Raw genomic sequence first — 576716 nt, forward strand, 5'->3', positions numbered from 1 at the left:
TTTACCCCCCCCCCCCCCGCACACAGTAGGAGCTAAAACAAGCAAGAATTAAATAACAATTACTATTGCTTTTGACTCTTGATTTGAAACTGCTTGCTTGTGGTTTCTTTTTGCATGGCTCTCCAAACTGTCTAGCTAAAAAGGCATTTAAAATATATGTTGTATTGTGAGTCAGGCTATACTGCCAAGGCTTATTATGATGATAAAATAAATGATAATGCTCATATTTTGCCAACAGAAATATTGGTCCACAACCTTTTCTTTCAGCAGATTTCATCGTTGTGGTTTATCTGAAGGTGTGTGTATGGGATGTAATGAAAGGACTCAGGTTCAGCATAGAGGGTCCCTTTTCAAAAGACCCTAAATACACATGTTCAAGGGATGAATCTCCCTGCTCCCTTCAATTTCTCCAGTAATTAGCAGGACTTTAGAATTAGAAGAATGTCTTTGTTTTATCATTCTAGCAGGAGGAGGCTTTGTTGTCTTACATCTTAATAATTTATCATTCACTTGATAAGAATTCTAAAAGATTAGTCGATAAGAATAAACAGTCTCAGGGAGACAGCTCTTTGATGCTGACTTTGTTAATTTTGCAGCAACTGAATCAGTCTTCTGTCATTACAATTTAAGAAGCAGAATTGCAAAATCATCATTTTGGGGAAGTTACTACTGCTAAATCTTTTACAAAATGACTCATATTAATTAAATCCTTTAAAACAAAACAACAACAAAAATTACAGGTCTCTTTACTATGCAGGAGGAAGGAAAAACTGCAAAGGGTGGGAATGTCAAAACAATTATAAATGAAGAGACTGATCTGCAATTTCTGCTCTAAAATTAAAAGGGAAGGAATCCAAATATTCTCATAAATACTCAAGCATAGTTAGGCACGGGCAGATTCATTCAAATAAAATTAGAACCAACTTGACCCTTTATTTACAGCTCTGAAGGTTCAAAATATTATGATAAACTTGTTTCATTTTAACATATCTCACTACTTCCTAGTTTGGGTACGGACTAAAAGTAAATGAAACCCTGCAATGAAGGTTGTTCTAGAGAGGGGGCCATCTAGTGGGTTTAAGCACAAGACTAGGAACTGGGAGTTCGTGCCATGACACCGACTCCCTCTGTGGTCTTGGACAAGTTTCATAACTTCTCTTTATCTGCTTCCCCATCTGTAGTCTGGCATAATAGCATGTACCTGCTTTGTAGGGATTATTTAGTTAATGTCAGTAGAGAACTCTGAAGATTAAAACAGCTATGTTTTATAGACTGGTTGTCATATTTAAAAACAGCTGATGATAGGGTGCAAATACAGAGAAGCACTCTCCTAGCAGAGGCTGCTGGAAGAAGAAGCTCAGTGGCCTCTAGAACTCCCCAAAGAGCAGATCCACCCTTGGAGTTTTGAAGAAGATGCAGTTTGTGTTAGTGATAGATCCATGAGCTGGTCAGAACCATGGCTCCAGCATTATTGAAGAGGCACTTTGCATGATTTCCAGTGTGAGGGCCACACACTACCCATTTTACTCACATATGACTACTCTGAAGATAAAGAACAGCAGGATTTGAAGTTCAAAGATCAAAGTAAGGGCCAACACCTAATCTCAGTTGCATTAGTGTAAATGCAGCAAAAACAACAAGGAGTCCTTATGGCACCTTAGAGACTAACACATTTATTTGAGCATTAGCTTTCATGGGCTAAAACCCACTTCATCAGATACATGGAGGGGAAAATACAGTAGCAGGCATATATACACAGTACATGAAAAGATGGGAGTTGCCTTACCAAGTGCGGGGTCAGTGTTAATGAGATAATTCAATTAAAGTGGAAGTGGGCTATGCTCAGCAATAGAATACCAAGGGAGGAAAAAATCACTTTTGTAGTGGTAATGAGGGTGGCCCATTTCAAATAGTTGACAAGAAGGTGTGAGTAACAGTAGTGGGAAATTAGTATGGGTAAATAAATTTTTGTAATGACTCATCCACTCCCTGTCTTTATTCCAACCTAATTTGATGATGTCCAGTTTGCAAATTAATTCCAGTTCTGCAGTTTCTCATTGGAGTCTGTTTCTGAAGTTTGTTTTGTTGAAGAACTGCCACTGTTAAGTCTGTTATTGAGTGACCAGGGAGATTGAAGTATTCTCCTACTGGATTCTGAATGTTGAAATTCCTGATGTCAGATTTGTGTCTGTTTATTCTTTTACATAGATACTGTCTGGTTTGGCCAATGTAAATGCAGCGTAGCTCAACCAAAATAAATGAAGTTACTCTAGAGTTACGGTGGTGCAATTGAGTTAATAATTTAGCCCAATGCATCATGAACAGGTCTCTCTCAGGCCCAGTATATAACATAAGTAAGATTGCTAAAATTCTGGATTATGTTTTCTACCGTTGTAAGTTAAGATATTTAACAGCCCTAGGAGAAATGAAAAACAAGTGGGATTTAGTAATTTTCTAAATAAGCCAGCAAATCTTGTCACTTAACAACTGTTTATGTTGCCTTTTTCAATATTATTATTATTCCTTTGAAGCATCCCATTTTATTTGAAGAAATGAAGATGATGAAAAAGAGGAAAATTCTCTCTTATAGTAACAGTTATGGTAATTTTAGAAGCATGTATCATGTGAGTCAATGTTTTAAAGTAATTTGAAAACATTAAAACAAGATAAAAATGATTTTTTTCATGTTGATCATAGCCAGCTTATCAGCAATAATTTCCTCAGTCTTCATTACTGCAGCCTTCTCATACTAATTTCACTAGTGCACTAATAAAACATGACAGTTCATTCAAATAAATGTTGTGCATTGTAGAATGGAAAATTTACAGCCTGATTCTGATCCCAGCAGTGTCTGCCTATGTCTCTAAGGACTTGTTTACATTGCCCAGCAGTTTGGACTACAGTTTGGAATAACAGTGCACACCAAAGTGCTGTGCTGTAACTCCCCTGTGTGGATCATACAGGCGCAAACTAAAAGGTTCCTAGTACACGTTAATGTAATCCTTTTTCACACTCCTATAGTCTCAACTTCAGGACAGCATAGTCCCAGCCTAACTGTTTTTGGAGTCTCTGAACAGTGGATTAAATCCGATCTTCTGAGGGAAACAGTTCTTGAAATGTATTATTTACTTATATGACCCCATCATGGGAGTATGTGAGCACCTCAGAAACATCAATTTTCCTTAAACTGTTAAGTGTGGCTGAAAGGATGAGCTAGAAGAGGCCTAAACCTCCATGTAAGGGACTTGGAACCTGATAGCCCATAGTTGAGGACCGTGGCTAACTTGTGCTCTGTGCTCCTCCTGTTGAATGTGTGGGTTCTGGCATCTTTTCAGAGCAGCTGCTAGAATGTGACCTTATTTAACTAACTTCTATTTGCCTTCACCGATATTAAAAATCTCTTATTCATAATATCTGGAATTATTTACTATCAAACAACTCATTGCTTTATTAGCTAGTTAGGCATATTCACACTATGTTTTCCAATGTTCAATATTATCCTTGGCATATCCAAGAAGTGTAAGTTAACACAGTAACGAACATAATGCTGTTCACTGTATATTACATTTAAATATCTGTGTTACTAAACTCTGGATACTTTTGTGTGCATACATTCATCTGGGTGCAGAAGGACGTGTGTATAAATCATGTTTCCTTCAGGTAAAATATCTCTCTGATTCCTAAAGTCTCTTTGTAGTCTCTGAAGTCTTTAAAGAAACATGCACAATGTACAAGACTAATTTTATATTCAACATGCAGTTTTTTTTCTTCCTTACTGTATGTGCCAGACTGATCCTGTGACAATTTGTATTGTACACATTGAAAACATGCCTCTCTTTCCATTCTGCTCTTGGTTCTCATGGTTGTCTTAGTTGTCAATTTTGAAAACTTTCTTTCAATTAAAATGTGATCTACAGGTTTCAATGTAATAATTATTGTTTTGTTTTTAAATCTTGCCTGAACAAGAGAAGCAGAGAAGGAGTTCAGTCTATTGGATAAGGGACTGAACTCAGTCAGGACACCTAGGTTCTGTTATCGGATCTGTGACTGACCTGCTGTGTGAGGTTGGGCAAATTGCTTGACCTCTTTGTATTTCTGTTTTCACTCCTATCCTTTATCTGTCTTTTCTATTTAGGTTGTTAAATTTTCAGGGCTTGGGCTGTCTCTTACTATTGCTTTAGTTTGTATTTTTGCTAGCATCTTGGGATCCTGATCTTGGTAGGGTGCTACAGTAATGCAAACAATATAATATCAAAGGGCTCATTTTGTGTGGGCTGTCAAATGCTAACGCACAACTGCATAACATCTTCTAGAGACCCTGAGTATTTTACTCAAGAAATCAAAAAAGCCACAGGAAACAACCTACCTTTTTCCATGTATAGTTAGGATGCCAGGGCACATTCAGACACAGCAATAAGCTTTTTGCTTCTGTATAAACTATGCACAGCAGGTCACACTGTTGGTCTGTCTGTTTGGATTCAGCTGAGAAAGAGACAAGATTCTTGTCAATAAGCCAAAGAACACTCTATGGGCCTGATTTATAAAAGAAGTTCTGTACCTACAACAACAGTCAGATTTTCAGAAGAGCTCAGCTCCAGTTTAGGCACCAATATAAAGTGATCAGATTTGCAAAAGAGCTCAGCATGAATTCTTTTAAAAATCTGACCATATGTGTCACACTGGAAGCAGTTGGATGCTGAGAATTTTGGAAGAGCTGTCCTTTATTTGTGCCTAAATGGAATCTGAGAGCTTTTGAAAATCTGCCTTCAGTTATGGGTGCTGAGCGCTAGAAAATATAGCTCTGAGCTCTTTTAAAAACCTGGCCACACATCTGTTAAATTAGAAAACCCTGGGAATGATCTTTTGTTATACATATTTACATTCCTCATTGATTTCAATGGGAGCTGGCTATAACATCTGGTGATTATGACTTGTATATTATTATAAAGCATAAATATGTTTTGGGGAATGAAAAAATCATTATCTGTTAATGGGCTATGACAAAGCTCTTGAATGCATTGATCATCATTCTATTTTTTATATTTAAAGCATGCATCTCACCCACAAAGTAACTTTTAAATTGATGACAGGTTGGGGCAAACTTAGCCCTACTATAAGTGAAGCAGTTCCTCCTGAAATTAATGGCAGGTCCATTCTTTGTGCCAGTTCTGAGTGTGGACACTAGATTTCATAAACCACTATTTATAAAAAGATTCCATTAGAAATAATTTTTAACTTTTCACAGCACTTGTATCTATTTCCTGGTTTAAGGCAATAGAAGGGGTTTAGAAGCAAAATCCTGTCTCCCTTGATGTCAAAAGCAAACTGCCTTCAATGGGACAGGCTTTCACCCTAGCAATCAAAGACTATTTTCATTGTGGCCTGTCTAGATTATAACCTGTCTACTGTGTTTAACTTCATTTTCATGGTGGTGGTTCTTATAATCACAGGATTCTGGCCTCAGCAAAATTCTGGGAATTTAGAGATCAACCAGCATCTGAGCTTGGGCTGGTATGTGCTGACTAACTGCCTTCATGATGTCACACAGGAACCATCAGAACATCACCTGGTGCAAAGGGGTGGAGGCCCAACCAAGGATACTGATGAGTCCTTTAGTAGTATATTTCCTTTACCCTTTTCCAGAGCCAACCCTTCTTATAGAGACTAGATTTATCCCTTTGAGTACCGACTATAAAAGACTCAGGGCCCCTCTGGGTGAAAGGGCCTACCTCAAACTATAAGGTATTATCACTATAGTTAGTGATAGTTATTATAAATTATTTATGGATGAGCTAAAACAATGTCAGAAACTGAGGTGAGGATGGTCAGCAATAATGGCTGGAGCAGTGGAAGTCATGCCTACAAGTTAGAGGCAGGAGTTAAATGTGGTGTTGGAACAAGGTAGTAGTATGGTTAGGAACATGTCTAGAAAAAAAGCAAGGCAGAAATAGGTCTAGGAACAAGGCTAGAGCAGGCCAAGGCTACTGGAGTCTGTCACCTCTATCAGGGTACGTCTACACTACGGGATAAATTCAATTTAACATAAACCGGTTTTATAAAACAGATAGTATAAAGTCGATTGTGTGCGGCCACACTAGGTACATTAATTCGGCTGTGTGCATCCATGGTCCGAGGCTAGCGTCAATTTCTGGAGCGTTGCACTGTGGGTAGCTATCCCGTAGCTATCCCATAGTTCCCGCAGTCTCCCCCGTCCCTTGGAATTCTGGTTTGAGAGCCCAGTGCCTGATGGGCAAAAATCATTGTCGCAGGTGGTTCTGGGTACAGCCTCACCCCTCCCTAAGTGAAAGCAGCAGACAACCGTTTCTCGTCTTTTTTCCTGGGTGAACTGTGCAGACGCCATAGCACTGCAAGCATGGACCCCGCTCAGATCAACACCGCGATTGTGAACGTTGTAAACACCTCACGCATTCTCGTGCAGTCTATGGTGAAACATGAACTGCAAAGCCAGGCGAGGAGGAGGAGGCGGCTACGGCAGCACGGCGACGAGAGTGATGAGGACATAGAAACTGAATTCTCCTTAACCGAGGGCCCCTGCGCTTTGGAGTTCCTGCTGGTAATGGGGCAGGTTCTACCCATTGAATGCCGATTTTGGGTCCGAGAAACAAGCACAGACTGGTGGGACTGCATAGTTTTGCAGGTGTGGGACGATTCGGAGTGGCAGTGAAACTTTCGCATGCGTAAGAGCATTTTCATGGAACTTTGTGACTTGCTTTCCCCTGCCCTGAAACACCATAATACCAAGATGAGAGCAGCCCTCACAGTGGAGAAGCGAGTGCCAATAGCCCTGTGGAAGCTTGCAATGCCAGACAGCTACCGGTCAGTCGGGAATCAATTTGGAGTGGGAAAATCTACTGTGGGGGCTGCTGTGATGCAAGTAGCCAAAGCAATCACTAAGCTGCTGCTACAAAAGGTTGTGACTCTAGGAAACGTGCAGGCCATAGTGGATGGCTTTGCTTCAATGGGATTCCCTAACTGTGGGGGGGCGATAGATGGAACCCATATCCCTATCTTGGCACCAGCGCACCAGGGCATCCAGTACGTAAACCGCAAGGGGTACTTTTCAATGGTGCTGCAAGCACTGGTGGATCACAAGGGACGTTTCACCAACATCCACGTGGGATGGCCAGGAAGGGTTCATGACTCTTGCGTCTTTAGAAGCACTGCTCTGTTTAAAATGCTGCAGCAAGGAATTTACTTCCCAGACCAGAAAATAACAGTTGGGGATGTTGAAATGCCTGTAGTTATCCTGGGGGACCCAGCCTACCCCTTGATGCCATGGCTCATGAAGCCATACACAGGCAGCCTGGACAGTGGTCAGGAGCCGTTCAACTACAGGCTGAACAAGTGAAGAATGGTGGTAGAATGTGCATTTGGCCGTTTAAAGGCGCACTGGCGCACATTACTGAGTCGCTCAAACCTCAGCCAAACCAATGTCCCCTTTGTTATTGCTGCTTGCTGTGTGCTCCACAGTCTCTGTGAGAGTAAGGGGGAGACCTTTATGGCGGGGTGGGAGGCTGAGGCAAATCACCTGGCTGCTGATTACACGCAGCCAGACACCAGGGCTATTAGAAGAGAACACTGGGAAGCGGTGCGCATCAGAGAAGCTTTGAAAATGAGTTTCATCACGGGCCAGGGTACAGTGTGACTGCTGTGTTTGTTTCCCCTTGATGAATCCCACCCCCTTGATTGACTCATTCCCGGTAAGCAACCCACCCTGCCCCTTCGATTACAGCTTGCTTAAGAAAATAAAGTCACTGTCACTTAAAAATCATGTATTCTTTATTAAAAAAACTCGTTATAAAAAGAGGGAGAGAACTGACAAGGTAGCCCGGGTGCGGTTTGGGAGGAGGATAGGAGGGAAGGAAAAGGCCACTAAAATCATTTCAATGTAATGACAGCCTTTTGGTTGGGCTGTCCACGGGCGTGGAGTGGGTGGGTGCACAAAGCCTTACCCCATGCGTTCTTATATGTCTGAGTGAGGAAGATATGGAACATGGTGAGTACTGAGGGTGGTGACACAGGGGCTGCAGCGGCACTCTGTGACCTCGGTGCTCTTCCTGAAGCTCCACCAGACGTCGGAGGATGTCAGTTTGATCACACAGCAGCCCCAGCGTTTCATTCCGCCACTGCTGATCTTCCTGCCTACACCTCTGATCTTCCTGCTGCCACCTCTCATCGCAAGCATCTCTCCTCTCCTCACGTTGGTCCCTCCTGTCCTCATGTTCACTGGCATCTTTCCTGTAATTTGATACCATGTCCTTCCACTGATTCAGATGAGCTCTTTCTTTGTGGGTTACTTCCATGATTTCAGAGAACATTTCATCTCGCGTCCTCTTCTTCCTCCACCTTATCTGAGCTAGCCTTCGGGATGGAGTAGGGAGGCTTGAAAAATGTGCAGCTGCATGAGGGAGGGAAAAAAGGGAGAGAAGTATTTAAAAAGATACATTTTACAGAACAATGGTTATACTCTTTCACAGTGAACAACACTATTCACCTTACACAGCACATGTGATTTCACTACAAGGTCGCATTTTGCATCTTAACTTTGAGTGCCTGGGCTCTGGTGTTACAGATCTCATAGATGCAGGTCCGGGCATCAGAATTCAGCTTGCATACAGCCATGGTAAGCCATTGTCTTTTGGCTTCAGCAACCTTCACTTCCATTCACAGAAGCCTCCCCCACCCCCGTCCAATTCTCTAGGATGATCGCTTTACCCCCTCCCGCCACTGCATGGCTGGTATCATGGAAGATCACTGCTAATCACCCCCCTTCCTCCCCACCGCATGGCTGGTAGCTGGGAAGATTCCTGCTAGCCAAACGCGAGAAAGCTCAGCGCTATCCTTCCTCCCCTCCCCCTGCTTCGCTACATGCAAGGAAGGATTTCTTGTAAGCAACAGGCAAACACCTCTGTAGGAAAAAGGCCATCTCTGTCCCCTTAATTAAATTCCTGAATTTCAGCCAGGTTACCATGAATGATATCACTCTGCTGAGGATAACAGAGCGAGATAAAGAACGGATGTTTCTTGAATGCCTGCAATCACTGGGACCATACGCAGCTAGGCTTTGTCATGCAATGATATCCGATTACTTGCTACATGCATGGCGTGGTAAAGTGTCCTACCATGGTGGACGGAACAAGGCTGTCTTGCCCAGAAACCTTCTGCAAAGGCTTTTGGAGTACCTCCAGGAGCGCTTCATGGAGAGGTCCCTGGATGATTTCCGCTCCATCCCCAGACATGTTAACAAACTTTTCCAGTAACTTTACTGCCCGCGAATGCATCCCAAGCCTTCAGGGCAAATCAATCATTAAAACACGCTTGCTTTTAAACCATGTTTTATATTTACAAAGGTACACTCACCAGAGGTCGCTTCCATGGCTTCACTGTCTGGGCTAGTGGCTTGGGAGGGCAGGGACGGTAATTCTGTCTGGGTCAGAAAAAGCTCCTGGCTGTTGGGGCTAACAGAGTGCTGTGTGCTCTCTTTAAGCTCATCCTCCTCTTTCTCCGCCTCACCTTCCCCGTCCGCATAATCCTCAGGCATGGCTGAGATTACAACCCCCACCACGGAATCCAAGGACAGGGGGAGGGTTAGTGGTGGCGCAGCCCCCTAAAATTGCATGCAGCTCAGCATAGAAGTGGCATGTTTTCGGCCCTGCCCCAGACCTTCTGTTTACCTCTTTGGTTTTCTAGTAGGCTTATCTGAGCTCCTTAACTTTCACTCTGCACTGCACTGAGTCCCTGGTGTGGCCTCTCTCCTTCATGGTCTTGGAAATTTTTTCAAAAGTTTTTTCATTTAGTCTTTTTGAACGGAATTCTGTTAGCACTGAATCCTCTCCCCATGTAGCAATCAGATCCAGTATCTCCCATGTGGTCCATGCTGGAGCTCTTTTTCTGTTCTCAGGAGACTGCATTGTTACCTGTGCTGATGAGCTCTGCGTGGTCACCTGTGCTGATCAGAGCTCCACACTGGCCAAACAGGAAATGAAATTCAAAAGTTCGCGGGGCTTTTCCTGTCTACCTGGCCAGTGCATCCAAGTTCAGATAGCTGTCCAGAGCGGTCAGTGGGGCACTGTGAGATACGGCCCGGAGGCCAATACCATCGATTTGCGGCCACACTAACCCTAATCCAATATAATAATACTGATATTAGCGCTACTCCTCTCGTTGAGGAGGAGTACAGAAACCGATTTAAAGAGCCCTTTATATCAATTTAAAGGGCATCGTAGTGTGGACGGGTGCAGCGTTAAATGGGTTTAATGCTGCTAAAATCAGTATAAACACGTAGTGTAGACCAGGCCTCAGACAGAGGAACATTCTAAGCCATAAAGCAACATTGAGCAGGTTGAGTCACTAGTTATCTTGTGAGGCTTATATACCTGCCCTAAGAGCCACCAGACCAGCTCCTGGTTTGTAGATTGACTGGAGCCTAACACAGGAATGAGCCATCACTGCATGTGGCTTAATCGGGCTTTAGTTCAGGATGACTCATTACCTCACAGGCAGCACTTGGACTCATTGGAAACTCTGGATCACATAACCAGCATACCTGAATTGTCAAGACCACCCAGCCACAGCCCTTGAAAGATCTAAATTTCAGTCTCCCAATTATTACTATATGGTGTTAGGGCTTTAGATTTCAATCATCATGTTTTGTTTATATTTTATTTCTCAGAGTTTTATATGTTATGTATTATTCCTTCAGATTTGCTTGAATGAAGCCAATGTGGCAATGTACCAGAATTTTCTGCAAAGGCATCGTTTGCATTAAGAATAAACACCTTAGCCAAGTTTCCTGCTAGAATAACTCCATTGACTTCAGATGACTTATGGCAGCAAAGAATTTGGCTCTCTTTTTGCAAAGGTACATTAAAATGGTCACACATTATGTGTGTATGTTCATGAATATGAAGGGAGGTAAAACTGTCTATGGTGAACTCTTTCTGTACCCAGGGGAGCAGAAAGCATATTGGGGCAGTAACAGAGTGACTTCTACCTGATAAATAATTACAGATCCATTTTAATGTCTCAGGTCCCAAGCATAGGTCAACAAACTTAACCAACAATAACCTGCCATCCATTAAATTTGAAGAGCATATAGGATTTTTTATTTTAAAAAGACCACTCTCACTAATCACCTTCATTTAACGCATTATACAAAATCACTCACTTTCATTAATAAGTGATCAATCTTTGAATGTCTTATTTAAAACCTAGGTTATCTGTGAATCATAAATGTACTTTACTACTTAGTGAATAATCTTTGATGTAGGTGGAAAAATGGACATAAAATTCTACTGCACCTCAGTTTTCTCTCATTTATGAGAAGGAGCAACAATGGAATGTTGCTGAATCAGGCTTATCTAGAAAGTATGGTAAATGGTATTTCAGTCAGTTGTTTAGTGACATACTAATACTGCTTGGCACTTATACAGGGCTTTTCTTCTGTAGATCTCAAAGCACTTTACAGGCATGGGTCAGTATTAACATCATTTTACACATAAGGAATCTGAAGTCCAGAGAGGGTAAAAGCAACATTTAAAAAAGTAACCTCTGATGTTGCGTACCTCAATTTTCCAGTAAGTGACTGCCGAAGTGACCCAGCATCTCATAGCAAAACATTGGCAAGCTTGGACTAGAACTTGACACCTACTCTTGTACTCTATCCATTGCCCAGATGGTCTGCATTTCATTATATTGTTTCAGACTATAATTAATGTCTAGATTTCATTCTTGTTAAAACCCAATAAGTAGTTAATTACAATTTTATACCCTGTCATACTCTACTATTAATTGTTATTAGATGTATATATATAGATAGATACCATTCCTGTACTGTTCAGGGGCAAAGATTACACTGCATATTTCATCATCTACTTTCAGCCAGTGAAATGTCAATAGTGTGATACACTTGCTTGATGCGTAAACATATATATTTGAGGAACTAAGTGAGTCTTTAATAAAAGAAATAAAATAAAAATAATAAAAGCATGTTTTGGATTTGAGGTACACAAACACCAATAGATTATTTAACTTCAACCCAACCCACATCATTAGTGCAGCAAAATTAGTGGAGTGTAGATCAGGGCTCTAAGTGACCCAGTACAAACTGATATGGGAGTCTATGTGGCATGGTTTATAACAAACAAACAAACAAACAAACAAACAAACAAACAAACAAACAAACAAACAAACAAACAAAAACCCACTAGAAATGAAGGATACCAAAATACCAATCAAAACAGGAATAAAGGGTTTCTGACAGCTGAGGAACAAAACCATGATTTCATTCTTAACTAGATCTGGAATAACAAGTATGCAATCCCTGGGACTGCCTTGCTCGTTAGAGTTTTATAGTTTCAGAGGCACAACACATGTTTTCAATTCCACTGCCTAACTCCAACAGATCCATAATAATGTTGACATTCCCTTGAAACATCACTGAAATATTTTGTTGTTTTTATCCTTCCAAAAATTCTGCATATCTTTCCAAAACCTCTTTTGTATTCTTTCCATCATCCTGTAGACTTTTTGAATTCTCAATTCGCAGCACTCCTTCCATTTCTAGTGGGCTAGAACTCCTTTTTGAACATTTGCCATTGACTGAAACTGACCACAAAAAGGCTCAATCTAGGAACACATTTTGTTTTATAATTAAAAAAAAAATCAGTTAAAAATACAAAAGCTCTTGAAGTCTATATACAAAAATAAAATAAAAATTCCAGTTTCAATAGCTTTTTTGTACTCAGAGAAATATGGAAAATGCTTAGTTCATAATGTGACCCAATTTCTTTTAGTACTTGAAAGAAATAAAAATTAAACAAGACCTTAATTCTGCAGAGTGGTACTGCACCTGAACGTATTTTCTGACATGACAGACTGTAATTGTTTCCTTTCACTGGTGGGTAGAGTAGGGGGAGGGGGAGGAGGAAGGAGGAAGGAGATTCTTCTAGACCCTCTAGGAGCATTCAGTATTCCTAGAGTCCTTTATTTTCATTTTTTATTTTATTTAATTTTTCTTGGGAATTTGTCAATGTTTACTACGACAACCAAACCAGCTGATAATCAGTGTAAAAACTATTAATATTTTTCATTAATAAAATACTGGGTAAATATTGTGATTTATTTTGGTGGAAGGAAGGACAAGAAAAATAATCAGTAGATTTATGCTTTGATGAACGGAATTCAGTGTGGTTTGCTGCAGAACTAAAACAGAACTCAAAACACAATGCCACCTCTGAGTTTAAGAAAACAATATATATCTCCAATTCCCAAATCAAACTTTTCATTTGAATAAACTATTCAAACTATTAGCCTATAAATATTTACATTTAATAATTGAGCCCAATATTTTAAAACATGTATAAACACTCACTGTCTTATGTGAAGTCCTTTGGGGTAATTTTCAAAAGTCCTGCATCGTGCAGGCTCACAGCAATCTTTTTAAGGAGTCTTTTCCAACGCCTGGTCTCCTACAGTCTTGGATGTAGCCAAATTTAGAAAATGCTCTCTCCACATCAGCTGAGCCAGGTGGGACACTGAGGATACAAGAGGCAGCATGGCTCAAGTCAGAAAGTCGGTGTGATGGATTTTCCAGAATTCAAGAGGAGCACTGGAGCCGTTATCCGGGGGAGGCATTGCCATGTTGATGTGGAATTCACTTTGTAGTTCTGCACCTTCTTCGCCAGAAGCCACAAAGAGGGAGATTATATGAGCACATTCTTTAAATTTATCAGCTGAGGCCACAGTTTTACAATGCAGGTCAAACAGAACAATGACTTTCCAGAATGATGATTCACTGTGAAGAACTCCAGGGGACATATTGCAAGTGACAGTAGTTTCCCACTTTTTTGACAGCATTTCGCAAAAACTTCTGAAAGCTTTTGGGAGATTGTCCTGTTCAGTCGCGTTCAACATAGATTCCAGGTAAGTGCGTATTCATTTAAAGTTTTATAGACACAAGCTGCAGCTGTTTGCTAACTTTTCAAATACCAAATCTGGCAAAATGAGCACAGGCTTCTCCACAACAAAATCAAAGAAAACAAAATCAGCAGGGTAGGATGGTCAAGAACATCTGGCAATTTGTCAAAAATCAAAGAACTAACTATATTTCCAGCCGACCTCTCTTTAATTTGTTGGCCAGAGCAACATCATTCTCCTCCAAATATTTCTTGGTCAGATTAATTGAATTTGGCAAAAGTTTTGCAGCTGGACAGAAATTTCATATAAAGTCCCCCAAAGGATCATCAGCAAGGCCTAGTGACTGCCCTGAAAAGCAGAGGGCACATACAAATTCACTTACTACATTGTGTTGATCTTGCTTTTTTGACCATGACCAGAGGATATGCTTATTCCAGAGTTGCTTGTTTTTATTTTCGCCTTCTTGTTTTAGTCTTAAGTGTCATTTGCTGTCCAAATGTTCTTTAATCCGGTTGGCCCAAGTGTCAACTTTGAAGCTACACCATTTGCAGTGCATACACTCAATTTCATCCTCTTCTCCTGTTTTTTTTTTTTAACTTTCAACTACTTCCTTGTGTTCTGAAACGTATTCTGATCCAGATTTTTGTTTCTTATTTTAGTGTGTCAAATCATTGAATTCTGCTAACAGTTTGAAATGTGTATAGGTGGGCGTGAGATTCATCAGTATGTTCAGATGCTCACACACTTCAGAGCTTGCGTGCCTTTCTGTGTGTTTATTGTGTGTATCTTCTAGATTAATACAGAACATTACTTCAACAGGCAGCTTTGCATATACAAACAGACTAATGTATCTCATGATGTTTTGCATTTTCCTAGTAAAACACGTTATTTTTTATCTATTTGAATGATACAAAAGTGGGGTGGAAAAAAGCACAATACTTTTAGTAAAACCTGGATTTTTTCTAAAAATCAATCTACTGAAAACAAATGGGCCTAGTTATCCTTATGTTTCTCAACAGGAAATCTCTATCTACTGATAAAGCTATTTTAGCCTATTGGGAAAATAAAATGATTTAAAAAAAATGATCAGAACATTGATTTAAAAACACAACTCCACTGCAAAACCAAATAAACTAAAAAAGAGCATTTGGGATAAATTGTCAGCAGAGAACAGGGTTTAATTAACATCTATTAAAGTCAAGGGATGCTCTCTGAAAATAAAAAGGGTAATTGGAAACAAACAAAGTAATTGAAAGCAAACAAAGTAAAGTCCTAACTAAGATTCTATTTGTGAGTAGTATGCTGCCCCTTTTTACTCTGGCAGCATCTATAGTGCAGGGAGATGCACAGCCATGGGAGGACAGCTTTAAGATCTGTTCAGGCCAGGGATCTGTAGCAGCCTTGCCAACAGAGGTTGCCCATGAAAAGTGCTGATTCATGAATCTCCTGGCCATCCAGGCCTCATCTACTTTGGACCAGCACTACACTTTTCAGGGAGGGGGAGGTGCCAGCTGGGTTTAGGTCACCTCAACAGTGGAGAGTCTGCTGTGCCCGTGCTTTGGTGGACTTATCATCATAAAGAGCCATGACCCAGGAAGTGGCTCTGGCCCCATATTTCATGCGACAGTACCTTTCTAATGGTATGAGCTTTCAATCTCTTTCCTAACTCTGAACAGGGCTGATTTAAAAATAAAATAAAATCTGGGGTCAATCCAAATCCATCACATTGGGCACCTGATTGCAAAGCCCAAGCATGTAATATTATTGTTTGTGCCCCAATTTCTAAGTCATGTCAGTAGGAGAATATGGCCCTAGTGGGGGGTGGGCAGTAAGCAATGAACCCAGAAATGGTGTGTGTTTGGGAGGGTGAGTTAAACTGAAGGAGAGGGTGATGTACTCCAACCAGGAGTACATGATAAAGAGAGAGAAATCCCAGTTCCCTAGGACCCTCAAGTTATTATCATCACGAGCTCTCGATCAGCAAGAAACTGCTTATATTCAATAAAGGGGGAAAATGGAGCACACAAGAAAGTGTAAACTGGGTCCCCTGTGGCTACAGGTTTGACAACATCCTCTTAACCTGCCCTGCTCTGTTCTCTTTTCTCACAGAGATTTAAGAATTACTATTAAATAGAGTTCTGTGATTTAAATTGCATACTGCTGAGGGAGTGGGGGTGGGGTGTATTGTGAAGGAAGGGAATTGACTAAAGGCTGAAACAAATGGATTGATGTTTACTCTCAGGCCTGGTCCACACTACGCAGTTAAATCGATTTTAACCGCATTAAATCGATTTAACGCTGTACCCGTCCACACTACAATGCACTTTAAATCGATTTAAAGGGCTCTTAAAATCGATTTCTGTACTCCTCCCGAATGAGAGGAGTAATGCTAAAATCGATATTAGCATATCGATTTAGGGTTAGTGTGGCTGCAAATCAAAGTTATTGGCCTCTGGGCGGTATCCCACAGTGCACCAGTGGCCGCTCTGGACAGGTAACTAAACTCTAATGCACTGGCCAGGTATACAGGAAAAGCCCCGCGAACTTTTGAATTGCATTTCCTGTTTGGCCAGCGTGGAGCTCTCATCAGCACAGGTGACCATGCAGAGCTCATCAGCACAGGTAACAATGCAGTCTCCTGAGAATAGAAAAAGAGCACCCGCATGGACTGCACAAGAGGTACTGGATCTTATTGCTATATGGGGAGAGGATTCAGTGCTATCAGAACTGCGTTCCAAAAGACAAAATGAAAAAACTTTTGAAAAAATGTCCAATACCATGAGGGAGAGAGGCCACACCAGGGACTCAGTGCAGTACAGAGTGAAAGTGAAGGAGCTCAGACAAGCCTACCAGAAAACCAAAGCAGCAAATGGCAGATCCGGATCAGGGCCAAAAACATGCTGCTTCTACACTGAGCTGCATACAATTTTAGGGGGCTGCGCCACCACGACCTCCCCCCTGTCCATGGATTCTGAGGTGGGGGTTATAATCTCAACCATGGATGAGGATTCAGCGGAGGGGGAAGATGATGAGAAGGAAGAGGAGGAAGAGCTTGCAGAGACCACACAGCACTCCATTCTCCCCAACAGCCAGGAGCTTTTTGTGACCCAGACGGAATTACCGTCCCTGCCCTCCCAAGCCACTAGCCCAGACAGTGAAGCCATGCAAGCGACCTCTGGTGAGTGTACCTTTGTAAATATAAAACATAGTTTAAAAGCAAGCGTTTTTTAATGATTGATTTGCCATGAGTGTTTGGCATGCATTAGCAGGCAGTAAAGTTACTGGAACAGTTTGTTAACATGTCTGGGGATGGATCGGAAATCCTCCAGGGACCTCTCCATGAAGCGCTCCTGGAGGTACTCCAAAAGCCTTTGCAGAAGGTTTCTGGGCAAGGCAGCCTTGTTCCGTCCACCATGGTAGGACACTTTACCACGCCATGCATGTAGCAAGTAATCGGGTATCATTGCATGACAAAGCCTAGCTGCGTATGGTCCCAGTGATTGCAGGCATTCAAGAAACATCCGTTCTTTATCTCTCTCTGTTATCCTCAGCAGAGTGATATCGTTCATGGTAACCTGGTTGAAATTAAGGAATTTTATTAAGGGGACAGAGCTGGCCATTCCTACTGGGCTGCTTGCCTATTGCTTAAAATAAATCCTTCCTTGCAGGTAGCCAGGCTGGGGGAGGGGAGGGGGGTTAATGGCGCTGAGCTTTTTAGCGTTTGGCCAGCAGGAATCTTCCCAGCTACCAGCCATGCGGTGGAGGGGGATGGTGGAAAAAAAAAAGGGGGGGGTGATTAGCAGTGATCTGCCATTATACCAGCTATGCGGTGGAGGGAGGGGTAAAGCAATTCCAGTGTTAGGGTTAGGGTTTGGCATCTACTGCTCCTTGTAAAAGCAGCAGCATGGGGAGAAGCTGTATGTCTTACCATGATCGCATGCAAGCTGAATTGTGATACCCGGACCTGCATCTGTGTTGATCTGTTACACCACAGCCTCAGGCACTCAATACTAAAAGAATCCAAATGCGACCTTGTAGTGAAATCACATGTGCTATGTAAGGTAAATAGTGTTGTTCACTGTGAAAGAGTATAACCATTGTTCTGTGAAATGTATCTTTTATAATCCTTCTATCACTATTTTCCCCCACTCGTGCACTGCAAATTTTTCAAGCCTCCCTACTCCTTCCCGAAGGCTAGCTCAGATAAGGGGGAGGAAGAAGAGGACACAAGATGAAATGTTCACAGAAATCATGGCAGTAACCCGCAATGAAAGAGCTCATCTGGAGGAGTGGAAGGACGTGGTAGCAAAGTACAGGAAAGATGCCCGTGAACGTGAGGACAGGAGGGACCAACGTGAGGATAGGAGGGATGAACGTGAGGATAGGAGAGACGCTCGAGATGAGAGTGGCGGCAGGAAGATCAGCGGTGGCGGGATGCAAACTGCTGCGTGATCAAACTGACATCCTCCAACATCTGGTGGATCTTCAGGAAGAGCAGCGGGGTCACAGAGTGCCGCTCCAGCCCATGTTTAACCACTTTCAGTACTCACCATGTTCCATATCTTCCACACTCAGACGTGTAAGAACTCATAGGGGAAGGCTTTGTGCACCCACCCACTCCACCCCCGTGGACAGTCCAACCAAAAGGCTGTCATTACATTGAAATGTCCTTAATGGCCTTTTTCTTCCCTCCTATCCTCCTCCCAAACCACACCCGGGATACCTTGTTAATTCTCTGCATCTTTTTATAATTACATGCTTCTTAAACGATAGTAACTTTATTTCCATAAGCAAGCTGTAATCGAAGGGGGAGTGTGGGTTGCTTACAGGGAATGACTTTTAATAAAGAATACATGCTTTTTAAACGATAGTAACTTCATTTCCAGAAGCAAGCTGTAATCAAAGGGGGAGGGTGGGTTGCTTACAGGAGGAGTCAATAAAGGGGGGGAGATTCATGAAGGGGAAACAAACACAACAGTCACACCGTACCCTGGCCCGTGATGAAACTTGTTTTCAAGGCTTATCTGATGCGCACCACTTCCTGGTGAGTTCTTCTAATCACCCTGGTGTCTGGCTGCATGTAATCAGTGGCCAGGTGATTTGCCTCAGCCTCCCACCCCGCCATAAATGTCTCCCCCTTACTTTCACAGAGATTGTGGAGCACACAGCAAGCAGCAATAACAAAGGGGACATTGGTTTGGCTGAGGTCTGAGCGAGTGAATAATGTTCTCCAGTGGGCTTTTAAACGGCCAAATGCACATTCTACCACCATTCTGCGCTTGCTCAGCCTGTAGTTGAACAGCTCCTGACCACTGTCCAGGCTGCCTGTGTATGGCTTCATGAGCCATGGCATCAAGGGGTAGGCTGGGTCCCCCAGGATAACTACAGGCATTTCTACATCCCCAACTGTTATTTTCTGGTCCTGGAAGGAAGTACCTTGCTGCAGCCGTTTAAACAGAGCAGTGCTTCTGAAGACGCGAGCGTCATGAACCCTTCCTGGCCATCCCACGTGGATGTTGGTGAAACGTCCCTTGTGATCCACCAGTGCTTGCAGCACCATTGAAAAGTACCCCTTGCGGTTTACGTACTGGATGCCCTGGTGCTCCGGTGCCAAGATAGGGATATGGGTTCCATCTATCGCCCCCCCACAGTTAGGGAATCCCATTGCAGCAAAGCCATCCACTATGACCTGCACGTTTCCCAGAGTCACAACCTTTTGTAGCAGCAGCTTAATGATTGCTTTGGCTACTTGCATCACAGCAGCCCCCACAGTAGATTTTCCCACTCCAAAATGATTCCCGACTGACCGGTAGCTGTCTGGCGTTGCAAGCTTCCACAGGGCTATTGCCACTCGCTTCTCCACTGTGAGGGCTGCTCTCATCCTGGTATTATGGCGTTTCAGGGCAGGGGAAAGCAAGTCACAAAGTTCAAAGAAAGTGCTCTTACGCATGTGAAAGTTTCACAGCCACTGCGAATCGTCCCACACCTGCAAAACTATGCGGTCCCACCAGTCTGTGCTTGTTTCCCGGGCCCAAAGTCGGCTTTCAATGGGTAGAACCTGCCCCATTACCATCAGGAGCTCCAAAGCGCAGAGGCCCGCGGTTAGGGAGAAATTAGTGTCCATGTCCTCATCACTCTCGTCGCCGCACTGCCATAGCTGCCCCCTCCTCGCCTGGCTTTGCAGTTCATGGTTCACCATAGACAGCACGAGAATGCATGAGGTGTTTACAACGTCCACGATCGCGCTACTGAGCTGAGCAGGGTCCATGCTTGCAGTGCTATGGCGTTTGCTCAGTTCACCCAGTAAAAAAGGCGTGAAATGGCTGTCTGCTGCTTTCAGGAAGGGAGGGGTGAGGCTGTACCCAGAACCACCCGCGACAATGATTTTTGCCCCATCAGGCTCTGGGGTAGTAACCCAGAATTCCAAGGGTCAGGGAAGACTGCGGGAACTATGGGATAGCTACGGGATAGCTACCCACAGTGCAATGCTCCGGAAATCAATGGTAGCCTAGGACCAATGACGCACACTGCCGAATTAATGTGCCTAGTGTGGACGCATAAAATCGACTTTATAATATCTGTTTTATAAAACCGGTTTAAGTTAATTCAAAATTATGCTGTAGTGTAGACGTACCCTCAGAGTGAAGTCTGTTCTCTGTCGGCCAGGCAGAACAGAAGCTGAGTTTACACACTAAGTAAATCTACCTAAAAATACTAATAACTGAATTAATTTTTCAAATACTTATTATAATAAGCTTATCTCGGCCAGCTGCCTTCAATGAGAAGTATTCTCATTTGCACTGTTTTCCGTCAGATCAGTGATTCTCTGTGATGCAAAAATAGTATTACAAGATGTATATAGAGATGACATCAGCAGCATAACATCAGCAGAACAAATATGGGCTTTAGATGTAAATATATTCATGTCCCAGTTTGGCAGTTAACATATAGTACATTGGACTTCAGTTAGCACAGTCAGGATTGACACATTCTATGTAATTACATGCAGAATGGAATGTAGAGAGATGATTCAAGCAATATATACAGGGCATCAAGGCACCAATTCAAGAAAGCATCTGTGTTCAGGAAATCACAGAAATACTTGCTTAACTTTCAGTACATGCTTAAGAACTTTTCTAAATTGGGTCCTAAGTCTCTTGACACTCCCAAACTAACTGAAACTATATCACAAATAAAATATAAACCAATATGCTTCATTATTATTTTAAACATTTGTGGTTTACATCAGCAATAAAGATTTTGGTGCTGGACATTTTCTGGGGGTAATAAAAAAGGCCATCAACTCCTCTCATCCAGTCATTCATCCATAACAAATTCCATGTGCTTTGATTGTAATGAGCACCTTTCAAATGAGGAATGCCTTTCCATTCCTGAATATTGTGGTCATTAAATATCCCTGTCACTTTTTGTAAGAGCACAATAGTTCATCCTGATGGACTGGCCAAATTCCAATTTGGGGAATAACAGGCCAGATCCTCAGCTGGAGATCAGTCTAGATCTAAATTCACCCTCACAGTTTCAACTGCACAAAGTATTCTTCACTTCCGGACTAATACTGCTAATAATAAATAATTATCAATGTTGCTTAAAGACATATATAATAATTGTACATTCCAAACAGTTTAAAGTTTTTATACGTAGAGTTAATATTTACTTTGAATTTACACAACTGTTAATTTCTATTCATATTAGATATCTCCTTATTTCAGAGAAGCATTGGATTTTTCTAATATTACTAGACGCACCATGATTGCTAGTTGCTATGAATGTCTTTTGAAGAACTTTTTGAAAAGGAAGGGTCATGTGAGTATACTTGCCCATCCCTACACACTTTCTCCCTGTGCAACATTCAACAACAAAAGAAATCTGGGTATTTTTATTAGATTGGTCTCAACCAAAGAAGAACATCTGTTGGAAATATTTTTTAAAAAAAGATATTCACTGAGATACCATCTTACAGTCTTGGCAGCTAAATTATTTTATTCTTAATAGAGAAAACCAAAAGGCTAACTACTCCAAAGAGCAGGGTGTTCAAAACCAAACCCAGGCTCATGACCCAAGAGCAGTCTCTTCAGAGTGCTTGCAACAGAAATTGATTCAATAGGCTTTTTCACTTTCCTTGCCTTCAGTTTCCACTGTGTTGTCCTTTAATTCAATCATTTGGAGGCTTTTCAGGAAATCTCAAAGAGGAAGTATCCAATCTCCTGCCTTTCAATTTCTACTATTCCCAGCCAAAATGCTTTAAGGTGCTGTTAAGGTTGAGAGTACATAGCAGTAACTTATGGGTGAAAAACCTAACAATTATGTTGTTCTTTCTATAAAAATCCAACCATTAAAAAGCTGCGAAATGTTAAGGCTGAACTCAGAAGAAACCCCAGCTTGCTGAACTACTGATGCACATATAAGGTCACTCCAAACAACTTCTACTCAGCCGCTGTAGCAAAGCTTTGAAAAGAATTAGAAACTCTGGGACAACCTGCAGCATATTTTGGAGGGTGGGGACTTACTACAATTCACAGCATCAAGGTGGAACACCTGAGACAGTGTGTATTAATCACAGAGCTACCTTACAAGTATGGGACAGATCCTTTGCTGGTGTAGATTGGCATGGCTCCATTTAAGCCAAAGAGGCTATGCCAATTTACACCAGCTGAGAATTGGGCCCATATTATTCTAGAAAGAACAAAGTTTTAAGATAGCTGCTGCCATCCTTAGGTCAGCATTGCCTCCTTTGCACTTTAAATTAGCAGAAAGCATTATGACATTACTAATTCACTAATGAACTAATTTCCAGCTATGCCTTTCTCTCTCTTCAAATTGGTTATATGCAGTAGGGCCCTAATCCAAAGCTCATTGAAATCACTCAGAGCCCTAGATCTTGCCAAGATCTTTCAAGTAAATGTCATTTGAAATTTTGAAGACAAATTTTTTTGTGTGAGATAATATGTGACAAAAAAAAAGTTAGAAGAATTTTCACAACATGATTAATGCTTATTTTTGATGAAGGATCATATCATAAAAACAGCTTGTCCATATCACTTTCAGTTTCATCAAAAGACTGTCACAGTCACAGATTGCACATGCAAAATGTGAAGTAGAAAGATTCTTTGGAAGATTTTCTAAGGGGCGGGGGCAAAAACAGAACTTACAATGGGTAGCAAGTCTCATAAACCTGAACAGAATGCTTAGAGAACAAGAGTCAGTTCAGATATCTAATAGTTTCAATTTTCCTTCCAATCTGGTTTGTTGGAGAGAAGTTTTATACTATATCAATTTCATCCGAAAGATACGTGTTAAGTTATGGACCCAGTTTACCTCCCATTGGAAATGCTAGGTTTCAGTGGGAGCAACATACAATTTGAACCTCTTTTCCCAAAGTGGATAACTTTAGTACTTCACTGTTAAGTCATATCATACCTTAGCTGAAGGAAAGAGGAATGCACCCTTCCATACACACCTTTGCCAGTACAACTTGGCCCGAATCATGGGCTGCCTCTGGGCTTCACTTAATACAGTCTAGAAGGGGGATGAGGGCAAAAATAACTTTATTCCACATATTGCCACCCTGATACTGGGGAGAGGGCCAATTCCTAGAGCTATTTAGAGTGGCCTCAGAGATGTTCTGAATTACGTTGGTCTGCCCAGGGCTCAAACAAGCTGGTCCAGCACCCAGGAATTGCCTGCACTCACGGCTTTCCAGTGCTTCCCTCATCCCCATTCTATAGGCCAGTGCCTTACACAGGAGGTCAGAAATGGGGTGGCATAGAGCCCCCACCTGGAAGATTGATTAAGCTGCTCTTCTGGCTGCTTCATATTATCAAACTGCAAAGCAACCATGGCATAGGATAGGATTGGGGCCCCTGTTCCTAGCCTTCAGCAGTACTGCTGTTCCAGAGTTGTGTCTCTCTTAACCAAAGGGTGGTAAAGATGCCATATTGTTTGAGCACTATAATCCCATAGATACTTGATTAGATCTTCATGTTTCTTTTTCATCATTTAACTGTAGATACTCAGGTGTCATGCGAAGGTGTGAGGTATAAGAATCTATACAGATAGGACTTATATAGAGAAATAATATAGCTATTATTTATACATATGGTTATTAATTATTATTATTAGTAGTATCATTGCAGTGTAGCCCAGAGGCCTCAGCCATGATTTTTCTTGACACTGACACATCTGATAACATAGTGCATGCCCCAAAGCTCATACAGTCTAAAATAAATAATAGATTTTAGGTCAGTTAGAAACTTGGTCTTCAGAGATAAAGGGCTTAATTAACTCACTGCTGCACATTGTCTCTAAAATTGATCTTTTGTTAAAATCCTTGACTGGCATATTAGAAGGCTCCCCAGAGGGAATCTACCAAATCAGTTTCATATATTAATTCACCGAATACTGTTTTTACTGTCCACTTGTTAATCTCTGATCAAATAATCTTATGAAAATAAATGTGTGTGTCCATAAACTTGATACCAGGCCATATAGATGAACTGGAGTCACAGACAACTTCCACTTAGTACAAAACTGTTTCAGTCCAGATGATCAGAGGTGATAAATAGAGACCTTATCACTATCTATCATTGCATTATCACTGACTTTGCTAAATAATAGAGCTGCACAAATCTTTCAGTGAAGTTCCATGTCAGGTAAATTTCACCTGATTTGTTATTTGTTTTTCAGCCCAAGTTTGCTGAAGTTTAGAATCTTCCAATAAGCCTGGGATGAATTTCAGATGTACTAAGGTTGAAATACCAGATTCAGGGCATTGATCCATCTCCCTAATAAGAACTGGGACTTTCCATTGTCTTTTGCAGTCTTCTGGTGTGTTTAGGGGACCTTCTCATCTTCAGCCTGCTCCTCTAGTGTTTCCAGCTGGCCCCCTTCATTCCTAAGCGCAGACAGCTGACCCACATCTCTATCTTCTGTTTTAGGGTGGTGGGAAGGTAGGCATTGGAACAGATTCCCTAGTACTTCAATATATTCTGGGGTACATGAGGTCTCTGGACAGGGTTATGGATAATAAAGCTGGTGGTGACAGGATCAACAGCAGTAGTGTTGCTGTTGAATGGGGATAGGTAGCCCACTATCTATCAATTAATTTATTTGATTTATATGAAGAAGTTTATGGTTCTTTGCCAGTTCCCACCAAATATAGAAGATGGGAGAGCAACCTAGCCCTCTGCTCCTAAGATAACTGGCAAGGGGTTGCAGGACAGTAAAATGCACCAGAATACTGCCAAATATATGAGAGGATTTGCTGAGAGCTGCAGGGAGTAGGATGATCCAAAAGGGAAGGGAGATCCTGGCTCAGGTTTTCATGAAGAAGCCACGTGAAAACTGATAATAACCTTGCAATCCAGCTACAATGTGTTAATCAACCTCACAGTACATTAAACAGTCAATTTTATCTGTGCATCAATCTCTCTCAAAATAAGATGGGAAAAACAACATTGCAGCAAGACAGCCCAGAATAATAATTAATATGCAGTATTAAATCTCTCATAAGTGAAGAGTAAGGAAAAAGAAAGCTCAGCCATTACATTGGATTTAATTTGCTGAGGGAAACAGCCTTCACACCTGAGCCACAGTCACAGCTTGGTATTCTCTCAATTAAATCCATGCTTGTCTAAAGCAATGAGAGTTTGGAGGACAAGATCAGGGCACATGTTAATGAAATTCCCTGCAGAACAAGGGCATTAGGCAGAAACTATTACAAGGAAGAAATCACATAATCTGTATTTAAAATTCTCTCTTAAGCAAGCATTATAAAATCTTATTGAATATCAGATGTGGGCCACAATATTGATAATACAAATCAGGGAGTATTAGTGGTTTCAGCTTGTACACAGAAGTACACAAAAATGATCTTTGCATTTTATTTAAATAGTGAAAAATCCATAGTTTGTAGATTTAAAAGTTTCATTAGATGAATCCACAGTGTATGTATATTTTCCAATTTACAGTAGTTTTAAAAATGTACATTTGTTCCTTACAGGACACAGTCGCTATAGGCTCTCTCATAAGACGTGTACAGTATTTTGATTGTTAACTCTGTTGGAGTCCAGTCTGATGAGAAAGGAAAAGAGCTGCTGCATTCCAGTGCCCACTTATATCTGCAGCTCTGCTCAACATACACTATGTCTTTCGTCATGTCAAACTGCAGCATTAGGGCAACAAACAACTGAAACAAGTTATTCTGCTAATAAAGTTATTCTGCTAATAAAGTTTTTGTGCCAGGTCATTAAAATTTTTGACATTGTCACTTAGAGGTTGGATCTTCCAGAATTTCCAGAAACTTGCTGGCACTTACCATGTAGGTAGAAGGTAACTTGGTGAGAGCGATAATAGATTTTATGATTCTAAGCAAAGGAAGGACTGAGAGCAGCAAAATAAGGACAATGACCTTCAAAAATCAGACTTTAACAAAGGCCTGGTCTACACTATGAGTTTAGGTCGAATTAGGCAGCATTACATCGATTTAACCCTGCACCCGTCCACATGACGAAGCCTTTTTTACAACTTAAAGAACTCTTAAATTTGATTTCTGTACTCCTCCCTTGACGAGGGGATGAGCGCTGAAATTGACCTTGCCGCGTCAAATTTGGGGTAGTGTGGGATAGTGTGGTCGCACTATATGAGGTATTGGCCTCTAGGAACTACCCCAGAGTGCTCCATTGTGACCACTCTGGACAGCGCTCTCAACTCAGATGCACTGGCCAGGTAGATAGGAAAAGGCCCATGAACTTTTGAATCTCATTTCCTGTTTGGCCAGCATGGCAATCTGCAGGTGAGTGCAGATCTTATCAGCAGAGGTGACCATGATGGAGTCCCAGAATGGTCAAAGAGCTCCAGCATGGACCTAACGGGAGGTATGGGATCTGATCGCTGTGTGGGGAGACAAATCCATGCTATCAGAACAAAAGATGAAATGCCCAAATATTTGAAAAAATCTCCAAGGGCATGAAGGACTGAGGCTATAACAGGGACCTGCAGCAGTGCCGCGTGAAACTTAAGGGGCTGAGGCAAGCCTACGTAAAAACCAGAGAGGCAAATGGCAGCTCTGGGTCAGACCCCCAGACATGCCGTTTCTATGATGAGCTACATGCCATTCTAGGAGTGCAGCCACCACTACCCCACCTCTGTGCTTTGACACCATCAATGGAGTAGCACGAAACAGGGATGCGGGTTTTGGGGATGAGGAAGATGATGATGAGGAGGTTGAAGATAGTTCACAGCAAACAAGCAGAGAAACCATTTTCCCTGACAGCCAGGAACTGTTTCTCACCCTGGACCTGGAGTCAGTAGCCCCCAAACCCACCCAAGGCCGCCTCCTGGACCCGCCAGGTGGAGAAGGGACCTCTGGTGAGTGTACCTTTGTAAATATTATACATAGTTTAAAAGCAAGTGCGTTTAATCATTAATTTGCCCTGGCATTTGCAGCCAATATAGCTACTGGAAAAGTCTGTTAATGTGTCTGGGGATGGAGCGGAAATCCTCCAGGGACATCTCCATAAAGCTCTCCTGGATGTACTCCCAAAGCCTTTGCAAAAGGTTTTTGGGCAGGACAGCCTTATTCCGTCCTCCATGGTAGGACACTTTACCACACCAGGCCAGTAGCACGTAGTCTGGAATCATTGCATAACACAGCATATGGTCCCAGTGTTTGTTGGCATTCAAACAACATCCGTTCTTTATCTCTCTGTGTTATCCTCAGGAGAGTGATATCATTCATGGTCACCTGGTTGAAATAGGTTGAGTTTATTAAGGGGACATTCAGAGGTTCCCGTTCCTGCTGGGTTGTTTGCCTGTGGCTGAACAGAAATGTTCCCTACTGTTAGCCACGTGGTGGGGGAAGGGGTGAAGCGGTTATCCTAGAGAATTGGGTGCATGTGGGGGCGTTTGTTGGGTTTGTGCTGCACGTTAACCTGCAAACTGCAGCCCCTCCTTTTAAATTGCCAACTCATTTTAGATGGCCAACCCAACGGTTGCTTGGTATGGGAAATGAGGGTGCTGCTGTTTGAAATCATTCCCATATGTTATGAAGGTTAAAGAAGCCAAAAGACTGTGTCTTACTATGGCTGCCTGCAAGCCGAATTCTGTTGCCCAGCCCTGTGTGAATGATCTGTCACACCAAACCAGCATATGCTCAATAAGAGGTAAAATGTGACCTTGTCCCGAAAGCACATGTGCTATGTAATATTAACAGCAAGGTTTACCAAGAAAGATTCTACCCAGTGTTCTCTAAAATTTGTCTTTTTAACTACTGCTCTCCCTTTTTTTCCCCTCCACCAGCTGCAAATGTTTCAATGCTCACACTATCTTCTCCTTCCCAGAGGCTAGCAAAGATTAGAAGGTGAAAAAAATGCACATTCTACCACCATTCTGCACTTGCTCAGCCTATAGTTGAACAGCTCCTGACTACTGTCAAGGCTGCCTGTGTATGGCTTCATGAGCCATGGCATTAAGGGGTAGGCTGGATCCCCAAAGATAACTATACGCATTTCAACATCCCCAACGGTTATTTTCTGGTCTGAGAAGAAAATCCCTTGCTGCAGCTTTTGAAGACGCGAGTGTCATGTACCTTTCCTGGCCATCCCACGTTGGTGTTGGTGAAACATCCCTTGTGATCCACCAGTACTTGCAGCACCATTGAAAAGTACCCCAGTTAGGGAATCCCATTGCAGCAAAGCCATCCGCTATGACCTTCATATTTCCCAGAGTCACTACCCTTGATGTCAGCAGCTCTTTGATGGTGTTGGCTACTTGGATCACAGCAGCCCCCACAGTAGATTTTCCCACTCCAAATTGATGCCTGACTGACTGGAAGCTGTCTGGTGTTGCAAGCTTCCAGAGGGCTATTGCCGCTCACTTGTGAACTGAGAAGGCTGCTCTCATCCTGGTATTCTTGCACTTCAGGGCAGGGGAAAGGAAGTCATAAAGTTCCATGAAAGTGTCCTTATGCATGCAAAAGTGTCGCAGCCACTGGGAATCATCCCAGACATGCAACACTATGCGGTCCCACCAGTCTGTGCTTGTTTCCAGGGCCCATAATCGGTGTTCCACGGCATGAACCTGCCCCATTAACACCAAAATGTCCACATTGCCAGGCCCCGTACTTTGAGAGAAGTCTGTGTCCATGTCCTCATCACTCTCGTCACCACACTGCCATCGCCTCCTTGCCTGGTTTTGCTTTTGCAGGTTCTGGTTCTGCATATACTGCAGGATAATGCTTGTGGTGGTTATGGTGCTCATAATTGCCGCGGTGATCTGAGCGGGCTCCATGCTTGCTGTGCTATGGCATCTGCACTGAAAAAAGGTGTGAAACTATTGTCTGCCTTTGCTCTGACGGAGGGAGGGGCAACTGATGACGTGGCTTACAGGGAATTAAAATCAACAAAGTATGTGGGTTTGCATCAAGGAGAAACACACACAACTATCACACAGAATGGCCCCCTTAAGGATTGAACTCAAAACCCTGGGTTTAGCAGGGCAATGCTCAAACCAGTGAGCCAGCCCTCCCCTCCTCTATTCACAGAAGGAGAGAGAGGGTGGGGAGCAAATGAATATAAAACAAATCTGGTCTCTTTCTTGTTTTGATCCACTTCATCTCTCTTATACATCTTAGGCTGGCAGCAGAGGGTCCAGTACAATTGTTAGCCATCGTTGTCTCGTGGCTACTCGCCAGAAGACAGTGCAGTACGACTACAGACAGGACTGAATCTCCATGAGATGAAACTTAAAAAGAGAATGAGCTGGAGTCATTCCCATTTAAGTCCAGGCAACCAGACAAACCTCACTGAGGTCTGCCAGGAGCACCCATGTCTGCCCTGACCAACCTCACCAAGGTATGCTAAAAGAGCACCCAGGAGATGACGACGATGGCTATCAATCGTAATGCACCATCTTCTGCCAAAAGGCAATGAGCTGCTGCTGTGTAGCAATGCAGTACCATGTCTGGCAGCACCCAGGAAACGTATGGTGACAGTGAACTGAGCGGGCTCCATGCTTGCTGTGGTATGGTGTCTGCATGGGTAACCCAGGAAAAAAAGGCTCAAAATGATTGTCTGCTGTTGCTTTCATGGAGGGAGAGAGGGAGGTAGTGGGGGCCTGACGATATGTACCCAGAACCACCCGTGACAATGTTTTTGATCCATCAGGCATTGGGATCTCAACCCAGAATTCCAATGGGCGGAGGATACTGCAGGAACTGTGGGATAGCTACCCACAGTGCAATGCTCTGGAGGTCAACACTAGCCTCGGTACTGTGGACACACTCTGCTGAGTTAATATTCTTAAGAGGGGGCACACACAATTGACTGTATAAAATCAATGTCTAAAAAATCAACTTCTATAAATTCGACCTAATTTCATAGTGTAGACACACCCAAACTCAAAGAACTGGAAGGTAAAGTCCCATGGGAAGAAAATCTAAGGAAAAAAGGAGTTCAGGACAGCTGTTAGTTTCTCAAGGACAATATTAAAGGAACAAGAACAAACTATTCTGAAGTGAAGGAAAGATGGAAAGAACAGCAAGAACACAGTATGGCTATATCAGGAGCTTTTTACATTATCTAAAAAAATAACAAAAGAATCCTACAGAAAGTGGAAACATGGACAAATTGCAAAGAATAAGAACAGAAGAATAGCATAAGCATGTAGGGAAAAAATCAGAAAGGTTAAGACACAAAATGAGTTATATCTCCTTTGCTAGATGTAAGACAATAAGAATAGCTGCAAATAAGTTAAGAATAAGTGAAAGATGCAAGAAAGTGTTGGTCCACTACTTGTGGGAAGAAGAGCTAATAACAGACAAGAAGGTGTTTAATGCCTATTTTGCTGCACTAAAAGGGTTAATTATGATCAGATGTGTAACACAATTAGTTTTAACAATGAAGGGAAAGAAACACAAGCTAGAATAGGAAAAGAACAGGCTAAAGAATATTTAGATGAGTCAGAGGTATTCAAGTTGGCAGGGCCTAATAAATTCACCCTGGGGTATTTAAGGAATCAACTGAAGCAATCTCAGAACCATTAATGATTATCTTTGAGAACTTATGGCGAATAGGGGAGGTCCCAGATGACCGGAGAAAGGCAAACATAGTACCTGTGTTAGAAAAGGGAACAAAAAGGATCCAGAAAATTATAGACCAATCAGCCTAACTTTCATCTATGGAAAACCACTGGAAAATTATTGAACAATCAGTTTGTAAGCACTTAGAAGACAATAGGGTGATAAGAAATAGCCAACATGGAATAGTCAAGAACAAATCATGCCAGACCAGCCTAATTTCCTTCTTTGATAGGGTTATTGGCTTAGCAGATGTGTGGGGGGAGAGAAGGGAGCAGAAGATATGACAGATCTTGATTTTAGTAAGGATTTTGATGCATTCCCATGTTACATTCGCATATGCAAACTAGGGAAATGGGTCTAGATAAAATAACTATAAAGTGAGTGCACAACAGTTTGAAAAACAATATGCAAGAGTAGTTATCAACGGTTCGCTGTCAAACTGAGAGTATATATCTAATGGGATGCCGCTGGGGTCTGTCCTTGGTGTGATACTATTCAATATTTTCATTAATGAAACTTGGATAATGGAATGGAGCTTATGTTTATAAAATTTGCAGATGTCACCAAGCTGGGAGGGGTTGCAAGCACTTTGAAAGACATGATGAGAATTCAAAAATACCTTGACAAATGGGAGAATTGATCTGAAATCAACAAGATGAAATTCAATAAAGAGAAATGAAAAGTACTGCACTTAAAGGAAAAATAAAATGCACAAATACAAAATGAAAAATAACTGTTTAGGCAGTAATATTGCAGAAAAGGATTGGGGATATATAGTGGATCACAAATTGAATGAGAGTCAACAATGTGATGTATTATGTCATTCTGGGCAAATGGGCAACCTGCCTCAGGTGGCATGTGATTAGGATTCATAACTGAATTTGGTCCGCTGGTTGGATCATTAGCTTCCCTGGCTTGGGATGGATAGTGACGGGGAGTGGAACATGAATGCTGATCCAAGCCCCCCCACCATTCTGGGGTGTATTAACAAGTGTGTCATATATAAGACATCAGAGGTAATTGTTCCACTATGCCTGGCACTGGTGTAGCCTCAGCAGGAGTATAGTGTCCAGTTTTGGGTGCCACAATTAGGAAAGTCAGGCTTAATCTGCAGCTAAGGAGATTTAGGTTAAATTAATTTTACCAGGGGAGGTTGTGGAATCCCCATCACTGAAAATTTTTAGGAACACACTAGACAGATGTCTGCCAGGGATGGGCTAGGTATACTTGGCCCTGCCACAGAATGCGTTGATGGACTAGATGACATCTTGAGGTCTTTTTGAGCCCTACAGTTTCATGATTCCATGAATAGTTATGAATACAGGTAGGTCAGAACATAAGAAGGGTAAAGGTATCCTTTATTGAGCTCTTTGAAGGTATGCAAAACATTCAGCTACATCTTCAACTATACTCAAAATCAGCCTTGGTGTGACTTTGAGCTGTGCTCATGTACTGGCAGTGGTTTTCCTGAAATGTGTCTGTGTCTAGACCACAGACTTTTCTCTCTGGATATGAACCGTATTGTATTGTATCTGGATGTGTGTGAACTTTGTGAAGCTGCTCTTTCTCAGTGCATCTGAGTTCAAATGAGGGTAGTTGGACAGTCACAGTTTGCATTCTGGCAACTAGTTCTACTTTAGTTTCTGAAGTACTGGTGCAAATTGGTATGAAGTTATTCAAACCCAGTTAGACCCAAACTTTGACCAAAGGTCTTCTATGTTTAAGGGGACTGTTGCCCCCTTACTAACATTCAGTGGGGTTGTTTTGGTTGGCTAGCTCCCAGCAGTAAAAGGGGAGGGGTCAATGGGAAATCAGGATCCTAAGACTGATAGTCCCCAGGAACAAAGGAAAGAGGCCAATGCTCCCGATCAGCCTGATTGACAGGGCGAGCAGGCTAATCAGGGAGGCAGGATGCCAGGGTGTGTTCTGTCCTCCGTGTGAGTTGGAATTGCCTGGGTCAGACAGAGTGGGGCTGAGCTAAGGAGAAAGCAAGGGCCCAAGCTGAGCTGGAGAGCAGAGCCGTGCCATATCCAGAGGGGCCAGAGCTGCAGTCACAGAGCCAGAGACACAGCCCAGAGAGAGCAGATCCTGTGGTGGGAGCAGAGCTGCAGCCATAGAGCCAGGTGTGGTGAGCAATTGAGGCCAGCCAAGGGAAGGACTTTGGGCAAAGGGACCCAGAGCAGAAAGATACCCCTAGCCAAGGGTCCTTGTAGGCCAGGCTGGGAGGGGGATCTTAACCTGATGGGGGGCTGACGCTAGAAAGAAGGGTCCCACCACCCAAAGCCCGGAGGTGTGTGGCCACCACCTTTGCAAGTGTCCAATCCACAGCATATCTGCAGCACAGCCAGGGCCTGAGAAGGAGACCTGGGACCTACAAGGAACAGACTGCAAAGTGCCTTGATGTAATGTTCCCTGCCACAGAGCAGAGTGATGTGTTTTCCTTTAACCTTTCCCATTTTTCTTTATTATTTTCTTTAAATTAATTGTTAAGTAGATAACTTATATTTGCTTTAAATTGTATGGAATAATCAGTGGGTCAGGGAGATGCCCAGTGCAGAGAGGGTACTCCGGGGTGGGGACACCCTAGCCCCTGTAGTAGGTGACCACAGCAGGGTTGGGGGTTGAGCCCCCCAGGAATCCTGGGCCCAGCCTTGTTGGGGTTACGAGGACGCTGCCAGACAGGAGAGTGGAAGGGGAGTCCTCAAGGGCAGGGAGACCTCTGGGTAAAGGAAGTGGGAGTGAGGACTCAGATGCTTTCGCTAGCGCACTTCACTGGGGTAGTGCAGAAGCCAGGAAAGTTCCCCACAACAGCAGGACCATTCCCCCACTTACATATGCTGTTTAACCATGAAAAAGCCTGATTTGTTGAAACTGAACTTTTTCAAAAACTTTGGAGTCCTAGTATTGAAGAAATCAAAAACTCATTCCACAACGAAGATTTAAGGTTTTGTCTAGCTCTACTCTGAACCTCGTCTTGCTCAAAAGTACTGGCATTTACTGACCTGTTTCAGCTAATTTTTAACCATCCTGCTTCCTCTCTATAGTGTGTGCTTTGAGTTCCAACAGTGAAACAAGTCTTGAAAAAACTATTAAAAAAACCTTGAGAGCTTCAATAGAGGTTATTAAAGTTAATGGGACTGCTTTGATTTGTGCCTCAGATAAAATTTAACATTTTTTATCTAGAAAGTCATGAACCTCAAAATTAAATACTAAGAGAGGAGAAGCATAACTACAAATTTCAAGACTCTAGGATGAGACTCAGAACCTGATACTGATTTCATTTACACGCTTTAAATCAGAAGTAACTCCACTGAAATCAATGGAGTTATATCACTGTAAAATTAGTGTGAGATCAGAATAAAGAACATGGTATTCAGTTTAGTGCATTTTAAAAATCTCTTATTTCAGTGGGAATCATAGAATAAGAAAAATTAGAGATGAAAAAGACCTGATAGGTCAATTAATCCAGCCCCTTGCCAGTTCAGAATTTATCCACAATGCATTATTCAGTTTAGTTTTAAAGTTCTAAATGACCTCAGTCCTCATTGTCAGGATATTTTTCCTGAGATTTCCCATATTCTTTATTTTATCCCCAACTTACAGTTATACTCTTTTATATCATCTCACATTTTCCCTCTCCATTCTTGGTGTTCAGACATGTGATAATGTTGAAACTGTCCCCGCCCTGTTGCCATGCCTGAACTTTGAATTTTCAGATAATCAATGATGTGGCTCTGGAAGAGCAGGGTTCTATTTTTCAAACACAACCCTGACAGATAAGATTTTGCTAAAACAAATTAACAAATCACCCTATTTTGCATGTAACTAGTACTTACATCCTTCACATTTGCCAGTATGCTCCCATTGCAGACACCTCAATCACACTATACAGATTAAGATATTTTTAATCTTTCAATTTATTTTTGTTACTTTTTTTTGAACTCTTTCCACTTTGTCTATAATGTTCTGGTTCTGAGATTCCTGATAGTAAAACACAATATTTTAGGTAAAAGCAGCAAAGAATCCTGTGGCACCTTATAGACTAACAGATGTTTTGGAGCATGAGCTTTCGTGGGTGAATACCCACTTCGTCGGATGCAGGTAGTGGAAATTTCCAGGGGCAGGTGTATATATGCAAGCAAGAAGCAAGCTAGAGATAACGAGGTTAGTTCAGTCAGGGAGGATGAGGTCCTGTTCTAGCAGTTGAGGTGTGAATACCAAGGGAGGAGAAACTGGTTTTGTAGTTGGCAAGCCATTCACAGTCTTTGTTTAATTCTGAGCTGATGGTGTCAAATTTGCAGATGAACTGAAGCTCAGCAGTTTCTCTTTGAAGTCTGGTCCTGAAGTTTTTTTTGCTGTAGGATGACCACCTTAAGATCTGCTATTATGTGGCCTGGGAGGTTGAAGTGTTCTCCTACAGGTTTTTGTATATTGCCATTCCTAATATCTGATTTGTGTCCATTTATCCTTTTCCGTAGAGACTGTCCAGTTTGGCCAATGTACATAGCAGAGGGGCATTGCTGGCATATGATGGCGTATATTACATTGGTGGACGTGCAGGTAAATAAACCGGTGATGGTGTGGCTGATCTGGTTAGGTCCTGTGATGGCGTTGCTGGTGTAGATATGTGGGCAGAGTTGGCATCGAGGTTTTTTGCATGGTTTGGTTCCTGAGCTAGAGTTACTATGGTGCGGTGTGCAGTTACTGGTGAGAACATGCTTCAGGTTGACAGGTTGTCTGTGGGCGAGGACTGGCCTGCCACCCAAGGCCCCTCTGCTATGTACATCGGCCAAACTGGACAGTCTCTATGGAAAAGGATAAATGGACACAAATCAGATATTACAAAAACCTGTAGGAGAACACTTCAACCTCTCTGGCCACACAATAGCAGATCCTAAGGTGGCCATCCTGCAGCAAAAAAACTTCAGGACCAGACTTCAAAGAGAAACTACTGAGCTTCAGTTCATCTGCAAATTTGACACCATCAGCTCAGGATTAAACAAAGACTGTGAATGGCTTGCCAACTACAAAACCAGTTTCTTCTCCCTTGGTTTTCACAGCTCAACTGCTAGAACAGGACCTCATCCTCCCTGACTGAACTAACCTCGTTATCTCTAGCTTGCTTCTTGCTTGCATATATACACCTGCCCCTGGAAATTTCCACTACATGCATCTGACGAAGTGGGTATTAACCCACGAAAGCTCATGCTCCAAAACGTCTGTTAGTCTATAAGGCGCCACAGAATTCTTTGCTGCTTTTACAGATCCAGACTAACACGGCTACCCCTCTGATACTTGACAATATTTTAGGTGAAGTCTTACTTCAGGATAAATAAATTCCATGCTCTGTGGTGTGATAACTCTCTGAACGCAGGTCAAAGTGGCACTAGCTTTTTTTTTTTAAGCTTCCATTTTCCATTTCAGGTTGAAGTCATACTAGTTTGTTTTCTCCTTTCACCTCTATGCCCCCTCCTTTCACCACTAGGACCCTTGCAGCATTACTTCCCATTGAATATCTGTTGGATTCTCTGTTTCCAAATGTGTTAGGGTCAAACCTCCTCACCACTGAGAGTTTTTATTTTAAGATGATCCTAACATGACATCAATGAAAGTTGACACTCATAAAATAAAAGGGAAAATTATAAAACCTCTAGGCATTTATTATTATAAATTTCAGTCTCTATAGGTGTACACAAGTCAGGCCTGTCTCTGGGGTATCCCATTGGTGCTTATTTCAGGTATTCTGTTTGATCTCTACTAGCAATGTTGAGCATAATTTTGTGAGACCCTGAAAATAAGCACATATAAGACAAATAGAAATGTTTTTAAGATCCTTGGTAATGTTGAGATTGCTGTGGTATGGCAGTCTGATCAGCGATTGTCCCTATTTGAGTCTGCAAGTTTAAATATGCAAAGGTAAGTATAGAAAGGAATATGGGAGAAACTTGACAAAAGAGAAGAGGATATAAAAAAAAGTTTCCAAGTGATGGAATACTTGGAATGCAAATAGACTTAATGATCCAATTTAAAAGAGAAAAAAATTGATTAAAAAAACTCCAGAATTCTAATATAATTGTCATAGAAGAGCTACATCTCCCTAAACCAGAATATGAAAAACTGAGAAAGGAATGGCTGTGAGAGGGATTTGCAGCTCTGTGTAAATCTAAATGACAGGGATAATGATTTTAACAAGAAAAATCTTACCTTATTAGGCAATAAAGTTTATTCTAGATAAAGGAGGAGTATGGATTGTGTTACAAAGCTGAGTAAATGGTCTGACTGTAGTACTAACCAATACTGATGCTCTCAGAAAAAGAATTAAAAAAACTACATCAGCAACATGACTGTACAAAAAGAAAAATGTATAGTTTGCAGAGTTTGATATGACAATGGGTGTCATGATTTGGCAGTCCTCAGTTTCCTCCCAAGCTATTTCAATGAAATGGCAAGTTTTCACTAAAAACATGTAAAACCACAAATTTCCAAATTTTCAATGTACAGACCTCCTTGTTCAAAAATATGTTCATTTTCAATAGAGGATGGGCATTTTTGGCAAAGAAATCAGAAAGATAAAATTTTTGAATAATTTTGCATTGTGTTCTAACAATTTTGCACAGCTTTAATGAATGATCTAATGCTGACATTGATATATTTTGCCATAAAGAAGGCATTGCTTCCTGGTTTTGATGCAGAGAAACGCCCATAACTCCAGTTGTAATCAATGGAGTCTTCAGGTGCTTACCACCTTTGACAATAAGGCCTTAATGCATAAGAGATGGGAATTAAATGTGATACTAAGAAAACAGGCTGATTGTCTAATACAGCTCATGAAGACTGGCACTCAGTTTCTGAATATACAAGAAGCAGTGCTGTATCTGGTTATTTGGTCCAAATCCAGCAAAACTTTTAATACGGATTTTACTATACTCCTGCTAAATTAGTCTCCCTGAAGATCACCAACCGAAAGGCGCACTAGAGGCAATGCATGGGGGAAGGCATGTTAGAACATATGCTCTGTTTCTGCCCTTGAATAGGTCAGTTCTGAAAACAAATTATATAAGGTGATGGCAGAAAACTAAACTCCCAGTGTTAATTTAGCTCCAGAAAATATTCTCTTAGAATCACTTGACAATGACTTTAAGAATAAGTCTATGAAAAATATATGTTTTTAGCAGCCTCCGAGCTTTCCAGCCTTTTATAAGGGGTTAAAATATTTATGGTTTATAGTAGACACAGAAAGACTTACAACAGTTACATAATTTTAAAGACAGATTTTTTTTTCTATATATGGACAATGCATGTAACCCACACACCTCCTGGGTGTGGTGCTCTGTCCCATCAAGAGGCACCGAGACCACTTAGATATTAATGAGTCTGCTCTACAGCTTTAGCTAAGGGCCACCTGGCTTTTAGCTCATGCCATAGACGTTCATGCGCTAAGCTCCAGAGGTCTGATTCCGCCCACTGACTGCTGGTGCTACAAGATGGGACAGAGCACCACAATCAGTAGGTGACTATGCAGTCATTATTCCAGGTCTAGAGAAGATGGGCCCAATTCTGCTCTAAGTTCAGCTGAAAACTGGGTTAAATTCTGTTCTAAATTCACCAGACAGCAATCCAGAATAACTCTGTTAAAGTCAATAGATCTTATTTGTTGTTGCAACACTGTAACTGGGAGAAGAACGTGGCTTAGTGAGGTATTATGAAGCAGTGTGGATTTTGCAAACTGTAGAAGGTGAATTTAAGGTTTGGTGGATAGGATAAACTGGGTGGAGTCATGGGGTGACAAAGGATTATATGGCAGCAGGGAAATGTCTGGATTGCTTAATGGTTCAAATTTAGACTTTCTTACTCTTGAGTTTTTAAAGGATATAGAATTTTTTTGCAAACAACTTAATATTGTTTTCTGAGTGTTAGCTGGACTCCAATCAGACACACATAAATCTCAACCCTTTTTTAAAACTGGTTTTTGTCTGAGAATAAATAAAAAATAAAACCCTGTGTTATTTACAATGAATGCTACTGGAACTGCTATCTAGTATGTGAGAGACCTCAACAAAACTTTGCGATGTATAAAGAAAGGAAAATAAAGCAAAGTTTGTTTCATTTGCTTATATTTGTTAGGCTGTTTCTGATTAACATATCTGTGATTTTTCTGATCTAGTGGACAAAATAATCTTTTCTGTTAAAATGTAACTGGCGGGGAAAGCTCTTACGACACTTATGTCTTCCACCTTTGTGTTTGGACAAGATATTGTTTGCCATTTCCCATTCATGGGATTCCCTTATAGTTGTCACTTTTAATATACTATATTCCACTGCAAATAATTTTAAGATGTCTTGGGCACATGTAATTTCACAGGAATGTCAGAAAAAGAAGCAAACATTTTGTTTTCCTGGGGATTGAATGTATATTTCAACGCAATGTTCTATGCATTTTAAAATTAGATCTCTTGATTGATACTCCCACTTTAAGTTCTCAGTTCAGTTGAATTGTACATGACATAATGTATACTTTGTAATACAGATAGAGGGAAAATGCAATCCAAAGACCTTCTCATTCCTTCTGATAATATTAGTTTCATGTTTTAAAGCAAGTGTATCTCTAAAACATACACAGCATTCTGAATAGGTATATGACCTCTGCTGAAACACTCTCCCTCCCCCTTCTTACCTGCTTCATGCACTCTATGGGGAATAGTGTACTCTAGTGTCGATAAATTATTACATTTGTATGATTTATGATTATTATTACAGTAATACCCAGAAGCCTAATCAAGATCTAGGCCACATTGTGCTAGGCACTATACAAACACATTAAAAAACAGTCTCTGCTCTGAAAAACTGATAATATAAGAAATGTGACTGTGCAATTCAATTATTGAACATTCAAACAAATATGGCACTATAAGGACAGGAGATTCATGGGAAGTGGCCTAGGACTAGAGACGGTTTGATGAGTTAAAAGGTTAATGATGTGAGGTTCTACTCTGAAAAGTGACTCCATAAAAATGGCCACCTAGATTTTCATGTTTATTGTGTCCCCTTAATTTCTATATCAAAACATACCAGTTTATAAGTGAAAAAGATTTTTTGTAACTGTCAGGCCTGTAGCCTCAATCTAAATTCAGAAAGTCAAGCCTGCATAATTACCAGCAATGTTGACATAGCTCATGTGTTTTGTGTGTGTAATTAGGTCCCAATTAAGCCAAGCACTTAAGTAGGTGCTTAGCTTTAAGCACAAGATTAGTAATACACACAAAGGCTCTGCTTTAGGATAGCACTTCAGCATGTACTTACCTTTAAACATGTGGGATTTAAGTACATGCCTGAAGTTAAGCATGTGTTGAAGTGCTTTGCTGAATAGGGATGAACTAAAAAACATGCTTAAAGTTAAACATATGCTTAAGTGTTTTGATGGATTTGTGTCTTAAAGTATACAGCTCAGGGTAAAGACTCCATAATGGGAGCCTACTAATCATTCACAACAGGGATGTGCCAAACCAGAAAGAGTTAAACTGACTCTCTTGAATTGTACGGGTCTGCCATCTTTAACAGGAGTAAAAAAGGTAATAAAACTTAATTTTTGCACTAAAGCGAATCTAATCAGAATTACTCAAACAAAAGACCCTGTGGGTCAGAAGATGACATGTGTCTGTGGAGTAACTTTCCTGACCATAACTCAACTCTACAAAAGATGTTAGTCTTCTGATTTACACCACATTTGCCATCATTCTATGTTGATCATTCAAATGAATAAAATGGTCTTGCAAATAAGCTAGATGCTTTATGGAGGGGGAAGGATGGGAATATCTCTGTTTCATTCTTTTTGACATCAGGGAGAATGGTCCTGTATTCTGATCAAGGTATGAAACACAGAAGAACTTAACATTTTTTCTTATCTTTAGAATTTTCCTTTTAGCCACACTTGTAAGCTCTACATTTATGTGATACCTTGAGACGTCATTCCAATTATTTTTTAAACAAAATCTTGTCTTGTTTTTGTCATAGCTTACATGAGCCCATCAAAGAATATTTTGGACACCTACACGGAATGCTTCCACCGATGTGCACAGGCAGAAATGTGGAAAACAACATTGCTTGCCTCATAACCTAAGTCGTGCAGAACACAATGCCCTCACAAGCATCAGAAACCATCCTGACATTATAATCAAAAGGCTGATAAAGGAGGTGCTGTTGTCATCATGAAACGGTCTGACTACCAAAAGGAGGCCCAGACAACGCTCCAATACCAAATTTCTACAGGTCATTTCCCTCAGATCCCACTGAGGAATACACTAAGAAACTGCACCATCTACTCAGGACACTCCCTACACTAACACTGGAACAAATCAACATACCCTTAGAGCCCTGACCAGGGTTATTCTATCTACTACCCAAGATCCACAAACCTGGAAAACTGGGACGCCCCATCATCTCGGGAACACTGGCACTCTCACTGAAGGACTGTCTGGATATGTGGACTCTCTACTCAGACCCTATGCCACCAGCACTCCCAGCTATCTCCGTGACACCACTGTTTTCCTGAGGAAACTACAATGCATTGGTGACCTTACAGAAAACACCATCCTAGCCACCATGGACGTAGAGGCTCTCTACACAAACATCCCACACACAGATGGAATACAAGCTGGTCAGGAAACAGCATCCCTGATGATGGCACAGGCACAAATGGCTGCTGAGCTCTGTGCCCTTTATCCCTCACACAACAACTATTTCAAATGTGATGACAATCTATATCTCCAGATCAGTGGCACCGCTACGGGCATCCGCATGGCCCCACCCAATGCCAATATTTTTATGGCCGACCTGGAACACACTTCCTCAAGCTCTTGTCCACTCACGCCCTTCTCTACCTCGCTACATTGATGACATCTTCATCATCTGGACCCATGGGAAAGAGACTCTGGAAAAATTCCACCATGATTTCAACAGCTTCCACCCCACCATTAACCTCAGCCTGCACCAATCTACATGGAAGGTCCACTTCCTAGACACCATGGTGCAAATAAGTGATGGCCATACTAACACCACCCCATATTGAAAACCTACAGACCGCTATGCCGACCTTCATGCCTCCGGCTTCCATCCCAGGCACATCACACGATCCATTGTCTACAGCCAAGCACTGAGGTACAACCACATCTGCTCTAACCCCTCAGACAGAGACCAACACCTACAAATCTCCACAAAGCATTCTCAAAACTACAATACCGGCATGAGGAAATAAGGAAACAGATCAACAGAGCCAGATGTGTACCCAGAAGCCTCCTACTGCAAGACAAACCCAAGAAAGAAACCAACAGGACTCCACTGGCCATCACATACAGTCCCCAGCTAAAACCCCTCCAATGCATCATCAGGGATCTACAACCCATCCTGGACAATGATCCCACACTTTCACAGGCTTTGGGTGGCAGGCCAGTCCTCGCCCACAGACAAGCTGTCAACCTGAAGCATATTCTCACTATTACCTGCACACAGCACCATAGTAACTCTAGCTCAGGAACCAATCCATGCAAAAAACCTCGATGCCAGCTCTGCCCACATATCTACACCAGTGACACCATCACAGGACCTAACTAGATCAGCCACACCATCACCGGTTTATTCACCTGCATGTCCACCAATGTAATATACGCCATCATATGCCAGCAACGCCCCTCTGCTATGTACATCAGCCAAACTGAACAGTCTCTACGGAAAAGGATAAATGGACACAAATCAGATATTAGGAATGGCAATATACAAAAACCTATAGGAGAACACTTCAACCTCCCTGGCCACACAATAGAAAATCTTAAGGTGGCCATCCTTCAGCAAAAAAACTTCAGGACCAGACTTCAAAGAGAGACTGCTGAGCTTCAGTTCTTCTGCAAATTTGACACCATCAGCTCAGGATTAAACAAAGACTGTGAATGGCTAGCCAACTACAAAACCAGTTTCTCCTCCCTTGGTTTTCACACCTCAGCTGCTAGAACAGGGCCTCATACTCCCTGATTGGACTAACCTCGTTATCTTTAGCTTGCTTCTTGCTTGCATATATATACTTGCCCCTGGAAATTTCCACTACATGCATCCGACGAAGTGGTTATTCACCCACGAAAGCGCATGCTCCAAAACATCTGTTAGTCTATAAGGTGCCACAGGATTCTTTGCTGCTTTTAAAGAATATTTTGACACATCAAACACAGGCTAGCTTTGATGGGATTGCAAAACAACCAGAATCCTTTCACAAACATCACACATATCATGTCACTGATATTAACATCCAAAAATGTAGCCTTATGATTAATTTAGGGTGCAAAATACACTTGTCCCTAATAATAGGTCCAGCTGAGAGTTGGGTTTGATTAAATTCTTATGCTCCAATTCCTTACACCCACCTATTTCTGAGACCATATTTCATATTACATCCACATTGCCATTCCTGCTACACATTTTGGGGGTTCGACAATTGTTGTAGGCCTTTGCACAGATAGAAGGTTCTGTATACAATGTGATTAAAGAAGTTTACATAGTTTATCACATGACATATATTGCTAAATCTGACCTCAGGTACCTACTAATGCTTACTTTTATGAGGCCTAATGTGGCCTTATGCTAACTGTTATGTCCACTATGCATCAGGCTAAATATTGGGCTTCAGGCTCTCTGAAAAAGCTCATCTTTAAGTGTCTTTTGCTTATTCCTACTTGCATTGTAGCTTTTGTTCCATTTGAACTAATTTAAAAAGCATCTTAACTTTCTAAGATATAAATAGGTCAACAAAAGTAAGTGGTCTCCTCTTGCACAATACAAGGCCTGTATTTCGAATTTAGCAGCATTAAACCAAATTAACGCTGCACCCACCGCACAAAGAAGCCCTTTATTTCGATATAAAGGGCTCGTAATATCAATATCTGTACTTCTCCCCGACGAGGGGAGTAGCGCTGAAATCGGTATTGCCATTTCAAATTAGGTTTAGCGTGGCCGCAATTTGATGGTATTGGCTTCCGGGCGGTATCCCACAGTACACCATTGTGACCGCTCTGGACAGCAATCTGAATTCGGATGCACTGGCCAGGTAGGCAGGAAAAGCCCTGCAAACTTTTGAATTTAATTTCCTGTTTGCCCAGCGTGGAGTGCTGATCAGTACAGGTGACCATGCAGTCCCAGAATCAAAAAAGAGCTCCAGGATGGACCATATGGGAGATACTGAATCAGATCTATGTATGGGGAGATGAATCTGTTCTATCAGATCTCCGTTCTAATAGATGAAATGCCAAAACATTTGAGAAAAAAATTTCGAAGGCCATGATGGACAGAGGCCACAATAGGGACGCAACACAGTGCTGAAACTTAAGAAGTTGAGACAAGCATACCAGAAAGCCAAAGAATGAAATGGATGCTCATGGAGGGAGGGGCGACTGATGACTAGCTATCCCACAGTTCCCGCACTCTCTGAAAACCATTTGAACTCTTGGCTGAGTTCCCAAAGCCTGAAGGATCAAAAACATTGTCGCGGGTGGTTCAGGATATATGTTGTCGCCCCCCTCCTCCCTCCGTGAAAGCAAAGGGAAAAAAATCCTTTTGCCTTTTTTCAATGTCACTGTATGTCTACTGGATGCTGCTGGCAGATGCGGTGCTGCAGCGCTACACAGCAGCATCCCCTTCCCTTCTCTTGCCTTGCGGACAGCAGATAGTACAGTATGATTGATAGTCATCATTGTCGTCATGTGGGTGCTCCTGGCTGGCCTCGGTGAGGTTGGCCGGGGGCGCCTGGGCAAAAATGGGAATGACTCCTGGTCATTCCCTTCTGTAAGTTTTGTCTAATGGAGATTCAGTCCTGCCTGGAATATCATAGCAGCTGGAGACTTCCCTACCCTCCCCTCCCCTCCCCTCGCCCCGTTGATCTCTGCTTGCAGAGGCAATAAAGTCAGTGTTGTTTCAAATTCATGCATTCTTTATTACTTCATCACACAAATGGGCGGATAACTACCACGGTAGCCCAGGAGGGGTGGGGGAGGAGGGAAGCAACGGGTGGTGTTGTTGCAAGGGCACCCCCTAGAATGGCAATCAGCTCATCATTTCTGTGGGATGTCTGGGGCTCTGACCCGGAGCGGCCGTTTGCCTCTGGTTCTTTAGTAGGCTTGCCTGATATTCTAGGCAGGACTGACTCTCCCTTTAGACAAAAACTTAAAGAAGGGAATGACCTGGGGAGTCATTCCGATTTTTGTCCATGCGCCAAGCTGACCTCACCGAGGCCGGCTAGGAGCACCCATGACAGCAGCAGACGGTACAGTATAACTGGTAACTGTCATTGTCAACTTAAAGCAGCAGACGGTACAGTATGGCTGGTAACTGTCTTTTCTAACTTCTAAAAGGCAAGGGGATGCTGCTGTGTAGCACTGCAGTACCGCATCTGTTAGCAACATCCAGTAGACATACGGTGACAGTGAAAAAAGGCTGAATGGGCTCCATGGTTGCTGTGCTATGGCATCTGCCCGGGCAATCCAGGGAAAAGGGCGTGAAATGAGTGTCTGCTGTTGCTTTCACGGAGGGAGGATTGAGTGACGACATTTACCCAGAATCACCCGCGACGCTGTTTTTGCCCCATAATGCATTGGGATCTCAACCCAGAATTCCAATGGGCAGGGGAGACTGCGGGAACTATGGGATAGCTATGGGATAGCTATCCACAGTGCAGCGCTCCGGAAATCAATGCTAGCCTCGGTACATGGATGCACACCGCCGAATGAATGTGCTTAGTGTGGCTGCGTGCACTCGACTTTATACAATCTGTTTTCCAAAATCGCTTTCTGTAAAATCGGAATAAACCCATAGTGCAGACATACCAAAAGACTAATAGAATGAAATTAATTTCTATTTAGATTAATCTTTTTATTTTGTTCACTAAAATACTTGGCTAGATTAATTTATTTGCAGTGGAGAGAAGGAAGCACTCCTCTGTCTTAATTCCTCACTTCTCTATTCTGGAGCCAATATTTTTGTATTTCTACTTTGAAGTTCTTCCATCTTCTCCCTAGGAGTATCAGCTGTTGCTCCTATGGCAACCTTTCATCCTTTAACCAGAAGGGCAGGCTGCCACTGCTGTCAATACTGATCACAGTTCAGCCAGCAGGAAATACTTTAAGAGCTGTAAAATTTTCCTTGTCTCTCTCTTGTCACCATGTGTATCACCTTCAAAATATGACCACTCTAAACTCTACCAGGGAGCGGAAATCTTCAGGTTGTTCCTTGACCTGGTTTTATGCTCCACCCACTTCCCAAGTGGGCCCTCTAGTTAATCTTTCAGGGCCCAAAACTTGCTACTGCTTCACATAATTTATTCTGGATTTTTCAGTTAATAATTGGAACTTGTTTTATGGACAGGGGTTTTAAATTTTTTATTTTTAACTCTTTCTCAGTATTCTGATCATACCTGCAAAATATTCATACTCTGTCTTTGTTAAGACTTTTATCACATTCCTTCCATCTACGTAGGGCAACCTCCTGTCTCCACAAAATTAAAGCAAGCAAAAGACCACCTTCAGGTGACCATGATGGATCAAGTTGCTGTATGGCAATTTCATACCCAAAATAATGACTCCTATTCTAGTTTCAATAGAAATCAGTACTTCTGTGCAATATAGAATTTTCATGCAATTCATATTTTTCTTCTACTGATTTCCATTGCTAGTATCCTGTTTTATTGAAACTATACTCCCCACAATCTCAAAATGTCAGAACAGTTTACAAAATATTGCATCCTCTTCATCACTGAATTCTATTCAATTAAATGCATCATACCAGCAAGCTTTAAAACTGCAGAGCTTCCAGAAGAAAGTAATACAGAATAGGGACATTTCAATTCTTTTGTTTGAGTTTCATTCAAATTAGACAAATTAAGATGGCTATTACTAAGAGGCAGTTTTTCAACAGCTGAAAAGAGCTCTGGTTCTGTTGAGTATCATTCATTTTCAATCAAGTCCATCTCAGATAATTATTTAGTCAAAATTTATGATCTAACAGTTTGTAAGATTTCCCTGAAATGTTGTAGCTACAAACAGAATAGCTTTTGAACACTTTCTATGTGGGAAGTGTATTTGTTAAGGCATTTCTTGAAAGAATCGTCTAATTGAGACCCCAATTCTTCCCCATGTTGAGTAATAGCTTACTCCACAAGTACTCCCATTCATTCCCAGGCATCTACACAAAGAATAAAGTATTGCTCAATGTGAGTGAAGATGGCAGAATTGGACCCTAAGATTACCTGAGCCAAATTCATTTCTAAGTCAGGAGGACACTATTAAAAATGTATCTTTTGAAATTTATTTCTGCAAGAAAGCTTCAGTAAGAAACCAGCTGATCTTCAGAAGCCTCTTCAAAAACACATTTTCTTCCACCTGGCCCTACGCGGTTCAGGTGACTGGACAGTGGAGAGCTCATACAAATGAGTTGCCCTACTCCCACAGCATCTAGTGCAATAGAATTTTGTATCTGGGGCACTTGACTTTGTAGAACAAAATAGCAACTTTATCAGGAGTGAAATTGCATAGAGCCTCTAAACTGCATAAATATCATGACGTTTACTGCATTGATGGTTGCATCATGTTGTATTATCCCGTCGCTATGTTGTCACATCACACGACACTGCAAGACAAACACTGCATGCAACATTAGGAGGATAGTGCCCATGATTATTTTTTGTAGCTGTGTGATTTCTAGACACACAATAGGCTAGATTGACTAGTCCATTGAGATTGCTTTGTGCCACTCCAGCACACAAAACAGCTTTGAAGACAGCTTAACTGGTCAATGGAGGGTTCACCTCCTGGCCATACACAACTGTCTTCCTAGCTCTTAGCTTAGGGGACGTGTCTGGGGAAAAGATACATGAATGATCTCTGTTTGCTGGGACTATCCGTTGGGGCCACAAGAAGCTTGGCATAAAATTTTGTGAGCATAAAGTTATCTGTATTCCCATCCTTCCAGTCTTGTGCTGAGCCCTGCTCACCTGGACTAGAGAATCTGATCTAAGATCTCCTTTCATCCCTCACCTCTTCTAGGACGGGTGAGAAAGAATGAATGGAGTGTTCCTTTCTCCCTAGCCCTGGCTGCAGGGAGAAGATGAGGTTTTTTTCCTCTCTCCCTCCCCCACCCCTTTGTCTGCTTGAAGGGACAAGAGAAGGATCCCAGCCCCTCTGAACTATTTGCTCAGCTCTTCTCATTCTGTCTTGTATGTGTCAGCTGGCATGCAACACTTGAGAGGGAAGCAAAAGTTGCTGTTCGCTGTTAGCTCATAGTTACACACGTTAATCCACAATGTAGTTTATGGCCCTATGGATGCAAGTGAAGGATCACCTCCTGAGCCTGCTCTTCCTTTCTCCCTGACCAGACAGAGTTTAAAAACCAGGAGTCACTTCAAAATAGCCTGGCTTTTAAAACAAAAAAAAGTATGTCCAGTAGAAATAAATGTGCTGGGAAGAAGGGAAGATCTTTCTTTTACTTATCAAAGAACTTCTGTTCTAATTAGGTACTTATACCGTGCTCATCACCATTGTAACTGAATGTCTTCCAGTAGTGCACTAAGCATCATCAAGTCCTATATGGAGTTTATTTACATCATGACCAAAATTCTTAAACTTAAATGTAAGCACTAAAATTTATATTCATACAGTGGGAGCTGCAGTTGTTCAGAAACTCTGAGAATCAGGCCACCTATTTTTGGTGCCTAACTTTGGGAACTTTAAGTTTAATAACTGTGGCTTGTACCGTTGGGTCCAATGCTTCTTTAATGCTTTTTCTGGCTGACTGATATCTGAAATGGAAAGTGATGTATCCAGAAGGGTATAAGGGGAATCTGAGTCAGAGTTCCCAAATCACAATGAACACAGAACACATCCCATAAGCAGCCTGTGCTGGCTCCACACAAACCTATTCTGACTTCAGGGTGTTCCCTCCTAGCACAATGCCCTGCAGGAGGCTGGTGTCAAGAATACTCCTGTCCTCCTTCTAGATGAATCCCTCCTAAATTGCAGGGGAGAATAGGACTGTGAACAGCTGGTTCTAGGAGTTATCCATAAACCTGCTTTGGTGAGTCAGGCCCTACATATCTATTGAAAAGGATTCCATAGCCAGTGACTCAGACTCATGGATGCACTGTCAGGGCAGATCACCACAGAATAGTTTCAGAACAATAGAAATACTTTATCTCACCTGTACTTAAAAATCAGATTTAAAAAGGGAAATGACTGAAACACGAAGAAGAAAATGAGCTGTGACTATGTCATAGCCTACATTTTTTCCAGTATTCTTCCTTTTAAATCAGTTCATTTTACCCAGTCATAAAAGCTATATAATCTTTGCAGGAGAAACTATTTTTATCTTTTCTCCCCTATTAGTTCAACAGCCTGACTCTAGCCATGAGGTCTAATTCTTATCCTATATATTTGATTCTAATTTCTAAACAAGTCATCTATTTTGACTTAAATTAGTGCATATAAGGGGACTTAATCCTCTCGGTTACTATAAGTTTAGATAAATAAAAGTAATTTTTTATTAGTATCAGGAGCCATTTTTATTGCTCAGCACTTAATAATGATGATAGAAACCCAGGGCACTTGAATAAATATTAAAAGGTTTTAAGTGACTCACACAAGGAGTACATTTGCAAACAGCTGTAGGACAAACTCTCTTGGAAATGGACATGAAAAGTCACCAAGAAAGAGAGAGAGTTGCAAAACTGATTCCACTGTTTAGAACAAAGTTAACTGTAAATAATTTTATATGAATTCATTAGAGTCTCCAGTATGATATTAAACCCCCTCCCAATAAAACAGGTTTAAGCATGATGCAAAAGAAAGTGTTTCCTTTATATATTTATCCTTGTCTGCTCTGTTTTTCATTTTTTTTGAAAACTTTTTGTTGTTACGCCCCCACATCATTATAATAATATTAATAACTACAGTGCCCTGATATTAACGGCTGGGATCATCCCTTCCCACAGCGAAACCTCTGGAATGGTGCTCAAGGGCCAGTGTTTGCACTCTCACTCCCCATTCTGATAGACTCGGCCCACTACAACCTTATGGATGCAAAGAGATGTCTAGGATACCAGAACTATGAGCTCAGAGGCCCAGGTCTACACAACAGTTGTGTTTCCCAGACAGGGCTGGCCCACAACATTTTGGCACCTGAGGTGGGGAGCTCAAATGACGTCCCCGTGCCCCCTCGCTTGGGCCAAAACTTTGAAAGGTCTCCATTCTGCCTTCTTCCTGTTCTACTCCTCTCACTAGAAATTCTTTGATAGCTTCCTTAGGGGAAAAAAAAAATCCAAAAACCAAAACCCATTTTAAAATAGTGCATACAAAAACTCCTCTTCTTTTCACAAATTGTGAAGATCAAGACAGGAGAACCACCTCCACATATATTTTCAGCTCTCAGAAGCAGCAAAATAAGCTCATGTGTCAGCCTTCAAACACTGCATCAGAAAAACTTTACAGGAAAATTTCTTACATTTTTCACCAGCCCGAGAAAAACAACATTTCCAAAGACATGGGAATAGATTACTATAATTTTTCTCCTTGCCACATGAAATTCTTTAACTGAAAGTTGGGTCTTAAAGTTCTCTTGTGCTGTCAGAGAGGACCCCTGGCAGGTGCAAATAAATGGCAGAGCAAATAGGTAGCAGTGCAATGGGCACAAAGCAGATGCAAAGAGGAGCAATGGTTCTGCAGCATGCATCCCTCAAAAGCCCATATACAGGTACTTGATAGGGTTAAGTCTCCACAGGATACATAAAAGCATGGTTGGGTTGGCAGAGGAGAAACTAGGAAGATGTCTTATTTCTATAGCATTGTTTCCCCCGTAAGTTGCCTGTGGAAGATTTGACAGGGTTAGTTTTATTTTATGTTGTTATTTCCTGACATTGGAAATGTTCCTGAAGTATGGACTGGGAGGTGGTAGTGGTGGTAGAGAAGCTCCTGAGGGACTTGGCAGATGTGTGAAGCCATCAAGCCTCCATACAAAAGCACATAGAAGTATCCTGAGATCCAAGCATTCCCCCAACACCCTCAAAATTGAGGGTATGTTTGCGCTAGGAGGATGTCCTACTGACAGCATGAGCTAAAGGAAATTCCACAAGCTAAAACTCTGATTCCTGACTGGCACTTGAGAGTCTTGTTTTGTAGTGGATAACCTGGACTTTGAGGGAGTCAGAGGTTTTGGGCCTATATATCTCAGAACTAAAACCGAGTCAGCCACAAAGCTATGAGGATGCTGGGAAGAAGAGAAAGGTTACAGTCTTTTATATGATGTTTTTATAATCTAGTTCACATGCCTGCATGCTGAAACACTCATAATGACAACAATTCTACACTTGCACTGCAATTTTAGATTTCCTGCCCAGCTGCTCTAAATGCCATGGGCCAGATTCTTGGCCAGTGTAAATTAGCACAGCTTCTCTGAAGTGTTTGGAGCTATGCCAATTTTCACTAGCTGAGGATATTGTCATGGCCTACTGTTCTCAAAACTGGTCCTGAAAGGCTCACAGAAGCAGCCTGTTGGCAATAGCTTCCCTGAGACCCATGAAGCCCAGTCCTGTTATGAGACTTTACCCAGAGGGAATCTCAGAGCAGTTGATTGGCCTGCTGGCCCTACTTAAGCCAGCTGCAGGCACAGGAAGCTGCCTGAACAAATGAATGCCCTGACTTCACTCCTGATCTCCAGTTTGTCTCTTGCTTCTGAGCTCCTAGTATCTGGACCTAGCTGATTCTTCACTCCTGTCTTGTGGCTGTGGAGACTGGCTCTGACTCTCCATGACAGATATGGCCCTAAATATAATTCTCAAGCTCTATAGAACATTAGCTTCCCCATAATCCTAGTTTTAGCAGGTAAATTGTCCTTTATCTTCCTCTGTGATTCCTCAGCAGTTTCATGAAACTTTGGATTATTTGCCAATAGTAAAACTAGCTCTCTAGTACCATTCTACCACATCACTAGTGATACAATGCCTGACCACATCTTTGTTTTTGGTTTCAAAGGCTATTTATCTAGGATGCTTCTCCTGAGTGGATAAATCACTCATCTGCTAAAACTACTTATTTTCCTTTTATCTTGCTCTCCCTAGTAAATTCATGGTGTGAATCACATGTGTATAAACAGAGGTAAATTTTAAACATCACCACAGCAGGTATTGCACTAATTTAACCACACCCCTAAGAGGGTAGGGTTGTTTCTCAGCATGTCATTATAAAGGAAAGCAACACCATATTCCTAAAATAACTTTCTGTAAAACACAAAGCACTCTGTACACAAGTGATTCTAAGAAAACATCACTTTATTAAAGGTGCAACCTACTGTGGCTCTCTCTTTATCACTGCTGCTAAGTGATAATTACTGCCTATTAACATTAAAAACTTGCAGGAGCCTAAAGTCTCTGTAATCTCTTCATTTAAAGTATTTTGCAGTCCTCAGTTCGTGCCCAGCATTTGCTGGTCTCCAAGCCATGTGTCTGTGTCAGGGATCATGCCTTTTAATGACTCACTTCTCTTACCCTGGTAGATTACAATGGGCTCATTACTCTAACCGTATCCACTCCCACTCAGCTAAGAGGATCTTGAAAGTGAGTCAGAACAGGGTTCATAGGAAACCATGGCATTTTATAACAAATTATTTCACCTGTTTAGAGACAAGCACTGGAGTCTTGAAAGTTGAGATGTATAACACAAAAATAGCAAAACACTCTTGAAAGAAACAGGGTTCCTTGGGAAGACTGTCCATTTTGAAGCCATCTGTTTTTGAAGCTTCACAGGTTCCCTTTCTCCTTCCTTCCCTCTTACCAGGTCATTTCAGCCTTGACTTCGCTTCTACAGCCCAACTTCTTGTTCTTCCTAGGACACTTCCTGTCCCTTTCCTTTCCCCCCCATTTTTAAGGACTCTCTGATACAGTCCAGAGAACTCCATATTCATTTCTGGCATGTTGTAGTGCCTGATGCAGTCTGCTGTGCATGAAGCCTCAGAACACCCAATTGAGAACAACAATTGAGGATTAGAAGGGCCCAAGACAAAACAAAGAAGTAGCTGAAGCCAGTAATAAGTCTTTAAAAGTATGGAGTTCTGAGGGCCTGGAATAGAGACAGGATGCACAATGTGGTAGAAAAAGGAGAGGCCTGAGAGGAATGGAGATAGTTAACATGAGGAAGAAGAAGCCAGGTCCCGAGATGGGCAGGTAGGTTTTCTGAAACCAGCCTAATTTCAACTTTTTTTTTAAAAAGTGAAGTTCAAGAAAAGCTTTGTGCTGGTTCTTGTGTTATTAAAAATGGTACATCCTGACCTGCAGCCAATAACATTTCTGAGGTAAGCTATCTCGGTGGGGGTGATTTGTACAGTGTAGTCTCTCTGTGCCTGGCATTAGACCCTTTCTGCTCTTCTCTGTCTGTGCTCTAGGTCTTATATCTGCATCTAATTCCTGATGAGCCCTAGTGTTGTTAGTTCTCACAATTTTATCACCAGTCTTGCAACATTTGTTTTCTTAAAGCCAATGCTCCTGGAATGATATAGGACTCAGTGCTTTCATTTAAAAAAATAAAGTGTCTAGTCCTTATGGTTTTGGAGAAAAGCCAAAAATTTGACCTCTGGAAGGCTCAAAAAGCAAACAAATAGAACCCAAAGCTTTGGGTTAAAACTTTAGTAAAAAAAAAAAAACAACTCATGATTTTTGAATGCTTGGGGTGGGCAATACTATCACCTTGGCAGAACTGTGTGTAGCTTCTGCTTTTTTAAGGCCTCACCCAGCCTCCAGTCTGAATGTGGATTGCTGAAACCAATGGTTCCACAGATTTGGGCCAGTCTGAAAAGTCAAGCTGTAAAGGGTCTGCAAGGTGATTGCCCAGTAAGCACCAGCTGCAGCCTGTTAGAGTGAAAGTGGTGACTGTAACTCTCTCCCACACAGTCACTTCACTTCAGCCTTGCTCCACCTGCCCTCCATGCTCCTCCCTTTCTTCCCAAGTCCCCTCTTCTTAAAACCCTCTTCCTTCCCTACCCTTTGTACAACAAAACAAAACAGTAACAAAACATCATGGCACTAACAATCCATCACAGTGTTCACTATGTTGTATCCCTTTCTCTCACACTTGTCTGCTTAGATCATAAACTCTTACTATCTATATGTACAGTAGCTAGAACAATGGGCTCCAGTCTCATGTGGGGCCTCTAGATACTACTCTAATACACATATATAATAGAGACCTTTAGTAGATCACAAACAAACAGGGCCCCATCTTGCTCTCATTGACTTTAAGGGAAGTAGACTGGACCCTGACAGTTATGCTAAACTATGTGTTTTTGTGATAACAAATGTGAGAATGAAGAAATAAATGAAAGGGTATGGAATTAATCCAGTGCATCACATAGGCTGTGACTGTTTTTTGCAACTTCAACTTTAGTTTGTAAGCTTCAATGTCAATTTCTGTATGTTCCACTATTTAATGTTTGTTACTGCTTTTTTTTTGCATTCCCCTAGAGGACAAGTGAGTAAAGAATAAACCAATGACCTTGTATATTAAATGAGTGGGATCCCTATTCCTTTTTAATAAGTGTCAATCTTTCTCTGAACTACAGACCAGACATTTTTTCCAGTATAGTATATATAGTTAATAGGTTTATTAATGAGAATTCCATTTTTTCAGTAGTTAGTTATATCTGAAGGCTATGGCACTGCCGTCACTTTTTTATTCCTGACATTTTGTTTGTTCTTTGTAGTTTTTTCAGTTTAGGAGGATGTGTTTATTTCACTGTAATCAGTAACAAATCAGCTCATGGTTTACATTCATAAACAAAATCAATTTATGTTCATTTAGGCCCAGTATTGCAAGATGCCAAGTCTCTTTGTCTGTTTGGAAAGGGCAGTGGTTCTACCATGAGAAACTGCTAATTTTAGTGGCTCCATAGAAGGCTAAGGACATCTCTGGTGAGATCATGTAACTTAACACTAGTTCATGGGCTAGCTGGTTCCCCACTGAGAAGTCCTCCCTTACCAGCTATGTCTCTGTAGCTGTACAAAGGAATTCTGCAGTTTCACTGCACTGAAGGTTTCTACACAATAGTTAATGTAGCTGCAAGGATGAGCATCTACTTATTACTTACCTCTTCTCCAGGTGCAGATCCCTGCACTTGAGGTAGCAGCTGACTTCTCTTCTGTGTGGGAATAGGGCAATTTGTGAATTCTCTCTCACACCTAGCTCATTGTTGTCACCATACAAACAACTCCATAATTCTCTCTGGGTGAGAGAATGAGTGATTACTTACATCCTCGTGAAATTGTTGTTTCTAAACTCAGAAATCCGAGTTGGCAGCAGAGATCATGCAGTTTTCTCAGCTGAACTTCATCAAACAAAAACAGTCAGTACTAGATATGGTTGTGGGGAAGAATGCTTTTTTGATTGTAAATCACATTTTAGAAGGATAAATAAGTGTTAAACAATAGACAAGAAATGGAAAGTAATATTGATCAGGTGAATATAGTAGACACCAATAATCCATTTGTGAATTTGAAAGTCATTTTAACATGTTACACATTATATTCTTATGTTCATTTTCCTTTGTGTTAAATCCAGAAGTCACATTCCCCATTACATAGTAATTACTTCTCTCAGTCTGTAAAGGGATACTTTCTAAAGAACTGCTCAGATTTGTCACATTTTTCAGGGATTTGCATGCATTCTCCTTTTATGATCTGGCTCACTCTTGGAGTGATGTGTAGGCTGGCAGTGATGGTAAAACAGAGTGCTTGACTTTGATCTCACATTGGTATGAATTAGGACTAACTCATTGATGTCAGTGGCATAATGCTGGTATAAGTGAGAGCAGTAGGAGGGCCTCAGAAAGATATTACAAAATTGTTTTTTGAAAATGGGATACATTTTGCTTATTGTAGCATCACACAGGCCCCCTCTTCCCTCAGCAGCTGAACACTCACTAGGTTGGTGTGTTTGGGTCCCAGCATGCATCACCTATGTGCTTTTATGCTTCCCTTAGTCTGAGTAGATTGCAGCACGGACTCATCTTTTGGCCTCTCTTGTGCATTTGTAGGCACAATTACCTGTTATCCCTTAATAGAAAATCTGACACCACCCCAGCTGTGTTTAAGTTTACAGGGCTCGTTCTGAGCCTCCAGACACCATATTGCTGAAGCATACCCTTTTTCTTTGGCAGGTCCTACCTTAAAAAGGATTCAGCTGCTACAAAAGCATGTTCCACTCTTCCCTTTTCCTAGAGATAGACAATGTTTTAGGGACACACTCAAACCAGAGCTGTTTATCCACTCCTCTCCCTAAATTTATCCACTCCTCTCCCTAAATTTTACACATTATACTCTACTATACTGAAGCCAAAGGAAGTACTGTGAAGTTGTCTGAAGAAGAACTAGATGAAGGAAAAATTTGCCCCATTCCAAACTGGAATATTAGCCCTGGGAAACTTAAGCAATCTGATCAACATGAGATTTTAAAAACATTTGTCTAGCTTTTCTAGATTCTAGGTTTTCAGATTCCTCATGTTCTTCCCTCTTAGGCCCATTTTCACCTTTTAAAGTGTAGGCATTTTATTGACCATGAGAACAGATGGATCCAGACTGGTTTGAGGTGCTAAAGAAGTACTCAAGGAAGATTTCCTTTCAATTTTCCTCAGTAGAATTTGACTTCCAATTTTTAAAAAATGTCTTTGTCTCAAGAAACATAAATTTGGCAAGTCAAATGTAAAAGCATAAATAGGCAGTCAAAAAAAATTTGAAGAGCCATTAGGAAGTGACACAAACTAACAGCAAACTTTTTTTTTTTTAAGTACATCAGAAGTACGAAGCCTGCCAAATAATCAGTGAGGCCACTGGACCATCAAGGTGCTAAAGGAGCACTCAAGGAAGACCAGGTTGTTGAGGAGAAGCTAAATGAATTCTTTACATCAGTCTTCACTGCAAAGGATGTGAGGGAGATTCCTTCATCTCACTAATGCTTGTAGGTGACATCTGAGGAACTGTCCCAGACTGAGGTGTCAAAAGAAGTAGTTTTGAAACAAATTGATGAATTAAACAGTAATAGGTCACCAGGACCAGATAGTATTCACCCAAGAGTTCTGAAGGAACTCCTATATGAAATAGTAGAGTTACTAAGTGGTATGTAACTAATCATCAAGTCAGCCTGTCTGGAGGATAGCTAAATATATAGTTAGTTAGGTTTGCCAGCACACACACACACAATATATATATATATGTGTGTGTGTGTGTGTGTGTGCTGGCAAACCTAACTTCAGTACCAGGCAAATTGGTTGAAACGATAGTAAAGGACAGAATTATCAGACACCTAAATTAACATGATTTCTTGGGAAAAGTTGACATGGCTTTTGTAAAGGGAAATCATGCCTCCCCAATCTATTAGAATTCTTTCAGAGGGTTAATGAGCATGTGGACAAAAGTGATCCATTGGGGATATTGTGTACTTGGAGTTTCAGAACGCCTTTGACAAGATCATTCCCCAGAGGCTCTTAAGCAAAGGAAGGGGGTCAAAATTAGCTGTTACCACTCAGGGAAGAGAACTTGGAGTCCTTGTAGATAGTTGTCTGAAAACAGCTGCTCAGTGTGCAATAGCAGTCAAAAAAAGTTAATAGAACCTTAGGGGTCATTAGGAAAGGGAAAGATAATAAGACAGAAAATATCAGAATGCCACTATAAATTCATGGTATGTTCACACCTTGACTATTGGGTGAGTTCTGTTCAGCCCATCTCAAAAAAGACATATTAGAATTGGAAAAAGGACAGTAAAGGACAACAAAAATGATTAGAGGCGTGGAATGGCTTTCACATGAGGAGAGATTAAAAAGACTGGGACTATTCAGCTTAGAAAAGAGATCAGTGATGGAGTATGTGATAGTCTATAAAAGCACCAATGGTGTAGAGAAAGTGAATAAGGAACTGTTATTTACTCCTTCACCTAATATTAAAAACCAGGGGTCACCCAATGAAATTAATAGACAGCAGGTTTAAAACAAACACAAGGAAGTACTTTTTCACAACCTGTGGAATTTGTTGCCAGGAGATGTCAGGAAGGCCAAAAATAACTGGATTAAAATAATTGGATATGTTTATGGAGGATAGGTCTATCAATGACTATTAGCCACGATGGTCAGGGATGCCACCCGATACTCTAGCTATCCCTAAGCCTCTGACTTCTAGAAATTGGGACTGGGCAATGGGGGATGGATCACTCAATACATTTGCCCTGTTCTGTTTATTCCCTCTGAAAGCATTGGGCATCAGCCCCTGTTGGAACACAGAATTTTGGGCTAGATGGACCATTGGTCTGACCCAGTATGGCCATTCTTATGTTTTTATATGAATGGACTGAGGGATAGAATATGCACGTCTCATTTAATCCAAACTGCTCAGATATTTGCTTTTTCTAAAAAAATTTTCTACTAAAATGCATCTGTAGAAGGGCTTGGCTGAGGCTCATGCCTCTGTGGAGCTGTGGAGTATTCCACCACCTCGCAATAGTTCAATATGAGCCCTGGCCCTAGGTCAGGGTGAGGCAGCAAACATAGATTCAGAAGCTCAGGCCTTAGGCAGAGGCTGAGCCAATAGTTCAATATGAGCCCTGGTCCTAGATCAGGGCAGGGCAGCAAACGCAGAGTCAAGAGCTCAAGCTTCTGAGCATCTGGTGCAAGAGAGAGACTGCTACCCATGAGTGGGGTGGCAGGGGGGACACAGGCCTACCTGCTCCTCTGCGTCCCAGCCCAGGGCCCTAGCAGTGGCAGAAGACTTGCTGCTGTGTCAGTGGGGATCCTGACCACAACACACTGACATTGGCTCTGGTCCTGCTGTGGCCTGGTCAGGGTTGGCTGCCCCCGGGCTACTTCCAGACTCCCCCTTGTAAGGTACCTGGGTTTGGCTGGTGTCCTTGGCGGTTTCCAGCACCATCAGTTCCTCCAGGTAACTAGTGAAGGGTAGGTGTGGCTTCTCCTCGGGGTAGCTGGTGAGGGGTGGGTGCAGCTCCTCCTCGGGGTAGCTGGTGAGGGGTAGGCTCAGCTGGCCTGGCCAGTCCTCGTGTCAGCCGCAGCCTGCCGGTGTTCTCCAACCCGGAGCTAGGCCACAGGCATTTGGCCTCTCCAGCGGCTGGCTTTCAAGTGAGCTTTGCAGCGGGGCTTTTCTACTTCCTGTCTTGCGCCGTGACCTCTGGGGGATGGGCGCAGGACCCACTGGCTCTGCCCACATGGGTGCTAGGGGAGGCTTGTCCCTCTGCGGGATGTGGGGTATCCCACTGCCTTGCTACAGCATCATTGGGCAGTAATAAGTCTTCAAATGAATTAAAAAACTGGACAAGAAAAATTTTTCCACAATTAAGAGTACAGGTGCAAGGTCTAGTCTGCAGGCATTGATGAATTTTGTGCCTCGTGGAATGAGAAATCTATTTTTGTTGAAGGATTATTTTATAAAAGCAGCAGGTTTTGATCTTTGATGTTTTGTTACCACAAACTTTTCAAATCAGCATATTAATTTATTTCCTAAATATTATGGAGCTTGTTTTATTCATTTGGATACTTGTGCCCTCATGGTTTTTAACAGAGGTAGAAATGCATTTAACAGAAATGATGATACAGAGGTTTTTGTATTGTAGTAGAAACATTCTCAATATAAATTCCTTTAAAAATACATTGGGAATTCATTGTGTTTCCCAAATACAGAATTTGGGTTCACTACAGTATTTAGAATATGGCAGGCACTGTTTCCATTCTCAGCTGTTCACTTTACTTTATTAGTTTGACTTACTGTTTTTTGTTGTTGTTGTTGTTGGGTTTTTTTGGTTGAGTGCCTATTAATTCCACATGTGACTACAGGAATTTTGCACAGAGTACAGCATATGACATTCTCACTGTCCTTAAGTTTCTGCTCTTTTCAACATAGATGAGTCAAACAGAACTGGGTGGTGGGTTTTTTTCAGTTCACTTGGGCGTCTTCATATATCAGAAGTGAGTACTTTAGATCTTCAGGGTTTTCCATAGGCAACAATGCTGGAATTAAGCTAATTGACAGTCTGGGGTTGGCGCGCATATCCTGATGGTTAGTGATCTCTGTGTGTAGCTGTACTGACAGACTCCTAAATGTAGAAAAGGGCAAGCTGAGGTTTACACTTTTTAGAGCTCATCATGGTTTTATGTCATTTGGGAGAAATTCTGGCTTGTCCCTTGTCCTAGATGTAGGAATCAGGATTGGAGCAGTTACATTTATCAGTGGCCAATAACTGATGTTTCAGGGCTATTCTTGAGTATAGATAAATCCTTGGTAGCAACTCTTTCCTTTTGGACTTATTTTGTTACTAGTGAAAGAAACCTCTCTTTCAAAAACACTTTCAACACAAATTAAGGTTTTTCTGCCGCTTACTCTACCACATCCTGCTAGAGTTTAACAACCATCTAGACATGTCTTCCAACACTCTACTGTCAGTTAGCTAAATCCCAACATGATTGCCTATGGAGAGCCCTAAAGATATATCAACTGCTCATAAACCAAGGCACTCATAATCACTAGTCACTTTTGAAAATTTAGACCAGAGTGATTGTTCTATAGAAAATTCTAGACCTACATTGGAATGACCGGGTATCTTTTTGGAATGGGATGATTATTTATTTTTTGTACCAATTAAATTTGTTCACTTTATTTTGCTTTGGCTTTTCAAAATATTTTCTATATGAATGTCATCTGACCAGGTTTTACACTGGTGTAACTTCACTGCCTTCAACACAGTTAATCCCAATTTATGCCAGTGTAAATGAGAAGAGAATCAGGCCCATCTCTGTGTGTGGAGGGGAGGGGGGCGAGGGGGGAAGGGTTTGTGAACATGAGTTTTAAAGGAAATACACATTTGAGGTTAATCTAAATAACTAATGAAATTTGCTGTTGCTTCTGCTAAATACAAATGTAGTTACATTTATCTGGCTGTTATACAGTATAACTCTTAAAGCCACAAGTTCTAAATATGGCAGGAAGCTTGGCTCTAGTCTCTATTCCCTAAAAGTTTTTTATTTTGATTTTAGTATCCTTAAGTAGTCATTGATTTTTTTGTAACCTAATTTCATTCCTGACATATTTAAGATCAAGCCAGCTTTGTCATCCATCTACAAATCACTTTGACTTTACAAGCCAGCTCTTCTACACAGCTACACATCACTTTGACTTTAGTCAGGAAATTAGAGGGAGGTTTAATTTTTTGGAAAGTAAATGTAATTCTTAAATCACTTACCTCAGCCATCTTTTAGACTAACTTGTGATTTTGTTTGCTGCATTTCCAGGCTCATGGACTCCATCAAGGTAATCATACAACATATTGTAGCTGATTCAAATTCTGGCAATCAGATCAATTGTATTCAGTGTTTTCTTTAGAGAAATATGCTTTGATTTAAAAAAAATCTATAATACATATTTTAAGGATAAAAGAAACAGCATTAAATTCTAGCGTGTGTAAGAAAGAGCCAGGTTACATACTATTAGAATAATAATGTTGCACCTTCTACCAAAACATCTCAAAGCACTCTACCAACAGAAATAAATTTAGCCTAACCACAACTATGTGATATAGGCAAGTAGGATTTCTCTAGGTAAAATTTTAGAAGCACATCATGGAAGTGACAGAAATCTAAGTGCTATTGAAAGTCAGTGGGATTACCTACATGCTTCTGAAAAAGAGACTTAAGCGCTTCATTCACTTGGGTACCCTTGAAAATTTCACTCAATGAGTGTTGTATCAACCAGGCCAGGTACTAACAACTTCAACAGGACTTTATTTTTACAGTGGAATCCTCTGTATCAAGCTGCTGCTGCACCCTTTGCAACTCTCACTCTGCCTCCTCGACTCCTCCCCCCTCCTTCCTGTCCTTTGAGACTCCCAAGAGCCAGTGCTCCCAGTTCTAATAATTACAAGCACATCTAAACACCACAATTTAACTTGTCCAAGACCACTGAGGAAGTCTCTGGCAGAAGAAGGAATAGACTCCCAGTCCAGAGTTTTAATTGCAAGATCTTTTACACCCAAGCTGTTTAACAAGATGACCAGTGGGTCATTCCAGACCTCTCTTAAAGTGGGCTATACATAGGACTCATTCCTACAAACAAAGATTATGTCTCCAGACACCTGATCAAAGGTGTATTTGATCAATACTCTTATCAAAACTGTTTCACAAGATGTGGGGTTTCTATGGATTCATTTATAATCTTTATGAGAAGTATTTTTATCAGGCTTGAGTCTTAATTTCTTCAGACAGATTTTAAAAATCATAAAGGCATCATAGTTGTTTTCATGAAGCTGTCCTGAGGCTGATGGGTCCTACGAAGAAGGGAGAGGTTCCTTACATCTTTCTGACATTGAAGTATTCAAAATGATGAATCATTATTCTATCTTTGACAAACACTATCACTGGAAATTCATTGGAATCACAATTTGGTGAAATTATCTGCAAGGAATCATATGATAATATATATTAACATGTGAATTTAAGATTCTTCATTCAGTCTTGGCTAACATTAAATGTTTATATCAACTTTAGGATTGCCCTAGATACTTTCCTTTTCGATCTTTTCATACTTTATATTTCATATTTGAACTATTCTCAAGTTTACATCATTCAGGGCATTAGACAGAACACAGGGCCACATTTTCAGAGGTATTTAGGCATGAAGATGTCAATGTGCGTTTAGGCACCAAAACTGCACAGATCATTCCCCCGAAACCAATTGGGATATAGAGCTTTGACAACAAATTCATTATAGGATCAGATCACAGCTACAGAATAAAGCACTCAGGGGCGGCTCTAGCTCTTTTGCTGCCCCAAGCTCGGCAGGCAGGCTGCCTCTGGCGGCGCGCCTGTGAGATGTCCGCTGGTCCTGCGACTTTGGTGTACCCGCCGCCGAATTGCCACCGAATCCGTGGGACCAGTGGACCTCCCACAGGCGCGTCGCTGAAGGCAGCCTGTCTACCCACAGCGACTGGCAGGGCGCCTCCCCCCAGCTTGCCACCCCAGGCACGCGCTTGGAGCGCTGGTGCCTGGAATTGCCGCTGAAAGCACTAATCAATAGAAGTAAGGATGGCAGAATCTGGTCCTAAGATTGTTTTAGAACTGTGCAGGAAGATTAAAATACAATAGTTGTCTTTTTTTTATCTGCATGTTAATGGAAAAGAAGTATCTAAGTCAGGAATTTCTGGATTAGTCTGACAGGTTAAGGGTCAAAAAAGACATTTGTTGAGAAAACTGAAGTTCATTGAACAAACTGCAGAACCCCTGGAATACGTACATATCGACACCAGGCGTTGTATGGTAACCTCTCAGTGTGATGTAAATCAGTTGTGGCAGGGCAATTTTTTCCTTCAGGCTGTTGTCCTTTCACTATTTTTGTTGAGCCATCAAATATTCTCTTGCACCTGTTTCACAAGATTATTACAAAGAGGGTGATTTCCTGCTTAAAATATATTAATAACTGTAGATTCTTTATCAATTGATCTGAAGATATCCCCAGCAGATATTTACAGAGATGACTCAGTTTTATTGTATATTTGACAAATTTATTGTAATGTATCATTTATTGCGGAAGGAGAACTCATCTAGTATAAGAAAAGAGCTGATGCATTTTAAAGTGTGCATTGCTGCCAAAAAGCCTCATGCATATGGACTGACTCTGTGTTTGATGGTGTGCAATGGGAATACCAGATGTCAACTAATCAATCTATACACAAGTTTCAAAAACACAAATCTATAGATAAGAAGTTACCCATTTTCTCCATGAGCTGCTGGAACAAAAACTGAGAACTATTGAGTGACTCCATTTGTGTGGGTGTTGTTAGATGTTAAGCTAAATGGGCAGAGATACTGTAGGTGAAGCAGTTCTGTAAAAAATAAGTATTTTTCTCTATGCCTGATGGGAGCAGAAAATCTCAGGGAATCTGATAAGTATGTTTAAAAATGCACCAGGTGCAGGTTTAAAATGTTATAAAGCATTACATACAAAGAATGGTGTACAATACCTCAAGATTTACAAAGGGGAAACACTTAAATTTTAAGCATCAGTTTTTCCCCTAAATCATTTGGATCTACACCAAAAAGGTTAAAGATTTTAAATATTTAGCAAGATGTACCTTTTAGCCTTCACTCCTCTTGGAAGGCTATCTAAACTCTGCCCAAATCATTAGATGAATCCTCAATGGCCTCTGTACAATCAAAGCTTTTTATTTCTTTAGCATGCAAATGATGCTATTAATGTTTTGAAAATATACAGCACAAAAAATCATTTACCTGTCTAGATTCTGGGCTGAAATCTTTATCCTAGTTACTTTTATATTGCATGTGTATATATTAATCTAAAATTTAGTATTACAATTAGGTTGCAAAGACATGCTTTCTTTGAAGGATAAAAAGATTAGTTGTTTCCAGAAAGCGTATGTGCCCATATTGTGAACAGATAATGCAAAAAAAAAAAAAAAAAAAAAAAAGCATATTACCATGAAAGTGTGTCTTTTTGCACTAACTCTGGAATGGATTGTGAGACTCCACCTTTTCTGTAATTCCACTGGGTCAGATACTGAGAGGTACTGAACACGCTTGCTAAGCGCTGAAGAAGAGAAGAACACTTGCAGCTCTCACTGACACCAATGCTTATCATGTTAGGATTTGGCCTATTGTGTGTTGTCAAAGAATAGTATTTAGCATAGTTAATCAAACTTCATCTCCAGCAAAACACGTGCCTCACTTTTCAATGCCAGCAGACTTGTGAGGATTCCTGGAAGACTTTGGGTTTCTATGCTGCAGTATTTCTGGGAAAACCATGTTACCTCTAAGCCCTTTGCCTGTAAATGCTTATGAGTGTGCTTAGTTTTGACTCGGTCAGAACATTCATGTGTATCAAGTAGTGTACAACTGTCAAACAAGTTTGCAGGATCAGGGTCTTAGTTTTGTATGGAGTGATTGCATGTTAATTTGTTGCCCGTTCTTGATAGTTCCCAACTATGCACACTGCTGAGAAGTAGGGGAGCTTATTGTTAACTGATCTTGTTTGGCATCACAGTGTAAATGGCTTTATGTGGTTTTTAGTGCCTGTCTCATCTTTGTCTTAGAAATGGTCCCAAACACCTAATTCCTCCAAACTCTGGGACACTTTGGATTTGAATCCAGAGCCAATCTTTGTGATTGGCTTGTGTCTGTATAATCAGCAAAACAAAGGGCCTGATCCAGTCCCCTGCCCCAAGGTAAATATAAAGACTTCCATTTAATACACATACGGTTGGACCTTAAATTCCCAGATGTGAATACCTCACCACTTAAGGGAAATTTGGGTTGGGAACAGAATCAGAAACCTCTTCTTTATATGGCTGCACAGTTTCTTTTTCTAGTTCACCTTTCCTTTAAACATATGCACTTGTATTGGCTATGACAAAAAATATACCAGAGCATTAACAAAAATAAATTAAACTCTCCCTGCAACAAATATTTGGTACAGTTGATCATAGTTCTCAGTAAAATGAAACAATAACATATTTAACAAATGAACATATAACAATAACATATTTAACAACTGAAACATTGTTTAAAATCTTTGTTCCTGTTCTGGCACAAAGGGAATGGAAAGTCCCCTTCCTCCCCAGGATTGGGGATGAGGGGCAGAAAAGGAGAGTGACTGGAAAGTGGTGAAGTCTGGCAACCCCAGACTGATGTACTTTCCTTTAGGGGCCATAGATAGCTGGTCAGGTCTCATGCAAATCAGTCAGAGGGTGTGCTTGGCTCCTGATGGTTCATTCTTGTTCCCATGATGAGCTGGTCTCCTCATGCAAGAGAGTCTTTGGCAATAAGTTATGTGCACAATATCTTTTTTTGTTTGTTTTTTTTAAGGATTTATGATGATTCACATTCACAGATGCTTGGGAACGGTTTAAACTGTCTATCATTTACAACCATAGAAATCCTTTGAGAAACTCTTCACTTTCACAGCTCTTCCCAGCCTATTTCTGTGTTACCTATCGGCTCTTGTTCAGGGTCAACTCCAATCAATTCATGATGCCAGCCTCCACTGCGTAAACTGTCAAACAAGCACCTTTATGCTTTCTGCCCTGCTGACCCTCATGCTTGGGAGGTACTTTCTGTAAAGCCACTTCATTTTTCTCCTTAAATTCCCTTCTTAAGACTATTCTTTGCTATGAGACCTACAAAAAACTTGACAACAGTTAGGCTGCTGGTGTGTGAGACCATAGCCTATCATGCTTATCAATATAGTCTCCTTGTTCATGGTACTCCTCCATTGATCTGTCTATATCAGGGGTCGGCAGCCTCTGGCATGCGACTTGCTAGGCTAAGCACCCTGGTGGGCCGGGCCAGTTTGTTTACCTGCCGCTTCGGCAGGCTGGCCTGCCGCGGCTCCCACTGGCTGCAGTTCACTGTCCAAGGCCAATGGGGGCGTCTGGAAGTGATGCGGGCGAGTGATGTGCTGGGACGGTGGACCGTGGCCAGTGGAAGCTGTGATCGGCCGAACCTGCCGACGCAGCAGGTAAACAAACTGGCCTGGCCCACCAGGGTGCTTACCCTGGCGAGCCGTGTGCCAGAGGTTGCCGATCCCTGGTCTACATCCATCTGTTATCTCTTGTCTTAAACTTACATTGCAAGTATGGGGTAGGGATTGTCTTTTTATTCTGTTTTGCTGAGTGCCTAATACAGTGGCATGCCTGCGGGAGATCTGCTGAAGCCACAGGACCAGCGGATGCTCCATGCTTGGAGCGGCAAAATGTCTAGAGCTGCCCCTGGATGTGGAGGTATGAGGCAGGGAAGGAGGCGGAGGACATCTCTTGGAAAGCTGACAGTGCTTCAGCCAGAATTTCCTTCCTTAGCTTCTCCTCACCTTGTGTAGTTCCACCTACCCTCATAAGCAACTTCAAAGCCTACCAGTGCCATCAATTATAATAAAATTGTAAGAATTAATTTATAGAATTGTAATTTGTATTTCTTACATATGCCAAATACTTCTGTCTGTATTCTATATTTTCAGATTTATTAATTTTTTTAAATGCAGGAAAGATCCAGTCACAGTGCATTGTTTCTTTATTGTTGTTGATGGCCCTGCTGTTTCAGCCTCTTGTTTTCATTCAGTTTGTTTAGTGTTTTCCATGTGTTCTATGATTGTCTGCCTTCAAACATAATCTACAACCTTGCTGCATCCAGTACAGAACAGCACATTACCATCAATGTGAAATTTGTCCTTACCAAACTCAAATCACCGTTAGAGGTGATTTTTTTTTAAACTTTAATTACATCTGGAGACTGAAGTGAAATATGAGGTGCATTACCACACAAACCCCATATGCTGTTGAGTAACCTCTATATACCAAAGCAGTTTATTGGATTATGATTAGCTGTGTAAACTTAAAATGCATTCAAAAACCAACCACAAGGGAAGTGTGTGTGTATTGAATAAGTGACACTAGTTCTTTCAGTAAAATTTAATTAATGTATTTATTTATTCTCAGTAAAAATTCAAATTCTGCATTTTTGTGAGGCAAACAGATTTCTAGGATCCCTGGTGATCTATGTGAGATGACTTGATGGTCTCAGCTCAATGTCTAGTGGGCAGATGTTCCTATCACAAGAGCTATCATCTGAATTGGCACCCTTGTTGGTAGAGAGGCCATAGATTTGAGTAGATGTAGGGTCTGAACTATATCTTACTCTCTAGAACAACAGTGTGGTGGTCCCTCTAAAACAAAATTGGGGCACACTGGCAGGGTGTTTGCACAGTCAGTGCTCCCTGCTGAACTCTTGTGTGGATAAATGGAGGAATTCAGTTACCAGGACTGTCAAACCAGGACCATCAGTATTAAAGCCACTAGAAACAAAACATAATCCTTGGCTGCGTGCTCTGTTTTGACTACTGCATGACATAGCTCCAGATATATAATTCTCCTTAAGGTAATTGTTCAATGGGAAAAGATAGCACAACGGAGTCCTAGAGCTACCATTACTAGAACAGATAAGAAACGGAATTTCTATTAATTTCAATAGAGGGAATGCACAGGCAGGGTATTTAGCATGATTTTAAAATTGAAAGTGGTGAATCTGTTTAAAAATATAATAGTCTTATAAATTCCAACATGATTCTATGTCTGAAAAGTAAACAGAGGGAAAATGAAATGATCTGAAAAGAATGGTGGTGTCTGTCAAATAAGTGGAACCAACTTTTCTCCATGTTCATGTCCAATTTTAATTTTATTTATCTATAGAAGCACGTGAAGAACCACTCTCTCTAAAGAGAAACAAGATGGTGATTTTATAAAGAAAAGGCTTCAGTTAAGAAAACAACCTGATCTGGTGAGGAGCATTTTGAGCTATTATAGCAAGATACCTCCACAGGAAAGAACTTGTTAATAAAACTTGATGATGGCAATGTTTTAATGAAAGTGCACAGAACCCAAAAAGACACAGATATTGAGTTTATACCCACTCCTCAAGTGTTTGAAGAAATCATCCTTCCACTTCATACCTTACACTTTCTCAGCAGTACTATGACCCAGATTTTAAAGATAGTTAGGTAAAAAATCTCATTTCTGAAACGAGATTTAGGCTTCTAAATCAGCAATGCCTAAATACCTTCAAAAGGCTGAGCTATATATACTTATATGGCAACAACAAGATATTTTATAGTGTATGTAAAATCGCTTACAAAGGGCCAGGACGCTTCTCTCTTACACTTATGAGCACCTATGCACAGAAATAATCCTGCTGAAGCCAATGGCAGTAAATTTGTGTACAGCCTGGCCTATAATCTTATGATTTTAATTGCTATTGGAGATTATATCAAAATAGCTCAAGGTCACAATTTTTTTTCTTCCATAAAATACTGGAAATCTTAATAGAAACATTCTAACATCTGAATGGGCTTTACACTTGATTTATTAAATCAAAGAAATCTCACAACACTTCTGTTAGTGCATAAGTATTGGTAACAACATTTTACAGGCAGAGAAATGGGGAAGTACCCACATTTTAAGCAAATTATGGAGATTTTTAGCCTGTTTTAATTTAGAATTTTAAGTTGGTGAAATAGAGTAAGTGCAAAATGTTGCTCAACTCCGTGTCTCTGCAGAGATGAGCCTGCAAACTAAGCTCTCGGTTTTAATATATTTGGGCATTAAAGCTACATTGCCCCACCCCCACTCCCACTTGACATAGTAATCTGCATAGAAAGTACCACAATAATTACTTTTACAAGTGCCGATTTCAGCACTTACATGAGAGAGCTTATTAACTATACCCTCCAATCATTCATTCTATTCTGAATATATATTACACAAGAGAGCAAAATGTAGAAGTCCTGAACTCAATATTTATGCAGTCCCAATGCAGGCAAAACTTCTATTGGCCTCAATAAGACATTTGCCTGAGCCATAATTAAGTAAGCCCTTCAGAATCTGGACCCTAGTGGAAATATGAGAGCTGAATTTAAAAAGAATTGCCCTGAGTACGCAGAAATGTAGCAAACAAGGGGTGAGGAAGAGAATTCATGGATCCTAGGTTTTAAATTATTAACTCCTATTTGAATTTATCTTCCATCTTCCGTTAAAAACTTTTTACTTAAATATTTTGAAAGAAATTGCCCATATTTGTACTGGCTTGGTGTCAATCAGACTCATACTACCCTTCCACCAAAGATGGAAGTTGATGGCTTCCTTTAGCATGATAAATGTAATCTATTTACTTTTCTGATGACTGTTCAGTATCCATACTATACAATCAAGCCAGTGACTGACATTGCTAAGGGTGGCCAATGCAAAAGTCCAGGGACAGTGTTTCATCTTTGTGAATCAAAATTAGACTCAGCAAACTTTCTTAATGCTAAACTTACAAAGCCAGAACTGTTACAGCCAGCTTATATGGAGCCAGCATTTTGACTGCATAGATAACCTATCTTCAGGTAGTTTAGTTAAGTCATTGATAAACATTACTGAGCCATATGGTAGTGCTTTGAGTTCTTCACATAGTATTTCACTTTTCTTTGTTTTTTCTTTAAAAAATGGTACTGTACTTAGTATTTCATCCAAAGTATGGCATTTGTGTTTAACCCACAAATACAGGGATAGTCCACCCAAATCAAATGATCTCACACATTACCTATTCATTATTATTATTATCTTGGTATTACCATAGCACATACAAGCCTTAGTTGTGGCCTGAATTGAACTTATGTAGGTACTTTTTTCTTTTAAGCATAAAAAAATGTTAAAAACATTTCAAAAGGGGCAAGAGGGCACAGAATTGTGGAAGACATATACAAATGCATTTTGCAGCGTTGCTAGCTCTCATGATTTCATTGTAACTCTAGCAATTTGAGGGGATGTGAGCTTTTTCCACCTGTGTTATGAAAGGCTGCAACTCATGAATTTTCTCTTATTCAAAATGGTCACCATCTCATATTATTGTCAATGGGGTTGAAGTCAGTAAGATGGCTATCTGTGTGTGGAAGTGAGACTGCCCTTAAAGTTGACTGCCATCTCCCCCTCTTCTCAGTGGGATTCTAGCCCCTCTCACAGGCAAAATGGCTGCCACTCTGATTCAGGTGCCTTGATAGGACACTGAGACTGTGAGGAGCTGCAGACACTGTGAAAGGTGTATGAGGGGAGCAGGATTTTGGCGGCATTTTGGTGGCGACGCCTCTTGATGACGCCGCTTGCCGTCGACAAGCAATGTCATCGAGAGGCATCCCTGCTGAAATTCGGGAGCAACGCCTCTCAATGACATCACTTGTCGACAGCAAGCGGCGTCAGCAAGAGGCGTTGCTGCCGAAATGCCGCTGAAATTCAGCGGCATTTTGGCAGGTGCTCTCCCGGGGACCAGGACACAGGTGCATTAAGATGCCCCCATGGGCACCATGGCGCCTGTGGGCACTGTGTTGGGGACCACTGGTTTAAACGAATTCAGCATAAAATACTTTGGATTATATAGATCTGACTGGCACAGAGAAAGAGAGGGAGAGAGTAGGGATCTCATCTGTAATGGGGTCTATATACCCCATACTGAGCTTAGATGGGGGAGGAGAACCTCTCCTGTTTACAAGCAAGCAGTTTGATTACGCCCCCATATAGCTAATCTGCCAGTCATGGAGACAGGCACCTATAGATGCAACCAATAGAGGAAACAAGACCCGCTATAAAGGAGAGAGTACTGAGGTGGCAAAAGGCCTGGGATAGCAAATGGGAAACAGGCCTGCACCAGGCTACCTCCAGGAAAGTAATCAAAAAACTGAAAGAGACTGCAAGCCCTAAAATTTAAAGGACTGCTAGGCTTAATTAGAGGTGAAATTCCAGGTATTGACATGATTGAAGACAAGCTAATGAAGGTCAGACAGGAGAATGTGGGGCTCCTCAAAAGACTACACCAAGAGACTATGATGGCCTCAAATTAGTCCTCAACCTTTGTAGTCAATGAGAGATTTGGCATTGGCCTCAACTGGAGCAGGATTGGGGTCTTGCCTCCTGACTGATACATGCAACGAAACTGTTGTATTCTGGAAGGACACTTACCGAGCTGTAACATCTTTGCAGCTAATATGTATAGGAAAGGTTGGAGGAAAAAAGGAAAAATTAAGGGGGCATCTCAGGAAGTAATGGGGAAAATACTTGCATTCTTGTCCAGTAATTAGTCTTTATCTTTTGTTGCTTTTTAATATTTCTCTCAGTCAGCTGGGCTTTAAATGGTATAATTGGTTCAATATGTCATATCAGAGTGCACATTAGGTAGCTATAAAAATAGCTGCTTTTCCCATACTGACTAGTTTTCCTCATTTCATATTTTATAAATAAAATATGGAAAAGCGACATATTAAGGTCAAACTAATTTTTCAATATGAATAGCTAAGTGAAATCTCTTCCTTTGGAAAAAAAATTAATCCATTAAAAATGAATGACTATTGATCTTACATATTTCAGTCTTCAGGCATCAAAGAGAATACATGCTGAGATTAAGCAGCAATGGTCCTGGGAAGATGTAGACCACTCCAGTAGTATGTCGGCCTGATTTGAAACCAATGAAATATACAGCCTAGACAAAAGGAGCTCTAGGACAGGATCTCTGTGGCTGGGGAAAATGCTGAGTATGGAAGCTATGCTCCCACCCTTCAGCAAATACCCTCTGTTCAAGTCTCTCTCTGTAGTGAGAGTTTTGAATCTTTCAGTGAAAATATTGAAGCTGATTCCTCAAATAATATGATAGATTAAAAAGATGAACCTGAGACACAATTACTTGAATGTGATTTATTTAGGCTAGAAGTCTAAATACTAAGATGGGTGAACCTGAGTGTCTTTTTATGAGGGCATTGATATAATAGGCATCACAGAAACTTGGTGAAACAATGATAATCAATGGGATATGGTAATACCAGGATACAAAACATATAGGAATGACAGAGTAGGCTGTGCTGGTGGAAGAGTAACACTATAGGTGAAAGAGTCAAAACACAGTAAAAAAATCTTAAATGAATTCAAACTGCACCATGGAAATTCCTTGCTTGAATAAGAATATAGCAGTAGGAATATACTACTGACCAGGATAGTGGGATAGTGAGTGTGAAATGCTCTGTGAGATTAGAGAGGCTACAAATATAGAAAATTCAATAGTGAGAGATTTCAGCTATCTCTATACAGACATTGCGCAGGCATACAGGAGTGAAATCAGAAAGGCCAAATCATCACATGTGGAGTTGCAGCTAGCAAGGGATGTTAAGGCCTCATCTACACTGAGGGAGGAGCGTGGGGATCGATCTAAAATACGTTGACTTCAGCTATGCTATTGTCATAGCTGAAGTCAACGTATCTTAAATTGACTTAGAATCACTTACTTCGTGTCCTCGCGGTGTGGGATCGATGGCCGCTGCTCACCCGTTGACTTTGCTTCCGCCACTCACCGAGATGGAGTTCAGCAGTTGATGAGAGAGTGATCGGGGATCGATTTATCACATCTACACTACGTGCAATAAATCGATCCCTGGTGGGTAGTGTAGATGTACCCTAAGAGTAACAAGAAGGGTTTCCTCAGGTATGTTAGCAACAAGAAGAAGTTCAAGGAAAGTGTGGGTCCCTTACTGAATGAGGGAGGCAACCTAGTGACAGAGGATGTGGAAAAAGCTAATGTACTCAATGCTTTTTTTTGCCTCTGTCTTCACGAACAAGATCAGCTCCCAGACTACTGCACTGGGCAGCACAGTATGGGGAGAAGGTGACCAGCTCTCTGTGGATAAAGAAGTGGTTCAGGACCACTTAGAAAACCTGGATGAGCACAAGTCCATGGGGCCAGATGCTCTGCATCTGAGGATGCTAAAGGAGTTGGCAGATATGATTGCAGAGCCATTGGCCATTATCTTTGAAAACTCACGGTGATCAGGGGAGGTCCTGGATAACTGGAAAAAGACTAATGTAGTGCCCTTTAAAAAAGAAAGGAGGAGGATCCGGGGAACTACAGGCCAGTCAGCCTCACCTCAGTCCCTGGAAAAATCATGGAGCAGGTCCTCAATTCTGAAGCACTTAGAGGAGAGGAAAGTGATCAGGAACAGTCAGCATGGATTCACCAAGGGCAAGTCATGCCTGACTAACCTAATTGCCTTCTATGATGAGATAACTGGCTTTGTGGATGAGGAGAAAGCAGTGGACATGTTATTCCTTGACTTTAGCAAAGCTTTTGATATGGTCTTCCACAGTATACTTGCCAGCAAGTTAAAGTAGTATGGGCTGGATGAATGGACTATAAGGTTGATAGAAAGCTGGCTAGACTGTCTGGATCAATGGTAGTGATCAATGGCTCCTTGTCTAGTTGGCAGCTGGTATCAAGTGGAGTGCCCCGACAGTTGGTCCTGGGGCCGGTTTTGCTCAATATCTTCATTAATGATCTGGAGGATGGCGTGGACTGCACTCTCAGCAAGTTTGCAGATGACACTAAACTGGGAGGAGTGGGAGATATGCTGGAGGGTAGGGATAGAATACAGAGGGACCTAGACAAATTAGAGGATTGGGCCAAAAGAAATCTGATGAGGTTCAACAAGGGGTTCAATGCTCAGTGGTTTGAGCATTGGCCTGCTAAACCCAGGGTTGTGAGTTCAATCCTTGAGGGGGCCATTTAGGGAAGTGAGGATTGGTCCTGCTTTGAGCAGCGGGTTGGACTAGATGATCTCCTGAGGTCCCTTCCAACCCTAATAATCTGTGATCCTGTGAAGGACAAGTGCAGAGTCCTGCACTTAGGATGGAAGAATCCCATGCACTGCTTCAGACTAGGGACTGAGTGGCTAGGCAGCAGTTCTGCAGAAAAGGATTTAGGGGTTACAGTGGATGAGAAGCTGGATATGAGTCAACAGGGTACCCTTGTTGCCAAGAAGGCTAATGGCATTTTGGGCTGTATAAGTAGGAGCATTGCCAGCAGATTGAGGGATGTGAACATTCCCCTCTATCTGGCACTGGTTAGGCCTCATCTGGAGTACTGTATCCAGTTTTGGGCCCCACACTACAAGAAGGATGTGGAAAAACTGGAAAGAGTCCAGCTGAGGGCAACAAAAATGATTAGGGGGCTGGAGCATGTGATTTCTGAGGAGAGGCTGAGGGAACTGGACTTTAGGCTGCAGAAGAGAAGAATGAGGGGGGATTTGATAGGTGCTTTCAACTACAGTACCTGAAAGGGGGTTCCAAAGAGGATGGATCTATACTATTTTCAGTGGTAGCAGATGACAGAACAAGGAGTAATGGTCTCAAGTTGCAGTAGGGGAGGTTTAGGTTGGATAGTAGGAAAAACTTTTTCACTAGTAGAGTGGTGAAGCACTGGAATAGGTTACCTAGGGAGGTGGTGGAATCTCCTTCCTTAGATGTTTTTAAGGTCAGGCTTGACAAAGCCCTGGCTGGGATGATTTAGTTGGAGACTGGTACTGCTTTGAGCGGGGGGTTGGACTAGTTGACCTCCTGGGGTCCCTTCCAACCCTGAGATTCCATGATTCTATGGGTACATGTCACCTCAGGATGGGACACAGAGATAACATTTCTAGACACCATTAATGACTGCTTTTGGAGCAGATAGATCTGGAAGATGTAAGGGGAGAGGCAATTCTTGATTTAGTCCTCAGTGGAGTACAGAATCTGGTCCAAGAGGCAAATTTAGCTGAACCACTCACTAACAGCAACAGTAATATAATTAAATTTAATGTCTGTGTGGGAATACCAAAGAAGCCCACCACAGTAGCATTAAACTTCAGAAAGAGGAATTACACAGAAATGAGGAAGCTAGGTAAATGGAAATTAAAAAGAACAGTCACAAGATTGTAATGCCTGCAAGCTGCATGGAAACTTCTTACAAACACCATAAATAGTGGCTCAAATTAAATGTACACTCAAATAAAAAAACACAGAGGACCAAAAAAGTGCCACCAGGCCTAAACAACAAAGTAAAAGAATCGGTTAGAGGCAAAAAGACATCCTTCAAAAATTGGAAGTTAGATCCTACCGAGGAAAATAGAAAGAAGAATAACTCTGGCAAGTCCAGTATAAAAGTATAATTAGGCAGGCCAAAAAAGAATTCTAAGAGCAACTAGCAAAAGACTCTTTTTTTTTTTTTTGCTGTTAATTTTTAAGTACATCAGAAGTAGGAAGCCTGCCAAACAATCAGTGGGGCCACTGGATGATAGAGGACCTAAAGGAGCACTCAAAGAAGCCAAAGAGAAGCAAAATGAATTCTTCACTTGATCTTCACTGCAGAGGATGTGAGGAAGATACTCCTATCTAAGCCATTCTTTTTTAGGTGACAAACCTGAGGAACTGTCCCAGATTGAGGTGTCAGCAGAAAAGGTTCTGGAACAAATTGATGAATTAAACAGTAATAAGTCACCATGACCAGATGGTATTCACCCAAGAATTCTGAAGGAATACGGATATGAAATTGGAGAACTATGAAGTGTAGTATGTAACCTATCACTTAAATCAGCTTCTATACCAGATGACTGGAGGATAGCTAATGTGACACCAACTTTTTAAAAAAGGATCCGGAGGCAATTGCAGGCTTGTAAGCCTACTTTTAGTAGCACACAAACTGGTTGGAATTATAGTAAAGGATTGAATTATCAGACACATAGATAAACATGATTTGTTGGGGAAGAGTCAAAATGGTTTTTGTAAAGGGAAAACATGCCTCACCAATCTATTAGAATTCTTTGAGGGGCTCAACAATTGTGGACAAATGTGATTCATTGGATGTAGTGTACTTGGAGTTTCAGAAAGCCTTTGACAAGGTCCCTCACCATAGGCTTTTAAAGAAAAGTAGGCAGTCATGGGATAAGATGGAAGGTCCTCTCATGGATCCGTAACTGGTTAAAAGACAGGAAATAAAGGGTAAGAAAAAATGGTCAGTTTTCAGAGAGGTAAATAGTGGTATCTCTCAGGGATCTGTACTGGGAATAGTGCTGTTCAACATATACATAAATTATCTAGAAAAAGGGGTAAACAGTGAGGTGGCAAAATTTGCAGATGATACAAAACTACTCAAGATAGTTAAGTCTGAATCTAACTGCAGAGAGTTACAAATGGATCTCAGAAAATTGGGTGACTGGGCAAGAAAATGGCAGATGAAAGCCAATGCTGACAAATGCAAAGTAATGTTCATTGGAAAATATAATCCCAACTGTGTATACAAAATGATGCGGTTTTATATTAGCTGTTACTTCTCAGGAGAGAGATCTTGGTGTCAAAGAATCATATCACCTTGAGAGGTCACCTAGTTCAGTACCCTGCATTCATGGCAAGACTAAGTGTTAGCTAGACCATCCCTGACAGGTGTTTGTCTACCCTGTTCTTAAAAATCTCCAATGATGGAGATTCCACAACCTCCTCCTAGGCAATTTATTCCAGTGCTTAACCACTCTGCCAGTTAGGAAGTTTTTCCTAATGTCCTACCTAAACCCACCTATGCTGCAATTAAGCCCATTGCTTCTTGTGCTATAGACTCATAGACCCATAGACTCATAGACTCTAGGACTGGAAGGGACCTCGAGAGGTCATCGAGTCCAGTCCCCTGCCCTCATGGCAGGACCAAATACTGTCTAGACCATCCCTGATAGACATTTATCTAACCTACTCTTAAATATCTCCAGCGATGGAGATTCCACAACTTCCCTAGGCAATCTATTCCAGTGTTTAACTACCCTGACAGTTAGGAACTTTTTCCTAATGTCCAACCTAAATCTCCCTTGCTGCAGTTTAAGCCCATTGTTTCTTGTTCTATCATTAGAGGCTAAGGTGAACAAGTTTTCTCCCTCCTCCTGATGACACCCTTTTAGATACCTGAAAACTGCTATCAGGTCCCCTCTCAGTCTTCTCTTTTCCAAACTAAACAAACCCAATTCCTTCAGCCTTCCTTCATAGGTCATGTTCTCAAGACCTTTAATCATTCTTGTTGCTCTTCTCTGGACCCTCTCCAATTTCTCCACATCTTTCTTGAAATGCGGTGCCCAGAACTGGACACAATACTCCAGTTGAGGCCTAACCAGCGCAGAGTAAAGCGGAAGAATGACTTCTCGTGTCTTGTTTACAACACACCTGTTTATGCATCCCAGAATCACGTTTGCTTTTTTTGCAACAGTATCACACTGTTGACTCATATTAAGCTTGTGGTCCACTATGACCCCTAGATCTCTTTCTGCCATACTTCTTCCTAGACAGTCTCTTCCCATTCTGTATGTGTGAAACTGATTGTTCCTTCCTAAGTGGAGCACTTTGCATTTATCTTTATTGAACTTCATCCTGTTTACCTCAGACCATTTCTCCAACTTGTCCAGATCATTTTGAATTTTGACCCTGTCCTCCAAAGCAGTTGCAATCCCTCCCAGTTTGGTATCATCCGCAAACTTAATAAGCGTACTTTCTATGCCAACATCTAAATCGTTGATGAAGATATTGAACAGAACCGGCCCCAAAACAGACCTCAGAGTTAAGGGAAAAAAAACTTCTCCCTCCTTCTTACAACTTTTTTTGTACTTGAAAACTGTTATCATGTCCCCCCTCTGAAATGTGACACTAAGAACTGGACACAATACTCCAGCTGAGGCCTACTTAGCGTGGAGTAGATTGGAAGAATTACTTCTTGCTTACAAAACTCCTGCTAATACATCCCAGAATGATGTTTGCTTTTTTTTGAAACAGTGTTACACTGTTGACTCATTTAGCTTGTGATCCACTGTGACCCCCAGTTCCTTTTCTGCAGTACTGCTTTCCAGGCAGTTGTTTATTTGTAGTACAGTAGTTCTCTGAAAACAGCTACTCAGTGTGCAGTGGCAGTCAAAAAGCTAACAAAATTAGGAAATATTAGGAAAGGGATAGATAATAAGACAGAAAATATCATAAAGCTACTATATAAATCCATGGTATGTCCACACCTTGAATAGTGAGTGTAATTCTGGTTGTCCCATCTCAAAAAAGATATTAGAATTAGACAAGGTACAGAGAAGGGCAACAAAAATGATTGAGTATGGAACAACTTCCATATGGGAAAATGGACTGGGACTTTTCAGTTTGGAAAGGAGATGACTAAGGGGGATATGATAGAAGTCTATACAGTTATGACTGGTGTGGAAAAAATAAATAAGGAAGTGTTATTTACTCCTTCACATAACACAAGAACCAGAGTCACCCAATGAAATTAATAAGCAGCAGTTCAAAACAAACATAAAATAATTTTTTAACACAACACAATCAATAAGCTTGTGGATCTTGTTGCTAGAGGATTTTGTGACTGTCAAAACTATACTAGAGTTTAAAAAGAATTAGATAAGTTGATGTAAGATAGGTCCATCAATGGGTATTAACCAAGATAGTCAGAGATGCATCCCTATGATTTAGATGTCCCTAGACTCTGACTGCCAGAAGCTGGTAGTGGAAGAAAAGGGATGGATCGCTCAATGATTGTCTCTTTTGTTCATTCCCTCTGAAGCAACTGGCATTGGCCATTTTTGGAAGACGGGGTACTGGGCTAGATGGACCGTTGGTCTGATCCAGTATGGCTGTTCTTATCTTACGTTCATATACCTGTTACTAAGCAATATAGAACTATTCCATGTGATAAGCCAAACGTGACTGAAGTTTCTTAATGCCATATGGACATTATGAGACAAATTAATTTCTGGTGTAACTCAGTAAAATCAATTGTTACACTGGGGATGAATTTGGCCCAATATTGTTAAATTAGAAATCTAATAATTACACTTTTACATGTTTTAATACTTACACTTTTTTGTTGTCTACTGTAGAAGGCCTGGGGATATTTTCAAATACCATAAATCTCAGTATTGGGTTACTTGATATCTCTTATCCATAAAATGTTTTGCCACAGGCAAACTTTCATCTTCTTCCTTAGTATGCCTTTGTGATCTGACATTCTGACTTTGAGATCTAGGTATCTCACCAATATACATTAGGCCACAAGGGCACTTAATCATGTAAACAACAAATTCAGTGTCACATATAATCCTTTGTCAAATGACAGATTTTTTTCCAGTGTATGTTTTGATCATGATGAAGGGAATTGCCTTTTATTATAGTATAATACCCTGCACATTCAGAGCAGTGAAAGATTACCTATATGGGCTGTAATTATGATTTTTTTTCTCTTGATTTGTGTATGCACTAGAGTCAGATTAGATTATAATGCTTCTCTGATTTGGGTTTTTTGCACGTTATAAAAGAAAGAAGGTCAAATGCATCCAATAATGTTTCCTCTGTGGAAAGAATGTATCACTATTTCTTCATTATGTTGTTAATCCTTTGAGATAGTGGAATGTGGATGCAAATAAATGACACCAAAATCTTTTAATCCTGACTCATAACTCCAGTGTTTAATAGCTCTTATCAGCTGATTGGTGGTTTACAGTGAGTATCAAAATGTCCTGACTTGTATTTTGTGGTGTGGAATGGGGGTCAGCTGATAATGAAGATTACATCTTGCCTAAATGGTTTCCTTCCTTTTTAGTAGCAGTAATTCTTCTGAATGAAAATGATCTTGTCAAGAGGACAGGCAGTTTATTGCATATTGGTGTGTAATGGGATTTGGGAGAAGATGTGGCAGTTACTCTCCCAATTTCAGCTCTACTAGCTAGGTCAGTATGGCATGGAGTTGGATGACATTTGACTAGAATAATTAAGGCTCAACATAGAGTGAACTGTATAGGAATTGTTACAATAGAATGGTTAGGTGGTCAGGTGCAGTTGCTATTGGATGAATTACACGGAGATAAATTTATCAAGATATGAATTTTGGATAATACACAGATTCTGATGGGGTCAGAACCTCACCTAGTGTAAATTATCATAGCTCCATTGATTTTAGTGGAGCTGTACTTGAGGGCCCTCAGGGTTTACCTGCACAGCGTCTTCCCTTTAACTGTCACGTACCATGGACAGCCTATTGCCTCAATGAAGGGTCTTTTCCAATTTTAGGCCCCAAGGACTTGCAAAGTGCTGAGGACCCTCAATGCCCATTGGCTTCCATGGGAGTGCTCAGCACCTAAATCTTGAGCCCTAGTTCAGGAAAGCATTGAAGCACATGCCTAAATTTAGATCCCTTGAAACTAAGCATGCACTTTAGTGTTTTCCTGATTAGGAATGTTCTTAATTGAGGACTATGGGCCTGATCCATTGTAGGTAGTGGAAGTCCTTCCACTGGACTTTGGATATAGGCCTAGGAGAAGAGGGAATGAAAAAGAAATAAGTTTTCTGTAAAGACTTAAAATGCCACAAAATATTGTACTAAATAATAATAATGAAAAGGGGTATTCAGTGCATTTCATCTTTATCTCTCCTTCAATCTTTATTTCCCAACTTCTGTACTAAAAGACTCCAGTTTAGCATTTCGTACCTATTTAATGCCTGGATAAGTACCATTTAATCATTTGTCCCTGGCCAAATGTGTTCCCGTTAGGCAGATTTTATTCCTATACTCTCCCAACTAAGTAGCAGACATTACCACGCACTATCATTAGGCTAAATAGATTTCCTGGGAGATGTCCCAATAAATGATTGGATTGATGTGTTCCAATTAAGTGCCACATATTGTATTTTACTAATGGTACAGAAACAACCAGGTCTATCCTTTGATAAAAATACAGAGCTTTAAAACAGAGTTCTCAGGAATTTGGGGGTCCACTGATACTGAGCTATAGTACAGTATGTTAAATATGACCTGACATATTTTTCAGCAATTTGAGTGAGCTCAAATAAGAGAGGTTCTCTATCTTATTGTATCAAGGCAAACGTGATTAATGATTTCTGTACCTTAATCTGAGCACACAGCAAAAGAAAATGGCACACGCTGGGCATTTTTTTTAGGCTTGTGGTAATCTCACTGTGACAGATCAACTCTAATCTGCAATAATACATGTCTGATATAAAGCTGAATTAATGTTAAGAGAATTATAAGAATAGGTGAACTGTGTCACTTTACAGTAAGATGAAAAGCAGATGGAGTTGGATACCTACAACCAGGGCAATTAATATACAAAAGCAAAGTCCTTGGGCTAAAACCAAAGATCAGATGACCTTGGGGTGAGAGAGGAGATTTATTTGGAAAAAAAAGTATAAAAAAGGTACAGGAAAATAAAACCAGGAACATACCTTTTTTACTCAAGAGCAATGATTACAATAATGAATAACAAAGCAAAACAGACAATGGACTTGGCCAGAGTTACAGACTGTACAGAGATTTTTTTTTGTTGGTTTTTGTTATAATTAACCAGACACATAAGAGAAGTCAGAAGAGTATAATGGAACCGTGAGTCTCCTATAAAGGGAATCTAGAAACAATACACAGTGTCTGTAACATGCTGCCTGGCAAAGGGTCAGAGATGAAAAAGGACCCACTGAGGAGAGAAGATGCTATCTTTCAGTGAAAAACAAAACCTTACACTTCGACTACACAGATGGTACCTATCTATAAGCTTGATCCTGTGCCCATTGACTTCAGTAGTGTAGATTTGGACACTGAAGCAGCATTTGCAGAGTTTAAGGCTAAATATATCACAAATATATTTTCTTTGCTTTTTTTAAATAAGATTTTCTCTTCCTGTGTAATCAGTCTTGTTTTATTACAACCCACTTTGTTTATACTGCTTCTGCATTTCACACAGCTGGGCCTGGAGAGGAGAAACAACCTTCACCCTTCTAAGAAGGAGCACTCATAATGGAAGTGGGTCTGAAGCCTACCCTGCTGCAGATGAAGTCAGATTTACCTAATGAGTCCTGTGTTGCAGGCTGAGGTGGATATTATGTATTCCAGTCATCCTGACCCTGTGTAGAGAACCATGCACACTCCAGGTATTCACAAGCATGTCTCCTCAACCACAGAATTCAGCCTCTGATTAGAAATGTAATAGAATTTTTGCTTAAATTATATAGCAGACTTTATCATATGACTGAATCTGTGACTAGCATGATCATATAGGGCCCAGTCTGAAAATGTTACCTATGTGACTAGTCCCAATGATAGGCAGGAAGCACTTGCTCTGGTAAATTCTCACTAGGTCAAATCCTAAAGATCCTCATTCAGGTTTTACTCAATCAAAACACCAAATGAAGCCAATGTGATTTTTTTGCCTGAATAAGGAGTTAAGATTTTGGCTTGTTTTGTGTTGGAATTAGTTTACTAGCCATGTTGATTTTAGTGTAGTTTGGATGTTTAATTGAAAGCTAAGAAACAAGTGGAGTCTGTGCTAGTGTTTTTATTATGAAAATCCTTTCATTTCCAAAAACAAATAATTGCAAAAAGCTATATATTAACCCTTTGTTCTCACTCATCCTGATTGTTAGGCTGAATGAACAGAAAACATCAGTTAGAAAACCTCAGTTTCAGCACCAGACACCTAAGCCAGCACTTCCTTTTTTTTGTACCAATCATGTTTAATAAGTTCAAAAACATGTCAATGAAAGTGATTGTACCCTTGATGTAAATGTAAAGGTTAATGTAGAAATGGCTATGTAACACTGTTTAAGCTACTCCTTGTCAAATCACATTCTGCTAATGACTTTTCAACTACAAGTCAGACCATTTAAATCCAAGGTTCCTATTGCACTGATCCGGTATAAACAGGTAGCTAGATATAAATACTTAAAGGCAGGAAGTGAAATAAATAAGAGATTTTTTCTTTTCTCTAGGAGGAGGAAAAAAGAATCTGGAAATGACTATCAAAACAGTAACTATTAATAAACTGAAGGAAAAATAAAAGAAGGAATACTTAGATGTTATTCAGCAGTAGAGATTAGCTTCTTGCGAAGTTTTTAAAAATATATGTAGGAAGATTTTAAAACTTGCTTGCCAGAGACTTTTTTTTGCCCTTCCCTCCACCCCCAATATGTTAGATTTATAGTGAAGCACATCACACTTTTTAGACTAATTCAAAATGGATTTTTAGTCCAAACAAACCATATTTTTCAAACGTGTTAAAGAGGGGGATAAAAAAATTCATTCTATTTTAAAGCCATAAATTTTCCAGGCAGTCATGATGAAGAGTTTTTTAAGAAAAAAGGAAGTTTACACTGAGAAATTTCAGGATGTGCTTTATATGAATCTGCTTTGGAAATCCAGGATCAATCCTCATAATCTGATTTTAGAAATACATCAGTGTCATTCTGTATTTCTATTCCCCCCCATACACATCTAAAAGAATGATTACTCTGCTTTTTAAAAAAAAGTAATTATTTTTCCACTGAGGTTAAGGCTGCAGATCAAAAAGGTATTTTCCAGTCAAGTACTGAAATACTTTAAAACTTACTAACTAACAGCTTCACAAGTAGAAAATGATCATCATTAATATCATTCAACGATCTCTGTATTATTGAGGCTATCGTATGTATTTCCTTATTAGCCCAGTGTCTAAACACTGTAAAATGCTACTAAATAGAATGCTTTATTTTTTTTTAAATATACTGTTAAAATGTTTCAAATCAGGCAAATTGGAAATGTAAGATAGAAAATTGTAAAATGACCAGTGGTTAGAGAAAAACTTAAAAATAAAAGGTATGAAGACCTACTTTGTTAAACCCTTAGGCTATGAACCTTATTTATACAACAAAGAACATCTACAGAAAAAGCAACCAGTATAACAAACAGAGGTATGACTAATAGATCGGTATGAACTGCTTGTTTCGTATTCCTCTCATATCTCACCTTTCCCCAAAGCAGATAAAATGAAAGAAAACCCAGCCTCTTTGCCATTCATCCTTCTCAGGTCTGGTACACAAAAGTTATGATTGTTTAATTTTAACCTCAAGCAGTATAGGGTATAGAGCTGTGAGGTGGTAGATGCCCCTTCCAAACTAAATCACCCACTCATAATTCATTTACTTCTTTTGTCTGTTCAGGAAAAGACAACAGGGAAGGTCTCCAGAGGTAAATCTCCCATTTGTAAAATGGTAACAACAATGTTTAAGAGGAAGATTTTCAGAAGTGTTTGGGGCCTTGAAAGTCAATACTTAACAGGGGTATTGTAAATCTCAATCTATTAATGTTCATCAAATGCTTTGAGATCCTCAAATGGAAGATGTTACAATAGTGCAATGTATTATCACTATATTCCGTGATTAAAATGCCCACTCATGTAGGTCTCCATAAGCTAAGTATAGCTGAAGAGTCTGCAATCCAGTAAGTTTAGTGCTCTGTCACTAAAATGCTTGAATAGGTTTTAATAAATGTTGCATCTGGTCCTGTTGTCCTCATGCACATACAATACTCATTGTTTTTTGTGGAAATGTACGCACATGCATAAAATCCATAGGATTAAACCTTTCACCAGTGTTATTTTGAAGTCCAATGGAAAACTAGGCATTTACACTTCCTGATCTAAAGGTACATTGTTGTATTCAATTAGATGTTTCCTATATAGTTGTTTCATAGTTTTAAAATGGATAATAAGCAAATCCTCAAGTGTGAAATTCACCCAGTGCAGAGAATTAGTGCAAGTCCTGTGCCCCACTCAAGTTCCTCTTAAATTCTGTTCTGAGGGCTTGAGTGATGCATAGGTCTTGTGCTGGACTTCTGTACAATGGAGAATTCATCCTAGCAGACTATAGGTAAAAACCTAGCCCTTGACCTTGCAAATACTTATGCATGTGCTTTGACTTTACTTGTAAAAGTGTGAGTAGCCCAATTGATTTATTATATGTAGCCATATAAAGCACTATCATTTTTTGTACAAGAAATGAGAGGCAATATTTTGCTAATGATTTCACCTTTCTCTGTATTACTAAAGCACTGCAATTCACTTTTCAGCTTTGATTATCGTGTTTGATAGGCCTATGTGTAGTGTCAGTTGTTACTCAACTTCATGTCAAATTGTTTCTGTCCTGCTGCTGTAATTAATGCTAGTCCTTGGGCCTGTGACAATGGTGTTTCATTGTGTTGCACATCCAAACTTGGAAATGACAGAAACATATGCCATGTCTGATGAACCTGAAAGTGAGAGTAGGTAGGAACAAATTTGCTAAAAGGTTTATTCCAGTTGACAATCTGCCCTTTGTGATGTTAATAATGCTTCAAGTATGTTGATTATAAATCAAAATATAGCCAGAAGACAGTCAGAGACATTATGGGGAAACAGTAGAATCCTGTTTTAGTATCCCTAGAGCTGATGAACATTGCAGTTTTTAGTTTAGAGGATAGAACCATTCCCTTTTGACAGGAAACTTCTACAAGTAATAGCAGTCAGCATCTGGCTGTATATAATGATTCAAGCCAAGAGTTTCCAGGACAAATCTGTGCACTGAATATAAAGTCTGATCCAAAATCTAAGGATGTCTGTTGGAGTCTTTTCATTGACTTCAGTGGACTTTGGATCAGGCGCTTAGAGTGGCTTACTTCACAGGGTATGATTATGCCTTGGGAAGCACAAGTTACTGGGACTTCTTGGGGCAAATGTATTGGTTTAACTCAGGCAAAACACCTATTAAGATCCAGTAAATGGGTGTCTTTTAAGGAGTAAGGATTTAAGTGACTCATAGCTTTTGCTGGTCCTCTCTACAAGGGTGAATGTCAGTCCTTTTGAGCACTGTGCAGCTCCTCTTGCCCGGTTGGCAAGGAAAGGCAATCCCATGAGCTGCAGAGCTTGAAATGGATGCCTAACCTAGTCCCAAAATGATGATTGCTTGCTTTACTTTTGCTTGAGTTTCTGCCTTAGAATGTAATGGCCCTTTGTCTAAAAGTGAAATTTTGCCCACCCACAAAATGTTCTTTTCCGGAAATGTGGTGATGGCTTGTATTCCTTTCAGATATTAGTGCCAATAGCTTTGCTTGCTTTTCTAGTGTTTGACATATGGAGCTGTGAGCACATGCGAACACTATTCTGAAAAGAGAAACTCTGCCCCCTGCACTCCAAGAAAAAATTCTCCTTGAAATACAGAACATGCAACAATAGATGGAAAAAGATGAAAGAAGTCAAAAGACAAGACAGCTGTTACATTTTTCTAGCAGGCAGCTGAATGCAACAGACGTACTTGGCAAATCTATATTGTTTCATTTCTTTGCACAGATAAACGTGTAGTTCAATAGAGTATTTTATCAGAAATCTTGAGAGTCCTAAGATCTGCTGAATTAAGGAAATTTTGGGCCAGGGTATCAAGGAGGAAACACTTGAAGCTGTTTCTGGCAATAATTCCCTTCAGCTTTCCATTCATGCCCACTTTGTGTTAACTCCTTTATCAGTAGCTCCCACAAATCTTTCAAGTTCTGAATTAAATGATCTATTGCAGAACAAGTACTATACCAAAATCTTGAGGACAGGCAAAAAGTCTATTCACAGCTCATGTTTAGCCTTTTAAAGCAACTTTATCCAAAGCAATGAAACTTGCTACTCATTCTAAGGTGGTTAATTTTCCTTCAGTGCAATTCCCTTTAAAATAAATGTGAGTTATGCATATCTATTAATGGGACGTGAGACCCCAAAATGTTGTTAAGCAACATGTGAATTACGGAGACAACATGCTTAGAAAGAATGCCTGGTCCAGACTTTGAACTTCACAGAATCTTGTCATCTCCATCAGGATGTAGTTTGCAGAAAGGAAGAGGCCTAGCTAAGGCAGTTGAGAAACTATTTGTTCCCTCTTTGTTGAAAACTGTAATACAGTTATTGAGAGTAACACACAGGATGGCTAACACAGCAGGTATTGTTACTGGTTATAAGGACTGGTCAGACAGGAAATCATAAGTCTGACAATGTAATATAATAGAGGTGGGGGGAAATGGATACTCTTTATGTAAAATACAGAATGAGCCTTTAGGAGATGTAGATGATGCATTTTACCGTTTCTACTATCAAGAAACTAAGAACGAATTTCCAACTCCTCTAACTCTCTTGATTAGACTTCCAATAACAAAAATTACATGCCCACTGCCAGGAATCAGGACCTGCAGCAGAACCAGTCTCTAGGCAACCTAACAAATGCAGCTGGTCTATAGTAAGCTGCCTGATTGGCTACACCAGCTGATTGGTGGGCAGGGCTGGATGAAACTTTTGTAGGCCCTGGTGCCGGGACATGGCCATGCCCCTGCTTAGCCTCTTCCTCCCCCTTGGCCCCACTCACATGGGGGAGAGGGCGGGGAGGAATGAGAAGAGGTGGGGGAGAAGAGGGGGCAGAGAGGAGCAAATAGGGGGCAGGGTCTCCGGGGGAAGAGGCTGAGCAGGGGCTGGAGCGCAGGTCTAGCGGGGCCATGGTCCTGTTGCCAGGGCCCCTTCTGAGTGTGGGCCTGGCGCCATTGTAAACCCAGTACTGTCGGTGGGAAGAATCAACAGACCAGCTCTTAAACTGAGCAACAGGAACTGTTCCGTGTCTGTTCAAAGCATTTGTCCTCAGTTGTAATAGCTCCTGAAGCTGTGTGTTCCAGCTCCTCTTGATGGTAGTTCCCTAGCCTTACTCAATATAATCCATCCCTGATCCTCCGCTTTGGTTTCTGACTTTGGCCACTGCCTTAACCACTGCACCTGAGTGCCCATGTCCTCGTCGCTGACACCCGCTTTATGTGTTATACACCCTTATATGTGTTATAACACCCTTCCTCAGCTCATATGCAAGTCCACTGTTCCCCCCCATGTTTAAATCCTTCTTGAAGATCCACGTCTGAAATGCTGCCTCTGGAGACACCTACCTGACTTATAGTGACAGGTATATTGCTAAATGTTACTTAATTTGCCAAGATGTGACCAAGCACCTCCTTCAACACTTTTTTTTTTCCTGTGGTGTACACATTTCCTTAAATTTTTGTTTGCGAGTATATCTGTCCTTAGGTTTCTGAGGCAGGGACCAAATCTACATGTCTTTTGGGAAGTACTTAGTACATTATAAGCTGGGACAGCATATGCTGTCCCTTGAAGGGAAGTTAAAGGTGGGGCACAACTCTAACCCCACTTCAGCACAGAAGAAAAAGAATTTGGGGGCTTGGACTTCCTGAAGGGACATGGTGAGTGACAGCCTAACACAGACATTATTATAAGAAAACCAATACTATCAATCATCACATTGACTAACAAGAATCACGATTTGAATCACTTAATAGTTTTTGTTAAAATCTTCATTTTTAAAAATATTCTGTCAAACCAGACCCTTCTGTGGTCCCTTAACATTTGTTTCTTCCTCTTGCCCACGAACAAATGAATCTGGGCGTACTGCTTGGATATTGTTGTGGTTAGGTTTGTCTCTTCTATACAAACTACCCTCGGCTATACCACTATCTAGTAGTATTAAATGCTTTATTTCTTTACATCTGAATGATCCCCATAATATTCTCACATGCTGGACTCTCTCTGTCTATATATCAGCTCCACTTGCCCAGGGGTGCCTGCCTTGCCAGGGGCCGGAAGGCCCTAAGAGTTCTCATTTGCCTTGTAATCTCCTTTTATTACTAGCTAAAGCTGCGTGCATCAGGCCCATTGACATTTTCACCTTCAAGTCTTGTTCACAAAACAGATAAACAAGACCTGTTAGATAAAAAAAAAGATGGTGGCCCTAGTTCCCACAGCTTTATGGCTATAAAGAAAGATCCCATTTCTTTTCAAATGCCGTGATGATTTTTTTTCTGCATCTGCTCTAACAATATCTTTTGAGAGTTACGTATTTCTTTCATCCCTTGAGGATGAACCTAAGATTCTGAGAAGCAACTTTTTTTCTTCAAAAGAAATGATCTTGTTAATTTCAGGAGGACTTTTTAAAAAAAATGCCAGCCTATATTTCTTCAATCTCTCTTTCCCTGCACCCCCTCCTATTCAAATTAAAGAACATTCATTATTTCTGATACCTTAGGAATTACGTTATTTTCTCCTTCTTGACAAAGAGCCTTGTGTGTTCTGCACTAAAATGCTCTCTTTCGGTTAGGGATCGTGTACAGTTTTTGATGTTGAATATTAGTTCTTAACTGCTCAGCACATGGTCCTAACAAATACTATATTAGCTTCCTTTTTTACAAAGACAACCTACTTTTGTAGCAATGTCATGATGAAAACTCTTGTAATTTACTTTTACTACAGTACCTCATTAAGAGAAATGGAAAGCTGATTTTACAGTCTGAATTGGTACTTACGTAATAAAATAATACATTTCATTGACAGAACTCAAATAAAACATACTTCATTGATACAACACCCTAGTATAATTTTTAATAAGCAAGAGTTCATTGTATTATTCCAAGCAATTTGGTCTGTGATCAAAGTATTGACAAATACTTTTTAAAAAGTCTGTCTGTTGGACATATTCTCCTACATTTCTCTAGAGCACTTACAACATTTAGGACTAATTACCTCTGTCTCCTTCAGAAACCTTTAACAGAGTGATCAGACCCTTTAAGAACCTGGGGAGATATGGGGGACAGGGAGTGACCAACCCTGTCCCAGAGAGAAATCCAGCAGGCAGGTGCCCGCACTCTGAGCTGGAAAATATAAAGGAGAACTCAGCTCCAGGCCACTTTGGAACCAGGTGTTAAAATTGACCCATAATATACCTTAGTCCTGCCAACTGGGAGTGAAAAACATAGAGTAGAGGATACTTGCCCAGTTCTTTTGGCCAAGCACTTTCTGAGATATCAAGGATTAGTGCGCATACTGCCCGGAATGCTAATTAGTGGGTCCTACGCCAGCCCATAAGGACCTCTTAACTCCTCTCCCATTAGTGGACACCCCTTCTGAGGGAATTGGGATAGAGCTTTTTGGACTCCTAGAACTGAAGTCAAGTGGATGTCTATTAATTTTAGTAATTGGAGGCAGTGGCCTTGCACCCTGCAGCCACATAGACAATAGCATATGAATTACTGAAAGTATTCTTCCAGGCAGGATCCTGAGAGTCATCCTGACAGATCAGGGCACAGCCTTTGTGTTGCTGCTAATGCGTGAGGTGTGATCCCTTCCGAGGGTTCACTTGACAAGAACCTCTGTCTACCATCTGCAAACAGATGGGTTGGTAGACGGGTTTACCATATGTTAAAAGGAATGTTACAAAAATTTGTAGCTGCTGAGTCTTGGAATTGAAACAAGATGTTACCCTATTTGTTTGTGATCAGGGAAGTTCCTCGATCTTCTATGGGCTTCTTGCCTTTTGCATTCCTATATGGGAGGCAGCTGTGGACTATACTAGCCTTCCTGCGTGAGTTATGGCAGGAACAAGGCACCATAACCATTAACATAGTACAATATGCTTTTAAGTTAAGGAAACACCTAGATCTGGTAGGGGACTTTGCCAAGGAGAACTTGCAAGCAGCACAGAAGTCCCAAGAACAATACGATAATAGAAAGGCTTGCCTGCAAGTTTACCAGACAGGGGACTGAGTGACATGCATGTATATATTTTTGACACATACATAGAATAAAATCAGAGGTTTTGCAAAACATGCAAACTATTGAAAAAAATAGTACAAGGTTATGTACTACATTTCTGTAACTGAAGCCTTTTAAAAGAAAACATTCTAACTACTATGAAATCTTTACTCTTGTCACTGCTAGAGCAGCCAAACCTTCAAAAAGTGAGGTGAATGCAACTTGACGATCTATATAAGTTACATATTAAGACAATTTTTTACTCCCCATCTCTGCTTCTCTTTCACACTCCATTGTTCACGCTTCGCATTTTCTGCTCCATGTTAATTCTTTCTCACACTCCTTCTCTCTCTGCCCATTGCTGGTCCCTTCATTCAGAGTCTCTCCTAAGCACAATAAGAAACATTCAGTTTTGCTTTAGCCTTCTGAGCCCATGATGTTCAAGCAGATTTAAAATCAGGCATCGTGATTACACTATTACTAACAATGCCCAGAGACGGAACAGAACTAAACTCTTGAGGGCTGGTTTTCAAAAGCATGGAATACACATTTGTAGATCTCGATCCTGAAAACATCACACCTGTACTTAACTTGTGTGTGTTACTAATCTCATTAAACTCACCTGCTGAAGAGCAGCTAATTAGTGTTAAATCATATGCACTATGGCAAGATATTGATCTTTACCAAGCTACTTATGATAAATAAAGTTCCTGGTGGGTCAGTTTTTCAAAGGGGTCTTATCTTGAATTGCAACCTTATGAATTCAGTTTTGCTTGTCCAGATTTTTTGGATTTGTGTAAATTGCATATGCTTATAGAAAGTGGCTAGTTAGACATTTGAACAAAAATTGTCTGTGCCCAGAACGCCTGGAAATTAGGCCTTTAGCTACCTAAAGGAGGCTGATCTTGGTTCCAAATCAACAGTCCATCCTTATTCAGCAAAGCACTGAAATGCACATTTCAATCTCTGCAGATTGACTTCAATGGAATTTAAGCACATACTTAAAATTAAGCATGTGCTTTGCTAAAGCAGGATGGACTTAAGCATGTGCTTGAAGGCATTGCTGAATTGTGGCCTATGGGGTTGATCCTGCTCCACTGAAGTCAATGGAAGCAATGCCTTTGGATCAGGCAGTATGTGTACTAAGCATAGAAGGACTAAGCCTCTGATGTGTGTGTGCAAATCCAATTTACATGAACTAGTCAAAGTTTTGGGTTGCACCTTCAATTTTAGAGGCTATTTTTGAAAATCTGTCCTTTAGACTATCATTTTACTGTATACAAACAGACACTTTGCTACATGAGTTTATAATCCAGGATATACATGTGCCTGAATTACCGTTGTTATAATGACTGTCCTTTTCACCTATATACCACCAAATATGAGGATCTCAAAACACTTTCTAACAATTAATTAAACTGTATATTATCCCTAAGAGGTAACTAACTAAAGAGTACCAAAGATGGAAAAACTCCATATGTTCCTCTGCTTTAGTTGATTTGTTCCCATTAAGATTATTTCCACAGTAATATCTTTAGAAAAAAGAAGTCTAGATAATCACTTAGGCCATCGTGCGAAACAAGTAATCAAATCCTACCTGCTCACACAAGATTCAAATCTCTATTGAAGACAGTTAATTTTTAATGATTTGTCTCAAGAACTAGTTTAACTTTTTAAAACTAAAGGTGATATTAGCCAATGAACGAATGACATCAGTTGAAAAGTACTTTTTTCTTCAAGGTGATTGATGTAATTTTCTATTGAAGTGACCTTTGCTAGAAATGTTTTGGCTGTAATGATTTCCTGTCCTTTTTGCTCAGCAGTCAGAACAGCAGAACTGACATAAGCCTGTTTCAGCCACTTGATATTAAAGTGTAAAGGGAAGTGAGCTATAAAGTATGTATGTCTGTATGACAATGGTGGCAGTGCATACAGGAAAGTGGCAATTTTAGTTAGCTGTAGAAACTTAGAGCCTCATCCTGTGAGGCACTGAGTACCCTTGACTTCCATTTTATTGAATGGGAGTTGAGGAGGCTCAGGATTTTGGACTATTGGGACTCAGTAGAAAAAACAGTGGAATTGCTATTTTAAACTGATACTGCTGGATTTCTGAATAGGAACTGTTGATCTTGGGTGGATTTTACTTCTAATATGGAAACAGAGCAACTCACACTCCTATGTTCTGAATGATCTCAGTAACCAAACTGTGCTGAGCATTTAGCTTATAGCAAATTTTTAATTTACCTTTATAAAAATACATTTTTCTCTCCCTGAAGTCTACTGGTATTTCTACTGGTATTTCCTTACTTGCACAATATCATATTGTTCTATCATAAACATAAGAAATATCAAGGGCTGGAATAAGCTTCTGGAATCTATATCATAGAATGTTACATTATGGTACATTTTCATCAAAATAAGAAGTACCAGTGAATTTCACTGAGAAGGAAATGAATTCTTACAAGAAAAGTCAAAACTTTGTTCTCTACAGAATGTTCACAGCATCTAGTGTGTTAGATCTTCTAGCAAAACCTTTAACTTCATTTTCATTTTGGAGAAATGCTCACCTTTCAAAATGAGAGACCATATTTATTACCATCTGGTTTTTAACAGAAGATATCTTTTGTTAATGAAGTGCACTTGTTATCATACAAGATCTCTGATTTTTTTTCAGTAAATAAACCAAATGTACAAAACAGGAGAAAAATAATAGGATCTGGTCAAAAATAAGGTTGTAATTATAAGACATTCTACTACCAGGATTTATCCCATATACCATATGGCTTATCTAATTAGGAAGAACATTATTTTATTTTTCATCTTTTAATCTTTTAAGCTGAATATAATACCTAAAGTTCTATTGCACGTATTACCATACTTCCAAACTGTGCCTGATTTTGCATCATAATCTTCCCTATCTTCCTCAATATGCTCCTTACCCACTTGTTAAGGGCTGGGTTTAACATAATGATTGATGATGATTTTACAGCTGATCTTTCTTTTAAAATGCTTCCTTTATTCCAACCCTTTTAGCTATATAACCTTGAGGTTAGTATTTCCATTTTTCAAAAACTCCTTCTGGCTATGACCTTTGCCCCTAATTTATAGTTGTTGTCTCCAGCTTCTTAGGCCTGTGAGGTGATGTGACTATTGCGTTATTATTGTTGTATCAGGTATCTTGAGCATAACTGGGATAATGTTAAGAATAATTATGTGATTATGTGCAATATTATATGCAACTTTTTAATTTTTTTCTCAATACATTTTGCAACTTTAGGAAGACCTTTAACTAGATGGTCTCCATAGCTGGCCAAATCCTGTTTGCTTTCCATATGCTAGTAATCACACTGATGTCAACAGGACTATTTAGTATGAGGATGTTGTGAAGATTTGCCCCAGAATTTTAGTTTTTTTCTTTTTAGCTACATTTAGTGCTAGTAGGCCCCAAAGCTGCAAACTGCTAATCATGTGAAAGAATCCAATGGAAATTCATGGGAACACTTGATGGCCCTAGGCTAGGGCTAAGACCTCTCCCCCCACCTATCTACCTACCAGCTCACCAACTGCCCCCTGTGCACATGCCCAGCTCTGCAGGCAAAGCCTGCTGTGGTGGGCTTCTCAAGTCTTCTCCTAATGGAATGAGTCAGTGGGCCAGAGCAAGGAGCTGGGCCCAGGCCAACACAGTGGGACAAAATGGAACTGCTTCTGCAGGGGCTAGCTAGCTCTCCAGCCCCTGATTATCTATGATCTTCAGTAACTGAAGGTTTTTTCTATTGTTAAAGTCACTGTCAGGCAAAGCATCCCCACCCATGCTACTTTTTTATGCATGAGTTTATATCAATGTAAGACACCCTTGGAATCAACTTATTTTTTAATAACAAAAAGTCCAGCCTGTTCTGTTTGAACTACCTCTGTATAGTGGCTTATCAATAAATCATTCAAATGATCTTAGACATCCACTGCAAGGCTGAGAAGCTACATTTTGTCTTCACAATTCTGTTTTTAAAGTTACTTATTCATGGATACGTTAATATTTATACTGATGACATATTCAGAGTTCCTTTGGCCCCAACTCCTTAAAGTAGAATTCAAATTCAATTTAAATGGAGTTCTAATTGTTACCTTGTAAATTATCTTACAGAATGATTTCGGTTTATAAACTGGTGCTTATCTGGAAAGTCAGAATCAAAGAATTATCAGTGTATTTGTACACCTATTGATATTGTGGATGTCTGCATATGAAAGTAAAAATTTAAAACAGACCTTCCAAAAAATGCTGGTCTGTAAGAATGGGGTGCTGGTGGTGGGGAATCAGAACAGGACACTCCCTACTTTAATTTCATTCACCATCAAGCAATCAATACTTAATTCAAAGGCCTTATGGAACAGACACGTCTTGCGCCACCATATTCTGGCTTTGGTTAAGTACAAGTGGGAACAAGCTTGACAAGGTGCCCTCAGCTGCCAACCATTCTCCGCAGTTCAGTTGTGCAGACAGTGTTTCACCCAGAGTGAGAAGTGGGCTTGGGGACATCATAACCAAATATTACTTTAGTGGGAGATAAGATATGTCTATTATTAGGCAATATCACTATAGAGAAGGTAGAAGAGGTATTGGGCCAAATTCCCAGGCAGTGTAAAATTTACACCATTGAGGCTATGCTGACTTGCACCAGCTGAAGATCTTTCCAGCTGGTGTCTGGTAGTTAAAATGGGGATGCCGAGGATGAGAATTTGAGTGTCTCCAGCTCCCAATCAGGAAAAAAAAGCATCTTGTTACAACCATCTCACACAGGGGTTTTGGGAGACTTAATTGATTGAATGCTCGTAAAGCACATGGAGAGCCGCAGATAAATGGAGGTACAACACCCTCTGAACACTTCAAAAGCAGCATTTAACAGGAGGTGTTCCTGAAGTGTAATTCATTGTCACCAGTATCTTAAAACTCCCTGCTCAGGGCTGTCTTCTAAAGCTGAATTTGTGAGTAAGCATAAAACCAATTTGCCATGCTGTTGTCTATAAGGTACTTTCCTCCCTACATAGTGAAAGGGGGAGGAAAATAAAGGACATGGTTCTAGTTTGAAAATATATTAAATTTACAGTATCAATTTGTATAAAAGGGGATTATGTTGTTTAAATAAAGTAACATGCTATTAGCATCAAACTCAGGAATCCTTTCATCATATAATGTTACCATATTAAATATACTATTTTATTTTTGTATATGTTCGGCTTTCTATATATACATAAATATTGCAGCAAAATACCTGCAAATAATGCAGTGGCTGAAATTGATGAGATTATTTGCCGTCACAGCCCCTGCTGTGTGAACTCCCTCAAAAGGAGCCTTTGTTTCCATAGGCAACAGAGCTGCTGTGGCACTATGGATCAAACGCATCCGGATTTACTTTCAGGCCCCCTGAGGTAAACAGTTGCCTGCTGCACTACATAAATACTGAAAGAAAAACTCTCTTGGTAAAAGACCTGACCAGCATGAACTGAGGTAACTACAGGCTGCTCAGAAAAGCCTAACTCAAGCAGCTCAGTGATAAAGGTTCCCTAGGAGAGTGCTACATTCACTGCCATTTTTGCCATTTCTGTCATTTAATGCTGTAACTTTTTGTCTGATATTCATTGCTTTATCTCAGTTTAGAGACACAATAGAAAATCATTAAAGTGATCATTTCCTCCCTCCCTCACCTTTAAAGGATGTCAACATCCTTTTTCAGAAAAAAAAATGGCTTGTCTTGTTGTATTAAGATTTAATAAGAGAATTATAAAATGTTTCAGAATCTATTTGATCCTAGACCTCTCTGTAAATGCTTTAGTTTGTTCCTAATTGTAAGCCAGTGTTTTACCATTGTTAATAGAAATTGTTTGGCATTACATTAGCTGTTTCATTTATGTGGAACCAGATTTTCAAAAGTAATCAGCACCTACATGTGAGGCTGAAAGATCTCAGCACCTAAACAGGGGTCTAAAATCTCACTACTTATTTTATAGTGGTAGCCGTGTTAGTCTGTATCATACCTGCCTACATGCCTCCAGCTTTCATCCAAACCACATCACATGATTAATTGTCTACAGCCAAGCTCTAATATACAACCGCATTTGCGACAAACACCTACAAGATCTCTATCAAGTGTTCTTAAAACTTCAATACCCACCTGCTGAAGTGAAGAAACAGATTGACAGAGCCAGAAGAGTACCCAGAAGTCACCTACTACAGGACAGGTCCAACAAAGAAAGTAACAGAATGCCACTAGCTGTCACCTTCAGCCTCCAACTAAAACCTCTCCAGCGCATCATCAAGTTTCTACAACCTATCCTGAAAGATGATCTCTCACTCTCTCAGATCTTGGGAGACAGGCCAGTCCTTGCTTATAGACAAACCCCAAACCTGAAGCAAATACTCACCAGCAACCACATAAGAACAAAAACACTAACCCAGGAACCTATCCTTGCAACAAAGCCCATTGCCAACTCTGTCCATGTATCTATTCAAGGGATACCATCATAGGACCTCATCACATCAACCACACCATCAGGAGCTTGTTTACCTGCACATCTACCAATGTGATATATGTCATCATGTGCCAGCAATGTCCCTCTGCCATGTACATTGGCCAAACCAGACAGTCTCTATGCAAAAGAATAAATGGACACAGATCAGATGTCAGGAATTATAATATTCAAAAACCAGTCGGAGAACACTTCAACCTCTCTGGTCACTCAATTACAGACCTAGGCGTTGCAATTCTTCAACAAAAAAAACTTCAAAAACAGACTCCAATGAGAAACTGTAGAACTGCAATTAATTTGCAAACTGGACACCATTAAACTAAGCTTGAATAAAGACTGGGAGTGCATGGATCATTACACAAACTAAAAACTATTTCCCCATGCTAATTTTCCCCCAACTGTTACTCACGCCTTCTTGTCAACTGTTTGAAATAGGCCATCCTGATTATCACTGCAAAAGTTTTTATCCTCCTGCTGATAACAGTTCACCTTAATTGATTAGTCTCATTGGAGTTGGTATGGTAACGCCCATTTTTTCGTTTTCTGTGTATATATATCTTCCTACTGTATTTTCCACTGCATGCATCTGATGAAGTGGGTTTTAGCCCATGAAAGCTTATGCCCAAATAATTTTTTTACTACTTATTTTGATGCCTAAATAGGAACTGAGGTCTTCTGAAACTCTGACCCCAGCCATGTGTTCTGAGCCCTTCTATAAATTCCATTCACAAATACTGCCTCAGTATTTGTGAATGGAATTTTCACCTGTAGAATTGATGATTGGAGAATTAGTCGTCAGCTCAAATTGCAGTTACTCTGATTTGTAGACAGAACTGCAGCTGTTGAGAGGGTGTGGTTTGTGACCACAAAAGAGAGAAGGCCTGTTTAGAAAATACTGAACCGTCAGGTTTAATGGAAGTGCCCATACCTGATGAATCATGTCTAAAATAAATTTTAAAAGAGATTTAGTATAAATGAATGCACATGAATTATGACCTTTAAATTAAAAAAAAATGGATAGTTGTAAAGGAAACACGAACCCTGTAGATCAAAGAGAAATGTTAACTATTGGTAAATTATAGCTGAATTTGCTGAGATTGCTTATTCATCTGATTAAAAATGTCATTCTGTGCAATTTATATTTATAGTATTTTGCATTTTCTATTTATCTTGCTTATGGATATTTTCTCCCCAAGTTAAATTTTCACAGGTGTCAGCCACAGAGGTACTATATGCTCCAAGGACTCAATCTGAGAAAAGCCTAATCCCAAATTAAATACACAAAATTCTGCAGCAGTTGCTATAAGAATCTGATTGATTAGTTTTTCTTTTAAAATTGCCCATTGCCATGAAATCTGGACACTTTACGTCTACTAAAAATAATCCAAACCTTCAGAGAATATTTGGCACCTTAGTATTGAAGAGACACTAATAAATATACAATCCATGGCTAAAAATGTTCTGGAGATTATTTAAACATTTGAGGGGGGAAAGTCAGCACTTACACTGCATCCTGAAATTTATGAAATAGAGAATCAGGGAGAACAGATTCCAGAGCCCTGGGCCTTCCATTGGAAAAGCCTTGATGCCTTCCTTAGACAGTTCATCCTTAGGAATCAATAACAAGGATGTCACAAAAGGCTGTCACAATCTTGACTAGACATGAAGCAATTTCTCAAATAACTGAGTCCCATACCACACTGGTCCTACCCATGATGTTTTGGACTCTGCAACACACACACACCACCATGAAAAGTGTCTGTCAAGACATTGGCCCCCTGTAATCATTTTCAAGGGCCTCTATTTTCTTCCTGTTTCTGATAGACTAACTTTTCTCTTCAAAATAGCTGCTGGAAGGTGCGGTCTGCCCTCCTGAATTTGGAAGGGTAATGGAAGGTTGGATGAGATGGGATGGGATGGGATGGGTTGATATCTTTGCCTCGATTATTTTCTACACAAGAGGAGCCTATGAAAGTCACTATGTCCTGGAAATGTGTGATAAATAACTCAGCCCCCCCTGCTTCTTGGGGCAGAAACCCTTGGATAATTACTGATGCACAGAATTCAGAGTAGTCATTTGTCAAGGTTTGTTTCCTAGTTCTATTCCTTTTCTTTCAGTTAATATTAAAGCATTTCAAGGTCAGGAGCAGTAATGATGAGCCTGAGGTAGGCTTATGTTAAATTTGTCCTCAGTGGTCAGGTTAATCTTTTCATTTGTGTTTTTTCCTTGTAAATAAAGACATTGCCTGTGCCACAGAACTAATCTTCCTATTACCTCCCTTCCCTCCTCCCGCATGGTCTATTTTTCTTAGTCTCACCCGTACTTTAAAAAATAGAAAATGTAACTGAGGTGCTGCAATAAGCTTACATCAAGTACTTTATTTAGCAAAAGTTAAAGCTCTCGTTATGAAGTATTTTTTTGTAGGTGTATTGGTCCCAGTATATTAAAAGTCAAGGTGGCTGATGTAATATTTCTTACTGGACAAGCTTTTGTTGGTGAGAGATACAAATTGTGGTCTTACCGAGAGCTCTTCTTAAGGTCTGGGATTGCATCCCTTCCCCAACAGAATGATCTGTGGAAAATAGTTTCAGTGAGTGAGGATGATCTGACTCTTGGTTATTCTTTAATCTGCATTCACAGGGAATATCATCCTAGTTGGGACTAACATTCTCTAGAGAACACTGGTATTGGTAGTGGACAACCAAAGTCGGAAATCTTATTCCGAAAGATTATTGTCGAGTGGAGTATCCTAGACAATGATTTCCAAAAATGCACAAAGTATTAGTTTCCAAGACAAAGGAGAAGAAACTGGAAGTTTTGCATGCATCTCAGTAAAGTGACAGTCATGTCACACATCTGTTGTGATATTTTACGCGTTTCTACCATGCTACATTCTAAGTGACATGGTGAGTAAGACAGTGACATTCACTTGACTGACAAGCATGCCGTATACTCTACAGTACTGAAACCTTCTCAGTTAATGGATGGACAATTTAACTTTATATGTTTGCACTCAAGGTGTTAAACAGAGCAAAGAGAAAACTGTACTGAGAGCAGACAAGAAGGAACTTCTACTATTTAATTTCTCTTTCCACTCTCCAGTTTACTTGTAGCCTAGTAAACATGCAACTCACATGTCTTCAGTACAATAGTCCATCCTTTTTTCTTTGGAAAATAGTAGTGGAGGTACAGAATATCAGAGTTTCCCAGTAGGTGGAATTTTACACATGTAACTCAGGCCTTGTTTTGTTGACAAAAGTTATGCTGCTTTAATTTAACTGCTCTTGCATGTCCACACTGTGCAACTGGCCACACTGTTATGCTGTACAAAGCACACGGGATCTTTTATAGAGGAGAAGGCAAAAATGCTGCATTTATTGAGAATACAGCAGTTAGCATATGCTTTTTAGTCTCTCTCTCTCTCTCTCCTGCCAGTGGATGTTTATAGTTACCAGTCCAGAGACTGGATCAATCTAGTGGCCAGCCTCTGTGAGCTTTCCAGGCTGAGGAATGTCAAAGTTTCCTGGAGCTTTGAAAGGGGAGGAGTGCATGCCTGCAGGGCAGCTGAGTTCAAAACAGTGAGCAGAGGGGTCACAATGGGCATTCTGGGATACTAGAGGAGGCCAGTTAAGTTGTCGACATAACAAACAGCACTGGCACTTTGTCGACAAAACTTTTGCTCAAAAAGCTCTGTAAAAGCAACAAAGAATCCTGTGGCACCTTATAGACTAACAGACGTTTTGGAGCATGAGCTTTCGTGGGTGAATACCCACTGCGTCAGATGCATGTGGTGGAAATTTCCAGGGGCAGGTATATATATGCAAGCAAGCTAGAGATAACGAGGTTAGTTCAATCAGAGAGGATGAGGCCCTGTTCTAGTAGTTGAGGTGTGAAAACCAAGGGAGGAGAAACTGGTTTTGTAGTTGGCAAGCCATTCACAGTCTTCGTTTAATCCTGAGCTGATGGTGTCAAATTTGCAGAAGAACTGAAGCTCAGCAGTTTCTCTTTGAAGTCTGATCCTGAAGTTTTTTTGCTGCAGGATGGTCACCTTAAGGTCTGCTATAGTGTGGCCAAGGATGTTGAAGTGTTCTCCTACAGGTTTTTGTATATTGCCATTCCTAATATCTGATTTGTGTCCATTTATCCTTTTCCGTAGAGACTGTCCAGTTTGGCCGATGTACATAGCTGAGGGGCATTGCTGGCATATGATGGCATATATTACATTGGTGGACATACAGGTGAATGAACCGGTGATGGTGTGGCTGATCTAGTTAGGTCCTGTGATGGTGTCGCTGGTGTAGATATGTGGGCAGAGTTGGCATCGAAGTTTGTTGCATGGTTTGGTTCCTGAGCTAGAGTTACTATAGTGTGGTGTGCAGTTACTGGTGAGACTATGTTTCAGGTTGGCAGATTGTCTGTGGGCGAGGACTGGCCTGCCACCCAAGGCCTGTGAAAGTGTGGGATCATTGTCCAGGATGGGTTGTAGATCCTTGATGATGCGTTGGAGGGGTTTTAGCTGGGGACTGTATGTGATGGCCAGTGGAGTCCTGTTGGTTTCTTTCTTGGGTTTGTCTTGCAGTAGGAGGCTTCTGGGTACACGTCTGGCTCTGTTGATCTGTTTCCTTATTTCCTCGTGCAGGTATTGTAGTTTTGAGAATGCTTGGTGGAGATTTTGTAGGTGCTGATCTCTGTCTGAGGGGTTAGAGCAGATGCGGTTGTACCTCAGTGATTGGCTGTAGACAATGGATCGTGTGATGTGCCTGGGATGGAAGCTGGAGGCATGAAGGTAGGCATAGCGGTCGGTAGGTTTTCGGTATAGGGTGGTGGTAATGTGACCATCACTTATTTGCACCGTGGTGTCTAGGAAGTGCACCTCCCGTGCAGATTGGTCCAGGCTGAGGTTGATGGTGAGGTGGAAGCTGTTGAAATCGTGGTGGAATTTTTCCAGAGTCTACTTCCCATGGGTCCAGATGATGAAGATGTCATCAATGTAGCATAGGTAGTGAAGGGGCGTGAGTGGACGAGAGCTGAGGAAGTGGTGTTCCAGGTCGGCCATAAAAATATTGGCATATTGTGGGGCCATGTGGATGCCCATAGCGGTGCCACTGATCTGGAGATATAGATTGTCATCAAATTTGAAATAGTTGTGTGTGAGGATAAAGGCACAGAGCTCAGCAGCCAGTTGTGCTATGGCATCATCAGGGATACTGTTCCTGACAGCTTGTATTCCATCTGTGTGTGGGATGTTTGTGTAGAGAGCCTCTACATCCATGGCGGCTAGGATGGTATTTTCTGGAAGGTCACCAACGCACTGTAGTTTCCTCAGGAAATCAGTGGTGTCACGGAGATAGCTGGGAGTGCTGGTGGCATAGGGTCTGAGTAGAGAGTACACATATCCAGACAGTCCTTCAGTGAGAGTGCCAATGCCCGAGATGATGGAGTGTCCAGGATTTCCAGGTTTGTGGATCTTGGGTAGTAGATAGAATAACCCTGGTCAGGTCTCTAAGGGTATGTTGATTTGTTCCAGTGTTCCCAGAAGCCTCCCAGAGCTGCAGCACTGATTACACTGAGGCTTTACAGCGCTGTATCTTGCAGCGCTCCGGGGTGTGTTTTTTCACACCCCTGAGGTCGAAAGCCTCAGTGTAGCCATGGCCTGAGATCAGGAAGGGAGCGTGTGTGGATAGATAAAAGGATAGTTTAAATGCAGACATTTCTTTCCCTCTACTACCTTCTCTCCGTCAGTTCCCAGTTCAGGGATGGATTCAGGATAAAAGGCCAGTATGCAAATAAATTGAAGGGGCTCAAAAAATGGAAATATAAACTGCTAGACTGACAGGTAGGAGCTGGGCAGGTACAAGGAGCAGAGATGTTGCAGAGGCGTAAGCACATCAGAGCATTTGGGAAGCTGCAGGACCACCCCTAGCCTGAACTGCAATCAGTTTGCAAAGAGGTTTCTTCCTTTGGGCCTCACGTAAAATGGACTTTGGTACTAATCTGTCCCTGCCATCACATTTCTATGCCATAGATAGTGAGGCAGTGATTTTTTTATAAAGCCCTTTTTAAAAACTCTACTGAAAATGTGATTAGATATATTCAATCAACTGAGTTCACACAACAAAAATTAGAATGAGTGAAGAAACGAGTTCTCTCTCTCTGTTTCTGTTCTTCTCTTTCCTCTTCTATCTGCTTCATTTAATTGGCTTTCTCATGAAATTTTCTGGGTTTGAAGGAGACAGGATAAGAGAGGAAAAAACTATTTGGACCATTTTACAAAAAAAATAAAAATAAAAATAAAATCTCTTTTATGACTCAACCAATGTGGGTGTATTTGTTTTATCTGAAATGCAGGGCAGTATTAGCCTTGAGCTTGCCCTCTCTAGGGAAGAAATGGAGAGAGATTATATTCTAATGTGTGAGTCTGAGCAAATAAACAAACTGAGATCATTCCTGGGAGGTGGGGGATGGGTGAATGTGTATGCATAGCACAGGATCAGGGGGACTTTCCCCTTTATATCTGAGAGAGATTTACAACCTTAACTCATCTTAACAAAGGATTGAGATAGTGAATTTCCTTTTAGAAACCCAGTTGCATTTGGATCAGTGACACAACCCCTTATGGCCCTTGCAAGCTGTGCAAAAACAAAACTCTTAAAACCACTTCCCGAGCTTCCGATGTCATGTTTCTCCCTTGTTTCATCCTCACGTGGCTCTCTGTTCTGCTCTTCACTGTACAGTGCTCTGCTCAATGCTTCCCCATTGTGGTTATCTACATTAGAACCTCTGGGAAACTGTAAGTGAGAGTGGAGGCCATGACGATTTTGCAAGGTCCTATGGGTGGTGGGAAAGCAACATGTATTCATAAACCATTTTAATAATTAAACAACACTTACCCTGTTCCACCAGATTTAGTCAACAGCAGTCACCCTCATCTACACCAGAACACAGAAAGAAGCTAGCAGCTTCTAGGCCAAATCACTATGGAGTTATGACAAACCCAATGATGTTAGGAGAATGTTCAGGGAAGGGAGATTGCTGCTGTCATAAACAGATAAGTAAGAGTTAATAGAACAAAAGTGCTTCATATCTCTTTTGCCTGGAAAGGGTTAACAAGAACAGTGAGTCTGGCTGTCACCTGACCAGAGGGCCAATCAGAGGACAGGATACTTTCAAATCTTGAGGGAGGGAAGTTTTTGTGTCTGCTGTTAGAATTTGGTTGTTGTTCACTCTGGGGGCTCAGAGGGACCAGACGTGCAACTAGGTTTCTCTGCAATCTCTCCGATACAGGCTCTTATAAGTTCAGAATAGTGAGTACTAGGTAGATAAAGTAAGTTAGGCTTATGGTTGTTTAGTTTATTTGCAAATGTGCATTTGGCTGAAAGGAGTTCAAATTGGTATTTTGCTGAAAAGATTTTAATTTGTACTTGTATACTTAGGCTGGGAGGGTATTCCCAGTGTCTATAGCTGAAAGAATCTGTACCTATTCCATTTTTTTAAATTTACAAAGATAATTTTCACTGTTTTTTTGTTTCTTTAATGAAAAGCTTTTCTTGTTTAAGAACCTGATTTTTTTTTTATTCTGGTGAGACCTCGGGGGACTGGGTCTGGATTCACCGGGGAATTGGTGGTGAGAAAGGAGGGAAGTGGGAGAGAGAGGCTAATTTCTCTCTGTGTTAGGATTACTCTCTCTCTCAGGGAGAGTCTGGGAGGGGGAAAGAGAAGGAGGGGGGGAAGGTGCATTTTCCTCTCTGTTTTAAGATTCAAGGAGTTTGAAACACAGTGATCATCCAGGGTAACCCAGGGGAAGTCTGGGAGAGGCAACGGTGAGGGAAAGGGTTTACTTTCCTTGTGTTAAGACCCAGAGGGCCTGGGTCTTGGGGGTCCCCGGGCAAGGTTTTGGGGGGACCAGAATGTACCAGGCACTGGAATTCCTGGTTGGTGGCAGCGCTACAAGTACTAAGCTGGTAATTGAGCTTAGAGGAATTCATGCTGGTACCTCATCTTTTGGACGCTAAGGTTCAGAATGGGGGTTTATACCATGACAGCTGCATTTTTAAAAATCCACATCTCCCTCTTCTGACATCCAGCCTCAACAGTAATTTGTTTCCTCCTTCCACTTCCCTCGCTGTACCTTCTTCCAATCCTGCCTGTTATACCTGGCATCTCCTCCCACTTCTAGTATACCAGGTCCTCGCTCCCTCATTCAAGAAGTGGCTAAAGACTTACTTCTTCTGTGAGGCTCCAGCAGAACAAGGAATAAATAAAATAAAATATCTATGCCAGCTCCTTCCCTGTCTGTGCATCTTGCTTTATGTGTCTGTGATTTAGGCCCTGATCCTGCTGTCGAGTCCATGCAGATGGTGCTCTTGTGGGGCACCACTGAATTCATCAGGATTCTGAGCAGCCATAAGGGTACATCACATAGATCAGATTGGAGAACAGGGCCCATCAGCTGAAAGCCCACCCAGGCAGGGGCTGTCCAAATGTGTATTTACAGTACTAGCTTCATCCTTAGCTAGTCAGAGAATAGATTTTCATAACAGAGGCACATCAGTAAATTTGGATCACTCTGCTCCCTGTTGCATTCACATAACTTTGATACTCGGAAGTAATTAAGTGCATTATGGGCAAGCAGCGTGTTTATACAAATATTGCTCTAAAAATCCATGTTCTAAGAGTGTATTCCATTACTTGAGACAAAATAATACTATTGCCTATTTTTCCCCCTAACCTTATTATACTCCTCTTCCCTTTCCTTTTACCTGCATTTGATTTATTTATCTTTGACAGATATTCTCCCTATCCTGGGGGCTTATGGTAGCCTAACTTGACTGTCTGTCTTTTCATTTCTTTTAATGTCAACGTTTCATCTTTTTGAGGAGAAATAAAACACCTGAAGAGGTTGAGCTAGATTAGTAGCATTTTAAATACTGCAGTTCAACAGTATTTAAAACAAGTCACTTAATGTGGATTTTTTAAATAAAAATATTAAACAAAATGGATACTTGTCTTAAAACACCCCCATTCCCCCCCCAAAAGAGAACATTAAGAAATTGATTTTTCTTTTGGGTCTGGGTGATGTTATTTCATAAATTGAATGTCATCATTAACTTTTAGTAAGGCAAATAAATAAATAGAGCTTGGGGGCAATATGAGAATCAGTGCTGTGACTGAAATAGTGCTGAGGTATAATGATAAAAATAAGGAACTGATATTATTAGGTTGGGAAACAATTCCAAGGCATGAGGGAAAAATATTTGACATGATGAATAATTCATAAAATAGGGTACATATTTCAACTCATTTATTTATGTATTTAAAATTGTGCTTTTTTTGCTGACTAGCAATTTTATGCTAATACAAGAAACAATACAAATTCCTTAATTTGTAATTGATGCTTTAAAAATTTTGGTCTGTCAAAGTCAAAATAAAACTTCATAGCTTCACTCCGCTTTGGTTTATTCTCATACAGAGGAGTAGGGTGGGGACCTAAGTTCCAACTACAAAAAATTTTCCATGAGGTGTAGAGCAGTGGTACTTTACTCACACCGATGAACACACCCACTCACACTTTATTTGCATCAGTTTACTGGTGATGATGATGGGGAACTAGAAAGAACCAGGCTTGACTTTCAGATGCCAGATTGGTCTTCAGGTCTGGAAAAGGACCAAATTCTGCCCTTGGTCACTTCTCTGAAATCTCATTAAAATCATTATTATTGGGTATAAATAAGGGTAAATAATGACCCAAACAGAACACATTTGATATGAAAATCACCAAATGATGATAAATGTTGAACCTCATGGTATTTTTACTGAATCATTTTCAGAGTAGGACCATACTTGGATGCTGTTAAAATCTACTACAGTTCAAAATTATTTAAAAAGCAATTAATAACTTTTGGAACCACTCAGCCATTTAGTTGTCAGATGGTATTTTAGTCTAGTCTCTTCTCTCTGCCCTCCCTTCCACAGCTCTTTGTTTCAGTTAGGAACTCTTGCCAGGTGATATTTGTGGTTACTTCTTATGTACTTTAGAAAAGACAAAAAATGTAAGTAATAAGAGACACAAACTCCTTTCATTCTGTACACGGAACAAGAAAAGAACAGGACTAATTGCTGGTAACCAAGTTTCTATTTTCTACCATAATAAAAATAATAGACATTATTATTAGAGGATCAATCCTATGAAATTTTTCAGACAAAATTCCATTGAAATTATCTTCGGGAAGTCAATGGGATTTTGTCATGAGTGAAGACTATAGGATCAAGACCTTCCAACCCGAATAATCTATGATTCTATGAATCTGTGGGAGAACTGTATATATGAAGCCACTCATATGTGTAAAGCTAAGCATGTGCATAAAGACTAGGGCAAAAGCCTCTTAAAAGAAATTTAGAACCTTTCTTGTGATTTATTCCTTAAATTTCAATGGGAACCTGATCCTAAAATGAAGAAATATGCAGGAGATATTTTCCCTCTATTAACTTCTGTTTTTCTTGGCAAAACATTGTAATTTGCAGTGTTTATATAATTATATTCCAGTGTAACTCAAGTATGTAATGACATTTCTCCAATGAAAGCATTTAAATAACTCAGGAAATTGCTTTACTGTTCTGTTTCCTGACTTAAAACCCATTTTGTCATGTTCATTTTATTGTTCAATCCATCTCAACTCATCTACACATATTCCACACTATATAAATCAAAATAAAATATTTACCTGATCAGTTTTTAATATACAGATGTACATGCATACATGCTATACCAAAGGCAAGTTATACATATACAAAATATTTGTGTGTGTGTATACACACACACACACACACACACACATCTATGCTTTTCAACCTTCAAACTGTTTTTAGTTGGTATTAAATGCAGAAAGCTCATGTAGTGAGATAATAGCACAACGTAATTAGAACAAAAATAGAAGAATTTCCTTAAATTAGGAAAGTTATAGAATAATAATTAAAAACACACAAAATAGAAACTTTCATTTTTGTTATAAAACCAGTGAAGCAAAGTAAACCTACTGTTTCTGCCCTTCTCCATGGCTGGATTTGAGTTAGGTTTTTTTGCATATATAAAATAAAAGAGACATTTTGTTTTGTCATATGAAATAAAATGATCTGAGATAGGAGCAAATACTCCAAAAAGGAAAGGGACAATTTGCCAGACCTGCTGTAAAACAGTTGCTTTCTCTTCTTTTACCATAATGGTGCAGCTTTTAAACAAGTGACAGGTTAATCTGTTTCATTTTGATCTCAGCATTTTCTAATTTAGTGGATAAAATTAAAGAACAAACGCAAACTGAACATCACAGGTGTAGTGTAGGTTTTTAATCTGATTGATTCTAGATTCACTCTAGTCAGTGAATGGGGCTACTCATAATGTATGTCAGAAAATAAAATGGGAATCTTTGCTCTTGAAATACTTTAATTTCCCTTTCAGATAAATCAAGAAAATACAGTAAACTGAGAACAATTAAGTTTGACCTGCACAGTTTTTTCAAGAATTAGAGTTTAAGAAACTACAGTAGAAATTGAGGGAGGCAGATTGAACACGGAGGTCAAACAAGGACAAATTCTTGTACTAATGAACTGCCATATGCATTCAAATTGACCTGGATGCAGGTCCAAAGGCAGAATATGGTCATAAGTGAATATTTTAGAAAATAGAGGATTCCATCCAACTGATGCTTCTCAGGTTACATGATGAAATACAGACCCATTTGTTTGTGATCCTTACCTCTAGAGCTGGATGAAATTTTTTGGACAAAACTCTTTTTCGCTGAAAAAATGCAGATTGGTTTTACTGAAACATCTCATGAATTCATGTCAAATTTGCCACATTGTTTAATCAAAAATAAAGTGAAAATTGAAATGTCGTTTTGATGTGAAAGAATTAGATTTTTCAGTTTAAAACAACTTTTTGTTTTAAAATTTATTTCACTTTTATTTTAAAAGGACAAAAAAATCAAATTAAATTTTTTTTGGGGGGGGTCAAACAAAAAAAAGTTCAACCCAAGCATGCTTCAGGTCTATCAGAAATTATTTTATTTTTGTGTTTTATTTTTCAGTTCAGCCAAACAACCAAAAAATCAGTTATTTGCACAGTTCTACTTATCTGTATATAACTTCCACAAAAAACGAACAAAGAAAATAAGAGTGTGTGTGAGTATAAAATTAATCCTGACATGTAGTAGAATTGTCTAGCTTGGCCTGATAGCTTATAACTGTAAAAGCCTTTTCTTCATAAAGCACTTCACGCTATGTATTCAAAACCACATACTTCAGCCCTTAACTGAACAAAACTCCCGTTGTTCTCAGTGGGAGTTCTGTTCAATTAAGGGCTTCACAACTTTTGTCCTCAGGAACACTGATGGTTTTGGAGTGAATATTTTGCTACTTTTAAGGTGTTTTTTAAAGTGAAGGGCCTTACATTTTGCTAAATCTTCATGAGGATCTCCAATTGACATAAGGTACCAAAGGGGCCAAAAAAGCCATGATTTATTCTGAGGATTCACCTGGATAAGTGTTTAATTTTCCATAGATGTTTAAGTTCAGCAAAAGAAGTCTAATTTGATCTTCAGCCTTGCCTTGCTTCTCATAAGATCCATTCTGATAGATCTGATGAGACTCTGAATTTTTCCAAATAAAACCTACAGGTTTTAATACTGATTATTGGTTGTTAACAAGTAGTCAATGTTGTTGAAGGTAAATATGTGCCCCATCAAATAATATACATGAGTTTTTGTTTTATAGTGTCATACAGTTGATTAGTTACATAAACAAAAATAATGTTCATTTAAAAATGTCACTTTCCTTAACAATTTAAGAAATGCAAGATATGGAATAGGTTCTAATTCTGCACATCCCAAGCCTAACTGTTTTGAGTGAAAAACGAACAACATCTACCCATAGGATATACCTGGCATATATTTATTACAACAATCCTGAGAGGCAATTTCCATTTAGATGTGTTCTCTCTCAGACTGTATTATTAAAAAAGTTAAGGTGAAGAGAGGATCAAGATTGGATCTTTCAAAGATGAAGCTACAAAAAACAAAACTTAATGGAGCAATGTAATCTACTCAGAGCGGTAAGGAAATAGCCCACAACTTTTACAGCTATTGTACAGAAAATAGTCAATAGGCATTGAGTTTCTATGGTCTTTTGAGTTCTGTGAGTTTTACATGTCTAAAGGCTGTAGGATTGTGCCCTGTGTCATTATAAAACAAAGCAAATATGCAAACAATACTTTTTAGGTGTAAAGGTGGAGAGGCTTAAAAAGGACACATAACCGCTCATCTATGGGATAAGGATCTAGGTAGGCTGACAAGTGAATGCAAACCTTCAAAGTTCTCCTAGTTTGTGTATGTGAAATTGAGTCTGTGTTGATTCAGGAATGAAGGTTGCTTAGAAATAACTGTGACATTTTCCTAATACTACCCATTTTGGGGCAAAATTATTGTTGTTAAAGATCTGACTTCTGTTAGTGTTGTAGCATATGTATAGTTCCATATAAGTTCTCTGGACAGTGCATTTCCCCTTAAATCATTAACATTTCCTAGCATAACTCATTTTGTTTTCAAATATCAATCATGTTTTCTAAATGTACACACAAGATCTCTGAACAATCAAAGTCTCCCATTGACTTCAGCAGGATTTGGATCAAGGCCTTAGACGGTGGTTCACTTTTGATGTGGCACCTTTAAGCACACTGAGGAGTCTTCGCATCCTGGAAATAGCTGAAGCAATTCAGAAATGCCACACAAGTCCTTCAGTTCTGGGCAGGTTCTCTTTGGAGACCTGAGTGTGATAAAATGATCCAATTGTGGCTAGTTGCTCCTGGGAAGAGTCAACCTGTTGGTTATTAGGAAACATCATAAGAATAGTTTCTCAGTCTGTCTCCCTGTAGCCTAGGCTGGGCAATCCCGCTCCTGCTATCCCTCTCCCTTCCACTGAGCTACAAAACCTGCACATGCTCAATAGGGGGTCTCTGTGAGAAACCGGGAGGACTTAAAGAGACAGTTATATGACACTGGTCAATTAAAGTCTAGCACTTTGAATCTGTGTAGTTTTAACAGAGGGGTAACTGACACACCTGGGGTAATGTCAGAATTGACACAGATTGGAACAAGTGGAAGGGTGCTGATTTAGGGGCTGTTTTGTGTAACTTGTTACAAAAATGGGAGATAGGAGGCACAAGCCCAAAGGTAGAATGTAGTACTTGGCAGAGGAGACCTGCAGGGACAAAGATGTGATGGCAGGTAGAAGGGAAAAATAAAGACAAACACAGGGTTTCCTGCAGCTGTTTAGTCATCCAGTATTGGAGTATTCTTATGAGAATTGTTTTGATAATTGTAACTCATAATTCATCTACAGAAAGCACTGAGCATTTGAGATATGATGAAGCTGCTGAGGCATGTCGTTGTCCATAGATTGTGGTAACACTGCTCCAATAATGGCAAGTCCCACCTGACTGCAATTGCTCAACTACTTTAAAAGATTTATGCTGATTTATCCAACCTACCTGTCAACTTACCGAGCTGTGCAGGAATTATAATTGCATATTTGAAAGCTCTATCTCCAAAGTTTATCAATATTTTTAGAGGAACATCCCATTCAAGATAATTATCATTCTCCAGAACATGTGTCTTCCTTCAAAGGAACAGAGGACTGGAAGGGATCTTTGGGGTCACCCTGTTCAGTCTCCTGCTATTGCAAGCAGTCCCTTTGTAGACAATCTTTTCCCTTCTTGCACACATGCACCAAACAGAACATGTGTATGCTGCTAGAGCTTGGGTAGAGACTTTGGGGTGGAGAAAGGAAGACTATGAAAGGAGGAAGGAAGGGTTTGTCCTGTGTGGAAACTGCTCCACTGCACAAAGCGTGATTACGCTCAACTTGAAGAATACTTAGAAATGGAAGGGGTAACCAGAATGCAATTATGCCACACTGAAATTAGATGGGACATGGACATAAATGTAATATTGTTTGAATTGTACTACTTGCAGTGTAAGACTTGCTGTTGAACTGTAATCAGTGTAGGAATGAGGCAGGGTTAAATCCCAGGCATAAATTAGACAAACTCTTTTATTCTATGCTGGTTTTACAACAGACCCTGGGGGCCACTTCAGATATTGGATGCAGAGACACCTTAGGCCTGCCCCTTCAGCGGGGGTGGGGTGCTAGAGCTGCTGCTGTGACTCCTATATCTTGACCAGGTGTTCCTACATAATGGAGAAATCCCCCACCATTTTGATCTGTCAGGTACAAGCCCATGTTGTATTGGCCCAGGAGATTTTAATTCAAAACATCCATTTTTTGAAGGTGTATAAGTGAAAGTATTTGAAATGCAGTAAACTCCCAAAATATTCACTTTGTAGCTGAGGGCAGTTGTATGCCAAATTTCAGTTCTGAGTGAATCTCACAGGTGTTGTGACTTCTCCAATGATGTACAAAGTGTACTAAGTGGTTATATTCACCCTCTTTTATAAATTAAAGAGACCAACTGCAGAGACTGAAATCAGACTCGGGGCTTTGCATTTGCTTTGTTTTATTAAATAAAAAGATGTCTAAGGTTCCATCACACAGAGAGACAGACTACCATTTAGGATGAGTGATTAATAAAAGCTTTACATAAATCCATAAAGGGAAATTGGAGTCAAATCCAAATCCAAACACAAGCCCTGTTTGCAAATTAGAACCCAAATCCTAATCCTTCTGAGATTTGCCCATCCCTCTTTGAAACTACATTGTTGTTATTTCCCAAACAGATTCTTTATGAGGGCTTTGAAAGTATTTAGAGTTGGTTTGTCTCTCAGATGGACTAATTCTAAATACAACCCCAACAAAAAACAAACTTAGTATAAAGCCAGCACCAATGTTGTTATAATCTTTACCTGTCCCATAATTAAATACAAATGGGCCCATGTGATATATATCCTTATGATTACTAAACTGAAAATTGTGCTTATTCTCTAGAATATGCTTCTGTCTTTACTCCACTGGAGAGCATATGCTCATACAATAATACAAAATAGTATAAAGTTGAAGCATAAACTTTTCAGTTATCCCTTGATTAGAATTTAACAATACTGCTTATATGTACATATTATAATGTATAGAATATATATTGTGTGTGAAGATAATAGCTGTGCTAGCACAAATCTTCCCTATATGCTGTAAGTAGCAGCCCTGGTGACTGGCTTCCCAGGAGATATGATGAATATGGGTGGTGGGAAACTGAGATGGCTCAGGTTATATAGTAGGAAGAGGTACTGAGAGCTTTTTCAGTTCCTGCTGAAGAGAAGAGCAGATATCTGAGGGCAGTGATTGAGGAATGAAGAATCCAGCGGTGCCTGCCTCTTCCAGTAAATTGTGTGCATCTCGGGGAAACAAGAATATGGACACTGAGTTTGGAGCTGTTGCTGTCAGTGGTTGATGGTATATCATTGCCAAAGAACAGCTGGGGAGAGTCTCTGGAGGAAGGCAAAGCAGGTGGTAGGCGCAAGCCAGACAAGAGTGAGGGTGAGATGTGGCTTTAGGCCACCTTTGTGCCCCGCAAATTCTGGGCTGCTATGGAGCTAAAACAGCTCCCAGCATAAGGTAGAGAAGCCTGCAGCTGTTGAGAATTATGTCAGTCTGTCTCAGGTCAGCTATGGGCTATGAGGCAGCACAGATTCCCAGAGTGCCATTGTTATCGATCCTTGCACTGCTTCCCCCTTTCTCTTGGGCTGGCAGTTGAGGCAGCACAGGGCCATTAACGTCATTCTGACACCTTGCTATGCCAAGAAATTCTCCCCCATCCTCTTGTGGCTTGTTAACAGCCCCTTTATGCTACTCTATAGTAGTTGAGGCTGGCCCTTTAAGATTAGAGTTTGGGCCTCTACCAGCCATATTGTTTCCTTTAGCAGTCCACTGGAATATGGTGGACCACTGTGATTTTCTTAATTGTAGAGAATATCTTCCCAAGTATGGCTCTCCCAGTCTCAAAATTGGTTCTGAACACTAGATCTCACCAATATCTTTTAAATAAACCTCACCTAAAGTTTCTAGGACAAGTTATTTAAAGATAAGGCAAAAAATGTTTGAAGAATTTTCAAAATTTGACTAAGACCTATTTGGGTCCCATCTTTCCAAAGTGGACCATCTGAGTCTCTTCACAATAAGGTAAGATCTTTGTCTACGAAACAGAAAGGACTTTGAGGATATTGGTTTAGGGAACTAAGCACAAATATGTTAGTTAAGGAAGAGATTTGCTTTCCATTACCGAATAAAGTCTACTGCTTCTCCATATTTCTATACATTTAGGCTTGGCATAATTCAATTCTTATTTTTGTATAATTTCAATGGATATAATTTGTTTGTATTGACTTAAATGTTCACAGTTGTACAAAACTATGGGTTTTAAGCTTTTTTTAGTTTATCCATTTAAATTTTCACAGTTGCAGGAAATTATGGGTGGGTCAAATAAAGGGGAGATAATTAATGACAGTAGAAGTTGAAATTCAAAAAGTTAATGCTTTATATCCATTAAAACACAAATTGTCAACATTACATATCAAAATATACCAAGTAAATATCCTTAAATCAAACTCTAATAAGTTCTCAAGAAGCATTGTCCAACTTGCCTATCTGTAAATTTTCATTATTATGAGTTGAAATATTTTTTTCCAATATCTACTGATATCTACAAATAAAAAATGAATCTTCCAAGCATATGTACACTGTATTTAGTGCTTTTAAGCTGTAGGTCTCAAAACACTTTACAAAAGAAGGTAATTACTATTATAATCCCAATTAAAATTGGGAAAACTGAAGCAGAGGGTGAACTGAAGAGCCTTATCAAATCACACAGTAGGGTAGTGAAAGACAGAAATAAAGCCTAAATTTCCTAATTCCCCATGTAGTGTCCTACCCACTAAACATACTCTCTTTATATATAAAGTGCATAGTATAAGTACAGACAGACCTCAAATTCAGTTGGCTGTTTAAAACTTAGCCGATCTGTCCTCCACATATATATATGATGCCAGCTTTTAGATGTGCTTATTCTGTCAGACTGTCAATCCCTGGTGAAAAGCATAGTTAGAATGCTATGACATCACCAAGATACAAGGGTAGATATTTTAAGTTAAGAAACTGTTTGAAGATATAGACCAAAGTATTGACTAGTGTAGGCATAACTGTTTAAATAATAACTTGGAAGAACTCCTTGAATAACTAGTAAAATTGCCAAAGCAGCCTGAATAACCGTGATCTGCTAGAGGCACATGCAGTATGTAATGTAGGATAGGCTAATTTAAACAGAGCATATTTTGCTGTATTTGTTATTAATTTGTGAGAGAATGTAGTGATTATGAAAATGCAGGACTAGTAGCACTGGTTTGAACCAGGCTTAAGGTGGGCAGGCACTTTGCAATCTTCTCCACATAGTTCTGCAAACGAATGACAACCCTGCTGCCACTACCACTACAGTAACTTTTGAGAGTGTTTCTTCTGTGCTGATGTTGCAAATTGTGGCAAACTGCGTCATGGTTTTTTTGTAGTAGTTTTACTTTATTTAGTCCAAAGGAAAAGGAACAATCGAGACCATTCAGTGATTGCAACCTTATTCTAGTCTATATAATTTTATTTTATCTTTAATAGAATGATCATTACTCCACTGTAGACTATGAGCACCTCATCATTATGTCCATGGCATTGGTACAAAATAGCCTGCAGTACGACATCTGTAATGGATCAAAACAGTGTTACATACTGCTTTGTGCACTAAGTGGAGAGGATAAGAGGTTCAAAAAGATGTCATCCCCACCCTCCACATTTATGCCTGCAGTTTGTTTTATTTTGTTTGCAAAGGGCACTTATGAACAAATATTGGGTAGTGGCTAACTGTCCCATATGCACATGAAAGTACAGCTTACAATGTGAATTAAGGGCTTCATATGAATAAATTATTGCAGGTGCACATTTGGAGGCTACTTTTGAAAATGTAGCCCATAGTATTAATCTTAATTCTTTATGATATGGCTAAATAAGAACTAGAATGAGACAATTACCATCGTTCTCAGTCTTGGCCTATCTTCAATAGAACTTTAACCCAGGCCTCCAGAGGTATAAGGCTAGTTCACTGACCCACTAAACTACCTAATCCCATTTCACTTACATTGTAAAATTCTGAATGAACAAGAACAAATTCCCTTAATGCTGCTTTTTCCTATTGGTTTTTCATGTTGCTCACATTCAGCAGTTTACAAAATAAAAATTGACTAGATTAGCGAGTTAGAGAATGTTTGTGTTAACATATTTTTAATGCTGATGTCCCAAATGATTTTACTACTTATGCTGTCTGAATAAAGCAGGAAAACTCAATTCCTATAGAAAATATGTATTATTGGATGCATATTTTGACTTTTAAGATGCACTACAAACTACGTCTTTGAATTAAAGACCAAGCAAAAAAAATAATGTTTACTCAAGAATTTTTTCAATTGAAGAATACTACTATTTATGTATAGACCTAACAGCAATGTATCAAGGAAAGGGCTCGTTTTGCTTGAATTTCCTTTTCAATAATGTTTCCAAAGCCATTCTGTTGACTTTAATGATTGTTAAATATTTAGAATTTTAATGTAGGAGACCAAATAGAATAATGCATGAAAGCAATAAATAAATAAGTAGACAAATAGAAATGCTAGACAGATAGATAGTGGAGCTTTTACTTAAAGATCGACCGATTGGCTCAGAAAAAACATTTTAGTTCCTTTGAAAGTAAAGATATGAGAGTGCATTTGCTTGGCTTGCATTATATAGCCATCAATGATGGCTCAGATACTGACTGTTTTCTGAACCTAAAAATATCTAGGTTTTAGGTAGTGCTTTTTTATCCATAGATCTCAAAGCGCTATATGAAAGAGGTAGTTCACTTTATCCCTTCCTTTATAGATGAGTCAACCAAGGCAGAGAGAGGTGAAGTTGCTTGGCCAGAGTCACCCAGCAGGGATACATCTACACTGCAAAAAAAAAAAAAAAGCTGCAGCAGCAACTCTCAGAGCCCCAGTTTACGGATTCAGGCTTGTGGGGCTCATATTATATTACTAAAATTAGTAATATAAATGTTCCTGCTCAGGCTGGAGCTAGGTCTCTGAAACCTGGCAAGTGGGTCTTACAGCCCAAACTCCAGCCTGCTATTTTTAGCACCATAGAGCAATCCTGAGTGTGCAGACCCAGGCTCTGAGACTTGCTTCTGTGACTTTTATTTTGTAGTGCAACTGTACCTTAGGAGACTCAAACACAATCTAGTTTTCCTGTGTCCAGTACCCTGTTCACTGGGACACACTGCTAAGTTTTACCTTCATTTACAATCACCGCAACACATAGCTTACAAGATTTTTCAGGTCCTGTATTATAGAATCATAGAACTGGAAGGGACCTTGAGAGGTCATCTAGTCCAGTCCCCTGCACTCATGGCAGGACTGAGTATTATCTAAGTATTATGTAGCCTTATTGATATAACCTAAAAAGCCTTAGCATAAGTAATTAAACCTAGAGCATAAGATATCACAAGATAGAATGCTGTAGTGACTAAACTGCTGACAGGTAACCACAAGAAGCTCTGTTATGCTAGCTTGGGATACTTTAAAGTCAGGAACATCAGCAGATGTCTGACCACGAGAATGTCATGGCCTTATATGCTGATGAACGTGAGGTGACTGGATTACTAACCTATGGGAGAAGAGTACCCCACTATTAATAGAGTGAGAAAATAAGGAAAAGGGGATGAAACCTTTAATAAATATGCATTGGCATAGTAGCATCAGCATAATACATAAAAGTTATATCCGGGCCTGTCTGCCTGGTGGGAGATATAGCTCTTGGGAGTTGCCAGGATGATGACAAGGCAGATGATGATGATGAGGAGGAAGATAACAACAAGTCCTTCAAGATATTCTGCAAGGGATAATCTGAGTATATGGATGCTCAGACACACATTCCATATTATCCCCATATACCTTGTTGAGTGGGAGTGTTTGTAACTTTGCTAACTGTGTTATTAAAAACTACAGCAAATTCAAGAAAGGTTTTTCCTACGTGAGTGTGTTCCAACCATGCACATTAGGGTTTCCAACAGAATAGTCATTCCATGCCTGATTTTGTGACAAGAACCAATCAAATCTCAGCATGTTAGTGGGGAATTCTTAAGTAATCAATATAGTTACTATACAATCAATAGTTCAGGCAACAATTACACAGGCCATAGAATTTCACCAAATAGTTCCTGTATCAAGCCCACTTTGGTTGAGCAAGAGTATATCTTTTAGACAGACATCCAATCTTGACTGAAAGACTTAAGTGATGGAGAATCCACCACACCCCTTGGTAAGTTCTTCCAGTGGTTAATTACAACTGAAGTGAAGGGCCTAACTGTAGAAACATTTTTTAAAAGGTTAGCCATAATGTATATAACATGGTACATAATTTGTTTGTAGTTGTCTGTCCACCCCAGCATATGTTGCTTCTCTTTTTAGATGATTCCTGGAGGCAGGGCCTGTCTTTCTATGTGCTTGACCAACCCCTAGAGCAATGGGGACCTGATCTTGAAGTAGTGCTGTGGTGCTATAGCAAGTAATAAAAATATACTGGCTAACTCTTGACCCTGAATGTTTCTGAGACTGTAGGCAAGCCAGGAATCATTGTGAGCATTATGAATATATAATATTAAGTTGTGTGGCAGAGCTCTGACCTTGCCCCCATGGGTCCTGCGCTTCTAGGCAGTTTATGCTACCCTCAGTGGCTCACTGTGACCCTCCACGTAGCCCTTGTCTCTCTAGGGCTAGGTTTACAGTCTACTGAGTCCTTTTCATCATAGGCCAGCAAGGAGGTTGGTGAGAGAGCTCCCACAATCTTTGTTGTCCCTGGGGGCTTATTTCAGAACAGTTTAGCTTCTTGTCCTGACAGGGGCCTGACTTCCTCTCCTAGGAGGTGTTCTTGTAGTGGTGGATTGGGAGGGAACCCAGGCCTACCTTCTACTCTGGGTTCCAGCCCAGGAACCTTAATGGTAGCAGCTGTTGGCAGCCAGCCTTTCACTGCCAGAGTTGCTACATTTCCCTGGGCCACTTCCCCACAGCTCTCCTGCTTCTGCTTTCTTCACCCTTACCTTGGGGCTCCCTTAACAATGGTTTGAGGGTGTCTTCATTAATCAGCCTTTCAGCCACACTTCCTCTCCTCTGGCTCTCTTCTGCCTGACTGCAGTGAGCCCTTTTGATAGTATCAGTGGGGCCTTAATTAGAGTCAGGTGGTCACATTAGCTTAATGGCCTCACCTAACTCTGCAGGTTAATTAGAGTCAGGTATTCTCATTAGCCTGGAGCAGCCCCTGCTCTGGTCAGTCAGGGAACAGAAAACTGTTAATCCAGTGGCCAGTATATCTGCCTTCTGCTGTTCTGCTGTACCCAACTGGCCTGGGTCTATCACAGTTGCAATAATCAGTTACATATTTATTTGCATTTTAATAATTGTAGTTTAAATTACAATTTTAGAGAGTTATTAACAGTTGAGCACCATTACTCCTTTAACTTTTCTCTGATATGCTTTTAAAGAGGCTGTTGAGACATGACCACCTCTTGCCATATGTTGAGGTTTTTGGAAGCACTGGGACTGGTATTATAGACAGATTGTAATTAAATACTCGGCTCCTGCCAGGGTGCTGGAACAATTTGCATAGTGCGGGTGCTGAGAGCCACTGAACCAAACTGTAAACTCTGTATATGATGGAAATGACTTCAAGCCAGGCAGCACCTCCAGCATCCCTAGTTCCAGCACATATGGCTCCTGCTTGCTCATGGTTGCATCTCTGTTTACTATGGGAGTGCCAGACTTCTGGAGGGAACTGTATCTTTTCATTACTCTGGGAATTGCTGCCTCAGTGTTGTCTTAGACATACTAATCTGAAAAATGATATTGCATGTCCTCACCCTTGCTGGGAAGCATCTGTAAACCATGCATTTGTGTTGGAAGTAAGTGAGGAAGTCAAAATACCCAGCCTACTCAGAGACTGCCCAGTTCTTCTTCGAGTGATTGCTCATATCCATTCCAGTTAGGTGTGCGCGCCGTGCGTGCACGTTCGTCGGAAACTTTTTACCCTAGCAACTCCAGTGGGCCGGCAGGTCGCCCCCTAGAGTGGCGTCGCCATGACGCCTGATATATACCCCTGCCGGCCCACCCGCTCCTCAGTTCCTTCTTACTGCCGTGTCGGTCGTTGGAACTGTGGAGCACGGCTTTGCTGTCTTCCACGTACCTAGCTCTCCTTTGTTGTACTGTTTATAGTTGTAGTTAGTAGTTAAGTGTAGTTAGTTAAGTAGGAATATAGTAAATAGTTATAAATAATAGTGTAAATATTTGTTAGCTGGTTTGGGCCGTAGCCCTTCCCGGCACCCGGCACCGGGTCCATGCCTGGTTCGCTGGGCTTCAAGCAATGCGCGGCCTGTAAGAAGCCGATGCCGACCAGCGATCCCCATGACGCGTGCCTAAAGTGCCTGGGGGAATCGCACATCTCGGACAAGTGCCGCATTTGTAAGGCTTTTAAGCGTAGGACAAAGAAGGAGAGAGACCAGAGACTGAGGACTCTCCTTATAGAAGCGGCACTCGACCCGGCAGCTTCACAGACCGTCACCTCTACACCGGCACCGGACCGCGCCAGCACCGGAAAGACTCCCCGGCACCGACTTTCCCCGGCACCAGGTCCCGAAGCAAGGCCCTCGAAGTCTGCAACTCCATCCAGACAGACTCGAGTGGAGCGCCCGGCACCTGCCTCTGCCGCGGCACCACCGACAGGAATCCCATCGACTCTGGGCCCGGAGGGTCTGTCGAGTCCGGTCCCGCCTAGCTCCCCCATAAGATCTGGGGTTGAGCTATTGGTCCCATCGACGCCGGAGACCTTCGCCTCGGCACGGGACCTAATTGCCCTGACTGAGCCAACTCAGCCTCCACCCCCGGTACCTCCGGTGAGGGTTGTGTCCAGAGGCAAACCGATGATGAGAGCGCCGTCTCGGGACTCACGCTCGCTGTCGAGGTCCCGTCACTGTGGTCGCTCCAGATCCCGGCGCCGCTCGCAGTCCTGGCACCGCTCCCCTTGGCGGTACCGGTCGCACTCGCAGCACTGATCATCCTCCGGGCAGTCCCGGTCTGGCTCTAGTCATCGATACCGGCACCGGGACTCTAGGAACCATTCCCGTCGTCGATCAGCTCCCCAGTAGACCTCCCAGCACCGAGCTGGTGGCAGGTCCCGGCACCGCGTCGGTGGCAGGTCCCGGTCCCGATCCCGGCACCGAGTCCAAGACAGACCCCGGTCCCGATCCCGGCACCGGTATGACTCCCGGTACCGGTCCCCGACACCGAGAACATCTTCGGCGCCAGGACGAGGAGATTCTTACCAGCTGCGGTCGGCCCCTCCATGGCCTTCCAGACAGCCATCTGTGTCGTCGCAGGCGGACAGTGTTTATGCACTGGGCACAGACAGGCAAGTGGCCCCTTTTCAAGACCCTCCTCAACAGGACCAGGGACCGCAGCAGTGGGGGTTCTGGACACCCTGGGTGTATCACCAAGCCCAGGGCCCCCAACAGCTTCCTCCTAGGCCTGCGATGACGGAGCACAGGGCGCCGGAGGCGTCGCTGTCTCGACCCCCTCCTCCCCGGATGGAGAGGATGGGTCAAAACAGCAAGACCCTGAGCTCCCTCCGGAGTAAGAGGCAAGGGCTCAGACAGACCCCCCGCTGGACACTCTCTTGCTAGGGGTCTCCTCATTGTCTTCTCCCGATGAGGCTGTGGCAGGCACCTCTTCCTCTAGCCCTCCTCCACTAGATCACAGGGCACATCAGGACCTCCTCAGGCACATAGCGCAGAACTTGAGCCTGCAAGCTGAGGAGGTCTCCGAGATCGAGGATCCCGTCGTCAGCATCCTCTCCTCTGATGCTCCCACCAGGGTCGCCCTGCCCTTTATTTGGACGATCCAGGCCAATGCCAATACGATCTGGCAATCGCCGGCCTCCATTCCCCCTACTGCACGGGGCGTCGAGCGGAAGTACATGGCCCCCTCCAAGGGCTATGAGTACCTCCACATTCACCCGATACCGTGCTCCCTCATGGTGCAGTCAGTGAACGAGAGGGAGCGTCATGGATAAGAAGCCCCAGCTCCCAAATCCAAGGAGTCCAGGTGTATGGACCTCCTCGGCCGCAAGGTCTATTTGACGGGGGCCCTTCAGCTCAGGGTGTCCAACCAGCAAGCCCTTCTTAGCCACTACGCCTTTAACTCTTGGGTGGTAGCGGATAAGTTTAAAGAGCTGTTGCCACAGGAGGCGCGTCAAGAATTTGCGGCAATTCTTGACGAGGGCAAGAAGGTTGCAAGAACCTCGTTGCAGGCCTCCTTGGACGCTGTGGACTTGGCTGCTCGTACCCTCGCCTCGGGGGTGACAATGCGCCGCATCTCCTGGCTTCAGGTTTCTGGCCTTCCACCGGAGCTCCAATACACCATCCAGGACCTCCCGTTCGAAGGCCAGGGCCTGTTCTCGAAGAAGACAGACCCCAGACTAAAAAGTCTGAAGGACAATCGGGTCATTATACGCTCCCATGGGATGCACACGCCCGGGACACAACGCAGACCATTCCGGCCGCAACAACAGCAGCAGCGCCGGCTGTACCCCCAGTTCCGCCAGCGGCAGGACCTCAATAGGCGCCGCGGCAGAAATGGAAGGCGCAGACAGTCGGGCAATCAAGGGGGGCAGAACCAAAGCTCCTCTAAAGCCCCACCTGAACCCAAACCTTCGTTTTGAAGGTGCGCCTGACGGCGTAGTACCAGTTTCCCCCACGGATCCTTCCCCCCCGTTTTCCAACCGCCTTTCGTTTTTCCTCCAGGCGTGGACCCAAATAACATCGGACCGCTGGGTCTTACGCACGGTGCAGACGGGATACCGTCTGCAGTTTATGTCTTTTCCTCCCTCCCGCCCCCCACCCTCGTCCCTCTTCAGGGACCCCTCTCATGAGCAATTCCTCCGCCAGGAGGTGCAGACGCTCCTTGACAAAGGAGCCATAGAGGCGGTTCCGGAGAACGAGAAGGGCAAGGGGTTTTATTCCCGCTACTTTCTGATCCCCAAGGCCAAGGGAGGCCTCAGACCCATCCTCGACCTGCGGGAACTCAACAAATATCTGGTGAAGTTGAAGTTCCGCATGGTATCCCTGGGGACCATTATCCCATCTCTGGATCCTGGAGACTGGTATGCCGCCCTCGACATGCAGGACGCTTATTTTCATATCGCCATATGGCCACACCACAGACGTTTCCTTCGGTTCGTGGTCGACCGCCATCACTACCAATTAGCTGCCCTCCCATTTGGCCTCTCTACGGCCCCGAGGGTATTCACCAAATGCATGGCTGTTGTTGTCGCACATCTTCGACGCAGTCGCATTCACGTGTTCCCTTACCTCGACGATTGGCTGATTCGGGGCACCTCAGAGCTGCAGGTCCGCAGCCAGGTCCGCAGGATCACTGGCCTGTTTACTACCTTGGGCCTCATGATCAACGTGGACAAGTCCACTCTGCTCCCCTCGCAGAGGGTAGAGTTAATTGGGGCCGTCCTGGACTCCACCTTGGCCAGGGCCCTTCTACCGTTGCCCAGGTTCCAGTGGCTGTCGACCATCGTTCAGTGCTTGCTGGCGGCCCCCCTGACCTCTATAAGGACATGCCTAACCCTGTTAGGCCACATGGCGGCCTGCACGTTTGTGACAGGGTATGCACGGCTCTGCATGAGGCCCCTCCAATCTTGGCTCATCACACAATACCGGCCGGCCAGACAGTCGCTAGACACGCTTGTCACAATCCCCCAGGGGGTGTTGGATTCCCTCGGCTCGTGGCTAGACCAGTCCGTCGTGTGTGCGGGGCTCCCATTTCACCCATCCCAGCCCTCGGTGTCCCTAACAACGGATGCCTCAGATCTCGGCTGGGGGGCCCACCTGGGAACTCTGAGGACACAGGGCCTGTGGTCCCCGCAAGAGATGGATCTACACATCAACATGCGGGAGTTGAGAGCGGTCCGCCTTGTTTGTCAAACGTTCTGTCACCAGCTTCGAGGTCGTTGTGTCGCGGTATTCACCGACAACACGATGACCATTACTATATCAACAAGCAGGGCAGCACCAGATCCTCTCCCCTATGTCATGAGGCGATGCGACTCTGGGTCTTTTGTATAGCCCACTCCATTCACCTCACGGCTTCCTTCCTCCCCGGAGTACAGAACATGCTGGCGGACCACCTGAGCAGGTCCTTCCTCTCGCATGAGTGGTCCCTCCGCCCGGACATCGCCCTCTCGATCTTCCAGAGGTGGGGTTGTCCCCGTGTGGACCTCTTCGCGTCCGGGGGGAACAGGAAATGCCAGGCGTTCTGCTCCTTTCAGGGCCGGGAACCCAGGTCTATAGCGGACGCCTTCCTTATTCCGTGGACGACCCACTTGTTCTATGCGTTCCCTCCATTCCCACTAGTCCACAAGGTCCTTCTGAACGTGTGCAGGGACAGGGCCCGCGTGATTATGGTAGCCCCAGCGTGGCCCAGGCAGCATTGGTACCCCATGTTGCTGGACCTGGCCATAGCCAACCCAGTCCCCCTGCCCCTTCACCCAGACCTGATCACCCAGGACCACGGTACTCTCTGTCACCCGGACCTCCAGTCGCTGCACCTAGCAGCGTGGCTCCTGCGTGGCTGACCAGATCCGAGTTACACTGCTCTACCCCGGTACGTGAGGTACTCTTGGGCAGCAGGAAACCTTCCACTAGAGCGACGTACTCGGCCAAGTGGAAGCGTTTCTCCTGTTGGTGCACAGAGAGGGGTTTCCTCCCTATGGAAGTTTCGGTCGCCAATATATTGGACTATATTTGGTCCCTCAAGCAACAGGGCCTGGCGATATCATCCCTTCGGGTTCACCTGGCGGCTATCTCCACCTTTCACCCGGGTGGGGATGGCCGCTCCGTTTTCTCTCACCTGACGGTGACTAGGTTCCTTAAGGGGCTGGAACGTCTATACCCCAACGTCCGACCCCCTGCCCCTACCTGGGATCTTAACCTGGTTCTGACTCGGCTCATGGGGCCCCCCTTTGAGCCGTTAGCGACTTGTTCCCTGCTCTATCTTTCTTGGAAGATTGCCTTTCTAGTAGCCATTACCTCAGCTAGACGGGTGTTGGAACTCCGGGCACTCACGGTAGATCCCCCGTAGACGGTCTTCCATAAAGATAAGGTGCAGCTGAGACCGCACCCTGCCTTTCTCCCCAAGGTGGTCTCAGCCTTTCACGTCAACCAGGAAATCTTCCTCCTGGTTTTTTTCCCGAAGCCTCATTCCTCACGCAGGGAGCAACAACTCCACTCGCTTGATGTCCGTCGGGCTCTCGCGTTTTATGTGGAGAGGACCAAACCCTTCCACAAATCCCCCCAGCTTTTCGTGGCAGTAGCGGACCGCGTTAAGGGGCTTCCCATTTCCTCGCAGAGGTTATCCTCGTGGGTAACATCCTGTATCAGGACCTGCTATGACTTGGCTCACATTCATACGGGCCGTGTGACTGCGCATTCTACCAGGGCGCAGGCGTCGTCGTTGGCTTTCCTCGCCCACGTGCCCATCCAGGAGATCTGTCGGGCAGCGACCTGGTCATCGGTCCACACCTTTGCTGCCCACTATGCCCTGGTCCAGCAGTCCAGAGAGGACGCGGCTTTCGGATCTGCAGTGCTCCATGCCGCGACTTCTCACTCCGACCCCACCGCCTAGGTATGGCTTGGGATTCACCTAACTGGAATGGATATGAGCAATCACTCGAAGAAGAAAAGATGGTTACTCACCTTTGTAACTGTTGTTCTTCGAGATGTGTTGCTCATATCCATTCCACACCTGCCCTCCTTCCCCACTGTCGGAGTAGCTGGCAAGAAGGAACTGAGGAGCGGGTGGGCCGGCAGGGGTATATATCAGGCGCCATGGCGACGCCACTCTAGGGGGCGACCTGCCGGCCCACTGGAGTTGCTAGGGTAAAAAGTTTCCGACGAATGTGCATGCGCGGTGTGCACACCTAACTGGAATGGATATGAGCAACACATCTCGAAGAACAACAGTTACAAAGGTGAGTAACCGTCTTTTCCTTTGGGTTTAGAGGGAGGCGCTATTTAGATTTTGTATAGTTAATATTTAATTTATCAGAAAAACATGATTTTCCTTTCCTTTCAATTTACTTTCTCTCATTTTGGAGATTTTTTTCCCCCTATCACTCTCATACAAGCAGCTGATCTTCATTATTCTGAGTACTGATTTGCCTAAAAGAAAATGTACTATAAGGGAATAATATTAACTTGACAGAGAAATAGAGCTGAATGATATAAGTCTTTTCCTTCTCTAACATGTATGAGTCTATGAAACCATGGCATAGGGAACAGCAACTCTGACCCACCTCCTTCCTTTTTTTTAGTTAATCTCTATCAACTTTTTAATATAGATTCTCATGTTTGTCATATGAATTAGTAATTAATGTGATCCTATTCCTCATGTTAATATGTTCATTGAAAGTGACATAGAAGGAAGGGCATTTTGATCTACAGAGAATTAATTAGCATGTACTTTTCAGTATATCATCTAGTGTTAATTAGCAGTTAAACCATTTTTTTGTGCATGACCTGATGATTTAAATACACTGTTCTGTTACGGCAACCCTGGGGGAAAGTAACTTGAAAGGGTATTTTCTTCTTGAAAATGGAACTTTGTGCATCAGCTTTCTTACTGCTGCACAGTGTTGAAGTATCAGATCTTTCTCTCAGTCCTTCCACAATATGAAATTCTACATAATAAACCATGACATAGACAAACAGCAGTGGTGGCACTAATCAAATAAAATAATGTTATGGGTTTCTCTGAAATTTATGTCTATATTTAGGAGTTGGATAGCACCATTTGAATCTTCATAAAAACAACTGGCATAAATCAATACTGCTGCAGTGACTTCAATGAAGCTATGCCAATTTATACAAAATGATAATCTGGCTCAAGGAATTCTAGAAATATCAGAAGGTGAAATAGTCCAGTATGCTTGTGCTTTTTTGGATACCATTTCCTTCTTAGGATGTCCAATGAACACATCTAGACATTTTTTTGCTCCAGTTGTTTTGAGGGGCACTCTTTTTTATTATCTATGTTATAAAATGATTCTGCCCAAGTTCTTCTTCGAGTGATTGCTCACATCCATTCCAGTTAGGTGTGCGCGCCGCGCGTGCACGTTCGTCGGAAACTTTTTACCCTAGCAACTCCAGTGGGCCGGCAGGTCGCCCCCTGGAGGTGCGCCGCCATGGCGCCCAATATATAACCCTGCCGGCCCACCCGCTCCTCAGTTCCTTCTTACCGCCGTGTCGGTCGTTGGAACTGTGGAGCGCAGCTTAGCTGTCCTCCACGTCCCTAGCTCTCCTTGTTATCTCTCGATTATCTCTCGTACTGTTAATTAGATTGTTGAGTGTAGATAGTAGTACTTAAGTTAATAGGTTGTAAATAGTTCTTCGCCGGGGGCTTAGCCCTTCACGGCACCCGGCACCGGGCTCATGCCTGGTTCGTCGGGCTTCAAGCAGTGTGCGGCCTGCAAGAAGCCTATGCCCACCAGCGACCCCCACGACGCGTGCCTGAAGTGCCTGGGGGAATCGCACAGATCGGACAAGTGCCGCATCTGCAAGGCTTTTAAGCCAAGAACAAAGAAGGAGAGGGATCAAAGACTCCGAACTCTCCTTATGGAGGCGGCACTTGACCCGGCGGCTTCGCAGGCCGTGATCTCGATGCCGGCAACGGATCGCACCGGCACCGGAAAGACTCCCCGGCACCGACCTTCTCCGGCACCGGGGACAGAACCGAGGCCGTCGAAGTCTACTACTCCGGCCAGGCAGACCCGACTGGAGCGCCCGGCCTGAACACCGGCCGCGGCGCCGCCGGCACCGTCGACTCCGGGCCCGGCGGGTCCGTCGAGTCCGGTGCCGCCAAGCTCCCCCATGAGATCTGGGGCTGAGATATTGGTCCCATCCATGCCGGAGACCTTCGCCTCGGCTCGGGACCTCATAGCACTGACTGAGTCCACTCAGCAGCCACCCCCGGTACCTCCGGTGCGGGTCGTGTCCCGAGGCAAGCCCATGATGTCGGCACCGTCTCGGGACTCACGCTCACGATCGAGGTCCCGACGCCACGGTCGCTCCAGCCGCCGCTCGCAGTCCCGGCACCGCTCCCCTCGGCGGTACCGGTCGCACTCGCGGCGCCAGTCGGCCTCAAGGCAGTCGCGGTCGGACTCCAGCCGCCGATACCGGCACCGCGACTCCAGGAGCCAGTCCTGACATTACTCGCCGCACCGGTCGACCTCCCGGCACCGAGTTGGTGGCAGGTCCCGGTCTCGGTCGACCTCCCGGCACCGAGCTGGTGGCAGGTCCCGGTCCCGGTCGACCTCCCGGCACTGAGCTGGTGGCAGGTCCCGGTCCCGATCCCGGCACCGTTTTGACTCCCGGCACCGGTCCCCGGCACCGAGACATTCGTCCATGCCGACCCGCGCAGACCCTTACCAACCAGGGTCAGCTCCGCCGTGGCCTTCTAGACAGCCGTTGGTCTCTTCCCAAACGGACAGCGGGTATGCGCTGGGCACCGACCGGCAGGCGGCGCTATTTAGCAATCCGCCACAACAAGACCAAGGCCCGCAGCAATGGGGGTTCTGGACACCCTGGGCATACCATCAAGCCCAGGGGCCCCAACAGCTCCCTGCTAGGCCTGCGACGGCGGAGCGCAGGGTGCCAGAAGCCTCATTGTCTCGCCCCCCTCCCTCCCCGGATCGGGAGGAAGGGTCCAAGCAACAAGATTCCGCTCTGGCTCCTGAGGCAGAGGCGAGGGCCAAGGGAGACCCTCCATTAGACACTCTCTTGCCGGGGGTCTCCTCATCCTCCTCCCCTGATGAAGAGGTGGCTGGTACCTCCTCCAACAGCCCCCCCCCCCCGCTGGATCTCAGAGCGCACCAAGACCTCCTCCGACGAGTAGCCCAGAATCTGAGTCTGCAAGCCGAGGAGGTCTCGGAAATAGAGGATCCGATTGTCACCATCCTCTCAGCAGATGCTCCCACCAGGGTCGCCCTGCCCTTCGTAAGAACCTTCCAGGCCAACGCCAACACCATCTGGCAGTCTCCGGCCTCCATCCCCCCTACTGCGAAGGGCGTCGAAAGGAAGTACATGGCCCCTTCTAAAGGCTATGAGTACCTCCATGTACACCCGACGCCGGGTTCCCTGGTGGTTCAATCGGTGAATGACAGAGAGCGTCATGGGCAGGAGGCTCCAGCCCCCAAATCCAGAGAGGCCAGGCGAATGGACCTCCTCGGCCGTAAGGTATACTCGGCTGGGGCGCTGCAGCTCAGGGTTTCGAACCAGCAAGCCCTGCTGAGCAGATACGCCTTCAACTCCTGGGTGGCAGCAGACAAATTCAAGGAGCTGCTGCCGCAAGACGCTCGCCAGGAATTTGCAGCCATCTTGGATGAAGGCAAGAAGGTTGCACGCACGTCCTTGCAAGCTTCTTTGGACGCTGCAGACTCGGCTGCCCGTACCCTCGCGTCGGGAGTAACGATGCGTCGCATCTCCTGGCTGCAGGTTTCTGGCCTTCCGCCGGAGCTCCAGCATACCATCCAGGACCTCCCCTTTGAAGGCCAGGGCCTGTTTTCTGAAAAGACAGACCCCAGACTCAAGAGTCTGAAAGATAATCGGGTCATTATGCGGTCCCTCGGGATGCACACACCGGTAACGCAACGCAGACCCTTCCGGCCACAGCAACAACAGCAGCGCAGGCCGTATTCCCAGTTCCGCCAGCGGCAGGACCTTTACAGGCGCCGCGGCAGGAATGGAAGGCGCGGGCATTCGGGGAACCAAGGAGGGCAGAACCAAGGCTCCTCTAAGCCCCCGCCTGGACCCAAGCCTTCATTTTGAAGGTGCGCTCGAGGGCGCAGTAACAGTTTCCCCCATGGATCCTTCCCCCCCGTTTTCCAACCGCCTTTCGTTTTTCCTCCCGGCGTGGTCCCAAATAACATCAGACCGCTGGGTCTTACGCACGGTGCAGACGGGATACCGCCTGCAGTTTGTATCATTTCCTCCTTCCCGCCCCCCTTCCTCGTCCCTCTTCAGGGACCCCTCTCACGAGCAATTCCTTTGGCAGGAGGTGCAGACGCTCCTCAGCAAAGGAGCTATAGAGGCGGTTCCGGAAAACGAGAAAGGCAAGGGGTTTTATTCCCGCTACTTTCTGATCCCCAAGGCCAAGGGAGGCCTCAGGCCTATCCTCGACCTGCGAGAGCTCAACAAATACCTGGTGAAGTTGAAGTTCCGCATGGTATCCCTGGGGACCATTATCCCATCCCTGGATCCGGGAGACTGGTACGCCGCCCTCAACATGCAGGACGCGTATTTTCACATTGCCATTTGGCCACACCACAGACGTTTCCTTCGCTTCGTGGTGGGCCTCCTTCATTACCAATTTGCAGTCCTCCCATTTGGCCTGTCCACGGCCCCGAGGGTGTTTACAAAATGCATGGCAGTGGTTGTGGCGCATCTTCGGCGCAATCGTATCCACGTGTTTCCTTATCTGGACGATTGGTTGATTCGGGGCACGTCGGAACAACAAGTCCACAGCCACGTGCGCGTGATCACCGGCATGTTCACCACTTTGGGCCTCTTGATAAACACGGACAAGTCCACCCTGATTCCCACGCAGAGGGTGGAATTCATCGGGGCCGTGCTGGACGCCACTGTGGCCAGGGCCTTACTGCCATTGCAGAGGTTCCAGGCCTTGTCGGCGATCGTTCAACGACTGCGGACAGCCCCCTTGACATCAGTGCGGACATGTCTAGCCCTGTTAGGCCACATGGCGGCTTGCACCTTTGTGACCGGTTACGCTCGGCTCCGCATGAGGCCCCTCCAGTTGTGGCTCATCGATCATTACAGGCCGGCAAGGCAGCCGCTAGACATGCTAATCACAATCCCCCAAGGGGTGTTAGATTCTCTCGGCTGGTGGCTAGACCAGTCCGTGCTATGTGCGGGACTCCCTTTCCACCCACCTCAGCCCTCGGTGTCCCTGACAACGGATGCCTCAGGTCTAGGCTGGGGGGCCCACCTCGGGACCCTGAGAACGCAGGGCCTGTGGTCCCAGGAGGAGGCGGGGTTGCACATCAACATGCGGGAGTTGCGAGCGGTCCGCCTTGCTTGTCAAACGTTCTGCCATCAGCTTCAGGGTCGTTGTATCGCAGTGTTCACCGACAACACGACGACCATGTATTATATCAACAAGCAAGGCGGCACCAGATCCTCCCCCCTGTGTCACGAGGCGATGCGACTCTGGGACTTTTGTGTAGCCCACTCCATTCACCTCACGGCTTCCTTCCTCCCCGGAGTACGGAACACGCTGGCGGATCGATTGAGCAGATCCTTCCTGTCGCACGAGTGGTCCCTTCGCCCGGACGTCGCCCTCTCCATCTTCCGGAGGTGGGGTTATCCCCGGGTGGACCTCTTCGCGTCCAGGGGGAACAGGAAGTGCCAAGCGTTCTGCTCCTTTCAGGGCAGGGAGCCCGGGTCGATAGCGGATGCCTTCCTTATTCAGTGGTCGACCCACCTGTACTATGCGTTTCCCCCGTTCCCTCTGGTCCACAGGGTCCTTCTGAAGGTGCGCAGGGACAGGGCTCACGTGATCATGGTAGCCCCGGCATTGCCCAGGCAGCACTGGTACCCCATGCTGCTGGACCTGACCATAGCCGACCCAGTTCCCCTGCCCCTTCACCCGGACCTGATTACCCAGGAGCACGGGACCCTCTGTCACCCGGACCTGCAGTCGCTGCACCTAGCGGCGTGGCTCCTGCGTGGCTGACTGGTTCTGAGCTGCGCTGCTCCTCGCCGGTGAGGGAGGTGCTTTTGGGCAGCAGGAAGCCTTCCACGAGAGCGACATATTCGGCCAAGTGGAAGCGTTTCTCCTGTTGGTGCGTGGAGAGAAATCTCCGCCCTATGGAAGTGTCGGTGGCCGACATCTTAGACTACGTTTGGTCCCTCAAACAGCAAGGTCTGGCCATATCGTCGTTGCGAGTCCACCTGGCAGCTATCTCCACCTTTCACCCGGGTGCGGATGGTCGTTCTGTTTTTTCTCACCCGACGGTGTCTAGATTCCTTAAGGGGCTGGAACGTTTATACCCTAACGTCCGTCCCCCTGCTCCAACCTGGGATCTTAACCTGGTGTTGTCCCGGCTCATGGGACCCCTCTTTGAACCGTTAGCCACTTGCTCCCTGCTTTTCCTCTCTTGGAAGACTGCCTTTCTAGTAGCTATCACCTCAGCTAGGCGGGTGTCGGAACTCTGGGCTCTTGTGGTAGACCCCCCGTATACAGTCTTCCACAAAGATAAGGTGCAGCTGAGACCACACCCTGCCTTTCTTCCCAAGGTAGTCTCGTCCTTCCACATCAGCCAAGAGATATTCCTTCCGGTTTTTTTCCCGAAACCTCACTCCTCAGGCAGGGAGCAGCAGCTCCACTCGCTTGATGTCCGTAGGGCTCTCGCGTTCTACGTGGAGAGGACTAAGCCCTTCCGCAAATCCCCCCAGCTTTTCATGGCGGTAGCGGACCGCATGAAAGGGCTTCCTATCTCCTCCCAGAGGTTATCCTCTTGGGTGACGTCCTGCATCAGGACCTGTTATGACTTGGCCCATGTCCCTACGGGCCGTGTGACTGCGCATTCTACCAGGGCTCAGGCGTCGTCGCTGGCTTTCCTCGCCCGTGTGCCCATCCAGGAAATCTGTCGGGCAGCGACCTGGTCATCGGTCCACACCTTTGCTTCCCACTACGCCCTGGTCCAGCAGTCAAGAGAGGATGCGGCCTTCGGATCTGCAGTGCTCCATGCCGCTACTTCTCACTCCGACCCCACCGCCTAGGTATGGCTTGGGATTCACCTAACTGGAATGGATGTGAGCAATCACTCGAAGAAGAAAAGACGGTTACTCACCTTTGTAACTGTTGTTCTTCGAGATGTGTTGCTCACATCCATTCCACACCTGCCCTCCTTCCCCACTGTCGGAGTAGCCGGCAAGAAGGAACTGAGGAGCGGGCGGGCCGGCAGGGTTATATATTGGGCGCCATGGCGGCGCCACTCCAGGGGGTGACCTGCCGGCCCACTGGAGTTGCTAGGGTAAAAAGTTTCCGACGAACGTGCACGCGCGGCGCACGCACCTAACTGGAATGGATGTGAGCAACACATCTCGAAGAACAACAGTTCTTCTTCGAGTGATTGCTCACATCCATTCCAGTTAGGTGTGCGCGCCGCGCGTGCACGTTCGTCGGAAACTTTTTTACCCTAGCAACTCCAGTGGGCCGGCAGGTCGCTCCCTAGAGTGGCGCCACCATGGCGCTCTATATATACCCCCGCCGGCCCGCCCGCTCCTCAGTTCCTTCTTACCGCCGTGTCGGTCGTTGGAACTGTGGAGCGCGGCATAGCTGTCCTCCACGTCCCTAGCTCTCCTAGTTTCTATCGCTTGTCTATCGCTTATCTCTAGTTCCATATAGTTGTTAATTAGTATTGTTAAGTAGATAGTTTAGTAAATAGTTGTTAAGTAGTTCTTTGCCGGGGGCTTAGCCCTTCCCGGCACCCGGCGCCAGGCTCATGCCTGTTTCGCCAGGCTTCAAGCAGTGTGTGGCCTGCAAGAAGCCCATGCCTACCAGCGATCCCCACGAAGCGTGCCTGAAGTGCCTCGGGGAATCGCACAGATCTGACAAGTGCCGCATCTGTAAGGCTTTTAAGCCGAGGACAAAAAAGGAGAGGGATCAGAGGCTCCGAACTCTCCTAATGGAGGCGGCACTTGACCCGTCGACTTCGCAGACCGTGGTTTCGGCACCGGCACCGGATCGCTCCGGCACCGAGAAGACTCCCCGGCACCGACCTTCTCCGGCACCGGAATCAGAGCCTAGGCCTTCAAAGTCTGATACTCCGGCCAGGCAGACCCGGCTTGAGCGCCCGGCCTCGACATCGGCCGCGGCGCCGCCGGCACCGTCAGCACCGTTGACTCCGGGCCCGGCGGGTCCGTTGAGTCCGGTGCCGCCGAGCTCCCCCATGAGATCTGGGGTTGAGATAGTGGTCCCATCCACTCCGGAGACCTTCGCCTCGGCTCGGGACCTTATTGCCCTGACTGAGCCCACTCGGCTGCCACCCCCGGTACCTCCGGTGCGGGTTGTGTCCAGAGGCAAGCCCATGCTGTCGGCGCCGCCCAGAGACAGTCGTTCGCCATCCAGGTCCCGACGTCTTGGGCGCTCCAGATCCCGACGCCGCTCGCAGTCCCGGCACCGCTCCCCTCAGCGATACCGGTCGCACTCGCGGCAACGGTCGGCATCGAGACGGTCGCGGTCAGGCTCCAGTCGGCGTCATCGGCACCGCGACTCCAGGAGCAGGTCCCGACGCTACTCGCCGCACCGGTCGACCTCCCGGCACCGAGCTGGTGGCAGGTCCCGGTCTCGGTCGACCTCCCGGCGCCGAGCTGGTGGTAGGTCCCGGTCAACCTCCTGGCACCGAGCTGGGGGCAGGTCCCGGTCGACCTCCCGGCACCGAGCTGGTGGCAGGTCCCGCTACCGAAGCGGCACCCGGTACCGATCAGGATCCCGGCACCGTGATAGATCCCGGTCCCGGTCCCGGTCCCGGCACCGATATGACTCCCGGCACCGGTCCCCGGCACCGAGACGATCCTCCGTGCCGGCCCGCGCGGACCCATACCATCCGGGGTCGGCCCCGCCGTGGCCCTCGAGACAGCCGTCCGTATCTTCTCAGACGGACAGTGGGTATGCGCTCGGCACCGACCGGCAGGCGGCGCTGTTCGGGGATCCGCCGCTGCAAGACCAAGGCCCACAACAGTGGGGATTCTGGACACCCTGGGCATACCATCAGGCCCAGGGCCCCCAGCAGCTCCCTGCCAGACCGGCGACTGCGGAGCGTAGGGCCCCTGAAGCCTCCTTGTCTCGCCCCCCCCCCCTCCCCAGAAGGGGAGGAAGGGTCCAAACAGCAGGACTCCGCTGTGGCTCCGGAGACAGAGGCGAGGGCTGAGGATGACCCTCAGTTGGACACTATCGTGCCTGGGGTCTCCTCATCCTCCTCCCCGGATGAGGCGGTGGCGGGTACCTCCTCCAACAGTCCCCCCCCGCTGGATCTCAGGGCGCACCAGGACCTCCTCAGGCGTTTGGCTCAAAACCTGAGTCTGCAGGCAGAGGAGGTCTCGGAGATAGAGGACCCAATTGTCACCATCCTCTCTTCCGATGCTCCCACCAGGGTCGCCCTGCCGTTCATACGGACCATCCAGGCCAATGCCAATACTATCTGGCAGTCCCCGGCCTCCATCCCTCCGACAGCGAAAGGAGTCGAGAGGAAGTACATGGCCCCTTCTAAGGGGTACGAATATTTACATGTTCACCCGACTCCCGGTTCACTGGTAGTGCAATCGGTGAACGATAGGGAGCGTCACGGCCAGGAGGCTCCGGCCCCCAAATCCAGAGAAGCCAGGCGGATGGACCTCCTTGGCCGTAAGGTGTATTCGGCTGGGGCGCTGCAGCTCAGGGTCTCTAACCAGCAGGCCCTGCTGAGCAGATACGCCTTTAACTCCTGGGTGGCAGTGGACAAATTTAAGGAGCTGCTGCCACAGGATGCTCGCCAAGAGTTTACGGCCATCCTGGACGAAGGCAAGAAGGTCGCACGCACGGCCTTACAAGCCTCCTTGGACGCTGCGGACTCGGCTGCCCGTACCCTCGCGTCAGGAGTTACGATGCGTCGCATCTCCTGGCTGCAGTTTCCGGCCTTCCGCCGGAGCTCCAGCACACGATACAGGACCTTCCTTTCGAAGGCCAGGGCCTGTTTTTCCGATAAGACAGACCCCAGACTTAAGAGTCTAAAGGACAACCGGGTCATTGCGCGGTCCCTCGGGATGCACACCCCCGTGACACAGCGTAGACCCTTTAGGCCGCAACAACAGCAGCACCGTAGGCCGTTTTCCCAGTTCCGCCAGCGGCAGGACCTTTACAGGCGCCGCGGCAGGAACGGCAGGCGCAGGCAGTCTGGGAACCAAGGGGGGCAGAACCAAGGCTCCTCGAAACCCCCGCCTGGTCCTAAACCTTCATTTTGAAGGTGCGCCCGAGGGCGCGGTAACAGTTTCCCTTATGGATCCTTTCCCCCCGTTTTCAAGCCGCCCTTCGTTTTTCCTCCCGGCGTGGTCCCAAATAACATCGGACCGCTGGGTCTTAAGCCTGGTGCAGACGGGATACCGCCTGCAGTTTGTTTCGTTTCCTCCTTCCCGCCCTCCTTCCTCGTCCCTCTTCAGGGACCCCTCTCACGAGCAATTCCTTCGACAGGAGGTGCAGACGCTCCTGAGCAAAGGAGCTATAGAGGCGGTTCCGGAGAACGAGAAAGGCAAGGGGTTTTATTCCCGCTACTTTCTGATCCCCAAGGCCAAGGGGGGCCTCAGGCCTATCCTCGACCTGCGAGAACTCAACAAATACCTCGTGAAGTTGAAGTTCCGCATGGTATCCCTGGGGACCATTATTCCATCCCTGGATCCGGGAGACTGGTACGCCGCCCTCGACATGCAGGACGCGTATTTCCACATTGCCATTTGGCCGCGCCACAGACGCTTTCTCCGCTTCGTTGTGGGGGCTCTTCATTATCAGTTTGCAGTCCTCCCATTCGGCCTGTCCACGGCCCCGAGGGTGTTTACAAAATGCATGGCAGTTGTCGTGGCGCATCTTCGGCGCAACCGTATCCACGTGTTCCCTTATCTGGACGACTGGTTGATTCGGGGCACGTCGGAACAGCAGGTCAGCAGCCATGTCCGCCTGATCACCGCCATATTTGCAAGTCTGGGCCTCTTGATAAACACAGACAAGTCCACTCTGAGGCCCACGCAGAAGGTGGAATTTATCGGGGCGGTCTTGGATGCCACTGTGGGCAGGGCCTCGCTACCTCTGCAACGGTTCCAGACCATGGCGGCGATCGTTCAACGCTTGCGGTCAGCCCCGTTGACGTCAGTGAGGACATGTCTAACCCTGTTAGGCCACATGGCGGCGTGCACTTTTGTGACCGGCTACGCTCGGCTCCACATGAGGCCTCTCCAGCTGTGGCTTATCAGCCGTTACAGGCCGCAAAGGCAACCTTTAGACATGTTAGTCACAATTCCCCAGAAGGTCTTAGATTCTCTCGGCTGGTGGTTGGACCAGTCCGTATTATGTGCGGGTCTTCCCTTTCACCCCTCTCAGCCATCGGTATCCCTGACAACGGATGCCTCAGATCTGGGCTGGGGGGCCCACCTAGGGACCCTGCGGACACAGGGCCTGTGGTCCCAGGAGGAGGTGGGGCTCCACATCAACATACGGGAGTTGAGAGCGGTCCGCCTTGCTTGTCAAGCGTTTCTCATCAGCTTCAGGGTCGTTGTGTCGCCGTGTTTACGGACAACACGACGACGATGTACTATATCAACAAGCAGGGCGGCACCAGGTCCTCCTCCCTGTGCCACGAGGCGATACGTCTCTGGGACTTTTGCGTAGCCCACTCCATTCACCTCAGGGCTTCCTTCCTCCCTGGAGTACGGAACACTCTGGCAGATCGATTGAGCAGATCCTTCCTGTCACACGAGTGGTCCCTTCGCCCGGATGTCGCTCTCTCCATTTCCGGAGGTGGGGTTATCCCCGGGTGGACCTCTTCGCGTCCAAGGGGAACAGAAGTGCCCAGCGTTCTGCTCCTTTCAGGGCAGGGAGCCGGGGTCGATAGCGGATGCCTTCCTCATCCAGTGGTCGACCCACCTGTACTATGCATTTCCCCCGTTCCCTCTGGTCCACAAGGTCCTCCTGAAGGTGCGCAGGGACAGGGCGCTCGTGATCATGGTGGCCCCGGCGTGGCCCAGGCAGCACTGGTACACCATGCTGCTGGACTTGGCCATAGCCGACCCAGTTCCCCTGCCCCTTCATCCGGACCTGATTACCCAGGACCACGGGACCCTCTGTCACCCAGACCTGCAGTCGCTGCACCTAGCGGCCTGGCTCCTGCGTGGCTGACTGGCTCAGAGCTGCGCTGCTCTACGCCCGTGAGAGAGGTGCTCTTGAGCAGCAGGAAACCGTCCACAAGAGCCACATATTCAGCGAAATGGAAGCGCTTCTCCTGTTGGTGCGTAGAGAGAAATCTCCGCCCTATGGAAGTTTCGGTTTCCGAAATATTAGACTACGTTTTGTCCCTCAAAGGGCAAGGTCTGGCTTTATCGTCATTGCGAGTCCACCTAGCAGCTATCTCCACCTTTCACCCGGGTGTGGACGGTCGCTCCGTTTTTTCTCACCCGACGGTGTCGAGATTCCTTAAAGGGCTGGAACGTTTATTCCCTAACGTCCGTCCCCCTGCCCCAACCTGGGATCTTAACCTGGTGTTGTCCCGGCTCATGGGACCCCCCTTTGAGCCGTTAGCTACTTGCTCCCTGCTCTACCTCTCTTGGAAAACTGCCTTTCTAGTGGCTATCACCTCAGCTAGACGGGTGTCGGAGCTCCGAGCTCTGGTGGTAGACCCTCCATATACGGTCTTCCACAAGGATAAGGTGCAGCTGAGGCCACACCCTGCTTTTCTGCCCAAGGTGGTCTCAGCCTTTCATATCAACCAAGAGATTTTCCTTCCGGTTTTTTTCCCAAAACCTCACTCCTCAGGCAGGGAGCAGCAGCTCCACTCGCTGGATGTCCGTAGGGCTCTCGCGTTCTACATAGAGAGGACTAAGCCCTTCCGAAAATCCCCCCAACTTTTCGTGGCGGTAGCAGATCGTATGAAAGGTCTTCCTATCTCCTCCCAGAGGATATCCTCTTGGGTTACGTCCTGTATCAGGACTTGTTATGACTTGGCCCATGTCCCTGCGGGCCGTGTGACTGCGCATTCTACCAGGGCGCAGGCGTCGTCGCTGGCTTTCCTAGCCCGTGTGCCCATCCAGGAAATCTGTCGGGCAGCGACCTGGTCATCGGTCCACACCTTTGCTTCCCACTACGCCCTGGTCCAGCAGTCGAGGGAGGATGCGGCCTTCGGAACTGCAGTGCTCCGGGCCGCGACTTCTCACTCCGACCCCACCGCCTAGGTATGGCTTGGGAGTCACCTAACTGGAATGGATGTGAGCAATCACTCGAAGAAGAAAAGACGGTTACTCACCTTTGTAACTGTTGTTCTTCGAGATGTGTTGCTCACATCCATTCCACACCCGCCCTCCTTCCCCACTGTCGGAGTAACCGGCAAGAAGGAACTGAGGAGCGGGCGGGCCGGCGGGGGTATATATAGAGCGCCATGGTGGCGCCACTCTAGGGGGCGACCTGCCGGCCCACTGGAGTTGCTAGGGTAAAAAAGTTTCCGACGAACGTGCACGCGCGGCGCGCACACCTAACTGGAATGGATGTGAGCAACACATCTCGAAGAACAACAGTTACAAAGGTGAGTAACCGTCTTTTACAAAGGTGAGTAACCGTCTTTTCTCTAGTTCAGTGGTTCTCAACTAGAGGTACATGTGCCCCAGTATGCAGAGGTTTTCCAGGGGATACATCAATTAATCTAGATATTTGCCTAGTTTTACAACAGGCTACATAAAAAGCACCAGTGAAGTCAGTAGAAACTAAAATTTCATACAGACAATGACTTGTTTATATTGCTCTATAGACTATACACTGAAATGTAAGTACAATATTTATATTCAGTGGATTTATTTTATAATGATATGGTAAAAATGAGAAAGTAAGCAATTTTTCAGTAATAGTGTGCTGTGACACTTTTGTATTTTTAAATCTGATTTTTGTAAGCAAGTCGTTTTTAAGTGAGGTGAAACTTGCAGTACGCAAGACAAATCAGGCTCCTACTTTCCTCATTTGTAGGTTACATCCCCCAAATTTTGGTACCTTTTTTTCAGTGCTCCATTAACTTTATTGAGTACTTTCATCATTTTGAATACATCCATTAGATTTCTTTGAAGTCTTATTTTCTAGTAAATCCAACTCCCTTGACCTCTTCTCATAAGATTATTCAGAGCAGGTATCCCTTTTTTGCCTTATGTTGCGTACAGTCTTACACAAGTCTTATGTTTCTTTTTAACTTTTACTTTTTTACTACAGTTGAGAGATGATTTAACACTACGGAATCAGGTTGTTTTGTATTCATATGGGAGAAATAACAGGAACTGGGAGACAAAACCAAGTGAGCAGCAAGTTTCTGTGTTGTTGCCTTGACTTCTTTGGAATGGCAGAATGTAATGAAAAGTAAAAGATGATGTGTGACTAAAAAGGAAATACAATACATTTACACAAGTGGCAGATTTTTTCTAGACAGTTTATGCCCACCCAGTCCTGAGGCTGGTAAGTGGAAATTTTTTTAATAACCATGATGACAAGGCTTTTTGTCTAATCTGAATGGGTCTGATGAAGGCATTTGTATAATAGACTAAGAAGTCCAAGACTATCTCAGTTAGATGCACAAATAGACTTCCTATTTTTACAATACAGTAAGTGTGGACTTTCTATCCTGCATCATCATGACTGACTGACACTTTCAGACCAGTTGTAGAAGACTATGTATGACTGTTGTTTCTGCTGTTTGTCCGTCATGCATGCAGCTATTTTGCACATGTGCTCTAACATGAAAGCTCATCCCTTAGTCTGTGAATGGTCCTAATTAACAAGCATAAATTTGGATTTGAAGGACTATGCAGTACATTAGACCTTTGAGGAAAAAGAGATGAGATCAATTAAAACTATGAAGATTTGTTGGGTCAAATAGCCTTTTTCTGTTCCTAAAATTCTTTGTGTTTTAATTAGATCTGGGCAAACAATTTGCAGGAAATAATTTACTGAAAGAATTTAGCCATTTTCCCTGTGAATTCCTTCTGTACTGTCTGTGAGCAGATTGTAATTTCTTCCAAATTAATCATAATTCAAATATAATCATTTTAAAAAAAATCTATGGATTGGTTGTAAGCAATTTATTATGAGTATTCAGTATCTGATATTTGGTTAGCTGTTTCACTGTTTTCAGTGGAAAGCAATTCAGAAGTCTCTGCTTAGATCTAGATTCAGATTAGTTATAGGTAAGATTTTGGATGTTGAGGTGTGAGGATGAAGCAGGATTTATATTCAAATGTGACAACGTTTTATGAGTTGTTCACATGAATTTTCAACTCAGAATATCCCATTTCATTCAATCTGGGCTACCTTGAGATGATCTGGAATATAGGTCCCTTCTAGTTTTAGAACTAATTTAGAATCAAAAGTGTAAGGAAGATTCAAATTTAAGGATTTAAATTTAACCCTCTACAGAAGTCCAGGTGGTTTGGATTTGAAATTCATGTTAACAGACCACATCTCCTAGAAATCAACATTCTAGGTAAAAATTGTCATTTTAAATACAGTGCCCTGGTGCTGAATGTTCTAAGTGCAGCCTCTTTTGAAGCAGGAAGAGCTAACAAAGTGTGCTTGTTGTCTAAAGCTCACCTTGGTAATGTGTCACAGACAAAGCTGTAGATACATGGCTGTCTAAGATGTGGTTTATGAGACAATAAAGTCTTCTCTGGAGAGACTTCATGCTCTCATAAAATGTTTTTTAAACATGAAAAATGGATTGAATATCTTTATCTTTATTTGTAGTTTTAGAATTTTAATGTGAATAAACCTCCAGAGCATTTCTGAGATTGGGGCCTGCATTCTAAATCCTCTCAGATGACTTGAAAAGCAGGCCTCAGTTCTACCCACATTACATATTTAAATTTATACATTTGCAAGATAAAGGGAATAGAATAAAATGTAAGACTGATGTGAAACTAGACAATGTTTGAAATATCAATCACATCCGCTCCTATGTCTTTTTAAAAAGCCTGAGTCATATTAGTTTTAAATTGCATTTTGTATGTGTGAGTCTATCCTGTCCTGTGGTGGGTGAAGAGTCATAAGGAGGTTCAGACACACTGTTCCAACTCTGGAAAACCATTTTTCAAAAGCCAAACAGTGAGGGGCCTGCTCTGCTCATTAACATCCATTCATTAGCATGTCAGATGACACAGGGGCCAGCTATAGGTTATGTACAATAATAATTTGTCCTAGTAAAAATACTTAAAATATGTTCACATACTTCATTCTTCCTTTTTTGTTTTGTTCCTATTCTAGCTCGGAAAAGGTTTACTTGGAAGATTTAAAATAGCCTGAAACCTATCATCTCAAAAGCCTCAGCCTTAGGTTTACTGAGATGGTCTTTCCATTGTCCTTTCGATACTCCTTCCCCTTGAAGAAACCAGTGTAAAAATGCTTATAATTACTTCCATCCCCCAAGCCCTAGTCACCCTTTGCCTGGTGCTTAGAGACCGTATTATGGAGTGTGTGAATTGCAGAATCTTGACTCAGTCATTGGCAGAGGAATTAAACTCACAGTTTCTAGGTCAAGTAATACAACAATGTGTAAAGATGCAGTGGTAGCAGCTTTTATTCATATCTGGTTTCCCCTCTTTGTTTATCTTTTTTCATGACTTCCCTCTCACTTTCCATAGGCATATTGGTACCTGTGCTTTCAGGAAAACCTATTACTGCTTGTATGAGTGAGTAGCGTAAATATGGGCTCCTTGAAGAGCCTGGAGGCTTATAAATCATCATCCACTAAATGATGAACAGGGAGAACAGAGTAAGGTTGGCCCAATATTCTTTATTCATCATCATGGGATGGAGAGTGGAGAGAATAAAGGAGAATGCTTTAAAGAAAACTCTCCTTTGATTTGTGCCTAATGATCCAGAAATGTACAGCTCAGTAAAGTTGAAGTCATCGCTTTATATCTTTTTGGTGCTCAGTGGTGACAACAGGGGGCATGATGAATTCTTTTGATCTAAACAGGAATATCATATTACAGGCCTGCACAACTCATAAAGCGGCGAGGGCCACATTACTCCAAAGAAAACAGCGAGGGCTGAAACCTCCCGGCCCCACAGAAACACCCTGCCCAGGGCTGCCCAGCCCTGCGGAAACAAACCCTCTTTCCCCAGCACTGCCCCACCAAAACAGCTGTGGGCCAAAAAGAAAGGTTGAGGGTGGGGAGGTGATACTTTATTTTAAATCAATGGGGGGCTCCCAGCTGAAGAGGTGGCTGGGAGCCCTCAGGGTCAAATTAAAGGACCTGGGGCTCCGGCGGCTGGCGGCTTGCTGCCCCAAGCAAAAAAAAACTTTGGCTACCCCCCATCCCAGCCCTGGGCTCCCCCCTGTACCCCTCTGCTGCCCCAGTCCTGGGCCCTCCCCCCACCGACCCACATCCCCTGCTGCCCCAGTGCTGGGCTTCCCCCTTTCCTCCCCACCAGTGCCCTCCCCCCACCCCACTGCTGCCCCAGCCTTGGGCTCCCCGCCACCAGTCCCCCCCCCCCACCTCCTGCCGCCCCAGCCCTGGGTCACTGGTAACGCTCCCAGAGCAGGTCATTCAGCAGGAATTTTGGATGTGCACAAAACACAGACAGGATTGCTTCCCATATGGTACAGAGCTGCAGTAAAATGGAACAATTTTCAGCTTGTGTGATTGGAGGATATCTGGATGCATATTATAAGACTGTCCTCCATAATGAGGAAAAGTTGAGGTGCCTTTATTATTCTTTTGTTCCACTCTTTCTTTCTATGGGGAATTTGCCAATGCAATATCACTGTCTTCTTTTTAAACAAACAAAAAGGCAATGACTGTTGAAAATAGCAATTCCAGTCCTAATAAGCATTTCTTGCTCAATTTTATCCTACTTTTTCTACAGCAAGTTACAGTGGATCAGTATATTTGATTTGGGAGAAATGAAGTAACTGCTGCCCAACTGAGCTTGAGCGCTCCTGAATTTGAGGTGTTCAAATCTGGAAGGCAGGTGCTAGATGGGGGGCAGGCCTGTGGGCTCCACGGGGGAGCATGGCAGCAATGTGTCTGGAGCTGCATGGAGCCAGACACGCTGATCTGAGTGGCACGGTAAGGGGGCTGGGGGTTGAAGGGGTAGGGGTTCTGGGGGGCAGTCAAGGACAGGAAGCAGGGGGGTTGGATGGGGTGGAGGTTCAGGGGGCAGTCAGGGGACAGGCAGCAGTTGGATAGGCATGGGAGTTCCAGGGGTTTATCAGGAGACAGGTAGGGGGTGGGGTCCTGGGGGAAAGTTGGGGTCTCAGAAGGGAGCAGTTGGGGGCAAGGAGAAGGGAGGCTTAGATAGTGGCTGGGATCCCAAGGGGCAGTTAGGGGCAGGGGGTCTCAGGAGGGGGCAATCGGGGGATAGGCATTTAGATAGGGGGTGGGGTCCTGGGGGACAGTTAGGGGAAGGGGTCCTGGGAGAGGAGTATCAGGGGACAAGGACCAGTGGTGTTAGATAGGGGGTGAGGGTCCTGGGGGCCAGCTGGGGCAGGGTCCGGGGAGGGGGCAATCAGCGGCCCGCGAGCTGGGATTCAAGGCAGCCCAGAGCCTTTGACTCCTGGCCGCGGCTTGAATTTAAAGGGCTCTGAGCTCCCCGCTGCTGCAGGCAGCGCAGAGCCCTTTGATTCCCAGCCACAGCTGGGATTTAAAGAGCTCTGGGCTCCTCATTCCCGGCCGCGGCTGGGATTTAAAGGGCTCTGTGCTCCCTGCCGCTGCCAGAAGCGCAGAACCCTTTGAATCCCTGCCGTGGCCGGGATTCAAAGGGCTCTGGGCTGCCCACAGAGCGCTGTATGCGGGGGATTTAGAATCTCCCCACAGGCTGCACAGTGAGGCTCCGCGGGCTGTATGTTGTGCAGGCCAGATCTAGTCAATACATTTCTAAAATGCTTTGGGTTAAAAATCTGCATATGAAATGCACTATATAAAAAGCAATTCCAGCTTTTACATGGAGGGGTTATCCTGTCAGTATCTCTTCTGTGAAGTGAAGTCCAAAACGTTAATTGTTAGTGAAACTTATCTCATCTCTGCATTGATCCCCCATGTGAAACACATATTGTATTTTATAATGTAGTTTTATTTGGGTTTCCAAGGCTGGCCCTAATTTTCAGCTTCTAATTTTCAAAGGCTTAAGGAAAAAAGCTATTCTCAGCTGCTGCATTCTTTATTCTATGAAGTGTTCATGTTATCTTTAAAACATTTTAAGACAGAAAAATGAGTATAATTCTGATGTAGGGTACTGAAGGCCAAGAGACAACACCCCTCTGTTTGTCCACAACTCACATGTAGCAAAGGCAAACGCAAGCTTCTCTACAGTACTTTGCCTTTATTTCTGGTCTTCCTGAGGATAAAGGAGTTGATTTGTATGTTTTGGAGAATGGATGAGTACTCAAAAAAGCTAACACAGACACACTCTTTGAAGCCCTGCTGAAGATGTACTCTACTATGTCTAAAAAAATCAAGTCCTGTGATAAAAAAGCTGGATGAAGTACAACTAAGGGGAAGAAAGAGATCCATGGTTGGATAGAAGAAAGCCAAGTTTGTGGGAGAGCTACGGAAATGTAACTTCCTATGATGTGCAAATGTGTTTATGTTTATTAATTGTTTGGTCTTATTTGCCTTTATGACCACTGCGGCAGGTGAAATGGTAGTTCAAGAATGCAGAATAGGGTCCTGAGTCAGCATTAAATTAGGAGTTGATCCCCTCCACAGTATTGAAGCCCAGGGATCCAAAACCAGTGGATTCCTTGGGAGCTCTAAGATGAAATTCCAGGGTCACCAGTGGCTCCCCCGAAATCCATGAGCTTTGGGGACCAAACAGCCTGATCATTCACTGGAAAGCCATCCTTCCTCACTTACCAAAGTTACCAATGGAAACCTCTACAATAGAACTGCAGTGAATTTCCAGCACCTTGTACAAATTTTTTCCAGGTAGGGGGAATTTGTCTGCCAAACTGCCAGCTCTTTTGGGCAGGAACCTTGTCTTTTATTTGTTGCACGCTTATGGTACTATACAAAATATAAGGATAAAATACATCTCCACTGATTCCCACCCACTTCATCCCTAAAGTACTGCTTACACACATAAATACTCATTATATGTGCAGAACATTGAAAGAAGGAGAAAAGTAAATATTTCTTGGGTCCAAATTCTCCCCATTGCATCATCTTATATATCACAGCTGCACCTCAGTCAGTAACATATAAATTGCTGTAATTCATCCTCTGAGAAGTCTGTAAGAGCAATGCATTGACTGTGTCATTTAACATGGCCATTTGTTATGCACTTGGAAATATCCCTCACAGAGTTTAGAAAACATTACATGTTTTCTTGGAAATGAAGGTCAGGATTCACATTGAAGTTAAACCCTACGCTTTTGGAAAAGAGTGATGGAATCTTTAATGTCCGTCTGAACAGCCAGGCAGACCTCAGTGTAATGTCTCCACTGAAAATCAGAGTGCCTTTATTAATAATGTACAAGCTGAAAATCCTGCCTTTCTATGGCTGAAATCTGAGCAACTTAGGCAGAGCCACTCGACAGTGGTTGTTTGAAATTAATAGGCACACAAGTGAATAGAAAATTAGTGTATCAGGCAAATGAGCCCAAAGCAGTCATGAATGTCATGAATTCACCTTACTACCTTTGTATCCCACATGTTCTTCTAAGCCCCTGCCCTGCCTCCCTTTTTGAGTCAGGAACCCAGAGAGGCCTCAAAGAAGGGGATGATGTCCCCTGGGCAGACTATGCTAATACTGCTAAGATTGTGACCATGCCCTAAGAAGAGATTCTGCAGCCTAGCAGGAAGCACCCCAGGGGGAAGTTTAACTTGGGGTGGAGCATGAGTGGTCCAGACACTGAAACATCCCTTAAGGCTCCAAGTCCCACTCCTGTTGGGAGAGAACCCCCAAGTGGGGAGGAAGGGACACACAGGAGGGACTGATGCCTGTTGCATGTGACCCAGACAGACACTCCAGGATGAGCAGACTGAAGAGAACGGTGGAATCACTGCCTGACCAGTAGGCAAACTGGCCATTGACTGACCACTACAGGTACACAAGTAGAGGATGGAGTATTGAACCCTATCTCTACCTTGTGCACTCATGCAGGGTCTCTGCAATCAGACCCATAAGAACTTGCCTCAAATATGGGTAAGTTACTATTGTTTTGGAATATGTTTGTGAACAATGTCTCTTCTTCCCCCAAATGCTCACAAATGTGTCCTTTCATCTGACAGAGAACGTTACATATATCAATCTGATGCAGAGTTGCAGATTGCATATTTTTGATTTTTTTAAAGTGATACCTCTTTGACTTAGTGCAAAACTATCCATAATGAACAAACTATTTCCTTCTTGTTTTAGCCCTATTCTCCAAAGATAGTCAAAGTTCTAGCCCAGGTGACACCAAGCCACATTTCATCTCAAGCAATTTGAAATGGCAGAGTTATACAATTTGTAATGGAATTTATGTCATGTGGTCAGACCTCACTAAAGAGGTTCCATAGATCAGTCTATAAGATAAATTACAGTATATGAGGAGGACCTGACAACCCATTATGGGCCTGATTGTGCAAACCTTGCTCAGGGCTAAATTCTGCCAACCTCATTCACATAGAGTAATTTACACCTCAGGTAGTCCTACAGCAATCAGTGAGACTACTTGCAGAGTAAGATAATATCCAGTGTGAGTACGTTAGGCAAAATTAAGACCTATGTATTGGGATAGTTGGTGACCAACCAGCATATATTATGCTAATATTAGTGGGACATTCCAGAAATATATGTTATAAGGCAGCAGGCCAAGGGATGTACTGGCCGCTGCTTCCAGCAGCTCCATTGGCATTTCCCCATGCTAATTTTTCCCCTACTGTTACTACTCACACCTTCTTGTCACGGTTTGAAATGGGCCATCCTGATTATCACTACAAAAGTTTTTTTTCTCCTTCTGATAATAGAACAACCTGAATTGATTAGTCTAGTTAGAATTAGTATGAACAACCCCCATTTTTTCATGTTCTCTGTATATTTATATCTTCCTACTGTATTTTTCCGCTGCATGCATCTGATGAAGGCGGTTTAGCCCATGTAAGCTTATGCCCAAATACATTTGTTAGTCTCTGAGGTGCCACAAGTACTCCTGTTCTTTTTAAAATATATATATATATATAGTGGTTGAATTTAGTTTAAAAAGGATACAAGCTCATTCTTTTTCAGTAAGCCTTATGTCTTCTAGGAAACTGGTATCATTTAGATAGTATTATCCATGAATGTTTAGAATGTGATGGTTTCCAGCTGTATTATGTGGATCACTGGTGTTCCATGGTGGTCCTTCCTTTATAAATTTGGCTAATTGTATTTCAGGAACTCTCAGAATTTTTAGAGGCAGCTCTTTTCTTTTCCCATTTAAATTCAAATATTAAGCTCTTGGTTATATCCACCATTAAGTCTTTCTCTGTTGGGTGCTTTTTTGCTGGATTCAGCCTTCATCAAACTTTCAAAAATGGAAGAGGTAGCAAACACACAGGAAGACAGAATCAAACTGCAAAATGACTTGGAAAGATTAAAGTAGGGATTCATAAATGAAAATTATATACTCAGGGAGAGAGAATAAATAGCACAGATGCACAGACATAACCAATCACAGTAGCATTAATTACATCTAGCCTCCTTAAAATTGTCCTACTTTTTCACGTAACGAAGCAGCCTGGTTGCCTCTGGGAAGGTGCCAAGTTGAGACTGAGGGCTCAGAAGAGAAGGTGGCCATGAGACCAGGAAACATACTTTAAGATGTGGCTCATGATACAAAAAAGTCTGAGAACACCTGTTCAACACTGTTACCTCCTTGAGGCTGGGATCATGCCTATTTTTTATGTTTGAACAGCAAAGAAGACACTCATCATTATTATTCTTAAGAGTCTGACTTGAGTGGAAAAAAGCAAGGATGAGTAATGAAACTTAACATTGAAATTCAAATCTGAAATTTTGTCCTTAACTTATTGGGTCCTAAAGATTTCTCCAGTGGCTTTAGTACAGCTTTCTGCAGGCGTGGGGAGTTTTGAATAAAAGAATAAAGAACTGCAGGCAGATGCACTTTTCTATGCTCTCGCAGTTCTAATAAAATGTGTTGGTAAAATCTGAATAAAAATTAAAGGGGAAAGAAGGAAGTGGAACTGACAGAGGAGAAAGAAATGAGAGGCAAGAGCAGGTAAATAAAGAATGAGGCAGTTAGAAGACTGTAAGCACTTCAGGGCAGAGACTATCCCTTGCTATGTATTTATACAACTCCTAGAACAATAGGGCCTGTGATCTCAGTTGGGGCCTCTAGTGCCACTTCAATACAAATAAATAATGATAAACCAAAAGGGTAATGAGACAATAAGAAAATGAATGAGGAAAAGAGGCAAGGAAGGGATGAAAAAGAGTAATAGGAAACATAAGTAAATTCCATTATAGACAGATTATGGCCTTAATCAGAATTTATTGAAATTAAGCTGAAGCTGAGCTGTGCTTGTATAGTTCAGGGTACATATATTGGAGGTGCAAAAGGGACTCAAAGCAACATTTACATTCTCTGTCCTAGTGCTGATCTCATCCCTGGATTTATAGGCTGTGGGTCATGACCCCAGAATGGGTCACTACTACTTCGTTTTAATGGGGTCACCAAGGCTGCTGTTAGACTTGCACAAGCCCAGGGCTGAAGCTGAAGCCTAAGCCCACTGCCTGGGGCTGAAGCTGAAGCCTGAAGACTTCAGCCTTGGGTGGTAGGGGCTCAGGTTACAGCTCCCACATCTGGGGCTGAAGCCCCCAGGCTTTGGCTTCACTCCCTCCACTCCCCGGCCTGGGGTGGGCTCAGGGTTGGGCTTAGGTTCAGTCCCTCTTCTCAGGGTTGTGTAGTATTTTTTGTTGTCATAAGGGGGTCAAGGTGCAATGAAGTTTGAGAACTGCTGGATTCTGATTTGTGACAGCTGAAGGGGCCATTCCAGCACCTGGATTTGTGACAGCTGAAGGGGCCATTCCAACACCTGGAGTTCACTGAAGCATAAAGGAGCCAGGTATGATGTTCCATTCAATTGACTTTGCCTTTGCGCTAGGGGCCAGGAGGGGAATGGTGTTGGGGTCAGGCAGTGATTCCCCTAGGTTGGGGGAATATTCTACTGGCCATCTAACTCGACTTTAGTTCAAAGCTACACCAGGGAAGGATCTGGGTCAGGATCTTTTAGCTATCTCTCAACACTGGTGCACTGTAAGAATATGGATTGCAGCTAAGATCTAAGTAATAACTTGATCACAATTAGCCCAGACTTTTTCTACACTAGTTACACTTCATCAAACTTAAAGCTGCCAGTGTATTTCCCAGAACAGTCCATGATTTCAAAGAATATCCTCTGAATTCATGGTTACATCTTAAGAGTAGAATATACCTTGTTTAAATTTAATAGCGGCTAATCTGACATATTAGATGATTTATGCACATACTTTAAACCCATTAGGGCAGCATGATAAATTTTAGAAAAATAAGTGGCTGTATCTGCCCTATAATTTTAATTAGTCTTCTGGCAGCAAAAGCTTGTTTCATGAGCTACATTGTTTCATTCACAGTACTAGCTTCATAACAGTGGCAGTCCCGTTTGTTAATATTTGGGTAAAACATGACTACATTAAAAAGTATGTTTGTGTATAATGAGGTAAGACGCATGCTCTGTGTAACAGATTATGTTCTGACATCCTCAGAAAATGTAAACTTAAAGACTGGCCTACAATCATCTGGAGTAACTCACTTCATTGAAGTTAATGGATATAAACTAGCTTAAGTGGAAACAGAGCCAGGTTCATGGTTCTTTGATCATGTATTTCAAAGGATGCATTAGCTAATGGCAGAATGGGGTGAGCATTATACACAAGAAAAATATAATAAATGAGACTCATTGCCTAGCTTCTGCCAGAGGAATCCAAACTGAAATCCTCACGCAAGTGAAAATTTTCTCTGGTATGGGGACAGCAGCAGAAGTTGCTGGCAAGCATGGCTCTGCTGAAGTGCATTGCACAGCTCAGAAAGTGGCAGGGCCTTTCTGGGGAGCAGAACATGCTCATTCATCACACCTCCTGAGGACATTCTGGTGGCTGGGGACCTATAGATTCCTACTTTCCTCAGGGTAAAACCCTGCTGAGATGTAGCTGGCCACACAAGGACAGAAGGTGCAGATTGAAAATTGTGATTGGGTGGAAAAGAGTGTTGTATCCTGTGGTGATATCACCTTAGGCTTTGATCTTGTCCGATCTCATATGCCGACCAGGCCTGGTTAATTTTTAGTTTGGTCCTTTAAGGAAAATCCAGAGTACTGCAGAAAGTAGTATATATTAACATTCTTTAATCAACAATACTAGGATGAAAATTTTGTAAGCACCTTGCTCCAGAGCAGGGATTGGCAACCTTTGGCACGTGGGAAGTGGCACAGGACAAGGGATGTGCTGGCCATGACTTCCCGCAACCCATATTGGCCTGGAGCGGTGAACTGTGGCCAGTGGGAGCTGCGATCAGCTGAACCTGCGGACGAGGCAGGTAACAAACCGGCCCAGCCCTCCAGGTTTCTTTCCCTGGCGGGTCGCGTGTCAAAGGTTGCCGATCTCTGCTCCAGAGAGTTCAGAAATATTCTAAGGGAAGCATTCGTGTGTGTGTGTGTGTGTGTGTGTGTGTGTGTGTGTGTGTGTGTGTGTGTGTGTGTGTGTGTGTGTGTTGTGTGTGAATCCACTATGTTCAACAGTACATGTTTGGGCTCTAAAATATTATACAGCAGTTTTACATAATTTCATTGACTCAGTGGTGTTACCCTTGCTTTAACCCTGCTGTAAGTGAAGGTAGACACTGTGTTATCTCCAATTTAAACATTAGAGCTCTCTGATGCATGTTATTGTGATTGACACTAATAGAGGGCACAGCTCATTAATGTGAGCTCATATTTAAGCACTGCTAATAATCAAGACAGAGCTTCTTAAAGTTATGGGCATACCAATGTAGTATATAATTAAATGTGTATGGTATCTATTATTGGTTATAATTAAGATGCATTATCTTTGTTGTTTATTATAATATCAAAATGTACTATAATCACACTGAAAAGCAGTGTTTGTCATGTCCTATTGCTTAATTATGGAAAAGTACTATATGACTTCAGGTTGTGCTGATTAAAGCAATTAGTACAAAATTATAACCAGAAGCTATTAAAAAGTGTATAAATATTTACAAGCCTTTACATGACTACAAGAACCAGGCTTTAAACATTGAATATTTCCTTTTTTCACTGATAATTTTTGTCCAGTTCTCAATTAGGAAAACATGGTAGTGCTCCATCCAGCACTTGCTAGGTTATTATGCTGCAATGCACTTTATGTACATGGTGCATGGTTTGTTTAAAATGAGAATATTCTAAACGGGTACTGTCAAGTACTTATAAATAACTGAGAATTGTGAAAATTGGTCTTGATTCTCCTCTCATTTACACAAGATTGACAAAGATGTATCTCTGTAGGAGCACCTCAACTGAAGCCAAACACCAGCATCCAGTCCAAACAGGCCTGTGGTTTATGTTCTAGTGTTGAAAGTTTGAAAATACTAAGCCCCTGACTGTTTACCTTCTTCTCCATTTGAAAAGCATTGACTGTCTCGGATAGTCTTTAGAGAGGAAAATTATTACTTATTAGTTCAAAGGAAAAAACCTTGAGGCCTGTGCAGGCCTTTTGATTCCATGATGGGAGTTCTGCACTGACCTGAAAGGGCATCCTAGGGTCACAGAAGGGGAAAAAATTATCATCAATCTCAAGCATTCAAAATCATCATTCAGGCCCCAAGAATCAAGAGATTTTTTAAAATTACATTTTGGGTTCGTCTTATTTACCTTCTGGGTTTTGAGCCTTTAGGGTGCACTTGGGTCACATAGTCAAGCTTTTTCCTTGCAACCATATGGACTGGAAACATACTTTTTATTTAAATTAAAATTGAGATTCTCATGAAATAATGTGATTCCATGAACTAGGACTTTTTTTTTTAAAAAAAAATCACCAAATAGTGCAAAACTCATGATAGAATTGTAGAGGTGTTCCAAGTGCTGTTCAAGATTTTGTCTCCAATTTCTCTCCAGTATCTTCTACACTGCTGGGTTTCTTTCTTTCCCTAGTGTGAGGCTCAGTTAGAGTTTCACATGCAACAGGTATTGGTAGGGGGGACTGAGAATGGGCAGGGAAAGGAAACATGGGAGGCAAGTTTGTAGAAATTTTGGTGGTGCCCAGAACCCGCCCCCCAACTCTGCCCCCCCAACTCCGCCCTCTCAAACTCTGCCTCCACTTGCCTAAGGCTCTGGGCGGGGTTTCAGGAGGGAGGTCTGGGGTGCAGGTCCTGGGCTGGGGATTAGGGTGCAGGAGGGGTGCAGGCTTTGGGAAGGAGTTTGGGTGCTGGGTGCAGGCTCTGGGCTGGGGCACGGGGTGGGTGTGCAGGAGGGGGTGAGGGCTGCAGGCTTTGGGATGGAGTTTGGGTGCAAGGTCTGGGCTGGTGGTGGGGTGTAGGAAGGGGTGATGGGTGCAGGCTCTCGGAGGGAGTTTGGGTGCTGGGTGCAGGCTCTGGGCTAGGGCAGGGGGTAGGTGTGCAGGAGGAGGTGAGGGGTGCAGGCTTTGGGATGGAGTTTGGGTGCAGGCTCAGCTGGGAGTGGGGGTGTAGGAAGAGGGAGGTGGTGCACGCTGGGGCAGAGGATCAGGGTGCAGAGGAATGAGGGTTGGGGCTGAGGAGGGGTTCATGATGCAGGGGGGCTCAGAGCTGGGGCAGAGGCTCAAGGTATGGGGGATGAGGGCTCTGGCTGGGGCTGAGGATTAGGGTGCAGGAGGATGAGGGCTCTGGCTGGGGATGAGGATCAGGGTGCAGGGGGATGAGGGCTCAGGCTGGGGATGAGGATTTGGGTGCAGGGTATGAGGGCTCTGGCTGGGGATGAGGATCAGGGTGCAGGGGATGAGGATCAGGGTGCAGGGGGATGAGGGGCTCTGGCTGGGGATGACTATTAGGATACGGGGGGATGAGGGCTCTGTCTGGGGATGAGGATTAGGGTGCAGAGGGATGAGGGCTCTGGCTGGGCAGAGGATCAGGGTGCAGGGGGATGAGGGTTGGGCTGAGGATGAGGGTTTGGGGCGTTGGAGAGGCTCAGGGCTAGGGCAGAAGAGCAGGGTAAGGGCAGCCTGCCTTGCCATTAGCGGATGGCAGGTGCTAGGACCCTGGGGCAGCAGACAGCAGTTCTGGCGGGAGCCGATCTGCAAGCAGGCAAGGACACGGCGGAGGGGGGACACGGGGAGGGGAGGAAGGTGGAGGCCGGGACCTGCTCCAGGCAGGGTCACGGCGTGGCGGGGCGGTGTGGGGGAGACCCGCGGGGGCCGGGACCCAATCCAGGCAGGGCTAGGGGAGAGACCCAGCTCCAAATATTGCTGGAGCAGGGTACCTGGCCCTGAATATTCCTGGAGCCCGGGCACCTCAAGCCCATATAACTCGCTGCCTATGAAAGGAAATAGTCACAGACATGCCAACTCTTGTGAATTGCTCATGAGAGTTGCGATTTCTGAGTAAAATTAAGCCTCACTCATGATCTCGTGATAGAACTCTCAAATGTCAGGATTGGTGGGGGTTTTCCTAGTGCAGCGCATTCTTAAAATGTGTTTCCAGTCAAATGGGACTTATCCCACCCTAAACAAAGGAATGTGATTTCTCCACCAGGCAGTTACTTCCAAAGTACTTTGAAAGACAAGGAATATTCATTTACATTATGAATTAAACAAGGCTAACAAATGGGGCGGGGTGGATTGGGGGAGGAGGGTGAAGAGACAGCAGGGCTACATCCTAGCAGGGAAAAGAAACTTCATCTGAGATACAATGAAGGGGGGAAGGGCCAAACCTCACACAAGCAATTGAATCAACTGAAAAAAGGGAAAAAGAAAAAAAAAAAAGGTCCTGAAAGTTGAGGGCTCTAAAAGTTAGTCTTAATTTTGCATAGAAATCCTGTCAGCCAGCCCAGGTGTGGCTGGGACTCTGGCTGTCAGCCCTGGACAGCTGCTCCCCTACCAGCTAGGGAAGTGGGAGAGGGGAGGCTGACCCCACTGCAGCACTCACCAGGCCTCGCCTTGGGAGGGTGAAGAACCCTAAGGAGCAGAGGGGGGGGCTGGGGATGCAGGGGAGCTGAAGTGAGAAGAGTGAGGGCCGATGGAGTGTGTGGGGACTGTATTGATGGTGGGTTCTGAGCAGATGGGGTAAGTGCTGGTGTCAACTGGGTAGGAGGACTGAACTGATGAGGTGGTGATGATGGGGACTAGGGGACTGAATGAGGGGGTTGAACTGAGAGGGTTGGATGGGAATTGAACTGATGGGAGACTAGGCGACAGGACTAGTTTCTGGGCAGGATATGGGCAGGTGTGGGAGAATGGCAACACTAATTGTCACATGCACACACCATAGGAATTGGCAGGAGGAGTTCAGAAATCAATAGACTGATCTAAAAAAACACAATATAATCTTTTTTTAAAAAGTCATGATTTTTTGGGGGGGCTGACTCATGATTTTTGATCTCTTGAAGTTGGCAGTATTGCGGTCGCTGCTTTTTCTTTGACCACATCAGCATTTGAATCTCCCAGCATGATGTCTGTGTAGGTGTTGTGCATTGCTGCTTGAATTTTCAATGCAAAGGTGCACCAGAAGTCTGCTCTTTTTCTGGTGTAACAATATGATTTTGGCATGGTATAATGTGGACCTTTATTCAGTTGCTTGAGTGTCATGTAGCAACCGGGATGTTCAGTCTTGAGATAACTTTCCCAATATTATAAATAATATTTTAATATGTTATATCCCCTCATTTTATTTTTTGTTTCACCCATTCAGTAAATTTCTGGCTTCAATCTGAAACATTCCTCCCTGGCATTAACCTCACAAAGGAAAGAAATGGGGTCCTAAACTCATTCTGAAGAAATTGACTATAGCAGTGAGATGATCTGGAGGTAACAGACCAAGTGTGCATTAAGGGTTAAATCCTCCCTTTCCTGCCCAGCTTGAATATTGAGCTTGGTGCAGGAGTTCTGTGGGAATTTGAGATGCAATCCTTCCTTTGCAGCCCACTTTGTCCTAAGGTTGCATCAAATTCTATTACTCCTTTATTCTAACACCATGCGTGTCAATAGCTGGTAGATCTTGCACTGTCCCCCAGCCCCTCCAAACCTGTCTTGCACAATATTGCACGGAGGGCCCCTAAGTTTTCATGGTAAACTGGGTCAAACTACTATTGTAGACATCACAAATCCTTTCCTTTGCATGCAGTTCAGCTGTGTTGATTCTAGGATCTCTACGGATATGTAAGAGAGGGGTCAGGATTTGTCCCTAAAACAATATTTTTAATCTGCATGCATATACAAATTGTATGGATGCTGTTAAGAAATATATCCAGTGCTTGGTTCATGCTTGATCAATAAATAATACATAAACATTAGGAAGTTTTTAATTCATTCCTTGTAGGTTGTTAGGCAGCAGAATGTAGTGTGTCTTACTGCAAAAGACCTTACTTTTAAAAATTATTGAGATTGTTAATTAAGTGATGAAACATACTGTAAAGGATGTGCAGTGAATTATACTGTATTACAGTCATTCATCAGGATTCTCCTTAGCCAGTCAAATCACTTCATTTCCCACTTTATGCATTTTTTTTAAAGACAACATCACTGTGTCATTCCCTGATATATAGAAAAAGAGCTGAACAAAATGAAAAACAGCTTCGGTTCCTCCCTTTACTTTCATATGCAGATGAATGGACCTGACTGAGGCATGCAGTGCAACAGCTAAAGTGAACTGTGGAGTGGGAGCTGGAGGCCATTTAACTGACTGTCAGATGCCCTCTGGCAAGTGCACATACTTCCCAACCTTGAACAGTCAAGGCCCTACTAAAAGAAACAAACAAACCTTGAGCTGGCTAGAATATCCATTAAAATTAATAGGAACAAAACTCAGGGCAGGTCTTCACTACCCGCCGGTGGTCTATTGGGGGTCGATTTATCGCATCTAGTGTAGATGTGATAAAATCATACCCCGATCGTGCTCCCCATCTACTCCAGAACTCCAGCCCACGAGAGGTGGAAGCAGAGTTGACGGGGGAGCGGCAGCGGTCGACTCACTGCTGTCCTCATGGCCAGGTAAGTTGACCTAAGATACGCTGACTTCAGCTACACTATTTGCATAGCTGAAGTTGCATAATTTAGGTCGACAGGCCACTAGTGTAGACCTGGGCTGAGTCAGACTCTGTTTAGTGTCAGAAATACCTTATGTATCTCTGATGAACCAATAATTGGTGAGCTGAACTACCATATTTGTAATACCTCCTTCTTGCTCTATTGGCTTCTGTTCCATTCAAAATCATGCAGCATATTTGATCCTTGGTTGCATGTGCTTCTCTAGTGCAGCTCTTGATTAAGGCTTTTCACTAGTTCCTGATTCGTTATGGACACATTCACTCTGGCATGTAAGGCCTTTCATGACAGAATGCCTTCTTACCTGTGTACTCTGGCTTCTATATAAATATCTATTCAGACTGTGCTCAGTTTTCTGGTTTATTTTTAGAATTATATTTTTACCATTTACCAGCACTAAAAATCAGTCCTGGGCCCGGGTTATTCTCTTGTAGTGCAATTCTTTACCTTGCAAAGATCAAACAGGGATCCTATTGGGCTTAGGGTTACCATACGCCTGGTGTCATGGAGTTGGGGGAGACAAGGCCCCTCACCCCCAGCTCCCTGCGATTTACTGTGACTCTCAGCCAGACAGTAACACAGAAGGTTTATTTAGACGACAGGAACACAGTCCAAGACTGGTCTTGCAGGTACAGACAACAGACCCCCCTCAGGTCCATCTTGGGGGGGCTCCAGGGAGGCCAGATCTGTGTCTGGGCTCCCCTCCATTTTCACAGCCAGCTCCAAACTGAAACTCTCCAGCCCCTCCTCTGCTTTTTGTCTCTTTCCAGGGCCAGGAGGTCACCTGATCTCTTTGTTCTCCAACACCTTCAGTTGGCATCTTTGCAGACAGGGCTGGCTCTAGGCACCAGCGCTCCAAGCATGTGCTTGGGGTGGCACTTTCCAAGGGGCAGTACTCTGGCTCCCTTTTTTTTTTCTTTGCTTGGGGTGCAAAAAGCCGGGAGCCGGCCTTGAGTGAAGGTGAGCTGTGGAGGTGGGAGGCACGAGGAGGGCCGCAGGAAGTAACCCGGGGGAGGCAGAGGAACTGCTCCCCCTCCCATCTCATCTCCGCTCCACTGCCACCTGCTCCCCCAAGTGTGCTGCTGCTCCACTTCTCCCCCCCTCCCTCCCAGGCTTGCCGCGCGAATCTGCTGTTTTGTGGCAAGCCTGGGAGGGAGGGGGGAGAAGTGGAGCGGTGGTGGCACACTCAGGGGAGCAGGTAGAGCAGAGGTGAGTGCAGCAGTGGAAGGCGCGTGGAAGGCCGCAGGATATAACCCTGGGGGGTGGGGAATTGGAACTGCTTCCGCTCAGCTCACCTCTGCCTCCTCCCCCGAGTGAGCTGCCGTGCCGTTTCTCACCCCTCCCTCCCAGGCAATCCTGGGAGGGAGGGAGGGGTAGGAAGGGAAATGCCCGGGGGAGGAGGCAGGTCTGGGGATTTGGGGAAGGGTTTGGAATGGGGCTGGGAAGGGGCAGAGCTGGGGCGAGGCCAGGGGAGTGCGCGGGAAAATTTTTTTGCTTGGGTGGCAAAAAACTTTGGAGCCGGCCCTGTTTGCAGAGAAGGAGCCCAGGTCATCAGGAGACAGGGTGTCAGCCATTCTCTGTGCAGACAGGATCACACTGGCCCCCTAGGACTCTGCAACAATCACACACCCCTAGATACTTGAGAAATGCATAGCGGAAACTGAGGCACCCACACAGCACTCACAGAAAACATTAAGAATGTACCCACTTTGTCACACCTGGGTTTTCCCAGACATTGCCTCTTTTTTGATCCTCTGCCCTCTATTCAAGTGGATTTTTTCGAAGAGGAGGCAATGTCTGGGAATTTTGTCCAGACATTGCAGCTCAGAAATAGCCCCAATTGGTTTGCTTTCCAGTTGGTCACTGTCCCTCCTCTGCATCCACATATGATTGGTCCCTCACAGCTGCCAGATCTTGTCCACCCAGGCCCTGGCTCCCAGTCCTGGGGAAAGGGAGAGCCCTGCAGGGAGGCGCTGCTGGATGGCTGTTGCTAGGGTTGCCAAGTCTGACTGAAGCTGTTCTGGGAGATTTTTTTTTCCAGCATGATGTAATGTCATTTTCTTATAATAGCCTTTTAAAATCTCCAGGATTGCTTTTGATAGTCACTGAAAAATCAAGGCCAATTCTGGGAGACGCCAGGCCAGTCCTGGAGAGTTGGCAACCACAGCTGTCCTGGATCTGCACCAGCTGCCCTGTAATCATGACACGAGTGACCCTGCCTCCCCTGACTCTCTCATCTAAAGAATGAGGCCACAGATACCCCTTCCAGCACTGCCCAGGTACTCCTCCCAGTATACACACACCCCTTAAAATAAAAAAAAGGGTGCCTAATCTGTAGCAGAATGGAACAAGAAGTGAAGCGTTGGAGTTCCAAGCCTCTGCTCTGTAACCACTAGATAATGCTCTCTCCTTCATCTGAGTCAAGCTGTTAAACAAACATACCACCTTTTCAACATGAATCCCTGAGTTTGCTACCTCAGAGAGAAGAAATTAAGGGACGGTTCTGGTAAATGATGTGCAGCAAGCTAATTGCCTGAGATTTTATCTCTGGTGGTTCTCTGTACTCAGCAACAACAAAGCACTTTAAGTCTGTTACATACATGCCCAGTCTTGGTCATGTAAAATAACAAGTAATAATATCTGACCACAATGAGAACATGTTGTAGTGATCTCATTGTTACTTTGTGGTTTCAGCAGCCCTGCTCTCATTGAGAGTGCTTTCAAAATTTTAGTCAATGCAACAACATATTTGTTTGATACTCTTCATTACAAATCTAATAGGGAAGGACCTGGAGGACTGTCAAATGGATCCAAGTGTGAACCAGAACTGCTAAAGCCACAAGGTAATATACATAATGAGACCATTGCTACAGCTATGCTGTTTGGTAGAGTTAACTCACAAAAAAAGTCAGTATAGGCCTTAGCTTGAGTTTGCACCTATGAACCAGCAGAGATTGAAATATTTGGAATTTCAGGGATGGAAATTCTGGTTTTTGACCAGCTTTGCACAACATTGATAACAAAATATAATGGGTCCAGTGAGATCTCATGAATTTATAGATAAAACTAGGTGTTCTCTATAAACTTGCAATGAACAGTAACTGATTGTGATCCTGAGTTTGTGCTTATGCAAACAAAGGAATTTTTTCATTCATGTAAATAAAAACCATTCTGAATTTACTCCTTGTGACTTTGTGTGTGAATTGGAGAGTTAGTGAACTGCTGTGTGACCTGATATTGAGAGGTTACTGCAGCATAATCCTGCACATGCAAATGTTTTGTTGGGGACCTCACTTGGTATAACCCAGGTAATTCGGGAGAATGGAAGGCCATGAGAGCCGATGAAGTTCTCTTGTTCTGAGCCATAGTGTACCAGCTCCTCCATTTTGAGTTTTACTCTCCATGTTTGACCTCAGGTTGCCCTTGTTGGGAGGGGCTACTCCTACTCCCTCTGTTGCTGGGCAGATTTAACCTTTGGGCGGGAAACTGAACTGTTACTAGGCAGACTTGGCCTTGGGTGGGGACAGTGTGAGTGACAGATCATGTTATAATGTGTATCAGTTTTGGTTTCAGTATAAATAGTTAGGTAAGCTGTTTGTTTGGCGCGCTTGATCTGAGTCCTGTGTGGCTCCAGGCGTCTTATTTGAGCTCAAATAAAGTTGGTTACTTTTCCACCCTGGTGTGTTTAATTGGTTGCGAAGCACACCGGGCAACGGACCCAACCGTTGCCACCCTCGGGCACTCTGTGCCAGCAACAGTTTTCGTTGTTGTGTTTTTGTGTATAAACATGGTTTAACCTTCAGGGAGACATGGGCAACCAAGTTCTTTAAAATGTCTTATTTTTCCCCTTGAAGCAACAGAAAGAGAGTATAGGGAGGGGTGCTGCAGGGAGACCCAAAGAGCATTTTTAAGTGATTTTTATTCCCCCTTGAGCATCAGAGAGACTGAGAAATAAAGTGAGAGGATAAGTCTGTAATGACTTTAATCAAGGCCTCCACAAGATGGCAAGCTATTTTGGCCTTTATTTTTTAAGCAAGACAAAAAATAAGCATGTGTCCCTTGTGGGATTTCCCAAATTCATGAAGTTCTAATTTTGAAGTGTCTGCAAAAGAAAGCTGAAGCTTAAGGAAATACTTACTCTTGTATCTCTTTTAGGGATGGTTGAACTAACTCAGAAGAACTAGAAATTCTCCTGATCCACATCCTGTTTCTACAATTAAACATGAACCAACACTATTTAAAGGTCCTGAAATGCTCAGATAATTATCTTCCATTCCACTTTCCAGCAGTGACTTAATTCTGAAGGGCTAAAATAGCAAGAGAAAGGCACTTTTAAAAATATTTCCAGCTAGAATAATAAAGCTGAAGTCATAGGTGCTGACTCCATGGGTGCTTCAGGTCTGGAGCATTGGTGGAAAAAAACCGTGGCTCCTCAGCACCCACCAGCCACAGCTGTTTGGTGGCTTGGAGATGGGTTTGGGGAGGGCGGAGTGTGTCAGATGGGTGGGGCCTCGGGAAGAGGGTGGGGAGGGGGTCAGAAGAGGTGGAATCAGGGTGTGGCCTTGGAAGAGAGGGCAGAGTGAGGGAAGGGCCTTGTGGGCAGGGCCACCCAGAGGATTCAGGGGGCCTGGGGCAAAGCAATTTTGAGGGCCCCTTCCATAAAAAAAGTTGCAATACTATAGAATATATATGCTCATGGGGGCCCCTCCGAGGCCCTGGGCAAATTGCCCCACTTGCCCCCCTCCGGGCGGCCCTGCTTGTGGGCAAGGGTGAAGTGGGGGTGGGGCCTCGGGGCAGACGAAGGTAAAGACGTAAAGAAATCTGTTACTGCCTGAGAGATTCTGGGAATCATCTGGAATTTTAGAGGCTCATCTGAACTGAACGTGAATTCTGAACCTTTAGAGATTCACCCATCATTAGTTCCTTTAATGTGAACAATTTCTGAGGCAAGTCAAAATATGAAGTGCAAAAAGAAAAGTAGGCCTTTGGAAGCTTTCGCTAGCGTTAGGACATTCAATGGTGCTGAAGGATTGCTTAACTCAGGCTTGCATACAGCAGTGTGACAGAAACCAAAGGAAGGTGTTTTGCTGAACAGTTCCTCAGTGACAACGGACATAGCTGCAACTACAAAGGCAGTAATGTGGACTTTTAGCCTTGTGACAGCGTGCAGAGCCATTGGGAGGAGGGGACACGGTTGCTGTATGGCAAACTATATTATTTTGATGGTCTCTTCTTCATTTCACTTGAATTTATTAGTCTGTGGAATCTATGGGCCATATTCAGTGTTGATATAATTTGATGCCACTTCTCTGAGGTGGAGTTGTACCTGCTTATGCCAGTAGTAGTATTGCCAAGCTTCAAAGTCCAGAAATCATGAGTCAGCCCACAAAAAATCATGATTGGATCAAAAATAGAGTTTTTTTTAAATTAATTAATATTTTTGAACTGTCTTCTGATTTTTGAACTCTTCCTTCATGCCCACAATGTGTATATGACAATTAGTGTTGACAGTTCATAGTGCGAAATAGGATTTTGGCTACAAACCAGTACCATCAGTTAATTTTCTGCCCCAACCCACCCATCAACTATGTATCTCCTGTCCCAGCTCAGTTAATTGTGTGCTTCCCAGCACTAACATGTGCTGCAGGCCCCACCCCCCATATCAGATCTACCCACCTAGCCACACATTAAATCTGCAGCTTCCTTGATCCTTCGAGCAATATCTGTGGCTTGTTCACCACTGTACTCTGCTATTACTGACCCAGTGGTTCTCCACCTCTCAGAGGACATGGGGAAGAGCACCTCCATGGGCCCTTCACATCCACCCTTTCCAGGTCTGTGGTTACAGCATTAGAGAGGAGGAGTGGGCAGAAGAGATGAGTGAGGAGGATCTGAGAGGAGGATTTGGCCTATTTTTCACAAGAGTGGAGTGTGGAAGAGGAAGCAGAGGCATCCTGAGCTGTTGGGCTCTTTCTGCTCCCGACTCGCCTCTTGTGAAAATAGTATTGGCTGCTCCCTCTTTTGCCTCCCATCCTTAATTCAGTCCCCTTGGTTGTATGGTTAGGCTCTGCAGAATTGGAGTTTAATTTTTTTATAATTTTGATTGATAATATTTTATTGTAAAGCACCGAGATTCAAAATGTTAAAGTCTTATAACCATTAAAACACAAATTATTGACATCACATGTCAAAAGATACAAAGTAAATATCCTTAAATGAAACCCCAGTAAGTTCAAGCAGCATTTTTCTTTCTTTGCCTATCTGTAAATTTCAATTATCATTGGTGGAAACATTTGTTGTTGGTGAAATTGATATTTATCAACAAAAAGGAAATCATAGAATCATAGGACTAGAAGGGATCTTGAGAGGTCATCTAGTCCAGTCCCCTGCACTCATGGCAGAACTAAATATTATCTAGACCATTCCTGAGAGGAACACTTTCAAGCCTAATTATGATACAGGATTTCATTACATGATTACTTACTATTTTTTCCACAGAACTCCAGCCTCATTCAGTGCACAGGATGGATGGTGTATAGAATAAGCAACTACTCAATATTTTGTTTTATCCTCACTGTTCAATGCATGGTCCCATGCCTTATTTATTTATTTTCCTCATGGGCTTTCCTATGATATTCATCACTATAGTATCTGAGTACTTCACAAACAATTAATTAATTAATCTTCACAATACCCCTATAAAGTGAGAGGATATTATTCCCATTTTACAGATGGGGAACTGAGGCAACTTGATGGGGTGTACAAGACCCACACTGGTGAACTAAGGTTTAAAGAACAGCTCTTGTCTCACAAGCCCCTGACCAGCTGCACCTTCTGGGAATGCTGACACTGGAAGCTGGAGTCAAAAGGCAGTAGCTCAGCTCAGCCTGGGTGGACAGAGCAGGGAGTAGTCATGAGCTTTGAAGTCCTCCAGAGAAGCTGCTGGAACTCCACATGGCTGAGACCAGGCCCAACTGCCAAGCTGCCACAGGCCCTTCACCCTTAGGAGACTGGGAATGATGAGCCCTGGCTGATAGAGGAAGGGGGAATCTAGAAACTGACCAGTGGCACTGATGGGGAAATTGAATTCAAGGTAGGAAGTGGCCCAGGAACCAGGAGTAGGGGTGTCTTCCACAGGCCACATATTTGAGCTATTGTTCACAGGGCCCTGGGTTGAACCCAGTAGTGCAGGAAGGGGTTCCTCTACCCCTGGTCACTGACTCTCACCACTGGGCAACATGGCCACTGACTCTTGCCAGTGGGTGACAGGCCACTGACTCCCACTCAAGGGTGTTACAGTAGCCTAGATCACTGCCACTAGGTGGTGCTGCCCAGTTCAGACTTCAACCCTCTGACACATGGAGTAAAATGTGGGCAGTGACCAAGTCCTGATTAAAAGGACAGCAGGTGTAACTGTTAACCTGACCTAAATGAGGTCATGGAGATGGAAAAGTTACTGAAATGGATGGTGGAGAGCCAGCAACAGCAGGCAGCCTAGCAACAGCAAGGTCAACTACCACAACAGATTATGGTTCAGCAGCAACAACAAGTGGCCCAGCAGCAGCAACAGCTATTCTGGGAACTGACGACACAGCATCAGGTGCAACCCAAATGTCTGAGTCAGCAGGTGGCAGCACTCTTGCAGCCCCAGGGGCAGCTAATGCCATGGTGCCTGGACTCTCAGAGGATGTCCTCTCACCAGGTTGCTTATGAGGCTCATGAAGACCCTGAAGATGACTCAGATTTCTTCCTGGTCACCTTCAAATGGGTGGCCACCATGGCACATTGGTCACAGGAGCACTGGGCCACCATGATAGCCCCATATTTGACAGAACATGCCTATCGGGGCTTGGAACCCATAGAAGTGCTGGACTATGGCAAGATGGAGGCAGCCATCCTTGACTACCTGGACATCAAACCCAGGATGTTCTTCCAGTGGTTCAAATAGGGGAGAAACCCATCAGGAACCCAGCGCTGGTGGTAGCCCAATACCTGAAGGAACAGTGTTGGTGCTGGTTGGATCCTGAGAAGCAGACTAGAGTACAGGTTGTGTAGGCTATATCATTGGAGCAGTTCCTCCACGTTCTCCAGCCTGGCAGGAAGGAGTGCCATTGACCATCAACCCTAGTGGAGCCTGTAACTTTGATGGAGACCTACATGGCAGCCAATAGTCCCACCTCAATTACACCTTCTACAGAGTCCCCAGGAACAGGACACCAACTCCATTCGACATCTTGCTCATAGGCGGGGCCCGGGCAAGATGTTGCTGCTGGTGTGGGTCCATGGAAGTGAAATGACATGCCTGGTAGACTCTGTGTGTAGCCAAACCATTGTATGAGCAAGCTTGGTAGAGTCCCCCGACATATCAGGTCTTCCAGTCTACCTCCAGTGCATCCATGGGAACATGTGACCATGCCCTGCAACAAAAGTGCAGCTGTGGGTAGGGGCCTACACTGAGACTTGCTGTCTGTCCCTCCCCCTGCTGAGTCTCAGAACGTCCCCTCTCTCCTATCCCTCAGCCCCCCTCCATTAACACAGAGCTTCCACCCCTTCCCCTGCATCCCTGGCTCTTCAACAGCCCACATGGTGGGCTTCTTCAGGGCTTCTGAATCCCTGGATCCTTTGTAGCCCACCAGCTGGGCTGCCATGCAGTTGGGGCTCCCATGGCTTCTGGGCTCTCAGGAAACATGTTTTTTTCCCACAGGAATGTTTTTGTTGATTCTGAAACAAAATATTGTGGACTTCCTGTTCCACAAAAATTGTCAAGTTTTTGGAAAATCCAAAAGTTCAAATTTTTTCACAGAACTAGAAATTTGTCTCTCGGCCAACTTTTACCATGATTCATACACATAAGAGGGGATGAAATAATGTTGCACTAAGTACACTTGCTCATTTTGCTATTCATTTTGCACTAATATCTGCTGGAGTGAGGTTCTCAGACACTTCCAAAATCCTGTGAGTTCTTGAAAGAATTGTTATTGGATTTCTACAGTAGACATGTATAGTGTGCAATATACATTTTTACCATTTAAATTCATCATTCTATTACAAAGAAATAAATGAGAAAAATTATAGCCTGTATTTACCTAAGTTCTGTGTATGAATAAAGGAACAGTTTTATTGCCTATCTTGATTCTATAGTAGAAATTGCTAACAAGCCTCCACATTCCTAGACCTGGGCTGACAAACTTAGATCCTTGTTTACAAATAAGGAAGCAAAAAAGGGACTATTGATTTCCAGGTCTACTGGAAAGTGAGTAATACAATCAATTTTTGTCAGTTTGACTCTAGATTCAGTTTCAGTTTTGTTTGATTGATGGTCAGTCCTAATGCATGTTATTTTGACGATCAGGCATCAGAGGATTACTCCTGAGATAGTCAAGACCTTTTAACAGGAAGACTAAGTGAGGAAATAGTCTATAATGGTTCTTAGTGAGACAGGGGTTATTATTTTTACTCCTATAATGGCTAATTTAAGTCACAATGATGGCCAGCAGCCAGGAAAACATTACGTTCTTCTGGAAACATGCATTTTCTTAAAAAGGCAAAACACTGAAAGTGAAGAATGAAAAATATCCAGTAGGCAATAGAGAGTAGATGGAGCGAGACAACTGCTGCCTTGAATACAATGCTTCTCCTAGCCACATGGTGCAAAGATGGAATGTGCAGGCTGCATTGTCCTATAATACTACACGACCTGCTCTTTCTACTCTGGCATAGGAAAGGCCACATCCCCCTATCTTTTTTAACTATGTGAGGTATGCCTAGGGAGGCACATAATAGGAGCAATCCCTGTGCTCCACTAACTGTGGCTATGACTGGCCCTTGTGTGGGGCTTGCATGAAGGATGACTATTTGTGTCCATTCTCGTATGCACAGAAGCCAGTTACAGTCTGGCCCTAGATGTTGGGTGGAAGTTTTCAGGTATCATTACTAGCGTTACTCAGCTCAAAATCAAGATGCCATTCTGTGAGGTCAGTGGTAGAGCTAGTTCACAAATTCAACATTTTTTCAGTGAAAAGTTTTGAATTGAATTAAAAAAAATCATTTGCAATGAAACTTCTGTGGAATTGGTTGAAACAAATGGAACTGATTTTTTTTGTTTAGTTTTATATAAAAAATGTCTGTTTCATTTTGGTGGGTTTCGCCTTTTTCCCTCCCTCTCCCTTTTATTTCCACTGGAAAATGAGGGGGTTTTTGAGGAGGAGGGAAGGGAAAAGGAAGGACGAGAAAGCCCCCTCCCCCAAACCTGAAAACCAAAAGAAAGTGAAAATTTTCAGTTCAGTTAATCAAGAAATCAAAACACTTTCAAGGAAAATATGTTGCAAAAATTCTCATTCATTTGGAAAGTCTTTTTTAATTGAAAAAATTCAACTATCTTTTGACGGAGGGAAATTGTTCTCGCTCCTCACTACCCATGTTTAATGATGGAAAACTTGTGAACTGGAGTTGTTGACTTTATTCAGAGAGAAAGTGAAGGGCCTGATCCTTCAGTATCTTACACCAGTTTTATACTCATTTTACACTGGTGTAACTGCTTTGAAGTTAATGGAGTTCCACTTATGTAAAATGAAGGTAACATAGTGGAGAAGCAGGCCCTGTATGTTTAGTTATTATAAGGCAAGTCTTATTAAATGATTAAATGATTAATTTTAATGCAAACAAAATCAATTATTGTAAATATGTAGAAATGGGGAAAACTGTTAAAAAGGAAAACTTTCCACTCATTCAATCATCTAAAATATTAATATGCTATAATATACTTGAGTGACTTTATGTAATAGTTCCATAATATTAAAACATATAGTAATAGTTATAGGTTCAGCCCATGGAGATTCCAATCCAGGGCTGAATATAGAAGTACTCAAAATTTGGCTGGCATTCAGATCTCATTAGGTACATTTAGGAGTTGCCGTGTAGAACTCTAAAGAAAAACTTCACTACAGTTTGAAAGGGGGAGTGGGGCTAGATGGAGTGCTCAAGTTCAGCCTGTGACTAATGAGAAACAACAGTTCAAGACATTTCCTCAATTTTTCATAGTTTAGCAGACTTGCAACTACTATACAGAGGAACTGGAACTAGAACCACATAGTCACTACATTTGGAAAGTTTGTGTCTGAAGTTTGTAGCTACAATTTAAACACGTTTTATATTGTCTCAACATAAGCAATGCCCAATGGTCCAATTTTTGGAGTTTACTTTTCTTTTCTATTAGGTATCCAGGATTGTTAATGCTTCTTCTTGTCCTCTGCTGTGAGAGGAATATTAAAGTAGTTCTTTCTCCAGTGGTCTGTTGCCTCTACTACACTGATAATTTAATAATTGAATACATACTTGGTTCCTCAAGATATCCTCCCACTCCACAATCCTGTTTGTGTTCAGTCCTGAGCTAAGGCAACAGCCTCTTTAATTGGCTTTGATTTATTGTTCATATGTAAATGGAGCATCTCCACTCTAAATGCTGATCCTGAGTACAGCTATGTGAAATATTTCACTTAAATGAGAAAAGTATGAAAAAAACAATCTTTTTCTAAGTTTGAGCTACTTCTGTTAACATTCAGAGCCCAGTCAGAAATTATTTCCATACAACAAACTTTAGCCAGAGTTGGACACAGAGCTTTGCACTATCTGGAAGTCAACGATTTAGAGAGAGGTGTTTTTCACTTTGCAGTTTAAGATTCATGTTAGAGGTGATGGCATGTTAGAGGTGAGTCATCTGGTTGGAATCTCTGGGTATTTTTCCTGGTTCCTCAGACCAGATATGGTCAGGAGTGTCAGAGAAGCACTTTTGCCTTGATCTCCAGCTGCAGGTAATGAGCTCTATACCTTTCTCTTCACCATGTTTAAAAAATAATAAAAAACTTCTACCACACCTCAAATAAAATTATCACTCTGGTAGACTCTAGCAGGCTGATGCTTAGTATATTTTGACCCACATTTTCTTGCAGGACCACACAATACCCTGATGTGTCATACATACATCTATGTGTCATGCTCTTCACACCTATATGTACATGTGCAATCTTGACTTGAAAGTATGAGTCAAGGGGTTTGCACACCTAGGTCAGGCCCAGCAAAAGAACAAGTGTATTTTTAACACTCACCCCTTTGGAAGGCCAGGCCTTTCTGAACTTATAATTTCTATTAGTTATAACTACTTTGTTATTATTTGCTATTTCTCTTCATATTACATGTGACTAGTCTTAAATGGGAGATCTGAGATTGATTTTCTAAGCAGAGGAATTCCGCCAGCTTGTAGTCTTACCGTCTGCAATTCTCTGAGTTGTTACTGCTGGGGGATGGATTCAGTTTGTACAATTTTTGAGCTTTCTGAGTCTCATAAGAATAGATTTTTCATTTTACAAGAGAATGTCCCCACAATGTCCCCCTCCAATGATCGGAGTCCTGGTTTGCTACCATCACACAGAGGTGTAGTGTCTACTGCAAAGTGTGGCCTGTGGCCTGGCAAAGTGGGGGCTATGTTACTACTGAATGATTCTATGCTAGGAATACTACCATCTGGAATTTTCTGAACTTCTATTAGGAGTTACTTTAATTTTATGTTCTTCATATCTCTGAGTCTCATAACTTTTAATTTTAGCAGCAGGACCTCCAACAAAACAAAAGAATGATTACCTAAAGAATTGCCTATAGTTTAGTCAGCTAGCCTAACAATTTACCTGTTATGGCTGTTTCTTAGAACTAGAAGAGTATTAGGGCTTGTCTACATCAGAAAATTGCAGCGCTGGAGAGGGAGTTACAGCGCTGCAACTTTGAAGGTGTACACATCTGCAGGGCACCACCAGCGCTGCAACTCCCTGTTTGCAGCGCTGGCCGTACTCCCGTTTTGTCTCGGGTGTAGAGGATCCAGTGCTGGTGATCCAGCGCTGGTAATCCAATGTAGACACTTACCAGCGCTTTTCTTGACCTCCGTGGAAGGAGGAAGCCTCTGGTAATCAAGCTGGTCTCCTTTCCCGGTTTGCTCTCTCGTTCCCGGAACCCCGAGCAAGCAGGTCTCCTTCCCTGCGGTTTGCTGGGTGGCTCCGGGAACGCGAGAGCAAACCGCGGCGAAGCTGGTCTCCTTTCCCGGTTTGCTCTCTCGTTCCCGGAACCCCGAGCAAGCAGGTCTCCTTCCCTGCGGTTTGCTGGGTGGCTCCGGGAACGCGAGAGCAAACCGCGGCGAAGCTGGTCTCCTTTCCCGGTTTGCTCTCTCGTTCCCGGAACCCCGAGCAAGCAGGTCTCCTTCCCTGCGGTTTGCTGGGTGGCTCCGGGAACGCGAGAGCAAACTGCGGCGAAGCTGGTCTCCTTTCCCGGTTTGCTCTCGCGTTCCCGGAACCCCGAGCAAGCAGGTCTCCTTCCCTGCGGTTTGCAGGGTGGTTCGGGGAATGCGAGAGCAAACCGCGGCGAAGCTGGTCTCCTTTCCCGGTTTGCTCTCTCGTTCCCGGAACCCCGAGCAAGCAGGTCTCCTTCCCTGCGGTTTGCAGGGTGGTTCGGGGAATGCGAGAGCAAACCGCGGCGAAGCTGGTCTCCTTTCCCGGTTTGCTCTCTCGTTCCTGGAACCCCGAGCAAGCAGGTCTCCTTCCCTGCGGTTTGCAGGGTGGTTCGGGGAACGCGAGAGCAAACCGCGGCGAAGCTGGTCTCCTTTCCCGGTTTGCTCTCTCGTTCCCGGAACCCCGAGCAAGCAGGTCTCCTTCCCTGCGATTTGCAGGGTGGTTCGGGGAACGCGAGAGCAAACCGCGGCGAAGCTGGTCTCCTTTCCCGGTTTGCTCTCGCGTTCCCGGAACCCCCCTTGAAGCCGCCCAACAGCGCTGCAGTGTGGCCACATCTAACACCACTTGCAGCGCTGGTTGCTGTAAGTGTGGCCACTCTGCAGCGCTGGCCCTATACAGCTGTACTAATACAGCTGTAACAACCAGCGCTGCAAAATTTTAGATGTAGACATGGCCTCAGTTAGAGTATTTTGCTTCACACCCCATCCATGTGCCTCTCTGGATTAAATAGCCACACCACTGACCATTCACGCTAACAGTTTGTCTTATCGTTTAGTCTCCTCAGAGACATTAAGGTAAAGCTTAGCTTTCCAAATAATCAATCTGATCATGTTAAGTATCAACAGCAGAAAACATTGATGAACTAATCCAGAACACTTGTTTTTTCAATACAGCTGTGTGAAGCTGCTAATTTCAACTTGGTGAGTATTTTATATGTGAAGCAGAAAGCTTTTCATCAGAATTTTCCTGATTCTTATGCAGGATGAAATTTTAGTACTTATCTGTGAACCTCATGTGACATTTTGTCTAGGTTAAAAAATAATTCAGCAAATTGGCTCATTTTCATAAAGAAATTGTTTTTAGTGTGAACCATTTTTTTTTTAAACCCAATGTCCAGGAAGTTTTCTATCTTCTCAAACTACCCTCTGTTTTCATGCAGATCAGTGAAAATTCAAGGCAAAACTGTAATCTGTCTTGTTTTTAGGGATAGTGGCAGAAATACTTTAATTTCCCCTTGATTTGCTAAGCGGTGAGATTCTTCCCCCTCCCCAGCCCCCACTCTGTACATTGGCTTACTGAGGAATTCCTGATTTTCCTCATCTGCCCAGTTCTATCACACATTTATTTCCCCCTAATATGTGGATCAGATACACTACGGGGGTGTTTGATGGGGAAAAACCTACAAATTGATGTTCAAATCAGGAGACGTCCTACTTCAGGGCCAGATCTACAGCTGGTATAAATCAGAATAGTTCTATTGAAGTCAGTGGAGCTAAGATTTATACCAGCTGAGGATTTGGTCCTGTCAGTTTGTTTGGGGGAAAATATTGGATTTAGCTTTAAAAGGGCCTGAACCAGCTCAGTACAGTGACTTCAGTGGGAGATGAGGCAATGGGAATTTGGAGTACTCAGCAGCATGCAGTATCAGGCCCAAAGTACAAGGATTGGCATGACTTGCACGCGGGAGAACAGAGCCACCAGGTAATGGATACCTTCACACCATCAGCTCTAACCCAGCTGCTCTCTTCAAACCACAGTGGATATGCACTATGGGAAGTCCTGCCTGAGAGGCCTGACTGGCAGCCACCTTGGAGGCTCCTAATTGGCCCTTGACCTCATATAAGCCCATAGGGTGTACCAGGAAGTGTCCAGGCAACAATGTTGATCCCCAGTGAGCTACCATTCCTGACTTTGCTTCTCTGCTCCTTACCTCCCTCCTTCAACTTTGGCTCTGACTCTTTGCTCTGGACCTGGAATCCTGACACAAATTCTGACCTTGGCCTGGAAATCTGATGTTGTGCCCTGGCATAGGAGCCTTATACAAAGAGAGGAAAGTTTCCCAAATTGTTTGTCCTGAGCCGTGATAATGGGATACATGCTAATCACTTTAAATCTCCCCATTGAAGATGAATAATTCTTGTACTGGACACACAAGTCATAACCATATAACTCTATGTGGAAGCGCTAAAGCTGGTATCCGTGCATGAATGTTTTCTGATCACTGTTTGCCAGGATGCCAAGAACTCACATAATCAATATATAGTTTCATATAAATATATGTTTCTCTCTTGATAATATAGATATGAGAATAAAACAATGCAGGCTGTCAAGGAAAAAAAGGCAAAAGAAAAAGCTTAGCCCCAAATCCTTTTCATAGCTGCCATGTATCTAGTACTTGCTTCCAGGTAGTAAAAATCCCCAAAGATAATCTTTATGCCCAACTTCTTTTTCTAGCATATAACCATAAATTTCTCAAGGATTCTAGCGACAAAGAGTCCTGTGGCACCTTATAGACTAACAGATGTATTGGAGCATAAGCTTTCATAGGTGAATACCTCTGCATCTGATGAAGTGGGTATTCACCCACGAAAGCTTATGCTCCGGTAAGTTTGTTAGTCTATAAGGTGCCACAGGACTCTTTATCGCTTTTTACAGATCCAGACTAACACGGCTACTCCTCTGATACTCAAGGTTCTTGGTTTCTTTTCAACACATGCTTGGGCTTCCTGTAACCCATGTAGTGCATTTTCATTCTAGTATTTTTCTTTCATTCTGCTCATATTTCCTTGAACTCCAACTTAGCTAGACTTTTACCGTAACAATTTTCAGTTCCCTTGATTTTAAACACCTTTTCAAATCTTATCTCATAGCAATGGTAACCTGAAATTGTTAAAAGTGCCTGACCGAGAACAAATAAAGAGCTATCATAGGAAGCTATAAATAAAAATGCTCCAATTCAGTACCTGATCATATATGGAACCCATTGTGTACATGTAGAAGCAACGTGGGAGGGACCAGTATTAACACCACAGTCTGTTCAGTCATTCCTGGGACAAACACATGTAGTGCTCCGAGCTTCCAGGAAGGACAAAAAATATGGTTGAAATCTACTAAAGAACCAAAATAACTTGATCTCAGTGAGCCCAGTATAAACTCAGTGTAACTCTGTGTAAGTCAGTGATGTTACTCTGGATGTATTTTGGCCATAATTAGTTTGATTTATGCTGTAACTAATCTATCCCATCACCATTACTCAACAATTAATTTAGTTAAATCCAGTGGAAGGCAACTGATGATTTCCTGAGCGAAGACCTCAGGCTTTCACCCAGTAAGTCTACAAATTTCTAATGGGTGACCCTCAAAAGGCTGTAGGTATTGATTCAGTCTGGATTAGCATCAAATATTTAAGATGCTTATCTGAGCTTTCTCTGAACTATTCAGACCATTTAAGTCTGAAGAATTTGGGCACATAGAGCGTAGAATGTAAGGCCAAAAGGGACCACCAGAACATCTAGACTGACCTTTTGTACATCCCAGACCCCCACCCCCACCCAGCACCTGCATACTAAACCCAATAACTGAAATCAGAGCTACGTATTACAGACCGTAGAAGGCGTAAACTATTGTGTGCCACAGGCAGAGAGTAGAAGGGACTGAGCACATCTTCAGCTCCATTTCCAGCAAGAACCTGGAACAGCAGTGGCACAAGGAAAAAGGTATGTGAATTGCAACTCTCTAAAGGGTTCCATCTGAATTTGGAATGAAGCTCTTGAGGAGGGAGGTGAAGGGATTTGTTACTGGGATAAATTAATCAGTTTGAGTATCCCTATTGCAACATTTTCAATGTTATTTTAGTGGCAAATCCTGCCTCCCCCATGTCAGTGAAAAGGCCTGAGCACAGAGCGAATTGGTGCTATTCCATTCTCTTTTCCCCCCAGAGTATCCTTATTCTCAGAGATGGTTTCTGTCTCATGGTCTTAAAAATGTGCTGCTTACACACTGTATTATCACTGTAGTATATAATCTCATCGATGGTATTTACATGGCTCCCAATACCATAGTATCTGAGTACCTGCACTCCTATAAGAAAGGGAAGTGCTATTATTCCCATTTTACAGGTATGCAATTGAACCATAGAGATTAAATGATTTACCCAGTATCAGACAGGAGTCTACAGTTGAGCAGGAAACTGAACCCCAGTGCTGAACAGAACCCTAACAACTGTACTATCTTTTCTCGCCCATACACAGAACTTAATTACAACTTGAGATCAATTTCCATTATGGGTTTAGACAGCTGTTAAGAACAGGTGATAACTATGTTTTGGGCTTGGTCTTTTATTAGGTTGGATCACAAACCAAGTGAGCAATCCTTTTCAACACACTAGACATCCCAGATTTCATTCATCGTTCTGTTGTTGAGGATACACTCACCAATGGAGAGTGGCATTTAAATCAGATATCTACATCATTACAGAAAATTACAAGGAAAACTTTTCGATAATCAAAATCTCAAACCATCCTTTAGTCTCCATAAGGACTCAGGCTACAGGCAAAGCAGTGGGATTCATCACACTCACATCTGTTCACTTGCTAGCCCCTGATCAGGCACCCCCTTATGTCTTTCCACCTAGATCCTATGCTGTGACTTGACCCTCTTCTCCAGTTTGAGCTGCCTGCATTTGTCCTGGTAAGCAAGCTTCTGTTGCTCCAGCTCTACCTCCTCACTCTGACACCTGGCTTCCAGATCCATTAATCTCTCCTCCCCAGTAGACGCCAGCATCCACAACTCTGGACCTCTTACCATTGCTGGTGTCTCTGCTGCATTGTCTGGTGATATATCTGTTTATTTTCCTGCATGCTCTGTAGGAGAAAAAAGGGACCCCTTCTGGCCCCCATCCTGCCTGATGGCATATGAGTGCAGCTTTCATTTGATACTTCACACAATACTCTTTACAAATAATTATTAGGACAGCAATGTTTTAGAGGTAGTGAGTCTGTCAGGCCTGAAATAAGGTACAGTACAGTGGACCCTCTGTCAGCTGGCACTGAAAAGGTCTTAGGGTTACAGGGTTATAATCCCATGCTTGGTGTGCTAGACCACACATTCTATATTGAAGGGTGTTAGTGCCAGACAAGTATCAAACTGAAGAACATAACTGAAGTCTGCATATGATTTGTCAGTTTAAATGGTGACTTCCTTTCTCTGTGCGTATCTGTGTGCTTGCATGCACAGATCTGCCAGTGTACAAAATGTGAATTTCTTAGGCATAAATCTTTAGAATAATTTGTATAGTCGTTTATCAAAATGTATGCATAGTGGTTTTGCTTTATTTTTCTTTAATACATCGGCTGAGGTGGTTTGTTTTTTTTTAAACAAACTAGAATACTTCCCCTAAGGAGTTAACTAATATTGCTCTGAAACATTCTGAGGGCAAAACTGAAAAGTCCTCAATATGTGTCCCTGATTTTCCGACTTTATTGCTTATTTGCTTAGTCTGATGGGAATAAGCTTTGTCTATTGTGGTTGAATAAGAAGAGAAGATTTTGAGCTCCCATGGGGAAAAAGCTGTTTTCATTGGCATTTTAGTGAAATATTAAAGGTAAAGTATATTTGGAGGGACATACTCTAAAGGCTGTCACAGTGATCAGAGAAGCGCTGGAGTGAGGAAGGGACAGCTAAGTGTGTAAGTGGAGAGATGGCCCATTTGTGCAAAGGTATGCGTAACCAAAGTTATGAATTGGCTGCAGATGGAAGCTGGCAGCAAGAAAAGTGGAACAGAATTATATTGACATCCTTGTGTTGTCTAAAGACCACTACAAGGCCATTAGTATTGTTGCATAGCCAGCAGGGAGGTGCTGTCAGGGTGAGATTTTACTTAGGCAACTGGTATTGATTTTAGGTCTGCAGCCAGGATGTAGAGAGGAAAAGATTCTTTTTGCCATGTCCATATTTATGGGCCACAAAGTGCTGTATTTGAAGCAGAAATGCAGATCAAGAGTGGTTTGTTTTACTTTAATATTATTTTGGGAGCAAAATAATTCCCCTGAATTATTCTTTATATTTCCTGCCTTTCGTTAGCTTTCCTTTCATGACCTTCCTTTTCAATTCTCCTGTTAGGCCATCCTGAAATGTAGTTAAGGATCCAGTACATTTAGTGATCGATGTAAGTATCATTCTGAGCACTTTTCTTTTTTCATGCCTCAGAATTTGGAGTGACTTGTTAGTGCTCCAGGTTGATAATCTCCAGACTGATAACCTTAAAGACTGACTGTCCTTTGTTAATCTGCACTAGGTACGGAATGGACTGCAAGTTTCTCCAGGTTGCTCTGCCAATGATCTGGGAACCAACAGTAGGGGCTTGTTCAAAAGCTCGCTGACATCCAAAGGAAAGATCCTAGATGATTCAAGGCAAGTTCAATATCCATGACCATTCAGTCCTTGAACCTGATATTGCCAATAAGGTTGCCAAATAGTAGTTCAGTGGTGCAGAAATTTGGCTACTAAGAATGGACTTACACTACAATCTTATTTCAAATAGGCCTTGAAATAGCCATCTGATGGCTAGCAATTTTCATCCACTGAAGTGGCAACTTGGGGTAAAAAGTTCTATGTCGCTTTTTCAGTTCTTTCCCCCTCCACAATGTATATTCAAGGTTGTTTCTGTTTATTTATTATTACCCATTTTAAGGGTTATAAGAGGTTTAAAAAGAGAAGTTTTGGACTAAGAAAAATGTTGTTTTGAAAAAAGTTAAATATTTAGTTTATATTATACTATAGCTTTGCTAAAGGAAAAATAAATCTGAAACAAAAAATATTTTCTTCATTCGTCAACTAATATATACATACAATATGTTGTGTACATTTGATGATAAAAAGATATATATGTATTATAGTAAAAGAAAAAAACTCGAGAGATTTTTTCAATAAAAACAACCAAAAACAGACAGTGACAATTACTGCAGTCTTAGAAATGTGTGTAATACATAAAACAATAATAACTACCTATAATAGATTAATGAAATATCTCATGCTGTTCCATCTCTTTCTTCTATGGATTTATTTTCTTCCTTACTTTTTAAATGTCATTCTGCTATTCATTCAATCAGAGATTATTACTATGGAGTGTAGCCTGAAAAGCTTGCTGCTTCCAGAGGAATAAAATAAAAATATTCCTATGAGAATTTTGCCCTTTAATTATTGGTAATTTTATTACAAATTGGTTTTGATCATTGAGACACCAGAGTAAACCTCAACATTTACTGTGGTCAGTTTTATTAGCTCTGCAGATCCTGTGTGGTCTACAGTGCCGTGGCTTTCTTTGTATCTCGAGCATTTGATTGCTGCTTCATTATTTATCCATTCTCTTCATACCCTTAATTTTAGCAAAATATCTGATTAGAAGTGATGTGAAACAACTATTGTGTATGGAGAAAAATCTGACATATGATAACTGTGATCTATTTGTGAAATTCTTATTGTTATTATTTATTATTATGTAGGTAGCATCTGTGAATGAAATGAGTCCCTCACTGCTAAATATACAACATAGTTACTGACTTAGGCCCTGATCCTCAAAAGGGTATTAGGTACCTAACTCTCACTGAAATCAAATTAGGCACTTAAATACCCTTGAGGATCTGGGCCTGTATCCAAAATTCCACCTGGTGGAATGTTTTTTTTAAAGAAATTGACAAAAAATCGTAACTTCCTTGAAAATTGTTATAATTAAAAAAAAATGTTTTCCAACCTGCTCTAATTCTTAACTAAAGGACAGCAGGAGTCAAGCCTCAGTTTAAACCTTCTCCTGCATTCTTCCTACAGAACACCTCTCTATGTACTAGTTTGCTCGCCTTGTAAAGTGACATGCCAGGCCTTTTAATACTATCAAGCTGGTGTTGAGAAGACTCATCTGATCTTACTTCAGGGTGAATTTGCAGAAATAATAACCTTGCCTGCATGCGCAGGGTGTTAGCTGCTCACATCAGGATGAGAAAAGATCTGCATCTTTAAATAAGCTACTTGTTACAGATTGTTCACTCAGGCCTAATGTATAATCAAAAATGGAATTTAAGAGGATGGTGGTAAAATTATCATTCATTTACTTTGCTTTTGTGCATTACAACACACCCTTTATCTGAATTATGTTTATCTAGACTGAAAACCATTCAGGGAAGGGATCTTGTTTTCGTAGTCTCTGTAAAGCACCTGGCACTGTTTTGGCACTATATTAATAATAGATTTGTAATGCTTTCAATGCAACGTGGCTTCATAAAACCTAAGTGTGAGATTAGTTTTATAAAGAAATTGGGACACTATTTATATAATTCTGAAAAAAGTCAGTTTGGGCTCTAAATTATTGCAGTTTTATGAAGTTTTCATCAGTACAAATGCAAAATTTTGCCTAAGAATAGAAAAGAAGGAATTTTGAGTGGTTTTTAAATTGGATGCTTCTTACCTTGTAAGCTTGTTGGCGCAATGATTGTCGCAGTGCCTGGCACAGTGGGACTCTCAGTTTATCTCTAGTTATAACTTAACAGAGAGAAATAACTTGCAGTGCATATATTTTTCAAAAAATATGTAACTTTCAAAACAGTTTTAAGTTTTGCTGGGGACATTTGGCTAAGCTAGAAGCTTTCTTCAACTCAACTAGCCCTCATTTGCAAACATATACACAGCTAAATTGCCATTCTAATGCTTTGCTTACAGGTTTGAAACTGAAGATCTTGAATTCCTCAACTTGGATTTCCCTAGAAACAGGAGTACAATCTCTTACCATTATGCAGACCCAGCTTCTAATTTTAGAAATACATGCAGTATTCCCAGTAAATGCTGTGCAGAATTCTGGCTCTACAACAGCTGACAAGCACTTGTTCAAAGTCCAGTACAAAAGATACTCTTTTTCCCTATGTCGGTTGATAGTAAATGATTAAATATATGCTGCGGGAGATCCATTTATTCACAAGGACTTTTGTCTTGGAACTGAAGAAAATGTTAACTTTTCAGAATGTTGGCTATATAAGGTGATCAATTTAATTCTTCCACTCCAGTGACAATGGTAATTTCTGTCTAACTCACGGTCTGTCAGATGAAGCTTCTCCCCCTTCTGTGATTTCTGAGCTTAACACATAATAACAGGTGATACTTTTAGATTTGCAAATAAAAAAGAACTTAAACATTGTTCAAGGAGAGTTCTTCAGAAATGTCCAGATAGTTTTCAGGCTCAGCTGTAACCTCAGCTGTGTTAGTAATAGTGTACACAATATCTTGGAAAACTGCACTAACAAACATATATGTGCCAGTGCAGTTGTGGATTTGTCAAGGTATGTTTTAATCTATGACTTTGTGTGTCAGGTTTGACTCAAACTCTTGTATCTTATTTTTTTCAATCACTCTCTGTATAGTCCCGCTTTTTAAAATCAACCTTGTGTGTGTGTACAGATAAACACCATAGTCATCAACTCAATCACATGGGTAGTTGTATGGAAAATAGAAATCAGGACCTTCATTGCCAAAATCACAGGCCTTTGCCACATGAGATAAAGAAGAATCTCCTTTCGGCAAACTAAGAGTCTCCTAGAGATTTGTATGCCAGCTAATACAGGTGATATACTCACAGGCTGGTGCATCCACCAGAGAGTATTGACACACTATACATGATAGAACATTATACATAATATATAATAAGCCTTATGAGATCTTTAAAAGAACACTATCTCTTATAGAACCTACATTCTGAAGCACTTCTTCCATTTTCCTGTAGTAACTACTTGCCTAATACCATCTCACTTGCCATTAGGAGAACAAACGAGTGGCTCAGAGCCACTCACCCCTAAAGTATCAAATGGATCGTGCCAGAAGGTGACTGAAATACTGATGTACTCAGTACAATCTCAGAGAAACTGAATATGTCAGTCATGTAATGAGAACACTAGAATTTTCCCATGCTATAGGATCCATCAATGGGAAAGTGTGTGTGGAAACATTAATGTCATCAGACTACTTATGAAATTCTTCATAACGTACTGAGAAAAAAAAACAAAAAAAAAATAAAATGCAAAAATCTTTTAAGTATAGTTAGCCCATCATTAGCAAGACTATTTTAACAAATGAATTATTATAAATGTTTAACTTATGATACGCTATAAAACAATATTTTAGGAGAAATTTGCATTCCTTTTCTAGTCAAGTTGGAATTAGAACATTTATGTATTTATTTATTTCAATCATAAAATAAGAAGAGAAGCAGCAGTAAGATTCCTAATTCCTTCCAAAAGACAATATTAAAAGGAAGACTTGCCCCCCCGTAAATGTAAAAAAAATTAAAAGAATAGCAAAAGCGCATTCTGGGCCTGATCCAAAGCCCATTGAAGTCAATGGAAAAACTTCCATTGATTTCATTAGGCTTTGGATCAGGACCTATAGTAAGAGCCTTCTAATCTTGTGGAAAAAATTGACAAATTACTGTATGGTCTAATCATATTGTTGCATCTACGGTGCTGTAAAATGCAGATATTGACTCTATTGAGGTGAACATCAAGAAGGGTCTTACATCTTGACTGAAATATGAAGTCAGTATATGGCTTGTTTACATACATTCTGAATGTGTTCATCTGAATTATGTGAATGACAAAGACAGAAGTGAAACATTTTTTAAAAGCAGCCTTGAAACATTGAAACATCTAAGTTAACACCTCTTGTGTATCATCCAGTATAACTTTTCTTATTTGTGGTGGGCTTGAAAATATTAAGTTCCTCAGGGCAAGAGTTGTCTTTGTGTATTGCAAAGTAAACACCTTATTGTCAGTGTTTAACAAATCATACAGAATAATATTTACATTATAAAAAATGTAGTGTGGTAATGCCTTCAGACTCCATCTGAGATTCAGACCTTATTCTGTTTGGCACTGTACAAACAAATAGTAAGAGGCAGACCCTGTCCTAAAAAGCCTACAATGTAAAGACATAAGAAAGACAAGGGAGGGGAAACAAAGCCACAGACAGAAAGTGAACTGTCTTGCCCAAGGTCACACAGCAGAACTCGAACTAGAATTGAGGTCTCCTGACTTCTAGCCAGGGCCCTGTTCACAGGACCATGTTGTCTCTCCTAGCCATGAATTTAAAAAGGGTGACTGTTTCAAACTAATATTCTAAAGTTTTGTAGTCCACCTATTCCCATTATCCCAGAAACTTTTTGGACAGTTTCTGTTCATACTGTTCAGTACTAAAAGTCTTACAGAAAGAACAGTTTTTCTATCTTGCACTCTTTAGGCATCCTTTGAGAGTGCAGTATCCAATCACATAAGGCATCCATATCCATAGATCCATGTCAGAGTCTAAAGCTTTTCAATATTCTTTATTCCACAGTACATGATTTACTTATCTATTGATACTGAAAAAGAGCTAGATAGCTCTATGGATTTCTAATGAGTTACAAAACATTTAATCTCTAGTTTTTGGATTGAACATGGCCCAGGTTAGCATTATCTGACAGCTGTAATGTGGAATGGGTGAAATGAGTTTGTAGATTGGTGAAATGAGTTCATAATGGGAAGGTGTCCAAGTCATAAGAACCAACAGCAAAACTATCTCCAGGTTAGCAGCATTGGTCATAACATGTATGAAAGACAATGTCCTTCATGCCCATGACCTATACTGTAAGATAACTGATTGATGTATAAATTTGATGATACTGCATATGAGTTTTCTGATATAAGTATTTTATGCTGCAGAGAGAGAGCCCATTGTGTAATATCTATTTTAATCTAAATCAGGCTCTAGGGGATCACATAACAGGATATAATGTTTAAGGATTGATTTATAGGAAGATGTGACATCATTTTGTAGCTGGAGTCTTTAAGGAAAATGCAGACCCTAAATATTCAAGTACCTGTTATACCAGACTCAGAGCAATGTTACAAATGAATCTGTGTACCATATATCTGTGCTTGCTAAGGTTTTTTTTAAACTCAAAAACTTGATTATTTTATAAAGAATTCATTACTCATCACAAGTAAGGTTTTTCTGCATTGTATTAATAGTTATATGCAGTTTGAATAATTTCTTTATTATATAAATTCTAGAGATGAAAAAGATTTATTAGGTTATCTCATACCAAAACAGGATTTTTCTGTACGTCATGCATTCTAATGCTTTGCCCAATCTAGTTTTAAGTGCTGCAAGTGATGGAGTTCTACAAATTCTCTTGGGAGATTATTCACCAGGCTAATGTATCTTACTATTAGTAAGTCTTTCCTGATATTCTGCCCAACATTTCCTTGCCCTATTTTTATCATTTTATTCCCAGTATTACTGGTACTCTCCCTTAAATATGTTAAATATTTCCTCTCCTTTGTTAGAGATGATGTCCTTCCAATATTTGTAGACCAGTATTGTATGCTCCGTCACGTCACTTAAGTGAGCTATAGATTATAATCTTACAAATCAATCAAATCAATCCGGTAAAAAGTTATCCACAGTGAATGTAATAGTCCAAGTGTAGGCACACCAAAGCCATATAAATATATAGGTATATAGTTGTATAGATTTCCTCTCTGCTCTGGGACATACTTCCTTTATGTATGCATCTTGAAATCCCATTGGCCTTTATTGCTGCTGTATTGTAAACATGTGTCTATTTTTTCTATCTACTGTCATTCCTAAATCTTTTTCATGATCATTGCTTTGAAAGATTTTTCCTCGCGTTGAATATCAGTGTCTTGGATTATTTTTCACTAGATGTGTTAGCTCGCATTGTTCTACAATGAGTCTCATTACCTTATTTTCTGTCATATTTCTAATCTCTCTCTCTGTTCTTTTTACTTCTCTGTTGTTTTGGTGTTTCCTACAGTTCTCAGTATAGAATCTTCTGTAAAGTTAATAAAAAGCTTGCTATCCCCTCTCTGAGGTCATTAATAAAGATGTTAAATAGAACAAGACCTGACCCCAGTCCATTCAATAACCCACTAGACATTTCCTTCCTTTCTTCCTTTGCTAGTTCTTTTTTTGGTCATTATTCTTTGTTTATGATCCCTCAACTATGTCTGAACAAATCCAGTAAAGGGCCTCGTATAAATAATTAACAATAAGCAGCCCATCAGTAATATCTCTCAGTACTGACCTCAGTAAAATGGGTGAGAGAACCATAAAGAGAAGCTGACAAGCCCTCTCATCCATTTTGCTCAGGAGGCAGCACAAGAGTTATATAAATTGCTTCTCAGGAAAATAAGAATGCTTTAGAATTTTGGGAATCCTAGTTGCTGAATGACTGGTGAAGACAAGTTAATTAGTTTGTTGCTATGCCATCTTCTAGAGTGATCATATCAGATTTCACATGTTGAGTAGGGTTGAGCTGGGCCTCTCCTTAAATAGGTCTTCCAGGAATACCATCTTACAAGAAGTGATGTTGGTTATTCAGTAAGGAGCTAATATGGTTTTGAAGGGTGAGTGTACTACTGAAGGCATCTTTTCCATCTAAAGTTTAAAACCAAATTGCCAATCACTGTCTTCATTAAAGAACTCCTGGGACTTTTCACAAGAGCTGTGTTGTTCAGTTACAATATGGAAACAATAACCTACTATGGTACTTATGTAAATTCTCCCTTCAATTTCAAATGGATGTAGTATTCTTTGCTTAAGGTTCCTAAACTGTTGTGTAGTGTGGCGGTACGATGTTTTATTTCACCTCACGGATGAGTGAAGTGATTCCTATATGTAATTTGAAAAGCATTTTGAGGTGGAAGATTCCATATAAATGCAGTGCAAATTTATATTATTACAATGATTTATGACCGTGTTCTAATGCCATCTTTATGTGGAACATGGAATATGCTACAATGTTCAAATATTTTTAAAGTATTCAGTTTTATCAGAGAAGGAAGAAGCTATCAGTGTTACTGAACCAATACAAAAATTTAAACTTTATTCTAATCTGTGAAATTGAGAAACTAATCAGCTATAAAATCAAGTTACAGACAGTTTGCCCTCTTTAAAAAAGCTTATCAAACTTTTAAAATATCTAAAATCAGTTAAACATTTTGTTTCAATTCACTTTACATTTTGAAAGACATTTGCACCTTTTTTTCCAACTGAAAAAGTTCCTACGGGACAAAAGTACTATATTCCTCAGTTTAATACACTGTCAAAGTTTGCTTCTCTGTGAAGTGTTTTGTCAGCATATGGCCTTATGTAGTTCCTTTTAAAGGTCAAAGCAAGGAGAAAACTCTCTTCCCATATTTAAAGAGGGTACTCAAGTATGCAGTTAAGTCAAACATAGACAGATGTTGGTGGATGCATATTTTAGATGTTCTTTTCTAGGATATTGTGCTGCCATTGCACATGTCCTGCCAAATAAATACATCACATAGAAAGGAAGTTGCACTTGCATAAGTTGAAGCATTTATGAAGAGAGACCTAAGTATCACTTAACAAAGCAATCCATGTAGCATATGGGAAGTCTGGCTTCATCTACAGAGTAGTGGGCTTTCATGCCCACACCCATATCAGTCAGTTCCAGCTCATATCCTTTGACACTGCTCCTGCTGCTGCCATATGACAGGACATCCAGCTGGAGTCTTGGCCTCAAGATGTGCAATGCATTATCTCTGTAAAACCTACCTCTGGAGAATGTAGGCTGCAGACCTAACTCTTCTTAGGATATGGGCTATGGGAAAGGGACCAGCAGATGATTTTCTGTGTTTTACTCACGCAGGCTGTGAAAGACTCAGATCTCTCTCTCTCTCTTGGGTGTGGTTAGGTTTACTGAAATAATTCAGATGCTCAGTACTATCCCATTATCAGGTTAGTGGGCAGGGAAGATAAACATTTCCAGGATAGGGAATAATACTGTGCAGGAACTGGGAAGTTCATTTAATCCAGTGCGTTGTCTTCCTGTTTTTAAGGGAAACTTGAGCAGCAAATCAACACACTCTCTTAATAGGCAGCAGACTGTGCAGTCAGCACCTTTAGGCCAGCAGGACACTAATGTCTTCTGCCGGGTAGGGCCCATACTGTATACAAAATGAATAAGCCAAAGAGGGCGTTCTGAATTCCAATACCAGTTCTGTCACATGCTGTGTAGCTTGAGCAAGTCACTTCCTTTTTTTGGGTGTCTCAATTTCATCATCTGCAAAATGGGGAAATAATACTTATCTGTATCATTAATGTGTATGCAGTGCTTTGAATGTATAGGGCTATTTTTTTCAAAAAATGGCCTCCATTTGTGTTTGTACAATATAAGCATACTTTAAAAAAACAAATATTTCCCAGCAGATTACAAATATTGTAGAAAAAGGCAAACAGTTGATTCTATATATATACCTAAAGTGATATTAATTAACATAATAAAGTCCTTTTCTGTCTATCCATTTTCCTTTCCTTTTAGTTATTCTTTGCTTGCTGTAAGTGGCATAAACTGTTCATTGCAAGAAGGAAATGTATGTGTTAAACTGTCATGATTAATTTGGCAATCTAGCCCCTAATTTTACTAAAGAAGCAACTATTGGACCACTACAATTATATGTGGATTTAAAGTGCCTTGCATTTAAACTAAAACAATTTCAGGGTGTTAACTTTATTTTACCACTAAAAGTAATTATGGAAAAAAACTATTTTAGTATTGGTAAAATAGCAGTAGAAGCTATGTTTGCCATTTAAAAATTCATTTTTGTTTTCAGTTTATAAAAATGCTTTTATCCAGACTCCCAGGTACTCAGTACAGCTATGAGGTGCACTCTTATGAACAACTAAATAGCTGCATGTACAATAAATGCCTACAAAGTCACATACAGGTTTCACTTCAGTTTGCTACATTATAATCTTCTCCAAAAGTTGTTCAGATCTTCATGGGTCCAAATTTAACATAACATGAAATTAGCACTCCAGGGTCTTAATCTGAATGTCAAAGACAGTTCCATCTCAATAATGGGTGAAACCCAAACCCTGGGTCAAGACACAGTCAAGCTCTGAGATGTTTGAAATCTGACTCTGAAGTCTGTGACTCAGCCCCATTTCTGGCATTATTAATACATCACTTAGTGTGACCTCAGGAAAACCTTGAAGTAGAGCTGGTCAAAAATTTTCCAACTGAAGAGTTTTCCATTGGAATATGCTGATTTGATGGAATCAAAATGTTTTGTGAGGAATATCTATTCCATCTCAACTTTCAGTGAAACAAGGCAAGCAGGCTGCCCTCAGGCTCCCTGGGGTTCCTGGTTCCCCAGAAATGTCACTAGAAATTTCACATTTACAACTTTCATTTTTTCCTTTTCTGGACAGCTCTACTTGAAGCCTCCTCTGTTTCTTTCTCACTCACAGAGAGGGATTTCATCCTAGACAGCTAGGGAATGGACAGTCATCTCCACTAACACATCATAAGTACATTCAAGAGCAATGATGCCAACTGTCATGATTTTATTATAAATCTCATGATATTGGATGTTTTTCTTAAAACCTTGTGCCTGGAGTCCAGTGAATACATGAGAATCTCAGCTTTTGTTTTTTCTTAGAAGAGTAAGTTCCTAGCTCTCATAGTTATGGAGAAAAGCTTAAAAATATGAACCATAAAGGCTCAAAAACCAGAGGGGCAAATAAAAAGAATCCAACATTTATTATTTTTATAAATTTCATGTTTTTTAAGCAAGTCTCATGAACTCTTGAAGTTGGCAATGCTGCAAAAGACTTGTTGGATTCATCTATGGGGACATCATACATATTGGTGATGGCCTTAATTCCTCTGCTCTATTATTAACATGCTATTGATTAGAGAATAGGTGAAGCAAATCCCTAGTTTCCAGCTCTCTCAATATTTGGGGAAGAGAGTTGAAATCCAGACTTGCATCCAAATTCTAGGGCTCAGCTGCCTCTCTATATTCTGGCTAGTAAAACCCTGGCTGTCAGATGATTGCCTTCCTGTAACAAGTTTGACTCATTTCTAGCAATGTAGATATGGTCCCTTAAATATGCCTGCGTTTGGCTTGTCTTCCTTCTTCCTGGCTTTTTTTTGTGTACAAGAGGGTATTGGCCTGTGAGCTGCTGGTGCTACTTTGGGCATACGTCCTGTAGACACTATCCCCTGATAAGACAGTAAGGAGTAGCTGCCTACATTATCCCATAATGCAGTGATACAACCAGGACTAGGAAACATGATATATGTCGGCAGCCAACAGGGTTCAGCCATGATTATGGAGGCAGAAAGGCTATATCCCTGTGCTGGCCGTTTAAGAGGTGTCAGATGCCCAGCCTACTTGTGACAGGCTCCACTGAAGGAAATAAGCCAACCCAGTCCATCTGGACATACCACTGCCTATGTAGCTGAAAGAGGGAGACAAGGTTGGTAAGGCAATATATTTTATTGGGTATGGTGACCAGATGTCCCATTTTTAAAGGGACTTTTTCTTATATAGGCGCCTATTACCCCCCATCCCCTGTCCTGTTTTTTCATAGTTGCTATCTGGTCACCCTATTATTGGGCCAACTTCTGCTGGTGAGAGAGACAAGCTTTCAAGCCACAGAGAGCCAAAAAGAGCTCTGGGAGCTCAAAAGCTTGTCTCTTTCACCAACAGAAGTTGGCCCAATAAAAGATATTACCTCACTACCTTGTCTCTTTAATATCATGGGACCAACAAAGCTACAGCAACACTGCAAACAGTGAATTAATAACTGGAAGGCAGTTAATAAGGAACATCTGAGCCAAATAAAAGGCTTAAGAGAGCTCAGTTGAGGGGCTCCTGAGGAGGAAAAAGTGCCTGAGGGAGTCTGAATTAGGCAGCAGTGGTACTCCAAAGGCAGACAGAAGAGATTACAGAGCTTTCCAGGCAGAGGCACCTGGGTGAGAACTTGACAAAGCTGGGGAAAGCTGTTTTGGGACTTCAGCTTATTTTGGGAGTTGAGGTAAGAGCTTTTAAACCATTGTACAAAAATCCACTTTCAGAAGACTTGATTAAAGGGAGATATACTGCTGTAAGGTAGATTTTATTTGGCTTCTCCTCGACTGGGCTGTTTGTAATCTTGGGAGGGGAAATTGAGGCAGAACCACACTCAGCAACAAGGGGGCACCTGGGACTTGGCACCCCTTCCGCAGGCTGCAAGGTGTACTTAACTGTGTAATAGGGTTGGAGGAAAGCATCACAAACTTGTGACAAAAACATGGTGGGTATCAGTAGCGTGGGTATTTAGTACATGGCTAAAATGGCTTATAACGTATTATAGAAGCCACATCAAAAGTGCTTTCCCAATTGATGGGACTATTCAGTGGTTCACACATTTTCCAGAAGCGTTTGGAATATAAAGCACTTAGAGTGGGTTAGTTTCCCAAGGACACTTACCTCAAGCTTGGCCTTTACTTTATTTTAAACAAGTTTCCTTTTTTCCCAAAAACTTTAATTCCAATCGTTTCAATGTTGTTGTTTTTATTAAATTCACATGTGAAACAGTTGTCTCTAAATATAAAATTACCCTCTATCAGCAGTAAGCTAAATATTGCAGCACTGAGAATCTGTATATTAGGCAACAGTAAAACTGATTTTCTTTGTTTAGCCCAAGAATATATAGAAATAAAATTATGTGAGCAGAAAAAATTGTTTTCTTTCATTTTCATTTTTAGAAAAAACTAGGACAGGTAATACATTAGAGGGAAAGGATTTTACACAATAAATACAAGGCTTACACTGCAAGAAAAGCAATTTCCCAGTTTAATCCTGCTAATGGGCAAAACTTTCACCAATATTAATTTGTCAATCACATTCAAAATGCATTAACTACACACAAGTTGCTCAGTCAAAATAGCCATTAATATTTGTAAGGGTAATGAGCTATTCATAGTATAAATACTGGCAATAAATGTTTTCTCAATAAATGGCTATTGTCTTACATTCATTAGGGAAAACCTCTAATACACAATGAGATTTCTTACATTAGTTATAGGACATCACAATTCCCCCCCCCTTCATTTTATTTCAATCTGGAGAGTTAAATGAATAGATTAAATTCATTTGAAACATTACCAAGTAGGACCAAGTGTGTCTGATTAGCTTTGCTTTTCAGAAATAATATTAATAAGAATACAAAATTGATTATTTTGATACTTTTTTAACCACTTTCACATTTAGTAATCCAAGATGTTACTAGGAAGTATCACAGCCAGTTCATTGATTTGCAAACAATATAATTTTTTAAGACAACAGTGCACCTGTAAGCTATTTCATTCTGAACACCCAATGAGCATTTTTTTTCACATAGTGCAACTTGTATTACAAAATATTCAGCCCCATGTAATATGGTGAATCCTTGATTATAGCAAATATCTGGTTTTGTGAATGATCTTAAAATATGTTTGCTGACTCTTATTCAAAATACTTTCCCTAATTTCCCTAAAGTTTAAATGTATTAAAGATTATAGTAGCCTTTTTTTGTCTATACTCAGAAAAAGAATGAAGACTTCATCTATGTTATGTATCAATTAGTCTGAAAAATAATTTGACAATTACAGCTATTGCGGATCATGTATTATTAGGTATACAGTACAGAAAAATGATCATATCTGAAAACAAGTTTATCTACTTGAACTGTAAGGCAAATACTTAATAGGTATGTTGTGTAATGGATGTCCTTGAACAAAAAGAATACTCCATTCAAATCAAGCCTAATATCAACAAGCTGTACTTAAAGATTACATCTGTGCCTGTAAATGGATTTTCAGAGTTCGCATTTTGTTTGTGTGTTTTTATAGTGATCAGTAAGGAAGCCCTTCCACCACATTTAGGTGGTCCCATGCTGATTGCTCTGACAACAACTGTATCGCTGCTAAGAGATGAAATTTGTTAACAGGTTATTTTTTGCTTGCTAAACTCACTGACTGGAGAGAACAGAAAATAGCAGCTGAGGGATAGCATGAAGTAAAAGTAGAAGATACTCATTAAAGAGAGAAAAACCTGGTAAAAGCAGTATGATTTCATTTTCTCAATTGTTAGGTATGAATCCCACAATTAAAAACAAGAAAACAAACAAAAACAAAAAAAAGTAAAAAGTCCATGGGAGGAAGCTGGAGCAGTGGCAGCAGCACAATGGGATTTGCATGAACCCCCTGGGTTTGAAGCACCCCAGGACTGAAAGTTACTTACAAGCAGAATAGGGAACAGGAACTGCTGAAATATCCTCCTCACTTGTTTAACTGAGGTTCACACTCTGAAAAAATGCCACCCTCTGTCCTGTTCCCTGCCAATGACTTTAACAGGAGCTGAGGGCAAATGTGGCTGAAAGTAAAGGCCTTTTTTTCTATCCTGGTCCAAATTATAAGTATTTAAACTATCTACAATCTGCAAGAAGGGTGCCTGAATGCAGGGCAGTATCATACAAAGCTAATAAATGAATGATACTCTTTAGCTTCAGACCAAGCTTATATCAGAGTCCATACTTAAATATAGAGAAAATAACCTTTCCTCAGTTACAGTCTCCATAAAAAACAGGAAAGAACAACCAAGTGTTCTCTCCTCTCCTCTCCCACAATTACTCTCTTCACCCTCTTCCTTATCTCTGGTTTATATTCCTTATCAGAGGAGGTGAAGGGGCTGATCTGTAGCCTCCACAGAGATGCTTCTAATTCACTGATCTTTGTTAGTAGACTACACATAGCCAAGTTGTCAGATGGCTCCATTTCACTGCAATTCTAGCAGCTTTGGCAGGGTCCTTGGCTGTTTGAATCAAGGTTTTAAACTCCTTCCTTGCCTGGTTTTGTACAAGGGCTATTCTGACTAACAGGGAGTTTTGCAAGGGAGTTCTCCAGGTGAAGGAGGAGCAAATACATCATCTGTGGGGTAAGTGAATGTCTGTAGTGTGTGTGTGTTTGTGAGTTACTTGCTGTGTGCTGAGCTTGTGTTTGTCAGTCTGTTTGTTTGGTGGTTTGAAGGACCGTGTGCTGTGGCTGGCAGTTGGAGGCCGTGAGCTTCAAAGGAAAGTTTGAAAGCTCAAAGCCTCTGGTAATTGGCTGAGCCTTAATCAGTAGGTGGGGCATTAACTCAGGCCAGGGCTTTATAAAGCTGCGCACAAGCGACAAGGGAGCTTGTGAATGGGGAGTTTGGAAGGGGAGTAGGGATCCATTGTTGGTCCTACCTGTTGCCCTGTGGTCCCCTTAAAACCTATAATCCAAACCATATTCCAAACCCCCTTTCTTTAAACCACCCTTTCATTAACTAGGAGACAATGCAGGCAGAAGCCCAGCAGCAGAGTGGGGGCTATCCAGTTTATTGCGCTGAATGTAGCATTTATGATTACCTGCCTTGTGGGCGGGTGGCGTATGTGTGCAGTCGGTGCAAGGAGCTCCTGGCTCTCACAGACCACGTACGGACTTTGGAGGCCAGGGTGGCAGAACTGAAGAAGCTAAGGGAGGCAGAGAGGTATGTTTATGAGGCTTTCCAGGACACTGTAGAATTGTCCCACCTCCACTCAGACAGCCTCTGTGCTGTTGAGGAGGAAGAAAGGCCCAGGGAAGCAGAGCAGTCAATGGGAGCAGAGGGAAACCTTCCCATAGTTGGGACCCTCCTTCCAGATGGTGCTGGGGTTGCCTCTCGCACTGAGGAGGGAACTCCAGTTGCTAGGAAAAGGCAAGTGTTCGTAATGGGAGATTTGATCATTAGCAATGTAGATAGCTGGGTTTGTCATGACTGGGAGAACCATATGGTGACTTGCCTGCCTGGTGCGAAGGTTGCGGATCTCTCGAGGCATCTAGACAGACTTATGTGTAGTGCTGGGGAGGAGCCGGTGGTTGTGGTACATATAGGTACCAATGACATAGGGAAGGGTAGGAGAGAGGTCCTGGAAGCCAAATTTAGGCTGCTAGGGAACAAACTGAAATCCAGGACCTCTATGGTGGCATTCTCAGAAATGCTCCCAGTTCCACGCGCAAGGCCAAGTATGCAGGCAGAGCTTCAGAGTCTCAATTTTGGGATGGAGGGAGGCTATACAGGAGAGATGGGCTCCACCTAAACCAAAGCGGAACCAGACTGCTGGCACTAAACATTAAAAAGGTTGTAGAGCAGTTTTTAAACTAGGAGATGGGGGAAAGCTGACTGCTGCTGAGGAGCATGTGGATCGGACACAGACTTCTCTTAGGGGAGAGTCTGATGATAGGGAATCTCCCGGTTATATTCAGGAACAGAGGACGGAAGAGGATAATTTAAGGGCCGGATCAGATGATAAACAGTCATATAAAAAAGAATCCGTCACATCAGAAAAGGGCAGACAAATAAGCAGGGACAAGTTTTTAAAGTGCTTGTACACAAATGCTAGAAGTCTAAATAATAAGATGGGTGAACTAGAGTGCCTTGTGATAAAGGAGGATATTGATATAATAGGCATCACAGAAACCTGGTGGACTGAGAGCAATCAATGGGACACAATCATTCCAGGGTACAAAATATATTGGAAGGACAGAACAGGTCGTGCAGGGGGAGGAGTGGCACTATATGTGAAAGAAAATGTAGATTCAAATGAAGTAAAAATCTTAAGCGAATCCACATGTTCCATAGAATCGCTATGGATAGAAATTTCATGCTCTAATAAAAATATAACATTAGGGATCTATTATCGACTACCTGACTGGGACAGTAATAGTGATGATGAAATACTAAGGGAAATTAGAGAGGCTATCAAAATTAAGAACCCAATAATAGGGGGAGATTTCAATTATCCCCGTATTGACTGGGAACATTTCACTTCAGGACGAAATGCAGAGATAAAATTTCTCCATACTTTAAATGACTGCTTCTCCACAAGGGGAGAGGCAACTCTAGATTTAATCCTGAGTGGAGCGCAGGAGCTGGTCCAAGAAGTAACTATAGCAGGACCGTTTGGAAATAGTGACCATAATACAATAGCATTCAACATCCCTGTGGGGGGAAGAACACCTCAACAGCCCAACACTGTGGCATTTAATTTCAAAAGAGGGAACTATACAAAAATGAGGGGGTTAGTTAAACAAAAGTTAAAAGGTACAGTGACTAAAGAGAAATCCCTGCAAGTTGCATGGGCCCTTTTTACGGACACCATAATAGAGGCTCAACTTCAATGTATACCCCAAATTAAGAAACACAGTAAAAGAACTAAAAAAGAGCCACCGTGGCTTAACAACCATGTAAAAGAAGCAGTGAGAGATAAAAAGACTTCCCTTTAAAAAGTGGAAGTCAAATCCTAGTGACGCAAACAGAAAGGAGCACAAACACTGCCAGCTTAAGTGCAAGAGTGTAATAAGAAAAGCCAAAGAGGAATTTGAAGAACGGCTAGCCAAAACTCCAAAGGTAATAACAAAATGTTTTTTAAGTACGTCAGAAGCAGGAAGCCTGCTAAACAATCAGTGGGACTCCTTGACAATCGAGATACAAAAGGAGCGCTTAAAGACGATAAAGTCATTGTGGAGAAACTAAATTGATTCTTTGCGTCAGTCTTCAAGCCTGAGGATGTTAGGGAGATTCCCAAACCTGAGCCGGCTTTTGTAGGTGACAAATCTGAGGAACTGTCACAGATTGAAGTGTCACTAGAGGAGATTTTGGAATTAATTGATAAACTCAACATTAACAAGTCACCGGGACCAGATGGCATTCACCCAAGAGTTCTGAAAGAACTCAAATGTGAAGTTGCAGAACTATTAATTGAGGTTTGTAACCTGTCCTTTAAATCGGCTTCGGTACCCAATGACTGGAAGTTAGCTAATGTAACGCCAATATTTAAAAAGGGTTCTAGAGGTGATCCCGGCAATTACAGACCAGTAAGTCTAACGTCGGTTCCAGGCAAATTAGTCGAAACAATAGTTAAGAATAAAATTGTCAGACACATAGAAAAACAAAAACTGTTGAGCAATAGTCAACATGGTTTCTGTAAAGGGAAATGGTGTCTTACTAATCTATTAGGGTTCTTTGAAGGGGTCAACAAACATGTGGACAAGGGAGATCCAGTGGACATAATGTACTTGGATTTCCGGAAAGCCTTTGACAAGGTCCCTCACCAAAGGCTCGTATGTAAATTAAGCTGTCATGGGATAAAAGGGAAGGTCCTTTCATGGATTGAGAACTGGTTAAAAGACAGGGAACAAAGGGTAGGAATTAATGGTAAATTCTCAGAATGGAGAGGGGTAACTAGTGGTGTTCCCCAAGGGTCAGTCCTAGGACCAATTCTATTCAATTTATTCATAAATGATCTGGAGAAAGGGATAAACAGTGAGGTGGCAAAGTTTGCAGATGATACTAAACTACTCAAGATAATTAAGACCAAAGCAGATTGTGAAGAACTTCAAAAAGGTCTCACAAAACTAAGTGATTGGGCAACAAAATGGCAAATGAAATGTAATGTGGATAAATGTAAAGTAATGCACCTTGAAAAAATAACCCTAACTATACATACAATATGATAGGGGGCTAATTTAGCTACAATGAGTCAGGAAAAAGGTCTTGGCATCATTGTGGATAGTTATCTGAAGATGTCCACGCAGTGTGCAGAGGCGGTCAAAAAAGCAAACAGGATGTTAGGAATCATTAAAAGGGGATAGAGAATAAGACTGAGAATATATTATTGCCCTTATATAAACCCATGGTACACCCACATCTCGAAGACTGTGTACAGATGTGGTCTCCTCACCTCAAAAAAGATATTCTAGCACTAGAAAAGGTTCAGAAAAGGGCAACTAAAATGATTAGGGGTTTGGAGAGGGTCCCAAATGAGGAAAGATTGAAGAGGCTAGGCCTCTTCAGCTTGGAAAAGAAGAGACTAAGGGGGGATATGATAGAGGTATATAAAATCATGAGTGATGTGGAGAAAGTGGATAAGGAAAAGTTATCTACTTATTCCCATAATACAAGAACTAGGGGTCACCAAATGAAATTAATAGGTAGCAGGTTTAAAACAAATAAAAGGAAGTTCTTCTTCACACAACGCACAGTCAACTTGTGGAACTCCTTACCTGATGAGGTTGTGAAGGCTGGGACTATAACAATGTTTAAAAGGAAACTGGATAAATTCATGGTGGCTAAGTCCATAAATGGCTATTAGCCAGGAAGGGTAAAGAATGGTGTCCCTAGCCTCTGTTCATCAGAGGATGGAGATGGATGGCAGGAGAGAGATCACTTGATCATTGCCTGTTAGCTTCACTCCCTCTGGGGCACCTGGCATTGTCCACTATCGGTAGACAGATACTGGGCTAAGTGGACCTTTGGTCTGACCTGGTACGGCTGTTCTTATGTTATCCATATTCAGTTAACCCTTTTTCTCTACTTCATAAAAGGCATATATGATAACTAACATCTAAATCAGAGGTGTTGAATCTTTTTAGCCACAATCACAATCTGTTCCACTTCCACTGCAGAAACCTCCTACAATTCCCCTGTTAGGGTGACTCCAGGGCCTGTGCAAGGAAGTTTCGCCTAGGGCACGAAGCTTCCACCTTGCGCCACTCCCACCCCCAGCTAACTCTGCCCGCTGCCCCCCCACAGCAGCTAACCATGCCCACCTGCCCCTCCCACCAGAGGAGCCCCTTCCCCACCCGGTGGCAGCTAATCCTACCCGTTGTGGCAGCTAACGCAGCCCGCCACCCACCCAACCCAGGGACCCCTCCCCCCCCAGCAACAGCTATCCCCATGCAGCTAACACCGCCCAGGGAGCCCCCCACCGCAGCAGCTAACACTGCCCAGGGAGCCCGCCCCAGCTCACTTCTGCTCTACCTCCTCCACTGAGCACACTGGCACCTCTCTAATTCTCCTCTCCTCCCTTTCCAGGCTTGCAGCGCCAATTGGAGGAGAATTAGAGCAGGGGCTGTGTGCTCAGCAGAGGAGGCAGAGTGGAGGTGATCTGGGGCAGGGAGCGGTTCTCCTGTGCACCCCCCCCCGGTACTGTGGGCGGTCCTCCCCACACCCCCCCGGCCCAGCTCACCTCCACTCCACCTCCTCGCCTGAGTGGGCTTTTAGGCGCCCTCAACCACTAGGTGTCCTAGGTGGACGCCTTGTTCGCTTAGTGATTGCACCAGCCCGGGTGACTCTCCAGTGGTGTACACTTGGAGAAGTCAGTTCCTATACTTCTCTTCCCACATCTCCTGGCACAGGGGACATGGCACTGGAAGGGGGAGTGGCTGGAGTACACTGTGCTGTAACTATCCTCAGCTGGTGTATGGCTTCTGTAACCTGCACTAGAGCACAGAAGCACAGAACTACATCTGGTTGTTGGTTCTCGGCTTCTCCCATGCTGCCCTGGGTAGCTGTGTAGGGGAAGGTATTTATCCTTTCCTATGAGTAGTCCAAGTTCAGTTAAAGCCATTTGAGAGCCTATCCTGCTCTCCATGGGCTTCCACAGCCTGGCAGGAAAGTATGCAATGGCACCCAGAGTGTCTTTCTTTCCTCCCAGGGGAACTGCTGAGTACTGCAGCAGTATAGGACAGGGTGAATACTCAGTCACTTTTTGGCTCATCCTATAGCTGCTCCTGGAGCTGTAGGGGAGGAAGTGACCTGTATCTCCTCCCGATAGCAGCAAGTCTGATTCCAACTTCAGTTTGAAAATCAGAGGGCACAGTTCAGGAAGCACATTTTCATTTCATAAATACAAAATTTCTTCTTAACACATACTCAGGTGCCCCAATGTAGAGCCATAGAGGGCCTCAGGTTGGACATCCTGGACTAAATTAATGTGTAGCAAATATCTTTTGTTAACAGATATTGTAAATAAAGTCTCTGATAATAAATATGCCCATGTACATTTTTAAGCTGTTTCAATTCTAAAATATCTGACTCTGAACTGGATTGAGCCCTGGGCTATGCCAACAGGAACAGTTCCCTGTTGCAGAAAGCCCACTGTGCTAGGGAGAGGGTTGTTGTGGCGTAAGATGCATACAACCGTCAGTCCACCAGAAGGTTTGGAGCTGGTTAGCACAACCCCCAAGGTGAGTGCCACTGACTGGGGAGGTCATGTAGACAAGGTATTGAGGGGATGAACTAAGGAGCTCTTGTCATAGGTATGTCTTATCTTGAGTGTTGCACCTAAATTGAGTCCTACCCCCCAAACTTTTCACTTGAGCATGGTAGAGCTTTTATCTCAAGTTGGCTGGTGGGCCAGAGGATGTAGTTATACCAGGAGTTAGCAGCTGACATGAGTTATGCTAACACAATCACCGTGTGCTGCTCAAATGTTATTTCACAATGTGGCCTCTCTCACTTAAGCTCAGCTAACTCAAGAGGAGTTATCTCTATAGTGAAGACATAGCCTCAAAGCTTGTTCCCACACAGAAATCCCAGAGAAGTGTGGCAGTACAAGCATAATCTACCATCCCTAGGGACTTTTGGGCACAGCAGCCTGCATTTGATTCTAACCTTGTGTATGTTGTATAGTATGATTTAACATTGTTTGCTACATGTTTAAGCAACTGGTTGCCAAAAGACAATGCATTTTAGTAGCAATCAAAAATATTAATGAATTTATTTTTCTCCCTTTTGAATGAAAATTTGGAGGCTTCAGGTGAGCCATTGAATTGTTGTACTTATATGAATGTGTTTATTTCTATCATGAATTTGTTTCCTGTGGAGAAAAATAAAGCTGCGTATGTAATTATAATTGTTAAAAGGCTTACACCAGGCAGGTAGACAACTTTAATTGGTATATTTATTCAATACACTAAGGTTCATATGAGACAGATAATGCAAATGATTAAATTATCTGCAAACCACAGAGCACTAAAAGGGATCTTGACATCTATTTTAGAATAAGTGTTTTATGAAAATTATCGTCTAGTTCTTCTCTTAAATTTAATTTTCCTGTGGAGTGGGTAGAAAATAGGCAGGGGGAGGATCCCATCATTTTCTTCCAAAGTTTTGCATTATTTGATTTAACATCTTCAATATTCCATTTTAAAATTGTAAAAATCTGCAAATTTCTTCTTTGATCTATGCAACAGAGGAAAAATATATTTGCAGCCTTCAATTAATTGTGGCAAATGTTTACTCATGTATTTCTGTTTGGAGTGTCTACACTTAAATTTCATCCAGGACTCATCTCCATCAAGTATGCAATGTTGTTTAATTATTAAGAAACCTTACAATGTGACATGTTTAATAATAATATTAACTCTTTTGGACTGTTACTTCCAGTATTCATGGCTCTGTTGCTTGGACTGAACTAGAGCTGTGTGAAATGTTTGTATCAAAGCCAGAAACCACATGGAAACTCAGCTGGTTTGGGTTTTCACTAAATACTCATGCTACGTTCTTTGATAGAGCCATAAAAGTTCATGAAACATCTGAGCAAATGTAGGCAGATTTTTAAAGATTACCTTATGTGATTGCCTCATCTGGGTTTCAAACCAAAGGAAACCTGGAGGCTTAAACTAAATTTTGCTTTGAGATACTGTATTTGTTTAAACCATGAACTCAAATCAAAATAAAAACTTGATATTTGAGAATCTAACCAATTGACACTAAAACACTTTCACATGAACCCAGATGTGAAGAACTTCTTGCATGATCCATTCGATCATGTGGAAGTTATCACAGCATATACTACTTTTTCTGAGCTATATATAAAGTAATAGCTTGTTTATGATGATGTGCCTCAATATAAGTTCATACTGGGCTCAATCCTGCACCACTTAAGTGAACGAGAGTTTTACCATTGAATTGTATGGATCAGACCCATTCTGAATTATTGTGTAACTTTTAGATTTCTTACACATTTCAGCCAGGAATCAAAGGCCAATATGGATGCACAGTATCCTGTACTACTTTAAAGAAGACACGACTTTTTGGTTGTCTTCTGAAATGGTGATACACCTCAAAATACACCCTATTTATTCTTTAACTTTGTGTGTGTGTGTGTGTGTGTGTGTGTTCTGCTATAACTGGCACATGCAAAATAGTAGCCCCCGAAAGAAAAATACTTGCATAAATGCAGTAACAATAACTTCATTGGGTACAAATAGGCAAAAGTGCAAGGTGTGTAAATAAACTTTGGAAAGCTGACACCCGTGAAGCTGTGCATGCGCAGTCCGGAGGAGGGAGTGGTTCACTCCAGCGGGATAGTGTGGGTTTATCATCACGTTCTGTTTCTGCAGGGAAGTGTTTGAAGCCCCTGCTGTGCATCTATTGTGGTCTCCTCCCTCCTGCCTTCCTTGGTGTTGCCTTGTAGAGCGTGAGACTACATTAACAATAACATATTTACTCTTGAGGGCTTAGCTGAGTGCTAGTTCATCATTTAGCACCAAGGCATTCCTGGGAAATATCCCACTCGATATCAACATGGTTGCTTTAGGAGAAACTCAGGGAACTCATGAGCAGGTCCCCAGACAATCCTCTGATTAGAACTTGTTTCAAATGTATACTGCATAAGTATATAATGTCTTTTGTCTGGCAAAAAAGATGTCCCTGGAACCTAATCCTCCCTATTTATAGTCATTGTTATGGGGAAATTGGATTTGCTTAACATCGTTTCGCTTAAAGTTGCATTTTTCAAGAACATGACTACAAATGTTAAGCGAGGAGTTACTGTGTTCCAGACTATCATATTTTCCTAGAGCATTTATTTGGATGATCTGAAAGCTCTCAGTCATAGGCAGCATACATCTATTTGCCACTGGACCTTGCAAGTAGCAAAGCTGCCAGTTGAACTTTTCATATTGTGGGGAAACCTGAAGTGCAGTGTTACCATTATGTGTGAAAGCAATGGTACTGGGAGCCCTGGGTTGCCATTACATCGAGTTGCTGATAATGACACTTTAAGTAAAATCTTATGCAAGAATAGGTGGCAGTATCTAATCCTGAAAAAAGTTTTGTTTTTCCAGTGTCACACTGCACATCACTCAGAGTAAGGGATCCTACAGAGTCACACTGTTTCAAAAGGAGCACTGGGAGACAGTCCAAAGAATGCCTTCCCAGAATGTGCACCTCTTCATGGGGTGCAAATACTCCTCCACATCCCCACTGCTGGCCAATGAATTATGTGGTGGGATGGAGTCATGGCTCCGCCTCTTTCCCACCTTCCTTGGGACATAATGTGTCCCTAATAATAGCGAGGAAGAATTCCCTGCACTGAGCACTCAAATGAGTGAAAGGACTTAGAATTCTGCCCAGCCTTTGCATGTGTCACACCAGGGAAGGGGACAATTCTTACTTCCTCCTCTCCCACTCAGCAGCTGCATAACCTGGATAGAATCTTTGGATTAAAGAATTTACTCCCTTTTTGGGGTAAACAATCAATCATGAGTTTATCCTGAATTTGACCAATGTGTTAGTTATTTAGTCCTATCTATGAGTAAATCCTTCTAATCAGAAGCACTACACAACTTGAGTAAAGACAGCAGAATCTGGCCTTTAGAGATCTCCATCAGATGCATGTCAGTATTACCACACATTACAAGTGTTGCAGAACATGATGGACTTAGAGGACATCAAAGTGTGATGTAGTATGTGTTTAGGTTACAAAACAAATAGGATGGTGGTTTTTCTGTACTTTCCTGTTGTTTGACAACGTTGTTCTAAACAGACATCCAAATATAGGATAATTTAGAAAGATTATGCAGATGTGAAATAAATGTTTGCATAAAATGCATGATGAAATGCCTCACTTCATTCTTTCAGGGAGGTAAATATGCCATCGAAATAAAGCTTTTTTCGGTCTTCATGCAGAACTTCCCATAAATGAACAAAAAGCTTCTAAAAGGGAAAAACTGGCAATTGCAGAAGTAAGTCCTAGCCAGTTAGCAAAAGAAAAATCCAAACAAGCTGTTTTATTTTCATTTTTAATTTTTTAAGGTGTGTAAAACTGAAGTGGGCAGATTTTTAAAGATGTTCAGTACTCAGCAGCACCCCTTTTTCTCAAAGAAGGTGCGGGGTGAAAATCTGGCCACTCCATTAAGGTACCTAAATAGGGGATGAGTGATTTTGAAAATCTAGTGTTCAATGCTTGCAATTTTGAATGCAATTATTAATAAAATAGATACATTGTATACACTTACCTACAATATATACAGGAACTGAGCAATTAAATATCCCATAACTACCGTTTGTCTTTTAATTGGGGGTCAAATATAACTAGACTATATGGCATATATTTACCATTTGTAGTGCTCTATGTTTACAATGACCATTGATGCCACCATCCCCTCTTTTCTCTAATTCTTCCTATGTGCATTTTACATCTAACACATTTAAAAATCAGATTTTATTTCCCCACATAACAGAGAACTGCAAAATGCTGTTTCAAATAGAAATATATACAGCTGTTCGCCAGATAGGATCAGAAGTGCACTTGCACTGAAGTCAGACTGCTTCTTTTGGAGGCAAAGCTGGTTGGGAATATTTTGATGAAATGTTTCTTCCCCAGAAAGTGCTGCTTCATTGAAACTGTTCACAGGAAAGGGTGAGTGTTGATGAATTTCCCCACCTGAAAAAAATAAGTTTAGAAATTGTCAGTGCCCCATTTTGGCATGTTCTAAACATTAAATTTTTTTTTAATTCAAAATTTAACTTAATTTATAGTAGAAAAAGGTCAAAATGAAATGTTTCAAAATTCTGAAAGTGAAATGTTTGTATTGACCCACACTGAAGTTTTGTTCTGGTTTGTCTGAATTTTCTTTTTTATAGGAAATTTTTTAATCTCAAAAATTCTCATGGGATAGGAAAATAATTTCCTTTAATTGGAAGTACCTGAGGACCTGTTATAAAGAATGATCTAGTGGAACAGCAATCTTTAGTTCAAATATATAATCTGATGATTTCTATTGAAACTAATGGCTAAAACATGCACCAAATAGCTGTCTGTCTTCACTTAGATGCTGATGGTGGCTCATTATTTAAAAAAATAAAAACAGCACACTGAGGTGAATAAAGTCATGTGACTTATGAAGACTTCAGTAACAGGTAATGCACTTAAAACTATGGTCTCTTGAGAATAACACTGTCAGGTGTACACAGCAGTGAACATCATGCATGCTTGGATGGGTTTAAGAAGGCATGGAAAGAATGCTGAGAAGTGAGATATATTTGCAACTGCCGATTACTCTCTTTCTGCAACATTTAACCTCTTGTGAATATTGAATCATTTACAGCCTAATTCTGTGTTAATGAGCATAGACTGGCTTACTGATGCTACATTGCAGTTTTGTCCTCAAAGTCAATACAAGGGAAATAGCAAGAGATTTTCAATTAAAGTAATGATATTTTATAAATTGATTATTGATTAAGATGACATGATAGGATGCTTGTTATGACCTTGTGATAAATGTCTACAATTACAGGTGCCTTTGTTGAAGCCATGATCTGAAGTTTAATGGCAGAGTTCTGGTAGGTTTTTACATAAACTTGCAACTTGATTTAAATCATCAGGCTGATCACAAACAGGTCCATAACACATCAGTTCCTAGACTAATGAACCATATATCCTTGTCAACTTTAGTAATGTTTTGACAGCTTTTGCCTCAGTGCCTTTGAATTACAAGTGTGTAGAGATGTATTGCTTACTGCTACAATAGGTCTTTCCCTAAGGATATGGTAGGTCACATTTACTGAATCTGAATTGGTTAACAATGACAACAGATTAATGTTGTAAAAGGATGCAATCAATTTTAATAGTTTTAATTACATTTTTTGTGATTAAGTATGAAGAGATTACATAGCAATCCCAGACATTGTTTTTAAGTTGTATTTCCTTAAAATGTTTACAATGTAGATGATTTACAAAGTAGTGAGATTAGTATTAAAGTCACAGAAAACTTTGTTTAGTGTTAAGATTGTGATATAGACCCACCAAACCAAGTGAAATACCCAAATCTAGCTGACATAAAGCTGTATATCAGAAAAGCAAGAAAATTCAGATTTGTAGCTTAGAAAGCTTAAGTAACTTTTCACCTTCAAACTGTTATTGTTTGTGTGATACAGGAGTGGTGTAAAACACATTTAAAAAAAAAACCCCACCAGCATAACCTTTTACTATACAGCCCTCCTGTCTACTAACCTTCTTTAGTACAGCAGGTATCCTTTTATATTATCCCCAATGCCTTTCTGGGGCTCTTTAATTTGGAAGAGCCAAACATCTGCAGGCCTGAAGTGGGCACTTTGTAATTAGTTTGTTTCAACTCCTTCTCTTCTAGCAGCACATTAATTTTTCTTAATTCCTGTTATAGTCTGTCTCCCCTCCCCCAGTTTTTCCCTTTCTTATTCCTGTGTTAATAACTCTCACTGTCTATCTCTCTCATTGGTTTTGATTTCATGTGGGTTTTTTTGGGGGGCAGGGCATGATGCAAGCAAAAGGCCTATTCCTGTTAATCAGTATAGAGGTAACACTCCCTCTGAAGACCCTCTCTCACACACAACTAGTTTTTTAATCTTCACAGTGAATTTCCTTTTGTTCTCTTGACTTTTAGGGAGTTTTGTTTTTGTGAGGGACTTTTACTTGCCTCTTCCAGCAAACAAGACAAACAAGAATAAAGCAAAACAATTGAAACAAATGACAGGTAGGTGGCATTAATGTAAAATACCTATATTTTCTTAGAGTGAAGTCTAAATTTCCTTTTTTGGAGATAAGGGGTAGAAGGGTTAAATCAAAGCTTGAAAGTTACTTCAGCATTTAAAAAGAAAAATAATTTAGGGCCAGATTCTCCTATGAAAGAGCAGGAAAACTGAACTTGGAAATGTGGTGTTTTCTTATTACTAAATTGAGGAAAGAAGGGAAGGGCTGGCCCTGCATCCAAACCTCTGGCCCTATACCTTTGCGCTGTTTCCAAGCACATAACCTTCTACAACTCTGGCTCCTGTGGAACTGTGTTTGTATGAGCTGCTCCCCATATTGCTTCCCCCTCAGATCTCCTTTTCCATAGCAAGTTCATCTTATAGGGAGGGATGGTGCATAACTTAATGCTGCTAACATCAGCATTAACTTAGGTCCCAAAGCTCCATGTGGCTGTGCAGCAGGTAATCTCCTGGAGAGCTGATATTCCCCGGCACTGCTCCCTTCGGTTCATGGCCTGTCCCTTCCCCATCTTCATGGAGTACCCAAGGACATACTCTCTCTTTTCCACCATTCTATGATAGCATGCTGGGACGATAGTATTCCCCCTTTCACTTGCTCCCACTGTGTTGTCCTACAGCCCTTCTTTTGAAGCAGAAGATAGCATAGGACCCATAACTTCATTTGTTATTTCTATAGTAAAAAAAAATCATCTCTCTAAAATGTATTCGAAGCTTGACATAAAATACCATAAGCCCCATTATAAATATGTAATTATCTGCTCAATAGTCCATTATAGCAGCTTTGGAGTCATTGTCCTTAATGTATTATATGATTTCTTAAAGACTGTTTTAGTTCATGGATCACTGACCTGGAAAGGCCTGTGACAGTCTATTAAGTGAGTGCAGATAATACAGTCTTTAAAAATCCTCCTAAAATGTATCATACAATGATGAGCTAAATTGAGCTTCTATTTTACCTCTTCAACCTCAACAAAGCATTGAGAGTGCAGGAGTGTACCTAAGGGTTGAAATGGAGCCTGTTATGGCATGTGTGCAAACCCTGTTTTTAAAACTAGGGGCTTTCTATGCACTGTGGAGCAGGAGGGAGGGAGAGAGGCATTTCCCCTTGTTCAAGCTGCATAAAGGCTACCCAGTATTATACCCTTTGCACTCAGGGTTGCTACCAGATGTACCTAGGGGGATTGGTGTGTAGGTGGAGCTATGTGGCACCCCTTAAAGTCATATAGCATTTTTTCAGCCCCCTGCACTCTGGGGAATTTAGAGCTGTGTTTAAATTGCACAAATGACCCCTAAATAACATTTTCCCCTCCCCCTTACTTGTAACTCAAAATATACTGGCTGAATTTCATCTCTTTGGTTACAATCAATCAGAACATATTTGAGAACTTCTGAAACTGTATTTTAAAGAAAACCCTTTAGGGTATGTCATGGGCTGGCTGGTCCTTTGAGGCAAGCTGGGGTCAGCTTTGCCCATGTCTATCTCTCAGCCTTACTGGTGAGTTGGCAACCTAAGGGGTAATTAGTGACTCCAGCTGGGTATAATGAAGCTTAATTAGAAGGACTGACCCCAGCTGAGCTGGTGAAGTAGTGAGTGCAGTACTTAATTAGAGCTGGGAATTCAGTAGTGGCAGGGAAAATAAGGGAGTAGTTTCTTTTTGGGTTGAGCCTGAGGAAGTCAAGCTGAGCCCACCCTGGTGGTGGCAGTGATAAGTGTCTATGCATCAGTTGAGTTAGGTCTGGCAACAGCAGACAGAGACCTACAAGGAATATGCTAAGCTGCTGTGGGGGAGACCTCTGAGATAAGGCCTAAGAGAAGTAGGGAAGTCTTCAGAGGTTAAACTACTGGAGTCCCTGGTGAAAGGAAGCAGTAGGGAAATCCTTTTAGGGAAGAAGCAAGATAGGAAAAGTCCTGCAGGGGCAAGGAGAAGATATCAAGAAGCAGAGGATTTCAGTGTAGCCTGTGAAGAGCAGAAGAACTATTATTCTGGGTATTTGGTTTGGACTTTAAGCAGGACCCTTTCACTATCTGGGACGGGTAGTGAGCTGTTACATGACTTGGCTGGAGGGTTGAGCCATGGGGGTAGGAGGAACCCAGAGAGGGAGTCAGGAGAAGATAGTGGCTGGGTCTAGCCATTGTAGCCAAGGAATTATCCACCCCCCCCCCCGCTGGCAGTGAGAGGTGAAGTCCACTGCAATGCTGCATTTGGAAATGAGAGAGTCCCATGGAGGTGAGGATGTACCTTTAGTGGGTTGGAAGCTTGTTTCTGAATTCCTAGTCCATAGTGAATTTTTACAGTGGAGTTATAGACTGGAAAAATCTGACAGCATTTGTATTTAACTCTATGGGTTTATAGCCCCTTGTACAGCTAGTTTTAAGTCCTTTTACCGTGAACAGGACCAACTGTCTGGGCTAACCGATGGAAGATGAAATTGTTCCTGTAAAGATATATTTGTCTTGTTTCTGTGACAAGATAATCATTATGTCCGAAGTGAATTTAGAAAGTAAGCTTTTTGAAATGTGAATATTGGAGAAACTTTGGACTCTCAAATTCCAATTACAGTGTGACAACAATTTGTTTTGTTCAAAACTAAGACATTTAACAATGGTTGACATTTTGAAAAGTTATTGTTAAACTGAAGAGAAAACTGTTGGTAATTACTAATTGTAACTGGGCTATATGTATATGGGTGCATGTGCATTAGTGCAGGAGGTAGAGTCTTTCTAGAATACTGAAAATCTGGCTTAAGGATGAGACTTAGAACAAGACTTATTGAAGTACTAAAGTTTCCCTGAAAAATGTTGCAATCTGCATGTGACTTTGCCTTTTAACTTCTTCCTTCTCTCAAAACTACATTAAAATGACTTCTTTAATTCTCACTAAGACAACAGTAACATCCACCTCAGTATTCCTTCGTGTCTGTATTTGTGGTAATTGAAATGAACTTAAATGTATTCCAAATGCAGGGGGCTTGATTCTCCACTGTGCCTGAGCTCTGCTTTTGCACAGTGGAAAGGGGAGGCTGTGGTGGAGTCATCTTTGGCCACTTCATTCTCAGCTGTCGGAGGCAACTTTGACTTAGTCACTGACATCAGGTCCCTCAGATTTCCTTCAGTGTCCAGCCTCTGAGTGTCACATCCCTTTCCTCTTATAAATGACAATAGATTTTTTTTCATCTCTAACTCTCAATGTGCTTTACAAAGGAGATAAGGATTATGCTGCGAGGAGGGGTTCTGGTACAGGAGGTAGTGGAACCCGGCAGCAGAACCATCACTACTAGCTTTACACAGGCAGCAATTCCCTCTACACAGTGTAAATTTCCAAACAGTTTTAATTCACTTTACCAGGTAATGCATGAGATAGGCAGTGCAAAGTGAACTTGTCAGCTCCAAGAACCTGATCCACCTCATCCTAGAACTCTTATTAATATAATAAACTTTATTTGACATTGCACACAGTGGTATCACTGTACATCACAAAGTTATATTTGTAATGCACTCAACACCTTTTACTAGGGTACCAGTATTGGAATGTATAAACTCTTCATATTTAACTCTTGGACCCAATGAGGGAAAGAGAAAATTGAACAAAATGTTGTTCCTGCAAATCCCATCCCCTTTAGGGTTAAGGAATCATGTCAGTCAGATTCATCACCATCCTTTTGTTTTCAATTGGGTGGTTGTTTTCAAGTTATGGTTCCAGACCTGAAAATTTCTTCCATCTCAAATAGTTCCTATTCACATAAGAAATCAATGGGGTTAGTCATGTAACTGCTATTCGTTCATTCATATGGGATAGTAGGATTGGGGCCTCTGATGGCCCATTCTCCCTAACCTCTAGCTCATTTCAAGATTATTGCTTTTAAACTGTGAACCAGTTGAGACATCACAAGCATTTAAAACTAGATGGGGCAAAGCTGGAAAGTATACTATAGAGAACAAAGCTGTAATGGCAGTGGGATAGACTGGATGTATAACTTCTCTGGTTCTGTTTTATTACTCATTTATTATTGCTCTTACCCACTATAATTAAATTTTCAAGTGATAATGTTGTTTATGGCTTGAGCACACCCTTTGAATGGACTCGCCTGTACATACAACTACCTCCCCTCTGCCCCCTCCACTGATATCAGATCTATTTTGTGGTTCTCATCTCAGTCAATCAGGTATATGTTTTATTTACCATGAATCTTTTAGCAGATTAATTTATAATAACATTATCGTAATGTTGGGGAGTTTTTCACATAATAATGAACTATAATATCAGAGGCATATTGTTCTCTTCATATGTGGGATCTGGGGCAAAATACAGCCGTGGTACAAAGACATACAACCTGCATATATGAAGGTTAAACTTGCTCTGTCACCCTAAGAGCTTCAACTGTTGTAATATCAACTTAGGAGAAAGCTTGCTGTATTCTTTGCTGTACCTCTTAGGGGACCGCACGCTTCCTAGCAAGGGCTCTCTGTAATCAGTGTGACCATATATTCCAGGAACTTTCTATATATAATATATAGGAGTTCGGTATATATCTATTTTCTGATGTCTTAGACTGCCAGGCATGCTTCAAATCATATAGGCCGATATGCAGTCTGTGTGTAAAGAACCTTGCAGCAAGCAGTTACTATCTCACCTGAACCAAGTCCCACACAATAAGAATAGAGTTACTGGGAGTTATGTGGCTAAGCTAACCTTAACACCTGGACTTCATTACATTCAATAAATGTCTGGCACTCGGGGCCTGATCCAGTTCCCATTGACATTAATGGGACTCTTTCCACTGACTTCAGTAGGTTTTGGATCAGGCTCCAAATGAATGTTGACAGCACTGTTAAGATATTAATAACTAGCAATGGGACCTAACCAAGACCCCCCAAAACAACTGCATGAAAACACTGACTCCTAGTTCGAGACAAGGATTTTGAAAAGAGGGACAAAAGTGCAGATGAATGGAGAGGCACACTCTCATTTTTTTGTGAAAAATCTAAAACAAAAGAGAAAATGACAGCATATGATTATACCTAAATAGACCCATTTGTTACAAGTTCAACAGTGAAATACTGCTATCGACAGTGATGACATTATACACATTTGTGTTATGCTTAAGACACATTAATGTGATTCATGGTGGATTCAATAATTTTCCTATATCGTCCTCGTAGAAGGGATGAATGCTAAAAAATTAGCAAATTAGTCAAGATTTTAGCTTGACATCCATTCTAGCTATTTTAAGATTTTCTGTAGCACCTATCACCATTGCATCTAAGATGTCTTTTTCATGACACTTACATTTGAAGAATTTAAATTTGTCTTCAAAATATGCCTAATAAATTGTTGTTTTAATGATATCTAAATTTATGCACAAGATATATGTATGTGCTACAATTTATTTTATTTCCATTTACTATTGGCCATACCTGAAAATTTATGGAACACTGAACAGTGAACCTGATGTATTGAAATAGGGTGAATCCCTTAGTGTGCATGTAAAAAATGTGTTTAGTAGATAGCTGTATAATAGGCAGAAAAATGGAATAAGGGATGAACACTAGAAAAAAGTGGGGAAAAATTATTAGGAGGTAGTCCAAATAATATGCAGTTTTTTTCATATAGGTGCAGCTGTTAGCAGACGGTGCTAAATAGAAATTTAGGACATTCAATCTGTATATGCTCTTGAGTTCCGTGCACAAATCTAGAGCAGTACACTTCGACCTGAGTAACTCACCTATCCCTCATATTTGTTTGAGCCAGAGATGACTGAAAAACCTTCTTGCTGGAAAAATAGGATTTCATAAAAAAAAGAATTTTCACTGGAAAATGTTGTTCTCAATTAAGTATTTCAAAGGGAAATTCCAAAATGAAACAAATTTTGCTGAAGGAAAAATGAAGCACTGTAACTTTTCCAAAACTGAGGAAACTTAAACTACAGAGTTAGCAATTAGTTTCACTTTTTCCTTTGCTACTCTAGCTTTTCCAAAGTAAGACAGTTTGAAAAGTATTAGAGTGGAAAAAGTGAAACGAAATCTAGACATCACTAATTCTATTACACTCAGTGACCAAAAAAACCCTGAATGAAGCATACTTCAAATAGAAGAATTTTTGTTTTGCTTTGAAATATGCTCATCACAAATTGTGGAGGAAAGAAACAAAACAAACCTGAATGAAAGCTTTTAATTTGTTTGTTATGGGGGTGGGAGGAGGACAGGATTTTTGATAAGCCCTTAACCAAAGCTTATTCAAAGAGGATCTTAAAGTTCGTCTTCCACAGATTTTGGGGCCAGTTGTCTTATGTTTCTGGTCCTCTGAATTTGCTAGTAGACATTTTCATCACCATCAAGAAGGTAGAATAAGAAACCTCCCCTAAACTGCCTAGAAGTTTATGGCTTTCTCATAGATAAATCTCCTTTGCAGGGGCGGATCTAGGCATTTTGCTGCCCCAAGCACAGCAGGCAGGCTGCCTTTGGCAGCTTGCATGAGGGAGGTCCCCGGTCCTGCGAATTCAGCGGCAGCCTGCAGGAGGTCCACCGAAGCTGTGGGACCAGCGGACCCTCCTCAGGCATGCCTCCGAAGACAGCCCACCTGCTGCCCTCGCGGTGACCGGCAGAGCAGCCCCGTGGCTTGCTGCCCCAAGAACACGCTTGGAGTGCTGGTGCCTGGAGCCGCCCCTGCTCCTTTGTCCTAATTCTGGAGAACATGTATGTCACTTCTATGACGTGCATGAAGCTCATGTTCTTCAGGAGTTTAAGGCTGCTTCTGGTCCTAGGTTTTCCCCATAGCAGTACGTTATCCAGATTTTAAGCAAATGAGTCAACTAAGCCCATAGGTCAAATGCTTAGTTGGTGTAAATAAGCAAAGCTCCATTGACTCAGCTATACCTGTAGAAATTCTGTCACCATGTCCTTAGAAAAGTCCCAAACATAATCCAAGGGAAATTTATATATGAGAGTTTTAAACATATGTATTTAGTTTGTATATCCACTGTGTTGAAATGTTTCGTTGGAGGCTTATAAACTTTCTCATAACATTCAAAACAATGACAGAATTTTCACAATAGAAACTGGCTGCAGTTTAGTCAAATTCTACTGAGACTACTGAAAGTCTAAGCACCAGTGAAGATGACTTAGCCATCATCTTCATACAGCTGTTGTGAGTGGTAATTTTGTAACCAGATGAAGCAGAAAAACAATAATAGCTTTTTATTCTGTACATTTAAGTTACTGCATTTAACTTTAAATTTAACTACCCTGCAATTATCTTTTCATTCAGCAGCACATGTGATCTTTTCCAAAGTTGTTCTTGTCTAAAAGTTATGTGAAGTTGTGACATGCTTAAAATCAGATTCACTTAATGTTCTAAGATTTAGGACTGCTGAACACTCACTACACTTGATCTGTTTAGTGAAAACTTGAGTTGCCTGCATGTCAGACAAATGTGATAAAGGGAGGGGAATATGCTTTGGGCCTTATTCAAGCCCATTAAAGCTAATAGGCATCTTTCCATTGACTTCAATTAACTTTGGATCATACTGTTTATTATTTGATGTAACAGATTGTGACTTTCCACTTCGTTTTAATAATGCATCATATAGGATTGTCCCCTCCTCTGCCTTTATGACTGAATTTTGTCAATCTAACTTGTTAGTAATCCATTCACTATATAAAAAGTTAACAGTAGATAAGACCAAAGCTTTGTTTTAGGGCAATTGTTTTTAAGTTATCTGAAAAAGCAGGTGTACAGTGAGGTGTTACAACTGGTCAGGTGAGACTAGAGAAAATAGTAAGAAAATGTAGAGGGACCTACAAATCTGCAGCAGCTCCCAAGCAGCCTAGCCAGGGGTAATGTTGCACATACACTTGACACAGTGCAGGCCTGCAGAGAAGACTTTCCAAGGGCCTGAGAAGTGCTCGGACCCATAGGCTCTTCTAGAAAACAGAAAAGGGCATTTTGGGAGAGAAAATGTATCCCAGCCATGTAAGGATGACAGAGGCTAGTATCACAGAAGCTTGGTGGGATGAATCTCACAGTATTCTTGCCAGCAAGTTTAAGTATGGATTGGATGAACGGACTATAAGGTGGATAGAAAGGATGATAAGGTGGATAGAAAGCTGGCTAGATTGTCGGACTCAGCAGGTAGTGATCAATGGCTAGATGTCTAGTTGGCAGCCAGTATTAAGTGGAGGGCCCCAGGAGTTGGTCCTGGGGCTACTTTTGTTCAATATCTTTATTAATGATCTTGATGATAGGATTAATTACACTCTCAGAAAGTTCGCAGATGACACTACACTGAGGGCAGAGGTAGATACAATGGAGGGTAGGGATAGGGTCCAGAGTAACTTAGACAAATTGGAGGATTGGGCCAGAAGCAATCTGATGAGGTTCAACAAGGACAAGAGCAGAATTCTGCATGTAGGAAGGAAGACTCCAATGCACTCTTACAGGCTGGAGACTGACTGGCTAAGCAGCAGTTCTGCAGAAAAGGACCTGGAGAGTACAGTGGATGAGAAGCTGGATATGAGTCAGCAGTTTGCCCTTGTTGCCAAAAGGCTAATGGCATATTGGGCTGTATTATTAAGAGAATTGCCAGCAGATTGAGGGAAGTAATTATTCCCCTCTATTCGGCACTGGTGAGGCCACACCTGGAGTATTTTATCCAGTTTTGGTCCCCCCACTACAGAATGGATGTGGACAAATTGGAGAGAGTCCAGTGGAGGGGAAGTAAAATGATTAGGGGGCTGAGGCACATGACTTATGAGGAGAGGCTGAGGGAACTGGTGTTATTTAGTCTGCAGAAGAGAAGAGTGAGTGGGGATTTGATAGAAACCTCAATTACCTGAAGGGGGGTTGCAAAGAGGATGAAGCTAGGCTGTTCTCAGTGGTGGCAGATGACAGAACAAGAAGCAATGGTCTCAAGTTGCAAGTGGATGTTGAATATTAGGGAAACTATTTCACTAGGAGGGTAGTGATGCACTGGAATGGGTTACCTAGGGAGATGGTGGAATTGCCATCCTTAGAGGTTTTTAAGGGCTGCTTGACAAAGCCTTGGCTGGGATGTTTTAGTTGGTGTTGGTCCTGCTTTGAGCAGGGCATTGGACTAGATGATCTCCTCAAGTCTCTTCCAACCCTAACATTCTATTATTCTATTCTGTGATTTTATGACCTAAGAAAATAACATAAATGGGAAACATGGTGACAGATGCATGCTAATGCATGTAGGAAGGGAAACCATTTTTATAACTTATTGGGTTCTGAATTAATTGTAGTGTTCAGATAAAAGAATCTGGTTGTCATTGTGGAAACATCTGATCAATGTACAGCATCAGTTATAATAAAGCAGGCAAAACGTTAAAGAAAATAATACTGAAAAGACTATATATTAATCAGTGCTATGTCCTCACTTGGAAAACTTAGTTCAGTGTGTTGGTAATTGTATCTTAGAAGAGAGATAGCAAAAATAAAATGGGCTACTAAAATGTTTAAAGGCATAAAAGCCTCTTGCATTAAGAAGAGATTGAAAAACTGGCATTGTTTAGATAGGAGATGCATTAACAAAGATATGACTCATGTTTGCAAAATAATGAATGGTATAGAGAAAGGTAAAGTGGGCACACTATTTACCCTTTCCATAATATAAGGATGACAGAGACTTGTATCACACAAACTTGATGGGATGAATCTTATTACTGGATTGTTGGTATAGAGGGTTATAGCTTGGTCAGGACGGAGTGGGTGGGTGGGTTGTGAGGAGATGTTGCATTATACATCAAGAATATATACATTTGTTCTGAAAGCCCAGAAGAAAGTGAGAAATATACCTCTTGAAAGTCTCTGAGTGAAGATAAAAGGGGAAAAAACTCAGGTGATATCATATGTGTCTATTGTAAACTGCCAAACCAGGAAAGGGAGGTGGAAGAGCCATTTCTAGAACAAATATCAGAAATGTTCAAAACACAAGATCTGGTACTGAGGGGGGCGGGAGGGCTTTAACTGCCCAGGCATCTGTTAGACAAGTAATTAAGCAAAACATAAAATCTCCAATAAGTTCTTAGCATATGGGGGGAGGAGGGCAACTTTTTATTTCAGATGGTGGAGGAAGGAGCAATGGGAACAGTAATATTTGGACTTCTTTCTGACTAACGAAAGAATTGGTTGTGAATCTGAAGATAAAAGGCCATTCGGATGAAAGTGATCATGAAATTATAGATTTCATTATTTTAAGGAAAGAGTGCAGCAAAATAAAAACAGTGAACTTCAACAAACTCAGCAAACTGGTAGGTAAGATCTTATGGGAAGAAAATCTCAGGGATGAAAGTTCGAAATCTGTCCGTTTCTCAAAGACGATATTAAAGGCACAACAGTAAACTATCCTGATTGAAAGGAAAGATATAAAAAATAGTAAGATACAAACATGGCTCCATCAGGAGCACTTTAATTGTCTGAAAAGGAATCACCCAAATAGTGGAAATATGGACAAATTACTAAGGATGAGTACAAAAGACTAGCACAAGCCTGGAGGGACAAAATTAGAAAGGCATAGGCACAAGATGACAGGGGACATTAAAAGGCAATAGAAAGAGGTTCAACAACTACATTAGGAACAAGAGAAAGATGAAGGAAAGTGTATTGTCTTCTGTCTACCGGGGAAGGAGAGTTAGTACTGGACACATTAAACCATCTGAAGTATTTAATACATATTTTACTTCAGTCTTCACTAAAACAAAGGTAAATTGTGACCAGATGCTTAACAATCCAAAATAGGAAAGACCTTAATGTTCTTTAACCTGTGAAGTTAATGTATTCTAGTCAGCAGGGCCTAGTGAAATGCACAGGAGGGCACTTAAAGAACTAGCTGATGCAATCTCAGAACTGTTAGCGAATATCTTTGAGAACTCAGAGAATGGTCATGTCCAAGAGGACTGCAGAAGGGCAAACCTAGTACCTATCTTTAAGAAAGGAAACAAAGAGGATCTGGAGAATTATAGATCTGTCAGCCTAACTTCAATTTCTGGACAGATGAAGGAACATGTTATTAAACAATCAATTTGTATGCAGCTAGAGGATAATAGGGTGATAAGTAATAGCTAACATGGACTTATCAAAAACAAACTGGGTCAAACCAACCTAATTTCCTTCTTCAACAGAGCTACTGGCATAGTAGATAAATGCTGGAGTGGGGGAAGGAGCAGGTGTCATATATCTTGATTTTTAGTGAGGCTTTTGACAATCCCATCATCTTCTCATGAGAAAACTAGGGAAATGTGGTCTAAACAAAAATATAAGTTGGATGCACAACTGGCTGACAGTCTGTACTCAGAGTAGTGATCTGGTTCGCTGTCAGACTAGCAGGGTGTAGTGCTAGTCTGATGGAGACTGCAGAGAGAGGTCAGTACTTGGGTAGTGGAGTTGAGAGCATGCTTATAAAACTTGCAGTTGATACCAAGCTGGGAGGAGTTGCAAGCACATTGGAAGCCAACATTAGAATTCAAAATAACCTTAACAAATTGGAGAATTGCTCTGAATTCAACAAAAACAAAAGTTAAGTATTGCACTTAAGAAAGAAAAATCAAATGCCCACCTACAAAATGGGGGAATAACTGCTCAACAATACTAATGCTGAAAAGGATCTGGGGGTTATAGTGGATTGCAAAGCAGGTATAAGCCAGCAATGTGATGCATTTGTGAAAAGCTGCTGCTATTCTGGTGTGTATTAACACAAGTGTCATATGTAAGACAGTCCTCAGCACTGGTGAACTCTCAGCTGGAGTACTGTGTTCAATTCTGGGTATCATACTTTTAGAAGGATGTGAACATATTGGAGAGAGTCCAAAGGAAAGCAGGAATAATGATAAAACTTCTAGAAAACCTGATATATAGGAAATATGTGTGGGTTTTTAAAAATCTGGGCATGCTTAGCCTTAAGAAAAAAGACTGAGGGAAAGGGGAACCTGATAAGTCTTCAAGTATATTAAAGGCTGTTATAAAGAGGCTACTGATCAATTGTTCTCCATGTTTACGTAAGGGAGGACAAGAAGTAATGGGATTAATCTTCAGTGGAGATCCAGATTAAGTATTGGGGGTGGGGGAAAACCTTCTAGCTATAAGGGTAGTTAACTACTGTAGTAGGCTTCCAAGGAAGGCTTTAGAATCCCTTTCATTTGAGGTTATAGAGAACAGGTTAGACCAGCGGTTCCCAAACTTTAACAACCTGTGAATCCCTCTCACTAAAATGTCAAATCTCATGAACCCCCTTTTAAAAATGAATGTTTCCAGGGATTTTCTCCTTTACTTGAGTATAAATTATAAAAGCAGTGATCTTGGATATATAAAATGACATGCTTATTGCACACTGTTTATTATTATTATTTATCATTACAGTATTTTTATTACATTATGAAAACAGCAATATGCTTCCAAGATCTCACTTTCGTAGCTTGTATCACTTTGAATAAGCCTGTTATAAGACAAGGCTCCTATGTTTCATCAAGGAGTATCAGATATGAAACTAGCATGAATGCATTTAAGAAGCCAACATAAAGAGTTCCTCCTAAACAAGCATTCAGGTCTTGAGCTGTCCAGGCAAACAGTGCACATTACAACAAAGCTTAAACTTGTTGTTCTTCATAATTTTAAAAAGTGTACTAGCTGCCTATTTAATTTAAAAAACTGCAAAAAATATCCACCTCTCTTTCAATTTCTTATAAAGAGTCTTGAAGTTTAAATCCCTAGGGACAGCTCTGTCTGCCATTAGGGATTTTTTTCCCAAGAACCCCCTTAACATTTCGCAAACCCCCAGGGGTTCACAAACCCCAGTTTGGGAACTACTGGGTTAGACAGATATGTAAGAGATGGTCTCAAAGCAGGGAACTGCAGTAGATTGCCTCCTGAAGTCTCTTTCAGCCCTACATTTCTGTGATTCGCTGAGGGAACATTCAATGAAACTGAATGACAAATTTAAAAATGATGAAAGGAAATACCTTTTTTTTTTTTTTTTTTTTTTTTTTTTCTGGTTGCTGACATGCTTGCTAATATTCTATCATAAAAGTACAATTAAATTGGACTTTGGGATTCTTTGGCTCACTAAGATTCCTCAGTCCCATTTCATGTTAGATTCCATTTATAAAGGGTTTATAAATGATTGAGATGCTATAAATATGTTATGGACATGACTAGTGTGTTAGAGATAGATAAGCACACTAGGAGAAGGTGTTATAAAGGGTTATTCACCATGGTTATAAGCAACCTGTTGAACTCTCTAACAATCAATTAAACTTTTCATTAAAACATTTATTAAAAATTTATTACACTTATGAACAAAACCTTATTATAAAGTTAATTAATTCGTCTGATGCTGATGTTAAGCAGAATTTTTGGTAGGAATGGAAAAAGAAAGCTATGAGTAGCTAACTTTCTCTGTCCTACTAGCTTTTACCTTTCATGGTGGGTGTCATGGTATAATTCCCCACCCTGAACCTTAGCGTCCAAAAGATGGGGTACCAGCATGAATTGCTCTAATTACCAGCTTAGTACTTGTAGCGCTGCCACCAACCAGGAATTCCAGTACTTGGTACACTCCGGTCCCCCTCCCAAAAAAACCTTGTCTGGGGACCCCCAAGACCCAGTCCCTCTGGATCTTAACACAAGGAAAGTAAACCCCTTCCCTCACCATTGCCTCTCCTAGGCTTACCCTCCCTGGGTTACCTTGGAAGATCACTGTGATTCAAACTCCTTGAATCTTAAACAGAGAGGAAAATTCACCTTCCCCACTCCTTCTCTCTCCCCGTCCCAGAATCTCCCTGAGAGAGAAAGTAATCCTAACACAGAGAGAAATTTCACCTTTCTCTCCCCCTTCCCTCCTTTCTCACCACCAGTTCCCTGGTGGATCCAGACCCAGTCCCCTGGGGTCTCACCAGAATAAAAAACAAACAAACAATCAGGTTCTTAAAAAGAAAAGCTTTTAATTAAAGAGAGAAAAAACAGTAAAAAATATCTTTGTAAATTTAAGATGGAATATGTTACAGGGTCTTTCAGCTATAGACACTGGGAATACCCTCCCAGCCTAAGTATACAAGTACAAATTAAAATCCTTTCAGCAAAATACACCTTTGAACTCCTCCCAGCCAAATACATATTTGCACATAAAGAAAACAAACATAAGCCTAACTCGCCTTATCTACCTAGTACTCACTATTTTGACATATAAGAGACTGTATCAAAGAGATTGGAGAGAAACCTTGTTGCACGTCTGGTCCCTTTGAGCCCCCAGAGTGAACAACAACCAAAATCTAACAGCAAACACAAAAACTTCCCTCCCTCAAGATTTGAAAGTATTCTGTCCCCTGATTGGTCCTCTGGTCAGGTGACAGCCAGGCTCACTGATCTTGTTAACCCTTTACAGGCAAAAGAGATATGAAGTACTTTTGTTCTATTAACTCTTACTTACCTGTTTATGACAGTGGGATTTCACATTGTCTACTCAAGCAATCATTTTTCTTTCTATATGTAAGCAGTCTGAATGAGCTCTACCCTGGCATCTGGTGGTGAGCTGTGGAAAAGGACTTAAGGGGCGGATCTAGTTTGCATGGGCACACCCACCTTACCTAGCATGATGGGACTTCTTGCCCAAATGGTCACTGGCTGCTGGGGAATCCCCAGTCTCTTTATTATGGGGGCAGGAGTAATAAAGGGTTGTTATCCTGGTTATGTGAATCAGGGACAATACAACTGTACTTGGCATTTTATGACAAAGGGACTCGCACTCAATTAAGTGGCACTCGTTAAGCAAGGGACATGGGTTCCAAAGCCCAGTTAATTGAGAGAGACTGGGGATAGATGTTTGTATCTGGTAGTATGGGTCCCTTCTGAGAGTCCTAAACACTGCCTTGATTTCTTCTTTCTTCACAGTGTAATGACAGAGCTAATTTTGACTCTGTTATGTGCTATAGAGCTGAAATCACTGATTCCTAGGGCTAGTGGTTCTGATTGTGCCAGAACTGAGGCTCCCCTACTAACAGCTGAAATCACTGAGAGCTATGTTTAAGTAGCGGGGGTCTGAAGATGTGTTGGGGAGTGGCTAGCAGAATGGCTGGTGGAGAAGAGCGGCTAGCAGGGCAGCTGGTGGAGAGGCATGGCTCGTGGAGAAGACTGCAACAGAACCCCATGGAGAGGTATGTCAATTGGTCATCAACCCGAGCAGAGGAGCATGTAAGGTGCCCCCATACCTCCCATCTCTTCCACTCAGGCTGTGAGATAAACTCTGCAGATGAACTTCTGAACTCTGGGGCTGCGCTAACCAAGGATAGAAACTGTAGGGCGGTGACTGTTGGGTTGCTGGACTTAAGACCCCGAGGGGAAAAGGACACTACCAAACTCACTTGGGGTGGGTATTTAGCTCATTGTTTATGCTATGAATCCTGTTTGTGGTGCTTCCTCACATGATGCTGCACTGTTTCCCCTCTTTATTAAAAGGCTTTTGCTACACTCAGATTCTGTGCTTGCGAGAGGGGAAGTATTGCCTCTTAGAGACGCCCAGAGGGGTGGTATGTAATTCTCCCAGGTCACTGGGTGGGGGCTCAAGCCGGTTTTGCCTTGTGTTATTAAAAAGGAACTCCTAGATACTGAACCCAGCCCTTGTTGCTGCTAACTCTGACGGGCAGAAAGGTTACATATACGAATAAGGGGGAGGAGGAAGGGAAGAAATATCCCAACATATACTCATATCAGCTGGAAACTGCCTACTGTTTGAGGGCAGTAATTCAACCAAAAATTCATACAGTGGAACTGCAGGGCGTACTCTCTGTCAGTTAATTGTGCGAGTGATCAGGAATCTTGCTGAAGTGCCAACAGTTATCAATACTTTTGATTCAATTTAATTTCCACAGCTTGTTTCATTGCAAATATAAACTATGAAAGATATGTTAACCTACAGACAATTTGGCAATAACCTGCAGTCTCCTGTCATGAAGAAAAAAGAGAGATAAATAGTCAGTGCCTTTTATAAAAAGTAAAGTTCCTGATGTGCCAAATATCAATTAATTTTTGTTACCTCCAAGTTCCCATTCCTCCTGGGTAGTGATATTGTACTGGAAGAGTGTCAGATGTGGTTCAGTGTAACTGAGAACTCTGTGTGAAACATGCCAGATAATGTTATGGGTTATGTGGTTAAAAAAAAAAACCAAAAAAACCACCAGACATGCAGTGAAGGATATAGGAGTCTAAAAAAATGTAGTTATTTTATGTTCTGTATTTTCTAACTACACAAAATGGGTCCATAGATTAATACCAAAATTATTGCATATAATTTTCAAGTCAAATGGAAAATGACCACCCTTACCAGGGGATCCAGAGACTCAGATATCTGCTAAACTGCTGGGCTCAAGTCTACTTTTACTATTGATCTAGCTGTTTTAATGCCTAATAGAGAGGAAAATATGACAGTGGATACTGTGAATGAGAAATATTTTTTTCAATTAGGGATAACCTCATAACTCATGAGTGGCAGAGTGAAGTAGAACTGTGAATGAGTTCTAGAAGGACATATTAGCTAGTGGGATGAAGTGTGGGGGGGAGAAGAGAGGAATTCTGATTGCATTCTACCTACATGAGAATTTCTAGGAATAAAATACTTTTGTCTTACTTTATAGTTAATTATCTGACTAGAAATTGTGTGTATGTGGCATTAATCCAGCTGGATGCTATTGGCATCTGTAGCTATTTTAAAAGTAATTAGCATGAGGAGAATAAGTTTTATGTTAATGCTCAGAACAATGGCACCCACATCAGAGTAGCAGCAATGTTTCCAGAGAGGCTATTCAGAACAGGCTACTACTCAGCAAGAGGAAAATGTGGCAAAGTCTGGCCTTGAGTTAGTAATTTCAGTAGGTACGTAAGTATGGTCAAATCCTGCTGCAAGACACACATGCATATACCTGAGGTCAGAATTTGGTTCTGAGTACATCCATAGTTACTATTGTTGCTCCACTTAACTTATTAAATTATATTTACATTGTCCTGATGAAGCCAATGGGACTCTTGCTTGAATAACATCCGAACAAGGACTGCAAGATTTTGCTTAAAGAATTGCTTATAGCTTCTGAAATACGGTCACCTATTAACTCTGTCTTTTAAATGGGTCTCTAACAATATAATTATTGTGTTGCTGTTACAATAGTAATGTTTAATAAACCAGAACCTTTAGCTATTCAGTGGTATTTTCCCTTCTCAGGGCTGCTTTGTATATAAGATCATTGTATGATCTTCCAGAAGCTTACTGCAACATTGCTCTTACATTGAATTGCATAGTAAGTACCTTGAAACTATCCATGTTCAGTAAGACATTCAGTAAACTTAACCTTGATAACAATTTTTTTCTTCATGGTGATGAGTAGATATTTATTACCATTATCTGTATTAACACTAAGTGTAGTCATTTGGCTTGCATAGTATTCAAAATATCTTCTTCATAAAAGCAAAGTCAGAGAGGGCCTGATTCAGGCTTGAACTCACTAGTAGGAAATTCCACTGGGGGGGGGGAACTTGCAGCTAGCATGAAGCCAGCTCCTCTCCTTCTCCACTTTGACAAAGGGAGCATACTGTAGGTGGGGCAGAGCTCTTACACCATTAGGTCAGTATCTCACTGGAATAAAGTCCATTAGGGATCACATGCTCTACTCTCTCTAAGGTCAGGACCAGGACGGTACAGAATTGGGGAGCAATTGGTGCAAACGGGCTGTGCTGAGCAGAGTTTGGGTACAAGGGAGATTGAGCCCATAGCTCTTACTATTTAATATTAAATTTTCGTTCTAGTCTGAGAGGTATTGGGCACTCTTCCACAACCACAGAAGTAATTTCTGTGTTCCACATAGTACACAGAATTAACCTCTCAAACACATGTTCATGAAACTTTTTAGTAAAACCATTTTTCCTAACAAACCAACTCATTTTAATCATATTTTCATTATCACTAGACTGTAACTTTTCCCCCAAACCTTCACTTTAGGGCAGGGGTAGTCAAGAGGCAGATCATGAGCCGAATCTGGACCACCAGACACTTTCGAGTGGATCCCCAAATCTTATCATTATTGTTTTTTAAATTATTTTTTCTTGAGTCTGGACTATACCTTGACCAAGAAATTTGGCCTGTGACAAAAAATAACTCCTGCTTTAGAGGCTGTGGGGCAGGGTTCCCTTAGATATTTTTAAATCCCTTTAATGAGGGAATGGTTTGGGAGTGGGGAAGTAAGAGAAAGTACAGGTCTCCTGTTCACTCTGTAACTTTTAATAGGCTTTATCATAATTGATACACTCTCTGTGCACCCTGTCCCCATCTGCCCCAATACAGTAGAAGAAGCCATCGCAGCACTTCATTTCTACCAGGCAGGTATCCAGTGAGGCACTGTAGAGTAGAAACCACCTATAGAGAAGGAAAACTACACTCTGAATGGAAGCTTCCTTTATGATGAATACACAAACACCTCTGAATTTCACCACAGAAACATGGAACATTGTTTGTTTGTTCACTAGGATAGCCTCATGAGATATAATGCTTTCATGAAGGCCCTAGGGGAGACCAGTCATACGATCACAAATGAGTTTTCTTAAGATGGGGTCAAAAGTTTCTAAAAATCAGGTAGTATTATCATAGACAGCTGAAGAAGACAGGAAAAGAGTGAGAGAAACTATGACTTTCTTTATAAACTCCTTCTTGGGAGAGGGGCAGGCGGGAAGCAGCACATGGCCCTTTTTACAGCTATATGCTTTCAGAGGTCCAGACTTCAAGTGGGATCCGTGGACACAATTTTATAAGGGAGGACAGAAAGTATTGCCACAATTTTCAAATAAGGAACCTAAAGACACTTCATATATATGGCCTTGTTATCTGATGTGCTATGCTTCCACATAACTTATTGAAGTGACCACTGAAAACTAGGCCACTTTTTGGGGACATAAATATAGATTTAGCAGCTTAACTTTAGGATCCCTGGTTTGAAAATGTGCCCAGTAGCTTATCAAAATGTTCAAGACTGTAACCCCCAAAGCCCTGCCTTCCACAGTCAGTTTTGACTAAGATCCTTTAAATGAAAATACTGGTTCAAGTAAAGGGCATGTGTGCATTTGGATTAAAGTCGATGTAAATAGGTTAGCAAGAAGTTATGAGCAATTAACCTATTGTGAATCAGTGTCTCTGCTCTGAGACTTAGCCTGTTGGTGTGGGCTAGTGATAATACCAGCTACTCTTTTTTTTTTTTTTTTAAGGTTTCAGTGGTAGCCATGTTAGTCTGTATCAGCAAAAAAAAGGAATCCTTGTGGCACCTTGGAGACTAACAAATTTATTTGGGCATAAGCTTTCATGGACTTATGAAGTGGGTTCTAGCCCACAAAAGCTTATGCCCAAATAAATTTGTTACTCTTTAAGGTACCACAAGGACACCTCATTTTTTAAGCACACAGCAAGGATTGCCAGCTCTAGCTAACACTGCATAGGCAATGGACCTTGAGCTATCTCCCCCTCGACCCAAATGCTGCTCTGGCTATACAATCCACCTTAGAATATACTGACAACCATGTTGCATGTCAAATAAATGCTTAGGAAGGAATATAGCTATAGAGAATATATACGGAACATGCAGTATATGTCTGTGGTCTCCAAAGGGTGAAGATTATTTTAGTAAATTATATAGTTCATCAACTGACCATTAACTGTGGGGCTTGCTTCACCTATTGCTGAATTCAGAGATCTGTAGATTGTCACTGCAGCCATGGAGGTCAGGCCTAATGATATGCCAAGTGCTCTTTGACAGTTTGCATACAGACGCAGTTTACTCAGAGTTCAGCACTGCCATTCTCAGAAGATGAGGAGGTATTGAACTGTCAGCCTGGGACTGAACTGGTGACAGCTGATGCATTTTAGATCAGCTGCCTTTATGACTGACTTAATAAACCTAACTGGGAGCAAGCAGATTTTTTCCCCTTCAGTATTACTTTTCCTTTTTTTTTTTTTTTTAAAGGCTGTGAAAACATGTAGGCTTATTTCTAAACATTGTCCCTAACCTTTAATTTCATTTTGAAATCTATATGCATAAAAATGATAGAGGGTGTAAGATTTTAAAAAGCATAGATATTTTTTCCTATGGAAAGATTGATGGCAGAGAAATGGATTTTTATCCTTTCCACAGCTCTATGGCCATTTAGCATCGGGCTCTCCTATCAGTCATTCATGCTCCTTGTTCTCTTCATTTAGATAGTACAAGGAGAGGTAATACTAGGAATAATATCCATAGGTCTAAAAATTATGGTTAAAATATTTATGGCTTCAGAACATCCCATGATCAACAACTAGCCACTAGAAAATGACTGACATTTGTTCTTCTAAAGGATTTTACATTGTCATTACACTTTCAAGTTCAGAGCCAATTGCCCTGCTAGGAAAGAATTCAATTGTCTGATATGGGCATAGAGATGTTCCGGAACTGTATATTAACAATTAAAAGGCTGTATTGGGATTAAGTGATAAATCCTACCGTATCTCCTCTACCAAAGGTTCAGCTGCAGATCAGTTGTAGCCCCACTGCATGGGGGGAGGGATTTCTGGAAGGGCATGTGGGTAGTAGAACCCACCTATTTGGGGGTTCCTCAGGGCCAGCCCACAACTTTTTGGCACCTGAGGTGGGGAGCTCAAGTGACACACCCATGCTCCCTTGCTTGGGCCAAAACTTTGAAAGGTCTCCATTCTGCCGCCTTCTTGTTTTACTCCTCTCATGGTACTGCTCTGCTACCTACCCCAATAAAGGAGAACTAACAACTTAAAATGCCTTGTTCAAAAATTTTAAGTAACACTTAACTTTCAAACCTGAACAGCAAATTTAACTTTTCTTGTCTGCATAGTAAACACTGGCATTTTTATCTGTTTGAATAATCAAAGTGGTGCTTTCCGTGCCTTCTTGGTTGCAAAGATTTGAACTGCTTCCTGCTGAAGGTCTACAGTCTGGGCCAGTTCATGCTCTGTTGAGATAGTTGCAAGGCTGACTAGCCTCTCCTGTGTCATTGTGGAGCGTAGATGTGTTTTTATTAACTTCAGCTTGGAGACGCTGTGTTCTCCACTGGCAACTGTTACAGGAAGTGTTAGAAGTATGTGCAGAGCAACAAAAGCATTTTGAAAGAGGGTGGTCATCTTATTTATGCACATATATTCCAGAACAGCCTTTGGAGTTGATCCTGCTGAAATGTATCTTGAAATGGCTTTCAGTTCATCACCTAAATCACTTGCATCAATATTGTGCATGTCATCATGTGTCAACACTGTTTCTAGTGTCCAGCATTGCTGATGTAGGTCGTCTTTAGGTATAGTGAGGAGTTTTGGAATATCATACAATATCCCGAATATACTGCTGTGTTCCTTGAACTGCATGAAATGTCCTTCAACTGACTGTATTGCACAATCTAGCACCTGGTTAAAGAATTCAACTTTGAATTGTTGTTTGGGGTCTCTTATGGGATTATCCCGTGCCTCATAATCAAAATGTCGTCTTCTTCAGTGACTCTTGTATTCTTGAATGGGTGGGAAAATAGCTTCAGTGTGAAGTTCTTCTGCCAACTTCTGTGCATTCTTCAGAACGTTTTGAAATCCCTCATCTGACTGTTAAGGTACGACTTTGCTTTGTCCAGCTGTTCCATTGCTACAGATATATTAAGGTCAACATCTTGGAGTCTCTTGCTTACATTTATTTCAAACAGTATGTCATGCCAGAACACTAAGCCACACAGAAATTTGAAGTTATGTATGTTTCTGGTGATTCCATTTCCCTTTGCCACTGTTCTCCCACGAAGAGTTCCTCTCATAGCATTATCCTCCATAATGGCAACTATGGCATCATCTATCTTCCCAGTTTGGTGTTTGATAGGCTTTATTGCCTCCGCTTGACTTTCTCATCGTGTGGTACTCAGTGGTTTCAGTGTCCGAGAGGATGTACCCAGATGTTGCTTCAAAATTTGCCATCGATGAGTTGATGCAGAGAAAAATACATAGGTGCTTTGAATTATATTAAAAAATTCAGCAGCCTCACTAGAAGCTGATGCTGCATCACTGACCACCAAGTTCAATGAATGAGAACTACATGGGACAAAAAAAGCTTGAGAGTCTAACTGTCAAATCTATGTCTGCACTCCTCTGTTCTTTCCTCTCATGTTGGCAGCATTATCATAGCCATGACCTCTCATGTCAGCTATCGGAATTCCCTTATCTTTCAGCTTTTTAAGAAGCGCATTTGCCATACCAGCTCCTGTAGTATCATCAATGTCAATAAATTCTAGAAAATACTCTCCCACAGTCACCATTGCAAGGACATTTTCACTAGGTTCTGTTGTTGTTACAAAATGCACCATTAAAATCATTTGTTCCGTATGGCTGATGTCGGGTGTGGAGTCAAGAATAACGGAGTAATATCTTGCTGACTTCAGATCTGCCACAATCTTCTGTTTGACTTTTGTTGCCAGTAACTGTATGATCTCATTTTGAATTGTTTTTCCAAGGTAGTGGTGTGCATCTAGAGCAGAGAGAATACATATGCACCAGCAGCAGACACAATTTTCTACACTCTGGGTCCTAGTGGTGCCCCAGCCCCGTCTAGCACCTGAGGCAGCCACCTCAGTTTGCCTCATGGTAAGGCCAGCCTTTAGGTTCCTTGCACACTGTTGCTCAAGAAGAATGGTGTGGAGAAAGAGGACTTACCACTACATGTCTGTGTATCTTACTTACTATAGCAAGGGAAGCCATATACATATATCTGAGCGCCTCATAATCTTTAATGTATTTATCCTCACAACATCTGTTTGAGATAGGGAAGCATTTCTCATTTTATAGACAGAGAGCTGAGGTACGGAGCAGCTAACGCCCAGATCCTCAAAGGTATTTAAGCTTTTAACTTCCATTGATTTCTGGGTCACATAAGAAGTTTGTAGTGGAATAGAGACTGATCAACTCCTCCCCCTACCTCCCAGTGCTTCCTGTATGTTGCAGAACAGCTGTTCAGCAGCCTGCAGGAGGCACTGGGAGGGAGGGGGAAGGACGGGGACAGGGCATGCTCAGGGAAGGGGCAGGAAGAGGTGGGCGTTGGGGGTAGGGGTGGAATGGGGGCAGGGACTTGGGCTGAGTGGGGAGGAGAGCACCCTCAGGGAAAATTAGAAGCCAGTTTAGGGGGTTTGCAAAAATTTTTTAACCAAAATGGGGGTCTTCAGGTTGCTAAAGTTGAGAACCACTGTGCTAGGCTTCACCAGCCCTTCTGTTACTCTGCAGGTTAGCAATAGGCATACTTCAGTATCCAAGTGTCTCCCTGGAGTATGCAGCTTGTGTTCAGTGGGCCAGTTGCTGCATTCACTGATCCGCAGCTTTCAAAAAACAGTACACCCCAGCTTGCCAGTTTTACCTCAGATCACCTCTCTGCTTAACTCACAGCACCTAGATTGGTTTATTGTGAAATCAAGTGTACATTTATTTAACAAAGCACAGAGATTCGAGTGTTAGCAAGTAGAAGTATAAGAAACAGGTGGTTACATATAAAATAAAATCATAACATGCAAGCTAGAGCCTAGACTTAACTAACAAGGTACTCGCATCCCTAATAAAATCTCTGCAGTGCTTTACAACCACGCAGGCTGTGACCCTTCTTTCATAACACAATGCATGCTATCACTTTGCCTCTAAGGTAAAAGATTCAGCTTTGCATTATATTTCAAGATACAACAAACTAATCCTTTGTCTTTATTCATAACAAGGATACCTCCTTCCTGTTGAGAGATTGCAAAATCTACAGGCAGAAACAATTTGTACCTGGCTCACTATGCAAATAGGCATACAGTTTGAGGCATACAATACACAAATGGTCAGACGAAAGTGTCAGTTACCTCCTGTCTAAAAGGAACATCTCCGAAGTCTGTTACCTCTTGGTGACCTGTCTGAACTCCAAGACTTTATAGGCATAATTTTCATACATATTATCTGTATGTACATTTCATGATTATGATTAGTAGTGGGCTAATGGCTCTCCATAGAGATCTGAAATGCTACCTTTGGTGAATTATTATGCACATATCTGACCAGGGGATCCCTGTGCCCTCCACAAGTTGGCATCAAAGGGTCCTTGGGTCACAGAGAGAAACCCAGAACACCACAGCTATGTCTATAGACTCTACAGGGAGCAAGATGGCTCCTGCAGCACCCTGCAACAGAGGGAAAGCTCAAGAAGTAGGAGACAGTGAGGAAAATTCTCCAGGCAGGGAGGCCTGGGAGAGAGTGGAAAGGCCTGTGGAGAAGGACCAGTTCCAAGCAGAGGATACTGGGAAGCAGACCTATTCTTAGGGAGGAGTGGCTATGCCCAGCTGAAACTGGGATAAAGACTTTATGAATTTATAAAGAATGTATGTTCTATTTTCAAAGACTTATTTTGGGCTACTGAGAGAGACTGAGCTAGGGTTGGGGCCTGGAGTGCCAGTGTGTAGCCATGAACTAGCTTTGTGGGTTGTTTGAACTACCTTTGAACTGAGTGAGTTCTTAAAGGGCCTGAAGAGGGGAAAAGCAGAGGCAGGGTGCTGTAGAGTGACTCCTGGCCATGAGGGGACACACAGGAGGTGGCTGCCTGTGTTACAGGATGACTTGATCAAAGCCTGTAAGTACCTACATGAAGACCAGAAATTTCAAAATGGGCTTTTCGATCCTGCTGACAAAGTTATAACAGTGGCTGGAAACTGAATCTAAACAAATTCAGACTGGAAACAAAGTGCAACTTTTTAATAATGTGGGTATTTAAGCAACCACTTACCAAGTGTTGTGGTGGATTTTCTATCACTAGTATATTTTAAAATCAAGATTAAATGTCTTTCCAAAAATATATGCTCTGTTTTAAACAGGAATTAATTCAGGGAAGTTCTATGGCTGTATTATACAAGAGGTCAGTCTAGATGGTGACAAAAGTCCCTTGTGGCTTTATAATTTGTGAATAATTTTCTTTTCATTTCTTCTCTGCTTACTATTACACTGAAGCTATACCCGTGGAGAGGCTCTGCTATTGCTCTGTACCATCATGAGAAAGTATCTTCTTTCCTTTTCCCCTCCAGAGTTCCTCAATAGCCAGGGATCAATTTCTGTTGATCCGTAAAATCTCACATACAAGATGTAAAGTAGTACTGAGCCACATGTGGCTTTGTTTAGGAAGTGAATTTTTTATTTAAAAAACCCAGAAAATACTATTCATATTGAATATGTATGAGATCAAAATAGATTTCTCTTCTCATATGCTGTTTTGAAAATGTATTTAATATTAAAATAAATCTGAAGTGCCTGAAAACTGGGTCACTGGTACAACAAAGCAATTCAACCATCAGAATGGTGTTAGATATCCAACTCCCCTCTGCAGGCCTTTATTTATTTCCCATTTAAAAAATGACAGAAGAAAATAACAGCATTTATGCAGAAGTCACTTAAATGGTATTCTTTCTTTGTTGTCAGCTCAGCAGGGATGGCAGTACTGCTAGTGATGATTGACGGTTTCTCTCACCTCTCTGTCCTCTGCTCATGAAAATGCTTAGCTGCTTCTGAGGAGCACAACTGTTGGACAAAGCACAGTGTCCAAGGCTGTGCCTTTGGGAGGTCTAAAGTAGGGAAATGGCCAATCAAGAGACAAGTTGAACAATGTCAGATCAGATATGCCAATCACTATAAGAAAGGTGGTGACCCAAAGAGACGATAGTGCCAACTCAATGCTTAGTTCAATCTATATAGCACAGTTCTCTAGTGGCTGCTGTTATTGCTTTCTTGGTATATTATAAATGGTGGGGGAGGTATTGTAAAACACTGCAGAAAGCAATATTGTTTTATAGAATTAACACTCATAAGTCTAGATTTAAAATGGTTTTAAACAATGAAGTACCTCGATGGTTTTGGACAAATGTAAAAGAACTTTCAATGTTGCTTTAAATCTCCATATTAAAGAAAGTTGAAATGTGGTAGCAACAAAGCCTTGCAGATTTTGATACAGATTCACTTTCACGTGCACTGAAAACATGCTTGGATATCTCTTACGTTTTAAGGTTGTCTTATTGAGGAAGGAGAGACCATGTTTTTCTCCATAGGCTGTGCTGCTGATCTTCTGCATAATCAAAAAGCAAATGCCATTTGGATTACATAGTGTAATAGTGTTGTCAGGGGATATTTGTGTATTGCTTTCAGTAAACTTCTCATATTAATTTTGAATATAGATGGTATTTTTAGATGCTCCGATTCCTCTTAGCCCTTTGTGTGGTTGTGTTTTTTTTTAAGCCTGCCAAACCTTTATTTTCTTCCTGAAAGCAAAAAAAAAAAAAAAAAAAAGGTAACCATTTCATCTTTATCATGTTTATTATAGTGCATGGTTGGCACGAATGTGCCTACAGCTGCACACCATTACCAAAATATTACCTGATGGTCTATGGGCTACATAACTTGCCAATTACTTCTAAAAATCTTGAGCTAGGTACTTGGAAGTTGGAACCCAGATCATTTAAATGAACATGACCAAGCTGGAGCTGGGCTTAGTTGTGATATCTGATCAGTATTCCACATCAGTGCTATTGGAGGAAGAAGAAAAAACAACAGGATCATGGGCAGAGGAGATATGAAAGGAAGGAAATTATTTTAATGGTACAGTATGTTCTTTCTTACGGAATGTATGCCCACCCATCCTACCTGGCTTACATCATTGCCTGCTGTTATGGATTTATATGCAGTACATCAGCTGGTTAGATCTGCTGCACAGGTGCTAGGTGGTTTGTGTTTTCTAGCTGGATAGGAACAGACAGATGCTTTCTTCCACACACGCACACACATACTTCTCTTCCCTCTCCAAAGGAGGGATTTTTTCACAATATACACACATTCATAGGTCTTGAAAAGAGCAGTCGCCTGATACCATTGAGTGAGATAGTACTAGTGATGGATATCCTTCAAAATAATTCATGATCTTGAGTTGGTAAGGCAGGGACAGGAAATCTCAAAAGAGAAAATGATTTTTCATGATACTTCTGCTTCTGGCTAAAAATAGCATGACACTCCAATGACAAAGGAATGTCGGTAGATTTGTAACAGTCAGATGGAATTCTTGCCCAGATAATAGAGGTCCCAGTCATGCAGAAGGCACTTCTGCATGGTTACAAGCAGTTGTCACAGATAGGACACCCAAGGCAGAGCTCACAGATTAAAATTAAGAGAAAAGCTCATCAGACCCAAAAGTGAAAAAAATAAAAAGAAATAGACCCTACTTGCAGAGTTTGGATCTGACTCTGGAATTACCCATCATTTTAAGATTGTATTTTGCCTCATTATGTTAGAGTAGCAGTTCTCAAACTGAGGTCTGTGGACCCCCCAATGGGTCTGCAAGTCATGTCTGGGTCTGGTGGCCCTGCTAATCAACTCCTCACCCTCCCTCCCAGTATCTCCTGCACGCCACTGAACAGCTGTTCCACGGTATGCAGGAGGAACTCGGAGGGAGGGATAGGAGTGGGGATGGGGCACGCTCGAGGGAGGGGGCAGAAAGAAGTGGGGAAGAGGAGAGGTGGAGTGGGGGCAGGAAGAGGGTGGGGAAGGGGTTTGGGGTTAAACAAGCATTTAGCACCCCCAGGACAAATTAGAATTTGGCTTGGGGGGTCTGCAAAAACTTTTAAATCAAAAAGGGGGTCCTCAGGTTGCTAACATTTGAGAAATGCTGTCATGAAGCTGAGATCCAGATCCATTACTTCCCCAATGTTTGGGGAGGGAGGTGGATTATTTAGAGCTATGGTTTTGATTTGAACCTATCTGTAGAAAAAAAGGAAAAGGTCACCCTCAGAAAGGCTTTTTGAATTTTTTTTCCTTCCTCACTGAACCTCTCTAAAATTCCATTACAACCAGTGGTCAAGAGAACTGTTAGGGAGTCAAAGTTGGGTGGATATCCAGGTTTTCAGTTTCAGAAAATTTCTTTCCCCTAACTCTTCCTTTCTACTTATTAAGACAAATAAGGTAAATGGATCTCTACCCCCTTGCTCCCCTGGGAGTTTTTGTTTGTTTACCAGTTTCAACTTTGGTATGTAGACCTGAATGCCATCCATGCTGTCTATCAAGAATCCTTTTATCTTGTGGTCTCTTTTGAAAAACTCAAGACACAGTTGGTGAGTGCAGTGCCCTGCACAATGATTATAGATAATGCTAAGTTAACCTGATGAGATACCTTTTTACCTCTGATAGTTCTCATTATAATCCTCACTGATATTTTTTCCCTTAACTTGTGGCTGCTTGCTCTGATTTCCATAGAAGGGATGACAGCTAAAAATCAATGGAATAATACACTTTAAGAATGTTGAATGGTTACATGAAGCTGTGACATTATGTTTTTCAGACCTGAAGAAGGAGTCTGTGAAAGCTTCTCTCTCTCACCAACAGAAGTTAGTCCAATAAAAGATATTACTTCACTCACCTTATTCCTTTATTTTGAGTATGTTTGAAATTGTGCTAATGAAAATAAATAGCAGGAAGAAGCGCCTTTAAGGAGTTGTGGGTTAGATGACTGAAGATAAGATATTTTTGTGAAATCTTATCAGGTGAGTAGGGTTTTTAAATTTGATTTGATTAAGGAGTGTGTAATAAAAGGACGATGGAACTCCTGGAAAATCAGGCTGGTGCCAAATCTGTTTAGACTTTTAGGATCTTGTCTAAAAGCTGGCAACCACCATACACATTTTCTTAGCCAACTTCTTCCTAAAGTCTTGGTCTACATATCAAAACAGATCTGCTTTTTAGATTTGGCAGACGAAGATGGATAGCATCCTTTCAGGGGCAGGGGCATGGAAGGGAAGAGGGTCTGGGAGAGACATTCTGTGCAAGGGCACAGTGGAGCTTCACTTAAAACAGGCAAAAGAAGCTATCCTGGCGAAAACAACCATTCTGAAAAAAAAGCAGCATTTCTGCAAACAATCTGTAACCTGCCGAACTGGAAGAAGGGATCAGAGCAAGATACATCATTTCTAATGCTTATCCTTTGCCTTCAGGCTACTTGAAAAAGATACAGAAACAAGTTCGCTAAAAAGGTAAATTAGACAATAATGACTTGGGGTCCAATTCTGTCTACTCATTGATGATCACATGCATAGGTGGTTGCAGAACTGATGTCATGAGCAGGATTCTAGGGCCTAATGTTAATCTCATACCAGTGAAAATCAGGAGCAATTCCATTGAAACCAATGGAGGAAAACCAGTATAAAACTGATGTTACAAGATCAGAATCAGAGCCTCTTACTCTGTTCTGACTTTCATATTTGTTGTCATACAATGTTACTTTGTAAGACACATGAGAAGTCCCATATCTGGTTATGACAGAGGAAAATGGAAACAGCATTAATCAGTTTAGATAGCTGGTTTCATTTTGATTCTATATTCAAGTACTTGGTTTTTATAACCATTCTTCAAATTAAAAATATGCACAAGTTTTTAACTCTGCTTAGGTAAATATGAAATGTGCATTTCTCAGAAATTATATGTGTGCTTCTTAAAATACAGTACTATTACTTTTTTCCTTGGCAAAGCTCTGCTTGAGTTCCTGATGGTATTTTAATATCCTTTCTGATCTAACATATTTTGCTCAGGTTTCCTTTTAGCTTGTGAAATACACTCATGCTAGAGCAAGGCAGAGAATATTTCAGCAAATTAGAAAATGCAGTTTGAATCCCTGTCTGCACCCCTTCAGTGTTTACTTCTGAAATATATTTAGATGAACAAAGTTTTATCCACATGACTAGTCATGGAAACAGCATTTCTGGTCCATAGCTAAAATGCATTGACTGAATGAAAGGAATATAGCAGCCATCTTAGAATATCCTTGTGGGTGCTGTAAAGCAGAGGGGTAAGTGACAATGCAGAAAGGGAAAGAGTGGAGACAGAAGTAAAGAAAAGGAGTGGAAGAAGGGGGAAGCTAAGTGGAGTAGTAGGTGGTGAGATGAGCAGGAAGGCCCATTCCTCACTTGCTGAGGGGGGGGCACAGCTAGCTTGACAGAAGGTGCATAGAATCAATCTCTCTAACCTCAAGGGGTAGCCGTGTTAGTCTGGATCTGTAAAAGCAGCAAAGAGTCTTGTGGCACCTTATAGACTAACAGACTTTTTGGAGCATGAACTTTTGTGGGTGAATACCCACTTCGTCGGATGCATGTAGTGGAAATTTTCAGGGGCAGGTATATATAAGCAAGCAAGCTAGAGATAACGAGGTTAGTTCAATCAGGGAGGCTGAGGCCCTGTTTTAGCAGTTGAGGTATGAAAACCAAGGGAGGAGAAACTGGTTTTGTAGTTGGCAAGCCATTCACAATCTTTGTTTAATCCTGAGCTGATGGTGTCAAATTTGCAGAAAAACTGAAGCTCAGCAGTTTCTCTTTGAAATCTGGTCCTGAAGTTTTTTTGCTGCAGGATGGCCACCTTAAGATCTGCTATTGTGTGGCCAGGGAGGTTGAAGTGTTCTCCTACAGGTTTTTGTATATTGCCATTCCTAATATCTGATTTGTGTCCATTTATCCTTTTCCGTAGAGACTGTCCGGTTTGGCTGATGTACATAGCAGAGGGGCAAACCTGCAAACTCAGTGAAATGCAGGTGAGCCTGTTAAAAGTTGCATGTGAAGAGTTGCACACAGGAAGCTGTCTGCAGTGCATAACAAGTTTTACTGGTCCTGCAAACCCAAGAACAATGCTACATATTCTTGTGTGCCAACCACTGGCATCTTAGCTATTGACTATTTACATATATACAGACATGACTCTCTTGTAGATCACTCATGTAAAAAGCTAAGACCACAGTGAGGACAGAGCAAGCGCCTCAGCTCTGTGGGTTCATCTGCAGGTTAACAACAGGGATAATTTGGAGGCCCTGATGATCTTGATTATAATGTGGAAAGATGCTCTTCCTTATCAATAGGGGACATGGCTTTCACCTCTGAGGGAGTAGTGTTTACTTCAGAAGGAGCAGCAGCAAAAGGGAAAGTGGTTGCCAGGGGTACCTCTGTATGCACAGTGGCTGCACTTCTTCCTTAAAGACTTCTGGGACAGTTTTTCCAGCAGCATACTGACTGCAAAGGAGGAGGAGGAATTTTGCAGATGGAGAGAGCAGTATCTTCAGGGAAAGGTCCTGCACCCCGAAAGAAGGTGCAGGAGGGGGGGAATCTCTAGGGAGAGAGAGCATTAAGGAGAGAAGAGAGGTATTTAGATAGCTGTAGTTTAATCTGAACTCTTGAACACAAATGACTTTTAAAGTGAGGGAAACTTTTTTTTTTAATTTAAAGACAGCGAGATGTCATGGATGATGAGGAGGGTGAGCAAGGTTTTGTTGAATTTTTTTGTTTTTAATGCAGGTAGACTTTTTTTTCCTTGAAATGCTTGTGAGTCCAACTGTTAATAGAACTGTTTACAAAGATGATTAAAAATTGAATGCTGGATCTTTTATTTATGTTGCTCCAGTTGATCTGCTGGCATACCTCACATTTCAGGGATCTGTAAAGTGGAGCTTCTAGATATGGATGGAAGGAGATTCCACTCCCTAAAATCCTCTCATGTATCCACCATTACGTTGGAGGATGCCAGTTTCTCATTGGAATCCTCTCCCACTTTGTCACTGACTGCGTGCAGACCACTGCTGTCAATGAACTGCGCTTGGCCTTCATAAAGAATAAGTACACACCAGTGACAAACAATCATTTAAACACGAACTACATAACTTACTGACAGTGTCTGCAGTAGCAGCAGCCTCCTCTCTGCACTCCTCACACATATAGGGTGCATGTCACACCAGCAGCATCATATTAACCCTGTCCTTGATGGCCTGCTCTTCCCAGTTACCATGTGCAAAGTAGGCTAATCATAAAACATATCATTGTGGTTGGCCAGTAGCAGAAGAGCTGGGTTATGATAACTCTTGCTAGGTGATGCCCATGTGAGGAACATGCCTTGGTGTCTATTGAAGACTTAAATGTGTGTGGGGGTTTTAGGGTAGGGTCCCTTTATTTCATCACTTCTACTGGCTATTAATTGTAACTACTGATTAGTAAAGACAATTGCACATAAAACGAAGCTTAATTAACATTAAGCTGAAATATTGGACCATTGGCCACTATGCTAAATCCATTGTGGGGACCTTTCCCACCTATGAGCACATGAACTTGCACACAGCAATTACTAACTCATGACACTAATTGTGGGGAAAAGCAATAGGTGATGACCAGTTAATTCTATAAATGCATTTACAACATTAAAATCTGGAATGGGACACAGCGCTTAACATCGAAGTATTATAGGGACTGTTTCCCAAAGCCTGAGATCTAACAGTTTGAAACAAAAGTATTTGACCACACCCTTCACAGCTAGTACCCTGCAAAACTCTTGTCTAGAGTCCTGGTACAGAGGCAATTAAATAAACAAGAACCTGACTACATACTTTGCAGTGGGGACTGCACATACATGTGCCACACACAATTACTTTGAGTTAATATGTTAAGAGAAAATTGAATTTAAAATAGGAGCCTTGCCAATAATGTTCCATCACTAAAAAAAAAAAATAGTGTAGTGAGGACTCAGGCAACACTTCATTCAAGTAGCCACCACCTGCCTGCCAAAAAAGTTTTAAATACTTTAGTCCTCACAGTCTAGCCACTCCTAATTTTACTAGCTGTGCCCACCCTTCTCCACGGAGAAATGTGCCTTTCCTGTCTTTATTACCGTTTTTCATCCAATCAAAGAATGATAGCAATAACGTGTGACTAAGCTGATTGGTCTCATGGCTGTCATAACAAATAGCTAATCTACACAGCACAACTCATGAGAAATCCACAGTCTTCAATTTGTTTTGCATCCAACAAGGGGAATTCTTGCTGGGTAAAGAGGAATTGATCATAGAATTAAAAATTAATGGTAACTTAAGTACAAGTGATCGTGATTTGATCACGTTTGTAATGTGCAAACAGAATAAAGTCCAGGACAGTTGTATGGATATACTTGTTGCTTTAATAGGCCAGTTTCACAAAACTGAAAACAATTATGAGCCAAATCACATGGGAGGAAGGATTTAATAAAAAATGTGAATGATGATTGGGAATTGTTCAAAAATACCTTACTACAATTGAGGAAGAAGGCAGTATTTGTGTAAAAAAACAAAAAACAAAAAAACAAAACAAAACAAAAAAAACCTGACCCAATTCAGAGCGTCAGCAAAGGCAGCTATAAAAGAATGAAAGGGGAAGTTGATAGTTATAAATATAAATTAGAAGACTGGAATTATAGAAACATGCTTAACGTTAGAAATATTTCCTAATGAATGATTTCTCAAAACTTAAGTTTGCACTCATGCTAGGTTTTTGGGTTTTTTTTGTTTTGTTTGTTCCCTCCTCCACCATTCCTCCATGGATAGGAACTTTGCCTGAATTATACTTGGCTGAATTCTGAAATTAACTATAGTATTATAATTATTTCTGGCAAATGTAGGCAAGCATGGTTTGTTTTCTGGAATCACATACTTGTAAGGAGGTTGCAAGTCTACAGGTTGTGGTAGATTTTACATGTAATGTAGCTCTCTGAGTTAAGAGCAAGAGGTGAAAAACCACAAGCAGGCAGAGTGTAATCACCAGGGGAACATTCCAAGGAAGCAACTGTGCATTTATTCCAGCAAGTACATGAACAAATATTGCACTCATAAAATCCAGTGCTGCTTCTAACAGCCCTGAAATCTCTCACTTTTTGAGTGTCCATTCCCATTTTCTAGGATACTGGAGCACATGCTTGTTGTCCTAATGATCCTGTAGGAGTTCAATGGTATTCTTATCTTTTTAACTCTGAATTGTAGTTAGTCATTCAGCAGCATCCCCAAGGTCCATGTGCTCCTGTGTCTTACACTCTGAGAAAACATAGCTAGTTACCACTAAATTTGCCTTATGATTCAACATACAAAATGAAAGCTCACTTTTTTGCTATGCTACTATCAACTTGCAAAGCAAACAGCCAAGAAAGTCCGAGGGGAAAAATAGGAGGAGTCTGATCATAGGCAAAGTAACACATATGCTACCCAGAGAAAACAATGTAAGTTACTATAGAAAATTGATAACAAGTTAATCTGCTAATGCCAGAAATTTGTACATTGTGTCAAAATATATGCATTATAGTTGATGTTTAAGCGCAGAAGGGCCATGTACACATACAGGTGGGTTTTGGCCTTTGACTCTGTTTAACGAGAGGCTTGCAAATGTTCATTAGTTGCATTTTTCCATATATCCTACTGAAGAAGCTGCCACGTGTGTAACAGTGCTGTGATCAGCATCTCTCCTTGGCCCCTCAATAACTTCCCACCCTACAAAGTCACACTGAAATCTATACACTTTGGACAAGGTACTTACTTCTTCAATGGTGTTTTTATACAGGTCCACCCATGGTTACTATTTTTTTCTCTTCCTCCTTGTTGTTGTAATTTATGCAGATCACTTTCGTAATCCTTTTGTAAAATCTTAGTCTCTCCTCCTTCTTTTTCTTATTTCTTATTTCTTTTTTTTTTTTTTTGTTACTACAAAAGGGATATATACCCCTAAATCAACAGATTAAGTGTACTCTCCTCCTCTAGAAACCTAGCACTTTATGAATAAACTGCACCATGGCCCCACTTTCTTTTTCACCTCCTTGCTGGAAATATTAGCATATATTCCTGAACATCACTTACACAGTAATTGATCATTATTTAGATAACTTTACACTTCAGAGCCTCCTGTCTGATATTTATCATGTTTAGGGCAGTTATGATACCTCTTTGACATAACTAATTATGTGATTTCAATCAGCTGTGGGTTGAGTTTCCCAGAATACCAAATTGGCACTGAAATGAGTGATATTGACAGCTCAGTTCTTTTGTCATCAATAGCAGCTGCACACATGCAAGAAAAGGCAGGATTTGCTCTTTAGCGATTAATCCAGTTCATTTCCTATTGGTCTCTTCTCTTTCAACCTCCATCTTTTTGGCATATGCATTATGGTGTCAACACCTTTTTATATTCTGGACAAGATAATGAGGTCATTATTTCATTATGAATCATTTCAGTAGCACCAATGGCTTTTCTGCTATACTGTGCATTTCAATCCCAGTTAAGAAGTGCATTCATTCAGACTTGGCTTCCATACCAAGTCTTCTGGCCAATGGCAATTAACTCCAGACTATGAGACCTGAGGTGCTCATCTACAAAAACTGCAATCCTTGCAAACTGTTCTGATGCTTAATTTACAACGTATAATGGAAATCAAATGTTGCTTATTTATTTAAATTAAGGTTTTTTTATAGCATCCCTTATTTTAGTGTCCATTGCTTCCTGTATGAGTACAGGAAAAGGATAGTTCATATAAGAATTTTGAAAATGTTAAAACTAGCAAACGTAATTCAGGATTTTTACAAATTTTTACAAATAGCAAACAACAATACTATCTACAAGATTATTACTTCTCTGATTAAATATAATTACACACATTTATTCCATTTAAAATTAATATATAAATTAACATAAAACAGTGACAAAAAAGCAAAGCTCATATTAATCTATCCACATAGGTTTTAAGTTATACTTTGTTAAAACAAATTTTTTTGTGAGTGCAGACTTATACTAGGTGTGACTTCAGTGATATAAAGATGAAGAATGTTTTACTGTCCTGTCTCTTGATCAGCATTAACTTCCTCAGTATTCTAGAAAAAGGAACAATCATCATTCCCAGGGCCAGGTCAGGCTATGATTTTTGTTACTGGGAGTCCCCAAATGGCACTATTAAAGATAGTCTTATGAGTTCTTTTTACATAGATATACACACGCACACCTAGAACTTGGAAGAAATGCTAGATTGTTGGCTGTGGTACAGTTCTCTTTTGCTGTGGTTGAATAATGCAAGTAAAGTTTGTCACCACTTGAGTATCTGTAACTGGAATAATTTTTTATGTTTAGAACTACTGCCTACAAGTAGAGCCACAAAAGCTAAACAAACAGAACATCCCCTGGCCAACCCTCTGTACGCTTCCCCGCCCCCAAAACAAAAATTATATGGAGCCCAAAACATTAGGCAGTAGATGAAAGTTCCTACTTTTTATTTGTTGCTCTCTCCGTCCATGGGCTTGTCCAATAAGTTTTTCTATTCTGTCTTTCTACTGGGTATCTTGCGTACCTCTGCTTGGCATGCATTCCAAGGCTATCTTTGTTAACTGTGCTCTGTCCTTCATGTTATTTATCCTGCCCATGTGTCTGTTGCTTCTTCAGTCTTAAAGAAATCCCCATTGTATTATTCTTTCAATACATCTAGAAAATTATATATAAAAATACATAGGACATCTTAGAGGTACAATACAATATATATGTTCTCTGCAAATAAGACTAATACCACATCAATGCATCAGGAAGAAAGACTGAGATGTATGAATTTAATGAAAAATTAATATAGTGAATAAACTTTCTTAACTCCTCTCTCTCTCTCTCTCTCTCTCTCTCTCTCTCTCTGTCTCGTATGTATCCAGTACAAAAAGCTGTTTAACACCTAAAGATTACTCAGCAAAGCAGTCTTTCTTTTCAAGCAATAATCAGGCATCTCAGTATTATCAGGTGAAATTTGCAAAGCCTTTAAAACATGGATAGTCCCTTTATACTTTGCCCTGCATATATTAAACATTCAGTCATCCACACCTAATACCCATACATTGCAAAACCCTTCTGTGTGCAAGGTGAGATGAGCCCACTGATTGAAGGCCCAATGATTGACTGAGCTGTAACATCCTGAGGGCTTCAAGAAAGGGTTTTTACTCAACACTCCTTCCCTCAGGAGCTCACATTTTCTGTTTTATCTCTGGGAGTGAGCTTAGTGACAGACACACATTGAAAGTCTGTGAGAAATGCCATGGGAGCTGCTTAACAGCATTCAGATGCAGAGATGGCATTTGATTCCCAGGCATCTCTGCTGCATCTGCTTTATAAAAAATCTAAATCGGGAAAACCTACAAGGTATCAGGGAAGAAGACCTCTGATCTGCCTGCTTTTACCATTAAAAGCTGAGTCCAAGTTTTGAAACAATAAACAAATCTAAAGGTTAGAAACTTGAACAATTTTCATACATTTTATTGAAATGCGCAAAGTAGTAAAATAGCAGATGCATAGATACAAGTATGTATATTAAGACTACAACAATTCCTCTGATAATTTTTGTGTGTGTTAACAGGCTCCATAACATGCTTATTGTAGTTTTTTTCATTTAATGTAGGAATAGTGCTAGTTTAATTCTTGCGTATTATTCAATCAAGATGTTCTGAGTTTTATAAACTGAATACTGTTGTCTTGACACGATTCCAGCACATGCATTACAGATACAGTGTGTTCTATAAAGGACAGCCAAGCTGGAAATCTTTTCTTGTTTTGCATCTTATTTTTCCTAAATTTGTATTAATTTATAAATATGTCGGTTAACTGAAGCTCTGCAATAATCCTCCTTCCTTTAGATGTCTTGAGTCTTCAAAATGTTCAATACCTCAAAAACAGACATGTTAATATTATGTAGATCTTTTGCTTTCATTTAATGGAAATGTTTTATTTCATTTATTTATATTTTTGTAATTTATTTGGTGATATAAAATTAAGAAAGTTGCCAGAAATGAATGCGAAAAGCAAACAACTAGATGGGAAAAGTGATAAAAAACATAATCACTGCAGCTGTAAGATAAGGTGCTTTATGATGTCAGAACTCTGAATTGTTGATGAAGTTTGAAATAATTCCATTTTACATATTTTTAAATTCTCATATAAAACAATTGATTTAAACTTGAAACCTTTGAAGTACAAAGAATTAACCTTACCCTCTAGACAAGATGCTTAAGGTTAAATATAATAGAAACATAAATCTTGTGTAAGTCTTATTAAAGAAGAAATATCTGCAGTATCTAAGTTAGATTTCTTTCAACCAAAAACTCCTATTTTGAAATGCTAGCATTCTGACAGTGTGACAAATTGCTGGAACAAATGCTAAATAGTTAAATGGACAGGTGATGGATAGCCTCATAAGCCTTGCAGGGCAGCCTGTGTAAGATACTAATTGGTTCTTTGAAACTGGTTTTAGTCAATAAATTCACTTGAGGGATTTTTTTGTGTGTGTTAGACATCTTTAAAGAATGCAGTGCTGTAGGTGACAAACCACTTGCAACACATTAGGCCACCACCAACTTTATTTTGCCCACTACATTGTCTACCTCTTTTCAAGGATATAACCTACATGTACATACTAAATATCCATTATTGATGCACTGCTGTTGTAATGTCTTTCAAATGCTTCTGAATTATGAGTTTATTTGGAAGACTCCAGAATTTGCTGATTCTTAAAAATGTTCTTTTTTAAGTTTCTCACAGGTTTTGCAGTTACACTTTTATAGGGATGTATTCTGCCATCATTGCTCATTTTGAATAGTGCCTTGCTCTGTGAGTAATCTGATTGAACATAATGGTCTCCCCAAACTGCAAGGCACTAATCAAGGTGAGTAAGAGAGAGAGAGTTTGACACTTAGTGATTTCAGTGGGAATTTGAAACATAGTAATTTTTTTTTCTTTCACCAGAGCTAAGAAAAAAATTCACTCATTGGTGTCAAGAAAACTCAATATATTAACACAAGGACAAAATGATAGTTCCCTGGTTTTCAGGGGTAAAATCATTTCTTCTTCTTTACAGGAAGGGGACTGAGTAATTCTGAAGGCACTAAATGTACGGTGCTAATCATTATAAATTAGAGATGGGCCTGAGCCTAAACCATAACTCTAAACATCGCTATGCTTAGGAAGAGTTCAGATGCAGATCTCAACTTTGTCATTTTGATCCCAACTTCATTACAAAGCAAAACACCATTTTGGAGCAGGAGAAGGAAGCTTGCAATGTATTCCTTTTTGTTAGTCTAGTGCTGTTTCCCATATATGTGCTTCAGAGACACTTTATAATCAGAGGCTCAGCTTGTCTCTCTGTAATCTGGGGATAACTAATAACACAAAGCAGCTGCATAATAGGACTGTTGTAATGAGTAGTTAGTGAATACCTTATTTGTAAAAGGCCTTGAAGATAAAAAGCACTATGTAAGTGCCAACATAATTGGGATAAGATCTCCATCTTGACTTTCAAATATATAAACAAGTAGTAAACAGTGACTTTTGTAACTGCATTGTACATCTGAGTGCAATGGAGAATGAAATGTGCTTAAAGTATTATAGAAAAAAAATCTAAATATTTGAGTATTTAGGAGTGTGAAGAAAGTTTTTAGTATTTTAAGTAAAGTAGGAGCTTTTTAAAGGTATTAATAGTGGCAGTGTTCCCTATTCCAAGCGTGGGTAATATAATGCTCATTCTAGTATTGCCTTTAACCAATGTAAAGAGTTAAAATAAACTTTTTAATAGCATATATTATACTTAAATTTCTACCATGATTACTAGGGATGAGCTCAACAGATAATGGTCAATGGCTCAGTGTCTAGTTGGCAGCCGGTATCAAGTGGAGTGCCCCAGGAGTCAGTCTTGAGGCTGGTTTTTTTCAACATCTTCATTAATGATCTGGATGATGGGATGGATCCCTCAGCAAGTTTGTGGATGATACTACGCCGGGGGGAGAGGTAGATATGCTGGGGGGTAGGGACAGGGTCCAAAGTGACCTAGACAAATTGGAGGATTGGGCCAAAAGAAATCTGATGAGGTTCAACAAGAATAAGTGCAGAGTCCTGCACTTAGGACAGAAGAATCCCTTGCACCGTTATAGGCTGAGAACTTACTGGCTAAGAGGCAGTTCTGCAGAAAAGGACCTGGGGATTAGAGTGGATGAGAGGCTGGATATGAGTCAACAGCGTGCCCTCATTGCCAAGAAAGCTAACGACATGAATTGGGCTGAATTAGTAGGAGTATTGCCAGCAGATTGAGGGAAATGATTATTCCCTTCTATTCAGCACTGGTGAGGCCATATCTGGAGTACTGCATACAGTTTTGGGCCCCCCCACTACAGAAGGGATGTGGACAAATTGGAAAGAGTCCAGCGGAGGGCAATGGAAATTATTAGGGGGCTAGGGCACATGACTTATGAGGAGAGGCTGAGGGAACTGGGATTATTTAGTCTGCAGAAGAGAAGAGTGAGGAGGGATTTAATATCAGCCTTCAACTACCTGAAGTGGGGTTCCAAAGGCTGTTGTCAGTGGTGGCAGATGACAGAACAAGGAGCAATGGTCTCAAGTTGCAGTGGGGGAGGTCTAGGTTGGATATTAGGAAAAACTATTTCACTAGGAGGGTGGTGAAGCACTATAATGGGTTACCTCAGGAGGTGGTGGAATCTCCATCCTTAGAGGTTTTTCAGTCATGGCTTGACAAAGCCCTGGCTCGGATGATTTAGTTGGGTTGATCCTGCTTTGAGCAGAGGGTTGGACTAGATGACCTCCTGAGGCCTCCTCCAACCCTAATCTTCTATGATTCTATGAAATTATTCACAAAGGATGATTTTTCTTCCAAACTTCACCTCTCTTCTCAGTTTTACAAGATATATTCACACACATTTTGACTTCCCTAGATTTCTCTGATGATCAAAATTATCTGAAATTTTAGGTGCCTGATTCCCTTTGACTTCCAGTAGAAGTTCTGTGTCTAAGTCCTTTAAGTGCTTCTGAAAATCCATCCTTCGGTTCTGTGGATTGACTGAACAGTTCATGAATATTCAGTGTTCCATATTTAAGTGGTGCTGGCCATCTGTGATTGGTTAGGGAAATAACATGGATTTTATTTCTTTTATTTGATTGGATAAGTCTGGCAAAAATGCCTTCTTTTGTGAGGCTAAAATTTAGTGCTTGTGGATCTTTACTCATATGATTTTGAAAATTGTTTTTAAGAACATCTGTTGCTAATAAAATTTCATCATCAGTATGTTTACGAAAAGAAAACCCAAAAAGAGGTGAATGGATCTCATAGGCTGAGATCAGGAAATGATTCCATTCTATATTGAGTAGTATCAGGGAATAGGAACATTAGGGGAATTTTTAAGCCTTTTTCTGAAGCATTGGGCATTAGCTACTGTTGGCAACAGTACAGTAGACTAAACTGACTGTACTTTTCGTCTGATGCAACAGGTCTCGTACAGTGTATTATTTGTCACGGTTAAGGAAATGAATACAAATAGTTTACTATTAGAATCATTTTGAATTTGAAAGGTTTACTATCAATGACAGTCCCAGATTTTCCTGCACTAAAATCTAATATTTAAATTTGATGATATAGAAAATGTATAATGACAACTTGTCTGAATTCTTATCTAGATACACCTCTACCCCACTATAGCGTGACCCAATATAACATGGGTTTGCATATAGCGCAGTAGCAACGGGGCTCAGGTGGTGCTTTCAAGGGTCAGGGGCTCCGGCTCCTGCGGGGAGTTGTGAGCCCTTTAAATCACTGCTGGAGCCCTGCCGCCGCTACCCCGAGGTAGCGGCGGCAGGGCTCGGCCAGCGATGTAAAGGTCCTGGGGCTCCCCGCAGCAGCTGGAGCCGGAGCTCTTTAAATCACCGCTGGAGGCCTGCCGCTGCTTCCCCAGGTCTGCGGCAACAGTGCTCCACGGGCGATTTAAAGGCCCCGGGGCTCACTGCGGCCGGAGCCCTGGGCTCTTTAAATCACCGCTACAGCCCTGCCGCTGCTACCCTGATATAACAGCGTTTCACCTATAATGCGGTAGGGATTTTTGGCTCTTCAGGACCGTGTTATATCGGGGTAGAGGTGTACAGGCTTTAGCTTGTAGTTTAGCTGGTAAGGATATACAGTAAGATTAATTGATCTGTAGTTGAATTTTCCCATAAACTTCTCTAGTTTCAATGTTGTGATCAAACAAGAGACTTATTATAGGCGTTAAGAGCTGTGCAGTTTTCTTTAACTGGCTGGATTTGTAGCCATCTGAGAATCCAGGGATGATAATATGTGCTTTCTTCTTGCATTTAATCAGACTCTGTGGCTCCACAATAGAGGCTTGTAGTCCCCTAGGAACAAATCTATAATAAATATTTTAGTTTTATTAATACAAAGAATTGTGACCATGCACCAAACAGAACAAACAAATGTTATGTGATTTCCAATATGCAGTTCTATATTTATGTACCATAAAAGCCCAGGGTAGACTTTTCTAGGATATTGAACCATAAAGTTTTACTACTGAATCAAATAGAGCTGGCAGATCAGAAATTGTCCCTATAACTAAGATAATTGTTATAGAAGCATTAGGTCACTTCTGTTTAAAAAATTTTTAGGGGGATGACAGGTTGTTTATTTTTTGCTGGTAAGCATTATTTTTATATTTTTAAAATACAGTACATCCTGTCCATAAGTCCTTTTGTGGAACCTAATGAATGTTTACCTCAGAGTGATATATAGTAAAGTTCCAGTTTTCTAACAAAACTGGAAATCTATGAATGGTACCATTCTGTGGGAGAACTTTCACCAGAATATTCTTCTCTGTAAGGCTAAGTTTAGTTTCCAAGAGGGAGATATTCAAAGTTAAGTGCCCAATATCCATTGACATTGAAAATCAATTGGAGTTACTGCTTTTGAAAAATCTACCCTTGTGAGCTTAGTAAACTGATATGAATGCTGTGCGATACAGAACAGTTCACGTGACAAACTTGCAGAGACTGTAGGTTTAAATACCTTGGTGCAAACCCTAAAAGGCATCAGAGTCAGTAGCAATGCTCAAGAACCTCAGAAAGTGAGAAGGAAGTCCTCTCATTGTGTGGTGTTTAGATGTTGCTTGTAATTATTAGAACTGGGAGCACTGGCTGTTGGGAATCTGAAAGAATAGGAAACAGGAAGGAGGAGGGAGGAGTTGAGGAGGCAGAGTGAGAGTTACAGAGGGTGCAGCAGCAGCTTGGTACAGAGGTTTCCACTTTAAAAATAAAGTTCTGTTGAAGTTTGTTAGTACTTTGCCTGGTTGATACAACATTTTGGTGACGAGGATGGATCTTCTGCCTCTGAACTCACCTGCACCCTTTCTGCAAAGCCCAAGTGAGCCTCCAATTGCTTTTACTGCCTTGATCCATATGTTTGAGACTTATCTGCTTGCAATCACTGCTACAGAGATTTCTGAAGTAAGAAAGCGTACTCTGCTAATCCACTGCCTTGGAGCAGAAGGGCAGCATATATTTTACACTTTTCCCCTTGCAGATGATAAATATGAGACTGCACTCACTGCATTAAATAACTTTTTTGTGCCCAAAGTGAATGTAGTAGCTAATTGCTTCAGATTTTGCCAGCATGAGCAGAAACCAGGGGAGACTATGATGCAGTATATTGCTTCCCTGAGGAGTCTGATTGTAACTTGTGACTTTGGGAATATGGCAGTTGAGATGATTAGAGACCAGCTCATTGAGAAAACAACCATGCTTCGTGTAAGAGAATGCTTACTTCTAGAACCACAACTTATACTAGAAAAAGCAATAACCACTGCTACTCAGATTGAGTCAGCTACAGGTGAAGCCAAAATAATGAGCAGGGATACAGGAAGCACAGTCCAGGCTGTGACTCCTTTGCAGAAAAGTTCACTATTGCTGCAGACACACAATTGCAGGAGGAAAACTAATGAATCAGCAAATGCAAAATACAGTAAAAGCATGCTTTCGCTGTGGATCCCCACAACACCTTGCAAGCTACACAGGATGTCTGGCAAAAGTAACTCAGTGCAATCATTGCAAAAAGATTGGGCATTTTGCTAAAGTATGTCACAGTAGCCAGTTCAATCAAGAGGTGCATGAAGTTACAATACCAGATGTTACTGTGCCGAATGTGGACAAAACCAGTACTGCACATAGTCCAGAACAGATAAAGTGCACTGTAAACCTTTCTGCCATACCCTCAGGCAAATCACACTCTATTCAGCTAATGTTGGACACTGGCTCAGCAGTATCTATACTACCTGATTCCATTTATTTGCATTACTTTAAAGATGTGCCTCTTACTGAACCCAAACTTCAGCTGGTGTGCTATTTGAAAAACCATATTCCAGTATATGGCTGCCTGCCAGCAATAGTTACTTTTGGTAATTGCTGTGTAACTGCAGAATTCTTCATTGTCCACAAAGGCACTCCTATCCTTGGAAGAGATTTATTGGCAGCTTTAAATCTCAGGGTAGTTAATGGATGAATTGATCTTCCTCAGCAAAGCACTCTTGCGGTACACACACCAGTTTCAGTTGGGACCCAACACCAGGCTGAGGAGAAACTTGGCTGGGAAGAGCAGGATATCGTATTGCTAGATGATCTGCAAGACTACTCTCTTTCAATTATGAACTGGAATATAAGCCTGGAAACAAAAATGTGGTAGCTGATTGCCTTTCTCGCCTGCCTTTGTCTTTACCAGATGGTCCACTGGAGGATGAGGATGTAGTAGTTGCACTTATTACAAGCACTCTTATTGCAGTTACAAGAGAACAATTTCAAGCAGTTTGTTCAGTGCATCCAATTCAACAAAAACTACCGGAATTTCTGACAAAGAGATGGCCCAGTAACTCTATAAACTTTGACCCAGTTTTGCTGCCTTATTTAGAGTTTGGGATGAACTTTCTTTGCTTAATAGCTGTGTGCTACGAGGCACACACCCCTACTTGTGCCAGAAGAATTACAGTTGAAACTCATACACCTGGCATACAATACTCATCAAGGAATTGTCAGAACCAAAGAAAGACTACGGGATCTGAATTGGTGGCCAGGGATGGACTCTCAAACTGAAGCACTCATAAAATCCTGTGTCACTTGATAAATGCATGATAAGACAGCAGTGACATGTACCCCTCCATTACAGCCTGTTCCTCTTCCTGAATCTGCAAGGGAAAAAGTGGTGATTGACGTTGTAGGACCCTTTGATACTGCTCCAACTGACTTGTTATGCCATCACTTTAATAGACTATTTCAGTAAATGGCCTGAGGTAGCATTTACAACACAAATCTCTTCTGCTACAGTAATTAAGTTCCTCTCTTCAGTTTTTAGCAGGGAAGGTAACCCCAAAGAACTGGCTTCCGATAATGATAGTCAATTTACTTCCCTGGAGTTTGAAACTTTTCTAGCAGAGAGGAACATTTTACACAGAAGGTCAGCCCTATATTACATTCAAGCCAATGGGGAAATCGAACAGTTGAACAGAAGTTCGAAAGAGAGTTTGCAAATGGCTCAGCTAGAAGGACAATTGTGGATACCCTTCACTACTGATTTCCTGCAAGCATACTGGACTACACGACGTGCCACAACGCAAAGATCACCCACAGAGTTACTGCATGGGAAATAGATGAATACTAAACTGAACATTGCTGGATTGTTAAAGGCATGACCTGAGGCCCCAAATGAGGATGATGTGAGAAAAACAGTTGAACAGAACCAAGCAAAGTATAAGGCTTTCACAGATAAGCAGCAGGGTGCTAAGGAACCAAAGTTTGAGTGTGGTTCCTTCATTAGAATATGAAAACCTGGAATTTTATGCAAAGGGGACCATAAATTCACAGCTCCTCTTAAAATCATAGAGAAGAAGGGACCTTACACCTATTGACTTTCTAATGGATGGGTATGAAATGCTTCTTATCTTGCACCTGCCTATGCACCAAGAGGAGTTTATGCCAACACCCAATCTGCATTGGGTGACTTCACCATAGTATCAACACAACAAGACATTGCATTGGAACTGGGGCTTGAGAGATGGCCTGTCAGACCCAGACAACCACCTGTCCGGACTAGAGACTATGTTATGTAGTATATACAGTGTTTTCAGTGTAATATTTCTGCCAATAGTATAGTGTCTTGTTTCCTATTTGTTCCTGTGGTTAGAACCATAACGTTTATTTCAACTGAGAGAGTTTCTTGAGAGGAGGGAATTTTGTGTTTAGATGTTGCTTGAAATTACTAGAATTGGGAGCATTGGCTGTTGGGAGTCTGAAAGGACAGGAAACAGGAAGGAGTGGGAAAGAGTCGAGGAGGCAGAGTGAGAGTTACAGAGGGTGCAGCAGCAGCTTGGTAAAGAAGTTTCCACTTTAAAAATAAAGTCTTGTTGAAGTTTGTTAGTACCTTGCCTGGTTGATACAACACAAGGTCCATGACTTCCATTGTGGAACTTGGCCTAGGGGAAATGTCATCTAATTTCCTTTTCTCTCCTCTGAATTTTATGCTTTAGAGTTACTCACTAGTCAGTTGGAAGGCAGTGCTCACAGATGTTGTATCTGACCAAATACCATCAATGTGATATAAAAACAAAAGGAGAATCTCGGTGGAGATCAAAAGAAGGGTAGGGGTGGAGATCAAAAGAAGGGTAGGGGAACCAAGAAAACAGTGGAAGGCTGGGAAAACTAGCTACAACCTATACAAAAACTGGTCAAAAAGACAGTTCTAGTGAGAAATCCAAATTGTCTTCACTCATTCCCAGTTCCTCCAGCTCAAGAAAGCTGGGTCACACCCTATGTTAAGAGTACACTTATAAATAACTTAATAAATGTATATAAATGATTGATTTATGTTATAAGGCTGGTATAGACGTGCAGCAAGGGAGGTTCAGTTTGGATATTAGGAAAAACTTCCTGTCAGGGTGGTTAAGCACTGGAATAAATTGGCTAGGGAGGTTGTGGAATCTCCATCATTGGAGATTTTGAAGAGAAGGTTAGACAAACACCTGTCAGAGGTGGTCTAGATAATACTTAGTCCTGCCTTGAGTGCAGGGGACTGGACTAGATGACCTCTCGAGGTCCCTTCCAGTCCTATGATTGTATGAGAAGCATGTGCTATAGATTACAGGTTGTTGTTACAGGTAATTATAAGCAACCTGTTGGATTCAGTAACAATCATACTTACCCATTTATTAACATATTAATTAAGCCTTTAAAACTATTTATAAACATAACCCTGTATATAAAATGTGACAGAGAGCGATCAGTGAGGAAAACTACCAACCAGGGTAGCTAAATTCTCAAGGAGACTTATTAGGAGGACCAACTTGGATTCAGCAGAAATCCTCACTCAGGCAAATTAAGTGACAGATGGTTCTCTCTTAGATGCTGTAGACATACCATAGGGTAACTCTTTGCTGGTTCTCAGCTGAGAAGAACCCATTTGCTGGTCTGTTCATTAACTTTAAAAAAATGGTTTTGGAGCTGTCTGTCTGCCTAGCTATCACTAGAATAGGCATCATCAAAATCAGTTTTTAAAAGAGGAATAAATTAAAATACCTACTATAATTAATAGGAGAAAAATTCCATTCAGTTTAGCAGGAACTAGAGTAGGCAGGAGAAACTGTTTTGAATTGGTAACAAGAATTTTGAAAGTATGCAAATGAATAAAATGCAAGGCCTTGGTTCTGGAAAGACTTACACATGTGCATAACTGTAAGCATGTCAGTAGTACCTATTCATGGGACTACTCACACATATGCTTAATATTAAGTAAGTAAGTCTTCGAAGGACTGGGCCAAAGACATGGCATTCATGAGCTGCAGCTCTTTCTTACTGTGATTTTTGGAGGATTCACCCAGGCCAGTAGGCATTGCGTTACTGCCTGCCCCAGAACCCTGGGTGTTTCTGCGCTGTGCAGCTTTCTCTCAGAGCCCTGACCCCAGCCCCTCCTTGCTGCATAATGACCTGACCCTGGCTCACACCATCCTGGTTACTCGGTGAAGGATGACACCAATAGCCCTATCAGCTCAGAGTCTCCCCAAAGTCGCCATCTCTGCAGTGCTCAGCCCCTCTCATTGTAGCACTCACAAAACCTTACAGAGCTCGCTGCTCCATTAGGAAGACTGTACACAGCACCAGGCTGTTAGTTTGGTTGAGGCTTTTACCCTTCAGTTTGAAACACTGTACTGAGATGATTGTGTAATAAAACAAGATTAAGTTTATGAAGAAAACAGATATTTAAGTGAAACCAAGCAGAAGGAATTGAGATAGACATGGTTACAAACAAAATTAAAAATATGTTTCTAAAACTAAATCCTAGCTTAACAAACTAGAGCTTTTTGATCAAAGTAAGTTTCTCACCATAGCGAGTCTTCCAGCATGACTGAAGTGTTCTTAGCCAGGATTCAATACAGAGCCCAAAGTGCTTGGTTCCTTTGACTCTTCAGGAAAAAGATGAAAAAATGGCACTCTCTCTTCTTATATCCTCAACGTTTTTTCTTTGTTTTCTAAGTCAGGAAGTGCTCCTTGAGGCTCAACTTGCCTTGTCCACTATATTAACTTTTGCAGTCTCTCTCCCCACATCCTCCATTGTGATAGGCAAGAGGTAATCTCCCTCACTTGCTAGTTTGATAGCTTTGCTTACCTTTTATGTAAATGTATTTTTGTTTTCCTTGCTCAATTTACGTTGGAGACACATTCAAGAAGGCAGAACTACATTCCTTTGTCTAGGCCCGAGTATTTTTAAGCCCTAGTTGCCAACTACTTGTTAAGAACATATTTCCAGCACATATTTATAATTTTTCATTTATCACCCATATATACATTACACATACGATACCTTCCACGACACCTCTTAGAAACAGATTATGACAGCAGGGAGTTGGGATGTACTGAGCTGGTCAGGCCATCTGAGACTCACTGCTAGATACTAGGGAGCCTTTTGCCTTCTGGTACAGGGGTGCACTTACCAGGACAATTATGTACTAATTAAGAGGCTAGATCATGCCTGTTTCGCACAGCCCAAGGGAAGAAGTGGAGCAGAGCTTCAGAATGCCTCTTAATAGTGAGGCACATCTGCTAACTAATCCTTTTATGGGGCATAACCCACTCTCTGCTGGTCTTCTTTTGCAGGAAGGCTTTGAGAGAACTTGGGTATGGCACCACATCATTTTAAGAAGGCAAGAAGGATAGGTAGTGATGTGTATCCCCTGGAGGGTAGGATGGTGCTGTCCCTATGCATCTTTGAGTATAGGGATTGAAATTCTGCTTTGAACTTGTATAAGTCAAGTGAAAAGGGGAAGAGGCACTGTGCCCTACTTGAAGCAATCAGTTAATTGTGGTTTATTAAAAATGTGCCCATGCCAAGCTGTAAGTGCACGTACAACATTTAAATAATAACATATAATTTAGTATTGATGTCCAAAATATGAATTTCTACTCAAACTGAGACTTCCCATTCAGTACCAGTCAGCCCACTTTCCTAGAGAAAGTTTATTGCTGGTGGACCAACCAGGAAAATGAGTTCCAAAAACAAGGAGTTTTCAGTGCTCAGGCCTTTTCACGGACATGATTTTTCAGAGGAAAGTAGGCAGTTTCTGGGGTACTCAGGGTCTAAACGTGCAGGGCTTTCTAGGTTAACAGTGACCCTTTATATTGCACCCAAAACTAAATGAGAAGCCATGACAGGTCATGGACTTCCATTGTCACTTACTCTGTTTCCTCATCTGTAAAATGGCAATAATGTTACTTTGCAACCTCACAGTGTGTAACAGGGTGTGCTGCCCATTTGAGGAAGGCTACAGACCCAGTACAGACCGGTTACCAACCCCCACCCCAAAACATTCTAGGGTTTGTAGTTCCTAGAGATCATTAAACTGTTGGCCTGACAGCAGAACTCATTAGGAGAGAGAGCCAGGATAAAAGTAATGTCTTTTACATCAGTGTTAACTGGCACAGTCCATTGGTGGAATCCTCGTCACAGGATGTTGTGAAGGCCAAGGCTATAACAGGATTCAAAAAAGAACTAGATAAATTCATAGAGGATAGATCCATCAATGGCTGTTAGCCAGGATGGGCAAGATGGTGTCCCTAGCCTCTGTTTGCCAGAAGCTGGGAATGGGCGACAGGGGATGGATCACTTGATGATTCTCTGTTCTGTTCATTCCTTCTGGGGCATCTGCATTTGCCACTGTTGGAAGACAGGATACTGGATAGATGGACCTTTGGTCTGATCCAATATGGCTGTTCTTATGTTCTTAGTGTCAAGGACATCAGGGAGGGAGTAAGACCTGTGCTGAAGAAAGAGAGGGAAGAACTAGGCTTTGGCAGAGAGAAAAAAAGTAAGAATAGTGTGTGGACCTCTTTATGTGGATGGGTGGCTTCTGGAAAGGGCATGGGCTTTGGTTTCTTCCATGAAAAGGGTGTCTGAAGGGGACTGGGAAGAGCTAGCTTTTAGGAACTACTAGCGGCTATGAGGTCATATCCTGCAAGGTGTGTGAAGATCAATAGGTTCTTGAGAAAGGGCAGCAGCAGAAAGTGAGAAACTGGGTGAAGGTGGGTAGAAATCCCTTCATTATTCTGCACCAGTAAGGGAGGAGGTTTTCAAACATAGAAAACCTGTGCTCCAGGCTGAGTGACTGAATGACCTGAGTAAAGATTATTGCACACATTTACAGACAGAGACCCAGAGAGGAAGAGAAACAAGGCAAAATCCAGCTCTTTGGAACTGCTGTTTGACTGGTTTTCAACTTCTGTTATGCCAGAAATGGAGGAGCTTTGATTTGGAGGAGCCTCAATTACCTAAACCAGTAAGACAGAAGGAAGTGGCTGCCTCTCAAGGCAAGAGTAAGAGAACCTGCCATACAGAGACCTATAAGGCTTAATTAAGAAAGCACTTTGGGATCCTCAGCTTATTATTATTATTTGTTACCATCATGATGTTAGTGGAATGGGTAAAGGTTGGGAAAAGTTAGTCACTGACCTACAGTGATTAACCCATCTGTAAATCATTCCATATAATACCCTTTAAAAAAAAAAACCAACCTCCAGTTTCTAGGACACTTCAATGTCTCAATTTTTTTACTACCATGAGTATAATGGGCTGGCACAGAACTCATGGTGAAGGTCAGAGAGAGAGACAAACCGCAAGCACTTGTGTGATTAAATACAAAATGCCACATTACAAAGCATCTTCTGTGTGTGCAGTTTAGAACTGAGATTTATTCTCTGGTGGATCAGTTTGTAAGATCACTGACAACAAAATAATTGTGGCCATTTGAAAAAGGATTACCTTATGCTGTCAATGTGTGTGTTGCTGGTAATAGCGCTGTAGTTAAGGGTCTATGAGCATTTCCATTAGAAACCTGCTTTTTGGGAGGCAATATCTCAGCCTTTTAAAATTGCATCCTGCTGAAACTTGACAAGTTGTCAGTAGAAAGGCAATTATTTCTACCAAAACATTAAGAACATCAACATTTTTTTAAGATATGCAGTGGCAGGAAAGTGGATGTATTTAATGGATCCCAGTGCTTTTGCTTATATGTGTGTGTGTGTGTATGTGTGTATGTATATATATATATATATATGTGTGTGTGTGTATGTGTGTATGTATATATATATATATATATATATATATATATATATATATATATAAGCAAAAGCACTGGGATCCATGTGTGTGTGTGTGTGTGTGTGTATGTATATATATATATATATATATATATATATATATATGCCAGAACTGTAGAAACTAAATGTTAATTTAAAAAAAATGCTTGCGGTTATGTGAGAATAAACAAAGGTTTAATTACGGAAAGAAGTTTAATTATATTTGAAACTCTGAGGGAGGGAGGAGGGACAACAAATGGAAAGAAGTGATATTCACAACTGGTAAATAGCCAGTACAGTTGGCCAGGATTAACTCTTCTAGTTGTGGAACATGGATCACATTGTTTTTAATTTGCTGATTCTCACAAATTTCAAGAGCAGTTTGTGTCATGGGAAGTGCATATGTTTCAGCTCATTGGCTCTCGTGGGCACACGTGCGTGAGAGAGAGAAGTGACTTTAAAGGTCACAGGGTGAGTGCTCTGTCGGATTAGTTTGGTTTATCTGGCATTTGCAGTATGTTTCTATTTAAGTGTGTTTATATGCTATTCAGTTGCTAAACAGCCAGGTCTTTTCTTACCTCCTAGCTCTGCTTACCAATGGAAGGTGAATGATTTGTATTCGTGAATGCAACAGATTGCCCTCACAACAGTCAGATTTTCAAAACAGGAGTGCCAGTGTAGCTGGCCTCAGAGTGCTGAGCAGCCATAGTTCACTCCTGCCATATCAGCATATTCTAAATGGACACTAAAATGCAGGAACTGAGACTGCAAGATTTCTGTGCAATGGCCTGCCAAGGACAAGCAGTCACAAAGCTGGCAAGGGCTGGGCCATAGCACAGAAATCCTGCATGACTTGCTGCTAAGCTAACTTACATACCTGCTGGCACTGACACACAGAAGTCATCCATTCACTTGAATAAAGTGGGCTGGCTGTTCCTTGACACCCCTCTACCCTCCTGAACTCCCATTTGCAACTGCTTTCTTCCCCTTAGTGCTTATGTAACCATCTCCAGCTATCCACCAAAACTCTACACCATTCCCCCAGCCTAATCTGTCTCCCACCTTCTCACAATTCTAATGCTAAGATCTCACATAAATTGCCTTTTATGTATCTCTTTTCTTTGTCCTTTGCTCAAATAATGAATGTTTCCTGCTTCTGGGGCTTTCTGCCATGTACAGGAATGGCTGGCACTTCAGGCAATGGAAGTCTGTGACCTAGACAAATTGGAAGATTGGGCCAAAAGAAATCTGATAAGGTTCAACAAGGACAAGTGCAGAGTCCTGCACTTAGGACGGAAGAATCCCATGCACTGCTACAGACTGGGGACTGACTGCCTAAATTGCAGTTCTGCAGAAAAGGACCTGGGCATTACAGTGGATGAGTCAGTTGTGTGCCCTTGTTGCTAAGAAAGCTAACAGCACATTGAGCTGCTTTAGTAGGAGCATTGCAGCAGATCGAGGGAAGTGATTATACCCCTCTATTCGGCACTGGTGAGGCCACATCTGGAGTATTGTGTCCAGTTTTGGGCCCCCCGACTACAGAAAGGATGTGGACAAATTGGAGAGAGTCCAGCGGAGGGCAATGGAAATGATTAGGGGGATGGGTCACATGACTTATGAGGAGCGGCTTAGGGAACTAGGGTTATTTAGTCTGCAGAAGAGAAGAGTCGGGGGGATTTGATAGCAGCTTTCAACTATGTGAAGAGGAGTCAGGACCGGCGCTTCCATTTAGGTGACCTAGACGGTTGCCTAGGGCGCCAGGATTTGGGAGGGTGGCATTTTGCCGCCCTCGGTGGCAATTCGGCGGCGTAGGGTCCTTCCGCGCTCTGGGTCGTCATTGGCAATTCTGTGGCGGGTCCCTTCACTTACTCCGGGACCCACTGCCGAAGTGCCCTGAAGACAGGGAGTGTGGAAGGACCCCTGACTAGGGCTCCAAAAACCCTGGCGTTGCTTCTGAGAGGAGTTCTAAAGTTGATAGAGCTAGGCTGTTCTCAGTGGTGGCAGATGACATAACAAGGAACAATGGTCTCAAGTTTCAGCGGTGGAGGTCTAGGCTGGATATTAGGAAAAACTATTTCACTAGGAGGGTGGTGAAGCACTGGAATGGCTTACCTAAGGAGGTAGTGCAATCTCCATCCTTAGAGGTTTTTAAGTCCTGGCTTGACAAAGCCCTGGCTGAGATGATTTAGTTAGGGTTGGTCCTGCTTTGAGCAGGAGGTTGGACTAGATGACCTCTTGAGGTCTCTTCCAACCCTAATCTTCTATGATTCTATGAAATACAACTGAGAGATTGTCCTCTACTATCCACCATAGTGTCTTGAACACCTAGGTAGGCTGTGGAGCTCCCCATGACAGTCTGAAAATAAGCAGTGGGCACCTCCCTGAGGCCATTCCTACAAGCATGTCCTTTGGTGTGCTGTGTTCTTTGGTATGGGCACAATCTCCTGTTCACATATTTCCCACTTGCCACTGCAGTAAGTGTACATGTGGGGATTTGTGTGCACAGACCTCTGAATATTTAGTTCTAAATGATTTGTGCAAGTATACCCAGTGAGCCAATGGCAGAAGCTAAGATTAGAAATCAGGAGATCCTGCCTCCCAGGCACATTCTCAATCTTCTAAAACAAGTCACACTGACTTTCTGAGAAAATACCTTTTTAATAAAAAAACTTAATTCTGGTTTTCAGTCTGTGATATATAAAATTAGTCTCAGTAGGCAGTAAACCAAGCACATGCCTTGCTAAATTTTTCATTACTGTTGGGCAACATAGGCACACATGGTGTATAGAAATGTTTTGATTAGTAACAGTGTAGTGTTATCACATGCTAATTTTTTCATCTTTTGTCTTTCTGTAGTTCACAGTAATGAAAATCTGGAGGTTAGAAAATACAGCAAGTGGGAAAGCAGAAACTCTGCAGTCATAGAAATTCGAGAGGCAAAAAGTTCACACTTCTTCCATCATCATGTCCTAACACTTTCAATTTGAACTGTTAATTGCTCTTGCACCTTTAACTCTTTGACACCAGTAGTTCTGGTGTGTCCAGTGCACTGGGAAAATCAACCACTTAGTGTGAAAGAACTATGGGAAATACCATATTGTCTTGCAGAAGGTCTTGGGTGTCAGAGGGAAAAGAGCCATTCAATAGGAAAAAGTCACCCACTTCTAAAATATCTCCCATGCTGCACATTATCATATTTCAATTGGAATTCTATTCTGAAAGATGACTAGGTAAAAATGACACTCTCTTAATTAACAGAACTGCTCTCTGTGTTTATTCAAACAGCTGCTGACTTTAGTGACAAAAACTAGATTAACTATTTTTCACTCCTGTCAGCCTTTCAAAGCCTGTCACTCTTCAAATCTGAGAGTGAACCAGATTCTAGTCTGGCTCATGCATAACCAGCAGAATTGTTAAATGGGAGTCAAATTCTCCTCTGATTTACACCAGTAAAACCATATTGACTTAAGAGGACATGCACAAGAACTTGATCCCGGGTTCCAACTGCTGGGATTTCAATATATTCTACTCATGATTACACTTCTGCAACCCAAATGCCTGTGCAAAAAAATATAGGTTTGCCACAAGTGTGACAATTATACAGGACCCAGAAATAACCAAGTGTTATAACTTAATTCAGAAGAGGGCTGTACTTGTTCAGCAAATTGTACATACCTCTGAAAGTGGGGAATGTTACTTAGAGGCCTGCAGATATAACAGATAGTTTGTTACCTAGATGCTGATGGATTGGAATACACTGGACAACACCCAAAATACAAAACCCTTGTCTGTATGTGAACACATGACTGGTGTGAGAGAAACCAGACTACTGAGTGTCTAGCAGCTGAGACTGTTGAGCTGTGAAAATGTAACCCACACACCTCCTGGGTGTGGTGCTCTGTCTCATCTAGTGGCACCAAGACCACTTAGAGAGAGAGTAATAAATCTGCTCTGTAGCCTTAGCTAAGAGCCATATGGCTTTTAGCTCTGCAATAGAGGCTCATACATTTAGCTCCAGATGTCACAGGTTCGATCTCACCCGCTGACACTGGGGCTCTGTCAGCATTACAAATGGGGGCTTGTCCGGGATATCAACTGGGAAGTCTTGAAGCTTGGGACACGCTTCCTCAGCTAGGAGAAGTATGTATCCCCACACCTCCTGGGTGTGGTGTGGTGTTCTGCCCCCTCTAATGGCACTGAGTCCACTTACAGATTAATGAGTCTGCTCTACAGCCATAGCTAAGGGCCATGTGGCTTTTAGCTTATGCAGTAGAAGCTCATGGACTCAGCTTCAAAGGCCCCAGATTCGATCCCACACACCGATGACTCTAGGGAAATTTCAGAAAAAAATATTCTCACCAGTGCTCCTCCACTGAAGGCTCAGATTTAATTGTCATGGTGTAATGCCAGAATCTGCTGCAGCCTTGTCTGTGCAAGGGATTAATCTCAAACCCTGGCTCTAGCCTAGGGTTAACAATTTTGGTTGGATATATTCCAGGAGGTTTCCAGCCTCCTTGCACTGCATGGGTGATGTTCAGGTGCCAAAGAGCTGGCCTATCGAGCCACCTGGGATTTTCCTTATGGGGAATCCTTATGAGGAATAAAGCCAACCCACTCTGCTCCTATTGCATACTGCTTGGCCCTGTAATAGTGAGTATTGGGAACATGGCAGGGAAAAAGGAGCATGGAGAGTTTCCCTCTCTTCTCCAGGTTTTTGGGGCCACAGCCAGCCAGCTTGATCCTGCCCCAGAGGAGGCAGGATCAAGAGCTGCAAATTACTCTTTTGTTATTGCCCAACTTGAGCTGAGCTTGGTGCTTATTGGTGCAGCTGAGGACTAAGCCACAGGGTGCACACCAGTGCTAGAATTTCCTAGGGTAGACCTGGCCTATGAATACTGATCTATCAACTGAGGACCTAGCTACGTGGCACAGCAAAGTGTGCCAGAGGGGTATGATTTGTAAAGTGTACTAATGTTCTGTGCTAATTGCCTGGTGTAAACTCTGCTGGTGTGCTCTAAAAGGTACCTAGTTCGTATTATCATAGCCCTGTTTGAAAAGAGACTACATCAATGTAAACTAGGTATCTTTTGGAGTGCACAGCAGGGCAAACACAGCACAGGATTTTAGAGCGCTTCACAAATCACACCCTGCTAGTGCACTTTGCCAGCACACCATAGATCAGTCCTGAATTGCTCTGTAAATGAGAAATCTGAAGCAAAGTAGGGTAGTTTTTGTACTTATTTTTATGGTGATTCACAGACAGTTCTCACCTCTAAGACCTGTTTGTCAGCAAATGCAAATAGAAAAGACCGGGGTGCTTCCACTCTTTATAAAAAAAAAAGAAAAAAGTTCAGCCTCTAAACAGTTTAGAATTCCTAGGGTCACCCTAAATCACGTCTTCTATAGCTTTACAACATTTAGAAAAGCTTAGATCTTATCAGAGATTAAAAGTCCCTGAAACCTCAGCTTTTTTGATAGTGTTGTGGTTAAGCTTTGATCCCATGGGACAAAGAAATGATGCAATTTAGCTAGGTGTAGAAAAAGTATGTATTTTTATGTTTTGGGAATGCAGATGCTTTGAGTATGTCTACACAGCAAAGAAAAATACACAGTTGGCCCATGCCAGCCAACTTGGGCTCATGGGGCTCGGGCTGTGGGGCTGTTTCATTGCTGTGTAGACTTTGGGGCTGGAATCTGACTTCTGGAACCGCCTACCTTGCAGAGTCCTAGAGCCCAAATCCAAGCCTGAAAGTCACATATTTCCAGACATCTTCAGTGTTTCAGGTGTCATAATACTGTACTGAATGAACAGTCAAAGCCATACCAAAGGATATATTCAAAATAGAGGTTGAAATACAAGTGGCACACGCAAAACAAAAATGGAATTTGTACTTTGACACAGACACATTCCCCAAACTGTCATACCTGTGTATAACAACTGAAAATATGGGACACTGCAGTTTTCTGGGCCAGAAATTTTAATTTTTGTAATTGGGATAAGGTAGGGAAATTTGTATTCATTGCCACTCAAGGTTCACTTCATTCTGTACTTCCTAACTGTTTAAGATTTAGTTCACGTGGCTATAATCTTATTATATTTGCTTATGTTCTGTCTCCTTTTCTTTATTTATCCAGAAGCTTCTTCATAAATTCATTAAAAAAGTACACTGTCGTGATGTTTTCAAATCTATTTTATGGGACAAGCTTTGGAACTGGAATATTCTGTCACTCGTCATCACTGTGGTATCTGGGCATCTTCCAGCAGTGCATTTAGCATGGAGACTTACATATGTCATGTATGGATCATTCACTCTCATTCCAGGAGAGAATTGTGTATGCTTTTGTTTTGTTTTGACAGACTTTTGTTTTATTAGAATGATAGGACTGGAAGGGACTTCAAGAGGTCATCTAGTCCAGTCCCTGCACTCATGGCAGGACTAAGTATTCTCTAGACCATCCCTGACAGGTATTTGTCTAATCTGGTCTTGAAAATCTCCAATGATGGAGATTCCACAACCCCCCATGGCAATTTATTCCAATGATTAACCACCCTAACTGTTAGGAAGTTTTTCCTAATGTCCAACCTAAACCTCCTTTGCTGCAATTTAAGCCCATTGCTTTTTGTCCTATCTCTAAGGTTTTGGCATTTGGCTTTTTTAAAATGTACCCTCTGATACAGGTTAAAGGCGGCACCTTGCACTTAGAGTGCAAGGTAGTAAGGTTTGCAGTGGTCCTCAGCTTCTGTGGGAGTTGTTCCCCACAGTCCTGGATCAGTTCCCAAGAAAGCTCCATCTTCTGCAGAGCACTGTCAACCACAGTCATTCTCCCAGAGTTCAAGGAGATCTTTTAGGTGTCATGGGCCCAGGCCATCGAGAGCCTTAATATTAATGACCCAAACCTTGAAGTTAATGTGATCTACCCATACTATGGCTGTGGTCATTGCCAACACACCAGGCAACCAAAAACATGCATTCCAAAGACCAAAGATGCAGTGACGGGTCTTGATCCATCTCACTGTCATTGAAGGAACCAGATTTGATTACAGGAGTTGTTTCAACTATAGGTCAAACAAAATTGCAATGAAATCATTTTGGATACTTGAACACAGTCCGTGAAGGGTTGCCTACTGAATATAGTTCCTATTGCAAATTTTACTGTATTTAATGTAAAAAAATCTGCACTCTAGCTTTTGAGATATTAAGCGGGGAATACTTTCCCCTCAAAGATGGTGAAGTATAGGCCAAAATGTTTGGTTTAACTTGCAGCACCATGCTTTGTAAATCTTATGGGTAAAATGTAATAGCTCAAAGGAAAAACAATTTGTTATACATGTGCTCAACTTTCCTATTTCAACTATGACTCATTAACAGCAGACCTTGAATCATGATGGAGAGTTCCAGAGTTGGTTTTATGCCTTACTTCACACTCCCACTATGATATCTCCTAGGCTTCGTTTGCTTATAGCTGCTTGTCTGGACAGGGCTTCAGCTTTCTTCCTCCCTACATATTGAATTGCTCATAGTTCTATAAAACATTTATGTAAGAGCAGCTGGTCCCATTATATCCTTCTCTTTAAAGTACAGTACAGTATATCCTATGCTTTAAAAAAAAAAAGGTTTTTTAAAAGTAACACAGTGGAATCCTCCTCACTGAGACACCACTTGGGCAGACATCTTGATTGAGACTATTTAAAAAAATTCAGGGAAACAAGATATTGTACTGAAGATAAAAATGGTATTTGACACCACATAGCTGTTTGTTGTTTCTTCTCTTTTTGGGCAGCTCCTCTATGAAAGGACTGGGCCTGAGAAATTCAGCTCTTTAACACCTGATTAAATTATGCTTTTATCTCTTGGCCTGCTGCATCCCCATTAGGCAACATTTATATTTTCTGCACTAAGTAAACATCAGTTTATAACATTCACAATCAATATAATCTGATAAATAAATTCCCTGTTTGGGCTATACTAATAAAACACTGCTTTAATTAAACAGCATACTGTTTAAATATGTCCAATCAACTTGTGTTTTCTAGTCTCTCCTTCCTAAAATACTTCCAAGATTATCCTATATTTACCCTCTCAATCCTTCCTCCACCCTGGATGGATTAAATTAGATCCATTAAAGATATAAAGGCTATGAATATTTTAGCCTTAATCAGGTCAAACATTTTGGTGTCTATAAATTTGTAGAGAATATCTTATCTGTGATGCTAACTGTAGAAATGGAACAATGGGCTAATCCAAGCCACTTGGTATTCTAAGCAAGTCAAGTCACATTATTCAGGTCCCTAAGAAGTGGCTGTCTGCAGTTCAAGATTTGAAATAGTAAGTATTGCTTTCACACTTAACAAACAATTGGTAACTGGAAGCAGCTTAAAATATGGAAAGGTTCATTTTGTGTTGCAAAATGGATAGTTTGGCTCAGAATGGTGTTGTATATCCATATCTAGGACTAAATCCTTCCCTGTGCTGTGCTGGTATGCACAGGCAGGTGAGAAGTGTGTGGTGGAAATCTCTTCTGTCACTCACAAGCAGGAAGAAAAGGATTTTCCATAACTTTCAAAAGGGTTGAGGGAAATGGCTGGTTACAGCACTGGCCACCAGTGGAGTTTTACCTGCAGTTTTTGGGGGCATCTTCAGTCCTCTTGGTGACTGGTATGTAGACTCTTATCTAACCATGAGTGCATGCTGTTCCTATTCGAAGAGTCTAGCCCCTTTTTTGAGAATAAGAATAAGTTTAAGGCTAAGAAAAAATGAAAACACATGTAGAGAGTCAGAATTAAAGGGGTCAAGTATAGAGAAAATAGTGGAAGCATGATGTGATACCCCAGAGGGACAATATAAAAGCCAAGAGGCCAAACTTCTCAGCCACAATTGCCATTAGGCCAATCCTGGAGGCCGTGGCCTTGAGTCTCCTCTTGAACATTACTCCTGGGGGAATTCTCCGCCAAAAAAATTAAAATTCAGCACCAAAATATTAAAAATTCTGCAAACAATATTTCAAAATTCTGCAGATTTTTTGGTCAAAATAATGAAATATAATCCAGCTAGTTTCAATTATTTTGTTAATGTATTTAAACTACAATACAATGAATGGAGAATGGAAGTAGGGAGCATTGGAGGAAATCATTAACCCCCTTCAGTCTAATAGTAATGTAACTAGTATTGACCCTTTGCTTCTAATTATTAGTCAACTAATATATGCCATATGCCATATGTTGAATGACAACTGAAGAACACTTGAGGGCTGGGAACTCAAACTCTCAGTTTATACTGGCTACTGACCATCTCCAAAAAGGTCAGTAGAGAACAGTTCACAGAGCACATTTTGATAGGTATTTTTTTCAGTCCAAAAATTTAGATCAGTTTTATCCACTAAAGCACCATAAGCATTTATAAGGCCATACTGCCCTTTTTAATAAAGCTCCTTTAACCACTCTGGCAATGTAAAGGAGCCTTACAATTTTTACACCTGTTGTATACTTCTGGGGTAATTCACTATGAACAATGGGAACAATACACTAAGCAGGCAAGCTGCTACATTCTCCTCTGCCTAAGGAAACAGAGCCTGCCCCACGCCTACCTGTTAAGAAATACCCCAAACCTCTGCCCCTCCATGCCAAGCATGCTGCAATAGCCAGCGAGAGGGACAGAGTATATCTCTCTCACACACGACTACCCACCCTGCTCTCCAAGATGGTGATTTACATCTCTCCTGTATGTTCTCGGTGCCCAAACTGACCTGTCCGCACTGCCAGGGAATGCGCACGTGACTGCTCTTGCAGCTTCCCTTTGCTTTCCCATGAGAAGTCATTTTTTTGCGGGTAAGCAAAGAAATCTGCAGGGGCCATGAATTCTGCACACGCACAGTGATGCAGACTTCCCCCAGGAGTAGAACATGCAGATGTAAATCAGGAGTAATTTCATTTTAAATCAGGAGTTACATAAATCCACTAGTCTGGATCCATCCCCACATTTTTTTAAGCATGTACTTAATTCTCCCCAGAGATTTGAATACATCCCCCTTAGTTACAAAGAATGGTCTTTGGTTCTATGAATGCTGGTGTTATCTATAGTGTAAAGTTACTGGATTATATTGTGCTGTTGTTCAACTGCCGCACATTTCACAGCTTGGAAGCAGATTTTTTTCCCTTTTGTGCCCGCTCCTTTTCAGAGGGTGAGACTTAGTCCTGAGTGGGGGAAAAAGGGATTCTATTTTTTGCTATCAATTGCCACCAATTAGCAGGGAGCTGGAAAGACACATTTGTGGGGACTGGAAAACATATTTTTAGAGACTTTTCTATTACATACTTCTTTTAATATTGTGATCTTCAAAGAATATGAATATCCATCTTTTATTGCATGTTCCTTCAGAATTTAATGACTTATTCTTTTTATATGAAGACATTGGCATATGTAATATACATGCCAACTGTCTCTGTTTACGTTCTTCTATGGCTGTTATCACTGCAGTACCTGAGTGCCTTTCCCTGATTAAGAGAATCATTCTCCAGTATTTAGCCATATTTGTACTCTGTTCAAATTCCTGCCACTTAATTCTTAACATAAGGGTTCCTTTTATTGAAATCACTGGCAATTGCACGAAGATATGCTATTGGTGAGTTTGGTCTTCTGCATTCAATGTGTTTCATGGAGTTGAATATTTTTCTCACCAAATATTCTTAGTTATAGAATTTACAGAATTGGAAGGAACGGTGGAAGCATGCCAACTCTTATGCAGTAGTCTGAGCTGTGTGCTAATTTGATTGACTTATTTAGTGAGATAACTAAAGCAAATCCCTTCTTTGCAGGGTTCTACGGGAGTGTGTTCTGTTATGTTCATATATGTGAGGTCACTATGAGGCAAAGTCTGATGGCTTGGGTTTCAGTACCATAGTATGCTGATGACACTATGGGTCAGATTTGCATGTGTGCTTAGCATCCAACCACTTCCACCATTCTCAGAGTGGCTACTTAATTAGTTGCTAAAATAAAAGCTGTTGTTTACCAAACACTTTTGAAACTCTGGACTACAAAGCTCAGTATCATCAGCATGCTTTTGACACTTCAGCCCAAACTCTCTCACTGTTTCCACTAATAACATCATATGCATTGTTCTCATTGGGAACTACTGGGTGCTGAATAATTATCCAAGCTCAGGTGGTTGGAAAGGTGGGTTAGAACTATTCCAAAGCCCACTGTAGTCAGTGGGAGTCTTTCCTTTAACTCTGATGCTGTTTGGATCAAGTCCAGTTAAGCATGATGAGCTCTTGCTGCGTCTTGACCTTTTAGATAAGACCAAATCTCAAATTGATTCTAGACTTGATGTCTCCTAATCAAGGTATTACCATCAACTAATATCCTACTCTTTTCATGGGGATGAAATTCATGATCTAAGAGTGCTCTTTTAATCCTGTGCTGTCCCAAAGCTGCAAAATGAGACCACCTAAATAAACATTGCACTATATTACAATCTCCATTAAAAAATGACAGATGCATTGAAAGGTAGCCAAGTTTGGTGCATCTCAGTTGCTGCCTTCAAACTTTCAGCCATCTTACTTTATCTTTAATACATCTACTTTGACTAAATGGCTTTCCCTTTCAAGAGTCCTATGCCATATTAATAATTACGAGCACTTAAATTCCATCTTGTAGAACACAAAGTTCCAGTATAAGTAAGCAATGTTCCTGATTCGATGGACAACTGAGGTATCCAGTACCAGAGGTGAGCAATGTATTTCTCACCAAAGACCTGTTTCATCTAATAGTAATAGAAAAAAGAATCTGCTTATGGTTGCCTTTTGCTCAAAATAATGTCTAAGACTCAAAAATTCTTGGAAGCTGAGACAGGCATTGTTGTAGCTTGTGATCCAGAGAAATAATGTTGATAGCAAAAGCAGTCAGATGGCGATTGGGTCTATTTAGTCCAGCTTTTTGTTGTCACACTGTATCACAATGTTGTTGTCACACTGTATCACAATTTTGTGTTTTTCAATCCAGTATCTGTCATTTGTAAACTTGCCAGCATTTTAGTGCATAAAATGTTAGGACAATATTTCTGGGGAAGCTGCCAGAAGGAACTGCTTCATGCATTTGGCCCTCTTCCTACTTCCTGAGTAGTGATTTCTGAGCTCACTACTGGAAACAGTTCCAGCTGATACATGCATCTCTTTGCCTGTTGTGGTTTGAAGGCACACATGTAGGAGATAGACCGTTGCTTGCCTGAATTATTTCTGGATGGGTAGATAGCAGCATCTTGCATGTCATCCTTCTGGAATGATATCCCCATTAGCTAACTGTTACACCAGTAATCACTTAGTGTGAAACCCTGCTAAACAGAGCTATTAAACTGTGGCTAGAGTGAATTCCAGCTGCCATTCTTCAAAGGGTGCTATGGATACGGTTCCACATGGGGAATTATTAGTTAAATTGGAAAAGATGGGGATCAATATGAAAATTGAAAGGTGGATAAGGAACTGGTTAAAGGGGAGACTACAACGGGTCATACTGAAAGGTGAACTGTCAGGCTGGAAGGAGGTTACTAGTGGAGTTCCTCAGGGACTGGTTTTGGGACCAATCTTATTTAATCTTTTTATTACTGACCTTGGCACAAAAAGTGGGAATGTGCTAATAAAGTTTGCAGATGACACAAAGCTGGGAGGTATTGCTAACACAGAGAATGACTGGGATATCATACAGGAAGATCTGGATGACCTTGTAAACTGGAGTAATAGTACTAGGATGCAATTTAATAGTGAAAAGTGCAAGGTCGTGCATATAGGGATTAATAACAAGAGTTTTGGTTATAAATTGGGGACACATCAGTTGGAAGTAACAGAGGAGGAGAAGGAGCTTGGAGTATTGGTTGATCACAGGATGACTATGAGTTGCCAATGTGATATGGCCGTTAAAAAAGCTAATGTAGTTTTAGGATGCATTAAGCGAGGTATTTCCAGTAAAGATAAGGAGGTGTTAGTACCGTTCTTCAAGGCACTGGTGAGACCTCATCTGGAATACTGTGTGCATTTCTGGTCTCCCATGTTTAAAAAGGATGAATTCAAACTGGAACAGGTTCAGAGACTGGCTACTAGGATGATACGAGGAATGGAAAACCTGTCTTATAAAAGGAGACTGAAAGAGCTTGGTTTGTTTAGCCTAACCAAAAGAAGACTGAGGGGAGATACGATTGCTCTTTATAAGTATATCAGAGGGATGAATATCAGGGAGGGAGAGAAATTGTTTAAGCTTAGTACCAATGTGGACATAAGAACAAGTGGATAGAAACTGGACACTAGGAAGTTTAGACTTGAAATTAGATGAAGGTTTCTAACCATTAGAGGAGTTGAGTTCTGGAACAGCCTTCCAAGTGGAGTAGTGAGGGCAAAAGACATATTTGGCTTCAAGACTAAGCTTGATAAGTTTATGGAGGAGATGGTATAATGGGATAGCCTAATTTTGGCAATTAATTGATCTTTGATTATTAGCAGGTAAATATGCCCAATGGTCTGTGATGGGATGTTAGATGGGTTGGGATCTGAGTTACTATAGAGAATTCTTTCCTGGGTGCTGGCTGGTGAGTCTTGCCCACATGCTCAGGGTTTAACTGATTGCCATTTTGGGGGTCGGGAAGGAATTTTCCTCCAGGGCAGATTGGCAGAGACCCTGGAGGTTTTTCATCTTCCTCTGCAGCATGGGGCACGGGTCACTTGCTGGAGGATTCTCTGCACCTTGAGGTCTTTAAACCACGATTTGAGGACTTCAATAACTCAGACATAGGTTAGGGGTTTGTTACAGGAGTGGGTGAGTGAGATTCTGTGGCCTGAGTTGTGCAGGAGGTCAGACTAGATGACCATAATGGTCCCTTCTGACCTTAAGTCTATGACTCTATGACACTGCACCAGAATTCTGGGCAGTTAAAAAGGAACCAATGTGACACTTTGCAAGCTACACTGGCAGAAAATATGAGCATAATGTTTTCTGCTGATGAATCATAGCATCATCTAGTAGTTCAAGAGGAGATTGAAGGCAAGGCTGTGTGCAAGAGGGTAAGAGTGGATAACAAGAGCTTCAAGTCAAATTCTGGAGGACTTGATTGAATACATACTGCATTAGCAGTTCTGTCATCCTTTGAATGGGGACAGCATGTGCTCCACCTTGTGCCAGCCTAGCTCTGCTAGATATTATAGGAGGGTTTGGGCCATGGCCCTGCCTTCACCTGTAGTATTTGGTGTGTCTTGTGGTATTCATAGCATAGTGCAGAGTTTTCATTGTCTGTCTGGATTGTGGCAGGCCTCTGAACAAGATGGTGTGATGGGAGAGTTCTTTACCCAACTCGAGTACCCATTCAGAACCAGCCACAATCGGGCTCTAAAGGTGCTTAGGAAGAGATAGGTGATTGATTATCCAAGGGTTCAAAAGATAGGGGAGAAGCCAATTGGTGAATTCAGGAAGAGCTTTAAGGGGAGATTTTGCAAAGGTGCAAAGGACAGTTAGGCACTGAACTCCCATTGAAAGCCACTAGGAACTGGGTGCCTATCTCCATTACTCTGTTTTCAAAAATCTCACCTCTCATTACCAGAGGAGGAAGGAGTACACCTCATAAAAATTCAACGAACTCAAGTTTTATTCAGTGCAATTTATAAATTTTAAATTGCATTACAATGTGTACATCCAAAGCTCTAGGCAAATGAAATCTTTTATCATTTAACAGACAAATGATCCAATATCCAAAATTAACCACCAACCTGTTTTCTCCCAAAGTAACTCTTGCTGTCCTTCATATAGTAATTCATTCCCCTTCCCTTTACACCTGGGGAAAAAAAACACACGAAAGCAGATAGGGCTTGCAAATATGACCTTATAGTCAACAGATTTGGCCACTGGTTGAAATTTCAATGAAAATTTCCTGCCTTCATGTGTGTCTTGTTCAAACAGGGGCCTTGTTATATTTGGTGCAGATCCAAACTTGATCCATTTTTTAAATTGGGTTGCATGTGTTGTAAATCGATGTAGAATTTTTACTATTGACTTCAACTGGAATTTTATGTTTTATGTGAGGACAGAATTAAGCTGTGTGTGTGTTTATAATCTTCATGATCTGGAAAGGAGTTAGCTAGGATTGTACCATTCTTTGCTGCCTTATGATGCTGCCTTAGATGGCCTAAAAGGCTTCTTTAAAAGTCTGGTCACATGCCATGCACTGTGGGACTCCCCATGTTTAAGATGGCTTTACAGTCCTCTTGCGTAGCTGGAGCAGTCCTGATGGTGGGAGTGTAGTGGGGAAAGCATCTGCCAGATCTCTGCAGCTGGAACCAGTGATGAACTGACAAAATCTTAACAACCGGTCACTCCACAAGGGGGTCATGGCCCACTCCTGCTCCCTGGGACTCCTGCCCCATCCAACCGCCCATGTTCCTTGACACACACCCCCCAGGACCTCTGCCCCATCCACCCTCCTTCCCTGTTCCCTGACCACCCCTGGAATCCCTGCCCCTGACTGCCTCCCACCGACCCATCCAAACACCCTCCTTCCTGACTGCTTCCCTGGGACCCTTGCCCCCATTCAACTCCCCTGTTCCCTGCCCTCTGATTACCCCGACACCTATCCACCCCCGCACCCCTGGCCACCTCCCTCGAATTCCCCCCTCTATCCAATCCCCCGCCTCCGCTCCCTGGCTCCTTACTGCGCTGCTGGAGGTGGCTGGCAGTGCTACAGCCGTGCCGCTCGGCTGGAACCGAACCATGCTGCCGCCATGCAGCACCTGGAGCACCTGGTCAGGCCGAGCTCGTAGCCCCCCTGCTTCCTGCGAAATAGCTGTTTGCACGGGAAGCCTGGAAGGAGAGAGAAGCTGTGCGGCTGCTTCGCACTCAGGCCCAGGGAGGTGGAGGCAGAGCTGAGGTGAGCTGAGGCGGGGAGCGGTTCTCCTGAGTGACCCCCCCAGTTACCTGCTGCCGTGCGGGCGGCCCCCCCACCCCAGCTCACCTCCGCTCCATCTATGCCTCCCTGGGCCTGAGCCTGAAGCCACCACTTGCTTCTCAGCCCTCCTAGGCTTCCTGCGTGAACAGCTGATTCGTGGGAAGCAGGGGGGAAGGGGAGAAGCAGGGAGGAGCGTTCAGGGCAGGAAGTGGAGGCGGAGCAGAGGTGAGCTGTGGCCGGGGGGCAGGGAGCTGGAGCACCCATGGGGTCAGCACCTAAGGCGCCACTTTTGGATAATGTGCTCAGGAGAAGCAGCCGCTCTCCCTGCTCCCCTCAAGCTATGCTCCTGGGTCACTTCAACTTACCAGTTGGTAAATTTAGAAGCTCATGCAGGACAACCGGTCCTAAAAGAGCTTCCTAATTTAACAACTGTTTCCTGCGAACTGGTGCGAACCAGCTCCAGCTCACCACTGGCTGGAACCCTTCCCACTGCAGGGAAAGGCTCTGGTAGCAAGGATGAAAGGGAGCGGAGGGTAAAGGTGCTGCCATCCCCTGGCTACTGGACCCTTCCCCCCGACAGGGAAAAATTCCAGACTTTCCCCACTGTCTCCCCCCTGCCAGAGCCTTTAACTGATACATGTAGTTATGCACAACAGTGTGGATGCAGCCTGCTTTTCACTGTGGCAGGTGCACTGCACACCACGTGAAAGTGATGTGTTGTGTAGTCTGAGTTGTGCACAATGCCATGTGACCTATATGTTCACTCAGAACTAACCAACGCAGTTCAAATTTCAGATATAGTACGCCCACAACAAATGGCTCTCATACAAAAAAATTGAAGATAATTCCAAATGACTCATAAATTTGAGTTAATCATAGGCTTTTCTGGGGCAACTTGCTAATAGTAAATGGCAAAATTAATTAAACAAAGGTCTTGCTGGTATTTTTAGCTCACATTTGCTTAGGAACAGCCTGAAAATAACAACATATACATGTGACTGAAGAAGAAAAAAATGGGAAAAACATTCTTCATGCTGCACCTTAAAAATCACAATTCTCTCCACCTCTTTCCCCCTCCAATCTCATTCAGTTACAGTTATTTTAGATGTAGGCTGAAAACAATGCAGGTTTTTTCCAGTTTTACTTTGTGCAGTTGACAGGACTTTGTATATAGTCTTATTCATAGTATTTCCTGTGCAATTTCTAGTCACTTCCAATTTTGTTTGCATGGTTCTTTCATGCAGGAGCAGGAGAAAAATGTCAGGGCGTTTCAGGGACAGGTATAGTAATAAGTATTTGAACTTATTTTTTAAAAATTGCCAGATTCCAAATTGAAACTCTTTAAAGGAATTTGTTTAGTCTCAAGGTACAGAATGGGTGACTCTATCCTGGGGATCAAGGACTTTGAAAAAGACTTAGGGGTTGTGGTGGATATCATCTGAACTTGAGCTTCTAGTATAACACTGTGTCCAAAAGACCAGATGCAATCCTGGGTGCATAAGTGGAAATCTCAAGAGTAGAGGTGTTATTTTACCTGTGTATTGGACACTGTTGTGACCACTGCTTAAATACTGTCTCCAGTTCTGGTGCCCAAAATTCAAAAAGGATGTTGATTAATTGGAGAAGAAACTGAGGAACCACCTGATCAGCATCCTATACAGCAAACAGGAACACGTCAAAAAAGAGCTCTCCAACCTGGAGACTCATAAATAACCAAACTTCCATACAAATGGGCTTCACTAAAATAAGACAGGAGATCTACATTACACACTTCACCTCTCTACAAAGGAAAAAGGACTGTAAGCTGTCTAAAATCCTACTTGCCACATGGGGCCACAACAGGGGTACCCATAACCCACCCAGCAATATCGTCAATCCAGGGCTTCCCAGAGGATTCAGGGGGCCTGGGGCAAAGCAATTTCAGGGGCCCCTTCCATAAAAGAAAATTGCAATACTATATTCTCGTGGGGGCCCCTGCTGGGCCTGGGGCAAATTGCCCCACTTGCTACCCCCCACCACAGGCGGCCCTGGGAAAAATAAACCTTCTGCATCTCGGCACGAACCCAGTTTTGAGAAAACTTCTTTACAAGGTATCACTGGTTCTCAGCATCCGCTAGTGCTAAAAGGCACTAAAGGTCATTAAAAGGGTTGGACAAATATTTTCCATCAACACTTTTTTTGGATCGAAAACTAGGAGTTTTTAAAAAGCAGAAAAAAATCATGGACAATGTCTCCTTTCTTTCAAAATTTATTGTGGTTTTTTTAATTGAAAAGCTGAAATTAGTCTGCCAAAACCTGAATATGGTTTGGGGTTTCAGAAGTGTGTGGCCAAATATTTGCTGCTTGCTGTGTTTTGATTGTTTAAAGAAACAATAAAAAAGATTCTGCTTAAAAAATATCCAAAACTTTTGAACCACCTCAGCTTGTGACCAAACGCCTGAGCCCATCCAGTCAGATACTGATACCCATCCACGTTTATGATACTCTGCTGGCTTCCTTGACTCATATCTGTCTCAATAACTTTGGGTTCATTAAGATTAGAACATAAGAACAGCTATACTGGGTCAAACCAAAGGTCCATCCAGCCCAGAATCCTGTCTACCGACAATGGCCAATGCCAAGTGCCCCAGAGGGAGTGAACCTAACAGGTAATGATCAAGTGATCTCTCTCCTCCCATCCATCTCCACCCTCTGACAAACAGAGACTAGGGACACCTTTTGTTACCATCCTGGCTAATAGCCATTAATGGACTTAACCTCCATGCATTTATCTGTTTCCTAGAGACTGGCTCCATGGGGTCCCTCACAAACTGGAGACAGTTACTGTGGGTTTGTCTTTAGTTTAGCTTATGTACATACTCCACAAACTGAGCATTTGAGCTTGTTCCAGAATCTGAGATGAGCCTATGTTGTGAAAACTGAAATGCTCAAAATAGCACATGCATGTGAATGGACACAGGGTGCTAAAATTTAATTAACCCAGGGGTTCTAAAACGGGGGGTCAGGACCCCTCAGGGGGTCACGAGCTTATTACTGGGAGTCGTGTGCTGTCAGCTTCCACCTCAAACCCCACTTTGCCTCCAGCATTTATAGGTGGTGTATGATATTGCTCTTCTCATCTGATCCCTCCCCCAGTGGCTAATTTTAAATGAAGCTACCCTCCCGTGACATGAATCTCCCTGTGGCACTGAAATTAAATATAGATTATAATTTGGCATTTGAGAAGTGAAAGGGATGGTAGCCCTAATGATAAAGCTAACAGCTTGGCTCCTCTGCAAGCCTCAAACTGCTGAATGAGCTTTAGGGTAGGGAAGGCTGTGCCTCCCAAACAGCCTGGCCCTGCCCCCTATCTGTCTACCCCCCAACTGCCTACCCCCCCCCAGAATCCCTGACCCATCCTGCTCTTTGCCCGCTCACCGTCCCCCAGAGACCCTCACCACCACCATCCCCCGGGGACCCCACCCTGCTCCCTGTCCCCTGACTGCCCCGACACCATCCATCCCCCCTGCTGAGTCCTGACAGACCCCCAGAATGCCCACGATCCAACCCCCCATTCCTTGTCCCTTGACTGCCCCCCCAACCTCTGCACCTCCCTGTCCCCAGAACTCCCTGCCTCTTATCCAACCCCCCCCAGCCCTGGCCTCTTACCCTCGGCTCCCTCCTCCCCCAGAGCCTCAGCGCATCGCATCCAGGAGCATCCCTGAACAACGGTGCAGGTGGCTAGGGCGGGGCCTGAGCTCCTCCCCACTCAGAGCTGCGTGGTAAGGGGGTGGGGCTATGAGCTCCAGTGGGTCCTGAGCTCCCTCCACTCAGCCTGGAGCTCACAGCCCTGCCCCCTTACCATGCGGCTCTGAGAGGGGAGGAGCTCGGGCCATGCTGGAGCCACGCTGCAGCTGTTCAGGGACGCTCCTGGATGCGCTGAAGCTCCTGGAGAGGGGCGGAGGTGGGGTTGGGCCAGGGCAGGAGCCTCAGCCATTCTCTTGGGGGGCCCTGCGGGGCCCGGATCCTGGAGCAAATTGCCTCACTTGCCACCTCCCCTCCCCCGGTGGCCCTGAGTCAATCTATCCAACTATACACTCAGCCCAGCAAAAGAGTCTGTCCTATCTTGGGGACTCTCTTTCTGCCCTGCCACCCCCACAAACATGATACAGTTCTACGGCGATCTGGAAGCTTACTTTCGCCGTCTCCGACTCAAAGAATACTTTCAAGATAATACTGAACAGAACACTGATACACAGATACCCTCCCACCAACAGCACAAGAAGGGGGAGGAAACTGCTGAACGTGTTGCATGAGACGGAAAAGATCTTTGTGGCAAGTTTCTGAACCTCATTGCAGTTTGAAAAGATACGTCCCCGTTTCCTAATTAATTAGGTGAGGGAGAAAGAGTAACGTTTTTGGAGTTAGACATTACCCAAGAGGCTGAGTACAATACAACCACACATAAGGTAGGAGGGAGGCCACCCTATGTATGTTTTAGGCTTCCTGAAAAGGTGTTCCTAATGTATGGGGTGGGTGGTATCTCCCTCTTTCCAGGCCCTTCTGTGGGGGCAACTGGGGCTTTCTGAAAGGGAAAGGGTGTGTTGTGTTATGTGGACTGTGTGTGTCCTGATGAAAAAGTTTTATAGAATTTAGAAGGAATTCAATAAGTAGAATTCTATAGACATGCAATCCATTCTATAGAAAAAACTGTAATAACCTAGACAACAAGGTCCTTCCTTTCTATAGGTTTTTGGAATTATCCTATAGAATTTTACAGCAAGAATATAATTTTTTTCTTACATAGGACAGTTCAAAAAACCTATTACAAAAGGTGTTTTCTATTTACTCCAAAGGTCTTTTCCATAGAATGTTATTTCTGTAAGTGGCAACAGAAGTGCCAGATCATTCACTGCAAACAGAAATTTCTCTCTCTCTCTCTCTCTTCTCTATTGGTGGACTTGCTTTTCTTCCTGTTATTTTTGTCTGCATGGTTGATGGGGATGCTTCCTGGTAACTGCATTGGAGGAACTTCCTGTACGCAGAATACAGTAGCTGACAGTGAGAATACAACAGTGAGCTATTGAAAGGGATAAGATCCCACCAGATACAAACTACACATAACTAGTGCTTTCTTTTTTAAAAAATTTGGGTGAGTGTGGGTGAGGTAAAAGTGGGTGATAAGGGAAGAAAAAGGGATTTTTCTGTGAGTGGGTTCTCCTCTTTTCATACTCTTTTTTTTTTGCTTGCTGCACAGTTCTTGTATCGTGTTACAAGAATAAACTTGGGGTTTGTGTCCTGTAATTCTGAATCACTGATTTGATATGTCCATCAGCTTGGTCTCCTACTACATGAAGAAAATATGGGAAGTCTAGGGATAAGTCAGGGCCTTATACTTTTGCACAGAAGAGATTTACTGAGCCACAAAATCATCTTGATGAGTACAGCAATGGGCTGTCTCCTACTTCATCCTTGTAGGTTGTTGTAGGTGTCTGTGGTGTCTCAGGGAGTCAGCCTTTCCATAGTTTCCATGGGCAAAGTACTTTAACTCAGAATTATTATTAAGGTCACAATTTGACACTTAACAGATAATAATCATTAAAAGTTTAGTCCCCAGTGAACAAATCCATTTTCAGAATACGAAAAGTAAGTATTTTGCTTATAGAACCAACTACTGTGGTCCATTCACAACCCCAGAGCACTACTTACTGTGTTCTTCCTTATAATTTACTTCAGGAGATTTGTGCACTGATCAGTACTATTAGCATATCAGACCACCAGGAGCAACCATATCTGATTTTTACCAAGAAATGTGTGTGGCTCGTTAAATAAGAAAACTCTACAAACACAACTTTTTGCTAATTAAGCAGTCTAATTATGTTGTTGAGACTACTACCTTGATGTTGTGTAAATCAATAGTGCTATATAAAAAAGAACAAATCGTATTTTTAACTTGCATAATGGACAAGATCTAAGATGAATTCCATGAGTTAATGAGAGTCCTCAGGGTTGTTTGTCAGGATATATAGCCTTCCGTGACACCAGTGTGTTAGTGATTGAAAAGCACCGCTCACAGTGCACCAAATAAATAAATAAGTAAAATAATCAGGAACAAGCAGGTTTGGGAACTCAGCATACTGAAGCTTTTAGCTTTAGTGCATTGATTTTTGACTGTCTGCAGCGAGCTTCAGCATAAGTTGAGGATACAAATTCAGATTTGACCTCACTTTGAGATTCAAACTCAGTTCTAGTCCCAGCTGGGGATTCAAATTGAAATTGTATTGAGCTCCCAGATTTCTATCACAGTGATATTAGAGGTTATTCTTTTCTTTTGAGAGCGAGAATGGTGCTTGCTGGAGTTAAGGGAAGGAAGAAACAAACAAACCCTGAAACTTCTGCAGTCTCAGACAAAGTCTTATCTTCTAGGTAGCTTGCTGACCCTGAGCTTAACTTGAGTTTAACTGGAAGAGATCCAAGTGACATAAGGTGAGTATCAAGACAGCAACCACTAGGTGAAATAGCTAAACGGGGGAAAAAATCATTACTATGGTAGTAAACTTGCTCCTGTTTTTTTCTCTTCTGCTGCCCCCCATCCTCTGGTTCTTGCAGCCCAAACATCCATCTGCATCCTAGTTAATCTGCCTCCTCCTTCCCTGCCTGGGTGTTGGTGATGTGTGGGATTGAGGGCACCGGATAGACAGTCTCTCTGCTCTCTTTTTCCTGTGTTTCGTGCCACAACTGCTCCGGCTGCAAGGAGAAGCAATTTCAGTGAAAGTCCTTCTCAGCCCCTGCAACTCTGGGCTGAAGGATGCTCAGAGCAGACAGACTTTGGAGAATTTAACTGCCAACTTCTTAAACCTCTTCTGAGCATGTGAGAACTGATTTTTTTTAATTTAGGCCTATAACTTAGCCAAATTTTGGCAAGTCTTCATAGGAATGGCAAAAGGCTCTATCCTGACAACACAGTGACATGTGCATGTGCGCATTCGCGTGTGCACACACGTTCATACACACTTCCAACTCCCTTCTCCAAAGCATGTAGGTGCTATGGCTTTTCACGGTAAAGGTTACCGGAATTTTTTTTAACATGGACAAAACATCGCCCACCCTCTTTTTCATTCTCAGTAAAGGCTGGCTGACTGTCTCAGGCTGACTATTTCTGGAAAAATGGCATGGAAAATTTCAACCCAAACCATTAAAATTTGATGTAATCCTTACCAACCTCCAGAGAGATCACCTGCTCCAAACCTTTTTACTCAGGCTTTAAATTTTTGGCCCATACTGGTTAGGGGACAGTTAAATGAGTAAATCTGACCTTCACTAATTCTTCAGTTCAGCTTATCAAGGAGAAAAATGCTACACAATACTATACATGATACATGATTAAAAACAATAAATACATTAAAGAAAAATATTCATTATACAGTACACCAAAGCTGTGTATTTCAGTCATCTCTGCTGGAACATATAAACCAATACGGCTGAGTAAAATCTGAAATGATCACACATGTACACTGCTCTATGGAACTGTGGGTCTGCTATCCCTAAGTAATTTATGTGGAAAATGTGCTGTGCTTTATCCATGGACTTATCACTTTCATACTGTGAAACCTGAAGTGAGAATGGCAAGTCAGATGCCATCACAGAATAATATACATTCTCTATTTACAGAATCTTCTAGTTCTTTACTAGGGATAATTGGCTCTTCTCACTAGCTAAATAATTCCTTGGTTTTTTTCAATGCAGAATTTAAATGTGAAATATAACTAAAACCTATTGTTTTAAATTTTTTTTGAATGAGAAAATGTAACTTGGGGAATAACAAATTTAATTTCATGTCACACATGAGTGTAGTGTCTCCCAATAGAGGAAAACATCCTGCTCGGTCTTGGCCTTTGTGATTATTCCCTGCCCTGTATTGTGCCACTGTAATTCTTTATGACAGTCTCCCTGATGCCATTTCTTGTAATCACAGAACATGAAAAGCGTTATGCTAATGGTCCTTTCATTTTAATTTCTATAACAATAATAGCTGCAAATGGTGCCCTTCTATTACCTGCTTCTTTGAATGAATTACACACCCTTAAAACAAGTGCCACTTTTCCCCTGTGACCACCTAACTCACCAGTGGGGTATGTTTACACTGCCATTTGACACCTGTAGCTGGCCCGTGCCAACTGACTTGGGCTCATAGGGCTCAGGCTGTGTGGCTGTTTTATTGCAGTGCAGGTTTCTGGGCTCAGGCTGCAGCCCGGGCTCTAGGACCTTGCGAGATGGTAGGGTCCCAGAGCTCAGGTTGCAGCCCTAGCCTGGAAATCAACACTGCAATAAAACAGCCCTGCAGCCTGAGCCCCTAGTCCAAGTCAGCTGGCAAGGGTCAGCCACAGATGCCTAACCAGGGCTGGCTCCAGGCACCAGCCTTCCAAGCAGATGCTTGGGGCGGCAGTCTACAAGGGGCGGCAGTCCGTGTGATTTTGCCCCCAAGCAGTGCACCGAATTGCCACCGCAGATGGCAGGGGAAGTCCATGTGCCGTTAGGGCGGCACGCACATTTCCGCGGCAGCAGCAATTCGGCGACAGCTTCTATGTTCAGCTGTCCGCGGTGGCACAACTTCTGTCTTCTGGGACAGAAGCTGCCGCCGAATTACCGCGGCTGTGGAAATGCACGTGCCACCCTAACGGTGCATGGACTGCCCCTGCCATTCTTGGCAATTTGGCATGCTACTTGGGGCCGCGAAAACAGTAGAGCCAGCCCTGTGCCTAACTGCAGTGTAGACATACCCTTACCCTTAGATGTCTCCATGAGGTATTGTATTATTCACTTTGCTCATTACCATGAAAAGTTGAGTTGGAGAAAGAAACATTAATATTACCTTTCTTTAAATGTCAGGAACCTAGGGTGACCAAACAGCAAGTGTGAAAAATCGGGACAGGGTGGGGGGGTAATAGGAGCCTATGTAAGAAAAAGACCCCAAAATAGGGAATGTCCCTATAAAATTGGGACATCTGGTAACCCTACAAGAACCTCTCATAAGGAGCTTTGCAAACTAAATCCTGCATTAAAAACATGCCAGAAAGTTGGTCTTGAAGTAGTGGCATTTTGTCTGAGACGTTCATTCTGCAAGCAATTTTGAATCTAAGGCCCCCAAACCCAGTAGCAGGCAGCTGGATGTTTCTGGACACTCTGCCACACAAGTTTCAAAAAGACTGGTATTGTCAACCCTATTTGTGCGTTCTCTCCCAAGCAGTGTAAAATACATCTTGGTATTTGAGGGAGCAGTTACCTCAATGGAGCAACCCATCTACCCTCTTGGCTGTTGGTGAAGTACTACAAGTAGCCCTGAGTGAATGAAAGTTATGAAAGATGCAGAAAAATGGCACATGCCATGCACTTTCAGTCACTATGAAAGAACAGTTCTCTGTAAGCTTGTTGCACTTCATAATCAATTTCAGTATTGAATGTAGCCATGTAGCTGAGTTGTTTAAATATAAGCACAGCTACTCTCAACTTTATACAGGCAATTTGAAATCTGAAAACACATTCAGACAAGTAATATATTTGTGATGGGTGGAAAATTCCACTGACACTTAATAATACTTTGTTATTTACATCCAATAAACTTTTAAGTGTAACTTAGCCAAGGCATGTGTTGGAGACAGAATCATTAAACTAAGAAAAAGGGGAAAGTGGGGAAAAAAAATTTCAGTTTGGATACTACCCAGGGAGGCCAGATAAAAAAAAAATCCTATATACCAACTCTTCTCATGGTAATCCCTCTCAGTATAATGAATCTATCTGTTTCTTATCTTGATCACACTATTTCTGTTTGGTTTAGGAAGTACCCAATGCACAGAATAACCTGAGTGAACTTGGGCAAGTCATTTTGAAGTATCACATGTCAAATTTTCAGAGGCATGTAGGATGCAGATAGGTATGTAGTGGGATTTTCAAATAGCCTAAACAGATTAGGCACCTAAATCCCATTGAAATAAATGGGTTGTGCTCATTAACACAAGTAGAATGCAATCTTCATCCTTAACCTGGAGTAGCCAGCATTCACCTAGTATACACTTGATGCTAGATGTTATATGGGGACTAGTGCATGAAATTTGCTTGCATACAGTATTTGGCTAGTGGAATTGTGTGGATTTTCTTGCCAAGCCCCTGTTCCCTTTAGTTTGCCCATGACATTTCCACTATGCTCCTGTAAAGTGGTGTGGAACTTGGCTCTATAATTCACCAGGAGTTGCAGCCTTCCTGTGGTCCACCTGCCTCTGCAGAGTAGAAACCTCTTATTACTGCTGCATTTTGGGCCTTGAGCACCTGGAAGGGGAGCCGGGGTGGGATGAGGGGAGGGCAGCGGTTCAAACTTTCAGCCTATGTAGAAAAAACTACACGTTAACTAGAGAGAGAATTCTGCAGCCTAAGCCTGCAGAGAGGCTGCTGTGCTTTATCTGCAATTTTTCAAAAGATGTTTGATCCTTAGATAAAACATTTGTTAATACTTTAAAGATTTCAACTTAAGATCTATAAAGATTCTTTCTTTTTCTAAGGTAGAAATCCACTGATATGTGATAATTTTACTTAAGTTTGAAATTCCCTTCAATATCTGGAGCTGACTATTCGCCCCCAGGCACTCTAGCATAACAACATACCACTGAGGAATCAGAAAGTAGGCAGCTGAGGATGAAGGAAGTAAGGGGGGCAAAATGGGGGGAATAGGAGGTCAGTATAAGTGAACAGAGTTTTGTTTTGGAGATTGGATGTAACAACGGACCCCTTCTATTCTTCCCATGATATAAAAAGATCTTTTTTAATTTAATTGACAGATGTATCGGGGGAATTTTAGATACTATGTTTATATGGGACATAGAAGTGATTTAGCTCCGTAGACAAAGAACAAGGAGACAAAACAGCTTTTCACATACACAATCATCTTATTGGATGAACTACAGCTAAAATGGAGAAAGCTTTGGAGACTCTCGCTCTCTTCATCAGGCCATGGGAAATGGAGCAAAGCAGAACAAACAGATATAGTGGCAGGGTGTTAATTGAGACCTGATAATTAAATGAAAGCATAGTCATGGTACAGCTGTCATCCCCACTTTGTGTGAGAGAATCATGGTGAGTGCCGCCCGTGGATTCTCTTTGTCCTGCCATGCTCACTCCAGGGAACAGCCAGTGAAAACCTCTGTGATGCCCCAGGTTTGCGCTGGAGAGAAAAACAGTTGTATTAGCAGGTGGGGAGTTTGACACACACACCTGTGGCAAAACTGTATTTTTAATTGCTTTTTCTTTTTTCTTTTTCCCTTTTATCTTCTTTCCATGGGGGATGGTGTGGGTGGGTTTCACCTGAACAAATGGCAGTTATGAGGAAGCAGCAGCAGCAAGGTCTTGCACACAATGTTGAGAGATTAATAGATGGTGCCTCATTGAATTCAGAGAGATAAGAGAACAAAGCAAAACAGTACAAAATTATGTACGGGATATGGATTGGAGTTTCACTCTGGATTGCAATTGCAAATAGCTCTTTTAATCAAAGGACAGCATATACAATACCAAGAGCCACTGTCCCTTAGTAACTGTAAGCAAAACTGACTTTGTAAAATATCAGTAGTATGTTAGAAAATTAATATTTAAACTAAGTTCCTTTGCAGTGGGTTTTTTTAAAAATAGGATCCCTTTGAGTTCAGTTATCTGCCTCTCCTGATTAGACAAAATTCCCTTTCTATAAATCAAATTGTTCAGGTCAGAAACAGCAGAATCTCTGAAAGACAATGCATCTATGACCCATAAAATAGGCTAGTTTATTAAGGTGAGCTTGAAGAGTTAACTGTTAAAAGACTTCAAGGAAGAAATGTGTTCTATGAGAGGTTTGAAACTAGAGATGGCCCTCGTGGTGCCCAACAAGAGAAGACAGAACTAAGCATAAGAAGCAGCATGGAAGACAGAACACAAGACTGGAGAAGGAGAAAATGCAGGAGTTAGAATGGAGGTTTGGGATGTATTGAGGAATGAAAGCAGAGATCTAGACACAAGTAGAGTTGTCCAGGCTCCTGAAATTGAAAAGAAGCAGTTGAACTTGAAGTAGGGGTGAAAGGATTTGAACAGGGGATATCTGACATGGTTTGCTCAATGGGAAAGAGGGAGAATTTTAACAGTGACACTTGGAATAGACTGGATGGGTACAAGATGAGATGCAAGGAAGCTATTTGTTATTAAAATCAAAGACAAATAAAGGGGTGAAATTTGCCTGCATGCAAAAGGCTGGCAAATCTGATGCACTTCGTAAGTCACACACCTTATTCTAAAGATGTAAGTGGTGCATAGGCCTTGTGTGCCACAGCACAAGGCTGAATTTCACCTAAAGGGCAGTCAGGATAGATTTCAGAGATCTTGTAAAGATACCATGGGTTGGAGGTGGGAGGAGTCAAAATGACACTGAAATTGAGAATCTGGGAGATGGGGAAGATCATGGAATTGTTGATTGTGGAGAAAAGATGAGAAGATGAGAAGTTCAGCTTTGAGGAAAGATGGTGGCTGGATATCCAGAGGAGACAGAGTTGCAAGAATGGATTCTAGACAAAGAGTTTTCCAAATCTTTTTTTTTAGAGCTAATCATTGTTTGAGCTGTGCAAATAAAATGTCAAAATGAATACACTATTTAAAGCACTAATCAAAACAGTAAGCAAAGTGTCCAGCACTTTTTTCTCTAAATTATTTTGTATTGAATGATCTTTTAATTAATCATACAGTGAAATGTGATGTTGGAAGCAGACTCCATACAGTGACAGAGAGACTAGCAATCTGGAGATGAGCACCAAAAAGGGAAAATTCTGAAAAAGAATTAAGTATTTTTCCCTTCTGCACTGGCATCCGAGTAAGCGGATGAGCCATTTGTCTCTATACAGTCCAAGCGTTTTTATCCTGAAATTAGAGCTGCTTCTGTCTCCTGGAACTTAGAAGCTGACCCCAGCTTCTAAATTTTTTCATCACAGTTACATACTCCAGATCTTCCTTATATAGAAACAAATGGGGAATGTGGGCATTGACCTCACTGGGAGCAGGAGTTAACCTAAACTTTAAGTATGGACGTTGAATTATTCATATGTTCAAATTTAACTACCAGCCATTAGTATTCGTAGGATCCAGATCTTTCCTTTGCTTACACTAAGACCTTGACAGGAACCCAAAACTCATTGATACTTATCATTCATTTTTGGTAGGTTGTTCCATACTGAATTGCATTAAGGCGTATTGTGCACATTATGAAATGTAGTTATACCAGAAACTAATTCAGTCCTTGTGTGCTTGAGTGGTTTACTGTAAGAATTCAAAGCACGCCTGCCAGGGTACTGACCCAAAAATAAAGAACTTTGTAACTGAAAATGACAGGTCTGATGCTGAAATGGCTTTCGAACTGCTATTAATTATATTATTGTGGTTTTTTTATGGTATCATTTGCACAACATGGAAATTATATAATCACTTAAATCAGCCTCTGTACCAGATGACTGGAGGATAGCTATTGTAACACTGATTTTCAAAAAAGGCTCCAGAAGTGATCCTGGCAACTATAGACCGGTAAACCTAACTTCAGTGCCAGGCAAATTGGTTGAAATTGTAGTTAACAGAATTATCAGACACACAGATGAACATGATTTGTTGGGGGAAGGGGAAATCATGCCTCATCCATTAGAATTCTTAGAGTCAAAAAGCACGTGGACAAGGGTGATTCACTGGATGTAATGTACTTGGACTTTCAGAAAACCTTTGACAAGATCTCTCACTAAATGCTCTTAAGCAAAGTAAGCAATCATGGGATTAGAGGGAAAGTCCTCTCATGGATCAGTATCTGATTAAAGGATAGGAAACAAAGGGTAGGAATAAATGGTCCGTTCTCACACTGGAGAAAGGCAAATAGCAAAATCCTCTGAGGATCTGTACTGGGACCTGTCCTGTTCAACATATTCATAAATGATATGGAAAAGGGGCTGAACAGTGAGATGCCAAACTTGCAGGTGATTCAAAATTACATAAGATGGTTAAGACCAAAACTGACTCTGAAGATTTACAAAGGGCTTTCACAAAAGTGAGTGAGTGGGCAAGAAAATGACAGATGAATGTCATGTTGATAAATGCAAAGTAATGCACACTGGAAAACATAATGCCAACTACACATACAAAATGATGGGTCTAAATTAGTTTTTACAGCTCAAGAAAGAGATATTGGAGTCATGCTTCTCTGAAAACATCCACTCAATATGCAGCAGCAGTCAAAAAAGCTAACAGAATGTTAGGAACCATTAGGAAAGGGAGAGATAATACAGTACATGTTATAATGCCACTATGTAAATCCATGGTACACTCACACCTTGACTACTGCATGCAGTTCTGGTCACTTCATCTCAAAAAGTTATATTAGTATTGGAAGACGTACAGAGAAGAGCAACACAAAATGATTAGGGATATGGAACAGTGCTCAGATGAGGAGAGATTAAAAAGACCAGGATTGTTCATTTTAGAAACAAGTGAGAAGGGATATGTTAGAGATCTATAAAAGCATGAATGGTGAGGAGCAAGTGAATAAGGAAGTGTTACCCCTTCACATAACACAAGAACCAGGAGTCATCCAATGAAATTAATAGGCATCAGGTTTAAAACTAACATAAGAAGTACTAGTTCATGCAGCACAGAGTCAACATGTGGAACTCATTCCCAGGAGACATTGTGAAGGCCAAACACATAACTGGGTTCAAAAAGAATTAAATAAGTTCATGGATGATAGGTCCATCAGTGGCTATTAGCCAAGATGATCAGGGTTTCAATGCCATGCTTTGGGTATCCCTAAAGACTGCCCAAAGTTTGGACTGAATGATAGGGAATGGATCACTTGATAATCTTCACTGTTCTGTTCATTCCTTCTGAAGCATCTGGTATTGGCCAATGTTGGAAGACAGTATATTGGGCTAGATGGACCATTGGTCTGACCCAGAATGGACCTCCTGATGTATTTAGGATCTGATCCTGTGCCCACTAGTCAGCTGGAGTTTAGTGCAGTGCTCAAACCTTTAGCATAACGCCTATTGAATCCAAATGATGGGGCAATTCTCCCTTGTTTTACATGTGGAAATCCTATAATAACTCATATGAAAAGGGGAAAAAATTGATAAGTAGGACAATATTCAGTCACATTTTCCCTAGTGAAGATTGAGTAAAACTCATTGGACAACTTCTATTGAAATGAGATTTCAACAAAAATTGAGGGAGGGAGAACTTGTGATAGCTTGCAGATCTTATTTTCTCCAGTAATGAATACTTCATTATTTCTATAATGAATTTTCAACTCAGAATATGATCCTTTCAGGGCCAGATTTTTGAAAGAGTTCAGTTCCTGTTTATAGACCAAAATAATCTTTTGAAAATCTGTCCATAAGTGTGAAAATGGGAGCAATTATATGCTGATCTGTTATGAAAATCTAGCCCAAATTCTGAATACTGAGCATTTGAAAGTCTGTCCCTAAATTCTTTAGAAAATCTGTCCCTTAAAGTGTAAACATTCCCAAACAAAACTGGAATAGTCTTCCATTTTGTTTTTTAAAACAGAGAATTTATGTACACAATTTGTTTTTCAAGTTCATCTTTGTGTGGTATACTGTGTGTGTCTGTGTGGTGGGAGAGGCATATCAACTTACTTCATTATAGTGAAGTGGCCTGTCTGTGTCATCTTATCTCAAATGTCTGAATAAACATGAGATAAATGTAAATTGAATCAACATGGAAAGAGTGCAAACATCAAATATACGTGAAGGAGAGGCTATGCCAGAAGCTGATTTAGAATTGTGATGGATTCTCCTTTACTAGTTTGCAGTAGAAAGCTATTAATTTGTGCTCTTTCTATTATTCTCATTATAAAGCTTTTAGCTAGACCAAATAGCTGTTCTCAGCCTTTCATTTTATTCCTTAACACTTACATAGCACTGATTATTATATAGAATCATTACTCATTTTTTTTTTTTACCTGTCCTTGGTGGAATTCTGGTACAATTAGTGGTATCAGTATTCTGGCTACAATAAAGACTGACACATTTTGCTATCAGTGTCTTACATACAATACTTTCTTTGTGCTATTTCCATTAAAGGATATGTTATGTCTTTCATATGCATTGAATATAATTTGGCTTTTTTCATGGAAACACTTGGTTCTTTGCATTTATTTTCATAATCAGTATCTTTATTTTTTCTTGTGTCAATGTACTTTTAAAAACATCTGGTTTTTGGACTCTGGGATGTTAGTGTCCTAAATTTAATTGACCTTAGTGGAAGTTGGAAGCATTAAGTATCTCTCTCTAATTGAGAAGACCAGTTTTTGTGGTCTGTCAGTTTATAAAATTGAGTGTAATTTGTTTTGTGTATGTGAAACTTTTGTAACTTTAGTGAAATACAGAAAAATAGACCATTGAAGATGCAATATAGTGCCCTCCACTATGATGTGATATATGTAATGTTATTGCAAACCAAATTCTGTCTGTTTGAGTATATACTGCAGTTAGTATTTGGATAAATGCTTATTATCAGATGTGATGCAGTTCTTAGATGCTGAGCATGTTCCTGATGCTGCAAATACTCATGCATAATCTGAACTTTAAGCTCATGCCAGTCTCATTTAAGTAATTTGAACTTCTTGTGCCTGATGTTATACAAGTATAAGAGGTTTCAAGTTTAGGGCTTAAGTATGTATTTGGCTCAATTGTTTTCTTATGTTTAGCTGCCTCCTACAGGTTATACCCAGAGTGTCAAAACATTACCATACAACCGGATTATTTCTATTATAGAACACCAAAAGGAATCTGTATTATGTTGTAGAATTGCATAGTAGCAGCCCACATTTCACTACAAAAAAGTCAGTTTTCAAAAATGTTAAAATATACTGCACATTTAAACAGTGTACTTTAAGGGCTTACTCTGTTGTAGGCTGAAACACAATAGGGTTCTTCCCTAAACTAATTTGAGTGCACTGATGATAGAGCCCCTTTAGCACATGAGAAGTTATATTAAATTCAGTGAAATTTCTTATGCAAGGGCCCCCGTGTAAGTACCTGTTGCTCTACTGTACTGGCTGCCTTTAAACAAATTGGATGGCTTAGTCCATATAATTCATTTGGTACCATTAAAATCAAGACCTTGTAATAGGATAAGATCATAGGGTTGCTGCCATCCAGCACTACTTCCCCTGTGTTAGATCATAAACATAAATCCAGAAGAAATTTCAATAAAGTTTTTCAGATTTGAACAAAGATAAAAACTCCTCAGCTCTCTTCAAATGCGTTAGTGGTTAAGCCTAGAATATCCACAAGGACATTCATTGTCTCCTAAATCAGTGTCTGATTGATGTAAATCCAGAGGAACGCCATCCAACTCAGGAATCCCTTAGGATTGATGTAGGGGAAGTAATTTGAGTGATCATAGGGTTGCTGCCATCCAGCACTACTTCCCCTGTGTTAGATCATAAACATAAATCCAGAAGAAATTTCAATAAAGTTTTTCAGATTTGAACAAAGATAAAAACTCCTCAGCTCTCTTCAAATGCGTTAGTGGTTAAGCCTAGAATATCCACAAGGACATTCATTGTCTCCTAAATCAGTATCAGGGAAAGTGAATGTTATAAAAGTAACTTAATAAAAAAAGCCTATGTTTCTATCAAGGAGGAAGGATTCATAATTTTCCAGATTGCTTTAGAAATTTAACATACATTAACAGCTGGTTTTGTAGTTAGTTTTTGTTAATTTCATCAAAAGATCTTTGTATATTTTTTCTGAAAAAATTACAGGTTGAAGTGCATAAATTTTCTTCTTATTTATGTTTGAAGTCAATGGAATTGTAGCCCAGATTCATATCTCAGTTACATGGGTGTAAATCACGTATAACTTGCATTTAATATGATTTTTGTGTGCAAATTCTTGTAGATACAGTTTTGAATTGAGCAGACTATATCCCCAGTGAGGTGGAGATGTGATACTATTGAAGCTAATGGAAGTTTTTCCATTGACTTCAGTATACTCTGGATCAGGCCTTTGAGTCCGATTACACAGATGTAACTGAAATCAGAATCCTTCCCTATATTGTTTAGTTCTCAGATGAATATTTTCTCTTCTTGGGTTTTATTTCTTGATGGCTTTTAGAACATTATATCATAATAGTGACTTTGGTCAATTTTTTCTTTTGTGCCAATACATTAAAATATAACTTTAAAAAGCTTTTAACTTTGGAAACAAAAAACCCACAATCCCAGTGGTGTCAGCATTTCCTTAGCATTGGTTTGTAAGCAACAGTCCGTTTCCTGTAACAATATTCTAGAGTGGCCACCATTCATAAAAAGAGCCACCCTTAAAAAAACAAAACCAAAACGTATTCAGAACTTAGCAGGACCACTTTCCCATCTCTGTCCATGGGTCTTTCCCTTTCTTCTTAGCTATGAGTCATTGAACATATTATGACGTATTTCTAAGGGTTGCATTGGTTTGGAAAAGTTTTCTCTTTTCTAATTGCCTTTAGAGCAGCTTCTGCAGCTGCTTAGTAAGTAGGCTAGTGTGGTCTCCTTGTCTAAGCTTCCCAAACCACCGAAATTATATTTGTCCAATTGTGTGTGTGTGAACATGTGCATACACACACATAGGTTTTCATAGGAGTGAGTGTGGGAGAAACTCAACACTTTTTTGTTTTTATTTTTCAAACAGAACAGATTTCTTCATGAAACTGTCCATTTAGGCAAAAGCTGTTCAGTTTTTTTTCCATCAGTCTAAGCTGCTTAGATAATAATTTTTAAGTGTATGGTTTATTTGACTTTAATCCTTACATTAACCTTAAGGGCCTGCAGCCTTCATTGATGCATTTCCCATGGCTGCGCCACTTTCTACATATTTTTTTCCTGCCACCCTCAGTCCCAAGAGCATTAAATGTCTCATTTTTATTACAGAGTAAAGGTTAGCTGTGGTACTTCCAAAGATGCTACTGAAAATATTAGCTGGGCTGATATTTGGGGCCAAATCAATTTTAAGCTTGTTTAATAAATGTCAGTTCCTGGGGGGAGTTGCCCGTTGATAGCCCAAAAGGGTAGGAGCTTCTTGTGTTATTGCGAGACTGGCACCAGAGGTAGCCAAAGTCACATTGCTCTTGGTAATTGGCAACAGCTGGCAACAGTGTATGTCCTAAATGGTGTATGATGTGTGAATAAGAGAAGAAACATTCCCAGACTGATCAAAACTTTAGAAATGCTTCAGAATGTGCTTATTAACTGCATGGCAGAGAAGACAGACCAACTGAAAGGCACAGCTAAGCAAAATTATTCTCATGAGTTTCAAGTATGAACCAAAACCATTTTGTGGTTAAACAGAACATCTCAGAACCTCATGAATTGCTGAGGTTCTCCAGTTGGTACCCAAAATGTATGTGGTACAGTCACACTTCCCTGACCAAAACACCCTCCTTCTGTCCAAAAAAACCCATCCCAAAACCCGGTAGTGAGCACAGGGTATTAACATTTGCTGGTGCATATGGATGGCCCAGAGGTTGACGTTTTAAGGTGAATCCCACTTCCAGAGGCAAGTCCGGTTCCCTCAGCCCACTGCTTTCACCTTCAGTGGACATGAAAGGTCCTGCATGCAGTAGAACAACTGTATTTCTATTGCTGTGGGTGGTGAGGAAAGAAAGCCATTTGGTGTGCAATTCCTATAGTCCAGGCAGTGGAGCTATGCTGATTTATACAGAAGGAGCATTTTTGTTCAGGCGTGGTGTGGGAACTGGATTTGACTTCTTGAATTTAAGGTATCTGTGCTCAGCTTCTGGTTTTATAGTTTCACTTCGACTAAAAATAGCACAAATCTGTTGTAGAAGGGGAGCACCACTAAGGGCTCTGTTGTTGCTATGCAGTTTTACTTGGAAGGTGCTTGGATACTATGGGTTTTAGAGAGAGAGAGTGTGTTTTTTAAAAAAAAATATATAAATATATATAAAGCTGGGCTTGATCCTGAAAGGTATGGAGGACCATGTTATGCGTGGGAGGTGGAGAGTGTCCATTCTCCCCTTTGACTCCAGCAGAAGTAGGGAGGCCTTAGAACCTTACAAAACCGGCCCAATGTATCTGCATTGTTTTCATAATGTTAGTGCTTTACAAACTTCTTGCACTATGAGCAGTAAGATAGCTAAGCAAATGGATTGGTTCAATGCATGAGCCTAGACTTTAATTCTGTAAAAGTCCTGTCACAATACTCTCTCTCAGAATTCTTGTTATTAAACTGTGGCAGTAGGCACTAACAATAGGAAAAGAACATTGAGGGCAGCTGCATTCTGAAGATTTCCCAGGAGAAGACAAACAGCAACTCAGGCTGCCAGCCAGTGAAATCAGAAGACAGCTTTTGTTTTAAACATGTTGGGCATGATTTAATTCTGCCATCATCAGCCAGATGGAAAACATGCTGATAGACTCTAACGGCCACTAGCAGGATCAAAGGGCTTTGGGGTCACAATGTGATTAGCTGGCACAAGGGCATCTTTGATAACTCACCATGTAATTGTTTCCAAGATTTCATTTATTTGTCTGATGCATTAGAATTTGTCTTCTTCTTTGACAATATTTTCAAGTCTTGGTTTTTGTGTGTGTGTGTGTGTGTGTGTGTGTGTGTGTGTGTGTGTGTGTGTTTTAAGCTGTTTTTACTACTGTATCTTTGGGTTAAATTATGCTCTCAGGGACACCTGTGCAATTGGGCAGCTGGGTGTAACTATAGGTAGAATTTGGCTTTTGATGTACAAATGAAAAACATGTTAGATTACGAAAGCTACTGAAATAGTGGAATGCTGCTCAAATGTTTGATTTCTGAGATGAAAGGAAATCTTCCTCCAACCAATAAGAATTAATGTATTCGCTATAATTCTTTTGTGTAGAATGGGGTATTTTTTATTTTCAAGAGAGAGGTCAGTTACCTATTTCAGATGTTCTTGCAGCTGTTTCATAGGCTTCTTTCCCAACTGTCTCAGTACAATGCTCATTTAGCTTTTGTTCATAGTCTGAAGAAGCTCTAGGGAACACATAAAGTCACACAATAATGAAGCAGTCTTCTTTCTCTGTTTCTCTTAGAATGAGACTATGCACTATGGTCTGGTTTCAAAGGCTCACTCATCTCACTAGGTAATGAGATCAAATTGTTTCACATAGGTTCTTTTTAAGGTGCCATGTCCCTGACAAGATGCAACTTTAAGCATGATGGCAGACAGAGTGTCATGGTAGTAAAGCATTTATTAACACTGTTTTACAAGTAAAGGAAGTGAGAAATTAAATTGGCACATGCAGTAGCTATATTACTGAAACAGTCCAGTGAGCATTTTTATTGCACAGGAAAACAAGAAATTATTAACATTTTAAAACATCCATTCAGTTCTCTGTTTCACAAAAACTGACAGGCAGCAGCATTCTGTGTTTCAGCTTTTCTTAGGTTTGCAGGCTTTCAGCCTCCTTTTCCTTGCAGGGCTGCCTAGGCAGATTCAACTGTTTGGCCACTATTAACTTATTTAAAATGCTAAGTCCTTTAATCACGTTCATATCTTGTGTTAGGAAGTGATGTCCTACAAATACCTTTTGGTGGGTTTGTTTCTTCTCTTTTTCTGAGACAGGTGATGACTATTTCAGCCATTGCAGTCCTTCTGAGTGATAACTATCCATAACGAATTTGTCTGATATTACCTAGCTCCAAAGAGTCAGGTGCAATAACTGAAGGCCTATTCAAATCCCTACTTCTTTGGTTAAAGCCACTGGCCAAGGTTTTTGTCTGTCCTCTAATTTGCTTAATGTAACACATAATCAGAAGGACGATCTGGAGAACCCACTGAGGGTTTTTAATGTTTCAAGGAGGGGGAGCAAAAACTCTGGACTAGAGAATTTTAGAAAAAGATATGGCAAGGGATTAAGAGAGTAGGGGAACTGTAAGTTTTACTTTCACTATCCTCTTGGAGGGGACAGGTTGGAGAAACAAAGGTATGTCCAAGCCTATGGTTCTTGGGTAAGTGTGCCATCACTAGGCCTCCTCTCCTGTTTGCTACTATTAGCAACAGGAGTGAGTCCCAGAGAGAGCTAGCAAGTTATCTGTATCAGATTTCTGTGCAGGTATCCTAGCACAAAGCAAGGGGGGTGCTGCAGAAAATCCCCAGAAACCCTCAGAGCCTCTTCCATGTTGGTTCAAACATGGCCTTCTACTGTTAAATTCTGCAGTCTTTTCTTTTGGCTTACAGCAAATGGCCCAGATACATATTCAGATATAATTACTTACTATTGCAGTTTATGAAAAGTTTGTGCAGAAATCCAGTGTGTATTGGAGATAGTGGGACCATTTCTATGTTTTACTAAGTATTCCTGCCAGGTAAAAACTCTCAGATGTTATAACTCATAGACTTTAGGGTCAGAAGGGACCAATGTGATCATCTAGTCTGACCTCCTGCACAAAGCAGGCCACAGAACCCTACCCATCCACTTCTATAACAAACCCCTAACCTATGTCTGAGTTATTGAAGTCTTCAAATTGTGGTTTGAAGACCTCAAGCTGCAGAGAATCCACCAGCAAGTGACCCATGCCCCACGCTGCAGAGGAAGGCGAAAAACCTCCAGGGCCTCTGCCAATCTGCCCTGGAGGAAAATTCCTTCTCAACCCCAAATATGGCGATCAGCTAAACCCTGAGCATGTGGGCAAGACTCACCAGCCAGCACTCAGGAAAGAATTCTCTGCAGTAACTCAGATCCCATCCCATCCAACATCCAATCACCGACCACTGGGCATACTTATCTGCTGATAATCAAAGATCAATTGCCAAAATTAAGCTATCCTATCATACCATCTCTTCCATAAACTTATCAAGCTTAGTCTTAAAGCCAGATATGTCTTTTGCCCCCACTACTCCCCTTGGAAGGCTGTTCCAGAACTTCACTCCTCTAATGGTTAGAAACCTTTGTCTAATTTCAAGTCTAAACTTCCTAGTGTCCACTTTATACCCATTTGTTCTTGTCTCTACATTGGTGCTAAGCTTAAATAATTCCTCTCCCTCCCTAATATTAATCCCTCTGATATATTTATAAAGAGCAAGCATATCCCCCCTCAGCCTTCTTTTGGCTAGACTAAACAAGCCAAGCTCTTTCAGTCTCCTTTCATATGACAGGTTTTCCATTCCTCGGATCATCCTAGTAGCCCGTCTCTGAACCTGTTCCAGTTTGAATTCATCCTTCTAAACATGGGAGACCAGAACTGCACACAGTATTCCAGGTGAGGTCTCACCAGTGCCTTATATAATGGTACTAACACCTCCTTTTCTTTGCTGGAAATACCTCGCCTGATGCATCCTAAAACCGCATTAGCTTTTTTAACGGCCATATCACATTGGCGGCTCATAGTCATCCTGTGATCAACCAATACTCCAAGGTCCTTCTCCTCCTCTGTTACTTCCAACTGATGCGTCCCCAGTGTATATCTAAAATTCTTATTATTAATCCCTAAGTGCATGACCTTGCACTTTTCACTATTAAATTTCATCCTATTACTATTACTCCAGTTTACAAGGTCATCCAGATCTTCCTGTATGATATCCCGGTCCTTCTCCATGTTAGCAATACCCCCCAGCTTTGTGTCATCCGCAAACTTTATTAGCACATTCCCGCTTTTTGTGCCAAGATCAGTAATAAAAAGGTTAAATAAGATTGGTCCCAAAACCGATCCTTGAGGAACTCCACTAGTAACCTCCTTCCAGCCTGACAGTTCAACCTTCAGTACGACCCGTTGTAGTCTCCCCTTTAACCAGTTCCTTGTCCACCTTTCAATTTTCATATCATTCCCCATCTTTTCAAATTTAACTAATAATTCTCCATGTGGAACCATGTCAAATATCTTACTGAAATCGAGGTAAATTAGGTCTACTGCATTTCCTTTGTCTAAATAATCTGTCACCTTCTCAAAGAAGGAGATCAGGTTGGTTTGGCACGATCTACCCTTAGTAAAACCATGTTGTAATTTGTCCCAATTACCATTGACCTCAATGTCCTTAACTACTTTCTCCTTCAAAATTTTTTCCAAGACCTTACATACTATAGATGTCAAACTAACAGGCCTATAGTTACTCGGATCATTTTTTTTTCCCTTTCTTAAAGATAGGAACTACGTTAGCAATTCTCCAGTCGTACGGTACAACCCCTGAGTTTACCGATTCATTAAAAATTCTCGCTAATGTGCTTGCAATTTCATGCGCCAGTTCCTTTAATATTCTTGGATGAAGATTGTCTGTCTGGGCCCTCCGATTTTGTCCCATTAAGCTGTTCATGTTTGGCTTCTACCTCAGATGTGGTAATATCCACCTCCATATCCTCATTCCCATTTGTCATCCTTCCATTATCCCTAAGCTCCTCATTAGCCTTATTAAAGACTGAGGCAAAGTACTTATTTAGATATTGGGCCATGCCTAGGTTATCCTTAACCTCCTTTCCATCCTCAGTGTTTAGCGGTCCCACTTCTTTCTTTGTTTTCTTCTTATTTATATGGCTATAGAACCTTTTACTATTGATTTTAATTCCCTTTGCAAGGTCCAACTCTACTTGGCTTTTGGCCTTTCTCACTTTATCCCTACATGTTCTGACCTCACTAAGGTAGCTTTCCTTGCTAATCCCACCCTTCTTCCACTCCTTGTAGGCTTTCTGCTTTTTCTTAATCACCTCTCTGAGATGCTTGCTCATCCACCTTGGTCTACAACTCCTGCCTATGGTTTTTTTCCCCTTTCTTGGGATGCAGGCTTCTGATAGTTTCTGCAGCTGCGACTTAAAGTAATTCTGGGCCTCCTCCGCATTTAGATCCACAAGTTCTTCAGTCCAATACACTTCCCTAACTAATTTCCTTAATTCTTTAAAGTTAGCCCTTTTGAAGTAAAAAACCCTAGTCCCAGATCTATTTTTGTTTATCCTTCCATCTAGTTTGAACTGAATTAGCTCATGATCACTCGAACCAAGGTTGTCCCCTACAACCATTTCTTCTATGAGGTCCTCACTACTCACCAAAACCAAATCTAAAATGGCATCCCCTCTTGTTGGTTCTTCAACTACTTGATGAAGAAATCCATCTGCTATCACATCCAGAAAAATCTGAGCCCTATTATTCTTGCTAGCACTTGTCCTCCAGTCTATATCTGGGAAGTTAAAATCTCTCATGATCACACATTTCCCATTAGTGTTTACTTCATTAAAAACATTAAAGAGGTCTCTATCCGTATCCAGATCAGATCCCTGCGGTCTGTAGCACACCGCAAGCACTATCTCAGGGGAGGCTCTGGTAGCTTTCTTTCCCAGTATGATTTTTGCCCAGACAGAATCTGTCTTGTCCATTCCAACACTTCTTATTTCTTTACAGTTAACCTCCTCATTGATGTACAATGCTACACCACCACCTTTGCCTTTATTTCTGTCTTTCCTAAACAGCACATAGCCTTCAATACCTGTACTACAGTCATGACTACTATTCCACCATGTTTCTGTTATCCTTATAATATCCGGTTTCACTTCCTGCACCAGTAGCTCTAGTTCCTACATTTTGTTCCCTAGGCTCCTCGCATTAGTGTACAGACATCTTAATTTTTGCCTTTTGGCTTCACTCACATTCTTTACCCTGTTAGGCACAGACATTCTAACACCAGCATCACCTGTTAGTCTGCTATCTACACTACCCTTCCTCCTTGTGTCAATTCTTCTGTCCACGGCCGTATCCCCTCTTACTTTGTTTACTTCCCTCTCAAGGTTAAATTCTGGTGTGGAGATCTCCTGGACATCTCCCAACCATCTCCCCCAAATTCCTAGTTTAAAGCTCTCTTAATCAGTTCGGCGAGCCTCCATCCTAGAAGTCTATTTCCCTCCTTACTCAGGTGAAGTCCATCCCGAGAGAACAGTCTTCTGTCCGTAAATGCTTCCCAATGGTGGTACATCCCAAAGCCCTCCTTATAGCACCACTGCCTGAGCCATCTGTTAACCACCATAATCTTGTTACACCTTTGTTGCCCTTCTCTAGGAACCGGCAGAATCCCACTGAAGATCACCTGAGCCTCGATTTCCTTAAGTATCTTCCCCAGTCTTACATAGTCTCCCTTGATACATTCCAGAGAGTATCTAGCCGTATCATTCGTTCCCACATGAAGGACAAACAATGGATTCTTTCCTGCTCCCGCTAGGATCCTTTTCAGCCTCAGGTCCACATCCTGTATCTTAGCACCCGGCAGACAGCACACCCTTCTGTTCTCCCGATCAGCTCTAGTTACAGGCCTGTCTATTCTTCTCAGTAAGGAGTCTCCAGTCACGTAGACCTGCCTTTTCCTGTTGACAGTGTGATTCTCCGGTCTATCCCCCGCACCCGCTGGCTGCAAGTCCTCTCGATTCCTATTCACCCTTGCAATCCTCCTGGGGCTTATATTTGGTGTTGCCTCCATTGATTGACTCCTCCACTCCTCTTCTAGGCTATCAGCTCTTCTCTTTTTCCTTGCCCTCTCTCCTTCAGTGACCACCTGCTGTGCCCCTTCTTCATTTTCCAACTCTGCAAACCTGTTCCTGAGTTCTATTTCTCCTTCACTGGCCCGTCTTTTCCTCTGCCTGGTTCTCTTAGTCACATGCTTCCACCATCCACTTTCCTCACCCAGCAGTCTCTCCTCTGAATTCTTTGGTCCTGCTTCCATCTGCATGTCTGAGCTTATCCCTTCAGCCCCCTCGTGTCTGTGCTCCATCATCTGCTCAAACCCCCTAACTAATATGAATTTATGAATCTTGACTAAAGAATAAATCCCAAAGCACACAATCTGTTGGCAATATTATGTATAATAACATTTTGGATCTCTTAGTAAAGAATTCAAAAGCCCTTTGCATTCCTCAGTGGACCAGCAATAGACTAATGGTAAGCAGCAGTAGTAATGTTTACCCATGAGAAATCTTTCAGTAGAAATTTAAAACTATCATCCTGTAACAGATCCTGGGCTCAATTCACCTCTGCTTGTTCAGCAACCAGGCACCACTGGGGTGCAGCTGGTTTCATAAGCAGTGGGTGTGTGGAATGTACCCCTGAGAGAAGGTACCAGTGTTTGCATCACCATCCTCTGTGGGATTCTGGTGTGGGGGAGGGGAAAGTACTTTATTCTGCAGCTGTTGTGCCATAGAATCTCACTGACTAAGGCTACTAGGGGATATATTGAGTCCTGGTGCACTGCCCCCCATCGCCCCAGACCCTTCCAGGCAAGTGCCACCTCATCTGTTCATCACCCATCTAGACTTGTGTTATGGTGGCTGTAGAGAAATACTTTCCACTATTGGGAACCTTGGGATCTGAAAAATACTGAGTTCAGTACTGGACCCTGAAGTTCTTCATCCAGCAAAACTCACATTGAAGTCAATGTTAGTCTTGCTTGAATAAAGCAAAATAGAGAATTAAAAGATGGAAAATGCAAGAAAGAGTAATATGGGAAGTAAAATTCTGCTTCTGTAAAACAGCTTCCAACATATGCCCAGCACAATGCAGCCCCCCTCCTATAAATCATACATGATTAGAACAGACAGTTGGTTATTGTATACAAAAATATTTTCTAAACCAGGCATCATTATTATCAGTGAAAAGTGCACTGAGTTTATTAAGAATGAAACTGCCTATTTTGCTAACCATTTATGTGTAATGCTAGTGGTATGAGAAGAAATGAAGAGAGAATTGTAAGTATGGAATGCCGGCAAATTATGAAATTACATAATGGAACTACTATACTTGTTAAAATGTGTGCAGAATAATCTGCTAGAAACAGCAAATGTCTTTATAGTAATGTCTTTATAGCTTTTTTCCCCCCTTAGCCTCTGTTGTTTAATCCCTGAGAGCTGGCTTCATTAAAAAAAAAAAAGTCAGAAAACCGAGCAACAAGTAGCTGTATCTATTATTCACAAAATCCTCTAGTAGCTCCAGAGCTATCATTCTCTTCTTAAACTGTCCCATAGAACTAAGCAAAAGATTCCAAGCTCAGTTCAACCTGCATGTGCAGCACCCCAAGTTTGCTTCAGAGAGGATTCACTGTGCTATATAAAAGCAGGGAGGAAGAATGCATGATGGCATACGATACAACAAAATCACATGGCGGAGAGGTGAGAGACATTGGCATATCATTCTGATAAAATGATGTGGTGTTTTTGAAGCCATCCATCCATCTATATAAAATACAATTGGGAAACTGAATAAGTCTGTGGACACATCTTGTGGTTCTAAAGATACCACAAAACACTGAAACTTTACTTTGGTAAAACATCTCTGAGCAATGCCCTGGTGATCCCAAGGTTGAGCTTGCACTTCATTCATTAAATCCCTTTCCCTCACTCCCATCCCACTTGCTTAAGTTGACAGAAATAATAGTGAAGTGGAAAAGAAAATTCACCCATAGAGCTCAAGTTTGGTACAGCCAATGAGCCAACCTTGTCTCTGAATGAATTTCCTAAATACAGATGGATCAAATCTCCATTCATTTAAATCTTAAGTTTCCATTAACAGAATTTGGAGATCTTGAATATAACAGTTATTTAATATAATGTTAAATTCCCTTTCCTCTTCTGAATGTGGTATTCTTTGTGGTGTTCCTACTATTTTAGTTTTGGACTTACTGGTAAGAATTGTCTCCAATGTGTTGTATTCTTCTAGGTTTGTATTTTAAGTGACCTAGTAAAATGACAGGAGAACATTGGCAACATACTGGGGCTGGGGGAGGGGAGGAAGAATGCAGCACAAACAGTGTGTACAGACATCTACATATCTCAAAACAAAAATAACTGCTTAATTATAGACACAAAACAAGCACAGCTGCACAGGAATAGGAAATTGCTTCACTTTTGAAGAGAGTATCACTAAGATACAATCTACATACATTAAATGCTGGGCAACACCTTAAAATTTATGCAAATAAACAAAACACAAACACACTGCAGCTCTGTAATTAGGAATTGAAGACCCAATGACACCTCCTGGAAGATGCTGAAAAACATTCAATTTAGAAACAATTGTGTTTCTGTGCTATTATGTTTTCTCTATTTTTACTCCTTTTTAAATTTATTATGAAAAAGTCTTAGAGGAAACCAGAATCGTTGCTCCTCGAGTCCCTGTTTTCAAAAGTATGCAGAAATGAGGATGCACGAGCAACAACCAAAGTGTATGTGCAAGCCTAGATTGCTCACAAAAGCCATTGTACATGTTGTTTTTGAAAACTTTGGCTAACAATTGTATCCCATAGTCATATCTTTGACCTCCTATCATAATTAGGACTGTGGTATCATACAAATTGTGTTGTTTTTCTTCAATTTTCATTTTTTCCTCCTTTGTATCTCTAGACCTACTTAGAAGAAATACTTATATGATACATCATCCACAAACATTATATATTTCCTTAGCATTAAAGAAAATCAAATGCCTAAACACTTCATTTCTTTCTTATTCTATTCCTCACTTTAACCTTCTGGGTGTCTTTCAAATCGCATTTTGACAAACTATGGAACTGATCCTGCAATTATTTATTATTGGGCTGAGCCTATTATTTTTAAGTAGCTATTTTTTAAAAAATTGAAATTTTTCATGTTTTCTTTTTTTTTAGTTAAAAATTCAAAATGATTTTTTAAGTGAAAAACTTTTAATTTTCTTAAATTTCTATTGAATTTGTATTTTTCCTGTTATCTACACTTTAAAAATTTTCCCTGGTGTCTTATCCACTTGAAAAGTATAGGGAGGGAGGTGTGTGTGTGTCAGTAAGAGGGAGAGAATGTGTTCCTCTCTTTCACTTTTTACTATTATATTTTTTCCAGTGAGAGAGGGAATACAGAAAGCAGCAAAACCCCACTTTCTCATTTTTTAAATTGCTTTTCTCACTCCCACTCCACACTGCCACTGGGGAAAGGGTTGTGGGTTGAGGGGAAGAGAGAGTTAAAAGGGAGTTAGAGCACGCCCCTACATTTATCACTTTTTCTTTTTTCCAACTCTTTTAAAGTAAGGGAAACAGGGGGAAGTAAGCATCAGAGAATCATGTAAAAATTCCCCTTACTTTGAAACTTAAAAAAATAATAATTAAACTTTGATTTAAAAAATGATTTTTTTCATTTTGAATTTTATTTTTTTAAACAGATCATTGAAGAAACGTTGACTAGCCCTACTATTTACTGCTAGGTCCAATAGCAGGCCTAAAGTTACCTTCTGTACTGAAGTATCAGAGAGATAGCCGTGTTAGTCTGGATCTGTAAAAGCAGCAAAGAATCCTCTGGCACCTTATAGAACTAACAGACATTTTGGAGCATGACCTTTCGTGGGTGAATACCCACTTCGTCAGATGCATGTGGTGGAAATTTCCAGGGGCAGGTATATATATGCAGGCAAGCTAGAGATAATGAGGTAGTTCAATCAGGGAGGATGAGGCCCTGTTCTAGCAGTTGAGGTGTGAAAACCAAGGGAGGAGAAACTGGTTTTGTAATTGGCAAGCCATTCACAGTCTTTGTTTAATCCTGAGCTGATGGTGTCAAATTTGCAGATGAACTGAAGCTCAGCAGTTTCTCTTTGAAGTCTGGTCCTGAAGTTTTTTTGCTGCAGGATGGCCACCTTAAGGTCTGCTATAGTGTGGCCAGGGAGGTTGAAGTGTTCTCCTACAGGTTTTTGTATATTGCCATTCCTAATATCTGATTTATGTCGGTTTATCCTTTTCCGTAGCGACTGTCCAGTTTGGCCGATGTACATAGCAGAGGGGCATTGCTGGCATATGATGGCGTATATTACATTGGTGGACGTGCAGGTGAATGAACCGGTGATGATGTGGCTGATTCGGTTAGGTCCTATGATGGTGTCGCTGGTGTAGATATGTGGGCAGAGTTGGCATCGAGGTTTGTTGCATGGATTGGTTCCTGAGCTAGAGTTACTATGGTGCGGTGTGCAGTTACTGGTGAGAATATGTTTCAGGTTGGCAGGTTGCCTGTGGGCGAGGACGGGCCTGCCACCCAAGGTCTGTGAAAGTGTGAGATCATTGTCCAGGATGGGTTGTAGATCCCTGATGATGCGTTGGAGAGGTTTTAGCTGGGGACTGTATGTGATGGCCAGTGGAGTCCTATTGGTTTCTTTCTTGGGTTTGTCTTGCAGTAGGAGGCTTCTGGGAACATGTCTGGCTTTGTTGATCTGTTTCCTTATTTCCTTGTGCGGGTATTGTAGTTTTGAGAATGCTTGGTGGAGATTTTGTAGGTGTTGATCTCTGTCTGAGGAGTTAGAGCAGATGCGGTTGTACCTCAGTGCTTGGCTGTAGACAATGGATCATGTGATGTGTCCGGGATGGAAGCTGGAGGCATGAAGGTAGGCATAGCAGTCGGTAGGTTTTCGGTATAGGGTGGTGGTATCTATCACATAGTACAGTCGTCGTTATTTTTTTAATGTTTATCATTCTTAAGTTGGGCCAAAATATGTTTTTTAAGTTCTGCCAATTATTAAGTTGGAGAATATTTCTCCATTTAGTGATGGACCATGGAAATACAAGTTCCCAGTTGTCCTTAGAAGCTGTGAATATAGTTTTTCTGTTTCTTTTTTCCTTCTGTATGTGAATGTGTTTTTAATTTATAAGGGGAGTTACACTCAGGAGCCTGCTATGTGAAAGGGGTCACCAGTACAAAAGTTTGAGGATCACTGGTATAGAGGTTTATTGTACCTCTGCTTTTGGAAGTGGTTTGACCCCTGCTGGAATACTGTGTCCAGTTCTTGTGCCCACAATTCAAGAAGGATGTTGATAAATCGGAGAGGGTTCAGAGAAGAGCCATAGAAATGATTAAAGGACTAGAAAACATGCCTTGTAGTGATAGACTCAAAAAGAGCTCAATCTATTTAGCCTAACAAGGAGAAGGTTCAGGGGTAACTGGATTACAGTCTATAAATATCTACCCAGGGAAAAAATATTTAATAATTGGCTCTTCAGTTTAGCAGAGAAAGGTATAACATGACCCAAATACCTGGAATTTAAGATAGACAAATTCAGAATTGAAATAAGGAAAGAAATTAACTATTGGAATAATTTCCCAACAGTCGTGATGGATTCTCCATCACTGACCAATTTAAAGTCAAGATTGGATGTTTTTCTAAAATATCTATTCTGGTAATTATCTTGGGGAAGTTCTATGGCTTGTGTTATACAGAAGGTAAGACTAGATGATCACAATGATCACATTTGGCATTGGAATCTGTGAATCTAGTTCCTGGACTTTTTGATGGAATGCCTTGGCAACAAGATGAAATTGTTCCTTGGAGTCTTTGTAATGTTAATTTCTTCATAATACTTACTGATACATTTTGCAAGTAGCTTTAGATACTTTCAATATTTGTGGCAGTGAGTAAGAAGACAATGTCACGGAGTTAGATTTTTTTTTTTTTTTTTAAGGAATCTTTCAAACAGAAAGCGCACCTTTTCGATAGTATATAGTTCTATGCAGGTTCATCTTGTGACTTCCTTCATCCTCATGTTTGACCTTCAAAATTAATCTCAATTAAATGCATATGTGAAAGAACATTATTCTAGTTTCTCAATAAAACAATTATATTTTTATTTTTATATTCATGTGGCTTTTTTTCCCCTTCTTGCAATTATTTGTGAGAAATCAGCAATATCTCATCACCTTTTCTTTGGTTGTGATAACAGATTTAATCTATATTTTGGGTAGTTGGTAAGAAGTGGTTATTAAAACATTTCCTATCCTGCATTGCTACTGCCTCTTTCACTAACACGCAAAGAATTCTTTTGCCTCTGACACTAGAAATGTTTAATTACTTTTGCAGCAAGGGCAGCTCCGGGCACCAGTGCATCAAGTGTGTGCCTGGGGTGGCAAGCCACGGGGGACAGCGTGCCGGTCGCTGTGAGGGTGGGAGTCAGGCGGCCTTCGGAGGCGTTTCTGCGGGAGGTCCGCCGGTCCCGCTGCTTTGGTGGCAATTCGGTGGAAGGTGCCGAAGGTGCGGGACTGTCACATCACCTGCAGAAATGCTGCCTAATCTGCTTGACCAGTGGACCACCCACAGGCATGCTGCCGAAGACTGCCTGACTACTATGCCTGGGGTGGCAAAATACATAGAGCCGACCCTGTTTTGCAGTGTCACTTTGAATATGCTGTAGATGAGAAGCAGGACCTGTTTCTTCAAGAAAGGTTGATGTCATTTATGGATGATTGGATTATACTTTGCTCAGCAAAACCAAATCTCAACGTGGACTTTTCTGCAGGTAAAGGATCTGCTTTAGTGATTTCTAAAACTCATCTTCTCTTTGTGCCAAATGACACCTGTTTATTATACACTAAGGTGTAAGTGACTTGAGGAAAGCTTGCTGACTTAGAAGAAAGTGTTCTAGTCCAATATGTTACTTATGAAAAACAAAACAAAATCCTGAAGTATTATTAAAAGGGTTATGATTAGGTTAGTCTTAGCTGACATGTTAATATGCACTTTATGTGAATGTTTATTTTGTTATTCAATGAGGGAAAACCCACTAATAGTTACCATAGCAATTCATATACTATATATTACTTTTGGACACATTGCAACACAGAACATATTCTTAATGCCTTGTTTGTTCCAGGAATGTGTATATTACAACTTATACATACATCATCTCCAGAGCTGTGCATGAAAATATCAGACACACTATGTCTTACCACTTAAAGCAAGTTTTTAAAAAAAAAACACCTCTCACAAGAATTTCAGAATGCTTTACTATCTGAGATCACTGGATAAAATCCTCTCTTGTCGCCCTGCTCTGCTTTGAGCTGTTATATTCATGTGATCGGTGGAAAACCAGTGAAGTGATGCCATTTGTTTATTTTTTAATTTTATTTTTAATGTTCCTGAACACAGTGTCACACTACAGCCAGAACAGCTATTTTGATATTTGCTAGATCTTCTAAAAAGCAGCTGGCACCATTGTAAAGGAAACACATACAATACCAAATTATTAACTGTACCACAGTATTGCCTTAATTTAATGGGAACTACACCACAGTTTATTTTGGTACCATAGTAAATGTTTCTTTTTAATGGTGCTTACTGTATAATGTATCATGTATACAGACAGACATATATGTTAACATGTATTTATACACAAGTACACGTTACTAAGCAATTAAAAATTTTAGACCTATAAATACTAAATTGAGTACTCCTGGTATTAATACATTTAAACTGGTATTTCCGAAGGCGCAAAGGGCAGTTAAGCACCCAGCTCCCACTGAATGTTGATGAGACTTGGGGACCTCACTTTAAAAAGACTACCTTTAGACCATAAGCATCATCAATCAGATATCCCCAAGTTATGCTGAAAAGTGCCCACCCAACATTAAAATAGATTTAAAATGACTGACAACAGTACAGAGCAAAGAGGAAAATATATAAAATATATATATACACTGGTATATATAACTGATTCAGAAATGTTTTTCCTTTTAGTTGGTCTGATAATAATACCATAGTGAACATTTGAATATAAATATGTTGGCAATTAAGAAATTTTCTGTACAGTAGCATTCACTTGAATGCAATGCTTTTTTCTACGTTATTTAATTATAAAAGACAAGTTTTCTCCTATCAGGTGTTACCAGCTAATATTTCTGCCACTTCCTGATGATCATGAGTTTAGATGCAGTTAGATACTATTTTTTGACTTATAATTTTCAGTTTTGCATCTGCAATTATTTATGGGTGCAAATTTGTCATTTACATATAAGGTACATGACATCTAAATGCCATAAATTGTGAAGAGATATAATTGCAGATGCAAATTTACACCTGCAATTATCTGTGCCTGAAAATTATAGTCTCATAAGAATCCCCTGTTAAAGCATGGCTGAAAAATGGGCCCTTAGTATCATGTGCATTCTAATTACTTTTCTACACATTTTTAAGACGCATTTTTTCTTTCTGACTCTATCTGCAAACTGTACTTTCTTCATTTTTCTATTTGAAAGGTTATTAAAATGTTTTAAAAGAAGAATTAGGTAAACTCAGGAAAGAGAAATATTGTAGATATAAAGAGCGTTTGTCACTTCTCTTCTGTGCCGCATTTTGTTTTAGCTGTGAATGGACTTTTATAATGGCTATATGAATATTTTATTGAAAGCAGTCCTGCATAATTTACTTCCTGAATCATGCAATCAGTCCATTAATGTACAAAAATGGGTGTTTTCTCATACACATTTGATTTTTCCAGGTATTCACCTGGACCCTGGGACATGGTTATAATTCTTCAGGTTTCCATTTTAAAAGAAATATGCAATAATCACTTCACCTTGTACATTAGGATATATAGCAGAATCATGGAATGCCTACACAAGCTTAGGTTTATGATATATGAATTTTAATTGGAAATGACTGTGCACATTTCAGTGGGGAATCAGATCGTTGGGTTGAGATTTCAGTTCAGATTCTCTACCAAAACCTCTCAGTGTTAAAACTGGAGAAATATATGTTTTCAACTGAGGTGAAGGGAGGGGGGGCAGGAAAAAGCACGTGCAACTTAGAATATTTTTACATTTTTACTATAGTGAAAGGTCAGGTTATTTTCTTGGGACAGGGTATTTCACAATGGTTATTTGTTTCAGTTGCTAAAGGTGTTAATCACTTGTTAAGCGTGCATCAAATGCTCTTGGTGCTCTTCCAACAAAGGCAATGTACAACCTCATACATGTATAATAGATTCTTAGTTTGTTGAGTGCCTTGAAATGTGTTGATTAGATTTTTTTGACACAAGAATTTTGGAGCTCCTCTTTCCTGTGTTGGTGCTTTCATTGAATGTTTGTTCCTGAAACCATTTTCTCCCATTGCCTTTTGCAGGCATTGAGTCCCTGCAGTTGGCTCACATGGTCCATGGTAATTTTTGTTTATCTGCTTCTCTTTGGAGTATATAACTGGCAGTTGCAACTCTTGAGTCTGAAGAGCCAAATTGGAAACTGTCTGGTGCCAGCTGGTGTCTGTTATTGGGCAATGCATTTTTTCAGTTTTTTTAGTGTTGTCACTTCCTGGAGGTGGAGTGGAGGAGGATTAAAATATCAGGAAAGGTAACCTCACCAGCTTCTTTTAGATTTCTCATTAGGTGGCATGTTAAAGAGAGAGGGAAGAAAAAGGAGATGGAAAGGATTAATAGAGGAAAAAAACAGAAGAGAAAATGATTAAAGAATTATAATAATTAGAAGAACATTCCCCCTGCCTCTTCCAACCTTACTATGATATCAATACATAACGAACTGCAGAACTGAAAAGGAAAATTAAATAAGATGGAAACAATTCATTGAATAATATCAAGTGAAAATAAAGGGAATAAAGAAGTGAAATTAATACTCTAGATGAGTACATAATATTTGAAGCTAGTAACATGGTTGATGTGTAATGCTTTCCTATCTCTGACATGTTTGTTCTCATCCAGAGTAGCTAAACAATTTAACAAGATTTTCTTATTTTGAGGTTAGTTAATTTTAAGAGCAGGTTAGACAAACACCTATCGGGGATGGTCTAGATAATACTTAGTCCTGCCTTGAGTGCAGGAGATTGGACTAGAAGACCTCTTGAGGTCCCTTCCAGTTCTATGATTCTATGAACTATAAACAAACCTGTTTATTACTTAATGCTTATAAGCCATTCTTACGAATATAGATTTTAGGCATGGTAACACTAGTCTGTTATCCTGTCTCCAACAGTGTTCAGTACCATATTCTTCAAAATAGGTTGCCAAACTCTGTGTGCACCAGGTTTTCAATAATACCACATTAAGGGGAATGCTTTCATCCTAAACAGTGGCTGATGAATGAAGACTAATGGTGTCTGTCACTTTAACTTTGACAGAATAACAAGGAAGGAATGGAATGAAAATCATAAAAAAGTTAATGAAACCTGAACTATTAGAGTTTTAGTCCTCTCTGAAGGTGTGAATGGAGAGGACCTAACAGATTTTGCAGGAAATTTTCTGACAACTTTTAGAACTGGAGTTTGGTAATATTTAAAGAACATGTAGGCAAAAGAAACCATGTGATATTCTTTCCTTAAATCTCAGTGAATCTTAACATACACCTCTACCCTGATAGAACGTGACCCAATATAACATGAATTTGGATATAATGCGGTAAAGCAGCAGGGAACTCTGGGCCATTTAAAGCACCACCTGAGACCCCGCTGCTTTACTGCGTTATATCCGAATTCGTGTGGAGCCCCGGGCTCTTTAAATCACCACCTGCACCCAGCTGCTGGAGCCCTGGGACTCTGGCAGCAGCTGGAGCACTGGGCCCTTTAAATCCCCGCCGGGCTCCGGCAGCCAGAGTCAAGTGATGATTTAAAGGGCCTAGGGCTCTGGCCGCTGCAGGGAGCCCCGGGCCCTTTAAATCCCCGCCCGAGCCCGGTTGCCAGAGCTCCGGCAGTGATTTAAAGGGACTGCGGCTCCCCACCATGGCTGGAGCACCGGGCAATTTAAATCTCCACCAGGGCTCTAGCAGCCAGGCTAGGGCGGTGATTTAAAGGGCCTGGGGCTCTGGCCACTGTGGGAAGCTCTGGGCCCTTTAAACACCCTGCCTGAGCCCCGCTGCCAGAGCTCTGGCAGTGATTTAAAGGGTCCGGGTCTCCCCACAGCGGCCAGAGCCCCGGGCCCTTTAAATCACCACCGGGGAAGCCGGTCCAGTCCAGCATGGCGTACCGGCTCTTGCCAGTACGCCGTACTGGACCAAACCCGATATAACGCGGTCTCACCTTTAAGGCGGTGAGATTGTTTGGCTCCCGAGGACCACGTTATATTGAGGTAGAGATGTACTTGTCTAGCAGCTGGTGCTATATATGAAAAAGACTTTCTTTTATTAGAAAAGCAAATGTTGGTGCTCCTGTTACTCCTGGAAAAGGTTATGCCCATAACAAGCCAGGAGAGGAATACAATATGTTTCTTAATTTTCCAGGTCTCTTAAATAATATAACTTTAAGGAAAAAGAAAATAAATCTCACACTATTAGAATTTTTTAAACATGAATTATTTACCATTCCAATATTATGTATAGGGAAATCTTATCTAAAGTTGTGTGAGCGATTTCTCTTGACTAAGATTTTTGCTTGCAAAAGACTTGGTTTTGTGTGTCAAAACCTGATTTGCCTATTGATATCAGGTAGTCAAATTTGAAATTTTTGGCCCAAGAATATTTAATACAATAGCTACCAATATTTACCTATGAAATGAGAGCAAGTTAATTAATCTTTTCTAGTTCTAGTGTGTGCAGTGAAGTTAAGTTTGAGAGATGGAGGTGAAATAGTGTGACCCTATAAAAACATAGCTATATAGTATTATTGGAAAAATTAACATACACAAAATTATTTATAGAAATCTATAACTAAAATGAATAGCTTTACAGGGATGTCATCTTCACTACATGTAAATTTCCAGCAGATTAATGAAATATGCATTACTGATCCTCTAAATATATTTTGGCAAATCAAAATGTTAACTAGTTTTTCACATTCTACTCAAATGAGAGAGAATTCTTTGTAAAATCAAGTATAATATAGCAAAATTTGTTCCAAGTCCATGGTATCAGGATCTAGAATTCATTCTGTCCTGATCCCTGTATTCAGTGACCCCGATTCTGATCTTACATACCCTGATTTAAATCTGGACTAAATCTCTGAAGTCAATGGGTAACGCCAATGAAATCAATAGTTACACCACAGTAACCACTGAGAAAAAAGAATCAGGCTTAGAGTTGAACCACTGATATGGTGTGAAATCCTGGCTCCTTTCAAGCTGAGGGCAAAACTCCCAATGTTGCTGCTTAATTACAAAGGGCAGGGGATTGGTATCCGCTTCCAGATTTAAAGTATTCCTTCTTTTCTATTCTATCTTACCACGAGCACATCCTATTCTATCTCTAGTATGTGCATAGGCTGAATATTTCATATCCTAGAGAGTATATTCTAGGGCCATAATTTCAAAAGTGCTCTGGATTCAGGAGTTCCTAGCTCTTAAATCTGTCTAAACCCACTATGACATTCTCAATGTTCAGGAACATTTCTTGTCTGTTGATCACATATTGGGTTTGAAGATATGGTGGTAGAGCTACATCCTTCTCTGTTCTATCATACACAAGAATGTTTTAATGAGGGGATTTTTAAGTTGGACTGATTTCCTCAACATTTTAAGACCACAAATATATTTTAAGGGAACATAATGGTCATCTATTCTGACCTCCTGCATAACACAGGCTAGAGGATCTCATCCAGTGATGCCAGTATCTAATCCTACAATTTGTGACTGAGCATGGAGCATTCCTTTTAGAATGACTTCCAATCTTGATTCTAAGATGCCAAGAAATGGAGAATGGAACACATTCCTTTTGGCAATCTTGCTATATTTCTTGGTAATCTGCAGTTTTGTAAACTCTGTCTTTCCAGCCATATTCTACTAAAGCCCCAGTGCAGGAATGGTACCATGTAAGTACCTGTACTGGAGTGCACTGGGAAGGTTGTGTGAAGAAGATGCACAGTATCTATAATAGGTAAATTAATACTGTTAGCCTTCCCCCGCCCTCCCGCCCCAAGAACACCAAATTCATTCATAAATTTGTAAAACAAAAGAGAGATTAGTTCTGGAAAACAAAGTGTTGGGGGTGTAGAGGTTGAGTGTAAATGAAAAACTGAGAATTGTTTTTCTGGTATCTGAATAAAAACAGCAGTGGAACTGACAAAAGTAACTTGATCTAATGCACTGCTCATGTGCAGTCTACTTCGGTTTAAACTGACTCTGATTTAAAATGGCTGTCAATAACTACCTTCCCCCTACCCCTCACTGCAGCTCAAATGCAGATTTTTAATGGGATACTTTGCAAGCTATTCTGCAGTCTGAGTATTCCACATCAGCACTGCTGTTAGGCACTTCTCTAATATGACATACAGTAAAACACTTCCTGTAAAAGGTTAATAGGTGAAGAAGGCTATTATTACTAAACAACTCTTTGTGATCATATTACAGAAGTCACAACTGTGAGTCCCACATTAAAGTCCCACATCATGATTACGATTCTAATTAGTTTAGTTTAATCACAATCAATACACTAAGGAGAAGCACAAGAGACAGCTAATATGATTTATTACTTATTCCAACAGCATTTGTCTTGGTTTCAGCATTTGTGCTATCTATCTCCAGAATGCCCCTGCCTACTTGACAGCAAACTGTCAGTGCTGTTATGATTGCTGTACACAGTGACTTTACCAGCTTTTCCTGCAGATTTGGAAAATGATCCATCTACACTGTAATCACAGCAACACAGCATAACTTATACACGTGCCTATAGCCCCGTCAATTATGAAAGGATATAATATCAATATCGATTGTGGTCTGGTACAATGTCACGTAGCACCGATATATAAGAATAACAGTGACTTGCCATTGGAGACTGGGCTTAAGGGTATGATACACTCTTTTGAAGCGTCTCTCTTACTAGTTGATGTTGTACAAATAGCTCTACAGGGAGATCAAGAGTGATCCTTGAAACTTTAAGTATACTTTAGAGAACCTCAAATACTCAGGCAGTGGCAAAGAACTTCAGTAATACAGAGGATTTTTGCAAGAGCTTTCTCAAATTTCAAAAGCCAAAGGTCAGATGCTTTTTTTCTGGCATCAGTTTATTATTACTGGCAAATATATGAACATGATAAGGATTTAAGGTCACACTCAAAACATATGGCATTCTACAGTTGTGTTCCATTGCATCCTCCTTTTCCAAGCTTCTGCTATGGGCAACCTGACTGTGATTTTACTGATAAATCTTTTATTGTTCACTAATGAATAATTCAGGTCATCTGCAGCAGGCTGGTTTGTTCTGTGAGAGTCTATGGGAAGTCCTGCCTACTCCTCCCTAAGTACTGAATTATTTTCTCACTCTGCCAGTTGAGTCTAGAGGGACTGAAAATTTCATATGCAAATAATTTGCTTGTTTAAGATTTATCTTTAGTAGGATATATGGTAAAATAACAAATCTTTGATTCTGTCATCTGGTGCAGAAGGGAAATTGGTTCTGGTTCCCTAATTCTCAGGGCCATCATCAATGCCTCTATGCCAGCAATGATGAGCTGCTTCTGGACAGCTCTAACTTGTGCCACTGGTTAAGGTCTTTAATAGATCTTATGCCAATGGAGGATTGCTGTGGTGAATTGAAGCTTTTCCATGCCTTCCCGTGAACTTCCCCTCCACACATTGAAGGGGTGGGGGCATAGGGTGCACAATTGCACCAGGAAGGAGTTCCTTTATGCCAGAAGAAGTCTCTACTGGGCATTTGCAGATCAATTAGGCAAATTATTATTGCAACCTGAATAATGCAAAGGAACCATAACTCAGCTTGAAATTTTTGCTCTAAATGTCTACAGGGCAGATTTTGTGTCCTTGTGAAGAGTTAATTTTATACTGATCACAATGGTCAATATATCATCACTAGAATGTTTTACTCTCAAATGCTTTATCAGGTCATACTGATATGCCATGGTATTAGCCTGTGAGACTTGGGGACAGCTTTAAACTCACTAATGACTGTGTAACTGTATTACAAAGAAGAGACACAGAGATATGTTCAGGTGATAAGGGTTGAAAAATGGTCACAAATTATAAATGATCTCCTGGAGCGTGACTGCAAATGCATTAGCAAAGAAAGATAAAAATGGTAGGTTAGGAGAAATTGAAACAAAACAATTATACTAGCTCCACAGAAAGAAAGGAGTATTTTAACTGCAGACTTGTGCTGTCCAGACTGGTGCTAATCACTAATCGAGGACAGTTGTGTGTGTAATAGTAAAAAGCAAGAAAACTGAAACAATGAATTGCTGGCTGGATTTTTTTTGGTATCACTCCTTAGCTCCCTGTATCTCAAAGAATGTTTCCTGCTTTAGGTTATTTTTTGTTTTCCTAATTTTGTTTCCTTTTTTCATCATTTAAGCACAATATATTGCTGTTCTAAGAAATATGCTAAATAATAGTATACTGCAATGCATATTTGCATATACAGTATACTTTTCAAATGTAAAAGTCATATATATTATGTATTTAAAAAATACAAAAAAACTGACTTTGTTGAATCAAAAGTTAAAGTGGGTAGCATGGAAACACTTGTATTTCTTCCATTCAAAGCACAGGTGTAAGTAATGAGAAGATATATGTAGAGAGAGAGATGTTTTATATATAATCTAAATTTGCATCGGTATAGATGGGAGAACGGATTACAGTGTGTACCTTCCTTCAGTAAGACAAATGGAAGCAAGGGGCTCTGGAGGAGAAAAGCTCCATGAGAATTCCAGAATTGCCACCCACAAGTGTTCAAAGTCATGAGTCAGGCATCTTTGGTTGATTTAAAAATTAGATGGTCCTCTATATTTACTTTCTGATTTTAGAACCATTGTGGTGTACATGGGACATGTTTTCAAGCTCTTCTCTGCAACCATGAAGGCCAGAAACATACTTCTTTTTTTGATGAAAGTTGAGTCTCCTGTAGTCACAGGACTCCAGGAGCTGGCACTTAAAAATACAAAATATCATGAGGCTTACAATAAAATCACTGCAGCTAGTGATACTGGAATTCCCTTGTGGAGTTTCTCCCCTGAGTGTTATTCTCTCAGAGGTGGAGTTTGCTCCCTCACAGAATAGGCAGTTAGAACCATCCCTTTGCTAAAGTATCCTCATGAATCTGAGTGGTTCTTGGGAGATCCAAAGAAGATCAAAGACAGTGGGCTCTGTGCACCAGCTCTTACCCAGAGCAACCTTTCCATCACCAGCAAAGCCCACTGCTCTGGCAACTGCTGTCCCGAGACTGGATTATGATGACATAGAAAAGATAACACAGGGTCAGGCTACATGCTCTTTTCCAAGTATTGTCCATGGACTGGGACGGAAGGAAGATGAATGTCCCAAGCCTATCCAATCCTCCCCCTACCCTACGCAATCTTCAATTCCTCCCATGAGCCCAATGCCTCACAGCACTCTCTATGAGGGTAAGGGTACTGCATGAGGAAGAGATTTGTGCACAGAGGTTTCCCTCTGTGCATAGACCATCAGGGGATGAATTGGGATATGTTATGGAATACAGGGAGTGGGGAGTTCTTTATTATCATGAGTACTTATATGATCTATTTTAACTGGTGCTTTTATGTCATCATGAATTCTAGCATCATATGGCGAAGTGATATTGTATCATCCTGTATGATGAGACATAGCATGGAGAAGATAACGGGACAGAAAGGGATTCAGATACCCAAGCAAAAATGCTGTGTTTGTACGTGCATGTATATGAACATAGATTGTAAACCTGTATAAGGAATCAAACCTTGTTCTCCCAAATATCCTTTCTTTCTCGCTTCACGTTTTCCCTACTATGGAAAGCCAGGAAGAGAGAGGGAGTTGATCCTGGATGTTGGCTGATGGCAAGGCCTGCATTTTCATCTCAAAGGGAATGAGAGTTAAAGGGGCAGAGCTGCCTCCTAGCCTTCACTGAACCCTGGGCGGGAGGGAGGGCAGAGGTAGCCAAAAGCAGCAGGGTTATATTCTGATAGAAGAACAGAGGAAATCAGGCTCCGCTCCAACTCCCCCCCCCCCCGGAAAAAAACATTCCTCCTCATCAGCTGCTAGTGCTGCTCTACCCACTGGCAGGAAGACCTTATGTGCTAGCTCCTTAAGTTGCTCCCACCTCAGATTCTGCTGCCTGAGAAGTTCTTATTTCACTATCCAGGGAAGGGGCAAGAGGATGAGATGTTCTAGGGGAACTAAGAGCTTTTAACAGAGAGAGGAGATTTTCTGTATCCGGTGCTTTCCTGTACTGTAACCCCTGGCAGAAGTCTGTGAGACTGACAGTATTCACATATGTTACAAACACTGCATCATTATGGATTATCTGGATGACATATTTTACAGAAAAACTAATTTAAAATGCTTTAGAGGGCTTTTATTGGATTTTTTCTGAGGAAAGAAAAAATGTCAACTTTAATAGAAATGTAGTGCATTTTCTGTGAGCTGTTTAATGTACAGGTTCAATTCAGAGCTTTAGAACATGGCAATTTCCAGATGGATTTGGTTTTAAATCAGACATAAACACCTCGCTAAGTATTTTTGGACCTTCTGACTGTTTGTCAGAATCTCTCTAATCAGAAACTTTCTAGGAAAAGTTACTGGGATCACCCTAATCTTAAAATTTCAGAACTGATTCAGCCATGTAACTGGGACAGTATGGAATCCTTCAGTATCAGTCTCCCACACTGTCATTAGCAGACAAAAATTGTTGAGTGACAGCTAAGATTGTGGCAGAACATAACTTTCCATTCCAAATCTTAACAGAGTGAAAATAAGGGAAAAGACTTGTGCATTTGTTTCCACCTTCATATGCCTACAAGACTGTCAATAATATACTCCCATACTGTGTAAGACTTTTACATATATCTCTAACAGATACCAAAAAAGCAGTACATACCCTATTTTCATAAAACTGGTGCTCTAATATGAAACCTTAAGGGATATCACATGGTTTTATATTAGTTATCTCCACAGACTAGCACATGAAACTTTGACACAGGTTTTGCATGTGAGTTTGATGAAGTTGAGGATAATTATTGCTATGTGGTATCAGTCCACATTGTTGCTGCCACTACACTGTATGCCACCCTGAATCCTGTCTGCTCAATCCTTTGGTGATTTAGAAATTATTGTGTATAATCTGAGACCTAGGCTTTGTACTTAACCTCCATATGATAGACCAGTTCTGGTATTCTAAAATTAAATGAACACAACGGTCCACATAAAAGCACTACATTTTTATTAAGCGGAAATGTTTCTTTCCTCTGGACTTCCTTACAAATTCTAGTGCCACCCGATCTAAAACCTAAGCTTGGGAACAGATTGATTCAGTACATCTTTGAGATTCTGATGCCACATGTTCTAACATACCGATGGACCTGTGAGATAATTTATTAATCATTTAGGGGAGTAGTAGGAACTCTGCTTTTATTTGGAGCTCCCTGGTTATGAGTATATAGATTTTTATCTTTAACACTGTAAAGAGCTATAAGTGCATTTGTACAATGAAGCTATGAAAAAAAGATCAGTTTCTTTTTATAGAAATTTAAATCTAAATCTATTTAAAAAGAAAAGACAAAGGACCAAATTCTGCCTTGACTCATGGCCCACTGCAATCGCACATTATGGTATAAATCTAAATCCATTTTATATTGCATTCAATGGAAGTCTTTCTATTGCAATCAAAAGAAGTTGAATTGAAAGCTAACCATAGTTAGCGATAGTTTTGAGATTTTGAGCCCAAACAACATTTAGAAATGTAAGTCTAACAAAGGCAAGTAAATTCCAAGGGAGAATGTTAATGGGCAGAATTTTTTTGGGAGGAAATGTGGTCTAGGGCGAAGGCATGGCAATCAGGACTCATATAGTAGGTTCTATTTCTAAAAAGGTAAATGGTATAATTATCGTTAACAAAATTTGGGAATTTTCTTCAAACTACATTTTGTAGTAAGCTTAGCAAAGGTCAGTTTTCTGCTCAGTCAGCAGATATTTTTGCTACAAGAAATTGGATACACAACTCTGTATTTATTTATTATCAATATTTGGTCAAACTGAAATCTCCCTGAATTCTGATGATGCTGTTCTTTTCTAAGGCTGTTCTTTTCTAAGACTGATGTAATGGGATTTCCCCATTTTGAGTTATGGGCATTTCCCATTTGCTATACAGAAGAGACTGGACACCTGCATCAACTAGATATTCCTATCAACTCCAACACTTGGTCTCAGGAAGTACAGCATTATCCTTACCTGCAACATTAGAGCAGGATACTTTTGCCTACTGGTTAACTTTTACAGTGAAGTTTTTCATGGTACTCAGTTCTTTTTTGGTAGCAGAAGCACTACATTTAGTCTTGTTTCATTTTTTGAAGTCATGTGAATTTCTGGCCAATTCAGTTAGTCACTTTTTTATCACAACCACTATCAATCAACATTAGCTATTTGTCTCCATTCCCCATCTTGGTCACAAGCTGCCATGGGAAAAAAAAAGTACAATATGGTTTGCACAGACTTTAGGGTAAGATAAATGAGATTTACAATATATCTAAACCGAGGGATAATGCAACACCTCTATTCACTGCAGCCAAAATGGTTGTCCTTTTAATAATGAAATAACCAGCAAAGGCTCTGACACAGCTCTGATCCTGCTCCCTTTGACATCTATGGCCAAATGACTGATTTCAATGGCACAAGCCTTGATGAAGGTGCACAAAGTTTGGAGTTAGTATGTGTGTTTTTCTAGTTCTGCTACAGGGAATTCTTGCTATGCCATATTGATGTTTTTTCTTTCCATTGTTTAATGTTACAAGTCTTTCTTACCTTCATGTTCTTGTGCCTGCAGGCTCATTCAGTAGGCTCCTCTTCATCACAATAACAGCATACCACGTCTTTACACCAACACATTACTTCTGAATTTATCTTACCACATCAATGATATTCTTAACTACCTGACATTTTGTTTGAAAATTCAGTTGTCATCTTGGTGCATTTTGAAGATGCATTCAGACATTTCTATAACCTTATGGTGTACAAGACCAGCTCATACAATAGGTGCTTCTCTAGTGCCTCAGTAGGTAAGCCACAGACCAGTCTGTCATGAAGGGTATAATTTTATGTGGTATTATATTCACAATGTTCAGAGAGCTTATATAAATCTGCCACCAACAGTGAGGCCACAAAATTGAAATACCTTAGTATTTGAATATAACTGAAATATTTGCACAAGCTCTGCATGTTTTAGTTCCCAGTGTAGTTGTGTCTACTGGTGTAATAGAGTGACAATGTTTCTGACCTGTGTTATACTTAGGAGAGTGGGTACCGTACAGTCATGCAGTGGGCATTTTGTTGCAATGTTATATTCATGGGGCTTCATTCATCACAGAGTTAACTTCATTTTATAACAATGTTATGCTATCATAAAAATGGAGAAAATCAGTGGTGAGTATAGCTGGACAGAAGTTTTCTGAGAACAGTTATCTCACCAGAAGATACTGATTCAACAGAATCTTAACATTTTGCAGGAATGTGATAATTCTATGGCAATTCTAATGGAAGCCAGGCAGCTGGCAACTTGCCCACCTCCCTGGACAACCTGGTTCTTGGGTCCCTTGAGCTCCCAGACTCCTGGAGTAGCCATGTTTCCCAACTCCCAGGTCAGCCAGCTACTCCGGGAGTCAAGTAGGGAGCTTTGACTTTCAAATTGTTTAACTATTTCATTAAAACATCATCCAGGAGACACTTTGAATAAGAAAACAAGATGTTTCACTCTACTAATTAGAATTGTTCTAATTACATACAATACAAACAAAATATAAAATGATTATCAATTAAAATAAAGAAATATAAGCAAAATATAAAAGTTAAATTACATTTAAAATGTTAATAAAAATATTTCATTTGGAAACTTTCCAAACAAAATAGAATTTTTCAAAACTTTTTTGCAGAGTTCTGAAATTTACAGTGGAATGAAAATTGTTGTTACTTTTGGTTCCAAATCAGAATTGTTTTCAAAATTTTAGAATTTCTGGCAGATGGGCGTTCAGAGTTTCAGCCAGCTCTAGTGTTGAATCAGACCTATGATATTCCATGTAGGAACCCCATTGTTTCACATCCTTGTCTATATAACCTGTAGGTTCCCTTATAGCAAACACTGTGATTTAGATACCTAAATATGTATTTAAATGCCTAACTTTAGGCATCTGTGTCTGAAAATTTCAGCCTCAGATCCTGAAGTCTTTAGATAATATTATATTCTTCCATCAACTCATGTTCCCAAAATTTCAAAGCATCAGTAATATGGGAAAATTTGCTTTCCTTTATTCATGTGCATAACATACATCATGCAGTTCCTATTTTTCTCTGACAAATTAACTTGCTTTATCTGAGATTGACCACCTCTATTACACTAAAACAAAGCATTTTCTCCCACGCAAAGTTTAAAAATATTTCCTTTAGACTATGAAAGCATAGCTTCACTGAAATCCAAGGATTTAAACTATGGATGTGCTCATATAACATGTCCTTTATATCTATCTCCATATCAAAACAACTATATCTGATCTAGGATTAGCATTTACAATGTTTCCCCTACCACAAATTCTCAGGAAAGACTGGATTATAAAAACAAACTGTGTACAGTTGTTTTTTCTCTATCTATAGCAGGCTGTTACCATTGAACTGTAGTTATAGATACCCCCCAAATGAGCTGACAGTCACTATTCTTCCTCAGTAAGCAGAGGGGCCTCTGCTGTAAAGTGTGATTGTCTGGATCTTTTGGTCTACCGCTGATGCCCTTTTTTCGCCCTCAGGTGTATTTGCGTTTTTTAACTGCTAGTCTTAAGGAACCTGACTGCAAGGTTGCTTGTAACTTGCCTTTCGTTCTTGATGTTACTGTCTTTGCTTTAAGCTTCTAAATTGCCAGCTAGCTTCTCTCAGAGTCTGATGACTTCTTTGTGCTGTCATACAGCAGAGATATCCAATTCAATGCAATCTGCAACCTAGTGATGCATCTGCGTGCTAATTATCACCAGTCTGCTTACAAAAAAACCTAGAGAGATGGCTCATAAATATGAACTATGTCTTTGACTTGTAAGGGCCCTGTCATAAACAGAAAGTTAAGGGTTAATGTCTCTTTTACCTGTAAAGGGTTAACAAACAGGGAACCAAACACCTGACCAGGGGACCAATCAGGAGACAACATACTTTCAAATCTTGGTGGAGGGAAGCCTTTGTTTGTGTTTTTTGTGTTTGGTTTTGTTCTCTCTGGGTCCTGGAAGGGACTAGACGGGCAACCAGTATTCTTGCCAATCTTCCTGCTTCAGTCTCTTATATATTCAGAATAGTGAGTATTTTAGTAAAAAAGGTGGTTATAGTCTTTTAATTGTTTCTGTATTTGCAAATGTGTAGTTTGCTGGAAGTATTTTAAATTGCATTTTGCTGGGGGGAGGCTTCTTTCTAGTGTCTATAAGCTGACAGATCCTGTAATATTCCATCTTGAATTTACAGTGATTTTCTTTATTCTTTTTTTCTTTTATTAAAAGTTTTGCTTTTAAGACCTGTCTAATTTTATCTCTTGTTGAGGCTCAAGGGAATTGAGTCTGTACATAACAGGGAAAGAGAAAGGGGGGGAATCCACCTGATTTCTCTGTGTTGTGATTCAAGGAGTTTGAATCACAGTGATCTCCTAGTGTACCCAGGGCGGGAAAGATCTGGGAGGAAGAAAGGAGAAGGGGGAATCCCTTTGTTTAGATTCACGGAGCTTGAATCTGTATATCTCTCTAGGAGCCCAGGGAGGGAACACCTGGAGGGGAGGAGGGGGAAGAGAAATGGTTTATTCCCCTTTGTTGTGAGACTCAAGGAATTTGGGTCTTGGGGGTCCCCAGGGAAGGTTTTGGGGGTGACAAGAGTTTATCAGGCACTCTACTCTAAGTCCTGATTGGAGGCAGCACTACAGGATCTAAGCTGGTAATTAAGCTTACGGGAATTCATGCTAGTACCCATGTTTTGGACGCTAAGGTTCAGAATTGACAGGCCCAACATACTAATATTTCAGATATCTTCCGCTCATATATCTATGAACATGTTTTCCTAAGCTTTAATATTTATATGCATATGTGATGGCTGCCGTCTTGGCTGACAGGTATGTTAGGTATATTTCTACAGCTATGTTAGCAACAAGAAGGTGGTCAGAGAAAACGTGGGACCCTTACTGAATGGGGGAGGCAACCTAGTAACAGACTTGATTGCCTTCTATGATGAGATAACTGGCCCTGTGGATATGGGGAAAGCAGTGAACGTGATATATCTCAACTTTAACAAAGCTTTCGATACGGGTACCCCACGGTATTCTGGCCAGCAAGTTAAATAAGTATGGATTGGATGAATGGGCTATAAGGTGAATATAAAGCTGGCTAGATCATCGGGCTCAACTGGTAGTGATCAACAACTCAATGTTTAGTTGGCAGCTGGTATCAAGTGGTTCTTCTTCGAGTGATTGCTCACATCCATTCCAGTTAGGTGTGCGCGCCGCGCGTGCACGTTCGTCGGAAACTTTTTACCCTAGCAACTCCAGTGGGCCGGCAGGTCGCCCCCTGGAGTGGCGCCGCCATGGCGCCCAATATATATCCCTGCCGGCCCGCCCGCTCCTCAGTTCCTTCTTACCGCCGTGTCGGTCGTTGGAACTGTGGAGCGCGGCATAGCTGTCCTCCACGTCCCTAGCTCTCCTAGTTTCTATCGCTTGTTTATCGCTTATCTCTAGTTCTATATAGTTGTTAATTAGTATTGTTAAGTAGATAGTTTAGTAAATAGCTGTTAAGTAGTTTCTTGCCGGGGGCTTAGCCCTTCCCGGCACCGGGCGCCAGGCTCATGCCTGTTTCGCCAGGCTTCAAGCAGTGTGCGGCCTGCAAGAAGCCCATGCCTACCAGCGATCCCCACGAAGCGTGCCTGAAGTGCCTCGGGGAATCGCACAGATCTGACAAGTGCCACATATGTAAGGCTTTTAAGCCGAGGACAAAAAAGGAGAGGGATCAGAGGCTCCGAACTCTCCTAATGGAGGCGGCACTTGACCCGTCGACTTCGCAGACCGTGGTTTCGGCACCGGCACCGGATCGCTCCGGCACCGAGAAGACTCCTCGGCACCGACCCTCTCCGGCACTGGAATCAGAGCCTAGGCCGTCGAAGTCTAATACTCCGGCCAGGCAGACCCGGCTTGAACGCCCGGCCTCGACATCGGCCGCGGCGCCGCCGGCACCGTCAGCACCGTTGACTCCGGGCCCGGCGGGTCCGTTGAGTCCGGTGCCGCCGAGCTCCCCCATGAGATCTGGGGTTGAGATAATGGTCCCATCCACACCGGAGACCTTCGCCTCGGCTCGGGACCTTATTGCCCTGACGGAGCCTACTCGGCTGCCACCCCCGGTTCCTCCGGTGCGGGTCACGTCCAGAGGCAAGCCCATGATGTCGGCACCGCCCACGGACAGTCGTTCGCCATCCAGGCCCCGACGTCTTGGGCGCTCCAGATCCCGACGCCGCTCGCAGTCCCGGCACCGCTCCCCTCAGCGGTACCGGTCGCACTCGCGGCACCGGTCGGCATCGAGACGGTCGCGGTCAGGCTCCAGTCGACACCGGCACCGCGACTCCAGGAGCAGGTCCCGACGCTACTCGCCGCACCGGTCGACCTCCCGGCACCGAGCTGGTGGCAGGTCCCGGTCCCGGTCCCGATCTCGCTCGACCTCCCGGCACCGAGCTGGTGGCAGGTCCCGGTCCCGGTCGATCTCCCGGCACCAAGCTGGTAGTAGGTCCCGGCACCGAAGCGGCGCCCGGTACCGAAGCGGCGCCCGGCACCGTGACAGATCCCGGTCCCGAAGCAGCGCCCGGCACCGTGACAGATCCCGGTCCCGGTCCCGATCCCGGCACCGTTATGACTCCCGGCACCGGTCCCCGGCACCGAGACGATCCTCCGTGCCGGCCCGTGCAGACCCGTACCATCCAGGGTCGGCCCCGCCGTGGCCCTCGAGGCAGCCGTCCGTGTCCTCCCAGACGGACAGCGGCTATGCGCTGGGCACCGACCGGCAGGCGGCGCTGTTTGCTGATCCGCCGCTGCAGGACCAAGGCCCCCCACAGTGGGGATTCTGGACACCCTGGGCGTACCATCAGGCCCAGGGCCCCCAGCAGCTCCCTGCTAGGCCGGCGACTGCGGAGCGTAGGGCCCCTGAAGCCTCTTTGTCTCGCCCCCCTCCCTCCCCGGAAGGGGACGAAGGGTCCAAACAGCAGGACTCCGCTGCGGCTCCGGAGACAGAGGCGAGGGCTGAGGAAGACCCTCAGTTGGACACTATTGTGCCTGGGGTCTCATCATCCTCCTCCCCGGATGAGGCGGTGGCGGGTACCTCCTCCAACAGTCCCCCCCCTCTGGATCTCAGGGCGCACCAGGACCTCCTCAGGCGTTTGGCTCAAAACCTGAGTCTGCAGGCAGAGGAGGTCTCGGAGATAGAGGACCCAATTGTCACCATCCTCTCTTCCGATGCTCCCACCAGGGTCGCCCTGCCATTTATACGGACCATTCAGGCCAATGCCAATACTATCTGGCAGTCCCCGGCCTCCATCCCTCCGACAGCGAAAGGAGTCGAGAGGAAGTACATGGCCCCTTCTAAGGGGTACGAATATTTACATGTTCACCCGACTCCCGGTTCACTGGTAGTGCAATCGGTGAACGATAGGGAGCGTCATGGCCAGGAGGCTCCGGCCCCCAAATCCAGAGAAGCCAGGCGGATGGACCTCCTTGGCCGTAAGGTGTATTCGGCTGGGGCGCTGCAGCTCAGGGTCTCTAACCAACAGGCCCTGCTGAGCAGATACGCCTTTAACTCCTGGGTGGCAGTGGACAAATTTAAGGAGCTGCTGCCACAGGATGCTCGCCAAGAGTTTGCGGCCATCCTGGACGAAGGCAAGAAGGTCGCGCGCACGGCCTTACAAGCCTCCTTGGACGCTGCGGACTCGGCTGCCCGTACCCTCGCGTCAGGAGTTACGATGCGTCGCATCTCCTGGCTGCAGGTTTCCGGCCTTCCGCCAGAGCTCCAGCACACGATACAGGACCTTCCTTTCGAAGGCCAGGGCCTGTTTTCCGATAAGACAGACCCCAGACTTAAGAGTTTAAAGGACAACCGGGTCATTGCGCGGTCCCTCGGGATGCACACCCCCGTGACACAGCGTAGACCCTTTAGGCCGCAACAACAGCAGCACCGTCGGCCGTTTTCCCAGTTCCGCCAGCGGCAGGACCCTTACAGGCGCCGCGGCAGGAACGGGAGGCGCAGGCAGTCGGGGAACCAAGGGGGGCAGAACCAAGGCTCCTCAAAACCCCCGCCTGGTCCTAAGCCTTCATTTTGAAGGTGCGCTCGAGGGCGCAGTAACAGTTTCCCCTACGGATCCTTCCCCTCCGTTTTCCAACCGCCTTTCGTTTTTCCTCCCGGCGTGGTCCCAAATAACATCGGACCGCTGGGTCTTGAGCGTGGTGCAGACGGGGTACCGCCTGCAGTTTGTTTCGTTCCCTCCTTCCCGCCCTCCTTCCTCGTCCCTCTTCAGGGACCCCTCTCACGAGCAATTCCTTCGGCAGGAGGTGCAGACGCTCCTCAGCAAAGGAGCTATAGAGGCGGTTCCCGAAAACGAGAAAGGCAAGGGGTTTTATTCCCGCTATTTTCTGATCCCCAAGGCCAAGGGGGGCCTCAGGCCTATCCTTGACCTGCGAGAGCTCAACAAATACCTCGTGAAGTTGAAGTTCCGCATGGTATCCCTGGGGACCATTATTCCATCCCTGGATCCGGGAGACTGGTACGCCGCCCTCGACATGCAGGACGCGTATTTCCACGTTGCCATTTGGCCACGCCACAGACGCTTCCTCCGCTTCGTTGTGGGGGCTCGTCATTATCAATTTGCGGTCCTCCCGTTTGGCCTGTCCACGGCCCCGAGGGTGTTTACAAAATGCATGGCAGTTGTCGTGGCGCATCTTCGGCGCAACCGTGTCCACGTGTTCCCTTATCTGGACGATTGGTTGATTCGGGGCACGTCGGAACAGCAGGTGTACAGCCATGTCCGCGTGATCACCGGCATGTTTGCGAGTCTGGGCCTCTTGATAAACACAGACAAGTCCACCCTGAGGCCCACTCAGAAGGTGGAATTTATCGGGGCCCTCCTGGACGCCACTGTGGGTAGGGCCTCGCTGCCTCGGCAGCGGTTCCAGACCATGGCGGCGATCGTTCAACGCTTGCGGTCAGCCCCGTTGACGTCAGTGAGGACATGTGTAACCCTGTTAGGCCACATGGCGGCGTGCACTTTTGTGACCGACTACGCTCGGCTCCGCATGAGGCCTCTCCAGCTGTGGCTTATCAGTCATTACAGGCCAAGGCAACCGCTAGACATGTTAATCACAGTCCCCCAGAAGGTCTTAGATTCCCTCGGCTGGTGGGTGGACCAGTCCGTATTGTGTGCGGGTCTTCCCTTTCACCCGTCTCAGCCCTCGGTATCCCTGACAACGGATGCCTCAGATCTAGGCTGGGGGGCCCACCTAGGGACCCTGCGGACGCAGGGCCTATGGTCCCAGGAGGAGGTGGGGCTACATATCCACATGAGGGAGTTGAGAGCGGTCCGCCTTGCTTGCCAAACGTTTTGTCATCAGCTTCAGGGTCGTTGTGTAGCCGTGTTCACGGACAACACGACGACCATGTATTATATCAACAAGCAGGGCGGCACCAGGTCCTCCTCCCTGTGCCTCGAGGCGATACGACTCTGGGACTTTTGCGTAGCCCACTCCATTCACCTCAGGGCTTCCTTCCTTCCCGGAGTACGGAACACGCTGGCGGATCGATTGAGCAGATCCTTCCTGTCACACGAGTGGTCCCTTCGACCGGACGTCGCTCTCTCCATTTTCCGGAGGTGGGGTTATCCCCGGGTGGACCTCTTTGCGTCCAAGGGGAACAGGAAGTGCCAAGCGTTCTGCTCCTTTCAGGGCAGGGAGCCGGGGTCGATAGCGGATGCCTTCCTCATCCAGTGGTCGACCCACCTGTACTATGCGTTTCCTCCGTTCCCTCTGGTTCACAAGGTCCTCCTGAAGGTGCGCAGAGACAGGGCTCGTGTGATCATGGTGGCCCCGGCATGGCCCAGACAGCACTGGTACACCATGCTGCTAGACTTGGCCGTAGCCGACCCAGTTCCCCTGCCCCTTCATCCGGACCTGATTACCCAGGACCACGGGTCCCTCTGTCACCCAGACCTGCAGTCGCTGCACCTAGCGGCGTGGCTCCTGCGTGGCTAACTGGTTCCGAGCTGCGCTGCTCCACGCCTGTGAGAGAGGTGCTCTTGAGCAGCAGGAAACCATCCACAAGAGCCACATATTCGGCAAAATGGAAACGCTTCTCCTGTTGGTGCGTAGAGAGAAATCTCCGCCCTATGGAAGTTTCGGTATCCGAAATCTTAGATTATGTTTGGTCCCTCAAAGAACATGGTCTGGCCTTATCGTCGTTGCGAGTCCATCTGGCAGCTATCTCCACCTTTCACCCGGGTGCGGACGGTCGCTCCGTCTTTTCTCACCCGACGGTGTCGAGATTTCTTAAAGGGCTGGAACGGTTATTCCCTAACGTCCGTCCCCCTGCTCCAACCTGGGATCTTAACCTGGTGTTGTCCCGACTCATGGGGCCCCCCTTTGAGCCGTTAGCTACTTGCTCCCTGCTTTACCTCTCTTGGAAGGCTGCCTTTTTAGTAGCCATCACCTCAGCTAGACGGGTGTCGGAACTCCGAGCCCTTGTGGTGGACCCCCCATATACGGTCTTCCACAAAGACAAGGTGCAGCTTAGACCACACCCTGCCTTTCTACCCAAGGTGGTCTCAGCCTTCCACGTCAACCAAGAGATTTTCCTCCCGGTTTTTTTCCCAAAACCTCACTCCTCAGGCAGGGAGCAGCAGCTCCACTCGCTGGATGTCCGTAGAGCTCTCGCGTTCTACATAGAGAGGACCAAACCCTTCCGCAAATCCCCCCAGCTTTTCGTGGCGGTAGCGGACCGTATGAAAGGGCTTCCTATCTCCTCCCAGAGGTTATCCTCATGGGTTACGTCCTGTATCAGGACCTGTTATGACTTGGCCCATGTCCCTACGGGCCGTGTGACTGCGCATTCTACCAGGGCGCAGGCGTCGTCGCTGGCTTTCCTGGCCCGTGTGCCCATCCAGGAAATCTGTCGGGCAGCGACCTGGTCATCGGTCCACACCTTTGCTTCCCACTACGCCCTGGTACAGCAGTCGAGAGAGGATGCGGCCTTCGGAACTGCAGTGCTCCATGCCGCGACTTCTCACTCCGACCCCACCGCCTAGGTATGGCTTGGGAGTCACCTAACTGGAATGGATGTGAGCAATCACTCGAAGAAGAAAAGACGGTTACTCACCTTTGTAACTGTTGTTCTTCGAGATGTGTTGCTCACATCCATTCCACACCCGCCCTCCTTCCCCACTGTCGGAGTAGCCGGCAAGAAGGAACTGAGGAGCGGGCGGGCCGGCAGGGATATATATTGGGCGCCATGGCGGCGCCACTCCAGGGGGCGACCTGCCGGCCCACTGGAGTTGCTAGGGTAAAAAGTTTCCGACGAACGTGCACGCGCGGCGCGCACACCTAACTGGAATGGATGTGAGCAACACATCTCGAAGAACAACAGTTACAAAGGTGAGTAACCGTCTTTTCTGGGGCTGGTTTAGTTCAACATCTTCATTAATGATCAGGATGATGGGATGGATTACACTCTCAGCGAGTTCACAGATTACACTAAGATGGAGGGAGAGGTAGATATGCTGAAGGGTAGGGATAGGGTCCAGAGTGACCTAGATAAATTGGAGGATTGGTCCAAAAGAAATCTGATGAGGTTTAACCAAAGACAAGTGCACAGTCCTTCACTTAGGATGGAAGAATCTCATACATTGCTACAGGCTGGGGACCGACAGGGTAGGTGGCAATTCTGCAGAAAAGTACCTGGGGATTACAGTGAATAAGAAGCTGGATATGAGTTAACAGTGTGTTCTTGTTGCCAGATCGAGTGGCATTAGTGAGGCCACATCTGGAGTATTGTGTCCAGAAACGATGTGGACAAATTGGAGAGAGTCCAGCAGAGGGCAACAAAATGATTAGGGGGTTGGGGCACATGACTTTTGAAGAGAGGCTGAGAGAACTGGGCTTATTTAGTCCACAGAAGAGAAGAGTGGGGGGATTTGATAGCAGCCTTCAATTACCTGAAAGAGGGTTCCAAAGAGGATGGAGCCAGGCTGTTCTCGGTGGTGGCAGATGACATAACAAGGAACAATGGTCTCAAGTTGCAGTGGGGGAGATCTAGATTGGATATTAGGAAAAAAACATTTCACTAGGAGCGTGGTGAGGCACTAGAGTGTCTTACCTAAGGAGGTAGTGGAATCTCCATCCTCAGAGGTTTTTAAGGCCTGGCTTGACAAGGCCTTGGTTGGGGTGATTTAACTGGGGTTGGTCCTGCTTTGAGCAGAGAATTGGAATAGATGGCCTCTTGAGGTCTCTTCCAACCCTAGTCGTCTATGATTTTATGACACACTGGGAATTGAACTGTGGACCTCCAGAGCTAAAGGGGCTAAAACAACTCCTAACCTTTCACGAGCAGCAGAGGTGGGGATTTGTAACACACACACTCACTAGTATACATGTATTGCTAATTCATATGAGATTGGACTGCACACAACTATATAGTTTGAAAAGCTGGAGCTTATGGATTCTTTTAGAGTTCTCAAATTCTAACAATTAAGTAATATGCTTTTTAAAAATTGGGTTAAGTATTTTCATGAAAGATTATGTTCTTTATGTAAACAATGCATACATAATGCTAATCTTTCAGCTTGATAAATATGTATATATTATAATGAGTGACAGTAGTGAAAGAAGGTCAGATTCCAGGAGAGAACTAGCTTGGGACAGGTGGCTGTTGGACTAACAGTAGAACCTCAACATGTAACAATGGCCATCATCATCTTTAATAAGGTTTTGTTTCCTATAACTCTGCTTGCCTGCTGCATCACTTATTGCTAATGAAACAACATGTACATTAGAAGGTAATAATGACTCTGACTGTGGCCAGTAGAAGCAGCTGCAGAAGCAGAAACAGATGCACTGGAAAATGAAGGGATAAATGGGGATCAACTGAGGCTATTCCTCCCCCAGCAAAACTGTGATCCAAAACTGTGAAGGCAAGACAGCCCCTGCTATGGGAAAACTAGGACTCAGGTAATGCCACCCCTCTCCACATGGGGCCTTGTGGAAAAACTGCAAAGAGGCAGGAGCCAGAGACTCCAATGATGGGAGCTGTTGCACAAGAAGCCAAAGCAAGGCCCTTTGAACATTCAGAGAGATTTCTACTGTTTTGCTGCAATTTCTATGCCCGGTGCTGATTGGCTGTTTGCTCCAGCTCTCTCTCTCCCTCTCCATCCCAGTCTCGTCACTTCAGCTTAACTTCTACATGTGCCCCTCTTACCAATTTCTCCCCTGCCCTGCCTCATGCACCCTTTCCCCTTCCCCTTCAATGTCCCCTCTCCCTTCACTTTTAATTTAGCTTTCCCCGCCTAACTAAACAAAATTGTATAAATGACAAGATGTTTGCTACCATCACATGTTCACTCAGCTTGTATATTTGATCTCTTTCCCACTGTGTCTGTCCTGTCTACTTAGACTGTAAGCTTTTTGGGGCAGAGACTGTCTGCTACTGTTGATAAATTGCCTAGCACAATTGGTCCCCACTCTTGGTTAGTGCTTAGGCATCACTGAACTAAACATAACTAATAATAATGTGAATTGTTAGGTTTTGTGAGATAGATACTGTGCTTTAAAATTAACTCTTAAATATAGTTAAATAAAAGTAGCTTTTAAAAACCCTCTGCAGTAAAATAGAAGAATTTCAAAGTTGTTTTTACAGCATGGCAGAGATGGAAATTGATTTGCATTTGGGTAAAGATGTTCAAAAATGGTCAGTGATGTGGGTGCCTGCATTTTTGAGCGTCCAATGTGAGATGCTTTAAGGAAACCTGATTTTAGAGGGTGAGTAAACAGCATTTTTTGAGAATCAGGTTCCTTTAGTGACTTTGTAAGGTCTCAAGTTGAGCACCCAAAAATTGAGGTGTCCAAAATCACTGCTCACTCCTGAAGATGGTCTTTTAAGTTGTTTTATCTGATATATTTTTTAAAAAAGATAAACAAAAACAAAAAAGCAGAAAGAAACAAGGAACTTGGCAACAAGCATTTTACTGACAACCAAAGAAGGAAGAGGCTTTGTCCTGAATTCACCCTGCTTTGCAGATTTCTGTTATGATGTGTAACTGAGATTTCCTTACGTTCACAGACTCTGCAATACCCAGTCACAATGAATGAGTTAAGAACAGTGTCTTGTCCTTAGCTCTGAATCTTTTTTCCTTGAGGACTGAAGGCAGAAACTGTTAAATATTGTCTGTTGTGGTTCAGATAACGGGGCATGTTTATGCCTTTGCACTTCAGGTTATCTGAACATCAACTGGAAATCTCTAATTGTAGGAGTTTGTAATTTAATTCGCTTACAATAGTTCCATCATGGGTGAAACTTTACACTCAAGACCTTATCCCAATTTTTTTTGTGAACGTCGTATACGGTTTTCAGTTTTGAAATTCTAACCAAACAGCTCTGTTTAAAAGGATATACATGTGTGGCAAAATGATAAAGGCCAGGAACAGTTAGTTCATAGACATAAATGACTGTACACCAATCCAGCATAGGCTGAAATCAATGGAAAGACTCTCATTAACATCAGTGGATGTTGGATTGGGGTCAATAAAAATATCTGTAACTATTTTACCCAGGATAAATTACAAGAGCTATAGTTCTTGTGTTCCAGGATATAAACTGATCTCAAGCTGCAATCTGGAAGAAACTTCCTTTAGGAAACTATGCGTTCAGGATGATCACAAGGCAGGGTTATGCCTTTCAAGGAAGGTGTCGGCATTTGATGCTATAAAAAAGATACCAGACTGGATGGATCATTGATCTGTCCCAGGTTAGCAATTCTTAAGTAGCTCCATGTCATTCCATAGCTAAAATTGTAAGCGCGTTATCATTATAGACTGGATTATTGTCCCCCAGCTAGAACCCCAAGAGAGTGTTCTTTCTGAGTCCACACTCAGAGATGGGAAAAGGAGCCAAAAGAGTGTGTGTTGCTGGAAAGACTGGAGAAGGATAGGCCATGTTACACACTTTTTTGGGGACCAATCTTTGAATCAGTGTTCAAATCAAACATTCAGATGACTCTCACACAGGAGTTTAGCAAACAGATTCATTATTCAGATTGGAAATTAAGGTAAAACTTTAAAATTAGTGTGGGAAACTATGTAAACAAGGATTTAGGGTACCTCAAAATTACCGTAAAACTGCCCTTATAATCCAGTTTAGTGAGTCATAAACCCATAATAAATATCCCTGTCCTAAAACTAGTCAGTAATAAACTCTTCTGCTTTAGCTATCAACTGTAAAGCCATACTCTACACTATCTTTATATCAGATATACACATACTGTTGGACTGAACTGACTAGGTGTTTGTAGGCGATAGGCACAGGATACAAGCAGTTAGTTGTCATGGGACTTAACTGAACAGAGTGGTGTAATTTCCACCAAAAGAACAAAATATATGGGAGCCTGATTCACTGTTGTACTACAGTCCCTTTATGCCAGTTACCTAGGCACATCAGGGCTGGAAAAGCCTGCTGATCCAATCAGTCAGGAGTTCCTTCAGCATCATAGCATCCATGACAACCTCACTCAGCCCCTGGTAAATATGGCATGTAGGGAGCATTGCTGGGGAAAGAGGTTATCTTGGGAGTATGGGAGCACTTTTCCCAGCTGTTGCCAGGACACCTTGGGAATCATTGGCAAACAGACATAAATTATGGTAGCTCAGTATTGAACCCTGGGCTGGAGAGTTTTCTGCTTGCAGTAGCTTATTTTGCCTTCTTGTTAAGCACTATGCCACAAAGACCTTTGTTACTGTTCCTGTAACCTTTTTTGGCTGAATCAGCTCACCCACCACTACTGATATTTTTCACATTTGGAGCATTTCTGATGCATGTCGGGAACATATTTTGCATTTTGTTTTGGGAAGTAAAATGAAGTGTGTATTAGGAGAAGCTGTGTCGCTTTCAGTTTGTTTGCTGTAGGTAATTTGTCCTGAGATATAGTAACTATTTGCTATGGTAATTTTGTTCTGAGGTAACATTAGGGTGACCAGGCAGCAAGTGTGAAAAATTGGGTGAGGGGTAATAGGAGCCTATATAAGAAAAAGTCCCTATTTTTGGGTCTATCTCTATAAAATCAGGACATCTGGTCACTCTGGGTAACATGCTCTGGAGAAATGAGTGGGGATTAGTAGTTAGGCTTTGTTCTAATCATAGCATGGCCACAGGCTTGCTGTGTGAATTTGGGTGTTTTTCTTCTATTATTCAGTTTTCCCATCTCTAAAATACAGTGAAGAACACTTATCTGATTCACAGGTACAGTAAGGTAAATTAGTTTAGTGTGCACTGTGTTTTGAAAATATACAGCAGTATACTACGTATTAAGAATTGTTGTATGGTTGAAATTTGGAAATGAGAAATAAGACCTCTTGAGAAGTAAGTACTGGTATATAGCAATGCAGGAGCACATCTATAGCTCGAGATCTCAGAGACAAGGTTTATCATAAAGCAGAAAACTGCTGTAGTATTTGAGCATACTGCTCAAAGAAATCACTATCATACAATAAGGCGACAATTTGGTAAATCATTTCTCTCTCTCTGTTTTTGCAAATTGCCTTCTAGAAGGAGTGCTTGATACCCCAAAGATGGTGGAATGGAAACACAAGGAGGCATTCTGTTCAACCGGGTGAACTAAGAGGGATTGGCATTCATTATGCCTTCCATAAATGTAACTGATCTCACTGATGACTGCATGTATAGTTTGATTATTTACTGAGTGCTATATGAGTTCCAGAGATAATTCATGCAGGTTACCTGATACAGGCATCAGAAGAATGAGTGGTCTAGGGGATTGCTTTATAGAACAGAATTCCTTAATTGGTTAATAGAAGCTAAACTGTAATTGTGCAAGCTGCCCTGAGTAAAGGGCAGCACATAGTTGCACTTCTCCAGCAGAGGACCAGAGAATGAACTGTGGCTCATTCACAATTCCTCCCCTGCTTTGCCTTTGTTCTGGAGGAGAGGTTATGCTACTTCACCACTTATGAGAAGTGACTTACTCCTATGCATGCACCCAGTCAGCTACTCTTGCTGGCAAGGAATAGTGACTCAAAAGAGGGAACCTAAGGAAGGAGAATCAGATTAATAAATGGGCGTGGCTATGCAAATGAGATTTCATACAGTCATTATAGGAATTGGTGTGTCATAAACAGATAGTTAAGGGTTAATGTCTCTTTTACTTGTAAAGAGTTAAGAAGCTCAGTAAACCTGGCTGACACCTGACCAGAGGACCAATGAGGGGACAAGATACTTTCAAATCTTGGTGGAAGGAAGTCTTTTGTTTGTACTCTTTGTTTTTGGGGGTTGTTTGCTCTTGGGACTAAGAGGGACCAGATGTCAATCCAGGCTCTCCAAACCTTTCTGAATCAGTCTCTGATGTTTCAAACTTGTAAGTAATAGCCAGGCAAGGCGTGTTAGTCTTATTTTTGTTTTCTCAACTTGTAAATGTTCTTTTTTGCTGAGAGGATTTTACCTCTGTTTGCTGTAACTTTGAACCTAAGGCTAGAGCGGGTTCCTCTGGGCTATATGGATCTGATTACCCTGTAAAGTATTTTCCATCCTGATTTTACAGAGATGATTTTTACCTTTCTTTCTTTAATTAAAAGCTTTCTTTTTAAGAACCTGATTGATTTTTCCTTGTTTTAAGATCCAAGGGGATTAGATCTGGACTCACTAGGAATTGGTGGGGGAAAGGAGGGGGGGATGGTTAAATTCTCCTTGTGTTAAGCTCCAAGAGGTTGGATCGGTGTTCACCAGGAACTTGGTGAAAAAGCCTCTCAAGGCTGCCCAGGGAGGGGAAGGTTTTGGGGGGACAGGAAGTGTTCCAGACATTGAAATTTCTGGATGGTGGCAGTGTTACCAGATCTAAGCTAGTAATTAAGCTTAGAAGTGTCCATGCAAGTCCCCACATCTGTACCCTAAAGTTCAGAGTGGGGGAGGAACCTTCACACGGTGTGACTGTAAAATATTAGGATTTAGAGCATGAGTATGGTGAGGCAGGTGTTTTCAGAAGTTCGAGTAAAACAGACTGAGTAGAATGCTTGCGTAGTTGGAAGGCACAGCAGATTTTACATTCCTTGCTAAACAGCTCATGGCTGGTGATGCTGAGGATGGTCAGGTCCCTAAGTGTTTCCCCTGAGGGAAAAAAAGAAATACTTTTATGGTCATAGAGCAGTGGGTGGAGTCCTGGGGGATGCCGTGTTCTTCAGTTCTTCTTCGAGTGATTGCTCACATCCATTCCAGTTAGGTGTGCGCGCCGCGCGTGCACGTTCGTCGGAAACTTTTTACCCTAGCAACTCCAGTGGGCCGGCAGGTCGCCCCCTGGAGTGGCGCCGCCATGGCGCCCAATATATATCCCTGCCGGCCCGCCCGCTCCTCAGTTCCTTCTTACCGCCGTGTCGGTCGTTGGAACTGTGGAGCGCGGCATAGCTGTCCTCCACGTCCCTAGCTCTCCTAGTTATCTATCGTTATCCATTGTTATTCTCTAGTTCCATTACAGTTGTTAAATAGTTTGTTAAGTTGATAGTTAAGTTAATTAGTTGTAAAATACTTTTTCGCCGGGGGCTTAGCCCTTCCCGGCACCCGGCACCGGGCTCATGCCTGGTTCGCCGGGCTTCAAGCAGTGTGCGGCCTGCAAGAAGCCCATGCCTACCAGCGATCCCCACGAAGCGTGCCTGAAGTGCCTCGGGGAATCGCACAGATCTGACAAGTGCCGCATCTGTAAGGCCTTTAAGCCGAGGACAAAGAAGGAGAGGGATCAAAGGCTCCGAACTCTCCTGATGGAGGCGGCACTTGACCCGACGGCTTCGCAGGCCGTGGTATCGGCACCGGCACCGGATCGCTCCGGCACCGAGAAGACTCCTCGGCACCGACCCTCTCCGGCACTGGAGCCAGAGCCAAGGCCGTCGAAGTCTAATACTCCGGCCAGGCAGACCCGGCTAGAGCGCCCGGCCTCGACATCGGCCGCGGCGCCGCCGGCACCGTCAGCACCGTTGACTCCGGGCCCGGCGGGTCCGTTGAGTCCGGTGCCGCCGAGCTCCCCCATGAGATCTGGGGTTGAGGTAGTGGTCCCATCCACGCCGGAGACCTTCGCCTCGGCTCGGGACCTTATTGCCCTGACGGAGCCTACTCGGCTGCCACCCCCGGTACCTCCGGTGCGGGTCGCGTCCAGAGGCAAGCCCATGATGTCGGCACCGCCCACAGACAGTCGTTCCCGATCCAGGTCCCGACGTCTTGGGCGCTCCAGATCCCGACGCCGCTCGCAGTCCCGGCACCGCTCCCCTCAGCGGTACCGGTCGCACTCGCGGCAGCGGTCGGCATCGAGACGGTCGCGGTCAGGCTCCAGTCGACACCGGCACCGCGACTCCAGGAGCAGGTCCCGACGCTACTCGCCGCACCGGTCGACCTCCCGGCACCGAGCTGGTGGCAGGTCCCGGTCCCGGTCTCGCTCGACCTCCCGGCACCGAGCTGGTGGCAGGTCCCGGTCGACCTCCCGGCACCGAGCTGGTGGCAGGTCCCGGTCCCGGTCGATCTCCCGGCACCGAGCTGGTAGTAGGTCCCGGCACCGAAGCGGCGCCCGGCACCGAAGCGGCGCCCGGCACCGTGACAGATCCCGGTCCCGGTCCCGATCCCGGCACCGATATGACTCCCGGCACCGGTCCCCGGTACCGAGACGATCCTCCGTGCCGGCCCGCGCAGACCCGTACTATCCAGGGTCGGCCCCACCGTGGCCCTCGAGGCAGCCGTCCGTATCCTCCCAGACGGACAGTGGCTATGCGCTGGGCACCGACCGGCAGGCGGCGCTGTTTGCTGATCCGCCGCTGCAGGACCAAGGCCCACAACAGTGGGGATTCTGGACACCCTGGGCGTACCATCAGGCCCAGGGCCCCCAGCAGCTCCCTGCTAGGCCGGCGACTGCGGAGCGTAGGGCCCCTGAAGCCTCCTTGTCTCGCCCCCCTCCCTCCCCGGAAGGGGACGAAGGGTCCAAACAGCAGGACTCCGCTGTGGCTCCGGAGACAGAGGCGAGGGCTGAGGAAGACCCTCAGTTGGACACTATTGTGCCTGGGGTCTCATCATCCTCCTCCGCGGATGAGGCGGTGGCGGGTACCTCCTCCAACAGTCCCCCCCCGCTGGATCTTAGGGCGCACCAGGACCTCCTCAGGCGATTGGCTCAAAACCTGAATCTGCAGGCAGAGGAGGTCTCGGAGATAGAGGACCCAATTGTTACCATCCTCTCTTCTGATGCTCCCACCAGGGTCGCCCTGCCCTTCATACGGACCATCCAGGCCAATGCCAATACTATCTGGCAGTCCCCGGCCTCCATCCCTCCGACAGCGAAAGGAGTCGAGAGAAAGTACATGGCCCCTTCTAGGGGCTATGAATATCTACATGTTCACCCCACTCCCGGTTCACTGGTAGTGCAATCGGTGAACGATAGGGAGCGTCACGGCCAGGAGGCTCCGGCCCCCAAGTCCAGAGAGGCCAGGCGGATGGACCTCCTTGGCCGTAAGGTGTATTCGGCTGGGGCGCTGCAGCTCAGGGTCTCCAACCAGCAGGCCCTGCTGAGCAGATATGCCTTTGATTCCTGGGTGGCAGTGGACAAATTTAAGGAGCTGCTGCCACAGGATGCTCGCCAAGAGTTCACGGCCATCTTGGACGAAGGCAAGAAGGTCGCACGCACGGCCTTGCAAGCCTCCTTGGACGCTGCGGACTCGGCTGCCCGTACCCTTGCGTCAGGAGTTACGATGCGTCGCATCTCCTGGCTGCAGGATTCCGGCCTTCCGCCGGAACTCCAGCATACTATACAAGACCTTCCTTTCGAAGGCCAGGGCCTATTTTCTGACAAAACAGACCCCAGACTCAAGAGTCTGAAAGACAACCGAGTCGTTATGCGGTCCCTCGGGATGCACACTCCCGTGACGCAGCGTAGACCCTTCCGGCCGCAACAACAACAACAACAACAATGCAGGCCGTTTTCCCAGTTCCGCCAGCGGCAGGACCTTTACAGGCGCCGCGGCAGGAACGGGAGGCGCAGGCAGTCGGGGAACCAAGGGGGGCAGAACCAAGGCTCCTCAAAACCCCCGCCTGGTCCTAAGCCTTCATTTTGAAGGTGCGCTCGAGGGCGCAGTAACAGTTTCCCCTATGGATCCTTCCCCCCCGTTTTCCAACCGCCTTTCGTTTTTCCTCCCGGCGTGGTCCCAAATAACATCGGACCGCTGGGTCTTAAGCGTGGTGCAGACGGGGTACCGCCTGCAGTTTGTTTCGTTTCCTCCTTCCCGCCCTCCTTCCTCGTCCCTCTTCAGGGACCCCTCTCACGAGCAATTCCTTCGGCAGGAGGTGCAGACGCTCCTCAGCAAAGGAGCTATAGAGGCGGTTCCCGAAAACGAGAAAGGCAAGGGGTTTTATTCCCGCTACTTTCTGATCCCCAAGGCCAAGGGGGGCCTCAGGCCTATCCTCGACCTGCGAGAGCTCAACAAATACCTCGTGAAGTTGAAGTTCCGCATGGTATCCCTGGGGACCATTATTCCATCCCTGGATCCGGGAGACTGGTACGCCGCCCTCGACATGCAGGACGCGTATTTCCACATTGCCATTTGGCCACGCCACAGACGCTTCCTCCGCTTCGTTGTGGGGGCTCGTCATTATCAATTTGCGGTCCTCCCATTTGGCCTGTCCACGGCCCCGAGGGTGTTTACAAAATGCATGGCAGTTGTCGTGGCGCATCTTCGGCGCAACCGTGTCCACGTGTTCCCTTATCTGGACGATTGGTTGATTCGGGGCACGTCGGAACAGCAGGTGAACAGCCATGTCCGCGTGATCACCGGCATGTTTGCGAGTCTGGGCCTCTTGATAAACACAGACAAGTCCACCCTGAGGCCCACTCAGAAGGTGGAATTTATCGGGGCCGTCCTGGACGCCACTGTGGGCAGGGCCTCGCTGCCTCGGCAGCGGTTCCAGACCATGGCGGCGATCGTTCAACGCTTGCGGTCAGCCCCGTTGACGTCAGTGAGGACATGTCTAACCCTGTTAGGCCACATGGCGGCGTGCACTTTTGTGACCGACTACGCTCGGCTCCGCATGAGGCCTCTCCAGCTGTGGCTTATCAGTCATTACAGGCCAAGGCAACCGTTAGACATGTTAATCACAATCCCCCAGAAGGTCTTAGATTCCCTCGGCTGGTGGTTGGACCAGTCCGTATTGTGTGCGGGTCTTCCCTTTCACCCGTCTCAGCCCTCGGTATCCCTGACAACGGATGCCTCAGATCTAGGCTGGGGGGCCCACCTAGGGACCCTGCGGACGCAGGGCCTATGGTCCCAGGAGGAGGTGGGGCTACACATCAACATGAGGGAGTTGAGAGCGGTCCGCCTTGCTTGCCAAACGTTTTGTCATCAGCTTCAGGGTCGTTGTGTAGCCGTGTTCACGGACAACACGACGACCATGTATTATATCAACAAGCAGGGCGGCACCAGGTCCTCCTCCCTGTGCCTCGAGGCGATACGACTCTGGGACTTTTGCGTAGCCCACTCCATTCACCTCAGGGCTTCCTTCCTTCCCGGAGTACGGAACACGCTGGCGGATCGATTGAGCAGATCCTTCCTGTCACACGAGTGGTCCCTTCGCCCGGACGTCGCTCTCTCCATTTTCCGGAGGTGGGGTTATCCCCGGGTGGACCTCTTTGCGTCCAAGGGGAACAGGAAGTGCCAAGCGTTCTGCTCCTTTCAGGGCAGGGAGCCGGGGTCGATAGCGGATGCCTTCCTCATCCAGTGGTCGACCCACCTGTACTATGCGTTTCCTCCGTTCCCTCTGGTTCACAAGGTCCTCCTGAAGGTGCGCAGAGACAGGGCTCGTGTGATCATGGTGGCCCCGGCATGGCCCAGACAGCACTGGTACACCATGCTGCTAGACTTGGCCGTAGCCGACCCAGTTCCCCTGCCCCTTCATCCGGACCTGATTACCCAGGACCACGGGTCTCTCTGTCACCCAGACCTGCAGTCGCTGCACCTAGCGGCGTGGCTCCTGCGTGGCTAACTGGTTCCGAGCTGCGCTGCTCCACGCCTGTGAGAGAGGTGCTCTTGAGCAGCAGGAAACCGTCCACAAGAGCCACATATTCGGCAAAATGGAAACGCTTCTCCTGTTGGTGCGTAGAGAGAAATCTCCGCCCTATGGAAGTTTCGGTATCCGAAATCTTAGACTATGTTTGGTCCCTCAAAGAACGTGGTCTGGCCTTATCGTCGTTGCGAGTCCATCTGGCAGCTATCTCCACCTTTCACCCGGGTGCGGACGGTCGCTCCGTTTTTTCTCACCCGACGGTGTTGAGATTTCTTAAAGGGCTGGAACGGTTATTCCCTAACGTCCGTCCCCCTGCTCCAACCTGGGATCTTAACCTGGTGTTGTCCCGGCTCATGGGGCCCCCCTTTGAGCCGTTAGCTACTTGCTCCCTGCTTTACCTCTCTTGGAAGGCTGCCTTTCTAGTAGCTATCACCTCAGCTAGACGGGTGTCGGAACTCCGAGCTCTTGTGGTAGACCCCCCATATACGGTCTTCCACAAAGACAAGGTACAGCTTAGACCACACCCTGCCTTTCTACCCAAGGTGGTCTCAGCCTTCCACGTCAACCAAGAGATTTTCCTCCCGGTTTTTTTTCCCAAAACCTCACTCCTCAGGCAGGGAGCAGCAGCTCCACTCGCTGGATGTCCGTAGAGCTTTCGCGTTCTACATAGAGAGGACCAAACCCTTCCGCAAATCCCCCCAGCTTTTCGTGGCGGTAGCGGACCGTATGAAAGGGCTTCCTATCTCCTCCCAGAGGTTATCCTCGTGGGTTACGTCCTGTATCAGGACCTGTTATGACTTGGCCCATGTCCCTACGGGCCGTGTGACTGCGCATTCTACCAGGGCGCAGGCGTCGTCGCTGGCTTTCCTTGCCCGTGTGCCCATCCAGGAAATCTGTCGGGCAGCGACCTGGTCATCGGTCCACACCTTTGCTTCCCACTACGCCCTGGTACAGCAGTCGAGAGAGGATGCGGCCTTCGGAACTGCAGTGCTCCATGCCGCGACTTCTCACTCCGACCCCACCGCCTAGGTATGGCTTGGGAGTCACCTAACTGGAATGGATGTGAGCAATCACTCGAAGAAGAAAAGACGGTTACTCACCTTTGTAACTGTTGTTCTTCGAGATGTGTTGCTCACATCCATTCCACACCCGCCCTCCTTCCCCACTGTCGGAGTAGCCGGCAAGAAGGAACTGAGGAGCGGGCGGGCCGGCAGGGATATATATTGGGCGCCATGGCGGCGCCACTCCAGGGGGCGACCTGCCGGCCCACTGGAGTTGCTAGGGTAAAAAGTTTCCGACGAACGTGCACGCGCGGCGCGCACACCTAACTGGAATGGATGTGAGCAACACATCTCGAAGAACAACAGTTACAAAGGTGAGTAACCGTCTTTTTCCATAGGTGTGAGTCTTTTGCCCAGGTGGATGCTGCTGCTGTCTGGCTAAAAGACAACTTAATCTCCAAGCTGTCAGCTGCCACTATTCTTTGGATTGTATGGGTCCTTTACATTTTGAGGTAGGATTGCCCCTTTCCTTGGAGACAGGAGCAGTATGAGCAGTAACTCTCTTGATATCAGTCTTAGGGAGGCAAGGGATGGAATCATGAATGATTTGCAGGCCAGGTAGGCCATCCATTTCCCCACCCCTCAAATTCAATCAGTGTCTTGCTGGCACAAAATCTAACTGTGACATGGCTCAGTATTGTGGTGTGTGACAGGCCCAACAGCTAACCATAAGTAAAGTTTTCCTTTTAGAATTGCAATTTAGAAACAAATCAAAGGTCCACGTCGTTAGCAGGTTCAAATGTTTTCTCTTTGCAAATTATACACACACAGTAGGTAAGCCTGATTTCATTAATATTTAGAAATCTGTGTAAATTGGCTGTTTCTTTGAGAAGAAAAATGTTAGAGAACATTCATTTTTGTGGTAAGAAAAGGGCACATAAATAATTTGTATACCTTGCAAAATGATCCTTCAGTTAACAAGTTTTCCCTGGAAGCAATAGAAACAAATGCATCTGCCGTCCGATGTGTAAAGCTCTAATATTCTTTTTTGTACAGTCACTTGTTTTGATTGAAAAGGGACTGCTGGAGCTGAGAGGGCATAATGAATATTATTACAGATAGGGTTTTAAACAAACACAAAATAACACAAAATATGTATGCCCTTAGTACATGAGGTCTGCCTATTACTTCTACCACAGTTGAGTGAGCGTACATGAGAGACATTATGCTGTGCCTGCTCTGATTGTAAACTTTGATGATGGGTTAATTGGTTGATGTCAAGGAAGGCAATCCTGGTCACATAAAAAGAATGACGAGATGATGGTAGTAGTCGGTACTTCATTACTAGAAATCTTTCCTTTAAAAACCAAATCAGAACCCTCTCATTTTAAAGGAAGTAATTCTACAGCAGTTCAATAGCAAACAAGAAGAAACAGTTTAATGTGTGACAGTTATGAGGTAATGAGCCTTTATGCTAACTGAGCTTCTCTTAACCCCATGACAGGATTTCAAGATTCCTGATTCTTTTGTAATGGTCTGTGTCAGAGTGGAGGAGCAGTCAATTGGTTACATATTTAGAGAACTTTGTTGCTCATCTAGCTTCCCCTCAGACATTTGTTTCACTCCTACCACACAAATCACAGCTCTATACTTATGATACAATGTCTGTGGGGAAAAAAATTCCACTTAATGTGGGTGCCTCAGCTGATCCTACTGTTTCCACTAGACCAGAGATATATTTCTTCAAATCCCCAAGATTTATGCATGAGCATAGAACTGCTAACAGCATGGTACGTGGTAATGCATTGTTACAGGTCTCACCATGCTAATGGGATGTGACTAGGGCTGTCTGAACACTCGCCCGCCGCCCCCCCGGAAATCAGAGAAAAATTGAAAATCAAAGTTTTTTATTTGGAAATGCCAATGTAGTGCCTCATTGGAGTTGTAGTTCATTTGTCTCATGCTCCTGCATGACCCTTTGTGAGTCAGATTCCCTAACCAGACATCTCTCATGATTCACCATGGTCTCCCTTTATGCTGAGCCACTGTGGCAAGGCAGGCTGCCCTTACCCTGCCCTTCTGCCCTAGCCCTGAGCCTCTCCAATGCCCCAAACCCCTCATCCCCAGCCAGAGCCCTCATAGACTCTAGGACTGGAAGGGACCTCGAGAGGTCATCGAGTCTAGTCCCCTGCCCTCATGGCAGGAACAAATACTGTCTAGACCATCCCTAATAGACATTTATCTAAGCTACTCTTAAATATCTCCAGAGATGGAGATTCCACAACTTCCCTAGGCAATCTATTCCAGTGTTTAACTACCCTAACAGTTAGGAACTTTTTCCTAATGTCCAACCTAAATCTCCCTTGCTGCAGTTTAAGCCCATTGCTTCTTGTTCTATCATTGGAGGCTAAGGTGAACAAGTTTTCTCCCTCCTCCTGATGACACCCTTTTAGATACCTGAAAACCCCTCTCAGTCTTCTCTTTTCCAAACTAAACAAACCCAATTCCTGCAGCCTTCCTTCATAGGTCATGTTCTCAAGACCTTTAGTCATTCTTGTTGCTCTTCTCTGGACCCTCTCCAATTTCTCCACATCTTTCTTGAAATGCGGTGCCCAGAACTGGACACAATACTCCAGTTGAGGCCTAACCAGCGCAGAGTAAAGCGGAAGAATGACTTCTCGTGTCTTGTTTACAACACACCTATTAACGCATCCCAGAATCATGTTTGCTTTTTTTGCAAAAGTATCACACTGTTCACTCATATTAAGCTTGTAGTCCACTATGAACCCTAGATCTCTTTCTGCCATACTCCTTCCTAGACAGTCTCTTCCCATTCTGTATGTGTGAAACTGATTGCTCCTTCCTAAGTGGAGCACTTTGCATTTATCTTTATTGAACTTCATCCTGTTTACTTCAGAACATTTCTCCAATTTGTCCAGATCATTTTGAATTTTGACCCTTGTTACAACCTTAGTCCCAGATTTGGACCTTAGCGTCCAAAATATGGGGGTTAGCATGAAAACCTCCAAGCTTAGCTACCAGCTAGGACGTGTTATTTGCTGCCACCACCCAAAAAATTAGAGTGTTTTGGGGCACTCTGGTCCCCCTGAAAAACCTTCCCTGGGGACCCCAAGACCCAAATCCCTTGAGTCTCACAACAAAGGGAAATAATCCTTTTTCCCTCCCCCCCCCCCCAGGTGCTCCTGGAGAGATACACAGACACAAGCTCTGTGAAACTACACAGAGTGACTCCCCCTCTCTGTTCCCAATCCTGGAAACAAAAAGAACTTTCCTATTCCCCCAGAGGGAATGCAAAATCAGGCTAGCAAATCCAACCCACACACAGATCTCCCCTGATTTCTTCCTCCCACCAATTCCCTGGTGAGTACAGATTCAATTTCCCTGAAGTAAAGAAAAACTCCAACAGGTCTTAAAAGAAAGCTTTATATAAAAAAAGAAAGAAAAATACATACAAATAGTCTCTCTGTATTAAGGTGACACAATACGGGGCAATTTCTTAAAAGAATATTGAATAAACAGCCTTATTCAAAAAGAATACAAATCAAAGCACTCCAGCACTTATATTCATGCAAGTACCAAAGAAAAGAAACCATATAACTTACTATCTGATCTCTTTGTCCTTACACTTAGAAACAGAAGATTAGAAAACAGAACTACTTCTCCAAAGCTCAGAGAAAGCAGGCAGCCAGAAAACAAAGACCTCAGACACACAATTCCCTCCACCCAAAGTTGAAAAAATCCGGTTTCCTGATTGGTCCTCTGGTCAGGTGCTTTAGGTGAAAGAGACATTAACCCTTAGCTATCTGTTTATGACAACCCTGTCCTCCAAAGCAGTTGCAATCCCTTCCAGTTTGGTATTGTCTGCAAACTTAATAAGCGTACTTTCTATGCCAACATCTAAATCGTTGACGAAGATATTGAACAGAGCATGTCCCAAAACAGACCCCTGCGGAACCCCACTTGTTATACCTTTCCAGCAGGATTGGGAGCCATTAATAACTACTCTCTGAATACGGTTATCCAGCCAGTTATTCACCCACTTTATAGTAGCCTCATCTAAATTGTACTTTCCTAGTTTATCTATAAGAATATCATGCGAGACCATATCAAATGCCTTACTGAAGTCTAGGTATATCACATCCACTGCTTCTCCCTTATCCACAAGGCTCGTTATCCTATCACAGAATGCTATCAGATTAGTTTAACATGATTTGTTCTTTACAAATCCATGCTGGCTATTCCCTATCACCTTACCACCTTCCAAGTGTTTGCAGATGATTTCTTTAATTACCTGATCCATTATCTTCCCTGGCACAGAAGTTAAACTAACTGGTCTGTAGTTTCCTGGGTTGTTTTTATTTCCCTTTTTATAGATGGGCACTATATTTGCCCCCTTCCAGTCTTCTGGAATCTCCCCCGTCTCCCATGATTTCCCAAAGATAATAGCTAGAGGCTCAGATACCTCCTCTATTAACTCCTTGAGTATTCTAGGATGCATTTCATCAGGCCCTGGTGACTTGCAGGCATCTAACTTTTCTAAGTGATTTTTTACTTGCTCTTTTTTTATTTTATCTTCTAAACCTACCTTCTTCCCGTAAGCATTCACTATATTAGACATTCCTTCAGACTTCTCAGTGAAGACCGAAACAAAGCAATCATTAAGCATCTCTGCCATTTCCAAGTCTGCCCTTACTGTTTCCCCCTCCTCACTGAGCAGTGGGCCTACCCTGTCCTTGGTCTTCCTCTTGCTTCTAATGTATTGATAAAAAGTCTTCTTGTTTCCCTTTATTCCCATAGCTAGTTTGAGCTCATTTTGTGCCTTTGCCTTTCTAATCTTGCCTCTGCATTCCTGTGTTATTTGCCTATATTCGTCCTTTGTAATCTGACCTAGTTTCCATTTTTTATATGATGCCTTTTATTTTATAGGTCACGCAAGATCTCGTGGTTAAGCCAAGGTGGTCTTTTGCCACATTTTCTATCTTTCCTAACCATCAGAATAGCTTGCTTTTGGGCCCTTAATAGTGTCCCTTTGAAAAACTGCCAACTCTCCTCAGTTGTTTTTCCCCTCAGTCTTGATTCCCATGGGACCTTACCTATCAGCTCTCTGAGCTTACCAAAATCCGCCTTCCTGAAATCCATTGTCTCTGTTTTGCTGTACTCCCTTCTACCCTTCCTTAGAATTGCAAACTCTATGATTTCATGATCACTTTCACCCAAGCTTCCTTCTACTTTCAAATTCTCAACAAGTTCCTCCCTATTTTTTAAAATCAAGTCTAGAACAGCTTCCCCCCAGTAGCTTTTTCAACTTTCTGAAATAAAAAGTTGTCTGCAATGCAGACCAGGAACTTATTGGATAGTCTGTGCCCCGCGGTGTTATTTTCCCAACATATATCTGGATAGTTGAAGTCCCCCATCACCACCAAATCTTGGGCTTTGGATGATTTTGTTAGTTGTTTGAAAAAAGCCTCATCCACCTCTTCCACCTGATTAGGTGGCCTGTAGTAGACTCCCAACACGACATCACTCGTGTTTTTTATCCCTTTTAGCCTAACCCAGAGACTCTCAACACTTCCATCTCCTATGTCCATCTCCACCTCAGTCCAAGTGTGTACATTTTTAATATATAAGGCAACACCTCTTTCCTTTTTCCCGTCTATCCTTCCTGAGCAAACTATACCCATCCACACCAACGTTCCAGTCATGTGTATTATCCCACCAAGTTTCAGTAATGCCAACAATGTCATAGTTGTATTTATTTATTAGCACTTCCAGTTCTTCCTGCTTATTACCCATACTTCTTGCATTTGTATATAGGCATCTAAGATACTGGTTTGATCTTGCCTCCCAGCTTTGCCCTGACCCTCCTTTCTCTCTGCCATTATAGCCCATTCTCCCTCCTGTTTCCAACCCATCTCTCAGGTCTTGTTCCCCACTTACCTGTGGGATTTGCTCACCTGTCCCCGTCGAACCTAGTTTCAAGCCCTCCTTACTAGGTTAGCCAGTCTGTGCGCAAATAAGGCCTTTCCCCTCCTCGAAAGGTGAACGACATCTGTGCCTAGCAGTCCTTCCTCAAATAGCATCCCGTGGTCGAGGAAGCCAAAGCTCTCCTGGCAACACCATCTTCGCAGCCAGGCATTCACCTCCACGATGCATCTGTCTCTGCCCGGGCCTCTACCTTCGACAGGAAGAATTGAAGAGAATACCACCTGCGCTCCAGACTCTTTAACCCTTACTCCCAGAGCCCTGTAGTCACTCTTGATCTGCTCAGTGTCACACCTCACAGTATCATTTGTGCCCACATGGATGAGTAGCATGGAGTAGTATCATCCCCCTGCACCCTGATCCTCTGCCCAGCCAGAGCCCTCATCCCCCTGCACCCTAATCCTCAGCCCCAGCCAGAGCCCTCATCCCCCTGCACCCTAATCCTCTGCCCCAGCCCTGAGCCCCCCCGCAGCACGAACCCCTCATCCTCAGCCCCAACCCTCATTCCCCTGCAGCCTGACCCTCTGCCCCAGCGTGCATCACCTCCCCCTTCCTACACCCCCACCCCCAGCCGAGCCTGCACCCAAACTCTGTCACAAAGCCTGCACCCCTTGTCCCCTCCTGCACATCCACCCCCTGCCCCAGCCCAGAGCCTGCACCCAGCACCCAAACTCCCTCCCAGAGCCTGCACCCCTCATCCCTTCCTACACCCCCACCACCAGCCCAGAGCCTGCACCCCTCACCCCTTCCTACACCCCCACCACCAGCCCAGAGCCTGCACCCAAACTCCGTCCCAAAGCCTGCAGCCCTCACCCCCTCCTGCACACCCACCCCCTGCCCCAGCCCGGAGCCTGCACTCAGCACTCAAACTCCTTCCCAAAGCCTGCACCCTCCTGCACCCTAATCCCCAGCCCAGGACCTGCACCCTAGACCTCCCCCCTAAAACTCCGCCCAGAGCCTTAGGCAGGTAGAGGCGGAGTTTGAGGGGGCGGAGTTGGGGGGGTGGGTTCTGGGCACCACCAAAATTTCTACAAACTTGCCTCCCATGGGTATGAGTTTAAAATACAGTGGCTATGATGCACTTAACTCTCCATGTGGATACTCTTACTGCACACTGAATTCCCTCACGTGGTTTCATTTAGTACTCTTCCGAAGTGCATTAAGCTAATGTGCACAGAGGCACTCTTAGTGTGCAATGTGTGTGCCTACATGAGGTATTAGTGTGGAATTGCTAGTGAGCAACAGCTACTGAGGGCTTTCCCCCCATATAGACAGGCCCTATATTTACCTGGGCTTTCAGAAAAAAGTCAATATAAAAGATATTCAGAACTGTTTGACCTGGATCCCTTCAGTGAAGAAACCATAGGTTTGTGGTGAATGCTTACAGGAGAGATTGGAAAGAACAGTGTGACCACTGGAAGGAACTGACTGAAACAACAAACCAGTGCAAAAAAGCAGGGGTCACCATTCAGAATCTGACACCCCATGACAACAGCCATAGCTCATCACTGCAGTCTCTCCCAACCAAATCATGCACCAACTAATCATAAATGATAAACCAGTCAACAAAACAAAGGGCAGAACAAAACAAATCCCACAGGAACTTCTCCTGCTCCTCAGAGACAGCAGAGTCCACCATGAGTAACTCAACGTTGAGGAGGTGACAATAGTCATGGAATCTCTGAAATATGGAGAAAAGCCACTGAACTCAGTTGAATGTTACTGCACTTTGGGATGAGATCACAGAAGTGTTGCTTGACTTCTTTAGTTCCTTCGCTGGAGACAATGATGGTACCCAGGTAGTGGAAACAGGCCAAAATGGTTGCACTACTCAAACAACATAAAAATCCTAACTTTGCAAAGAATTACCAACTAATTGCTCAAACTACAAGCTATATGAGTGGATCATAATGGTTGGAATCGGACCAATAATGGAAGGGGAGCTGACTGATGAACACACCATTTTCCATCCAGGACGTTCATGTTATGGCCAAATTGTAAACCTAACTTAATACATTGAGGATGGCATAGAAACCTGTAAAATTACAGGAGCTGTCCTTGTGGATCTGTTGGCTGCTTATGACACTGTGAACTATCATGGACTTCTACTGAAACTGACAAAAAATTTGAGAAACAGCAAGATGGTCCAGGTAATCTCCTCACTCCTTGAGAATCAACATTTCTTTGTTGAGATGGATGGTCAAAAAGCCTATGGCATACTGAATGGAATGGTCTGCCACAAGGTTCAGTGCTATCACCATCACTATTTAACATCTATACAAATGATAAACCAGAGTTTCTGGACATGTGAAGATTCATTTATGCAAATGATATTTGCATCACACCCAGTCAGAAACACTTGAGGACACTGAGTGCATTTCTAACTGGTTCCCTGAGCATGCTTGGAAAAATCACACATAGTACCTGAATGCTAACCCTAGCAAGGTACAAGTGTGCACCTTCTACCTGAAACACCAGCAGGTCAAGCAGAAACTCAAGATATCATGGAATGGCACAGTCCTGGAGCGCTTTGAACATCTGGCATACCTGTAGGTCACATTAGACAAAATACTGATATTCAGAGAGCACACTCCAAGCAATCAGATCTCACCTTGTGTTACTTAACTGTGCCCCAGTACAGGCATGCTTGAGTCATGCACACAACATTGATACTGAACTTAATCAGTCCTGTAGAATCATCACAGAAACTTTGAAACAGGCTCTTACACTATTGCTATATTGTCCTGTGGGTATTGCGCCACCATCAGTGAGGTGGGACCAGGGGGCGGCTCCAGGCCTCAGCACGCCAAGCTCATGCTTGGGGTGGCATGCTGCAGGGAGTGCTCTGCTGGTCACCAGGAGGGCTGCAGGTGGCTCCGGTGGACCTCCCGCAGGCGTGCCTGCGGAGGGTCTGCTGGTCCCACGGCTTCGGTGGAGCAACCGCAGGCACGCCTGCGGGAGGTCCACCGGAGCCGTGGGACCAGCAGACCCTCCGCAGACACGTCTGCAGGAGGTCCACCGGAGCCGCAGGACCGACAACTGGCGGAGCGACTCCGTGGCATGCTGCCGTGCTTGGGGCGGTGAAATGGCTAGAGCCGCCCCTGGGTGGGACGCCTTTAGTAAAAAGGAGAGAGAAAAAAGTGCATAATCCAAGACATCTGCTGTATGGACCCCGTCCATCACCGTGAGGCTGAAGTCCAGAAAGAGCTTTTCCTCTGAAAATCCCTTATCCCAAAATATCACTGTGGAAGGCTACAGAGTAACAAAATGGCAAGAAATGCCGATGACCTTGGAGAACCTGGTTCCTTCAAAATAATTCCCTCCTGGCACTGACCTTGAACAAAAATATTGGTGTACACTAAGTCAAGTGAGAGATGGATTGGTAAAGACTGGTGACAATAGGACCAAGTGGAAGTTGAGAAATGACCCCAAATGTGAATGCAGAGGAACTAGGTAAACACTGGAACACTACCTGATGCAGTGTCCCTGTCAACATCTCATACTCCCAAGGAACTATTTGAGATTAGTGATAATAAACTCCAAAGTTTATCTGAAGTTCTTCAGTCTTCTCTGGTCCTGACTAACTTAAATAAATTTGTGCTATCTGGAAATTTTGTCCCACTTTCCAGGTCATTAGTAAATATATTAAACAACACGGGATCTACTAAGGAACCTTGAGTGCCCACTGTTTACGTTTTGCCATGAGGAAAATTGACTGTGCATTCCTATTCTTTTCTTTCTGTCTCTCAGCCAGTGTTTGATTCCAGACAGCAGGTTGCTTCTCATCTTGTGGCTACTTACTTTCTTCAGTAGCATCTTGTGTGCACTTTGCAAGGGCCTTTTGGACATCTAAATACATTATGTCTTTTGGGTCCCCTTCATCCACTACTTTGTCGATCCATTCTAAGAATTCTAATATTAACAAGAAATGGTTTTCCTTTGTAGAATTTATTCTGGTTGGACCATGATGTTCCAGGTGTTTTGTTATGTTTTTGATCAGTTCAGCCAATTTGCCAGGTACACATGAGAGATGTACAGGTCTACAATTCCCAGGATAGGTCCATCTCTATTTTAAAATATGGATAAAATTTTTGCTATCTTGCAGTTGTCTGGAACAGTGGCTCTTTGACGTTTATGTTTAGTGACTGAGGAGGCTGGTTTCAGTTCACTGGGGGTGACTGGGAAAGTGTCTTACAAGTATAGAGTCTGAAGTGGGAAAATTGCTTAAAGAGTCTGTCTTGGGGAGAGCTATTGAGGATGCTGAGGTGTAGCTCTCTGGATGAGGCTATTTGAGAAGTGGAGTATGTGTCAGAGAAGGTCTCCTGAGGCAAACATTGTGTGAATGTTCATGTACCTTATGAGAGTAACAGATTAAATTCTAAGGGTACATTACTGTGGGTTTCTTGCTTGTTAGGACAGTGGATTCCAGGTATTTTGTTGTTGTTGTTGTTGTTGAAGGGTGATGATATTCCTGGAAAAACTCCAGTGGAAACACCCATCCACAACAAGAGAACCAGGTTTTGCATATGTTGTTTTAGCAGGGTCTGGTGCCTCTTTGTATTGGTGTGTTCCCCAAGCTCATCGTCAGAAGCAAACTCCCTATAGACCAGGGCACATCAGCACTTTCACAAGATGAGCCTGGGCACTTAAATTCATCATTTTTGCTAGACACTAAAAATCACAGTTTTAATAAACACCTTGGGATTTATGTTTTATTACAACAATCTGTGATCCACTAACCTTCCTTTTTTTATCTCAATACATGGATGTTAAGGGCCACTTCACCTTGAATGGTCCCTTAGAATATGTGCTAATTACGTATGCTGAACTGTCGGTTCTTGTATTTAGTTGTGAAGCTCTTAGTACCTTTCCCGTATGTGAAGATCTCTGTGCAGCTCAAAAGCTTGTCGCTCTCATCAACAGAAGTGTCCACTGAAAGATATTATCTGACCCAAGTTGTGTCTCTATAGTCACATAATCATCTAGATCTTTATACGTTTATCTTAACTAAATGCTAGAATTATGAGGTAACCCTGCAGTTTATTTAGATGTAGTTTTCAAAGAATGGCACTGGTTTACTACACACTCTTATATATTGTTTTGTTCCAGTAATTCTAGGGATTTTAATGTCTTTTTAATCCTAGAAGCAGGACATGAAATGTTAGGGGGTGTTTTCTAACTGAATTTTCTTTAACTTTCACTCCCTCTTCCTTTGATTTCACACCATCCAGTTGCACAATTCAGCATGGTATATTTATTCTGTCTGCAAGATGCAATATAATAAACAAGAATGTAGGTAATTGAGATGCTTTCCAGGGAAGCTTCATAGAATTACTATATAAGGAGTGTGAGAGCCATTTTTAATCAGGTCCTTTGTGACTAATTTGGAAATCATAAATTTTGGCTAGACTAAGATGAATGTAATTAACACTTGTGTTGTATTTTCCACTTCTGGTTTTCTAGGGATTTTATTTAAAAAACAAAACAAAAAACCTGAACGCAACAGAGCATCTATTGCACTTCATATAACCTTGAGAATTGAGCCTAACAGTTAAATGTCAAATTGTTGTATTACTGGGTCTTATTATCTTCCAACCATCACACATTTTTTAATTGATTTGATGTTTTGGAGATAAACGCCTTGGGTTACGTATAACACAAAACATAGCACAACATAATGCGATTTCATAAAGGATCTTTTATAATTGCTTATCACACATGGCTGTGCATGATAGATAGAAACAATAAAAAAATAAATGAAAAATATGTAACCCAAACAATATTATTGAAATGGTATTTTGGCTGGTCCTGAAATGCTTTTTCTTGCAATATGTACAGATCTGAATGCTGAGAAAGCATCAGCCTTCAGATCTCTCTGGGACTGCATTAAGACCTGTGGGGTGTAACTGATAAAGGGCTTACCTTGCAAAGATTTAAGATGAATAGTGGGAATTTTAGGAAGACAAACAGCTGAATCAAAGAGAGAGCTGGTACATATGGAATAAGATGCTGATTAGAGAGCCTGGAGCAAGGTCATCATTTGACAAAAGTTAAATCTTAAATCTGACCCTATGGCTTATTCTGAGCCAGCATAAAGTGAGTAAATAAAATGAAAATACCTGTTCTGTTTAATGCAAATAAATTCACAAGTAGTTTAGGTTCACTAGACTGAAATAAATATTTAGTTATGCATAAATAAAGTAATTAGAATTCAAGCTTTTAACATATATTTTCCTGAACATTAACGGCAATGAATTGTATGCCCAATTTTTCAAAAGTGGCCTTCTAAACTGCACACTCAACATTTTAACATCACCTATTTATCCACTGGGATTCCCTCTGAGACCCCTTCTACTCGGTTCCCACAAACTCAGTTTGACTCCAGATTTAATCATTCAGGTATTTTTATTCAGCATACAGCAAAACTATACTGAGTTTATCAATCTTAAACACAAGGAGTGGTTGCAGATGGATCACAGATCCCAAGTGTGATGGTGAACCCCATAAGGCTTTATGGAAATATGCTCATGAATGTATATATGTGACATAACTGGGATATGTTTTATGCTACATATGCCATGTAACATATCTCTGTAAATGTTATGATCTACTGAATCTATTCATCTTATTTGTATGCATGTGTCATTGTTGTATTTGAAGTTATGAATATTGGCTGTGTACTTGCTTGATTTCTAAGTAGCCTTAGTAAGCATTTGGTCAGCTTCTTAAAGGAATGTGCAAATTAAGTGCCCAGTCAAGAAACAATTAAAGGACAATGAATTTTGGAAAGCTCCAATCCACATAAGAAGTCTACCTGAGGACGTTCAGGGTAGCATGTAAACAGTGGCTGCTGCCTGTAAAAACTGAGTCATGCATGGACATGTGACTTGCCTATGTGACTCCAAAACTCCATCTTGGAGCTGAACTTTGCGTAGGATAGAGGAGGGGGTCTCCACCCACAAGAGAGAGTCTATTTAAATCCCTGGGAGACCCATCCATTTTGTCTTCAGCTGGGTAAAGCCTCTCCACCCCCAAGAATACCTGAAAGAAACTGGAACAAAGGACAGTAACTATAGTGGGTGTGAGTGATTGCTGGACTTCCTTTTACAGACTAGAAGGAGACTAGTCTGTAAAAGGAAGCTTACTGGAATTCCTCTGAGGATGAGGTTTTTATCTGCATTCAGTTTCCTTACTGTATTAGACATAGACTTGTGTGTTCTATTTTATTTTGCTTGGTAATCACTTTGTTCTGTCTGCTGTTACCTGGAGCCACTTAAATCCTACTTTCTGTATTTAATAAAATCACTTTTTACTTATTAATTAACCCAGAGTATGTATTAATACTTGGGGGGGAGGGGAGCAAACAGCTGTGCATACCTCTCTATCAGTGTTATAGAGGGCGAATAATTTATGAGTTTACCTTGTATACATTTTATACAGGGTAAAATAGATTTATTTGGTGTTTGGACCCCATTGGGAGTTGGGCATCTGAGTGTTAAATACAGGAATACTTCTTAAGCTGCTTTCAGTTTAAGCCTGCAGCTGTTAGGGGATGTGGTTCAGACCTGAGTCTGGGTTTGCAGCAGGCTAGCGGGTCTGGCTCAAACCAGGCAGGACACTGAAGTCCCAAGCTGCTAGGGCAAGAAAGCAGGGGCAGAAGTAGTTTTCGCACATTAGTTGGCAGTCCCAAGAGGGTTTCTGTGATCCAACCTGTCACACCAAGTTACACAGAAAACTCTTCCTTTGTGTACATTTACACATACCTTGCATTGCTACACATTGCATCACATGCTTTGGAATTGACCTGGTTACTTTGTAGGAACCAATCCCTGTACAGCATGCTCTGTTCACACACTGTCCATGCATGGTCTACTCTTTACCTCATCTTACATTCCAAGCTTATCTTGTCCATTATGAATGATACCAGGTTGTTCCAACTTATCTTAGCTAGTACGAACATCCTCTCTCTAGCCTACTGACCCATTTACCTTCCTGATCATGCTTGCTGGGAAATGTAGCCTCACCCATATCTAGTTTCCCAGGTCAACCACGCCTACACTCACAAGAGCCATCTATCTTGTACATGGTTGCAGATACGAGGAAACCAACAGATTGACTGTGGAGCCAGCTTATAGTCTTCTGTCCCCATAAACAAAACCAAACACTTGTGCGTTATATATAGATTAGCCACGTACCTGACTCCTCAGTCCAATAGTCCAGTGGGCTTCCCTGTCTCCATGGCTCAAATTGTGTCCCCAAGATCTATATGCAGATTGGCTCTGTCCCACACAGAAGGGGACTAGTTCCACACTTCCTGAACCCTACAGAGGTAGAGGATATGACGGTGAGGAGACATGGCACTGGAACAGGGGCCCAGCATACTGCCCATCATCCTACCCCTCCCACATTAGCCCACTCTGTGCTGAGGAACTTGTCTTTTAAAGGGGACCTGAGATAGCTATGGCTGAGGAGCCAGGATGTATGTCAAAGTGAGCCTAAGGATTCGTGGAGGAGCCCAGGGCCTCCACATGGATGGCCTTGCACCTTAGGTGAATCCCTTCTTCAGATATCCAAGAGTTCTGGGGGGAAATTGTTCTGTTTAGTCCACAGGTGAATGGGAGATGGCAATCAAATCCAATGTAACTAAAATCTCTCTGAAGGAAATCCTCACTGAATTCCGCCACCTTCTCCCTTGTCCTGGCCTGCAAAGACTCTCCCCTATTGGTAACTCCATGGGAGAATTTGCTCTGGATCATTATGCCACAGAATAATACACCTTCACGAGTATCACGATGGAGCAGGAGTCAAATGGCATGACTTTGTACACTTTTAGGTAAGGTATATTTTAGAGTAACTTATGCTGAAATCTTTCTCTCACCAACTGCAATTTAGTGGAATCAGGGCACATTTTACTTATTTTCAAAATTAACCCTTTGAAGGTTTCTTTTGTGAGGACAATTTCCTATCCTTTTTTGTAGTTTGTATGTAATTTTGTATGCCAGTGGTGGTAATGTGCAGGCTAGAAGCTTCATATTTTAGACAAAAGTATATTTATTTTCTCTTTTGCAGAAAAGACTGAATTAAATCACAGCTCTTGGGAGTATTTTAATGATTTTCTTCTCTATTCTGAGTGCAACAAAATGGCTTGCTTGGAGCTATAAATGTCCATAGTTTTATTTTATAGGACAATATCTCTTCATGAGCTGTGCAATGGGCATCCTTTGTATCTGCCAACTGATAGACTCCAGAGGAGAAAAACAATTAGCAGAGCCCCCAGACTGTTTGCTGGATTCAATGTGATCCTGAAAATATCTGTACCTGACACTCAGATTAGGATTTCTATGATGTGTAGGCAGCAGTTGTTCCAAGAGATTAGAAAGAAACTTTGTGCTTTCCAAGTCAATAGGCAATGTCTCAGCTGAAAGTCATTCTTTGCTTATAGGATTTTACATGCTGTCTTGCTATTTAATTGAAATTATCATTACAATAATCATTCATAGTTGCAGTGAGTTGTGCACCTGCCTTTTTATGAATACAGTAGGAAATGTCCTAATTAGAGATGCACAAACAATCAAGATGAAACTAGATAAAAACTAGGCCAAGTATTGCACTCCAAGGGATTCTCTTAGGATCACACAAAACTGTGATTTATTTTCATGACCTTCTCTCCAAGGTCTGTTTGGCCAACTGTAACAAGAATTCATTTGGGGCTCCCTCTTTCCCATAAACTCAGACTTCTACCTTTTCAACTGCCCACCTTTCCCTCCTTCAACCGGGAAACAAATCATCTTTTCCTAACCACTTCCCATCCTCAATCCCTGCCTCCCAATTATTTAAATTGCCCACTCTCACCAACTACCATTTGTTGTTTTCTAGGGAGTAGTCAGGAGAATCTTAGCCCTCGGCTTGATGGTTACCTAGCAAGATTTATTTTAGCAAAATTTATCAGAGTTCATGCAGTTTCAGATTGAGTCTTCAGATTTTCAAAAACACGAAACTCAAAGTGAAAGTGGAAAGCAAAGGCCTTGAAACATTGTAAAACAAATCTGCCATTTTGGTTTGCCCAAGTCCCTGTAAACCCAAACAGGAGGGATTTGCACACTTCTTTGGCATGAGTAATTTTTGACAGTAATTTCCAGCATTTTTAAATGCCATCAGTTTTATATTCAATTTTGGAAGTATGAATAAAGTGAAACAATTCAGACCTGCCTGATGTAAAACCTGCGGAACTCCACTGTAGTCACAGTAGAATTTACCCTGTATTTTAGACTTGGTACAAAACTAATATTCAACTGGTCTAATCACATGGCTGGGATTTTCAAAGTATCCTAAGGGAGTTAGGTACCCACTCCTCTTGAATATCAGTGGGTACCTGTCATGGTATAATCCCCCACTCTGAACCTTAGCGTCCAAAAGATGGGGTACCAGCATGAATTCCTCTAAGCTCAATTACCAGCTTAGTACTTGTAGCGCTGCCACCAACCAGGAATTCCAGTGCCTGGTACACTCTGGTCCCCCCAAAACCTTGCCCGGGGACCCCCAAGGCCCAGTCCCTCTGGATCTTAGCACAAGGAAAGTAAACCCTTTCCCTCACCGTTGCCTCTCCCAGGCTTCCGCTCCCTGGGTTACCCTGGAAGATCACTGTGATTCAAACTCCTTGAATCTTAAAACAGAGAGGAAAATACACTTTCCCCCTCTCCTTCTCTCTCCCCTTCCCAGAATCTCCCTGAGAGAGAAAGTGATCCTAACACAGAGAGAAATTAGCCTCTCTCTCCCCCTTCCCTCCTTTCTCCGCACCAATTCCCTGGTGAATCCAGACCCAGTCCCCTGGGGTCTCACCAGAATAAAAAAACAATCAGGTTCTTAAACAAGAAAAGCTTTTAATTAAAGAAAGAAAAAACAGTAAAAATTATCTTTGTACATTTAAAATGGAATAGGTACAGGGTCTTTCAGCTATAGACACTGGGAAAACCCTCCCAGCCTAAGTATACAAGTACAAATTAAAATCCTTTCAACAAAATACAAATTTGAACTCCTTCCAACCAAATACACATTTGCAAATAAAGAAAACAAATATAGGCATAAGTCGCCTTATCTACCTAGTACTTACTATTCTGGACATATAAGAGACTGTATCAGAGAGATTGGAGAGAAACCTGGTTGCACGTCTGGTCACTCTCAGAACCCAGAGAGAACAACCACCAAATTCTAACAGCACACACACAAACTTCCCTCCCTCAAGATTTGAAAGTATCCTGTCCCCTGATTGGTCCTCTGGTCAGGTGACAGCCAGGCTCACTGAACTTGTTAACCCTTTACAGGCAAAAGAGACGTGAAGTACTTCTGTTCTATTAACCCTTAACTATCTGTTTATGACAGTACCTTTCTTAGACTTCTTTGAATATCCCAGTCCTAATAGTATAGCTATATGTTATCTAATTCCAAATTTACAAATAGCCCAGGTACAGGGGGAAAACTTCAGCCCATGAATATGCTCTCTCATAATATAAGAAAGAATTAGCACTTAAATGGTCAAATTAAAGAAAGTTCACGTCCGATATCTGCCCATTCTGCAGTTCATAAACTTGCTCAGGGAACTCCAATAATAATAATTTTTTTCATATTTGTTTATAGAGTAATATTGATGAAGGAAAACATTTGGTGATTCCAGCACACAATTGAGAGTTTTGCTCCTCTCCAAGCTCTGCCACAGACTTGCCATGTGAACTTGGGGAAGTCATGCATTTTCCCTTCAAATATGAATGGGGATAACACCACTTCCCTACCTCACAGGAATGTTGTGAGGCTAACTGCATTAATGTTTGTAAAGTGGTTGGGATCCTCAGATAGAAAGTGCTGGAGACTGCCAAGCAGCATTGTTTATTATAATAGATATAACTCAATGATAAAGACACCAACACCATCTAGTAAATTAATCTGTCTACTTGTTAGGGTGACATAAACACAATGTCTTCCATCAGATATACTCTTCCCCATATGAATCAAACTCTTTTATTATAGAGTGCTATGCTATCCATCAGTCTGACTCTCTGGCCTTGACTGCCAAGTACAAAATTCCTGCTGATACTTAGGGATGTCACCTAACAGGAATCAGCTCTTAGTTTTAGAGTAATAGTCTGTCACCAGAACACATACAATAATTATCACAAACACTTAGGACTAAATTCTGTGCTGATATGCACCTCATGTAACTCTACTGGCATCAGTGGGGTTGTACAGGTGGTATGCACAGAATTTGGGCCTTCATTTTTTATGAAATTGTAACAAAGAGATTTATGTGGAATTTTCCTATGAAACTCATTCTGTTTACTAAGAAGTTAGAACATTGATCACAGATTCCTGCAACATGGAATAGCCGTTACATAATTAATAATTAGTTTCTATTTTAATGTACTTATTCCTTTTTACAGCTGGAAACTCAAACACAGAATTGTGATTACAAATGAACCAACAATGATGAAACAATACTTCTTTGCTCATAAATGTTTGCAAATAGCTTAGATTTGATTTACTGCAATTAAGTTGTGCTTTATTATTAGTTATTTGTATTATTGTGTCAGGTAGGAGCCAAGTCATGGACCTGACCCTATTGTACTAGGTGCTGTACAAATGTAGAACAGAAAGCTCATCACTGCCCCAAAGAGTTTACATTAAAAGTCTGACAAGACAACAGATGGACACAGATGGGGGGGAGGGGGAGAGTATACAAGGAAGCAATGAGACATGATAGGCTGTGATTTCAGCCTATCAACAGCCTAACCAATGTGAGGCTTTTTGTTGGCATCACAGAAAAGGAGAGCTTTAAGGAGGATAATGAGATAGTTTTGAAGATGTTTACAGGAAGCACCTCCCAAGTATGAGAAGCAGCATGGAAAAAAAACATGAAGGGGCTTGTTTGAAAATTTAACAAGTGGGTGATGGAGGCTGGCCAGTTAGAGGTGGGAGTCAACCTTTCAATACTGAATGATAGAGAGACTGTGAAGGGCCTTGAAACTGTAGACAAGTAGCTTATGTTTGATGCAGTATAGAAGAGGGAGCTAGTGAAGAGATGCAAAGAGAAGAGTGCCATGGACAAAGCAATGGGCTAGGAAAATCAAGTTGGCAGCAGCTTGCTGAATGAATATGAATGAACAAGATTGTATTTGTCAAGTCCAGAAAGAGGGATGTTACAATAATTAAGGTGTGAGATAATGAGAATGGGATGAGATAGGATGGATAGGAGTAGATGGATAGGAGAGAAATGTTATACAGAAAGAATCTGCAAGACTTAGACACAGACTGTATGTGACATCCTAAAGAGAGAAGTCTGAACCAAAGAGTACTCCCAGGTTATGGGCCTGTGGGACAGGCAGGATGGTGATGTTGCCCACAGTGATGGATAAAGGAGGTAGCAGTGATGACTAAGAGCTCTGGTTTAGCCATGTTTAGCTTGCGCTGTTGGCTAGACATCCACAAGGAGATGTCAGAGAGAGGCTGAGATTTTAGTTTGGACAGAAGGAGACAGATCTGGAGTAGAGGTAGATGGTGTGTCATCAGCCTAGAGATGGTAGTAGAACTTGAATTTATGCATGGGGGGAGAGGGGGACTTCCCCAAGGAATCCCCACAGAAAGCTGGAGAGGGTATGAGAACAGTCCTCCAAAGGATCCGCTGAAGAAGCAATTACAAAGGTAGGATAAGAACTGGGGGAGGACAAAGTCATGGAAGTCAAGCAAGAAGATTTCAAGAACAAGGGCATGGCTGACTGTGTCAAAGGTGGCTGACAGGTCAAGGAGGATAAAGGCTCTGAAATTTGGCTAAGAAGAAATTATTAGAGATTTTGGTGAGTGGTTTCAACTGCGTGCAAGGGTCAGAAATCAGATTGAAGAGGGCTAGGATGGAATTGAAGGAGAGGAACTCCAGACAATGATTATAAACAGCGTGTTCAGTGACCTTAGAGATGAAAGGGAGAAGGGAAGTGGCGTAGTAGCTGGAGAGCTAGTTGAGTCAAGGGTGTTTTTTAAAGATGGGAGAGACTAAAACATGTTTATTTTGTGAAGGGAAAGAGCCAGAGGAGAGTTAGGGCTTGTCTATATGAATAGTTAGTGCTCCAGGCTAGCTGTAAATTACTTCACACTAGCCTACCATGCACTTATTGTTCATGTGACATGGACTTGTGTGCTTATATGTGCTCCTATTTCAAAGTGAGGCAGGTAGATCAAAGCACACAGGGGACTTTTAGTGTGTGGCAACAGACCGTTAGTGTGTAGCAGACTACTGTGTTGTATATTTACACCCCAGCTTGTTATGCACGAATGATTTTTATAGACAAGCCCTGACAGGTTAAGGAGATGAGTACAGGAGGTGAAAGTGGACAAGAAAGACATCATGAGATGGGATGGGATGGGGTCACTAGGGTACATTCAGGGATTAAAGGAGGAGAGCAGATAAGTAACATCTGTGTCTGTGACTGCGAAGAAGAGAGTTGTGGGAGTGAAAGGACAATGAGCCAAAGGAAATATCAGATCATATTTTGTTATTTTTTTCTTTAAAGAAATTTGCAAAATCCTGTGAAGAGAGAGGAATGGGGGAAAGAGGAGGGGAAGGTTTGAAGAGTGAGTCTATGGGCATGTTTACACTTACCGGTACTTACTTTACACTTATCGGCACTGCTGCAATCAATGCAGCGAGTGTCAATTTAGCAGGTCTGGTGAAGACATGCTAAATTACTCCACCTCCCCAAGAAGCTGAAAGGAAGTTGATGGGAGATGCTCTCTCATCGACGCAGCACAGTGTAGCCACTGCTGTAAGTGAATCTAACTACGTCCACTTCAGTAAGTAAAGTGAAGTTGATTAAATTGAAGTTGCGTAACTTAGATGGATTTACCACAGTAGTGTAGACCAGCCCAAAGATGGTGAAAAGGCAGTTGAGATTGCAGTCATGAGATTCAATTGAGTTAGAGTAAAGTTACTTAGCTAGGAAGAAGGCAGAAGTGAAAGAGGAGAAAATGAATTTGTAATGGAGGAAGTCAGCCTCTGCAGCATAAAAAGAGTAAATGAGGAAGTGATTGAGGTTGAGCCAGGGCTGGGCAATTGGAGGGTGAACCTTGTGATGAGGGAGAAGTTCAAAAGAGTCAAGGTGTAGGACAATGAGGAATGAATAGAATTAACAACCATGTCAGTGGAAGAAAGGGAAAAGAGGGATGAAAGCAGATAAGAACCTATCAATGCTGATGGACTGGAAGACACTGAAAGGCCAAGTGACAGGAGGTATGGGTGTGAGTGTGAAGGGACTGATAGGTGATGTTAAAAGAGGTCAGGTGATGGTCAGAGAGGGGGAACTCAGCAACAGAGAGGTCAGAGAGAGATGAGTGGTTGGTAAAGACCAAGTCTAATGAACGGCCTTTTGATAAGTTGGAATGTTGAAACAGGACTGCGTGATATTTATTGTTTACAAATATTTTGATAACTACCAGATATTCACAAAAATGTTGGCAAAACCCCAAAGTTTCATGTATTCTTCTACTTATTCACCATTTGTCTTTTCTTTCTTTCTGTTTATTGTTTCACTAAACATTTATTTATTATTGTTATTATTTATTATTACTATTAATAGAGAGATATTTTGCTGATAACTGCAGAGACATTCTGGGTTTCTTTTTATATGATTCTGTTACACAGACAAACTGAGACCCTTACTTATTAAATTGGATGAGTAAACATTATGAGGTGACTACCACTTTAGGAAAATTAACCCACACCTCAGTCCCATGATCTCTTAAGGGATTATGTCCAGTGCTGTGTGCTAACTGTTGAGTGATGAATTAAACACCTTTCATGTTATGTGAAGAATCACAAACAAGTTTGCTATACTTCAGAGGTGAAAAAAGTAGAACTCTTAACACAAAAGTAGCAGCAAGCATCACACTTTCCTTAGTGTTGCTTGGTGATAGAAAACCTTGTAAGATTGCTGGCTGCAGAAATACTGTTGTTGAGAAGTTTTGTTTGGTGTCTGTTGGGAACTTCTTTAATTGGAAATGTTGAATAAATGTGAGAAAAAGAAATGTGTTCCAGTTGCAATAAGGAAATGAAGGGCATGTGAGAAAAATTTTCATATGATTAGAGGGGTTTGATTCTTTTCATCCTTCCGATAATTAGACCATGGATGAAATTCTGTACCCATTGAAGTCAATGGGAGTTTTACCATTGAAGTCAATAGGACCAGGATTTCATCCCTTAAAGTCTGTTCTTATGCTTTCTTTGGGGGATGTAAAGTAGAAAGGATGATTGTGTTTTGGGGAAAGCACTACAGCAGGAATCAGAAGATTTGGGTACAGCTCCTGTTTTGCCATCTGTATCACTTAATCTCTGTGTCTCAGTTACCCATCTGTACAATGGCAGAATAATACATCTTTTTCTGTCTCCAGTATTGCCAACCCAAAAAATTGGCTTCATTGTCTCTTATGTGTTTGTGTGGTGCCTAGTAGAACAGGGCCCAGATCTCAGTTGGGACCTCTGGGCACTAAGAAGAAAGAAAATAAGATGTTGGAAAATGACAAGTGGCTTTAATCTGGAATCTTAGTCACCACACATCCCCCCTCCTCCTCATTCAGTTTGTGACTGCAGACCTAGGACCTGAAAGTGGAAGTGGGTTCCTCCAGGGACAGTCCCTGAAAACACATTTCCTGCAGGAACCAAGGTCTCCAGGGACCCAATAGAATCAAGGATGCACCTAGGCAGCAGTGCAGTAGCAAGGAACCTGCCTGCCTCTGCTGAACTACATTGCATCCTTGGGCTTAGGGGTGAATATCCCAGCTCTTCCACAGGGGGCAACTTTGCCCTTCCCAAAGGAGAACACTAAAGAGACTCTTTGAGTTAAAAGTCAGTTTCCATTCCCTTATGTCTAGGTTTTCTGTGTTTTAAACAGGGCTGCCCATAGGATTCAGGGAGCCTGAGGTCGGCGGCGGTGGGGGGCCCCTGCTTCGGCGGTAATTCGACAGCAGGGGGTCCTTCCGCCCTGGAGCGGAAGGACCCCCCACCGCTGAATTGCTGAAGACCCGGAGCGGAAGAAGCTCCAGGGACACCGACCCCACGAGAGTTTTCTGGAGCCCCCGGATTGAGTGAAGGACCCCGCTCCAGGGGCCCTGAAAAACTCTCGTGGGAGCAAGTGGGAGCAAATTGCCCCACTTGCCCTCCCCTCTAGGCAGCCCTGGGTTTAAAGCATAGAAGAAGACTAATCAGAAGAGGATGAATGACACATTCTGCTCTTCAGTGAAGAGTTAAACTCTAATTGCTTCTCTGTTGTTAGTTGAAGAACTCAGCTTTCCATCTATTTTATTACATACACTATTTATATTTTATTGCTAGCCTCAGTTTTAGCCTTTCACTGGTTCTTGTTCAGCCGATGCTTTAGGGTAGTTTATTGGCTCTACCTGTGTAATCCTAGCTTTTTAGCTGTTAAATTGTTAAATGGAAATTTAGCTTTACACCTTGTGGGAACTCATGCTGGCTACAGCCGTGCTATCTATATGATGGGTCTTAAACTATCTTTGATATTAGTGGACAATTGAGAGTTGAAGAAGGCGGATTAGCAGAGATGCTGGACAGTGAGTGTTGTGCACAGCTGCCAGAGTGAGCATTTTATTTTAAACACAGATATGATGGCTGTTGAGTTTCTTTGATGTCAGAGAAAGACAACAGGCAACAGATACTGGCTGGGACACTGAGGAGTGTAGCCAGCTGATGGGCTGTGGAAGATTTTTAAGACTGCATAATTTACTATTGGTGGTGGTTGTGTTTTTCGGCAAGATTGAGAAGTTGTCCAGGGAATTCTTAATGCAGCTAGCAGGAAGTACACTGATGCTTTGAGGTTGGGGATATCCCCATCATTCTCATGGGTTCAGAAATGGAAAAAAAATCTGCTAAAAATCAGAGGTAAATGGAATGGTTGAATTCCATTGGGTGGCACAGTAGGAAAATCTTTTGTACATCACTGAGGCCATGTCTACATCTAAAATTTTGCAGCGCTGGTTGTTACAGCTGTATTAGTACAGCTGTATAGGGCCAGCGCTGCAGAGTGTCCACACTTACAGCAACCAGCGCTGCAAGTGGTGTTAGATGTGGCCACACTGCAGCGCTGTTGGGCAGCTTCAAGGGGGGTTCCGGGACGAGAGAGCAAACCGGGAAAGGAAACCAGCTTCCCCGCGGTTTGCTCTCTCGGTCCCGGAGCCAGCCAGCAAACCGCAGGGAAGGAGACCTGCTTGCTCGGGGTTCCGGGACCGAGAGAGCAAACCGGGAACGCCCGGTTTGCTCTCTCGGTCCCGGAGCCAGCCAGCAAACCGCAGGGAAGGAGACCTGCTTGCTCGGGGTTCCGGGACCGAGAGAGCAAACCGGGAACGCCGCGGTTTGCTCTCTCGGTCCCGGAGCCACCCAGCAAACCGCAGGGAAGGAGACCTGCTTGCTCGGGGTTCCGGGACCGAGAGAGCAAACCGGGAACGCCGCGGTTTGCTCTCTCGGTCCCGGAGCCAGCCAGCAAACCGCAGGGAAGGAGACCTGCTTGCTCGGGGTTCCGGGACCGAGAGAGCAAACCGGGAAAGGAGACCAGCTTCGCCGCGGTTTGCTCTCGCGTTCCCGGAGCCAGCCAGCAAACCGCAGGGAAGGAGACCTGCTTGCTCGGGGTTCCGGGACCGAGAGAGCAAACCGGGAACGCCGCGGTTTGCTCTCTCGGTCCCGGAGCCAGCCAGCAAACCGCAGGGAAGGAGACCTGCTTGCTCGGGGTTCCGGGACCGAGAGAGCAAACCGGGAACGCCGCGGTTTGCTCTCTCGGTCCCGGAGCCACCCAGCAAACCGCAGGGAAGGAGACCTGCTTGCTCGGGGTTCCGGGACCGAGAGAGCAAACCGCGGCGTTCCCGGTTTGCTCTCTCGGTCCCGGAACCCCGAGCAAGCAGGTCTCCTTCCCTGCGGTTTGCTGGCTGGCTCCGGGAACGCGAGAGCAAACCGCGGCGAAGCTGGTCTCCTTTCCCGGTTTGCTCTCTCGGTCCCGGAACCCCGAGCAAGCAGGTCTCCTTCCCTGCGGTTTGCTGGCTGGCTCCGGGACCGAGAGAGCAAACCGGGAAAGGAAACCAGCTTGATTACCAGAGGCTTCCTCCTTCCACGGAGGTCAAGAAAAGCGCTGGTAACTGTCTACATTGGATTACCAGCACTGGATCACCAGCGCTGGATCCTCTACACCCGAGACAAAACGGGAGTACGGCCAGCGCTGCAAACAGGGAGTTGCAGCGCTGGTGGTGCCCTGCAGATGTGTACACCTTCAAAGTTGCAGCGCTGTAACTCCCTCACCAGCGCTGCAACTTTCTGATGTAGACAAGCCCTGAGAGAGAAAGAGTGTCACCATCCCCAGAAGTCATTAAAGAAAGTTGTCAGATAATTGATATTGGTTTATCTGCCCACATGACACTGGAATAAAGATGGGAAACTGGTGTGATGAAGTGGGCTTGTTCTTAATGTTTCCATTGAATACTGTGTGGGTGCCTCAGTTTCCCCTATGCATTTCTTAAGTCTCCAGTGTGCATAAATGGCTGACACTCTGTATCCTGGCAACAAATGGCTGGGGCCCTTCCCCCTGCAAGGAAATAGCTAAAGGTGAACAGAGATCAGGTGACCTCCTGGCCTGGGAAAGAGACAAAGGCCAGAAGGGAGGTGCTGGAGGGGAGTTTTCAGTTGGGAGCTGGCTGGGAACAGGAAGTGAGGACAGACAGGGTTGTCTGGCTCGCTGGGCCCCAGAATGGACCTACAAGCTCTGTTTTAGACCATGTTCCTATCATCTAATAAATCTCTGTTTTACTGAGAGTCACGTCTGACTGCGAAGTCGAGGTGCGTGCAGGACCCTCTGGCTTCCCCAGGACTCCGCCTGGGTGGACTTACTGTGCGAAGTGCCAGGAGGGGCATATGCTGAATGCTCCAAGGTCAGAGCTAGGAAGGTGAAGCGTATGAGCGTCTTGCCATGAAGACAGTCTGCTTCAAGGGAGAGATGGCTCTCCAAAGTCCTGACTGGCTTTGTGGGGAGCAGTTCCAGAGCATCGCCCGGGGACTCCATGACAACTGGTACAAGATACTTTCATAAGAATGCAACCTGAAGAAGTAGGAAAGTACTTTTTGAGGTATTTGTGGAGTGATTTCCTGAAATAAGATACTTAATTTAATTTAATTTAGTCACTAGTTTTATAGAAATTGGATCATAAAAATCCCTTCTGCTATTTGCTGGCTACATTAAAATGATAACTTTTTAGGTTTGTCGCTATTCCCTATCCCTGACCTCTGAGGTATTTGGGATCATAAACACTGAGCAATTATCTGAAGGTTGTGCCATGTTTATTACTGTTTTCCTGGTCTCTTTGCCAAAGCAAAAAGCAACTTTTGAGACATTTTATACACATAAATTCAAAACATTTCTATATGCTTATGAATTGGAGATATAAGACCTAAAAATCTGGATAATAATAGTGGTGTAATATTAACTTGTATTTAAGAATGTCCTTGCTGACCATTCCACAAAGTATATCTTATGGGACTATCTCATAGAATCAGAAATGTAGGGCTGAAAGGGACCTTGAGAAGTCATCCAGTCCAGCCCCCTGCACTAAAGTAGGACCAAGTAAATCTAGACCATCTCTGACAGGTGTTTGTCTAATCTGGTCTGAAAAATCTCTGATGATGGGGATTCCACAAGCTTCTTTGGAAGCCTATTCCAGATCTTAACTACCTTTATAAAATATTTCCTAATTTCGAACCTAAATCTCCTTTGCTGCAGATTAAACCCATTGCTTCTTGTCTTACCTTCAGTGGTTCTGGAGAATAATTGATCATTTTGCATTTTATAACACTCTTAACATACTTAAACTATTATCAGGTCCCCACTTAGTCTTCTTTTCTCAAGAGTAAACGTGCCCAGATTTTTTAATCTTTCCTCATAGGTCAGGTTTTCTAAATCTTTTAGCATTTTTCTTGCTCTCCACCACACTGTCTCGTATTTGTCCCCATCTTTCCTAAATTGTGGTGCCTAGAACTGGAGACAGAACTTCAGCTGAGGTTTCACCAGTGCTGAGAAAAGTGGGACAATTACCTTCCATGTCTTACATATGATACTTCTGTTAATGTACCCCGAGAATATTAACCTGTTTAGCAACTGCATCACATTGTTGACTTATTTTCAATGTGTAATACCATATAAACCATAGATTCTTTTCAGCAGTACTGCCAACTAGCCAGTTTTCCCCATTTTGTAGTTGTGCATATGGTTTTTCCCTTCCTAAGTGTAATACTTTGCACTTGTCTTCATTGAATTTCCTTTTGTTGAATTCAGACCAATTCTTCAATTTGTCAAGGTTGTTTTGAATTCTAATCCTATCATCCAAAGTGCTTGAAGCCTCTCCCAACTTGGTATCATCTGCAGATTTTATAAATGTACTCTCCACTCCATTGTCCAAGTCCTTAATGAAAATATTAAGTAGTACGGGACCCAAGACTGAATCCTATAGGACCCCACTAGATATATCCTCCAAGTTTGACTGTGAACCATTGATAAATTCTCTTTGAGTGTGGCCTTTCAACCAGTTGTGCACCCAACGTACAGTAATTTCATCTAGATCACATTTTCTTAGTTTGATTATGAGAGTGTCATGGGGACTGTGTCAAAAGCCTTATTAAAATCAAACTATAGCACATCTATTACTTCGATCCTAGCTACAGGCCAATAACTGTGACAAAGAAGGAAATTAGGTTGGTTTGGCATTATATGTTCTTGACAAATCCATGCAGGCTGTTTGTTATAACCATATTATTCTCTAGGTGCTTACAAAATGATTGTTTGGTAATTTATTCCAGTATATTTCCAGGTATCAAAGTTTGGCTGACTGGTCTCTAATTCTCAGGGACATTTTTGGTCCCCCTTTTAAAGATAAATATGTTTGGCCTTTTCCGGCCCTCTGGGACCTCATCTGTCCTCCATGATTTCTCAAAGCTAATCTCCAAGCATAATAACTTGAGCAATATATTGCAAATCTGTTTTAATAATGGATTCGGTCCTCAGCCAATGTGTATGGGTGGAATGCTAATTAAATAAATGGCATTGCACCCATTTACACCAGCTGAGGATCTGGCCCAATGCATGTATTAAATAACCCTTTTAAGACGGAATATATTAAAATACTTTGTGCCACAGTGGTGATATAATCTGGCACTAAAGCCTTTTAACAGGTCCAGGTAGGATTACTATAATATTAGAATGACATTTCAGTGATATAGAGCTGAAGTATGGTTCTTATGCTGTCACCCTTCACTGCTAGTAGAAAAGCAGGAGAAGGAGGTTGTGGCCAGGTGTCCTAAACATACAGCTAAGGATAGCATAAAATCCCTCCTTACCTGTAAAGGGTTAAGAAGCTCAGATAACCTGGTTGGCACCTGACCAAAAGGACCAATAAGGGGAGAAGATACTTTCAAGTCTGTGGGGGGAAGGTTTTTGTTTTGGTGTTCCTTTGTTCTTTCCCAGTTAGCAAGGAGCCAGGGCAGGGAAAATACATCTCCCTAAGCCATATCTGAACTAAGCATCTAATTTTTCAGAAATAGTAAGTAACAGCAAGGAAATGCGTTAAATTATCTTTTGTTTTAGCTTGTGAATTTTCCCTGTGCTAAGAGGGAGGTTTATCCCCATTTTTGTAACTTTAAAGTTTTGCCTATAGGGGAAATCCTCTGTGTTTGGAATCTTTTTGCTACCCTGTAAATTTATCTTCTATCCTGATTTTACAGAGGTGATTCTTTTATCTTTTTTTAAATGAACTTCTTTTAAGAACCTGATTGTTTTTAAGTATTCTAAAGACCCAGGGGGGTTGATCTGTGCTCACCTTGTAACCAATTGGTTAGGATATTATTCTCAAGCCTCCCTAGGAAACGGGATATAGGGACTTGGGGGAATATTTTGGGGTTCCAAGTGGCCCTCCCTGAATGTTTGTTTAAATTACTTGGTGGTGGCAGTGATACTAAGGGAAAGGAAGGAATTTGTGCCTTGGGGAAGTTTTTAAACTAAGCTGGTAGAAATAAGCTTAGAGGGTCTTTCATGTGGGTCCCCACATTTGTATTCTAGAGTTTAGAGTGGAGAGGGAACCCTGACACCAGGACATACCTGTGATGTGCTAATTTTTTTGATCTTTTCTTACCCTTTTGTCATTTAAAGCCAGTGTAAGTTAGAACAGCCCTCAGGATGCACCTTTATGCAACTGGGGATAGCTGCACAGCACTCCACCATTATCAGGGTAAGTTTTAAGTCACGTTGGCAATCCCTACCCAATCCTCTTTGTTCTCTGTGCAAGTTGGCTGAAAATGAGGCTCTGGCCCTCTGTTAACATTATTCGGTCTATATAACCTATAATAATCAGGACATCATCTCCAGAGTATGCATGTGCGTAATCAAACACACAGAATCTAATTCCCTCATATATTTTGTAAACATTAGGATTTGCATTGCCAAGAACAATTCCTGAGAGGTCAGAGAAACCTTCCTATAATAATCCTGTGGTGAGATGGGGGATTTCTAGAGGAAAGACTAATACATAGCATTTATATAGCACATTATAAATTGAAAACATTTGCATATATTTGTGTGCCCAGAGGTGAATTCAAACTTAATATCTCCTGCCTATCTCTAATTGAATTTATTGAAAATACCTAAAAATGCAAATTGAATGTAATCCTATGTACGAAGTTACATATATATGGAGTTCCAATAAAGCATATACTAGTATATACTAATTTAAATATATATATATATATATATTAAGATTCCTCCCCATTTTACCTACATGTACCATTTTCGACTTAATCTAGTGTGTTTAGTGTCTATCATTAAAACAAACTCACAGAAAAAACCCAAGAACTATTGTCCTACATTTTAGCTATACATCTAACTTGTATCTATTTTTTATTTTTCTAGAGCACCTTGTATCATATTAAGCCCATAAAAAAGGGCATAAATGGCATTTTAGTGTTATATAGCTCTGTGCTGGTCATGTGCACTGGCATGATTTACATGGAAGAAAAAAGTCTCCTACCCTTCCTATTTGTAACATCTCTCAAATATTTGCAATGTTGTTCATATTCCTCTCTTCAGTTTGTCTGAGAAGTGCTTGCTAGCTGATTTTATCATAAAGCACTTTAGGATACTGGCAGGCTAAGCACCTTGCATATTGGGCATTTATTTGTGTTAGATATTAAAAGATATTCATGTAGGAGGAGAACTTTTCTGCCTTTTTTTCCACCCTCTTTCATTGCACTGAATCCCAATATAAACATTCTGGGGAAAATATACTGTAAATATTTACATTTATTCATGTTAATGGGAATCACACAGCTAAATCCCCATACACTGCACTAAATATTTACCCCTCTCTGTAGGTTAGTGGATACATTCAAGGACAGAACAATCATTCTCAATGTTCACAAATAGTAAAAGATCTGATTAACCAAGAGAAGTGGATATTTGCTTATTACCTCTGACAGAAGAGCTGGAAAATAACAGAAAAATTATGCTAGAGTAGGTAGTAAAATATGAATGTTTTGTGGCTTAAAAGTTTGGAAATAATTATGATGTTAAATTATTGATTGCCTGGCTATTTATTTACTCAACACCTCTCCAGAAAACCTCCATACATAGCAGGGCATGTTAACAAGCATTCCATTTATTGCATTAAATAGTCGTTGATCCCTACTTGTAGAGCTATGGAAAATGTTTGTAATGTTGTTGTTCAAAATGAAGCAAGTTTAATTATAAAATTAAAACTCAAGATTTATACAGAAGATTCACTAAGTTTCAGGTAATCTTTCCAAAATGTTGAGGAGTTTCAGGTGAGACTCGAAGCCTGAAACTAGGAGAAAATAGGTTCTGTACAGATGTAGTAATAGACATTCCTGGCCCCTTGAAGTCTAAACAGACAAGACATATGAAAGGTTGAAGAGGAAACAGAAGTGAAGTGACTTACTTAGAGTCAAACAAACAGTCAGTGGCTAACCAAGGAATAGAACACAGTTCTCTTGAGTCCTCATCTGGTGCCCTGCCTGCTGGAACATCTTACCTTTCAAATGGCATGGCAGGATCCTTCCCTCTCACAGACTCCAGGCTTTTGTTTTCCCTGTTATCATTTTGTTGGAATGATACATTTCACCTCCCTGCACCAGGTCTACCTGCAGGACTCTGGAAGGATAGCAGGGGTGAGTGGATTAATTGGAGGGAGGGCAGGCAAAGGTCTCTTGAGGATTCTACCAGGAAAGGGCACATTCCTTCACTGAGAAGTGCTCCATAGGATCCCAGCAGTGAAAGGTAAATCAGATGTATTTTGAACTGTTGTATCCTTAGGCCACCTTAAACTGTGTCACCATCTTGGCCTTTGCTGCCAATTACTTGAATAGCACTGGCCTCTGCCTACTAAAGAAGAGATTGTAGGTGCTTTGCCATTTAGTTGCACAGATCCTGGCCGTGGTATTTTGTAAAGGTTAAGATGAGCAAAGAATTTGGTACAAGAACCTCCACTAACATTCAACATTTTAACTGAATTCTTTCAGGTTCAGAAATCTTTGGATAGCTATTTTTTCTCCCATTATTGTTTTTATTCTCATGAACCACTGCACTTCCTCGTTCTCCAGAACCAGACCAATAGCAGACAAAGAAACATGAGATAGGCTGTCTTAGTAGTTCTATTAAAAGGTGAAGTAGGATTTTTCAAAAGCGCTCTGCAACCATTAATTTGTGATGGCAGAAGTCACCAGATGGAGTTGTGCCACGTGCCCTTAAAAGTTCTTTTTCTTAGTGTGCAAGCACCATTCATTCTTTGTAGAAATGCTATATTATTAATTCCAAGTTGTTTCTTCTTGCAGGAGCGATTGCAAGCAGCAGGAGAGTTTGCTCTCTGCTTTAATTTTTCTAAATGGAGTCAATTCCTGGGGCAGAGTTACACCCTCAGAACCCAGACATATAAGAATTCTGCATGAGATTCCTGAAAAGGGACTTCTTGAATGTAGTTCGTGACTATCTGTATTCAATATAGTGTAAATAAACAAATGACTAATGAACAAATCATTAATTTTCTCCTCCAGTGGGCAACTGACCTCCAAGGCACAAACATCTGGTGCCACTCAGCAGAGGGGAAACAGAAGTCAGTGCTACATCTCCCATAGATCTCAGTGGATGCAAAGCTGAGCCATTACTGAAAATCTCACCTGTGATCTACAAAGCAGTTTTGTAATCTTCAGAGGTTCAGGTAGAGTTTGGATAAGTATTTAAACTTCTGAGTCCTCTGACTGACTCTTTTAGGTTCACTACCCAGTAGCACTAATGGGCCAAGGAATTGATGTTACACCCTTTAGATCAGACAGTGGTCTGATTAGTGTGAAATTCTAGCTACACTGTCTCCTAAAGAGTCACAAATTTAAATCTGATTTGTGTTACTTTTGTGTTACCGTTCTAAAATACAGGTTTTTATAAAACCTTTTGAGAAAGAAAATAATAAAGATATCCTAAAGTGTATGGCAGCTGACACAATGTGGTGATTTTAAAATGAACTGTATATGTCTATATTTAAGGAGTGCTGCAAATGCAGATTATTTCTAGCTGTTAGGGTCAATCAGGTAAATATTTTAGAACCAATCCTGCCCACTCCTCCAAGGCAGATGCATCTGGTGTGGTTCCACTGGATGCTGGTGGTGGTGAGACTAGATTTGGGGAGCTGTCACATAGGACCCCACGCCCCTCACCTGCAAGGTTCGTTCATAGACTCATAGACTCTAGGACTGGAAGGGAACTCGAGAGGTCATCGAGTCCAGTCCCCTGCCCTCATGGCAGGAACAAATACTGTCTAGACCATCCCTAATAGACATTTATCTAAGCTACTCTTAAATATCTCCAGAGATGGAGATTCCACAACTTCCCTAGGCAATCTATTCCAGTGTTTAACTACCCTGACAGTTAGGAACTTTTTCCTAATGTCCAAACTAAATCTCCCTTGCTGCAGTTTAAGCCCATTGCTTCTTGTTCTATCATTGGAGGCTAAGGTGAACAAGTTTTCTCCCTCCTCCTGATGACACCCTTTTAGATACCTGAAAACTGCTATCATGTCCCCTCTCAGTCTTCTCTTTTCCAAACTAAACAAACCCAATTACTTCAGCCTTCCTTCATAGGTCATGTTCTCAAGACCTTTAATCATTCTTGTTGCTCTTCTCTGGACCCTCTCCAATTTCTCCACAGCTTTCTTGAAATGCGGTGCCCAGAACTGAACACAATACTCCAGTTGAGGCCTAACCAGCGCAGAGTAAAGCGGAAGAATGACTTCTCGTGTCTTGTTTACAACACACCTGTTAATGCATCCCAGAATCACATTTGTTTTTTTTGCAACAATATCACACTGTTGACTCATATTAAGCTTGTGGTCCACTATGACCCCTAGATCTCTTTCTGCCATACTCCTTCCTAGACAGTCTCTTCCCATTCTGTATGTGTGAAACTGATTGTTCCTTTCTAAGTGGAGCACTTTGCATTTATCTTTATTGAACTTCATCCTGTTTACCTCAGACCATTTCTCCAATTTGTCCAGATCATTTTGAATTTTGACCCTGTCCTCCAAAGCAGTTGCAATCCCTTCCAGTTTGGTATTGTCTGCAAACTTAATAAGCGTACTTTCTATGCCAACATCTAAATCATTGACGAAGATATTGAACAGAGCATGTCCCAAAACAGACCCCTGCGGAACCCCACTTGTTATACCTTTCTAGCAAGATTGGGAGCCATTAATAACTACTTTCTGAGTACAGTTATCCAGCCAGTTATGCACCCACCTTATAGTAGTCCCATCTAAATTGTACTTTTCTAGTTTATCTATAAGAATATCATGCGAGACCGTATCAAATGCCTTACTAAAGTCTAGGTATATCACATCCACCGCTTCTCCCTTATCCACAAGGCTCGTTATCCTATCAAAGAATGCTATTAGATTAGTTTGACATGATTTGTTCTTTACAAATCCATGCTGGCTATTTCCTATCACCTTACCACTTTCCAAGTGTTTGCAGATGATTTCTTTAATTACCTGCTCCATTATCTTCCCTGGCACAGAAGTTAAACTAACTGGTCTGTAGTTTCCTGGGTTGTTTTTATTTCCCTTTTTATAGATGGGCACTATATTTGCCCCCTTCCAGTCTTCTGGAATCTCCCCCATCTCCCATGATTTCCCAAAGATAATAGCTAGAGGCTCAGATACCTCCTCTATTAACTCCTTGAGTATTCTAGGATGCATTTCATCAGGGCCTGGTGACTTGCAGGCATCTATCTTTTCTAAGTGATTTTCATCTTCATGAATCGTAGAAATGCAGGGCTGGAAGGGACCTCGAGAGGTCAGCAGGTTCAGCCTCCTGTGCCGAGACAGGACCAAGTAAATCTAGGCCATCCCTGACAGGTGTTTGTCTAACCTGTTTTTAAAAGTCTGTAATGATGGGGATTCCACAACCTCCTTGGAAAGTTATTTCAGTGCCTAACTATCCTCATAGTTAGACATTTTTTCCTAATATCAAACCTAATCTCCCTTGCTGCAGATTAAGTGCAGTACTACTTCTCCTACCTTCAGTGGACATGGAGACAAAGTGATCCCAGTCCTCTTTATAACAGCACTTTTTGGTCCATGTTTCTACTTTTTGTAGGATTTAGTTTTAATTTTCCATTTTGCTGACACAGAATCTGGAACAGAGGTGGAGATGGTAGATAAACCAATATTGGCTCCAATAGCCACACCCTTTTAGAGCAAGGATACAGGAGATTAGAGACAGCCAAAAGAAGCATTGATTCCAACGTAGCAGCAGCAGATTCAACAAGGAGTATCCTATGTTATCCTGGCTGGCTGCATGTTAAAGCTGCCCTACCCTGGTGACACCACTGAGTTGAGGAGGGGAGCATCATCTGTATTTCCCCAGAGTAAATATCCCTCTATTGAGGGATGCAATTTGGACCCCCATTCTAGCATGGACATCAAGCCCATTATGTTTAATGAAAATGGACACAGCCTTAAGTATGCAGGGCTAGCAAATACTTCTGTGACTCTTTTTGTAGCAGCAATGACAAAACAAGAAGTGCTGACAAGACCAGAGTAGATTAGATGTGGGATATCTCATTGAGCTACAACCCACAGGGGTGGTTTGCAAATCCAGCAATCTGGATCCAGCAAGGTCAGAAAATGGTTTTATATTTTTAATCTTCCTCGCCTACATTTTTAGGGAACCAAAAAGGCTAATGCTGTTGTAATAACGTCTAACTGAATGTCTGCATTTTCTGATCCTGAGCTGAATCCCAAACAGAAGAATCGGAGATCATTGCAAGTATACATTGTGTTAAACGACCATGCTGCAAACTGGTGAAGTGGCTCAACTCACTATTGAATTGAATCCTTCATGTATAGCTTACACTACACCTTATCATTACAAAGTACTCCTTGCTGTTCTTTTTCTTTATATTCAGCTAATATACTTTTTAGACCAAACTGTATATCCTAGGGGGCATTTCCTCTCCCTAGTGCCGTACATGAGGAGGATGGTGAAGGCAGAACCTTCTACTGTGCTTCTGAAATCTCAGACCTGCAATAGATCATAGGTAGGCTTGGAAAGATTCAGTTGTTATCTGTAAATGTCAATTTCATCATACTCACACAAACCGATGGAAAAATCTGATTGAAATTTACAGATAGGCAAAGTAAGAAAAATGCTGCTTGGGAACGTAGAGTTTGATTTAAGGATATTTACTTTGTGATGTTGACAATTTATGTTTTAGTGCTTTAACTCTTTGCATTTCATCATCTATTGTCATTAAAAATTATGACAGCCCCCATAATTTTGCACAACTGTGAAAATTTAAATAAAAATAAAAAGCTTAAAAATAAGCATTTATATTATCCATTGAAATTATATCAAATATATCCTGTCATGCCTAATCATACATCTGATATGCCCCCCAATTAAGGGAGAATGTCCAATGGTCAGCCCATATGGTTGCCCTGCCCTACAACCAAAACCCCTATACAGGCTAAGATGTAGGAAGGTCCAGTGGAATAAAGATCCTGAACCCACAGAGGCTTTTGTAGCCTCTGTACTAGATCATAAACCCTGCCTTTCCAGTGCTGTGGAACTGCTTTTAGTGATATTGTGAGGAGAGGAGAGTTTACCCCTTAGGTGCGAAATAAAGAAGACACATGATGTAATTATAAGAAGTTATTTCAGGATACCACTAGATGAGAGTTATATTTAGATTGTGCTAGAGCTCAGCTTGAACCAAAGCCCCAATTGAAACAGCTGAGTATGGGGAAGTTCAGATGCAGATCTGAACTCTACAATGAGCAATAGTTTAAAGCCACTTATGCATCCAAATCCAAACTTTTAAAAATAAATCACATACCTACTGCTCTGCTCTTTCTGTCATGTATTGAACTGGTTTGATAATAACAAATATAGCTTGCAGGGTTTGGAGAAGTAAATTGTGTTGCTCTGTAAGTAAAAGGTGTCTGTGTCTATTTTCATTATTTGATCTCTTCTGAATCAGGGGAAAACTTTGATCTCTCAATTTCTGCATTTAACAAACTCAGCTATGTGTTGTACCAATATAAGTGAAGTGAGCCCTTTTTCATCCATGGTTGGTTTCTCTGTATGTCTGAGTATGAGAGATGTAAATGGTTTACTTCTCCTGTGTAATACAGTGACTGCTTATCAGATTGTAGGTCGGTTTATTCTGAATAAAAGAATTTGCAGCCCTAGTCTGTTTAATCAAGTAAGCTTTGTTTTTGCTAGTTTTAAAGTCCAGGCAGGTGCTGTGTGGGGAGAAATGTAGTTAGTGATCATATATCATAGAATCGTAGAATATGAGGATTGAAAGGGATGTCATCTAGTCCACCCCCTGCTCAAAGCAGGACCAATCCCCAACTAAATCATCCCAGCCAGGGACTATTCCTTAATGAATATGCACAAGTGTGCATTCTAAAAGTTTGCAGGAGCATGGCTGGTGGAGCCTTAATTCTGCATTTCTTCATTTTAAAGTGTTTGACTTTGTAACCTAATGTTGTCTTTTAGTGTAGAGTCTTGTACGTAATTTCTGAAGATTTAAAAAATGGAAACTGAAAAAAAAAATTCATCATGTGGAACTATATTGATTCCCGCATGGTTCATGAGCTAGGTTAGAACATTTAAATCCCCAGCACTGACCTCTACCATTACAATTACTGATGTTTTCAAAAATTGCTTGTCACAGACCTTTATTTTCCTGTCATTTAAAGTGTAGGGATAGATACTGAGCAGGTGTAGATTGTCATATCTCAATTGACTTCCACTGAGTTATAACAGTTTACACTAGCTGAGAATCTGCCCATGTTTTCTGATCAAAGGGAAGTCTATGTTCCTCATGAAGGATCTCAGACCCACCAAAAAGCAGTGCTGGCAAAAGTGAGAGCACTAGCTCTGGCTTATACGTTGTACTTCTTTTCCCCTCATATGTTCTTCTATCTTGCTTGCTTGCTCTGCCCCTTTCTGTGACAGAGCCTTTATGAATGAGTTTGTTTTTCTACCGTTTGTTCTCTTTTCATCTTATTGTTGCATTTCATTTTTTTCTTTCTGCCTTCTTTTTGCATTCTGCTTAGGAGAGACTTTGGAGAAAAGGTGCTATAATATATAAAGAGTTAGATATAGTATGTGAAATCTACACACTGCACATATGTTGTGGCATGTTTCATGTACTAAATTAAAGACACATGGTACAAGGTTTGTTTATCATGCACCTTTGACTGCTCCACTTATGCTCTGGCCACTATTCCATCTGCCCTGGGTCTACTTCCAGCATTCTAAGCTTCTGAATAGCTTCAAACAGCCACAGTTTAAAACATCAACAACCACAGGCCAGAGAAATATTTCCTTGTTTGCTCCCCAGTTGTGGACTTTCCTCCTCAAATTTACAGTGCTGAGGTGTAAGAATGGGTAATATTCAGTGATGTGTCAGAAATTGATTTAATGTTCAACTTCTTGCAATGGGAGTTTTCTAGCTGTCCAATGGAATCCCCCTGCTAGTTGTAGTAGATTGTACATATCTAGTCTTAAAATTGAAACATTGTGTGTTAGATCCTCAGGTGGTATAAATCAGAACAGCTCTGTTAAAGTCAATGTTGCTGGGATAATTTATACCAGCTGACATAGCTGTATATTCTATAGCTATTTTGGATATGTTTTAGACATACCTAATCTTGTTATTTAAATTTCTTCTCATTCTCTGAGACCTCTAAAATCAGACTAATGGTAACTAGAGGAGCCTGATTTCATAGGCAAAGGGATGTTAAAATAACTAGTACCACATTTTTAAAATCTGTCCAAAGCTTTTCTAAAATATTTTTTCTATAAAATGCATGACAAACACAAAGTACATATTGGTGTGATATAAAACTTGTATTGCATGATGTGAATAACTCAGCTGTGGGCTTCATCTCTCATGAATAACAAGGCCATCCCAAACTCATGCCATTGAACTCGTTCTACCACACCACACCTTACTGTATGCCATGTATAACATACATACAGATAGATGTACACTCACACAGTCTCTATCTCTTTCTTTCTCTGTTTGGACTTATAAGGCATAAAGCTTAGGATCTGATGGATTTAATACTGCAATACTCCTAAAATTCCATAACTATAAAGGTAAATGGCCTATGAAATATTATGCTTAGCATCTTTAAAGAAATAATGTGTTTAGAGACCCAATAAAATAAAAGTAAATCTGTCAACACAAGTCCTAGTTCAGAGAATGTGATAATTTCCATGAAGTTTTTTTTCTACAGAATATTTGGAAAGCCATTATTCAGTTGCGTGAAAAGCTCATTAGAGATATTAAAAGAAGAAAAAACAACAAAATATGCATTTTAATTACTTGAATCCTGCTAAACAAAGGCAGAGAGAGTGAATTTCATTTGGCTAAGTCAGACATTTTATATAATATAGATAAGTAATGAAATTCATACAGCAGTGAAAGTGATTTAGGATTGCTGAATGCTTTAATATGAAACTGATGTAGATGCCCATTTGCAAAGTAAAATAATTGAGGAAGGGCTTAGCTTTTGGCATAATTAACAGACATTATTTTGTTTTCCTTCTCATTTGGTTCTATTACTAAACTGAGATTCAGATTGTTTCAACACATTTAATAAGACAGGTCAGTGGGGTAGAGTGAAATGTTTATACTAGAGCCATGTGTATATTCTCTGAATACTTTAAATAATGTCAGTATTTGACTACAGTAGGAAAAAAATCACCGTTGTGGTAAACTGAAACAGGTCACAATGGGACAAAGTGTGTTTTGTTCTTCTGAATCAGGGCCACACACATGTTCAGATCCCACTATTGTCAGTGGGTACAGAACTCTGGATTAGTTTGAAGATCTAACAAAGCACTTAAGCACATTCTTAAGATTAAAGCTCACTGAAGTAAATGGGACAATTCACATGCTTAACTTCAGGCATGTGCTCAAGTCCTTTGATGGATTAGGGCCAAAGAGAACAAGCCTATATCACTTGAGCCAAAGCCATAACCCCACCAGTTGTCAATATGCAGCAAGTGTTTATACTTGATGTAGGCCACTGAAGCGTGACATGATCATTCACTCTTAGCCAGTTGGCTCAAATTTGGTTCTCTGAGCATCTTTTATGTTTGAAATAAACATTGGATCCAATCTTACATCATATTCAATTCCAAAAATGAATGTACCTGCAGAGAGTGAAGCTACAGGGGAAGGACAGATGATGCCTTTAATATCCATTAGGTGGAGCTACATCAGATGAGAAGTAGATAATTAGATGACAAGAAAAAGTATCTAGAGAATGATCAAAAGAGATGATACTGGAGGATGTTTGTTTCCAGTTCCTGAGTGAAATATACTCATCCAAGTCAGTAACCACAGTAGCCTTTTTCACCTAAAACTGTAAACAAGACACCAGCAACTATTAGTGTTTTTACCACCAGGTAGTATAACTCTGCTTAGTTCTGAAGATACTTAAATACAGCAGTGGGCTCCAGCAACTTGTTTAGTAAAGTTTCTAATTGGTTCTGTGCTGGTAAAGCTTTTAGGAATAGTGGTAGGGAATTTTAGGGAAAAAAGGTTAACGTAGACAAGGGCAAATTGTCAAATAAAACACCCCCTTTCTCCTTTTCCTAATTTGGAAAGAATAAAGGTTCTAATGAAACAGCCATTTTGAAAAGATAAAGCTACAGAATATCATTATGCATTACTCTATACAGCAGATTTGATAGCATAACTGTATTTTGAATACCGTTCTTCAAAGCAGTTTCTTGAAAATAGAAAAGTGTAATCCAGTTATATATTTAATGTAGTGACTTCTTTGGGGACTTTGTGTTAAAGATTTATGAAACTACTAAATGATTGCAATTATTACAAGTCATAAAACATCTGTAAGTGGTATAACTGAGAAATATCGCAGAGCCTGTTTCAGTACCTGCTGAAGTCAATGGAACATTTCCCACTGGCATCAATAGCTGTTGTATCAGACCACTAGGCTGAGATTTTCATAGATTCATAGACTTTAAGATCAGAAGGGACCATTATGGTCATCTAGTCTGATCTCCTGCACAATGCAGGCCACAAAATCTCACCCACCCACTCCTGTAAGAAATCCCTAGCCTATGTCTGAGTTATTGAAGTCCTTAAATTGTGGTTTAAGGACCTCAAGGTGCAGAGAATCCTCCAGCAAGTGACTCATGCCCCATGCTGCAGAAGAAGGCAAAAAACCTCCAGGGCCTCTGCCAATCTTCCCTGGAGGAAAATTCCTTTCCGACCCCAAATATGGCGATCAGATAAACCCTGAGGCTGTGGGAAGACTCACCAGCCAGCACCCAGGCAAGAATTCTCAAGGGAGCCCAAGTGAGTTAGGTAACAAATTCCCATTAAGAGTCACTAGGAAATGGACACCTAACAATCTTAAGCTCCTTTGAAAATCCAAGCCTTATTTCACTTCTCAGTAGTCCTGTTTCTCCATACCTCTTCTTAAAGTTAATGCAGTTAGTTGCTTTCTTTATCAGCTGAGATTTATAAAAAGATAAAATGTTTGATTAGTAATAAAATCACTGGATTTGCTAGTGAAAAATATTACTCAAAAATACATATTCATTGCTTAAATTACTCCTTAACTTTTCCTCTCAAAATATTGTTCCCAAGTTTCATGATCATAATCCCTGGGGTTTAACGTGCTCTTTGACAGCCAAATCCTACTATGCCAATTCAGGCAACACTCACCTAGACCTCAAGGAAAGTCTGGAGAAGGACTGAGTAAGAACTGCGTGATGTGGCCCTTTCAATGAGAAAAGATCTAGTTTGTTTCCTGCATAAATAAGACAAGCAAACCCTAAACATATCAGTCTGAGGAAGACAAGTTTAATCTTTAACAGATAACTGTGTTGTAGAAAGGACTGATTGTTAAGAGTAGTGATTGATAGAAGGAAATGAATGACAGAGGAGAAGCTATAGTGTTGACCCCTGAAAAGTGCATATTTCCCCAAGGAGTCTATTTTTCTTAAGATTTCTCTGCACAGGGAAGAAATTATTGAAAGTTTCCTGAAATGTATTACAAATTCTTTTTTTTGCAGGGGAATTTAGCTTTTGATCATCCCCAGTGCATTGCAATTGAAAACTTTCCCTTGACACTAGTTTAAACTCTGCAGATCTCAGTGGGTGTAAACTGGGACTTCAGTGGAGGTATACTGATTTACACTAGCTGAGAATCTGGCCCTCTCACTTGTGCAAAAGCAGACAGAAAGTAACAAATATGTCACAAAGCCCTTGTATGTTCCCCTGGGATATCAGAGAAGCAAATTATTCTGAAAAATTGTTATTAAAGTAACTTTAATAACAACTGATTCTTTATATTTCAGGAGCACTGAGAATGGGCTCAGTGCTGTCCAGATGAACAAGGAGGAAGAAGTGTTCTGGAAGGAAAAATATGGAAGTGTCGGGGAATTATATGAATACTTATGTATTTTAATTCCCATTTATATTATTAAAAGATAACAGGATGGGGAGAGAAGAAGGGGAAAAAATGTGTGAACCCAAACAAGTTAGATAAATAAAACTCTGTCAACTAGGTCAGTGAAGCATTCTGGCTGAAGGACAGTGCTCTATCAAATATGCCTCATATCTCTTGCCTCAAAAGTGGGCAATGAGGATAAGCAGCTTACTCTAGGTCATATGAGTCAAAATGGGAGCAGAGCCCAGGTCTCCTGATCCCCAGTCTTGGGGGGATGGAGCTCTTCCTGTCACTCTTGGAAATTCTCTGATTGAGGCTTGGAGTTGTGCTGCTAGGCTGTAGAAGTTGTTGCATCTAGTCCTGTTTGGCCAGAGAAGGATCACTGTAACAGGAGCATTTGAGGTTGTAGAAAGAGGGTAAAAAGGGTGATAAGTGAGTGAATCCCAAAAGGAAACATGTTTTTCTTATAGTGTTACAAGACAGAGAAAGCAAACACTCAGTGTTTGTAGATACAGCCATCTTGATTCCAGAATAAGTATTTGGTACAATAGGATGTAGTGGTTGCTATGGTAACCAAATTTTACTGAGAGGCAGATAAAATGTAGGTTTCAGACTTGTGACTGTAACTTGTTAGCAGACTTATTCACGCTCTGTTTTATTGTCTCATTTTCATTTTCAATCATTACAATGCAGCTTGTAAAGAACACTTGTGAAAAAAGCACAATAAAACAATTGAAGCATGGGTTCAACAAGTCATACGTATAGTACAATGGATGCCACTGCAAACTAATTAATAATAATTAATAATAATGCTTTGTCTTGCTGTAGCATCTTTCATCAAAGGAACTCAGAGCTTTGTAAATATCAGTTAAGCCCCAAACACCCTGATAAGCGTGCTCTGTCTGTAACAGATAGAAAAAGCAAGTTGATATTTACACACTTCAGAGGGGTGTTGTTAGGTTTAATCAGTCAATGTTTGTTCATTGATTTTTAAAAACAATACATAGTACCACACAAGTGGACTGGAAAGGTGAAAATACAGTACCTAGCTAAAAAAGGGTAATAAGGACAACTGAGGGAATGATAGACCAGTCAGTTTAACTTTGGTACCCAGAAAGATAATGGATAATGTAAGCATGTAGAAGGTGAAGTGATGAGTAATAGTCAATGAGGATTTGTCAAGAACAAATCATGTCAAATCAACCTAATATCCTTTTTTGACAACATATCTTGACTTTTATTAAAGCTTTTGATACAGTCTCTTATAATCATCTCATAAGCAAACTAGGGAAATATAGCCTAGATGGACTTACTATAAGGTGCATGCACAACTGTTGGAAAACCATACTCAGAGGCTAGTTATCAATGTTTCACAGTCAAGCTGGAAGGACAGATAAAGTGAGGTTCCACAGAGATCTGTCCTGAGTCTGGTTCTAACCAATATCTTCATAAACAATTTGGTTAATGGCATAGAGAATACACTTATAAAGTCTGCAGAAGATGCTATGCTTGGGGAGGGAGGAGCTGCAGGCACAGGACAGGATTAGAAGTCAACGTGATTGGGAGAAATGGTCTGAAATCAATAGGATGAAATTCAACAAGGACAAATGTAAAGTACTCCACTTAGGAAGGAATAATCAATTTCACAAATATAAAATGGGAAATACCTAGGAAGGAGTATTGCAGAATTGGATCTGGGGGTTATAGTGGATCACAAATTGAATATGAGTCAACAATGTTACATCATTGCAAAAAAAACCCAAAACATCCCCCCACCAGCATTCTGGGGTGTATTAACAGGAGTTTTACAAACAAGACATAAGAAGTAATTTTTTCTCTCTACTCTGCGCTGATAAGGCCTTGACTAGAATATTGTGTCCAGTTCCGGGCACCACACTTCAGAAAAGATGTGGACAAATTGGAGAAAGTCCAGAGGAGATAAACAGAACTGATTAAAGGTTGAGAAAACATGACCTATGAAGAAAAATGGGGAAAAAAGTGGTTTGTTTAGTCTGGAGAAGAGAAGCCTGAGAGGGGACATGATAACCGTCTTCAAGATGTAAAATGTTGTTATAAAGAGGAGGGTGATAAATTGTTCTTCTTATCCAATGAGAACAGAACAAGAAGCAATGGGCTTAAATTACAACAAGGGCAGTTTAGGTTGGACATTAGGAAAAAACTTCCTGTCAAGGTAGTTAAACACTGGCATAAGTTACCTAGGTAGGTTGTGGAATCTCCATTGGTGGCTTTTAAGGACAGGTTAGACAAACACCTGTCAGGGATGGTTTAGATAACACTTAGTCCTGCCTTAGTGCAGGGGACTGGAGGTCTCCGACAGTCCTACATTTCTATGATTATCTTAGAGCATGTCTACGCTGCCTCATAATTTGGACTACACAACAAAATGTGCACCAGTGTGCTATGCTGCAACTCCCACATGGTGATGCTGCAGGCATGAACTTAAAGGTCCTGAGTTCAATGCAAACTCAGGACCTTTACATTTGGGCCAACATTATCTGAATAGAGGAGTTACAGCATAGCATTTTGGTGCACACTGCAGTTCACTCCCCTGTAGTCCAAGCTGTGAGGCACTGTCCTTGGACTGTGATTGAGACATTTGTTTTATCACTGTGACCTACCAGAGTATAATCCAGGCTAATAAGCAACTGTGTCACCCCTGCTCCAGGGGCAGCTCCAGGCACCAGTGCAGGAAGCGTGTGTCTGGGGCGGCAAGACACGGGGGGTGGCCTGCTGGTCGCCATGAGAGCGAGAATCAGGCAGCCTTCGGTGGCATATCTGCAGGAGATCCGCCAGTCCCACAGCTTCGGCGGCAGTTCGGCAGTGGGTATGCCAAAGGCGCGGGACTGGTAGATCACGTGCAGAGCCACCACTGAATCCGCATCACTGGCAGACCTCCCGCAGAAATGCCACCGAAGGGTACCTAACTGCCGTGCTTGGGACGGCAAAAAACTTAGAGCCGCCCCTGCCCTGCTCTCTACTCTTGGGTACCTTAGAATGTCTTGCTGAAGTAGCTCCCACCTGGCCCACTCACAAACAGCCTTTCAGCTAGCAAGCTGCACACTGAGTGTCTGTGTGCAACTGCAACCTGCCAGTCACGCTCCGGTTATGCTCTGGCTCTCATGAGCCTTAGTTACTTCTGCAGGGTGACCCTAACACATCCCCAATCTTTTTCCCCTAGAAATGTATGTCCTGTATGGCCCAGCCCTCTTCTGGGCAATACAAGTTACATTAAGTTCATTGTTTCTTTAAAAGAATAATATGCAAACAACTTGTTAGCTCAAATGGCATTTCCCAGACACTTCAATAAAGCAATAAAACAATAAAACAAGTTTATTAACTTCAAAGAGATTTTAAGTGTAATGAGGCATTAAAATAAAAAATGGCTACAAGAAAAATGAAGATAAGACATTTACCTAATTTAACAAACTATATCAGATTAAAGCAAGATTTCTCACCACTTGCTTTCAGGAATCTTACCAACCAGACCCTATAGGTCAGGACCCCTTCTCCTAGAGTCCAGCTGAGGCTTCCTTTGTTGCTTCTGATGCAGTGAATGTGGTGGGAAGGGAGAGAGAAGGGAGGTGCCTTGGGTGTCTATCGCTTCTTTTTCTAGTCCTGAACTCCCTTTGAGAAGTATTTCCAGCTAGGAGCAAGGCAACAGGCAATCTGTGTGGAAGGGAACTGCTTGCTGTTTCTTTCCTTACCTGTTTGAGATTCCTTTGTTTTCCTTCCTGTTTGTTGACTCTATTTACGGCTTACATTCAAATTAAGTAGAGCACCCATCCTTTTGTTCAGGACAGCCCTGTTGCCAACTTCTGTTTGGAACATGTGTTAATACCATACTGGGGTATGTTATAACTTCACATATAATGTTGCTATACATATTTTATCAGGACTATAACAACCAGAAATTATGAATTTTTAGATGATACCTCACAAGGCATACTTTGTACAAAGATTATTACTATAATACTTAGGGTGTGAATTAGGGGTATATTCTGTCACAATCACAGAGATTTTTGGTGTTAAGGCAGACTGATCCTGAAACAGTTCCCAAGAGATGTGATTTTGGTTAGTTCAGTCTCCACAGTTTCTATAGTGACTTCATTTTTCTGGGTTCATTTTATTGAACTAGATTAATGTAACATTTGATTTTTTTTCCCAGTGTAAAGTACAATCTTGTCATATATGTAGCACCTAGCATCATTTCAGAGATGCTATTTTCTTTGATTCATGGAATTATGATTCCTGTTTTGTGTGGCCATTCCTTGCCCCAATTCTTCTTCATATTCTCTGGCCCCAGGTAGTTCTCCTTTCTGTTGTTTGCTTTAAATGCTCTCTCTGAACATTTTTTGTAGTAGCTTTCAGTTTCAGAGCTGGATTGGTACAGTCTTTGCTAGTCTGACCTGGTGAAAAGGAAATGTCTAAACTGAAGTTATTTATAGAAAGCTGTTTCATCCACTTTGTACTGTTGTTCCAGACAGTCAAAGGATATCCACTCATGTAAAGACAACTATATGGACCATTGAACAACCTGCATGCCCTTGTTCAGAGTTGTGTGAAAATCAGTGGTTTGGCAAACAATTTGTTTCTGGTTTCAGTTCACATGAGTTCTCATCCTCTGAGTTTTATTTTGAATTTAATGTTCAGGTTCAATCTGAAGAATTTGAAATAAAATTCAACCGCAACTGTAGGAAGGCTACATGAAAGGGGAGGGGTAAAAGCTGAGGTGGATTTCAAGCAGCTCATTTTCTTGAAGATTTTTTCTGTCCTTTATGGGAAAGAATTTAATAGGGTTGAAATCAATTGGTTTCCATAGGAATGTAATAGAGGTCCATATTAATAACTCTGCTGGCATATAGAACTTGAGAGAATGAGATTATTTCTGTAGTGTTTTTTTAAATCATCCATGGAAATTCTATAGCAGTGATAAAATTGTTCATTATATTCTAAAAACCTATAGAAAAATTATCATTTTTATTAAATTCTATAATAGGTTGATTGTATCCCCCTGAGGAGACTGTAGGCAGGAAGTCAGGACATTTATGGGAAACATAAGTAATGACCCCTGTGACTAATTCACTACACTAAAAGACAGTTATACCTTTTGAAGACTTAGGATGATTTACAAATATTTTATTAAAACTGAAGATGGATAACAGCCACATTGTTCAGAAATGGATCTGAGCTCCCTCGGAGTTTGGGATATTTTTGCATCTTGATGGGGCTCAACTCACTGCTGTGGTGCCTCCTGCTAGCTGTCCTGGGAATTAGCTTAGTTTGCCAGTGTGCCCTCATCTGGTGATGTCTTGCCACCATCACATCTGTTCAAGGAAGCGTGTTGTCACAACAAACACAGCATCCTCTTCAGGACACAGCCCTCCAGATGTGTCACACTTTGTTCTCCTCTCCTTCTGGGGGAACAGCAGTCCACTGTTCAGCCACTTCTTCTATAGCAGTTGGGGGTAACGGGGGGACCCAGGCATGCCCACTACACCAGGTCTTGGCCTAGGGACCCTGTAGATAGCAGCTATGTGCTATGTTCCCTCCAGCCCTACAGTCTACTTCCATGGGCCATTTCTCCATTGCCCCAGCACCTTCTCCTTGCCCTTGCCTCAGGGCCTCAGCCTGCAGATCCCTGCAGCCCACCAGGAGCTGCCTTTAGCTCCCTGAGTCTCTGCCTGCAGCACTAAGTCAAGTCCCAGGTGCTTGCTACTCTCCACCTGCAAGGTAGCCAGTCCTCCTCCCTCTCTGAGCTCCAGGGAATGACTGCCCCTGCTCTGCTTTGCAGCCCTTCTTATATGGACCAGCCCAAGCCCCTCTGATTGACTGCCTCCTGTGCAGCCTCCCAAGTGTCCTATTAACCCTTTATAGGCACCCCATCACGGCATCCCAGAATTTTGGTCATCCCATTGTGTATGTATAGCATCTGGGCATAATGTTTGGGTTGGATCTGAACTCCCTCAAACTTCAGGATTGTTGAGATGCTGGTTCAGGTCCATCTCTAATTAAAACCCATATTTCACAGAACCTCAGATGGATACATCCAGTATATACTGACATGGATGGATTATTTTCAGTGTCCATTGACAAGAGGTTCTGGATGCAAGTAAGACCCTGTTTTGTATCAGAAAAGTCTGGTAATTTCCCCTTTTTTGTTGAATTCTGTTCAAATACTTTGATTAGTCATTTAGGGTTAAGCTTTCAAGTGGCATCCTTGCAACCAGCAAAACATATGCATGCATTTTTCTGACCTGCCCATGAACTGAGGATGGAAATAGTGGTTACAGGCACCCCTTTAAAAGTGCCTTAGTTACTTAGAGTCTTAAGTTTTATTTTCAAAAGTCTCTTGGGCTCAGATTTGTAAAGGCACTTGTCAAGGTTTTTTCCCCACTTTGAACTTTAGCATCCAAAAAGTGGGGACCTGCATGATCACTTTTAAGCTTAATTACTAGTTTAAATTTGGTACGCTGCCACCAGCCAAAAATATAGTGTTTGACACACTTCCTGTTCCCCCAAAACCTTCCCTGGGGAACCCAAGACCCAACCCCCTTGGATCTGAACACTAGAAGAAATTAGCCTTCCCCCCCACATCTTTTCCCCCCCAGACTTTCCCCTCCCTGGGTTACCCTGAGAGGCTACACTGATCCAAACTCCTTGGATCTTAAAACAAAGAGGAATTAACCTCCCCCCCCGGCTCCTTTTCCCCCCACCAATCCCTGGTGAGTTCAGACCCAATCCCCTTGGGTCTTAAAACAAGGAAAAAAATCAATCAGGTTCCTAAAAAAGAAAGCTTTTAATTAAAGAAAGAAAAGGTAAAAATTATCTCTGTAAAATCAGGATGGAAAATGTTTTACAGGGTATTCAGTTTCATATAGCCTAGAGGGACTCCCCCCCGCCCCCAGCCTGAGATTCAAACTTACAGCAAACAGGTAAAAATCCTTCCAGCAAAAGGAAAAGCATTCAAAAGTTGAAAGAAAACAAACATAAAACTAATCCGCCTTGCCTGGCTACCTACAAGTTTGAAACATGAAAAACTGATTCAGAAAGATTTGGAGAGTCTGGTTGCACGTCTGGTCCCTCTTTTTCCCAAGAGCGAACAATGAACAAAACAAACAGCACAAACAAAGACTTCCCTCCACCAAGATTTGAAAGTATCTTGCCCCCCATTGGTCCTCTGGTCAGGTGTCAGCCAGGTTCACTGAGCTTCTTAACCCTTTACAGGTAAAAGAGACATTAACCCTTAACCATCTGTTTATGACAGCACTGCCAATGGGATTTTGGCTCCTAGGTGCCTTAATCCCTTTTGAAATGAGATTCAGAGGGATTTCCTACACTGCCCTGCCAACATTAGTTTCATACCTTAATGGCACTTAACAATTGATGCCAATTCCGAACAGTTCCTGACTAGTCTCAGAGTGGAAAAGATCCTAACGAGGTCAAAAATTGTAACTAATTAATAGCAGTTGGAACCAGTTTTATGAGGAATTAAGTTCCATACTTTGTTTTTGTTCATGAGGCCCCAATATTACAAAGACTTATATGCTTAACTTTATGCAGTAGGAGCAAACTTTTCATTTCAATGGAATGGCTCACCCAGTATAAAGCTAAACCCCTTTGTAAATCTCTGATTGGGGTCTAAACATGTCACATAAGCTACTGTAGACATACATGTGTTGCTATTTTAAACATTTCATTTTAAGTTTCTGAAAATACAGTATAATTATCTGCCCCAAATATTTCCCTTCCAGTACATGAGTTCATACTTAGAGATCTAATCTAAAGCTAGCTTGAATTAAAAACACTCACACTTCTTTGTAAAATCAATAGAGCTTTGATTGGGGTAGTAATGTCCTGAAACTGCTTCTGACATTCAGAAATTAGATACATGTTTTAACTGAATTTTGCAGTTTCAATGATAGATTTTAATAAACATTTTTTTAAATTTCATCAACTGCATTTAGATTAAAAGTAGGAGGTATTTTAAAAGCCTGTATTACAATAACCTAGCAAAAACCTTATCTAAGTTATCTTTGCATAGTTTTAAATATGTTTAAAATGAAAAATGGACCCTTTCACAGCCTTTTCTGGAGGATCACAAATATGTATTTCTAATCTATAAATTTTATTTCTAAATACATAATTGTTTAAAAAATTATCTTTGCTGATCATCAGAAGCTGGCACTTCTTGCACAGAGAACAATAACACTTGTATTTCAAATAGTGTCTCAGGGGTTGTATATTTAACAGCCAACTTTATGTATGTAACTATCCAGCTAATAATTTATCCTTTTTATCCATTTCCCAAGATTGTTATGAGCATATAGGATAATATAGCACTTGTTCATATCACTACTTTAATTTTTCTTATTGCATCTGAAGTACCTAAAGAGAGCCATCTTTCATCATTTACATTCACAATGCAGATTTCATCACCTTGTTATTAGTATGGACTACTTAGCCTGTCCCAATAGAATGCCGAGGCTAGAATATGAATTAAATCATATAGCATTCTCTTTCAAGTGTAGGATTCCTGGGTTAATCTCTACATGAAACAGTTTGGTTACCAAATGGAAGAGCTACCATGTGGGCTAAGGCTGGCAAAGTCAATATATTTTAGGGGATTTAGTATGACATACCTCTGTGTGGTCTGAAATAATTAGTGACTGAATTCTTTGATGTCTAACTGGAACACAGCTTTAACTTGTATCTTTTTTTGTTTGTTTGATGGCAAGCCATGGGCCTGTGGAAACCGAACAAAAGCCTTGAGGGCTATTGTCATTGGGGGTATGCAGACCAGAGAAAAGATAGTACTTCTATTTCCCTGATGAATTCCAGCTCTGTTGATTAATATCTGGAAAGATGACTGTTAAAGAAAAGAAAAGATGATGTATTAAGTTGTGCCATCACTACCTTTCATGTATAGAGAAATAACCAGTTCATAGGTGGTCTAGTAAGCCTGAAATATCTCAGTGCTCCACCACACAGCGATCCGAGTTTAGAATTTTGATTCTGAAGTTTTAGTTCAAGGGTTTGAGTTTAGCTCCCTCACTCTCAGGAAGCTGGTATCTCTGCTGGGCTCATATGTAGACAGCAGCAGGGAGGGGACTGGGGAAGTGTTCTTTAGTAATGCTTTGTAATCTTTTGAGCATAGTCAGGAACAACAATTATAAAGGGAGCTGGATCCATCACTTCTGGCTGTAAGGAAGATTAGCTTGGTTGAGGATGAGGAAATACAAGGATGAAGTTTGCTACTCAGCGGCCAGAGAGAGGCTTAAAAAATCCTGAGTGGGGGATGGGTAGGAAATATTTTGATCTGAAAACTCTTATATGGTCCCCCTCTCATAATTAATGGCAGTTATTTTTATATAAATGTTTTCATTAAAATGCTCAGTAGATTATCTTCTAAAACATAAACACAACACTGATTATCTGAGGGAGAAAACTACTTTGAGATGGCAATTTGATGAGCAAATATTGTTTGCTCTTACACTGGCCCACTCTGCAGATAATGGATAAACAGTAGTGACTAAAGTGGGTCAGATTTGTTTGGCCCAGTTTTCAAGCGAATTTACCAAAGTGGGTTATATCATTTAACTCAAACCTTTCTAGGTTTACCTTCCATCTAGGAATAACTGGGGGAAAAACAAAACAAAACAGGATTTGAGAGAGGTGCAAAAACCAGTGACACTATGAAAAAAGAGTAGAGATGGGGAGAGAGAAATTCCAGTGGGGGGTGGCAGGGAAGGGGAAACCCACAATATAATGGAGTTAAACCATGGCTGAAAATGGCTTTGCCTGTGTGTTTAGAATCATAGAAATGTGGGGCTGGAAGGGACCTTGAGAGGTCACCAAGTCCAGCCCCCTGTGCTGAAGCAGGACCAAGTAAATCTAAACCATTCCTGGCTGGTATTTGTCTAACATGTTCTGAAGAACCCCCAATGATGGGGATCCCCCAGCATCCCTTAGAAACCTATTCTAGAGCATAACTACCCTTACAGTTAGAAAGCTTTTTCCTAATATGTATCCTAAGTCTCCTTTGCTGCAGATTAAGCCATGTCCTGCCTTCCGTGGACCTGGAGAACAATTTATCACAGTCCTCTTTTATAACAGCCTTTGACATATTTGAAAACTGTTATTACATTCCCCCTCCATCGTCTTTTATCAAAACTAAACATGTCCAGTTTTTTAAATCTTTCCTCATAGGTCTGGTTTTCTAAACCTTCTGTCATTTATTAATCTCTTATGGATTCTCTCCAATTTCTCCACATCTTTCCTAAAGTGTGGTACCCAGAACTGCACACAGTACTCCCACAGAGGCCTCACCAGTGCCAAGTAGAGCTGGACAGTTACTTCCCGTGTCTTAGATTTGACATTCCTGTTAATGTTGCCAAAAATATTAGCAGTTTTAGCATTATTGACTCATATTCAATGTGTAATCCACTATAAACCTGAGACCCTTATCGGCAGTACTACCAAGTGTGCACTATCCTATTCTGCATTGCTACATTTCTCTTGGTTGATTTTTTTCTGCCATCAAGGCTCTCAAAACTAAGCTTGATTCTCATAATCCTCACAGGGGACAAAAGAAAACAGAATTAACTGAAGGAAGGAACTGTTAAAAAGTCTTGTGGAAAACATAGTAGGGTTACAAGCCTAGGGAGAAAGCACCAAAGCTCTGATGGGACTAATTGTCAAAAATAATACTATAGTACATTGAAGGGGAAATTTATTGAAAATAATCTCTAAAAGTGTAATTTCTGAGTGCTGAGTTTACATCAAGGAGTGACGAGTGATGAGCCTTGTAACATTTTACCTCCCTTGATGAAACAATTGCTTCAGGAAGAATTTATCCTTTCTAAATTGGCTAATATCTTTAGAGTTGTATTTGAATATTCCCCTTCCTCAACTACCATTGGAACAACCATCTAAGTCAGCCATATGGAATGCCCTTATGATCACTTCTACCACTCTTTAGACCTCAAGCCATAGTTAAACACAACAAGATTAACAGAGGTAATGGAAATGCTTCCTTTATACATACACATCATTAACGATCATGAAGCACTGGTGGTAAATGGCAATGTAACATGAAATGGAAATGAGTGAATTCTGTCCATGTATAGCATCTATATTTGCTGCTGTTTATGGGATAAGAGAATACACAGCAGGTTCACAAAACCTCCTGGCCAGAGGTCTGGTGTGCAGGTAAGTAAATGAACTAGACAAGGATTGATATGGTACAAAATTAGTTGGTGTGAATGTGCTCAGAGAAAATTGAATGTAAATTCTTCTTGGCAACCAATAAATATAGCTGGTGAGCCAAATGTTTTTTAATTCAATGAAGTGCTGTCAATTTACACCAATGGGGAATTTGACCCTATAGGTCTGCTTGCCTCAGGAAGGAACCTGATTATTTTACAATCTCAGGTCCATGCCTGCAGCCAAATATAGTGCTCTTTCCTGTGCTGACGGAAACATGAAAAGATTTTAGATGTTCTAAACTGTGCTAGGCCTTATTTATTTCCTGTGTTGTTCCCCCTAAACCGCTCCACACTTTCTTCCTAGGACATCCAGCTTTGTCATAGATACTGCTTCTGTTTATAAAGGTTAGGACATTCAATCAGGAAAGAGAAGCCATTATATGTGACTCAGATGACCAGTCACACATATTCTGTACTGAATCTGAATATCTAATACACCAAGGAATATCTGTATACACAGTTTGAGAAACGGTTTAAATATGTTTCTTGGAAATATTTGTTTAATATTTTTCCAATTCTTTTATTCATTAATCAGGTGATGGACAATCCCCGAGCAGAGAAGAGGTGTAAGTTGTCCCTAATTAGTATCTGAAAAGGTCTATTAAATATAAAAGCATTCTGTCTGAACCCTTCCACACCACTGAAAGGTAAGTCACTATTAGCCAGCATCTTCAAATTAAAGAAACAGAACTAAGGCTTCAGTCCTGAAAAGATTTAAGCCGTTGTGTGTTTTAAAGCACCATGAGTAGTCCTCCTGAAGTTAATGGGACCACTCGTACGTTGAGTTAAGCATACGTATTGCAGAATTGGGGCCTAAAATTGTAAACAATAATATTTGTATTGAGGTAGAACCAAAGGACCCCATTATAAACTAGGATCCCACTGTGTTAGACCCTGCACACACACATTTAACAATAAAAACTTCCTTGTCCCTCAGAGCTTTCAGTCTAAATGTATGATGAAAGGATGAAGAAAAATAAGTAGATGTGAAGAGGACAAGGTAAGAGTTAAGTGATCATGTTTGGTACACTAAGCAATGAGCAGTCCCAGCATGCCCACAGCTTAAGAACTATGTAACAATGGTATTATATTTTCATTGTATTGTATTTTATTAATGCCCATTGCAGATGTGCTATCTGGATTCCTGACTGAGTTGACACCTTTCATCCTGCTGCTGGTATATGTCAACTAGCATTTAAACATTCTCTAGATTTTAGTGATAGAGTGCTATAGCACAAGGATTTTGTAAAGGCTGTAAAATATACTTCTTTCATTCTTGTGCAAGACTATTCATCATTGTACCTTTTTCTAGGCTTTTACAATACAGAGCTCAGGGCTTGAAACATGAGACTTTAAGATGACACTGCTGCACTGTGGAAAAGTCTGTATGAAAGTTCAGGTGTAAGAAAAGTTTGATCTCTGATTATCCTAACCAGTCACATTTGTCTGCTAGCTTTAAAGATTCTTTTAATCGTAGCTCATACAGTCTTTGATGTGCTTGGTTAGCTTTCATCCCTCTTCCAAAATCCTTTTCTCTGTCTTCCTTAAATGCCAAAAACATAATTCTCAGTGCTGCTGTAACTGGAAATAATAAAATCTACACTTTAGACACTTTCCTTTTGTGTACTAAGAAACATAGTCTTTACAATTTTGAAATCAGATTCTCTAATTTCAGTTCTAACTGTAGAAAGTAAAAACAATGACCCAATTCTGGTTGCTCAGTTGAGGCTTAATAATTCACACCTTTCTCTCTCTCTCTTTCTCTCTCTCTCTCTCTCTTTATCTCATAGACTGGAACTTTTGTTTCTGATGTTTTCCAAGTCTATACTACTATATATAATTACTCACCACACTGCCAAAGGGATAAATAATACAGCTCACAATTTTTCACCCAAAGCATTTAAAACATATGGACATATGGGAGTTTCATTCTATAAAGGAGAGCAGAATTTATCCCTTTGCTTTTATTCCTTTACTTACCAAGAACTGTGCATGAGGGATTATTGTTATGACATGCAAAATGAGGTACACAGACAAAAGTACTCTACCGACTTCTCAATCATAAAGGGACATAAACCCATGGGACAAAAGCTAAGCAACCACTCTTGTATCACATGACTGATTTTTGGAAATGTTTATACCAGTGCACTGTGGATGCTGTTGCTCTAGTACTAATTCTTTCTCCCTTGTCCAACTTCCACACATCAGAGTTGACACCGATGGCTCTGGTACATATAATGCCAGTGGTCTGATCTCATTGGGACTGTCACAGGTCAGGGCAACTGCACCTGTATTTCCCCTCAGTGGCATAGCAAGGGCACCTACTCTCAGGCTTCAGCTCCCCAGCCATTGCCTATCTTGGGTGGAGACCTATGTCTCACTCTCTTTTGTCTGGAGTATTTCCAGGCTGCATAGTTCCCTGCCTACACTGTTATTCTCAGCGGAAGCGGGCTGCCCAAACATACATTCTTGCTTTCTCTTCAGAGCCCAATAACAAAGTGAGTGTCAATAGATATTAGTGATCACACAGTTCTTTCTATGCAAGACTATTTTATTCTTAAGGTAAAAAGCAGTCCAGAGAGGACATATTAAAAACAATAAAAGGACCTAGACCCATGCTAATAAGCTTACCAGAGAATCTCCCAACCCTAACATGGACTCTGGCAGGAGAAGTCCTTCAACACCCCATCTGTGGGGTTTCCTTTGTGCTCACAAGTTCATTACAGCTTCAGCTCAGAACAAATACACTCGGTATGTTTAGTCTACCCTTTATACGATTCAGGGGTCTTTGATCTGGAGTTTCTAGAAGCAGGTAATTAGCAAAGAGAACAGGAGTACTTGTGGCACCTTAGAGACTAACAAATTTATTTGAGCATAAGCTTTCGTGGGCTACAGCCCGCTTCATCGGATGCATAAAATGGAACATATACTGAGGAGATATATATACATACAGAGAACATGAAAAGGTGGGATATATACATATGTATATATATATATATATCTCCTCATTATATGTTCCATTCTATGCATCCAGTGAAGTGGGCTGTAGTCTACAAAATCTTACGCTCAAATAAATTTGCTAGTCTCTAAGGTGCCACAAGTACTTCTGTTCTTTTTGCGGATACAGACTAACATGGCTGCTACTCTGAAACAGGTAATTAGCAGATAACAAGCTTTCCTCCCCAGAGCATAGCTTCAAGAGGGTGGATTCAAAATGGGTCATTTGGTTTCCCCTCATCCTCAGGTATTTCCTAGGAAATCCACTTTACATTCATTGTCCCCCAAAGTCCTTTGACATTCCTAACATTTACGTTAGTCGAGTCCCTAGAAAAGTTACATACAATAACACACAAACAATTGCATTTTCAGGACAATGTACCCCAAAGATATTAACCTAATTCCATAATGTTTAACATAATTCAATAAAATTTAATTTCATAAAGATTATTCAGTATATTACAGGAGTAAGATACTATTCAACCTAAAGAAGGGCATCGGACTCTGATGCTAAAATTTCGAAAATCAGACTTATTGTTCTGGGCAGCAGCAGTCTGATTTCTGCAACCAAAACTGCTTTGTTGGCTCCTGTCAAATACAGGGAAAAATAAGAGAAACACTCTTTTTTTTTTTCTGGCTGGCTTAAAGACACAAAACTCCTGCATGGAGCAAGTGAGCTACAAGTGCTTTCACTGGATTTTTGGAACATGTATGAAATATGCTTAGGCCGTTAGGAACCTGAAGCAATGCCATGCTCTTTCCATGACATGATGAATCTTAACCAGCAGAGTTGAAAATTCAAAAATGCTGCTGTGACAGGTTAAGATACATGACTGAAGAACAAGGGATGGCGTGCAGGTGAGTCTCTTTATTTTAAATTGAAATTAGAAAAATTAAAAACAATAAGATCTCTCTTAACCCTTTCAGATATATTGACTTCAACCCAAATGAGCATGAAATATCTACTGCCCAGAGCTCACAGCAAAATTCAGACTTCTGTATATGCCCTGAGCTCCCTGGCTGTTCAGTTTAGCCCATTTTATGGGAGAAAATTGCCCATAATCCCAGAAGTAAAAGAGTTAAAATTTCCTTCATCATTAAAAACAAAATCCTAAAACTTGTTATTTAATGTAATCAATTAAAAAACAGGCTCAGTATGAACAAAATGTCAATGTGACTTATAAATGTCATTTCCCAAACCCCTCAAGTCTTGAGTCAGCATTCCCACTGCTTTCTCAGATATAAAAGCTGCAGGTTCTTGGTGTATCTCCATTACACAGAGCTTCTACTAAAAGTAAAACAGGATATTGAGCAATGTACCAATTTTTCATTAAACATCCCATATCTCAACCAAACATAGCCAACTTCAAAAGCAGCACAATAAGGAACCTTTTTTGACAATCACTACCTACCTTGGCTTACCTCAGATAGTTTTGATCCAATTCCAACTGATTTCAATGAAAACAGTTTCGAGCCCAAATATTCATAACTGGTCTCTTAAGTATTTAAACAAAATAAATAAATTTCTTGTTCAGTATATTGGTCTGGTGCTATTGAATTTTTTATATATATACAGTTAGAGAATAGATGTCTTTGAGTGGAAAACATAAGTGTTGTGTGATTATTTTCCAGTCAATTACAGGAATCTTACTGCTCACTAACAAATGATGTGGACTCTGTGCACAGGATGAGTACAATATGTTCACCCATGTTGATAAATGGAAAACCAGCTTCAAAGATATTTATTTTATTTATTTCATGAGTGGAATATTTTGTCATTTTTATTCATTTTTTCAAAGGCTTAGGAACATTTCTAAAGGTATTTAGGTGCCTCACTCCAACTGATTTCACTATTCTTAGATTTATTTGAAAGCTCATTGCAAGAATGGATCTAGTTTTTAGCTGTTACGTACTTACGTTGGTGCCTGAGCTCTCAGACTGGACTTTGATACATGCTGGTACACTTATTTCTGGATTGTTCAGTAACTAATTTATGGTGAGTTTTACAAGTGGGAATGACAGACATTGTTTTCTATTGTAAAAGCATCCTTTCCCCCCCCACCCCAATGTCTTTCTTAGTGTTGCCCCATTAAATGTAACTTCCTTCCTCCTACAATGAAGATTTGAGCTAAAAGGCTGAGAGGTCTGTGTGGTAAGTTAGAGACATGAGAATTGCTGCTTCAGTTGTAATTCTTAATATTTTAATATTCTTATGGGTATAAAGTCATTTTGATGTTCAGGAATTTACATGCATAACTCGCCACGTATCATGATGAGAGTATACCCCTAAATTTTTAGTGACAGATGGAGTGCTTAAATTGATCTGATCTGATTGATAATGTGCTAATTTGAATAAAATGACAAGTATTTTTAATGCATGATGCACAAAGGGTTGGTTACATTTGGTGCTATGGGAGAAAATAGTCATATGGTATCACTCTCAAGTATATTTTTTATACTATGAGAGTAGCACTTGTGAGGTGACATAGTCTAGAGGAATGATAAGCTTGGGATGTAGCAGCCCTTATGTTGGTAACTTTACCACAGACAGACCGCGGTGGGGGTGGGGGAAGGGCAGGAGTTGGACACGTGAAATTCTGGCTATAGAGTAATTCTCCCTCTCTCTGGCCCAATTACTGTTTAAATATTTTATTTGCAGTGGAACAGCATCAGCAAGAGAGCTGGAGACAGACCCACTCCAGAATAGCCTATAGCAAGGTGGTTAGGGCAGTCACCTGGGAGTGGGGTAAAACAGGAATTTTCACTTGGTCTCTTCCTTTCTAGCTGAGGTCCCTACCCACTGGCCTGATGAACACTGCTTGTTGCTGCTATTTTGTTAATCTAGGCTGAAAAACAAAATTTCTGGATGAAATTATTTAGCAAATTTATGTCAAATTCATGCATATTTTTAAATCAATTGAAACTGCATTTTTCTGTGAATAAACAATGTATCTGATAATTTTTATCCAGGTCTACATAGGACCCTGAGTCCCTGTTTCTTTAATGAGATTTAGGTTCCTAAGGGCCTAAATCAATTTGAAAATGTGGCTTTGGCTCCTAAGTCACTTGGATCCTTGCATCACTGAGCACAGCAACTCCTAAATAACTTCAAAATCTGGGTGCTAGTGGGATTTTCATAAGCACCTAGGCACCTACATCCAGCTGAAATCTCTGAATGTTCAGGCTTCAGTGGAGCCTTGCAGTTCAGTGGGTCACGCCATACGTGAAAAAAGGAGAATTGTCTACGTGTTTCATGAAAGATCTAGAGGACATGATCTGAGATCCAACTAAGGTCCTGGAACAAAAATATTATTTTGTCCATAATCGGTATTAGTTATATGGTAGCTAAACCTGTATAAAGTTTCTATGGCCATAGCTGCAAAGCTATGAATATCTGAAAAATGAAACCTTAGGACCCAAACCTGTAAATACTTGTGAACATTCTTAACTTTATTCATGTGAGTAGCTCCACTGAAGTCTACTGGACTACTCATTATGCATAAAATTAAGCATGTGCATGTTTTTAAAATCAAGACCTAACTGAACATTTTGAGGTGACATGGCTTTTATTCTTCTATTGTTTCTTGCAGGTTAACAATGGAGCAGTTAAAGGTTCTTTGGTGAGAGTGAAGGTATAGAATAAATAATACATATGAAGTGGAAATTTTATATACAAAAATCAAATTACAGATGGAGTTTCAAGATGCAGCATGTCTAGTTTGGATTACTCATAACTACTGATCTAGAAAAAGCAATCTCTTTGAATCCTATAGCATTATGCATACTTAGGTTTCTCCTTTTTAATTTCTTGAAAAGCTTATGAGGAAATCCAAACTTTCATGTTAGTTAATCCGAAAGATCTTAGCAGTGCATTTTAATGTTACATCAAAGAAATGTTGTCACTACAATTTGACTAGTTTAACATTTTTAAATGGGAATTGAGTGTATTTTATCATCCTTTATATTCTGTCAGGAAACAACAGATTTAAACTGATGATTGAAATGATTTACACTGTTAACTTAAAAAAATCCCATTAGAATTAAATATGTAAGAAGCACATTTCTGGCTATTGAAGTATGCAAAATGCGGTATTGCACAATTCTAATGGTTGCTGAGCATTCATGAATACAGTGGCTATCTGGATGGTTAGTCTACTGTTTTTTCACTTCCAAGAGTTGAATTCAAATCCTGTTTATAAAGTGGAAAAAGAACCAAGTGATCTCACCCTTGCTTTCCTTTGTCCACCTAAGCAAACCAAATATGCCATATCTGATAGTCTATTCAAGTGAAGACGACAGAGACTGGAAGAGAGATATGTCTGGATTGAAGTGCATTTTCAGAGCTGTGTGGAAAATCAGGTAGTTGTTAGTATAGAATACTGACTTGAAACTTTTCTGAACACTACAAGCACAGTAACAAAACCCGTTCTCCTTTAATTAAACTGAATTGGTAGAGACTCAAAGATCAGTCATATCTCTTCCCACCCTGTCCTTGAAGTTCAAGTTGAAATGAAAGGAGGAAGCACACAGCTAGAACAGGAGGGATATATCGTTTCTAGTCTCGCCAGCTATCTTGTCGGTTTCTTTTCTTTTTGTGTGCTTGTGTTTCTTTAATTTCCCAAAGATTCTTTGCTTGGAATAAGTAGAGGCTTGTGCCAAAGTAGGAAATCCTTTTATTCTTGAGTTTTGGTGGGTCAAGGAAGAAGAAGTGGCAATGATCTTTGGAAATGTGCATGTCCAAACTACCACTGAAGGACTATTCCTGTTCCTATTGAAAAGAATGGGACTTTACTTCAACAGCAACAGAATCTGGCCTTATTGGTTTATTCTCCTTAATCCTAGGAGTATTTAAGGGTCCCTGAGACTGCCTTGCTTGAGGAAGAAGAGCAGGAGCTCTGTTTATTGCAGTCCTCCATTCTTTCTGAGGGGCTGGGTTTAGAATGGTAGGCGACAGTGCTACTGTTTTAAAATACAGGGATTAAGAGTGAAATCTTCTGATGGTGCTCTGTATACTTGTGGTGGGTCTATTTGCCTAAAGATGCATGTGCCTTGGGGATTTATGTTGCATGTTATAGTGATTTGTGTCTTATTTGTTGTATAGCTTTGTAATGGAATTAAATGGAATGGAGGGATCTAGGATAAGAGTGGTATGTATAGCACAGTGGACAGTGTCACTGTGCTTGCCAGCTCAACCTTTTAAGGAATTTACTGGCTGGGAGCAGAAGCTTCCCCTGTAGGTATAGCTGATTGCATACTCTAGGAAACGCTGTCCATTCCAACAAAGGCATTCAGTACTGTTGAGTCTATTTTAATTCTGTGAAAATAAACTGGTTGTTTTCAGCAGCAAAATAATGTTTCAAGAAGATGAGCAAGAGTCCATGATCCTCCTTCCAGCCTTCAAAATCTTGAATTATATAAGAAGTGCTCATAAAAACAGTACTTCAGTATCTCCTAGTTTAATAAAGGAAGTTTGCCATTTGTCTAGCAAATTGATTCAAAATTTGTAATTTACACAAAGTGATACCAAACCAATGCAATAAATGTATTTTCAAAATGGTGTTAGATTTTCATTTGAAAATTGATTGTGCATGAGTTTCTAAGCAGCTGCTGTTGGAAAGGACAGAGTTACTATCCAGTTATACCCTGCATAATAGCTGATCATACCAACCATAGCACATTTTGTAGGAAATATATTTTTGTCTTGTATTCTGAATTTTTTTAAAGATTAGTTCTGTGTTTGATATTTTGTATAGCTGAGAGTAAGAAGACAATGAATACTGTAGTGCTCATTTAATAAGTAAATCTTCAAGAAAATATGTTAAAGATATAAGGCCTGATTCTGCATCATTGAAGGCAAGGGGACTTCAGTGAAAATGAGATCAATCTCATAAGCCTGAATTTTCAAAATGTGACTAGTGATTTTGGGTGCCTCAATTTTTGGTGGTATCCAATTTAAGACAACCTATACGGGCTGATTTACAGAAGTGCTGAACATCAGCCTTCTGAAACTTACCCTTTTTAGGGTGTCTCCAGTTGAACCCCATAAATTGAGGCACCCAAAACCACAACTCATTGCAGCTGGTCAGAAAACATTATTTTTCCCCTATGGAAAATGTTGGCATATCAGCAAAAAATCAAAGACAACAATTTTTTATTTGTAAATACCATTGGACTGCCTCATGGGAGTTGTAGTTTGGGTACCTTATATTCCCATTCTCCTCTAAAGGCCACATTTCTTGGACAGACTACATCTTCCATGATGCACCATTGTATCCCCTCTGGAGTGTTAGGCAGTACATCATGGGAGTCCCATGGCTTTGTCTACATCCCATGAGAGATGGAATCTGGCTGGATAGTCCAGCCCACAGTGGAGAATAAAGACATGAGACAAATGAAGTATGACTCCCATGAGACACCATGGAGGCATTTCCAAATAGGGAATTCTATTTCAGTTTTGGGCTGAAATACTACGGTTCTTGGCTAAAAACTAAAAACTTCATTTTTCAAGTTTTTGCTTTTTTAATGAAAAATTTGAAGTGATCTGTTATAAGCAGGCACTTTTTGTTTTTTTAAAAAAAAAAGTTTGAAAAGCCAGTTTTCTTTTGAAAAATTGCTCTAACAATTTTTTTGACCAGACCTACCAGTCACTTCTGAAAATTCAGACCATGAAACAGGCGCTACAATTGCATTTTTTTCTCACTTGAGCACATCAGAGATTTGCCAGCAGTGCACTTGATTATAATGTGGGTAACTTTCAGGCTCAAAAATTAACCTTAGATCTTTGTACTCTGTTGATTCACTTTTTCTATGACTGGTGGGTGCAGATAATATTGTAAATGATAAATCTATTTTGCTCCTTTTTTGTAATGTTAAAAACATAAAGAAGAGCTTGATTAATTAAGATGTATTTATGCATCTGTTTTATACTTGCAACTTGGTTTATTGGCAACTTTAAAGCTATTTTTTAATGTTTGTTTAATTCATCCATTTAGTAGTTTCCAGAGTGAAGGCTTTAGTGTGTCAATACTTGGTCAAGCTTTAAAACTTCATTATTTTTTGACACAATGCTAGATCAGACATTTTGATTCTTGGAACTGCTAACTGCATGGACAGTGACTGAAATGATTAATCAAATAATTAAGTGTGTGTGTGCGTACAGACTGAAAAGGAAATTGAACTCCAATACTAAGAGGGACTACAAAAGCAGCAAAGAATCCTGTGGCACCTTATAGACTAACAGACGTTTTGGAGCATGAGCTTTCGTGGGTGAATACCCACTTTTTCAGATGCATGTGGTGGAAATATCCAGGGGCAGGTGTATATATATGCTAGCAAGCAAGCTAGAGATAACGAGGTCAGTTCAATCAGGGAGGATGAGGCCCTGTTCTAGCAGTTGAGGTGTGAAAACCAAGAGAGGAGAAACTGGTTCTGTAGTTGGCAAGCCATTCACAGTCTTTGTTTAATCCTGAGCTGATGGTGTCAAATTTGCAAATGAACTGAAGCTCAGCAGTTTCTCTGTGAAGTCTGGTCCTGAAGTTTTTTTGCTACATGATGGCCACCTTAAGGTCTGCTATAGAGTGGCCAGGGAGGTTGAAGTGCTCTCCTACAGGTTTTTGTATATTGCCATTCCTAATGTCTGATTTGTGTCCATTTATCCTTTTCTGTAGAGACTGTCCAGTTTGGCCGATGTACATAGCAGAGGGGCATTGCTGGCATATGATCTCTGATAACCAGTAGTATAGTAACAATAATGAAAATCTTGTACATTATATAACACCTCACATTCAAATTATTCCAAAGTGCTTTACTAATTTAAACTATAAATAATCGCTATAACTTTAACCACTCATGAATAAAGCCATCTCAGGGATGGAATGCAGAAAATGTTTAATAATTCACTGCAACACTATACAGCAGTTTAAGGGAAAAAGGGAAATCCTTCTTCGATAGTGATACTGCAAGGGAATTTAATTTAAGGGCAGACTTTAATTACTCAGTTGGAATGTGGCTAGGGCACTGCAGTTAACATGTATACTTTTACACAAAGTGCTGTGCAAATCTTCAAAGACAATAAATGATCAAGATCTTTATTTGACATCTTCTATAGCAGCACAGCCCCTCTCTTGAGCACAACACTAAAGCCTGATTTAGTAAAGATTCAAAAGTGATCACGAACAACTTTTCCAAGGTTGAAAAAAAAAAGCCTTCCCTTCAAATTCTGACCTCGCTCCACTCCACTTAGTCTTTGGGAATTGAAAGTGCCACAACATGTGATGTCATGGCTATATATAATACCTTGTACTTCTATTACCATCTTCTAAATCTGAGATGCTTCCTAGAGAAATATAAATTCTATATGGAGCTTGAATAGCAGCTTTACGTTTAAATATATAAGTACAGGAAAGGAGAACTGAACCAGGCAGGAAAGAATAACAGCAGCCAAATAAATTATATAAATTACTAAAAGTTAAGTATATACAGGAAATGCCAAGCTAAAATTAGATTGAAATATAAAAGAATACCAAGGCTTTATCTAAAGGCAGGAAATAGGTTTTCTTTATTCCCAATTTGTCTTTGAGAAATGGAGACAATAAAACAGTCAGACCCTGAGCTTGACCTGCTATTCTTTCCCTGGGAGCCTTTTATCTAAGCATGACACCCTTCAGTCTGTTCAGCAGAAGACCTGAAACTTTGCTTTCTCTCCTAGCACAGGTTACATTGAGACTACTTTAAATTATATTTCTTTCCTTCTAGGAAAGCTTCTACAATATGTATGCTACTAGTTTCCTTGGCAACTGACATGCAGTCAGCATAATGGCACTATGGCACCTGCAATTAAACTTCACAAGGCACGCCACCTTCATCCCCCAATATCTTCTCCTGGCTGTCCTTGCTTCTGAAAAGGGTATGTATGAGTTGGGGAGAGGGAGCTTTTTGCTTTTCACCCACCCTGTAGGGAAAGGGGTGTCCCATGCAGTTTTAGCACATGGAGCTTTAATAACTGTCTTGACTGTGTGATTACTTCACCTTTTATAATATGGAACAATAATTAGAGTGGCAGAGTCAAAACACTAGTCCATGGAAAGCTGGTGCATCTGATTGTCTGGAAACTAAGAATGGAGTGGGGCTGGATGTAGCTTGTAAACATGTAGCGTGTAGTTCTCGTTCTGTTAAATATTTTCTTCTGTAGTTATTTTTCCTGATTGTTGTTGCTGACTTAAATTAAAAGGCATGATTGGCCAATTGGATTTGGAGAGATTTCTCAGTGAATCTCTCACCTTTGCCACTGCTGGAAATGCTGTTCTTTCATAGCTCCTTTCTCCCACACGATCACTGATCTGGGTGCCTTCTGTGGCCTCTTGTTTTTCAACACCAACTAAATCATCTCAGCCAGAACTTTGTCAAGCCGGACCTTAAAAAACCCTAAGGATGGAGATTCCACCATTTCCCTAGGTAACCCTTTCCAGAGCTTCACCACCCTCCTAGTGAAATGGTTTTTCCTAATATCCGACCTAGACCTCCCCCACTTCAACTTAAGATCATTGCTTCTTCTTCTGTCATCTGCCGCCACTGAGAACAGCCTATCTCCATCCTCTTTGGAATCCCCTTCAGGTAGTTGAAGGCTGATATCAAATCCCCCCTCACTCTTTTCTTCTGCAGACTGAACAAATCCAGTTACCTCAGCCTCTCCTTGTAAGTCATGTACCCCAGCTCCCTGATCATTTCTGTTGCCCTCCGCTAAACTCCCTCCAATTTATCCACATCCTTTCTGTAGTGGGGGGCCCAAAACTGGACAGAATACTCCAGGTGTGGCCTCACCAGTGCTGAATAGAGGGGAATAATCACTTCCTTCAATCTGCTGGCAATGCTCCTGTCAGGGTTCCTTCCCCACTCTGAACTCTAGGGTACATTTGGGGACCTGCATGAAAGCCCCTTAAGCTTAGTTCTACCAGCTTAGGGTAAAACCTGGTATGCTGCCACCATCAAGTGATTTAACAAGAAACAGGGAAAGGACCACTTTTAGTTCCTGTCCCCACAAAATATCCCCCCCAAGCCCTTACATCCCCTTTCCTGTGGAGGCTTGAGAGTAATATCCTAACCAATTGGTTACAAAGTGATCAAAAACACAAACTCCTGGGTCTTTGGACAATGGAAAAATCAGTCAGGTTCTTAAAAGGATTTTATTAAAAAGAAAATGTAAAAATCATCTCTGTAAAATCAGGATGGAAAATAACTTTACAGGGTAATCAGATTTAAAGAGCCCAGAGGAACCCCCTCTAGCCTTAGTTTCAAAGTTACAACAAACCAGGGATACCTCCCTCTAGCAAAAGTAACATTCACAAGTTGAGAAAACAAAGATAAACTAATACGCCTTGCCTGGCTGTTGCTTACAAGTTTGAAATATGCGAGATCTGTTCAGAAAGATTTGGAGAACATGGATTGATATCCGTTCCCTCTTAGTCCCAAAAGCGAACACCACCAAAACAAAGAGCACAAACAAAAGCCATCCCCCCAGCCCCCCAAGATTTGAAAGTATCTTGTCCCCTTATTGGTCCTTTGGGTCAGGTATCAGCCAGGTTACCTGAGCTTCTTAACCCTTTACAGGTAAAAGGATTTTGGTACCTCTGGCCAGGAGTGATTTTATAGTATTGTATACAGGAGGATTGTTACCCTTCCCTTTATAGTTATGACAGCTCCTACTAATACAGCCCAAAATGCCGTTAGCCTTCTTGACAACAAAGGTGCATTGCTGACTCAAATCTAGCTTCTCGTCCACTGTAACCCCTAGGTCCTTTTCTGAAGAACTGCTGCTTAGCCAGTCAATCCCCAGCCTGTAGTGGTGCATGGGATTCTTCCATCTTAAGTGCAGGACTTTACACTTGTCCTTTTTGAACCTCATCAGATTTCTTTTGGCCCAATCCTCCAATTTGTCTAGGTCACTCTGGACCCTATCCCTACCCTCCAGTGTGTCTACCTCTCCTCCCAGCTTAATGTCATCCACGAAATTGCTGAGGGTACAATCCATTCCATCATCCAGGTCATTAATAAAGATGTTGAACAAAACCGGCCCCAGGACCGACCCCTGGGGCACTCTGCTTTATACCGGCTGCCAGCTAGACATCGAGCTGTTGATCACTACCCGTTGAGCCTGACAATCTAGCCAGTTTTCTATCCACCTTATTGTCCATTTAGCCAATCCATACTTTTTAAACTTGCTTTCAAGAATATGTGGGAGACCGTATCAAAAGCTTTGCTAAAGTCAAGATATATCACGTCCACACAGCGAAGTGTGTGCTCCTTAGCAGCTCCTTATTCTCTGAGTCTATAATTCTTTTTCCTCCCCCACATATAGGGAGCAAATATTAATGGTATCCCACATGGTCATGGTAAAGAGAAGAGTTAGCAGGCTGGGGCAGATGTTGGAAAGTTGGTTTGCCCAACACTCAGCTTCCTGGGCCTGCTGTCAGGCAGAAGGAAGTGAGCAAAGATCTCTGCTCTCAATTTTTAGATCCACAAAGGGCTTAGTTAAAAACAACAACAACAACAACAACAAATAAATTAAAGCCTGCCTTGGAAAATATAGACTGGTTCAAGTGGCAAACAAACAAAGAAAGTTCCCCATTCGCAACCATACAGAGAGGAACTCTTTAACTACAACAGCACATGAACAAAGTAAAAGAGATACATACAGTTCTTAGCATTCCAGAGTTAGGGCCTGATCCTGCCCTCATCTTAGTCACTGGAAAAACTCCCACTGACTTTAATTTTATGGTCAGGCCCTGCAGAGTGAATACAGACATTAGGACTTGCAGCCATGCATACAGACAAATATACAAACCTCTCATATGCGTATCACAACCAGTTCATGCTTAAAAAAACCAAACAAAAACAAAACCTAGTTCACTCACTCAAAATCAAACACAAAACTCCCACTCAACCAACAACCTCTTCCCTTCTCAACTGCCATCTGACTGTCATTCAGTTTCACACATTGCTATTATGTTCTATCCTTGGTTGTGACAATATCCAACACACAGTCTGTCGCTGAGGGCTCTGGTATATAAGAGCCCGCCAGAATACAATATTTAACCAGAAAAATGTAAGGCTGTCTGTCACGAAATATTACAACCTCAGTTATCCTGTGTAGGTTGGAAAATATAAACACACACACACAGACAGAGTCTTATTAGTAAGATGGAGGGAGGGAGATGGCTAATAGTTCAGAGCATCTACAAGAAGTGTTGCACTGCTGAAATTTGAAAAGCTCTCTGCAGATAAGTCAAAACTGCCCTTTCCTCATTGCCCTGTTTTTATAACTATATGAAATCTCACTGGGGCCTCTGGACTGTTCATGATCTTATAAGCATATGGGTTTGCGTTTTTTTAGTGTCTTCATTTTATTGTCTAGTAAGAACTAATAAATTCCCCTAACACCCTCCAAGCTTTTAAGATATTATGTATTCATTTAATTAGCACATTATAACATGCATCAAAACAATTCAAATGCTTAATTAAAATGTTGAACATAAAGTGGTTTTGTCTTGCCTTGATGTACATGTGAAACCCCCATTCACATTAATAGAGTTTACATGTATTCAGTGAAAAGAAAGTGAAACCACAGGATTTTTTGGAGAGACTGGGGGGAAGAGAGAGAATTAATTAAACAAAACTGATCTCAAATTACTCATTAAAATGTATTAATAAAAGTTACACATAATGAGCTGAAACAAGACCTGTAGTTTATAGGAGATATAAAATGAACAAAAGTGATTTCTAAATAACTAAACATATTAGAATAAATTTCAGCTCTATTTTTTATTTATTTATAAATTTGGTAGTGCAGAGAGGCTTGAAGTGGGTTGCGTACCCATTGTGCTTAACAGACATAATGAATGAGAATCCCTAACCCAAAGAGCAAAAAATAAGTCACAACTCCTTTACTTTATGAGGTTATGCCTTCCTTCTCTTCTTGTTCTAATTGTGGAGTTAAGTGTAAACATAGCAGAAACAACCAGACTTAGGCCTTGTCTACACTATGGGAGGAGAGTGATCTAAGTTACTCAACTTCAGCTATGTGAATAACGTAGCTGAAGTTGATGTACTTAGATCTACTTACTGCGGGGTCCACACTACACTATGTTGACAGCAGATGCTCTTCCATTGACTCCCCTTGAGCTTCTCATTCAGCTGGAATACAGGAGTCAACAAGAGAGGGATCTGCAGTGAATTTAGTGAGTCTTCACTAGACCCACTAAATCGACCAATGCATCGATTGCCACAAGTAGATCCCCCAGTAACTGTAGACAAGTCCTTAGTAGCTCAGCAAAAACTAAATTTCTCCCCGGTTTGTGTACTAGACTCTTCTTGTATGGGGTTGAGGAAACCTGATGGCCAATCAGTAGCTTCATTTGTCATGTTGCATTTGCACTTCTTCCCCTTGCAGATCTTTGAAACATCCATCTTGTCCACTGAACACATTCTGATTCCGTCTCCTCTGGCAGAAAATGGGGAAGTAGCTCTTCTACTAATGGATTAACCCTTCACCTGTCTACGTTCTTCCTGCACCAAGCAGAATGTAGCTGGAAGTAATGGGGAACTGGGCCCTCCTGAGATTCAGCCTGGCAATGGCTCAAAAAAGAAGAATAGCCAGTGTACCATGCTCCAGCCATGCTCCTTACGTCTGCCTTCCCCCAGGCAATGAAAGTGGGAGCAGTGTAGTCATTCCAGCAGCACTGCTCTACCTGGTGGACCCTGTCACACCAGCTGCATTGCCTGGTGGCTGTTTCCAGTCTGGGGCATAACAAAGAAAATATTCTTTTTTTTAAAATTGATTCCAAACCCTGCCCTTTAAGATAGTAATGCATAAATAAATAAAGGAGTGGGGTGACTTTCTCACTGAAATGGATAAGCCCCTCAATGACTGAGTTACATGTATATCTAACATTTCCTTTTGTATAATGTATCTCTACTGCTCAAAAGCCTTTCCTATTAAGCATAGACTAACCAGAGTTGAGATTCTGAAAAGTAAGTGTGTGTGTGTGTGTGTGTGTGTGTGTGTGTGTGTGTGTGAGAGAGAGAGAGAGAGAGAGAGAGTGAGAGAGAGAGAGAGAGAGAGAGAGAGAGAGAGTGTGTCCTCACTTCTGGGTATGTATACACTGTAGGAAAAAAGTATGTTCTTAACTCAAGTTAACTCGCTTGGGTTAAAATAGGAGTCACGGCAGCTTGTTTTTTTAACTCAGGTTAAGAGCTCAAGTTAAAATGCAGTCTTCCCTATAGGCTTTGACTCAAGCTGCTTTAAACATCCAGGGTGATATCCTGGCTCTATCAAAATCAATGGCAAAATGATAATTGCTTTCAGCAGAGCCAGGATTACATCCACAAGCTGTTGGCTGTGTAGATGAGCCTTGTGAGGTTTGGCCATATTTAATTCTTTTCTCATTTATACATGGGTTGAATAGCTATCTTATTAATTTAATATTTATTTGGAAGTGTGTTTCACACAGTGTGAACTATTTAGAGGGACATCTTCTATGGAGTGACTGCAGTCCAGATAGAAATGATGATGCTTGTTTTATTGCCTGGTCCTAAAGAAGAAGCAGGATATGAAAAAATTCTACAATATGACTAATGAATATATGTAGCTTTCAGTTTGAAGTATTCCTGTTAAAATCAGAGCCTAATGCAACCTGAAGATGCTGTCATGGGTGAGCTAGCTGACCCTATTTACAAGAACTTCTAAGTACAAACCATTTTAAAAAGTAAAAATCTACAAAAATTCAAATGGAGGATGGACAAAATATCCTCTCAAGAAAGATTAATCAGCAAATGCATTAATCAATAGAGGCCCCACATAGGCCATTTACACTTTCAGACAAAAGCCCCACTTAAATAACAGTTAGCAGCAAAATAAGCTGAAATTAAAAAAAAAAAAAGACAAAAGAAACTACTTCTTGGTCTGGGAAGACAATGAGTTACCTAATCCTCTTAATCTTCCGGGATAGCTGCTAGAATAGAGTGCAATTCTGTACCCTCTTCTCTGTGCAGCAATTTCTGAGTTAATTAGTCTCCAATGTTAGCAAGTGGGTGGCATTTACTTTTATAATAATAGGGCTGTCTTTTAAATGGAGGCAGCACGGATCATGATTGTGTACCTTACCTTTTGTGGCAGGAAAGTAAAGGTTCAGTAAATGGCTTTAAGCAGAAAGTTAACTAACTACTCCACCCACTGCTTACAATGCCTGCACCCTGAGTATGTTGCTTTACATGTTCTAATTATGGAATGGCAAACATCAAGTAGAAATGATGCTATGCCTGGGTGGGGATGGTGACTCAACCTCAACTAGTGACTGTAGAATAGGCTGTCAGATGTATTCTTTTTTAATCATGCTTGGATGCTGCTTCTCTGACTCACTACTGCTTATAAACGTGTAAGTGCCACATTAGCTAATAAAGCAGACTTTGGAATTAAATAAGGTACTTCACCCTTTAAAGTATTAGGCCTTCATGTGGCCTTTGGCAGTAATGTATAATAAAGCTATTAGTATCACAGGAGGCGATAAACAGTGGGTGATAGTCAAAGAAGCTCTTGCCTGTGACTCCCTTGTATGAATCACAAGCAAATATGGAAGAGTTGATTTATCATTTTAGGGTTGGTTTGTTAAGTTTTAATAGGTAACTGTTTGTATAAGGGCAAATCCTAGTCCACTGTGGAACGCTTGAGTAAAACGAGTTTGAGTAGGGAAGCTGTACATAGCTTGGGGTGTGGTGCAGAAAATTTAAATGAGAGTTGTCACTCATTTTAGTCCCAAACTTATTGGTGTATTCTATGGAAATTTGGTGTTCTCTCACTTTAATTATGGAAAACTGTTTACATCAGAAATAAAGAACCAGGAAACTGAGGCTATAGAAAGGGTCATTTATAACAGAGGGATGGATCCCATGGCATTTTAAGTTTACTGTATGAACAGTTTTCCCTCTCTTTCTTTCATTTTGGGTTTTGTCCCATTTTGGTCCCACGTTTGGTCCCACCTCAGGACAGGACTCCTTGTGCTAGACACTGCATGGATATATTTATCAAATCATAGTCCCTGGCCCAATGAGCTTACAGTCTAAAAGACAAGCTGTAATGGGTAGACGAGGCACATAAATGGGCTGTAATGGGGAGTTGGAGAGGGTGACACAAATTATAGGATGTGCACAATTCTTAGCAAATCAGGAACAGTAATCACAATTCACTGCCTGCCTGGGGAATGGGATGGAATAGCCAATTTGACCCATTTCTCCATCTCTCACTAGATGAAGTTTTATGTCAAATGATCTGTGATGTGCACGGATGGCTGTCCATGGGCCATGAAGGGAGCAGAATTTAGCATTTGGCTCTTAAGATCCATTTCTACCAGGTCACTAAAAGGAAGCTGAAGCCCTAGGAACAAGAGAGGGGCGGCAGAGAGCGAAAGTGATGGACTGAATTTGCAGCAAGGAGCTTTGGCCTGACAGAGCTAATCCCCAGGACAGCCAGGAGGAGGCACCGCACAGCAGTGTTTAGGGTACTCCATCACTGGGAGACTGACACATTTTTTGAAAAGTACAAAACTACAGCACAACAATTTCCAGAGGGACCCAAGCTCTAGTGCAGAATGTGAAACTACATTTAACTCCACTTTTGAAACTGACCATATTTCAAACTGATGGTGTCCCGTGTAAATAAATAAATAAAGCAGAACAAAACACTTTTGTTAACACTAAATAACTTTGCTGTGTTGCACGGGGGATATGATAGATGGAGTTGAAATGTGTCCTAAATAAATTTTCTCTGGAGACTTCTCGTATTTTAGGGCCCAATCTTGCAAGCAACCTCCTCCAAACATCTGACTCCAGCATCTACGTAGAAACCCTTTGCTTTAATAAGTCACCTTATGGCTGCAAGCATCCCCTCATGTAGTTAATGAATAGGGATTTGTGTAAAATTCTCTCTTCGAGTATGTTATTAATCATCTTCCATCTAAACAGAAATAATCTTTTCCCTCTTCCTTGCTCTCCTACGCCTCCTCATCCCCTCTCCTCCGCAGTAGCATTATTTGAAAATGCTCTTTCTACCATGTTCTAATTCATAATGTGTGTATGTTTGTGACCAATATGCTGGAAGATCTGTTTGTTCCAAACGTGCAAGCATTTTTTTCATTTTTAAATTGAGTGTATCGCTGGAAATAGTAGAACAGATGGAAGAAATGTTATTATGGATTTGTAAATACTGTGATCAGATACATAGCCAAAGCCTTATCAGCCACTTCACTAGCAATGTTTCCTTGTCACTTGATGGCTCTTGCTAAAAATGGGTGAACTGATTTTAAAAAGAAAAGACTCACAAGAACAAGCCCAAACTGAGATTCTGTAGGATTGATTCTAAGTTATCTTTATTTTTCCCCAATTGTCCATTAATTTCTGTCACAGCCCACTGTAGTGGTTTGGTGATGGACGGTGGAATGCCAAAATATGGGTAAGATCCTTAGCTTGCATAACTCAGCATAGCCCCATTGACTTCAACAAAGCTATGCCAACTTACACCATCTGAGGAGCTGGCCCTATATTTTCCCTTCTCTGCTGCTCTCTTGCTTTATTCCTGTTTCCAATTCTCAGCCAAGTGCCTATTCAGCTGTTTGGAAGCTGCTGTGCTAGACTCCTTCTATACTGAACTGGGAATCCTGTTTTCTGAAGTGGTCTAAACCAAATTACCATATGTACTTGTTCACAAGCAGAATATTTTTGATAACAAAGTGATGCATCAAAGAGCAGAGGTCAGCTTATATTGAAATAAATATGCATTTGAACTGTCACAAATAGGAAATATGGACGAAACACCAATGACATTCAATCTCCAGAGCAACAGAATGGTAACCGTTGTTGTTGAAAGAACAGTTTTAATTAAAACCACTGGCCATGAAAAAATCCATTTTATGGTGGTTTTATCATATTTGGCAAATGGATCAAAGCTCCCTCCTGTTATTTTTAAAAGAAAAACCTTGCCTAAAAACATGAAATTTACTGCTGGTGTCATCGTATGTGCACACAAAAAGGGAAGGATGGATGGATGAAAATGGAACTATTGAATGGCTGGGAAAAGTGTGGAATAAGAGACCAGGAGCACTTTTCAAGAAACCTGCTATGCTCATTTGGGACATGTTCAGGACACACAAGACAGATGAAGTGAAAAATGTGGCCAAAAATATGAAAACTACTTTGGCTGTAATACCTGGAGGCTTAACTTCAGTTCTATAGCTGCTTGATGTCTGCCTGAACAAACCCTTTAAAGACAGGCTACGCAACATGTAGTCTGAATGGATGTGTGCAGGCATGGTGAAGTAGACAAAAAGCAGGAATCTTATGAAGCCCGAAATCAATCTGGTTGCCCAGTGGATCAAGGATGCGTGGGTGTCCATTCCCTTGGAAATGATAGACAAATCATTTAGGAAATGCTGCATCAGCAATGCACTCAACGGGTCAGAAGATGATGCCATATTTGATAATGACACAACAGAGGCTGATGATGAGAAGGAATCTGAGTCTGAAGATGACACGGCCGACATCTACGATGACAATGCAGGTGCAGCTGTGACTGAAGCCGAGTTTAATGAACTGTTTGGTGAATCAGAGACTGATTCAGTCTTTGAAGGATTTTAAGACTTTTTAAAGTCTCATATTGTTCTAAGTTAATTGTTTTAAATATCCATTTACTGATTTTAAATATTGACTGTAATTTTGAAGGTGAATGCATATTTGTTCAGTTATTATAACATCAGTTTTTTCATTAGATTACATTAAAGTAATTCTAGCCAAACTTTTGAGTGTTTCTTGTGATGCCAGCTTTTAAAATATAACAGGGGTTGCAAAACTTTGGCTCCCACCCTATCGGGTTAAGCCGCTGGTGGGTCAGGACATTTTGTTTACTTGGAGCGTCTGCAGGCGCAGAGCCCCTCAGCTCCCAGTGTCCACTGTTTGCTGTTCCCAGCCAATGAGAGCTCCCACTGTGAACTCTCCGGGTAAAGAAAACATCCAGGCGCGCTAGTGGCTTACCCTTATGGGCCAGGAGCCAAAATTTGCCAACCCCTAAAATATAGGGTCGGCTTAAGAAAGGGTCATAAAGTTTTTTTTGCTATTTTTACCTAACCATCTTGGGGGATCAGCTTATAAACAAATGGGCTAATGAATGAATATATTCATTGGTTTAAATATGGCTTAGCTTGCCAGTATTGACAGGACTAAACCATATAAACCAAGTTTGTAAACCTTAGGTTAGCCTTGGTCACAACTCTAGGTTGAGTAGAACTTATTTTTAAAACTGTTTTAATATCATCTAATACAGTCTCTGGGTCCAAAAGTTTGTTCAATTTGTTAAAATGTTATAGGTCCAAATGATCTGTTGTAAATGGGTTAGGTACACTTTATACAATACTTCTCACTATCCAAATTGTACTTGAAGTCTATAGAATTCTCAGTTGACAATTGTACTTTTTATTAACTGCAAAAAACTATGGTCAAAATGTTCAAATTTGTCGCCTAAGTTCAGACATCTAAATACCTATTTAGGAACCAATCCAAAGCTTTTGTTTAGATTTTTCATAGGTGCTGAGCATCTGTTGAGCAGTTCCTGTTGATTACACTAGAAGTTGCGGGTTTCAGCAATTGTGAAAATCAGGCCACTTTTGATACAGTATTTAAATATTGATTTAGTGCCTTGCATTAGGCATCCAAATTTGAAGCTTTTGGCCTGGGTTCATACAACATTTAGATTCCCAAAAGTCCAGAAATGCCAGCGTTAAAGTTGAATATCCAACTGTAAAAGGTGTGGCATATTTTAGGTGATGTGATTCTTTGCCAGTAGAGTAAAGTAAATAACATCATATTGCTCTTTTAAGAACTCCTGCCTATTCTGTTTGTCTGTCTGCTGGACTGGTGCTTTCTCTACTGGAAAATAAACTGACATTTAGTGGTGGTAACACAGCATGGTGATTGACTGGAGGCTACTAAATCGAGATGCTCGAAGAACAAGTTTCAGTTGTGGCAGTCAAGCAATTTAAGAAGCACATCGATGGTCAGAGGCATTTAACAATGTACCAGCTGCCAACTCTGATTTTTCAAAGTGAATTGTAACTGCAGTGTACTTTAAATGAACGTCTGCTTATGGAACAAAACTTTTCCTACTTTAAAACAAAAACAAAACAAAAACAATTGAAGTTCATTTGAAGGAACTATTCTAAAATTGGTTTGGTCTTGAGCTCCCAGAGTTTTGAAGGTATTGGATTGTTCAAATGCACACACAATTGGTAAACTTTTTTTTTTTTTTTTTTTTGCAGTTCAGCTCTGATCTGGACTTCAGAGCTTTATTGCATAACCTGCAATCTCTTGGTGTGTGACTGGGAGTTCTGCATGCAGGAATGGTGCAACATTTGTAGGAATGAGCTGGGGTGAAGTTCAGAGAGGACAATTATTTGCAGTTTACTTTAAATGAGGCTTACAGATTTTTCTCTTGTCAAAAAAGCAAGGTTTCTGTAACAGTTCAGCACCATAGTGTCTATTCATCATAAAATAATAATGGATCTTCATTGGCCTTATTTTCTGAGAAATTAGTTTTGATTCTCACTTTCTAAGATGCAAGACAGCATACTCAATGGTGATTCATGCTTTGTCTCGTCACTGTAACCTCTAGAGCTCTGGCAAATGGGGGAGATCTTTTCTCCTTCAGATAAAAGGCATCTCTGCCATCACTTCATATTGTGTTCCGTTGGTGGGTGCAGCACCGACAGCCCACATGCACTGCCCTTCTGCCATTTCTCTGAAGGCTAGTCTAAGCCTGCTTATTTATTCGTGTACAAGATACTGCATCTGCAGGGACTGTACCATTTCTAATTATTAAAAGACTACTGAAACTTACTTTTATGAATTCCTGAAAAACAAATCCTGCTTAAATTATTGCCAGAATTCCACAGCTTGGGGTGATCCTGCTCCTACTGGAGTCCAGAACAAAACTCAGATTTGTTTTAATTAAAACAAATTCTGGGCCCATTCTGTTCTTTAAGGTATAAATGGTAAAAAGTGGCAACAAGCAATTTGACTTAAGGTATCTTAGGCTCTGATCCAAAACCCGTTTAACTCAAAGGGAATCTTTCTATAGTGGGCTTGGATAAGGCTTTTAGTGAACTGGTTATCCAGAAATACTAGTTTTTGCAAATAGTAATTTTCTCTCCTCTATCCATTTTCCCCATACTGCCCTTTTCTACCTACTTGTATTTCTGATTGAAATTCAGGTGATATAGATTATATATAATCTCCAATTCTAGCAGAACTACTCAGATTATCTGTCTGATTCACTGAAGATTTATCCCTTTTTTGGCCACATGATTTCAGGAAAATCGGCAAAGAGTCCTGTGGCAACTTATAGACTAACAGAAGTATTAGAGCATAAGCTTTCATGGGTGACTACCTGCTTCGTCAGACGCATGTGGTGGAAATTTCCAGAGGCAGGCATAAATATGCAGTCTAGACTGATTCTTGCCTGCATATTTATACCTGCATCTGGAAATTTCTACCACATGCGTCTGACGAAGTGGGTTTTCACCCACGAAAGCTTATGCTCCAGTACAGGACTCTTCGCCGCTTTTTACAGATCCAGACTAACATGGCTACCCCTCTGATACATGGTTTCATGAGTAGATCGGGTCAAATTTTGTTTAAAAAGTAGGGGGTTTATGAAAACTGGCTATTTTGTCAAAACAGAACTTCTTTGCAGGGAAATATTCTTAAGTTTTCACTGAAACTGAAAACTTTGGAGTGATAAACATTTTCAACAAAAATCCCCAATTTTTTTAAGGAAACATTGACAAATTATTTTTTCCATTGAAATTTTTTTGTCAGGAACAAAACATTTCATGGTCAGTTGTATTTATGAACCAATCTTAATTTCTGTGAAATTATTTGATGTTATAGCTGTTTGGAAGACTTCTATGAAACAAATTTCAGACTTTTTTTTTGTGTGTGTGAATTCCCACACACACATGCATCTCTACCCATTTTTTTAACCCACTAAAATATTTGATGAATACTTTGGCTGAAATGTGTTGTCTGGAAACTGTTGGCTTCTACTAATCTTAATGCATGACTAGCCATTTCTGTCCTTGTAACAGGGCCTTCTCGGTCCTGCTTCAATCTCTGTCTACAAACCACGCAGAGATCCTTGTGCTGGTTCATCACCTCATGCAGTTTATTTATAATTGAGTCCCATCATCTTCACAGCATACCTAGCACCTTTACAAGCAGGGGGAGAGCACTCACACTCCCTACTTTTCACTTTCTTCCTGTGCCTATTTCTGAGCTCTGGCTAATGGCTTAATTAGCCTTTCTGCCCTGCCCCACCCACAAATTAGGCACAGATCTGCCTCCTCAGCTCCAATCTCTTATGCCTGATTGGAGATGCTGTGAACAACGTGCTGACTCAGGGTTTTGTACCTAGCACTCTGCCACAGTCCTATACCAGTGCCTTTGTTCCCTGCCTGTATGGAAATAGCAAATGATGAATAGTAAACAATACACTTCTGGAATTATTGTCTTAACAAATATTAATTTATGCTGTGTCATGAAACTTCTGGAATTCATTATCACTTTTACAAATAACCAGCAGTTGTCCAAATTCTTGTAAATAATAAATAATAGCACACTAAACTGTTCATTAAAACATTTGCAAATCACTTTTTAATATTTGACCCTAACTACTAATGACAAATGACATGAGTAACTTTATATTCATTTTATGATTCAGGATAAGAGAACCTGTAAAGTCTCAGGAGGCTTTATATCTTAACATAGTCAAGTCACTACAGTCTGGAAATAGAAGTTTAAAATCTCATGATGTAAGGTAGTACTGAGCATTTCATCTCCGAGTCTAGTTTGAGATGAGTTGCAAATAGTTTAAGATTAGTTTTATTATAGTATTTCCTTCTTTCCTAGTCAGAACCTGGAAATGCAGAGATGCACAAAAATGCTAAAGATAACCAAAAGAAAAAAAAACCCTCTTTTTCTGAAACTCAGAATATTGGGTTTAGTTTGAATTTTGGATTTGGTTTCATTTTCATTTGTAATAAATGCAAACCAGTTTTGCAGCCCTAATGCTAATAATTCTGTGACTTTGTATGAACAATTGGAAACTAATCAAATAGTTTCAAATCTTTTTTAAACTCAAAACTCACAAATGTTCGGTGTCCAAAGTCATTTCTTTTCTTCTACCTATGGCTTCTGTACAACTTGTGTCTAAAATGAAAAAAAGGCTTTTATCAAATAAACAATAGCCCTCCTGGAGACATCAGTGACTTGGCATAACTCAGGTTACTTAACACTTGCTTCAGTGTCTTTCCATTCTTCATTGCACTACTGCTCATTTTAGCATTGTCTCTTGGCTTTCAATATCCAGGCTTACCTAGTCTGTGGCACTAAAAAGACTAGTATAAGTCAGCAGGCACGGAGCCCCTCATTCTGACTCATGAATTCTGATTGATGATAGGTCTCCTAAGTAAACAGAAGGTATGAAGGACCTTAGTGGGTGATTTGATGTGCTTTTTGCACCACAACTGTATAGAAGTAGTGAAAGAAGCAGCACAGATATTGCTAAAAGTGGAATGCTGGAATGTGAATGTTATTTAGAAAATAGGCAGACATGCTACTATCCCTGCTAGCTTTGCAAGTCTGTGAGAGAAAAGGAGAAAATAAAAAGGCCCTGATCCTCAGATCTGTCCAAGTTGTGTTGTGCAGAGGATCCAAGAGTAGAAGTGCAAAAGTGATTGCTCACCACCTAAGTACTCCCATGATCCCAGGAGCACTTGGAGGCCATGTTTGCCCCAAGTACAAAATAAAGCAGTCCCAAGTCTGCTTTAACTTGTGTCAGCACTGTCATGTCTTAGAAACAGAAATCCTTTGGCACACCGATGGGGAGAGGAGAGGAGGAAGAATTGGGCTGTGGGGGCCTACCTCCAACTTCGTGATCATGTAGTTTCTCCCATGGTGGGATAAGCCTCAATTACATTATCATGGCAGCTTGAAGTTCCTTGCCTCAAACCTGTAAAATACCCACAGACTCACTTAGTACATATTTGTCCATCTTTCAACTTTAGTTGCTCCTATAGGTTCTACAGCAGCAACCTTTTGGTTTTATGATTTTTAAACAGAAGGAAACCCAAGGAGATAGAAGAGGCTAGAATAAGGCTCTCCTTCTGCTTGTTGAAAATTGGAAGCCTGTGTTTGTAAACTATCTATTTGAATTCTGAACAGCTTTTGATTTGGTTATGCCCGTTGTTACTCTCTGTATTCAAGTATTCATACGAGTGGGTTTTTGTTTGTACAATTACTTGGGGGATGACCTTTTTTTATATATATACAATTGGATTCTCACATGTGAACAAAATAATCATTTGATAGCAAGGATGTTTTATCTATATTTCTTATTCCCCTCTTTAAAACTTTTCTGTGATCCTGTCAGGGAGTTAAACCAATACCATATGATTCGCGATACAAATCAGACACCATGAACAGCAACTAATTGGCATGACAAGTTTGTGAACAACCTATAGTTTGAAGTTCATATGAACTGTTTGCTAAATTATGGATAGCAAATAAGATTAATGAAAGCCAGTCTGTTCACAAATAGAAAAATGACATTATTTACGGTGTTGTTGTAGCTGTGTTGGTCCCAGGATATGAGAGAGACAAGGTGATGAGGTAATATCTGTTACTGGCCCATCTTCTGTGAAAAAGAGGTGTGCTTTCAAGCTCCACAGAGCTCTTCTTTAGAAATGGAGAAGAGCTCTGTTGAGCTTAAAAGCTTGTCTTTCAGCAACAAAAGTTGTTTCTATAAAAGATATCACATCACCTACTTTGCATGTCTCACATGATTTATAATGTAATCCACTCTATTTGTTTTCTTCCCTTCCCCTGCTTTTGCTATGATTTTCCTTTGTATTTTTCCTCCTGTCTTTTAATCCAATCTTTTTTCTTTATTCTATTCTTAGACTTCAAACTTGTGGGACAGATTCTGTTTCCAGCTGCAGATCCTGTACATCACTCCAGACATGTAATGACCACAGCTGTCCAGGGAAGTATTACTCTGCTGCAGAGACAGCATTAGGCAGACATAATTGGAAGGCTTGACTGAGGGGGTTGGCCTGGGGGTAGGAAGGAGTGGACCAGAAGTACATGGCACTATCAAGCTTCTGGACTGGGCTGCAGCCTATAGGCAGCTTGACATGGACTGCCATAACTTTTAGCAGCCAGGAATCATTTTGAGTCCCAGAGTAGGAGAGAATCCAGAAAGCATAAAGGTGGTGTAAAATCACCTTTGTCCCCTTCTTCTCACCTGTATCTTCTGTGTTGTGCCTGCAGAAGGTGAAGTACAGATTCAGATCTAGATCCAGATCTCCAAAGGTATTTAGTTACTAACTCCCACTGGTGGGATTTTTTTAAAGCTCTGGGCTCTACTATCTCCAGTTGCCTGCCTCCTTCTCCAGTTTTCCAATTCCAGTAGACAAAGCAGTTCAAATGTGCTACTTTTCTTTCCAAGTGAACTAATACATTGGAGACAGTAATTCCTGCCAACCTTACACACACAATTGCCTGGTATTTTTTTAGTTTTTCCTCCGCACTTGCACAAGTTTGCATTCCACAGATACAGAGTTGTCATCAAAAAGAGTCTATCTGCATGCAGACCCAAAACATTGGCACAACAGTATGTGAACCTCTCTTTTTTGAAAAGTTTCAGTAAAGTAACTCACCACACAAATATCTGCCCTTCTAAACCCAACCCCCTACCACTGCTCGTGAAAAACCGGGCAACCAAACAAACACAACGCCTATCCTGAGCAGAGTCTTGATCCCACAAATGAGAAGTACTGGAGACTTCATACTGGAGAGTCCACTAGCCGCTTTGCTATTACTTTAATTTTATGTGAAAAGTGCTCAGATACATAGTAAGGTGACTGGTGGCAAAGTAAAACCCTAAATACATAGATTAAAATTATATCAAACTGATGTCTGAATAAAGTGCAGTTAGTCTTATCAAAAACATTTTATATTTTTCCTTATATAGGACTAGTGTAGAAGAATCCATTTTGAAATTTGCAATATGTAGGTTCAAAGCCTTAATAGACTAGCACTAATGCCTACAAGATTTAGGGCCAGATTCTTGATTGGTGTAAAATAGTATAACGCCATTGAACTCAGAAGAACAGTTCCAATTTAAACCTGTTTAGAATCAGGCCAGTGAAGTGGTTTACTTTAATCTATTGTTTTTGAAGCGACAAGTTGTCTTCTCAATGTATTTCATAAATGTTTTTCTTATATCACACTCTTGATATGAAAGTTTCAGTTTCTATTTAGTGTTTATATGAAAAGTGTTATAATTTCCATTTTAACATGCAGAGAAAGCATAAACAACTGCAATATTCTACTAAACGTTAGATATAAATTATTCTGTATATTGATTGATTCGGTCATGTAATCTCCAAACGAAGATCTTAAACAAAACCCAAAGAAGGCATGTCTGCTTCTGTCTTCCATCATCAAGAAAAGTATTACTCTGCAAGTTTAACACCTTAACAAATGTGTATGTTTAACCCACTATCTGAACACTAATATTCTAGGCATGAGAGAGAAGTGTGTTGCCTCTGACTTTAAATACAGATTTATTAAATAAGATATAGTAGTTTATTATTATTTTGCTGTGTTTTAGAGACCCAATTCTAACATCAAGATGACCATTGATGCACATGGGATAAGAGTTTGAGGATTTGTTGCCATTTATTCATCAGTGGAGGTTAAATAAGGCTTTTCCAGCTTATGGTGATAAAACAGTTGATGCTGATAAGGGAATATGTTAGACAATATAAAAAGCTATAGATTTACTGTTCAAGCAAAATAATGTAAAGTTGTACTTCTAAAGATTTTGGACTAGATCCTGAACTGGTGTAGACCACTAGAGCGTCATTGACTTTATGAATGAATTTATACCAGGCAAGGAACTGACACTAATAGAAACTTTTTAGCACAATTCAGTTTAATCTTTTATTTTGCTTTTGAATCAATATTTATCTTTAAAAATAGTGCCCCAAATGGAAACACATACAGATGAAAAGATAGAATATACAATTTCAAAGAGATGAACTATCAATAAAGCTCCCATAATTGTATTGCCTTTAATGGCCATCATTAACTGATCTTTTTGTTGTATGTTTTTTGTTTTATGTGAATACTTGACAGCCTGATTGAATAATGGGGAGATTTGATTATGGATTATAAAACTCATGTTTAAATCCCATTTTCAGATACAGGTACAAATTGTGTGCCAGTCTGGAACACGTAGCTAGAGTTTTATTATGGCTTTGGTTAAATCAAGCTTTTTATCTAAGTCTCTTATATAAAAGCTATTCTTTCATACTCGATGCTCTTTATTTTTTTAAAAGGTTTTTCCTCCTATTTTAATTATAAACACTGCCCTACTACCTGCAAAAATATGGGTACCTTGAACATATGGGTTTTGATTATTCAGCTAATGTTGCCAGCAGTATGCAGTAGATCTGTTGACAAAACACCCGATTACCTGATTATGCTGTGTAAGCCATCATTTCCAGAAATACACCACTATCACTACAGCTCCTGGCTCTTGCTCTGGAGACATGCATGATTTTGGCAAGTTGACTTCTTCAAGCAAAAACCTAATTACTGTGTCCACTCATAACAACACTTACTGTTTAAAAAGTTGTCAGAGGTTGGCTGGACCTTTAAGAAGAATTAGACACAGCATGGCCTATGACAGATCAGTTACTTCCCCTTCCACCCCATTGGTCCTGATTGGCTAGGAATTAGATGGACATTCTAATTATTAGACCCCATTGAGAGGGTAATGAGATACCTACCCAGAACTGCGAAAGCTCATCTGGGAAAGGGAACTGTGGAAGGACAGTTAGCTTCACTGGTAGGTCCTGGAAAAGGGTAATTCCCAGGCAGATGGCTGGGAAGGGGATAGAGGAAGGTTGCAGATTAGATGCCAGTTGATCAGCCCCTGTAACTGGCCCAAAAGGGAAAGCGTGAAAAGAGAGATGGAGGCTCCTGTGACAGGCCCTGGAGAGAGCCAGACTCCAGGTGGATGGCCTGGAGCTAGACTCCAAATAAAGATCCAGCCTGTTGAGAACCAACTTGGGGGAAAAGACTTCCAGAGAGGGAAAGCCCTGAGAGTCATTGCCTGTAAAAGCACAGGAAATAAGTGAGAGCTGAGCCCAGAAGTGGGAGAAGGCCCTTTTGTTTGTTGCAGTTGGGAGTGTTGTCCAAGGAATTGTCTAAACAGTGGAGTAATGCAAACTAACTAATTGGTCAGTGTGCACCAGCAGGGTCTATACAGAAGGTTCCCTAGTGCACCTTAATGAAACACTACAATAAAACACAGTAGGGAACCTTTAGTGCATACCAGCAGGTCGTACACAGACCAATTAATGGGCAACATGTAAGCTTGCTTTAGAAATCACACCCCTATAGTGTGCATTGCCACACTCTGCAGACAAGAGCTAAGTTTGTTATCAGCGCGTTGCTGGGTAGTGACATGGGTGACTATCACCTAGGAGCGTTTCCATGGGTTGAGGGGAACTGAGAATCATTAATACTGCCATGATGGACCACAAGGGGGTGCTGCACAGGTAACCCTGCCACACAATTATGCAGCCTCTTGAAACTATGAAGGGAAATCCTTGCTCCTTTACAAGTTAATGATTTTTTTGCCATTGACTTCAGTGAAGCCATGATTTTGCCCTGTGGCTTGGAAATCTATTCTGTCTTGTTGTTTCTACAAACTTGGAAAGAAAACACATATCTACATTAGAAAGAATATGAAGAACATCTTTGATTAGTTTATTGTAGTACAGTTTCCTGTAATGAAGATGGAGGTACAATGCCAATATCTTTGAGTATTACTAAATTAGTCTGTATTTCTCATGATTGATGCTTGGTTGTTGAACTGCAGTACAGTAGGAAATATTTGCTAGACACAGGATACTTGCTGAATGTTTCTTGTTGCATATAAAAAAATTACCTTTGGAATAAGAGAAGTGCATGACAAGTGACTGGGTGGTAGAAGAATATAGCAATTGGATGAGTAGTTTTTCACATGTAGCTTGCTGCCGTGTTAGTAGTGCTGTTATTGCAACCTGATAATTCTTTGATCTATGTGAAATACAGTGAGTTGGTGGTTTCTGCAGGTCTTAGTTAACAACTTGACATCAGACGTGTTCTTACTTCTAAAATAGCCATCGTTGTTGGCACCTACCTAGCACCCTTGAGATAAATCTCATCAGACTGGCCAAGGAAATGAGACAGTAACAGGCAGCTTGCACTACTGTTACACAAGTTGTATATTGTGTAATAATAGAGCACTTCATTCTCCAGGGCTGCTAGTCTTGTATCTTTCACAGATATACATATAAACCTACTCCAATTCCTTTTTCTATACTTTGGAATGTGATATTTGATTTGGCTAACTGTCTCCAATTATTCAATATCACTTTGTAGAGGTTTAGTACTACTAATATCCCTTTATGGTATCTAGGATCACCTATCTAGTTTCACTGGATTAATTGAAGTCCAGGTAACCTACAAGTAACTTTATATCATTTGGAAACTAATCCAAAATAAATTTCAGTGATGCAATGCGTGTAGTTTCTCATTGTCTACAGGAAATAAGAAATGAGACATCTGGAAGAAAATACATTTTCTAAAAATGAGCCTGAGCCATAAAACTCTTTTTTGAGTTACTCAGAGCTAAAGGTGGTTTCAGTGCAGATTTATACATGGTGTTTTGCTTGACCCATTTGTAGAGAATGTGCTGTGGTAAAATAAATAATAATGGAGTTAGACTGGGTCCAGATTAAGTAGCAATCTTTGTCCAAGTGATGCGGTGTTCACCCTCCACTTGCCCTGAAAGGGTTAATGAAAACTAAGAATGAAGCTAATCAGCCCAACAGGCCACAGCTAAGAAGAATCAGGTGGCTAAGCAATTCCTGGACTGACTAAGGGAGCCCAGCTGAGGAGGAATGAGTCGGGCTGGGATTTATAAAGAGAGGATATTGGCAACTGAAGGGCTGCAGGAAGAGAGTCTGCAGCCACTCTGGGAGAAGGGAGGTGTGTTTGGAGCCTATAGAAACAAGTAGCCCTTGGTTGCTCCCTGGGAGGAGGGAGGAGGGAGTAGCAAGCCCCAAAGGGGATAGGGGAGTACTGGAGTAGGAAGCAACCCAGGGAGTAAGCAGCAAGGTTGGAGACTGATCAGATCTTGACTGCATGTTGTAGGATGCCTGGACTGGAACCTGGAGTAGAGGATGGGTCAGAGTTCCCCAATCAGCATGGGTCAAATGGTGCTGGTGATGCAATGCATAGGAAGACTACCTGAATCTGTTTTGGAGAAGAAACTCCCTCCCACCCCCAGCCCTGGACGGGGAAACCACAATAGCGACCTAGCCAGAGACCTGAGTCATGAAGAGGCGGCAGCAGCCCATGGAGCAAGAAAGGGGCTTGCAGTTCCAGAGAGAGAGGTGATGTGCAACCACAGGAAAGGGCATTGATCTCATGAGCTACTCCCCAGAGTGACCAGGAGGAGGTACCATCCTAGTGGTGAGTCAAATAACCCCTCACACTCCCCAGTACAAACTTGATAGTATCTAGGTCCAAGCCTAAATTCTAGAAATATCTCTAGTAATTTAGAAACATAAGATTTTTGCCTTAGTAAGGTGAATATTCTCAAAACATTCAAAGCCAGATTTTCTCTTGCAATCCATCAAGGGGTGATTACTAGATAGATGTATCTAGCTGGCTGAAAATTCTCTGGTAAGGGTAGCTCTGAGCTGGCATGAAGCTGGAATAGCTGGTTCCTGTGCCACCCTTGCTTCTGGTCCCATGTAGCGTGTTCTAATCTATGCCGGGGCTGGAACTCTGCAGAACAAAGAATGAGAGGAGCGATGACTGCTCCATCATTCCACTCGCCCATGGTGCAAATGGATCACAACACAGGAGTAAATCTGAGCCTCCAACATTTGTTCAAGTAGGATATATTCATTAAAGGAAAGTAGTAGAGGTTTATTTAGCTTCTTCTTTCCGTTTATATTAGTAGTCAGTTCAATTGTACACACTGGTGAAAAAGGAGACTTTTGATATCATCTGGGCAAATTCTTAAAAAAAAAAAGTATATATATAGAAAGTTGAGAATATGGCAACAGATGCAGCAGTTCAAACAATATGAATCTGTCTCAGAACACTTAATAATTTGGAGCTGTTGTATTATCTGCAGATGACAATATTACTGTTGTTTTTATTGCTGTTGCTGTTGTTTGTTTATTTTTATTATTAAGAAAATCATCTGGTTCCATGAAAGTACATTCTTATTTGGTGGTCAGTTAAAAGATTGATATTTAAATATATTTGGAGAACTCTCTATCATTATTTTGGCAATCCCAGCAATTTAGTAGTTAAACACCCTTCTGAATGTATTGCCTTCAAAAATGGTCCTTGTGAGAATTACATGAGTAATAAAGCATCCTGAATGCTGATTCACAAGAATTGCAAAATAATTGATGGATGTAATAAGATTAGAATTTATTAAAAATAAACTGCTTTCATTTTTAAAATACCTTCATGTAATATGAACCTTGTGTAGTAAGTGGGAAAATGTAGGCCAAAATTTCAAAGAGAATTTTGTCAGGATATGTGAGACAAACTCAAAGTGGGGCACTTATAAGAACTGCACTTTTAGAATTTCTAAACACTATATGTTAGAATCAAATGTGGTTCTTAACAGTATGTTCTTGTATGTAAACCCATTCCTTCATATATAAAAGGCAGTATGTTGAGAATTTTAATATGGAAATTTGGAATGTTGGCTTCCAGGTGACCTTAGATTACAAGGCAATTGATTTAGAATGTCTTTGAACTTTGCAACAAAAACTCTGATCTTTGGAAACTGGTTTCTCAAATATAAATTTGAACGAGAACTTTCTCAGTAAAATTTATTTTCAATAAAGCAGACTAGTTTGACAAGTTTAATTGTGTTAATTTCTAAGGTAAACTCTTTTTCGGCCAATTAACCTTTTTGTCCTTTGCTCAAATTCCAGATGTGAGAATACTTATTTGCTACTTTCTTACAAGGGTTAGAGAGGCTCTGAAGTTATATTTACAAAGAATAAAGTATCAGAGGGGTAGCCATGTTAGTCTGGATCTGTAAAAGCAGCAAAGAATCCTGTGGCACCTTATAGACTAACAGACTTTTTGGAGCATGAGCTTTTGTGGGTGAATACCCACTTCGTCAGATGCATGGGTATTCACCCACGAAAGCTCATGCTCCAGAACGTCTATTAGTCTATAAGGTGCCACAGGATTCTTTGCTGCTTTTACAAAGAATAAAGAATTTTTTGATTTGTTGCCTTTTACCAGCATGGAACAGGCAATCAGACATGAACTGTATATTTTAAATTTCCTTAATGAATTTTATGTAGTCTTCAGGATCTCTTCAAAGCATAAGTGCTGATGTCTCTGTGGTGACTTGATTCAAATACGGACTGAAAGAATGAGCTACCATGTTCAAAACATTCTTATGAATTCACATGGAGTACTGGCCACATGGTGTAGTGCACATACAACAGATGATTGCTCAACACAGAGGAAGTCTTGAGCTGAAATGACCCCAGTTCCAGCATTGGTGCTCCTCAGCCTTTGTTGTTAGATTTATTCCTAATACTTCATGATGGGGATAGCCCACCTGACAGTTCCTAAAACCATGTGTCATCTGAAAACAGATTGCATAGGTACCAAGAAATTCAATCTCCACACTGACCAAAGGGTGCTAAAAGGAAGGAGGACATAGTTTTCTCAGCAACCTTCCTCCAGCTCATCTCATAAAACATGAAGTTACCATATTCAGGCTGGGAGAAGGAGTTAGTGATTTGATCAGGAAGCATGTAGGGTTGCTTGGAAGAGTAAAAGGAAGGATTTGCCTGACCTTCCATCTTGGTGAGCAGTCTCATGGACTCTTTTGCACTAGGATTTCTCATACTCGGATTACTGGTACACAACCACCATATGGTGTTTAGGGCATATCAGTCCCTTACTATTTCTGAGTATGTATGTTTATATAAAATCAAGATGGGGTCTCTAATTTTAGATGGAATTAAAATATCTAAAGGCATGAGAGTAAAATGCTACCTAATTTAGTTCCCTTTCAATATTGAGGCAGAAGTGAAGGGCTTGAGGGGTCAGTAGCAACAAGTTTAGGTGTAATAGGGAATAGAAATATCAGCGCATACCTTACTAAAGAAAGGCTTAATAGAAAGATGAAATATTGGTTCCCTTTGGCCTCTCTACATTGTAGTCAAATAGAATGTTTGGGACAGAGTCCTGCTCCATTGAAGTCAATGGGGCATAACTATTCCATGGAAGAAATCCTTCTGAGGGATTGATTGATGATCACTGAACAAACTGGGACTTTAAGAAGTGCTCATTTTTTCCAGCCTGAACATTCTGTGTGATGGAAAGACCCAGGTTGTATTCTGTGAACAGAAAATACATCAATGGTTATGAGTGACCTAACTGTACCCTTGGGGAAAATATAATTAAAACATGGTCCAAAGAGAGCAAGGCCTTCTCCCCCACCCCAATGGAGCACAATAGCTAAGTAGAGTGGAGCCAATAATTAGATGTTATAGGGGATTCTAGTTCTAATAATACTGTGAATCTGGTATTTTTGGATCATGAGATAGCAAAATCCATTCAACAATGTCAGAGGGGACTGGAAAGGCCTCTGCTGGACAAAAATAATGACAAATGTCCAGATGGTTCAACGTATTTCATGGTGTTGATACTGTAATTGGGAATAGTCAAATTATTCACCCATGTTATAGAGGTAGGCAAATTTATAAAACTACTTTTGACAAAAAAAAAATTTGTATATGGAATTCAATAAGTTACTTAAATTATATTAAACCAGGTCTGATAAAGAATAACAAGGTTACTTATGACTGCAGTAAATAAATGAAAAACTACATCTACTCTGGTTCTACAGCACATCTCATTAGAAGTTGTAAACCTACTAGGTTAGATTACCTGTTTATGTAAACCTGCTCAATGGAGCCATCCCAGTTTATAACAACTGAGGATCTGACCCATTAGTTTTAGACAACCAGAGCATTCATGGCTACAAAGGGGTTGAAGGCATTAACTATGAACCTAGATAATAAGTATGGTCAGTAGATAATTGTAAATGTTATACAGTTTCTCCTTTGTGACATTTTTTGCCTTCAGAGGTCCATTGTGAAAATATATTTCATAGCTGTAATGTTTGTATTCTATGTTTAACATTGATATTGTTCTTAGCACTCTATAGTAGACCTAAAGAAAATCCCTTTTGCTGAGGAGCAATATCCTAAATAACTTTTGTTCCTTCCACCTCTCATTGGCACTGTGAGAAACTTTACCCACTTGAAGACAGGATTCCTGATGTACCAAAATCACCTCTGAGAAGTCAAGGAATATGCAAAATAAGTGAGAAATCAAGATCATAGGAATTGTCATACTGGATCAAGCAGTGGTCCCTCTAAACTAGCATCTTTTTCCATTAGTGGCTAATACCAGGTACTTCAGAAAGAGTCAAGAATGGCTGGAATATTATGGAGTAGTGTGCCCATGCAGGAAACTTTTTCCATGAAATTAATGGTTGTCTCGTACCCTGAAGCATGTGGGTTTATATCCCTTATACTGTCTTATGCAAATAAGAATGTTCTTATCTGATATTGCTTTGAATCTTACTAAGCCCTTGGCTTCTGTGATACTTTGATGCAATGAGTTCTGCAGGTTAATTATGTGGTAGGTAAAATTATTTCCTATTCTTTGTATTGAATATCTTGCCTTTAAGTTCTTGTCACTCTGTTATGAAAGAGGCTACAAATGATCAGATGATGATAAAGAGAGAAAACAAAGTGTCATATTTTGGTTGTATGTTTTTATTGCCACTGCAAGCTGAGCATGTTTTCAATAAACTGTCCATAGTAACATTCAAGCCTCTTCTCTGAGTCATTGAAGTTAATTTGGAACCTGCAACACTTATAATTAGTTCAAATTATTCTTTCCCATGGTCACTACCTTCCATTTGGCAGTTTCAATTCAGTCTATCATATTCCTTGTTTTCTATTTCTTAGCCAGTGTCTGACCCAAAACTGAATCCTAAATGTCATCTAAAATTCCATTTGCTACCAGTACAGCTTCGAATCTGGAAGCTGCAACACCGATGGAGGAGGTGTCAAGCAGTTTTATGACACACTCATCTAAGGCTGATCTCAGCTGTTTAGTTCCTTAATACCCTTTTGTGAGAGAGGAGAAACAAAATCATGAGCCAAATTATCAGCTGGTATAAACTGCTGTTGCTCTGATTTCCAGCACCAACTGTGGCTTTTGTACCATACCTTATCTCCATCCCTTACATCCTTGGTGTTGTATGAATTTTTCTCATTTGTATGAATTGCTCACTCTATTTCATTGTCTTAAATTTTAATAACATTGTTTTCAAATAAACAAATGCTGAATCATAAAGCAGCAGTCACACAATCTTTATGTTAAAGAGACAAATCCCAGATCACAATACAAATCCTTTGAATTTATTTTTGTGGTGTCATAACAAAAATGTCCATAAATGGGGGTAGGAGGAGGAGGAGGAATCTAAGCTGCTTCAGAGACCATTGCAACGATAAAGACTGCACAGCTCCTCCATGTCTATGCATGATGTGTTCTTCTGCAGTATGAAGAAACAATGCAGCGATGCAATCATTCAACAACCTCTGCAAAACTAAAAGAGGCGGCTGAGGAGAGAGTTGGTGTAGTAGAGTGACTTCATGACTAGAAGCAAAGCATCTCTATGTTCTAATCCTGGTTCTGAACTGATTTCCTCTATGCAGTTGTAATCACTTTACCTCCATTTTCCCCTCCCTGTAAAATAGAGAGAACATCTATAAATGTCAATTGATTCTTTCTCTCCAATTGTCTCTTCATGCCTAGGACCTGGTGATTCTTAACTATGCAAAATATCAAGGATCTCTGACAGTGACACCTGAAACTACCTTCATAGTACCAAGCAACAGAGAGTCCTGTGGCACCTTTAAGACTAACAGATGTATTGGAGCATAAGCTTTCGTGGGTAAATCCCCACTTCGTCAGACGCATGTAATGGAAATTTTCAGAGGCAGGTATAAATATGCAGGCAAGAATCAGTCTGGAGATAACAAGGTTAGTTCAATCAGAGAGGGTGAGGTCCTCTGCTAGCAGCTGAGGTGTGAACACCAAAGGAGGAGAAACTGCTTTTGTAGTTGGCTAGCCATTCACAGTCTTTGCTTAACCTTGAGCTGATGGTGTCAAATTTGCAGATGAACTGGAGCTCAGCAGTTTCTCTTTGGAGTCTGGTCCTTAAGTTTTTTTGCTGTAAGATGGCTACCTTTACATCTGCTATTGTGTGTCCAGGGAGGTTGAAGTGTTCTCCTACAGGTTTTTGTAGATTGCTATTTCTGATATCTGACTTGTGTCCATTGATCTCTTTATGTAGTGACTGTCCAGTTTGGCCAATGTACATAGCAGAGGGGCATAGCTGGCACATGATGGTATGTATAACATTGGTGGACGTGCAGGTGAATGAACCAGTGATGTGGTAGCTGATCTGGGTAGGTCCTGTAATAGTGTTGGTGGTGTAGATATGTGGGCAGAGTTGGCATCGAGTTTTGTTGCATGGATTGGTTCCTGAGTTAGAGTTGTTATGGTGTGGTGTGTGGTTGCTGGTGAGAATGTGCTTAAGGTTGGTGGGTTGTCTGTGAGCGAGGACTGGCCTGCCACCCAGGCTCTGTGAAAGTGAGGGATCATTGTCCAGGATGGGTTGTAGATCTCTGATGATGCGTTGGAGAGGTTTAAGCTGAGGACTGTAGGTGATGGCCAGTGGACTTCACCATGTATTGAGATTCCCCTCATGCCCTCCAGATCATTAACAGCAAGGTCTTTTTAAAGTACAAAGAAAAGAGTAACACCATAGCAGAGTTGGTATGTGGAATGGCTATTGTGCATGTTGATAGAGAGAGAACATTATATCAGAAAATGTAAATGTATGTGGAGGCTTTCCAGAGGCAATGTAGATGAATGGCTAAAATGGCTTTTCCCCTTTCCATTTTACTTATTTGGTCAAGCGGTCTTCTTAATTTCTGATATTTATCTGTACAGCTAAACACAGACAACTAATTTGAAAGAAATCTTTTTAACTGGAAGCAGCTTACTTTATGCTAGGGATATATGTGTTAATGTGTGCTCACAATTTCTGCAGATATAGGAAGCCTTGATATCAGCACTAGCATGGTTCCACTGTACGGGGGTGGGGGAGAGATTTTTGTGGGCTCCCTATACACTAGTGGCTGATAGACGGAACAGGGCAAGCCTAGAGAGGAGTTAAGGAAATTGGTACAGTCACCACAACAAGGATACATTGCCCATTTTTCCTATCTATGTAGCCCAGGGATGGGCAAACTTTTTGGGCCTAGGGCCACATCTGGGTGGGGAAATTGTATGCAGGGCTGGGGCAGGGGCTTGGGGTGCAGGAGGGAGTGCGGGGTGTCGGAGGGGGTGTAGTGCACAAAAAGGGGCTCAGGACAAGGGATTGGGGCAGAGGAGGAGTGCAGGATGTATGGGGGCTCAGGGAAGGCATTTGGGGTGCAGGAGGGGTGCGGGATGTACGAGGGGGCTCAGGGCAGGGAGTTGGGGTGCAGGAGGCATGCGAGATACAGGCAGGGAGTTGGGGGCGCAGTGTAGGCGGGGTTCAGGCTCCAGCCCGGTGCTGCTTACCTATGGGGGGCAATCCCATGGGCCAGATCCAAAGCCCTGAGGGGCCAGATCTGGCCTGGGGGCTGTAGTTTGCCCACCCCTGATGTAGCCTCAGGAATAAGGAGAAGTCACAGAGCAGCTCTCTCTAGTTCTTTGCAGCCAGTGAGGGGAGGATTCCTTCTTCTGGTACCTGGCAGAAGCTTTTTGCACCAGGACTCCAAGATGGCTACTCAGATTCACTGTAGCGTAGAGAGGGAGAAGATTGTTTTTTCTCCCTCAATGAACAGGAATTCACTAAACAAGAGGAGCACAAATTAAAGAGTTAAAGGTGGTGGGAGAAAAAGCAAATAACTAAATGTAGAACAGTTTGTGGAAGCTGATGCTAGGGAAGACACATTTAAAGCAGGCATTTCTGGAGTCCACAGGGCACATGGTCTGGTGGAATCATTTCTCTTCTCACTTTGTTTATCCCTAAATTGCAGCATATTCATCTTGGAATTGCAAACCAGGCCTACCCCAATTTGATGAATTATAACTAAGAAGGGTTAATTATGTAGACTCTGTACATACAACTGCTGCCTGTCTTACATCAGGCCTGTGAGTGGAAAACAATTCTTTCAATCACCTGGTTAATGAACCTGGTATGCTTTGAGTGCAGCTCTTGAAGTAACCCAGGAGAATGATGAGGCTTCCTTGGATCACACTGAGAGCTAGGACTATTCATTGTGGTACCATTCTCCAACTGTGATATTTTTGTGTCAATTACTCCTTTGTCAGAGCTCCAGTGGCTATTTGGTAATAGACTAAGAGAGCAAATATCAAACTCAGAGTGCACTAAAATTTGTCCTCTATTGTGTTCTTTTCTTTGCTGGTTAAACAGCCCCCCTCCAACAAGCTGTTACATATAGATGAAATTTAATATCTGATAGGAGATCAAGCTTTCATAATCTATAACTAGGAAAGAGATTAGGAACAAAGAAGAGATTAATCTGAGAGTTTTTTATATCTCTGCTAAAATCTTTTCTGGGAAATTCTAAAGTTTTCTTCTAATCTCTGATTAAATATGGATAAATCTTTCATTGGCCTCCTACCTCATGATTTGTGTTTACTTAAAGAACATGTGTTTTACATAAAAGTATTTCCATTATTCTTTACCCAAAAATGAACCTGTTATCTATCCAGGGTAAAGTTATTTTCTTTGATAACTTAACTGTTATTTCTAGCTATTTATGCTGTTTTATATTTTGATTTTTTTTCAGAATTTTTAACCTCGTAAAGAAAGTGGAGAGAAATTTCCTTTGGAGCACAGATTTTTCTAAAAATGATTTGTGGTGATGTGGGCAAGTGTTACTATGATTTATTCATAATTCTGGGCAGTTATCATGTAGGTATTTTTTAGTGGAATCTTTTTTTAATTATTGTAAAGATGCCTAATGCTAGAGATATACACTTTCAATAAGCTGAAAACAGTGAGATTGGTCAAGATAATATTTATTTATGTCCTGCATTCATTTTGCTCTTCTCTACTTTATAGGTTATGCCACAGGAAATTGACTGACACCTTAGTTTTTTAATAATAGTAATATTTTTGTTTATTGAAAGAAACACTAGTAGCCTTGTGCACATTTTCATTTACCTTTACTTTAGAGGGTAGAGTACATATTTCAGGTGTGTTTCAAAATAATCAGTGGATATGTAAGCAGTTCTGGATTACATTTCATTTTATTGTAAAACTATATGCCCAGGATTGTACAATCAATTCTTAACTGTCAAAACATGTCCCAATCAGGAAAGTGAGATAGTGTGGCTTTTCAGAAATAGTTAAAATGAAGCTTTATTTACAAAATTTTAAGCAATAAAAAGTTAACTTTTTTAAAGTGTGTATTTAATACAAGGTTAGATATGCTCTACATCAGGGGTTCTCAAATCGGGGGTCGGGGTTATTACATTGAGGGTTGCGAGCTGTCAGCATCCACCCCAAACCCCACTTTGCCTCCAGAATTTATAATGGTGTTACATATATTAAAAAGTGTTTTTCATTTATAAGGGGGGGGTCACACTCAGAGGCTTTATATGTGAAAGGGGTCATCAGTACAAACGTTTGAGAACAACTGCCCTACATGGCTATGTGCAATGGGAGTAGGCCAGATGTAACTTTACGCAAAGCCCAGGCTACACTTAATGGTTTGCTGCTGTAGCAGCAAACAGTTCTGTTATAAACATCTTAACTTGCTGGGGTTAGGACACTCTCTCCTATCAATATCAGATAGTGTACAATCCATGCCTTTAGCACGAATGCATTTGTTTGCCGTATTGGGGCCTGTATCGATCTAGGTCTGGAGATGGATCATACCCGGGAAGCAAATGCATACTTCAGCAGCTTCATCCTGACCTTTGAGAGCCCACCTAGATCAGAAACTGTGTCTACATCCATGATGTGCCAAGACAGTTGTGTAACTATGATGGTGCAGCTTAAAAAGCCCAGGACACAAAGTGAGAGAGCCAAGCTATTTGTAGTCAAGGGAGGGGTTTAGCTGTGGAACAAATTTCCAGATGAGATAACTGGCCCTGAGTCTATCTAGAAAGAGATTCTAAAATACCATTGTGGTGAGGTACTGGTGACTGCATCAATCACCAATGTCTTTAAGACTGCGTGTGAACAAATCCTTCAGTTAACAGAACTGTCAGGATGAGTTAATCAGAAGCCTCCCTTCTATGACAATGGATTGTGAACATTCCCAGGAGTTTGGACTGAATGTGTGGAGGTCCTTAGCTGAGTATTGGGTGGGAGGTGGGGGAGGGTGAAGGCAGAACACCAAAACTAGGAACAGAACCACACAGAAGCAGAGGCAAAAAGCAAGAAAGCCGAGTAGGCTATGATCCTGGGAAAAGCTAGAGAGAGCTCTTGGGCCTGTTGACTGAAGAACCTTGGAGCTATAAGCTAAGGAACTGTTCCTTTTGTTCTTGGTTCCTCCTGCATTCAGGGACACAGGACTTGAATATTCCTTGTAAATAAACAAGATTGCATCAAAAAGAATATCAGACTCCACCAATTTCTTCTTCCAACTGGAACATCCACAGGGCCCCAGACTGTGACTAGCCATTCAGGTCAAAAAGGGGAAACAATACTCCCTTTTTTATTAGCTATTCCCACCATGCTCAGGGAGATGAAGGGCAAGGGGAGAAGAAAGGGACTACTTCCCCCCTAGATGTGCATCCCAAGGAAATATTTTAATCGAGGGATATAATTCCATGAAATCCTATCAGGAACCACACAATATAAAACATTTAAATGCAACTGTGATTGGTGATATAGAAAATCTGAAGACACCGCTAGTTCCTTTGTTTGTTTTTTTTCCAGGACATACTGCGGAAAAATATATCCAATAATAGGTAGGTCTGTTCTAAGCACTATAGTCTATTTATCAACTCATTTCTTTGACATGGAAGAAGTGGAGGGCGGGGGAAACCAAGGAAACTGTCTTTGTTTAATCACTGCTATCAGTGGAAAAGAAGAACTATGACCTGTAATACAGGATGAATGTTCTAAGTCCATTGAAATAGGGGAAAGGATGTGGCATTAATTAAATTCCAGCATTTTAAAGGCTTGCTATTTCCCATATTTATTTCCAGAGTGATACAGAAAAGAAGTCTACATATACTTTCCTTAAGGGTGTGTGAACCTTCAGTGGAGGTTGTCATGCCTGCTTCAGAGGGGGGAAAGGTAGTAAAGGGAAAAAAGAGAGGTAAGAGTAGTGTAATAGATGTTAAATGGAGTGTGACTTTCATGTGGTTGTGGCCTCTGGTCCTCTGGTGTTTGAGTGCAATGCGTTTTTCTAGATGACAAATGTTGGAAAGTTGTTTATTGCCCAAGATGTTTTAAGTGCCAAAAGGCAAGAGAGTGAAAGATGGCTATGAAAACATCAGAGAGAATGTAAAATTATTAAAGGGATGTCAGTCCATGTGTATGTGCACAGGGCAAAGAATAAGATTTTTAATGTTAGTTTTTTACTTCCCCAAGCAACAGATTTTTACTTATATGTCCCTTCTCATTTATTTTTAAATATAAATGTTTTTAAGCTTAAAAACTAAACCTATATTATGAATGACACTTCACTAATGCCATTTCTGCAATAGCAAGTGAATCACACTCACATTTTCGATGCCATTGTACTGATTCTACAGTTCTTGCTCAAAAGTACTGTATTGATTTATTGTATTGATTAAATGATTACCTCAGCATTTTCTAGGTAATAACAGTTTGTTTCTGTGCATTAACTTTTAATGATTTGGAGAACACTTGATCTTTAGTCTAGTATTTTCTAGTATATTCAATACCCTAAATTGCTGAAATGGTAAATGTGAGCTTTCGTGGACATAATGGATACCAAACTTTTTAAATAACCAATAAAAAAATCCTTGTTCTTTCAGATATGTTGTGCTATATTAAAAATATAATGTGCTACAGTAGTCTTACACACATCCATGGTTTGAGCATTTGTAAGTATATGAAATAATTAAATGCTATGCTTATTGGTACTATAATATTTTTTAACCTGGAGAGACCCTCATTTACTTTGTCATTCCTATATAGGTGAACTACAAAGCTAACATGAATATTGAGTTAATTTTGTATGCTGGTTGTGACAACAGACCTAACTAAATTCATACAACACAAGAATAAGTCTTAACAGGTCTTTCAAATATTATTTCCCCCTCTTCCATATGAAATGTTCCTGGCACTTCCTGATTCACTGGAGGTAAGTCCAAAAATGATTGATTTTTGGACTTTCCTGTTACTATGGGTGGACTCATTACTGTGATACCCTAAAACACATCATTCTCAAAACAACATACAAAAGCCAGGATGATTTCACATAGTACATACCGTGCACTCTGAAGGTCAATGCAGAAGTCTTATCAATAGTCAGCCTAATAAGAGTGGCAGTGGTCTCCTAGAGAGAACCTCTGAAAGCTTTTAACAGTAGATCTCTTTCTAAAAGTTATTTTCTGATCCAGTCACATTACTGGGATAAATGCAGGAATCACAAGGTGTAATCTAATACCCTGTGTTATGCAGGAGGTGAAACTCTGATAATAATACACTTCTTGGCCTTAAAATCTAGGAAGATTACCTACTTTTAATACAAACATTAATGAAGGAGAGGGTCAGGGAAGCAATAGACAAAATGAACCCAAAATTATTTTACACTACACTAAACTGGCATAGACCATTAAATGTACAAAAGGTTGCATTAATAGTTATGGACACAGTTCCTCAACAAATTTCTGTGTACCTTCAACTCGTATTCTGACACCCAAAATAGCTTGTTGTCAATGCTAAAATCCGCTTCTACAAAACTGTAGTGCCCAACTTCTATTCCATGGTTGTACACAGAAGAGAAAATGAAGTAACCTACAGCTGGTTGAGCCTGGACTACTTAATAGGACAGTGGTCTAGCAACTTCTCTGAGAAGATATGACTGCTTCCATAGCCCCAAATATAATGTGAAACCTCCTACCTACAATAAGGAAAGGCTGTCTTTTAATATGAGTGGTAATTTGCTATAATACTGTCATATTCTGGAATGCAGTCCAGACCAGTGAGAGGTTATCAATACTTTGTTGTTCTGGCTCCCAACCTGGGCCACTCACAAATATCCTAAAAGCATGAAGGTCACAAGATGAATGTCTGTCTATATAGCTACAGCCTTGGCCCAGCAGCCTGTCAGCAACAGTCCAGTCACACTCTGGCTGCCACCAGACTTGGTCACTACTTGCAGGGTGGCCCCAACACTCCTTGCTCAATCTTGAATCTTCCCCAAAACATGTTCTGCACTATCCAGCCTTCTCCTGGGAAGCTGAAATATTAGGGGTGCATTGCATCTGTAAGGGGTCAATATTCAAAGTCTGCTACTTTAAATGAAGTTACCAAGGAATTCAGTGTAAACACAACACTGGATTAGCTTAAAAAAATTAGACAAGTTTATTTAACTACGGAGATTTTAAGTGAGTGCAAGTATAAGGTATTAAAGTCAAAATGGCTAAAAGACAAGCAAAGAGAGAGCTTAAGCTGTTTTTGCCCCTCACTCTTATAGTCCAGTCACCCTTCAAAATGCATTTTTAATGGGGACTACCCCTAGATAAAGTTAGGCTCATAGACTTTAAGGCCAAAAGGACCATCATAATCATGTAGTCTGACCTCCTGCACATTGTCAGCCTCAGAACCTCACCCACTCACTCCTGTAATAGACCCACAACCTCTGGCTGAGTTACTGAAGTCTTCAAATAATGATTTAAAGACTTCAAGTTACAGAGAAGCCAGAATTTGCACTAGTTTAAATCTGCAAGTGATCTGTGCCCCATGCTGCAGAGGAAAGCAAAAACCTCTTAGTTTCTCTGCCTATCTGACTTGGGAGAAAGCTTTCCAACCCCAAATATGATGATCTGTTAGCCATATGCTCAAGGTTTAAGACTCAACAGCCAAACACCCAGGAAAGAGCTCACTGTAACTCAGAGCCCTCACTATCTAGTGTCCCATTGGAGATATTTGCTATTAGCTGCCTACAATGGCATGTGGCCCATTTGTGACTATATCATCATACCATTCCCTCCATAAAATTATCAAGCTCAGTCTTTGAAACCAATTAGTATTTTTGCCCCCACTACTTGCCTTGGGAGGCTATTCCAGAACTTCATTCCACTGATGGTTGGAAACCTTCATATAATTTCAAGCCTAAACTACTTGATGTCCTCTTTATATCCATTTGTTCATGTGTCCACATTGGCACTTAACTCCTCACCCTCACAGATATTTATCCCTTTGATGTATTTACGGAAAGCAATCACATCTCTCCTCAGCCTTCTTTTGGTTAGGCTAAACAAGCTGAGCTCTTCGAATTTCCTTTCACAAGGTAGGTTTTCTATTCCTCTGATCATCCTAATAGCCCTTCTCTGCACCTGCTCCAGTTTGAACTCATCTTTCTTAACATGGGAGACCAGAATTGCACACAGTATTACAGATGAGGTCTTATCAGTGCCTTATCTAATAGTACTACCACTTCCTTTTCTTTACTGGCAATGCCTTGCCTGATGCATCCTAGGACTGCATTAGCCTTTTTCAGGGCCACATCACATTGGCAGCTCATAGTTGTCCTTTGATCAACCAATATATCCAGGTGTTTCTCTTCCTCTGTTGCTTCCAAATTATATATTTCCAGCTAATAAAAATACTTGTTGTTAGTTCCTAAATGACCTTGCACTTTTCATTATTAAATTTCATCCCAATTCTATTACTTCAGTTTTCAAGATCATCCAGATCTTCTTATATGATATTCTGGTCTTCCCCCATATTGGCAATACCTCCCAATTTTGCATCATCTGCAGTTTTTATTAGCACACATTCACTTTTTGTGCCAAGGTCAGTAATAAAAATGTTTAAGATGGGTCTCAAGACAAATCCAGAAGAAACTCCACAAGTAACCTCCCTCCAGCCTGACAGTTTCAGTATAACTCATTGTAGTCTCTTCTTTAACCAGTTCCTTATCTACCTTTCAGTTCAAGTTCATTCCAGCTGTGAGGATGGGGTCTCTTGGTGAAAGAGGTATCAAATTGTTTGCTGAGATGCAGATTCCCGTTCATCTGTGACGTCAAGTGGTTATTCTTTGGCAAGTGATTGCCAATCAACTTTGACACCTGGCTTGAGGCATCGGCTTGTCCTTTGTGTTTGAGAAACTGGTTTACTCACTCCCCAGTTAGTTTTCTGGTAAACACATTGTAGTCATAAACTGAAGTTATGTTCATAACTCTTGATATGCATTTTGTACATACATTACACAAGACTATTGATCAGTGCAGTGTTAATTTTTAAATGATACCTCACATGGCATGTTTTGCATAAAGATTATTGCAATAGCATGTAGAGTGTGAATACAGGTGTGCTCTCAGTCACAAATACAGAGATAGCAAGCAGCTGTTAAAGTCCATATTTCACAGTTCCTGAATTATAAAGTACCAGTATCTTATTCGGCATCCCCAGGTTCTCCTACCTGAGAATATTATGGTGACTGTATTCAATATGTTAAGAAATCTGCATTAGCATGCTTTAGGAGTATTAACATAGCATAACAAGTTTAACTAATACACTTGAAAACAACTAATAAATTTACATGTTTTTATTGTCAATTAAGATTTGCATACATACTGTGACATTCATTAAAAATGTCGCAGATGGATACAATCAGAGATAATCATGCATGCCACTTATTACCGAGAATATGATACATTGTTAATTCATGGAAACCGAAAGCCTAATTACTTCTATCAGTGTAATTGATGGGCTTTGTATGTGCTGCTTTGTCAAACAAATTAATATGAAATAAAATTTTCCTCTAATTTATTGGCACTTCAAGAAAAAAGAATACCAGTCAAATCTGCAGAAACTCTGGAAATTCATGCTTTGGGGAATTTCAATGATCATTTTTATAATCTTTCATAAGCTTGTTCCCAATACTAGTCTTTAAGTACAGTGCAATTAATTAGTTAGCTGATTAATGAATATGTTCATTGGCAGCACTCTAAAATTAATTTTTCACCAGTAAAGCTGTTTCAGTGGTCTGGTATAGCCAGGGGTGGTGCAAGGATGTTTCGCGCCCTAGGTGACACTTCCACCTTGCGCCCTCCCCCGTCCCTGAGCCCCTGCCCTGAGGCGCCCCCCCGTGGCAGCTTCCCTCCACCATGAGGTGCCCTACGCAGCAGCTTCCCACCCCCCACCTTCTGCCCTGAGGCACCCCCGTATTCCAGCTCACCCCTGCCCCTCCTCCTCCCCGAGCATGCCATCGCCGCTTCACTTCTCCTGTCTCACAGGCTTGCGGCACCTAAGCTGATTGGCGCCGCAAGCCTGGGAGGCGGGAGAAGTGAAGCAGCCACGGCATACTCGGGGAGGAGGAGGGGCAGGGGTGAGCTGGGGGGGAGTTCCCCTGTGTGCCACCCCCCCCTTACTTGCTGCTGGCGGCCCTCCTCGCGCTCCCCTGCCCCAGCTCCCTCTGCCTAAATGCCAGCGGCAACCAGGGCGGCTGAAGATCCGGCCACCGTGGTTGCTGCTGAAGAAAGTGCCGCCCCCCCAAATCCTAGCACGGTCACCTAAATGGTTGCACCAGTCCTGGGTATAGCTAGGGCACAGAGACCATTGATGGGTAAAAACTAAATTGGGTATTGCTACAAAACATAATTTCATTTCTGGTGATTTAAAATGCACCCAAACATTCTGTCAGATTTTTAGAGATTTGGCCTAATTCCATAAGAAGGGTATGCAGTGAATCACAAAGTACCCCTTTGCTTTTCCAGAACTGTTATGCCATTTTTGTGTTGATTCTGTCATCTAGTAGCTGTTCAGGGCCCAAGCTTTCCACTCAGTTGCTGAAATATTGGATGAACTGAATCATGCACGATTAATCAGGCTCATCTTTGTTGTTGTAGTGTGTATGTTTGCCTCAGGAAAAGTAAGGTGAGGTCTTGATGACCAGTGGACTTTCTGGAGAAGTATGACTCTTGAATGCAGTTGTGTTCACATGTACAATCATATCTGCTTGACATCATTGCTTGCAAACTTCTTTAGTGTATGAAATTTCAGTTGCTTTGACGGTAATTCCCAGTGCCACCAATAGCAACTGTGTGACTACGACCTTACATTTTACATTGTAAATATTAGGGTTCAGTGAATGTTCTTGGGACAAATAGATGACTCTGTGGATCACTTTAGGTTCACTAGAAGACATGCTCCTGAGCATCTGCAGGTCATCTGAGCAATGTAGGTAGCATAACCAAAGAAGGCAAAGCAAAGAGAGCCTGTGCTGCCTTGTAGCCTGCACAGCAATCCATGGTAACCAATGGTGGCAGTGACAGTGACTTTCTCATTCCTGGGTGTGTAATGGGATTGGAAAGGAAGATCAGGTTAGAACAGTACTTCAGGAAAGTGACTGATGACTGTTTTTGTGTTAACTTTGATTCCTTCTCCTGCTCCCAGGGACTACAGAGGGGCAAGAGCTAAAACTGCTAGTCATCTCAAGCTCCATGAGAGTGAGACAGAGTTTAGAATGGCGGCAGGGGAGAGCATCTAAGAGAAACTGAGCTCTAAACTTTACTGAAGCACAAAGAGACAATGTTGCAAATGCAGGTTTTTTTTTAAATTACACTACCAGAATATTTCACTGAAAGAGAAGAGGAAACAGATTAGTAATAGAGAAACTGACGTGGACTCAATCACTGGCTTCTATGTCTAGATAACGGAAGAAACTTTTGTCATGACTGAAAATGTTTTGTAATTAAGTTAGTAATTTTTAAAAATGTTAAAAATTAGAAAAAAGCAAAGGGACATTTTCTCCCTTCTTAATAATAATAATAATAATGTACACACATTTATAAACACTCTGACATTGCCCTATATAGCTTGTGGGCATGTATTTAATTTGGCTGAATTTAACAGAGACTGTTCCAGAATATAAAGTGAGAATAGTTTATAAGCAAAAAACACCAAAAGTTAATGCGAAAGCCTGGAAACAAAAAAAAAACTTAAAACAAGACTGAATTCTAAAAAGAAAACTTTTGAACTAAAGCCCTCCTGTCCTGGGATGGACTTCACGTGGGCAGACTCCTGTATCTGTGCAAAGCTCCATTGGAGGGTTAGGCTGTTAGTATTACAATATTTTAGATTTTGAAGGGAGGATGTATTCTTCATACAGGATGTGGGGAGAAGTAATAAACTGGTACACATTGAAATAAGGAGTTACATTTCAGAATAGCAGTTATGAGAAGTTGCTAAAAACACTGGAACAGAAATGTTTAGTACTTTAGGTATCTAGATCTTTATTGTCCAGAGAAATTCTGCTGTCTACAGAAACTATAGGTTACAGAATTCAAAGCAAACAAACCATAAGTAAAGTTCTTCTAGATAAGGCGGGGGTGAGGGGGGTAGGAGGGTTGTTTTTGTTTGGCAGAAAAAACCCAAGTCAAAAAATGACAACCTCCACCATCAACAACTAGGAAAATACTAAATCAATGAAGGACTAAGAAAATTGCAGACCATCATATCTGAATTCTGTTCTTGATTCCTACCACATTTATGAAAATAATCTGTGGATGAGGTCATGTTGGTGAAAGTACAAGAAAATATCTGATTTTAGAAAGGAAGGATGAGTTTGTGATGGAGGCCCTGGACTGGAATTGGGAATCTGCATTCAATCCCTAATTTTGCTACATATTTCCTGTATGGCACTGGATTGATCACTTAAATCTCTTTGTGCCTCATTTCTTCCTGTAAAAATTAGAAATTAAAAAAAAACCAACCCCCCTGCCCCTTTTTCTTCCACCTTTTGCTCTCTTGTCCGTTTGGGCTGTAAATTCTTCAGAGGAGGGAACATTTTTTTACTGCGTGCGCGCGTGTGTGTGTGTGGTGTGTGTGTGTATATATATACAGTGACTACAACAATAGGCCTCAGTCTTGTTTAGGGTCACTAGGGGCTACTTTAATACCAATAAATAACAATAACAATAAACACCTTTGGAAATGTCAAAATCAAAAGTTATATGCAGTGTAGCTGTAGCAGTGTCAGTCCCAGAATATTAGACAGATAAGGTTGGGGGAGATAATATCTTCTGTTGGTGAGAGAGACAAGATTTTGAGCCACACAGGGTATGTCTACACAGCAAAGAAAAATCCCCAGCTGGCCTATGTCAGTTGACTCTGGCTCATGGACAGTGGCCTATTCCATTGCTGGGTAGACTTCCAGACTCACAGGGTCCTAGAGCCTGGGCTTGAAGGGTCCTAGAACCCACAAGTCTAAACAGCAATGAAATAGCCACACAGCCAGAGAGAGCTCTTCAGGTCTGGGAAAGGTATTCCAAGAGTCACAGCTAAATGCTTATGCTAAACAATCTATTGCACTTTGCTCTGTGTGTGGCTCAAAAGCTTGTCTCTCTCACCAATAGAAGTTGGTCTAATAAAAGATATTACCTTCTCTACCTTGTCTTACTAACTTTTGTTTTTAGAATTTATAGATTTCACTTCACATACAAGGATTAGTCTGACATCTCAGTTTATCTAGTAGTGTGGTTTCTGACTATCTAGCTAGGTAGATTGTCACAGAAATAATACCTCTTGGTTCTCTGCTGTCATCAGGAGATAATCTGAACTCTGAGTTCCGAGCCCTCCCTTCACTTCAATGACCCATTATAATTACGTTGATTATTCAAGAGAGTTTCTACTGCACTTTCATATCACAGTCCCATTCTTGTTGGCCTTTGAATTATATTAGAGGAGCAGAATTCCTAAGCATGAAGCCTCCTCACATTTTGTTCCAGTCACCTCTACTCATCTTTAGTCACATATACAATTTTTGGAACTGTGAGCAATCTAAATACTAAATACTTTGGATGCATTTCACAAATCCAGTTGTAAATACTCTGCCTGTCCTTTGCATTGCTACTACCCACTCTTTGAATGTGGGTTTCTATTCTCTACTTGTCATGGTAAGTGTAGACCTACCCTTAGTTGATTAATTATTTGGATGATTTGTGAGTCAGAATCAAATCCAGATCACTCTCCTGTAGCTACCAGGAGTGAGACATTATAAATACTGTATATGTGTGTCACTGAAATAAGTATATACCGGTATGACTGGATATGTAGAGGAATAGATCTGTTGCATAAGAAAACTCTATTTTACAAAATTTTTCTGATCATACCTTACTCTAAACATCATTTTCCCCCTGCACTTCTAACACATCTTGTCTTGCATGCCATTCTAACCTACTTAATAGTGCTTTTTTTTTTTTTTTTTAAAACTTCTTAATGCACAATTCACCAACATCTCTAGCTGCTTAATATATTGATACCTTTCACAGATGCTTTTTTTTTAAGATCACCAGACCCTTTTTTTCTGCATCCTCTGTTTTGCTGTCAGATCCCTTCTAAAGTCCTCTCATTGCTTTCTAGAATAAGATTTATTTAAACATTATAACCCTTCATCTAGTGTAGTGCAATATCAACAATTTCCTCTCCTATTTAGGACTCTATTTTTAACGTCCTTCTTGCTGCTTTCTGCTTGAAACTCAGTTAGCATGAATTCTGTTACAATGTTGGAGGCCTGGGGAAGGTTGGTTGCACAAGATAGCCCAAAATAACAAATTTTCCAGATCCCCAAAAAACTGTTATCCTTAGGGTATTTTAGAATTAGAACGGTACTTAGATGTGCCATGCAAGTCATTATTTTTCACATGAGATCTAAAAAGGTATTGCCACCAAGTTTCTGAATGTTCAAATACAATTAATTATATGTTTATACCAATCCATTCACTGAAACCAAATTAAGAGATATTTGGGAACATGAGCAGGGGGGTTGGTTGGTTTTTTTAAACAAGTATATTTCTCTACTAGTTTGGTCATCACTTCTTCTGCTATATTGGGACACATGCATTTCCACAAGAGATCAAATGTATTCTTAATGTTGCTAGTCTTAAGTGCCCTATTTAAAATTAGTGATACAGTAGAAGCTCAGAGTTACGAACACCTCAGGAATGGAGGCTGTTGGTAACTCTGAAATGTTTGTAACTCTGAACAAAATGTTACGGTTGTTCTTTCAAAAGTTTACAACTGAACATTGACTTAATACAGCTTTGAAACTTTACTGTTCAGAAGAAAAATGCTGCTTTACCTTTATTTTTTAGTAGTTTGTTTAATACAGTATTTTATTTGCTTTTTGGTCTCTGCTATTGCCTGATTGTGTACTTCTGGTTCCAAACGAAGTGTGTGGTTGACTGGTCAGTTTGTAACTCTGGTGTTTGTGACTCTGAGGTTCTACTGTAGGTCCAAACTGTACCAAAGCTTTTGCTGTCAAATTTGTATATTTGTCCAACCATATTAAACTTGTGCAGCACCAGTGAAGGCTAAAAAAGGCATAAGCCTGAAAATACACATGAACAAAAGAACAATTACAGAGTTAAAAAAGGGCCCTGTCTCAAGAGAGAGGTGTAGGTGTTTGGAGGAACCACACTGAGACACAGGGATTCCTCTGGGGGTGTCTAAAGAAGTCAGGGATGGTAAGACATTAGGTAAGATAAACATATTCGTGAATTGTTTATTTTAGAGAGAGGATTATAAAATAATGTTCCTATGCTAAAATAAAAAATGTGGAACAATAACTGCAGACATCAGAGGTATAATTATTTTTGGATGGTCCCCAAAAAGAATCTGGAGTGTCACACTGTCCCCACCTCACTACTTCTCTCCCTCCTTCCCCATGATATCTTATAACAGTCACTCCTTTCCCCAGTATCCATTCCCTATCTGCAACCCCCTCACCCCCTAATGCACCCCTACACCCCTGCTATATGCCTGCCCAGAGGTACCCACACACCTCAGTGCAGGCACCTACCTGCACTAGCTTTAGGACTTGACAGGGAAACCACCAATTGTACCTTAGATAATTGTGTGCTAAGTGTGGAGCTTGTTTGCTGCATATCACCCACAGGAAGGGGCAGTGAACACAAAGAACTGCTGCGTCTCAGATAGCTGAGACAGGCTTGCTGAGAGGGATGGGGCGGCAGTTTTGTATAATTTTTGGTGGTTCCTGGAATGGGTTCAAGTCACACACCCACCCACAGCACATGACTAAGGCTCTGGGAGGAAGTTTGAGTGTGGGAGGGGTGCAGGCTCTGGGAGGGAGTTTGGGTGTGGAAGGGAGTTTGGGGTGCAGGCCCTAGGCTGGGGCAGGGGGTTGGGGTGCATTAGAGGGTGAGGGGTACAGGCTCTGGGAGGGAGTTTGGATGCAGGAAGGGATTTGGGCTCAGGGAGGGAGTTTGGGTGCGGGAGGTGTGCAGGGGCTGGGAAGGACTTTGGCTGCTGGGTATGGGCTCTGGGCTGGGGCAGGGGGTTGGGGTGCAGGAGGGAGTTTGGATGCAGGCTTTGGGCTGGGGTAGGGGTTTGGGGTGAAGGGTGTGGTGCTTACCTTGAGCGGCTCCTGAAAGCAACTTGCACATCCCTCCAGGAGAGGCTCGTAGTTGTGGGGTGTGGGGGAGAGAAGGGGTCTCCACGTGCCACTACCCACAGGCACCACCCCCCACAGCTCCCATTGGCCACAGTTCCCGGCCAATGAGAACTGCGGAGTCAGTGCTCAGGGTGGGGGCAAGGCATGGAGATCCCTGGGGACATAGGGCTGTTCTGGACACTTCCCAGGAGTGGCATGGAGTGAGGCCGGGCAGGAAGCTGCTTTAGCCCTACTGTGCTGCTGGTGGGGGCACCCAGGAGCCCCCGGTCCCCTTTTAAATTTCCCGTGGGCAGCAGACAGGGCCAGGAGACACTTCAAGGGAGGCGCAAGGGGGCAGCATGTGGGGCTGGGGGAGAGACCCGGTCCTGAACATTGGTGGAGCCAGGACCCTGGGCCCTGAACATTCCTGGTGCATGGGCACCACAGGCCCATATAACTTGCTGCCCCTGGATAGGGAGACTGTAACAAAATCTCACCACTCCCAAAGCTGCAAGATCCACCCTCAAAGCAGTATGCCCAAAGGTCTGACACAGGAAGACTGCCTGAATTCCAGGTCACTCTTATCTCTCTTTATTTTCTGATGGACTCCTCTCTCCCATAAGGGAAGGAAGAGGAGAGAGGACTTTTTCTTTTGTTTGCTCCATGAACCACCTTATATGTCTGCTGGAGGTGGGAGACAATGACAGCCCAGAAGCTGGGTTTTATAGGGACAGTCCTGATTTTTGGGTCTTATTCTTATATAGGCTTCTATTATCCCCCACTCCCTGTTCCGATTTTTCACATTTGCTGTCTGGTCACCCTAACTGCACTCTACTCCCACAGGATCCAAAGGAAAAAATACACAATACAGAAAACAAAAATCTAAAGGTATTTTTTTTAAACCCAACAACTGGAACCTCCAAAACAATCTCCCTTAATCCTTAATGTTGTGATCTTACTTTAAAAAAAATAAATTGAAGGGCATATGAATTTCCTTGGCAATATTGCTTATGTTTTTTTCCATCATGTAAAGTGAATAAACAGACAACTAGCAGTTGACTATGCAGAAACTAATCTATTAAAGCCATCATAGGAGGAAACATTTCACTGTTTGTTATAGGCTACAGTTTGTGTTAGAATTTTTTAACATAATAACGAAAGAAATGAGGGTTTTTTAGAGCGCTGTGAAAGTGAAGCATTGTTTTTTTGGTGAAATTTCATACAGGGATCCAGATTCTCAGCTTCAATGGAAGTCAGTGGAGCTACATTGATTTATGCCACCTGAGAAACTTGCTCAAAATGTTTTTTGTTGTTTTTTTTTTTTGGTCATTTTTTGTGTGTGATGTCACATCTCCTAAAAGCTAGTTTTCTACTGATCTCAGACAATGATTCCCTGCCTCCCTCTAAGAAATTGACAAGCTGTTTAGTTTGATTTAAGATGAACAAATGAAAGTTGAATAAATAATATTAGACAGCAAATGAAGCAGATGCAGTAGGTAGACTGGCTTTCTCCACACCAGGGAACACAGATATTTCAGAAAATAAAGCAAATTTCAGTGAGAGACCATATGTATAGTATAAAAAAAATTGAGTAATGGGAACTAAAAGGAAAAAATGGACCACTGTAAACTTACCATGAAGATGGCTTCTAGCTATAAAGGAGAAGACAAGTACAATTATTGCATTATATAAAAAATGGGGGCAACCATTTTAGTGTTTATTTTGGCAGAATCATGGCATATGCATTAGTATTCTAGTGGAAAGTAAATTTTTGCCCAGGTCTAATATTTGCATTTACTTTGTTTTGGATTCATTGTCTATACTACAGAGAATTTTACTCTTTACAAATTTTCCCTGAACACTGCAAATCATGCAGTGGTGTAAGTTCAACAATGGCAAAATATGTATCAAAGTGGTGAAGTACATACTTTTGTTCAGCTAAGTATCCAAAACCCTTATGCTATAATTTTCCATAAGATTGAAAGCTAAATACAGACCTGAAACAACTCTGTTGAATTCAATGAAATTGCATCTGCTTTCGCCATGGGGCAGACTTTGGTGGTACCATATAACAATAGCATTTTCTCACCAGTTGCAGGCATTATTTTAGAATATTCTAGTACATTTAAAAAAAAATCAAAGTAGGTTATTGAACTGGTTAATTTCATCAAAATCCACATCATAAACCCATCAAAAAGTGGCATGCATAGCAGACTTCTTAGTGGAGGCCCTTTGCTAATTTAATTTAAGACTGCATCATAATGCATAGCACAAAGGGACATGACCTTGCACAGGCAATCTTAATCATTGAATTTCTTACTCTTTAGTGCATCTCTTCACTTTACAATAATGGTCTTTTAGCATGTTTACATGCATTTTATATATCCTGAATCATACATGTTATATTCCAAATTCTGCCCTCACTTATACTAATTTAAAACCTGAGTAATTCTGCTAACATCACTAGAGCTATTCCAGTGGTATCAGTGTAACTGAGGGTATGTCTACACTTACGGTTTCGCAGCGCTGGTAGTTACAGCTGTGTTAGTACAGCTGTATAGGGCCAGCGCTGCAGAGTGGCCACACTTACAGCAACCAGCGCTGCAGTGTGGCCACATTTAACAGCACTTGCAGCGCTGTTGGGAGTGGTGCATTGTGGGCAGCTATCCCACAGAGCACCTCGTCGCATTTCGGCGCTGTGGCTTGTGGGAAGGGGAAGGAAGTGTGATTGTCTTTCTGCTTCCTGTTCCAACGCCCCGTGGTGCTTTGCTACACATTCCGAGCAGTTTGGCGGCATTGTGATTGTACAGCGCTTTTTCTGCGATTTTTGTTATAAATGGATCCTGAGCAGCTGACGACCTTATTGATGAATGTTGCCAGCACATCGCGCTTGGCAGTGGAGCTATTCCTTCAGCTGAAAAATGAGAGTGAGAGTGAGAGTGACAATGAGAGTGCCAGTGACAGTGAGGAGTCAGACGATGATATTGAATCGCCTCACTGTGAAGACAGTAAATTGCTTGTAGCAGTAACAGACGTGCTCAGCTCCGTGGACCGGCGCATTTGGGCTCGGGAAACCAGCACTCTGTGGTGGGATCAAATCGTCCTGCAATCCTGGGATGACGAGCAGTGGCTGCAGAACTTTCGGATGAGAAAAGCCACTTTCATGGCACTGTGTGCTGAGCTCGCCCCTGCCCTGCGGCACAGGGACACGAGATTGAGAGCTGCCCTGCCAGTGGAGAAGCGGGTGGCTATTTCAATCTGGAAGCTGGCAACTCCAGACTGCTTCAGATCGGTGGCGAACCAGTTTGGAGTGGGAAAGTCTACCTTTGGAATGGTGCTGATGCAAGTTTGCACAGCCATTAATCGCACCCTGCTAAGAAGAACCATGACTCTTGGGAATGTGCAGGACCTTGTGGATGGCTTTGCAGAAATGGGGTTCCCTAACTGTGGAGGGGCAATAGATGGGACGCATATTCCTATTCTGTCACCACCCCACCTGGCATCAGAGTATGTTAATCGCAAGGGGTATTTCTCCGTGGTTCTGCAAGCGCTTGTGGATCACCGTGGGTGTTTCACTGACATTTACTCAGGATGGCCTGGAAAGGTGCACGATGCACGCATCTTTAGGAACAGTTCCCTGTTCAGGAGGCTGAGGGCCGAGACTTTTTTCCCAGACCGCAAGATAACAGTAGGGGATGTCGAAATGCCCACTGTGATCCTTGGAGACCCCGCTTACCCCTTAATGCCCTGGCTCATGAAACCATATACAGGGAAGCTTGACAGGAGCAAGGACCGGTTCAACTACAGGCTGAGCCGGTGCAAAATGACTGTGAAGTGTGCCTTTGGCCGTTTGAAAGCATGCTGGCGCTGTCTTTATGGGAAGCTAGATTTGGTGGAAAGCAGCATCACCGCTGTTATATCCGCGTGCTGTACCCTCCATAATATTTGTGAAGGGAAGGGTGAAAGATTCAGTGAGGAATGGACCTCCGAGGTTCGACGCCTAGAGGATGAGTTTGCTCAGCCAGAGAGCAGGGCTAATAGGGAGGCCCAGGAAAGGGCTTCCAGGATTAGGGATGCTTTAAGGGAGCAATTTGATGCTGAGAGCCAACAGTAATGTTTGATGCATTTGATGTGCTTTGCTTTACCTTGCTGTATAATATTTACCACTTCCAGCAACAATATAATGTAGTGAAATAGAAAAAAAGAACTTTATTCAACATACAGTACATAACAGGCAAGGGGGTTGGAGTGGTGGACTGTAGATTCTCAGGTTTTAATATGTCCTATTTTGATCACTATTCAATGTCTGCTGCAATTCAGGATTACTATGCTGCAGAATAATGGGGGTGGAGTGAACAGGGAAAGAATTATAGTTCTCAGGGCTGGTAGGTGATCTTACAGGTGTTGGGGGCAGCTGGGGATAATAAGGAACTGGCTGCTGGAGAAAGTTGTTTTGTGGAAATACTGGGGAACAAGGAAGAGGGCTTTGGGAGGGCTATGGGTTACCACGGTACATATTTGTCTACATGGCTACAATAGACTCGAAAGACTCAGTTTGGCGAGCCAGGAGGCTTATCATCTGCTTTGTGGTTTTTTTGGAAGACAATTCCTTTCTCCTGCTTTCTGTTTGCCTCCATTCATGTACACTCTTTCTCCATTCATGTACTGTCTTTCTCCATTCATAGGTCTTCTCTCTCCATTCCTCTGTCTTCCTACTTTCTCTGTTGTAGTGGCTCATAACATATTTCATCAATTCCTCTTTTGATTTTCTAGGATTCCGTCTCAAGTTCTGCAACCTAGTGAGGCCGGTGATCCGGCTGCAGTAGTCAAGGTCACTAGACAAAAGAGAGATAGAAACATGTAATACACAGAGGCTACATTGTTTATTATCACTTGGTGAAGGACTTTTTAGACTTTTGGTAGCATCCTTCTCACATACCTCACATAACACAGAGAGGGCAAGCAAGCTAAGTCATGGCGAGCAATGGGGTGAGTGGTTTTGCCCCGATTTCCCCTTGGGAGTGGGAATTGACCAGTGGGTCACTGGGGTTTATCAGCAATGGGTACAGGAGGTAGCTGGTGTCCTGAAGAGGGGACAGTAGTGAACAGGAAGGTGGTGAGCTAGCTGCTTGCGGGGGGGGTGGTATATGGTCCGCATTCACGCTGTCCTGCTGGTGAGGGGGGTGGGGAGCAACACGGTGCTGGATGCCTGCTTGGAGGGGGGGTGGGGAACACTGGAGCACACCGCGGTGCTGGATGCCTGCTTGGAGGGGGGGGTGGGGAACACCGGAGCACACCGTGGTGCTGGATGCCTGCTTGGAGGGGGGGTGGGGAACACCGGAGCACACCGCGGTGCTGGATGCCTGCTTGGCGGGGGGGGAACACCAGAGCACACCGCGGTGCTGGATGCCTGCTTGGAGGGGGAGGGGGAGGTGGGGAACACCTGAGCACACCGCGGTGCTGGATGTCTGCTTGGAGCGGGGGTGGGGAACACCGGAGCACACCGCAGTGCTGGATGCCTGCTTGGAGGGGGGATGGGGAACACCAGAGCACACCGCGGTGCTGGATGCCTGCTTGGAGGGGGGGGTGGGGAACACCGGAGCACACCGCGGTGCTGGATGCCTGCTTGGAGGGGGGTTGGGGAACACCGGAGCACACCGCGGTGCTGGATGCCTGCTTGGAGAGGGGGGTGGGGAACACCGGAGCACACTGCGTTGCTGGATGCCTGCTTGGAGAGGGGGTGGGGAACACAGGAGCGCACCGAGTGGCTGCCTACGTGCTGGGAGGGGGGGGTTAAAAACAGAGCGCCATGGGCTGGGGAAACGAGAAACTGGCTCCCTGCACTCAATTATCCCTAAACTCTCAACAGGGTTTCCTACTGCCAGACATATCACTGCTGCGTGTTACCTGGGAAGAGAGGGAGGGTCTTCTACAGGAATGTGGATACCACCCTGGCCCCTATGCAGCTTGCCTGTGTGCAGCCATGGTCCCCCCACCCCTCGCTGCACAGTGGATCGGACGAGTTAGCCTGACCGGGACAGGGACCACGGTGGCTCTCCCGATCAATTTGAGAAAGCTTATTGCAAACGCTCTTGCAGCGACATTTCAAGAGATTACCGAGGCAGATTACAGAGATGTGATAGAGCAAATCAATGGGCTATTCCATGTTTAGGCATGCATGCAGGCAGCCATAACCAAAATCCTCCTCTCCTAAAACATAAACATCTACTTACCCCGAGCACGATCCTCAGCTTCCTCCTCAACATCAACTTCCAGCTGCTGCAACTGGCTAGCCTCCTCCGGGCTTGAGAAGAGCTCCTGGCTGCATGTGTACTGGGACTCTGGGGTGTCTCCCTCCATGCCAGTAGCCTCACTGTCGCTGTCCTCTACACCCTTCCCCACTTCTCCCTGCTCTGAACTCTCCATCGTGCTCCTAGGATTGGCAGTGGGGTCACACCCAAGTATGGCATCCAGCTCCTTGTAAAAACGGCAGGTTGTGGGGGCAGCTCCTGAGCGGCGATTTCCCTCACGGGCTTTGCAGTAAGCACTCCTCAGCTCTTTAACTTTTACCCTGCACTGGAACACGTCCCGTTCATGGCACCTTCTCATCAAGGACTGCGATATCTGTCCATAGGTATCATAATTTCTCCTTCTGGAGCGCAGCTGTGCCTGCACAGCCTCCTCTCCCCAAACACTAATGAGGTCCTGCAGCTCTGCATTGGTCCATGCTGGGGCTCGTTTGGTGCGTGGAGGCATGGTCGCTGAGTGATTGATTGATTGATTGATTGATTGATTGCACTCCACGCCTGGCTGAGCAAACAGGAAGGGGATTTTTAAAATTCCCAGGGCATTTAAAGGAGGGGTCAGGTGAGCCCAGGGCAGTGGAGTTTGCATGATTACCAGAGAGGCTTCTCAGGTATGCTGGGATACCTGCTTATGCCACGGAGGTCAGTAAAAACGCTGGTGAGTGTCTACACTTGATGAGCAGCGCTGGTGATCCAGCGCTGGATCCTCTACACCCGAGGCTCGACCGGGTGTATGGCCAGCGCTGCAACCAGGGAGTTGCAGCGCTGGCTGTGCTGTGCAAGTGTGTACACCACCTAGGTTGCAGCGCTGTAACCCCCTCACCAGTGCTGCAACTCTGTAGTGTAGACAAGGCCTGAGATAAGAATATGGCCCTTGGAGTATTTTGCAGCAAGGCAACATTAACCCACAACATGGAGTTTTTCATAACAAAGCTTAGAATGTTTCAGCTGTTACTTTAATATATTCCATCTCTTTGTTACTGATCATCTCTATAGAAAAAGAGGAAAGCTTATTGTCTTTGTGCTGCATACTTCCCCCCTCTAATCTCTGATTAAATGTTAGTGCTTATAAAGTGACTGAGCTAGGCATGATACAGACAATCTGTGCCCTTTTTCAGAAAATTCTGCAATTATGGCAGTTTTGTGGCAGTTTTATGGTATAGATAAAGAAAATTTACACTATAAAAATAATGTTTAATGTCTGAGAATGATTCTAATCATTATGTAGTAAAGCCAAGATATTAAAAATAGGGTCCTAACTTTAGGCACCGAAGTCCATACTTAAGCACCTATATAAATGGGCTGATTTTCAAAAGTGCCATAACCAACAACTCACATTAAAATTAATGGGACTGCTCACATTACTTATGTTAAGCACATACATAAGTTATTGCAGAACAGGAGCTTAATCAAACAAATGATGATATTACCTGTACTTTGTACCCATATTCTCTAGAGTTGAAAAGTTTAGTGCACTCCCTCACTGGAACTCCGTCTTCATTCCCAAAGAGCTGCATGAGTTTAGAAGTTATAATAATCATAAACATTAATGATATAGTGTAATTTAAAATATTTTTGATTACAAGTACTAAATGTGATGGGGGGAAATATAATTTTCATCCTTCTCATCATTGTGTTACTGTATGTTATAAGATTATGCTGACCGTATCTTGAATCATCCATTCCTTTATTATGGTCTCCATTTAGTTGGGGAATGAGTCAATGATAGAACATAGTTTTAATTCCTATTGCATTCAGATGCCCATATCTGCTTAGATTACTGATGCGATTAGATGAGAACATTTAAAAAAGGGGATTTTGTTGTTCTGGTTTTTGCTGTACCATGCAGTTTGCCTTCTGCATGAAAATGACTGAACTTTTCTTCTTAGTACAGTAATATTCTTTCTGAATGCTATTTCCCTTAGGGATAGGAGAATGTTTGAATAAATTTTAAGCCAACTCAAACTTCGCTGGTTTGAAATTTACCCATGATAAATGGAAGAGTGAAGGACCTGAGTTTTGGAACAAAAAGAAAAAAGAGGCCCATATGGCCCATGGAAAAAAGAAAGAAACAAAAGGAGAAAATGGACCATGGGCTGGATTCCTTTTCTATGTTATATAGACAAAGAACAACAGGCTTTAGTCAAATCAAATAGAATATTTTCAGAAAAAAATCTGTCCGTATACTAAAGTACTTCACAAAAATCCTCTAGTAATATCAGAATTAACTCTAGTCCTTTGGGCTAGAATACTTCCCTATGGAAAAAAGAACTAATGTCAAAGAGCACTGCTGAGTGGTCTGATATACTGCTGAGTGGCAGTTCAGAGGAGGGATGCTGAGTTTGAACATTGGTGGTAGTTGGGAAATGGCTTATTTTAATGGAGGGTGGGATCATTTCGTTTAATTTAAACAGTGTCCAAACTCACCAAAACCCCACTTCTCCCCACACCCCGCTTACTTCCATGCTCAGCCATGCTCAAATTGTAACTCCAGACACTGTCAGTCAAGCAGAGGTTACTTGCTCAATATTCCCAATATAAGCAAGTGGGCAGAGAAGGGTGGAATTTGGGACTTGGCTCTGCTCACCAAAAAGAGTAGCTTGCTAGGTATAGTCACAGATTAAGTTGCTGTATTGAAAAGGAATTGAAGTAACTTATTCTTCCCCCTCAACGGAGGCAGGAACAGGGGAGAAATTCTGACCGGCTAACAATTCATTCTCTGGTCAGTTCCACGCATGGTGCATCTGTGCATGCCCCCTTATTTAAGGCAGGTTGTAAAGTTATAATATAGCCCAGAATAAATAAGTAAGGGCCATTTTACAGGGTATTTAACTTTATTTCCCACCTGATCTTTAGTGAGGAATATTTCTTTCAATTCCAGGTATGATGTCTAACTGTAATGCTTTATCTGTGCTCTGTGAATCATTTCTGACAAGTACAACATGGTGTCACTTCCACACAATTTTATACACTGCACACTGAATAAACATGATCTTTCATAGGATAATCTATTCTCCTACCACTGTTATTTTATTAGCCATGGCTAATAAAATAATGTGGATTATTTGGATATACATTCCCACTGTTTTTTATCCTACTGTTTGATTGGAGGTCAGACACTGACACATGTCATAGATGCCGTACTACTTATGTAAACATTTGTACAATGCTCCAATTCTGCTACAAACTCGGTTTAAGCTATTTAGTCACTTTTGCTTTGAGACATTGGTGGTGGTTTGTAAAATTCTTTCCATTTTGGTTTTGTGAGATGAGGTATAAATTTAGGACTACATACTAATCATGATCCCCAGAAGAACCCCCACAGGTATCAATTGGAAGTTAGAACAAATATCAACAGTGGAATGTGGCCTTTACATAGTGACTAATCTTGGCATTATTATTTTACTTGTTCATTACGTTATTGTCACATTTAGTATCAATCAGAGATCAAACAGACTCACTTTTAGAACAACTGCTACTGCAATCCTTTATTTCTCATCTTTTCTTAACTTCCTTTCTTTGGCTCCCTCACTATTCTTTCTATTTTTATTTGATCCCTCTACATTTCTTTCCCTGCAGCAACTCCCAGTTCTCATCCTCTCTTTCGGGGCCCATAAATCAAGACCTACTGATCCAGCAACCACAACATGAGCCCAACATGCTAAAGTTACTGAGCTAATGACATCAGAGGCCTCTGACCAGGAGGACATCAGCCCAGAAAGGTACAGATGCTGAGCTAATGACCTCATACAGGCCTGTACCTTGACAAAAGGTCAGAAGCTAGAGTTGTTCACCGAGACCTATACTTCAGACTCAGGTCAGCAAATTCAAGGGATGTCACAGAACCCTGTACTCAGAAATCACTTCAGCTAGCTAATGTTGTAGAGCCAATAGATCTCACAGAAGCCTTTGCCTTGACATTGGTCCCACATACTACAGTTAATGAATACCTCACAGAGGTATCCAGTATCATCCTATTAAGCTATAGCAACTGAACCAGCAGCCCGCACAGAGGCCAGAGCCTTGGCATAGACCTATTGTGAAAGAACTGGATTTGACCTAATCTGCAGCCATCTTGTGCACTTAACCCCCTTACTCCACCTCCAATTAACTGGAAGCGAGGACACCACAGAGTCAGGAGACATATCTGGCCATGCTTAGGCAGACTAAAACAATTACAAGCTTCAGTTTTACTAACTGAGATAGAAAAAGTGAAAAGACCGCTTCATGAGAATGGAAGGAGCAGGAGAGACTGTAGAAAATTGACCTTGATTCTGGTTGTTTGTGTTCATATATTTCTTTGATGAAGCTGCTTTGCAGATAAGGAGAATAATGAATTATTGTTGGCTGTTGCTAGGAAAATTGTTAACCTATTAGGAGCTATTACGAGTTATGTGCTTTGTCCAGAGAAAATCTATAAAGAGTTTAGTTAGAAAGTGTACTTTGGAGCAGTGCGAGGGAACTTTTCCTTGGGTAAGGAATTGGCGTCTAAACTCCCCAACAGCTGGATGGAAGGAGGGTCCCCAGAAGCCTGGCTGCTGATCACTCAAAACCATCTCAGACTTTGGGTAACTATAAATGTTTAGGTGCTCTGAAAATACTGCTATAGCATATAGTAGTTTTGGGTGAAAGCACTCTGGTTTATATCAATAATTTATCAGACAGAGGAGCTGTGTCCCCATTGATTTATATGTGACAGCACCCAGAGAGAAACAACTTTGGGTTCTGAAAACCCTGGATAACAGACCCACCAAACTAACTCTTCAGCCAATGACTATTTGCTTTGTCATCAGCCCAGGATACTAGCGATGATAAAGTAGTTGTCAAGGTGCAGGCCTCCGTGGGCATCAGACCAGCAAGCTAGAGATATGGCTTTGTAATTTTATTTTTGACATACTCCTAAGTTATTGTCTTCACACAAAAAAAATCTGTGGCTGGCCAGTGACAGCAAACTCAGGCTTGTGGGGTTTGGGCTGTGGGGCTTTTTCGTTGCTGTGTAGACTTCTGGACTTGTTCTGGAGCCTGGGCTCTAGGATCCTGCAAGGTGGGAAGGTTCAAGAGCCCATGTTCTAGCCTAAGACCAGAAGTCTATGCAGCAGTGAAACAGGGCTGCAGCCCATGAGCCTGAGTCAGCTGGCACAGGCCATCGGTGAATGTCTAGTTGATGTGTAGATACCCTTAATAAGCTAGCGGTGCTGAACCAGTGAGTTTGCAGAGGCCTGAGCCTTATTATCAACCTAGCAAGCTAGAGGCCCTGAGCAGAGTCTAAATAAAGGAGAAGTGTATGGGAGCATAGGTCCCTGTCATCTGTTACAGAGCAGAAAGATAGTTTCTTTCCTCTCCTTCTCCTGGACTTGGAGTTCCCCCCAGAACTCCTCCTCCTTCTTCTGCCGATAAATAAGGACTAGTTATGGGGGAGAATCTGAAGCAGGAGCAATAGGAGGGGCTGGTGTCTGACTGGGAGTTTGAGAGTCTCCATCCTTCCCACCAGTAAATGGAGCAGCATGAGCACCTGCTGAGAGAAGAGGAATTGTCTGTTTCATTGCTGCCCCAGGAGTTCTGAACAGCAGTGTTAAAACTGACCAAATCAGACTGATCACATTTGACTTCGTGACTTTGTTGCAGCTTGAAGAAACTCTGGCCAACACTAGAGAAACTGGAAATGTCTGTCTGCAGGCCTGGGAAGAAAGCACTTCATTGGTTTGCATTCTCTTTACATTGAGTGAGTTATATTTGTAACCATATGGGGTAAAAAATAGAATAAAATATTGCCTCTATGAAGTCAATGGAATTTTGCCTCTGACTTTACTGAGGGCAAGATTTCACCTTGAAGTTTTTTCTCTAAATGAAAGCTTAAATGCTGAAGAAATGGGTGACTCTCAATTGGAAAAGCTCCCTACTGGTGTGAATGGATTTTTCAAGGCATGTGCTAAATCATTGTAATTGAGATTTCAGAACTTCAGGTCTCTGAACATTTTCAGTAACCAGATACAAGACCCTGGAAATCTTGAGCTTTTATCTATTTCTCTTACTTTGGGATAGCTTCTGCCTTACAGGTCCAGTACCTCATAGGGTTGCTAGGTGTTCGGTTTTCAACTGGAACACCCGGTCGAAAAGGGCCATCCCTAGCAAATGAGTGAGTGAGGGTGGGGGAGAGCCAAGAGACAGAGGGAGGAGGGATGGAGTGAGCAGGGTGGTGCCTTGGAGAAGGGGTGGGGCTAGGGTGCTTGGTTTTGTGCAATTAAGCCTTGATACTGCTCCTTTATGTTGCTCCAGCAGAGCAAGGAGGTGGTAAAGCCGTTATTGTCTTAATTTCCCTGCATCCAAGAATCTGTAAGTGACACAGAGCCATTGCAGCCAGCACTTTGCCAACCCCACTTGCAACCCCCAACCATTCTTGCTCCTCTCTCCTTGAATCTCACAGTGAGAGCAGGTTGGCCAGATTGAGCATCAGGGCCTACAAGTCTGCTTGAAGAGGCTGACATCTAACTAATTTTATACAACATAATAGAGATGTGGAAGCTTTTGTCCTTTATGTCTTGGAAGGAGTCTGCCTAGTGGGAGAAAATAACTAGAACATTTCAGCTCACTCAAAAACGTTATCCAGATCAAGATTATCCATTACTGGGCAGGTTCTGCCAAGCAAAATGACCCATTCCAAAACTTATAGGCAATTACAATTAGCACAATGGACACATTTCTAAAGTATCAAAAATATGGGACAAGTTTGTCTTATTTGAATTTTGTCTTGAACCTCCTGAGGCTATACAATTGTACTGGGATACAGTGAAAACAACCTTTCTCCCAGTAAGTTAATACATCTGCTTCTAGTCTGAGCTAGAATGTAGAGAAGCATGAAAATAAAAATACTGGGGTAGAAAAAAATGATTACAACTTTTTCAACATCAAAAAAGGTTCAGTTCAAGTTTGTTTGAATTTTGGGAAAATTTTCAGGTCAGTTTTTATATGAGCTTGGCCTAGTTTATTTTCTTCTTTCAGATGCTGATGTATTTGGCAGGATTTTTACATAGCTTGAATTAAAATGACATGATTATGATAATACAAACACAATCAGAAAGAGAAGCAAACAAAAGTAATTCCATGGGATGCAATTGAGAGGAATTTTCATAAATTGCCTAAGGTTTTTATATAACAGCACAGAAAAAATAAATAAGTAGGATATGATAAATAATAATTTAAGAATAATTATTAATTTTCAATTATACTTCAGGAGTCATACAAGCATGTTTCTTCCTTACTTGAATAGTTTGAGTATGGATCTGATCTTTCTCCCACGTCTATCAGGGGAAGACTTGCCACTGATTTTAATAGAAAAATAATTGTGCCTGGTATTTTAGGCAAATTAAAGGCTATTATAATTAAAGTTTGTGACAAACTGCTGTCTTGTGTTTTTTTAGTACAGAGGAGTAAGACTACTTGAAGAGGAGGCAATCTATGCATACCTAACTTGCATAGTTTTTCTTCAAGATATTTTCCCTATTAGTGGTTTATATAGTGCCTTTTTTTTGTAAAAGGCCCTATCAAGGTAAGCACTTCCCCAGGAAGCACCCCTCTCCCCCACACATTCTCAAGGGGACTTCTAAGAGCTGATGGGAAATCATTTCTTTTTCCAAAAAATCTTTGTCGTCTCTGGTTGAAGCTGTCAGACCTTGTCCACCATCTGACACAGATTGATTTAAAGTTTTTTCAGGGATTGGCTGAAGAGAATATCCAAAATCTTAGATTCCCCTGGAGGTGATACAGGAGCCCAACGTTCTCTAGTGGACATAGTCCACAACACGCATCAGAGCAAACTAGCACTGCCCATCAATGATGCCCTCCTATCCCCAGTTTGTCACACGTGGCAGACTCCTGCTTACACTGCAACTGTATGTCAGAGAGCTGATTAAACGATTCTGTGTTCTAACCCTGGGCTCTCGATACCATTTTTCTAATCCCACCCTTAAATCCCTGATGGATAATATAGATAACAAAGGGAGCAAGCAGCATTCGTCAAGATCTACACCTCATGACAAAGAGCTCAAGCATCTGGATCTCATCAACCATAAGAGCTACGTGCTGGCCACACTTCACTTCAAGTCTTTAGTGCAGTGTTGCAGACTAACTGAAGAGAGATGTATTTTTCATGGTCATTTCAAAATATGGTACATTCACACATACATTCTCATTTATGCATGTGTATGAAAGGTTAAATATGTAATAGACTTAACATTTCAAAAGGTGAATTTTTAAAGGTCTTAAATAGATTTGTAAATAGATTAAATAGATTAAATACACAGTATCTTCCTTCCAGAAAGATTGCTCACTTCATTGAATTCTACAGTTTTCTTCATTATGAAATCATACAGTAAGTAGTAAAGCATATTGAATGGCTTTTGTCAGCAGGTTTGGAGATTAGTTATGGAATGCTACAGCTTGAGGCCATCCCATGCAACAGTGAAATTGTGATTGTATCAAAAAAAATATGATCTAATTCCTTACTTTACTTATTGTGGGAAAGGTTGGTTGGCTGGTTGGTTGGTTTTTACTCCAAAGCCAATCATAGTAAGTGAAACAGAATGTTGATTCATATTTTGTAAACAAAAACCAGTTCTATAGATAATGTGAAATAGTATATCCTATAGTAAATGAGAATTTGTTGGTTGCAAGTTAAATGTTAAACTATAGCTAAAGTATAAATGACTGCTGATGGTGAATTAGAAGATTGAGCTCCACATTTTTGGCAAATCATGGGAAAGTTGGTACCATGATCACTCCTGCGTGCAGCAGGCCTGAATGAACATGGTTAAAATGTAGTTATGGACAGTGTTTAAAATAAATCCTGCTGAATAACTTTGTTGTTGTTGGTCACAATGGCTTTTTGTTTTCTTTCTGGAAAACTGTTGCATGAATGACTTTTTATCAACCATAAATTTAACTGAAAGCAAAAGTGTGTGGTGAATATAAGCAAGGTTTGGTAAGGACATGCATGTGCCCTACCATCTTGAAAACTCTTCTCGTTCAGACAAGGGATTTCTCAAACAAATATGAATGTTCATAAAACATTTGCAAACAAGAAAAAAAGCATACCTGTTTATAAACCTTAGCACTCTTTCTATTCTTACATGCACGTAAACCACATTCCTTACAGGTGTAGCTTGCAGCGCTGGGAGCACAGCTCCCAGCGCTGCGGCACTGATTACACTGAGGCTTTACAGCGCTGTATCTTGCAGCGCTCAGAGGGGTGTTTTTTCACACCCCTGAGAGTGAAAGTTGCAGCGCTGTAAAGTGCCAGTGTAGCCATGGCCTAATAGTGACCAGAAGAGATGAGATAGGAAAAAGTTTGTTTGCTGACACTTTTTGTTGGATAGTTGCAAATACATGTAGCAAAAAAAAAAATAAAAATTCCACCCCCAGCCCCATGACCAGTTCATGGACAGTATTCTGGAAAAAGAAACAGGTAAACTTCAAATGGGGCAATATGAGTCAGGTAACATATGCATGCCTTTCCTATCCACAGAGATTTCTATTGGGGTGTTGTGCAGGTAGATGGCATAAAGAATTGTTTCATTTAGTTACTAGTTTTAGTATTTTATTTGTGCTGAGACGCTTTAAATTCTTGATTTGGGGGGGTAGATTTATTTTGCTTAGACATGCTTGTCAAAAAAAATGAAGATAGACTTAATCAAACTTCAGATGACAGGTAGTTAGATTACTCAGATTTGGAGCACCTATCCTTAGTACAAGCTGATTATTTGATCAAAATTTGATTATTTGATCAAAATTAAAAGATTCCTCTGGATTTACACATGTGTAGTTTAGAGCACCATTTGGCCCCAAGATCTGTAATAAATTCTCTCTCTCTCTCTTTCTTTCCAAAACACTTTGTAGTTACATTGAGCACATGCCTGGAAGGTCTCCATGACAAGATGTATCTCTGTAAAGTCATGTCCTAGCACTGTGACCATGGGGAAATATATTCCTATGCAGAGGCTTATGGTGAAATTCTGTCTACAGTCTCTTCTAACCTGGGTCTGCATGCAGTGTAGTCTAAGAATATGAAATAAGTTACAAGGATGCATTTATAATAAATAAATACATTTGCTATATATTAACCCAAAATAGTGCTCATCTTTCAAGTAAGTGGGAAATATGGAAATAAACTAAGACATTAGGAAAAAATCACTGAATAATGGCATTTGCTTCTGACTTTATATTAACAGTTGAAAAATTAGGAAAGTAAGAGCCACACTCCACCAAGAACACATGCTGAAATATATTTTAAATGTACACTTTTAAAAAAAATGCACTTAGTATTTCTGACCTGGCTACTGGAATAGAATTGCTAGTTTGTTAAATGTAATGAGATGTGTGCTGCAGGAAGGGCAATTGGGGAAGGCTCTGTGCAGAAACTGTGGTGAAGCAGAGAGCGAGGGAGCTATCTATTAGTCTGTTCCCCAGCATCCGCCAGTGAATGAGCCTCTAGCTTTCTTAAACAGATGGCAAAATGCACATGGCTGGTGGCAGAAATATTCTCTGCACCTTCCAGCCAGTCAACATCCTTCCAAGCCCCCCGGTTCCTCCTTTGTTCTCTAATAAGAGACCTAGAGGGAACTAGTGGAGCAGCAGCACAAAGGAGGGATTGTTAAATACGCAGCAGAGGAAAGAGGGCTACTTCAGTCACCATTTCTTTACTGCCACTACTTGCTGTTTAGATTTTTAAGTTTATTCCTCAGCCACATGGCAGTTCAGGGGCAAAAAAGATCTCATGTGGAGATGAGAGACTATAAAATGTGGCTAGTTTCAAAATATCTGCTGCAAACTGTTGATTCAACAGCCTCTCTTTACCTTCCAATAAACAGAAACCTCAGTCCTGAAGAAGGACCATGAGGAGTTTCTGAATCATTCTCTGTGGACCTTCCTTTTATGTGTTTAATACATCTGAGATAGGATTTCAAAATATTTTAATGACTGTTAAACAACATAGGAGTTTTATATACTCTGTCCTCAGAATCTTGGCCTTTGTGTTTGTATGCATGAGGATGAAAAATGCATTTTGAACAAAATCAACCTCCCAAGGAGCATCTTGATGATTCGTACAGAATATACTCTCAACTGGAACACACAGAATTTAGGGCAATTTATTTAATCTGAAACTCAACTGAAATGCACAGACTGAAGAAGTTGTATGTACTCTGGGGGGATTCTTTTATTAATGTTTATGTACATTACTTGTGGTAAATTGGAGTAGTGATATTGTGATTTTTGAATATGCTTGTAATAAGGTTTTGTTAATTAGAAAAGATTCAGGAATTGATTTTTGTATGTATTTTGGACTTGTAAAATGAATTGTGGGGGAAAAAAATAACATCACAAAACGATTTTCTTATTCCTGTCTTCTCTCTCACTCACTCACACACACACACACACACACACACAGTTGCTCAAACACAAAGATGAGAGAAATGGTAGCACTCTTGGGCAGCTCTATACAGATTGAAGACTCATTACATCCCTGACCAGATCCAAATATGGTATTTCTGGCTAACAGATTGCAAATTGACTTTAAGGATAATGTAACAATGTTTTAAAAAAAGTTGTGGAGACACATGAAAATGTTTCTTACACAAAGATAGCATACAATAGTTACATTTTTATTTTTAGAAAGATGGCCAGTAGTCAGCTCTGAAAGGCCGTAATGTTGTAGTAATTTTAAAATACATTGTGCAGTTTATTGGTAGTGAATTGTTTTGATATGCCACAATACTAAGGTTTAACTTATGTGCATGGTGTGCGTATACATATACACACCCACATACATATACATATATATGCTTATACATATATAGTTTTGCTTTCCACTGTGAATGGCTGGGAAAAAGAAAACAAAAAGGAGATTTGGAGGTGTAAAAGAAACAATATGCATATGCTGGATTTGTATTCTGATTCTCACCTGCATTTGCACATACAATCTGAAAACAAATTCAAATATCAACCTCTTTGCACTCCCATTGGGCTGTCCCCTGCTCCCTCCCATTTATCTTATTGTTGTGGGTTGGGTTAATCTTCTTGTTAGGAGTTAGGATACAACTGCCTCCCTTAACTCAAGATGAATGTGAAGAAGTGGCTGAAATAATAGCAGTCTCCAAACACGGGGTACTTGATGTCTTCAGAAATTTGTTTAACCTGTGGAAGGCAGGGAGTGTGGGTGGGTGAAGCATAGAGAGGAGTCTTCTAGGTCTGGTGCTGGCTAAAGAGGGTTGGGGCTGTAAGTAAAGAAACTATCTCATGTTTTGTTCCTTCTGCATTTAAGAAAACAGGACTTTGTATATTCTTTGTAAATGAACAAGAAAGTATCAGAGAAAATACTTGACTCTGTCACCAGTGCCTCCTCCTAACTGGAACAACTCTCAACACCCTTAATTTTAACTACCTGCTCTGGCTGAAAGGGGTAACGTTGTGTGTGTGTGCACATGTGCATGTGTGTACATATATGAAAAAATGATATAAATGCAGAAATTTTATAACAAATTCCTAAAGCAATCAATTTTTTTTAAAATTTATATTTAAAAATTAATTTACCATGTCTCCCTTGCTTGTATTCTTCTTTTCTATCCCACTTTTCATCCTTCGCTATACTTTATTCTTTCCTTCTGTTTTGCATCCTTGACAACTTATCCTCTTATCTTTTCTCATTTTTTTCACTCTTCCCTTTTTTGCCTTTACTCTTTATTTCTTGGGTTGTGTTCTTTCGCTTTCCCCTTATGTTTTTTTATTCGTTTCTTCTCATTCCCAATAATCATTCCTTCCATAGGCACAGACTCCGTGGCAGCCCCCCGCCCCACCCTCCCACCCCAGCTCACCGCTGCCTCCTCCCCTGAGCGCACCGTGTGCTCGCTTTCCCCCCAGCTCCCAGCGCTTGCACCATGAAACAGCTGTTTTGCCTGGCAAGCGCTGGGAGGGATGAGGGAGGAGGGGGAACGCTGCACACTCAGGGGAGGAGGCGGGGCCAGGGCAAGGATTTGGGGAAGGGGTCTAATAGGGGCAGGGAGGGGGTGGAGTTGGGATGAGGACTTTGGGGAAGGGGTTGGAATGGGGGTAGGGCAGGGACAGGGAAAGGGTGGAGTCAGGGTGGGGCCAGGGGTGGTGGGGCATGAGCACCCATCGGCTCTGGGGAAAGTTGGTGCCTATGATTCCTTATGTTAAATGTAGTGTCTTAGATTTTCTTGAGGTGGTCTGTGTAAGACAAGCACACCCAGAGGCAGTTTTAAACTAACTTTAACAACAGAACAATAGTATTCAGGGACATCCTTTAATCATTACAGGACAGGTCTATTGCTTAGTCTGATAACGTACATTAGAGATATGCTGTACACAATGTGTTACTTTACTAATTAAGGGTTAAACTAGTATGATACACTTACTCATGTTGAATAGTACATCACAATCTGGGCCTAAATGCTTAATTATCACATAATGGAGCAGTGGATGGACTGGAGGCCATCGGACTTACTATGTTTCTATTGGCTGGAAGAGCTTGGGGGAATACAGAACATGATATAATATAGTAACCAATATATTAATCTAGAGAGAGAGCTGTGAGCATCTGGAAACTGTGTAGACTGCTGTTATGGTCTCTATATCCTCACTGGAAAACTTTTTTTTTCCTCCTTCCCTCATTCTTATGGATCTCCTGCCTCACTGTTTAATTTTTCATCCTTCATCTCCCCCCAATCTCATTTACTATTCCACTCAACAATTTTAACCTCTGTTCTCTTCTCTTCTTATGCTGCCAAATTTAAATGGTTCCCTACACCTCTAATCATTTTACATCATTACTCAAGTCACAAAGACATTAACATTCCAGTTACATTCAGAACCTCCAATCACTAACCCAACCATTCTCTCTCCATGATCATCCTTATCCAGACTTTCTTTTTCTTTGTAGATGGACCCAATTCATTTTTTTTCCCTCCCAGCTTCCCTTATCCAGTTTCTCTTTGACTGGATTAGGTGTCAGTAGAATGTGGCTCTTCCTTTGGTTTACTCTCTAACAAGGGGAGAGGAAAAAGGACAATCTTCTCTGTCTTTCTCCAGCAGTTCAGCAGGGGAGGGAAGTTTCTTTTAGAATAACATTCTCCATAATTGCTGGGACTAGGAGATACATATTTGTACAGCTCCTAGCACAACAGGGTCCTGGTCCATAATTGGGGCTCCTAGCTGCTGTGGCAATGTAAATAATAAATATTAATAAAATAATATATTGTGGCATGCCAGTTTGTGAAAGAAAAACAAATCTATTAGAAGAACATGATCTGGGAAAATATAATTCACTTGGTTCAGGATTTTTCAATCCAGCTACTTGAGTAATAGTGATACACAGCTGTATTGTGCTGTCATCAGCTGCTTGACAGTTGTTTTACTGTTGATTATGAGTTACAGATACATAATGAAAATCTGTTGATTGAGTCCCCCTTTGATCAATACTACAGTTATTTTCTACTGTAGAAATAAATAATCCATGTCAATAGAATCATAGCAGGGAAATAATTTACGGGTTTGATTTAATTTAATAACAAGAGATATCAACTAGCTAAACTTAATCAATTTTATTCACCAAGGATTATTAGTCAAAGATTAATATGGCATAATGCAGAAAGCAAGGCCAATATGTTACCAACCGGTCTGGGAGGCAGCAGTGCTGCTGGTCAACAATGTCTAAATCTGAGATTCTCTCTACTTCTATATATACTAGGGTTGTGTACAACAGACAGATTTTCACTATTTATTTGTATTACTTCAAACCTAACATAATTCTTAGCAATCTTCTTAAACATATTTTTCAAAGATTCTTTTGCTAGGTTATCACAGACCTCTCAGTAAACAGAGATTGTAACCAGATTTGTGTCTCGGTTTCACTTTAAAGTTAGTATAAGTTTAGAAACATCCTGTACCAGCTACAGCTTAGTACTGAGGGCATTAGCTCTGTATTAATAAAAGGTTTGTCTTGTCCTGTCCTTCTGGAATGTCTCTTATCCAGCACTGAAATTACAACACTTCACATCACACCTTGGTTAAACAGCTTGACAAAAGTAAAAATCATTCTAAATATAATGTGTTATACTTATTCACTATTAGCTACTTTCTTAGTTTGGTTATATAACATCTCATTTCTAGTCACATTTATAGCTATTACACCTTCCATGCTTTGATTAATATTTTGCTTGTGAGAGATAAATGTATCTATTTTCTGGTAGTTTAGTAATAAATCAATTGATATTCCTTATTAATAATTCTGTTTGGGAGAGCCGTTTTCCTAATATATCTGTTTACAAGAGTCAGCTCTCACAAAGTCCATTCTTTATATGGTAACTACCCTACAGCATTGAGCAATGTATGTAACTAAAACTTAGTGTTTTTGCATTTCATCTTTGACCTGGCTGCAAAGGATCATGGGGCCTTGGTTTAGTTTAGTCAACAGATCACTGTCCCTTTCCACCAGGAAAGTAACCTATTGTGGAAGATGCATAAATATATTTGTACAAAAAAGGTGTATATCTCACAAAGGTGAAGGGGGCAATCATACTCTTTTTTTTAAAGGGTCCTACTACCAGAGTTCAAGATGAGCTTGAGTCTAAGCCTTGACACTTTTAAAACCCAGTGTCAGACTCATCCCTTTAATTAGGTCTTGCCCCCACAATAAAATAGCATAATGACTTATCACCATACTCATCTAAGACAGCTACCAATATCTTAGCTGAGAAGATGGTTTATTATAGAAGGTTGCTTAAAAGAGTTGCTTTGTCACGGTAGCCACTGTATAGGGAAAAGAAATCTCCATTGCAATATGTTGGCTTTTCCATAGGTATTATGGTCAGGAAAATTCATGTGAGCTGCCTTAATGGTACTGTGACCCTTAACTGTGTATATGGCACCTAGATACTATGGTGATATGGGTGAATGAGAGACAAAGAGATAGATATGGGGGGGAGGGATAGCTCAGTGGTTTGAGCATTGACCTGCTAAACCCAGCATGGTGAGTTCAATCCTTGAGGGGGCCATTTGGGGAACTGGGGTAAAAATCTGGGGATTAGTCTTGCTTTGAGCAGGGAGTTGGACTAGATGACCTCCTAAGGTCCCTTCCAATCCTAATATTCTATAATTCTATAAGGTAATCTTACTGTTGACCTTATTGTCATGGAATATAAACAAAAATACATGAACAACAAGCACGGCTAAGTTGTGTGGTAAAATAAAACTAGTTAAGACTGAAGATTGTTCCAAGGGGTGTTATAGTAACTCCTTTCAGGGAAGTAACTTGGAAAGTCAAACTTCTATAGTAACCAAAGGATGGTACTTCAGAGGCCTAAGATAGTAGTCTATCAACAACTCAGAGAGCTTTTCTTCTTCTTTTTCTTCCATAAACTCTTATCTGGGACCTGACTTTGTCTTTAACTTTGTCTATTACAGTGCCAAGTGCACAGTTGACACTTAATAAATAAATAATACTTTAATGAATAATCTAAACCTCTGGGTTGTTTACTCATGTTTCTTCTATGATATGAATTGCATGTCTTCTGCTTTGAGTTGTCTGCTCAAGTTGTGATTTATGACAATTGAACTTACTGTTGTTAATATTTATGTAAATAACTACCTCGTCTCCATTTGCACCTTGTTCTGAAACAGCTAGTTGAGAACACTTTTTGTGACATGATACTAGACTAGATGGCTCATTGATCTGATTTGGTATGGGAATTTCTATGTATCTAGGCTTTACATCAAGGAAAGGCATACAGGTGCCAGGAAAGATCCATTATTGTGTTCGGAATAGTGTACCTGACCAATTTGTATATTTCTATCTCAGCCCATATTGAGTTTGTAGAAATAAGTTCCTGTCGTAAGCACTTGTCTTCAAGTGACCACATTATTAATTCATTTCCAGGAACTCATTTGTTGAGGCAAAAGTAAAACCTATTTTCAGGATAATAGCCTAACTTGCAGTAGCTGTCTTATGAGAACTCAGAAACAGAGATGTTGTCATACAGATGTACCAGGGACAAGGTTTTTATGTTGCAAATAGAAAATGCAGATTGAATAAAATGCACTGAGTAATGTCTTATTGAAAAGTAAAGTTCTTTGAAAAATAAGGTAATTTTTCACAGTGTGTCTTCTGCAAATGGGTCTGGAAGTATTGTCGAGACCAGACTGCAAAAATAAATATACTGTTTACATGAAAACTCCGCCGATAGATTCTTAAATTGAGAGTTTCCTTGTTGAATATCAGTTTTAGAGAACTATACACAATTAGTAAATGTTATGCTACAGTAATTTAGAATCCAAGTTGTATAAATCTCAAGTGAACTAAGTTTATTTGAGGACAAGGGGAAAGCAAAAAATAAAAGTCATTAGGCATGGTTAAGCTCATTTCTTGCATATGGCAATACTTCTTTCCTTCATGATACCTTCTAATTACTTTCTGATTAACCAAAGTTTGTGCCTTAATGACCTTGAACGGAATGATGTAATTCTCTGTATGATCAACAGCTTTCTGGTATTTGTTGTGTATGCGTTTTTCTTACATGTTGACTTACGCCCTGTTGTCTAGTACTGTCATAGAACTGACAACATTAACTTCAGTTGACCTTAGCTATGCCTTTTTCAAATTGTACACTTCAGTCAAGTACTCTTTTATCTGACCTTCATTGGGCTTGGAAAAGATGAATTATTTTTGTCTAACTTTATTGCTGATATATTTTTGTCTTGGGATGGCCTTGTCTATAGCTTTTCAAGTGCAACAACATAATTTATAATCTGCTGAGCACACAGTTTTGAATGTGTTCCTTCCTAGAGATTAGTATATTTTCATTATAATGTCCTAAAACACATGAAGTGAATTATTTAAGCCATAGGACACAAGAAGCATTGCATTTCTTGATGATTAGTTCATGCCTCTGGTAGTATGAGGGATAAAGTTGAAGGACAACTGACTTTAATGACCTGAGAAGTGTAATAATCTTCTAAAATGCATTGACAAGCATATTTTATTGCTATTAGCAAATGGATATTATCCGTCCATTTGTCCATTGATTCATCCATTAGTGACTGGTCCCATTACCTTAGAGAAGGATACAATATCAATGAGGGCCAATCAGAACCCTCCAACTGTGTACATAATAGTAAAAATATTTTATAATTTAATCCATTATGTTTAAAAGATGCATTCCTTTTTTGTTTTTATGAAGATGTGTTGCTGTTTTCCTTTTTGCATGACTTATACATTCCTAACATTCTGTATTCCCCTATTCTAGTTGTGTATGCTACATTTGTTGACTCTTTTAATTGCTTCTTGCTGTTTTCTACATCTTTAACAGCAAACTTATCCTATTAATGCAAAAAAGAGGCATACGATTTCCTTCTTATCGATAATGTATTTTGTTGCAGGCTGCCTGGTTTAACTGAAGAAATTTGTAAATAAATGTTTATCCCTAGTATATTAAATACATAAATAGCAGTGTTTGTGATATCTTAGTATGATTAGCTCTTCAAAAATTCATCAAGTGTCCTGAGATCTGCACCGCTTATTTAAAAATTCATAAAAAGTTTTGAAGAATAAAAATGGTTTGACAAGTAGGCAGGCCACAAAGAAACTGACACATCAAGGGAAGAAGATCAAACAGGAATATAGCAGGCATATTCATACTATAGGCTGTATAGCCTGGCTGCACTCCAAAGGGGTTGAAAGAACAAGTAGACATGAAATATAGAGAAAGAATAGAGACAGGAATCTCAAGGTGGAGAAATGAAAGACCATCTGACATTCAAAAATGATTTTTTTTATAACTTTGACATGCAGTCAATAAATTCACCTTTGCTTAGCTTATTTAACTAGATGCAAAAGTTTTCTTACCATGGTAGTGTACGTTTTAAGAGAGATACAGTAAAATATCTTCTCTTCAGGATCCCACCACTCAGGGGGATTCAGTTTTTTCAGAAGATTCTCACAGTAAACACCAGGAGCCAGATTCTCAGCTGCTGTGAATCAGTGTGGCTTCACAATGGAGCTATGTTGATTCACAACAGCTGAGGATCTAGCCTCACCAGTCAGTGAGGAATGTTGTGTTAACAAGCCTATGCGTTCACTGTTGTTTCTGATCTCAGAATGAATTGAAACAAAATGTTTTGTGCTATTAACACAATATTTTTAGTCCTTCTGTATTAAACAAACATCTAATAAAGGATGTATGTGTTATGTGGGGTATGTATGTATTAGTGACGATGACTTTAAGATACATAAGCTTAATAATGCCACCTAATAATGCCACTGCAGTTAGTGTTTACTACTGATGTTTGCCATGTAATGGGCATATTAACCCCTCTGTTACCCTGATCTATGTCATGTGACTGGGGCTAGGCAATAAAGTTCAGTCTTTTACTGACACTCCTGTGTGTCTTCCTTTTATTATGCCATCTATCACAGAATTGCAAAGAAGGTTGGATAAAGGGAACAGAGACACATCTAAAGGCCTGGTTCCCTTTTTGTAAGGTTCTCTGAGGCAGCTCCCTTAGGCCAAATGCAGGAGCAACAACAAAGAGACAGTGAGTAAAGAGCCCTTTAAAACTTCAGTTTCCCATTTCTTTGGATTCCAAGCCTCCTTACTTGACCTCTCTTAGCCCAGCAATAGCCATGGGAGCAGATGTACAGAGGCCTTACAGCCCTTTAGCCTTCCACTGCCTGAGCTCCAGGATTCCTTCCTGGGCTAGACATACTTCTCCCTCAGAGTGGCAGCTGGAGTAACAGCAAGGTGATGGGTGGAAAAGAGCCTTCAGAACCACAGGTGACTATCCTTCTCCCCTGCCTGTTTGGTCAGATTTGGAAAGTTTAATGTGGGGAAATGGGTAGTTATTCAAATTCTTTCCTTACTCATTTTTAATCCTCCCTCCCCAAGATATTGCTGCAAGGCTAGTATTAGTGACAGGCGACTCTGTGTGTGTGTGTGTGTGTGCACGCGTGTATGTTAGGGAATCAGTAATTAGCAATTTGTCATTTTAGATAGGTCAGAGAAGCCTGGGTGGTTGTTATAGGGCAATGGTTCTCAACCAGGGGTCTGGGGTCCCCTGGGGGGCCGTGAGTAGGTTTTGGAGGGGAGGGGACACCAAACAGGGCAAGCATTAGACTTGCTGCAGCTCAGCGCAGAAAGCTGATGCCCCACTGCCTACAGCTGAAGCCGAAGCCTGAGAGCAAAGTAGCTTCGTGGGGGACCCAGTGGCATGGAGCCCCAGAGGGTTGTCCTTGCTATCTTGTAATGCTGGCGCTGGCTTTTATATTCAGAAAATCAGTTTTTGTGGCACAGATGGGCTGTGGATTTTTTATAGCATGTTTGGGGGAGGGGAGAGGGACTCAAAGGAAAATGTTGAGAACTTCTGTTATAGGTATACAGACCATTCAGAAAAGTGGTAGGAGCCCTGAAAATTTGGAAGGGGTGGGTGATTCCTTCTCCTTTTCCTCAAACTAGACTATGTTGTTGTCACTAGGTAAGAATAGGAGCTTTCCATCCTACACCATGCTGGAAGTCCTGCAGTTCCTAGATGCTACTTATTGAGGCAAACTTTTAGGGGCTTGGATGTTTCAATTCCTGTGGCAATGGGAACACAAAAACATCCAGTCTTGATTTAACGATTTGCAATAATGGAGAATCCATCATAATTCTTGGTAACTTGTTCAAATGGCAAGTTACCTTCAGTCTTAAAAATGTATGTCTTATTTTGGGTCTCAATTTGTCTTGCTTCCAATTCCAGCCATTGGATCTTATGTGTTTGACTTTTAGACTGAAGAGCCTTCTAATCAGTGCTTAATTAGTAATGAAAGTGGTGCCGGGGCTCCAGTAATTTTTTTTACATTCATAACTGATGAAGCAAGTGCAAAGATGCTGGGTCTATGAATTGTCAAGCCTAGAGGTGCCAGGGCTCAGCCCTGGCACAAATTAATCACTGCCTCTAGTAACACATTGTTTCTCATGTTCCCCTTAAAGTAACTCTGTAAGCTTCTCTTTGATAAGCTAAATAGATAGACTTAAGGAGATCAATCACTATAAGGCATGTTTTCAAATCCTTTATTTATTTTTGTGAGTCTTCTCAGAACCTCTCCAATTTTTCAATATCCTTCTTAAACTGTGAACACCAGAATAGACACAGTATTCCAATAGTGGTGACACAAAGTATTAAATACACAAGTGATATATCCGCCTTATTCTTACTTGACAGTCCGCTCTTTATACAAGGATGAGACTAGTCTTTTTGACCACAGTGTTACATTGGGAGGTCAAGTTGAGCTGGTTATCTGCCATGACCACCAAGTTTTTTCAGAGTCACTGCTTCCCAGGTTAGAGACCACCACCTACATTCTTTGTTCCTATATGTATGACCTTATATTTGGTCATATTTAAATGCATATTGTTTGCCAGAGCCCAGTTTACCAAATGATCCAGATTGCTCTTTATCAGAGACTTGTCCTTATCATTATTTACCACTCCTCCAATCTTTGTTTCATCTGTAAACTTTATCAATAATGATTTTATATTTTTGTCTAGATCATAGATAAAAATGTTTAATAGTGTAGGGCCAACATTTGATCCCTGCAAGACCTCACTAAAAATATTGCTTGATGATGATTCCCCATTTACAATTACATTTTGAGACCTATCAGTTAGCCAGTTTTTAATCCATTTAATATAGGCCATGTTGATTTTGTATCATTTGTGTAGATACAAACTTATCTCAGACTTCAGAAGCAAACAAGAGCAACTAGCAGGGACCCTTTTATTCAGACATTCAGCCTACAATGGCCACCATTAACTACGGTAAAGTTGAAATTGCTGCAGTGTTTTTGGTATAATGCATTATGAGGATAGGGAGTATTTCAAACACAAGTATAGAGAAAATAATGTGGTTAGTGCTGGTCAAAAATTTTCAAAGAAAAAAAGGTTGAGAAACAGTGCTTGGTTCTAAAATTAATTTTTCAAATAAATTCTGAACTGAAAAAAGCTGATTTAATTTTACAAAATGTATTTCAATTTTTCTGCTCCAAAATTTCAAAAAGATTGTTTTGCCATTCTGTAACTAGTGATTGGTTACTGCATTTTATCATATGATATCTTATAGTTGAATACTAGAGAGAGTATAATTGGCTCAATTTTCCCAAAAGGGGTGAACTGCTGCTCTCTTTGACAGGTCATGGAACTGGGCTGGGATACACTGGTTGATTGACCATCTGCTTGTGGGGTTTCCTATAAGGTTGTTGAACTGTACCCTCTCTACACAAATCTTTGGGGAGAGGGAATGGATTTAGGTCAGTGATTGTCTCACTGACTATTGCAATTTGCACCCTGTTGGCTGCGTTTTCATTAAATTAGGGTTCTGGGCAGCCTTCACATGTAGTGAATCTGACCACTTGCTAGTGGAGTTCCTTGTAGTGCTGGTAAGCTCTACCACCCTACCTCCTCCTCTCCCCTCATCCTCATCATCTTCTCCCCACCTTCTCCAACCAGTCTTCAACCCTTCACTGTCCATGGGGATTATGTTGATGGTGTTTGGGAAGGGGCATATGCACATGTGCTTGGAGCCTATGGACAACTTACCTTTCCCTTCTCCTGCCCACTGATAAGTAAATTCAAAACAGCTACTCTTACATTTCCTACTCTGGGTTGAAATTTTTAATATGTTTCAAATATTGACATTTGATTTGTTTCAAATAAAAACAATGAGCATTTCCCTTTCAATGATTGGATGACATTTTTTGTAGAAAATGTCTACATCTGGTTCTCAATGAAAGTGATTTGACATTTCCTGAAAAAGTGATATTCCATTTCTCAACCAGTTCTAACTATGGTATTCTACAATTCTGTTTGACATCCTCTTGGCCAAATCCAGGTTTGACTGCAGTCCTTTGGAATTATGAGGATTCCCACTGGCTATTGAGCCCCCTGTGGGGTAGATTTTCACAAGAGCTCAGCATGTTGGATCTGGAACTGCTTAAAAAATGTTACCCTTGTTCAGGTCCCTAAATAGGAGCTGAGCTCATTTGTATCCACACCTCCAACTGTGGCTGCTCTGCACTTGAAAATCTGGGCCAGAGCTCTTTTAAAAACCTGGTCTTATGTATAAAGGAAAACTACCCATTTTCCTTAGATCCACACTGGGGCTGGCACGTCTAATCTTTTGAAATTTCAATCAGTAAAAAATTCAACAAGATCTTGTAAAACATCATCTCATACTTCTGATAAACAAAATGGTAAACAATTTTCCTTTTAAATATTTTATAAAACCACAGTGTGTGGTTGAAACTTGTCCCCCTGTGCAAAGGGCCAGCACAAGTCCACTTTGTGTGTGGGCCTTATGCTGGTTCTCTGCTCAAGACTGGCTTTCATTTGAGTGAGCAAACATACTGGAATGGAAATTGTTTCTCCAAAATGTTGCCAAAGGTTGCTGCATTTGGTGATATGCTTTTCTCTGAAGTGAGAATCATGTCATGTAGATATAGATAGATAGATTAGATATTTTAACTGGTATGATACAGAGGTTGTGCCACAGCCAAGTGATTTACCACATCTGAAAATCATGTCTATGAAATGTCTCTCACCTCACTGTCATGTGTGCACCATGGCATAAAATACTGCTGCCCTGTTGCCTGATACTTCACTGCATTATAGTTAGATATTTTTTATTTATGTCATATATATTTCAATGTTTGGAAACACTTTAAATGTTGAAAACACTAATGGGGCACTAGGCTGGTGTTGAGGGGAAAGATGTGTATACCATTTACAGCCCCAGGTATAAACAGAATGAAGTGCAAATCTTGCTCAGTACAACAAGCTGTGTATTTCATCCTGCCAAATACACCACTGTGATGAGATCTCCAGGGTGCAGCCTGGGACTGCGGGACTGCTGTCCCCCTTTATCTCTCCAGCCAAGGGCCAGTGCAACCTATTAGGCGACCTAGGCGGTCGCCTAGGGCACTAGGATTTGGGGACGGCATTTTCTTCGGTGGCAACCACGGTGGCCGGATCTTCAGCTGCCCTGGTAGCCGCCGGCATTTAGGTGGAGGGAGCTGGGGCAGGGGAGTGTGGGGAGGGCGACCTGCAGCAAGTAAGGAGGGGTGGCATGCAGGGGAACTCCCTGCCCCAGCTCACCCCTGCTCTGCCTCCGCCCTGAGCACGCCTCTGCTGCTTCACTTCTTCCGCCTCCCAGGCTTGCGGTGCCAATCAGCTCGAGGTGGAGGCAGAGCAGGGGTGAGCTGGGGCGGGGAGCTGACATATGGCTCCCTGGGCCGGGGAGGGGAGCTGCCATGGGAGAGGTGCCTCAGGGTGTTGGGGGGAGCTGTCACAGGGTTCGGGGAGGGTGGAGGGCGCAAGGTGGAAGTTTCGCCTAGGGCGTGAAACATTCTTGCACCAACCCTGCTCCTGCCTGAGCTCTCTCTCTCTCACAGTGCTTTGCTAGTGACAAGCAGCAAACCCCTACAGGCACTGTGATCATTTAGCACACCCACATGTGGAGCCCCACACCCAGCTAGATTGTATGAATGGTCCCAGAGCCACTCATGAGTCACACACAGAAAGGCACCAGGCAAATCCCTGCAGTTCCCAGCTTTGTACCTCAGGAATATACGGTCTTGCACTGCTCAAGAAGAGCAATGCAAATTTATTAATTGGTTCACCACTTCAATGGAAAGTGGATATACTTGAGTAGGTTTATCACACACTTTAGGCAAACTCACTGATAAAAATAAACAGTAAAACAAATGTATTTTCTACAAAAGATAGCCCTGGTCTACACCTGAGGTGGGGGTGGGGATTGATCTAAGTGAATAACATAGCTGAAGTTGAGGTACTTAAATCCATTTCCCGTGGTGTCTTCACCTTCACCTCTGCCTGTGCCTCTCGCGGCACTGGAGTACAGGAGTCGATGGGAGAGAGCTCGGAGGTTGATTTATCACAAGCACTAAATTCACAAGCAAATATATAAATAAGGTACTTGTATCTAATTTAAAAATGCTGGGCACAATTGACAAAGGTTAAAAGTTACCATCCTGACTTACAGTAAGATGAAGTTGTTTCTGGAAAGAGTGAGTGAGCAACAAGAAGATGATGATGAAGGAAACAGATTCTGCAGAAAGCAAAACAAAGGGCCAGAAAATGGGATATAGGACTCTTGTTTAAAAGTTTCCAAGAGTCAAACGCTTCCAAGAGGTTTTGGAGAGACAAAAAACTTTTAAACACAACTTTAGTTTCTGTCTGCTTTAACACAGTAATGAGAGAGTTTTAAGTCTGCAATGTCACATGAAATGATATCTTCTGAACTTAAAGAAAAAGGCAAGTGTTTTCCTTAATATTCTATTATACTACAGCTCTTACTTATTTGCATTTTCATATTTTTCACTTTTTAGTGAGCTGACTTGAGGGAGTGGCTGGGCATGATAAACATACTACATTTAGGGAGAAAATGATGGTTGTTTCTTTGTCTTGCAGTATTGTGACCAAATACATAAAATAGTCCAGAACATTTCACATATTTCGTTTTTTATGTTTCATTTTTGATAAAGGCCTCTATGATATCAGGAAGGGGAAAAATATATGCTCCTATGTTTTATGTCTGCTTTATCCCGCTAAGCAAAAGGTTAATTAACTGTTATAGTCATCATAGGAACTACCATTCTTTTAACTGACTCTAGATGCCAAGAAAGAAATTTACAAAAGCACACATGCTAAATTGCACACAGACTTTTTCATGTTTAACTGGTGCACATGCAAAATGTATTGCAAGTGTGCAGTCTCTGGTTTGCACATCCACAAATGTGTGTGCGTGTGCATAAATTTACGTTGTTTTTATGCATACAATTTAGTGCACTGATTGTCAAAAATGGGGCTGGTAAAATGGTGGTAATTTCTTAAAGTAGTTCTGCTGGCAGGCACAATATTTTGCATCCTACATCAGTGTGTTTCTGTTACAAAAGCTTTTACATTTCTGCCCCCAGCTCATTTTCTTCTTTGTCTCTGTCTTTTCAGGAGACAAGCAGTTCTATTATAACTGCCTGTTCACATTTCTCAGACCAGAACACAGTCTGCTTGGAAATTAGTAGTGGCTTCTGTAGGTAAAGAAATAAATCATCTCCCTCTTTTGTTCATTGTTATTACCAATGGGTACATTTCTGCCCTCAGTTGCACTCGTGCAACCCTACTGAAGCCTATGTGATTGAACTCATGTAATTGTGATCAGAATTTGGGGCCCTAATTGTCTAGCAAGATCCTGAATTTATGTTCCTTGTATTTATTTCTTGCATGTCTTCTTATTTTAATGATATGTAATATGGTCTCCTCTGCAGTTGTCACAATCATCATCAGAAATTAGTTCCATGAATACTTCCATAATAGAAAAAATCTTTTCAATGAATCACTCTAAGACTATGTTCCTGTTGAACATCATATTTCAGTTCTTTTTGGTTATGCATTTCAAAAGTTCTTGATGTCACACTCAGGGTCTGAATTCTACCAAGGTACATTTTGTTCGTTTAAAAATTCTTATGCAACACTTCTAGACCCATAAAATATGAAGACTGACAGTACTGGAGACTTAAATCTGATGTCTTTCATGAGCACAAAAAATTATGATCATGGACACATTTAATTTTTGATAAAGTCATTTATACAGTAAAATTTAGATATTTTTGTAATCTATTCAAAAATGAGGAGGAGAACCACCTATGACAGGAAGAGCCTCAAGTGAGAGTTCTGCGCATTGTGAAGAGTAGTTCAAATAAGTCTAGGAAAAGTTTCAGTGGCTAAAGAGTTTTATAAAAGTAAAACCTACACAGTGCCATAACATTAAAATCATTCATTGTCATCTTTAATTTTTAACATGAGTGGAATAAAAGTTTCAGATTTCAAAACTGAACACATCTGTAGTGAAAGTTCCTTCCTTCTTCCCTCCCAGAACAAACAAATTAATAAACAAAAAATGTCCATACATATGAAGGTAATGCTCCACATGACTAAGGTATTACAGAACTGGAACCTATTATTCTTCATCATTCCCTTTATTTGACTGTTATGTAATGTTCCTGTAAAATGTTAAAGAGCTGCCATGCTCCACCTCAGAATCTGCATTTCATTAGTGAGTACTGTGGTTTATGAATACAGTTTGCAAAATGCTTTGAGATCCTCCAGAGTATAAACTATTATGTGACAGATTTGCCACCCTTACTCACATTGAATGTGTACCATCTTAGAACTTATCTACATGAATTGGCAATGTTCACTATGGAGATGTGATTTCTAATGTGCACCAATGTGTCATGTACAGACCCATATAGCCCTTGCTAGTGATCACTAAAAGACCCCTAGTGTGCTTTAACATAGTACATTAACTAACACACACACAAACTCACTCTATTTCGTATCAGTTTAGAGGACACATTCCTTTTGGAAGATGTAGTCCACAGTTACTTTTGTGGGTTCTTACTTAAATATTCCTGCATTGTTCAACTTGAAATTATTAAGTTGTTGAGGGGTGGGGAGGGGGAAGAAATCTGGCAAATGGGTATTAGAGTTTGTTTGTTTGTTTAAATCAGTATTGCCCGCACAGTGTTTCAGCTCTGAGTATGTGTAATAAATCTTGCTATACATTTATTTCTAGTTACACTAAGTGCATCGTGGGTCTTTGAAACCCGAGGACACACTGTTGTTTCATGTTTCAGATGCTTTGCCTTTTTCTCTTGCTTGTGTAACTGTACATCTCAGACTATATCTAGTGAGTCAATAACACTGTCTAAATCAAAGCTAAAGATACACCACCCTTTTTTGATTTTGTACTGCCCTTCTTCTTTTGTGAAGACTGACTGCTATAATTGAAAAAAAAATTCTCGAGGAGAATGAAACTGCTACTCCCTGTTGTTTTTCACCACTAATTACAGAACTAATAAATATCATTCCTCTAGGTCCTCATTGTCCCTCTTCCCTGCCTCTGCCTTCAAACCCCGCCCCCCAGTTTAAGTGCCAGCTCATCTCCAGTGATACCAATTGAGGCCATTGCAATTTAAGAGAATGTACTTGAGTTGGTTATTACCTCTGCTGACCATTTCTTTAAAACAAATTAGCTCAGTGATAAGAAGTTATCAGTTGTCCTTTTGCAGGTCTATATTTTAGCCACCTTTTTTTTTCCAAAGGTCTGTCTGATGCCATTTCCTGTTCAACATGATCTCTTGTTTCATCAGCTCTCAATATTTGCTTTCCAATTTCCTCTCTTTTCCTGAATTTCAGACTGCATTGTATCTCTGTTCTCTACCACTATTGCTGCACTTTAGTGTCTCTGTTGATTACAAAAGCTTTTTTCTTTAGCTATGTTGACTAAACACATTACATACCATTGGCTCAATTTGACTTGACTTCCTACATTATTTCCTGTGGCTGATGACTTTGTCCTTGCTGTAATGAAGTTGTCTACTTTTCTGGTTATTTCATGCCTCAAACTTTTCTATATGGTTTCTGTTTTAAATGCATGTACCTTGAAGTTCAGAATTAAATGTGATGCTAGGAATCTGTATCTTAATAATATGGGCTATGAAATTCTCAGCAGGCTTAGTCCAGTCACTTCAACAAAACATTCAGTTTCAGGGTTTTCTTAACAAAAGAAACTTTTACAGAAGTCAGCTCCATTCAGTGTAACTCATTAGGTAGAGTTTTCATGAACAAAAATCATATTCTTTATCTACGGAATACCTACTTCAACTCTTTAATGCTTTGTTAGTTATAAGAGCATCATTTCACCAGACAGAGCTGTGAAATATATCTGCTAATTTTTATCTGTGAATAATCAGTTTTACTTCTCTTTGTACAAAGTACTTATCTGAACTGACTCAAACACATCAGGCAAATTTCTGCTCATGGATATACACACTGGTTTTCTGGGATGGGGTTTTCAAAAGCATAGTGTTGGCCTATTGGATGTCTTCCTCTATGCTATTTAGTCTTTATGGTATCTCAGGAACTCGCACTGGAATCCAAATTCCAGGTGATGTGTACTAAATAAGGTATGGGACCACATACTGGATGATGAGGGTAAAAAGAAATATTGACTATCTGCTTCAGTTTTGATCATCGTCCATACAGTGCACTGAAAAGAAGATCCTGTTAAAAAATACAACACGTGTTTGTGTAATTAAGAACTGTATTCTCATGAATATGCACAAGAAAGAAGACTTAAATGTGCCTTGGCTCAGATCTTTAGGCAGATATTTTTAACAGCCATGCTGTGGCAATGTATCCAGTGTGATACTCCTGGAATAAACCACCTTGCTCCAACTATGTGGAGAAGAGGAGAACTGATTCTATCTCCAGAGGGCTCATAGGTGTACTTATGTATGGAATGGCACTTACTATCACAGTGATGACAGACACCATAGAAATGCAAATAATGACAATAAAATCGTAAGTTATGGTTACAGGGTTAGCTGTGCTTTAGACTCCGTTAAATCCTTTTTGAGTGCACCCCTATAATGGTGTTGGGACTCACTGATTGATTCATGCAGTTACAAATCTTATTTTCTATACATGGTTCAAATACATGACAAAACTCTAGGAGACCTGACCAAATAGAACTAATGCAATCTGTAACATTTCCTGCTTAACAAAATTTGAGACCTGAAGTTGATTTAGAGGTTAATCTTTTTTTTTATGGAATTAAGAATTCTAAAAGAAAACCTGCAGAGTTATTGTGAATTCTTGCAAAAAAAAAAAAAAAAAGTATGCTAGCAATCTGAGTCCCAGTGCCTTTTTTTTAATGAAAAGTATAGTTTAAAGTATTCCTCTATCAGTTATAGAATTATAACGTTCCCAATGGATAACAAAATAAATTTAATTTCTCTCAATAAAACTGAACTTCAATTGATTCTTTGCTATGAAGATAAACTTTCCTTATATATATCACAGGGAATACACTCAAGTATATATGTTATGAACTCTGAATGCTAATAAGATTTCTAATTTCTGCTGCACAATATACATATATGAAATCTTAGCTAGACAGAGATATACATAGGTCTGAAATCAAAGTTCCTTTCTTGAATCCTTTAGATTTTACAATATAATGTATTACCCAAGGCACGGCTGTCCCTATTTGGGTGGCATTTTTTAATGTGTGGCATAGGTATAGGACTGTGAATTCAGCTAACCGGTATACATGACACTTATTCCAGGTTCTATTGAATCCTAATTTTTAACATTTTTTGAGTAATTTCTACTTTGATCTCTGGAAGAACAATGCATTGTTTCCTCTTTAATAATAGAGCCAAATTCTGATCTTTGTTACACCCATGCTTCATAGGCTGAAATTATTATTTCAGGGGGTTAAAGAAATGTGTCACAGGGGAAAAAATGTTCTCCCTTGAAATACTAGATGATTTTTTGTGAAATTTACTTTAATTGAGTATAGTTGTCAACCAGTGCCCTCCCACCAAACATTTTGAGCTATATTCTCTCCTTTGCCAACATGTTCTTCGTGTAAGAGAGATGGGATGCTGTGAGGGAGCAAAAGCTCCTTGATTCTCATGGTACATTTACCTTGGCCCACTGGTGTAAATTACAATAACTATGGGGCTGCTTTGATTTACACTATTTAGCTTTGGTCTCTATGGGATTATGTGCCACTTATGAATTGGTGTAGCACAGGTAATGCTGCATACTGCCCTGCCTCCAGCATGACTGCAACACTCTTCCTCCTTGTCCCACTTCAGGGAGAACAGTTGTCCATAGGTACAGGCTACATCCTTTATATTAATTGAGAGTCCCTATACGATAGAGGAACTCTCATATGACCGGTTATCAATGTCTGGTAGAAGTGAAAGTTCCCTGACAAGAAGATGATTACTTCCACAAGTGAGGACATTTTTAAAATGAAAGAACATTTTGATAAATGCAAATGGACATTCGATCAAGATGAGGATAGTTTTAGTTGTATAGTGTGTTGCCTCAAGGGGAACAAAGCAACGCTTCAGAAAGGAAAACTTTAGAAATGGTAGGGGGAGATAAATGGAAAGCCCCTTTTCCCAGAAGAACAGACTCAGCTCCCTTCAGTATCTGTCTCCGGTGGATTTAGCTTACAATAAGGGTGTCCCTCCCTCCCTGTGTGATATAATAAAAATGAAGAAAAGACTAGGTACTATGGTGCAAACAAAGGTAAGTGTATTAAGGGTAAAGATACAGAAAACTAGGAAAAATGGGGAGAAAGAAACATAAACATACAGTGATTCAGTGACTGGCTTTGAAGCTCAGACCCACAAAACCTCCCTTGGTTTTCAGAAGCCAATAAAGAAATCCTAATACAGAAACCTTTCCTACAATTTAAGCACAATAGACACAGCGTACAGATGCGAAGTGCAGGACCTTCTACTCTCCGACTGATTTAGAGCCTTTCAGGAGGACTACTGGGGAGTCCTGAGGACTGTTGGACTTTGCCACAGGCAAGGAGACCCTCTGGGAGGATGGACACCAGGAAAGCAGGACCCTCCACAGGTAAGATGGATTCAGTTCACATGGCGGGGATAGTGATGACAGGCCTCTCCTTCCTCAATCTCGCTGTGGGATAGATGGTACTCTACTCTCTAGCTCTGGAGCATTAGGAAGACCTGACTCTGCACGCGCTGCTGCTTGAATGGACAGCCCTGTGCACGCTCTGAGCAAGATCTTATATAATCTCTAAGGTGGGAAAAACTGGTTCAGTCTGGTTTGAGCCAGAGGACTCCAGTGTCTAAACTGTAAACAAGTTTGCTTACAAAGATGGAGTCCAAGGGTCATAGTTCATATACTCCATATTAAATTCTATTGAAACCAATGATTTACGTAACGTTACTTCAAAAATACATTATTAAAATACCTAGCTGAACATATTAAACAACATTTTTTTATACCTAACAAGTGTTTGATAGGCTTCCCTCTCAGAATAGTCTAAAATAAATCTACATGGTTTCTGTTATAAAAATATTGTAAGACTCAATTGCTGAATGTCATAAAGTGCTTTAAGATCTTCAGATGGAAGGGGATATAGATATTTTAAATAATTATAGTAATTAATATTCCTATCAATTGGGTTGTCTGTTGGGTGGGAATAAGAGGCTATATTGACTAAAGAACAAAGAATAATAGAACTGTTTCTTCTGCTCACCACTGTCAAGTAACTGAACTGCATGCCTATTTATTAGACACCCATTGCTGAGGGGTATTTAGATTTTCTTAGGTTTCTTGCTTGGAAATGATGCAAGATAATAACAGCAACAAAAATGATACATTCTATGCCAGAACCTATTGCCGCTCCCTCTGCAGCACCTGCATTTCATTGGATAATAAGCAGATCAAATTGTGGCCTATGAGGAAAAGTAACTACTATTTGAGATCCAAGATTTCAGCACAAATTGTAGTTTCTCTGCCTGCAATTAGAATTTAAAAGCACCATTATCACCATGCTGGAAAGTAGATGACTTCCATGTACACACAGATCCTATTGATGTATCTGTACATTGCTCAAAAAAGTGCTGGGCTCTTTAGAGGAATATATAGAAAGACAAGGTACCTAAAAGACTGTATGTGCCTAATTTTAAGTATGAGGCATAAAAGGTAATGCTCAATATGAGTTTGAGCTAGGGATTTTCTTGGGGACAGAAGAAATTTGTTTCATTGTCAATTTTTGTGTTCATTTTTAAACACACTAAGCCTGATTCTTTTTTTCACTGATGTAAATCTCTAGCTACTTACTGAAGATATCATTTATGCTGGTATGAAACTGGTGTAGTTGAGAGAATAATCAGTTTGAGGCTATTTATACAACTAATATATTATCTACTCTGCAAGATTCATTGTTCTTGCCCCCTTTGTCAGTGCCCCTACAGATGCCAGTCTTTTCTATACTGCACCACTAGAATTTTCCATGGAGTTAGTCAGGACCGGCGCTAGAGGTTTTAGCGCCCTAGGTGCATGGCAATTTCGCTGCCCAGCGCCCTGGTCCCATGGCTCAGGTGGAGCTGCCGCAGTCGTGCCTGCAGAGGATCCGCTGGTCAGCGGCTCTGGTGGAGCTGCCGCAGTGGTGCCTGCAGGAGGTCCACCGGAGCCGCGGGAGCAGCCGACTGTCCGCAGGCACCACTGTGGCAGCTCCACCGGAGCCGCCTGCCGCCCCATCCGGCAAAATGCCACCCACCAATAATCCTGGCGCCCTAAGCGATTGCCTAGGAGGCCTAAATGGAAGCGCCGGCCCTGGAGTTAGTCCTCCCTGTCCTTCAGAGAAGCAATTGCAGCTTTTGGAAACTGTAGATATGAAAAAGGACTGTTAAATATTGCAAAAGCGTAGCCAATTTATAACACTGATAGAATCTTGTGGATTCCCCTGGCCCTACTAGGCAGCGTATTTTTGTGTTCCCTAATGGAATCTATGATCACTCAATGGGAGAAATGCCTTTTCTTCCTTCCTGGAAATGAAAGGCTAAAGGAAATTCCTTTATTGCATCCCTGCCCTTTGAAGATTATTGACCAAAAGAAACATTTCTGAGATCAATTTCAAGAAAGCTGCCATTGCTGACACCCTGCAGGGTTCAGTGATGCAATGCTTGAAACACTAGTGGCAGTTGCCATTCAGTCTGCACTTGGATTTTACTAAACTAGCATTTCTAACCAAAAATGGAATTAGCAACACCCATCCTAGATAACCTACATGAAAGTATTCTGACTCTCAATAGTTTTGTTTTACTTTCATTCAGTGTATAATGATGAAGTCACTCAAAATATACTGGGACATCACTCTTTATGCCCATGATTGTGAATATTTTTGCATCAGTTCTGCTGAACATTGTTCTTAATTTTGGGTTTCTAGTATGTCTTAAAAACTTTAAGATGCAAAGGAGAGGGAAAAGGAAGATTGTGTGATGGTTCAAATGTCTTTTATGTAAACATGCTTGCAGCATCAGTATTTTCCATTGCTGAGGCTTCTGTATTTTATGTGAAAGACCACACTACTCTTTCAGTCAGTGGTTAGCTAGCCAATAACTTTTTACATAAAAACAATTGACCAGCTAGGAGGTCAATAGTGCAAAACTATTATAGATCACATTGCTCTCTCCTAATCAATTGGACTATGTTAGGCAATCCAAGGTTGTAATAATACTTTACATACAGACTAGCATAATTTAGAGAGATAGATCAATTGATATTTGGAAATTGGGGGCTTGGCTATACTGGAGAGTTGCAGCGCTGGTGGTGGATTTACAGAGCTGCAACTTAGTAACTGCCCACACCTGCAAGGCACATCCAGCGCTGCAACTCCCTGGCTGCAGTGCTGGCTGTACACCTGGTCTGCTTGGGGTGTAACGATTGCAGCGCTGGTGATGCAGCGCTGCTCATCAAGTGTGGCCACCAAAAGCGCTGTTGTTGGCCTCCAGGGTATTAGGAGGTATCCCAGAATTCCTGTCCACAACAAACCAGAAGAATGACTGAACTCCGAGCTCCCGGAGCTCTCCGGAGCTACTTATCTAAAAAACAAACACAGCTGCTCTTTGCTCCAGCGAGCGATGAGCGGAGGCAGGGGAATTGCTTTGGAATGTTCACAGCTGTTTGCTTGAGGAGAGAGGGGAGTCTGTGTTGAGCAGCTGCTTATATGGTCTGAATGCTATTTAGGAGTGCATAATTTGCATTTAGTGAATAAGAGAGGGGTGGGGGAAAGGGTCAAAACTTTTAAAACGATTGATGGTAGGTGCTGTGTATCTTCCAGTCCTTAGAACTTGCAAGGCAGGGAGCTGAGAACAGTGTGAGCTCCAAAAATCCACTCTCTCTGTCTCCCCCATGCTCCCTGTCACACTCCACCCCACCCCCGTTTTGAAAAGCACGTTGTAGCCACTTGAACGCTGGGATAGCTGTCCACAATGCACCACTCCCAACAGTGCTGCAAACGCAGCAAATGTAGCCACACTGCAGCGCTGGTAGCTGTCAGTGTGGCCACACTGCAGCGCTTTCCCTACACAGCTGTAAGAAGACAGCTGTAACTCCCAGTGCTGTACAACTGTAAGTGTAGCCATACCCTAAGACACACAAGCGACATGGAACAGGCTGTTTTTTGGGTTTTTTACAAGTTTTGTAAGAGTACATATCTAGGTTACTATTGTATCATATCATGACCTGTATACCATAGATAATTTTGGGCAAAGATAGCCTGATTGTCTCATCATCATACCAGTATAACTCCATTAACTTCAGGATACTCCTAATTTACGCTGGTATAAATGAGAGGGGAATTGTTGGTTTTGCTGAATAGTTTGTACTTTGTTTTCTCTCAGTGTTATTTACTTGTAGCGATTGTCAGGTCTTAAATCGTACGGGGTAGGATGACCATATTTCCCTATGCTGAATATGGGATACCTAGTAAAATTACTTGTATTCAAGTGAGTTCAACAGCAATCAATCAGAACTGTGCAGTACAAACATTCAAATTATCTTCAAGTTGACTGAACCCCTGTTAAAAAGAAGTATTGCATAATTGGATTTTTATTTACCTTATCTTTAAGGCTTTAGGGTTCACATAGGTTGGAGTGACACACACACATGGGGAGAGGTTACACACACACTCCAGTACACTTCTCTCACATGGGGGGGTGACCTACTGACCTGACCCTCCGTACATGGTGCCATGTTTGTAGAAATTTTAGTGGTGCCCAGAACCCTCCCCCGCCCAAACTCCACCCTGCCCCCAAACTCCACTCCCAACCTGTCCAAGGCTCTGGGTGGGAGTTTGGGTGAGGGAGGAGGTCTGGGGTGCAGACCCTAGGCTGGGGCAGGGGATTGGGGTGCAGGATGCAGGCTCTGGGAGGGAGTTTGGGGATGGGAGGGATGCAGAGGGATGGGATGCAGGGGTGAAGAGTGTGGGGTGTGGCTGCAGATGAGGGGTTTGGAGTGTGGGAGGGGCTCAGGGAGAGAGTAGGGGTGTAGGGGGTGAGGGCTCTAGGGCTAGCAATGAGGGGTTTGGGGTGTGGGAGGGGCTCATGGCAAGCGTAGGAGTGTGGGGGATGAGGGCTCTGGCTGGGATTGGGGATAAGGTGTTTGGGAGGCTGGACGGGCTCAGGACTAGGGTAGAGGGTTGAGGGTGCGGTGGGGAGGCTCTGGAGTGGGGCAGAGCTGGGGATGAGTTTGGGGTGCAAGCAGGCTGCTTTGGGACAGGGGACAGAGAGGACTCCCCCCAGCCCTTTCCCTGCCAGCAGCAGCAAGCTTTGGGGGAGGAGCACTGTCCCTGTAGCCTCACTGGGGGTGAGGGATGGGGCTGCCTCCTTGCATGGGACAGGAGTGGTGACTGCAGGCAGAGAGGGGCTCCCCTGTGCTGCTTGAGGGTCCTGCCAGAAAAGGGAAGGGTTTTGGGGGGGCAGGGCAGGCTCAGAGTCAGTCTGTCCTAGCTGTGGGGATGGGGGGGCACTAGGACCCTGCGGCAGCAGTTGCTGGGCCGCAACACGGAGCTGCTCAGGGAAGAGACAGTCAGTGATTCTCTGCTCCCGGGCGTGGGAAAGACGAGCGGGGGGGCAGGGCCTGGGGGCAGCAAGTCAGGGCCGTGGAACACTCGGGGGAGGTGTGGGAGGGCTGCAGGTGGGAGGGGGGCGACCGGCTCCACTTATTGCTGGAGCTGGGCCCCTGGTTCTGAATATTGCTGGTGCCCGAGCACCACATGGGTATGGAACTCGCCGCCTATGCCTCCGTACCCAGAGCTCTCTGCCCTCCATGCCTGGCTAGGCCCCTGGGACGGATCTTCCTCTCCTGGTGCCCGGCGCCAGGTCTTCCTGAGACAACATGTGTGTGGGAGGCATAGGGCCTGTCTCCCGGAGGCTACTTATGCCAAACCAGGAGATTTTAGGTGCTAATAAGTCCAGCAGCACAGCAGGGCTAAGGCAAGCTCCCTGCCTACACTGGCCCGTGCCACTCCCAGAACTGGCCGGCACGTACCTGTGGACCCTGGAGGGGGCAGGGGGTCTCTGTGTGCTGCCCCCGCCTCAAGCGCCGACTCCATAGCTCCCATTGGCTGGGAACTGTGGTCAATGGGAGCTGTGAGAGAGGAGCCTGCAGGCAGGGGCAGCACACAGAGACCCCCCATCCTCCCCCGCTCTGCAACTCTGCAGCTCCCACTGGCCTGGGAATCTTGAGGGCGGTGCCTGCAGGCAGGAGCAGTGAGAGGAGACACCTGGCCCCCTGCCTGGAAGCCACTGCTAGAGGGATGTGCTGGTTGCTTTTGGGAGCTGCCGCCCCGCCTCTCCTGCACTCCAACCCCTTGCCCCAGCCCAGAGCCTGCACCCTACACCCAAATTCCCTCCCAGAGCATGCACCCCCTCCCGCACCCAAATTCTTCCCAGAGCCAAATCCCTCACCCCCTCCCACACCCAAACTCCTTCCTTGAGCTCACACCCTGCACCTGCTCCCACACCCAAACTGCCACTCAGAGCCCGCGCTGCCTCCCACACCCCAACCCCCTGCCCCAGGCCGGTGAAAGTGAGTGAGGGTGGGGCATAGCGAGTGATGGGGGGAGGGGGGTGGGGCTTCGGCGAAGGTGTGGGGCAGGAGTATGGCCTTGGGAAAGAGGTGGGACAATGTTGTTTGGGTTTGTGCAATTAAACAGTTGGCAACCCTAGGGGGCACGCAGGGTCACATGACCCCTCCCACCCCACCCCAGATTTCTGCCAGGGTTCACACCAGAACATGGCTAGCAGCAGCTTTTCAGCACTGTGTGGCAGGGTAAGAACGGGAGCTGTTTCCAGCCACAGGGGAGGAGGAGGAGGTGGGGAAGGGATGAACTGGGCAGCGTCTTTGCAGCACTCATCTCTTCTCTTCCCTCTCACCCACACCATGTGGCTGAAGCAGCTTGTCCCTTCCTGTCTACACTGTGTTGAAAGGCAGCTTACACCTCCAGGATATTGCTGGCCACCAACATAACTATAAGAACATAAGAATGGCCCTACTGGTTCAGAGCAAAGGTCCATCTAGCCCAGTATCCTGTCTTCCGACAGGGGCCAGTCCCAGGTACCCCAGAGAGAATGAACAGAACAGGTAATCATCAAGTGATACATCCCCTGTTGCTCATTCCCAGCTTCTGGCAAACAGAGGCTGGGGACACCTTTCCTGCCCATCCTGCTAATAGCCATTGATGGACTTATCCTCCATGAATTTATCTAGTTCTTTTTTGAACTTGGTTATGGTCTTGGCCCTCACAACATCCTCTGGCAAGGAGTTCCACAGGTTGACTGTGCGTTGTGTGAAGAAATACTTCCAGCTCTTGGCTAGCATGGCCCTGTGCCCAGTCGCATTTCCTGTTCCTCCTGCTACAGCATGGGCAGGAAGGGGTTAAAACCTAAGGATGTATTGTGCACAAGGGCCTAGGAAACCTGACTGCAGGGGCTTCAGCCAACTCGGCCAGAAAGGTGGCTCAGCAGGGGAGGGTACCTAGAGGGATGGAGCAGCTCTGCACTCCCTGTGGGCAGGACCAGGGGGTCTGAAGAGGATGCTAAGCTCCTGCCCTGGGGGCTGCTGTGGCGCCTGTAGGTTTGGGGCATGAACAGGCTGGAAATTGCTTTCCCCTGCCACTCCAGAGCTTAGGTGAGGGGCAGAGAGGCTTCCCCGTGCCAGCACTGTGCAGGGCTTTGGCACACACAGGGCTTGGCTCCTCGTGGCCAGCACCCGAGGCCAGAGGGCCTTGGGCTTTCCCTGGGTGCCAGCCTAGCCAGAGGCAGTGGAGAAAGGAAGGAGCCTTCCAGACAAGCTGTTGGTGAGCTGAGCACTCCAGCCAGGAGCTGGTTCTCTGAACAGTGCTGGGAGCGAACCTGTCCCACCAGCAGGGATATGGAGGAGCAGCGGGGCTGAGGAGTGGAAGGGGCAAAGCAGGGAGAGGATGCTGAAAGGGGGAGCATGTAGAGGGCTGATGGATGGGTAGCAGAGGCAACGCGTAACAGGCTGCCACCTGGCGACTGCCCACACTCACCAGCCACTGCAGCTCGCAGCACACAGCCAGTGCTGGCCGGAAACGAGACTGGGCCCAGGGCCCTGCTGGCCGAGAGCTGGCATGCAGCAGGGGCTCTGCTGATGGACCAGCAGGAGGAATAGCTGGCCCCATGCACTGCATCTTCGTCCTGCCACCAGCCTTACACACCCACACCCACCGTTGGCCATGCGACCCCCCCACTCACCACTGGTGGGCAGGTTGCTAGCAAGCAGGGATTTGGCCAGCAGCAGGACCCGCCAGTACTGATGCAGAAGAGACAGAAAATATGGGACAATTTGCCCAGTTTTAAGAAAAAGTCAGGACACCTGCAGGAGGGCTTAAATATGGGACTGTCCCTTTAATAATGGGACCTCTAGTCACTCTAGCACTGGGCCTCATTCTGATCTTATTTTCACCAATGTAAATTAGAAATACAACCACTGAAGTCAGTGAATGGCCTGGATCCACAAAGGGACTTAGGAAATGTGTACAGATGATATTTAAGATGTGTGTGTGTGTATACACTGAAAATATATTTTCAAGTCTGTGTCCAAGGCACAGTTGATAAACAGGTTTCTGCCAAAGGATATCTATTCACCTGTCTGCCTCAGTTCACATGTAAATTAAGCATTGTAAGCCAACACAGTGGAAGCCCTATTTACATGCAAAGTCCACATGAGGATGTAAAGTCAACATGAAGACAGGGAATAAGTATCCAGGGAGTAAACCCTGGGAGGTCATCCTGCTAGTCTATCTCTGGATAGTCTATCTCTGCTAGTGATCCACAATCACTCCTCTCTCCTGGGGTCAGGTGGGTTAGGCACCTAATTTCTTATAAGAACGAGTTAGGTACTTGCTTCAGTTCACAAAAGAGGAGGGGAATACTCACCTTATAACTTTTAGCCCCATGGTTGAAGCAGTTACCTGGAATGTGGGAGAGTCATTGGGCCAAAGAAAGGGGATGGGGAAGAGAGAGTGATTCTGTAGCCTAGTGATTAGGGCACCCATCTAGGGGGAGGTGGGACAGCCAAAGTCCAATCTCCCTACTCCAAAGAATATTTAATTATATATCCAAAATGGAATAGCTTCAACTGGAGAATTTGAGGGAGTCCCACACCAGAATATCACATAGCTCAGTGGTTAGAGCACTCCTGAGAGGTCATAAACCTCTCTTCAAAACATTTATTCCCATGAAAAGGAGGAGGAGAATTGAACCTAGTTTCCCACATCCCATGTGAGTCCTCTAACCACTGACTAAAAGTTATAAGGTTGGTGGTGATGGTGGCAGCAGCAGATCTTGAATTAGACCTGAACCAGTAGACAGCCTCTGAGCATGACTTCCGGATGAGATATATAAATATAGGAGCCTACAGGGTTAGGTGGCAGGGGTTTTGTGAATCACAGTAAAGCCTAAAACTAGGACCCCTATGTCTGGGGTTTAGGAGCCTAAATGCCTTTGTGGAAAGCTGGGCATGGATTTTCAGCTGGTGTAAATCAGCTTAGATCCATCAATTTCAGTGGAGCTACACTTGCTCCAGCTGAGAATTTGGCTTGTTGTTATGCTGGGATAAAATTAATGTGAGATCAGAATTAGGCCTACAAATCAAGTTATTAATGGTTTAGAAAAGCAGTTGGGCCTGCCAGTTGTCCACAAAAGTTAATCATGTACAAACACGTTGACAAGTAAAACAAACAAACAAAAAATACTGGGATTTCTTTTCTATAATTCTATCCAGTTCTGTCAGAAGCAGATTTTCAAATGTGGCTTCCAAAATTGCTAACAGCTGTTGTGTGTGCAAGTTCTGCATGTACTAATCAATTACTTGAGTTACATATGTAAATTTGGGTTTGTTCGTGCAAACTGGCATATACAGAATTTGGCAGTTGGATGTCACTTTTGAGAATATGGCCCTTTGTAGTGACCACTAACTTTTGTACAGATTGAAGTCTTTTCATTTGTGGAAAAAAGCTTCCATGTGTCTACAAGAGGCTGTTTAAGTTGTTCTCTGTTTCTATATGTTTTTCTGATTATTGTTTTTTTTCAATTCACTACAGATTTTGACTATTGGATTCAAATCAGGTGACTAGGATGGCCAACACAGCCCACGGCTGACCTTTGATTTTATGTATTTTGTGTGCACTGTGGCTCGTCCTCAGGTTGAGAAGTTATCTTCCAAACTTTCTCATTGACATAGAATCATAGGACTGGAAGAGACCTCAAGAGGTGTTCTAGTCCAGTCCCCTGCACTCAAGGCAGGACTAAGTATTATATCGACCATCCTTGAATGGTGATTGTCTAACCTGGTCTTGAAAACCTCCAGTGGTGGAGATTCCACAATCTCCCTAGGCAATTCATTCCAGTGCTTAATTACCCTGACAGTTAGGAAGTTTTTTCAAATGTCCCTTACTGCAATTTAAGACCATTGCTTCTTGTCTTATCCTCAGAGGTTAAGGAGAAAAAAAAATCCCCCTTCCTTGTAACAACTTTTTATGTACTTGAAAACTTATGTCTCCTCCAGACTAAACAAACCTAATTTTTTCAGTTTTCCCTCATAGGTCATGTTTTGTAGTCCCTTAATCATTCTTGTTGCTCTTCTCTGGGCTTTCTCCAATTTGTTTATGTCTTTCCTGAAATGTGTAACCCAGAACTGGCCTCAATACTCCTGCTGAGGCCATTTCAGCACAGACTAGTGAGGAAGAATTACTTCTCGTGTCTTGCTTACAACACTCCTGCTAATACATCGCAGAATGATGTTTGCTTTTGTTTGCAACAGTGTTACACTGTTGACTCATTTAGCTTGTGATTCACTATGACCTCCAGATCCCTTTCCACAGTACTCGTTTGCCATTTTGTATGTGTGCATTGATTGTTCCTTCCTAAGTGGAGTACTTTGCCTTTGTCCTTATTGAATTTCATCTTATTTACTTCAGACCATTTCTCCAGTTTGTCCAGATCATTTTGAATTTTAATCCTATCCTCCAAAGCACTTGCAACCCCTCCCAGCTTGGTATTGTCCACAAACTTCACAAGTGTACTCTCTATGCCATTATCTAAATCACTGATGAAGATATTGAACAGAACCAGACCCAGAACTGAGCCTTGCGGATCTCACTCAATATGTCCTTCCAGCTTGACTATGAACCACAGATAGCCAGTATCTGGGAACAATTTTCCAACCAGTTATGCACCCACTTCATAGTAGCTTTGTCTAGGCTGTATTTACTTAGTTTGTTTATGAGAAGATCATGTGAGACAGTATCAAAAGGCTTACTAAAGTCAAGATATATCGCATCTACTGCTTCCCCGCCATACACAAGGCTTGTTAAAGAAAGGTATTAGTTGGTTTGACATGATGTTTGCAAACTCATTGCCTAATTATTTGCTTCATTATCTTTCTGGGTACTGAAGTTAAGCTGACTGGTCCATAATTCTCCAGATTTTGTTTATTCTCCTTTTTATAGATTAGCCTTTTCCAGTCCTCTGGAATCTCTCCCTGTGATAAATGAAGTTGGGGCAGAGCTCCCTTTTATGGACCCACCCAGCCAGTTAGCTATAAAGTCCCTTTGGTGGTTGCTTGCTTTACCTGTAAAGGGTTAAAAAGTCCCCCAGGTAGAGAAAAAGGAGTGGGCACCTGACCAAAAGAGCCAATAGGAAGGCTAGAACTTTTAAAATGGGGAAAAAAGCTTTCCCTTTCTCTCTTTGTTGTTCTCTCTAGGCTGAAGAGACGGGGGCAGCTGGAATACTGTGTAAAGTTTGGACCAGATGTGAAAATTCATCGTTCGTACCTAGAAGGATTAATTGGGATAGGGAATGTTTAAATAGATGTGATTAGGTTTATTTCTGTTATTTTCTGGAAGGTTTGTGGACTCCTCCGTACTAACCCCAAATGCTTTTATTTGCATGTAACCTTTAAGCTGAACCCCCCAAGAAAGCTATTTTGGGTGCTTAATTTTTGGAATTGCTCTTTTAAAATCTAGCAAAAGCTTAAGTTCCAAGTGTATTTTCTTTCTTTTTCTTTTCAATAACATTTATCTTTTTTAAGAATCTGATTTTTTTTTTTTTGCTTAAAAGGTCTGTGCATATGTTTTTCAATTAGCTGGTGGCAACAGCTGGGTTTCCCTTTTGTTTGTTTGTTTGTTTTCTTTCTTGGCTTCTCTGAGGGAGGAGTGGAAAAGCCAAGGGGCCTCAGGGAGAACTTCTCAAGTGAGTTTTTCCAGGAGTTGCAAGAGGCAATTTTTCACTTGGGTGGTGGTAGCGTTTACCACATCAAGGTCAGAGAAAAGCTGTAACCTTGGGGGTTTAATACAAGCCTGGAGTGGCTAGCATTAATTTTTAAAATCCTTGCGGGCCCCCACCTTCTGCACTCGAAGTGCCAGAATGGGGAATCAGCCTTGACACTCCCATATTCCATGACTTTTCAAAAATAATTGCTAATGGCTCAGATATCTCCTCAGTCAGCTCCATAAGTGTTCTAGGATGTATTTCATCAGGCCGTGGTGACTTGAAGACATTTCACTTGTCTAGATAATTTTTAATGTGTTCTTTTCCTATTTTAGTATCAGATCCTACCTCATTTTCACTGGAGGTCACTATGTTAGATGCCCAATCACTACTAAACTTTTTGGTGAAAAATGAAAAAAATGTTGTTTAGTACTTCTACCATTTCCACATGTTTTGTTCTTGTTCCCCCATCCCCACCCCCATTGAATAACACATCTACCCTATACTTGGTCTTCCCCTTGCTTCTAATGTATTTGTAGAACATTTTCTTGTTACATGATCATTTGTGGTGCTAATACAACTTCATAATGTCTATTATATCAGAAATGAAACAAAAATTAACACTACTTTTAGAAGTGATACAGCTCCACACTGTGATCCCTGTCCTGAAAACTTTTACCCATGTGTGTAATCCTTGTGCAAATAGAACCACTGAAGTCAATAGGACAGTTTGAACAACTAGGCTTTTCAAAATCAAGCCCAGTAATGCTACTTCTATATACTTCTCTCAGGCTACACTTACAGTCAAACCTGCACTATATATCACTTGTCTCATAGTTTCTACCCTGTTAGCAACATCATCATTATTATTATTTCCCACAGCAAGCAAGGCAGGAGAGCCTATTCAAGTTAATGCTGTCTCTCTCAGCTTTGGCCTGTGCTGCCCATGGGCTTGGAACGTGTATGCAGGGAAATGGTGTGATGCAGAGTGTGGTTGAGCTTCTAGCTCTCTCCTCTTCTCAGCTTGGCCCACCCCTGCAGGACCCATGGACCCTCTATCCCATAGAAACCCTACAACCTAGATCACAGGCCTGTGCTCCCACACCCTCTCATAGAAGTGAATGGGAGCATTTTGGGACTTAAACTGCATATGTTCTGTATGGTGACACCTCTAGTATTAACAGCACTGTTTCTCTTACAACATCACTTTGAAATGTGTGACAAGTACTTTACAATGGGATAATTGATTAATGGCAATTAGAGATGGATTCAAGCCAAAATACTGTCTTCAAGCCCACCAGAACTTTGAGAAAAGACGGATATGGATCCATATTTCATCGTTTGGGACTATCGCTATGCAGACTGAACAAGAACACTGAATGTGGACATCTTCAAACATGGGGAAATTCAGACTCCCCTCAAAGCTTCAGCGCATCTCTTAAAATAAATTACTATATAAACACGATTTCTGTGATTTTCTTCTGCTCGTCATCATGCTTTGGCTGTGGCATTGAATGCTTCTGAGATAACATTCAATAGTTATTTTCAACTTAAAATTTTTTGGCTATTAGCTGGATGGGGTAACCCAATTAGCTTCACATGTTTTTCAATACTTGGATTGTTCATCTCTTCCATTAACTGCAAAGCAACATAAAAGAGTATTTTGTGCCTAACATATCTGTAATAAAAGGGACTGATACAGGTCATATTTTCATGATGGAGCCTGCATAGCTATATAGGCACTCAGGCATATGAACTGCAGGCAATCTTTCTCTGCCTAATGGGAACTCGTCTGGTTTTTGTCAGGGTTAAGGTGTAATCATGCAGGCAGAAGCAGCGTATGCTGGCACATATATAAGGAACCCATTTACTGAGTCACTGTCATTTGAACAGCAGGAAGCTTGACTCCCTGAGGTATATCTAAAGCATTTCAAGCTCACTGAGTCAAGACTAAATAACACCCAGCTGTCGGATAATCCTTCTAATGGTTGGTTTAGCTATCATTGGTCTCCTCCCTTCTCCCCCTCCTTCTGGATGCAGTATACTGGATGTGTGGAGTGTTTCTCCACAACATCAGGTTCTGGAGTCACATAATCCAGTGGGAGAAGGAATAGCCTATGACTCCTTGTTTGTTTGTTTTCCCCTCTTGCTCTTGGAAGGGTGGCCACAGCTCCAGGATATGTTATTATCGAGCATGACTGTTTTCTGTTCATATATATTTCACATGGTATTGTTTGTATTCCCTGATCAGAGGAATGTAAGTCTTCCAATCAGTATTCTGGAAGAAATCCTCCTGGAATGGAAATTTTAAATGTGCTTTCTGTGAGTATTTGAGCATGAAAACTTAGCTTTCTCTTTCCATGTGCACTTGTTTATTTCATGAGTGACTTCTGCTGACTGATTTCAATAGGCTCTGGATGAGGTCCCTGTGACATTACACCCCATAATGCTTTATGTCATATTTACACTTATGAGTGTAAATATGACATAACTGGAATATGTTTTATGCTAGATATGCCATGTAACATATCTCTGCAAAGGTTACGATCTACTGGATATATTCATCCTATTTGTATGAATGTATCATTTTTTTATTCAAAGTTATGAATATTGGCTCTGTACTTGTTTGATTTTAAGTAGCCTCAGAGAAGCAGTTGCTCAGCTTCCTGAGAAAAGACTATTCTCAGTAAGTGCCCAATCAAGAAACACTTAAGCTAACAATGAACTTTGAGAGATGCCAATCCACATCTGAGCTTTCCTGGAAGTGTGGCATGTCCTGTAAGGAACTGAGTCATGCATGGACATGTGACTTGCCCATGTGACTCCAAAACTCCATCTTGGAGCAGGATTCTACATAGGAGAGGGGAAGGGGTTTCCATGCAGAAAAGAGAGTCTATTTAAGCCCCTGGACACCCCTCCATTTTGTCTTCAGCTGACACGAAAGGAGATGCCTGAAAGAAACTGGAACAAAAGACAGTAGCTACAGGGGTGTGCGTGATTGCTGGACTCAGAGTAGGAACAAATCTAGTCTGTAAAAGAGACTTATTGGAACATCTCTCAGGGTGAGATTTACCTGCATTTAGTTTCTTACTGTATTAGGCATAGGCATTTTATTTTATTTTGCTTTGTAATTCACTTTGTTCTGTCTGTTATTACTTGAAACCACTTAAATCCTACTTTTTGTATTTAATAAAATTACTTAATAAATAACCCAGAGTATGTATTAATACCTGGTGTGGGGGGGGGGAGGCAGACAGCTGTGCATATCTCTCTATCAGTGTTATAGAGGGCGAACAATTTATGAGTTTACTCTGTGTAAAGCTTATACAGGGTAAAATACAGAGCCATTATTCTCTCTATCAATACAAAGAATTCTTATCTCTTATTTATAAGGCTTATACAGGGTAAAATGGATTTATTGGGGATTGGACCCCATCGGGAGTTGGGTATCTGAGTGCTGGAGACAGGAATACTTCTTAAGCTGTTTTCTGTTAAGTCTGAAGCTTTTGGAGGATGTGGTTCAGACCTGGGTCTGTGTTTCCAGCAGGCTATGCCTATGAACATGACTTTTTATATATGTTATCAAGTAGGTCTGTACAAAAACACAAAAGTAAGAGAACTTCCAATTCTTTGTATTGCCAAGGCAATTCCCCAGTTTCTCCATCAAGCTCCGTTCTGTAGAGATGCTAACAATGGCAGTTTTTATCTCACTTGGCTTTGAGCCATTATTCTCTCTATCAATACAAAGAATTATGGTGAAAGAACATTAACAGGTTGATTTTAATCCCAGATGGATGACAATTAAGAACTATTGATCTGATCCTGCCAACACTTACTAACATGAGCAGTCCTAATGATGCCAATGGAATTAATCCCATAAGTAAAGTTACTCACATGCAGAAGTGTTGGCAGAAATTTTTCCCTTCATCCTCAGTGCAGTCTGTCCCTAGGTTATCACACAATGTTAGCACATAACATGATATACTGTAAAAAGAGTTAATATTGATTTAAAAAAATTACATATGCACCTTGCAAAATTAGAAAAAGACCAGTTTCACTGGGAATTAGGCATCTACATACCTTTGAGAATTTGATTCTCTGTGGGAGACAAGGGGAACTAGGCACCCACCTCCCATTGCAAATGCAGTATTGACAACTGTAAACATTAAAAAATCAGGTATCCTGTCACAAAATATCACGATTGGCTTAAAAACCATGAGATTTTATAAAAGTAATGATTTGGGGGGGGGGGGGGGGGTTGGAGGTGGTTTGCTTTCTGGTTTCTGAGACTTTCCTTACTTTAGGTTGTACTTGCCACATTTTCAAGTTTTTGTCTGCAAACGTGGGCTATTTTTTTTCTTCTAAACCTGAGATTCTCATGCAATCTCATCAATTCAGGAGCTTGGGGCTTTATGAAATATACCAAACAACACATGACTCACTACAGGTTTGCAAGAATATAGCCCTGAAAATCTCCCCATTTATAAAATTTCTGTGCAAAATGTATTGAGAGAAATAGGAGAAACTATACTTTGCAACTTGCACAGAGCCTTGCATATGGAACATTGTAGAGTTGCACCGTGCTGGATGTCTCTAAGCACATGTGCAAGGTGTGCAAGGGTAGCTCACTCAGGGCTGCCCAGACGGGGGGCAAGTGGGGCAAATTGCCCCAGGCCCTGCAGGGGCCCCCATGAGAATATAGTATTCTATAGTATTGCAACTGTTTTTTATGGAAGGGGCCCCCGAAATTGCATTGCCCCGGGCCCCCTGAATCCTCTGGGCAGCCCTGAGATCACTAACTAATCCTAGACATTTTCATAGAATTATTGTTTTAGTATTGCACCCCTCATGTGTGCCAGGTGTGTATATTCTAGGTGGAATTCATAGTGCCAAGTAGAGTTAAGGTTACTCAACTATTCCAATTATAAGACACCATTTTCAATTGCTGAGAACTCTGCCCTTCTTTAACCATTTGGGCAAAAAATGTCCTGGCTTAGGCTGATTGATTTGAAAAGTTTCAACTAAAAATAGCTCAGATGTTTCCAAGAACAAGTTTGGGAAAATATATGTTGTTTTGCCCATGTTTAAAAGGCAAACAACTTCTTACAATCATTTTACTGAGGGAGGAATAGCTCAGTGGTTTGAGCATTGGCCTGTAAAACACAGGGTTGTGAGCTCAATCCTTGAGGGGGATACTGAGGGATCTGTGGCAAAATCAGTACTTGATCCTGCTAGTGAAGGCGGGGGGATGGAGTCAATGACCTTTCAGGGTCCCTTCAAGTTCTATGAGATAGGTATATCTCCATTTATTATTATAACTCTAGTGCCTCTAGTCTTTGGAGGGCTTGAAATTTGTTAGGGGCGGGGGTTACCCAGATGCCAGAGAAGTGTCTTTTGCCAACCATGTTAAAATCTGGCTAAATTATAAACTTTTGAAAAATCTCATTTTGCAAATGTTCATTGGAGACTTCTTACTGTTTGGCTGCTAATTTATCAAAAAATCCATCTGCACAGAGCATGGGCCAAACCAGGGATGCAGAAGTTGAGCAGGATTTTCCCTTCAATTGCTTTTCTCAACTGTCAGGGGATACTGTGGCACCAGACCTTAGTGCTCCCCATGCTAGCACTGAGGTAGTATGGAGGAAGAACTGTCTGACTGCAATGCAAACAGACAAGAAGACAAAAGCTGGATCTAGAGAAAAGTGGTTGAAGGACGGAGGGAGTAGATTGGGACAAGGAGTTAGGGGCTGAAATACTGAGAGTGTGGAAGCCAGTGTGTGTGAAGACTGATATTGGATGAGGAACTGGGTGGGTGGGAGGAGACTGGAATAAGGACCCTCTTTTGCTTCAAAAATTGGAAGGTATGTAGCCAAGGACCCAGGGAAGATAAACGATGGTTTGATGGTAAAGTCACCTATTGAAGCACTGGAGATGGGCAAGTGTGGGCCTGGCTATATTTAAAGGCCCCTCCCCCCAAACTACAGAGAGGAGCCACCAGACCCAGGCACCAAATAATTACAGGGACAACTAATGAAAAAAACAGGGATGGAAGAAGGTGTCACAGGTTCAAAATCAGGGATCCAGAGGGGGACATTGAGCAGAGAACCCCAGACAGCACCCACTGCTCTTCAAAGGTGTCCAGGGAGCGAGTGGGCACAGCCCAGAGGACATAAGAACAGCCATACTGGGTCAGACCAAAGGTCCATCTAGCCCAGCATCCTGTCTTCTGACTGTGGCCAATGCCAGGTGCCCCAGAGGGAATGAATAGAACAGGTAATCATCAAGTGATCCATCACCTGTTGCCCATTCCCAGCTTCTTGCAAACAGAAGCTAGGGTTACCATGCCTGCCCATCCTAGCTAATAGCCATTGATGGACCTATCCTCCATTAATTTATCTATGTAGCAGGGTGCTGGTGCAGAAGCACCTAATTAGCTCCTGCCCGGTCAGCTCCAATCAAGGGAAGCAGATTGGGGCTGATGGGAAAGGCCTGATGCCAGCCTGAGGATTGGCAACCCCTATTGGCCTGTCAAGTCAAGGGTTAAAAAGGCTAGGGGGAGCTAGAAGGAAGGGGGAAGCATGGGAGAAGTCAGTCAGGGAGGAGGTTAGAGGCCTCTTAGCTGAAGACTGACTCTGCCTGTGAGGGAGGTAACCAAACTTTTAAAGCTTATATATAGATGGACACTGGTGGTGGGACAACCATAAGTAAATACACGGGTGTTGCACAATGCTGAGGCCTTTCCGAGCCTTATTGCAGAGGGCAAGTAAGCCCCAGGAAGAGGGGCAGGTTGTGAACCCTGTTACAATCTAATTCTTTTTTGACCTCTGTTATAGTCTTGCCCTTCACAACATCTTCTGGCAAACAGTTCCACAGGTTGACTGCATTGTGTGAGAAAATACTTCCTTTTGTTTGTTTTAAACCTGCTGCCTATTAACTTCATCTGGTGGCCCCTAGTTCTTGTGTTATGAGAAAGAGTAAATAACACTTCCTTATTTACCTTCTCCACACCAGTCATGATTTTATAGACCTCTATCATATCCATGAGACGTGACTTCAGGGAAGAGTGGAAATAGGCCCCACAATCTCAGAGCACACATCCCCCCCTCCACACACACACACACACTCTAACTTCCCCCTGGAGGAAGTTGACAAGGAGATTGCATGACTTGGTGGGATAAATCAGGAGGTGGGAGAAAAGTGCAGCCAGAACTTAAGGAAGAGTTCTGGAGGAGCCAAAAGAGGGGCAGAAGCCTGGCACACTTCATGTAAATGTGCACCAGGATCTCCCTCTCTTCACAAAAAGAGCAAGTGTCAGGGGAGATTGTGAACTGTGCCAGGTACATGTGCTCATGGCTCTGCAACGGAGCCGCCAACTAATCTCCCCGTGGGCCATGGGACCGGGATGGAATATGGAGTGGCCCACTGGGGTCCCTCACCCTCTTTGAGTGTAAGAAGTCCTGCCACTTGGTGTCAGGACAGGACATGAGGGTGAAGAAATGAAGGGTGGGGCACATGAGCATGTACAACTGTTTCCTGGGTGCAGTTTGGAGAGAGACCAGCTACATATCTCGCAGCTGGTTCAGATGGTGCATGGGAGTGGTCTAGGGAGGCTCGTAGGGCAGAGGCCCAATGATAAGGTCTGCCGGCCCAGGGTGAGGGGTAGCAGGGAGCACCTTTTTGGCAAGACCCGCTCTAGGAAAATGAGAGAGGCAGGTATTAGGGCTGATTAGTTTCTACAGGCAACAGCCTTCTTCACTACACAACCCTGCTCCATCCCCAAAGCAGGCCCAGCCTGTGCACTGAAGAAGGCAGAGATCCTGTGGAAAAAAATAGTATGTGATCATGTAATTAAAGACTATATGAAAAACATATGTAAAAGGAGGACAAATTAAGGCTGTACAGGAAATCATAATACTAGCATTCCCTACTTTGAGTGACTGCAATATTAGTGTTCTTTTAACATTTTTTTGTGTGTAATATATTCACATGTGATATTTTACAGTATATGTTACAGTATATTTTATATGCTGAGTTGCACTAAGGATGAACCAACTGAATTTGAATTGCCTTACATACCTTTCTTTTGTAGGTTTAAGTGAGATTTTCATTGTCATTATAAAGCACTTAAGAATGTTCTGCTAATCTGATTGCTCAATTGGCTGAATGTTTTTAAGCTTATACATTTTAATGGAGGGTTTGTAACAACAGACCATTCAGTGTAACTGAACTGAGAACAAATGGTTGAACTGATTTCATCCCTTTTTCTTATGGAAATGATTTTGCTATCCAGGCTGAAAATCTGTAGGTCAAGTTTCAACCTGAATCAAATTAAAATGGTTGATTTATTGGTCAGCTCATGTCTCTGCTGTGCTTATGTCTGGAATATAGTTCCTGGACTTAGTGTCTAGTTTGGAGGGCAGGTAGCAGCTTTGACCACGCTGGAGCCAAGTGCACTTAGCTCCTAAGGGAAAGGAATACTTCACTGCCACTCTTTAGTAATCCTATGGCTAATGAAGATGTAGCGCCGATAGGTTCCAAAGGAACCTGCAATGCTGTTCTACTGGAAGGATGGAGATGGTAACATGAGGCTTTGAGGATGATGGAGAGGGTGAAAGGGCTGAAGTGATTGTCACATTATGGGCATAGAGCAGGAGATATATGTTGTGGACTCATGGAAACAGTGAATACAGTAAGTGCAGACAACAGCCATTTTTGTAAAGTATAAAATACTAGGGATTTTACATTCCCATAAACATTCTGTCTCTGACCCCAGTGCAAGGTGGTGTTGTGCGTGTTCCAGTACACTGGTCCCTCTAATGTCTGGTAGTGTTCTGCATACCACAAGCTTGGGGAAGAGCACTGTATGTGCTCCGAGCATTAGGCTCTACAGACAACAGCCCTCAGTAGGTTCCCATAAATACTCACAAGCAACAAATAATAGAGAATTCCTTTACTGGGGCTGCCAGAAACTAAATAGAGTAAATACTTTAGGAACAATACTTAAAAACATAATGAGCAGGGTGATCAAAACAAAACTTCCTAATGCAGCCCCGAGAGGCAGGGTATAAGGAAAAATCATGTCTCATTGAAGCTGCTCCACACCATCTTCATGACTGTAGATCTGTTCTCTCCTGCTGTGGTTACTGCTGTCCCCCTATCAGCAGCAGGGTTCATCTTTGCCAGCTGTCAGTCTTCCAGTCCTAGCTTTCAAACTGCTTGCTATTTAGCCTTCTCTCCATAGCCAGATTCTGGGCTGCTGCTGCCACTGACTTGACCTGCTCTTGTATAGCTCCAACTTGACTCTAGAGCCAGGTCCCCTCTGATGTCAGGATATTCCTTGCTCTCCTGCACTCTCGAGATTATGGAACTCTGTGCTAGTGCATGTTGAAATGGACAATTCTGGGTAAATCCTTTCCCTTTAACTCAACCAGAGTGGTGGAACGGTTCCCAGAGTAATGAGCCACCAGCTGGTCCATTACAATGCTGTTATGAGCTGAGTGAAACCTTGTTATGGGTTGAGCAGGAGTGGCGCTAGGGTTTTCGGCGCCCTAGGCACAGGCCCAGCTCGCCGGTCCCGCGGGTCCAGTGGACCTCCCGCAGGCGTTCCTGCGGATTGTCCGCTGGTCCCGTGGCTCCGAGCATCCGCAGGCAAGCCTGCGGGAGGTCCACCGGAGCAGTCTGCCGCCCTCCCAAATCCTGGCACCCTAGACGACCGCCTAGGTCGCCTAAATGGAAGCCCTGGCCCTGGGGTTGAGTTAAGACCTCATTGAAAGGTATGAACTCACTCTTCAGTCAACATAACTGTACCGATAGGTCCCCACCTTAGAGAAAGGGAATAGGTGAACAGACACCCAAGAGATTTTGCTGAATATTTTTTAGTAGAGATGAGTGTGTATGTGTGTGTGTGAGAAAGAGAGAGGGCAGAACACAGAAAACCAGGGGGGGAAATGGACAGCCTCAAGGAGCAGCTTACTGCATGGTATCTGAACCTGGAATAAACTTGGAGAGAGGTTTTTGGGTTGGTGTAAAGGCTGAAAAGGGTGTTCTTGGTGCTGTGAGCAAAAGAAGCCTTTTGTGCTATTTGATTCCTTCTGCTTTCAGAGACACAGGGCTTTGTACATGCTTTGTAAAGAAACAAAACTGCATCAGAGAAATACTTGACTATCACCAATTTCTATCTACATCTCCAGGGCTCTGAAATTTGACTTGGATCAAAGAAGGAGCAACAATACATTAATTGCTTTTACAAAGTTCCTGTAACAAGTCATGTGAAATAGTTACCCATTCATAAAATCCTCTGTCATGGTATAATTCCCCACTCTGAACCTTAGCATCCAAAAGATGGGGTACCAGCATGAATTTCTCTAAGCTCAGTTACCAGCTTAGTACTTGTAGCGCTGCCACCAACCAGGAATTCCAGTGCCTGGTACACTCTGGTCCTCCCAAAATCTTGCCCGGGGACCCCCAAGACCCAGTCCCTCTGGATCTTAGCACAAGGAAAGTAAACCCTTTCCCCTACCGTTGCCTCTCCCAGGCTTCCCCTCCCTGGGTTACCCTGGAAGATCACTGTGATTCAAACTCCTTGAATCTTAAAACAGAGAGGAAAATTCACCTTCCCCCCCCTCCTTCTCTCTCCCTCTCCCAGACTCTCTCTGAGAGAGAAAGTAATCCTAACACAGAGAGAAAATTAACCTTTCTCTCCCTCTTCCCTCCTTTCTCCCCACCAATTTCCTGGTGGATCCAGACCCAGTCGCCTGGGGTCTCACCAGAATAAAAAAAAATCAGGTTCTTAAACAAGAAAAGTTTTTAATTAAAGAGGGAAAAACAGTAAAAATTATCTTTGTACATTTAAGATGGAATATGTTACACGGTCTTTCAGCTATAGACACTGGGAATACCCTCCCAGCCTAAGTACACAGGTACAAATTAAAATCCTTTCAGCAAAATACAAATTTGCAAATAAAGAAAACAAACATAAGCCTAACTCGCTTTATCTACCTAGTACTCACTATTCTGGACACATATGAGACTGTATCAGAGAGATTGGAGAAAAACCTGGTTGCACGTCTGGTCACTCTCAGAACCCAGAGAGAACAACCACCAAAATCTAACAGCGCACACAAAGACTTCCCTCCCTCAAGATTTGAAAGTATCCTGTCCCCTGATTGGTCCTCTGGTCAGGTGACAGCCAGGCTCACTGAACTTGTTAACCCTTTACAGGCAAAAGAGACATGAAGTACTCCTGTTCTATTAACCCTTAACTATCTGTTTATGACATCCTCTAAGGGCAAGAAGATTAGCAACTGTGAGCTGAAGTCTAAACAGACCTAAGTCCTGACTTCTTACCTTTGCCCAGGATGCAGAAGACCTGAGTTTGATTCCCCCTTGCTGGGGTACAGGGAGCTGAACTTCAGTCTCATACCCCAGGATGGTACCTTAGCCACAGAGCTATGGAGAATTATTGGAGCAGGTTCTTCTGTTGAAGCTGTTTCAATCTGTATAAATAATAAAATATGTAATGGGCCAGAGAAAAAGTGTGAGAGACTGACTCATCAGGTCAGTGGTTAAGGCACATTAATGGAAGACCCAGATTTCAGTTCCTCTGCCCTGTATCAGAAAGAGTGGGGAATTGAACCTAGATCTTCTATGTTCTGGGTTAGAGCTCTGACCACAGAGTTAAATGTTAGAAGAAGGATACAAGTTCCTCCCCAGCCAGTTTGTGTAAGTTTAGGTGTGTTCTGAGTACATCTACCACGGTGGGCCTTGAAGGTAAGCTATACAGGGAAATTCATTATTTGTGAATCCCACTGGGGCTTAAACATGAGTTAGAGGTCTAGCTGCTGGCACTGTCAGGACTTAGGCAGCATTGTGCGTGCCCAGCCACCACAGCTGAGAACCTTGGGCACTTTAGCAGTGGAAATATATGCACTGACAGGGTTACGTGGAGTTAAAGAGAGGTTTTGTAAGTAACAGTAGTGCCTAAAGTGGGAGGTACACATATAAGTTCCCCCATGAATTACACCCTCAGCACCTACTGAAGATGATTCCTAAACTGTAATAAACTCCTACATCTGGAGCAAGGCTGCTGAACTGAGCTCAAATTCCAGGCTACATAGCAAGTGCCTAGGGCTGGAGACTTTGGCTCTATCCCTCATTATTTCTAACCTCTCAGCAACTGCCAGATCTCCATGCAGTTTCAGTGAATAGCCTCCCTTGAAATACTGCATTTCTAACATTAGATGGTGCTAGATAAAGATATAAATAGTAGCCTCCTGACTCATTCAAAATGGAGTCCAACAGTTAGTTGTAATCTTTGCTGTTCCTCCTAGTTCCAGAGAAAACTTGGCCAAAAGTATCACCATAAGGTAAAAATATCCAAGTCTTTTCTCTCTGAGAGTGACACAATTGGAAGAAGCAAATTCTGCAGTTGGGTTCTCCTTACCTATTTTCCCCTTGAGCTGTTACATATAACTCTATAGGGGTTTTCATACAATTAACATATTTTATTAAATTAAGCCTTTAATGGGCCGATCTCTTGGGTTTCTGCATTCTTTCTTTGTCATAGTGAGAAAGCAGAAAAAGTGGGGTGGATGCCTAGGGTAAATCAAAGTTGTAGAGGGAAAAATGGAAGATGTATAAACATTTAGAAAAAAAGACATAGAGATGTAGGTTGAAACCCATATGTTTTTTACCCTCCAAGACACCTTTTTTTGTACAACTTGGGCCTAATTAAGATTTCATGCTGTGATAAATCAGGAGAAGCTCCACTGAAATCAACTACACTGGTGTAAAGTAGATGGAAGTGAGAGGAGAATCATATCCCTTGTACTCTTATGCATCATGTGAAGAATAATTAATTTATAGTCAGGGCTGTAGCTTGCATTTTTGCAAAGGTGATTTCAAAAGTTTCATAAATACCAGGAGTTGAGAAAAGTTAGTTCTGAATGTCTGTGAAATGCACCCCTTGGTTTTCCTTCAGGATTTGTTGTGAGATACATGTCAAACTCACTGGTTAGTTCAAAAATATTTCATTTCAAATAAAATGTCTTGCACAGTGTAGATGTCCAAAATGAAAGGCACAATGGAAACAGATGCTAATCACTGTACTAAGACACAAGATTATTCCCTTCTCAACTCTGAAGAGTCTAGGAAGCATAGCTTTGGAGCAGCTGCATGTCATTTGCTAATAAAGGGGCCTATAAAAAAGTCAATTTTGGGGGGAAGGAGGCTGCTAGGGCACTATTCTCTATTTTCCAGGGGTGAGGGGAGTCTAATTGTGCTGTTCTGGAAGTTAAGCGCATAGCTCACTCTGTGGTTATATATGTAGCCAGCCCATCAACCATGGGAGGTCTGCTGAGGTAGAATTCTTTTGCTTTGTTGATATCCAGTGAATAAAAGAAACCTGTCTAAGAGGATGGGGTCCCCCTACTCCTTTTTCTCTTCAATGGACCTTATCGCAGAGGGGAACTGGACCTGGGAGGTCAGCATGGAGTATACTCTTCCTTTGTGTTCCTGCCCTCCAAATCATATGAGAGCCATACACCTGCATGCCTAAGTTAGATCTTCAGCTGCACTGAGCATTAGGAAAAGGGTCTCTATGATACCTTTCTGTTGCCGGCTCTTGCAGCTGGTACAAGAGGAAAAATTTCCTTAGCATTCTTTAGGGCAAACGAAGGGCTGTTTTAAATTATACTGACTAGACTGGTCCCACAAAGAATGCCAGCTAATATTTATTCCTTCTCACAATCAGCACACTCTGAATATGGCCCTGCCCATCCTTGAAATATCCACTGTGCCCCCAAGGACTTTATGCCAACTATGGCAACTTTAAAGCCAAATTTAGCCTGGATCAAGGATCTGTCCCCATATATTTTCACTGTAGTTAATGAGACAAATACCCATGCTACTGTATCAGACACATGACAGTGATGTGGGACATAAATTCATATGTGCCCCCTGCTTGACCACAAGGTAGCCTCCCTTCATCTTTTTCAGACAAGTTAGAAACACCAAGGTTTTGTCTCTGGAGAGAGGAAGTGTGATCTTGTAGTTAAGACAAAGGAAAGAGTCTGGTTCTGTTCTTAGCTCTGGCATAAATTTGATGTTCGATTGTGGATGTGGCCTGAAGCCACATTTTCAAGGGATGTACTAATTTTGGGTGACCTGGCCTGATTTTCAGAGGTGCTGAGCACCCAATGCTTCCATTGACTTCATTTGGAGTTGCCTATCTGTGTTTGGTTATACTTGTTCTATCTCTTTGCCAACTGCATGGTTTTCTGTTCCAAGCTCTGGTAGGGTGGCTGGTTAGCTCAGCTTGATGTACCTGAATATCAGCTTCAAGTAAGGCATCAGTAACTCGGAGATAGATTGTGCTTTTACAACTAGCCCTGAATAAGGAGCAGCCCCAGGAAGAAATTGTGCACAGATCTTCCTTAACACCACGTACCTGTGGGAGGCTGTGAAGGGTCCTGTATGCATGGTTATGGGTGGAGTACTTGCTCCCTCCCTCCTGGGCAGCTTTGAAGACTAAGCACCTCTACTAACGCCAGATTGTGGCTCAATATTGCCTAGAGGAACTGTGAGCGAGATTGGAGGGAGGAGAAATTCCCCTACCTATGTTCCCCCTTTGAGCACCTATGCTAGGCACACAATCTGATGGGCCTAAGACAATAATGGGGAGGGATAGCTCAGTGGTTTGAGCACTGGCCTACTATGTTACAAGTTACCTTTTTTCCTTTTTAAAAAAGTGCTATTGTATAGTTACATTACTTGTTTTGTTTGATCTCTCAGATTTTATTTTCTTTTTTGAAAGGATTTTCATGTTCTATAATTTACAAGCAAAATTTTTATCCCAGGAACCTTTATCATCATGACCTGTCTTAGGAAGGTTGACTTTTTGAGGAGACAGCCAACCAATAGTTCCTGATTACAAAGGGGTAGAAACCCATGTAGCTCATTTCACCCTCCATTACTGCTAACTTCAGGATAACTTTCAAAGCTTCAACCTCTCCTTGCACTTTCTGTATTCTTACATCAAAGTCTATTTCCAGCTGTGCTAAGTGGTACTTTGTTTTATCCAGATATGAATCAGGCTTATTCGTTGCCCTTATTCTTTATTCTTTCCTGACCCATTTCAATTTTAGTCAGTGGCTGAATTATCGTCTCCATGCTGATAGCTCCATTGTCATTTTGCCAGTGACTTTCTATTATTTTTACAATCTTTTTTACTAAATTTGTCACAGTGAGGCCTCAGAGCAGTTTTTCAGGATCTCTTGTAAAATATTTATCTCAAACACCAAATTCTGGGGTGGTGCGTGTTTGCTTGTTTTTTAATACTAATATGACAAAAAGCAGGTGGGTCCACATGGATTCTCCAATGGACTGTTAGTTTACAGAGTTGCAGACACCAGGAGACAGTGTGTTTCAGTACTAAGGAGGAGATTTTCAGAGACAAAAAAAGTAGTTAGATGACAAACTCCTACTGATTTGTAATAGGATTGAGACACCTGCCTGACCTTCGTGCCTTTGAAAATCTCTCCCTAAATTACTAGCAAGACTATTGTAAATACTTCTGGAATGTTGTATTTAATTTTGTGTATTAATCCAAGAACAGGTCAGAATAAAAATCTGTTGTCTATGTAGATGCGGAAAGGCTCTAAAAGTTGTGATCTGCACCAGGGCACCTTCTCCAGTTTCAAGCAGGTGTGGTGCAAATCAGGTGTATAGTAGTTCTGCCTACACTAGTGGGGTGGGAGAGGAGTTCAAAGTGGCTAAGGTAAAGCTGCGCCAGGATTGGCCACTGTTGGTTGAAATCTTCACTGTAGGCAAAGCCTCTGCTGAAAAATACACAAAAAATACCAAGGCCTCCCTTTTGCAACTTTTAATACATCATAAATAAGCAAAGAAAGAAAAGATGTATGGGGAGGAAAGCACAGAAAATCCTTTGCAGATAATCCTGAATAACACTGGCGAAAGGGAATTAGTCCACTACTACAGAACATGACATTGCTTGGTTCAGCTCACATATTACTTGCTAGATCTTTCTCAGCAATTAACTTTCCTATGTCCTAACCTCTCAAATAGCTGAATGCCGAGCAACTCTTTTGTTTTGTGTTAAGTTTAGGCTGCCTGCAAAGATGAGTACAAATACAATCCTTTAAATCACACCTTAACTTTGTGGTCTTTGTCCCTTTAAAAGCTGCATGAACAATTAAAGGACTTCTATTCCAAGGTGATTTCTTTATATCCAACTTCCTAACAATGTATTTTTGCCATCATCAAAGTTGGCAGTTTCAGAAGAGCAGCCAAGGACTGAAAGTGCATGGAGATTGAATACTAGTCCCTGCAGATTAGGCTGAAGACTCACTAGCAGAGCAATGTTTGGAAACTTGCACTTCTTTAGCATTCTGGAGATAAAGAAAAGACTTCTAAAATTTGTTAATTTACTGACATTTGTTAAAACTGTTCTGAATGCTGTAGAGGATGCTAGATTGTTCACATATGAGCTCTTTGTACATATGTTTGTCAGTACAGCAACCAGTAATTTGTGTTAATTTCATTATTAGAGTAGAAATGTTTTTATAAATTGCAATTCATATCTATTGCATCTTATCCTGCCTAAAAGTCAAAATGTGATACATTTTAAAATTACTTTAAAACATCAAATCACAATACAACTAGACAAATGTCAGAACAATTATTCTAAATTATCTTTTTCAAACATTATTGTGAAACACAGTTATGGAATAATTTCTTTTTCATCACTGAGTCATACTCTGATCTTTAATAATCATCTTTTTTATTTCTTTTAAAAATAGAGGTTTTTCTTTCATCTCTAATCATGAAAGTATAGGTTTATGGGGGAAGGGTGTTAGAATTTCTGTAAAGCTAAATCTTTTTTTTAACTGTGGAATTCTCTAAGGATTTAAAGATTTGGGATTACTGGAATACAAAAGGATCAAAGGCAGGGTGGTAAATACTAAGGATAATAATAAAGAAGTGCCTCTTGAGGTTCTTAATCAAAGTCTGTTTTAAGGACTTCATGTAGCCTATGATGAAATAAATATAACTCTAATGTATACCTGAAAAACAATGCAATCCCCCCCCCGACACTTTCTCTGAATACTGAAGTACTGTATGGTTAACTGTAAGTAATATTTTCAATCATTTTTAAAAGTACAGGACAGAATTTAAAGAACTTTCAGTAAATCGTGATGATAGGAAAATTGAAAATAAGGCCCCAGTCCTACAATTTACAGTAAGCCTGTGGATCCATGCACTCAAGTGGAGCGTATTGCTCTGAAAATTGGGACCTAATGCTGTGTGTTGATTTGCAAATATAAACTGATGACCCTTACTTTCTGAAGGTCGATCTCCTGTGCATTGTAAAATGCAGAAAGTACTTGGGCAGCACAATTTTCAGTGAAGATGTAGGAGAAATAAATTGTAATTGCCCATTCTTTACATATGCTAGGATCATCTTTTATTTTTTATTTTTAGTTTGGACAGCCTGTTAGTGAGCTAACCTTAAAAGGTTTATGGGCTCAGTTTAGATAAGCTTCAAAAAATCAGGTTGCTTATTCACAGCATTAGGATGTGCTCCTGTACCTAAAGAAGTAAATGGCAAAATTCACATTGATTCAATTGGACTGTGTCTATGGACTGGAAATATAACTGCTAGTCTGCCTCATTTACTTTCATTGCAGATGGAAGAAAGAAGTTTAGAGGCACATGAAGAGAAAGATACTTTATCCAGTCCTCTGAAAGGTTTCCATTCGTTGGCAGTGGTTCCACAGGTGTTGGAACTAGGATTATGGGGAATGCTACTGCACCCCCTGGCTTGAAGTGGTTTCCATCGTATACAGGGTTTACAGTTTGGTTCAATGGCTCTCAGCATCCCCACTATACAAATTGTTCCATCAGCCCTGAGTGGTTCAGTTTGGTTGTGTCACATTTTGACTGTGTTGTTTTCCACCAGAGCTGCTAGGGATTTACTATTTTTTAAAAAGGAGAGCTAAGTCTCTGGAGAAAAATTGAGATGTTTGTCTGGGCCTTCCTGCCTAGCTTTTGAACCTGCCCCACACTTTAGAAATTGCTGAACTAGATAATGCCTGCCAGAATTATTCCTGGAAGCTTTTCCATTACTAACAATGGATTTTGAATGAAGTTATATAATTAAATTAAATAGAGATGGGCTTCAGTCACACAGTCTGGATCTGGTTCTAAACCTCACCAAAGCCTGGGGATCTACAGATCACTGGCTTGGTTTCAGGCTCATATCTAAACTTCAGTAATTTAGACAAATAATATTTTAAAACTGACATCAGTTCAGAATAAATATAAAACATTTCAAGTTCACAGAGTAAATGAACATTTCAAGATACTTATATATGGAAACATTATATAAATATAAGCATTAAGGTATTTAAAAGAGATTCTTCTTTGATCATCATCATTGCAAAGTTGCTTCAGTGCAAGCCATCAACCCTATCGTAAATAGCATCTGAAAGCTTATGTATGTCCACATGGGTGAGAGAGGATAGGTATCAGCAATGGTAAAAGAAGTTTCCAGCAAAGCTTTGAGTATAATACATATGAGAAACAAACTGGTATGAACATGTTTCCCTCATTCTTCTAAAAGTGTTTGTTAGCTTAGAAGTTCTCAGTGTAGACCAGTGGTGGGCAACCTGGGGCCCATCAAGGTAGTCCACTAGTGGGCCACCAGACAGTTTGTTTACATTTGGATGGCTGCTTGCAGCTCCCAGTGGCCATAGTTTGTTGTTCCGAGCCAACAGGAGCTGTGGGAAGTTGCGGCCAGCACCTCCCTGTGGCCCACACCGCTTCCCGCAGCTCCCATTGGCCGGGAATGGCAAACTGTGGCCACTGGGAGCTGCAGGTGGCCATGCAAATGTAAACAAACTGTCTGGTGGCCTGCCAGTGGATTACCCTGAGGGGCCACAGGTTGCTCACCATTGGTGTAAATAGACCCATTTCTTTTACCAAATTTCACAACTTTTTTGATACTGTTCATCACCAAATACTCCTATCACACCTCTGACAAACTTGCAGAGTGAATAGGAACATCATGAAATGGCTCAGGTCCTTCTTAGACAAAACCCAAAAGGTGACTATGGTTAATGGTTCCTTTAACTCCTAAACTCTCACCCATGAGGTTTGCTACTCTCCTCCATAATAATCTTGATGAAGCTGTTGAGACAGTTGGTGAGCAACTGGGGCTCAGGTACCAGCATCAATCAGACAATGCACTGCTCTCCTGGTGTCTATGTAAGGCTCATCACCAGCTCAGGGATGAAACCTCCCTCGGCTACTACCTAGGTAGATTAGTATTCAGCATGCACATTTGTTGTTATTGCTGCAAAAAAGTTATTGCGGACTTTCATTCAAACACAATCAATTTGCTTTTGACCTCTTTATATTTGTTCCCAAGGAAATTTTTGGAAGTGAATTTTTGTTTGCAAGACTATTCGTGGGCTGAGAATATGTCCAATATGTATTTTCATGGGTATTCATGCTGGAACCACTGCATTTGATGGGATTCATGGCTCTGCTTTTCCTTCACTTCTGACTGCTCAGATCTCTGCCTTCACATAGAATGAATTACCATATATACTCATTCATAAGTCGAATATTTTTGGTAAAAAAGTGACGCATCGAAGAGCAGGGGTCGGCTTATAAATGGTCTACACCAAAATTTGATGATTTTAAACTCTATGGAATCATTGAATTGAATATCTAATACAGGGATTTGCAACCTTTAGCATGCAGCCTGCCAGCGTAAGCACCCTGGCGGGCCGGGCCGGTTAGTTTACCTGCAGTGTCCACAGGTTTTGCCGATTGCGGCTCCAACTGGCTGCGGTTCACCACTTCAGGCCAATGGCAGGAAGCGGTGGCCAGCACATCCCTCAGCCCATGCCACTTCCTGCTGCCCCCATTGGCCTGGAGAGGCGAACCGCGGCCAGTGAGAGCCGCAATTGGCCGAACCTGTGGACGTGGCAGGTAAGCAAACCAGCCTGGCCTGCCAGCGTGCTTAACCTGGCAGGCCGCATGCCAAAAGTTGCTGATCGTTGATCTAATACATTCTAGTTTTGTTTACCTGGAACATCTGCAGGCATGGAACCCCTCAGCTCCTTTTGACCACGGTTCGCCATTACCAGCCAATGCTGCTGGAAGTGACGTGGGAAGTGGCACACCGCTTCCCAGAGTTCCCATTGGCTGGGAATGGCAAACTACAGCCACAAGGAGATGAGGGGTTCCATGCCTGCAGATGCTCCAAGTGAACAAAATGTCCTGATCTGCTGGGAGCCAAAATTTTCCAGCCCCTGAAATATAGGGTCGGCTTATGAAAGGATCATATAGTTTTTGCTATTTTTACCTATCCATTTTGGTGGGTTGGCTTATAAATGAACGGGCTAATGAAGAAGTATATATGGTAAGTTCCTGATGACCACATTAATGATTTTACTCTGCTATTTTCCAGTTAAAATAGTTCCGAGTTTTATTTCAGGAATCCTGCACTCACCCACACATATACAAAAAAAGCCCTAAGTACCATATCATGCTTTTTAAAAAACCCAATAACTTGGAATTCATTACTCCTGGGGCAAAGTGCAGCTTTGTTTATAAGAGCCTGTAAAGTTGGTTTTTGTCCTGCAATTTTGGCCCCTTTTGAGATAGCCTAAAAACATAATGGGAAAATTGTTTTTAAATACAAATAGGTTTCTAAATAGGAGGTTAATTTTACATGGTTCTTTCATGCTACATATAACAACAATTTTTGGTGGGGTTTTCAATGCTAATTAGAAACTAATTAGTATTGAGTATCTGTCTCCCTGGGCAACTATGAAAATCTCAGCCTTCAGTCGTAAAGTCAAAGTTAAGTCCTGTGTAATCCTGAAGCCATTTTTAGTGCACACCAGCGATAACTTTATTGGTCCTACAGATTTACAATGTTACATGTTCTTATGTGTCAGTAGATTGGCACTCTTTATACTAACTATCGATATATACAAAACTCCACCCAGTGCACGCAGGGCATTGTGCTGTAATTTCATAACATTCTAAAATCCCCTGTGTCAGGTGTACAAACAGAAAAAACGGAGTGCAGGAGGCCAAATTCTGGATATGGTGGGTAGAATTTGGTTCATAGTGCATTGGTTTTTTGTTTTTTTTTTGGCAGTTGAACACTCTTGTTCACTTCATGTTCTAGTAAACCAAACAAACCAGGTTGTGAAGCTAAGCTTTGTATACCAAACTCATCATTTGAAAACTAAGGAGCAAAAAAACAAAGTGTTGATTAGCTGTGTGACTCTCTACATATGGTGTATATATTCCTTTAATGAGAGTGGCTTTGGGGAGGGCACAGTCATAATCCCATATGAGCTCCAGGCACCCTGATTTGTTTAAATTGTATGATCTTTTCATATTATTTTTTTCACTTTAGAGTATGGATCAGGTTAGGCTGTTCATCCCCCATTAGTGCCTCAAATTTCTCAAACGAGTAATGAAAAGTATGAGAGCTAAGAGCAAAGCTCTAAACAATTCATACCTCTGAATTTATATATGGAAATTAAGGCCATGTAACAATATATAGTATGCACTGAGGTTTCTTCACTCTTTGATTTTACATAGAAACAAGGGCAATCCTTTTTCTAAGTGTTCTAATCAAATGTTATTTGACCTAGAAATTGAGTCTTGATAGTACATTTTCCCAGGATTGTTAATCCGCAGTATATTTTTTCTATTATGTACACTTGAGTATAATACATTAGGTTTCTAGGTGGATGCTGTCTGAGCCAAATAGAACAAATAAATGACCTTTTATTGGAGTTATAGCATGTTGTTCACCAGAGACTCCAGGAAACACACACCACTTCAGGGACACTTTTAGGGAAGCCTCACAAATTCATTACTGTATGGTAATAGTACCTACCATATATTACTAGTATACACAGCTTTTTATCTGGAAAAACCAAATTCCCAAGTGCTTTCCTTGTGTGTGAGCATGCGCACACAATGTATAATCACTTTGTATGTTACTTTCCACCTCTGTGGTTGAATGCAATACACATTTATTAGCGCCAGGAACACTTCAGAATCATTTACACTAGAAAGTAAAGTATGGTATAACCAATTGAAACTACAGAGGAGATTTAGCAAGGCCTAAAACTCCAAGGGAGGAGTTTCACAACACTCCTCATCCCACCTACCTTGTCCACCAAAAGAACTACAGCCAATCCTTTCTTAACTTAGATAATTTGAGATGAATGAAGCCATGAGTCAGTCTGTTTACAGTATTTGATTATTATCCTCCTGAATATTTCCACAACCATAGATGTATCTTCAGGTGGGAGGGAACAACGGGGAGAAGGTTGTTAGTGGGGACAAAGATTCATCAGTTTTCCAGCAGTTTGCTCAGCTTCAGCCAAGGTTTGATAAATTTTTGCATTAGGGTAGACTGAGATATGTGGCGACCTCAAATCTCAAGTTGAGTAGGTTTCACTTGTGATATAAGTATTCTCCCAACTCTATTAAGAATGCAAAGCAACCCTAAAAGCTCTCAATGGACACTATTCTTAGATTCAATTTATTCCCTCTGAGAATGAGTTCAGACAGAGGAAAGGGTTTTATGAACCCAGAGCAAATTATAGTGCTTACATACTTATTTTTATTGAAGATTTTTTCCCATTGATTATAACAGTTATTCCTTTGTTTGAAAAGCTTTGAGGGACATGGATAATATTTTTTAAGTTCCTCGTGATCTAATTTTTAAGCTTAAAGTTACATTTTTGTTGTATGCCTACATGAAAATAATTGACAATCCTAAATAGCCTTTCTGCATAGTAAAGAGACATCATTAAATGCTTATCCAGAAAAATGAACATTAGTGAAACAGAGGGAAGTTGTGTCTAAGAGGTAGACCATACAGAGACAAAATCTTCTGGGATCCATTTGACCTAGCTGAGTATTTGAAATATCTTTGATAATGTTTTCAAAGAATTGTACAATGGCGTATCCATACTTGACAGGTCTCTGTCCTGCCACTGTCCATATTTTTAATTTAGAAAAGTAACTTTAGTCACATATACCTATTTTCCCTTTACAAGGGAAGATTAGCTGATGTCCTGTTCAATCTTTTTTCTCATTAAATTTCTTGTTGTTGTGGGCAGTATATTTCTTTATAATTAGAGATGAATGAATTACTGCTGATGGATAAGTTCTTATTTTACTTTGGTTATTTTGAGATTGCTTATGAATTATAGCTTTGTTTCTAATTTGGTGGGCAAATCTTAGTTTTGAAGGAAAGAAACAGATGATATTTATTTTTATATCTACATTTCTGCTGTTATTCTGGGGCTTTCCAAGTGAATATGTTAGGGGAAATTGTTGGTTTTTGATGTTGTACACCAGATATGCTGCCACCACCAACGGGAACAATGGAGGATAGGAAGATACCGGCCTAAGAATTTCAATAAGGTACTATTACGATCATTATTTAGTAAGGTACTTACTAAATAATGATTCAGTAAGGTACTTAGGCATGTGCCTACCTGTAAGCACATGAATATTTCATTAACTTCAGTTGAGCTACTCCCTTGCTGACAGTTTGGCACATGCTTAAGCCTGTTGCTGAATTTGGACCTAAATTAGTACTTTCTAAACTCATCAATTTGAAAATGGATTAAAGTTCTGCCATTTTCTATTTCCATTATGTTCTCTGTCATCTTAGTAATACCACATAATCATGATGCCCTGTGTTGTTTGCAAAGGACAGCCCCACTCTCTTTTACTACTTTGACCTTTACAACATATTTGTTTTGAATAGGTAACCATTCCATTTTTCTTTTGTTCACAGAATATTAAGGCTACAGGCAGGAGGGAGGAATGGCCAGCAACTAAAATTTTCAAATTTTGAAAAGGTCAGAGTGGTATGGTTTACTGTTGCCTGTAAGACTTCACTCCAGCAGATGACAACTGACCAAATACTAATAAAACTACAGCCTATATATTTTTAAATATCAATAAAAAAAAATCTCAACAATCAGTTAAAGTGACACTATTTTTCCTATATGTCTCCGTTTTCCAATACTCATAAGTTATTAAATCCAATAAAGGCTTTTGGATCTTTTCTACCACTGTAGGGTTTATTACTATTATCATTCTATTGTAGGGTTGCCAATTTTGGTTGAACATATTCCTGGAGGTTTAATCACATGATATAATATTTAATTAAATATTAATCTTTAATTCCTGGAGACTCCAGGACAATCCTTGATGGTTGGCAACCCTTTTCTACATTTTTGTACAGCTTAAAAAGTATGACACCCTATATTGATACCATAGGAAACCTTTGCTTTGGGTTATTTTTAACCCTGGTGTGATTTCTGTGGCATTTAACCTAATATAAACCATGGTTCAATTTGGCTGTTTGTTTGTAAAGCATAGATTCTTTGAATGCCATGTCATCAACGTACACTTTCATAGTCATGCACGTTGTCCCTGTTGGCATGGAGGTTAAGTGTGGTGTTTGGTCCTCAGTGTTCACATTCATACAATCTCTTCTTGGAAAAATGGCATTATAGAGTATTAAAATACTGTGGAAAAGATTTTGTGCTCTTTTGGGCTAGTGTGATGCTGGAGTAACTCCATTGGTTTCAGCTGAGATTATTTGGATTGAAACTGGCATAATAAGGGCAGGATTTGGCTCTCTAGATTTAGAGCAGGTGGATCTTTAGCTATGATGGGAAGATTCCCTCCTACCCCATTGGCACTACTATTGACAATTGCAAGATGTTGAATTCAGCTTGCTTTTCTGTCACCACTTCTGGAGCTTCTCATCAAATGACAAGCCAAGAAGTTTGCACTTCCTAGGATGCATGTAGTAGTTCATATTCTCCAAATTGGCAGCGTCAGGAGGGCCCCTATATTCGGTCACTGTGAAAGGCAGGTCAGCTATAGACATCCTTTAGCTAGGGAATAAAAATCTATTTATTTTGACACAGATGAGAGAGAAATGTAGCACTTGCATAAGCCCACATTAGAATGTTATAGACTTAGTCTAATAGGATAAATTGAACACACTATATGAAGAATATTGCCAAAAATTGTCTAAAATAGTAAGCTATTATTAGTGGTTACCATCATTCTATACCATATAACTATGTACAAAAATATAATACACTCACCAACAATGTTTCACAGGCATAGGCTAGTACTGTTACTCAGTGTTATCTTCCAATCTCTATATGCCAAATAATAGAAGTAAAAGACAAGTGGTAGACGGTCGGTAAAGATTTGACATGCCAGATTCTGAACCTATTACTCTCACTGAGCAACAATTATTCACACTCCTTGTTCCACTGAAGCCAATGAATAAGTGGTTTACAGCTGGGTCGAAGTTTTTTTCCCTCATTGATAAACAGCAACAAGAAGGGATGTCTCTCCATGGCCAGTCACTGGTTCTGATTTTTATTGGCAACAGAGGACTCTCCTGGCTTCCTGAATTCTCACTGTACTTCTAGATAACGGTTTTTGAAATTTTCTTAACAACTAAGAAAAATCACTTTGCAATTAAAAAAAAAAAAACAAGATTGTGTCTAATTCTCTAGCTTCTCCAAATCACTTGGCAGCTGCTGGCAATGTCCCTGAATTCTCTAAATGGTGAAACCTTCAATATTTTGAAACTTCTTGCTTAAAGTGAAAACATAAAATCAATGTACTGTACTCCTTGTCTTTTACTAAACTTCTTCATAAGTGTTGTTATTCTTGACATGAGATGCTGAGATCATGGCTACAGTTAATTTTCTCTTAGTTTCCAAGAAATTCTGCTGAAAATGGGGCTTTGTTCTACTCATTTTAAAAGTGTTTTCAGTACTTATTGAGTCTGAATTCCTCTTCTCAACATTTTTTAACCCCATCATTCACAAATTTAGTAAGTAGAACATGAATCATGACCAGGCCAGCAAACAGTAATACCAGTGACCTCTTATCTGTGGAAACTGGATAACCGCTAAGGCTGGTGAAACCCAAGGAATTCTAGCTTTAGCTGCAGAACACAAGCAGAACTCTGAACCTGCTACAGTGTTCAACAGAAGTCCAGTAGAGCCTGTGTTAAGCAGTTAGGATAGAAGTAGCCACATGGGGAATATGGTTCTGATTGTGCTTTGCCGTTAGAATCACTCTGACACATTTGGGGTATGCGTTCACTGCAGAGTTACCTTGGATGATTGGCACCTGGGTCTGAGCACTCCTGGGTTAGCCTAGCCTGCATGTGAGCCACCATGCTACCGACTCATACACAAATTACTATGTAGTCACCAGTGCTGCAGTCACCTGAGTGTGTCACTAGAATTTCTTGGGGCATATCCCATGGTTCTTTATGCTGCAGTAAGCTGAGTCACTGATTCTTTTCCCAGTGAATTGTGGGAGAACTTGTCTGTATTCCAGATACACATTGCAGAAAGGTTTGGAGGACTATCAAAATGGATGAGTTGCCAGTCTGAATGATAGCCTCACTCCAGTTTTAGCCTACCACAGGCCAGCTAGCTTAGCATGAAAGTGCTGCCAAACTTGGGTCAGAGGTTTTTGTGTGTGGATGGGCAGGGGGTTGGGAAATACCCAGGTAAGAGCCTGAGTTAACTCTACAGTGAATATATACTTACATTTTATTCTGATTAGGTGTCTAGCACATGGCTAGATCGTACTGTCTCTATAAGGAATCACAGTACAAGGAGATCTTAAAACAAGTTAGTAGAAATGAATGTTTAGGCCCTTGTTCTCCAATGCTCTGGTTTCCTTTTTGGTACTGATGGCTTAAAGCATCTCATTAGCCAGTAGATCCGGCCACGTAAATATTTCCCTTGTTTCCCAAATCCTCGGGAGACGTATAGTCACTATAACGATTCCTATGCCACTTGACTTTCCGCAGCACAATGGGTGTGTATGAGGAAAAGGGTATGTGGCTGTGTACCCTAGTATCTGGCTGATCTCCAGTTACCTAAACAGCACATGGAATCCTTTGGTACAAGACAGAGCACTGGGGTTGCACTGGGTACCAGGCTGGCATCTGGCAGCCCCAGAATTGGGGAAATGCAAAGATGTCTTAAAATGTTCTCCCTCCAGGGGCACTTGCACTGAGCACAGCTGGACAAGGTCAGAGAAATGTGGTTCCTGGGAAGCTGTACAAGACATAGTAGGCACAGAAAAGATCCAGAGAATAATGTGATCAGAAGCATTATGGAGGATGAGGGTAGTAAAGAAGAGATCTGTGCAAGAAGAGATCAGATCTAGTTGGAAAAGAGAGAAGTAAGAGTAGACAAGATATGGCAGATATATAAAAAATATATAGTTTAGATATAAGGCCATTCGAGTTCTCTTCCTGTACTGTTTCCCATACTGCAAGACCAAAAAGACACTGCAACATATTTAAAACAAATTAAAGGAAATACTACAATTAACATAAAAGCAGCTAGGAGTCCTTGTGGCACCTTAGAAACTAACAAATTTTGGGGGGCATAAGCTTTTACCCAGAGAAATTTGTTAATCTCTAAGGTGCCACAAGGACTCCTTGTTTGTGCTAATAGAGACTAACACGGCTACCACTCTGAAACCTATAATTAACATGTGGAACTTACCCCACTGCAGGATATTGCTGAAACCATGATTAGGTTTCCCTGTTTTTGTCTACTTCTGTTTTCTGTGGTAAACCATTGGCTTTGCCCATCAATTAGTGATGAGATTGTTGAGAGACACTGGGAAGTAGACTGGCAGAGAGGAACGTATAGGGAATATTTCCCCTGATGCAGGCATATCAGCAAGTTAGAAGAAACTTTCCCACTCCGTTTCCTTATAATTAATATGCTGCTAACCAGGTCTGCAGTAGGAACAAAATTGCTCAGTTGGAAGTTAATGAGACAATGTAGTGACGTTATCCCATGCTCAGTGTTCTAGCTTAGTTTCTATTTTTCAGTCAAAGAATCACCAGCTTTTTCTGATGTGACATTCTGTGAATGCGTAAATGACACCACCTTTTCTCTCACATTGTGCAAGATAGTGTCTCTGACTCAGATGAAGAGAGAATGAAATTTGTGACTTTGTTAATGAGAAGATGGTGTTGTTGATAGTTTTCACAGTCCACCCATAGGCAAAAACAAACAGTTTCTCAACAACACTGTTGATGGAGATATATAAAAAAAAAAAAAACAGTCAGGTCAGATAACAAAAATGGTAAATGCATTTTAGCAACTGCAGACTTACTCTTGGCCTCCTTTGGTGTGTTAAGATTTAATGTCCTTATTTTACTGGATTTGGTGTTGTAACTAAATATTGCCTCCCATTAGCTACCTTTTTTTAAGCTGGTGCAATTAGCATATTTCTTGTAAGTAGTATGTAGGTGAATTACAAGGGCCATATTGTCAGTGATCTGCAGAAGTGAACTCAAAAGTGTTTATCAGGTTAGATGTCTTCACAACATATTTATAATTTTGCTTCTTTCAGGGGAGCATTGCCAAAGCAATTACTGGGCCAACAAACTGACGTCCTATGACAGTGTTCACTGTGCAAGGCTTTAAATTCTCAAGTCCAAAGAAGCATTTATTTTTCCAAGTTGCCACCATGTTTCATCTGGAAAATTTAGCTTAAAGGTTAACGTATTACTTACTGTGTAAACCTAACAATAGACAAAGCAGATGGGGCAGGAATAGGAGGTAACATGCATGAGTCAGTTGTTTGTTACTAGATTTATAGACTGTTGAGCAATTCCTGCTGAAATTCACAAAGAATTGGTTGGAACTGATTCTGGAAGGAGAAGCCTCGTTAATAGGAACACAGAGAGAGCAGTTATTGTTTAATTACACAGATATTTTTCCTATCAGGACTTGCCTTACATTTTTAACTAAACACATTTGCACATCTCAGTCTGGACACTCCACAAATAGTTATTCTAGGGCAGAAACGTTTGTGGTTTGCTCTAGATCAAATCACAAACATTTATATAGCATACAGGCTAACATGCAAATATTTTAGCTAATTTGACCTAACTGGCAATCAGTTAACTCCTTTTATACTCTAGTGTAGACACACCCTTAGAAAGTGACTAAAATTGTGGTTAGAATTTAATCCAAGTTCTTGCAACTTCCACCAGATCCTTGCCAGGCACAACTTTTCTCTGCTTCTCTGTGAGTCTCGGTAAGGGCAGAGATAGCAGCACTCTAATAGCATCAGCAATCAAAAGAGCAACAAATGGTTTCAATATATCTGTAACTTTTTAAAACTTTCATTTAATTAGCACCCTCCAGTCCACTTGGGTGTGGATGGAGAGGAGCAGGACCCTGGTGTCCTTCCATTCTCAGAGCTAGATTCAAATGAGGCAGGGAGTTTCCTTGCTGCAAGAATTTGAATTATAGGAGTAGTGGAGGAATTGCATCCACAGAGGAAACAGGATCCTCTGTGTGTGTTGTGGTGGTGGTGGTGGTTGTGGGTAGGGTGGTCTTTCAAGCTGCCACTGGAGTACATGGAACCTTTCACAAGTTTTCCCTCCAGCGGAGCCATTGAAGAGTAGAGGCAGACTTTCAGTGTTGTAATGGTAGGAGAATGACCATGTAGCTGTCAAGACACACACAGAGGATGTTTCAGTGACATAGAACAGTGGCTCTTAAACATTTCAGACTATGGAACCCCTTTCAGGAGTCTGATTTGTCTTGTGTGCCCCCAAGTTTCACCTCATTTAAACTACTTGCTTACAAAATCAGACATAAAAAATACAAAAGTGTCACAGCACATCATTACTGAAAAATTGCTTACTCTCTCATCTTTACCATATAATTATAAAATAAATCATTGGAATATAAATATTGTACTTAAATTTCAGTGTATAGTATATAGAGCAGTATAAACAAGTCATTGTATGAAATGTTAGTTTGTACTGATTTCTCTAGTGCTTTTTATGTAGCCTGTTGTAAAACTAGGCAAATATCTAGATGAGATGATGTACCCCTGGAAGACCGCTGCATACTCCCAGGGGCACATGCATTCCTGGCTGAGAGCCACTGGTTTAGAACAATGGTTCTTAACCAATTTATCACTGTGGGCCGCATATGCAGCTGTCTGTGTTATGTGGGCTGCTTCCACACAATACATATATACAGTGATGAGCTGCCAAAATATCAACAACTGGTTTCCTTCTCCTCACCCCATGAGGGGGTCATGCCCCTCCAACCCCCCAGGACTCCTGCCCCATCCAACCCCCCACGTTCCTTGACAGCCCCCCCCAGGACCCCTGCCCCATCCAACCACCCCTTCTCTCTGTTCCCAACTGCCCCAGGAACCCCTGCACCTGACCACCTCCCACTGCCCCATCCAAACCCTGCTCCTTCCTGACTGCCCCTCCCCGGGACTCTTGCCACCATTCAATCCCCCTTTTCCCTGCCATCTGACTGCCTCGACACTAATCCACCCCCCCAACTCCCCTGCCCTCTATCCAACACCCCCTCCCTGCCCCCTTACCGCTCTGCCTGGAGATGGGGGCCTGGCTGAGGTGCCCAGTTAGCCAGGATCGGAGCTGGGCCAGAGCTGTGCCACCTGGCTGGCCGAGGTTGGGGCTGAGGTTGGGGCCGGGCTGGAGCTGCGCGGACCAGCCAGCTGGGGTTGGGGCCGGACCGGACATGCGAAGGCCGGGGTCAGGGTCAGGCCTGGGCCAGAGCTGCACTGCCCAGGGACAGAGTCGGGGTCGGGGGCCAGGCCAGAGCTGTGCAGTGCCTGGAGCCCTCCTCGGGTCTCTGCACCCCTGCCCCAGCTCACCTGCGGGAAGCCGCTGCTTTCTTCTCAGCCCTCCCTCAGGCTTCCCGCTTGAACAGCTGATTTGCGGGAAGCTGGGGAGGGGGAGGAGAAGCCGGAGGAGCATTCATGGGAGGAGGCAGAGGCGGAGTGAGGTGAGCTGGGGCCAGGGGAAGAGCAGGGAGCTGCTGGATCTTCTGTTAAATTTAGAAGCCCTTTTCGAACCAGTTGTCCCACAAGAGTTTTTAAATTTAACAACCAGTTCCCATGAACCACTACCTGTATGGCCCTGAGGATGTTATATGGGCTGCAGTTGTGTGCTGATTGGGCCACAGGTTGAGAATCACTGGTTTAGAAGGAAGGAGGATTCGGTCAGAGCAGGGGGAGGGGAGGTAATATTGCTGGGTGGAAGAGGTGGTGTTACAAGAACTGAATGGAAAAGGGAGAAAAAGGATTTTAGGATGCTGAGAGGCAGGGAACACTTGTAAGTTTATGGGTTTAGGGAATCATGTGACCTTTCAATGATCATCCAAATGAACCTTCCAAACTTTTAGCCTGTCTTTTGTAAACAAACAAACACCCAGCCTCTGATATTTATGGGTAATGTTGTATAACTTCACAATGGAAATCTAATGCTTTGCAGTCTGAAGACTTGGCTGTAAAGATGGCAATCTTCTAAATGGCATTTAGCAAAGGCAGTATAGTAAGATCATAAAATAACAATTTATTGCTTAAAAATTACTAATTGATATTTTGGAAGGTTATAACTTCCTTTCTAAAGCACTCTTGTCAAATGCTAATTAAATACTTACACATTCCTTACCAATTTAATTAAGTCACAACATTTATTGCCTCTACAATTCTGAGTTAATTACATGCGAGAAATTGTTCCCTAATATATGTCTTCATCCAGAGTGCATACCTTTATAATAATAACAAATTGCTGTGTAAAGGTGTGCAATAGGATAACATATTCAAAGTAAAGTATTGGAGGTGCTGTTTCTGTATGTGCACAACTGTCATTATAGGTAATCAGACTGATGTGCTGATCTGATTTTGAATGTGGTACATATGAAGTACCTATGTTAATCACATTGATTGATAATGGGACTGGTTATGTATCGTTTAGAATACGCTGTGTGGTAAATCAGGGATCAGTAACCTTTGGCACATGGCTCGCCAGGGTAAGCCCCCTGGCGGGCTGGGTTGGTTTGTTTACCCAATGGGGGCTGCGGGAAGCGGCACGGGCGAAGGGATGTGCTGGCTGAGACTTCCCATCACCCCCATTGGCCTGGAGCAGCGAACCGCGGCCAGTGGGAGCTGAGATCGGCCGAACTCGCGGACACGACAGGTAAACAAACCCTGGCCCACCAGGGGGCTTACCTTGGTGAGCCGTGTGCCAAAGGTTGCTGACCCTGTGGTCAGGGCTTTGGAGCGAAGCCTGGAGCTGGAGCACGGACCAGTAGGTTTTATGCCCGATGCTGGAGCAAAGCCGGAGAGGAGCAATTCAAAAATTTGATTGCTCCAAATCCCTGCCTCTGGTAAATGTTTAACTCCAAGATCACTATGAAAACTTGCTCCTCACTTAAAGTGAACGAGTTGATGCAGTTTCAAGTGCTCTAACAAAAACAAAGGCTTTTAAATGGCCCTATCCCTCTCTCCCATGGCTGGCACTTTGACGCTCCTGTCTTAGTCCGTTCTGCCAGGGGCGGAATTGGAAGAGAAGGCATATTGATTAGGTGTGAGTGACTCTGCTCATCTCTTTCTAGCATCTTGCTGTACTTGAGAGAGAATATGTCAAGAGCTTTGACTGGCTGCACTTCCCAAGAGGTGGCAGTTAAAAAGAGATTAGAATTTCCTCTGTATATGCATCTGAAAATCCATAACTTATGGGAAAACACACAGGGCCAGATTCTCAGACATGCTATGGAATGGGGGCTTTGTGCCTTTGCAATGGTATGAGGTAGCTAGACAGCCAGTTGAGCATTCCATTTTTGTAAGGGGATTCTGGGTGGTGTAGAGCTGCCTTAGCAGTTGATATGCTACACCACCCCAGTCCCTAGTGCTGCAGGTGTCCTTGGTAAAAAGTAGTGTCCATATGCTTCCTTGGGTAGCCAGGTAATGTGGAATAGTTTTCAGCTGTAACTTGCCCTAGAGACTAGGCTCAAGGGAATGTAAAATGGCTTTAAATCCCCTTTCTCATACAGGATCTTGTGTTCCACATCAAGTATTGTTCAGCCAGACCCCAGAACCTGGCTGGGTTGGCAAGCTGGAGTAAACAGCAAGCTGGGGCTACCACTGGAAGGAAACAGGATTACATGCTCCCAAGGACATTGTTTTTTGCATGCAGAGTTCATGCACTGGATTAAGTACACTGTGTACAGGGGTAAATGGTGTTGGAAGTTTCCCTACACATTAATCCTCCATTCGATAGCACAATGGGGCACTAATTCTTCATGAAGGGTGTGACCCCTGAAAAATGGAATCAAAATAATAAGCAGCCTGTCACACTGTAACAGTCCCTCTCACAGCAGCCAAAAGAGCAGGAAGTAACCACCTACATTACAGACTTCCCAAGCTTAAAAAAGAAAGGGAGTGCAAACCCATAAAGAATATAAGAACATAAGAATGGCCGTACCAGGTCAGACCAATGGTCCATCTAGCCCAGTATCTGTCTACCAACAGTGGACAATGCCAGGTGCCCCAGAGGGTGTGAAGCTAACAGGCAATGATCAAGTGATCTCTCTCCTGACATCCATCTCCATCCTCTGATGAACAGAGGCTAGGGACACCATTCTTTACCCTTCCTGGCTAATAGCCATTTATGGACTTAGCAATAATTAATTTATCCAGTTCCCTTTTAAACATTGTTATAGTCCCAGCCTTCACAACCTCCTCAGGTAAGGAGTTCCACAAGATGACTGTGCACTGTGTGAAGAACCTCCTTTTATTTGTTTTAAACCTGCTACCTATTAATTTCATTTGGTGACCCCTAGTTCTTGTATTATGGGAATAAGTAAATAACTTTTCCTTATCCATTTTCTCAACATCACTCATGATTTTATATACCTCTATCATATCCCCCCTTAGTCTCCTCTTTTCCAAGCTGAAGAGGCCTAGCCTCTTTAATCTTTCCTCATTTGGGACCCTCTCCAAACCCCTAATCATTTTAGTTGCCCTTTTCTGAACCTTTTCTAGTGCTAGAATATCTTTTTTGAGGTGAGGAGACCACATCTGTGCACAGTATTTGAGATGTGGGCGTACCATGGATTTATATAAGGGCAATAATATATTCTCAGTCTTATTCTCTATCCCCTTTTTAATGATTCCTAACATCCTGTTTGCTTTTTTGACCGCCTCTGTGCACTGCGTAGACATCTTCGGAGAACTATCCATGATGACGCCAAGATCTTTTTCCTGACTCGTAGCTAAATTAGCCCCCATCATATTGTATATATAGTTGGGGTTATTTTTTCCAATGTGCATTATTTTACATTTACCCACATTAAATTTCATTTGCCATTTTGTTGCCCAATCACTTAGTTTTGTGACATCTTTTTGAAGTTCTTCACAATCTGCTTTAGTCTTAACTATCTTGAGTAGTTTAGTATCATCTGCAAACTTTGCCACCTCACTGTTTACCCCTTTCTCCAGATCATTTATGAATAAATTGAATAGAATTGGTCCTAGGACTGACCCTTGGGGAACACCACTAGTTACCCCTCTCCATTCTGAGAATTTACATTAATTCCTACACTTTGTTCCCTGTCTTTTAACCAGTTCTCAATCCATGAAAGGACCTTCCCTTTTATCCCATGACAGCTTAATTAACGTAAGATCCTTTGGTGAGGGACCTTGTCAAAGGCTTTCTGGAAATCTAAGTACACTATGTCCACTGGATCCCCCTTGTCCACATGTTTGTTGACCCCTTCAAAGAACTTTAATAGATTAGTAAGACACGATTTCCCTTTACAGAAACCATGTTGACTATTGCTCAACAGTTTGTTTTTCTATGTGTCTGACAATTTTATTCTTAATATTGTTTCGACTAATTTGCCCGGTACCAACGTTAGACTTACCAGTCTGTAATTGCCGAGATCACCTCTAGAGCCCTTTTTAAATATTGGCGTTACATTAGCTAACTTCCAGTCATTGGGTACCGAAACCGATTTAAAGGACAGGTCACAAACCTTAGTTAATAGTTCTGCAACTTCACATTTGAGTTCTTTCAGAACTCTTGGGTGAATGCCATCTGGTCCCGGTGACTTGTTAATGTTGAGTTTATCAATTAATTCCAAAACCTCCTCTAGTGACACTTCAATCTGTGACAGTTCCTCAGATTTGTCACCTACAAAAGCCAGCTCAGGTTTGGGAATCTCCCTAACATCCTCAGCCGTGAAGATTGAAGGAAACAATCCATTTTGTTTCTCCGCAATGACTTTATTGTCTTTAAGCATTCCTTTTGTATCTCTATCTTCAAGGGGCCCCCTGGTTGTTTAGCAGGCTTCCTGCTTCTGATGTACTTAAAAAACATTTTGTTATTACCTTTGGAGTTTTGGCTAGTAGTTCTTCAAACTCCTCTTTGGCTTTTCTTATTACACTCTTGCACTTAAGCTGGCAGTGTTTGTGCTCCTTTCCATTTGCGTCACTAGGATTTGACATCTACTTTTTAAAGGAAGTCTTTTTATCTCTCACTGCTTTTTTTACATGGTTGTTAAGCCATGGTGACTCTCTTTCAGTTATTTTACTGTGTTTCTTAATTTGGGGTTGTTATAACCTTATTCCCAGATCTGGACCTTAGCGTCCAAAATATGGGGGTTAGCATGAAAACCTCCAAGCTTAGCTACCAGCTTGGACCTGGTACTTGCTGCCACCACCCAAAAAATTAGAGTGTTTTGGGGCACTCTGGTCCCACTGAAAAACCTTCCCTGGGGACCCCAAGACCCAAATCCCTTGAGTCTCACAACAGAGGGAAATAATCCTTTTTCCCTCCCCCCCCCCCCTCCAGGTGCTCCTGGAGAGATACACAGACACAAGCTCTGTGAATCCAAACAGAGTGACTCCCCCTCTCCCTTCCCGGTCCTGGAACAAAAGGACTTTCCTATTCCCCCAGAGGGAATGCAAAATCAGGCTAGCCACTTCAACACACACAGATCTCCCCTGATTTCTTCCTCCCACCAATTCCCTGGTGAGTACAGACTCAATTTCCCTGAAGTAAAGAAAAACTCCAACAAGTCTTAAAAGAAAGCTTTATATAAAAAAAGAAAGAAAAAATACAAATGGTCTCTCTGTATTAAGGTGATACAATACAGGGCTAATTGCTTAAAAGAATATTGAATAAACAGCCTTATTCAAAAAGAATACAAATCAAAGCACTCCAGCACTTATATTCATGCAAATACCAAAGAAAAGAAACCATATAACTTACTATCTGATCTCTTTGTCCTTTCACTTAGAAACAAAAGATTAGAAAGCAGAACTACTTCTCCAAAGCTCAGAGAAAGCAGGCAGCCAGAAAACAAAGACCCCAGACACACAATTCCCTCCACCCAAAGTTGAAAAAATCCGGTTTCCTGATTGGTCCTCTGGTCAGGTGCTCCAGGTGAAAGAGACATTAACCCTTAGCTATCTGTTTATGACAGGGGTATACATTGAAGTTGGGCCTCTATTATGGTGTCTTTAAAAAGGGCCCATGTAACTTGCAGGGATTTCGCTTTAGTCACTATACCTTTTAACTTTTGTTTAACTAGCCCCCTCATTTTTGTATAGTTTCCTCTTTTGAAATTAAATGCCACAGTGTTCGGCTGTTGAGGTGTTCTTCCACCCACAGGGATGTTGAACGCTATTGTATTATGGTCACTATTTCCAAGCGGTCCTGCTATAGTTACCTCTTGGACCAGCACCTGCGTTCCACTCAGGATTAAATCTAGAGTTACCTCTCCCCTTCTGGGTTCCCATACCAGCTGCTCCATGAAGCAGTCATTTAAGTATTGAGAAATTTTATCTCTGCAGATGGTGGAAGTAGAGAAATAGAGTGAGATTGATATTAATTATAAAAATAATGCAAACAAGTGAAGGTTTAGTCAAAATGGGTTTAACTAAATTTGTTTTGCAAGTAACTTAGGGGTGAATGGTAACTGAACACAAGCTGGCATGGAGTTTGCCACATAGTCTCTAAAATTAGTCTCTAGCAAAACTATTCAAACATAGTCTACAGTTAGCCACTAGCAAAACAATATTGCTTGACAAGGGTTTCACCTTGACTGTTTTTAAGCTATTTTGACCAAGGTAAAAGAGCTTGGACAAGCTTAAACTGTTTAAGTGGCTCTTAAAGTGATTTAAACTAAAATGAATATTGAGGAGTCTTTGATAAGAGGTTAGGATGGAAAGGTTTCTATGACTTTGTAAAGCTGCTGTATATTTTGGGTCTGGCTTTTACTTTCCTGGCAAGAGGTAAAAAAAACAACAACCCAAAACACCACCTGTGGGTTAAAAGGTTTTATTTTTAGAGAAATAACTAAATCTGTTTCTCAAGGAGATGTTTTGGAATGAGTGTTTTGGTTACTTGTTTTTTATCGCAATAGTATTTTTAGCTAGATAATGTCATTGCAGTAAGTGTACTTTTAATAAGATGTATTTTGACCAAATCCTAAAAGGATCTCTCAGAAATGTCAGTTAGTAAAGACTGATTGAATATTGACTAGGGACTTCACAATCTGGCCCTTTTAAAATATTCTGAATATTTGGGGTCCTATTTGCTGATTATTTTTCTCTATTTTTATTTAAAGAATATGTGAAAGCTAATAGATATTATTTACTGCTGAACACAGTGCTTTGTGTACCCTATTTAGTAAATGTTTGCAAGGTTAGCTCCTATTTATCCTGATCAAGTGGCTAATTGGGTTGTTAGCTATGTTTGTTGGGGTAAAATAATTGTGGCCTAGCAACTTCCATCTATCTGATGGCTGAAGTAAATAAAAAATACTCTGTTCTCAGTGTTATAAAGTCATTACACCATCTTTTAGAAATGTGACTTGTTTGGTTTACAGTATGAAATTTTGACTGAGTGTAAGGCTTATTCACAATAAAATATTAAAAAGAATAAGAATCAATCAAATAATATTTTAGGTTATTTTTATAGATGTATATTTTTAACTCCTTTTCATTTTAAAGCATGATTATTGGAAAGTAAAGATTAGTTGAATTTCTTTTACTTGTAAAATTGCGTAATTCAGTGGTTCCCAAACTTGTTCTGCTGCTTGTGCGGGGAAAGCCACTGGTGGGCTGGGCCAGTCTGTGTACCTGCTGCATCCCCAGGTTCGGCCAATCGTGGCTCCCAGTGGCCACGGTTCGCTGCTCCAGGCCAATGGGAGCTGCTGGAAGCGGTGAGGGCCGAGGGACGTACTGGCTGCTGCTTCCAGCAGCTCCCATTGGCCTGGAGCAGTGAACCATGGCCACTGGGAGCCACTATCAGCTGAACCTACAAACGCGGCATGTACACAAACTGGCCTGGCCCACCAGGGGCTTTCCCCGTACAAGCGGCAGAACAAGTTTGGGAGCCACTGGTATAACTCAAAGTTCCAACCTGCACTGGGATTCCTCGGAGGAGAAGGGTTAAAAGGATTTGGCCCTCTGAAGGAAGACCACAGCTTCCAAGTAACTTCCTAGTATTTATATTTCAACTGTCTTTACTTGTGCATGCACCCATTTTACTTTAACATCCCTCATTTTCATAACTGCAGCTATGATTGCTACTTTCATTGATCTCAGAAGGTAAGAGAAACCTCTCTCAAAGATCCCAGAAATATCTTGCCTCTTTACAATGAATTACTATCCTGTCACTCATGAGTGCTTTCTTTCCTATTGCCAAGTAGTACAGTGTCTTCATTCTCACTACATGTCATTAATCTTCTCCTATTGAGAAACAGGTCTGTGGATGTTTGGAATCCCTTATGTCTTGTTAGGTTTTCTAGGACTTGTTTGACAGAAGCTAAAATACCATGGGCTGTCTTCTGCTCATCTGATCGTTAGTGCATTCCTGCACCGATGCTGGGAAACTGAACTGATGGATGGAGAAAATTCCTTGCTTTGGCTCTGAGATGTTTAGTTTGCAAGAATTTACGCTTCTCATTTTTCTCTCAAATATAAGTCATCTCTGTTCCCAAGTCTATTTCAGTCTCTCATGTTATCCTGCCCTCATATATACTAGTAAATATTTGGCGTTCAGTCCATTAAATTGTTTGGATGCAAATTTATCCCCAGCCACACTAGTAGGCACAAGCTCTTTTTTGTTCATGGCTGGAAATAGGAATGACTCAACATTTTTTTTCAATAAAAAAGTATTTTGAACCCAATGGGTTAGTGATCCTAATTTAATTGCACAGAAGGGATCTGTACTTTTACCTGCTCAACTGCTATGCAAAAGACAGAATATCTTTAAGTGCCTGCTTTTCATTTTTAAAAGCGTATTTAAGTTTTAAAAAAATAACTAAAATAGTTGTCTTACAAATTTAGGTCCATCCATACATCCACAGTCAAATTCAGAAAATATCACCATGGGCTGTTAATTAATAGTGCTTTTTTCCCCACAATTCACCATTAGCTGGGACATCGCAAAAATAATAAAAAAATACATAAATTCCAATTACTTTAGAATCCAAACCTAAAAATGCATATGAATGAGCTAAGAACATATATAAATGTTTGCAGAATTGGGGCCATAATTTTAAAGACAAGATTTGAAGGAAGAAAGAATCAAAAATATTATAAAATTCCATAAGATAGGGTTTTTTCATTCAAAATCATCAACAAACCCACAAAACGAAAAACTATCAACATTATACAGTAACATTCTGTTCAAAGTTCCCAGTTAGTATTCGCTATAAAACTGAAGGGAATAGTCAACATATTTTCAACTAGTCAGAGGAGATTCATTTTAATATCTGGTTTCAGAGTAGCAGCCATGTTAGTCTGTATCAGCAAAAAAACTGGGAGTACTTATGGCACCTTAGAGACTAACAAATTTATTTGAGCATAAGCTTTCGTGGGCTACAGCCCACTTCATTGGATGCATAGAATGGAACATACAGTAAGAAGATATTTATACATACAGAGAACATGAAAAGTGGAAGTACCCATACCAACTGGAAGAGGTTAATTAATTAAGAGAAGCTATTATCAGCAGGGGAGAAAAACTTTAGAAGTGATAATCAAGATGGCCCATTTCAGACAGTTGATGAGAGGGTTTGAGGATACTTTAACATGGAGAAATAAATTCAATTAGTGTAATGATCGAGCCATTCCTACTCTCTGTTCAAACCTAAGTTAATGGTATCTAATTTGCATATTAGTTCAAGTTCAGCAGCTTCTCATTGGAGTCTGTTTTTGAAGCTTTTCTGTTGCAAAATTGCCACCTTAATGTCTGTCAATGAGTGGTTAGAGAGGTTGAAGTGTTCTCCTACTGCTTTTTGAATGTTATGATTCCTGATATCAGATTTGTGTCCGTTTATTCTTTTGCATAGAGACTGTCCGGTTTGGCCAATGTACATGGCAGAGGGGCATTGCTGGCACATGATGGCATATCACATTGATAGATGTGCAGGTGAACAAGTCCCAATGGTGTGGCTGATGTGATTAGCTCCTATGATGGTGTCACTTGAATAGATATGTGGACAGAGTTGGCAGTGGGGTTTGTTGCAAGGATAGGTTCCTGGGTTAGTGTTTATGTTGTATGGTGTGTGGTTGCTGGTGAGTATTTGCTTCAAGTGGGGAGGCTGTCTGTAAGCGAGGACAGGTCTGTCTCCCAAGATCTGTGAGAGTGAGGGATCATCTTGATCCATTGGAACTGCGTTCGTGCGAGTGCAGGCACAGGTATTTGCAGAATCAGGTCTTAAAATTTCCTCGAAAAGACCAGCAAACCTGTAATTTTTTCTCCTTTAATGTCCCTTTTAAATTTATGGGCCAAGATTTTCAAAAGTTTAAAATTAAGCTTTCTAAATCCATGTTTTGGCACTTAAGTGATTTTCAAAAATGCTCAGCTCTGGAACAAAAGTTCATGTTATAAAGATCAATAATGTCTAAGCAGACAGTGCCCTTAGAAATGGCGAAAAGTGTGGCAAGGGACAAATTAGTTTGCTTTGTTCTCTTCTCACAAGACAGGTAATATAATGTCTTGCAGCAAAATACCTGCCTAATTTAAACATTGATTTACTATACTTACCATTTGTGACTAATTGAAGCCACATTACTTTGGCCAAGTTTTTTTTTAGCTGTAATGGTTTTATTATGCAAAATTTGTAACCTATAGGGACTGTGTCTGAACCATGTGAAATGAAGAACTTGAGGGAATTAAAGTATTAACTTTGGAAGATATGAAACAAAATTGGCTTAAATATCTAAATGCAATTTATGAATGGCTATGATTATTAGTTTTGATTCAGCTAATTACATTTCCAGCCAGGATAAATACAGATCATCACATCAGATTCTCTCTGATTGAATGTTAACTGTAAACCTTATGAAATTTTAATTTCTGAAAAATTACTTGATTGCTTCTGCACCCATATTATAATTTACTGCCATGAAAATTCAAAATAAGTTACTTTTAAGCCAGGCACTAATCTGTCTTTGAACACAATTTGGGTATTTCACTACAGCTGTAGAAATGTTAAAAACCAGTGACTGGATGGCTTTAAACAATTTGAAAAGTGACTAGTGATTTTTGAGTGCCTAATTTGACCCCTTAATAGGGGCAAGATTTTCAGAAGGTGGGCACACAGCAATTTCTGAAAATAAGTCTCCAACTGCACGTTTCCCTTGGCCTTAGGAAATTGTTAATTGGCTAAGGAGTCTTTCACTTCTAGGATGCTTGTATGAATGCAATGATTCAGTAGTGAAAGACAGTCCTGGATTTTTGTATGATGGCCTAGTATCCCAGGAACTTCTGAATAACCAGAACACCTGAAATGTCCCATATTCATTTAATCAGTCAAAACATTTGTGTGTGTTTTCATAATGGCAGAGGGTTTGTTGAGGACATATTGCTTCATCAAATAAAATTCCTTCTGAATTTACCAGGAACTAAAAGTCCAGGAGAATGAATGTTCAGTTGAATGAACAATGTTTGAAGTAAAGAAAAAAAAGTCAAAGGAGTGTAAGGTACTACTAGAGCAGTTGTTCGACAACATGTCAATCTCCTACACTTCACAAACATTGCATGTATTTGAAAAAAAATAAAATAAACTAAGCTAAGGGCCCGCAGGAGAATTTCTGTGTTCTTTTCAAATACTAAAGATAATAAAGATTTGGGCCAAATTATTGAGAGATTAATGCCCCAGTCAACTGAGCAAGGGTTTCATGGTTTATTTACAAGAAAACGCAAATAGAGTAATTAGAGGACTATTCAACCCAGAATGAATATACGATCTCTGGTTTGCATCAGGGCTGGCCAACTTTAGTACCAAAGAAACCATAGCAAAATAATGACTAGGAATTTCAAAGTTGGTTTATACTGAATTGCACTATAAAACATAATATGTGCAAATATTTTTTCTTCAGTTACAGCAGTAACTAGTATTATTTTTAGATCATAATTGTTATGTCTCTTCTTGTCATGAATAAACAGCAGTGCTTGTTATTGCTGCTATGTAAGGGTGTATCTGTAGTACAAAATATAAATCTCAGATTTATGGAGTTTAAAAGTCCTTTGTTAAGATTCAATGAGGGCAGAATCCTGACATACCAGGTTTCTTTTGGGGATGATTTTGTTGTATGAACTTTGAAATAAATGTGTTTGCCCATTTTTATGCTGGGGTACAGAGATGATCTTCTTCGAGCCTTAGAGATTCCATTCCAATTTCTTCTTTACACCACTATGTTTCTAAAATACAGCAGAGTAAGAGAGTAAAAGTGAAGTCTCCATGAAGTGAGTACACAATGTGCTGAACTCTGCACATAGAGAAAATAAGACATCACACTTTTATAGCTATAGTCATCATAGCACTCTCTTCAAAGGACCCCTCATATGGCCACATTGCCCTTCTGTTTAAGGAGCATTACACAGAACTTCTTTTCAGACTATCAACATTTGTAATTAGCTAGATGAAGTGGAGGTAGGGTTACCACTTTTTAAATGCAAAAAACCAGTAACTCTCACCACAAGGCAAGCTGACTGAAATCCCAACCATAAGGCAAATTCTCAATACCTCCCATTCAACAGCAACTTACAGCTTCTAGAGAACGAACACCCATAGATAAGATTGATAACCTAGCACGTCTCCTCATTCTTGCATGACTCAAACCCTCTCTCTCATACATGCATGGTACACTTGCATATTGATAGGCAGACAGTTGCTGTATATTCAACAGTTTTGATCTGTTTTTGTTTTAACTGCAGAAATGGGAACACCATAGCATCTCTCACTGAATACAGAAGCTTTTAACATTAGATATCCCAATGAACTGTGATAATTGCAAATCTTTAGACCCACATAAGAAAACCTGGCAGATTAAATTATTTTTCTGGCAACTGGAAAATCCATAAAACCAGCCAGGCCAGTCAAATACCAGCCAGGTGGTAACCCCAGGTGGCATTTTCTCACCCCTGGAACTCATGCTGCCTTCACAACACTCCATACTTCCAGGTACAGGAAGCATAATTGATCCAAGTCTGTTATTTCAAGGATGGATATTATCAGTATTTACCAAAATAATGGGCTATGATCTGGATCTTTAACTGTAAATCTGTGAAATTCTTCTGTGATGCAGAGGGTTTGGTAGTGGTTGTGTAAGGGAACTGTGGGTTCATCCTTTGTGCAGTAGTGCTGCTCAAGTGCCTCCCAGGAGTTAAGGAATCAATTCTTGAACCAGCCCATTATAGAGTAGGATGGAACATGGCAAGGAGGGTGGTCTATCTGAACACAACACCCTCTGCCCTGGCTTGAAGGGACTGTAATGACATTTCTAGCCTATAGGTGATGAAATAGAGATTCTGCGCTGGGAAAGCGTAGCTTTGTGCATTAATCCCAGGTAGAAGGGACAAAATTTCACCTCTCCATGCTTATAGACTGCAAATAACTCAGGCTTTGTAGATGGTGTGGGTTTCACCCACTGTGTATAATGACAGTGCTTCTGCACCTCTTTGCTGTCTAACAGTGTCTTATTCTTAAAAGTGTGAAAGTTCAGTGGTTCAGGTACCCTAAGAATATACAAGATTACACTTCAGACATTCAAAAGACATGAAAGTGTTTCCATTTATATTAATAGGTTGTGACTTGTTGAGGTTTGAATCCCAACTATAACACTTATGAGGGCTTATCTGCTAAAAATTATTTGCTCAATAACTTATATGATGAATTTCACCTCTTTTCCCATTCATAAATTTTCTGTGAAGAGCTTAATGTTCTCTCAAATGAATGTGTGTTAAGTTATTGAATAATTTCAGAGAGTAGTTTTTGCTCTGTAGATTCCTTGCAAGTATTCAGTCTTTGAAGTTTAAGCTGTGTTGGTGAGTCTTGACTGGACTCTTCTTGTAGGCAATGTGGTGTGATTGTGTTTCCTTAGTGGATAAAATGAGTGTAATCTTTGAAATTAGGTTCTGGTGAATTCAAAACTCAGTTCTCCACTTACAGTTGTCTCCTCCTGAGAGCCTGCTCTAACATATGCCAGCAGAGGAGAGAAATGATAGAGTTCTGCTTCACCACGCTCTGCTCCACTACTCTTCCTTCCCCCAAGCTGGATGTTGGCATGGTTGGAACAGAAGTTTTATGCCAGCATGGGGCTTCCCTGTGCAAAAAAGAAATCCTTGTTGCTAGAATCCATCCACCCTGAGCCACCAGCAGAGTGCAAAGAGGGCAAAACAAATTGAGGAATCAACACTTGGAACTCCTTTTCTCAGTTAGCTGCTTAGAATTTACTGTTACTTTTAGCTCTTGCCAGTTTGCTATAATATTTGTGGAAGAAGAGGATTTTGTGTTTATTTTGTTTTAAACGGACAAACTCCTGATAACATTTGAGGCAGAAGGTTCTTATTCCATTTAGGAGAGACTTTAAAAACAGGAAAAAAAATATACTGGAAAAATAAGCGTGAAAATAAAATAGATTGTGACAGAAAATGAGGGGAGAGCAATTCTAATTGAAAAATGGCACACGGAATACAGGCCAATCCACTTGTATCACCCTTACTCAGGTCAGGCAGAATATATTTTAAATTACTCAAGGAAAATGTTTCCTGAACTTAAGTAGAGTTTTCCAGAACACTGAACCCATTCCAGACCTGACCAAAAAGCACAAAGGAATACAGAGTTCAGGCAGGGAAGCTCTTTCCTTGACTCATTCTGTTGTCTATTGTGGATTGCATGTATTATCATCCCAAGACTGGACGCTCTGTCAGTACCAAGGAATAACAGACAGGGAGTAAGGAAAGTCTTTGTTTCAACAGACTGAACTTCTTTGCTGTTGGATGTTGTAGGTCAGATCAGACACTACCTGTTATTTTAACATAGTGTTTTGTGATAGGGTTGCTTTGTGTTTTTGTGAAACAATTTTAAAAAGAGTGAGGGACATGAAAAGAAAATCACCTCTGTCTGGTTAAGAACGTGTAAGATAATGTTTTTTTCCTCCCTGTATTATTCCTAATATGCATTCTCAGCATATCCCACTATAGCTCCCAAGAAGCCATTGTAGTGTATGCTCTGAATGTTTATGACTAATATGATAAATCATTTAATGAAGCTCAATCAAAACAGAGATTTACTTAAGAAATTTAAATCTCTTATTTTAACTGCCCCTCCGGAATGTTATGAAAAGTAAACAAACCTTTCAAACATCCATATACGCTTGTAACTTTTTTAATAACAGTTGGTGTGATAAAGTTTTTATTTTATAAACTATAGAACTTGGGGAATGGTATAAGTGACCTACTTAAGATTTTTTAGGGTTCTCAGTTTTTTAAACCAATATAATGCAAAGTGATGTGCAAACATTTTGTAACTAGGCATCGTAAAGAAAGGAAAATGGTTGATGAAGCACGAGGAACTTAAAACAATACAATTTGCTAAAAGGATCGCAGCTTTTAATTAAATCATGCCCGCTTTTATGTTTTATGTTTCTTTGTTTATTGAGATTACTTTTGCTCATTTGTGAAGGTGCCAGTACTGTATATAGCTACTCCCCCTCTGTTGGGACCGGTAAGTAAGCCGAAAAATTCCTAACTTGAATCAAAATCAAATAGTGGGACTCTTTTCATATGTTTATCACAAATGGCTGAAATAATAGTCTGACATGTACGTGAAGTAACAAATAATGCCGATTTGAGTATTAAATTATGGAAAGTTAATAATTGCAAACTTCTTGATATCCCATAGACAGTGGAAACCTCTTCTAAGTTTTGTTCCACTGGAGCCCATCATCAAAGTTGTTCTGTTGACTGCTATGAGCATTGGATCAGGCCCAGTGGCAATGGTCATTTTTTTTCCTACAGAGAAATTTCACTATATAAGAGGAGGGTTGTTATAAAAGATGTACATATTACAATAACAATGAGGAAACATCAGACTTCCATTCTATTTCATTGAAGGTTCACTATAACTGTGTTCACTATAAATAGATTCCCTTTTGTTATGATTTTATTGTAATATAGGGCCCTACTGATCATTGTTTTATATATTTCAATTTTTTTTGCTGTCTTTATAATTTATTCTTGTGTCAGTGTCACAGTAGTCAGATTTATCATTCAGTTCTTCAGCGTTAGTCTGTTTCAAAATGTTTTTGTCTAAAAATATATATATTGCCAATTTCAGTTTGGATGCACTTAAACATTGGAGGAAAAAATAGCTATTAGGTCCTTATAATTGTATCCAACTGTCATTTTATATGATGATTTCTTTTTTAAATCTGGTGAGTGAGTGTAACTATCAAATAGAGGGAGCATTCCATCTGATAGGAACTCTAGTCAGAATGTATATTGAATCTTTTTAGGTTTCAAACCCATTAGTATTATATGTATTTTTCCTGAATAGAGGCTTGTTTCCCAAGTTATTCTGTGGGTACTTCTGCAGTGGGGATGCAGGATTACACTGTGCTCTTATTCACAGTTTAGCTGTGCTGGGGCTGGGCTAGCATTTTTTTTTTATGTTGTTCCTTTCGCAGTCCTAGAAGTAGGGCAAGGATTACTTAATGGAGGCAAGGATATAATTATTCCATTATGAGAATCCCAGCTGCAAGGAGGAAACTTAGCATTGAAATCACTGAGGTACTGAGGTGTGCTAATCAAGGCAGAATTTGGCCTGACGTGAGTTTAAACATTCCAAGTTACTATAAACCATGAATACATAAATAAAAGAAACCCCAGAACTGGGAAGACATTGGCCTACGGTTTGCAAAACAAAGTACAATGGCAGATGTTGCTGCTGTTTCTGCCAGCAATGGAAAGGTTGGAATCAGTATGTTTTGGCTTTGCCTAGCTAACAGCAATCAGCAGGGTATGCATTTAACAGTCATGGGAAGGGCCAGGCTATCTTCTTCCGCCTCTGCACCACTGCCAACCCTTCTCTCCTGGGGACTAGTTTTAGTCCAACTGAAATCAGTGGAAAAATTACTTCAGTGGGAACAGGATCAGGCCCTTAATGAAGTGGGATCAAACACCTGAGGTCACAGCCAAATATAACCCCTCTTTCTGTGTATGATTCAAGATACATGTACTTTGTCCTGACTAATTATTGTTCTTAGTATACTCCACAGAATAAAGAAAGAGGTTGGACCATCCCCTGGTGTGTGTGCAGTGAACATAACAAGTGGAGGCTTGGCAAATAGGCTTCAGGAGACCGTTCCATGAGGCCAGCACAGACACATTTGTGTCAGAGGGTTACAAATGATGATGTTATTGGCAGAGCAGAAGAAGTGGCAGAATGCAAAAGCAGAGGAGATCTGAGACGTAGAACAGGTCTGAGTAATGAAGGGCTCTGAAACCAGGATCAAAGAAATTGAGTTTGAGGTTAGATTCAGTTTAGCCTTTCAGATGGGATTACATGGTGAAGTCAAATGACAAGAAAGATGTTCTTGGCAGCAGCACTTGGACTAGCTGGAGGAGAGGCGTAGGTTGCTGTCAAAAAACCTGAGAGGAGGATATTGCAGTACTTGTTATGGGTGAACAGATGATTTGGCCATGGGAATGGAAAGGAAGGTGTTGGATTTTAGATGTTATGAAGGAAGCAGCAGCAAGATTTAATAGTGATTGTCTGCATGTGGGCAGAAGAGAGGAAGGAGTCAAAGATGATCCCACATTTACAGGCCTGGGAGACAAGGATGGCAGTGCTGTTTTCAACAATAGAAGGGAACAGATGTAATGGGGATCATTGAAAGAAATGACAAGGAGTTTAAGACAACAGCATACCATCGTGAAACAGTTGTTGGCATCACTCCAATTTACACAGGTGTAAAAGAAAGGAGAATCAGGCCCAGGGATGTGCCAAAGTCTAATTTACTCTGATTTAGTATTTTCTGTGGACCAGAGTCAGACCTTGGCAAAAGCACTTGCAGCTTCCATTGGAGTCAATGGGCATTTCTCCTACTTGTTCCTGGGACTGAATTTGGCCATGGGAATGTTGGAAATGCTGTATGCATAAGCTAAAGTGGTAGGGGAGGCCCTGCTTTATTTTGCAACTTCCTCCTAGTTAATTTTCCTGTGAGAATCTTGTGTATTCCTTTGGCATGTAACTTACAAATAAGTATAAGTTAAGGCATGTCTACATGAACATTTAATTTGTGTGGGTGCAAATCTACCCTGCATTAGCCTGCCGCACACTAAGTATCTGTGTGGATCCTGCTGCTGCATGCTAACAATTCCCTAGTACACTTTGGAACTACTCCTCTTTTGAAGTGCAGTAGATCAGAGCTCACTAGGGAGCTGTTAATACAAAGCAGCAGGGTCCAGGCAGATACTTAGTGTGCACCAGGCTAATGCAGGATAGATTTACACCCCAGATTCTCATGAATAAAGTGTCTGTGTAAAACAAGCCCTTATGCTATCTTGCCATCTGCACGCATTTTAATTTACATCACCTTTAATTTACACCATCATAGTAGTGTGACCTGCTTACTCTAGGCTCCATTTGGCCTTGATTTTCATTAGAGAGAAAAGGCAGAAGTCTGTTTACAAAATAGTCACACAATACTAATAAACTGGAAATAATCTGGATTTCCTCAGCTGCACAAAAATATAGCTTATTCAAACACTTTATTAAAAACAAAAACAAAAAATCACTTGCCAAGGATGTGTAGCAGGGAGCTAATATATGCATCAAGGGCCGCTAAGACACAATTCTTTTTAAAATATTTCATTTTTAATATTTTCTCTTTGACAACAAATGTCAAGAATATGAAAAGCTTACATGCATGAACATTCATTGATATATCAAGCAGTTTATTGATCATTTGTCTAGCATCATATTTGTTCATAGCACTTTACAGTCAAATAAAAGACAGTTAAAGCTCTGAAAATCTGTCAGTATAAGTTTTGACATTGCAGTCATAGAATCATAGAATATTAGGGTTGGAAGAGACCTCAGAAGGTCATCTAGTCCAACCCCCTGCTCAAAGCAGGACCAACACCAACGAAATCATCCCTGCCAGGGCTTTGTCAAGCTAGGATTTAAAAACCTCTAAGGATGGAGATTTCACCACTTCCCTAGGTAACTCATTCCAGTGCTTCACCACCCTCCTAGTAACTAATATTTCCTAATATCCAACCTAAACCTCCCCCACTGCAACTTGAGACGATTGCTTCTTGTTCTGTCATCTGCCACCACTGAGAACAGCCTTGCTCCATCCTCTTTGGAACCTGTCTTCAGGTAGTTGGAAGACTTCTATCAAATCCCCACTCACTGTTCTTTTCTGCAGACTAAATAACCCCAGTTCCCACATCCTCTCCTCGTAAGTCATGTGCCCAGCCCCCTAATAATTTTCGTTGCCCTCTGCTGAACTCTCTCCAATTTGTCCACATCCCTTCTGTAGTGGGAGGACCAAAACTGGATGCAATACCACAGGTGTAGCCTCACCAGTGCCAAATAGAGGGGAATAATCACTTCCCTCGATCTGCTGGCAGTGCTCCTACTAATACAGCCCAATATGCTGTTGGCCTTCTTGGCAATCAGGACATACTGCTGACTCATATCCAGCTTCTCATCCACTGTAATCCCTAGGTCCTGTTCTGCAGAACTGCTGCTTAGCCAGTCAGCAGCAGTGGCTCCAGGCACTAGTGCTCTAAGCATGTGCCTGGGGCGGCAAGCCGTGGGGGGCACCCCGCCGGTCCCTGCGAGAGCAGTAGTCAGGCTGACTTCGGCGGCTTGCCTGTGGGAGGTCCATCGTTCCCGCGGATTCAGTAGCAATGCAGCGGGTACATCAAAGCCGCGGGACCGGCGGACCTCCTGCAAGCATGCTGCCGAATCCGCGGGACTGGGGATCTCCCACAGGCAAACCACCAAAGGCAGCCTGCCTGCTGTGCTTGGGATGGCAAAAAAGCTAGAACTGCCCCTGCCAGTCAGTCCCCAGCCTGTGTATGGGACTCTTCCTTCCTAATTGCAGGGCTCTGCACTTCTCCTTGTTGAACCCATCAGAAGTGAAGCCACAGTGGCTCTGGATGAGATGGGGTATAAGGCCCCAATCATGTAAACACTTGCACACAAGTAATCCCCATTGTGTATGTTTGCAGGAGGAGGCCCAAAACTGTGTTTCTTTAAACAAGCTTGTTAGGCCAGTGATATAGGTCTGTGCAACAATCAGAGATGCGAATTCAAAATACAAGACAAGCTCTGTCATTCCAAGAAATACTTTGTATTTATAGGAAAACTCAATCTTTGTCTAAACCACATAAAATTCTTAGGTCACCTTGTGGAGCTGCTTCATCTTAGCCCCTAACTTGTATAGGTCCCATCTGATTGCATCATTACAGTCTTGCATGCATGGCCATTTGTTTCAGTGATACTCTCATAACATTTTTAAGATGACCCTTTAATCTCTGACTGACCTCCAATACACTTTTAGCATAATAAACATTTAAGCATGTTAACTAAGCAACCCTTTGGAAAATGTTTGCTCCAAAACTACCAGTACAAATGACTTAATGTATAATGTACAACAGTTCAGATATGTCATAAAAATAATAAATTTATATATCTAGGTACAGCCATCCATCAGCAGTTACTGCTGTTCGGTATAGATACAAAATTCAGCTTGTGACTCCTTGCTGTCCGCCGTAGTCTGTTACCATATCATGCCAGCAACGACAGCCTTTGTCAGCGTCTCAAAATGTTCATAGCTCTTTCTCTGCTACCTAGTCCATGGAGGCCTTTCCATTAACTGGTTTGTATGACAGCACCAACTGTCTCTTTCAAATTGCTCCTCAAGACCCAATGATTTTGTGATGCCTATAAGTAAACTAGTCAGTTTTTGATGACTTGAGAGGCAGGGGGAAGTTACTTGCTAGTTTATCTATCTGATTTTGAAAAGAAGTCAGAAAATAAATGTGCGTGTATTAATGTGGAGTGCATTTGATTGTATCCCTCTTTCCCCTGCCACCCTTGACTCTAAGTGCTTCACAACAGTGACTATGTCTTTGTAAGGATATCATAGTGCCTAGCGCAGTGGAGTGTTGATCCTAATAGGGGCATCCATGCCCTATTGTAATATGATTATTAAATATTAAATTATGGTATTAAATCTTTAACACATCTGTATTCTATTGGAGGGGATAGTGTTTAGAAAGTTTAAACATGCTAGGCTCAGGTTTAGGAGAAATTATAGGCACTATTGTGAATTAACTAGCCTTCCGCCCTCCCCCCAAAAAACAGTGTTTTTCATAATAAAGAAAGGAACATTACTGTAAAATCACCATGCTGAATTAGCTCAAAGCTTCATCACATTCATTAAAAGGTTTGAAAATAGCACAGCTAACAAGTTGGTAAAACGAAATCAGAACTTGAGTTACTGAAAGCACTTATCTTTTACCAGGCTTATACATTTCTTCTTTGAGGATGCTTGTGGTAATTATGTAAATCTTTTAGGCTCTGAGAGTCTACACCCAGGGTCAATTGCTTGAAGACTGTTTCAGTTTATTGTATGCTAAGTGACTGAATTCTTGTCCCAGACCAAGTACTCTCATCACGTAATATTAGGCAGGCCATTAATTTGTTTTTAAACTGGACGTCCTATTTTTGTAAGGTTTGTCCCTGGCCCATACTAATATAGAACTGGATGTGGTTTTGTCCTCTATCATTATTAGGGTTACCAAGTTTCTAATCGCACAAAACAGAATAACCCTAACCTGCCCCCTTCTCCAAGGCCCCATCCCCCCACTCGCTCATCTCTCTTCCCTCCATCGCTCACTTTTCCCCACCCTCACTCACTTTAATTGGGCTGGAGCGGGGGTTAGGGTATGGAAGGAGGTGAGGGCGCTGGCTGGGGATGTGGGCTCCGGGGTGGGGCCAGAAATGAGGGGTTCAGGGCAAGGGAAGGGGTTCCGGGCTGGGGCAGGGGGTGGGGTGCGGGAGAGGTTGAGAGCTCCATCTGGGGTGCAGACTCTGGGGTGGCACTGGGGAGGAGGGGTTTGGGGTGCAGGAGGAGTCTCAAGGCTGGGACTGAGGGGTTTGCAGTGTGGGAGTGGGCTCAGGGCTGGGGCAACGGGTTGGGGTGTGGGCTCCAGCCAGGCATTGCTTACCTCAGGCAGCTCCCGGTTGGCAGCACAGCAGGGATAAAACAGGCTCCCTGCCTCCTTGGCTCTGTGCGGTTCCCAGAAGCGGCTGCCATGTCCGGCTCCTAGGTGGAGAGGCTAGAACGCTTTGTGTGCTGCCCACGTCTCCAGCATTGCCCTTTCAGCACCCATTGGCCATAGCTCCTGGCCAAAGGGAGCTGTGGAGCTGGCACTCGGGGTGAGGGCAACGCAGAGAGCCCCCCGGCTGCTCCTACACCTAGGAGCCGGACATGGCAGCCACTTCTGGGAGTGACACAGAATCAGAGCAGGCAGGGAGCTTGCCTTAACCTCGCTGTGTTGCTGATTGGAATTTTAATGGCCCGGTCACCAGTGCTGACTGCAGCCGCCAGGGTCCCTTTTTGACTGGGCATTCTGGTCGAAAACTGAATGCCTGGCAACTCTATAGATGCAGGAAGGGTGCTGCTCTGCTCCTGACAGTGTAACCTTGCACACACACTTCATTTGAGTCACATTGGTGAGGGTGGGCCCATGCCATTCTGGAACTTCATGCAACTGAGGGGATGTCCTATATTCTGAGAGTGGCCGCTGATGCATCCCATGTAATATTAGGAACTTTGTTGGGGAAACGGACAGCTGCTATAAAGTCTGTCTTATTGAAAGCTTTTTGAATTGGTACTCTAGGGCAGGGGTCAGCAACCTTTTAGAAGTAGTGTGCCGAGTCTTCATTTATTCACTCTAATTTAAAGTTTCGCGTGCCACTAATACATTTTAACGTTTTTAGAAGGCCTCTTTCGATAAGTCTATAATATAGAACTAAACTATTGTTGTATGTAAAGTAAATAAAGTTTTTACAATGTTTAAGAAGCTTCATTTAAAATTAAATTAAAATGTGGAGCCCCCCAGACTGGTGACCAGGACCTGGGCAGCATGAGTGCCACTGAAAATCAGCTCATGTGCTGCCTTCGGCACGCGTGCCATAGGTTGCCTACCCCTGCTCTAGGGCATGTATACACTGCAATATAATTGCAGGGCTTGAACTCATGCCTAGGCCTAACCCCCCTTCCCTCTACACTCAAATCACACTGACCCAGGGTCCCAGGGTCCACAAGGATGGAGGGTCTGAGACTGAGTCAAGCAAGGACAAGGTTCAAGCTCTATTGCTCTGCAATGTAGAAGCAGCCCACTGGACTTGTGTTCTGGGAGTCTGTCAAAAATAATTCCAGTCCCATAGGCTGACTTTCCGTCCTCTGGATGGTCAAGTTAGGTAGACAGTCAAGTTTTCCCACTTCACCATGAACAAATGGCTCGAGAGGCCACATTTTGGAAGGGCACTAGGAAATATGGGATATGGGTGATTGGGGTCCCACCTGTATAATGCAGTGTAGACACTGAAGCCCCAGGTTAGGACCAGGGCTCAACAATTCTTAACCTCGGATTACAAATGAGTGTAGATGCTCAATCCCTGCATTAATCCCAGTATCTGCTAACTCGAGTTCTACTAACCCTGGGCTTACATTGCAGTGTAGACATACCCCTAGTGTTTGGCTACTGTGGCTTGAACAAAGAAAAATAAAATGTTGAGTCATCTAAAAATGTTTTTCAAGATTTCTGCTTCTGCTAAAATACATTCCTTGTCCTGCAGTTTGATTAATATTAAAATGAGTTTGCATTCACGGGTGGCATTCTTGTGACTTGGCATAAATAGGATAATTTGAGAAGTAAACTTTGAAAGTCTGTGGGATCCAGTTCTGTAAGAATGCTTCAAGATGTTGCCATTTTCACATCTGATCTGCCTATTTTAAATGCTCATAGAATGCCAGTCATGTTGGTACCAAGTCAAGTTTCTAGTGTATCAGTCAGCTATATATTCTTGGTGTATGCTTGGTAAATCAAGTATTCGCTTGGGATTTTGATTACTTCCCAGACATTTCCCCAGTTTGCATGCATGTTCTGGACACCATCCTTAGACTTTCCTTAGGATGAAAAAGAGAACAAATATTAGAAGACTCTAAACTTGTAGAAAAAAAAATATTCTACTACATCATAGAAATAGTATGTAAACATGTATAAATGACTGTGCTGTGATGCATACATCCAAAAGAGGCACAGTTAAGAGACAGCCATAACTGTTATTTAGGCCCCAATTCAGTAAGGTACTTAGCAGTTGAGTAGTCCCATTGACTTCATCATTTCCAATGACTTCACAGGAACTATTCACAAACTTCTATTTAGGCATAATTCTTAAGTGTCTTGCTGAATTGGAGTCTTAATGATTTTTCAATTAATTGTAAAATATGAACACTTTCTTAATGTAGGATTATTTTGTGGAATATACAACATACTTACTGTTTGATTTCTGGTCTCTGTGGAGTTGTTTAGGCTGCTTCACTCTAGTATATTCCGTTCTGAACAGCAGCAAGTAAATTGTATTAAACGTAGGCTTTAATAGGGGAAAAGCAAAGTGATGGGGTTAAATTGCATGTATTGGGAAGTTTCAGAATCCTTTTCCTTCCACCATTGTCACGTCCATTTTATTTTCCACTTCCACATTGACTGGTCCTGGTTCAGATGTTCCTGCTATTTTATCTATATTTATGGATCAAAATAATATGATTTCCATGGCAACAGCTGCAGGTTTTGAGCAAATATCGGCTTTGAAGGTGCTCTTTCCTTTGGGTTTGTATTTTGTGGTTATTGGATTAACCCCAGGAGGGATTTAGATCTTGTTTATAAACAGTGGACTTCATTTGAAGAAGAAGAAAAGCAAAGTTCAACATGGTGTGGAGTATTCATTCTGTCCTACATATTAAATTCAGCTGTAGAATTCCACAAGATTCTTGATGTGGCCTCAGTTACTGTACATAGTACATGCTTCAAAAAGCAATCAGTAACATAGACAATGCTCTGTTAAGTGTAATTGTGTTAGACTTTAGAGCCTAAATGAATACTTCAGTACAGATGTTCTCTGTTGGTTGTTTTGTGGGCCATTGGCTTTCCTTGAAACTCTTGTTGGTAGTCTATAGCAGTCGTTTTCAACCAGGGGTACGTGTACCTTCTGGGTGTACATCAGCTCATCTAGGTATTTGCCTAGTCTTTTACAACAAGCTACATAAAAAGCACTAGTAAAGTCAGTACAAACTAAAATTTCATACAAACAATTATTTGTTTATACTGCTCTGGATACGGTACACTGAAATGTAAGTACAATATTTATATTTCAATTGATTTATTTTATAATTATATGATAAAATTGAGAAAGTAAGCAATTTTTCTGTAATGTGCTGTGATACTTTTGTAATTTTATGTCTGATTGTGTAAGCAAGTAGTTTTTAAGTGAGTTGTAACTCGGAGGTATGCAAAACACATCAGACTCCTGAAAGGGATACTGTAGTCTGGAGAGGCTGAGAGGCACTCGTCTATAGAGAGTGGATAGATCACATGGTGACAGACTCCTCATTTTTCGCTGCTAAACTACATTGTAGGATAAATGCATGAAATGCTTTTCCATGTAAGCAATTGTTTTAGTTGCCACAGGGATTTTATTGGGTGTGAATGGGATGGGGAGGTGTTTCATGCAGTTGTGAATGGAAGGAGATGTTGCGTGTGATACAACCTCTCTTTTGAGATATGGTCCATGCTGTGCAGAAGTCTGAGAACCCTGGTTTAGTAGACAATCTGTTTTCAGTAGCAACTTGGAAATATTTCCAGTGTTTATTCTTACACATGAGCAAGTTATACTGTGAATTTGGAAGTGACCACTGCACATATGGATGTGACCCTGCCTGTTGTCACAGAATATGCTAAACACAAGTTAGTTTATTGCATTGCTAAATTTCCACACAACAGGAAATAGGAGTTGATATTTTCTTGCAACAGAAGAGCAAACCTTACGGTGATAACTCCTTGAAGCTCTTTTATGTGACCACTCGGAACCAAATATTTTGATAATTATTAAAAGGTTACTCTATTGATATTGATTGTAATGACAGAGCATGGTGATTATGGCTGAATTTTAAGGGAGTCAGCCCATGGTGAATCAAATCCTAACCCCTTAACTTGGGCAAAACTCTCACTGAATTCAGCCCAACTCCATCAATAGAATATTTTTTTGAAGGGATGGGAGGGTTAAGGGTGGTAGAAAGGATGTATGACAGATGTCAGTCACTTCATTTAATGCAGTCCTGGAAGGTGCTCAGATACTACTGTGAACCTGAATAGAGTAGAATAGCTGTTTTCCCCACATTTTAAAAATTCTGATAATGTCCCTTCAACATAGTATTCTCAAAGCTGGTCTTCCACCATTCCCTTTAGCAGAGAAGCCAAGAATTAATTAGGCATTGTGGCTGCCCCACCTTTCATCCCTGGAGGCTTTTTCTTTGCCAAATCATGGCTTTAAATATTCTGTACTTATTTCCTCCAGACTGATTCACCTGCTTTAGCATGGATAAGCTTTTCTGGCATTTCAGTCTTTGGGACTAGCAAATGTGGCACCTCTTACCAGAAATATGCTTTGTCTACACTAGCAACATATGTTGGTATAATTATGTTGCTCTGGAGTGTGGAAAATCCACACCACTGTTCAATGCAATTATACTAACCTAACTCCCAGAGTAGACAGTGCTATGTCATAAGAACATGAGTGGCCATACTGGGTCAGACCAAAGGTCAATCTAGCTCACTATCTTGTCTTCTGACAGTGGCAGGTGCCCCAGAGGGAATGAACAGAACAGGTAATCATCTAGTGATTCATCTCCTGTTGTCAATTCCCAACTTCTGGCAAACAGAGGCTAGGGACACCATCCTTGCCCATTCTGGCCAACAGTCATGGATGGATCTGTCCTCCATGAAATTATCTAGCTCTTTTTCTGTTCGAGGCCTAGTTCTCCCATCAACATAGCTACCACCTCTCAGGGAGGTGGAGTACCTACACTTATAGGAGAAGGTCTCCCATTGGTGTAGGTAGTGTCTTCACTGTAGCACTACAGCATCACAACTGCAAGCCCCTAAATTCACACAACAGGCTGTCAGAGGATAAATGTGTCCTGTTTGGAAAGATAATGCTCAGCCTTCAGTTCAGCATTCACATACTGCCTGTAGGCCACTATTCTATAACATCGATATATTCCATTTACACTGCACCAGCTTCATCAAAGAGAGTCAGTATTTATTGCCTCTCATTTTTAAAAAAAAGGATTAAACTCAGAGATTCATGAAGCACATAATCAAATTTTGATAAGCATTTCATGAATTCTTGAGAAGTGAGATTGACTAAAAATGAGCCCATTACTTCAAACATGGAATAATTCTTGTCAAAGTCTGTTTTTCTGACTTTGGCTTCTGAAAACAGAAACCTTGCAGGATATATCCAATGTATAAGACTGTTTTTAAGTGTGTGCGCGCACACGCACACACAAGATGTTAGGGAATGTCACTATTATGATTGCTCATGTGATCTTTCTTCTCCCCTATTGTGCATCCATCTGACTCAAAGTCCAGTCGGCAGTGCAGCAGGGCTAAGGCAGGCTAGTTCCTACCTGTCCTCACACCAAGTTGCACCCTGGAAGTGGCCAGCAGGTCCGGCTCCTAGGTGTGGGGGAGGGGTTACAGAGCTCTATGTGCTGCCCCCGCCCTGAGCACTGGCTCCACACTCCCATTGGCCAGCAACCACAGCCAATGGGAGCTGGGCGGGTGGTGCCTGCAGGCGAGAGCAGCACATGGAGCCTCCTGTCCTTCCCCTCCGCCCAGGAGCTGGACCTGTTGGATGTTTCTGGGGCGCAGCGTGGTGCCAGGATGGGCAGGGAGTCTGCTTTAGCTCCACTGCGCTGCTGACCAGGAGCTGCCTGAGGTAGGCCCGCGCCTCAACCCTTACCCCAGCCCTGATCCCACTCCCCTCCAACCTGAAGCCCCATCCAGGACCTCAAACCCCTCATCCCTGGCCCCACCCCAGAGCCTGCACTCCCGTCTGGAGCCCTCAACCCCTCCTACACCCCAACCCCCTGCCTCAACCCACAGCCCCTTCCCACATTCCAAATGCCTCGCCACCTCCCCCCCTTTTCTGTGTAAATCTGCCAGGAGAAAGCAAGCTCCTGCTCTTATTGCTGGTGGGGTCTGAATGCAGACACTGGAATTTGAAAGTTAAAACTGAGGGGATTTGTTTTATTTTAACTTAAACTGAGTTGAAGTTTCTCTAAAGTTTGTGGCTTGAATTACAATGGCTGGAACAAAAGGAAAAATAACTTTTTTAAAAGGAGCTTAATTGAGCTGTGGAAAACTTGGAATGTTAACACTTCAAGGGTTTGTGCAGACATGGTCTCTGATTTAAACCCATCTCGGTTCACATCCTCCTCCTCCTCCTCCCCCTCTCTGTTTCACTTTGAACAAACAGCCGTAAAGCAAAACTCAGTTTTCAGCTGCGTTTTACCTGGCTTCATGTTAAAACCATGCAAAACTGAAAATCCCATGATTTTGCTGCAGAACCATTCATAGGCTCAAGTTTGTGAGATGCTGGGCCTGGCTTACCAAAAGGCTCACAAATTTTAGTGAACAAATCAGAGTTGCAAGTCTGTATTGAAACACAAAATCAGGAAAACCCTGGTGACTGGATACCATGCTGATAGAAATGATATGAAATAAAGTTTATTTTATGTTCAATTTTTTTTTTGTTTTTCAGGTAGCTCTAGTTATGAATTATTTCTGCTCCATTTAAAATGATCATCATGTGTAAGCACACATTTCATGAAAGGTGCATATCACATTCTGAAGTGCAGTCCAGACTAGTGAAGGGTTGTGTCACTACCTACCCTGCAACCTTGGGTGCTTCACAATGATTTGCTGCTGTAGTTCCCAACCTAGGTCCCTCAGAAACAACCAAACAGTATGCAGTTCACAGCCTGAGTGTCTGTGGCAGCAACACTCCAGTCAACACTCTGGCTCCCACCAACCTTGTTCCCTATTTTCAGGGTGACCCCAACAAACTCCCAGTCCCAGATTTTCCCCCCAGATATGTGCTCTGCACTGTCCAGTCCTCTCCTGGACAGTTTCGATATTAGAGGTTCATTACCCCTATAAGGTGTCAATATACAAGAATTTGCTACTTTAATTTTAATGACCAAACAATTCAATTTAAATACAACACTGGATTAGTTTTGATTAAAGATTAAAACAAGTTTATGTAACTACAAAAAGATTTTAAGTGAGTACAAAAGGAATTAAAGTCAGACATGGTTACAAGAGTTGGTTCAAGGTAAAATCCTTACCACATGTCCCCAGCAACATAATTGACCAAATTCTCAAGTCAGGTTCTGCCCCCAAAGACCAAAGGGCTGGCTCCTTTGTTGTCTTAGGTGAAAGAACAAGAGGTAGAGAACTCCTGGGCTGTTTTTGCCCCTCACTTTTATAACCCAGTCTCGCTTTGAAGTAGATTCTTCTGAGGATTACCCCTCAGAGCAAGGTTTATTCAAACAGTAGTGAAGGTGGGCCCATACTCTTTCCTCTTCCCAGTATATGCTGAAATTCAGATTTGCCTTGTCTCTAGCTTGATGTCTCAAGGGCCCTGTTTACTACTTATATGTAAATTGAGGCAAACATGCAATCCTTTGTTAAAGATAGACCTGTTTAACCACTCCTTCCTAACCAGGGCTCTGTGGGTTTGAAGATATGCTACCAACATCATACAGGGGGAATTCATGACTTTACATATGGTATTGCTACATACATTTCACCAAGATAATATTGACCATCAAGCTATATATTTTCAAATGAGACCACAGAAGCATATTCTGTTCAGATATTATTACAATATTGTGTAGGGTTTGAATACAGGGGTAAATTCGGTCACAATGCACATGCCATATATGTTGAATCAAGATGCCTTTTTAAACGGTCCCTTCAGGTGGATTTCCTTAAAAAAAAAAAAAACCTTCACAATTATAAGTACAATTGCATATAACTTCCTAGATAATTAATTGGGTTTGTTTGCTTGTCACACCAATTTTACAATTTACAATTTTACCAATTTTAATGCAATGGAGTTAACTCTGAATAACATCAGTGTTTGTGGAAAGAGAATTGGTCTCTGTGGTCATGGCATTACATACCCTATGGACACAGATCCTAGGCTGATGTTTAGAAGTGCTGACTATCCTTAGCTCCCACTGAAGTAAATATGTGCTGCAGATATGCAGCACTCCTGAACACGAGGCCAAGGGCGCACCTTGCACTGGCAATTTCTGTCATGCTTATGATGCGAAAATAAACCTGATTTCTTTATTCCCTTCTCAGAAGACAATATTTTTGTATCTTCTCCCCCCCCTTCTGAGAGGCTCTTGTGTTCTCTCTTTGTTTCTCAAACATAGGTGCATTTATAGGCAAATATTTTACATATCAAACAAGTGTATTACAAATTCACTTTGAGAAGTCTTGAATTAATGTTGCTAAATGCAAATGATGCACCTCAGCTTGATGGACAACAAATTAAATTAGCTCATCACAAATGGGACGTTTTTGTTCTTGGAATTGGTAATGGGATAGAACTTTGATCTCTAGGTGACTACTCTGAATGTTGCCCAGGCTAGCAGAGAACAAAAGACATTTGTATGAGATGGCTTTTCAGCGGCCTATGTAAAATATATTAATGGCTTCAGTCTGCTCCATAGTGAGAAAATGTCCATGTTCCACTTGGCACTAACCCTTGATGGCTGTTTTAGCAGACATGTCAAGCAGATCTAAAGGTGATGTGTCCTTTCTGTTCATAACTGAGCAATCTGGGCAAGGAGGAGTAGGGACACTTAGGGTATGTCTACACTGCGGTAAAGGACCTGGGGCTGGCCTGGCCACCATTGCTCCCATCTCCCTTTTACTAGGCAATGAGTCTCAGGGATGGACCTGATTTAATATACTGCACCAGTTTTACAACAGTGTAATTACTGATCGCAGTGGATTTACTCACGATTTTCCTGTGAGTGAGAGCCAAATCAAATCCTATATCTGGGCAACATTTTTCATTTATTCTTTTCCATTTTCTGGTTGTGAAACTAACATTTTCATATTCAGAATTGCAATGAAAAATGTCAGAACTTGTTGATGAATCATTTGCCAGGATTTTGGGAGGAAGAGAGACAGCAGTGTGCCCCAAACCAGAAATAACTTCTATGAGGGTGAGACAAGACAGGCATTCACCTCCTCTTCATCATATGTTTATATTATATAACACTTTTAAATACAGAAGCAAATGACAGGTGGCAGTCAAAGATCAGGAGAGGACACCAGCCATCAGTGGAAACACAAACATGTAGCCCTCAAACAGGGGTGAGGAATAAGAAAGAGCACACATGCTCACATCACTTAAAATGTTAATGCCACATGACATCCTTTCTCTCTCTCTCTCTCTTGCCATTAGTGAGGTGTAATCATTCTTATTCCATCCCACCGCCTGAGGACTATGGCATTTTTGTTTCCACCAATGGTTGATTTTCTGTGGCTCTTGGCTGCTGCCTATCTTATTCTTTTATATTTATGTAAAATGGAATTCAATGAAGGTTTTAATCTGCATGGGTTTGGCATACTTACATTACTCATGAGTAGCCTATACATACTATCATATTTCCTGCATATGCCAGCTACATTACAGAAGAACTAGGAATGTTTATAAGATTTTTTTTAATAATTATTTTTGTCTCCCTTTATCTGTGAAACAAAATGCCTTACCAACAGTTCACTGCATAGGACTTCTAGGTGCTGATTAGTCCTCAGTTGGAGCACTGTGTCTAGTTCTTGGAGCCACTTTTCAAGAAATATATGGACAAATTGGAGAAAGTCCAGAGAAGAGCCACAAAAAGGATTAAAGGTCTAGAAAGACTTTTGAGAGAAGATTGAAAAATTGGGTTTGTTTAGTCTCGAGAAGAAAAGACTGAGAGGGGACATAACAGTTTTGGAGAACATAAAAGGTTATTACAAGGAGGAGGAATCTCTGAAGAAAGGACAAGAAGCAGTGGGCTTGAATTGCTCTTCTGGCCAGTGCAGAGGAAGCTGAGAGAGCATGGAATCATTTCTACCCTTCCTGGGTTGACTGTGTCCCATAGGGACATTAGTAAGAGAGTGCTTGGGCAGACTATGGTTGTGCCTGTCTCTAGGAAGGAGAGCTTGCTTCTTGTGCCCGTCTATCTTTTTGTATGTGCATCTCTGCCTGAGTCAGCCACAGTTTGGCATCCTTCATGGACTTTGACAGAGACAGGAACGTGAACTAGATGAACCATTGTCCTGTTCATGCAGTGGTTTGTCAGTTGCCTTAGGGAGCTCGGTATTTGCAGTATTACTTAGGTAATCCATAAAGAAAGCACAGAGACCTATAGCAAATTATGCATTTACTGTACAGAGAATTCATGTAAGAAAATACAGAAGCACAGATGGGTGCAGTTTTAAGTGACTTGCCAGCCACACAACAGAAATTAGAGCTCATTAAAATAGCCACAGTGCTGATGTACAACTTCAGACTGAATCCAGATGGGTCTAGCTTATACATGAAAATCCAGATGCCTCATCTAGAACTGCTTGAGAATTTTTCTCAACTCCTTCCCCCCTCCAAAAATATTTTATCTAAATATTTCTCTCTTTTTTTAGATGTGTTGTCAAAAATCCAAAACTGCAATGTTTTTGTTTTTTTCTATGAAAAATAAAGTCAAAATGGACATTTTCCTTTGACGTTTTAGTTTTCAACCTAGCTGTTTTTCATAAAAATCTTCTTGATGGAAAAATTTTGACCAGTTCTAGCTGTGAGCTCATATTAAACCACATGACAAGCTGTGAAAGGTCCCAGTCAGCCAATACCTTGTACTCGTAAAATGAGACTCAAGGCAATGGACTTCATCTAGTGTAGATAAAGAAGCAGTGGCAATGTAAAATGAGAGTATTCAAAGAAAAATATAATATATATGTATTTTTTCAGCATATGCCCCCAACTCTACTTACATCTAACTGTTCACCTAGGCTTTTAATCTGCATTTATTACTCTAAAATGTGTCTCTTTATCTCACAGTGGTGTTATAAGTCCAAAGGACTTGATTATGCAATTTGCTAAGTGCTTCCTTCGTTGTGCTGAACACCCTCAAATTCCATTGCAGGAGACACTCAGCACCTGGCCTGATTATATCATACTGGAAACGAAGAGTGCTTGTAAAGTTTTTTGAGATTCTCTGATGGAAGTTGCTATAGAAGTGCCAATTACAGTTATTATTCAGGCATTTTAGCAGCAGCATCTATTCCTGCTTATGTTCATCCTTTGAGAAACAAAGGAATTGGTTCTCTCTGATTGGTGACAGGAGGCTTTTTTAGTGCTACTCTCCATAGTATATTTTGTACCATCTGCTGTTCCTTTTCCTCTTTGGCACAATTATGGTTCCTCCCAACTTCCTTCTCCGAGCCTTCTTCAACTGCAGATTTTCATTTCTAAGAATAAAAGAGAATAAGATTTTACATTTTTTCCTGTAGATTATTGAGCACTTCTTCTCTTTGCTTTTCTTCCTTTAAACGTGTGGAGATCTTTTTTCTTAGTATTCCCCACAATGTATATGTATCAATGCTGCTGATCAGATGAGGAGTGATTACATAGTGGAGCAAGTCATCTCAAAATAAAGCATTTTAACAAATGCACATACTTCCTGTTTGTGCACTGAGCTTTCCTATTAGTGAACAGTCACTGGCTACGTAATACCTATTCTGATGGTGGCACATTCAGTCTCACCACGACTGGAGATACTGGCATTCCACCCAAGTAATTAAAGTAAATCTCCCCTCGTTATAATAAATAGTCATATCATAATTTCATAGAACATCCTAATAAATCTAGCTTTTTCAAAATTATCTAAATAGGGATTTTTTTCTTTGGACATTTCAATTTGTCACTTATTAGAAAAAAGGGGGGGTTACTGATATGTCAAGTTTTAGTGTCAGCTGTAACATCCCAAAACATTCATACTCAGAATGTGCAGTACAGCATGTAATAATCTGCATCCATCATCTGAATTGAGGTAAAAGAAATTCTTTCATTATGGGCCTGATCCTTCAGTGCTTGCTCAAGCAAAACTTTCATGGTAGTTTTGCTTGATTTGATTGTAGGACCATGTCCATAATGAACAATATCTACAGGGAGGACTCCAGGATCATTGACTCTTAGTTCTGAGTTTATAGAACAGTGTCTGAGCTGGTCTTACCAATTTCAGTGGACCTGCAAAGAGAGTTTTATTCTCCTCCCGCTCCGAAAGTAACCAGTCCCTGTCCATCATGATCACGCTACTAGCCCAGTGCTAGCCTAAGAATTTTGGGGACAGTTTCTGTGGTAGTTCTTTGGAGTGTAGCCCAAAGTCATTTGACCCATTTTAGGTAAAGGTTTGCCCACTGGAGAGATTTTTAAGTCCTACAAACATGTGTCTTCCTGCTGCAGAAACCGAGTCCAGCTTTTTGTTCCTTTTAGCTCTATGGAGTGGAAAACCTACCTTATGAGAGGAGACTCAACGAGCTTGGCTTGTTTAGACTCACCAAAAGAAGGCTGAGGGGAGATATGATTGCTCTCTATAAATACATCAGAAGGATAAATACCAGGGAGGGAGAGGAGTTATTTACGTTAAGCGCCAATGTGGATGCAAGAAAAAAGGACATAAACTGGCCATCAACAAGTTTAGGCTTGAAATTAGACTAAGGTTCCTAATGATCAGAAGAGTGAATTTCTCGCATACTCTTCCACGGGGAGCAGTAGTGGCAAAAAAACTAACTGGCTTCAGGACTGAGCTTGATAAGTTAATGGAGGGCCTAGTATGATTTGACTGCCTACAATGTAGCCAGTCTGCTTCTGCTACCAGCAAATATCTTCAACAGTCGTTAATGGGACACTAGATGGGGAAGGCTCGGAGTTACTTCAGAGAATTCTTGTCCAGCTGTCTAGCTGCTAGGTCTTGCCCACATGCTCAGGGTCTAATTACTTACCATATTTGGAATTGGTTTTTCATTGGTCAGATTAGCAGAGACCCTGGGGTTTTATTGTCTTCCTCTGCAGTATGGTGCACAAGTCACTTTCAGGTTTAAAGCAGTGTAAATGGTGGATTCTCTATAACCTGGAGTCTTTAAATCATGATTTGAGAACTTCAGTAGCAGCCAGAGGTTAGGGGTCTATTAAAGGAGTAGGTGGGTGAAGTTCTGTGGCTTGCAATGTGCAGGACTTCAGATTAGATGATCATGATGGTTCCTTCTGGAGTCTATTCATATCTTTTTAAAAGAGATGGACTAGAAACATAAGGTCCTAATCTCAACTGAAGTAAATCAAAATAACTCTTTTGGCTTTAATGGAGCTTCACTGATGCATACTGACTGAGAATCTGGCATTACTGATTCATTAAAAATGAAAGCTGAATTTTTCCTTCAGTATCCATCAGAATTTGTCCCATAGGTGTGGGCTTTCCAGATCCAAAAAACAGCCTTATAGAGCTTTATGTTTAACCTCTTGAGTGATATTCTCACACTCTAACGCTGAAAATAAAGTACTGCTTTGTGGCTCTATTTCTTTTAATAATACATCAAGAGAGAGGGCAAATGAATAACAATTCAATATGCTGCTGTGAATTGAAGGCAGTTAAGTTGAATCTAGAGTTAAAATGTATGTGTACTGTAACCACAGTAAATCTGTTAATGCCATAATGTGAGTAATGCCATATATGAATGGAAAACCAATTTAAGACAATTATCTAACTGTACAAACTCCCCCTCCATGCATGCATTAATTAAAGCAACACACTGTAATTCAGTGTTATTTTTTCTTCTAAGTCCTTATATTCTCCTTTGTGTGTTTCTTTTCTATTTGAAGCTAGTAAGCAATTTGGTGTTTAGAAGCTACTCTCCCAAAATGTAACTGGCTCTCTGCCTTTAACAGCCATTGATCTGGAATTTTGAGAGATCATTTTAATTTCCTTTTTTCTAGTTGTTTCCCTTCTGTTCCGTAACAAGTGGTGATCATCCTTGGAAGGTCAATCTCTAGAAACTTACTGCTTGTCATTCTACAGTATTTAGCTTGATTGACGGATCTCAAAATCAAATGGTACATTCTGAAGTGTAGTTTTAATGTGCAGGCTTCCTCCTTTGCTGTTAAAACTCAGCAGTATATTACCATGCCTTTTTTAACGTTCAACATATTTCAGCACCATGTTTGAGGGCAACAGTCGAGAGCAGCCCAAAATTACAAACTAACGATGTTCACACAGTGCTGTAAAATTCTCCCTTACTCAATGTGTAAACAATTCCACTCTCTTCAATTACTGTTTCTACACATACACAAACATTTCTACTGTTAATATTTTAGGGTCATGGAGTTTAAGGCCGGAAGGGACCACTCGATCATCTAGTCTGACCTCTAGACCACCACCACCCAGAAACCGTACACTAAACCTAACTACTGAAACTAGACCAAAATATTGAAGTCCAGAGGAGACTAAACTATTATAATACATCTTTTCCAATGAAAATATCATTATCAATGTTTTAATAATTAAGGCGAATAAATCAGCATCACCCAAGATGAAACCTTTTTAATCAATCAAAAGATATATATCTTTTAAATCCAAACTCATTCCAAAGCAAGCTGTTTAGCATTATTTGTGACTTGAATTTTAACATTTGAAAACTGATATATTCAGGTTAATACAGAGTGGTGATACAAATGCTGCCTTCTGCCATAATGGCAGTACTGTACTTGGAAGGTAATGAGTGCTCTGGCTGTGCATGTGTGGAAGTTCCAGGATACTGGTTGTAGGTACTGGCATGGTGTTACCATGAATACACAACCTGATATTTTTCTAGTTCATTGTACTCTATTGTTCAATCCTAGACTGGAATAAAATGTTTTAACATATCCATTCCAGGAAACCCCAAAACCTGAAATATAATGCAAATATTTTCAGTTCCACAGAAGTCATCAGATTTATATGAAAATCAGTGGAATTTATTAGAGACATGAGATTTTTTTACTGAAAACTTCTTTGGGGCAGCATCTTTTAATTAAGCTTTAAAAATTGATGCATTTCTTCTTTTTTTGATGCATTGATGCATTTCTCCTTTTTTTGTACAGTAACAGCTAGTTGCTGAATTGATCTGAGACTTTTTTCATTGGAATATCATAGAGGAAAGTGAGAGAGAGATCCAAAATAAATTTGTTTTCTATGCTAAACCTTTCAGTCTATGAGTTTGATCCTGATCCCAGTTACATCTTGTTTTACCATGGTTTAAACCCATTGACTTCAATGGATTTATTCCTGATTTACACCAGTGTAAGAGGAGAGTCAGTCTTGTATGTGATAGGTGGCAAGAAATTAAACTTCATATAATAAGTGATCACATGTTACTCCGTAGTTTGGAAGGCCTTATCTTTGAAAATTGATGTGCACTAATCACTATGATGATAACTTACAGAGGTGTTGGCAATGACTCCTAGGTAAGGCTGTTTTGAGAATTATACTAAGGCCTTGATTCTGCAAATACTTACAGATGTGTCTATATGAGTAGTCCCACCGAAATACACAGGGCTACTCACATCAGTAGAGATAAGCATGTGTACGTATCTGTAGGATTTGGAGTTTGGGGCTGTTTCAAGGCCCCTGGAAGTCAGTGAAAAGATTCCCATTGACTTAACTGGCCTAAGAGTCAGGTCCCTAAAGCATAACTAAAATGTCTATATTTTACTTTTTAATTATTTCCCAAATATTACAATTTTAGGTCAATTTGAAATTTCTGTGCAAGTCTTTTAGTAAAATCTTTACTAATGTGCTGAAGAAACACATCAAATGCTCCCCCTTTTTTGCAATTTTATTCTGTTTTCCTTTCACTTCTTTGGGTTTCTGTAGATGGACAACATAGTCCAGGAAAATATGTTTGTATTTACTGATGCACTCAAATTAATATGTTTATATTTGCTGATGTATTCAAATTACTACATGATATCTACTGCACATGTTTACAAAAATGACAAAACAAACACTGTGTGCCTATAACTATAGATCAATAATTGACTGCCCCCAGAGAATCGAAACATTACCACATGCCTTTTTTTTACACACAGGAGAAAGGGTCAACTATATCAAAGGGCAGTAGGTCCTAATGTTTAGGAAATGATGTGTCTGGCATAGTTTTGTGACCGTGTTATCTCATAGGATGCAATATGATATATCAAAAAATGTCTTTGGGTCCATTGTTATCAAGTTTAGCAATGATTGTTCAATCTGCTGTTCAAATTTCTTCAAGTATTCACTAATCAAAATGATCAGAAAACAGCAGAGGTTTTCTTACTGTTTGCATGGCAGATGTGAACATCAGCAGTGGGGGGCTGGAAAATCACAACATAGAAATTTCTCCTGTTCTTGCAAGGGACTGCTTAGAAAGTAAATCACTATCTGATGAAGATATTTCAGCATCCAGATTGTGTTAACAACAAATGCCAAAAATACTACATCTTCTTCCACACTAAATCACACAGAAGGGGGAAATTATCAAATATTTCTATATCTTCAAAGCTATATTATCTTTTATTATTTGTATTATCATAGTGTCAAGGAGCCCCAGTCATGGACCAGGACCCCATTGTGCTAGATGCTGTACAAACACAAACAAAACTACCATTTTTGGCCAAAGGATCTTATTATTTAAGTACAGGACAATTGACAATAGGTAGATACAGACAAAACAATAGGGGAGTACAGGGAAACAATGAGACAGTATTGGTCAGAACATCAGCAACTGAACCATTGGAGAAGCTGTTGCTGGTCATACAATAAGGATGCAGGGCATGATCACTAATCACATGCCCTCAAGTTTTGCAAGGAAATCTGTCATATCAGCATGCACAGAGACAGCCCTTCTGCACTGCTTCCCAGGTTCCCTCTTGCCTGGCAAAAAGACTCCCTGAGGAACCGTGATGGCACTTATCTACACTCACATGCCTGCATTCTATGCAGGGCCGGCTCCAGGCCACAGCGCGCCAAGCGCATGTTTGGGGTGGCACGCCGTGGGGGGCGCTCTGCCGGTTGCCGGGAGGACGGCAGGCGGCTCCGGTGGACCTCCCGCAGGCGTGCCTGCGGAGGGTCTGCTGGTCCCACGGCTCCGGTGGAGCCTCCGCAGGCACGCCTGTGGGAGGTCCACCAGAGCCGCGGGACCACCAGACCCCCTACAGGGAAGCCTGCGGGAGGTCCACCGGAGCTGCGGGACCGGCAAGCGGCAGAGCACCCCTCGTGGCGTGCCGCTGTTCTTGGGGCAGCGAAATTGCTAGAGCCGGCCCTGATTCTATCATTCCCATTCTCCCAACAACCAGCAAAAGGATCTCCTGCTGGACTTTCTAAAAGGAATTCCATGAGTTCGCCATGGGATGATGGAGCCCTTAAGTCCCTGCCCCACTGACTTTGCAGCCTTATTCCAACTGGCTGTTTCATCTCCCTCTCCCCAACACCTTCAGAGCGCTAATCCCATGTTGTGCCCTGCTTTTTGTAGGGCAGGGAGACGATGCCTCTTTAGGCTCCACTCCCCTCTTCCATCCTTACTAGATTGACAAGTATGAGCCTGTTCTATGTGATCTCCTCCCAACGCAGGGAAAGATTTCACCTCCTTTTGGTATAGTTTTAACTCAATCTTGTTTAGGCAGAAACCAGTATCTATTCTATCTATTGGTATGAAGAGGTAGTAGCAGTGCTGCTCAAATAGCTGTGCAACTCATTCTCCAGCAAATTTATCTCCATTAAGGGTCAAAATTATGACCCTGCGCACAGATCCGCAATGTAGGTCCTTTGTCTCTATGCAAAGTGAATCCTTTGCTTGTATGGTAAATCCAAATCTCTTAACAGCTGCTATGCCCTAGTTCCTCTGTATGACAATGAAAGCTTCTGCAGCTCAGCTATAGGACTAATCTCTATAAAAGTGTATACTTTAAGATGCATTAGAACATTGAAACTTTTAAATACTGAAAGTTGGTGTAAGTGGTTTGCTGTAGACATTTCTGTTAAAACATACTTCAGCTTTGTTCAAGAATATTTCATGCAGACATCTGTGTATAACTACCATCCATTACTTTGTATTCTCTCTGGGTAACGTGAAGGGGGCAGCACTCCAGTATGCATGGGACTTTGGTCATTTCAGTATTAGTTTTCTGAGGAAAGCTGGGCAGCAAGTGGCTTTTCACAAAAATAAAGAAATTGATATTTTTGTATGCATAAGTGAATGTATGTACTGATTTAGATATATCTCAATATCCAGGTCTCTGATATCCATTAAAAATACAATCCATAGCAATTAAAACAAGAGAGCAGAAAATCCCTCGCCACATAAAACAAACAGCAAGAAAACACAACAAAATTCCTCCTCCCTCTGGTCTTCAAATTAGCTTCATTCCCTATCCATTTTGGTCTTTCACAAACACAATACCGGGTTTGCAGTGAATGCTGAAGGTCAACACAGTTAGAGAGCCCTGTGTAAAACATTCTGCCAGGAGCTCCCTGCTTTATAAACCAAGGGAGCTTCAGCATCCACTGATTGCAACTCTGGCAATATCACATGGGAAGAGAAGTGGTCTCTAAAATAGATAGTTTCCAGACCATTTAGGACTTCATAGGTCAACACCAAAACCTTAAATTCCACCCAGATGCCAATAGGCAGACTATACAGATTATTGTGCATTAGTGTTATGTATCAACAGCAAAGACACTCGCCATCCTGCACTTAAGCAGGAAGGAGTTTGGCTGGTTGGCTGGGAGAAGAAGGCAATGTTTCCTGGCTTGGGGGAGGGGGGGAAACTTAAAGCTGCTGTGAAAGAGCAGTCAGCTTGGTGGATGACTCATCACCTAGGAATGAAGAGTTTTAATGCACATGCCGGGCATGGATAACGGCATAGCAGACACCTTGTCTTGTTTCCACTTTCAAAGATTTTGTGAGCTTGCAACAGTGGCTAGCAGTGAACCCCAGCACATGCTGTGGGCTATCTGGGACCTCATGATGTAATGTGGTTGGTGGAATGGAGATTTTTGGCTCCAGCTTACAAGTTGTTTATTTTGTTTTCTTTTAAGGAGTCTTCTCAGTTCTAGGATCCAGAGAATGGGTTGCCTAAGTGGCCCTCCATGGAGGGCGGTTGTTGCAGTACTGGGTCAAGGACAATGCAGCTCCTTGTGCCCTTCAATGATCACACATGGGACAATGGGTCCTTTATCCCCAGTATGGCTGCTAGGCAAAAGGCCATTTGGAGATGTCTGGGAACCCAGCTGGGTGTGAGGAGGAGGCAACCAAGGTAATGGCTGATGCCTCCTTGTGGCAGATGTTCAGGGCAGGTACTCCATAAATTAAGGCAAAAAGAATGAAAAAATGGCTTGGAAAAGGAATTAAGGAGAGATTCTTGGTAACTGAGCAAGCCGGGGGCAGTTGGAGACTCCTATGACTGGTACAGCCAGGAGCAACCCCCTCCCATCATTATAGTCCCCCCTAACCCTCCTACAAGGGGACAAGAGGCATGACTGGTAAGATCCCAGCAAGGAAATTGCTTGAGGGACCTGGGTGAAAGGGTGGGCAGGGAGCTGGTGAAAGCGCCCCTCCCCCCCCGAATTGGGTGGAAGTGGTAAGGTCCTGGCAGGGAATCTGCTGGAGGGACATACATTTTGCACCTGCACTGCACATATTTTGTCCACTGGGTTAATCCCAAACATCTGTCTAATAATAAAATTGTTGTCTGATTAAATCCATATCTAATGTCTCCTATGATTCTTTCAACATAGCCAGACAATTCCCTTAAGAGGCAAACACCTACCTGGTCCACTAGCTTCATCTTTCAAATAGGTTAGAGAAGTAGCCTGAAAGAGAGCACATTGCAGAAACGTAGCCTAGGCGTAACAAAGGTGTGGATTATGTTGTTGAGGTTTGTGTCTGAGGTTAAGTCTACACTACAGCAGCTACAGTGTTGCAGTTGTGCTGCTGTAGCTTACACGCTTTCTACATCAACAGCAGGGGTGTTTCAAGTGATGTAAGTAAATCATCTATCTAAGAGGTGGTAGCTAAGTCAACAGAAGGATTTTTCCATTGACCTTGCTGCAGCTAGAGTGGGGGGTAGGTCGACCTATCTACATTGCAAAGGTTGCAAATTTTTCACACCCCTGAGTGAAACATCTAGGTCATCTGAAGTTTCAGGTGTAGACCAGGTAAAGTGAAGAGGCCAAAACCTTCTGACCAGATGCAGATGGCAGGTGGGGTTTGGGGAAGTAGTTCCTAATGATTATTGCTATTTGATAATCTTAAAAGTAGCTGGGAATCTAACCAGCCCACAATTTCAGTGTTAGTAATAAATTACTCCCTCGGTCATTGCATTGCTCCCTCAGTCAGGAGTGCCAATATAATTCAGTCATATCCTGTAGTTGCCCCCCGGTCCAACATGATAACCAGTCTTTTATTTGGATAGAGTTTCAACCAACTCATTCCCATGCACTCTCCTATCTTGCACAGAAAGTGGGGGAAGATACTAAACCATATTCTTCAAGCTAGACAAAATGAAGATGTAATGCCAAATATCATCATCATACTGAAAGCAATATGTTCCCTCAGTAACTCTCCTACTAGCTTCATGTGTGCATGGAATAAGAGGGATGAAAGGATAATCTGTGGTACCCCATATGAGACACCTCAGAGCAGAACTGAAATTTTCAGAAAGACGTGGATTTTTGTGCTAAACTGTATCTTGTCCTGATTTTTAGACTATTAGATATACAAGTGACCAGTTCAACTTTGGAGTTTTTCAGATGACATTCAGTCACAACATCTGGTCAATTGAGATTCATTTACTTATATTAATATGGTTAGTACTGTGTACTACACACACACATATTAGCATAAGTAAATGAATCTCAATTGGCCTGATGTTGTGACTGAATGTCACCTGTTATATACTGTTTTATCTGCTAAGCATAGCAGATTCCAATGAATCTGCTAAATTCATCTGTAATCTCAGATTTGCTAATGTTGCTTTTTGAATGACAAATAGTGTGTAGAAAGAATTAAGGATTTTAGCAAAACTGTAAAAGAAATCAGGTATGCCAGCCTAAAATGGTCTTCCTCAACTCAGAAGAAAGCTGCTTTGTAAATAACCTGAGAGAAAAGTTTGCAAGTCAGTCGGAGTTGTGGAAACTTGGCACCTAAAAGAAGGTATAAAGCTTCTTGCAAGAATCTGATAGTGAGCAGTATCCAATTGGAGAATTGACTGAACGAATATTAACGGAACTCTACAACATTTGAAAGCAAATAAAGGTTGGGTTGTGAGCTGGGAAGATAAATTTTGTGTCAGTCCAGTTCCTAGCAGTCATGTAGCCCTGATTTGTTGAAGTACTGGTATCCCGCCCCCACCAGCATGACCTCACACACAATGTGCGTGCGAGGTCAAACTTTGTGGGGGATGTTGTTTTGCTCTACAGACTGGTGACCTCCATGCAGCTGCATGGAAGATGCCATTTCATTTATGTATAGCTGCTAGAGTAGCATTCTGTCATGTTCTGGCTCCTTTAATGGCTCCTAGAGAACAAATGTAGTTCTCATAAAATACACTGCTGAAGTAGGCATTCTTTTTGGCAGTCTTAACATACTAGTGGTTGAATAGGCCATTGGTGCTTAAGTGAGCACTCTTGGTTATGGTTAAGACATATAATCTAATTGACTGAAACTTTTTTAGGTGCTAGATAGTTTTTAATGTTTAAATTTAGGTAGCAAAGCAAGTTGTTTACTATCAGGGTGATCTACCATGTGGTCTAAAAGGCCTGCCCCAATGACTCATATGGTCTGATATCACTTTTACCCCGCCTCAGATGTATGATTAGGCCTGGACAATTTGGTTCACAGAAAACTATACATAGAAGATACAAGACTCTTAAAAGAAAGCTCTCTCCAAATAATGCTTTGTAGGCAATGATACAATTCCCATTAAAATGAATTGGAGTCTTTCGATTAACTTTAATGGAAATAGGATATGAATCCTGATTTTTTTTACCATATTTTGTTTCCTGATTCCCTGTTCCTCTGCTGTGTACATACAGAGAGCTTGATTCTCTGCTTACTCACTCTGGTTTATATTGGTGTAACATTATTAATTACAATGGAATTTATTCTTCACCCTAGTATGAGATTACAAACAGGGACATTCTGTTTTAATTAGAAACATCCCTGAGTTTGGATCGAGATTCAGATCAGAATCTGAGGTGTGGGGGTGTTTAGATTATGTGGGGTTCCAGTTTATCTATTTATAAAGATTAACCCCAATATCTACGTTCATGTTCAGAGGGGTTTGCATCTGATGCAGTTTCTGCCCATCTACAATCTTAACTAATAATCTAGTCAAATATTTCCACTTGCCCCCACAAAGTCTTTTAACAAATGGTTCCATTCAATGTAAGCAAGTGTATCTTTAACTTTTAGTGGTCAGCAAGAGTTTCTGGATGAATCTTGAGTAGGGTGACCGGATGTCTCAATTTTATAGGGACAGTCCCAATACTTGGGGCTTTTTCTTATATAGGTGTCAATTACCCCCCAATCCCATCCTGATTTTTCAAACTTGCAATTTGGTCACCTTAATCTTGAGAGACTTCCATTGCTCTTTTCTACTTCAGTTCATTTCAGATCAGAATAATCATCATACTAAACTTGCCCTTAAACACATTAGTGCATATGATCGGTTTCACACTCAGTTAAACATTTTCAGTTTCCCTAAGCATTTTGCATCAAAATAAAATTTCATTGCACAGCAATTATAAAATATACTATGCAACAATACATTAAAATATCTCTTACCATAATAAAACAATGTAAGATTAAATGCTCCCCTACTAAGGAAAATCTTATAGGAGGGTAAGAGAGAAACACACAGTCTAGGGCCTTAGGAGCAACACATCAGGGGCTGTCTCAGGCTCACATGGTAGCCCCACTTGAAGTGGCAGTCATGAGGCAACAGCATGAGGCAGTCTTTTCCCCATGCATGGCAGTGGGAGCTCCCTCTTCACACTTACACCCCCAGCTACTGAAGTATTTGAGTATCTTACCTCGGTAACTGGGTGGGCTGGGCAAACTGCATTTTCCTCCTGCTACAGTTAATCCTCTTCTGCAGTGGGTTTGGGGCCTTGGAGGTCTCACTCCTTTTAGGTGCCAGTTCAGATATTTGGTGTGGGAGTGGAGAGGGGAATTCCAGTCCCTGTCCTCCACCCCAACAGAGAATCTGTTCTAGTCCCCGATTACCATACTTCCCTCAGGAACCCTAAGTCTCCTCACTCTCATACCCATGTAGTACTTGAGCTGGTGCCCCCAGGAGTCCACCTCTTGGCATACTCTCCTGTGCGCTGCCATACTGGAACAGATTCCACGTGCACCAGGTCACAATGCCATTTGGCCAGGCTGCTCTTCTCTCTGGATAGAGGGGCAGCTGGACCAAATTTCAGTGGCATTATGACCCTATGCATCAGGTTGCTATACCGCTCACTAAAATTTGGCCTGGCTGTCCCTCCATCAGGGAGAGAGGTGACTCGGTCAGATGTCAGTAGCATTGTGACCATGTGTCCGGAGTGATGTTCCAGATTGCTTTGGCAGCAGTCATACTGAATTAATACAGGACCATTGCTTGAAAGTGGTTAGGCCATAGCTACCCCCTCTGGCTCCATTAGCCTATGGAAATTGGCACTACTGTGTAGGTCTAACATGACACGAGTATCTTGACATAAGTAAGACCTCATTTCTCAGTGGGTGTGATTGGGAAGGTGAATGGAAAGTTGTAAATAAGGGCATAACTCAGCAGGGAGTAGTCAACTAGGATAAGCAGAAACACCCCGGTACTAGGGACAATGGACAAGATAAACCTGGAATATAAAGATCAGATTTTATATTAACAGTACATGGAAGAACATGCTGTATAGGGATTGAAAAGTAACCAAGCTAATCATGAATCATGTGATGCAGTGAATAGTTAGGAATGTGGATGTTAGGAAAGATGTATATGAGGAAAAGTTGTGCTGTGTAATTTTGGATTTGTGATGTACCCTGCATCCACACCCCACATATGAGCCTTTTCAGCATGTTGCTGACTGCCAAATGAAGGTACCTGAATGACAAATTCTGGAATTGAACTGAGTTTTGGGAAATCAATTGGAAGAGGAACTCAGGGAATCCCAACACACTGGCGCGTGGGGAATCTCCCACTTCTCAGAACTATTGTATCTGGCTATCTGCAGGCCAAGGCAGAAGTCCCTGGATCGATTACACTTGGGTCACATTTTCAAGTTTTTGATGAAGGCTAGAAGCTATTTTTGTTACAATGAAAGCTGAAATGCTGATTGCATGGTATCAGGGTCTGGGACCCTAGGAACAGAGCTATGGTGTCTATGCTTTAATCCAGCCCTCCATGAAACTAGTTTCCTCAGGTTACTTTCCTCCATTGGAAAAGCCTGGTGGATATACAGGGGTAGATCTGGAAACCCTATATGACAGAGGAGGAGACCAGGCCCCATCCCTATGGATAAGTTTCTGTCTTTGATAAGGGCTGACCACTATGAAGATCTCCCCAGGTCCACATTCTCTGATGGCATCATGCTTTTCTGCCACTAGCAATGGAGGAAGATCCTGCAAAGCGGATGAGACCTGGAGAGTAGTTAACACAAATGGACCTGCAATAATTCCTTTGCAGGTTCCTGCCTGGAAATGAGGGAACCATGCTGTGTCCAGTGACTGTTCGCTATCTCTGCTCTTCATTCATTCATGTTCCCTCCCCTTCTCCCTACACATACTGATGGTGCA

Source organism: Gopherus evgoodei, chromosome 8, assembly GCF_007399415.2.
Source record: "Gopherus evgoodei ecotype Sinaloan lineage chromosome 8, rGopEvg1_v1.p, whole genome shotgun sequence".
NCBI classification, from domain to species: Eukaryota; Metazoa; Chordata; order Testudines; family Testudinidae; genus Gopherus; species Gopherus evgoodei.